Here is a 576,716-nt window from a genome sequence, read left to right on the forward strand (position 1 = left end):
ACAGATCTGGTTTACATTTAAAATATTTGTTTTCGGGAGTTAATTTTGATGCGTGCCATACATACAATGACATCACCTGAAAAGTCGGTGCTAACAGCTGATCTTGAATTATGCAATGAATCTTTGGTGCGCGGTTGTGCAGTTCCCTCAGAGTTCTCAAAAAAAACCTGCAATTTTGAAGCCTCAAAATAAAATTCATTCCCGCACCTGACTTTTAAACAAGCATCGCTGTAAACAAGCATCTGTGGTCCCTCGTGACAAATTCTCAGCAGTCTTACTAGGAGGTTTCTTCATACAACGAGGCATACAATTTTAATTCTTTACTAATCAGACTCGTTTGAGAAATTTATTGGCTGCCCTGTTAAATTCCATATTGAATTACTTATCTTATTAATCCTCCTATTGCTACCAATTTCGACATGCAAAAAAAAGCGCATACAAGAAACTGCAGAAATCGTTTTGGAATTGAACACGGGTTCGCCGCTCCTCAGCCAAATGTCTTGGTGAGAATTTTCCCGTACGCCCATTTCACGAGCGTACCTTGAATATCAGGAATCCGTTCTGCGGACGGAAAAAGATCCTGCAAGAAGGGGGCTAACGACGACTGAAGACATTCAGCGTGACAGAAGTGCAACCCTACTGCAATTTGCTGGAGATTTCAATGCTGGGCCATCAAAAAGTATCAGCGTGTCAACAGTTCAACGAAAGGCTGAAGACCCACTCGTGTACCCAGATGACTGCACGACACAATGCTTTACGCCTAGCCTGGGCTAGTCAATGCCGACAATGGACTGCTGATGACTGGAAACATGTTGCCTGGTCGGACAAGTCTCGTTTCAAATTGTATCGAGCGGATGGATGTGTACGGGTATGGAGACAACCTCATGACTCCATGAAATTATAATTAAACCTAGACCCTAAGGAGTCGACAGGTGTTGATATACATCACAGGGGACAGTTGAAAATTTGTGCGCCGACCGGGACTCGAACCCAGGATCTCCTGCTTACAAGGCAGACGCTGTATCCATTTGAGCCACCGAGGGCACAGAGGATAGTGCGACTGCAGGGATTTATTCCTTGCACGCTCCCCTTGAGATCCACATTCCCAACTTAATGTCCACAAACTACATTCGTAGTGCCCCTGCCCATTACACTCATCATTCGCAGAAGACAATCTTACCGAGTCCCGTAAGAGTTCGGGTAGCGCGTGTGCATCCAGCATAGAAGAAGAAGGTCAATGGCCGGATTCAGCTGGGGACTGTTCAACCTGGTGGAGGCTCTGTAATGGTGTGGGGTGTGTGCAGTTGGTGTGAAATGGGACAGGGATACGTGTAGACATGATTCTGGAGGTGACACGTGCGTAAGCATCCTGTCTGATCACCTGTTTCCATTCATGTCCATTGGTCATTCCGACGGACTTGGCAATTCCAGCAGGACAATGCATACCCCACACGTCTAGAATTGCTATAGAGTGGCTCCAGGAACACTCTTCTGAGCTTAAAGACTTCCGCTAGCCACCAAACTCCCCAGAAATGAACATTATTAAGCATATCTGGGATGCCTTGCAACATGTCGTTCAGAAGAGATCTACACCCCTTCGTACTCTTAACGATTTATGGAGAGCCCTGCAGGATTCATGGTGTCAATTCCCTCTAGCACTCTACCTCAGATATTATTCGTGTCCATGCCACGTCGTGTGCGGCACTTGTGTGTACTGGCGGGGGCCCTTGATGATATTAGGCAGGTGGACCAGTTTCTTTGGCTCTTCAGTGTATAAGTTGAGGCCTTCCCCTAGCGAGTGTTTGTCACTGTTACCTTTCCGCTGGAGAGGACGGGAGACGACTGGTGCAGTAGATGAAGCGGAACGTCAGTGGAGAACAGAGCAGTCCATCAGCGGCCGGCTGGCTGGCCTCTGGTGCGGTCGCTGTTTACCGACTGGCCGCTGGCGCTCCTTTGTAGCGGTCGTGTAAACAATGGCGGGCGCAGCGACCACAGCGCCGGCTGTTCCTCGCGCTCTCCGCGGCCGGCGCGCCCTGCTAATTCGAGAACCGCCGGTGCCGGACGCGGTGGGCCCGGTTCTGGACCAGCCTTCACCGGTCGTCTCTCCCCGGCTATCGCCCGACATTAATAGTGTATAATACTGATACAGTTTTCTCGGTTTCACAGCGAAATAAAAGAACAGTTTTGGTGATAAGTTTACTTTAATTTACGTCTATGGTCACAAACTTTTTGCTAGCAGATTACCGGTTTCGGTATTAAATGGCCATTGTCAGATCTGCAGCAAAAATGGGAAAAACATAAAAACACTCGAAAACTGTATACAGGTTAAGAACAATACATAGACCATAATGACAAGTAGTACTGACAAAATTCTTTACATTTGTGCGCTTTAAATATGAAGAGGCATACCTGTTTCATAAAAACAAAGTCCTAATGTACTGCAACCGTATTGTCATCGTCAAATGTTAAATGCGGAATCAGCACCGTCCGCAGCTCGTGGTCGTGCGGTAGCGTTCTCGCTTCCCACGCCCGGGTTCCCGGGTTCGATTCCCGGCGGGGTCAGGGATTTTCTCTGCCTCGTGATGACTGGGTGTTGTGTGATGTTCTTAGGTTAGTTAGGCTTAAGTAGTTCTACGTTCTTGGGGACTGATGACCATAGCTGTTAAGTCCCATAGTGCTCAGAGCCATTTGAGCCATTTTTGAATCAGCACCAGCACCAGCACCAGCATCGTGAAATACATATAAATAACATCACATGCACGAGTCATGTTGTCAGTAGTACTACTGTTTAAAACAAGCTGCCGTACAGTAGCCACAAGGTGTTTGTGTTGTAAGTTCACCAGATGTCACTAATGTCGGCATACACTAGTTTCCAATAATTAATTGGAACAGCGAAAATAAAGGGGGATACAAAAGTTGATCCCCCTTACATCTTACTAGATGAATACCTGGCTGGTACTCACACGATTCACAAACATTTGGAAAATGTTCTCCCATCTTAACATATCACATCTTCACATGGACAGCACTGGACGCAGACACAAGGCTTACACAATTTCGGTTCATGGAGGAGGGTAAGCACTCTACACCTTCGGCCCCTGACTTAGCTTAGATCTAACTCGAACCTCTCATTCAGTGAAAAGTCCCAAGCGATTGGAAAAAAGCGACGTGAATCCTATATATAAGACAGATAGAAGAACAGACCCGCAAAATTACAGACCAATGTCTTTACATTGATCTGTTTCAGAATGCTTGACCATATTGTCAATTCGAATATAATAAATTTACTTGAGATGGAAAAGCTTTTGACCAGCTATCCGCAAATCAGTACTGTTTAGGAAGCATTTCTTGTGAGAAATGAGAGCCTGTGAACCAAGGATGAAGAGCAACAGGCGAATTCCATATTCCTAGATCTCGGTAAAGCACTTGACACGGTGCCACATCACCAAATGTTAATGAAAGCTGAAGCACACGGAATAGGTTGCCATGTATCTGAGCGTCTCGAAGACTTCATAGGGAATAGAACCCGGTACATTGCCCTCGGCAGCGAATGTTCATCAGAGGCCAGGGTATCGTCAGGAGCCCCTCGGCGGACAGGGTAAGTAGCAGTCTACAGTTGTTTGCTGATGATGCTGTCGTGTATGGAGAGATGTCATCGCTGAACGACTGTAGGAGGGTACAAGATGACTTAGACAAAATTTCTAGTTGGTGTAACGAATGGCAGCTAGTTCTAAATGTAGAAAAATGTTCAAATGGCTCTGAACACTGTGGGACTTAACATCTGAGGTCATCAGTCCCCTAGAACTTAGAACTACTTAAACCTAACTAACCTAAGAACATCACGCACATCCATGCCCGAGGCAGGATTCGAACCTGCGACCGTAGCGGTCGCTCGGTTCCAGGCTGGTGTGCCTAGAACCGCTCGGTCACAACGGCCGGCAAAATGTAGAAAAATGTAACTTAATGCAGATGAGTAGGGAAAAAAAACATAATGTTCAAGTACAGCATTATTCGTGAGCAGTCACATCGGTTAAATGTCTAAGGGTAACTTTGCAAAACATTATGAAATGGAATGAGCATGCAAGGTTTTCAGAAGGGATGGTGAATCATCGACTACCGTTTATTGGGAGAATTGTAGGCATGTGTGGTTTATCTGTAAAGGAGACAGCATGTAGGACACTAGTGCGACCCTTTGTTGCGTACTGTTCGAGTGTTTGGGATCCGCACCAGGCTGGATTAAAGAAAGACATCGAAGTACCTCAGAGGGTGGCTGCTAGATTTGTTACCGGTATGTTCGGACAACACGCAAGTATTACGGAGATGGTTCGGGAACTCGAATGGGAAACACTGCAGGAAAGGCGACATTCTTTTCGAGAAGCAACACTGAGAACATTTAGAGAACCGCTGTTTGTAGCTGACTGCAGAATGATTCTACTGCCACCAACGTACATTTTACGTAAGGACTACGAAGACGCGATTAGAGATAGAGGGCTCTTGCGGAGGCATATAGACAGTCTGTTTTCCCTCGCTCTGTTTACGAGTGGAACAGGAAAGTAAATGTCTAGTAGCGGTACTAGAAGTCTCCACCACGCACCTTACGGTGGCTTTTGGAGTATCTATACAGGGTGTTACAAAAAGATACGGCTAAACTTTCAGGAAACATTCCTCACGCACAAATAAAGAAAATATGTTATGTGGACATGTGTCAGGAAACGCTTAATTTCCATGCTAGAGCTAATTTTAGTTTCGTCAGTATGTACTGTACTTCCTCGATTCACCGCGAGTTGGCCCTATTGAAGGAAGGTAAAGTTGACTTCGGTGCTTGTGTTGACATGCGACTCATTGCTCTACAGTACTAGCATCAAGCACATCAGTACGTAGCATCAACAGGTTAGTGTTGATCACGAACGTGGTTTTGCAGTCAGTGCAATGTTTACAAATGCGGGGTTGGCAGATGACCATTTGATGTATGGATTAGCACGGGGCAATAGCCGTGGCGCGGTACGTTTGTATCGAGAGAGATTTCCAGAACGAAGGTGTCCCGACAGGAAGACGTTCGAAGCAATTGATCGGCGTCTTAGAGAGCACGGAACAATCCAGCCTATGACTCGCGACTGGGGAAGACCTAGAACGACGAGGACACCTGCAATGGACGAGGCAATTCTTCGTGCAGTTGACGATAACCCTAATGTCAGCGTCAGACAAGTTGCTGCTGTACAAGGTAACGTTGACCACGTCACTGTATGGAGAGTGCTACGGGAGAACAAGTTGTTTCCGTACCATGTACAGCGTGTGCAGGCACTATCATCAGCTGACTGGCCTCCACGGGTACACTTCTGCGAATGGTTCATCCAACAATGTGTCAATCCTCATTTCAGTGCAAATGTTCTCTTTACGGATGAGGCTTCATTCCAACGTGATCAAATTGTAAATTTTCACAATCAACGTGTGTGGGCTGACGAGAATCCGCACGCAATTGTGCAATCACGCCAACAACACAGATTTTCTGTGAACGTTTGGGCAGGCATTGTTGGTGATGTCTCGATTGGGCCTCATGTTCTTCCACCTACGCGAATGGAGCACGTTATCATGATTTCATACGGGATACTCTACCTGTGCTGCTAGAACATGTGCCTTTACAAGTACGACACAACATGTGGTTCATGCACGATGGAGCTCCTGCACATTTCAGTCGAAGTGTTCGTACGCTTCTCAACAACAGATTCGGTGACCGATGGATTGGAAGAGGCGGACCAATTCCATGGCCTCCACGCTCTCCTGACCTCAACCCTCTTGACTTTCATTTATGGGGGCATTTGAAAGCTCTTGTCTACGCAACCCCGGTACCAAATGTAGAGACTCTTCGTGCTCGTATTGTGGACGGCTGTGATACAATACACGATTCTCCAGGGCTGCATCAGCGCATCAGGGATGCCATGCGACGGAGGGTGGATGCATGTATCCTCGTTAACGGAGGACATTTTGAACATTTCCTGTAACAAAGTGTTTGAAGTCACGCTGGTACGTTCTGTTGCTGTGTGTTTTCATTCCATGATTGTGATTTGAAGAGAAGTAATAAAATGAGCTCTAACATAGAAAGTAAGCGTTCTTTGTGTGTGAGGAATGTTTCCTGAAAATTTAGCCGTACCTTTTTGTAACACCCTGTATAGACGTAGAACCTCGTATCGAATTAAAGAATGAAATTCAACCTCCAATGGCTAGTAACCTGTCATTTCCACATCTACAGCTCCGCGGCGAGACCCTGTCATCTGTTACGGGTGAAGTGACGTCACCGGCGTAGCAGGCAGCGGCGCCGCAGGGCTGCTATATGAGACGCGGACACTTGAAATAGCGGATCGGCCGCCGCGACACGTTGGCGCGTCTGGCCGTGGTTTATGCTTCCTGTGTCTGTGCCGGCGCTGCTTATAAATAGACAACGTGCGCGTCCAGCGGGAATCGGTGGCCGCCGCCGGCGGGGGCGGACCGGACCGGCCTCGGGTGGGTAGCAGCGGGGCCTGCCTGCCCATAATGCTACGAGAACGGCAAGTGGTTAGTCGCTATGTAATGCAACAGTGCTCTGCTCTTGTCTCCAAGAAATTTATGGCACGCTTTGATTACATCTACGAGGGTGGTTCAATAAGTAATTCTATCGCTTGAGCCTCGTCCCGCAGTTACGCAGGGTCAGCAATCGTTAATCGGATTTGGCATGTTAATGTTTAAGGGGCGGCCGGATGCCCTTCCTGCCGCCACCCCGTACCTCCGGGACGGAATTAGTGCACCCCAACTGTCTGCGTCTTGTGTAAACCATGGAATAGATCCTTTATCATTTAGCTACAATATAGCAGGTCAGTAACTGGAAGCAGTTAATTCCATAAATTATCTGGGAGTAGGCATTAGGAGTGATTTAAAATGGAATGATCATATAAAGTTGATCGTCGGTAAAGCAGATGCCAGACTGAGATTCATTGGAAGAATCCTAAGGAAATGTAATCCGAAAACAAAGGAAGTAGGTTACAGTACACTTGTTCGCCCACTGCTTGAATACTGCTCACCGGTGTGAGATCCATACCAGATAGGGCTGATTGAAGAGATAGAGAAGATCCAACGGAGAGCAGCGAGCTTTGTTACAGGATCATTTAGTAATCGCGAAAGCGTTATGGAGATGACAGACAAACTCCAATGGAAGACTTTGCAGGAGAGACGCTCAGTAGCTCGGTACGGGCTTTTGTTGAAGTTTCGAGAACATATCTTCACCGAGGAGCCAGGCAGTATATTGCTCCCTCCCACGTATATTTCGCGAAGAGACCATGAGTATAAAATCAGAGAGATTAGAGCCCACACACAGACATACCGACAATCCTTCTTTCCATGAACAATACGAGACTGGAATAGAAGGGAGGAACGATAGAGGTACTCAAAGTACCGTCCGCCACACATTGTCAGGTGGCTTGCGGAGTATGGATGTAGATGTAGATGTAGAAAGTGTTCAGATGTCTGCGAGCCGTGTAACTGAGGCGGAACACGGGGACCACCCCGGTATTCACCTAGAGGGATGTGGAAAACCGCCTAAAAACCACATCCAGGCTGGCCGGCACATCGGCCCTCATCGTTAATCCGCCGGGCAGAGTCGACCAGGGGCCGGATCGCCTACCCGAGTCCAGGAAGCAGCGTGTTAGCGCTCTCGGCTACCCTGGCGGGTGAGGGTGTTTCATTAAGTAATGCCCTACATTGTTTTAAAAAAAAGTCAATAATATACATAGACAACCGTCTTTGTCGGTGCTTCGCATTTGATGTGTTCCGCGCGCAGTTGAAGTTTAGAACAGTTCTGGCAGATGGAAGAGCCGTATTACAGCATGTATAAACGTTTGTGTGCAGTGTATGGCGATTCTTCGTTGATAGTACTGTTGGGCGATGGATAAAGAAAGTTACAGCCTCAGGAAGTGCAGAAATATAGCCCCATGATCAGCCACGCTCGGGACGTCCTGTCACAGCCACTGCACCAGACATGCTGAACTGTTCGGATGCCATTATTCGTGCCGACCGGCGCATCACAACTTGATAATTCGCTCTACAGTTGTCGGTCAGCATTGGAAGTGAGTCAGCGATGATCAAGACTCTCACATCGGACCACAAGATTCAAAGAAAGGCCATTTCGTCTGAATTGTTAGACCGTTTTGATACAGACGGAGAGGCCTTTCCGTCACGGATCGTTACAGGGGACGAAAGCTGGGTGAACCACTTTGCACCGGAGACAAAAAGGCAGTCCATTGAGCGGCATCATACTCATACACCACAAAAGAACCTCCTCTGCCATAAAACTCATGGTGACAGTCCTGTGGGATTGAGATGCCGTCAGTCTCGTGGATGTGATGCCAAGATGGTCAACCTTCAATTCAGAGGCACACGTGAAGACCCTGAATAAACTCAACAACCATTTCTGACGTGTTCGATCGGACAAGGATCAAGAAATAATCTTGTTCCAAGACGATAATGCACGCCCACATACAAGCATGAGAACCTGGGAACGCATCACCAAAGTGGGCTGGACTTCATTGCCTCATCCACCATACAGTCCAGACCTGGCACACTCGGAGTTCCATCTCTTTGGGCCGCTTAAAGATTCTCTACGGGGAACATACTTTGAAGATGACGACAGTGTCAGTCATGCAGTGAAAACATGGCTACGCCTACAGGACAAGAGTTTTTACCAGCAGGGGATACGTGCTCCCCCACAACGCTGGCTTACGGCCATAGAACGTGATGGAAACTGCGTAGAAAAATAGAACACGGACAAGACATGTTGATGTATATGTCACCAAATTATGACTCTTAACAATGAATATGGTCTGAGAAAAATAATGTGGGGCATTACTTATTTAGCGACCCTCGTACATTACCTCACGGTTGGGACGGGAAAAATCGACACGTTAGAACCGATACCGGTATTTTAGTTCTGAATAATTTTCGGAATTTGTTTGGTGTCGATTATAACAGTTCTTCTAAAATGTTTTTACTAGTAAGTGAGTAAAAAACCGAAGTATCAATTTAGCCATAGCAGTATATCTAAAAATTTTCGTTTTCAAATAAACCTTTTTTAAAACAGGACTACCTTTTATTTGTAAAATTTGCATTGGTTTGAAACATTGCGTTGTTACAGGAAATGGGACAAGCGATCGGTGTTATTTTAATAAGAATGCCGAAGGAAGCCAGCAAGAAACTCATGGCGTAAAAAGTGGTATAGCATTGCTATGACAATAATGTTCATGTTGCCATGTGTCGTGGAAGGTGCCAGTGTACATGCAGTGTGCAAGACTCGCCACCATACGATCTACTCGGTAGTTACTCGCTGTCATTGCCGGAACTCCGTTGCATTGCAGAATGGAACCAGCCAATGTCTGCATATATTGTTACGAAGTGACGCGACATTTAAGTACGACGCTTCATTTGCTTAAAAGATTAAAGATTTTTCTGCGATTTCTATGAAATATAGCTAAGGAATCGAAGTATGGTAACAGTAATCAATTAAAAACTCAGCAACAGTTCATCCATAGTGTACCATAAAATAGAAAGTATCTGATCTTCTGCCTGTGTCTACATAATATGCCCTTACCTGCTTGTAGCAACAGAAAACGGACAAATTAACACGAAAATAGAGCTCTTCAACCTCGATTTTCACTGCTTATTACTGACTATTCGTAATCCCTAAATCGTGGTATGAACTCCGATTATACCATGATTTTAGAGCATAATTGCAGAAGATTACAAACAATGGGAGAATACTGGTCATCTTTTGTAGTATTCAGTCACTTACTGCTACCCGAAAACAACTGAGCAGGCTAAGTTTTATTTTAATGCATATTTAACTTAATGTTTTGATTCTACGTATCTTGAAACTAAGGAAGACAAAACTTTTCAGTCTTTGTTCGATTTCTACGTTCATTACAGGAAGTAATAGAAATGAAAAACCGATAATTGGTTGTTTCAGAAAACGATTATTTTGATCGAATGTAACACCAATGTTAAACTGATGTTAAAAAAAAATCGATAGAACCGAAAACAGGGTGTTTCAGCGATAATCGCCATCGCTATATCGTAGTGTGAGCAGAGCCTACTTTGTAAATCTCTGTCACTCCTCTACTTGCACCCCTCCCTCCTGCCCCTCTTCCTCACATTTTGGTGTTCTAACTGCAAATGAATGACTGCTCTGCATGAGCTCTAATCTCTGCGATTCCACCTTCACGCTCTTTCCGCGATGTACACAGTGATTCCGTGATGACATTACAGACTCTTAGCAAGGTAGGGGTAGGGTAAATGTATCAATTTCAGGAACCGAGGTCCCTCACTTTATCTTTTCGTAATTAACATTACAGAAAAGTTAGTTTACATACGCGATACCATGGCTTCTAGGTTAAGCTTTCTTTGTAGATATCACCCCAAAATTAAATGAGCTAAACCTTCAGGAAAAAATCGTAACATTTCAGCCGTGATAATTACACTTAAGGCATTTCGGAGGAAACTAAAAGTGTGGATTACACATTTAAAAAGAAATTCCATATCACACTTTCCAGCTTCAGATTCAGTAATCTAAAACATAAATGTCGGGGACTGTCCATCTTTCGCCAAGCATCTTTGAGCCGTGGTAAAAATTGCTGTTTTGAAGAGCGCGCATAAGCACGTTGTGTGAAGCAGTCGCCCTCCGTTTCTGGCTGTGGCGCCGCAGTAGCAATCGCAGATTTGGTGTCTCCCTCTCGTGGGAAAGGGGAAAGGTAGCCTGCTCACGTGCATTTAAGGGGCGCTATGAGCTCGCTAGGCGGTGAGTGGTCAGTTGGTCGGCTGGGTCAGTCAGTGTCTGTGTGTCGTCCGGAGTGCTAGTATCTGTTAGGCCACCAGTCTGCTCGAGTTTGTTCAGGCAATGGTCATTCGCGTTTGGATCGATCGGATGGTCGGTCGCGCACTGGGACACAAGATGACTTGTCCGCCTTGAGCGTCGGCGCATTTGAGGTCGCCACGTCAGTCCAGTGGGCTGCGCCGTATAGCGAGGGGTAGTGGCTTCGTGGCCGACACGAGAGCAACAGGAGCCAACCCACGACATCGGGCTGGCCGGTGCGAGCTGCGACGCCGTGAGACGGGAGATCGGCGCGCCTTCCTGCGTCCGTTGAAGCGGCTAGCAGCGGACAGTTCGGGAGAGCGTGTTGGGGATGCTGCGCCAGGTCTTCGCAGGACATCGCAGGTTATTAGAAGTTAAGTGATTGGTGTTATGTTGTTTCATTTACTTGTTAAATTCTACTTGTGTCCTTGGTAAGTCTCTCGTCCCCAGCTTGCTCGTAAGTCTCTCGTCCGCATTTGTTAGGTAGTTAGTGTCTCTCTGTCTGTCTGTCGGTCTGCCGTACGTTAATGTGTATCGTATTCTGTGTTATCGAATTTATTCCTTGAAGTGTAACGGCCGAATTCCTGAAGTATGTTTTTATCTTGCCTATCATCTTGAGAGGCGGTGTATGTGTAATTCAGAGCATGTTTGTGTGTTTTATGTAAGACTGCATTTCATGGGTTTTTATTTAAATGGTCATTTTAGTATATAAAGTTGCCACCCTTCCACCGTATTTTTTTTTAATCAAGTTGCGCCTTCGGTGGCAAGTTAATTTTTTTAAGGTTATAGTTTTGTACCATTTCCATCCCTAATACGGGGTGCATAGTTTATGTGCTTCTGTGAGTCGTTACAATTTTTAGTTTACAGTAATCTGGTGTGTTGCAGATTTGCACCAGTGTAGTCTTTCAGAGGTTGTTGTGTGCGGTCGTGACTACGGCCGTGTCAAAATGCAGCGTCAAGGTTCTTAGCCCAAAAGCTCGTACTGTCAATATTTGTTCTTTCTGCCTCTGAATAAAATTGTAACTCGATATTTTGAGGGTGCTTTCTGATTATAAATTTTAAATCTGTTTTTTAAAACTAGGGCATTTAGGAATAAAACTTCCATTTGTTGAAAGAAATTTTATTTGTTTTCGTCAGTTACCCACAGAAAACTATTTCCACACTCACATAGTGTGATTAAATGTGTTAATGTTCTTGATGAATCGCTTGTAAATAAAGTGAATTCTTAAGAAAAGGTTTTGAAAGTAAATTCACGGTTCATTACTGGTGATTATTAGTTGTCTAAGTTATCGTAACGAGAATCCCTCCGAAAGAACTCTAGAAATTCCCCTTTGCTAACGGGTACAGCAGTTCTAACAGGGTGGAGTGCGATATTCGAGCCGGCCGGAGTGGCCGAGCGGTTCTAGGCGCTTCAGTCTGGAACCGCGTGACCACTACGGTCGCAGGTTCGAATCCTCCCTCGGGCATGGATGTGTGTGATGTCGTTAGGTTAGTTAGGTTTAAGTAGTCCCAAGTTCTAGGGGACTGATGACCTCAGATGGTAAGTCCCATAGTGCTCAGAGCCATTTGAACCATTTTTTTGCGATATTCGAAAGCAAAGGAATGCTGCTCAAAATAAACCAATAACCACAGAATTTCCTGTATCTTCGCCAACGATCCTACACTTAATTCTCATACATTCTTTAACAGAAGTGCAATCGGGCTAGGTACCTTTGAGAAAAACTCCGAGTTAGGTTCAATTCCGCGGCTTGGGTTATTTAGTTCGCTTCCTGTCCGTGCCGGATCGGTTTGGACCTGCCCACTAGATTCTTCGGAGCTAGACTCTAACCCAGTTAACCTAATCTGCAACGCAGCCACCTTTCGCTGCAACTCAACCACTTCCTTACGATTAGCCTCGTTTACAGCAAGTCGTTCTAAATCAGAGACCCGGTTAAACACGTGCACCAAATGCGCGCGTAGTCTAGATAATTTCTTGCGACTCGGTTGGTCGTTGCGAGCTGCGACGAGTGAGACGGGAGATCAGTGGGTCTTCCTGCGTCCGTTGAAGCGGCTGGCAGCGGACGGTTCGGGAGAGCGACCTGGGGGTGCTGCGCCAGGTCTTCGCCAGACATCGCAGTGGTGATACTCACGAGGTCTGCTGTTTCTGTGTCAGATTTGGTTAAATCGACCCAGGCATTTTGGAGGAGCAAACCCCCCTCGCCCCACACACCTACTTCTTCACTTATGTATGTATCAGCATAAAGAGCCGATATCCAATTTCTCCATGAAGAAGTTGAGCACGCCTTACAAATTTATCGCAGGATGACAGAGGTGCATGCAGACCAGTGCGATGTACGATATTCTGGTGGTGTCAACGTTGTGAGACAGGACACACAAACATCAAGGACATGCCATGCCCTGGGCAGGTGCACGTTGTCATCACAGGTGCACGTTGTCATCACCAGTGGCACGATTTCAGCTGTTCTGTATTGCCTCACCTGGAGACCTGTTACAACCAGTGCTTGTGTTTCTTAAGTTAGATGATAAACTCGGTAGTGCCAAAGCAAGACAGACCATCTGCAATGCTGAAATACAATCCCCTCTTATTACTATTCTGTTATAACATTTCATTTTGTTTGAAATTGTGTTTTAACGACTTGAGTTCTTCTTTTAAACTGCGTTTCTTTGTCTTTGTTATTCATTATTTATTCTAATTGTAACTGCTATTCCAAGGTTCCAGTGTACTTATGTCAGTACTAGTCAATCAGAAGTATGTTTTATTTTCGTGAAGCAAAAGCTGCTTAATTATTTTGGTGTGTCAAAGGCGTTATTCCTTTTAATCTCCCAGAAAATTTGTGCTACTACTCTGATCAACATGGTTCCTACCTATCAGAGACAAACACTCTTGAGCCGCGCGGCATTAGCCGAGCGGTCTCTGGCGTTGCAGTCATGGACTGTGCGGCTGGTCCCGGCGGAGTTTCGAGTCCTCCCTCCGGCATGGATGTGTGTGTTTGTGCTTAGGATAATTTAGGTTAAGTAGGGTGTAAGCTTAGGGACTGACGACCTTAGCTGTTAAGTACCATAAGATTTCGCACACATTTGAACAAACACTCTTGATACGAGGGCAATTCTGTTCTATAACAGCCATCTACCTATTGACGCTACAGGATGTGATAATTGTGGTTATGGCTCATTCTGGCATATCCCTCAGAACTTCATTTTAAAGAATCACGAACTCGTGCTTATTCATTTGGCTTTCCTCAGATTTGGTCACATGCCCCAGTCAATTACCTCCTGTAACGTGTGCACATTGAATTTTGTGGGATACATAAATGCTTTTAAAATGTCCTCACAGCCGGAAATCTGAGCGGTTAATTTTAGCCGAACTCGGTGGCCATAGTACGAGACCTTGTTCTCCTCATCACTTACGAGAAGTTTGTGTTAAGCACTGTTATTAAGTGTTAAAAATGAGGTTGTGTGTAGTCGATCATAAACTACATCAGTTTGCTCTCTTAGTTGTTGTTGAATTCCACATTCAGTATTTCAATTTTCGAATTCACTATTTTTATATTGTCATATATTCGCGAAGTAGTTACTGTAGGTTTACCGCAAAGATGATTCTGTACCCAGTATAGACTACATTGGTATCCTTGGAGGATTAATCTGTGAGGTTTAAGGCATGCTATTGGCATTTCCTGTTGTCTGCACCAATGAGAACTCGACCAGCTCACAAAGAACCGTGGGCTTGCTTTCAAATACATTACTTGGGAATGTTGTTCAGCGTGGCGATGACGAGTTTTGTTTTGATTGCGGCTAGTCGCTGTATTGCTGTTTGATGGGATATTTTGATAAGCACATCTGTTATACGGTTTCGTTAATCAATCCTGACGTATTTCCATTTCATGGTTAACTTTTCTTTAATTCACTTTGCCATACTCTATGAACAGCGTAAGTGGACTTGAATTCCGCGTATCGTTAGTGAATTCTGGTATATTTTTAGGTGGCAATTACGACGCCTGGTACAGAACCGATATGGAGTGAGTTAATGCGAAGGAAGTCACAGTTAATTCAGTCACTCTTCCCATAAGTTTAGCTTACTAAACAGTTTTTGTGACTTTTATGGAAACTCTGTCTATGTGATGATTACATAAGTTATTTGAACTTCACCTAACAGGCGTCGTTTTTGTTCAAACAGGACAGCTGTTTGTTCATTTGTTTCCCGAACTCAGTTATGTAAATTGGTATCTAAATGTTGTCTCTCATTTCGATTTCCCTTGTCATTCATTCGTAACGTAAACGCATTAGCGTAACTGATATTCTGCAGCCATTATAAGATCGCACAACGCTAAACGCAAAATTTGCTTTAATGATTGATATATTTCGTGATTTTTGTCGTGTGACATTTGACATGGATATATTTCGTGATTTTGTCGTGTGACATTTGACATCAACGATAGCGCTCACCATTTTAACAGCAAATATCTCGTACTTTACTCGAATATTTCAGCAAATAATGTAAGTCGTAACCCTGGTGCAACCTGAAGAGAAGCTATAATTGGTTCTACAGAAGTGCGTATGCTCGATGCCAAATATTTGACTGTTGTAATTACAGATCGTGAAATACATCCCCATAGTTTTGTACAATAACCATCTGTGAGTTGAGCTGCTATAAAACATGTTGGTTTTCATATACACTAACATTCAGTTTGTTTGCTACGTGTGGTGTACTGAGATACCATACAAGAAGAGCTTGCGACAGTTGATACCAGAAACCGTTGATGTCTGTCAACAGCAGGAGGTTGATGCGTGCAGACCAATCATGATGCCAGTGAGACTCAACCCCCTAGAGCGGTAGCGTCACGAGAGAGAGACACGAGCTTAAATCATCGTGCACGAGCAAAAGCTGTTCGTTGCAAGTTGTCAGTCAGTCTTGTTAGGGAGGTACATCAGAACGTTCGGCGTGTCTTACCCTCCGAATGAAATAGAAACAGTGTCCGATAGGTGGACTGTGGTTTTTCTTCAGTAGAAACAGGACATTTACTACAATTATCGTGTGTGGACAGAGATTGTCGGCCTAAAGATTTGAGTAGTGTCAGTTTGGAACTGTTCTTCGAATAGTACATCAAGACAGAAGATGTACGCAAGGGCACAGTTATCCAAGTCAGGGCATGCTAGGCTTCATTTTAGTTCAGAGAATATTATTAGTTTATGTTTATGGAACTGTGATCAACGCAGGACAGTTTATTGATGTAACCAGCGTTACCAATGTTGAGTAATATATTTTACTATTAACTCTTCTGTGTTAGTTTCATTGTGTGTGTGTGCTGCCCTACAACGCACGCATCCTTCCCACTAGGACACATTTATTAGTCTTTTTCAGCGGCAGCGAGATTTTCATCAAAGTGGACGCATTCAGACCACAATGCCACGCCTGCTGTTAACTGTTTGGCTGTAGTCTAAATTAACTGCATTGCTCAAAACTTTATGTATGCAAGAGCACAGTTTTACAAATCAGGGCATGTTAGGTTTTACTCACACTAGTAATACAAGTTTAAGCCGAGCACGGCGCTTGCAAGTAATTCCCTCCAACACTGTAGGTGCTGTGTCGAGCAGAAATTCGTGATAAACAACATGTGTATACTCGTACGGTAAAGTGTACGCACGATTCTCTCTGTCTTTGGTTCCTGCTCGCACGCTGATACCAAATGAACTACGGTTTAAAGGGGTTTTGGATCGGTTCACATGTTGTTATTGCGGTCATTTGTAAGGTGTGCCCAGATGAAAAGGAGACTGCAGTTATATGTAAGGAAATTTAAAAACAATATTATAATTACAGTTCATGTGGAGTAGGAAAACTATGCAGCACTGCCATCGGTCCCAGAACATAGGAAAAGAGTGCATGGCTTTAACTTAGAAACACCTAGGTTGGTGATGGGTCCAGTTTTCATTGGTGTCCTGCGCTTTCTTGTCACAGGTGAACCTCTGACCTCCCAGAGATTGTTTCAAGGGGCCGAAGACATTCGAGGCACAGGGGAGATATCACAGCCGCAAGCAGGAAGTTCCAACAGCTCCCATCGACATGTTTGAAGGAGATCGGGAGGCTTCTTGACTACATATGGCCTAGCGTCGTCGTGGAGAACAGTGTCTCCTTCTAGAAGTTGCCCTTGAGCTTGTTCTGATAGGCTTTTTCAAGTGGTTCAAATGGCTCGAAGCACTATGGGATTTAACGTCCGAGGTCATCAGTCCCCTAGACTTACAACTACTTAAACCTAACTAACCTAAGGACATCACACACATCCATCCCCGAGGCAGGATTCGAACCTGCGACCGTAGCAGGAGCGCGGTTCTGAAACGTCTAGAACCGATCGGCCACAGCGGCGGGCATGGCTGTTTGAGCCTTAGAAACTTGTTGCAGTACTGTCAGCATTAACTGTTGCACCCAGTGGAAGCCAGTCAATGAGTAGAGGTCCAAAAAGCAAATTGAGAATCACTTTACTGGCCTTCGGGGCAGTGTGGGATTTTTATGGACGAGAGGAGCCGTGATGCCGCCATTCCACACTCACCCGTTCGGAGGCAAGTTCGAAATGATGATATCACGTTTCATAATATGTCAGCCTGAGTTATGTAATCCGTCCTTGCCTCGCGGTGGGACAGGCAAACACCCATTCTGAATGTCTTCTGATTCTCTGGATGATGTTTCCGCTTCCACGGTGCACAATGTTTACCATAAGGAAGCTTCTCGTGGATTATGTGATAAGTGCCTTTGCTTACCGGCAGTTCAACAGCAGTGACACTAATGGTGACCCGACGATTCCCGCGTGTGTAACAATATCGATCCGTTATTGGGGAGATAAGGTAGACATCATCAGTTACTAAAACTGGTATTGAAAATCAGACACATTACATTTTTAACCATGCCAAGCAGCTTGTAAGTGAACGTTCAGTGCCGATTTCCCAATGAAATCCTGAGAGACAATTTAATCGTGAAGTTCTTCCTGGAGTAAGAGTTTCATAGATCTCATGTCGGGCACCAAACATCTTTCACTGAGGCTAATTTCCCTCTTAAGGCGTGTCCCAAACTTAAAAGCCAGGCCTCGACTGCAGAAAGCGCATCAGAAGCAGAAGGCGTCAAGTGGAAGTTTCCTACTCGGCTACCACATGGAATCATGTGGCATTGTAGCGCCTCTAGCTCATCACCGGTGACTATGTTCCAACTCACTCTTACACACGACTGATTCCGCAAGCGCGACCAATCCGCGTGGACCTTTCAGCTCTATTGGTTCCTGCCTGAAAAGATTTTATCATTATTGTTATTGAAGTACCACTTTCTTTCGCGTGAAACTAACAATGCTGCTGCAAGACGGAGATTCCAGAACATTATGACTATTACCTTCTATCGGCATGAACCCGTCCAGGCGATGGAAGCGTAACAAGACGACGGACGACTGTTAGACACACGCATGGTGTCTGTAGTATTAGTGAGCGTGCTGTCTGTGCATGGAACGGGGAAGGAGCGTGATCTCTCTGATTTTGACCAAGGGCAGATTGTAATGGCCCGGACTCGACACGAGCATTTCGGAAACTGCACGACTTTTCGTGTGTTCATGGATTGCTGTGGTGAGTGTCTTCAACACATGGTGAAACCAAGGTGAAACCTCATCCAGACATCGTGGGACGGGCAGCCACCCCTTATTACAGATGTCAGACGTTTTAGGCTGGATTGACTGATAAAACAGGATGGGCGGCAAACTGTGTGAGAAATAACATCAGACTTTAATTCTGGGCAGAGTGCAAGTGTGTCTGAACACACAGTACACCGAACACTCGTAACGATGGGCCTCTGCAGCCAACGACCCACGCTTGTGCCAATGTTGACACCACGACATCGAGAACTACGACTGATATTGGCACGTGACTATCGGTACTGGACATTGGCGCAGTGTCTGAGCGTTGCGTGATCTGATGAATCCAGGTACCTTCATCATGCCAATGGGAGTGCGCAAATCCGTCATCCTCCAGGTTGGAGACACGCTACTGGCGGCTCTATTATGCTCTGTACAACATTCACGTGAGCATTCTTGGGTCCAGTGGAGATCGTGCAAGGGGTCATGATGGCCAGGGAGTGTTCATGGAAGTTTAGAGACGTCAGCATGACCTATACGAGGTGCCTCAATAAAGGAATGAGACTGATGTGAAAAGAAAGTTGCTTACCGTTTCAGTCAAGTTTAGTGTTTCCTTCAGAGTAGTTCCCTTCTGACTGAACACACTTTTTCCAGCGCTGTTGCCATTGATGGTAACATTTCTGGAACTTATCTTCTGTAATATCCTCAAAGACCCTCGTCACAGTTTTTTGGACATCTTGTGTTGTTTGAAAATGGTGTCCCCTGACCGCCGTTTTGACCCTTGGAAATAGAAAAAAGTCGAACGCAGCTATATCTGGTGAATAAGGTGGCTGTGGTAATACTGAAATTTGTTTTGAAGTTAAAAATTGTTGTACTGACAGAGCAGTATGGGATGGCTCATTATCGTGATGCAGAATCCAATTATCAGCAATGTCGTCACGGACACGAACTCTTATACGAAGTCTTTCTAAAATTTATTTGTAGTAATATTGGTTAACTGTTTGTCCAGGAGGCACCCACTCTTTATGATCAATTGCCTTGGAATCGAAGAAACACACAGCATGAATTTCACTTTTGACTTGGACATGCGAGCTTTCTTTGGTCTGGGAGATCCCTTTGAGCACCACTATGAACTTCGGCGTTTTGTCTCTGGATCGTACTGAAAAAACAACTTTCATCACCAATGATAACACGGCTCAAAAATTCTGAATTTATTTCTGTTTGCTCTAAAAGATCGGTTGCCACATTTTTCCGTATTTCTCGCTGTAGTGATGTGAGATTTTTGGCGACCATTTTTGCATAAATCTTTCTTATACCAAGATCTTCAGCTATTATTAGACGTACCATTTCTCGATCGATGTTCAGTTCTTTTGCGATCAATTTCACGGATAATCTTCGATCAGATCGTAAGAGTTCACGCACTCTGGCCAAGATGACATCCGTCTGTAAAGTTGATGGTCGTCCACGGCGGTCTTCATCTTCAATATTCATTCTGCCTTCACTACACATTTTATATCAACGAAAAATTGAGCTCTTGACATAACCTCCTCTCCAAAAGCCTTCTGAAGCTTACCGTATGTTTTCGTCGCGTTTTCAACCAATTTAACGCAAAAAGAAATGGCATACCGTTGCGCAATACTATGGAGTTCCATTTCCGTGGCAAAAGACGCACACTTTTTAACTTATTACAGCACAACTCACGACTGAACAGTTGACTCGATGTGCCGCTTGGACTAGAAGCAGCTTATACACCAATGTGAAAGATATTGTGCCTACACATGCCTGCAGGGTTGCCACATGTTGCAAAGAAATTCAGTCTCATTACTTTATTGTCGCACCTCCTATGTCCGTCTTTTAGAAGAAGAAATTCAGAGTCATTTGAATCCAGAGACATCTGAGACAGAAAGTGACCCTGTTGCTTCTGCGAATGTTCTTCGTCATTCCTGTACATCAAAAACTTCAACTGCTTTGCCAGGTCCTGAACTAGTTATCGAAAACGCAGTTCATGTGGATGGTTATGACAGCGGAGATGAGCCTGCCATGAGAAACTCACAAATGACATGGTTTACGTCGTACAAAATAGCGTTAGTGTATTACTGAAGAGGTTGAATCGGATGTCGATGTAATCTGAAAATATCATGTGTTTCTGAACTTTTTTCCGAGGGAAATGATTGTGGTTCGTCCCACTGGTTTCAAAGTGAAACTACCTCCACAAAACAAATTCTTTGCATTGTGACAATTTCTTGTTGTATTTGTTGCTTACATGCCAATGACGAACAATTTTGTAAATATATCTTAAATTATTTTTTTTTCATATTAATTGAGCTCATAAGGCTACTTTGGCGTAGTCCTGGCTGCCTCCTCTGCGCGTGGGAGATAAAGAGGTTCTCGGAAGTTAAGCAGACATACAGTAAGGCATAGTTTCGATCTCACTCCTTCGTATTGGTCAGTTTCCAGATGCACTTTATTCAGAATTTCTTGTAGTTTTAACTTGTACTCTCTCCTGCGTGAACATGAGACATTTTTAAACACTTTTTTAAGAGGCAACGCAGCAGCGGCTGGCAGCGTCGCGTCCTGGTTGACCACGTAGTGTGCTAGCTTCCATACTGCAAGGCCAGTCTCGCATAGGCTGCTTTCCGCCCATGGTGCCTGGCAGAAACGCGCTGGCGCCGCAGTTGAACTCACCGGGGGAAGACTCATACTCGGCAGGTCACTTGTGTTCAACCTAAAATGAAAGACTCTTAAAGACTCTTACATATGTAGGTTCAACAGCACCCAGTTACAGAAAAGAAAAAAAGCGGGTTTATATTTCATGACCCACTAACGACTTGGAATTCACCAAGTCGGTACAGTAACTGAAAACGGCGTTTTTCATCAACGGTGTCTGCAAACGCATGTTTTTATACAAATCAAGGACAGATAAGTTTTTCGACTGCAACTTATATACTCATAAGGGGTAACACCACTGTAATGGTCTAAAAAAATGAATTTTCTTGACTTTTTTTCGGCAGAAGGAAAGGTGATAGAGAAGTAATACTTGGCGTGGTTACTGAGCATGTATTTAAATATATCACAAAGAAAACGGAATATGTTACAATGGCGACACTGCAGCAATTTTCCCGAGGCACGTTGAATTTGAGGAAATGTGGGCCATCGGAAACTGTAAAAAAGAAAAAATCTAGGCAGTCTACATTAGAGTAGCGGGTGAACCACGTAGGGCATTTTGGAAATTTTGATATTTCTGTAAGTAGCGAGTGCTTGAATAAAGCTGTTCAAATTTCACCACAAACGGACAGTCATTTGTTGATAAATATTGTTTAAATTAACTAATCGAAACTCCCCTTCATCGCTCACTTTCGAATGTTATTTCAAAGTTGTTGTTAAATTTTCAAACGAAAGGATTAAAAATAGTAGTAGTTGTACTGCGCGTCGTTTTGAAAAATCATATTTAGAGAAAAATGCGTTTGTAGTTTTGAAATGTGAGATAGACATGAACAAATGAAAAATCCTACTCTGAGAGTACTCTTAGTATTTATCTTCTATCCCAAGACTGGCTGCCGCTAAGATGAAAATCGTATCCACTATTTATCATAGAATGATTGAAACATCGGTAGTGCCACAAAATTTTACAATTTCGTTTAGCCTTACTCCTCAGACTACTTTCCAGGAGGAATATTTTGCTCTAAAGGGGTGTGAGTCTCTTACGCCCATGTTCCCACTCTTGCGTGATGTGACGTGAATATTCCCTAATGTCCTTGAAGGTCACGCACGAGAGGAAGAACCGTAGCGTCCAGAGCACCTTCTCGCAGGACAATAAATAATTTCCAGCCAGTTAATCATCCAGATTAACAGTCGACATAATTGTACATGAAAGCTTTAAGGCACTCATGTTAGTTGGTCTTGGTACCTCTAATTTCGAGATTTCTTTCCATATGTATTTTCTCTTCAAATACCGCTTGGTCGTAGTTAAGAACAGAGTCCTTACTAATCTGTGGGATAAGTCTGTTTACCTCTTCTACAGATTTCCGGGCCGATTCCACAGTTTGCTGTGCATCGTCAATTTTCGTTATTTTTACGTCCTCCAGTTCACTGTTTGAAGTTATGCAACCATCCACTAATGTCGTAGGTCATTATCATGCACGTCCTGGAAATTGTATCGAGCATCCTTGAAACGCGCAAACAGCGGTTTTTGTAGCAAATGCACCTTGTTCTCCCTTCAGTATCCGTAGTTTTTCTTAGGCACCACGTAGTCATATTGCTGCGGATTTATTCGAAATCTGTTTATATATTTATTTTTCTTTACTGTGCGGCGTATGATATTCCACGTATATAATTATGTTTGGTATCCCAAAGATTGTCCATTACTAAGATTAACTGGAGACGGAATTTGTGGCGCCTTGTCCGACGAGGATGATGAACTGTAAGGTGGCTATTATTTCGCACCTTACAAGAACTCATCCACATACTTTGTCGTAGTTAACAAACACAATTAGGTATAATGTGATAGGTTGTACATCGTATATATGAAAATATAAATGAGACCGACATTGTCACGTACGCCTTGTAAATAACTGTTAACGCTTGTTGCATGAAAGGTGACTGAGTGTCTTTATTATCAGAACGGCGTAATGAATGATTGCCTAGCCGGCCGGTGTGGCCGTGCGGTTTTAGGCGCGTCAGTCTGGAACCGCGTGACCGCTACGGTCGCAGGTTCGAATCCTGCCTCGGGCATGGATGTGTGTGATGTCCTTAGGTTAGTTAGGTTTAAGTAGTTCTGAGTTCTAGGGGACTGATGACCTCAGATGTTGAGTCCCATAGTGCTCACAGCCGTTTGAACCATTTCTTAGATCATTTTGAAAGTAGTGTCTTCTAGTGTTTGGTACATACATGATGTCAGTCATTTCGCGTTATTTATGTTACATCGTTTGGCCTTAAAAAGGGGAAGAGTGGGCAATTTATCTGCAATTTTAGTTAGGAAATATAGAGAATTGTACTTAAAGGGTTGATTTTAATCTATGATAAATTGATTCAAAAACATCGTTCATCATTTGGTACTATTAGTTGCGTTCCTCATTCATTTATGTTTAGATTGTAACTGATATCTTAAAAAGAATTAAGAGATCCTAAGATCTGCTTCAGGGGTAGTCAGACAGGGCCAAATCATCATTTTAGCTTTTATTAATTTCCGTTGAACTCATTCATTTTACACCCGCCTGGAGTAGCATCTTGAAGAGCAACGTGGCCTGACATGTGCTTCAGTATCACTTTGACTAGTTAAGCACGTATCGTCATCATTTTACTCGTCACGTACATTGCCTGCACAGTCGAGCGTATACAACACCACACATTCCGCTGACACATCTTGCAGAAACGCTAATATGTCGTCTGCCACTTCTTTCTCAATGAAGTTCCTTAGGTTTCTTTCTGACGAAATATCATCTTCGAGCTGTTGTTATAGATACAATGCAATGTTTGCTTTATTTGCCATTGCTCTGCTCTGTGTGAACAGCAGTAGGACTGTAGCACAGATCTGAGGTACTCGTTGACTAAGAAGTTCAACTGCGCTCCGCAGCCTCATGCTGTGTTGACCATTCGACACCTTCAGTCCTGCCGCCTGTAAGGCAGAAAATATGAGAAGCGTCGAACTCTGTGAACGTCTTTTTACAACCTCGCACTCAAGGGGTTCCTTGTTAGTCTTTCATTTTAGGTTCTACATTACCTACCTGCCAAATATGAACCGAAAGGGTTGGCCTCGGAGGCTGGCTGGTGTGTTACGCGACGGCGTCCACCCGTCGAATTCGACGCAGTGAATCCTATTTGAATCCCGGAACAATCATGGCTTCGCTTCGCCTAGTTGTTGACGCTGCTCGATGACGCTGGAGAAGCTTAGCTCTACGACTGGCACAGAGAATGTATCAGTCTAAAGTTTTCTGCTGGCTGGCTCTCCCAGGCTGTGCCTTGTGCTACACCATGCAGCAACACAGTCGGCCACTGACGCACTTCAGGGGCCAGCTGTGGCATTACGTCGGTGGCTGCTCCTTATACTCCTCTCCTGGGTGTAACCCCTCGCCTGGCTGTAAAGGCCTACCTAAAGCTCGGGTCGCAGCGGCATGCCTTCCCACGGACGGTGCGAGGGAGGCGCCTAAGCTCCTTTGTGTGTGTGTGTGTTTGTGTATTTGTGTGTGTACGTGTGTGCGTGTGTGATGGGGGGGGGGTCTCGTAAGAGCTCTCTCGGCGGAGCGGCTTTCTGTGTCGTCCAGACGCGGCGTGTCACACGCGTTTTTTCGAGGACGGCCAACGAGACAGGAAAGTTCGCAGGGTTGACGGCTCGGCGCGCGTCACCTCCTACCAAACACCACTCAGCAGTGACACGCTGCTTACTACCTGGCGATGGCACACTTCATCTCTTGACAGGAGACACTCTACTCTGGATTCGCAATCGGGAGGCCGGCGGTTCAAACTCGCGTCCGGCCATCCTGATATAGGTTATCCGTGATTTCCCTAAATCAGTTTAGGCAAATGCTGGGATGGTTCTTCAAGAGGGCACGGCCGAATTCACTCCCTAACCCGATGGGGCCGATGACCTAACTGATTCGTCCCCTCCCCCCAAATCAAATAACAGGTGGCACTCGGGATATAACTCTGAAGGGGAGATTTCGTAATTATGTGTAACGTAACTGATGTTACAGTTAACACTTAAAAAGCAACTTGCCTTTAGGGTGTCCACTGTAAACTGCTCCTTATCATGTGAACTACAAAACTTCCTGGCAGATTAAAACTGTGTGCCGGACCGAGACTCGAACTCGGGACCTTTGCCTACCATGGGCAAGTGCTCCACCAGCTGAACTACCCAAGTACGACTCACGACCCGTCCTCACAGCTTTACTTCTGCCAGTACCTCGTCTTCTAGTTTCCAAACTTCACAGAAGCTCTCCTCCGAACCGTGCAGAACTAACACTCCTGGAAGACAGGATATTGCGGAGACATGGCTTAGCCAGAGCCTGGGGGATGTTTCCAGAATGAGATTTTCACTCTGCAGCGGGGTGTGCGCTGATATGAAACTTCCTGGTAGATTAAAACTGTGTGCCGGACCGAGACTCGAAATCGGGACCTACAATTTGTGTAAAATACGCAGCTGCAAAAGTTTGTTCACCCTTTTAAAGGTTTCCAGTTCACTCAAGATTCATTGTTGCAGCAGTGAGTATGAAGTATGGGAAACGATTGCTTTTACATATCAAAAGCACAGGTACCAGGTATCGACCAGCCCGTTTTAGTACGTGGTGCAGCCTCCATTCCCAGTAATGCAGGCGCTGACTCCGGAGTCCAATCGATCGTACAGACGCCGAACACTGTCCTGGCATATGTTAAGCGACGGCTGCTTGACCTGTTCACGTAGTCCTGCAAGAGTTGTTGGTTGAAGAGTCACCCCAGTCACTTATCGTTCCATCATATCACACAGTGTTCGATTGGAGACGATTCCGGAGATCGTACTGGCCAGGAAGTTGCTGCACGTCTTGCAGAGCACGATGAGTTACACGGGCAGAGTGTGGGTGAGCATTATCTTGTTTGAACAACACATCACCTACCTGTCACAAGAACAGCAAAGGAACGGGTCTAAGAACCTTCTGCTCGTACCAACTGCTGCTGGTGTCCCATTTTTGTCGTGGACAGATTTGCTCTAAGTGGCAGTCTACATCACACACACAAACGACCATCACTTGCATGCATTCAGAATCTACTTTCATCCCCTAACACCAGGGTGCACCATTCTATCTTCCATTTGTTCCTCAGACAGGTGCAGTCGACGCTGTGGCATGAGTGGAAGACAGGCTAGAGGTCTGCAGGCCGGTAGTCCCACTCTCAATAACGGTTCACAACAATTTAACAATTTGTATAGACACATCCGGGTTCATAGACACTCTTCTCTGTGCTGTAGTAGCTGTACGATCTGCCACCGCTGCCCTTACAATACGATCATGGCGGTTGTCTGAGCCACGTGGACGTCAGAAACCCCTCTAAGGGTGTGGGAATGTTCACGTGACCACTCATACCAGCATCGTTGAACAACCGACGCAGCCTGTCTAACTTTTGTGGCAGTTGTCTGAAAGGATTATCCCGCCAGTCGGAAAGCCAAAATTTGACTCCTTCCAAATTCACTCAGTTGGCTGCAGGAAGGACGAGTGCGTCTCTGTGGCGTGGTTTCCTGCTTGGTTCAAACAATACTGGCCATTAAAATTGCTACATCAAGAAGAAATGTAGATGGTAAACGGGTATTCATTGAACAAATATACTATACTAGAAGGGACACGTGATTACATTTTCACGCAATTTGGGTGCATAAATACTTCACCTCTGGCCGTAATAACGGCCTTGATACGCCTGGGCATTAAGTCAAACAGAGCTTGGATGGCGTGTACAGGTACAGCTGCCCATGCAGCTTCAACACGATACTACAGTCCATCAAGAGTAGAGCCAGTTGCTCGGGCACCATTGACCAGACGTTTTCAATTGGTAAGAGATCTGTAGAATATGCTGGCCAGGGCAACAGTCTAACATTTTCTGTATCCAGAAAGGCCCGTACAGGACCTGCAACATGCAGTCGTGCATTATCCTATTGAAATGTAGGGTTTCGCAAGGATCGAATGAAGGGTAGAGCCACGGGTCGTAACACATCTGAAATGTAACGTCGTCTGTTCAAATTGCCGTCAATGCGAAGAAGAGGTGTCACAGACGTGTAACCAATGGCATCCCGTACCATCACGCCGGTTGATACGCCAGTATGGCGATGATGAATACACGCTTCCAATGTGCGTTCACTGCGATGTCGCCAAACTCGGATGCGACCATCAAGATGCTGTAGTCCGCAGCTCGTGGTCGTGCGGTAGCGTTCTCGCTTCCCATGCCCGGGTTCCCGAGTTCGATTCCCGCCGGGGTCAGGGATTTTCTCTGCCTCGTGATGACTGGGTGTTGTGTGATGTCCTTAGGTTAGTTAGGTTTCAGTAGTTCTAAGTTCTAGGGGACTGATGACCATAGATGTTAAGTCCCATAGTGCTCAGAGCCATTTGAACCATTTTTTTTGGTGCTGTAAACAGAACCTGGATTCATCCGAAAAAATGACGTTTTGCCATTGGTGCACCCAGGTTCGTCGTTGATTACACCATCGCATGCGCTCCTGTCTGTGACGCAGCGTCAAGGTTAACCGCAGCCATGGCCACCGAGCTGATGGTCCATGCTGCTGCAAACGTCGTCGAACTGTTCGTGCAAATGGTTGTTGTCTTGCAAACGTCCCCATCTGTTGACTGAGGGATCGAGACGTGGCTGCACGATCCGTTACAGCCATGCGGATAAGATGCCGGTCATATCGACTGCTAGTGATATGAGGCCGTTGGGATCCAGCACGGCGTTCCGTATTACCCTCCTGAACCCATTGATTACATATTCTGCTAACAGTCATTGGATCTCGACCAACACGAGCAGCAATGTCACGATACGATAAACCGCAATCGCGATAGGCTACAATCCGACCTTTATCAAAGTCGGAAACGTAATGGTACACATTTCTCCTCCTTACACGAGGCATCACAACAACGTTTCACCAGACAACGCTGCTCAACTGCTGCTTGTGTATGAGAAATCGGTTGGAAACTTTCCTCATCTCAGCACGTTGTGGGTGTCGCCACCGGCGCCAACCTTGTGTGAATGCTCTGAAAAGCTAATCATTTGCATATCACAGCATCTTCTCCTATCGGTTAAATTTCGCGTCTGTAGCACGTCATCTGCGTGGTGTAGCATTTTTATTGTCCAGTAGTGTACGTTTGCACCACACTGAGCCTCCTGGCTGTGAGCATTCATACAGATTTCGCTTTGTTGGGTAAGCCACTGCGGTATCTGTTAGTGGACGACTATCAAACCATTATCAGTACGTCTACTATGCCCCACGTGGCATATGCCATCACCGGATTAAAATCGACGTCGCCTTTCTAGGCGTACTAATTGTTTTTCATACCAGTGTAGAAGAAACAATTTAACGATAACGCGATCAGACTTTAATGTTGACAGGGAGAGCAAGCTTACCCATAAGCGCAACAAGAGTGGGAAAAATCATTTACAAGTAATACCTTTCTGAACATTAAAGGTGAATTGTGAACTGTGAAATCCACGTTTCATAATAGCACAATGTGACGATATGGGTCCTAACTTTGGACATGTTCTTTAATATCAGTTGCTCATTATTGTCAAATAATTTGGAAACCTATACTATTTGATCAAAATCAATCAACGCAAGTTGTTCGTCTTCGCCGTCTGAAGATCTCCGAGAAACCTGGATAAGCGTCATACCTACCATATCATCTGAAAATCATTTAGGAAACATAGAGCAGTATTTCCATTACACAAGATGTTAAACAAGCTAGTCCTTATTTTGAGAATGGTACTGTGGACCAAAACAGTAAAGAAATGTCTAGTAAACATGGGTTGTAAAATTAAGGGTTATGAGCCCTTGTTCATGTTCGGTACTGTGAAACACAGCCTATGTGTTGCAAGCTCTTTGCTATTACAAACGACCTATAGAACGCAGTGAATAAATTTTAAACAAATGAAGACGCATTCTATTACTATGAAACAGCAGGGCTTCCAATTCAATCTGCATACAGGACGCAGGCTTCCATTTAACAGAACATACGCCTGCCATTTCCCGTGTAGAATAAATTAATTCATTACGCTGGTATGTGCAAAGATACAACAACAATGTAAAATCATTCTTCATGCTTAACAAACAAACTGTTTCCATTAGAACTAATGTAAGTGATGGCCTTACTATTTCATTTCCTTTTGCCTCGTATAAGCGTCCGATGTTGCCCTTTTACCATAACGTAAGCACAATTAAGTGTGAATATGTGGTTGGTCGGAGGTGCATGTATTATCGTAGAAACAGTGTAGTTTTCTTGTTTATTGTTGAAGGAACGTGGAAACTTCCACTGAATTTTAACTTTCAAATCCGTGACATGATCAGGCCCGACGCACTTTTCCCAGCTCTTCTTAAAAGTACGTCTTGCGACTGGTCAGTCAGACCAAAGTGCGAAATTTGAAACTTTCCACTGAAATCTCTCTACCGAAATTTCTTTTAGTAAAAGTACGATGTGCAGCAACAATACTAAAATATTTTCAATGCATGCGATATGCTTGGACAATAACAGTGGTATACGTCCTAATTTGTTTACTTTCGTACTAACAAAGATCCTGCAGTAGAAGACACGTATTTGACGTAACAAAGGTGAACAATTGTCCATAGCTGTTAACGTGCACCGATCGAGGTGGCGCAGTGCTTAGCACACTAGACTCACATTCGGGAGGACGACGGTTCAAACCACCGTCCGGCCATCCTGATCCCAGTTTTCCATGACTTTCCTAAATCGCTTCAGTCAAATGCCAGGATGGTTCCTTTGAAAAGGTACGGCCGACTTCCTTCCCTAATCCGATGGGACGATGACGTCCCTGTTTAGTCCCCTCCCCCATATCAACCAACCAACCAGCTGTTAATGTGTGCATTTTCAAGTCCTTGTTTACCGTACATTTTTGTCTTGGTTTGGTCGATACTACCATCCCCCAGAATATTGACTGAGCGATTTCATTTAAAATTCTAATTCGGATGCAACACCAAAATGGTTCAAATGGCTATAAGCACTATGGGACTTAACGTCTGAGGTCATCAGTCCCCTAGATTTAGAACTACTTAAACCTAACTAACCTAAGGACATCACATACACCCATACCCGAGGCAGGATACGAACCTGCGACCGTAGCAGCAGCAAGGTTCCGGACTGAAGCGCCTAGAACCGCTCGGCCACAGAGGCCGGCTGCAACAGCAAAGGGCAAGTTTGTGACTCAGGAAAAGGCGAAATAAATTAATAAATACTTGTAGATAGCCGGCCGGAGTTGTCGAGCGGTTGTAGGCGCTGCAGTCTGGAACCACGCGACCGCTACGGTCGCAGGTTCGAATCCTGCCTCGGGCGTGGATGTGTGTAATGTGCTTAGGTTAGTTAGGTTTAACTAGTTCTAAGTTCTAGGGGACTGATGACCTCAGAAGTTAAGTCCCATAGTGCTCAGAGCCATTTGAACCACTTGAACTTGCAGATAACATAAACTGACTGAAGCTGTAATTTAAAACGAAGTGGAAGCCTTGCACATCGAAATGAATTGAATTTAAAACATTTGTGTACAATATCTCAAAACAACATTACTGAATTAACATTTAAAGCAGGATAAACTATGTATAAGACACTTGAGGTTTATGATGTCTATTATTGAAATGGACTTCGGATAGCACGTTCTATGGACCAAGTGCTAAGTCGATCAAAGATTTAAATTTAGCACACAAAATTGCAAACCCGATAGCCCTGTAAGGCTCACGGGAAACGGAGCTAAAGACAATGCGCGTGGCCATATAAATCTCACATTACTTTTCTGAAGCTTGCTGCTAAAAAGCTTTCATCTTGTTCACTGGACAAAAGTCTGGACTGCTGCTTGATACGGCACGCTGCAAACGGCGACTAGAGGAAAGTCAGCACGCCTGCCCTACCGACGGAAGGCCAGCCAAGATGGGTGCTTTGCGCTGCCAGCCACGTGGCGAAGCTGCCACAGCACGTTCCGTTAGGCTGACTGAAATACCTTACCGCCTCAGAACAGGTCGTTGCATTATCGATGTAGCAAAAATGCTTTTATCCTGTGTTTTGCAGTCGACACGCTGATCGACAGCCGGACCAAATAAGTAAACACAAACACCACTCACGGATTAGGACTTAAGACCTGTTCCGACCGGCTGCCTGTTGCCTGCAAAACAGTATGAGGAGCGATCTATGACCGTGGGAAGTGTAGTCAGCATGTTGCCAATCCCTCCAGCCGTTATTACCAGTAGATGAACCCTGATGATGCCGCTGCTTCTTTATAGGCTAGATAAAGGTATATGTCTTGCTATGTTTAGACCTATCAGAGCTCAGTTTTTCGTTTTGCAGTCACGGTCGGCGTATAGTACTGCCGGCCAAATTAGACCAGCACCTTGATCTTCGGGCACAGGCACCGACTGTGTTAAGAGTCAGCCATCATTTCAGGCACCTTGGGCCGTGTGTATTCTGCAAATTAGTATGTTCTGGTTGCCTTGTTGCCACAACCAAAGAAGGAGTTTTTTTTTCAAATTTTAAAATTGTTTCTGGGATTTTTTCATTTGTTTGAATCTTAAAGGGTGATTTTCTCCTTGGACTGGTATTTTGATTGTTTAATACTGTTAATTTATTTTGCTGCCACTTTACCATCGGCGCAGTTATTGTTTTACGTAGTTTCGAGTTGTTACGAATTTTATGCCATCTGTTGTTCACTTGGACAGTCAAAGGTTACTCACACAATTTATAATTGCTAAAATTTGTGTCCACTTACTATTTTCTTCACAGTGAGGTAAAATGAAATTTTTTAACTTTGTTAGTGTCCGAAATGGTTACTGTCGATGCTTTACGAATTCTGAGTGTGAAATAAAGATGTTGCCCCTTTTAATGATGAATGATGTTTTAAATTACCCGAGTCCAGACCTTCCAGTGAGCATTTTCTGGCACCGACGTAGGCACAATTACCAGGCGCATTTACTCTTTATCCGTAACCTAACCACGGTTAGCAGTGTCGTGCACAAATGTGTGGTTAATTGGGAGTGCATGTGGAATCGTAGAATCATTACGACTACCTTGATTGTATTTGTGGAATTTTGGGAACATTATTTAAACGTTGAGTGCCAAAGCTGGCTCGTGTCCTTACTGGACAGGTGTTTGTACCGTTCTTTTTAAAAGTATTTCTTGTGAGTAATCAGTCAGAGCAATGCACGAACATAACTTTTCACGAAACTCTCTACGATGCCACACGCACTCTCAGCGATAATTGTGCTTACTTATGCTTGAAGGGTTGCCCGACCGGCTAGCTGCGCGATCTAACGCGCTGTTTGCCGAGCGGGAAAGCGTGCCGGTCCCCGGTACCAATCCGCCCGGCGCTCGTGTGGTATGAGACATTCCCGGGGCCGGCCGCAGTGGCCGAGTGGTTCTAGGCGCCACAGTCTGGAACCGCGAGACCACTACGGTCGCAGGTTCGAATTCTGCTTCGGGCATGAATGTGTGTGATGTCCTTAGGTTAGTTAGGTTTCAGTAGTTCTAAGTTCTAGGCGACTGATGACTCAGCAGTTAAGTCCCGTAGTGCTCAGAACCATTTGAACCATTTTTTGAACATTCCCGGGAGGGGGGGAGGCTGTCCACTGGGGGCCGAAACGCACTAACCCTGGGTTCGGTGTGTGTGGTACAGCGGTGTTTTTTTCTGTGTGGTTTTAGGGCGCACAACTACAGTGGTCATTAGCGCCCCGACTAAGTTATGAATGCACTGCGAGGCACAAGGTTAAAACAGCAACTAAAAGGGACAACACTATAAAAGGCAAATTAACAGGCAAGGGATTAAAAGGAAACAGCATAATCAAATGTCCTTAGACAGGTTTGTCAAGTGGATAAAACGAAGAACGCGAGCAGCTGCTCCTGGTTCATCTGGTAAAATGTCATCCAGACTACATGGCAGGCCAAGATCAATTAACAGTGTATTAAAATTCGGACAGGACGTTAAAATGGGGCGTACCGTCAGCAATAGCCCACATGGGCAGAACGGCGCCGGCGCAGCCGTCAGCAGATGGCGATGGCTAAACTGGCAGTGTCCAATCCGTAACCGGACCAAAACGATCTGCTCCCGCCGAGAAGGGCGTGAAGAGGTCGTCCAAGCCGTGGGGCGAGATTTCAAGGCCCGAAGCTTGTTGTCAGTAAGTGTAGACCAATCGGCATGCCATAGTGATAAAGTGCGCTGACAAATGACCCTGCTAAAATCAGACGAGGGCACACAACAAGAAGCTGTCCGAGGCTGGAGGACCGCAGCCTTTGCCGCGGCACCTGCAGCTTCGTTCCCAGGGGTACCTACATGGCCAGGAATCCACATAGAGGTAACCAGAGAACCGTCGTCCGCCAGCTGCTGAAGAGAGCGTTGGATCCGGTGCACGAATGGGTGAACCGGATACGGATCACTGAGGCTCTGGATGGCGCTCAGGGAATCAGAGCAGATGACATAAGCAGAATGTCGGCGGCGGCGGATGTAAAGAACAGCCTGATAGAGGGCAAATAGCTCAGCTGTGAAGACCGGTGGTGTCGGTGGGCTGCTGTGGCCTGTTGTGGGGTTGTGAACACCTGAGGGCCACGGCGGGACGAACCCTCTCCGCCGTTTCTAGGTCCCCGGTTTAATACACAATACACACAATGGTTAAAGAGTGACATAGGACGCTGGTATAAGACATAAGGAAATGAAATCGTAATCCCATCTCTTACATTAGTTGTAATGGCATCGGTTTGTATTCGAAACTATGTTCGGTAAACTAATGGAAAGCTGAGTAATGGGCACTGGCATTTTTACCTCCCATCCGATTGGGCAAAGCGTTTGGCAGCGTGAGGTCGTTTCCTGTGACGATTTGATGGTGGCTAGCCCAACTGTGGGAGGTTGCACCAGAGCACAGCGTCTGGGATGTTCTGAAATGTAGCTGGTAATGATAAGTTAGGGTCTGACACTGTGTTGAGTAACACGAGATCCTTCCGAGTGCACTTAGCATACAACATTTTGGTTGGGAATCCGGTCAGACGTTTTCGTTTCGTAATTTAAGTGATCCGCGCAGTAACTATATTCAATTATCAGGGGACTTACGTATCTAAATTTCGTGTGCGTCAGTTTTTATCGGTTTTCAACTTTGGTTTTGGAGGGGTAACTCGTACTAATTATTAGTGAAGTTGTCTTCTAGAGCGTTCCTCCACTTACGTATAGAGTGAATGAATTTTTAATGTGTTCACAAGAGCATTTATCTACGACCTCTTTGGCATGATCCGGTGCTGACAGAATAATGACCACAGAATATATTATGAAAGCCATCCACGTAAATAATCATAATGTTCAGATGAACCTTGCTTGTTAGGCCCAAAGTGACTGGTAAAGTTCGAAGAGGCAGTACCTCGTTTTTGTAAATGTTCTTCTAGTGGACTATGATTTGTTAGTACTTTCACCTGAATCCGTCCGACCACTCTTTTTACACCTCCTGTGATTAATGAGAATATTTTCCTTGCTTGTGAAATATAGTTGTAGATCATCAATTAAATTCGTTCCCTTATTAGTCGTGCTGAAGCCATTTGGTCAGATTCCGTTGTGGATTTTCAGATAAATCGTAGGGACAAATATCATTAAATTTCCTTGCTTCAGACGACATGGAACTCATTAATGTTTACGAGTAGAAAGGCACTGCCTTTCTTGATTCAAAACACAATAGATCCACCACGTACATTCCATATGGCGAAAGGTGTGTCCCACATTTAGACTGCTACTAAAGCACGTCCCATACGGCAAAAGGTGTATCCCATATCTAGAATACTGGTAAAATTCACAAATAAGGTTAAATTCAAAGAAACAATTACTAAAAACACGAGTGGGCATCTTTTGAACTACGGAACGCCACCAACTCGCTCACTCTTACTTACTAACTTACATACTTACTCCTCGGCTCTACAGCCCATGAAGGGCCTTGGCCTGCATCACAATATCCTGCCATTTTATCCGATCCATCGATTTCCGTCTCCATCCCAGCTTTTTCATGTCTTCTTCAACTCCATCCACCCATCTCTTTCTGGGGCGTCCCCTCCGCCGTCTGCATCCAGCCTTGCCAGCAAAAATCCTCTTACATGCTCTGTCTTCTTCCACTCTGACCACGTGCCCTGCCCACCGTAGTCTTCTTATTTTTAAGGTAGTAACAATGTCAGGTTCTTCAAAAAGGTGTTGTAGTTCTGCATTCGTACGAGTGCGGCAACCTTCTTGCTCATATACTGGACCATATATTTTACGTAGCGCCTTTCTCTCCCATATGCTAAGGATCCTTTCCTCATTTACATTCATGGTCCACGTTTCGGGACCATACATAACAACTGGTCTTATAACTGTTTTGCAAATGAAGATTTTGGATTTTCGTCATAGAAGCGAACACCTAAGCATGGCTAATGCCGCAAAGTAGCATCTGTTACCTGCTGCTATTCTGGCTTTCACCTCACTGACAATATCATTTGTCTCAGTGATAGTCGACCCAAGGTACTTGAAGTCACTCACCAACTCCAAGTCGGCTATCCTGAGATTTAGTAGGTTTTGTTGGTTGGTCATTGCCATATACTTGGTCTTTTCGATGTTGACTGTCAGGCCAAGTTCCCTTGCACCTTTCTCCAGTTGTTGATAGGCTTCGCCTAGCACAGCAGTGTTTCATGCGAGTAATGCCACATCGTCAGCATAGGCTACGTACTGTAGTGAACGATTTAACAAGGTTCCTCCTTTATTTAACTCTATCTGACTTATGACTTTTTGTAGACAAAAGTTGAATAGCAATGAGGAGATATTGTCACCCTGTCTAAGACCCTTCTTCACTTCCACTTCTCTGGAGATTTCGCCCTGTATTTTTGCTTTACAGTTGGTTTCACTGAGGGTCATCATAGAAAGTTTAATGAGCTTCTTAGGTATTCCAGCCTCTTCCATTACATTCTTCAATGCCACTCTTGAGATGCTATCATAGGCTTGTTTAAAGTCGATATAAAGCTGGTGTATGTTAATTTGATGTTCGTAACATTTTTCAAGTAGTATGCGCAATGTGAATATCCGGTCAGTTGTCGACCTATTTCTTCTAAAGCCACTGTGATAGTCTCCAACTCTCTCTTCCACATATGGAGTAAGCCTGCTGGTTAGAATCTTGGAGAAAATTTATATGTAGTATTTAGTAGGGAGATTCCTTGATAGTTCTGGCAGTTTAATTTATCTTTTTATGTATGGGGCACATTATAGCTGTTTTACACTCCTTTGGCGTGCTCTCCTCTTGCCAGATATTCAGTATTGTTTTATGAATTGTTTTCCACAGCCTTTCCCCGCCATACTTGAGAAGTTCGGCCTGGACCTCATGTTCTCAAGGTGCCTTTTTGTTTTTTAAGGTCTTAATGGCCTGCGTCACTTCCCCCAGTGCAGATTCTGGTGTTAAAACCTCTGGTCCATAGTAAATTAATTCCACCTGTTCTTCTCGTTCTAACCCTTATACTTCTGGTTTCAGTAACTCTTGGAAGTATTCTGCCCACCTGCCACGTATTTTATTACTCTCCCCTATCAAATCTCCTTCTTCGTTTCACAATATTGCTTCTCTTCTCCTAGCTGTTCAATTTCTTTCAGTTTTTTTCTTTTCTAGTGCTTTTTTTTCTTCTGCCTACAGACCCGCTTCGCCATACGGCGCTTTTCATTATATTTATTGCGATTTGCTCGAGTTCTTCTCTGCAATAATTTCATTCGTGCTATATTACTTTCCTCGGTTGTTCTCATACATTCTTCGTCAAACCAACCTGCCTTTCTTTGAGCTCGTTCATGTCCTAAAACCTCTCCAGCTGCCTCGAGGACTGCAGTCTTACATCGTTTCCACATAACTTCTATATGTTCATTTGATGTGTCGGTCTCATTCTTAATCCTCTCTTCTATTTTCATCTCATATACTCTCCGTATTTCTTCTAACTTCAGTTTCTTAATGTCAAATTTCTTTAGTCTGTGGCCTCTTTGTTTACTGAATAGTGAAATCCTTTGTCTATACACAATTCTCTCTAGATGGTGGTCTGAATTGCAGTCGGCTCCACGTTGGCTCCTAACATCCATTATGTCTGATTCGTGTCTCCGATCAATCACTCTCACTTGCAGTTGTGAAAAACGGAAACCAAATTAACTTCTACATACGTACTCCGCAAACCACCGAGCGGCGCATGGCGGAGGGTACCTAGCACTACGACTACTCAATCCGCTTCCAGTTCCATTCGGGAGTGGAGCAAGGGAACTGCCCATATGCTTCAGTACCAGCCCTGATTTCTCTTACCTTGTGTTCGCGGTCCTTACGGGAAATGTATGTAACTATAAATAGGACCAGTCTGCAGTTGGTTGCAAATGCCGATCCTTTAAATTTTCTCGACGTTGTTCCGCGTTGAACGTCTTCTGCCTCTAGGGATTCCCTTTTGTACTAAGGAAGTCACGAATGAAACAGGCCTCATGTGGAGTACAGGTTGGTGTATCAGACGTAAGTTCACGCCCTAAAATTTCCATTACAGTTCATCACTGTTCAGGTGCGTGAATCATAATAGTATCTGAAAATGTCCCGTGTGCCATAAACAAATACGACTTGGTTAAAATCCCACGACAAACGCTGTTCTAAACCACTAGAAAATTTGCAGATGAGAAAAGTTTCTTCGTTAAGTTTCACTGGCATTTTCTTGGAAACATGCACTCTTTTATAGAGATGAATGTTTCGTAATCTGTGTATCACTGCGTGTTGCTTATGCAGTTCATAGAGATTTGATAACCTGCTATCCAAATTGGATGTGTCAGTCATCTTGGTACCTTTGCATTATATTAAGTCTTTCTGAATCTGCTTCTCCATTTTAGTCTTAGTATCCTGTAACTTACATCTTATCTAAAATCGCTCTCCTTTCAAGAGGAGATTAAAGCATTATATTTTATCGGTGGAACTTTCCTCTCATCTTCAACAGCGATGTAATAAGGAAATTGATCAACACAATGTTGGTAAGAAGATATGAGTCAAACAAATACTGTTCCGCTACCAGGGGGACACTACCAGCATGATTTTCTTCATTATATTTTTGTTCGTTACGAAGATACGAACAACAGCTCGTCTTTTTAAAAATAGCACTCTATGTATTTTATTCTCCGCTGCTCAAGACTTCTTCAAGAACGTATTAACATGTACGCAACGTTCAGCTTAACAGTAAATGGAAACGGGAATCTTCATTACCATTATGTAGTACTGTAGTCCGCCAACAGCCTTGCCGTAATGATAAAACCGGTTCCCGCCAGGTCACTGAAGCGCTGTCGGTCTTGGCTAGCGCTTGGACGGATAACTGTCCGGGTCTGCTGAGCACTGTTGCAAGAAGAGAGCACTCAACTCTTGTGAGGCCGACTGAGGACCTACTTGACTGAGAGGTAGTAGTTTTTGTATGTCCATCATTCTGACTGGAGGTCTTCGGGACCACGGTAGTTCACTATTGTAAGAAAATGAAACGCCTACAGCCTTCCTTATGATCTTATTTATGGTGTAGTCATCTGTTTAGGCGATTCAGTGCGCCATCGTCAGGCCTTAGCTAATACACTGCATCAGTGACCAACATAACTAATTTACGCAGACGTTAGTGGTTCCGGTCACGAAAGCTAACAACGGACGGGACAGCACTCTACTGACTACGCAACCCTTCATATCTGAATCCTGTGATGCCTATGGGCTGATGACGACAGGGTGGTCTTTCGATACTGTTGAGCCCCAGAGGCCTGTTCTGACACAGTTTGGTTAAGTACTATACTCCATTGAGGACACAATAGAGACAGAACTTCCAAAGGTGTTGAAAAGTGACCTTAGGCTGTGATACTTTGGTCTCGCGTTGGGGGTGGAAAAGTTAATTGCTGCTTCTAGTGCTGCCTGTTCAAGTGAGTTACAAACAAGCATGATACGTTGTAATATCGCTATAGTCAACGGTCTTTGTGCGTACCCAATGTAAACAGACCAATAATTTAAGTCACGAAACAGAGCAGGCCAGTCAGCTACATGGGAATCTATGTGACAGAATATCTTTGGTTAAGAACACGACGTTCACGCAGGTCATATACTGGACGTCCATCGTGTTAATACGGCATGAGCATTCGTTCTTGTCGTCATTTCTTCCAGAATGCGAGGAGCATTTCATATGAGAACGATAACATACTCCCTCACATGTAGGTAACATCTCGGAATACAACAGATGGAAACCGGTCACCAGTTTAAATAAAATATTTATGCGATGAAGACTAATTTTACAAAATTTTGTTTTGTATGAGACTACAGTTTTCCTATAACAATGTTCCACGTAATACTATTATTATTATTACTATCATTATTTACGAATACGGTTTATAGATACATGAAATGTATTCGCTGTTGTGAATATGAGCAACCATCAGCTGTATAATGGATGACAACAATGAAAATTTGTGCCGGCTTGGGGCTCGAACCTGGACTTCCCGCTCATCTCGAGCGGTCGCCTTACCATTAGGGTATCCAAACACGACTCACGACAAGACCAAAACTTCCATATTCTTTCAAGCACGTGTCTACAGCCTGCACCCTAGATTCATTACATAATTTCCCGTGCAGGTGGACATTTTAACTGAAAGTCGTTCGCTTGTTGTCAGCGGATAAGTACGATATTACAGTACCAGTGTTGGTCATAAGTAGGATGCAATGTTACTTCGGACGTGCATGCATTCATGCAGAAGATAGAAAGGATATTGAACAACAAAATGTGCTGTAAAGTAAAATAAAGGGAAACCCACTGATTATGGTGTAGTATCTCTGGAACATGTGTGGCTGGAGAGAGGAATAAAAGAACTTCTGTTTTGCTTAAGACGGGGTCATCAAACTAAACGTGTGTTTGAATAAAACACAGACTCTAACAATTAATAAAATATTCCGGACTATTATGCCGTGGTCGAAGGGATTTCATTTTAGAACCTGCTACTGACTGAGTTAGTAGCGAGCCAGAGTCTGAATCGAACCTACAACTAAGCTACGATACCCACTGAAAAAGTCTTCCGCAGATGGGGACTAAACGTCGTTTTAAAGAGGAATCCCTTCGACCACGGCATATCAAGCAATATTTTATTAATTGTGACAGTTCAGGCCGTGGAAGTTCAGTTTTTACAATGGATGCTGATAGTCCATCTTTCTGAAGAAAAAATACCTTTAAATGAAAGTTGTCCGCCCCAGGTAGCTGAGTGGCCAGCGCGACAGAATGTCAATCCTAAAGGCCCGGGTTCGATCCCCGGCTGGGTCGGAGGTTTTCTCTGCTCAGGGACTGGGTGTTGCGTTATCCTAATCATTATCATTTCATCCACATCGACGCACAAGTCGCCGAAGTGGCGTCAAATCGAAAGACTTGCACCCAGCGAACGGTCCACCTGACTGGAGGCCCTAGTAACAACACATTTATTTAGTAAAAGTTACGACTACGACGAATGCTCCTACAGAAACACTGCAGGGAAAAGGGTCGTCACTCGTGCATTGTCTCTTCGCATCCGATGCTGAAATCCATGAAGAGAGTTTAGCTCCCAAGTGTAAAATTTGTAGTATCTTTATGTGCATCTTAATGTTTTGGCTGTTTAATTAATTATACGTTGAATCCATGCGTGCAGGCCGGCCGCGGTGGTCTAGCGGTTCTGGCGCTGCAGTCCGGAACCGCGGGACTGCTACGGTTGCAGGTTCGAATCCTGCCTCGGGCATGGGTGTGTGTGATGTCCTTAGGTTAGTTAGGTTTAAGTAGTTCTAAGTTCTAGGGGACTTATGACCTAAGATGTTGAGTCCCATAGTGCTCAGAGCCATTTGAACCATTTTCCATGCGTGCAACTGCATTTATCCTATTTCTTCACCTGATATTTAGGTGTTTCAGCCTGTGCAAATTGTAGAATCCAAGACTTTATTTAATAGGCTCGCAAAGACGTCGCTGCAATGCCACTCCTAGTGATAAATCGATATCGCAGAATCGACCAAATGTGTAGCCAAAGATTCAATTTATCCTCCTTTACCACAGAACAGCATCTGTGGCGCTTGTACATCTTTGACCGCATTCTCAAGGGCGCGGTCCGCGTGGTTAAAATGGCGGAGCCATCGATGTAGCTTCAGCGTTTCGGATTACTCAGATGACGAAATGTAACGGCCGAAATATCAGGTGAAGAAGCAGGATTTCTGCAGTTGCGAGCCAGAAATTTAGACGATAATTTTCAGATATTAATAGCGACCTCCAGAGGAGACGGAGGCAGAGAAGCGTCGTAGATGGTCCACGTGGATGCCGAAGCTCATTTGGGGCTCAGTGGGTCGCCCTCGAGGAAGCAGCGTTGTATGCGGAACCGCGCCGCCTCGGCGTCGGGTACCGGGCAAACTTTGGCTATTTTGAAGTCTTCCTTACACGGCGGGAAACCGGGGCTCGGCGCAAAGTAGGTCGGCGACTCGCAAAGCCGGCCGGAAGCTGATAGCTCGCCTGTGATTGCGACGCCGGGGGCGGCCGTACGAGCGAGCTGGTGAACGGGGCACCTGCGCCGTCCGCCGTGTACTTTGTATCTTGCTGTTAGCATTCGCTATTGTACTCTGTGCTCAAGGTGGATCTGCACTGGGAGACACTAAAATTGTAACGTCATGAGGAGGCCAGCAACATAAGCCGGTCTGACAGGAAGTGTATTACACGCTTCGATATACGTATGTCGGAGGCCGTTGGCAGGATTGTGGTCTATGGAGATCGCGTTTTATCGTTGCACGATGTTGTAACCCAATTTGGTAGGTGTTCCATGGCTATTATGCAGATATGAAATTTATGGGTTCAGGGAGGCCATATTCAACGCCGTCGAAGATCTCAGTGGGCCCATGCAATCAATGCCCGAGAGAAGACATATTGTTGCCTCCGTCATGCAGAATAGTCCTGCCATTACGTACTTGCTTTTGAAAATTTAGTTGGAGAAAATCAGCAATCACATTTTAATATTTGAACTAAAACGGTATAAATCGCAAGGCACGTATGTTAAAAGGTGGCTGGTTCCGTTCATCCCAAGCTTATCTTCAGTCCTCAACTGGAATTTAATACAGGATATAAATTAGAGGGGTACATAAAAATAACTTAAAATGAGCTACAAAACGAAAGAACATATTTACACCCATATTGGTGGACAATGGTTGTGCATGGAGCAGGAAATGACTCTATTCAACTGCTCGAGAGCTATGTCTTCAACAGAGGAAGCTTCGCCTAAAGCTGACAGCATGTCAGCTTTAGCCACTCGGGTATAAGGCGAGAGAATTGCCTGAAATGTACTTATTAGTAAATAGAACGTGAAAATCAAGTAGAATAATTTTCCAATAAAGAAGAAACAGCTTGTTAATACAGCTACTGTAAGATATAATTAATATACCGCAAGCTTTAAGAAAGAAACAAATAGGAAACACATTCGTTGCGTATAGGTTGCCCTCTATGGACGCGCTGGAAAAACGATTGCGATGTTGTTGATGGTGGACTCCGTTCCAGAGATGGGGCAGCAGGGCGATTTACGATAAGTTGGCTGTCAGTGTCGATAAGTGATATCCAGCCGACAACCTATCATAGATGTGCGAAGTAATTGGTTACTATGGAGATTGTAGACGCTGATCTGGGGCCATTTGTTTTGATGGAGCCAATAACATTGATAAATGAAGTAGGGAACACTCCATAAACGCATTCCCATGACATAAATAAACAGTATCCGTTTGTGTACTGATCGATCTACAGTAATCAGCTGTAGTTCGTAATATGCTAGCAAATAACAACAGAAGTGGTATGAGAGGGAAGAAATATTGTAGGAAAATACAAGCCCGATTTCTTATCATATCTCATTTGATATTAAGTGAAAATAAGTCATGCGGAAAATAAATTAAAATGATTCCTTGAAGATCAGATATAAATTAAAAATGCGGGGCTGTGACTGACCTAATGTGCCAGTTATTTGTAAATGTAATAACACGATGTAAATACGTAATAAAATAATATGAAATTATAGAAAAATGTCGTGACCATTACGTTTTAATAAATTAATGAATAACGACAATAATATGGGTCACAAATGAAAAAAAATAAGAAAATTAAAAAAAATTGTCGGCTGTAAAACCAGAACATCACAGTAAAAATTCTTAAGCAGAACGTCAAAAACCTCAAATTAATGTTTGTCTTGGAAGTCTAGCTGCCTGTTTATAATAGATGAGAGTTTGATTTTGTAATGTGAATAATGTTAGATTTCTTCTAATGTATTAGAAAATAAGCCTTGGTCTAGATGAAGCGTCTTTAATTAATAATCAGAACATCCTCATTCCCAGGTTCAAACCTCGCCACTGCTTTCGAATAAAAATCGTTGGCAATGGCGGCCGATAACTTCCGACCTAAGAGCTTAACCTAATCCTGCCAAAGGACTTTCCAAAGTGGGCGAAGTGGCGGTTCAGTAAACTCTCCTGCCGGTGGGGTGGAAAACTGCGAATGTATGGCGCAGAATCAGCAATGGTCAACGGCATGTCATTGAAGAGGTCAATGGAAACTACTGCGTTAGAGACATGTAATGTGCATCCACACGAAATTTGGCACATAACTGAAAAATTGTGGTGATGTTTCCATTGGTGAAAGATTCCTGACTATTCGCCCGTTTGGATTTCCGGGAGGGGACTGCCAAGGGAGAGGTGGCAGTGAGAAAAAAAATTGAATAACTGACGAAAGGATAACATACGAGTCCGGATGTGGAATACCAGAAAATAGAATGTTGTAGGGAGGCTAGAAAATCTGAAGAGGGAAATGCTAAGTCTCAAGATAGACACACTGATAAGCCGAAACTTTATGATCACTGTCCACCGCGACATTGGATGTCGCTTGGTGGCGTTAGGGGCACATGACGCGGTAAAGAAAATACGTAAGCGGAGTAAACACGGACGGGGATTACACTAGTGAAGACATGGGCTGCAAATCGGAAAATACACTGAGGTAAGCGCCTTAGAAAAAGGGCAGACTATTATTACGCAGAACCTGTGAACGAGTATCTCGAAAACGGCGAAGTTGGTCGAACGTTCCTTGATACTGTCGTGAACATCGACGGAAAGAGGTAAACAGTGAAACTACGACTTCGTGCAAAATGGTTGGGCGTCCACTACTCTTAACAGAACTTGGGGTTCGGAGGCTAATCTGCTCTTTGTAGTTGGAATCTTTGCCGGCAGAGCATAATGCTGTTGCACGCACAAGTGTTTCAGAGCAGACTGTTCATCGTACGAAATTGAACATGGAGCTCCGCTGCAGACCACCCCTACGTGCCCACACGTTGACCAAATGGCACTGTCAGTTACCATTACATTGGGCACGGGACCATCGGGATTAGACAGTCGATCAATGGAGTTTACATTGACCGATGATCGAACCCCGTTCACTCTTCGGGTGAACCACGTATTCACTACACTAGGTCGATAGCCGTCTTTACAAACGCCGTCGTCGAGTCTAAAGGCCGCTCGAAACATTCAGTGCGTCATGGACACAGGCCGATGGGAGCAGTTTTACGCTATGGGAGATGTTCTCCTACGCTTGCATGGAACCTTTAGTAGTAATCGAAGACACGCTTATAGCTGCAAACCACCTGCATCCATTCGTGCTTGATGGCTTCCCCAACGGTGGTGTCCTCTTTTGACAGTATAATTGTCCATGTCTCGGAACCAGAACCATGTTCCAGTGATTTGAGGAACATTCTAGTAACGTTGATGTCTGTGCGACCAAATACGCCTAATGTAAATCTTATGTAACCCATTTGGATTGCGCCATCTCTGCGCACGCAAATCAGCGGCACGCTATTTACGCGAATTGCGTGACTTGTGCATAAACGTCTAATGTCACATACCAAATAATAGTCACATCCCTAATACGCAAAATGACTGATGTATGTCGTTCCAAAGACATACAAACAAGATATTAAGCAGGTAGACATAATTTTTCGCTGGTCAGTATATAGTAGGCAACAGTGAAGTGAAATTGGTAGAAGACTGGACTTACGGTCAATGACTGTAGCATAATATCAATAGCAGCATAAAATTGTATAAAGGGGGAAGGATTCTTTAGGAATAGAAAGGTAGGTCAGAAAATCAGTTACAGTTGACAGTTCAGTGATATGGCTGTCCTTATCACGATCGATAGCAAAACACCACCAACAAGAATAGTTCTGGTATATATGCCGACGTTGTAAGCCGAAGATGAAGAGACAGGGAAAGCGAATGAATATAAACGGGTTATGCAGTATGTAAAGGAAGGTGAAAATCTAATAATCATGGAGGATGGAGTAAAAGAAATGGATGCGCGAGAACATTGGCTTGGTACTAGAAATGAGAGAGCAGAAAGACTAATTGAGTTCCGCAATAAATTTCAGATGGTAATAGTGAATACTCTGTGGAAGAATAGCAAGAGGACGTATGCTCAGAAAAGGCAGGGAGATAGAAGGTGATTTCAGTCAGATTACATCATGGTTACGCAAAGATTCCGAAATCAGATATTGGACTTAGGGCGTCAGATCTAGAGTCTGATCACAGTTCGGTAATGATGAAGAATAGGCTGATGTTTAAGAGATTAGTAACGAAGAATGAATGCGCAAAGAAGTAGAATACGGAAGTACTTGAGGATTGAAGAGTTGTGCGTGAAGTTCGAAGAGGCTATAGATACTGTGCTAATGAATATCTTTGTAGGCAGTTCAGTTGACAAGGAATGGACGTCTCTAAAAATGGCAGCACAGTGCATGGAGAGAAGAACGTAGGCACAAAGAAGATAGCTGCGAAGAAACCAAGGTAACAGAAGAAATACTTCAGTTGATCGACGAAAGAAGGAAGTACAAAAATTCAGAAACACATGTCACTCAGGAATGGAATAAATAGGAAAATGGCTCATGAAAATTGAGGAAAAATGGAATAAGAAATGATTTTTGGGAGGGCTGACTAATCATATAGAAAAGTCAAAACATCCCTCGGTGAGTTTCAGAGCAAGGGCGATAACATTAACAGTGCAACGGGAATTCCACTGTTATGTGCAGAAGAAATAGCAGATAGGTGGAAGGAGTGTATTGAGAGAGAAGGTCTCTATGAGAGGGAGGACGTATCTGATGACGTGAGCCGACCGGGGTGGCCGTGCGGTTCTAGGTGCTACAGTCTGGCACTGCGCGACCGCTACGGTCGCAGGTTATAATCCTGCCTCGGGCATGGATGAGTGTGATTTCCTTAGGTTAGTTAGGTTTAAGTAGTTCTAGGGAACTGATGACCTCAGAAGTTAAGTCCCATAGTGCTCAGAGCCATTTGAACCATTTTTTGATTACGTGATAGAACAAGAAACAGGAGTCGATAGGGTTGAGATAGGGGATCCAGTATCAGAATCATAATTTAGAAGAGCTTGGGATGACTTAATATCAAACAAGGCAGAAGTGACAGATAAGTCAGTTAGACCGTCAGAGAGAAAAAAATGGCTCTGAGTAATATGGGACTTAACTGCTGAGGTCATCAGTCCCCTTGAACTTAGAACTACTTAAACCTAACTATCCTAAGGACATCACACACATCCATGCCAGAAGCAGAATTCGAACCTGCGACCGTAGCGGTCGCGCGGTTCCAGACTGTTACGCCAGGAACCGCTCGTCCACACCGGCCGGCGTCAGAGAGAGCACATCGCTAATTCCTGCTATTACTAAGGCGAGTAAACCGTTCGCTTTTTACGAGCTTCAAACAGGAGCGACTTATTTTCAGTTATCTGTGTAGTTACTAGTTTATTTTTGTAATTTCTTGTGTGTTCGAGTGCTTACTAGGCACAACCTTTTATTTCAATAACAGCGTAGTGTACAGTACCGCCGTTGCTACCGACCGTTTTATCGACTCTCTTATCGTGCAGGCTTTTGTTTGTTTGGTTAGAACAGCTCAGAGTGAGTTAGACCGTCAGCGGGAGCGCACCGCTAGTTCCTGCTACTAATAAGGCGAGTACACCGTCAGCTTGTTACATATTTTTACGAGCTTCAAACATGAGGAGTGCAGCAATGGATAGGAACTGGGACTGTTGGGTACAGATGCGAGCTGAGCTGGCGACCCTTCGCTCACAGCTTCAGGCTGCGTTAGCTTCAGTCACACAGCTTGAGGCTGCTGCCAGGGGGCGTCACTGTGCGAGATCGGACGCCGGGATGCGAGGGACGTCAACCACGTCCCACGTGTCCTCTGATAGGTCCACTGCTGTGACCTCCCCGGATACTGCCTGCACTGAGGTTGACCCCTCACCCGTGGTCGAGTTGGAGATCATTGCAAAGTCTGGCAGGCAGCGAAAAAATTTCCGAGGGACCGATAGTAGAGCCTCCCCGGTTCGTCTGACGAAAAGGTTTCGGACGTTATCTGTGGCTGACGGTGTCTTTCAGCCGGATGCAGTCGTCTACCCCGTTCCATAGGAAGCTTCACGGCCCGCAAGGTCTGGGCATTCACAGAGGGTGGGTTTGCTGGCAGTTGGGAGCTCCAGCGTTAGGCGAGTAATGAGGCCCCCTTAGGAATATGGCTGCCGAGTAGGGGAAGGAAGCCAGTGTGCACTATGTGTGCATTCCGGGGGGAGTCATTCCGGATGTGAAAAGGGTGCTTCCGGACGGCATGAAGAGTACAGGGTGCAGCCAACTGCAGGTGGTGGCTCATGTCGGTACCAATGACGTGTTTCGCTTTGGATCGGAGGAGATTGTGTCTGAGTTCGGGCGGCTAGAGGAAATGGTGAAGACTGCCAGTCTTGCTTCCGAGATTAAGGTGGAGCTCACCATCTGCAGCATCGTCGATAGAACCGACTGTGGTCCTTTGGTGCAGAGCCGAGTGGAGGGTCTGAATCAGATGCTCAGGCGGTTCTGTGACCGTGTAGGCTGCAGATTCCTTGACTTGCGCCATCGGGTGGTGGGTTTCCGGGTTCCGCTTAATAGGTCAGGAGTCCACTACACACAGGAGGCGGCTACATGGGTAGTGGGGGCTGTGTGGGACTGGGCGGTTTTTTGGGTTAGTGTCTCAGGGAATCACAGAAGGGGCGTCCGTCAGAAAGTGGGCAGGTAAAACTAAGTAGTTGTAGATACGATTGGTATTGTAATTGTAAATTGTCGTAGGTGTGTTGCGAAAGAACCAGAGCTCCAAGCCCTAAGAGAACGCACTGAAGCTCAAATAGTTGTAGGTACAGAGAGCAGGCTAAACCCGGAAATAAGTTCAGCCGAAATTTTTTCAAACGATCTAACAGTGTTCAGAAAGGATAGGTTAAATACAGTTGGTGGTGGAGTATTTATTGCTGTCAAAGGTAGTTCGCCTTGTAGCGAAATTGAAGTAGATAATTCATGTGAAATAGTATGGGTAGAAGTTATACCTGACAATCGGACTAAACTATAAGTTGGATCGATTTAACGAACCCCCCCACCCCCGATTCAGAAGACATCGTTGCTGAACAGTTCAAAGAAAACTTGAGTCTAATTTCAAATAAGTACTCCGCTCATACAATTATAGTCGGTGGTGACTTCAATCTACCCTCGATATGCTGGAAAAATTATACGTTTAAATCCGGCGGCAGGGATAAAACATCATCCGAAATTGTACTGAATGCTTTCTCAGAAAATTATTTTGAACAATTACTTCATGAGCCCACTCGAAGCGTAAGCGTAAGCGACGGGACCTTCTCGTGAAATTTCAGTCACCAGTTCTCTCCTCCGATTGCGAAAACATTCTGATGGCACGCACCTACATAGGGAGAAATGATCATCACAATAAAATAAGAGAAATCAGGGCTCGCACGGAAATATTTAATTGCTCTTTTTTCCCACGTGGCGTTCGAGAGTGGAACGGTAGAGAGACAGCAAGAAGGTGGTTCATTGAACCCTCTGCCAGGCACTTTATTGTGAATAGCAGAGTAATGACGTAGATAGATGTAGATGTAGATATTCCGTCGGAATTTCTAAAATCATTAAGGGCGCGGAGGGGGGAACAAAAAGATCATTACGTTGGGGTGTAGAATGTGTGAGACTGGCGGTGTAGCATCAGACGTGTGGAAAAAATATCTTCCACACAATTCCCAAGACTGCAAAAGGCGACAAGTGAGAGAACTAAACCGTCTCTAAGCTAGATGTCAGTTGACCGATAACGACTAAATTATTCCATGCTCCTTCAGCCGTGCGTCGGAGTTCATGAATCGTTGTAGCTGGCGTGTAGTGGAATGCCACACAAATCTAAAAACCGTAACCAGGTATTTTCTGCGGCTAAAAGAAGGGTAAGTCGTGAAGGCCAGGGAAGAAGTCAAAAACCATCCTCATAGAGGCCGATTATAACTATGGACTACTTGCGGCCCAACGTTACGTTGTTGAAAGATAATGCCATGGAGACCTCAAAGTGGGGGCATGGTCACTAGCCTTAATGGGGGATGTATCGGAAAATTCAAACATTTATTTGAAAAATCATTACAGCCGTATTTATTAATGCACAAATCTAACATTTTGCATGTGTGAAGCAAGAGCTGTATTTTAACGGAAAAATATAATAAAATATGCAGGATTAATATTTTGCCATAAATGTGAGTTTTTAATTTTTATAGTCTTTTTAATAAAAAGCTATAACTCAAATTCTAATGATGCAATTAATCTGAAAATTTTATTGTAGTGTCCTGAGAAGGTTATAAGACCACTGAACTACAGTTATTAATTTATGGTACAAACTGTATTGTTAACAGAGTTTTCAATTTTGCATGTTCAAAATTAACATTTTTTTGAACATATACTCGGCTATAAATCTACAAATCAGGATGTAATTGCAGGATCTCACATTTTTTAGTTCCAGAGAGACAGCAACATGTTGCGAACAGTTCCTGAAAATTTCATAGCATTTGCGCAATTACTTTTTGAGAAAAGGCTTCTAATAACTTAAAACATGTAAGACAGTGAAAATGAGGTTCAATGATTTTCTTCTCATACTTCTACATGTAATAAGCTTACCTCAATTTTAAAATCCTCCATACCGATACTCCTCATCCACCAGGTTATTCTTCTCTCCTCTTCGAATCGGCCTAGCCTGTTGAGCTTACAGCAATCGTCTTTCGGACACAGATTGTGCATTGGTGTTTGGTCAGTGGGTAATTTGTGGAAAAGAATTGCCCACACAGCACACCTCATTGCCTTTAAATTATATGTGTTTTTCCCGATAGCTCTCCTGTAAAGTAACTGAATAGAATCAATGTCTTTCAGAGTAAGCCTGCCTTTTCCTCCTAGTGCTTTTCCATCCTCAAGTACTTCACCTTTCTTCTCTTTCAGCAAGCGACGAAGCATACCGCCAAGCTTCTTTTGGATGTGGCCAACACATTCCAACTTTTCTATTGTTGTATCGTGCGGATCTTGACCTGTTACTGCTTTGAACGAAGAGTAGTCCCCATCACCAAGGTACTTGTATATCTAACACCATACTGGTCCTCAGCTCTGGAGAACATCCTCACTACTGCAGCAGCCTCAATGCCGCCACTTGAGCCACTATAATTTTTAGAGCATGCTACTGAATGCTTTTCCTGCCACAGTTTCTCACTGTCTTCATTGTTGGACATTTTTCTTGTTGCACACTGGTGGCTGTATTTAGACATAATTTCTAAAGCTTTACTTGAGGCAATACCAATAATAGATCCAACTCCATACAGAGATGTGTGATCTCTTTTCATCCAGGTCCCAACTACAGACGCACACAGGTCAGTAACATTTGTAGGAGATTCACTGTCATGAATATCTACCCCAGGATCTATTTCGTTTAGGTTTATTTCTACCAATTCCTCCACAGCTTTCTTCATAGAAGCTTTGGCAGTATCGCATACAGCATCAGACATTTCTTTATTTAGTTTTTCAGACCTTGCTCAAGGTGGAGGTAAGCTCAGAAAACCACACAATCAATTACCTCCTTCCCTGCCCTGACCAAGGCATCTCAGAGCATATGCTATCCGAAAGTTGCTTTCATAGGTACCAGTGTCAGTTTTTGTGGAGGAGGAAAACGAAAATTCATAGCCATACGAATTAAAAATTAATTTAAAATCACAAGCTATTCCCGCTCTTCTTTCTTCAACAACAATCATGCATTCCGTATTTTTACAGTTCACACATGAACATTTAATTCAATGTGATGACTTTTCAGCAGATCTCTTGAAAGCGAACATTGACATGTAGGATGTCGTCTTGTAAGATACATTCCACTGAAATTAGCACATTAAGTTGAAACTAGTCAAGCTCCTTTGTTCATTACAAACACATAAACAGACGAGGTCTTATACTGAGACAAACATGTTCAGTTGCTCAGTGCGGACAGAAATTGTTTTCACGCAATGCACTGGAGTTGACGAAGTTCTTGTAGGACCCATTGGGTAACTGTAGCAGTGCTGTTGTCTACGTATGTGCACCGTTGTCCACCATACGGTGTGTGGCAGAGGGTACATGAAGGAGCAGTACCATTCGGCCCTTAGCAGCCCTCCCACCCTCCATCCCTACTTACAGCTCTATTCGCGGATGTTATGTGTCGAACCCGCCACGACAACTGAGCACGGTAAATCTCGAGTTTGTGACTCGGGGATCAACGCAGGCCTCGGTTCGACTACGCGTGGCGGAGTAACGACGGGGAGCAGTGTGCTGGTCAGCCTGAATGTGGTTTATAGGCGTTTTTTCAGATCCAGATCCACCTGTGTAAATCATAACATACATCCAAAATTCTTTGGGATCACTTTAGATAGGACACTTCCCTTTAAGGAGGACTTGATACGAACATCTGGTAAGCTCAAAAACCGAAAGAAAATTCTCCATAAACTCTGTGGCACTCGTTTTAGATCGTCAGCAGACATTCTTCGAGTACCAACACTCGGATTGGTATACTTAACAGCAGAGTTCTGTGCGCCTGTCTGGTTTAATAGTCCACAAGTGAAAATGATAGACGTACAACTTAACGAAGCCACGTGCAGTTTGAGTGGGTCAGTACGATCTACACCTACATTGGTTACCTACCTGGAGTCACGTTCCATCTCGAGAAATGAGACGCATGAGCGCGCTACTGCGAGAATACCAGAAGATTGCTGATAACACCGACCTTCCAGTATTGAACGACGTATTCTCTGCGTAGCTAAAGAAGACTAAGATCAGGAAATCTCCCTCTTATTACTGCCAGGACTCTCATGGAAATTGAATTCAATAGCATCGTTGGGTTGAAACGTTGCTGGCAACATAACTTACTCCACGATGCTTGAAATTGTCCTGTATCCGGAAGAAACCCCCAGGATTTGACCAGCCTCGCGCAATCTGGGCTACCATGAACCGCATCCGTACGGACCATGAAAGAAGTGCAGGCACTTTCCATAAGTGGGACAAACCATAACCATCGGGTGACCGTGATGCGGAACGACAGGCGGTTGCTCATGAGCCTACAAGGTTCCTTTCGAAGACTCCTGACAACGACGAGGGATGTGATAAAATAAGTAAAAGGCCTTGATATTCGTATTTATCTGTTGTCATTTGCGTTATTTTGTGACGGAGAGCTGCGTTTAAATGTCAACAGTAGTAGTTTTTTAATCTTTGTAATACGTAGTTCTACACAATTCATGAAAAAAATAAGTAAATATCGGGCTGTTCCATGTTCCTAATCTATCACCGTTGTCACTACGTGAGAAATATGATGTGGGAGACAGTATCTTTGTAACTGATGTTTTAACGTGGACTTAGACGCTTACTGACTCGTTTTCCTACCGTTATCCTCCGGATGATTGTTGCGTGCTATGAACAGTTATTAAATGCTTCAGCACAACACTTCAAAATTTTTGAACAGTTTGGAATATGTAACCGTCATTTGACTGTACAACGCCTTATTCCACAGAATAGATTTCGGGCACAGGCCGTTTTCAAGTGTTATAAGTATCAAAAATCATTAGACTTGAGTGGAACTCGAGTTATCGTCAAAATACATATCTTCGGTTATTTTGACGATGTTTTGTGTTCTACTTGAGTGTCATGACTTTTTTATAATTGTAACACATGAAAATGGTTTAAGGCCCAAAACCTAGATTATGGAATAAAACCTATTGTACAATCAAGTGGTTTTTATATCTTTCAAAATGTTTTATATGACTGTGGTTCCACACCAGTTGTGAAATTTACTTTCCATTCTATTCACATTTACTGCTCTTAAACACAGAATGACTAGTTTGCGGATAACAGCTTAGACAGATACCAGTAACCATCCCCCACTCCCCACACGGATTCTTTAAAGAATCGCTCTCTCATGTATAAAACGCCTAGTTTTCGCAGATGCCAATGTTTATGACGTCATATCTCCCGGACTCTCTCGCACGAGGATAGAATTTGCAGATACGTTCAGTGGTACATGTGGATACAGTCAACAAAATATGTTGCGAATAGACTTAGTAGCAAAGAAGTAATCAATTAAAACGTCATGCCTCACGCTGAAGTATTAGTGCACGAACAGCGAAAATGTAATATTCCAAAATCTTTCCTGTTTTTCAACATTTCTGGGCGATGGAGTGACAACGACAAAAAGTTGCGAATAGGTTTCAAATTATGTGTGAAGTTTCTTGGAAGTTGTAAAAGCTCTCGTTCTTAAATACTGGTTGAATACAGTGTGGGTAATTTGCTCGCCACAAGTTATGCTGCCTCATCACATTCACACAGTTTATAACGTTAAGACTCGACTTACTGCCTTAAACCTTTAACCTTGAATTATACCTATAAATCAATGTATTATGGCAGAATTTTAAATTTTTAATTTCGGTTAGTGATTATATGATGCATTGAAAACCAAATTTTTGGTCCCTGTAAGCCCTAGTACTCCTTATAATTCCAAGATAAACATTCAGACATCAGTCGCCAGATAGTATCCTGTACATGGTACAGAGGAACATTCAAATGCGCGTCAAATGATTCTCTAATTTATTTTATTTCTTACTTTTAGGCAAATCATTTTCCGAAACATTTGACTGTTTCTTTCTTTCTTTCTAAGTTCTATTTTTTATGTTCAAGTTTTGTTCAGAAATAAAACCACCAAAAGCTTGCCTCCCTACTGTCTGCTGTTCTGGGTAAGTCCTCAGTTTAGCACGTGATTCGAAAGCAGCCATTTTAAAAATCAAATATCACACCGGTGCTACTTTTTGTACGCGGCATAGCTATGCCTTTAAGAGATGAACACAGTGTCTTTTCATTGACCAACTAGCAGCAGCCGATCGTGAAATATTTCAGTTCTCTCTCAAATCATTAATTGTTTCTTAGGTATCATAATTATGTTCAAGCCATCAAGTGTGTTTTTGCTAAAACTAGACCTCGAGCTAGTCAATCTGATACCCCATTTCGCCACTTCACACTCTAATTTTTGGCTGATATTTCGGACGAACATCCACTATGTAACTTCTAAGGAACCTTCTTTAAGCTCCGCTTAAATATTTAAACAAAAATATATTCAAATTACATGTTTTACTCATGGAGTAGAAAACAAAAAATAAATTTAAGTAATACATTTCTTAAATAGCTCTGACTTGCCATGAAGACCCAGCTGTATTTTTTAATGTTCTAGTCTCTTTTCACTATGAGTCCGTTACGGTGATAAGAATATAAACGGACATTTTATCACACAGCATGATTTCGTAATTTGTATTTTGTAGATCTGAAGATGACACATTAGTTCTGCCCAAACTCGTAATCCAGTATACACACAAGCGGTCAAGGCAATAAAAACTTCATATCAGAGACTTTCTTTACACCAAATCTAGAGTAAGTACGATATTGCAGTGCCTCTGTTATTCCGAATTACACTACTAGCCATTAAAATTCCTACACCGTGAGGAAATGAACATGATAAACGGGAATTCACTGGACAAATATATTATACTAAAACTGACATGTGATTACATTTTCACGCCATTTGGGTGTATAGATCCTGAGAAATCAGTACCCAGAACAACCATCTCTGGCCGTAATAACGGCCTTGATACGCATGGGCATTGAGCTAAACAGACTTTGGATGGCGTGTACAGGTACAGCTGCCTATGCAGCTTCAATACCATACCACAGTTCACCAAGAGTAGTGACTGGCGTATTGTGACGAGCCAGTTGCTCGGCCACCATTGACCAGACGTTTTCAATTGGTGAGAGATCTGAAGAACGTGCTAGCTAGGACAGCAGTCGAACATTTTCTGTATCCAGAAAGGCCCGTACAGGACCTGCAACATGCGGTCGTGCATTATCCTGCTGAAATGTAGGGTTTCGCTGGGATCGAATGAAGGGTAGAGTCACGGGTCGTAACACATCTAAAATGTAACGTCCACTGTTCAAAGTGCCGTCAATGCGAACAAGAGGTGACCGAGACGTTTAACCGATGGCATCCCGTACCATCACGCCGGGTGATACGCCAGAATGGCGATGACGAATACGCGCTTCCAGTGTGCGTTCACCGCGATGTCGCCAAACACGGATGCGACCATCATGCCGCTGTAAACAGAAACTGACGCTTTGCCATTCGTGCACCCAGGTTCGTCGTTAAGTACACCATCACAGGTGCTCCTGCCTGTGATGCAGCGTCGAGGGTCTCCGAGCTAATAATCCATGCTGCTGCAAACGTCGTCGAACTGTTCGTGCAGATGGTTGTTGTCTTGCAAACGTCCCCATCTGTTGACTCAGGCCTTGAGACGTGGCTGCACGATCCGTTACAGCCATGCGGATAAGATGCCTGTCATCTCGACTGCTAGTGATACGTTGGCGTTGGGATCCAGCACGGCGTTCCGTATTACCCTCCTGAACCCACCGATTCCATATTCTGCTAACAGTCATTGGATCTCGACCAACGCGAGCAGCAATGTCGCGATACGATAAACCGCAATCGCGATAGGCTACAATCCGACCTCTATCAAAGTCGGGAACGCGATGGTACGCATTTCTCCTCCTTACACGAGGCATCACAACAACGTTTCACCAGGCAAGACCGGTCAACTGCTGTTTGTGTATGAGAAATCGGTTGGAAACTTTCCTCATGTCAGCACGTTGTAGGTGTCGCCACCGGCGCCAACCTTGTGTGAATGCTCTGAAAAGCTAATCATTTGCATATCACAGCATCTTCTTCCTGTCGATTAAATTTCGCGTCTGTAGCACGTCATCTTCGTGGTGTAGCAATTTTAATGGCCAGTAGTGTACGATGCAATGTTCCTTCGCGCATGCATGAATGTCCAAAGGGACCGGCACTGCGGCGACTAAAGCCATTATGAAATGATATATATTCCATTATAAAGCTGATGGTTGTCCATATTCGCAATTACGAATACATTTCGTATCTGTCAGGCATAATTCTTATGTCTTGTATGTGCGACAGGCCGGCCGGGGTGGCAAAGTGGTTCTAGGCGCTACAGTCTGGAACCGCGCGACTGCTACGGTCACAGGTTAGAATTCTGCCTCCGGCATGGATGTGAGTGATGTCCTTATGTTAGTTAGGTTTAAATAGTTCTAAGTTCTAGGGGACTGATGACAGAAGTTAAGTCTCATACTAAAGTGAGCCATTTGAACCACATGTGCGACAACAGACATTTAAAAAAATTGAACGTTGAGAACACTCCAGTTATTAAAGGGTTTTTATTTACAATTTTATGATTAAAAATAAAAAAAATATGTGGTAGTATACATTTATATAATTATACATGATACAATTAGCCTTATTCAGAAATTCTCGGAAACAGTTTATTTTGTTCTTTAGGCACAGATGAATGTTAAACTTACTACACGTGAATACCGCGTAGCCTTTATAATTTGGCCTTGTGTCTGTAACCTGTGCTCAGTGACGTATTGCATCAGTTCGGACGGACTTCAGTGCAACCGGTTTTGTTGGAGCTTGCTGCTTCTTACATAGCAGTTCTGCCTCGAAACTGATTAAAGGCTGCGCTCTCTTATTATTTGTCATGTATTTTTCTGATTTGCAAAGTGCCTCTGCTGTTCTGGGTTTGAAATCTAGGTGTTAATGTTGTTTATTACGGAGAATTCTGCAACAGTCGCACTTTCGCTCCGATGGCGGTAAGCTCATTTCGAAATTGCATTTGCATTTCGTGGAGCATTGCTAATAATCAATGGAAATATTTGCTTTCATTTCACTTTATTTCATCTCTTGCATTCGCCGGTTATGTACACAATCGCTTTATGATGCGTATTTCCACGAGCAGTATTTTCTAATTAACTCGCGCAGGAAACTAGTTTAAATCAAAATGTGATTTACATCTCGTTACAGACACCGTAGGACAAACAATTTTCAGTACTGAACTTACCTCAGTAACTAGCTCGAAACAATGACGACAATTTCTCGTGGTAGTGTCGTGAACAAAGGCACGAACAGCGAGTCGCTCTACAAGTACCCGAAATACTTAGGAGACGGTATCACAAGTCAGAGGCATTGTTAGCTTCGTCACTGGGACTCCAGAATGATTCACCTTCCACTTATTAGTGTCGCAGTGGTATGATACTAATTCACGACGCACGGCATTAAGGGGTGTCGTTCTCATTTCGAGGCTATACTGCACTCATCTCTGCAGAGAGCTGAATACCTTCAAACATCTCCCGATTATCTCCAAAATCTTGACACTACCGTAGAACTTGCCAGTCCAGTTCCTCGAAGGCATAAAAAAAATGGGTCAAATGGCTCTAAGCACTATGGGACTTCTGACGTCATCAGTTCCCTAGACTTAGAACTACTTAAACCAAACTAACCTAAGGACAGCACACACATCCATGCCCGAGGCAGGATTCGAACCTACGACCGTAACAGCAGCGCTGTTCCGGACTGAAGAGCCTAGAACCGCTCGGCCACAGCGGCCGGCCCTCGAGGGCATCGACTGAAGTACAGTGTGTTTCATTTTTCAGACGAATCCGGAAAGAAAAATCCTGGGTATTGATGCCAGGTGATGTTGGAGGCCAACTTGCAACTTCGGCGTGGTCTATCCATCTTGGACTGTAGTAGCGTCTTGGATGTCATCTTTCATCTGAAGGAAAATTTGCTGGTGGTCAGACATGCATCTAACACATTCACCAATTATGGGCCATGATTGAGGTCGTTTAGATACGGACATAATTGAAAACTTGAAACGTGATATTTCAAATTAAAAAAAATAAAATACCGGCGCTCCACCAAGGAAATATCAGAATGGGGCGGAAATCAGTAGATGTGATATACATGTACAGACAAAATAAATTACAGAAAATTTGGATCATTAACTAAAGAGAAAGAGTTTCACAGATTGAGCAATGCAGAAACGCTTTGGTCCATCTTCGGTTCTTATGCAAGGAGTTATTCAGTTGGGCATTGGTAGAGTTGTTTGATGTCCTCCTGAGGGATAGCGTGCCAAATTCTGTCCAGCTGGTGCGTTAGATCGTCAAAATTCTGTGCGCTGCCCATTACATAAAAATATTTGCTGCATACTATGAGCCACATAACATTAATTACTTATCTACAACATAAAAATTTTCTTCTTATACGCGGGTTGGAACTTTAATAGTGGCAACTATTTATTTACAGCTCTTACAAAATAGATATGTGTTTTAATGTTTTACTGGCCTACAAAGTAGGTCACCAGCATTGTGTAGATTAGATTAGATTAGTACTTGTTCCTTAGATCATGAATACGACACTTGGTAATGATGTGGAACGTGTCAGGTTAATAAAAGGTGTCTATACAAGATATTACATTAGACAAAATATTACATGACACTCAATATTTTTTTCTGGTTGGGAAATTACCCACTTACTATATCGAAAAATTCCATTACGAAATTCGTTTGATTTCCTTTTAAATGCTATATGGCTATCTGTCAGACTTTTGATGCTATTAGGTAAGTGACCAAAGACTTTTGTGGCAGCGTAATTTACCCCATTCTGAGCCAAAGTTAGATTTAACCTTGAGTAGTGAACATCATCCTTTCTCCTAGTGTTGTTGCCATGTACACTGCTATTACTTTTGAATTTGTTCGGATTGTTAATAACAAATTTCAAAAGTGAATATATGTATTGTGAGGCTACAGTGAAGATTTCTAGCTCTTTGAATAAGTGTTTGCAGGATGATCTTGGATGAGCTCCAGCAATTATTCTGATTACATGCTTTTGTGCAATAAACACTCTTTTACTCAATGATGAGTTACCCCAGAATATGATGCCATACAAAAGCAGAGAATGAAAATAGGTGCGGTAAGCTAACTTACTCAGACGTACACTCCTGGAAATGGAAAAAAGAACACATTGACACCGGTGTGTCAGACCCACCACACTTGCTCCGGACACTGCGAGAGGGCTGTACAAGCAATGATCACACGCACGGCACAGCGGACACACCAGGAACCGCGGTGTTGGCCGTCGAATGGCGCTAGCTGCGCAGCATTTGTGCACCGCCGCCGTCAGTGTCAGCCAGTTTGCCGTGGCATACGGAGCTCCATCGCAGTCTTTAACACTGGTAGCATGCCGCGACAGCGTGGACGTGAACCGTATGTGCAGTTGACGGACTTTGAGCGAGGGCGTATAGTGGGCATGCGGGAGGCCGGGTGGACGTACCGCCGAATTGCTCAACACGTGGGGCGTGAGGTCTCCACAGTACATCGATGTTGTCGCCAGTGGTCGGCGGAAGGTGCACGTGCCCGTCGACCTGGGACCGGACCGCAGCGACGCACGGATGCACGCCAAGACCGTAGGATCCTACGCAGTGCCGTAGGGAACCGCACCGCCACTTCCCAGCAAATTAGGGACACTGTTGCTCCTGGGATATCGGCGAGGACCATTCGCAACCGTCTCCATGAAGCTGGGCTACGGTCCCGCACACCGTTAGGCCGTCTTCCGCTCACGCCCCAACATCGTGCAGCCCGCCTCCAGTGGTGTCGCGGCAGGCGTGAATGGAGGGACGAATGGAGACGTGTCGTCTTCAGCGATGAGAATCGCTTCTGCCTTGGTGCCAATGATGGTCGTATGCGTGTTTGGCGCCGTGCAGGTGAGCGCCACAATCAGGACTGCATACGACCGAGGCACACAGGGCCAACACCCGGCATCATGGTGTGGGGAGCGATCTCCTACACTGGCCGTACACCACTGGTGATCGTCGAGGGGACACTGAATAGTGCACGGTACATCCAAACCGTCATCGAACCCATCGTTCTACCATTCCTAGACCGGCAAGGGAACTTGCTGTTCCAACAGGACAATGCGCGTCCGCATGTATTCCGTGCCACCCAACGTGCTCTAGAAGGTGTAAGTCAACTACCCTGGCCAGCAAGATCTCCGGATCTGTCCCCCATTGAGCATGTTTGGGACTGGATGAAGCGTCGTCTCACGCGGTCTGCACGTCCAGCACGAACGCTGGTCCAACTGAGGCGCCAGGTGGAAATGGCATGGCATGCCGTTCCACAGGACTACATCCAGCATCTCTACGATCGTCTCCATGAGAGAATAGCAGCCTGCATTGCTGCGAAAGGTGGATATACACTGTACTAGTGCCGACATTGTGCATGCTCTGTTGCCTGTGTCTATGTGCCTGTGGTTCTGTCAGTGTGATCATGTGATGTATCTGACCCCAGGAATGTGTCAATAAAGTTTCCCCTTCCTGGGACAATGAATTCACGGTGTTCTTATTTCAATTTCCAGGAGTGTATTTCGCCAAAATTTGCAATGACCTTAATAGCATAAGTAGCTGAACTCAAACGTTGCAGCAGATCCTCTGTGTGTTTTTTTTTCCAGTTCAACTCCTCATCAATGCATACACCTAGAAATTTTGAATATTCTACCTTAGCTATCGATTTCTGATCGAAGTCTATATTTACTGATGGGGTCATTCCATTTACTGTGTGGAACTGTATATACTGTGTTTTCTCAAAGTTTAATGAGAGCCCATTTGCAGAGAACCACTTAATGATTTTGTGAAAAACATCGTTTACAATTTCACCAGTTAATTCTTGTCTGTCGGGTGTGATAGCTATACTTGTATCATCCGCTAAAAGTACCAGCTTTGCATCTTCGTGAAAATAGAATGGCAAGTCATTAATATATATTAAGAACAGCAGAGGACCCAAGACCGAACCTTGCGGCACTCCATTATTTATTGTTCCCCAGTCTGAGAAATCACCAGTTCTTTGCATATTATGGTAACTATTTATTTAAACTTTCTGCACTCTTCTAGTTAGGTATGATTTAAACCATTTGAGCTCTGTCCCATTCATACCACAATCCTTGAGCTTATCTAGAAGTATTCCATGATTTACACAATCAAAAGCCTTTTATAGATCACAAAAAATCCCAACAGGTGACTTCCGGTAACTCAGAGCATTTGTAAGTAGGCTGTTTAGGTTTTTTTTATTGATAACGCCACCTCTGTATAAAAATCACTGGCTGTGCTGTGTGCAGTCTCTAGTTTGCATTGTTGTCTGCCATTGTAGTGTTGGGCAGCGGCAGCTGGATGTGAACAGCGCGTAGCGTTGCGCAGTTGGAGGTGAGCCGCCAGCAGTGGTGGATGTGGAAAGAGAAATGGCGGAGTTTTGATATTTGTAAGAATGGATGTTATGAACTCCTATATATATTATGACTTTTGATGATATTAAGGTAAATACATTGTTTGTTCTCTATTAAAATCTTTCATTTGCTAACTATGCCTATCAGTAGTTAGTGCCTTCAGTAGTTTGAATCTTTTATTTAGCTGGCAGTAGTGGTGCTCGCTGTATTGCAGTAGTTCGAGTAACCAAGATTTTTGTGAGGTAAGCGATTTGTGAAATGCATAGGTTAATGTTAGTCAGGGCCATTCTTTTGTAGAGATTTCTGAAAGTCAGATCGCGTTGCGCTGAAAAAAATATTGTATGTCAGTTTAAGCACAGTCATGTACAATGTTCCAAAGGGGACGTTTCACATTTAATATTTCATTAGTGAAAGTATATATAGCATTTTCCGTTGAAAAACCCTTCTGGAAACCAAACTGACATTTTGTTAAAACTTTATTTTTACAAATGTGTGAAGCTACTCTACAATACATTACTTTTTCAAGAATTTTGGATAAGGCAGTCAGAAGAGAGATTGGGCGGTAGTTGTTGACATCAGACGTATCCCCTTTTTATGCAGAGGTATAACAATGGTATACTTCAGTCTGTCTGGGAAAATACCCTGCTTCGGAGAGCTATTACATATGTGTCTAAGAATCCCACTTGTTTCTTGGGAACAAGCTTTTATTATCCTGCTGGAAATGCCCTCAACCTCATGTGAGTTTTTATTCTTGAGAGAGTTTATTATCTTCCTAATTTCAGATGGAGAGGTGGGTGGAATTTCAATTGTATCAAATGGTGTGGGTAAGGCCTCTTCCATTAACTGCCTTGCTTCTTCTAATGAACATTTAGATCCTATTTTCTCTACGACATTTAAAAAATGATTATTCAAAATATTTCCGACTTCAGGTCTGTTGTTTGTTATTAAGTTTCCATTCGCTTTGATGGTGATGTCGTCATCCTGTACTTTTGGTTGTCCTGTCGCTCTTGTAATAATATTCGAAATTGTTTTGATTTTGTTATCAGAGGTATTAATCTCAGACATGATGCACAGGCTTCTGGACTTTCTTAATGTAGCACAGTAGTTTTTATAATATTTGGCTGTCTCTGTGGTGTTCATTATTGGAGCACAACCTACGACCAGCTTAGGGACAGAAGTAATGACATCTTCTGCAGGACCTATCATTTTGCAGGACAATGCTCAAACACGTACAGTGGAAGCTCTTAGTGATTTGTTTGACTGATGGGGCTGCTAAGTGCTATACCACCTACTGCACTCCCCTGACTTAAGCCCTCGTGAGTTCAACTCGATTTCTAAACTGAATGAAACACTTCACGGCATTCTCTTCAGAACTGCTACAAATTCGTATGGCAACAGACCGCGCCGCTCGAACTGTCAACGCAGCTGGCACTGCTAAGAGTATCTTACGACTTATACGCAATGCTGGTGACTACTCTGCAGGTCAGTAAAACTTTTAAACACGTATTTATTTGGAAGAGCTGTAAATAAATAGTTGCCACTATTAAAGTTTCAACTCTCGTATATACACGATGGTTCACAATTAGCGGGACAGATACGGTGACCTTGGTGCCAATAAGCGCAGGATAGCTTACCATGAAGGGCAACAAAATGGGCTTAGAATATCGTCGACGTGCCACTATGCTGGAAGACTGCCGCCAATCACAACCGAAAGGGTCCTGCTATGAAATGAAATGGCGCCCCAAACCATCGCCATCAGCGTGGCGGGCAACAGTCATGTTGGCATCCCAGCGTTGTCTATGGTGTTTCCACATACTTCTACGACTTGAGTCTCATTGACTGGAGGATGCTCTGCTTTGTTACTAGTCATGGCAAGCCGTCTTGCGCTTACATTTCAGAAAGATAATCTCCACTTGTACACTGAGAAAGTTTCTGCAGTTTATCTGCATGCTTGCCAAACTCCACCTTGGCCACAAAGATTACTGGATCTCTCCCCAATTGAGAACGTTTGGGCCACTACTGGCAGGGCCCTAAACCAACTGATAGACGATGTAACACACAAATGGGACTGCATTTGGCACAATATCTCTCAGAAAGACATCCAACAAGCCTATCGATCAATGCTAAGCGGAATAATAGCTTGCATAAGGGCCAGAGGTGGACCAACGCGTTATTGACTTGTCCAATTTGTGAAGCTCTTTATAAAGGCACATTTGCATGCCGTGCGTGAGTTTCCTCGGAAACGCGAAATCTTAATTAAATAATTAATCTCTGACAAATAAATAAAGCCTATGGCACAGAACTACAGCGCTATGCCACTGATAAAACAAAATACAATTATGACACTCTTATGTTTGATTAAGAAGAAGGAGGTCGAGGAGAATAGCTGAGGCTGGAAGCACGTATATTTTATTGACTGGCACACCGCCATATTTGATGTTATATAAGAACACTGCGAGTTGCAATCTTACTAGGCACTCGATTCTGTAAAGAATTTATATTTATGAAATAGACAGTACATTTATGAAATTGACATGGCTGGCAAATTATTCTAATATTGAGATTTCGATCTGAGTCCGCACCTACCGCAGCAGTCTTTGGAAACGATTTAAATGCGAAGTCTGATTATTTGAATCACATTTCACGGTCAACTACGAATAACATTGCACATACGAAAAAGCCATTGTCAAGCATCTGATACCAAATAATTAAATGTCCACGTTCCAGATAAGCAAATATTAATTACATCCAATCACTGTCATACATATACAATAATTAATATTTTATTTTATTTTATTTATTTATTTAATATTGGCGACCGTGGCAGGACTTGTTATTTTGTCATTTGTTACATTGTTCTCTTTGTTTCATGTGAAAAATCAACTTTCTGGACCTGGACTTGAATATATGAGAAATAACAAAAATCTGAAAAAAATTTCCAATTCTAAAATTTTGCGGAAGACGCAACGAAGCTTCCAACAAAATAAGGTAAGACGCAGCATCTTTGCATTGGCAGGCTTGACCAGACGCATAATTCAGTGTATTAGCTCTTCAGTTGATTCTGTAGTATTTCTTTCGCACATAGCATTTTTCAGTGATAAATTTCATTCCAATAACTTCTGCAACAGTACCAATACACGAGTGTACAATATGGCCGACTTCTGTGCGATACGTTGTAACATGGCCAGCAGCCATTAACAATAATCCCATATTTAATTTACATTTTTAAATTAACAAACAGCCATTGTTGCTACGAGCGATTCATGTTCAACTGCATTTTATTTTAAAACCAGTGTCAAACTTTTTCTTGAAGCATATCTTACGTGTGGCATGGTCGTAACTAGAAAACAATACTCAAAGATGGAACAGGAAAGACATACTATTCAGACGCAATCCGACTCGGACGCGAGACAAATGTTTGAAAATGACTTTACGACAGCAAACGGTAGTGACGGTTCGTCAGATATTGACGCAAGTGTTAACGGAAATGTTGACAATAGATCGTCCACCACAAAAATTTCAAAGTCTCAGTCAGAGCTCATGTTAATACATGACGTCACGTCTAATGACGCGGCGGGGGCAGTGACCTTGCAAACAATAGACATTGCCAACATGTTGCAAATGCTAATGAAACAAAACGCAGAAAAATATAGCAACCTCAAAGACACAAAATGACGAAATTAAATCTGATCTCATAGCAATCAAGACATGTAATGACACATTATGTAAACGTGTGGAACTTATAGACGCCACACTGACCAAACAGATGACTGAAATAAGTGCGAAATTTTCCAAGCTTAATACGATACAAGAAAAGACTACAAATGACGTAGCACTTTTACAGACACAAGTAAATAACCTTAATGTTTGTGTGAAGCTCTTACTGAATAAATTCAAACATATCCTTCAGTACACGACAATCTTGAAAAACGAATTACTGACGTGCAGAATAAATTTGACGATGTTGAACAACACCTGACTGAAAATGAGCTGTGGCATCAGATTGTAAGATGTCAAAGTATTAATAAGGAATTTCATGATTGGGTAGAGAACAAAGACAAACATTTTGATAGATGCATACGTGAAAATTTACCAACAATTGTGCACGACTCCGTAGCAGAATACATCACTAATAACAAACAGCTGATTAGTGACGCAGTACAGTCTGTCACTGCACCAATGAAACAATTCGCGGATCAACCACAGTCTGAATGCAACGAAAATATCAGTCAAAATGTACAGTTCAGAAACCAATACACTTACGAATATGACGCACACATACCGCACACAACAAACACACAAGAACAAAACACAGCACAACAACACATACCACGTCGTGCAAACACAAACACAAGCTATTATCATGGTAAACCACAGCAACATTATCGTAATTACTCGCCATCTGAACATTGCAGTAATTACAGTGGAACCAATCCATATCATAACTCAAAGGAAGAAGAAAGCTTAATAAAACACAGGTAGTTTCAGACTTTTATCCCAGAAAAACGAACCATTCATCCGGTGATTTTTCTTAAATCTTTTAGTAACGCATTTCCACGCACTTGGAGTGACCGGAAAAAGATTTCATTTATTGTCGGTTACATCCAAGGCGATGCAGTTGTCTGGGCATACAGTCAATCTGACGTATGTACCACGTACAGTGAGTTTGAGCGTGCCTTTCTGAACAAATTCTGGTCGCAATCCGTCCAGGAGCGACTCAGAAGACAAATTTTAGAACCTGAAACTTTTAACAGTCAAAATGGTAACTTACGCAGATATTTTGAAAAATACTTGAACATGGGACATTTTTTGGACGAACCAGTCGTAACACGTGATACTCGGTGCGTTGAAGGACAAATTGCCTTTCAACATTAAAGAAAAACTCTTACATATTCCGGATGACGATCCAGATTATTTTTTAACAGCTTTAGATTCGGTTGACATGTTACTAGATCAGCCCTTCGCGCGGCAAAACAGCAGCCACAATGTTTATATTAGTGGTATGCAAAACATGCAGGCTTGCCAACTCAATTCTGGCACGCCGACGGTTGGATACGCGGTACAGCAAAAACAGCAAACTCACATGCCGTCTCAATACGGAAATCAAAATCAACACGCGTATTCCAATACAAACAACAGTTACAACAGTAATAACACTTCATGCGGCAATCCATACAAAAGGCACCGCGGTAACAACAACAACAACAACGGTAACAACGGATACAAATGTAACAACAAAAACACAAACAGAAATAGAAATAATAACTACGAGCCAAGACAGCATCAATGCTGGACTCGTAGCAATCACTACTTTCATTCAAACACTGCTATACCACAGCAGCCATCAGGACAAAATTGGAGCATACCTTACCACCGACAGGTAAGTCATAATGCGCAACTGCAACAACAACCGCAAAAGTTTGGAGATCACAACAGGCAATATCCGAATGTGAATATAATAGAAGTGACACCGGATGTACAACCTCTATCTGTGTCAGTACCTAATACAAATGCTAATCCAACAAACTAGAAACAGTCACTTCTATGCCCCGGGTCGTGGCTGAAGAATTCTTGGGAGGCGACTTCAATGTTAATCAGTTATTTGGCACCACCATTGAACAAAAAATATTGATTTACCTAATAATTCTAAACAAAAACTACCTGTTTTATTTATAAGATACAACCACAATGAGAATATATCAGATGAACTTTTGCAAGACAGTACACAATGTCGTTCAAACACAAATGAAATTGTTTTAGCCTCTACTACTGGTGTAGTAGGTGGGATTCCAACTACTATTATCTTAGATACAGGTGCAGCTGTGAGCGTTTTGTCTTTTAATTTCTATAAAAAGATGTGTGGATTGGAGCCTGTGCCTGAATTTCCTCCCCAGAACTGTAAAATAACTACTGCTCTAGGTAATAAGTCATCTAGGGTTCAGAAGCAAGTTTTTGTAAACATTAAAAAAGGTAATGGAACCGTACAATGGCCATTCCTGGTTGTACAAAACCTTGTGACAAATTGCATATTAGGATTAGATATTATGAACGAGAAGGACTGCATTATAGACTTCTCCAAAGGTAAATGTATTTTAAATGATAAAGGCAGTGTAATTATTATTGATTTGCCAGGAGAACTCTAAAGCATGACAAACACTGTACAGGGTACAAGGTTCAGTTAGTACTTGACAATGACATTCAAGACATGCAAACAAACTCATCTGACACAGAGCTAATGGACTTGAAAACATTGCTTGATCATAAGATAAATGAAGCTACAGCTCTCAGTGTACATGAACGTATGAAACTACAGGAAGTGTTATCCGAATATTTACAATTTTTTACCAAACGATTAGGTGTTATCATCATGTATGTGTACAAGATAGAAGTTAAGCCTCACAAGATCTTCTACCACAAGGCACATAACGTACCGTTATCTCAACGACCAGCTGTGTGGCAAGAACTAAAACAAATGTTAGACTGGAAGGTCATTGAACCATCCACCTCACCTTACTGTAGTCCTCTACTTGTTGTCAAAAAACCAAATGGTAGCATTAGGCTAGTGTTAGACGCACGAGCAATTAATGAAATAATTTTACCGGTTCACACAAAACCCGAAAATTTACAAGAGCAATTACAGAAATTTCTAGATGCAAAATATTTTTCCACAATAGATTTCGCTAATTCATTTTGGCAAGTAGGTATCACTCCTGATTCTAGGAAATATACTGCATTTATATTCGGGGGGCGAACCTATCAGTTTTGTGTTCTACCCTTCGGATTGAATGTCAGTTCTGGAGTATTCATTACAGCCCTGGATACCGTGCTTGGCGATGATTTAGTTGAGACAGTCACACACTATTTAGATGATATACTGATAGCTACAGTCTTGGAATGAACACATTGACACACTTCAAAGAATTTTAGAAAAATTTGCACAAGCTGGAGTCACAGCCAATCTTAGAAAATCAAAATTTGGTTGCAGTGAAATATAATATTTAGGACATATCATTAATTCACAGGTCATACGTCCTGATCCTAGTAAATCAGATGCTATCAGAAACTTTCCTAGCCCTCGAACAAAAAAGCAGTTAAAATCATTCCTTGGGCTATGTTCATTTTTCAGATGTTTTTACCACAACCACTTTTGAACAGTAAACATCTGCTAAATCTACTCAGAAAAAATCAAGTTTGGATCTGGTCGGAACAGTGCCAGAATGACTTTAATACAATTAAACATGCTTTAGTGAATGCAAACATATTGAGCCATCCAGATTTCAATTTAGATTTTTGTATGACTTGTGACGCTTCATGTTCTGGCTTGGGCTGTTGCTTATTTCAAGTTGTAAAGAATAAAGAAAAGGAACAGATAAGAATTATTGGTTTGGCAAGTCGTACTCTAAGTGAATGTGAGCGTACATACTTCACTACTGAGTTAGAAACACTTCCCATAGTCTGGGCATTCAAGAAATTCAATTATTATTTATTTGGAAAAACATACAATAATTTATACCGATCACCAGGCCCTGACATTTTTGTTAACTTGTAAACTTGTACATCCTAGACTATCACGATGGGCAGTTACTCTTCAGAACTACTCTTTTGATATTAAGTACATAAAAGGTAAGGACAACACCATTGCCGACGCTTTGTCTAGACTTCCACAAGGTATGAATGAAACCAACAGTGACTTAGAAATTATAAATGACTACAGGATTCTCTTAATGCAAGACAAGCGTATCACCAATATTATATTGATATGTGCAGAAACATGGCTAAATTACAAATATCTTATCCTCACTGGTATAAGATAATAACATTACTGGTAGAAAACCACAATCATCCTTTGACTAAGTATTACAAGTTACACAATGATGTATTATTTTATTGCCGACATCCAAATGCTACTAACTGGTGTGTATGCATTCCCAAAGAGTCTGAACGTAATTTGATTTGGCACACACACTTAGTTTGGGGTCATTATGGGACGAAAAAGTGTTTGGCAAAGCTCAGCACATACTGTTACTTTACCAATATGAGAAGAAAAATTTACAGGGAACTGAAAACATGTCATATCTCAAAAATCAAAACCTCAGAATTTATCCACAAAAACATTTACATTCTATTTTACCGAGTAAACCCCTGGAAATTGTGTGTACTGACATCAGTGGACCGCATCCAGCAAGCTCTGGAGGCGTCAAATATATCTTAGCTTTTTACTATATATTTTCTAAACATGTAAAACTTTATGCTTTAAAATCCGCCACTGCAAATGCTATAATACGAAGATTCTCAAGTGATTACCTGACGTACGTGGGAAAACCTAAAGCAATTCTGTCAGATAATGCAGAATACTACTCTGGGTACAAATGGAGAAATTTCTTGAAGGACAATAACATTAAAAGTATATTTATTTCAAGGTTTAGTCCGCAATGTAACGCGACTGAGAGACTTTTTCGAGAACTAAACCGATTCATGAGGACCTATATTTCATCAAAACATACTAATTGGGTGTCCTACCTAAGTCTTTTCGAAGACGTACACAATAACTTAAATATTTACATTACAAATTACACACCTAACGAGATCATGTTCAATTGCAAACAGAACTATCAATGGATAGAACCATTACCTAAGTTGTCAGACAAGGAAATCACACCTGAACAGAAAATAAAAGAAGTATTGACTACATTGACACATCACGCACAAATACGAAACAAACATCACACGAACATAATAAAAAGAAAACAAAAATTCAAGGCGGGGATGCTTGTACTACTTCGTACTCATCATAAATCTGTAGCACTCCAACGACGCAATGCTAAGTGGCGTCTGCTATATGAAAGACCTTATATCGTATTATTGTTAACATACCGCATCCTGGTGCGTATCTGTTACAACATCCTAGAACTAACAAAATTATTGGGCTATACGCACACCGAGATCTTAGAGTATTTCATGCTGAATAATGTCAGTCATATCCATGAAAACATTGCTAAGCAACTCGCAAAACTCTGTTCGCTACAACATAGATAATAAGTAGTATAGAAATTTTCATTTCAGCTGTACCAGTGACGCAGTTGAAGACAGAAGAACTTTTCTTTCAACGCCGCGGCTCTACCAAGAAGACTGAATATTAAAGTAAAATTTATGATTACGTAGCAGTGAATGATATATTAATTTTTCACGGAACATTTGTGACTCTAGGTACCACTGACTTGGTATGACACCTGACGAACCGACAGACGTCATCTGTGAAGGGACCTTTTACTTCGAAAATAGATTAGACGCACATCTCTCAGCAAGAAAATCATCTACCAGTAGCCAAGGCCACACAGACACTATACACACACGCACAAAACGCGAGGAATCTAACAGTTTTCCGTCTCTTATTATTTTGAATATTTATTGAGTAGTGAAAACGCCTGGTCTTGCCTACTGATGTAATGAATGTTGTGTCTAACCTATCTTAATTTCAGATGAAATCACAAAAAACATCGATAAAATCCCAGCAAAACCGTTGAAGAGAAAGTAAATATCTGCAATTCATGTAATCAAATGTGACATAATGTAATAATTTATAGCCATTTAATGGTGATGTAAACATGTTTATGTGTAACTGTATTATGTTTATGCTAAGAAAATATGTGACGTGTATATGTATGATTACTTATTTTTTTTTTAAATGATGTATAATGTAACTGTTACTATGTGAAAATTTGAACGATAACGAGTGCCAAAATGTGAAAAACTTTTAAAAAAAAAATTGCGTAGTGAACCACTGTTCACGGACATTAACGTACATTGCTAAGTCTGCAACTACGCAGAAACCTATGTGAAAGAAACTGTTAATGACATTCATCATGCATCGTACCTTTGTAAACGCGATGAACGATTTCTTTAATAAGTAACTACGAACATTTAGGTGAGCTATATTTAGCAAAAAAACTGAAAATGTGAAGTGCGTAATTGGTGCATCGTCTAATGACATTACTACAGTTTCTAACTTCAAGATGTTAACTGGATTAAATGGTCACAACGTGCCTGTCCAGAAAACAACACGACGAGTGGAAGAATTTTGGTTGGAACTTCAGGGAATGGAATGTTCTCGAAATGTGACGGACACACTTACCTGGTCTGACGAAGGATCGACGCCAGCTATGTGCCGTCCGAGGTTCTGCAACCAAGCTTCCACGGAATATCGAAAACGAACTGCATATGGACCAATTACTCGACGGGTCACGTCTGATCTGTAATAAACAATGCTTTCTGTCACAACGATCTGCATCACAACGACTATAATGGAAATAGGAAATGGACATGCTTATGTATCAATTACGTTGTTATACAGCGATGTTACTGTGATCAAAAAACTTTACCTCGACAGCACTAACCTGTGAAACATTACTGTGCAGCAGATGAATATAAACTGTAATAACGACACGATGTGTATGGGTCAACGCACCTGAAACAAAAGGACATTTTTCTTTGAAGCATTTCAATGCAATACTATGTAACTGAGAATATTCAACAATCTAAAGTTGTATTGGTTATAACACATACCGTAATTTTAAAATTAAGTTACCTGTCATAGAATGTACTCTTCATATGTAATCTTGGTGGAATATTTTCTTTGTGCAACGACTAAGAAACGCGCGCGCACATGAACAATATGAACTGTAATACTGTGCCGCGTGATGTAAATTTACGATATAACGGCAGTGCCGGAGTCACATAGACGCTTCTGCGCATGCGCGCACTCTATTTTGCCAACATAAGAACTTTGCGTGAGTTTCCTCGGAAACGCGAAATCTTAATTAATTATTTAATCTCTGACAAATAAATAAAGCCTAGGGCACAGAACTACAGCGCTATGCCACTGATAAAACAAAATACGATTATGACACTCTTATGTTTGATTAAGAAGAAGGAGGTCGAGGAGAATAGCTGAGGCTGGAAGCACGTATATTTTATTGATTGGCACACCGCCATATTTGATGTTATATAAGAACATTGCGAGTTGCAATCTTACTAGGCACTCGATTCTGTAAAGAATTTATATTTATGAAATAGACAGTACATTTATGAAATTGACATGGCTGGCAAATTATTCTAATATTGAGATTTCGATCTGAGTCCGCACCTACCGCAGCAGTCTTTGGAAACGATTTAAATGCGAAGTCAGATTATTTGAATCACATTTCACGGTCAACTACGAATAACATTGCACATACGAAAAAGCCATTGTCAAGCGTCTGATACCAAATAATTAAACGTCCACGTTCCAGATAAGCAAATATTAATTACATCCAATCACTATCATACATATACAATAATTAATATTTTATTTATTTATTTTATATCTTTCTCTTGAATAAGCTCATCAAATTTTTCTGAAATTGTAATCATTTGTTTGCGTGTACAATGACATCACGTTTATTGGTTTCTATAGCATTCGTCCAAATACTTTGTGTGCGTTGTTTTTCTTTTCTTAGAGTGTACGTCTCTACTAACTAGGACATTATAGTGAAGTCAATGACTGCTTGTAACCACACAATTGCCATTTTATCACAAATGTGGGAGCCATGTTTTCTGGAATATTTTAACTTCTGTTGCCATATACTTTCACACGTTTTAGTTTTCTCTTGTTATTCTGAACCACCATGTATATATAAGAAGTAATTTTTTTGTTACAGATCATAATTAAATCTCATGTGGCTCTCGGCACGTTGAAAATATTTTTATATGAAAGCACTTCGATGAAGGCCTTGTCAGTTTGAGTCGCTGCTCTCACCAGTAATCGATCCGAGATCTTACATGTGGAAGATGTCATTCAGTCATAGAGAGGGATTATTATACTAGTGCTATGATTAAGAGCCCAACGAGAGGTAACTATTGGCTGATGGGTGGCACCAAGTGATAGGTCGTTTGTGTGCCCCGTCTGCGTCCCCCATAAAACAGTCTGACTTTTGTCATACCACATACTTTCCAGTCCCATCTGTACCCAAATCTCTCACATCGAAACATCAGTAGCCCTGGCAGCAGCAGCAGCAGCAGCAGCAGCAGCATCATCATCATCATCATCTTATCACTGTCACGCCAGATGCTCTCCACCTTGTCAAACTAAATAATCGTTTCTGTTTACTCACTATTTTAATTATTTTCAAGCGAAAGCTTAAGAGCGACGTGCCGAAACCATCAGACAGATTTCTCCATAGTTACGCCGACTCCAGAACAGGTGTTACATCGCTTCCTGTACCTGTACTTTGATTTGTTTCTGGGCTGTAATGTGTGTAGTAGTGTAACATGGTACTAAGTGTTTTGTTGAAGTTACACTCCAATTTTTGGTGACAGGTGACGACATATTGAGTCCCAGGGCCCACAGCGGATACACTGGGTGCAGCATTGATCATAGTTGGGCAGCATTTAGTTCAGTCCAAGACCGAAGACTGTTTACCGCTGTCTCTCAAAACCAGTAGACGGTTTTCTTGTGTAAGACAGTGACATGCTGATACACAAGTGACACTACATGTGCAGCATGTTGAGAAATGAGACAGAAGTAATGTCCATCATTCTGGGAACTTAAAGTCACCTTCCTGAGATTAAGTTAATTGCGCTAATTTTATTTGCGGACGTTCTTCTTGGGCTTCTCTGTTGTTTATTAAGGGAATACCAAGTTCGAAACAACGGGCTATTCTCTCAGCATGTAAATACAGTTGTAATATACTCAGCGTTTCCATGCTCTTAACTTGAGTCTTACTCCAGCCACAGCATGGTTCAATCATTGACTTTGGTGTCATCCACTGGAGCTTAACGAAACCTTGCCTCGTCTCTATAAGTATTCGCTCTTCATTTTCCATCGAGGTACTTGTGAATTAGTCGTCGAGTATAGTGACAATGTAGTAGAGTGATTTAGATTTTCAGTAACTGGAACAACTTTTCGCTTTGTACGTGTGATGTTAGTCGTTGGCATTAATAGAACATTTGATTTGAGTGAAGTACGTAAAATTCATTCCACCATATGGATATGGAATTTCCTGCAGATTTCCTGCAAAAGGATGGTTTCAACAGCCGGCGTTAACATGGATGGTGGGGAGTAATAAAGAAACTTCTTTAAGAACATACGGTTTCACGGTTTAGTTGTCCATAGCAACGTTTAGTTGTCCATAGCAACGTTTAGTTGTCCATAGCAACGTTTAGTTGTCCATAGCAACGTTTAGTTGTCCATAGCAACGTTTAGTTGTCCACAGCAACGTTTTGTTGTCCATAGCAACGTTTGGATGGCACTTGTCGTAAGCATTGCCAGCGAAAGAATATCGACTGTTAATGATTATAGGCCGTGTAACTTAGCACTACAAGTCCCGTTTTCAGACATAACAAAGGACATAACGTAAGAAATCCGAAAAATTGTGTGGAACCTGGTTTACTTACCTCACATTTTTGGTACTATGAATTTACTACAGTGTGTCTTGCAGATTTTGTCACCTGAAGATGCGATAACAATATCTCTAAACGGGTCATGTATAAACGTGGGATAAAGAATTATCAATAGCTAATGCGGGTCCCAGAAGTGTTTTTAGAAGACTATAATAAAAAAATTTTAAGAGCGTTGGAGACCATACGATATGGCTGTATAAAAGAAAGATGATGTCACATACCATGAGGAAGAACCCACTTCCTATGCGATAGAATGAATGGAGCACAGGAAGGTGACGGAATTTTATTGTTCCAGTTCATAAAGGTTTAATTATCATCTCGATAAAATGAAGTTACGTAATTAATTTTCTGTATGTTTGCAGGTACATAACTGCGTACTGGTGTACATTGAAAACGTCGTGAAAAAGCACCGAAGTACACAACTAGGACATACAAAATAAAATGACGAAACCTCTTTATGAAACGGAGTATCGTGCAGTAAATCATCTTGTGCGATTGAAGGGTAACAGCGTTGCAACAAGCCATGCTAAGTTGGTGGTAGTATAAGGCAACATCATACTGCACGTTGTTTAGGTGGCACAGACCTAAGGTCTTTCCAGTTTCGTCACCCAAGTCTGAATGACGACGAACTTGGTGGCAGCCCTCTATGAAGAAGCGAGAGTAGCAAAAGTGAAGGCACTGCTGCCAGAACACCAGTGCATCACAATCGATGACTTAGTGGAAAAATTCAGAATGATTTGTGGCTTAATTTTTAACGACTAACACATTTGGAACATGACAAAGGTCGCCGTCGCCACTAGTGCAGAGGGTTCTGCCTGAGTTGTTGGAGAACGTACCCTTGAGTGTTACTGAGAAGATGGGGATATGGGGATACATCATGACGGTGCAACGATTCACTTCAGTGTGGATGTCCGCAACCGTCTCAGTGGAGTGTTTTCTAGTCGCTGGATTGGAAGTGGACGTCCTGTTCAGTGCTCTGCGAGGTCACCTAATCTGAATCCCCTTGACGATTTACTATGGAGATATCTAATGTCGCTTGTGAATGAGACCCCAGTGGATACGGAGAGGGAATTAGTTTCCAGAACTGTAGCTGCCTTTGATGTGATTTGAAGGACACCAGGGTTATTTATCAGGGTGCGTCAGAATCTTGTTCGCCGATGTCATACTAGAATTGATGGTGATGGTCGTCAGTTTCGGCCTCATTTTGTAAGATACAGTACAACTGGTAAGTTCATTGTGTAAAAGATGATACATTACTGGCCATTAAAATTGCTACACCAAGAAGAAATGCAGATGATAAATGGGTATTCATTGGACTAGAACTGACATGTGATTACATTTTCACGCAATTTGGGTGCATAGATCCTGAGAAATCAGTACCCAGAACAATCACCTCTGGCCGTAATAACGGGCCTGATACGCCTGGGCACTGAGTCAAACAGAGCTTGGATGGCGTGTACAGGTACAGCTGTCCATACAGCTTCAATTGGTGAGAGATATGGAGAATGTCCTGCCCAGGGCAGCAGTCGAACATTTTCTCTATCCAGAAAGGCCCGTACAGGACCTTCAATATGCGGTCGTGCACTGTCCTGCCCAAATGTAGGGTTTCGCAGGAACCGAATGAAGGGTAGAGCCACGGGTAGTAACACATCTGAAATGTAACGTCCATGCTCAAAGTGCCTTCAGTGCGAACAAGAGATGACCGAGACGTGTAACCAATGGCACCCCTTACCATCACGCCGGGTGATATTACCGTATGGCGACGACGAATACACGCTTCTCTGCATCGTGATGACTGGGTGTTGTGTGATGTCCTTAGTTTGGTTTAAGTAGTACTAAGATCTAGGGGACTCATGACCACAGATGTTAAGTCACTTAGTGCTCAGAGCCATTTGAACCAATACACGCTTCCAATGTGCGTTCACCGCGATGTCGCCAAACACGGATTCGGCCATCATGATGCTGTAAACAGAACCTGCATTCATCCGAAAAAATGACGTTTTGCCATTCGTGCACCCAGGTTCGCCGTTGAGTACACCATCGCAGGCGCTCCTGTCTGTGATGCAGCGTCAAGGGTGACCTCAGCCATGGTCTCCGAGCTGATAGTCCATGCTGCTGCAAACGTCGTCGAACTGTTCGTGCAGATGGTTGTTGTATTGCAAACGTCCCCATCTGGTGACTCAGAGATCGAGAGGTGGCTGCAAGATCCATTACAGTCATGCGGATAAGATGCCTGTCATCTCGACTGCTAGTGATACGAGGCCGTTGGGATCCAGCACGGCGTTCCGTATTACCCTCCTGAACCCACCGATTCCATATTCTGCCAAAAGACATTGGATCTCGACCAACGCCAGCAGCAATGTCGCGATACGATAAACCGCAATCGTGATAGGCTACAATCCGACCTTTATCAAGGTCGGAAACGTGGTGGTTCGCATTTCTCCTCCTTACACGACGCATCACAACAACGTTTCACCAGGCAACGCCGATGAACTGTTGTTTGTGTATGAGAAATGGTTGGAAACTTTCCTCATGTCAGCACTTGGTAGGTGTCGCCACCGGCGCCAACCTTGTGTGAATGATCTGAAAAGCTAATCATTTGCATATCACAGCATCTTCTTCCTGTCGGTTAAATTTCGCGTCTGTAGCACGTCATCTTCGTGGTGTAGCAATTTTAATGATCATTTGTGTATTTGCAGTTAATTGTAAGTAATGTAAATAAAAAAGTGCACAGTAAAGTAATTTTATTCCTACTATCTCCTTAAGCTTCTCCGATCACAGGTTTCCTACCTCAAATTATTCAGTGTAGCATCCTCTATGCTGTGTTAAATTTTTACACGCTCTTACGGAAACACCTGTGTAGCTACGACACCGAGACAAAGGAGCAAACCAAGCAGTAAAAACGTGTAGATTTACAACCATCGAATAAGGCGAAGCCCCAAGCTTCGTCTGAAAGCTCTATTTATGGATATATCATCGTGTGGTGCTAATAGATTTTAGTCGTTAGTGTCAAATCGCCACAGAAAGATACTATCTAAATCTTCTGACGACGCTGCGGGTAGTTGCCCAAACGGATGTTTTCGCTTCACTACTACGCTCCAGTTAATTCTACAGAGGACGTAATAGCACATGCTGCTTCTTTATGGGGCCAAATTTTTTGTCAGACGAGGACAGAAACGCTGTCGGTAACGAAGTAGTGGTTTACGGATCAAAGTAAATTCATAGCACATTCGACTAGCACATGAGTTCTAAGGGTTTTGTGAACTGTACTGGTCTTTCCTTCATTTATCTCTCTGTTTTTTACGGAATTCATATTTCTTCCTTTATGTCTCCTTCTTTTACAGACTACATGAGGTCTATTTATTTATTTGAAAAACGTCCACTGTGCAGCTGCTAAATGTCATATACTGTAGTACGCTCACCAGTGTTGGAGCGTACCTGCCTGCAGTTTTCTTCAATGCATTGTTCGCTTACGGGAGTACCTTATGAGATTTTCGTTTTCAAAACCTGCTCTACATCGATATGTAGGAGGAAGAAATTTACACATGATCCTTCACTGAATGTAATTTTAGCGATTTTTGACAGTAACGCACACCGTGTTACGGAATGCCTGTCTTGTAGCGACTGTTAATGGAGCGCTGGATGAGCATTATCTTGGCGCCTTCGCGTCTGGTAAACAACGTACCGATCTTCCATCCGTAAGACCTGTCAAGGATCGAGTCCGAGGAACAGTACACATGTATCGGTCGAGCAAGAAATTTATAAGCTTATTCGTCCGTGTTTGGACTGCACCTTACGGGAAGAATCTCAAACGTATCTCTGTCTAGAATCTCTCTTCAAATTCGTTTCATGTCGACGTTTTGGTATGCAACTGGAAAAAGGAGACTGACCCTCAACCGAAGTAGTACACCAGTGTCAGAGTCTTCTCTACATGTTATGCCACATGTTTATTATGTGTTTAGATAAATATGGAACAATGACACACATAATAGGTCATAATTTCAGCTTGTATGTGAGTAACCAAGACTCAGTGATGCGTGTCGCCGTCCTGACAGGACCTTCATATGATGTTTCTTTAAATGAGCGACAAGTATTTTCGTTTGCTTATTATCAATGTCACGACACACAACGTCTTCCTTATTTAGAATAGTCTTACGAAGAACGTTGCATTTATGACTAAAGAATGGACTGCGGTATTTAACCTGACGAGTATTGTGTTTCAGTTTGTAATCATACAGCTTATTTCCTCCGACTGTACATGACTTCTGAGCTCTCCGATTGCTGCAGCACGTTACAAAGTCTTCGAGGCTGCTTGAGCGTCCAGGGGATGACCTGTTATCCGCTGGCAGGTCACTGGAGGCGGAGGATCTCGCCAGAAGCCGCGAGGAATGCGGAAGTAATCTCCACTGGCCTTCATTAGGGAACAATCCGGGACTCGCCGTAAGTGGTTTACAGGAACCAATAAAGGCCCGTCTCTGGGCGCCTAGCCGCGAGCCGCCAAGAAGCCGTAGGGTGGCCCTGCAGAATCCAGAGAAGAAAGAGAGTGGGGGGAGGGGGAGAGAGAGAAAGGGAGAGAGGGTGGGGACGGAGGAAGCAGGAGTGTGGAGGGAGGGAGCGAGTGAGGGAGAATGGGTAGAGAGCGGGGAGGGAAATAGGAAGGAAGGGAGAGAGGTGCTGCATGAGAATAATAAAAAAATTGGCGGTAGGGGGGCATTTTTTGTTATAGTAACAAAAATTTCTTTTAAATGTATAGATCAGTCCATTAAAAGATTCATCGAATTCTGTTTTCATTTTTTTTTGTTTTATTGTGGAAGGGCACAGAAAACTTTGCTTAGTCTCCCAGGTGAACAACCTGCTTTCTGACCATCAAACGGAATACAGGATGTCCTCCTTAATGGATAAAAATCCTCAGAAGAAAAGTAACTTCGAGAATACCCAAGGGTGTTTGATAGGAACAACAGTGAACCACTACTGATTTTGCGAACGGAACGTGTGCGGCATTCAGTCCGTCTTGTCTGGTGTAGGGCAGCAATTTATTGTGCATCTGTACGTTCGAAACAGAAATAACAGTGGTTATCAAAACAAACAAAGTGCGGTTTCTAAGTACATTACTGATAATAGATCCAAACATCAGAGTTTTTCACTAAAGAATTCGCACTAGACAAGAACATAAGTAGTAGCTAATTTAGTAGTACATACTACAGAGAAATATTAATTTCACTATTTCAGTGACGAAGATGAGAATTGACACGCCAAAAGAGCTAATTAATTCTACTCAAATGAAAGCAGTACATATGCGATATGGGATTTATTCCAACTTAAGATTACATCGTACCTTTGAGTCAATAGTGAAGCAGAAGTGAATCAGTTGTGACAAATATCTTACACAATTCCAGCGATGACAAATAGTTCATACAAAATCTAAGTACACCTTCCTTGAATACGCTGTGAACAAGGAAGGATTATTATGATGGCGCACAGAGCGTTAAGGTAGCATAATATACATAATATTTCAGTGATAGGATGACGTGCATTACAGAATATTTTCCAGAAGCAAAATAAAAAAAGAAATGCATGAAGAATATTATTTTTTAGCTACCGAAGGGTATCCAGTGTAACGTTGATCATTACTATTTGAACTGGAGTACTTCTTTGTCTAACAGCACCCTACGTTTTTTATTCTATACCTCAATTCCACTCCTCAAGAACTGTTCGGAAACATATCACCATTTACGTAAACATGACGATATTACAAAAGTAAGAGAAAATTGCCTTTGACCCTCCTGCACTAGCATACAGTGCAGGTACCTGGCGCAACGTAAGTCGACCATTTGCTGGAATTGACAAAAAAAAATGGAAAATGCACACTAGTTATTCAGTCAATCGTCTTCAGTTTGAAGGTTTGTGTGAGTACAATGTACTTATTTTGGTTCTGGACAAAAAGGTATTTGTGGTGGTCATGATAAATGGGACACACTGTATATGAATGTATATGCAACTGAATTCGCAGTGTTGACAGTCGCTTGACAAATTTGGCATACTCACAGAAAACGTAACTGCAGAATTATTACGCGAAACAGCACTGGAGCGGATTTCTGGGAGCCGCTGTCACTACATTACTGCCATTACACTTCTGCAGACGAGTCACACACTGTAAAGGAAAAACTATCACTTCAAAAAGCCGAAAATTTGTTATGGGCAATCGGTCTGATTGCTTCTAGGAGTAACTATAGAATTTACAGGCCGGAATACATGACGATATTGGCAATACACAGAATTCAATTACCAGTTGGCAAAAAGAATTTAACTTACATCTATAGATTTGGCGTTGGAAGGGAGTGACGAGTCGAGCAAAATTTCCCAAATCTACATTGCTCGGAAATACCTCATTTTGGAGTTAAGGACATAAAACAATGCCTGTTAACAACCAGTTTGAAAGTTTGTGAATGTAAACCAACTTGCCCCAACTAATAGCTGGCCGGAGTGGCCGAGAGTTTCTAGGCGCTTCAGCCTGGAACTTCGCTGCTGCTACGGTCGCAGGTTCGAATACCGTCTCGGGCATGGATGTGTGTGATGTCCTTAGGTTTAAGTAGTTCTAAGTTCTAGGGGACTGATGACCTCAGAAGTCGAGTCCCATAGTGCTCTGGCCATTTGAACACCAACCTGTTAAGCTATGGGGTACAGTTACTAGGAACATTAAATGTAGATAATTGTTTCATCTGAACAGTCAAAGTAGACAAATTTCAAGTTTCTATCCATGTGAAGGAACGCTGGAGGCGAATCTACTGTAACGCTCACAGTGTACAGCTTGAGTTTAAAGCAGATACAGTAAAGGTGCCATAATGCCATTAATTTCCTAAGTTAATGAGCTACACCGCAAAAACAGCGCCTGAGTAAAATAGTCGCTATGTGGAACTATAAGATCACATTAAAATATTCCGGGCAGTTATACCGTGGTCTGATAAATTGCTTTTTGAAAACTAACTTCTCGCCCCTATCCACTGAGGACAACTCCAAGAAGCGATGTAGCTTTCTCGAAGGTCCGATGCATATCCTGGCTTGCTAACACTAGAATTAAAATCTTCTTTCGCATCCTCTGGACGTCTTTTATCATACTCTATTCCCTCGCACCTCCATATATTAGCTGTTTCAGATATAACATTAAAAACCATGAGACTGGCTAATTTTTGTGTTATGAGGTTTCTTGAGCTGTAATAATGGCAAGGAAATTGCAGTTCTATGCTTTAGTCCTTGGTTATGATCAGATTCCTTTCTTTATTTATGTGCAAGAGGTGAAACATGGACGATAAACACTTCAGACAAACGTAGAGCAAGCTTTTGAAACAGGATGCTGCAGAAGAATTTTGGGGGATAGGTGGGTGGATCGGATAGCTGACGAAGAGCTGTTGAATCGAACTGTGGCGTAAGGAAATACGTGGCACAAATTTATTAAAAGATGTGTCCAGTCGATTGGATGCATCCTGAGGCATCAAAGAATAATCAGTTAATAATGAAGGAATGTTTTGGGAGGATGCAAATTGTAGCGCGAGACCAAGGCTCGACTAAAGTAAGTAGGGTCAAACGTATGTTGTTGCTGTGTTTGTGCGGAGCTGAAGAAGCTTGAACGGAAGAGACTGCCATGAAGAGTTAATCAAACCAGTCGCCGGAGTAAACACACAATTTCCACTAAGATGACAAAAGTCATAGGAGACCTTCCAATATCGCATTGGCCTCCTTTTGCAACTAGACGTCGCAGAGACTCAACAAGAAATTCACTCGTTGTTTGGGTACATGAAGACCATGAACGGATGCAAATGGTCAATGATCGGGTCAGTGGGACCAGAGAACCCAGTCCATTCCATTTAAACACAGCCCACACCATTATGAGCCAGCGTCAGCTTGCACAGTGCCTTGTTGACAACTGGAGCCCACGGCTTTGCTGGGTATGGGGCACATTCGAACCCTACCATCATCTCTTACCAATTGAAATCCGGACTCATCTGACCAGGTCAAAGTTATTCAGTCGTCTACGGTCCAACCGATACTTTCACGAGCCCAGGAGAAGCGCTGCAGGCGATATCATGCTGTTAGCAAACTCACTGGCGTCGGTTGTCTGCTGTCAAAGCCCATTAACACTCACTTTAGCCACAATGTTCTAACGGATACGTTCGTCGTACGTCCCACGTTGATTTCTGCGGCTATTTCAGACGATACTGCTTGGCTGCTAATACTGACAACTCTACGCAAATGTCACTGCTCTCGGTCGTTATGTGAAGGTTGACGGCCACCGTGTTGTCCGTAGTGAGTGGTAATGCCTGAAATTTGGCATTATCGGCACGCTCTTGGCACTGTGGATCTCGGAATATTCAATTCCCTAACGATTTTAGAAATGGAATTGTCCCATTCTGCTTGTCGTGCGACCATAATCACATAGGAAACCATCATCTAAGTACAAATGACGGCTCCACGAATGCACTCCCCTTTTATACCTTGTGTACGAGATACTACCACCATATGCATACGTGCATATCGCTGTCCCATGACCTGTACGTGAGGTTATAAATCTGTTCATAACTCAATATTAGCGCCGAAACTGTTAATTGTATCAGTGAACCACTGATAATCGTCCAGTAAATAAAATAATAAAATACGGGTATTATTGTGATCGAGGTTTACGTGGCATAATTTCTCACGTCTTTAAAACCTGTGTGAAACATTTAATAGCGAGAGATGACATTAGTCTGAAATTACGTAAATGTTATGTTAAACGTAAAATGTGTAACTATGTAATTCTAATTACTTTCGAGTAAGTCACCACCTCCCCCCCCCCCCCACCTAATCCCCCTGAAGTCCCACACTCAGATCCTACCTTTATGTTCTACTCGTTTCTCAGTGTGGTCCACAATCTGGACGTAATTTATGAATGATAGAACCTTCATAAACATTCACCGAAGCTGTCATTTTAATTATACAAGATGATCTTTACTGCATAATGTATTCGTTATCAAAACAGCAAGGTCATTTTCAAAGACTTTTCGCATTAGAATGTAGGCCAGTAAAAGCAGGTGTACCTTATATTTTCAGTCAGAGCAGAGTATACGAGAGAAGAACTGTCGAAAAATAGTCGTCATGTGAAACTGTATAGTCATACGTATTGAAACATTACGGGCAATTATCACGATCAAATGAATTACTTGTTGAAAAACAAATTTTTAAGTTTTTCTCCCAGCCACCGACAGATTTTAGATACATTCGCGACAGCTTTACCCGTCTTCCGCGCCGAGGGCTTTGCGGTGACGTCACAGTCTGTTCTGAAACATTTTAGAGGCACCAAGGCTTGTGCATGACATAATACTGTCAATGTATTGAGTGTACTGGGAAAGAATCACACACAAAGTAGCCTAAAAATTAAACACATTCGTTTGGAGATATTCATGTATATTCGATATGTTTATGACAGGCAGTGGCCTGTTTCATGTACAGTAAACTTTCTCTGTCTCTATTTAGAATATCTTTCTATTTGAGGAAGCTATTCTTAATTACCATTTTCCATTAAACATTGTGTAAACTTGTTTAAATTAAGTTCAAAAGGTTCAAGGGCTCTGAGCACTATGGGGCTTAACTTCTGAGGCCATCAGTCCCCTAGAACTTCGAACTACTTAAACCTAACTAACGTAAGGACATCACACACATCCATGCCCGAGGCAGGATTCGAACCTGCGAACGTAGCGGTCGCGCGGTTCCAGGCTGTAGCGCCTAGAACCGCTAGGCCACTCCAGCCGGCTTTAGATTAAGTATCCTTCGATTTAAGCCTGCGGTGTAGAAATTTTAATTTGTCATGCAGTACAGACATTCGTTGGTGCGTGTGGTTTTGGAAAAGTGTAAAGTTCTCATTGCAACCGAAATAAAGATTTAATGAATCCTCACAAAGCCCGCAGATAGCAATGTCGCGTCTTTAAAAAAAAATCGTGTGCTTTTTTTGCGGACAGGAGTGAAACACTTTGCTGGACTTCATTCAGGAAAAGCCCTTTGAATGATAAAAAGAGGAAGCCATAGCCGGGACCTAAGGGGAACGACATGAGTGATATAGCTGTCCGGATAGAACACATTTTCTCAGAGTGAAAGCAACCAGTAGCCAGCTGAAGGTGGACGAGCCGTCCCCATCCGCACCGCATGTTGGAAGGAGCGCCCCTCGCCGATCAGAGGGCAATCGTGGCTGTACAGCGCACTCTGTCTCCGAAACCGTAGATGGCGCATGGGCTTAGAAACTTGACCGTCCTGCTACGTGGCGAAGATACGCTGCGGAAGTATGTCTCGACCTTTGATTGTGTTAGTTTTTGTGTAGCTAAAGCTCTACAGCAATCTCGGGCTGTTTCTTACCAAAGGTTGTGGGTATTATCGCATCGTAAGAACAGTGACGGAAAAAAATGGGAACACGAAGAAGGAACTGTGCGAGATAAACGGAAGTTGGTAGGCATATTTGTACGTTCGAAAGACGACGTCTATTGAAATTTGCGTCAGTTGGGTAAGAGGGTGGAAATCAGATTGGCTTTAAATATGAGCTGCAACGGTCATGAGCGTTGGTTGTCTTCGAGGTTGGACGAAGTGAGTTTATATTTGTGAAGAATGTTTTTAAGACGTCAACAGCTCACTGAGTTTGAAAGAGGTCGTGTAACACGGTTACGAGAAGCTCAGTGTTCCTTCCACGATACTGCGGAATGACTTGCCAGGAATGTAGCCGCTGTACATGATTACTGGCTGCAGTGATCACCGGGACGTACGGCAGCAGGAAGACCGCTCTCCAAACGACCACGTGATCCTACCGAGACGCAAGCCAGACGCCTTCCACTGATGCCAAACCACTGTCATTCGTGACTTCAGTGGTGTCAAGCGAGAGCTCGTTGGTGGGTGGAGTGTAGATCTGTTGTGTTTTCTGTTGAAAGTCTGTTCTGATCGTTGCCATTGGTGGCTGTGTATTTCTTAGGAGGACGTCAGCTGAGGACCTGCAGCCAACCTGTGGCCTAGACACACTGGACTTACATCTGGGGTTATAATCGGTTGTGCGATTTCGTATGACTGAACGAGGGCTCTCCTGGTTACCCCACGCTCTCTGACTACAGATCTGGTCGTCAGTCTGGAGATTAGATTTGTTTGCTGCAATTCAGGAACAGCATTGCAGGGGATGTTTTCCAGCAGGATGACGATCGCCCACAAACCCCTGTTGTAAACAGACATGCTCTACGCAGTCGCCTTGGCGTACTCGATCACCTTATCTGTCACTAATCGAAAACATATGCTACATCATCGGGAGACAACTCCAGCGTCATTAACAACTGTTCTGACTGATCAAGTGTAACAGCCATGGAACTCCATCCCACACACTGATATCCGACAACTGTACCACAAAATGCGTGCATATTTGCAAGGTTGGATTCAACATTTTGGCAGTTAAACCGGTTGTTAATATATCAGCAATTCAGACAAGCGTTGGCTTACCTCGCGCTTACATTAATCTGTGAGCTTCCAAAATTACTCACTTAAATATGTTAACTCGACAAACGTATGGCCGAAACTTCATTACACTACATTACTTGTTTCTTGGTGTTGTGATTTTTTTTCGACAGTGTAGATTCTTGTCTGTGTTTATGACCTTTATTTGAACTTTCTTATTTTAAAATAATCCACATCAGGGCTAGCAGTTAAATGAATTTCGCCGCCATAGCTTCTCTTTAAGTTTATAAAACTGATCTGTGATGCAACAGAGTTGTTGCTTCTTAGGAAGTACATCTGAAGAGGCATGCAGGTCGGAGTCAGTGCTTTTGCCAATAATTTTGAAGTGACAATGCAGTCCGTTTGAGCTGACCCTGTAGAATGGGACGGAGAGTTTGCATTGTCGCTACCACAACATGCGAAATTAGAACTACGTGCATCTCTGCATTACCAGGGTCTTTCACAATTTCTTGTGCAGACCCCTCTGGGCTGTAGAGGGCCTTGACAGACAATACTTTTACAATGGAACGCACATTCGGAATTGCACCGTTTGGATATAAAATAAGTGTGAAAGTCGGATCACTTTTATATTCCCCTCTTCAAGGTAACGAGCAGAATGTACTACCTACGTCAAATCCTACCAGTCTCAAATCATCTAGCAGACAACATACACAAGGCGTTGTGTTGATATGTCCACAGAGGCCACCTTTTCAAAGTAAGCTTTGAAGCGTTGACATTACCAATCTCATGAGGGGAGGTTGGTCTCATCAGAGCCATGCATAAGTGTAGGACGTTACTAACCAACCGCATGCATGAAACTGTCACCAATGACACGACGAGTTTAATTAAGAACTTAACGCTAAATTGAAGCCGTGCACTATAATACCAACAATTAATAAAGCTAGGAAACCAAGAACCTTTCGCCATATTAGACTCCACTACTGCGACTTCAGTTACATATGAAAAGCTGACAACATTCATCCACCTTGTACCAACGCAAAGGTCTACGTTTTCCTCACAACAGATGGCAGAGAAAACAGTAATTCAGAAATACCCGCAAGCTAAGTGGAATGCCATCTGGGGAAATATCCATAGCTCTGTAGTACCATCGTGCGTCCGGTCTACATAGCGTCTAATCATCAACGACAAAATACCAGCCGATGAGAAACTCCACAACATCCACCTGAGCGCTACACCCGCTTGTACGATAGGCGGTCACGTGGACACCTTATTTCACAGGTTCACCTGTGGCACAGCTGGACTGATCAGAACACATGCCAAGTAGACTGGCGATAATTGATGGCGTGGTTACGCACAACGTGAACCTCATGGAATTAACAACACCAGAAAAAATACAATAACCCGCAGGAAGCAAAATCCCACCATTTGGATTTTAGGTAGCACCGCTGCTTATATTATCAATTACCGTCATACAACACTTGAAGAGTACTGTGCATATATGGAATACGAACATATTACGTTGACACGTATGGAAACATGTTGAAAATTATGGTGCAGATATGAATCAATTTATTTAAGCGACTACTTAGTAAAAACAACGTATCACAAGAATATGAAAAACTCAGTTGGCAAGAAGCCAATATAAGTTTCCATAGGAAGATATTTTAAATCATCGGAAGATAACTTTCATCTACCTGAACACAGATATCACTTGCCATACTAACTCGGCACTATTCTTTTTACTTACAAGAAAGTTTGAAAAAAATTCAAGAAGACTGAAATAAAATTTCTCTTTCACAACTACGCAGAAGAAGCCTATTTTGTGAACAATAACAGGTTATTGCTTGTAATTTAAGAGCTCCTGTCTCCACCATTACAAATATCAACTGTATTTATATGCAAGGCTAAAATAACTTTCAACAAGAATATTTTCAACATTTGAAAACTAACCAGCCCATTGTGGATTAGTGCATTGGTGTGAACAATATTAAAGTTTCGAAAAGACTGTTTCATAAGATACGTGTGTTGCCATCTGTATACAAGTAATTAATGTAGCCTGTGGTTCAATGATGCAAATGGAACAGTTTACTTAAAGGAAAGGAATTCTTTACTTAAAGTGCAGTTTGAACACAAAGCTATTGAATACAGTACAAAAATAATTTTGGTGAATCCTCTACTTAATTCTTATTAACCGTTAAGGGCGTCACCATCAGTCTTTATTGTGATTATGAGAACAATGGCTGCGAAAACCTGATACGTTCGCAACTAGGAGGATTGCGTGGTGCTTCACAAATGCGGCATACTCCCAACTTTGAGGAAAGGCGGCCGTCGTCATGTAGAATTGAACCAGAGGACGAGTTTTCGAAACGTAGCTCATGCCATCGTCTCCTGTAGAGCACACTTCATTGTCTGTGCTGTGCGTGTACCATGAAAAGGGAACTTTGAAAGTGATCCAATTTTGCATGGTATCATAGATTGATACTACCCTCACTCATTTTTCCGATGAACGGCAATAGCGGCCGTGCGGAGACTCAGCAGAGCCCATGATGCACGCCTGCTGAGCCACACCTTCAGAGGTTCCGACTAAGACCGCCCTCTGCCTCCGCGATGTAGCGTGGCCAGTGGCAGATACTCGGCGCAGTCCTTAATCCTCGACCAGGGCGCAATAGGACCAGAACAGAGCACCTTTCAACCTAGGCATTCGGCGGAATTACAACTTCTATACATGTCAGATCGCCTACAATATGAATGTGTCTAACTACGCAGTCGCCATTTTTTTTTTTTTGGATATAGAGAAACCGCACGACCAGGTCTGGCATGACAAAATGGCCACCAAATTTTGTGACCTCCACTTCATTCCTGACTACTGTATCATGTCATTCAGTAGCTCTCTCAATAACAGGAATATAACTGTCAAGATACGAGGACAACGCGCGAGTCTCCAGCAACTCTCGTAAGGCATTCCACAGGAATCAGTTCTAATTGTCTTCATCGTCTTTGTTAACGATCCTCCGATTTTGTTGCAAGTGCTGATCACCGAATTTGGTGATGATATGGCTTTGTTGACCAGTAGCCGACAAGTCAATACTTCCGTCAGCCGCCTCCAACGACAACTGACGTTGCCTGAACAATGGTATTCAACTCCATGCAGAAAATATTCTGTGGTTACCTGAATCAGCACAGTCGTACACTCAGCTGGACAGTTGGTATTATCCTGGACAAGAAGCTAACAAATATGTCTGAGAGAAACGATTCAAGCTGTTACGCCTTCTTCACCAGATATATCCTATATTGTCCAGTTTGGAACTACGGACCTGGCTGCACCTTTACAGCTGCTCAACATGGTGCACTGTTTACACTTCATCCTTACACCTCCTCCAGGCAGTCAACAATTTATGCCTTTGGGCTATACTTCATGCACCTCATTGGACCCGGATCCAGGAGCTCCACGATGAACTTGACATGCCACTCCTCGGATGTCCACTATTAAACCCCTCAACAGGGCTAAAGCTTATGTCAGACATCCAGGCACCTGGAGTATGTCGGTTCCTCACACACACACACACACACACACACACACACACACACACACACACACACACACAGACAGGCATACACACACCAGAAAAACACCCGGTTCCAGTTGCGGTCTTCAACAGTCTAGAGTTTTACAAGTGATACTACCCAAGTGCCACTCGCAGATTCCGATACACTTCGAATATTTTGTAGTCTAGGTCCAAATATGACAAAGTATGAGACATATGTTTTTTTACGTGCCTATATGACCGCTGAAAAGGTGAAAACCCTCCCAAAGAAAACGTGGTTGTTATCTTTCTGAGTACATGTCGTCGAAACGGTAGGAGATATAACAAAAACGTTGAAACGTAATTTTCATGGTTGCTACTGTAATTTACAACTGTGCAATCACATCTTTAAACATTATGATATATTTCGAAATCCTCACCCCACAACTTTTGAGACGGTGAAAAGTTTGTGTGCAGTAAATGTAACAGCATATTTAACGACAAATTCAACCATATATGATAAAGCTACGTCTCGAAGTAGCAGTAGTCAGATATAACTTGGAAGAACCCCTATATATCGCTATACGCGTGCTCTGTCCGCCGTATGACGCTTGTCATAGATGGTGATATTGCAGTTTCACAGTGCAAGCATAAAAGACGGGCTCCTGAAACATTTAATTGAAACAATAAGGAATCGCTCTCCGTCGAGTCCGGGAATAACCAACGTGGAGGTGGCGAGAGGGTATAGCCGTTCTGTTTTTTCATTGTCGTTCTTTTATCTGTTTCTTATTTGTTTCGTTTTGTTTCTTGCTTATTTGGTTTTGGATATTACATTTGATATGTACTTTGTTATTTTACAGTGTTTAGGTGGTATTGCATTATCTTTGATGATCAGTGCAATAATGGTTATCCAAAAAATGGTTCAAATGGCTCTAAGCACTATGGGACTCAACTTCTGAGGTTATCAGTCCCCTACACTTAGAACTACTTAAACCTAACTAACCTAAGGACATCACACGCATCCATGCCCGAGGCAGGATTCGAACCTGCGACCGCAGCAGCATCGCGATTCCGGACTGAAGCGCGTAGAACCGCTAGGCCACAGCGGACGGCAATGATTATGCATTGCAAAGAAGTGCTGCAAACACATTCACATTGTGCACCACCCCTGATTATTGCAATATTAATGCACAATTTACAAAAATTGTCAGAACTTTTAAAGCAATAATTGATAGAAGGTTCACATTTATCAGTTTTTGTCTGTGATGTATCAGTTCGTGAACCACGCATACCTAAAGATGTTCACAAACTGTGGGGATGAAAACTAATTATGAATGAAAGACTGAATTTTCAGGATATTATTCCTCAGGTGCAAGTTTACATCATAGCCGTGTAGTAGTGTTATATCAGAGAGCTGTTTTAGAAAATTCGTCCACGTTCTGAATGCGTAAACATCAAGTGGCTTGATTATGGCAGTTGTTCCAGTAGGAATCGTCATAATTTTTACGTGCTTATTACCTTTGTCTATGTTGTTAAATTTCTTTTCCGTCTTTCCTATCCAGGAATCCAAACACATGACAAAAGTAGGTAAGTAAACATCCGAAAAGCATTTCTCTGCGAGATTTGATGTTGATTTACCAGATGTTGAAGCAAACGCAACAATGTAACAATATTATATTCTTACATAGTTTGTTGAAAAATGAGTCAAACTTGGCCTCCCGTTTCCTGCAGGACTACGAGAAAAGGGGCTTGTGAAACACCACGTGCAGATGGTATTGGCTGTATCGTGTAACTATGAGTTGAAGAATTCAACGACTGAGCGAGACATTCAATTTTTAGTGTTCCTTTAAAGGTTAGGGTACGACCTGCGTGTGTCTCCACATTAAATCCAGATTGGTGTGAATTATAAATGATGCAATATTAGATTTTACGTTTGCCACAAACGCGTTACCTTGTTGTGCTAATTGTTCTTTATTGGGATTTGTTTTAAAATAACAAATTTATTAATCTTGCTGGAAATAATTCTATGCCTTACTTTAAATTCGTGAACCCATTTCGCAGATGCCGTGAATAGGTGGCACGACATATTAACTTCATCTCTCGAACTCAAAGCCCATAGTTTGAGGTTGAAGTCATGAATAGGTAGTGATTCGTCGTATGCCACCTGGTATTGTTCCAATACATATTTGGAAATCTGTGATAATTTGTCACTTCGTGACACACATTCAGTGACTTGTTTCCTTCTATGTAGTGATTTTGTAATCTTAATCTTCCTGAAATTATTTCGGACTGTTTTTAAACTCTTATTCCCCTTCTTTCCACGTCAATATGTAACTGTCCCTTTTTATATTACAAATCTATTGCCATTTTAGACTTGTTATTGTCTTCCACAACATCCTCATAATCATCTTTAAACATCTTTTCCACTGCGACAGTTTCAGGAAATACACTTCCGTCATCGTAGGTCACAGCACTATAACTGTCTTCAAATACGTCGCTGTTGATGGACTCATCAATATAATTCGCTAAATGTAATGGGAACGACGTTTGTTCGTTGGCAATGATAGAGTCAAAATGGTTCAAATGGCTCTGAGCGCTATGGGACTTAACATCTGAGGTCATCAGTCCCCTATAACTTAGAACTACTTAAACCTAACTAACTTAAGGACATCACACACACCCATGCCCGAGGCAGGGTTTGAACCTGCGACCGTAGTAGTCGCGCGGTTCCAGACTGAAGCGCCTAGAACCGCTCGGCCACACAGGTCGGCAATGATAGAGTCGATACCGTATTGCGGATGATCGAGCTTTTGTGCAATAGGTGTAATACATTCTTTGGATTCGACGTGATGTATTCGGATTAAACGTGTATACATTCGTTCTGTTACACTCTGCATACGCTATTCGATTTCAATCCGACGTTCGGTTTGAAAACTCAGGCCGCCTGTTTATGGGAGCGGTGATTACAGAATAACAGTACGTGCACCTGTCCGCACGCAGTTGACGTGCATGCATAAATTAATGCATACCTATTCTACAGTCCGGCCATAGAACACTTCCTCATCATCGCGTTTCCGCCGAGCGATTCGATGACCATACCCGCCCTGCCGCGTGAAGTGTATTGGTGTAAACATGAGGCGGCCATGCGCGCGTGTGTGGAGGTCTTGTGCAGACGAGGGCGCCTTGCTCTCGTCGCGCCGCCCTCTCCCGGAGTACACGGTCGCAGTAGCAATATACATTTGGCCAAAATAAGCCCAGATTAACGCTTCCTATATAATCATCGTTACCGCAGCCTTTGAAATACACTCCTGGAAATTGAAATAAGAACACCGTGAATTCATTGTGCCAGGAAGGGGAAACTTTATTGACACATTCCTGGGGTCAGATACATCACATGATCACACTGACAGAACCACAGGCACATAGACACAGGCAACAGAGCATGCGCAATGTCGGCACTAGTATAGTGTATATCCACCTTTCGCAGCAATGCAGGCTGCTATTCTCCCATGGAAACGATCGTAGGGATGCTGGATGTAGTCCTGTGGAACGGCTTGCCATGCCATTTCCACCTGGCGCCTCAGTTGGACCAGCGTTCGTGCTGGACGTGCAGACCGCGTGAGACGACGCTTCATCCAGTCCCAAACATGCTCAATGGGGGCCAGATCCGGAGATCTTGCTGGCCAGGGTAGTTGACTTACACCTTCTAGAGCACGTTGGGTGGCACGGGATACATGCGGACGTGCATTGTCCTGTTGGAACAGCAAGTTCCCTTGCCGGTCTAGGAATGGTAGAACGATGGGTTCGATGACGGTTTGGATGTACCGTGCACTATTCAGTGTCCCCTCGACGATCACCAGTGGTGTACGGCCAGTGTAGGAGATCGCTCCCCACACCATGATGCCGGGTGTTGGCCCTGTGTGCCTCGGTCGTATGCAGTCCTGATTGTGGTGCTCACCTGCACGGCGCCAAACACGCATACGACCATCATTGGCACCAAGGCAGAAGCGACTCTCATCGCTGAAGACGACACGTCTCCATTCGTCCCTCCATTCACGCCTGTCGCTACACCACTGGAGGCGGGCTGCACGATGTTGGGGCGTGAGCAGAAGACGGCCTAACGGTGTGCGGGACCGTAGCCCAGCTTCATGGAGACGGTTGCGAATGGTCCTCGCCGATACCCCAGGAGCAACAGTGTCCCTAATTTGCTGGGAAGTGGCGGTGCGGTCCCCTACGGCACTGCGTAGGATCCTATGGTCTTGGCGTGCATACGTGCGTCGCTGCGGTCCGGTCCCAGGTCGACGGGCACGTGCACCTTCCGCCGACCACTGGCGACAACATCGATGTACTGTGGAGACCTCACGCCCCACGTGTTGAGCAATTCGGCGGTACGTCCACCCGGCCTCCCGCATGCCCACTATACGCCCTCGCTCAAAGTCCGTCAACTGCACATACGGTTCACGTCCACGCTGTCGCGGCATGCTACCAGTGTTAAAGACTGCGATGGAGCTCCGTATGCCACGGCAAACTGGCTGACACTGACGGCGGCGGTGCACAAATGCTGCGCAGCTAGCGCCATTCGACGGCCAACACCGCGGTTCCTGGTGTGTCCGCTGTGCCGTGCATGTGATCATTGCTTGTACAGCCCTCTCGCAGTGTCCGGAGCAAGTATGGTGGGTCTGACACATCGGTGTCAATGTGTTCTTTTTTCCATTTCCAGGAGTGTAGTTTATAGCGTAAGTTGGTGCTTCTCGTAATACCCTCTTCTGGCGATCTCAAAAATGGTTCAAATGGCTCTTAGTACTATGGGACTTAACATCTGAGGTCATCAGTCCCCTAGACTTAGAACTACTTAAACCTAACTAACCTAAGGACATCACACACATCTCTGCCCGAGGCAGGCTTCGAAACTGCGAACGTAGCAGGAGCGAGGTTCCGAAATGAAGCGCCTAGAACCTCTGGGCCACAGCGGCCGGCTGGCGATCCATCGAAAATGTGGAACAAGGAAGTACAACGTATGACGATTCCTGCTGGAACAACCGCCATTATCCAGCCACCTGATGTTTGCACATTCAGTCCATGGAAGAATGTTCTAAAACAGTTCTCTAATGTAGTCCTACTATACAGCTGCGATGTTAATTTGTGCCTGAGGAATAATATCCTGAAAATTCGATATTTGATCCGTAATCAGTTCTCATCCTTTCGGTTTGTTCAGATATTCAAATGTGTGTGAAATGGTAAGGGACTTACCTGCTAAGGTCATCATTCCCTAAGCTTACACACTACTTAACCTAAATTATCCTAAAGACAAACACACACACACCCATGCCCGAGGGAGGATTCGAACCTCCGCCGGGACCAGCCGCACAGTCCATGACTGCAGCGTCTGAGACCGCTCGGCTAATCCAGCGCGGCCTTCGGTTTGTGAACATGTTTAGGTATGCGTGGTTCAAGAGCGGATACATCATAGGAATATCTAACAAATGTGAGCCTTCTGTTAATTATTGCTTTAAAAATTGAGATACATGCTGTAAATTATGCAATAATATTGCAGTAATCACATGTGTGTGGTGCTCAATGTGCATGTGTACGCAGCACTTCTTCGCAATAGATAATACAACGTCTCCTCATTATTGCACTGACTATCAAAGATAATGCAACACAACCTAAATATTGTAAAATAACATATTAGATGTCAAACGTAATATCCAAAACCAAAGAAACGAAACAAAGCAAACAACAAATAAATAAGAGAACGACCACGAAAAAAGAAAACGGCAATAGCCTCTCGCCACCTCCATGTTGGTTATTCGAGAGAGAGCCAGACCATATTGTTTCACTGATATCTTCCAGGAATCAGTCTTTTATGGTTGCACTGTGAAATTATAAACAACAGTATCGCCGTGTACGGTGTGACAATTACTGAACTATATGAAATAAAATCGCCGGCCGCTATGGCCTAGCGGTTCTAGGCGCTTCAGTCCGGAACCGCGCTGCTGCTTCGGTCACAGGTTCGAATCCAGCCTCAGGCATGGATGTGTGTGATGTCCTTAGGTTTGTTAGGTTTAAGCAGTTTTAAGTCTAGGGGAATGATGACCCCAGATGTTAACTCCCATAATGGTCAGAGGAACATGAACCATTTTTGAAATAAAATCGTCATAACTTCTGAAAGTTTGCGTTAGGGCATTCTAACTGCACGGATGGCAGCAGGGTATAATGAGAATTAGTATGCGCATGAATGGTTTGGTTTAGTGACGAAGCCCACTTTCATTCGGATGGATTCGTCAATAAGCAAAATTGGCGCATTTGGGGGATTGAGAATCAGTATTTCGCGATCGAGAAGTCTCTTCACCCTCAACGGGTGACGGTGTCGTGTGCAATGGCCAGTCACGGAGTAATCAGTGTGATATTCTTTGATGGCACGGTGACTACTGAACGGTACGTCAAGGTTTTGTTTCATTCCCACTATCAAAACTGACCCTGATTTCGAGAAGATGTGGTTCATGCAAGACGGAGCTCCATCCCATCAAAGCACGAGTCTGATGTCTTGGAAGAGCCCTTTGCTGACCGCATTCTGGCTCTGGGGTGCTCAGACGCCATTGGCATGGGCCTCGATTGGCCGTCATATTCTCCGGAAATCGACGCATGCGACTCCTTTTTGTGGGGCTATATCAAACACAAGATGTACAGCAGTAACCCCAAAACTATTGCTGAACCGCAAACAGCCGTTCAGGAGGTCATCGACACCACCGACGTTCAGACACTTCAGCAGGTCCTGCAGAATTTCGCTATTCGTCTGCGCCACATCATCACCAATGACGGCAGGTATATCGAACATGTCATAACCTAACTCCGAATATCTCTAGTGGCGTTCACGTGTTGATTTAAGTGTGGGTACGGTATAGTTTGTAACTAATTTAAGTTTTCTTTTTCATATAGTTCAATAATTGTCACCCTGTGTATGACAGGCGTCATACGGCAGACAGAGAGCGCGTCCAACTTATAACTGAGTACTGCGACTTCGGGATGTAACTTTTCATGTATGGTTGAATTTGTTGTTAAATAGACTATTAGGTTTAGTACATATAAATTTTTTATCTTTCAAAAATTGTTATGTGAAAGAAGAATTTCGAAATGTATCGAAATGTTTGAAGATGTGAATAAACAGTTGTAAAGTACTACAGCAGCCATAGAAATTATGTTTCAACATTTTTGTTTTATACCCCCTATTGTTTCGACGATGTGCCCAGACAGATAACAACCGCGTTTTCTTCGGGAGGGTTTTCACCACTTCAACAGCCGTATGGGCACCTATAAAAAAGATGATATCTCACATTTTGACCTAACATTACAATCTCTACGATGTGTATCGGAATTGGCGAGTAGCACTTGGATGCTTTTTAGACAGCCTTTGACAGTTCGCTCTTTCATTAGCATCGGGAGCCTCACACTTACTTTGCTTCTTGTAACAGCTGGACTTCATTGCTGTTCTTTCTTTTGTACACTTTCTCCGCAAGGCGTGGAGAAAGCCACGAGTTTAGTAAAGTTTCTGTGTTCACATGTTCGCTAATCATTTTTGCTCCTGTTCAGCTTCCGTATGACGACGGCTGCTGCACCGCTCTGTGGCCCGTCTCTCTTTATCGTTGTTCAAGTTGTTTCAAATGGCTCTGAGCACTGTGGGACTTAACATCTGAGATCTTCAGTCCGCTAGAAATTAGAACAACTTAAACCTGACTAACCTAAGGAAAGCACACACATCCATGCCCGAGGCAGGATTCGAACCTGCGACCGTAGCGGTCGCGCGGTTTCAGACTGTAGCGCCTAGAACCGCTCGGCCACTCCGGCCGGCTTTATCGTTGTGTACGAAGTCTTGCACAACAGTTTACATCCAAGCGTTACATTCCCGGACTTGGGTTGTTTATCACAATTATAGCTACCAAATCTGCTGTACAATCTCTAGAAGCCTGTAATATTAATTGTGAAATCCCGTGTACACGTTTCCGGGCGCCACTCTTTACGCAGGCCAGCAGGTCCGCCACAATCGCCCGAGTGTGCGTCTTCTACTGCCACTTGCCCAGCCTATATTTAGCGCTCCAGCGGACGCTGTTTCCGGGGCCACATGCTTTCTGTTTATTGCAAGCGGAAATAGACCGCCGTGCCCGCTGCCTTGTGTTTCAGCTTTTCTCCACCGTCGCGAGTAAGTTGTCGTCGCGGCCGAACACCTGTTTCTCGACTAAATCCATTTCCGACGCGATGGCGGTGTCACCACTCAACTTTTCAACGCAGCCACGAAAAAAGATACGTTCGGAGAGTCGAGGCGTAACTGTCAGAGCTTTCATGGTTGTGTGGAAACCGTCACGTCGAAGTAAACGAAGGGGGCGCTATATTCAAGTGAGTTAGGCATCAGTAGTTTAAAACTGACAGAGGTCTGGTGAATCTGTCGCAGTAGTATCATCTCCAAAGTGATGTAACAGGCGATGATACTGATATGGGTGGTGGAAATGGGTCAAGAAATAAGTTATTACGAGCAAGTTGATGATGAAACTATTATTCGCAGAGTAGACTGTTTTCCTGTGTTAAAAATATGGTTCGGGTTGTTGTTATTCTGATTGACTTTAACACTCAAATAACATTTAGATCCAATATTCTCAGAAAAATCTGTTATTTTCATGTAATTAAAGTTTAAAAGTCATTTTCTCACGTGATCTAAAACACTCTGTTGTTGGCTGAAGCTCTGGTGACGTCACAGACTGGGAGTACGACGAAGCTATGTGCATGTTACAGGATTGTTAGGCGATGTTATCAGGTTTTTATTTACTTTTTCTGCAAGCACTTCAGCTATTTAGTGATGGAAAACGCAATTACAGCTTTTATATGGCAATAAAAAGAAATTTTGTGAACTGTGATAGTGGAAACCTTGCGAAAGTTGATGCAGTTATGCTCCATCCATTTACAACAGCGCGGGAAACGACGGAAATTCTTTTCCCTGTTCCCTGAAACAACATTAAAACTCGCTCAAAAGCCAGTAATTGTAGAACTTTTGCAAATTGGTTCGTTATTACTAGATTGTCGACCATCAGTCATGAGCTACGACCCAAAGCATAACAAAACTCTTCTTGGCACTTCTTAGTGCTGATTTCCTCTCTACAACACACTCAGCTGAAATAACGCTCTGAGCTAAGCAGGTGCTAAGCAGGTGCTTGGTGGTGCAAAGGGTTACCGGCACGGGAGCTGAGCGTGTTCGGTCAGACAGTTTAACTACCGACTATAATAAAAAAACTGAGTGAATGGATCAAAGATGAACTGGAACAAGTGTCATGGGTTTTCACCCCGAACAAATGCAACGACTTGTAACGAACAAAATGAGATTAAGAAAAGGAGGTAGCGTGTCTGACTCTGCATAAAGAGGTCACATGTTCGAATTCTAGAAGAGCCGTATATTTTTAAAAGCTTTACACGAAATACGTAAATAGCGTTAGCAAGAACTGATTGTAGCAGTTGTTTCGATGGTGGGATGTTTTACATACAGCTTCACATCAGTCTTAGTCTGAGAAACGGACTACGGATGATAAATTTATCTACTTTGCGAACGAACTGTTCACATTTTTGGAAAGCATTGCTGCGAGTGAAGATATCACCATACGCGCACAGTGCAACGAGATGCAGGGCCGTGAGGTTCTCCGTACGGAGAGATAGAAAGTACGTACAACATGCGGGTAACACAAAGGGCTGTGAAGCTTGTCAGTGTAAACTAAAGACAGTGATTGAAGCGGACTTACTTCATCTGTACGTAAGACCATGAAACATCAAAAGTTTAAACAATGAGGATTCTAGGTGAAAGTACGAAGAGAAAAAACAAGTTGTTTGTAATAAAGTAAAAAGTGTGTGGTTACATTAACTAGAAAATACCTTTTTGTACGTGGCATATGGGAACAGCGACTGAAAATGTAAACACATGTAAACAGCAATGAAAACACGACAATAATCTCTTTTTGACCGGTATGGTGAAATTTTGTAGTTGTGATTTGGTTTCATATGAAAGGACTGTCGAGTCGTTTTACAAATAAGTTAAAATAGTCTTTGGTGTTGGATTGGAACCAGCTATCTATTGACATCATCTTATAAAGTACGACGGTCTACCGCTCTAACATTTTTTATCTCATTTTGTTCGATATTGTTCGTTGCATTTGTTCGGGGCAGACGTCCCATGATACCCGTTCAAGTTCAGGCAGATTATCCTCTGAGCGAACACGCAACCTTGCTGGCAGAGCAACTGAGCTAACGAATAATTTGTGTGAAGGTGGCTAAAACCACAATTTTCACCAAGATTTTAATTTCGTTGCATGACACTATACTTTCTTCCAACAGTGGAAAAGATGTCTCGCAGGTAAATTAATGTTAACTTCACAGTGAAACACATTTTTATTCAACCTCATTTTTCACATCCTCTCATTCTCTGGAACACTCGAAAACAACTTTTCGGAGTTTTTGTAGACGTATTTGTACACAATGGTGCTACACACCATCTGTAACCCATTTTCAGGAACGTAAATTCCAAAACAAAATACTTCTGTTAATTAGCATTATGACAGCAGGAGCAGCGATCTAGCCAGTGATGTCACATGAGACACATGACTCGAGTGGAACGTTTTAGCAGGCTTTTTTAAATTATTTGAGTTTTATTTCCCTTTGCATAAAAGAATACTGAAATTCAAGAGGAAGAAAAGCATATTAGTAGCATAAAATGACATAATTAATTATTTAATACAGTTTCCAGATAAGTCTAATACACTATTGACGCAGTACTGAAACCAATGGAAACTATGTTCGGTTCTGTACTCGAGCCGAAAACTGAAGCAGAAGAAAAAGAAAAAGAAGAAAAAATGGTGCTTGAAGATATTAGGATCTCAGAAATTTTTTTTGTAGCAGATGGGTATGTGAGAATCGAGTCGAATAAAAGGCGAATCGGGTGCGACAGCTGTTGACCGCTACGAAATGCACGAAGATACTGACAACAGAAGAATTCTTGTGTAATTTTTCAACCGGTATCATCTAGCAGCTGAAAAAGAGTCGTAAAATAACGAAACAGATGAACGTATACACTGGGAAGACTGAAAGTGACATGACGATATAAATTAGAATATAGACGTACATGCTCTCTTGCTGGCTTAGTTAAGCATGAATGACAAGAAAAGCAGCTTCTGCCCTGTTTTTTCTCAGAGTTTTGTAGAATTCTTTCTTCCTTCTTCCTTGCGAAACGAAGAACTCTGCGAGTGGGCTTTCTGTAAGCAAATCAATCTGTCTGAAGCAGGACCGTAGGTCTGACACACTACTGCATTGTCTGTAAGTACCCGAATCGTTTCCAAACATCTTTAGATCTTACGTTCCCTGGTAACCGAAGGAGAGAAGTGTTTCTGGCATGTTAGCCTCAGACCACAGATGCTGCAACTGATGGGTGCGCTTTGATGTGTCATAGTTAGCCGATTTCTCTGGTGCCGTCTAAGACTAAGTACTGGTGCTAAGAACACTTCCAAACATCAGTGAGTCAAATAACAGCACTTACGGATACTCTTGCTGTTTTCCGTGTATAGATACTGCATAATAAAGTGTGTTTATAAAGTCCATTACTATTTCTCTCTCAAAAATTTTGAGATTTTTTTTGTAGGTAATCGAGAAGTATGTACACAATACATGAAGAAACAACCAGTGTTGCTGCCGACTGCGTGGAATGTCGTATGAGGAGGCTCAAAACGATACAACGCAAACGTTTATCAAACTGTCCCTTACCATACTTGTCACTAAGAACATTGGCCACGAATGTATGCAGGCTGGTTGTGTCACTGATAAACAATGTTCAGGAAGGCCGGCTGCTGCAGCTGAACCTGCAGAAGAGATTACTTGCAGCCCTCACATCAACCAGAACACTAAGCAGTGAACTTGGTATCGCATACGGTACTGTGTGGAAAACACTTCGATTAAAAGGGAGGAAATTTATCTACCAAAATACAATTCTCCACAAACATGGATGTGACGATTATTCCACCAGATAAGGTGTGTGCTGTGACTTATGCCGACAGAAATGCAGAATTCAATACAGCACACACCGTTCAGTGGCGAGCTAACATTCACACCTGTGGACGTGTGAACTGACACAGCTGTAGGATTTCGGCAGATGAATAGCCAACAGCATTGCAGGGATGAGAAGGTGACACGTCAAAAGGAAATGTGTGGGTGGAAATTGCAAGGTCAAAAGTGCACGGAAAGTTCATTTTTGCTGAGGAAACAATTGCCGGTAATGCGTATCAAGATACTGAAACAATTTTTGGAGACACAGTTGACTTCTGATTAAATATTAGATATTCCCGTGTAGCGGCTAGATGGACCGTCACCACATTTTTCCGTAATTGTCCAAGACTATATCAATGCTGCGACATTAAATGATAGTGCTTTGTCGAGGCTTTGGCTTCTCTGTCGCCCGATTTAACCACATCTCAATTTTTCGTCTGAGAACTGATCACGTCAGAGATACATCAAGTGAAATCAATAATCTTCAGCAGGTGAAAAACCCTATTTTTATTACTGTGCAACAAATAACGCCAGCTATGTAAGTAAGGGTGTTTCTCGATGCACGTGAAAAGTTGAACTTGTGCATACATTTACAGGTCCATCACATTCAGATGCTCCAGATTTGTATTACGAAGTGTCTCAATACATGTTTGCGTTGTTTTTTAGTCAGTACCCTCCGCTGGAGGTTCGAGTCCACCCTCTGGCATGGGTGCGTGTGTTGTCCTTAGCATAAGTTAGTTTAATTTAGAATAAGTAGTGCTACGCTTAGGGACTGATGTCCTCAGCAGTTTGGTCCCACAAGACCTTACCAGAAATTTCCAATTTTTTAGTCAATAATGAAGTGTTAAAGCGGAAAATGTAACTGGATTTGTAAACATCCTGTATATCTTTACACCTTGTCAGCGTTTTAGATCTTTTTTCTACCATTGTTCTTGTGCCACGTTACGTGGCTGCTAAAAGAACAATTTCCTTTGTAGATAGGATGGACAGTCTGTGTTGATAAACCAACAAACTAAATAACTTCATTGACAGTGTCGTAGATTCATTGAAACATGATAGCTCCTTTGTGTCATTCTGTCACATCTTCGTTTCCACCTGTCTTACAACATTGATTCCATAACACCGACTGGGACGTACGCACCGTTTCACTGCCATGATTTACGTCATGGTGACGGTTTGCATTACTGCCCGGTCCAATTGAAAGCATTCAGAAGTTACCGACGATGTTACAAGGAGGTTACTAAAATTTTGTGCGATTAGCTAACGACTTGCTGTATTTAATGGCATTTCCGTCACAAATTCCGCTTTGGAAAAGCCTGTCTCAGGCAGCTGGATGCTCTTCACGGATAGTGATCTGGGATGATGGGTGCGTTAGGAGAGGGAGTAGGCATCGTGCACAATAAAGTTAACGACTTCTTTGTCTAATCTTTTGTATGAAATGAAATGATCGTGTGGCACTGTTGGCCGGGAGGCCCCATCCGGGGAAGTTAGGCCGCCGGAATGCAAGTCTGCAAGTGACGCCGCATTTGGCGACTTGCGCGTCAGTGATGAAGAGATGATGATGATGACACTGCAACACCCAACCCACGAGCGGAGAAAATCTCCAACGCGGCCAGCAATCGAACCCGGGCCCATTACTACTCAGCTAAGCAGGCGGACTTATCTTTAAATATTGGCATCAGATGGAGTGACTCTGATAGGGGATTACTGAACAGGTAACATCGTATGGAACCTTCGGCTTTTAACGTATTTGAAGCTGCAGCTAGTAAGCTATGAAAGACGATGTTCTTCCCGAATGAGTTACCACATGCACATTTGTTTTGTGACTATCGAGTTGTAAGACGTGTTGGCGAACAAAGAAAGGCCAACCTACTACTTAATAATACCTGGGTAATTCCCTCATCTACGTAACTACGTAGCTCTGATTTCTCATTCTTGGATTCAGTATAGTTTCTGGTAGCGGTATTTTCCTATTATTGTGTTTAGCAATGAAGGGTCTGAGATGAATGTTTTAGGATGGTACTCGATAGGTGAAATTTCTATTGGTGTTGAATTACTTTCTCTTTCCTCGCAAGATTCTAGGTGAGGTCGATGGTTCTTTAACTACAGAACAGAAACTGGTTTCGCAAGTCATAGAGGAAATGTGAATGTGATGATTAGGTGATTCTCAGCACGCGTTGATTATTACTTATGTGCACTTTTTGAGTTGAACGCAAGGGAATTAATTGATCTCAGCACCGGAAGAAACCAAGGAACTTGTTAAAACTCAAGCAGTACGTAATACAGTTATATTATGCACGAACTGGTTTTAGTAATAGTCGACCTGTTGTAACACTGAACTTCATTAATCAACCGGGCGACACGTCCAATATCGATGATCTCGTGCTCATTGTAACAGTGGGTTAGGGAACTCTGAAGCAGAGTCTTATGTTCAACAATGTACGTGCCATCCTTCTTCTCCGTCCCCCTCTCCGTCCATCTTCTGCGTCAACCCATTTTCGCCGCCATGAAACTCACATTTCAAATATAAGAGTTACAATAAACTGAAACGATCTTCGGATTCCATCTCCTCTAGCTCTCCTTCTCTGACAACCTTAATATTTACGGGCTGCTAAATTGCAACATACCCTCATCTCGTCTCTCCTTGCTGCACTTTTTGATTCTAAACATTAATTTTCCAACGGATGCTACTGCAAAGTGAGTTCGCTATGGATTAAGTTAATCAGAAAACACCGCCTCTGAACCCTAGTGGCGGCAGTAGCGGCTGCAACTTTCTAGGGACGAAGTGCGCCCATGCCAAGTTCGGCCATCAGTTACTTCTGCTCCAATCGGCTCGCATTATCACAAAATTGCGGAGACAATGGTTTCATTTTGTGCCGGAAACTTTGAGAAGGCGACTTCGGTAGTATTGGAAGCGGACGGCAGCTTAAATTTGCTTCCGGACGTTGCCCTTCACTAACTTTGCAACGGACGTTTTTTACATAGTTGAGGGAAAAAAAAACACAAATCTACGACAAAACATTGATGGTATAGCAGGTGGTGCACAGACAATACATAGTCATGCATTTTCTCGCTTTTCTATACTTAAATGTTGCAGTAAAATTCATATGATGAAGATGTTTATTCTGAGAGAAATAAAGAGAAATGATGACGATGACTACGACACAACAGGGTGCACCCACAGAGAAGGGGACAATTGACTAGCTGACAAGCGAATTAGTTACTGAACACTGTCTCTTGCCATAACCACCTACGTGAGGTAAATAACAGTAAACTGGTTTCTTAGGTCGTCATGAAACGGTGTAACAATAGCTTGCTTCTTCCAAAGACATTATTGGAGTTACCTTTTCCAGTGAAATACCTTGGAATAAGAGAATAAAATATTTTCGTTTTTTGATGCTCTAACAGAAGGTTTCCAGAACAAAGTAAGGGATTTGGGTGCCGCGTATCACTGTACACCATAAACTCTTACTGGCAAAATATTTTTCGGTATATTTACACCATCATAAGTAGTTGTGTCTGAAACCACACTACTGGCCATTAAAATTCCTACACCAAGAAGAATCGCAGATGATAAACGGGTATACATTGGACAAATATATTATACTAGAACTGACATTTGATTACATTTTACCTCAATTTGGGTGCATAGATCCTGAGAAATCAGTACCCAGAACAACCACCTCTGGCCGCAATAATGGCCTTGAAAAAACTGGAGATTAAGTCAAACAGAGCTTGGATGGCGAGTACAGGTACAGCTGCCCATGCAGCTTCAACACGATACCACAGTTCATCAAGAGTAGTGACTGGCGTATTGTGACGAACTAGTTGCTCGGCCACCACTGACCAGACGTTTTCACTTGGTGAGAGATCTGGAGAATGAAGTGTTGGCAGAAGAGCCAACACCGTGTTGCTAGAGGAGGCCGGAATGCACGCGGTTAATTACACGCAGATTGGCGTGAGGTCTGGAACAGTTAAAGGAGTTATTCTATCAAGAAAAGAACGTAGTTATTGGAATACTTAACTTTAATCCACAATTGTAGAACATCTCTTTTGATGATACATGCATCACATAATAAATATCAATTGAATACGGCGCCTTGCTAGGTCGTAGCAAATGACGTAGCTGAAGGCTATGCTAACAATCGTCTCGGCAAATGAGAGCGTAATTGTCAGTAATCCATCTCTGGCAAAGTCGGCTGTACAACTGGGGCGAGTGCCATAACGTCTCTCTAGACCTGCCGTGTGGTGGCGCTCGGTCAGCGATCACTGACAGTGGCGACACGCGGGTCCGACGTATACTAACGGACCGCGGCCGATTTAAAGGCTACCACCTAGCAAGTGTGGTGTCTGGCGGTGACACCACAGAGAATGTGCTGGCCAGGGCAGCAGTCGAACATTTTCTGTATCCAGAAAGGCCCGTACAGGACCTGCAACATGCGGTCGTGCATTATCCTGCTGAAATGTAGGGTTTTGCAGCGATCAAATGAAGGGTAGAGCCACAGGTCGTAACACATCTAAAATGTAACGTCCATTGTTCAAACTGCCGTCAATGCGAACAAGAAGTGACCGAGACGTGTAACCAATGGCACCCCATACCATCACGCCGGGTGATACGCCAGTATGGCGATGACAAATACACGCTTCAAATTTGCGTTCACTGCGATGTCGCCAAACACGGAAGCGACCATCATGATGCTGTATGCAGAACCTGGATTCATCGTGCAACCTGGTTCGTCGTTGAGTACACCATCGCAGGCGCTCGTGTCTGTGATGCAGCGTGAAGGGTAACCGCAGCCATGGTCTCCGAGCTGATAGTTCATGCTGCTGCAAACGTCGTCGAACTATTCGTGCAGATGGTTGTTGTCTTGCAAACGTCCCCATCTGTTGACTCGTGGATCGAGACGTGGCTGCACGATGCGTTACAGCCATGGTGATAAGATGCCTGTCATCTCGACTGCTAGTGATACGTGGCTATTGGGATCCAGCACGGCGTTCCGTATTACCTTCCTGAACCCACCAATTCCATATTCTGCTAAGAGTCATTGGATCTCGACCAACACGAGCAGCAACGTCGCGATACGATAAACCGCAATCGCGATAGGATACAATCCAACCTTTATCAAAGTCGGAAACGTGATAATACGCATTTCTCCTCCTTACACGAGGCATCACAACAACGTTTCACCAGGCAGCGCCGGTCAACTGCTGTTTGTGTATGAGAAATCGGTTGGAAACTTTCCTCATGTCGGCATGTTGTAGGTGTCGCCACCGGCGCCAACCTTGTGTGAATGCTCTGAAAAGCTGATCCTTTGCGCATCACAGCATCTTCTTCCTGTCGGTTAAATTTCGCGTCTGTAGCACGTCATCTTCGTGGCATAGCAATGTTAATGGCCAGTAGTGTGCATGTTTTATGGAATACGTTGTACCAGTAGTGGAAACGTGGGCCCAAAATCTGTTTTAATCTATAATAAACGACTACCCTAAGTTTAAGATAGTCTTTATGGGACATTTATGACTTCCATTCAAAGTACAGTATGCTTGTCATCAGAAACAGCATTATGTTACGTGTAGGCGGGTGAGGCAACTTTTTTAGCAGTTTGCAGCAGCATGAACTATCAGCTCGGAGACCATGGCTGCGGTTACCCTTCACGCTGCATCACAGACACGAGCGCCTGCGATGGTGTACTCAACGACGAACCATGGTGCACGATGAATCCATGTTCTGCTTACTTTATAATATATATATTGAAAGCCACAGAAGTGTATTTGTATGTGTGTGTGTGTGTGTGTGTGTGTGTGTGTGTGTGTGTGTGTGTGTGGCTGTGTAGGTGTTTTACTGCGAGTAGATGCCACGACTACCTGTAACTCCTAATGAGCACAGTAAAGTAGTCTGTTTCTGGGGTCTCCTGTCATCTCCAATGAAAGGCAACAACCAAAGAACACGGAGATTACTACTTTCGGAGATAGACATCAGGTTTTCATTCTTACTGGCGGATAATCCCCTCAAGTAGGTCGCGATCTGACTTTCGGAATCGCCTTACGACGCTTTGGACAGATTTATCTTGTAAGGAGATTAATTTAGTTCGAGCCTGTCTGTATTCATACATGATTCATTCGGTGACGTGGCGCCCTCTCGCAGTATCTCCATCTCTGAGCTGAGCTTGCATCAGCTCTATCGGTTTTACAGTTAGCGCTGGCTGACAGGCGTTCACCACATGAGTGATGGCGTCTTCAGGGGCACCCGGAGCAGACGAGGGAGGTGAGTACTCACAGAGAACACGGGCAACGTGTTTATTTAGATATTCATAAACCCACAGGAAGGCACGTTGAGGCTACGTTGAATAAATTTAATGGGAAACCTGCAGGAACATTAAAAGTCATGTAATTCCACTGTTCGACAAAGCAACTTACAAAGTAGAAGAATTAGAAAGAAACTGGCAGGAGGCCACGAACCTCATCCTATACGATCGGAACTGGAAGATAAGAGTTATAGCCTACGTCATGAAATCATCTTCAAAATTTCTTTACTCACAAGGGAACATCCCCATCGCACCCCCGTCAGATTTAGTTATAAGTTGGCACAGTGGATAGGCCTTGAGAAACTGAACACAGATCGATCGAGAAAACAGGAACTATGAAAAAATAAGCAAAATATACAAACTGGGTCGTTCATGCGTAATATAGGCAATATTAAGGGCACTATGAGACGAGGAGCGCTGTGGTCCCGTGGTTAGCGTGAACAGCTGCGGAACGAGAGGTCCTTGGTTCAAATCTGCCCTCGTCTCAAAATTTTGCTTTCTTTATTTTCGCAAAGTTATGATCTGTCCGTTCGTTCATTGTCGTCTCTGTTCACTGTAATAAGTTTAGTGTCTGTGTTTTGCGACCGCACCGCAAAACCGTGTGATTAGTTGACGAAAGGACGTGCCTCTCCAATGGGAACCGAAAACATTTGATCGCAAGGTCATAGGTCAACCGATTCCTCCACAGGAAAACACGTCTGATATTTTGTATACGACACTGGTGACAGCATGTGCGTCACATGACAGCAATATGTTGTCGACCCACCTAACTAGTACACTTGGCGAATGGGTGAAAAGATTCTTCTACCTTGCCCGATTTAGGTTTTCTTGTGGATGTAATAATCACTCCAAAAAAAGTGATGAAAACACAAGAGTTTTTCACATAAACTAAAAATAAAATGTTAAAATTTTCGGTCGAGGGAAGATTTGAACTGAAAACCTCTCGTTCTGCAGCTGTTCACACTAACCACGGGACCACGGCGCTCCTCGTCTCATAGTGCCCTTAATATTGCCTATACTACACATGGACGACCCAGTTTGTATATTTTGCTTATTTTTTCATATTTCCACACAACTTCTTCCTGTTTTCTCGATCGATCTGTGTTCAGATTTTCAAGGCCTATCCACTGTGCCAACTTATAACTAAATCTGAGGCGGGTGCGATGGGGATGTTCCCTTGTCAGAAATGTCTTTCGCTGAAATAATGACTTGTATGCAGCGATACCGGTTCTACACAATTTAGTTATAATTTCATTGCTAAACTTAGTCAATGTACAGGATGCGGCAGAAACAATGACCTGTTTTGTTGATGGATAAACTTGTTGTAGCTGGGATTCACAGTCATAAAAAATTTTTTTAAGGGCATCATCTTCACGCCGGTGACTGTTATAAGTTTTTATTACACTACGTTTTGTTGATGTTGAAATCAGTGAGTAGCTCGGTTCAAGACTTTACTAGTCAGTAAACGAAAAATAGTGGGTTCGCAATTGAATCGTTTCTCAAATATATCGATAATGTTATATGAACGCAGCGCTACCTTAGGCAACATTTTGACATTGGTCGTAATCATCACGTTCCGTCCCATAACTCCTTTACGAGAAAGGTTCAGCAGATCAGAGCAATAGTATCTGCAACGAATAAGCCGCCATCCGATAGACCACTAATAATTCTCACCTCGGTCTACACAGTAACAGTAACAGCTGCTTTTCAGCGAAGTCCACTGAGATCAGTTCGTCAGCATTTGTAGTTACCTAACATCTCGGAGAGAATCTGCGACGGATGGTGTATCTGGATATTCATTTCAACTCCTACTAACTATAAGTGGTGCCATAGTTATAGTCCAGAGATCAGCAAGCAGTCAGTAGTTCTGCACACACCTTCTGGAGATTCGTCTTACCACTTCTGTCTGTACGTGACATCTTGTGGTAGTACACTGCACCAAGGCTATGAAACCTGCTACAACTAACAGTTTCTGTTTGTCGTCGGATCACTATTGTTGTCGGAATACATTGCTTTGCTTCTGCAATATACATTACGGTGACCTGTACCAGCTCATACCTTTATTGTGAGATAAAGTTTCAAGGACTGTTTTCACATTTTGGTAAGTAAACTTTAATAACGGTAACAATATTATTTTTAAATAAAAGAAACATAAAATAAAACCAGGAAGTACTGTTCATTACTTTTTTTTCTGTCTAATGGCAACACACAACAGCTCACCATAGTGTTAATACCTCACAATTGAGCCATAGTAATATACGAACCACCATAGCTTTTCATGTTAAACCACAAAAATAAAATTATCAAAAAATAAATATGGTCAGTTGATCACAATTCTAATACGATAGCAAAAAAAATATCTTCGCTGAGTTGCTTCAGGAAATGCTCCCTTGAAAGGGTTAAGGTGAATGGCAGAGAGTACTTAGGATACTGCTATCATATCCACTCTCTCCCCCCACTCTCCTCTTAAATAACAAAATAAAAAACTATATTTGCGAATGATGCATTGAAAGAAATGGTATACGCTTGAATTTCTCTAATTTCAAGAACATGGGCATTTTGTGAGACCCACTGCTTTGCATAACACTATGTTAGGCTCCGCCTTAAGATAAAGTTACAGCTGAACAGCAGTGTTAAGCAGGGTGGTACTTCAGGACTGTCTACGGAAACGAGACGCTGTAGGAAGTCTCCTCATTCACTGAAATGTTTGGTGCTATTAGGTGAAGTAATTAGAGGAACTTCAGGATGAAATGACTTCTACAGACATTGATTATCATACTTTTGTTCAACTATGCAATTTAGAAGATGGATATACAGCTATTCTAGCTTCAGAGTAATGTGATGTACCGACATTGAGCTGTACCGACAAACTTTCAGAAGTGATAGTATTGATCGAAACAAGGAAAAAAAAAGTAAGGATGGACTCTAAAATGCTTACCTGAAGAGCTATGAGCACGTGTTTGTTTTTGCTATGCTCACAGCTCTTAAAGTATCCATTTTAGAGCCTCTTTTTCTAGACCTTTTTCTTGTCAACACTCGGCTCGTTTTTCTCAACTATTTCATAATAATTGACGAGGCCCATTTTCTTTTGTCGGGCTACGTGAACTAACAAACCAGTCACCGGCCACTGTCCGAGTGTACCCGTGACCACTTCATAGGGTAAAAGTTAGCGTGTAATGTAGCATGTCTGTACAGGTTCATACATTTTTGAGAATGATGCCAGTGTAAATGCCTCAGTAACATCAGATGGGTATGTTGCTATGTTGCAACAGTGCTTAATGCGGTAAATGCGTCGTAAGAATATCCGTATGCAGTCGTTCTGGTTCAAACGGGACGGTGCAACAGCTCACACTGACAGAATGTCCGTAATATCGTTACGCCAAATATTTGTGGTTTCCCGCTTTGTGGACATCAACTGACAATCCTATTCACCCGATTTATCAGGTTATGACCTTTTATTTTGGTCATTTCTGAAACTCAGAGTATATACTAAAAGGACAGCAACTACTGAGGACATGAAAAACAGTATCCAGCGGATATCGACACCTAGCAAGCGATTCTATTCGCAAGGTTGCAGTGAGCGTGCATTTTCGTTCCGTAAATTGCGACGCCAGCAATGGCAGATACCTAAAGCTCCTGTCTGCTAAAATGGTATGAAGTATTGTTCAAGTATTCAAATGTGTATGTATTTCTAAGGGACCAAACTGCTTAGATCATCGGTCCATAAACTTACACACTACTTAAACTTACTTAAACTAACTTATGCTAAGAACAACACACACGCACACACGCACACACACACACACACACACACACACACACACACACACACACACACCCATGCCCGAGGGAGGACTCGAAACTCCGGCGGGAGGAGTATGAAGTATTCTTTATAACAATGCACACTAATTGTGTTTAGCTGTAGACTATATATCTTTATGGTCAAATAAAGTATTTAAAATAGATAATTGTTCATGTCTCACAGTATGTGATAAACAAAACCCGCTATTCTTCACAATATAATTTCACAAATTTACTCACACCATGTTCAACATTTTCGGGATTAATCATAATCAGCAAGATTCACATTGGAAACAGACAAGTAGCAATCATTTAAAGTACTTTAAAATCACAGTTCCATGAGTTTTAACGTAGTTGTACAGAGTCAATGTTGTGACCCACCAAAACTGGAAATCACCTAAAGATGATGCTTCAGAATACTTATATAGCGACTGATTTGCTCACATACAGGGTGTTCCGAAACTATTCGTTCAAATTAACACAGCAGGTAGATAACATCAAAACAAATATATTTCGATGAGGAACACATGGTCTCTGAAATCAACTTACAATGTTAAGGAAGAATTTGTTAGCGGTGCTGACGTAAGCTGTTAAGCTGTTGTGTCGGTATCGCCGGATGGGAATGTGTACTGATATTCAAATATCCACAGTTCGCATGAGTGGGCACATTGTGAATCCAAGAGGTACTCGACTTCGTGCCTATCGACACTGGTTCGGTGTTGACGCATGGGCCGGCATTCTCCGTGATAGGTTGACTGGATCGTACAGTCGTCCATTCCGCCTCAAAGGACAGAGATGTCGTATCTCGATGGAACGGTTTTGTCAGAACTATTTGAGGATGTACCTCTGAATCTTAGAGGAAGGTTTTACTTCCAGCACGCTCACTGTAATCAAACCATTTTGCCAATTTCTAAGTTGTCATTGTTTTAACAATAAAAAACGACAAATCTCAAAACGATAATAAAGTCATCTAAAAATCGCTATGTAGTGGCCGGCCTTAAGATCTTAAAATGCAGTCTCGAAAGAGAACGAACCTCAGTGGCAAAACACAGACTCGACGAGCAGGAGACAGATTCCTGGTTGCTACCTCGCAGTATCGCGGTACAGCACTGCCACCTACTCTATAGCGGCATCTGCTTGTAGTTTTTAACTGGATTTGGTTTAAGTTTGCGCCGGACTCTTTATTTGCTTCGTCGTCAACATCGTGTTGAACAGATTGGAGGTTTGAGATTTGGAAACATATGCCTTCACTCAGTGCAATCTACCTTTGCGTGATTTGTCCAACAAACGATGTGTCTTTCACGGTTCTCCACCGAGAACTGATTCAAATTACCATGTGACATTTCTGATTATGGTTTTCAAAAAAAAATGGTTCAAATGGCTCTGAGCACTAAGAGACTTACCTGCTGAAGTCATCAGTCCCCTGGACTTAGAACTACTTAAGCCTAACTAACCTAAGGACATCACACACATCGATGCCCGAGGCAGGATTCGAACCTGCGAACCTAGCAGCAGCGCGGCTCCGGACTGAAGCGCCTAGAACCGTTCGACCACAACGGCCGGCTATGATTTTGAGTGGTATCCATAAATCACTCAGTGTAGGTTCTGAGATAGCTCCGTAAACAAAGTAACGGCTGATATCTTTCACTTGTTTTGTTCGAGCTTGTCCTCAGATACTAGTAATCTCAACATCGACAAAGCGTTATTCTCTAGTGTGCTAATTTTTAGTATAATCTGATACTGTTATAATCGTACTTTCGGTATCAGTTGGCAGCTGTCACAAACAATTTGTAATGATGTAACGGCTGTTCACCAAACGCTGATATTATGTTTCCTGAGAGATATGTAGCAGTTCACCATGGAGTGCCTCTTGCTGCTGACTCAGGGCCCGAGTCAAGCAGCCGCCCATTCTCCCCCTGGGCTGTTGTTTATGCGTGTGGGAGCCGCTGAGTGGTAAATACTGTACGAGCTCTCTTTTCCGTGTACTCGCGCTGTTGCCCTCTTCCCGAACCTCAGGCAGGAGCTATCATCAACGCGTCTCTTAAGATCGCAACATCCGTTCTTCGCACACCCACAAGCGTTCCTTAGCCAGCCGGTGTGGCCGACCGGTTCTAGGCGCTTCAGTCTTTAACCGCGCGACCGCTACGGTCGCAGGATCGAATCCTGCCTCTGGCATGGATGTGTGATGTCCTTAGGTTAATTAGGTTTAAGTAGTTCTAAGTTCTAGGGGACTGATGACTTCAAATGTTAAGTCCCATAGTGCACAGAGGCATTTGAACCTAGCATTCCTTTTCTGGGTGTGTGGACGGAACCTGAAAATAATATAAAGATAGCGCTCAACAACTTACCCGGTCTGCCCCACGCGATAAGAATTTCGCAACTACGCATAGCGATAAATTTATTCAGTAACGCACCAGTTTATAACTAAAGCCTTGAATTTCAAAATGTTTCTTTCTCGTTTCTTCGTAGTAAGTATAATAGAATACTTTGCGCTACTGAGCTCGTTACTTTGGACAGCAATAACACAGTACTAAATATGGAGATGTTTGTGAGGTCGTTTTGGTCGACCGAAGGAGGAAGATATTAAATAAATTGGGTAACTGTCTGAGCTTCGGTTGTACATAAAGTGTTTCAGAAGGAATCCATATACCAGGCGACTAAAAAAAAAGTTCACAAACTGACATGGCACACTGGCCATATAACAAAAATCAGTAATGACATAGGAATCGGGGGTCCTAAAGGCCATCCGGGGCTACTAAATGGCGTTGATGTTATTTAGTCACTTGTTACAAATGGACGCCCCTACAGGAGATGCTAAAAGTGTTGTCCAGACGCATCGAGGCACGCTCGTCCTAAAGAAGAATTTAAGCCTTTTGACTCAAAAGTTACATTCAAAAATTTATCAAGAGACAGATCGACACTGCATTGAATGGCGCACCCTTTCAAAGACATCTGGTGTGTCTCGAATAATACCTGTTGCAGCAGGAATCCTGCCCACTAGGTCCTCCCGCGTTGTAACAGATGTTTCATGCACAAGGCCCTTCAGATACAACCACAAGAAAAAATCGATTGGGGACAGATATGGTGATCGTGATGGCCATGCGACTGTCCCATCCCGACCAATCGAATGTCAGGGAAAGGCTGCCTGCAAACGTGCCCTCACTTGTCTGCTGAAATTTGCGAGGGCTTCGCCTTGCTGAAATGAATGCGGTGACGAATAGTCATGGGAACATCATTCAACATGTCCGGGAGAAGTTCTCGCAGGAGTACGAGATACGTGAGACCAAGTCGGTCTGGGAGAATGTGCTGCCCAATTGAACAGTATCCGACGTGTAGCACGTGGATTCTGATCAGCTCAAGTACGCAGGTTGTGAACGTTCATCAGACCATCGAGTGAGAACGCAGATTCATGGCTGAAGAGGACACTCGGTGTGAAGCTTCGACTTGCAGCAGTTTCCTGCAGAAAACACAGCTTAAATCCGATGCGCCTTTCGTATTGACCCCGTTGCACTGCGTGGACGCCTTAGAAATGAAATACGAGTATATACCGACCGTCGTTGTGTACAATGCGCCAGACGGATGGTTTGGGGGTATGAAAGGCGCGATATACACGTCGTGTACTTGTTGACGTCGTACGCTGCATCCTTTCCAGAACGAATCCTTCCGCCGCAACTGACCGTCTTGTTCGTTGGCGACCAGCACTTGGCCCGTGGACATTTACCGTGCCAGTTTCGCACAATCGGCGATGAAGCATGGAGAATAATGTGTAGCACGACTCATTTCTATCGGTATATGTCGCACCATGCAATCGCACAGCTTCTCGTTCATTGCGGTTGGCTACGCCATAAGTCAAATGCATCTTAGCCATTTCGCGGTACTTGTAGTCAGCCACGTTACTCCCAACGCTTCCATAGCGTCAATGGCGACGGTATCCGTGCGCTCCGCCCGTGTCTCTATAGCAACGCCCTTTCGTGGCATTTGCGATGCTGCTTCCTATGTGATTACTGATTCTTGTTGTGTGGCAGATGTGCTATTTCAGATTGTAAACGTTATTTGAATCACCCTGTATATTTCAGAAGTGTATGTATGTTCACCCAAGCTTGGTACTCTTACCACTGTCTGGAACGAAACCGCTGAGAGGATAAGAACCACCAGCCTCTCAAAGGGGAGAGGGCGGGGGTGGGATAGAGTGTAACTGACGATGCACAGATACCCAGACTATTCATCCAGTATTCGAGATTTAGAGCACTTGGTGACTTGCAGCCAACTTTACACATAATTTCAGACTTTTAAGAGACTTTTTCTCGCTGACACTCTGTCCAAAAAAAAGATGAAAGGAAAGACTATCATCCTTATATCATTCTCGCTACTCATTCAGTGAAACTGACGCATTAAGCATGTCCTTTCAGTTTATTGTTTCTTTACTACTAACTTTATTTCCAACACATTTTGAACGCAGGAACATTATATGCCACTGAATGTACCTTCAAAATAAAGATCAATAATGTTATGCGGGACTGATGACCGTAGCTGTTTAGTCCTCCTTAAACATCCTAACAACCACCACCACCTAGAATGTTAATAAAGTCTGTTTTACTTACAAAACTTTATGGTTTTTCATACAAAAACTTAAAGGGAATTAGTTTTCAGCATGACCTCGTGTATCATTGTTTCACACATAGTTCAGGAGATATGAAGTCATAAACACTGAGCTGCGTAAAAACGAATCTATAGGGCGAGTTCCGTTAGCGATACAGGCGAAATATGTGCAAGAATTGTGTGAAGTATGTTAAATACATGTGAAATATATGTGACATACGCATAGGAGGGAAAGACCACGGCTAAAAAGCTCCTCCTAAACGCCTGGAACGATTTTGTCTATATTTGGTGCACATACTGCTTACTAACTGGAAAAAAAAATCTGTTGGGGTAAGAATCGGCTGCCTCATATTTGGGTAGGGCTGATAATACAGCGAGAGAACGGGCAGGAGAAGGTGGACAGACGGAGAGGGAGGCGGAGTATATTGACACAGACAAGGAGAGGAGGAAATGGACAGAGAATGGAAAGAAAAGGAGATATAGAGACAGAGAGAAGAATATGGTCAGGGACTGGAATGGGTGACAGGAGGAGATGGTTAGCGATTTAGGGGGAGAGCATAATGTGCAGAGAGTGCGGAGGAGGAGCTGGACAGATACAGTTGATGACAATGATGATGATGTTTGGCTCGTGGAGCGCTCAATTGCGCGGGCATCAGCTCCCGTACAAAATCCCAATCTTTACACAGTCCAATCTAGCCACTTTCACGAATGATGATGAAATGATGAGGACAACACAAACAACCAGTGAAAATCCACAACCCGGCCGGGAATCGAGTGCGTGGACCCTGTGATCCAGAGGCAGGAATGATAGCTACTAGACCACAAGCTGCGGACGCAGATGGGGGAGGAGATGAAGGGAGAGAGGGGGGGGGTGGATAAAATGGTTTTAGAGGGGTCGACGAGGAGATAAAGGCGCAGGAGGAGCAGGAGGTGGACTTAGTGGAGGACAGAGGAGATGCAGAGACGAGGAGAAGGTGAGGGAGAGATGAGAGGGGGGCAGACGGAGAGAAGAAGGGGTAGGAGGGGATGGACAGAGTGGGGGGGCAGAGGAGGAGGACAGAGGGGTGAGTAGGAGAGGGACGAAGAAGGGGGAGGAGGATATGGACTCACGCAGGTGGGGGAGGGGGGGGGGGAGAGGAAGAGATGAACTAATAAAAGTAACTGGCCAGTGCCGGGTGCTCAGGTATTAGGACATATGTGGTAAACAGAACTTGAATAAATGTCAAAGAGTTGCTAAGTGATGGTTTATCAACAGTCGGTTTCGCTACGTTAAAGCTTCATCCCCTGAGCTATTCGTTCCAATGCTCTGGCGCTTATTAATTCGGGACGACGTGTCGGATTATGCGACAACGAAGGTTGGGGGTGAGTGACAGTCTCTTTATTTGTGTGACACTACCAACAACCTGAATATGCTGATTTAACAAAGCAAACAGGTCGTTAATAAACCCCTGTATAACAGCTGTTTGCGGTTTATTCGGGTTCAATTTACCATGTATTTCAACGGCTGCTCATGTTATGAAGTTGTATTAGTAAATATTTTAAGTGGTAGTAGTATACAAAAATTAAACTTGCCATATAAAAACCTGTACTGGTAAGTGAGATACAACTATTAGAACGTGACCCAATCAAATAATACATGAGAGTTAATTAAAGACAAATTATGAAGTACAAAGATGATTTTCATAAGTTCCATCTCAGACTTAAATGCACTTTCGAATTTCTCGATATCAGTTCTACATTTTATGAGGTTGTGTTGGAGTTCCTCGTTGACGGCACTGCTATTCAAAATCGGAACGATTAAGTCATCTCTTGTGCGTACCTACCCTCCGCAGACTTCACCTTTCAACTACCCCCACGGGAAATAATCTAAAGGGATAAGGCCAGGCTAACTTCTTTGCTAAGAAACGTGACGACTTCCACCATTGTTTCAAGTCGTACTCCAGCAATACAGGTGAGTAACATTGAGAAATACACACATTAACAAAACCTTAGCATCGTTTCATTTCGAAATTTCTGACACAGCAAACAGAAACTGGCTCTGAGTCATGCATATATACATTCATTTGCATGGTGTTCAGTTTACCAAATAAGAAAATAAATAAATAAAATAAAAAATTGTAAAACGACAAAATCGTCTTTTCCATGGGGTGCTTTCCATACCATTGTTGACCAACGTCGTTACGTGGTGGAACGTCCCCTTGCTCAAATCCAGGCTTAGATACATTGTGGCATACCATCAGATTCTCAAGCCAGCCGTTGTCGGGACTGTACCACTCTTCAGTGGCAGTTCGCGCAAACTACATGGTTGTTGTCTGTGGTTCTAGGCGCTTCATTCCGGAACCGCGAGACTGCTACGGTCGCAGGCTCGAATCCTGCTTCGGGCATGTATGTGTGTGATGTCCTTAGGTTAGTTAGGTTCAAGTAGTTCTAAGTTCTAGGGGACTGATGACCTCAGATGTTAAGTCCCATAGCGCTCAGAGCCATTTGAACCATTTTGTTGTCTGCATCAAAAACAGCTCATTTCTTTGTCAGGTGGCCTTTGTGTGCCCAAAGCTGTACCTAAAGGCTAGGAAGTTCATGAGGAATAGGTCTTTCACCCGTTGGCGGTCATTGTCTCCCGGTAATCACGGGTGGCGTAAAAATCGCCAGGTGAAAACAACGCTGTGCGAGTTGGCTTGAAGCTCAATCCTATAAAAAGTACCGAATCATTCGAAAATGATCACCATATTAACTTGGCTTTCGGAACTAAACCGCCGTCGAGTTCTCATGGGGATTCACGAGGAGATTGTGCCGTCACAGGTTCAATACATTAATTGCGATCGATGGTTCAGGTTGGCCAGACTTACCCGTTGTACATCTCAGGCTACCCCTGACTCTCAGCCAGTCTCCATGGATCCTATGCTACTCGTACCAGCGACCCCGTCTTGGCGAGATTTCTCTTCCACAGTTTGACGAGACACCGAGGGGACAGCAGTCTGAGGCGCCGTTGACTTGTTACTATCTGATCAAGTTTCTGCATAAATTTTGTTGTTGAAGTCCTCTTCGAAGGCCTTATCCAGTAACATAGAAATTGAAAATAATTTCATTAAAATAGCCTGTGTAATAATTCAGCAATCTCTATCGCTGAAAATCACTGGCGCACGTCAGATAATTCGTCACAATTTGCTCTATAACTTAACAGAAACCTCACATTGACAGAATCACACGTTATGGACAGTTTTATGGCGGTCTGCCTAACCCTGTATAGCTCTGAAGCTGTATTATTCTACACGTAAGATACTTTTATGTTCAGTACGTAAATGTTCAAGATGTCACAAAACAAGCGTCATGAAAACATTATTCTAATCAAACGTTCCTTGACAAGTGTGTCTGAGTCGCTCTAGGTAGAAGAAAGAATATCCGTTGTTTCTTGCAAACTTGGTGCCAAAACATTTGAGAAATTGCGTGAGCTGTATCGTCGAATATAAGGAAAAGAGCCACCAATGAGGACCAGTATCAGGCTTCCTGCAAACAGATTCAGACTAAGAAGAAGTGTGCATAATGAGGAACGTCCCGGTTGACCATCAACATCAACACAATGAGGTACGTTCTGGACTACTATCAACATTTGACGACCCCCCCCCCCCCCGAAGCGCCGAGTAAACCATTCAAAGGAGCCCACGTGCTTCCGTTTATCGGATGAGCCGTGAGTTGAGCATTCCACTATCCACTATCTGGGGTATACTCCTCGTTCTATATTGGAAAAGACGGCGCGTCGGATAGAGCTAATGTGTCTGCAAGAGGAAGATTTCCCCGCTTGTATGGAAATTGTGCTGATCTTTTGGAGTCCGCAGAAAATGGAAGCACGTAACCTCCTCTGCAAACGGGAGGTTTTTTGAACCGACACGGATATGAACCGACAACAATCCGCATGAGATGCAAGAATGGGAAACAAACACCTCGAAACTGAACGTACGGCTAGAGATTTCTAAACTGTCACTTTTTTCTCCATCTTGTTTTCATTGTTCAGGATTACCCCAATCACATGTTCCCTGGACGGTGGATCGATAGAGGTTCATCGCGTACATGGACTCCAAGGAAACCTTTGATTACCCCCTTACACTTCATCTCATGTGGCTATATCAAGTTCCATGTGAACAGAGCTAAAATCAGTCAGCTGTCTGGTCGGATTTTAGAGTTGGTTGACAGCACCACAACCGATGAGCTACGAAAAGTGTTCCGAGAAACTGCAGAAATGTACCCTCTTTGTGCTGACAGGGTGGAAATGCACTATAATGATTTCTAATGCCTCATTATGCCCATTGCTGTATAGGTGTTTGTTATATTAAATCTTTGTTTCATGAAAAAGAATAGTTGTTTTTGGACACTCCGTACATAGTAAAGTATTTAAGCCTAGTTTTAGATTTCTGTCATAGTCATGTGTTTTCAGGACTTCTAATCGGTTTTAGAAACGATGAACGGTTGGTATTAATAGTTTAGACAATGTAGTAACAGATGGTCGCTCACGATTTGAATCATCATCGATACTACGTCTTTCGTAGTTGAAAGTTGATGATATATCACACGATACTCTTCACAGTCTGTCTCCATGTGTTCTGGTCTTCTGCATCTCGGAGTAGCTGGCTGCATGTTTGATTTGTCTTCACCTGTACCTGGCCTGTCCATCTCTAGGGTCTTGCCAACAATCTTTCCAATTCGACTATGTCTTGAATGATATTCTTTTCCAAGGTATCATTTTGTCGTCGGCCAATGTGGCTAAAGAACCGCAAGATTATTTGGAAATGAATATTAGACAACCTCTTCTTCAAACTGAGCGCTTGATGGACTCAAACGAATTGAAGTCGACCTGGGAGGCAATGGAACTGGGAATCACGACCGATGTACTTGTTGTCTAATCACTATTTGGTAGGAAAAAAGGGTTCAACTGGCTCTGAGCACTATGGGACTTAACATCTGAGGTCATCAGTCCCCTAGAACTTAGAACTACTTAAACCTAACTAACCTAAGGACATCACACTCATCCATGCCCGAGGATGGATTCGAACCTGTGAGTCCAGCGGTCGCGCGGTTCCAGACTGAAGCGCCTAGAACCACTCGCCCACAGCGGCCGGTTATTTGGTGGTCCTTAAGTATCTGGAACGATGATAAATCCATCGAGGGCAGTTTATCAGTTTGTAATTTACGACTCCCATGCAGTGCTACGAAATAAACATTACGTTAGACACGAACAGTGTTTATATTTGAATGTGAAGGTGGTATCTGTTCTTTCGCACATGTCCAAAAGAACAGATACAATCTTCATATACACTCCTGGAAATGGAAAAAAGAACACATTGACACCGATGTGTCAGACCCACCATACTTGCTCCGGACACTGCGAGAGGGCTGTACAAGCAATGATCACACGCACGGCACAGCGGACACACCAGGAACCGCGGTGTTGGCCATCGAATGGCGCTAGCTGCGCAGCATTTGTGCACCGCCGCCGTCAGTGTCAGCCAGTTTGCCGTGGCATACGGAGCTCCATCGCAGTCTTTAACACTGGTAGCATGCCGCGACAGCGTGGACGTGAACCGTATGTGCAGTTGACGGACTTTGAGCGAGGGCGTATTGTGGGCATGCGGGAGGCCGGGTGGACGTACCGCCGAATTGCTCAACACGTGGGGCGTGAGGTCTCCACAGTACATCGATGTTGTCGCCAGTGGTCGGCGGAAGGTGCACGTGCCCGTCGACCTGGGACCGGACCGCAGCGACGCACGGATGCACGCCAAGACCGTAGGATCCTACGCAGTGCCGTGGGGGACCGCACCGCCACTTCCCAGCAAATTAGGGACACTGTTGCTCCTGGGGTATCGGCGAGGACCATTCGCAACCGTCTCCATGAAGCTGGGCTACGGTCCCGCACACCGTTAGGCCGTCTTCCGCTCACGCCCCAACATCGTGCAGCCCGCCTCCAGTGGTGTCGCGACTGGCGTGAATGGAGGGACGAATGGAGACGTGTCGTCTTCAGCGATGAGAGTCGCTTCTGCCTTGGTGCCAATGATGGTCGTATGCGTGTTTGGCGCCGTGCAGGTGAGCGCCACAATCAGGACTGCATACGACCGAGGCACACAGGGCCAACACCCGGCATCATGGTGTGGGGAGCGATCTCCTACACTGGCCGTACACCACTGGTGATCGTCGAGGGGACACTGAATAGTGCACGGTACATCCAAACCGTCATCGAACCCATCGTTCTACCATTCCTAGACTGGCAAGGGAACTTGCTGTTCCAACAGGACAATGCACGTCCGCATGTATCCCGTGCCACCCAACGTGCTCTAGAAGGTGTAAGTCAACTACCCTGGCCAGCAAGATCTCCGGATCTGTCCCCCATTGAGCATGTTTGGGACTGGATGAAGCGTCGTCTCACGCGGTCTGCACGTCCAGCACGAACGCTGGTCCAACTGAGGCGCCAGGTGGAAATGGCATGGCAAGCCGTTCCACAGGACTACATCCAGCATCTCTACGATCGTCTCCATGGGAGAATAGCAGCCAGCATTGCTGCGAAAGGTGGATATACACTGTACTAGTGCCGACATTGTGCATGCTCTGTTGCCTGTGTCTATGTGCCTGTGGTTCTGTCAGTGTGATCATGTGATGTATCTGACCCCAGGAATGTGTCAATAAAGTTTCCCCTTCCTGGGACAATGAATTCACGGTGTTCTTATTTCAATTTCCAGGAGTGTATGTATAGCTAAGGCTCAAAGGCCATTTTACCATCTTCTTCTGTGCGGATGCACGAACAGTGCCGAACTCTTACGGGAATCGGTAGTTAAGCCGCGAGTAATGAGTATAATGGGCAGGGGCACTATGAACATAGTGCAGGACAATACGTTACGAATGTAGGTCTCACGGAGACATGCCAGAGATGAGTCCCTGCAGTCGCACTATTCTCTGTGTTCTCGGTGGCTCAAATGGCTAGCCGGCACGGTAGCTCAGCGTGTTCGGTCAGGGGGCTGCGTGCTCTCTATAATAAAAAAAAACTGAGTCAATGAACCAACGATCAATTTGAACAGATGTCTTGTGACGTCCGCCACGACCAAACGCAACGAACTATATCGAACAAAATGAGTAAAAATAAAATAAAATAAAGGGTATAGCGTCTGTCATGTAAACAGGAGATCCCGTGTTCGAGTCCCGGTCGGGGCACACATTTTTGACTGTTCCCGTTGACTTATATCAACTCCTGTATGCAGGGTATTCATTTCATTGTAATTTCACGAACAGTGTTGCAATATCGGCATGGCTGCACTTGTGCATACACCGTGTGCGGGAAACTATTAGTTTTCGGACCAATGTTTATCAGAATTATTTGCTTGATTCATTGTCCCATGTTTATCTCCTTCGTTTCTCCCTGTAATGGCCAAATATCGTTTGTATTGCAGGAAGCTGCAAAACGTGGATTCAAATGGAACTCAGATTTTGCAAACGAGAGCAAGACAAGGATATGGTTTATCACTTGACTTGTACGTTAGAGCAGAAGTAAGGGATTCGCCTTCCAAGTGAAACAACAAACTCTTTCGCAACGACGGCCAAATTATTTTCGTTCCGCATGGTTGTTTGGCTAGGAGCTGAGGGGCCGTTTGTTAAGGGCAAACACGCGGCTGTACATCGCGTGTTTACAACCATCCGCCAGTATACAGCGCGAGTCGTAAAGGACCGAGCTGACGGAAAGGAAGCCGTGCGGCGCACTCAGCTGTTTCGCTTAAGGTGTTTCCGTCAACATTCACGACAGACCAAAATACAGTCAGCTGGGAAGCTTCCCTCTTAATTTGTTTCCGAGCACACGGCACGTGAAGTGCCTGACGCCGAGGCTTTGCGAAAGCGCTCTTTGATGCTACACATATCGCTACAGGTAACAGGGCCGGCCGCTGTGGCCGAGCGGTTCTAGGTGCTTCAGTCCGGAACCGCGCTGCTGATACTGTCGCAGGTTCGAATCCTGCCTCGGGTATGGATGTGTGTGATGTCCTTAGGTTAGTTAGATTTAAGTAGTTCTACGTCTAGCGGACTGATGACCTCAGATGTTAAGTCCCATAGTGCTTAGAGCCATATGACCATTTTTTTGAACAGATAACAGGTAACATGCCTGTACACCGCGTTATAAATGATGGACAGTACTTCGTAACATTTCTTCCCCTTGTTATTCCGCTTGTGATTACTACCCGGGAAGAACAAATTTTTGTAGGCACGTATGAGTTACGAATATCTCTGATTTTACAACCATTGTCTTCTCGCGAGATACAAGCAAGACGAGGCGATCTATTGAAAACCTATAGTTGTCTTGCAAAACTATACTAGATATTCAATTAAAATGTGAAAGAAACGTTTATCAAAATTTACATACAATTTTTAGCCATAATTCCGTGATAAGCCAATATGACTCGTAAATTTTAATGGCAAAGGTGGCACTTTCGCAAGTGAATTGTGAATTTCCTCCAGTTCGCATTCATTCAATATCAGAGATGGTGCAACTTTACTCCTTCTTGAATAAGTCTCGGCTTATCAGCCAAGTCGTGGCTTCGTGTTGTAGTAACGTTTCGGCAGTGCCCAACGCATTATCTACAGTGTCAGATTCATGTCATGTTCCTTCCTTCACAGCCGATGGACCGCAGACGCCCCTGCTGAGGACCTAGTGGGTGGGCCAACCGCCTCTCCGGATGAAATGTATCCACGTGTCGGGGATCGCCCCTCCAGTGTGGTGGAAGGGGGTTTGGGTGTCGAATCCCGATGCCGCCTGTCTATTTCGCTAATTGCCTCCACCGTTTTGCCCCAGAGAGCTCCTGTTGTCATTTTGTCATTGATACATACACTGTGGAGCTCATGTGGAAACAGCTGTCTTTGTCATACGGTCAACCGGAACAGTGGTTTCCAATCGTGCTCCGAAGAGACAAGCAGAATCAGGATTCGACGCTCGGACCCCTCCACCCACCAGTGGGTCTCCCCACCACCGGCCGCGATCTCTTCCAGAGGCACGCGATTGGCACTCGGCGGAACAGTCTACGATCCAGTGGCTGTAAAGGACGTGAATCCGACACTTCGCCTGAAAGCGATTGCTGGGAAGCTCGTTGAAGCGTTGCGGCAAGACGCCGCCACCACTCGGCTGATAACCCGTGAAGATTTCATTAATAAGATTGACCGAAAAAATCTAGCATTAGTATATCACTCTTCCTTTTCCCTCACATCACTCCGTTTCTCGTTTATTCTTTCCCAAATAATTACGAATCACAAAATGTATTGTGTCTTGTTGCAAAATCTCTGTTTAAAAAAGAAAACCCAGACTTTAGCTTGTATAAAACCCATGTGCTGCAGCACATAAGAGATTGCTTCACTCTGAAAGTTCAGGTTTACCGTCAACAAGATGTGGGTAACGGAAGAGAGTAACCCAAATACCTTCTAAGCACCGAAAAGTAGTTTAGGAGTTATATTAAAAAATGGTTGGTTGGTTCAGGAGAGGGGAACAAACAGCGAGATCATAGGTCCCATCGAATTAGGGAAGGACGGAGAAGAAAGTCGGTCGTGCCCTTTCAAAGGAACCATCCCGGCATTTGTCTGAAGCGATTTAGCGAAATCATAGAAAACCTAAATCAAGATGGCTGGATGCGGGTTTGAATCGTCGTCCTTCCGAATTCGAATCCAGTGTGCTAGTCACTCCGCCACCTTGCTCGGTAAAAAAAGAAAATCACAGGTATTTTCATTTTATATTTTAATATTAAATATGGCGTATGCTAAATAAATGAACAATTGTAGGTAGACATATCAAATTAATGATAGTGCATCTCACATGAATAGTATGGATCGTTTAAGAGAAAAATACTGAACATAGGTGTCTGTATCCTTTTGCTAAAATATCAGCTACAGTCTATGAAGTAAGATCGTGGTCGGGTTAATCAATAGAAACATGTATCTGACAAAGTAAAACATATAAGTGCTTTATATACGAACAAAATAATAATGAGCGTATGCCAATGGTGGCCGGGAGACCCCTCGCGGGGCGGTTCGGTCGCTGCTCCACAAGTTCTTTAACGCCACTACGGCGACTTACGAGTGAATGAGGATGAAATGATGATGAAAGACACACAACACCCAGTCATCTCGAGGCAGAGAAAATCCCTGACCCCGCCGGAAATCGAACCCGGGACCCCGTGTGCGGGAAGCGAGAACGCTACCGCAAGACCACGAGCCGCGGACTATGAACAAATGAAAAGTATCGGTGCAGTTGATAATACGTTCAACTACTCGTAATTGCTTGGCATTTTCTAGGCATGTCTGAATCCAGGTTTTTCGCTTATTCACGTAGAAGACACCTCCAAATGTATCGAATTTGCGTTTACAGCTGCACCAAAGTGAATATCTTTATTCCATGTGACATCTTTTTGGTATAAGACCATAAGTATTCAGTAGGATTAGTGTCAGGCGACTGCGAAGGACAATCCAGAACCTGCGAACCCTTCTTCATTCTCCAGTCGCTGTAAATCTGGCTGCTGTTCTTCGGATTATTGTCCTCCTGCAGTATTTAATCATTATTTTTGTCGATGAACCAACTTTGGCAGTCAGCATCAAACATCTTTGATGAACGCGATGCGTAAACCACAATCACGTCTCTTCTTCAAGAATTCAGAGCAATTATTTATGGACATTGCATGGACGACAAAGGTTCCATGTGTTGGATTATGAACAAGCTAAAGCGACATCTTTTACCATCTGTGTGTACTGCCGACCACGCTCTTATTTAACAGACTAAACAGACTGTAAGCGTGCGAAAGGCAGTTTCGATCCTAGTGCCAGTACACTATACGAAAGAAACTCGTTCTAATAAACTGGCCTTTATTTTTCATCTAAATATGGTGTCATTCATAATAATTTTTTTTTAATTCTTTGCCCTTTAAATCCGTTGAAAATTACATTTCTGATGTTAGAAACCTTAACTCACTTTTTGTTAATAGTATCATTTCTCAGAGCTTCCAATTCATTGAAGATATGTTTCATTTCTATTACCCCAGCATTCCTTGTTGACAAGCATATCGTCGTTATGTTTGAGGCCTGCAAGTTTTTGTTGTTACCAAAGTATCGGCAGCAGACTGAACATTAACGAAATTTTGTTAAGTCAACGACTTTAAGTTTATTATCACGTGTAGCAGATCTTAGAATATCATGCGTCTTTAGGTATAGATACCTTGCACAGTCTCTTGCTCTTCTCAAGTCCCTATTGCACTGGAAGTGGAAAGAAGCTAGGACCAGATATTAAGAACTTTTGTTCACTGATGACAAACACCCAAGTGAAGCAAAATAAATTGTCGTTACATAATAACAAGTGTGTTCTTAAGTTAATGTTGTTTGGTACACGAAGGAGACAGGGAACTATTTCATTGCCTCCCCGGCTTGCAGCAAATGATGCAGATGTACGCTTCATTGAAGTCACACACATGGACACCAAAATTATAGCAGGATAATTGTAAAACTCACTCCAGGTCTATGTACACTACATTTACGTTGCTACCAGGCAGCTGAAATTTTCTAGATTCCTGTTTAATGAGTCTCATTGCTTTCCCAGACTTTCTATGGTGTTGTTCAAGTTTGGTTTTTGCTGTTTCCGATTCTGGAGTGGATTTGCAACATTTCCGTCACCTGAAGTTGATCACAAGTTCGGCAAGTGTCATAACCTGGTACTCTGAATGAAAGATTTGAAAACACTTGCTTCCAAATTTCGGCATATAAGATTAGCCAATTAGCCGATTTAAAAGATAGGTAAAATTTGTGGGTTTTGAGATCAAGGCAAAGCTATTCCAGTGTCGATCTAGCAAGCGAGTAGTGACTCTCTGTTCACAGCATACCATTTATTTGTTGTATAATATTTTCCGCAATCTCATTACAAAGCTTTTTGCCTTAGCGAACTTTACTCTCCTTTCTTCAAATATTAATTCCCCATTCATTTTTCTCTAGGCTATATAACGGTGAACTAGATAGTACAAAAATATTTATAAACGTTTGCCGACATACCTGGACTCTATTTCTCCATCTGGTTTACAGTATGTAACTGTTGACTGTCGTCGATTGTTCTCTGGCATCGTATACGTACAAAGTCTTTGCCGCTGCAGCGGTGCAATTTCCATTAACCCCTTCAGGTAGTTGTTCCAGGTAGCATAGCACATGTGTAAAATGTACTAAATAAGTTTTCATTACGTAGAGGAAACTAAGCACTACATTTGTATCGACAAATGCCTGCAACTTACATGGAGAGACGGACGGAGATTATGCAGATCGTTAAAGGCATTAAATATAAAAATAACTGTTCCATTCTGTGAATTGAAACTGAGTATTACGCAAGAACAATAAATGCGTTCAGATTGCATGTTATGTAACACATCTGTGTACGTGCTGGCTTTTTTCTGGTTTCTGATTATTCATTGTTGATTTTTATGCTTTGCCGTTAATCAGTCAGTTTCTTCTGTGCATTAACTTGTTTCCAATGCCTTTCTTTCTTCTTTTCTCCCTAATTTCAACATTATTTGTATGCAGAGCTTTCAATCCATTACCCTCTATTTTTCAGATCAGCCATTGATACTTATCAGATATCTGGCTGAACACGTGAGAAATATAGCAAAGTTACTATATTGTGATGAGTGCGTGAACTAAACTAACCACTGCGGCACATAACCATGTCTTGGGTGCATTGGCAGGATTACATAGATAGGTTGTAGCGCAAAAATTATTTTATTTATGGAGTGGCACATAGAACGGAGAAATTTTGGTTCCATAAACCCAAAATGTATACCGCATTTCATAAGTGCTGCAGAGCAATTGTATCTGAATCAACAGTTACGCCCAATATATGCGCAGCGCTAACAACAATAAGACAACAACAACAAAAGTAATTCAACGCCATAGAACATATAGTCCACAGATTATTCTTATTTCTTTATTTGCTTCCATTTACAAATGACCTGCCACCTTGTTACTAAGACAGGTCTTAATTTTCCAAAACAAACCTGTACATGTACAGAATGTGAAACTTGTTAGTTATTTTTAATTTTTGATATGGATTCATAATACTGCAGCTATAAATACTGGTAGACTTATAAGTAATTAAGAAACGGAAATCTTAAAATTAACGACATATGAATAGAAAATAGGTATTTAGAAAGACAGAGGAGAAGTTGTGACATATTCTTAGTGCTGGATATAATTCGAGTTGCTACTGCGCGGATATTGATACCTCACCGCTAAATATACAGCCCCATGAAACAACAGAGAAGTACCAAATGATACTAAATAACTGACGTGTGAGGTCATAGGAAGCTCAAAACTTCTTCACATATGCCTCTTCAAGCATTGCTAGTCCGTCTTGGTCTGGAGGAGAGTTCAGTGACGTTTGCCAGCCAGCCGCTGTGACCGAGTGGTTCTAGGAGCTTCAGTCCGGAACCGCGTTGCTGCTACGGTCGCAGGTTCAAATTCTGCCTCGGGCATGGATGTGTGTGGTGTCCTTAGGTTGTTAAGTTTAATTAGTTCTAAGCCTGGGGGACTCATGACCTCAGATGTTAAGTCCCATAGTGCTTTGAGCCATTTGAATTTATGACGTTTGCCAAGTAGGATGTTGGTATTTTCTGAATCGTAACTTTAAAGACCATTCAGGATTCGACTGGATGACTCTTGGTAAATTTCTTTAGAAAGACAAGGATTCGGTGGGGCATTCAGTCTCGGGCATATAATTTTAACCTGCCAGGAACTCTTCTTCTATTTAACTCTTTACTGTTCCATCCGTGTATTAATATTTCCTAACTAGCGATCAGTATGTCTAGTTATATCCGGAGGCTGCTCAGTAACCCTATAATTGGTTACTACTATTTCTTCTTTTCTCCAGTCATTGTCATATGAGAGTTGCTGAATTTATTGAGCTTCAAGCGTACCTGAATCTAGCTGCGCTGAGGGGAGTTACGTGTGATTCATTTTGGAATTCATTTAAGATATTGCGCAATGATGAAGATTTGCGGACAAAGAATCGTCCGCATATGATACTGCGGTTATAAGTCTCCCCGATAAATTATTAACGTGCGACTACTACGGTCGCAGGTTCGAATCCTGCCTCGGGCATGGCTGTGTGTGATGTCCTTAGGTTAGTTAGGTTTAAGTAGTTCTAAGTTCTAGGGGACTGATGACCACAGCAGTTGAGTCCCATAGTGCTCAGAGCCATTTGAACCATTTTGATAAATTATTCGTTTACATATTGTGAAGAGATAGTTAGGTCTATTATTACGCTGGTAAAATAAAAAATGATAGAAATATTGTTCTGATTACTGTGGTAACGTAAAACATTTAGCTCCGACAAGACTAAGAGATACATAGCGGAAAGAAACAGAGACCAGTATTACACAGAAAGAGAGAAAGGGAGGGCAGATTAATGAGGACCATAATACGAACGGCCGCCGTAAACTGTGAGGGCTCTTTGGTTCCGACGTGACGGAAGAGAGACATGAAAAGCAGAAACGCTTTACTGCTGTGGTCTCATTTAGTGAGGAATACTTTCATTAAGGACAGAAACATGAAATGGCTGCGCTGCGACGGAAAGGCAGCTGAAAAGAGCCGCAAAACGACCGGACAAAACTTCTGTCGTTGTCTGTAGCATAGCGCTGCGGGTTGCTGATCGTGCCTGCAAAGGACTAGCTGATCACTTGGAGCAGCCTTCTGAATGGAAGCGGGTCAACGAGGCCCGCGACTGGAAATCCGATCAAAAGACGGTAAGTGCCTGTCGTCGGCATTTTATCCCGCGGATGCTTATTCTTCAACCTCCAGTTATATTAATGTTCGATGTTCGTCGCAAATAACACGCTTTTCACCTCCCAATATACACTCCTGGAAATGGAAAAAAGAACACATTGACACCGGTGTGTCAGACCCACCATACTTGCTCCGGACACTGCGAGAGGGCTGTACAAGCAATGATCACACGCACGGCACAGCGGACACACCAGGAACCGCGGTGTTGGCCGTCGAATGGCGCTAGCTGCGTAGCATTTATGCACCGCCACCGTCAGTGTCAGCCAGTTTGCCGTGGCATACGGAGCTCCATCGCAGTCTTTAACACTGGTAGCATGCCGCGACAGCGTGAACGTGAACCGTATGTGCAGTTGACGGACTTTGAGCGAGGGCGTATAGTGGGCATGCGGGAGGCCGGGTGGACGTACCGCCGAATTCCTCAACACGTGGGGCGTGAGGTCTCCACAGTACATCGATGTTGTCGCTAGTGGTCGGCGGAAGGTGCACGTGCCCGTCGACCTGGGACCGGACCGCAGCGACGCACGGATGCACGCCAAGACCGTAGGATCCTACGCAGTGCCGTAGGGGACCGCACCGCCACTTCCCAGCAAATTAGGGACACTGTTGCTCCTGGGGTATCGGCGAGGACCATTCGCAACCGTCTCCATGAAGCTGGGCTACGGTCCCGCACACCGTTAGGCCGTCTTCCGCTCACGCCCCAACATCGTGCAGCCCGCCTCCAGTGGTGTCGCGACAGGCGTGAATGGAGGGACGAATGGAGACGTGTCGTCTTCAGCGATGAGAGTCGCTTCTGCCTTGGTGCCAATGATGGTCGTATGCGTGTTTGGCGCCGTGCAGGTGAGCGCCACAATCAGGACTGCATACGACCGAGGCACACAGGGCCTACACCCGGCATCATGGTGTGGGGAGCGATCTCCTACACTGGCCGTACACCACTGGTGATCGTCGAGGGGACACTGAATAGTGCACGGTACATCCAAACCGTCATCGAACCCATCGTTCTACCATTCCTAGACCGGCAAGGGAACTTGCTGTTCCAACAGGACAATGCACGTCCGCATGTATCCCGTGCCACCCAACGTGCTCTACAAGGTGTAAGTCAACTACCCTGGCCAGCAAGATCTCCGGATCTGTCCCCCATTGAGCATGTTTGGGACTAGATGAAGCGTCGTCTCAGGCGGTCTGCACGTCCAGCACGAACGCTGGTCCAACTGAGGCGCCAGGTGGAAATGGCATGGCAAGCCGTTCCACAGGACTACATCCAGCATCTCTACGATCGTCTCCATGGGAGAATAGCAGCCTGCATTGCTGCGAAAGGTGGATATACACTGTACTAGTGCCGACATTGTGCATGCTCTGTTGCCTGTGTCTATGTGTCTGTGGTTCTGTCAGTGTGATCATGTGATGTATCTGACCCCAGGAATGTGTCAATAAAGTTTCCCCTTCCTGGGACAATGAATTCACGGTGTTCTTATTTCAATTTCCAGGAGTGTAGTTGATGCAGTATCAGGTATTTACACGAGTGGAAAATCTCTCTCTCATTGCTGATAGCTTATTCAAATCGAAGAAATACCATCGCAGGAACGTGGCTGATCAAAGAAGTGGGGAAAGGAAACATTCCGAAATTCGTTAGGAATAATATGGAGAAACTTTGATTTAAGGACTTTGATTTAAGGTCGCTATACAGAATTGTTTTAAAGAACTGGTGTATTATCAAACAGAACGATGCGACATTAGAAATGTTTTTATTAGAAATTATTCTGGCAGGATCAACCAATACTACAGAGCACATGACGGGCTTTAAGCAATTTATTGCCATTTCCAGATGTGCGTAATCCACTAACAGCATCGTCATGAGCATCTCCTACTATGTCAAGACATGATTCATTGAGATATTTTATACCTCTGTATGATATTCAGATTGCGCAACTTCAGTTTCTACTGTATTAATTAAACGAAACTCTTATTTAGCCCTGTTTCGCAAGCTTTTTTATTATTATTGTGCGACCAACGTATTGGGTTAGAAGCACATTTTCTGTAACACAATTGATCCCAAAAAATGGCAACTAACCAAAGACAAACATGTCAATTTTAATCTGTCGCTTCTTGATTTAAACTATAAAAGTTATCTGTTTTGACGATTTCGAAACAGTCACATTTTTTACCTACAAAATTGATTAGGATATCATTTACAATGACTAGGAATAACACACACTGGAGTAGAGCTATCTATTTGTATCATAATCTGCTTATGTATCAAGGCATCCAGGTTTCTTCCCCTATGCAGAAGCTGTTAACATTGTCTGAAAGGCGTGAATAATTGAATTTAGTCTGCTCAGTCTGTAGTAAATGTGAGGATAAGGGCATCTGTTTTTTTTTCTAAATTTATAATTTTTCTAATTGGATGAGCTTTGCATCCTTTCCCTCTGTGGGTAAGACTTCAACATTTATTACATATTTATGCTTTTAGTTTGAGCAATGTTCAAAAAGGATAAATCTAGCGTCTTTAATCTCCAGCTCCTGTGGTGTTCTTTGAGACTAGTACAGACTGACATCCCAGTCTGTCTAATATAGCAAGACTGACACTCTTTGTAACGCAGATTCTCTTATAAACCCTATTTTACATTATGGTCCGTCGATTACCTTTAAACTGAAGCAACATCTACCTAATGTCTATGCGCATAGAAAAAAAAAGCTTGCATTTAAAATATGGACTATCCTACCAGAAATTTTACGTATAACAGGTAAACTGTCTAACATTTCTGTTTAAACTGTGTGTCGGCGTGTGCTGTGTATTTATGTAGTGTAGAGTGTAGTTACACGAAACTAGTTACTGAAAAATGCGATTATTTTTTAAGTTCCGTTTCAAGCAGTTGAGCGGACAGCAGTGTGTTGCCTGACGCCACAGTGGATACTTTTGAACATCTCAAAAGTACGCCAAAATAAAACCAATAAAAATAACACATCAAATGAAATACTAAATTTTGTCTGCATAAATTATACCAAAATTTTCGAATCCAAACTTACAATATAAAAATGTTTCAGACTGTTCACTGTGTTGTACTTTGTGTAACTTCCTATCATGATGTAAGGTATCTGACCTAATCACTCATTAACTGTGTAATGAGATTGTTCTGCACGTAACTGTACAACTATGGTCCTGAACTATCCTTGCACTTAAGTTGGTACCGTAAATGTTCTCTCGAATATGGAGCACAGCAAGCAGCTCCGCAGCATAGCAAAATTAAAATTACAAGCTAAAAATGATGTTCAAGCGTGTGTACCGCAATGTGCAATGCGGACACAAGCAACGTAGTATTTGTTGCATGAGATTAATTCTTAATTCTATTGTTCTACAAAATGATTTACTTAAACTAGTTTTATAGCAGAGAATTACTTTATAGCTTCAATACCAAGATCGTGAATAGTATTGACCTTATACAAAAATGACTGGTTTTAGACACAGTTTTCACTGATGTTTATTAAGAGATTTTACTTCACACAAAAGACTCATCTGCCAAATATGATCTACGTTCTTTCACAAAGATATAAATCGCAGAGAGGAGAACTAGCTTCTCGAGCTGTGAGCAATTTATGAAATATGTTTCAATCAAATTTCGGTACGACAATCAGTTTTACAACACAGTGCTAACTACGTGCAAGTATGCAAAGTTCCAAATTTACCTTAAATCAGTTTCTCAGAAAACTCTCTTCAAAATACATTAATACTCTCAGCATCATTTTGTTCAATAATTTCCAGCAAATCTGATTAAATATTTAGCAGCTCAGTTTCAGATAAAAATTTCCTGAGCATTCAGTTTCACGTCTACTTCCCGACACACCTCGGCTAATAAAAATGCGTACTCTCTCTCTATGAGCCTCCTCAGGCAGAGACGTTGTAACACCACCACCACCAAAGATCGCGATCAACATGGCTTGCTCTCAGATGAGTGTATATGGGTACATGAAAGTACGAAGTTAACAATTTTGTAATGGCATGCACACTCCACATCTGCACTTTCTCCTGTTTAGTCTATCTACGTTGTTCACTGAGTACAGTAGGGATGCAACTTGCTTAATCACGTATTTATTGAGAATGATGTGAATAATTTTAGATTCAAAGTCGTTAGAGTATTAGTGTATGAAATTCCTCGCCATAGCCTTTTTGGGACATCGGGATAGAAAAAAGACAATTGATCATGTTGTAGAATGCTGCATGTTTGTAGGCTGTAGGATGTTGAGGGGAAACTGGGATGAATGGGTCAGTAAAGCAATCTTTCAGGTAGATTTTAAATTTACTGTTACCGTTTTTTGTCTGTAAGTTTATGTCTAGGAAATTAATGGTGGAACTTCCTATGTGCGTACTGACATTTATATTAGTATGCCACTGGTTCATATTTTCCAGGAACATTTCAACACACAGGGAATGTCATTGCCAAGTCTGCAGCAATACACACGTTTTTACGGTAGTTCACTCTCATGACTTGCACTTCTTCATGAAACGTTCTGCTATGTTCAGCTGTTCTTCAAGATTAATGCTGCGAAAATAATCAAAAATGGCTATGAGTACTATGGCGCTTAACATCTGAGGTCATCAGTCCCCTAGAACTTTGAACTACCTAAACCTAACTAACCTTAGGATATCACTACATCCATGCCCGAGGCAGGATTCTCACCTGTGACCGTAGCGGTCGCGCGGTTCTAGACTGAAGCGCCTAGAACCGCTCGGTCACAACGGCCGGCGCGAAAATAGTCATTGCCACACAAAGTCTATATAGTCTCTCACAGGAACGTTTGAGAACAAGCTGTATACATCAAAAGTGACTAGTTTTGCATCTTTTGGAATCTTAACATCTGTGAGTCTGTTTACTAAATGTAATGTAGACTGAAAATATCAGTTGAACAATCGTGGAGGTACGTCTCTGATCTTAGCCTGAATTGTTTTCGTGAATCCGGCCGCTGTGACCGAGCGGTTCTGGGCGCTTCAGTCCGGAACCACGTGGCTGCTACTGTCGCAGGTTCGAATCCTGCCTCGGGCATGGATGTGTGCTATGCCAGTTTGGTTAGGTTTAAGTAGTCCGAAGTCTAGAGGATTGATAACCTCAGATGTTAAGTCCCATAGCGCTTAGAGCCAATTGAACCTTTTTTTGTAGTCGTGAACCACGGAAAATCCAACATACGTTTGCCTGTGGTACCAATTTGTAGCGTAGAAATATAAGATTTTAAAGCTCAAGACTGACTTCTGTTCATTGGTAGAATACTGGGGAAAAACAATTAATCTACAAAGAAGGCTGTTTACAAAACACTAGTGAGACATATCCTGGAAGGTTGCACCGAGCGAGGTGGCGCAGTGGTTAAACACTGGACTCGCATTCGGGAGGACGACGGTTCAATCCCGCGTCCGGCCATCCTGATTTAGGTTTTCCGTGATTTCCCTAAATCGCTCCAGGCAAATGCCGGGATGGTTCCTTTCAAAGGGCACGGCCGACTTCCTTCCCCATCCTTCCCTAATCCGATGAGACCGATGACCTCGCTGTTTGGTCTCCTTCCCCAAACAACCCAACCCAACCCTGGAAGGTTGCCCAAGAGTGTGTGACGCGTACCAGATAGGTTTAACAAGGGATACTGAACTTGAACGAAAAAGGGCAGCAAGCATGGTCGCATGTTTTGAATGACGTTTGGGTGAGTGTCATGGAGACCTGAAGAAACTGAGCAGGCAGACACTTCAAGACAGACCCTCCGAGAAAGCCTACTTCTCGAATATCAAGAACTAGGCTTTAAGTGATGATTTGTTCATTTCCTGCCATGTGAATACTAGCATCAATTGTCAAATGCTTATGCTGTAACATCTTTGTACCTGTATGACAATGCGCCATGTCACTGTGCTACAATTTTTCGCGATTGGTTTGAAGAACATAATGGAAAGGTCAGTTCGTGAACAAACTCCTGCACCGAGAACACTTTCGCAATTATAGACGGCTATAGAGGCAGCGTGTCTCAGTATTTCTGCAGCTGATTTCCAACGACTTTTGGAGTCCATACCACGCCGAATTGCAGTCCCATGCTGGGAAAAAGGATCTTCGACAGGATACTAAGCGGTATACCATGACTTTTGTCACATCAGTTAAAATTACTATCAGAGATACATCCGTGGAAAACACAGGAAGAAAAAAGGAACGTCTCCTTCTCACAATACAAGAAACTAACGCATTCATAAAACCGTAACAGAAAAGAAACAAACCTTAAATGATGAGACAGATGTGACAGATCACACGCTTTTTTAAATTAATAAACCATATTGTATAATAATAAATGTAGACAAATCACGCGTTCGATACCGTCACCCCCCCCCCTCCTCCAATTTATTTCCCCTTCACCACTACCGTCTCCTCCGAATTGATTTCCCTAAAATCACCTCTGCTTTCCCCTCTGCACCAAAGTCGTCTTATCCCCACTCATCTCTCTGCAGAGCATCTCACAAATCTTCTCTCACTCTCTCTTCACACACCCACACACACACACACACACACACACACACACACACACACACACTAGAAAGTAGTAACAACAAATTTTCATTTATAAAATTAGCAATAATGGCAACCTACACAGAAAAGAATTGAGTGCTTAGAGAATCGCATATGAATGTGCAGTACTATTTCTCATGTGAAGTTTATAAAAGTGAGGTGAAGTGGAAAAAAATACGAAATACATTGTAAGGAAAAGTTGGTTCATAAAAGCAGCAAAATTGCGAAAAGTAAATGTGCTACCAGGATTTTTTTGACTTCGCTAACCGCGAAGGAAAAAGCAGTGGTCTTCGGTGCATGTACGCAGAGACAAAAAATACCATAAGCCATCATCATCATCATCATCATCATCATCATCATTTAAGACTGACTATGCCTTTCAGCGTTCAGTCTGGAGCATAGTCCCCCTTATAAAATTCCTCCATGATCCCCTATTCAGTGCTAACATTGGTGCCTCTTCTGATGTTAAGCCTATTACTTCAAACTTATTCTTAACCGGATCCAGGCACCTTCTCCTTGGTCTACCCCGACTCCTCCTACCCTCTACTGGTGAACCCATGAGCGTGTAACATGACCCCACCATCTAAGCCTGTTCGCCCTGACTGATACATCTATAGAGTTCATTCCCAGTTTTTCTTTGATTTCCTCATTGTGGACACCCTCCTACCATTGTTCCCATTTACTAGTACCTGCAATCATCCTAGCTACTTTCATATCGGTAACCTCAACCTTGTTGATAAGGTAACCTGAATCCACCCAGCTTTCGCTCCCATACAACAAAGTTGGTCGAAAGATTGAACGGTGCACAGATAACTTAGTCTTGGTACTGACTTCCTTCTTGCAGAAGAGAGTAGATCGTAGCTGATAACTCACTGCATTGGCTTTGCTACACCTCGCTTCCAGTTCTTTCACTATGTTGCCATCCTGTGAGAATATGCATCCTAAGTACTTGAAACCGTCCACCTGTTCTAACTTTGTTCCTCCTATTTGGCATTCAATCCGTTTATATCTCATTCCCACTGACATTACTTTCGTTTTGGAGATGCTAATCTTCGTACCATAGTCCTTACATTTCTGATCTAGCTCGGAAATATTACTTACCATAAGTCCATTCTATGCTAAATTTGAAGAAATACTGTTTTTTAGTTTATAAATATGAAGATGTGGAGACATATTCTGAATACTATATTTCCAGACTGACAAGTGATTAAGTTTTGTACATAAAATCTAAACGTTTCTAATTAAAAATACTCTTAAATTGCAGTAAGCTTAACTTAAACATAACAGCTGCTGCAGAAGATGACCGTGGAAAGAATCGGTTTATTGCTTTTTTGCCTGGTGAAGAATAAGGGGAGGGCTGACTCTCCACCTAGTGGCTCCTCCGTGAAAACACTGATTGCGAACCCCTGTCTCTCTATAGGTTGTGCAAAGCAATCGAATTCGTCCTTTCTTGTAGTGGGTTGTAAACTGGTTATTTAAAGGCTTAGGAGAAGGGCAAGGTTTACAACGCGCAAAAAGAATCGTCATTAAAATATTCGTACACTAGAACCAGGATTTTTTCACGTTCCCGTGAAAAACCTTCACATAAGTACCGTTTGCAGCCTCAGTTCACTGCAGATAACTGTAAGAAAAACACCGACACTTAAAAGAAAACGAATATTCTTAATCAATACTAAACAGGTAGTGGCAACACATTGGATAAATTTAGCTGTTACGCTGAAGTTAATGTTGCATAAGATTTTCAAGCTGATACAGAATGATCAGAGATAACCGAGAGAGGTAACTATAGACATCAGTGCTCGGTCGTGGAGGTAAAGAGGAAGATTAGGGAGGGAGCGTGGGTGGGGAGGGGTTGTGGAGACAGCAATGTCTTCTTATCACATGGCATCAGGTAGGCGGCTACAACGCTCTTGCCCGAAACAATTACTGCCGTCGTATTAAAACAGTGGCACTTTAGGAGGGCGTTATTACACATCTTTGTCCAAGGTAACGAACAGAAACACTATAGCGAGAGTCTAGGCAACAACTACTTCGAGGCTAACGCTATAATCGCGTTCTGGAGTTCTAACGGCATGACCACGGAGGCTCTGTCCCAAGTAAGCTGCTGAGAAGAAAAACAGCTAGATTCTACATGCTGGGATATGTAGGGTGTTCGGAAAATCCCGTTACAAACTTGAAGCGTTTGTAGAGGGGAGTGAGTAAATAACATTCTGAGTGGCAACCCTTGCCCTGAACGTGACCCAACGATGCCACAGAGGGTCAGAGCTTTAGACGCCGGCTCCTGTTAATGTGTGTGGATACAGGGTGATTCTGTGAGGAGGTTACAAACTTTCAACGATGATGGAAGCGGACAAATGTATCAACATGGGGTAAGGGCCCCTGTACCGGAAGCGAATGAGTCGCAACTTAGAAGCGAAAACCGTTCTGATACCTCTGGCAGTTGAATACATGTACAGGTACTCTTCAAAAATGGTTCAAATGGCTCTGAGCACTATGGGACTCAACGTCTTACGTCATCAGTCCCCTAGAACTTAGAACTACTTAAACCTAACTAACCTAAGGACATCACACACATCCATGCACGAGGCAGGATTCGAACCTGCGACCGTAGGGGTCACGCGGCTCCAAACTGAAGCGCCTAGAACCGCTCGGCCACACCGGCCGGCACAGGTACTCTTGTTGCTAACATTCTCAGGTAGGCAGCTTTCATAGGTGGAACTATAGATCAAAACGGGAACAAATGTCCAGTAAATGTGGTCTGAAAATCCATACCTTAAGAGCTATGAACACTTATTCAATAGAGATGTGTTACGCATTAATGAAGATGAACAAGTGCTCATAACTTCACATATATGCACTTTAGAGCCCATGTTCACTAGACGCTGTTTCTTGTTTTGGTCCATACTACCACCTCCTAAAGTCTTCGCAGCAACAGTTTCCGGACATGTGTTCCACTGTCAGAGGTATCTGAACTATTTTTGCTTATAAGTTTCGACGTGTTCGTTTCCGGTGCAGGGACCGTTACTTCTAATTGAGCCATTTATTCCTCTCCATCATCGTTGAAAATTTGTTACATTATCACGTAATCACCCTGTTTATACATACATTTATAGACGCCAGCCTTATAACTTTGACGCTTTGTAGAGTCGTCGGATGAAGATTCTGGAGACAGTTCCCTGTTCAAAATATTGTTTACTCTCTCCCTTCTACAAGTCCTGGAATTTGTAACGGAATTTCCGAACGCCCCTGACAAATAAAGATAACGACTTCGTTCTTGGGAGGTTACTCGTCCTGCCAGACGACACGAATAAGGATATTTACTGTGTCAAGGCGGCTGGTTGAAGGAGGAACCGTTCCAATTTACATCAGATTCTAGCGGTTCTTGTCATTTTAGAGGAACGGCTAATTTATTTAATGATGATCGCGTCATGGATCGGATTTCAGGATACTGCACTGCATTACGTAAGGAACTCGGCGATGAATGTCTCTGTAGCATCAAATTTTTCTTTGAGGTGGAATCCTGAATTTAAAGCTTCATGGATCGAAATAAAGTAAACAGTAATAAAAGCCGAACAAATACGAGTAGGACTCGCATTCTGAGCGTTTTGTACGAAACCTGTAGGCTCTGATCATTGTCTTTGCCTCAAAATATTTACCAAGTCCTGTGTTTCGTGTCATCATTAACGAGCCTCTACACTGTGAAAATTGTCATGGGATACCTCCGAATATCGTGTCAGACGCCGTTTTGTCTGGCGAAGTGCATGTACTCGACATGGCACTGACTCAACAAGTAGCTGGAAGTCCCTTGCAGAAATATTGTGCTATGCAGCTTCTACAGAGGTTCATAATTGCGAAAGTGTTGGCGGTGCAAGATGTTTTGCACGAACTGACCTCTGGATTATATCCCATAAGTGTTCGACGGGATTCGCGTCAGCCGAAGCCGGCCGTTGTGACCGAGCGGTTCTAGGCGTTTCAGTCCGGAACCACACTGCTGCTACGGTCGCAGACTCGAATCCTGCCTCGGGCATGGATGTGTGTGATGTCCTTAGGTTAGTTAGGTTTAAGTAGTTCTAATTCTAAGGGACTGATGACCTCAGATGTTAAGTCCCACAGTTCTCAGAGCCATTTGAACCATTTGAACGTCGGCCCATACGAGAGGTCCAAATCATTCCCTCGAATTATCCAGAAACGCGAGCAATTGTGTGCTGGTGAGAAGATATCTTTGTTTCGGAATATTAAGTCCATGAATGGTTACAAATGGTCTCAAAGCAGCCGCACCTAACCATTTATGTCAAAGATCGGTTCAGTTGGACTAGATGGCCCATTCCATTCGATGTAAACACAGCTCACACAATTATGGAGCCACCATCAGGTTGCACAGTGTGTTGTTGACAACTTGGGACCATGGACTGTTGGGTATGAGCCGTACTCGAACCCTACCATAGGCTGTTACCAAATAAAATCGGGATTCGTCTGACAAGGACACGATTTTCGAGTCGTCTATGGAGCAACCGCTACGGCCACCAGTCCAGGAGAGGGAGATGAGCTGTTAGCAAAGGTACTAGTGTCGGCCGTCTGCTACTGAAGCCCATTAACACCAAATTTTGCAGCGCTGTCCAAACGGGTATGTTAGTCGTACGTCCCGCATTGATTTGTACCGTTATTTCACGCAGTCTGACAGCTCTACGCAAGTACAGTAGTTATCGGTCGTTAAATGAAGGCCGTTTGGCACCGCGATGCCCGTAATGAGACGTAATGCCTGAAATTCGGTATTCTCGACACACTCTTCACACTGCGGATCTCGGAATATTGAATTCCCTAACGATTTCCGAAATTGAATGTCTCATGCGCCTAGCTCCAGCTTCCATTACGCGTTAAGAGTTTGTTAATTCCTGTCGTGCAGCCGTAATCACGTCGGAACCATTTTCACACGACTCATCTGAGTACAAATGACAGCTGCGTCAAAAAAAAAAAATTTAAAAAAAAGTTCAAATGTGTGTGAAATAACTGCTAAGGTCATCAGTCCCAAAGCTTACACACTACTCAACCTAAACTATCCTAAGGACAAACACACACACCCATGCCCGAGGGAGGACTCGAACCTCCGCCGGGACCAGCCGTACCGTCCATGACTGCAGCGCTTCAGACCGCTCAGCTAATCCCGCGCGGCCACAGCTCCGTCAAAGCACTGTCCCTTTATAGGTTGTGTACGCGTCACTGTCCCATGACTTTTGTCGCCTCAGTGTAAATGGCAGTATTTTTTGACTGCGTTTCCTTATAAGCTTGCCGGCCGGTGTGGCCGTGCGGTTAAAGGCGCTCCAGTCTGTAACCGCGTGACCGCTACAGTCGCAGGTTCGAATCCTGCCTCGGGCATGGATGTGTGTGATGTCCTTAGGTTAGTTAGATTTAATTTGTTCTAAGTTCTAGGCGACTGATGACCTCAGAAGATGAGTCGCATAGTGCTCAAAGCCATTTGAACCATTTGAAAGAGAGCTTCACTGCAAGTTTAAACGCAGCCAAAACCTCTCAGACAAACAGAAGCTAAACGATGTCTAAGTGAGCGTAAGGAGGGCTATTGGTGAAGCGTTCAGTGAATTCGAAAGTAAAATTCTATGTACCGACTTGACAGAAAATCCTAGGAAGTTCTGGTCTTACGTTAAAACAGTAAGTGGATCGAAACACCCTCTCCAGACTGGGATGATGAAAATAAAAAAAAAAAGGTCGGAAGTTCCATGTGGCTTTTCGCGGATGATGCTGTAGTATACAGAGAAGTTGCAGCATTAGAAAGTTGCAGGGAAATGCAGGCAGATCTGCAGCGGGTAGGCACTTGGTGCAGGGAGTGGCAACTGGCCCTTAACATAGACAAAAGTAATCTATTGCGAATACATAGAAAGAAGCATCCTTTATTGTATGATTATATGATAGCGGAACAAACACTGCTAGCAGTTACTTCTGTAAAATATCTGAGAGTATGCGTACGGAACGATTTGAAGTGGAATGATCGTACAAAATTAATTGTTGGTAAGGCGGGTGCCAGGTTGAGATTCATTGGGAGAGTCCTTGGAAAATGTAGCCCATCAACAAAGGAGGTGGCTTACAAAAGACTCGTTCGACCTATACTTGAGTATTGCTCATCAGTGTGGGATCCGTACCAGGTCGGGTTGACAAAGGAGATAGAGAAGATCCAAAGAAGGGCGGCGCGTTTCGTCACATGGTTATTTGGTATGCGTAATAGCGTTACGGAGATGTTTAGCAAACTCAAGTGGCAGACTCTGCAAGAAAGGCGCTCTGCATCGCGGTTGCTTCCCCCTACTTATACCTCCCGAGGAGATCACGAATGTAAAATTAGAGAGATCGAGCGCGCACGGGGCTTTCCGGCAGTTGTTCTTCCCGTGAACCATACGCGACTGGAACAGGAAAGGGAGGTAATGACAGTGGCACGCAAAGTGCCCTCCGCCACACACCGTTGGGTGGCTTGCGGAGTATAAATGTAGATGTAGTTGTAGAGACGAGGCGGGGTTCAGATCTAATGTCAAAGCGTGCAAACTCAAAGTGTGTGAACGCTGTGTACACCGCTGGGAGTTCAGTTCGAGCCTGCCTCGGTGCTGCTTGGTAATAGCTGGTCGTCGAAATTGCTTAACGATAAGCAGTGGCCTGCTAGTTTCCGGCTCACATGTGGGGCACGCTGATAGCACGCACGCCACCACGGTCGTGCTCAAGTCTTGATGCGGTCATACACTGAGCGCACGAACCGTCGTCCAAGTCTTATTCTTAGTACCATGTGGTCGTGTATGCAGAGAAAGAAACGTCTTATATGTCGGAATTCAGACAACAATATACACTGTTAAATGCTAAAACTGCAACGATATGAAAGATACGTGAAACAAATATCAGAAAGGCATGTAGTGCACTACAACCGCAGAAAGTAGGAAGGAATAACGCCTTCTGAATTCTGTATGTAAGAAAGATTACACTGCGATTTCGCATGTGAGTATTGGTTGTTAAAGCGAAGATCGCGTTATGTCTCGTGTAAGATAGAGAAAAGGCAACACCACGGGTTGAAGTTCAACAGCTGCAGGATCATGTTCTATCGAGATTGCAGTTAACCGACCCAAAATTTATGCTGTGCTGTCCAATACAATTAATTGGTCACTTCTTTGAAAATCCTTAATTTTTTTCCCATTCCGTGTGTTGAAACTCCTCCATGCTAGATTTACCTCAAACAGTGGAAGCTAAGATGACTAGTGAACTGAAAACGGGACTGATGGAAAAATAACTAAGTTTGGAAATTTGTGGTAAGTTCCTATGGGACCAAACTGCTGAGGTCATAGAGGCAAAGGGGCCTTAGTAGGTCGCTGGAGGGAGTTGTCACCGCATCTGCACACGCAAGTCACCTAATTCCCAACAATTCCAGAAAGGGGGGTGATGAGCTCTGGCGCTACGTTCTGACACATCCAAGATGTTATGAAACGTCCCCTTAGAAAAATTTATGAATGACTGTGCTGGTAAACCTCTTACATTATTTGATTTTCAAACAGCTGAGCGGAACTGAACGTACTCAGACATTTCGCTCTTTACCTACTCTGATCAACGTTAAACTGACATACAATATTTTTTAGCGCAACGCAATCTGACTTCTAACAATCCCTTCAAAAGAATGGCAATGACTAACAGTAACCTATACCTTACATGAACCACTTACCTTACAAAAATCTTCGTTACTCGATCTACTGCAATACAGCGAGCGCAAATACTGCCAGCTAAATAAAAGATTCGAACTACTGAAGGCACTAACTACTGATAGGCATAGTTAGCAAATGAAAGATCTTGATAAAGAACAAACAATGTATTTACCTTAACAGTGTTCAAAAGTCATAATATACATCAGTTCGTGACATCCAGTCTTACAAATTTACTGTCTCTGATGGACACACGTCCAGATCATCCGCTCTCAAAACTCCACCATCTCTCTCCCCAAATCCACCACTGCTGGCGGCTCACCTCCAACTGGGCAAACCTACGCGCTGTTAACAGCCAACTGCCCAACACTGCAACAGCCAACAACAATGCAAACCAGCCACAGACTGCACACAGCACAGCCAGTGATTTTCATACAGAGCGCTACGTGGCGTTACCAATAAAAAAAACCTATACAGCCTACTTACAATGTGTTCGATCGGGTTTATATCTGACAAGTTGGGGTGTAACGTTGTCGCTTTAATTTGCTATGAAAGCGGTACTGATAGACAATAAAAGCGGGTTAAAAGCTGTGAGCTGTCTGGGGAAGTTAACCGTGCATTACTGCGCAACTGTTTCACCAGGTATCTAGTCTAGGTTTACCAAATTCCCAAACAGACTAACATTAATTATAATCTTTTAATAGTCATACAACAACCGGTAATATATATATATATATATATATATATATATATATATATACATATATAAAAGAGAATTTAAGTAAAAAGAAAGAAATCAGTTTATATTTGGAAATTTATTTTAAGATTGATCATTGAAATAACTCGATTCATAACTAAGCTGGTGCCTTATTTAGGATTGTGAAAATGTGAGATTGTTATCTTACGGAACACATCAAATATGGAGCCAAGATTGGGAGACTGCATACAATACTGCATTCATAAAATAACACACGAAGAACGTTGAAACATATGCAAGAGGAAATTAACCACAACCAACCGATTCAATTTTCACCCAAAGAAATTACGTTCGTAGCACAATCCTGTCCATCATGTAATTACTACACACTGGCATACTAAATTCATACTAACTCTCTGTGAAATCTTCCCAAAAAGAATAGCTGAGGGCTACTTTGATGATTACACCACATGCTTCACGTGGTCAACTTGGTTTACACAAAGCGTATAACTCCACAATAATTTTGATAATTAAAATAAATTAGATCGAAAAGCAATTTACAAAAGAAAAACCTCGAACTGGTTACTAACGTCTTACTATTAACCTGATGGGTCAAACAGTTATATAAGCACGTGGTACTGGTCACGCAAAGTACACCCCACGTGGGTTGAACATAAAGAAAAGTTGCTATATTGAAAAATATTGTCAAGACGAGACGTTATAATCTCACGCACATTCGCATTTAAGATTGATGATCTTAGTTAGAATTACTGATCAACACGTGGTTCCACTTTACTCATAAAGTAGTGACAAAGCAACTACCGGAAAATAATCTGAACTTCAGACGAGAATTACACTGCGCTGCAATTTAAGATAACATTAGATATTTTAGAGCTAAACCTGAAATGAAGGTGATTAAATTTTCAGTTAGGCTGAACTTAAGAAATCCATTGTCCTACGGACTTAGCAGACACGCGCTTAGCCGGAGATCTTACCACTTCAGACGCTCGCCACGGACAGACTGACCCGCGCTCCTACCGAGCGTGCTTCCCAGATACAAACGGAAGTGACCAAAGGGGCAGCTTCCTCTACGAACATGACAAGGGACGGCCAGGACCATGCTAAGAATGGAAACCTCTCTGCTTTTAGAAAGCGTAGCTACCTGTTCCGACGTTGGTCCTACTGTTCTCTAGCAGACAGGCTTGTCTGCTACCCTCAAGCATGCAACTAGAAACACATTTGCTCATTCATCCTCTCACACAGAAGGGAAGGGGGATGACAGTATTTAATCATATACAGTATATAAAAGAAAGCGGATGTAGGTTCCGTATGAGACTGTGTGACATGAATTACATATAATCTGTGTTTTAAAGTGTAGTAGTGTGACAGATCGTTCTTGTTTATGTGTAAAAGTAACACGTTTCACTGCTCAGTCTCCTCCCAGATAGTCAGAAATACCACAGTAAATTTAGAAGAGGAATTTATGCCGTAAATGACAACAGATTTAAGAAATTAACATGAAAGGAGTCCCACAGAGACCTTTCAGGGGGGCCAGCACATCAATTGAAACTCGGCACTCCGTTCCTCGAACCACTCAGTCCCACCCCTGGCCGCATGGCATGGCTCATTATTTTGATGAAAAATACCATTGCCGTCGGTAAACGTGATCATAATGGGGTGTACGTGGTCTGCAACCATCGTATGATTCATCTTGGGCATCATGGATCCCATAGCGTAATGGAGTCGCCGCTACCTGGTGTTCATCCCGTGGGACAGGTGTTGTAGTGCTGTTCCCTGGAAGACGACGGACTCGTGCCCTCCCATCGGTATTACGAAGAAAGTTTCGGGATTGAGCAGACCATGCAACGCTCTGCCGTTGAGCCAACGTCTAGTGCCCAGTGCGAATAGTCACGTGCCCATTTCAGTCGTAATTGCTGATGTCACGGTGTTAAAACTAACACGTACACGAGTTATCGTCTGCGGAGGGCCATCGTTAGGAGTGTTCGGTGCATTTTGTTGTACTCTTCCCCGTATTAAAGTATGCTTTTAGTTCCGCCACAGTTCGCTGCCTGTCCTGCTTTACCAGTATGTCCAGCCTACGACTTTCGACAACTGTAATGAAAGGGACCGCCCAACCCCACGACATCTGTATAAGGCTTTATCTTGGTTTCGCCACGTGTTGAGACACTCACCACGGCCCTCCTCGAACAACCAACATTTCTGAAATGATGATGCTGAGCCTATAGGCCATCACAAGCTGCCCTCGGTCAGATACATCGCGTGCCTTCACCATTCTGCACACGGACAGCACGCTCACTGATGTCCACAGCTGGTGGTCTAGTGGCTAGCGTTGCTGCCTCGGGATCACGGGGTCCCGTGTTCGATTCCCGGCCAGGTTGGAGATTTTCTCTGCCTGGGGTCTTAGTGTTTGTGTTGTTGTCATCATTTCATCATCATCATCATTCGTGACAGTGGCTAGATTGGACTGTGTAAAAATTGGGCTGTGTAAAAATTGGGACTTTGTATGGGCGCTGATGACCAAGCAGTTGAGCGCCTCACAAACCAAACATCATCATCACGCTCACTGATGCTAAATGCACCGTGCACGTTTCTGATTAGCAGTCATTCGTCACCAGGCAACGCTGCTATCGACTGGACGGGTTTTTATCGATTGTAGGTCGGTAAACATAATGTTCTGGAGGATGAAATAAAAAGAAGGTTCAAATGGCTCTGAGCACTATGGGACTCAACATCTCAAGTCATCAGTCCCCTAGAACTTAGAACTACTTAAACCTAACTAACCTAACGACATCATACACATCCATGCCCGAGGCAGGATTCGAACCTGCGACCGTAGCGGTCGCGCGGTTCCAGACTGAAGCGCCTAGAACCGCTCGGCCACACCGGCCGGCTTCTGGCGGATCAGTTTATATGCATAACAAGCGAAATTGTGTTATTTGACACACTTCAGTATACTGGAATTTGGATAACCAGTCATGTTAATTATTAATAACGTCGCATGTTTGGACGACAATGTACTCCGTAACAAAGTATTGTGGATGGAATGGTTTACTAAAGAACGACATGACGTTGGCTTCTATAGATCAAGAGAAAGTATAGACTTTCTTGCAGTGGATGCAGAATCTTTGTACATATTCGTTGTGTGATCCGTGCTCAGCAACTATATAACGATGCGAATAATTTTATAAAAATTAACGAAACGCTGTTGTGAAGTTAGAAATATTATTTCGATAATAGTTGACAGATATAAATTGCTTGGTATCTGTTGTAATAACAAATGATTAAATTGCATTATCGGATCGTTATATCTTATATATACATATTATAAAGTCCTCCCCCGAGCTATTCTGTGTGTATGTGAAAGCTTTCTTTTATCTCTTACATAAATTTAATATGCAGATTGCTCATTACACTGGCCGTCATTGATAGCCAATAATTAAGTGACGCCGGCCGGGGTGGCCGAGCGGTTCTAGGCGCAACAGTCTGGAACCGCGGGACCGCTACGGTCGCAGGTTCGAATCCTGCCTCGGGCATGGATGTGTGTGATGTCCTTAGGTTGGTTAGGTTTAAGTAGTTCTAAGTTCTAAGGGACTGATGACTTGAGATGACAATATCAAAGCCTGTTAGAAAACGTGAATGTTAGTTTAAAAAATATTTGCATTCATTGAAATGCGAACCAGCGACACAGCCGCACTTTACAATTCAGCGCCCCTGATCATTACGCTGCGAGGACCATGACTGACTTTTGACCAGTCTTTGTACCTTACAATTCCTGAAAGCTTTAATCGCTGATAATACTTTAACGACCAATATGAGGTTTCCCGTTATTTGATTACAACAGATCGTACAATTAAATATGGGTTTTCGAGAGATACTCAGTTTGCTGATGCTTGTAGCAACGGTGTATGTACATATGGGCATCAACTGAAAGACAATATGTTCTGTAGAGAGATGCCGTCATCTGACGTAAGAAGTGTTATTCTGTATCTTTGGTTGAAACGCACGTTTATAATATCTGACACGCTAGATATTGCTCTGCACATTCGGAGAGGTTCCCCAACGTCCTTTCTCGGCGCTTTGACGTCAGAAACTCGGCGCGCCCAACATTCCACGTTAGAATGCACGGACCGTGTGCCGACGGTTTTAGCCGCATGGAAGGAGCCATGTACCTGTTGTGCCGCAGTCGGCGCGCTCGCCCATGTGAAGGCGAGTGGGACGAAACCAAGTAGACTGCCGCGCACTCCGTTTTGCCACATGGATGCAGCGCACAAGTTTTGAGTCTGAGTGAATCTCAAGCGGAAAACAGAAAGGACCATACGACATATCTCAGAGTGCTTGAAAGCCACGCTGCTAGCTTTAGCGAGACAACTTTCAAAGCAAGGGAGGGAGAAAGCTTCCTTGCCCCTCCCCTCCTCATATCGTCCCTTCACCACCATCACACGTCCGCAATTTGTCGACTCAAATATCCACGTCATTGTGTAGGGTATCAACACTGATTCAGGCTGGAGTAACTTAAATACGATTAATAAACCAAACTGAGTTGACGTGGCAGATGGCTGTAATACGATGTGCTCCTGTACAACAATCTGACATTTGACGTAAGGAGGCCGTCGAAATAAAAGCGCTTATGTGCACTCATGTTCAGAAAGAACAGAATACCTTGACGACTAAAGCTAGGACGTTCATATTCACAGAATATTTACATCAGTATTTTCTGCAGAAATGATTAGCATTTGAACTATGTTGTCCCACGGGTTCAAGGTCAACATCGACATCGCGGCGCAACAGCGTCTACCGGCAAAATGTGACTGCGGCTCTCGTTATGGCTATAAACCGAAGGTAATGGATCAGTGTGACTTAAGCAGATGAGCAGGATACTTCGAAGACATATGCGGGAATCGTACCGTCAAGTCAATGAGTTTGAAACAGGGGAGATTATTGGAATGAGATAATGTGATGTAACCATCAGGGAAATTGCTCCTTGTGTGGGACGAAGTAGTTTCGGCAGTGCAATGAGTGTGTGCAGAATTCTTCACAGAAGGCCGTAAAACATGACGAGATGGGTCAGGTCGCATCACTCAAACCACCCGGCAAAATGACGGACACCTTACCCGAATGGCATTGCAGGACAGATCTATGTCCTTCTCGGCTCTGGAGCAACAGTTTAACACATTGTACGCTTACTAAGTGACAGCCTGTTAACGTTTACTGCGGCATGGGTTACGTGCACGTCATACACTTCTCCACCTCCTTTGACGAATGCGCAGAAATATGCCAGACGGCAATGGCGTATGGGACGACGTAATTGGAGACAGGAAGCACATCAGATGGTTTTCTCGGACGAATTTAGGCTCAGTTTGTTTGAAAATGATGACCGCATTTTGGTTCGCCGCAGGCTTTGTCCTACGATAATGACATCCAGCAACGCGTAGCCATGACCTTCCTGCCCAACACCACATACGCCATTTGTCAGCAAGACAAGGTGCGATCACATGTTGCTGCACGAACACGTGTCTTCTTGGTGTGATAGGATGCCAGCCTTTTGCCCTGCCCCGCCAGATCACCAGACTCTGCAAGACAACCAGACTTGTCGCCAATCGAAAATATGTGAGGTATGGTGAAACGCTGTGATCCGATGCCAATCACCACAGATGAATTTTGGAACCAGGCGAACGCAAGGTAGATGGCTATATCACAGGACGCCATTGGCGTCATAATACACTTCGATACCATCACGCATTGAACGAGTTATCAGGTCCCACGGCAGACCCTGCGCCTACTAGGCAAGACAACACGTGCTGAACTGAGATGACTTAAATACTAATCATTTCCTGTAAATATGAACGTCCTATCTCTAGTCGGTCCAAGTGTTCTGTTCTTTTTTGAACATGTGATGTGTGTGTGTGTGTGTGTGTGTGTGTGTGTGTGTGTGTGTGTGTGTGTGTGTGTGTGCAAGAGAGGGAGAGAGAGAGAGAGAGAGAGAGAGAGAGAGGGGGGGGGGGGAGAGGAGGAGAAGGAGAAGAAGAAAATGAAGCACATACAGATACACAAGGTTATGAAAAAATTTCGTAAACTGGAAAGGTTACAGATACATCCTAGGAAACATACAGAATTATAAGCTAGACGAATTAACAAAGCCAAATTTCCGGTGAAATCACTGGTCGTATTGATTTAGCAATCAGTTAGGACACGTTGTGCTTGGGACCATGTATCAGAACACCTTCGGATACAACAGCTCATTGGTGTCGTAGCTTTGGTCTCGTAGTTTGATGCAGCGTTCCATCCTGGTCTATTCACAAGTCTCCTCTTCTAAGCGTTAACTACTGCAACCTACATCCATTTTAATCCTCTTACTATATTATCCAGCACGCCCGGTTAGCTGGCGGTCTAACACACTGCTTTCCGAATTGGGAAGGAGCGCCTGGTCTCCGGCACGAATCCGCCCGGCGGACTTGTGTGGAGGTCCGGTGAGCTGGCCAGTCTGTGGATGGTTTTTAGGCGGTTTTCCATCTGCCTCGGCGAATGCGGGCAGGTTCCCCTTATTCTGCCTCAGCTACACTATGTCCACGATTTCTGGGCGAACAACTTCTCCACGTAGGCGTACACCATCATTACTCTACCACGCAAACATAGGGGTCACACTCGTCTGGTGTGAGACGTTCCCCGGGAGGGGGGGGGGGCGGGGGGGGGGGGGGAGGCACCGGAGCCGAACCGCACAATAACCCTGGGTTCGGTGTGGGGCGGCTGAGGGATGAAATGGGCTGCGGCAGTCGTCGTGGGGTTGTGGACCAATGCGGCTGCGGTGGCGACGGAGCCTCTTCGTCGTTTCTAGCTCCAGGGTTAACACACAGTACAATATAATATAATACAATAGTAAATTATCCATGCCTTGGACTCGCTCTGCAGTTTCTAGCCCATGCACTCTTCATTGCCAGTTTGGCCTGAGGATGTGTCTCATCAACTGGTCCTTCTATTGGTTTAGCTCCGTCATAGATTTCTTTCCTCCCAAATTCGATTCAATCTTCAGCATCCTTCTGTACCATCACTCTCTTCTTGTATGGACAATGCAACTTCAGTTATTCGAGATGATAATTAAAACGTTGAGACTACATATCGTGTGAAGATGGTATCGGCTCTTTTAATGAGTCGGTTGGAGGTTAAAAATGACGCTGTTACTGCTCTCACTGATCTTTAACCTTTTGTTTATGCGGAGTCAAGTCTTTTGTGAAGGGGCAGTGCCCACACGGAGCTGCTAAGAGCTCACAGCCCGCAAAGCACCATAAAGTGAGCTGTAATGGCGGCTGTTATTTCGATACCGTTCCGGCGGGCCGGCGCGAAGCACAATAAACAACGTGTGTTTCGGTGCGGTTCCCGCCTGTCTCCAGGTGTGGCGCATTGTTTATGGGTGCCGGCGATTAGCCGGGGAGCTCTTTAGAGCCCGCTTTGTCCGGTCCAGAGAGCCGGCGCCGGCCAATTACCGATACTATCGGCCGCTGTCCGCCCCCCGACACCGCGGCGCTAAGTGAGACGTGATTGTCTCCCAGCGGCCGGTCCCAGCCCTCGCCTCCGGTCTGCCAGTCACTCGACGCTCGCTAGATAGCGCTGCGTCGCGCCGTCTCGTCACGTTTCTCCTTTTACAGTCCACGCTGTCGAGCGATTTGACGAGGTGTTTCATTTTCTTCTCTGCCATGTCAGCACACACTACAAATACACGCCGAACGCATAATTCGTAACTCGCAGGAGATAGCATGCTAATACCGGCGCTTGATAATGGTGTCAGCTCGGTCTTCTGATATACCACGCTTTGCTGAAGCCAGTCATTGATGATAAGTAGAGTCCCCAGAATGGGATTTTCACTCTGCAGTGGAGTGTGCGCTGATATGAAATTTCCTGGCAGATTAAAACTGTGTGCCGAAACGAGACTCGAACTCGCGAAGGTCCCGAGTTCGAGTCTCTGTCCGGCACACAGTTTTAATATTCCAGGGTGTTTCATATCAGCGCACGCCGCTGCAGAGTGAAAATCTTTCTGGAAACACCCCCCAGGCTGTAGCGGAACCATGTCTCCGCAATATCCTTTCTTCCAGGAGTGCTAGTTCTGCAAGGTTCGCAGAAGAGCTTCTGTGGAGTTTGGAAGGTAGGAGAAGAGGTACTGGCAGAATTGAAGCTGTGAGGACCGGACGTGAGTAGTGCTTGGGTAGTTCAGATGGTAGAGCACTTGCTCGCAAAAGGCCAAGGTTCTGAGTTCGACTCTCGGTCCGGCACACAGATTGAATCTGCTAGGAAGTTTCATAGATAGAGTTCTTTGTTATAACCCAACCACTGCTTAAATTTTGAACAAAACTCAGCAGCAATGGCGACCGAAGACTTCACATGTAACGGCCTTTCGAAGAGGACAGAAGACTGGAAAGAGGTTCAGGGGTGGAAACTGTCCCTAAAACGCGGAAGAATTAGCAATGATCAACGGCATGAGGATGCAGAAAGCAATGGAAACCACTGCGTTAAAAACGGATTATGTTTATCCACAGGATTTGTGATCTGTAATTGAAAGAATGTCATGACGATCTCCCCAGTGGGAAGAGATTCGAAATCAATCCCCCATTCGGATGTCTGGGAGAGAACTGCAACGGGAGAGTCACTGTGAGAAAAATATTGAATAACCAACGAAGGGTTAACATTCTACGAGTCGGAGCCTGGAATGTCAGAAGTTTTACAGTGTTATGAAAGCTAGAAAACCTGAAAGAAACCCAAAGACTCTGTTTAGTTACATTGGGAATCACCGAAAGGAGAAGAGCACAAGGACCTCATATCAGGCGTATGTAGGGTAGCAGCATCAAAAACAGCAGAAAACGGTATAGCTGCAGTAGGAAAGGAGGACAGAGAGTGAGCTTCTGTGAACAGTTCAGCGGTAGGGTTGTTCTCAACAGATTCGACACCAAACCAACACCGAAAACCATAATTCAACTATATATGCCACGGTAACAATCAGAAGATCAAGAGATACAGAAAAGGTGTGAGGATATTGAACGGGTAATTCAGTATCTAAAAGAAGATGAAAATCTAAGAATCACTGGGGATTGGATTGGGCTGGTTGAAGGGAAATTAACAGATCGGCTTAAAGGAGAATGTGGTCCAGGTAGTAGGAATAAAGGTGAGAAAGGCTGAATTCTGCAATAAATTTTAAATGATGGTAGCGAATACTCTGTTGCAGGAGCCACAAGAGGAGGAGCTGTACATGAAAAAGACCGATAGACACGGAAATATTCCGAATGGATTACATCAGAGTCAAATAATGATTCCGAAATCAGATATTGGATTGTAAGGCATACGCAAGAATAGATATAGACTCATTCTATAACCAGGAAAAAGGCAAATGTGCTTCAGTTTATTAAAAAACTGTTACCGAAAAGTGGGGTACCAGATGCCTCATACTGTGTGCCTCAGAACCTATAAAAATCTCCCCAAAAATTTTAGCATGCGAACTTATTCGCAATCTATTTTACATGCAGCTTCACATCTCGCTCCTGCAAATGGCTCTGAGCACTATGGGACTTAACATCTATGGTCATCAGTCCCCTAGAACTTAGAACTACTTAAACCTAACTAACCTAAGGACAACACACAACACCCAGCCATCACGAGGCAGAGAAAATCCCTGACCCCGCCGGGAATCGAACCCGGGAACCCGGGCGCGGGAAGCGAGAACGCTACCGCACGACGACGAGATGCGGGCCTCGCTCCTACACTCTCACTTAATTATAACTAACTAACATCGACTACCTCGTCGCTGCAAATGTCTGATACATATCCACTCCCACGTGACCATTCTCACACACTCATTCAGCCCAACTCATTGTCATATTTGTGCCTCTCTTTCACTGTCCCCCGTCTCACAGCCGCGGTCTCCTTCGCTCTGTCGTAATCTATCCTCTTATTGTCACTGTCTCCCCCTTGCTCTCTCTTACTGCTACCATCTCATTTTCGCACTGTCGCTATCTCTCTCTTCCTCGTTGTCGTTTTCATAGACTCTGTCTATCGTTATCACTGGCTCTTATCCACTTTCTCCTCTCCCACTGACTCTGTCTTCTTCACTCTTTTCCTGTCACTGTCAGCTATGTTCCACAGTGTCTCTCTCTTTCTCTCTTACTGTCGTTATCTCCTTCGCTCTTCCTATACCACAATCACTTTCTGCTGTCTTCCAGTGTTTGTTAATTATGTGTCTCTTTCCCACTGACACTTTCTGTCTCAGCATAAAACAGTGAGAATACGTATGCCAAAATCATTGGGGGGAAATGGCAATAAAAGAACTTTTCACGTTGGTGAGTAGAATCTGTAAGGGTGCCGACGCAGTGTCAGACTTTCGGAGAAATGTCAGCCACACAGTTCTGAAGATAGCTAGGCCAGATAGGTGCGAAATCTATCGCACAGTCACACTTCATGCATCCAAGCTGCTGACAAGAACAACATGGTTATGGCTCTCTACTCAAATACATACGGTATGTTCCTATTTACCGTAATGTGTAGTATTTGTTAACGAAAGGCTCACTATGCGCCTCCTCACACATCAGAAGGTACATAGGAAAAATCAAGATTGTTTTAGTATCGACAGTGACGGAGAAACATAGGATAAGGAAGAATAATAACTTCTACGTCTCAGTCTTTAGCTTGAAAATATTTATTGATTTGGGGGATCTGACTGAAATACTATACTTTGCTGTTTATGATATGTGTTGCCTTCGTCGATACCGGCCGCGGTGGTCTAGCGGTTCTAGGCGCTCAGTCCGGAACCGCGCGACTCCTACGGTCGCAGGTTCGAATCCTTCCTCGGGCATGGATGTGTGTGATGTCCTTAGGTTAGTTAGGTTTAAGTAGTTCTAAGTTCTAGGGGACTGATGACCACAGATGTTAAGTCCCATAGTGCTGAGAGCCATTTGAACCATTTTTGAACCTTCGTCGATCCGTATATTCGTGCTACACAGCGTTGAAACATGCAGCACGTGTAGTGACATTATTCTCTAATCACATTTTTCTTACAATTTTCTGATCATTATGGATAACATAAGCAGTAGTATTGAATCTGCCAGGTAGTTCAAATAAATTGTGAAATAATTCAGATGCAAGTAATTTTTAACCGAGTCCGTAAGAGAGACACATTAAATGTATTCGCACCTGAGAAATATGGACAACCATCAGCTGTATCATGAATGCATATAAAAAGGAACAGTGCAGACATATACAAAGAATCAATGCGGCGTAATTCCGAATAACACAAGCACTGCGATATCATATTTATCCGCCGACACCACGCAAGCGACTTTCAAGTAAGATGTCTCACCTGTACGGGAATATACATAATGGATGAATGAGTACAGGCTGCAGACGCGTGGTTGACGACGTATGGAGGCTTGGGCCTGCCCATGAGTCGTGCAATGACATCTAAATGATCCGGCGATCGGTTGCGATAAGCTGGAAATCCGGGCTACAGTCCCGATCCGGCACATTTTTCATTGTTGTCATTCCATTCTACAGCTTATGGTTGTTCATTTTCCTAATTGCGAATACATTTAATGTATTTCGTGGCGGCTGCAGCCGCCGCAGTGCCTGTTCCCTTGGGCATGAATGCATGCCCTAAGGGACTTTGCATCGTAATTCAGAATATCAAGGGAACTTCAGTAACGTACCTAAGAGAGACTGTCGTACCCAGAGTGCAATAAATGGTGCTGACTATACTGTTAGGAGTGTCAGCATGATTCGTCGGTGATATAGGATACTCGATTCCGGTGTAGTTGCGTTTTCTCTGCGGACCGTATCTTGTTATCGATGTTGGTCTGTTTCTTAGAATACTTCCTTACAATGTGACCTAGGAAAGCGACTATGTAGCTGGGTAAAGAATGCAGCCAGTACGTTGGGACAGCTCTTTCTTATCTAAGAGGCGAAACTGTGTCACCTACTTCCTAACAGTCGTCATACAAGGGCACTCAGAAATAACGCAACTACTCCTGATAAAGCTGCCTCGTGATGGCTGGGTGTTGTGTGATGTCCTTAGGTTAGTTAGGTTTAAGTAGTTCTAAGTTCTAGGGGACTGATGACCTAAGATGTTTAGTCCCATAGTGCTCAGAGCCATTTCAACCATTTGAACCTGATAAAGCTAGCCGGCTGCGGAATCCAACTTGTCCCCAGTTCACATACTTTTTCAAAAGGCATTGGTAAACAATTAATAGCGTCCGACTGATTGCGTACATTTCATTTTTATAATTTTTCTCAAGATTTATCAGTGACAACTTTCCAGGTTTCTTCTGCTTTGTCGAGCAGAAGGAAGACTTATTTCTTGCAATGCAAGATTTAAAAGGTGATATTTACGTTTCTGCCTTAGGCCACGGCCTAATGCCCATAAAAGCAAACACACTAATCAGCCAGAAAATTGTGACCACCGACCTACTATTGATATGAACCCGCCCAGGTGATAGCAGCGTCACCTGGTGAGTAATGACAGCTGATTAGCCACGCACACACGGCACATGTAGTAAGAGTGAGTGTGCTGCCCGTGTGTAGAATGGGGAAGGTGCGCGATCTAGCTTCGGTCTGACCGAGGGCAGATTGTGATGGCCCGGAGGATCGGCACGAGCGTTTCGGAAACTGTTCGAGGACTGCTGTGGTAAATGTCTTCAACACGTTACGATACCAAAGTGGAACCACATCGAGACGTCCTCGGCAGATACGCATGGCGTTTGTCTGCCATGCCTGGCCATCCATCCTACGTCTCCTTCTCTGAAGACTCCTTTGATAGCCAGTAAGTGGCATCTCTCTCTTCTCCGTTATCTCCTGGAGTTCGCTTTCGGCTCTTCATCCGGCAGGTTAACTTCGCACTACCTCCACTTTCCCGATGGTTGTGAGCCCTTCACCACCTTGGCTTCGCGCGGAGACCAGTGTTCACCTTGGCCTTCATTCGCTTCCTAAGGACACTATTCCAGCCTGGCTCTATCGCCATGTGTTTCACGACCTTCCCACGGAACTTCGCGATGGTACCTTTGTGGACACTGATGGCTTTCGGACTGACCGTGGTGTCGAGTGTGCCTTAATCATTGGCACACTGCTCAGTATTTACGTCAGAGCTCTTCGCCCCGTATTTCGCCACGCAGGCCATCCGTCGACACAGGCTTTTCAATTGTGTCTCCTGCTCCGAGGTTCTTAGTGCTCTTCGAAGTCTCTGTGTGTTGTACACCGTGCAAAGGATACAGGAAAGCTGTGTCTTGGTCACTCTTGATGGAGCCACTATGATATTTATGTGGGTTCCTGGTCACGTCAGTCTGACGGGAAACGAGGCCGCTGACGCTGCTACTAAGGCTGCAGTCCTCGTTCGTCGGCCCGCTAGTTCTTCCATTCCCTCCGATAGTATCTGTGTTGCCGTCTATCAGCTTCACCACCCGTCCTCCGGGCAACTAAACCTCTCCCGTCGGCTTGGACAACCTCCTCTCGGCCCTCTCACCGCGAGATAATTTTATCTAGGTTGCGTATTGGGCACTTTCTTTACTTGAGCTCACCCACCTCTATGTGCTCATTGTCCTCAACCTCTGAGGATTCGCCATTTCCTGAAGGAGTGCCCATTTCTTAACCGCTTACGTTCTCATTTACATTTGCCGTGTGAGTTATCGCTAGATTAGCGAACGACGCGTGGGCTGTCGACCGCGTTTTACTTTTTGCCCGTCTTAGCAATATGGCGAAAGACATTTAATCTTTAGTTCAGGATCTCCGTTTCTCTATGCTGTATGTTGTGGAGCTTTCTCCAAGACTCTGTTTTTTGCTGTTTCCGTCTGTCGTTTAGGCTTAACGTGTAGTCATTTTTAACTACTTGTTTTTCTTAGTGTTTTACGTTTCTGTCATGGGCACTTATGATCCTAGTGGTTTTTTTGCCCTAAAACAAAACAAAACAAATACAAACCATCCTGTTATAGCTTGAACAATGTCTTCGTTCTCTTGTTTCAGTGACTGTGCTTTGTCTCTGTCCCTGCTCTTGTCCTGTGCAAATCGGTTAACGAAGTTTTGAATTTATCAGCACCCCGAATTTTTGTGGTGGAGCAATAACAACATTCTTTCTTGTTATTTGCCCTCAGCAATGCTTATCTCTGTTTCAGCTTGTTGGATCATGCACAAGCTTAAAAAGTCCATTCCCTTATTCCCCTACAGTCACCGCCCCCCTCTCCCTCCATGCTGTGCACATTGACTGCTGAATAATTGTCAATTCTTGATTTCGTAATGGAGTACCATTTAAGAACATAATTTTTTATGCAATTTAACTTCCTTCAAGCCTCTCAAGCCATTTTAGATGTGTAACTCAATGGATTAAAAATGTGTATATGAGGTACGACTAAACAATGGGGTCGTCTTCATAAAGTCGTACTGTGTGGCATATTTCCGTTGCGTCGGCGTAAAGAAATTGTTTCACTTGTTTTCAGAGCAGAAATTCCACCTAACCACATTTTGGCCATTGCACTTATGAGGTACGGCACATTCGTCAGTGGATGTGATAAAAAGACAATAGAGATTAGTATTTAAATACATTCAAGCCTGTTTTAATCCGAAAGGTAGTTAGCTTACCAAGAGATCACTCCATGCTACCACATATAAAAACACGACTGGCACATTATAACTGTATAATACTCGTATAACATAATACAATGTGAGTACAATATACTGCAGAGGTAGAACAAAAAATTGACAGTTTGTATTAACTAGGGCTTGATTTCACTGCTCAGTGAGCTATATATCACCATGTTCGTACATGTTCATCTGAAGAACGTGCAGTAGCCACTGCGCCACGACAGTTCAATTTAAACAACTTCGCAAGTTTCCGGGAATGACTGTTCCCTTGATAAGAATTATTTCAAAAATCTGCTTAACATCTTCCTGCACAGATATGCCGAGCAGGCTCTTCCGTAAATGCATTGGATAATTTTTCAAATTGGTTCAAATGGCTCTGAGCACTATGGGACTCAACTTCTGAGGTCATTAGTCCCCTAGAACTTAGAACTAGTTAAACCTAACTAACCTAAGGACATCACAAACATCCATCACCGAGGCAGATTCGAACCTGCGACCGTAGCGGTCTTGCGGTTCCAGACTGCAGCGCCTTTAACCGCACGGCCACTTAAGCCGGCGGATAATTTTTCACAGAGAGCGTAGGTTCTGGGCAATTTATGTACACTACTGGCTATTAAAATTACTACTCCAAGAAGAAATGCAGATGATAAACGGGTACTCATTGAACAAATATATTATACTTTAACTGACATGTGATTACATTTTCACGCAATTTGAGTGCATAGATCCTGAGAAATCAGTACCCAGAACAACCACCTATGGCCGCAATAACGGCCTTGATACGCCTGGGCATTGGGTCAAACAGAGCTTGGATGGCGTCTACAGGTACAGCTGCCCATGCAGCTTCTACACGATACCACAGTTCATCAAGAGTAGTGACTGGAGTATTGTAACGAGCCAGTTGCTCGGCCACTATTGACCAGACTTTTTCAGTTGGCGAGAGATCTGGAGAATGTGCTGTCCGGGGCAGCAGTCGAACATTTTCTTTATCCAGAACGGCCCGTACAGGACCTGCAACATGCGATCGTGCATTATCTTGCTGAAGTGTAGGGTTTCGCAGGGATCGAATGAAGGGTAGAGCCACAGGTCGTAGCACATCTGAAATACAGCGTCCACTGTTCAAAGTGAAGTCAATGCGAACAAGAGGTGACCGAGACGTTTAACCAACGGCCCCCCACACCATCACGCCGGGTGATACGCCAGTATGGCGATGACGAATACACGCTTCCAATGTGAGTTTACCGCGATGTCGCCAAACACGGATGCGACCATCATGATGCTGTAAACAGAACCTGGAGTCATCCAAAGAAATGACGTTTTACCATTCGTGCAACCAGGTTCGTCGTTGATTACTCCATTGCAGGCGCTCCTGTCTGTGATGCAGCGTCAAGAGTAACCGCAGCTATGGTCTCCGAGCTGATAGTCCATGCTGCTGCAAACGTCGTCGAACTGCTCGTGCAGATGGTTGTTGTCTTGCAAACGTCCCCAACTGTTGACTCAGTGATCGAGACGTGATTGTATGATCCGTTTCAGCCATGCGGATAAGATGCCTGTCATCTCGACTGCTAGTGATACGAGGATGTTGGGATCCAGCACAGCGTTCCGTATTACCCTCCTGAACCCACCGATTCCATATTCTGCTAACAGTCATTGGATCTCGACCAACGCGAGCAGCAATGTCATGATACGATATACCACAATCGCGATAGGCTACAATCCGACCTTTATCAAAGTCAGAAACGTGATGGTACGCATTTCTCCTCCTTACACGAGACATCACAACAACGTTTCACCAGGCAACGCTGGTCAACTGCTGTTTGTGTTTGAGAAATCGGTTGGAAACTTTCCTCATGTCAGCACGTTGTAGGTGTCGCCACCGGCGCCAACCTTGTGTGAATGCTCTGAAAAGCTAATCGTTTCCATATCACAGCATCTTCTTCGTGTGGGTTAAATTTCGCGTCTGTAGCACGTCATCTTCGTGGTGCAGCAATTTTAATGGCCAGTAGTGCAGACCACCATTTCGTCTGAGACATATCAACACAGCATATTTTCAATGGGATAACTGTGAAATCTACACTGTTAACAGTGTGAAAGTTTCTTAATTAAACAGTATCTGACTTGTAGGATATTGTAAACAGCCGGTGCAGCGACACAGAACTGTCGGAGCCTGGGTTTGAGGTTCCATGAAAACAACCGGCTGACCAATAGGAGCACCTCCACGATCACCTCCATCGTCTCCACCACCAGCCACGGCAGCACCAGCCGCGGGTTTCAGAGGACAGTTGCGACAAGCAGCATGTGGTTCTCCAGGTTCAGAATGGCCAACGGTATTCTGAGCTACCGCTACGTCTCCGGCCTCATTAAACTCATTGCCCGCCGCTTCCGGTTCCCCGGATCGGTTTGCCTAACTTCCTGTACGTCCGACAATGCACTCATTGTGCTCATCATCACTACCAGCCCAAGGACACCCACCGGAGTTCCCACAGAGTCCACGAAGCACAGCTTCCAGTACAGCGTTAGCACACTGGACTCGCATTCGGGAGGACGACGGTTCAATTCCGCACCCGGCCATACTGATTTAGGTTTTCCGTGATTTCCCTAAATCGCTTCAGGCAAATGCCGGGATGGTTCCTTTGACACGGCACGGCCTACTTCCTTTCCCATCCTTCCATAATCGGATGAGACCGATGGTCTTGCTGTTTGGTCTCTTCCTCCAAACCAACCAAACCCAGTAGAGTGGGAATTTGTTTGCTTCGACTTCTAATCGGCGTGGACGAAGACGAGAGACTAGTGGATCGCGTTACCGAACAACTGTAACAACATCGTCTGAGCTCCGCCTTTAGCGTGTAACACTTTTGTAGATATTACCTAAAACGATCTTACCTAATTTCTTTGTTTGTTTTTACTTAACATTATTACTGTATAACCATGCTCTTTGATGTAAGGTCCATGTAAATTTTTTATTAATTATTTATGATAATTTATGTAATTGTAATTAATATATTGATGCAATTTCGAAATTTATGAGCTGTGAAATGTATTACTGGTTTATGCATATGGTAAGTAGGTTTTTAATCATGTAAGATATGCAGGGAAGACACTCTGCAACGAAGCTGGCTTGGCAGGAATAGAAAAGGTGGATCTGGCGGTCGAACTGCAAAGCTCCTTTGTGGCATCAGTCAGACGGCGGCTCGTAGTCAACGTGTGAACTGAAAGAGGCAAGAAGAACGGAAGGATGTTGTAACGTAACCTCGAATGTGGAAGTAATTTGGCTTATTAATTACGAGACACTTTGGCTGGCTCTGTACTACGAAAATCCAACGCTAAGAATTTTCATAGATAGTTACACAGAATGAGTCATGGATACTTAAGCATCCTTTTTGGAATAGCCACAGCAATTCGACACTGCCACCCACCTTCATCTCAAATTGTCTGTTGAGTACTGTATAATTGTATGGACCAGTTATGTGGTTTCTTTATCGATAATAAGTTTGTGTTCTGTGAATTTTATCCTGCGTGACCGTAATTTATCATTAGCCGTGTACTCACGCAAGATCCTATCCCAAGTGCTACGATAATTCCGAATATCCTATTTTACTGAACTGACAAGCAGTTACATTCGATAACAAAAGTTAATAAACTTCATGGAGTTGTAAAGTACACAATTATTTAGTGAGTATAAATTTCGAAATACTCCTCGTAATTTTCACAAATGTATAGTTAAAGTTTCGTCAAAGTACAGTTACTAAGAAAAGATGCAAATTCTTATGTTTAAAGATTCTTCTGATTGATATAATAGTGTTTATTATTTGATGTGTTATACAGTTAACAGTTTTTCTTATATTGTGAATAAAATATTCAGCCTATATCCGAGTCTGCTGACGGATTAGTTTCTTGGTCCTCATGCTTATAGCTGAGCCAGACTTAACTTTCATATTATAATAACAGCACTCAATAAGTACAACTTTCATTCTGATAATTGTGGGTGTTGAAGTAAGCAAACAGCTACAAGTGTTCAAACTATGCTAGATTCAGCAATCACATGTCAAATCTGAGCTACATAGTATAAGGAATTGAATTCTCCTTGAGAATCAGTACAAAATGCGCAGTTACTCGAAAACTATTTCAGTGGCAGTAATTTCCAATAACTAAACTGACAAGAGCGACTCGTTCAAGTTAATAGTGTGGTAGTCATTTAGCTATAATGATAATTAGCTTCCTACTGTAATGTACAGGTAATATGTATTATTTAGAGACAATTGTTGCCTAAACTTTTTAATTCTCCTCTTGTGTAGCTCATGTCAAATCACTGGTACTTTACTTGCTAAATTGCACTATTGTCTTATATCTTATTAACAAAACAGAATATATGTATCAAGTAAACTCAATCCCAGTAGTTAACTCTCTTTATGAACCATCATAGTACTTGGTACAACATTGCCTAATTAGACTAGCGACCGTTTACTTTTAGGTAATTACTATTTATTTAATCACTAATAGAACCTTAGTTCGATTGCCGTTTCTTCTGCTACTGCTTCCTTTCCACAGAAATATTTAGATGAACAAAAATAGTCCAATACTTTTTCATTAGCATTATCACGGTGAAATGAGTATCCTTTAACAGGAGTAAAATTATCGGTGTATTCCTAATTTAGTAGTAGCTGGTAGAGTTATAAGTGGACAGCTCGCCAAACATCCTAACATTCGTAAATTCCACCTTTGTGTTCACCAGAATAACCACACGATTAGAACCATCGCAATAAGCCAAAGGGACTTGACTGTGCAGAAAAATGAGCTTGTCGGCTTAAAACGTATCTAGAAACTTGACGTAAAAGAAAAACACCATTCAGAACCGAACTAAGCCATGTGAACCTCTCCTGAACTTATTGTGACCGTGCCTACAAGTCAATTATGAATTTCCAACGAAATGTGTGCATATGCGGTTGTGGTTTTGACAAAGATGAAACTGATGGTACCTATACATGGATTGTCCTGGGGAACCATGAACGACGTCACCGAGTCAAACCTGAGTCACAAACACGAGTTACTGGGAGACAAACAATGGTAGAAGCACAGAAGGACTCAAACGACACTGAAGGGAAGTGACGGTAGAGAAAAAAAACAAGCAAACCTACTTGCCTGACGCACAAAGTGGGGAATGACCGCTAGACCACCAGGACGAAGATGGCCAAAGGTTTTTCATCTAATGGATTTGATGAGTTAGTTTGTGAGTTCCAAGTTTGTGACATATATGGCAGCATACGTGGATTGCATTGAGTTAGAAGCTTCAATTATTTACACCCCCAAGGGACCGTAGACTTCACTGTTTCACATAAATTCCAACTGGATACCTTTACCCGTTTATGAGAAAAAGATGTCTTAACGGATGGACAGATACACAGATGAGCAACAAATGGCAATAAAGTTGATTTAAGGAAATAACGAAAAAACTAAATCAGGATGGCCAGATGAAATTTAAACCACTGCGTATTCACGTCATAAACAAAAAATAATGGTTGGCCACAGCAAAAAGAATAATAATAAAAGAAAGAAATACTACAAGCATATGAAGGACTTATTTCAATAGTGGTACAAGTCCATTACCTCCACTTTTGTGTCTATAATAATTCTGAAATTAATTATCCTAACAAACAGAAAGAAAGGTTCATCTCTAGCAGGAAGCAATATGCTGGGATATTTCTGGTATCTCAACTGCAGATTTCTCAGCGCTCAATTAACTTTAGTACTCTGTATCTCACAATGAACATAAATGGACTTGCACCACTACTGAAATAAGCCCTTCATATAAGTGTGGGTCCTCAAAATATAGCCTTGTGCATCTTGTAGCACGAAGAAGATGTTTTGTGTTAATAACTGCATAACAGAGGTTATCCATGACAGTTGGCATCTGTTTCAACAATTGAATCACCTTGCGCTTGCAACATATGAAAAACGACAGCGAACCTGTAACTATTGTTGTTACTGTACGAGAATAACCGTCTACACACTGCTGAGTTGACAAAAGTGCCTATTCTTGAACTTTATGGGAAAGCAATCCATGCTGCACTTCCACTACTGATCTAGCGCTCTCAAACATTTATTTTCTTCGTGCCTTATCGAATGACTAACAAGAAAATTTCTTTGTGGAAGAAACCGCACTTCAAACTTGGCTTTAGGGCATCTTTTATCAACGAACCAATTACTATCTACATGCGTGGAATCCAAAAACTGACCGGCCATCGCCAAACTGTTTTAGTTAGGTGTTGACGGTTAATTTCTCTCTTACGTTTTTTCCGTTATATGCAATAAATTAACGAGGAACGCTATAAAAATTTTCCCCGTTCTAATACAAGACCCGTGGTCTAGGGGTAGCGTCTTCGGTCCCGGGTTCGATCCCCGCCTCTGCCTAAATTTTGATAAATAATCAGCACTGGCGGCCGAAGACTTGCGGCATAAGAAGTCAGCCTCATTCTGCCAACGGCCTTGTCAAAGAGGTTCAGGGCACTCTCTTGTTCTAGGGGTGGGAAATTGCCCTTAAAGGCGGAAGAATCAGCAATGATCAACGACATGAGGATGCAGAAGGCAATGGAAACCACTGCATTAAAGACACGTAACGTGTATCCACCGGACATGTGGCCTGTAATTGAAGAAGTGTCATGATGATCTCTCCACTGGCAAAAGATTCCGGAATAGTCCCCCCATTCGGATCTCTGGGAGGGGACTGCCAAGGGGCAGGTTACCATGAGAAAAAGATTGAATAATCAACGAAAGGATACCGTTCTACGAGTCGGGGCGTGGAATGTCAGAAGCTTGAACGTGGTAGGGAAACTAAAAAATCTGAACAGGGAAACGCAAAGGCTCAATCTAGATATAGTAGGGGTCAGCGAAGTGAAGTGGAAGGAAGACAAGGATTTCTGGTCAGATGAGTATCGGGTAATATCAACAGCAGCAGAAAATGGTATAACAGGTGTAGGATTCGTTGTGAATAGGAAGGTAGGGCAGAGGGTGTGTTACTGTGAACAGTTCAGTGACCGGGATGTTCTAATCAGAATCGACAGCAGACCAACACCGACAACGATAGTTCAGGTATACATGCCGACGTCGCAAGCTGAAGATGAACAGATAGAGAAAGTGTATGAGGATATTGAAAGGGTAATGCAGTATGTAAAGGGGGATGAAAATCTAATAGTCATGGGCGACTGGAATGCAGTTGTAGGGGAAGGAGTAGAAGAAACGGTTACAGGAGAATATGGGCTTGGGAGAAGGAATGAAAGAGGAGAAAGAATAATTGAGTTCTGTAACAAGTTTCAGCTAGTAATAGCGAATACCCTGTTCAAGAATCACAAGAGGAGGAGGTATACTTGGAAAAGTCCGGGAGATAAGGGAAGATTTCAATTAGATTGCATCATGCTCAGACAGAGATTCCGAAATCAGATACTGGATTGTAAGGCGTACCCAGGAGCAGATATAGACTCAGATCACAATATAGTAGTGATGAAGAGTAGGCTGAAGTTCAAGATATTAGTGAGGAAGAATCAATACGCAAAGAAGTGGGACACGGAAGTACTAAGGAATGACGAGATACGTTTGAAGTTCTCTAACGCTATAGATACAGCAATAAGGAATAGCGCAGTAGGCAGTACAGTTGAAGAGGAATGGACATCTCTAAAGAGGGCCATCACAGAAGTTGGGAAGGAAAACATAGGTACAAAGAAGGTAGCTGCGAAGAAACCACGGGTAATAGAAGAAATACTTCAGTTGATTGATGAAAGGAGGAAGTACAAACATGTTCCGGGAAAATCAGGAATACAGAAATACAAGTCGCTGAGGAATGAAATAAATAGGAAGTGCAGGGAAGCTAAGACGAAATGGCTGCAGGAAAAATGTGAAGACATCGAAAAAGATATGATTGTCGGAAGGACAGACTCAGCATACAGGAAAGTCAAAACAACCTTTGGTGACATTAAAAGCAACGGTGGTAACATTAAGAGTGCAACGGGAATTCCACTGTTAAATACAGAGGAGAGACCAGATAGGTGGAAAGAATGCATTGAAAGCCTCTATGAGGGTGAAGATTTGTCTGATGTGATAGAAGAAGAAACAGGAGTCGATTTAGAAGAGATAGGGGATCCAGTATTAGAATCGGAATTTAAAAGAGCTTTGGAGGACTTACGGTCAAATAAGGCAGACGGGATAGATAACATTCCATTAGAATTTCTAAAATCATTGGGGGAAGTGGCAACAAAACGACTATTCACGTTGGTGTGTAGAATATATGAGTCTGGCGACATACCATCTGACTTTCGGAAAAGCATCATCCACACAATTCCGAAGACGGCAAGAGCTGGCAAGTGCCAGAATTATCGCACAATCAGCTTAACAGCTCATGCATCGAAGCTGCTTACAAGAATAATATACAGAAGAATGGAAAAGAAAATTGAGAATGCGCTAGGTGACGAAAAAGTAAAGGGACGAGAGAGGTAATTCTGACGTTACGGCTAATAATGGAAGCAAGGCTAAAGAAAAATCAAGATACTTTCATAGGATTTGTCGACCTGGAAGAAGCGTTCGACAATATAAAATGGTGCAAGCTGTTCGAGATTCTGAAAAAAGTAGGGGTAAGTTATAGGGAGAGACGGGTCATACACAATATGTATAACAACCAAGAGGGAATAATAAGAGTGGACGATCAAGAACGAAGTGCTCGTATTAAGAAGGGTGTAAGACAAGGCTGTAGCCTTTCGCCCCTACTCTTCAATCTGAACATCGAGGAAGCAATGATGGAAATAAAAGAAAGGTTCAGGAGTGGAATTAAAATACAAGGTGAAAGGATATCAATGATACGATTCGCTGATGACATTGTTATCCTAAGTGAAAGTGAAGAAGAATTAAATGATCTGCTGAACGGAATGAATAGTCTAATGAGTACACAGTATGGTTTGAGAGTAAATCGGAGAAAGACGAAGGTAATGAGAAGTAGTAGAAATGAGAGCAGCGAGAAACTTAACATCAGGATTGATGGTCACGAAGTCAATGAAGGAATTCTGCTACCTAGGCAGTAAAATAACCAATGACGGACGGAGCAAGGAGGACATCAAAAGCAGACTCGCTATGGCAAAAAAGGCATTTCTGGCCAAGAGAAGTCTACTAATATCAAATACCGGCCTTAATTTGAGGAAGAAATTTCTGAGGATGTACGTCTGGAGTACAGCATTGTATGGTAGTGAAACATGGACTGTGGGAAAACCGGAACAGAAGAGAATCGAAGCATTTGAGATGTGGTGCAAGGAATGAGGAGGTTCTACGCAGAATCGGAGAGGAAAGGAATATGTGGAAAACACTGATAAGGAGAAGGGACAGGATGATAGGACATCTGCTAAGACATGAGGGAATGACTTCCATGGTACTAGAGGGAGCTGTAGAGGGCAAAAACTGTAGAGGAAGACAGAGATTGGAATACGTCAAGCAAATAATTGAGGACGTAGGTTGCAAGTGCTACTCTGAGATGAAGAGGTTAGCACAGGAAAGGAATTCGTGGTGGGCCGCATCAAACCAGTCAGTAGACTGATGACCCAAAAAAAAAAAAAAAAAAAAAAAAAAAATCATGGCAAAAGTCTAATGTAATACAACAAATACTACCTGTAACACGAATCTGCCAAAACCATCACGGCTTATACGCACTTTTGAGCTTGATGTGGTCTGTGTCTAGTGAAATCCTGTGTCTTACCCAACAAGCATTTCGGAATTACCACAAAAATACATAAACCTTGCTGAGAGCATAGACCCAAAAAGGAACCCAGTTAACAAATCGTTCAGTGCCACACAAAACCCATATAAATATCTATTCACAAAAAAGTTGTGCGAAGATGCAAAGAAAATAATAAAAGTTCTAAAAAGCATGTAAGGACATAAGGACAAAATGTCTGTAATTTTTCATCTTTAGTACTAGGATGTACTATACCGAAATTAAGATGAGACTTAAGGTGGCGCATTTAACATTTCCTTAAGGGTTCCCGATCTGGAAGCTTATAGCTCGGTAAGAGAAGAAGGAAAAAAAAACAGAGAAAACCTTTAGGTCTCTAACAAGATTAGTACCCAGAGCTAATGCAACGTTTCCTGCACAAAGCAACCTCATTACCACTAAGACACTGGACTCGCATTCGGGAGGACGACGGTTCAATCCCGCGTCCGGCCATCCTGATTTAGGTTTTCCGTGATTTCCCTAAATCTTTCCAGGCAAATGCCGGGATGGTTCCTCTGAAAGGGCACGGCCGACTTCCTTCCCCATCCTTCCCTAATCCGATGAGACCGATGACCACGCTGTCTGGTCTCCTTCCCCAAAACAACCAACCAACCATTACCACTAAGCCAGTAAGCCAGTCACACCATGAGTTTGCTTTCACTGTCGTATTGTTGATTTATAGACGTAATTAGTAATTTCAGATGTGGGATTAGTTACAGATCTGCGTGGAATGACCTCCCTGGAATCAAATAGTAAATCACTCTCCAATGTTACACCCTAAGTGAAAATCATTCAGATTACTTACCGGAAATGAAAACGACATATCAAGTGAATTTATCAGGGCAGGTCTGAGCCACACCAGGAAGTAAATCGTTTTCACGTAGTTGCCAAACATATTCTACAATGTTGCCAATTCCATATTAGACTAGTGAGAGGAGCAATACATTATCTTAATGGTTCTGGCCTGGCTAACAGTTGGAAATCTCTCCTTTCTAAGATGTGGAAAACCCTGCTGCTACCACGTTGATTGGCAGCCGAAGTATCTGAAGCATAGCCAAATGAGTTTTATTTGTATTCCCGTAACTACAGTTTTGATCTAAGGCGTCGTAATAATGTCCAGACTCACCGACTGTACTCGGACATCATAAAGAGCACAGAAATGGGCAAAACGGATGCTTTGCAATGTAAAAAACGAGCGTGGTTGTAGTTTCAGCATGGAACGAGCTTCTTGAGCTCGAAAAATAAATTTTCTAACCTTGTGCCATCCTTTAAGTGAGAACTATTCAGAGTATTCAATCAAAAGACAAGAAACTATCAAATAAATATAACGGGACAATTCTCCACCCCTACAAGACGTAATTAGAAGGTCACAGTGTTGCCAAGTATATTCTGTGACACCATGTCCCTAGCTAATGGCAGTTAAGCTGTAACTTGTGCGTCTCTCATTTGCTTTCTGAAGACATGGCGTAGACAGTGGTATAGTTAACTAAATGAATAGTCAATGGCTTTTACTTCCTTCTCTGAAACTAAGGGTCGAAGCCATATTGTAATTATGAATAGCTTCCAGATTCATCGACTGCTGCTAAAGCACCATAAATTAAGATTTGGGGGAATTACTGGTTATCTCATCTTTCCAATAGCAATTGTAATATTTTTTTGTCTTATGTGTACTATAAACTGAAAAGCCCATCTTCTGGACAAAATTCATCAGAAGCTGTTTGTGTGTAATCATAACTCATACTTAATCTTTGACGGGGTAAACATTGCTAAACTATATGTTACCTGCGTGAATACCCCATGATTTCATACACTACAAAGGCACCCCATCGTGGTTGATAAATAAATTATTAACGCTGCCTGTTGTTTGTTTATCTGAACGTAAATTCCTATTTGAACTAAATCCCTTTGGTTTACTATTACTGCTGTAAGGCGTAGTACTGACGACAGCATTGGTGAGAGATGGACGAAGTCCTTGGATAACATATGAGATACCGAATTGGATTCACACAGCACTTAATTACATACATCGAAACGAGGTATTTGGAGTAGACGACATTCCCTTAAAATTATTGAAATCCGCTGGAGAAAATACCACGAAATACTATTCCACCGGATGTGCAAGATATATTATATTAGAAATATACCCTCAGCCTTCAAAAAGAACATAACAGTTCTAGTGCCAAAAATGGCAGTTTCCTTCAGACGAAACTATTACTGAACTATCGGTCTAATAACACATGGTCACAAAACACTGACACAGATTATTTACAATTGTGTTAAAGAAAATAACTAGAGTAAGCCAGCTCACGGAAGATCGATTTAGATTTTGAAGAAATGTAGGAACATGTGGCACAATTCTGATCCTATCTTAAAAAGTAGGTGGAAGAATCGTGAACTTACATTTCTAGCATTCGTTGATTTGAGAAAACATATGACATTGTTGACTGGAAAACACACTGAAATTATAAAGGTTGCAGTGATAATATATAGGGAGTTGAAGGTTATTTACAAACTGTATGAAAACTGAGGTTGAAGGACATGATAGGTAGCTGTTGTTGAGAAGACAGTGACTGAGTGTTGTAGTTTAGTCCCAATGTTATTTAAACTGCGCATTGAGCAACCAGTGGAAAATACCAAGGAAAAATTTGAAAATGAAACTGAAAGTCAGAGACAAAAATAAAAGCTTTGAGTTGTGCCAATCACACTTCAGTTTAGTCGATAATAGAAAAAGATTTAAAATAACAGTTGATAGGAAGTATAATGTCGTCAAATTACGATATATGATAAATGTCAACAAAAGTAGAACAAGGATAATGAAATATAAACGAATTAAACCAGGTTATGCTGAGGGAATCAGATTAGAAAACCGCACACTAAAATTTTGTCACATGGGTAGCAAAATAAGTGATGATGCTAATGTAGAGAGGATAGAAAACGCTGGATGAAACGACAAGGAAAACATTTCTGAGAAAGAGAAATTAATTTACAATCAATACAAGTTCTAATATTGGAACTTTCCAGAAGGTATCTATCTGGAGTGCAATTTTAAATGAAACTGAAACGTGGTGCAGACGAGAAGAAAACAGAAGGTTTTGAAATGTGGTGCATTCAGAAGAATGCTGATGATTAGAAGGCTATATCGGACAGTGTGGAGGTATTGAATTGGTTTGGGGAAGAAAGAGATTTATTTTACAATTTGTCTAACAGTAATGGTCGTTTGATGGAACATGTCCTGATGCACCAAGAATGGATGGAAGTGTGTGTGTATATAGGGGGGAACGGAAAAAAACGATTGAGAAATACCATGGTTTGAATGTGGTATGAACGTCCAGGTGACAGCAGGTTGCAGTAATTGTGTAGAGATAATCCACTTGTTGGATTAGCATAGAGAACTGCAAGAAACCAGTCTTCGGACTGAAGACCACAACTGCAACAACAGCAGCAACATACACATAATTCTGTAATGGCTTCCTGTCCTGTGCCAGCATCTCCATTTGCACAAAATATTTTCAGTTACATTTCAATATCTGTCTTTCCCCTACAATTTTTACCTTTACATCTCTGTTGGGTACCATGAATGTTTCCTCCTACCGTCTTAACAGCCTGTTTTAATTAATATTTTCAGCGTATTCCATTCGTCATCGTTTCTGAAATGAAGCTCCTCATTTCTTAACTTCTGAGACATTTTTTATCATTCTTATGCGAAACCATACCTCAAACAAATCCACTCTCTTCCGTTTTTCAAATAATTACTGATGGCTTGGCTGGCTCTGAGCACTATGGGACTTAACAGCTATGGTCATCAGTCCCCTAGAACTTAGAACTACTTAAACCTAACTAACCTAAGGACAGCACACAACACCCAGCCATCACGAGGCAGAGAAAATCCCTGACCCCGCCGGGAATCGAACCCGGGAACCCGGGCGTGGGAAGCGAGAACGCTACCGCACGACCACGAGCTGCGGGCATTTCTGATGGGATGGAATTAATTTTCCTGGGGAAGTATGAATCGCAACTTTATCTTCAATAAGGATAGAAGCTGAATGACCAAGAAACATGGACTGAAGGCGTGAACTGAAGTTTGCGGCTGGGAGGGCATTCGACTAGTGTAGACTCTGTAGCTCTGGTATCCACAATGCTACGACGGTGTGGTGGTTAGCACGTTTGCTTAATAAGCAGGAGACCCAGGTTCATGTCCAGGGCGTGACACAAATTTTAATTCCTTACGTCAGCTTCTATCCTTATCAGTGAAAATACAACCGTATCGCAAAAATCGTCAAAGGTGAAAATTCTCGTCTAAAAGTTTTCGATTAAGCCATTCCAAAAGAATACTTGAGGCATTTGTCTAGCATGATAAAACATTGAGGAGCAGTCAGTATCTCGACTGTCGATATTTGCTTTGAAATTCTGTAAATAGGCAGGTAGTGCATCGAAAGTGAGGTGAAGACGGAAATGAGGATTCAAAAATGTTTTCTATTCTTAGGAACCTTCGCGCAGGACGTGCTAAATTACAGTAAAATTCTGAATGTTAGAAAATGGGTGGCTATGAACTGATTATCTAACGAATTGTAGCACATGAAACACATGCAGTGACCATCATCTCCCTTGTGTACCAGCCAATAAGAGTTGTTATGCAAATTATCCACGGAATTAACAGGCGTTTTTACACACAAGCCAAGCACGCCACTGCTTTGGGTGCCAAGCTGAGATGGGTGCCAGAGACGCCATAGCACTTAGATTTCTATACAGAGCAATAATACTCAGTAGCGGCGGTCCTCGCGGCCAAATACAAGATTTGTGTACTGTGCATATCGGAGTTGGCAGCGAGTATTGACACGGATGGGAATGCATGAGGGAAAAGTTAGGAGCGGCGAGGGGGCAGGGCGCCTTGTGATAAGTCGCTTGTGTGGAAAAGTTTTCTCAAATCGGCTCTGTGAATTCACGCAGTAACAGAAGCAAGCAAAAAATTATGGCATTAAGCAACAAGTTGCTTAGAAGAGAGAATCCCTTACAATAGTTTGGCGCATGATTGCAATGAAGTCTGATTGTCAGCCGATACAACACGGTCTTTTAGCTTTCACAAGGTAGGAAACACTACTTTCAGAGAAATTTTCACGCATTCTGGTTGTTAGCAAAAAATAAAATGAAATTAAAATTAGCGTCACCGACTGTGTCATATTCAGTTGGAAGTGGAGTGCTATTTGTTCCGGCGGAAAGTCAAGCGGCGGCACTCCAGTCGGAACGATAGAATAGAGAGGGCTCTGAAGAAGACGTCAGCCAATTGCACGTTGACGAATCCCTCTCCAGGACGAAAGCGCGACCTCTATGCGAAGAGGACTAAGCGACTCGCCGACCGGTAGCGGCCCACTTCGACAGCAGCATCAACATTAGGCACTTAAAGACCAGCGACTTATGAATTGTATATCCTGAAGATATATTTGTTTGCATGTCGCCCTTCGCTTGCGACACTTCTGTGTTGTTGTCAAAGTTAAGCTTTGTCATGGTTCATTAATACGATCTGTTTGAATGTTTCTAGCGATCCGAGAATGCAGGCTTCCTAGACCCCACATATTTGACGTCAAAACAGGATTGAACACTATTCAACGTAAGAGTCTGTTTTAATAATTATACTATGTTAATTATGATATGAAGTTTCCCTACAGGCTTTGCTAGTATGAAAACTTAATTGTTAAACAAACATCGCCAGTTGCGAAGCGCTGCTTAGAAACTTAACCCCACACCCAGACTGATATAACTCTCACAGATATTTTGATTCCTCCTGTCTAAAGTGCACTGCATGTTCACAAGACCATTCATCACACTAATTTCGCTTTCACTGACAAAGGAGTATCAGCGATTATATTGTAATTAACAGAGTTACTATACTATTCGTTATTTTGATTATTGCGGAGTGAATAGCAGTTTCGTTTAACGAAGGCATATTTCAGACAATACAGACAATCCTGTCAGTGTTTTATGTTCGTTTATAAATATGCTGAAGGCAGCTGATTTTACCTTCGTGTTAGCAGAAGTACAAATCGGATCTTCTCTGCACACACTCGCCGGGTCCATTTCTTTGCGAGTTTTCAAGCCCATTTCGCTTCCTTGATTTGAAACATTATGTCATGCCAATGAAAGTATTCTTAAAAATTATTTGTAAGTTAAAAACGATCAAAACAACACAAAGTGCCATCTCCTCATAATCTTTACAGGATAACCAGAGGCGACGCTAGAAAAAAAAGAATGACTCACGTATGGCGAATGCGTTTATCAATTTGAAGGAAAAAATAATTACGTCAGCTACTGAAGAGGGCGGCCTTAAATGATTCCCGCTGTTCGTTATTTATGACTAATAGTTACTATTAAAATCAGCCTTGATCACAAATTTATTTATTCTGGTAACCGGTTTCGACCACTCCTGTGATCAACTTCAGACCCAAATGCTGTATGAGCAGGGTCTGAAGATGACCACAGGCATGGTCGAAACCGGTTACCAGAATAAATAAATTTGTGATCGAGACCGACTTTAATGGTACCTATTAGTAATATCGTTGATCACTGTCTGCTCCCACGATGTATTCAAAAGTAATTAAGTTATTTATCATGTTTGTACGAAGGTAAGTCAATTATTATCCGCAAAGTAGTTATAAAATTTTATTTTAATCAAATAGGAAACATACAAGAATATCATTTTTCGACATAGTCTCCTCGCGTTTCAACGCACTTGGTCCATCGTTGTGCAAGCTTCCTGATACCATCATAAAAGAAGGTTCTCGGTTGAGCTGCGAGCCAGGGACGCAACGCTTCTTTCACTGCTTCGTCCGAGGCAAATCGACGGCCCCTTAATGCCTGTTTGAGTGGACCATACAAGTGACAGTCAGAAGGGGCAAGATCTGGACTATATGGAGGATGGTCCAGGACTTCAAATTTTAGTTTCTGGAGCGTTTCAGCGGTGTGGGCAGCAGTAGGCGGACGGGATTGTCGTGCAACAACACAACACCTTTTGACAACAATCTCCGGCGTTTGCTTCGAATTGCAGGCTTTAGCTTGGCAGCAAGCATCTCACTGTAACGTACACTGTTTATTGCTGTGCCCCTTTCCCAATAATGTTCCAGTACTGGACCTTGTGATTCTCAGAAAACCGTAATCATCAATTTTCCTGCGGACGGTTGGGTCTTGATCTTTTTCTTGCACGGCGAATTTGGATGTTTCCATTCCCTACTCGGCCGTTTACTCTCTGGCTCGTAATTATGGATCCATGCTTCGTCACCAGTAATGATCCTGTCTAAGAAGTTGTCCCCTTCGTTACCATAGCAATCCAAATGATTTTTGCATATGTCCAAGCGCGTTTGTTTATGCAACTATATGAGTTGTTTTGGGACCCATCTTTCACATACTTTATGAAACCCAAGTCCGTTGCGGATGATTTCGTAGGCAGAACCGTGACTAATTTGCAGACGATGCGCCCCTTCGTCAATAGTTAATCGTCTGTCTAAGAGAATCATTTCACGTGAGCGCTCAATGGTTTCTTCATTTATGGCGGTAAACGGTCGTCCGGCGCCTTCATCGTACGCAATACGTTTGCGACCATTTCGGAATTTTTCAGTCCAGTCCTAGACACTCCGTTGTGGCAAAACACTGTTCCCGTACTGTACCGAAAGTCTTCGATGAACTTTGGCCCCTAATACACCTTCCGACCACAAAAAACGGATCACTGAACGTTATCCTTCTTTGCTGCAAATAGACAGGGGAGCAGCCATGATTAACAGCAAGGCAGCGATAACGAAACTAACCTAGCAGGTTGAAAATTGCAAAGATATAACAACAAATAAACAAAGCATGCGTCATCAACGTAAAACGACTGTATTACCAAAATAAACAAAAATATAACTCAATTGCTGATAATAATTGACTTACCCTCGTATTACAGTCGGTGATCCCGCCGTCGGAGATTCGAGTTCTCCATCGGGCATGGGTGTGTGTGTTGACCTTAGCGTAAGTTAGTTTAAGTTAGATTAAGTATTGCGTAAGCCTAGTGACCGATGACAGCAGTTTGGTCTCATAGTCCTTACCACAAATTTCCATTTACAGTCGATGAGTCTGGATATTTCTTGTAATTATCGTTTAGATCAGAATCATTGGGCTGTGCTTCAGATATTTCGGGTACCAGCCAGTGCTATAGCAGCCAGCGTCGCAGCGTCTTCGAAAGAGCTTCCCAGACCGGTTAGCCAGCTCAATCTGTCCGCTGAGCGAACGTGTTTCTTATGTAGCTAGTCTAATGGGAAATTGGCAACTTTTTAGAATGCATTTTACAACTACTTTCAAAATGGTTCAAATGGCTCTGAGCACTATGGGACTTAACATCTATGGTCATCAGTCCCCTAGAACTCAGAACTACTTAAACCTAACTAACCTAAGGACATCACACAACACCCAGTCATCACGAGGCAGAACAACTACGTGATCGTCGATTTATTTCCTAGTGTGGTTCAGACTTGTCCTGCTAAATTCACTTAATAGTTCACTGACATTTCCGGTAAACAGTCTGAAAGATTCTCACTTAAAGGATAACATTGGGGTGCCAAATTTCTTATTTGATTCCGGGAGGGTCATTCCACATAGAACCAATAAGTAATCACACATTTAACATTATTGATTATCTCTGTATACTCAACAATACCGCACTAGCACTGTGTTGCTTGCTAAGTATTAAATTGGAAGGTTTGTGAAGGGGAAGGCTGATTAGCCCTAGGCTCTAATATCCGCAAGCAACCTAAACATTTTGTCTGCTTATTACATCTTCTCTTACCGAGCTGTAAGTTTCCAGATGGAAAACCATTAAAGAAATCTTAACGTCACCATCTTGAGTCTCATAGCAGAAAAAGTGCAGCAGGGAATGCTTTCCATCCAAGCTCCTGAACAGATTCCTTAGTGAAATCAGAAGACTGTATCACGAATATTTTCGGGCCGTAGCATATTATTTGCAGTTTCCTTGGTCTCTTTTCGTATATTGCCACTGGAAGGCGCCTCAGTTGGAGAAACAGATGCCAAATACGATACGTCGGACGCCCACTAACATATGCTACCTTTTAATCATTTTACCAGCCATTCTTTACTGTTTATGAAATTAACAAGTAGTGCTTCAAATCCCCTTCTGGTCTTCCTGATCTCCTTATTTCCTTAAATCGATTGTTTTTTTGCCATTTGTTGTTCGTCTGTATGTCTATCGATCTGTTAAGACCCCTTTTCGCCTGTAATGGGGAGCGGTACCGATTTGAAATTTATGTCAAATACTAACGTCTCCGGACCTTTGGCGGTGTAAATAATTTACCCATCGAAGTTAATGCAGTCAAGAGATACGGACATATGTGTCACATATTTTGACACTCGCATGCACACACATCGAATGATAGGCGGAGAGTGTAGAGCTATTTAGGTCCTGGTGGTCTGGCGGTAAGCCCTTGCCTGCAAATCGGGAGGTCACGGAATCGATTCTCTGTCGGATCACCGATTTTTGAGACTTCGTTTAAACATAGCCTTCACCCCCAAACCATGCGAGAACACGTCAGAAACAACACACGGTTCGGTTTAAACTGTAACTCCCCTTTGGCTGGCTGGATAACTACGATAGGTTAGGGATACACGAGTCGCCCAAGTGCCGTTCAATGGAAATACCTGCACCAGGACATTGAGCTACTATTATTATTACTATTATTACCAGTATTATTATTATTAGTATTATTATTACCTATAAACATATTTCAATAATTATGTTTGTACGCAAACCTCCGCGTGCACGTGTCCAGGTTTTTCGGTAAACTTTACCCCGGTGGATTATATCATCAATATTTATGTAATATGCTGGATGAGTAGAGGTCACTACGTCATTACCTCCGTAATTATGTCAGATGAAATGCGGATTAAAAATGTAAAGATGAGAGTGTACTCCTTATCTGGTCTTCGCGTTTATATCGCGCCATATTTATGAGTAGACCATAACACATCAGCACAGAATCACAGGTGGACAGCAGAACTTTCAGTAGAAATTTCCGTATCCTATCGTGTTGCCACTTCGTGCAGCTGGCTACTACGTAACTACTTCAGTAATTAAAGAATAGAGTCAAAATGACGCTCCGGCCGCGATGGCCGAGCGGTTCTAGGCGCTACAGTCTGGAACCGTCGACCGCTACGGTCGCAGGTTCGAATCCTGCCTCGGACATGGATATGTGTGACGTCCTTAGGTTAGTTAGGTTTAAGTAGTTCTAGGTTCTAGGGGACTGATGGCCTCAGAAGTTAAGTCCCATAGTGCTCAGAGCCATTTGAACCAAAAGGACTCTTAGAGTAAACAACTAGCGAATATGGAAGTGGACTAAGAAGGACACGAATGTATGGAACAGGTTGTAGTCATCTTTCAGAGAATCAGAATTCTCCTTCCGCGTGGAGCAGCCTTCTTTACGACACAACCAGGAACCAAACCTGTATGAGCGGTCGTTGTCTGTTGGAATGATTCTACACTGAAGTCCCAAAGAGCTGCCTAATATCGTGTAACGCCCCCACAAGCACGCAGAAGTGCAGCAACACGACATGGTATGGACTCGACTATTGCCTGATGTAGTGCTGGAGGGAACTGACACCATGAATCCTGCAGGGGTCTCCATAAATCCGTAAGAGAACGAGGGGGTGGAGACCTCTTCTGAACAGCACGTCGCAAGGCACCTCAGATATGCTCAATAACTTGAACTAATTTACGCTAAGGCAACGCACACACCCCAGCCCGAGGGAGGACTCGAACCTCCGACGGCGGGAGCAGCGCGAACCGTGGCAAGGCGCCTGAAACAACGCGGCTACCCCGCGCGGTTGATGTCTGGGGAGTTTAGTGGCCAAGGGAAGTATTTAAACTCAAAAGAGTGTTTCTGGAGCCAATCTGTAGCAATTCTGGACGTTTAGGGTGTCGCATTGACCTGCTGGGATTGCCCAAGTCCGCCGGAATGCACAATGGACATGAATGGTTCAGGTGAGATGTTTACGTACGTGTCACCTGTCAGAGACGTATGTAGACGTATCAGGGGTCACATATCAATCCAACTGCACACGCTTCACACCATTAAAGAGCCTTCACCAGCTTGAGCAGTCCCCTGCTGACATGCAGGGTTCATGGATTCATGAGATTGTCTCCATACCCGTAGACGTCCATCCACTCGATACAATTTTAAACGAGACTCGTCCGACCAGGCAACATGTTTCCAGTCATCAACAGTCAAGTGTCGGTGTTGGCGGGCCCTGGCGAAGCGTAAAGCTTTGTGTTGTGCAATCATCAAAAGTATACGAGTGTACCCTCGGCTCCGAAAGCCCATATCGATAATGTTTCGTTGAGTGGTCCGCACACTGCCACACGTTGATGGCCCAGCACTGAAATCTGCAGAAATTTGCGGATAGGTTGCACTTCTGTCACGTTGAACGATTCTCGTTCCTGGTGGATCTTTTTCCGGCCGGAGCGATGTCGGAGATTTGATATTTTACAGGATTCATGATACTTAGGGTACACTCCTGAAATGGTCGTAAGGGAAAATCCCCACTTCATCGCTACCTCGGGGATGCTTTGTACCATCTCTCGTGCGCCGACTATAACACCACGTTCAAACTCACATAAATCTTGATAACCTGCCATTGCAGCAGCAGTAACCGATCTAACAACTGCGCCAGATGCTTATGTCTTATATAGGCGTTGCCGACAGCAGCGCCGTATTCTGCTTGTTTACATATCTATCTATTTGAATACGCATGCCTACATAAGATTCTTTGGCGCTTCCGCGAAGCTAGGTATGTTGAAGGATCATATTCGATACAAACATCAAAGATACTTTACAAGCATAAACAAATCGTCTTCATGTCTGGTAACTAAAGCTGAACAATGTAGATTATTCGCTGTTGTTGCAAATTCACCCTAAACAACGTCTCTTCGCTAGCTGCTTTGGGAAAGTCGGTGGTTACGCCAGGTAGAATCTCTGTCAGGAGTTTGCCCTTTTTACACGAGAATTTTCTTTTATTAATGAGTCAATCGCCATGTAAGGCCAACAGACATTTATTTCTTATTGTATCTGAACTTGAGATGTTGAAAATATTGATTCTGGACTGGTATTCGAACTCCAGATCTCACCTTCCACTGGGTTTGTCACCTTTGTGACGATGGAGTTGCATCGTTTCATTGTTTCCCCAAGATTCCAAACTCCTCAAGGCCTCGCGAGCAGCGTGTCTCGGTTCGAACCTTGATGTGGGGCATAAGTTTCCATCGTGCGATTTCAAGTCGTAGCAGGCGCACACCAAACTACAGGTGACAAATGATTATGATTTGTAACACCTATTCTTACATTTTGAACAATAACGATTTTTACCGGTTTCGACTCCCGGTCGGATAGAGAACTTTTCGTCGTTTCATTTCAGGTTCAAGCATGCGACCCTTAGTTACTGGTGTAAAGTAATTCGATAGTCAACGTCACTTCGTGAGTAGTCAGCGACGACGATATGTGTAGGTTTCGACTCCCCGTCGGCACAGAGCTTTCGTCAAGTTACTTTCAGTTCAGACATACACACACCTCGCTATTAGTTAAGTAAATGAACTTTTAACACCCATTCGTGACTAGAACTCGACGACTGTAGGTGCTAGGTTCGAATCCTAGAAGGTCATAACTTTTTTGTCTTGTCATTTCAGTTTCGTTCAGCTCGCTATTGGTGAAAAATTACGATTTCTAACATTTTATTGTGCTTAGTTGAGAATCCCATTAGGTACGGAGTTCGACTACTCGTACGATACAAAGCTTTACGCCATGTCGCTTCAAGCTTAAACATGCGCACACTTCTGTACTTCTGAGTGAAACCGTATTTAAAATATTTCGTGGTTAGTTAACATGAAAAACAGTTACTGTAGTGGAGTGCCGGGTCCCAGCCCAGTACAAAAATCTTCATAAAATAATCTCATGCCGAAATTTGAGTTTACGAGGGTAGTATCTCCTTCATCTCTAGTCACATGTTTTCTGATACTTGCATTATCGTGATATAAATTTTCATCTAGGTTGATAGCCAAACAGAGCAGTTGTCTCTCGTGGCCTCTCGTGTCGTACAGGGAAAGGCCCGCAACTCGTGATCTAGTGGATAGCGTTGCTATCTCTGGATCAACTTGTCCCCGGTTCGATTCCCGGACGGTTTGGTGATTTTCTCCGCCCAGGGACTGGGTGTTTGTGTTGTTCTTATCATTTCATCATCGTTAGGGAAAGCAGAGAGACTGGGCAGTGAAGCGATTGGGAACTTGTACGGGCGCTGGTAATCGCGTAGGACAAACCAAATATCATCATCATCATCGAATCTGTACCGAAAAGAGAGCAGAGGATGTGGTGTCACCGCCAGACACCACACTTGATAGGTGGTAGCTTTAAATCGGCCGCGGTCCATTAGTACATGTCGGACCCGCGTGTCGCCACTTTCAGTGATAGCAGACCGAGCGCCACCACACGGCAGGTCTAGAGAGACGTACTAGCACTCGCACCAGTTGTACGGACGACGTAGCTAGCGATGCACACTGATGAAGCTTCGCTCATTTGCAGAGCAGATAGTTAGAATAGCCTTCAGCTAAGTCAATGGCTACGACCTAGCAAGGCGCCATTAGTAGTATATTGTCTGAAACTATAGTCTCACTTGTATAGTCAATAGCGATGTACCAAGGATGGATTAAAGTTAAGTATTCCAGAAGCTACGTACTTTTCTTTGTAGCATTCATTACGTATCCTGTTGCAGACCTCACGCCATCCTGCGTGAGTTTAAGCGCGTGCCTTTCGGCTTCCTCGCATTGTGTCTAGGCTGTCATGTCTAGACACAACAGAGGACCTGCAAAAAAACTACGTTAAGTGAGTTGCATGCAAATCAGACGAAACGCAATTCATCTCGTTCGGATACTTCTGAGCATGATAGCACATAAAGTGGTCCACAGTATAACCACATCGAAAGACAGGAGAGCCACTGTAAGCCTAAAAGATTTCGTTGGGCAGGCATGAAACTTACGTTGCTGTACATTTGACCATTTTTGTTACGGCAAAATTTTGGTTTACTTTATGTAGTCCAATGTTTCAGATCAGTTGGACTGCCATAAGCACGATTGAAGATGAAATTGTAAAATTTTGAAATCGATTAGATGAATTACATACCAATAATAAAGCAGCAGAGTAGGTTACCTAGTAACATTATATTAATTATACACAGCTGAATGCCCCTAAATTCCTCCGTGAATATGAACCACACAAAATCATATCATCTATGAATCTTGTGAATCTGATCGTAATAATTGTCTGATACACAGTATTCTTTCTTCGGTGCCATGCGCTTCTGAACACTCTATATTTGTTAATACTGTCTATACACATACACAAAGCTTTCCACGTTGAGGACATCTGCGGATGGTGGAACACACACATCTCCATTTTTTAAAATCACTTTTTATTCGGTTTCAGTCGTTCCCTGTAAGCCATTTCCTCATAACTTTGCGTTACTTCTGAACATTCTTGTAAGATGACCGTAACCTCGGAGATCCCAGACGTCATCTAAAATGTTTATTAATGCTCGGATGATACAATTCTTTGTGTGTAAAACATATGTAGGGTGATGAATCCTTAACGCAACCGCCGGCGGCGCTGGCGGGGCGTGAATTACCTCTCCGCGGCGAGGCGTTTGTTTGTGCACAAATCTTGCGGAAGTAGTACGTGTTTGTTAGGCGACGCAATACAGTGTATTGAATGCAAGTGCTTCACGTGAAATGGGGAAATATAAATATTCCATTCGACGAAGGGCATTCATGTATGAGTCATACGGGCATACATAATCAGAGCAGGCAGTAAGACTATTGTTTCAAGAGAAATTTCCTGATGTTCAGGTTCCTGGTCGGATTACGATACATCGATTATTAATAAGTTTCGTGAAACGGGAGCTGTTCTCGACAGGGAACATAGACAACCACGTACTGTGGTCATAGAAGAAATTCTGGATAACATTGGACAAGCTCTTGAAAGGTCTCCTTGAAAGTCAGTTCGACGTCTTTCTCAACAAATGAGAATTGCCCGTGGCTATGTTGAAGCGGCTTCGAAGCTACTGCACTATAAAATAACTGCAGTGCAAGATCTTAAACCAGGTGACCCTGCAAAAACTTTGCGATTTTGTGAACGGGTTTGGAATAGGCACATCTGCACGACGAAAAAATAGAAATTTGGTGCGCTATTAGCTGTGAACGAATAATAGACCTTTATTTCTAGTGAACAATTGTGTGAGATGCATGTAGAAAACATTTTACGGCCCTTTTTACCAGTTAACTGAGAGAGTACCTACCTTCTCAAACTTTCGGTAGACGACCTGATTACAGATAATTCATGACGTGTTTGAGGGAAGAGTTATCAGGAGTAATACATGGGCACTCATTTCCCGGGATTTGTCTCTCTGACGGGCATTAAAAGAGAAAGTGTACAAATCAAATATACACCAAATCTGCCAGGAAGTTTCATATCAGCGCACACTCCGCTGCAGAGTGAAAATCTCATTCTGGAAACATCCCCCAGGCTGTGGGTACGCCATGTCTTCGCTATATCCTTTCTTTCAGGAGTGCTAGTTCTGCAAGGTTCGCAGGAGAACTTCTGTAAAGTTTGGAAGGTAGGAGAAGAGATACTGGCAGAAGTAAAGCTGTGGGTACCGGGCGTGAATCGTGCTTCGGTAGCTCAGTTGGCAGAGCACTTGCTCGCGAAAGGCAAAGGTCCCGAGTTCGAGTCTCGGTCGGGCACACAGTTTTAATCTGCCAGGAAGTTTCATATCAGCGCACACTCCGCTGCAGAGTGAAAATCTCATTCTACACCCTTTAGATGAACTTAAAACTAACATACGTCAAGAAATTGCAGGCATTTCTCAGAGTGAAATGCAGAGTGTAATGAGCAATTATCCAAGCAGGTTTGGCCGGCTGCAGTGGCCGAGCGGTTCTAGGTGCTTCAGTCTGGATCCGCGCGACCGCTACGGTCGCAGGTTCGAATCCTGCCTCGGGAATGGATGTGTGTTGATGTCCTTAGTTAGATTTAAGTAGTTCTAAGTTCTAGGGGACTGATGACCTCAGATGTTAATTCCGATAGTGCTCAGAGCCCTTTGAGCAATTTTTGAACCCAAGCAGCTTTCAGAACTGCTTGAACGGCGGAGAGAGGCTGTCTCGGTCCCTCCTTGCTTAATACACGTCAATAATTTACTTTCCTGTTCAAGTTTTTATGTTATGCGTGTTAGAGACAACTTGTGCGAGGAGCCGTACTGTTTCTACTGCAGATCTCCTCTCACTCACACAGCGGGCGCAACAACAGGCCTCACCGGCCGGTCGCACGCCGAGAAAGCTGTTGCGTTAACGATTGATCACACTGTACAATTTCGCCCCTGAACTTAGGGCCCCTTTATACACCTCTTTGACTGGCCATAAAGAAAATGCATTATCCAGTAGGGTATTGCTCTTGTCTCACAATAACATGAAAGGTCACATTTTGTTGCTGCCAATCCCTGAGATCTGTTTAAGTGATAACAGCGTGCGACGCAAATAGACACACCCGGCGGAAGGGATGCTGAATCGGACGGCAACAGTGAAGGGAGTGAGGACCGCTGACGTGAGAGGGCTTGCAAAAAGTGATAAACTCGATATCTGGGATATAGTGTGGAGGTTGCAAGAAAATCGAGTGTTACGAGTAAAATAAAAAACAAACAAGAGAGAATAAAAACAAGTAAGAACTCAATGTACGTCAGAACGTCGGACATGATTAATCAATCGCCACTAGTTTTGTATGTTAACAGTTGGTGCCGAAAAGCAAAGTGAACAGCAGTATTTTACAACTCAACAACACTACTTGTGGTTGTCATCGTTGATCTATTCATCTTCCCAGTATACGTCTGAATGAAAGGAGCGACACACTCACAAGGAGAGGTGAGGTGCCCAGGGGTGGGAGTGACTTTTTGAAGCCACCTATATGGTTGTGTACGTTAGGATACCAGATATCACATCCTGCACCCATTCACTCCGGTGGGCCTTCGTTGTCGCGTAATGACCGAAAAGAAAAAGGGTTTCGGAATTTCACGTGATGGTCTAGAGCCTAGAAGACGGTAGCACTACACGAACTTCCTGCGTAGCATGCATTCAACACACGCATACGCTTGTGGATTCGAATCTCTTCAGGAGGTTTCCGGCTTTTTATTTTCTAACGTTTGTCGTAATAACTTTGACTATTTTTATTCAGATAATCGGTTGAAATGGAATTTTTTATTTATAAACTTTTTCAAGTAATTTTAACTATCGTATTGAGTTATGGATTTGCTCTCATTTCTTCTTCCGCTCATTGTTTTTTCATTTGGAATCTGTGTTCATGTCATTTTAACTATCATTGTGCAGTAAGTTCGATTTAATTCCTTCCATTTTATCATCTTATGTTTTCGTCCACGTTATGGTATTCATTATTTCTATCCTCATTTTCCTTGAACTTTGTTTCACTTATAGTTCTCGCTTTCGTTTGAAGCTGTATCTGCGTTATTTTGCCCATAGTGTAACAAGACTTTATATTTTAAATTCTTTTATTACGATTGTTACACAAAAATGTATATCTTGTAACAAAATATATTTTTGACAGAACTATACAGTTAATATAAGCAGATTATTTCGCCTTTTTTTAAATTGATAGTTCGGTATTTCCAATGGTGTAAACATTATGACTGATTAATGAAAATAATTAAGTAAAGAAAAAGGAAGAAAATCAAGCAGCTAAAACGATGATTATAATGAGGTGACAAAGGATTGTATAATAGAAACGTATAAAGCAATTAAGTGAGTAAAAAAATGGTGGAAGTCTTTTCCATAAGGATTTAAACATAGAAAAATTTCAATATGCCTGACGAGATTGAAACCTAAACTTTCTACATATGAGGAATACACTGTAAACATTAAGCTACGTCACTAATCTGTATAGTGCCCCTGTTTTTAATGCTCTAGAGCATCACACGAAATTACGAATTCTCTTTTCGTCGAGTACTGGTAAACGAGGTCCCACCAGGATGAATAGCCGGCCGAGGTGGCCGAGCGGTTCCAGGCGCTACAGTCTGGAACCGTGCGACCGCTACGGTCGCAGGTTCGAATCCTGCCTCGGGCATGGATGTGTGTGATGTCCTTAGGTTAGCTAGGTTTAAGTAGTTCTAAGTTCTAGGGGACTGATGACCTAAGAAGTTAAGCCCCATAGGGCTCAGAGCCATTTGAACCAGCCAGGGTGAATAGCGGCATGGTGTGTAATAGCTGGGAACCTAACCTCCAGCATCGTATAGATGGTATGAAGATCTCGGTCACGCTCTTGGGGACTACTTGTCAGAAGGGGCTGGCCACGAAGTTGCAGGTAAAACACAGCACATTATTGGCATGCTGCAGACATCATCTCCTCAAGCACAGAAGACAGGACACGACTCAATATTTTAACACGAAGACTATGAGATTCAGTGCTGTAGAATAACTATTTCATGTCGCAGATTCCCTCTCTAACAATTTCATTCGTAGTCAGATTAGACCACACAAAATTAAAACCCTTACGCAGATAAAAAGCAAATAAAATAAAATAAAATAAAATAAAATAAAATTTGCGGGTCATGAACGTTGAGAGAGAGCTTGTACTACACAGTAAACATTCAAAATCGTTGCAATTAACTGTACAGAAATCGCCGTAACGATTCCACATTGCAGAACTGTAATCGTAATATACCATGTACTTGGTGACCTGACAGCCGGATAGACGCCGTTTCGTGTAGAGGTGAGCACGCGGTTTCAGTAACTAGAGCATTATAATCCGGTTCCAGAGCACACGCCACACGAAAGTGACACCTATTCCGCTCGACAAGTGCTCTTTGCTGCTCATTTCTCTCCTGGTGTCTCTCTCAGTCTCACGCAACGAAGCGAGAAAGTCCCCACCGACCCGTTCTCCTGGCAAGGCGGCGCTCCCTTGACTGACGTGACGGCGGAAAAGCGCACACTGCACAAAGGGGATGTCAGCGCGTCAGCCGGTCGGCGGGCAGGCCTGATCCGCGCTGAAGGCGCTCCTGCCGCCGCGGCTCTATTCGCCCATCCTTCACCTCACCTCACCACGCCGGCGCCACAGCCGTCTTACGTCACTGTAAAGCCTCCCTCTGTCCCTCTTGGAAAACCACCCCTCCTGATCTGAGAAACCCCGACAGTCACGACACGCGAGGCTGCGTGCGACTGACGTGCGGAAACCTTTTTCGATCATTAGGCGTGGTACACACTGACACAAAAACAACTATTCACCACGAATGAATTACCCGAATGGGACGGAAGTCGGTAGATGTGACTGAGCCGTGGTAAAAATTGCTGTTTTGAAGAGCGCGCCGCGACGCGTAGTGTGAAGCAATCGCTCTCCGTTTCTGGTGGTGGCGCCGCTGTGGCAATCGCAGCTTGCGTGTCTCCCTCTGGTGCGAAAGGTTGCCTGTTCACATGCATTTACGGGGCGCTATGAGCTCGCCAGCCGGTGAGTCTGGGCCTGTCTCTCGTCCGCATTTGTTAGGCAGTAAGAGATCTCAGTGAGTGGTCACAGTGTAGGGGCTTAGTTCCTGCATCTGAGTCTGCGCGTTAAGCGCGCCCGTCTGCTCGAGTTTGCTCAGGGTAATGGTCATTGGCGGTTGGATCGATCGGTTGGTCGGTCGCGCACTGAGACACAAGATGACTTCTCCGTCTTGAGCGTCGGCGCATATGAGGTCGCCACGTGAGTCCAGTGGGCCAAGGCGTATAGCGAGGGGTAGTGACTTAGCGGTCGACACGAGAGCAACAGGAGCCAACCCACGACATCAGTCTGGTCTGTGCGAGCTGCAACGCCGGGAGACGGGAGATCAGAGCGCATTCCTGCGTCCGTTGAAGCGGCTGGCAGCGGGCGGGTCGGGAGAGCGATTTGGGGGTGCTGCGCCAGGTCTTCTCGAGAAATCGCAGTTTATTAGAAGTTAAGTGATTGGTGATACGTTGTTTGATTTACTCTTGTTAAATTCTACTTGTTTTCTTGGTGAGGTGACCAGCCGTTTTGCTTTGGGGTCGACCCACCATTCTTCTCCGTTTGCCCACAGGCGGTACGGTGGTTGTTTACAAAATTGGGTGGTCCGTTTTTCCCTTATGGAGTAAGGGCGAGTTAGAGAAACCTGCGGTTCGGGTTGATCGGTAATCTCTCTATCAATCTACTGTACCTTAGTAGCTGCCTCTGTCATGTTTGTCGGATTTGGTGTGTTAAGGAATTTATTGCTTGAAGTGTAACGGCCTAATACCTGATGTATGTTTTGATCTTTGGAAACTTTGATATTATTGCCTATGATCTTGAGAGGCGGTATCTGTACACTGTACAGCATCTTAACTATTGTTTTGTCAACCTCGTAGAATTTTATATAAGATTGCATTTCATGGGGTTTTATTTAAATGATCGTTTTAGTATATAAAGTTGCCACCCTTTCACTGTGAGACTTTCCTTAGAGGTTAAAATCAAGTTGCACCTTCGGTGGCAAGGTTAATATTTTAACCGTTAGTGTTCTGTACCATTTCCATCCCTCCTACAGGGGGTCATAGTTGTGTGCTTGTGTAAATTGTTAAAACTCTTAGTTTAAAGTTATCTGGTGTGTTGCAGATTTGCACCAGTGAGGTCTTTCAGAGGCTGTAGTGAGCGGTCATAACTACGGCCGTGTCAAAAGGGAGCGGCAAGGTTCTCTGCCTGAAAGCTCATACAGTCAAAACTTGTTTCTTCCTGCCTCTGAATAAATTGTAACTTTGATATTTAGAGGGTGCTTTCTGATTATAATTTTAAATCTGTTTCTTTAAAAAATGCTTTTAGGCATTACTAAAGTGAATAAAATTCCCATTTGTTAAAAGGAATTTGGTTATGATTTCATCAGTTACTCCCTGGCAACTACTTCCATGCTTACGTAGTATGATTAAATGTGTTAATGTTCTTGATGAATCGCTAGAAAATAAAATAAATTCTTAAGAATATTCTGTGAAAATAAATCACGGTCAGTGACGTACGTATACAGAAAATGATTACTGTTTCAGAAAAATTTGATGATCTATTCAAGAGAAACAGCTTTACAAATTCAGAAACTCAATAACACGTCTGACCATTTCTCCCCCTTACGCAAGTAGCTATTCAGCTGAGCATTGATAGAGTTGTTAGATGTCCTCCTGAGTGATATCGTGCCAAATTTTGTCCAATTGGCGCGTTAGATTCTCACAATCACGAACTCATAATGCTCCAAATATTCTCAGTTTTGGAGAATACAGCCAACTAGCTAGCGAAGACAGGGTTTGGCAAGCACGAACATAAGCAGTAGAAGCTCTCGCCGTGTGGGGGCGGCCATGATTATGCTGAAATGTAATTCCAGGATGCCTTGCCGTGGAGTACAACAAAACGGGACGTAGAAGATCGTCGATGTACCGCTGTGCTGTAAGGATGTGACAGATGACATCCAGTTGGATCTCTTTATGAAAAGAAATGGTATCCCAGTCCATCACCCCTGGTTTTGGAGGTATATGGCGGGCGACTGTCAGGTTGGTATCCACCGTTCAGAAGGGCGTCTCCCGACGCTTCTTCTGCGTGGAATCTCATTGTTTGGAGTTGGATTGTCTTCAGCGATGAGTTCCATTTCGAACTGAGCCCCGATGACCAGCATAGACGTATCTGGAGATGCCCCAGATAGAGATGGAATGGTTCAAATGGCTCTGAGCACTATGGGACTTAACATCTGACATCATCAGTCCCCTAGAACCTAGAACTACTTAAACTGAACTAACCCAAGGACGTCACACACTTCCATGCCCGAGGCGGGATTTGAACCTGCGACCGTAGCGGTCGCGCGGTTCCAGACTGAAGCGCCTAGGACCACTTGTCTACATCGGCCGGCAGAGATCGAATACCAACCTGATTCTCGCCCACCATGCGGACGACAACCAGGAGTGATTGCACCATGCGGACGACAACCAGGAGTGATTGTCTGTTGTGCCATTTCTACTTTTGTTCATATCAAGACCCATTTGGTTGTCCTCCGCGGCATCCTCACAGCACAGCCGTGCGTCATGACACGCCATCTGGGGTTTACATTTCAACAAAATAATGTCCGCCCGCACACGACGAGATTTTGTACTGCTTGTGTTTGTGCTTGCCAAACGCTAACTTGGCTAGCAACGTCACAGGATCTCTCTCCAATTGAGAACATTTGGAGCATTTCGGACAGGGTCCTCCAATCAGGTCGGGATTTTGACGATCCAGTGCGCGAGTTGACAGAATTTGGTACGATATCCCGCAGCAGGGCATCCAACAACTGTATCAATCAATACCAAGCGGAATAGCTGCTTCCATAACGAACCGACGTGTTATTAATTTGCTCAGTCTGTGAAGCTCCTTCTCTTGAATAAATCATTCAATTTTCTGAAATTTTAATCATCTCTTTATCTGCACCTGTACATCAATCTACCGATTTTCGTCCATTTAGGATAATTATTGGGTGCCGCGTCGGTTTTTAGTCTTAGTGAGTATTTCAGAACATGCGATCGCCAAGAGGACTGCTGTGGCAAGTGTTGCCAGATCCAGTTTCCAGAAAATAGTTTGTTTTTGTAGTTATCAGTTTTCTGATTGGTTCGATAAGATACTCCACGAATTCTTCTCACACGCTAACCTCTCCATTTCGCAGTGGCACTTGCACCTTGCGCCCTCAACTATTGTTTGGATATCACTGCCCATCCAAAAAGTTCAGAGGCTCATTTCATTCCCAATTTATAAACGACGTTAGCGCAGTAAGTACGGTGGCAGTTTTAATTAACAATTGTAAACAACGGATGTGCATTCGACGCTTCAGTTGCTACCACGCTGTGATAAGTAGCGGACGTGCGGTTGTAGGAGATCAATGTTGTTGTGTCACAGATCGGAATGGAGCAACACATCTAAATCAAGTCTTCAAGAGTTTCAAAATAACGTTTTAAACAAAACAAAAGTATGTGCAAAAGTTGGTACTGCACATCTTCACTCTCAAGAAAATTTAACAACGAATGAACGCCTGCCGCGACTTGGTTGGAATGCAAAAGGCAGACAGTTCTCTTCAGAAAACAAATCGTAACGGTTGACGAGACTTTGTGTTATCAATATTAACCTAACACAAAACGAAAGGTGCAGAAATTCACATGAAGGGTCAACTCTTTGGCAACATAACAGACGTTCAAGCTAATGTTACGCGTTAGTTGAACAACGACCCAAACAAGGAATTTTCTGACACTGTCACACGGCTCTATGAACGTTTTGTGAGTTTCACTCAATTGAAGGGGGATGAGGGAGGGAGGCTATGTAGAACATTTATAGCATTGAAACCACAATCTTAAATGTTCTCTGTTTTCTGCTAAACCAGTCTTAAAACAACTTTTTTGACATGGGTCATTTGTCTCTGATTTTCTTTACCGTTTTTACCCCCTACACCTCCCTCTAGCATAACAGATGTTACTTCCTAATCCGTTAACACAAGCCCTATCGTCCTGTCCCTTGTTAGTGTTTTCCCAATCTCCTTTTCTTCTACATAATATTGAAGATCATTCCATAGCACCACAGATTAAACGCATCGATTCTCTTCTTATTCAGTTTTCCCACAATCCATAATTCACTTCTACACAGTGCTCTGCTCCAAATGTACCTGCTCAGAGAGGCCTACCTGAGATGAAGTCCGATGATTGACAGTAGAAATCTTCTCTTGGCCAGGAACGCCCTCGTTGCCTGTGCTAAACTGCTTTTTATGATCTTCTTGTGCGTCACGCACTATAGCAGAGTTCATTTTCTTCAAAGGCTCAAATTTTGATAAGTTTATCGTTAATCTCATTCCTGATACTCCTCATTACTTTATTTTCTTCGTTTTATTCTCAATCCATATTCTGCTCTCACTAGCCTGTTTATTCCTATCAACGCATTCTATAACTCTGCTTCATTTTCATTGAGTATAGCCGTGTTATCAGTGAATCTTATTATTCATGTCTTTTCACCCTGTTCTAACCCACTCTTGAACCTCTCTTTTACTTCTGTCATTGCTTCTTCGATGTGTAGATTGAACAGTAGAGATAAAAGGCTGTATCTGCTCAGAAATGGTCAAAATGACTCTAAGCACTATGGGACTTAACATCTGAGGTCATCTGTCCCCTAGACATATAACAACTTAAACCTAACTACCTAAGGACGTCACACACATCCATGCCGGAGGCAGGATTCGAACCTACGACCGCAGCAGCAGTGCGGTTCCGGACTGAAGCGCCTACAACTGCTCGGCCATAACGGCCGGCACTAAATCTGTCATGCACTCTTTTTAGTAGGAATGCTTAGTTATTGGCCTTCGGTTCTTATTGTTCCATCTTTTTTCTTGTTGTATATTACTAGCCTTCCCCTATAGCTTATTCCCATTTTCCCTCAGAATTTCGAACGTCTTGCACCATTGACATTGATGAACGCGTTTTGTTGATGGACGATTCCTGTGAAGGTGCCTTGATTTTTCTTCAGTTTTGCTTCTTTTATTAAGCACGAAGTCGGTGATTCCTCTCTGGCACCCTTACCTTTGCGAAAGGTAAACTCATCGTCATGAAACAGATGCTCGGTTTTCTTTTTCATCATTAGAAAAGCGTTCCCGTGTCTTCTTAAATACTCACTTAAGCAGTTGAAATTCTTGCGCACCTCAGTTCTCTAAGTTGTAATGCTTTACTCCATCAGACGTCTTTGCTACAAAGCGTGTATTAAACAGAATTCGTGCTTATTTACAAATTTGTAAATACAAAATAGATTGTATAAATGGTAAGAGTTGTAAGGAGAAGGAAATGCATTGTTATATGCATCTTTGCACATGCGCAACATAAACGAAGATTCCAATATTTTGCAAAAAAGAAAAGGCTTTTCATTAGTTTTGTTGACATCTATGGCTAACAACGTCGTCTAAAACAAAGGCGGGCTCACACACGTAACAGAAGAGTCACCACACTAGTGACATATTCCAGTTGCACATATGAACACCTAGTTTCCCGTGGCGCAACTTAAGATACGCAACTTGAATCATGCCACAAAAAAAGTTCAACTTGGCTGTACTTTGTTATGCCACTTTTCTTCCACCACTGCTCTATAGCGGCTGTGTTTCGAAACAAGAGCTCTCTGTCGAAGTTATCGTCAAGTAGTTGCAGCTATATTCCATTCGACTTCAGTGTGTTTCCATTTTATTACTGAAAAAAGTCAAAAAAGTGTCGGCAGGTACACTTTCGAAGCTTCTAGAACTACATAAACAACAACCTATGTTCAATTTTCTATAGTAATGTCGTGTGTGTGTGTGTGTGTGTGTGTGTGTGTGTGTGTGTGTGTGTGTGCGCGTGATTGCGTTCTTGTGCGTACAGTATTTGCAAACCAATGCTGTATCCCACAATGTTGAAAGATTTTAGATGAATACATATAAGTAAATAAACTTAATATGTAACGAAAAAAGCGAGTCGCATAAATTATATGATTTGTAAGGCGAGGCAGTGAGTAAATTGTGTATTATATGCGGTAAATAGACTACGAGTGTGATGTGGGAGTTGTTAAACTAAAAATTCGTTATTCGATATGCCTGCATCCACGACTGCAATAAGAGTATAAAAGGTGAGGAGAATGGTATGTCTGCAGACGATATTTATATGCCAGCTATTGGTTAGTTTGCTGTAGCACACAGAATTTTCTTCTTCGAATGTTGTTTCTTTTATAAATACGTTTGCGGCGCCTGATTTCTCCCTGAGCGAAATCTCTTTTCGGGTCCAACACCTGGGTTTTTTCATCCTCGTATTTAACCGTCTTCACAGGTCTAACGCCATTACCTGCACATTAATACTCGCCCGTATGATTTCAGTTGACACCATGTTGAACCCTCTGCAACTATGGAGAATTTATGGTGTCCTGTGTAACGGTAGCTCACGGTGCCATTGCAGAAAACCACAAGCCGTGGCGCCACATTAGTTGCATCTATGAACGCGGCTTAACACAAGAAAACTGCGAATTAAATTTCTGAATACGAAGAAACACATGAAGAAAAAAAGCGTATGCCTTGCTACTTGTAGAATAGTAATGAAACTATAAACGCAAACGACGTTAAACTTTTTAGTATACTTGCGTAATATACCTAACTAAAATCTGCTTTCGTTCATATTGTTTGTATTTACCGTGTTTCGAAGTAACTGCCTGGTTCTTTAAAGAATCTGACTCTGCGCATAGCCTGCTTCAAACGTCAGTTTGCTTACCAAATGACTTCGTATGTTACATATTAAACAGTAAGCATGTAAAACCTTTTTGGTTGAAGATTCAAAACCCTGGTTATGTTGATTTTATTAGTTTCGGGTTATTCACTGACCGAATAATGAGAAAGTGATAACGAAACCTGGATTAGTGTAGTAAGGGTAATTCCGTTTTCAGTAAAGCTACTTTTTCACACATCTCATTTTTCGCTCATCTCAATGTGTACAACATCTCCTGAAGTATCTTTCATGCAGCGATAGAATTTTCGAGGTTCTTGCAGTGTTATATGTGGATACAGCCTCAAAAATGTGTTTCGAGTAGATTTAGTAGCAAATAAGTAATTAATTAAAACGTCTTACGTAATGCTAAAGTTTTACTGAATGAACAGCGAAAATGTTTTAAACTATAAACCTTTCTCCTTTCATTATTTTATGGGTTGCACCAGAAAGAAAAAATTTCCAAAAGGTCTGACTGTAAAGTTTACTGGATGTCGATAAGTGCTCTCATTCTCAATTATTGGATGCATATAGTCTGAGTAATTTCCACGTCGTGAGTTAAACTGCCTGAAGACACACACACACACATATATATATATATATATATATATATATATATATATATATATATATATATATACTGCAATACTTAACTTATGCCTTTAACTTAAGATTGTATATCTGTTAGTGAGTAGACAGTGACAGCATTTAAAAAATTTATATTCGATCAGTAATTGGATAATATACGAGAAATTAATTTTTTTTCTTCTGCAAGTCGCTAGATAGGCAACCTGCAACTGAAAATTGGTGAGATAGTGACTTTGAGACTGTTTTAGTCGTTTAGTTAATATAAATTCCATGAATAACTTTCTAGTCGTACTTCCTGTGTTGTATCAATTCAGAACGCCGATAGGTGTTTTGGATACACCTAAAAATCACCTTCGTCTTTCCTCGTGCGTCTTACTGGAGACGAAAAAACGAAACAAACAATACAATGGGTGCGAGGGAAGGTTACTGCCGTAAAATGGAAGTACAAATTCGTAAGCCAAGACACGTCACTGCCAGTCAACGCGTGAGGGGTGAGAAGTCGAAATTGTGTTAATAAAGCGGCGGCTTCGCGGTAATGATACACTAATAGAAGCCACGCAGCTGAGTTTTCTGGAAGCGTACATCTCGGGCGACGACTGTTGGGCTTCTTACTGCTACGAATGTACGGAATCCAGTTCCTTTTGGCATGCGACTTTGTTAGTTGCACACGCTGGCGTACATGCTTAATAAGTCGTACTGTTTCTGGCTGAAGACTCCGTTTGTCAGTGCGGTCCATACGTTGACGGCAGGTTACTCTTGGGACCTGAAGATGACGCTTTTTGGCGTCGTAAACTGGTAGCGTGCTTTGACTAAAAGACCTTGAATTACAAAACAGCCGTTGGTTTTATCGTTACTCAAGTAGTTCTGTTTTAAGCTGTGGCCGGCCGAAGTGGCCGAGCGGTTCTATGCGCTTCAGACTGGAACCACGCGATCGCTACGGTCGCAGGTTCGAATCCTGCCTCGGACATGGATGTGTGTGTCGTCCTTAGGTTAGTTAGGTTTAAGTAGTTCTAAGTTCTAGGGGACTGATGACCTCGCATGTTAAGTCCCTTAGTGCTCAGAGCCATTTGGACCATTTTAAGCTGTGGACTGCTGACGCCTTTTTGTGGAGGTGCTGTCTGACCGGACCTCAGTGAACTAAAACTTTGACATTTCATATGAATCTTGCGGTAATTAAACTGTGTGCAGTTATTGTGTGTTTGGAAAGCGTTCTAACGGAATAGGTCAGTGGCTGTGTCTATACTAAATTGTACTGTTTCCGAATGAATTCGTGAGTTTAAGTTACTATTCTGCCTAGGGCGTAGAAAAATTTCCGCTACCAGTCACAATAAAAGGTTGTTTATTTGTCACACGACCGGTTTCCGTCTTGCGCCCATCTTCAGGTGTTTATACATTCATGTACATGTTTATATGCTGGAGATCACTGTATAAATGCAAAAAAAATCATTTGCTTGTGACTAAACAGATACAAGTGGGACAATTGTAAATGGCAAGGCAACATTTGTCGAAAATATGTCTGTACTTACATAAAGCTGAAATATCATTATTATAGTTGCGCTATGGTGACCGTTTTTCCACTTAGTTGCATACTTATCATTTTCACGTCCATATTTCAGTTTTGTAAAGTTTAGCTGCATGTTTCACTATTACGATATGCACTCGTGAAGTACACTTTGTTTACATACAAACATGTGTGCTGTGGTCAAAGAACTTAGACGTAGCAGGTGTAAAGATGTCGCTCATACAGAAACATGTAGGTTATGGTCAAATAACTTAACCACAGAAAGTGCAAAGGTGATTCACATATAGAAACTTGTAAAGCTTTTATAGACTGCGAAGTTTTTTGATACTTTGAGATCAACAGCATCCACTATGGATAATATTCAATTAACTATTCTGCTTGTTTAACTCATGATGCCGTACAGTCGGTAACGGCTGTCTTATAGTGGGTTATTTTTAAGAATCTTGATATGTAGAATTCATTCCTTTTTAACTGTATAAGCAGCTTTAAGGATGCATCTTGTTTAAACTTTCTAGCAGTTTGTTGTATGGTGGGTTCATGGCTGTCAGTAAACTACGACCTGAACGTGAGCATGCTGTGAAGATGGACTCCTATACGTCTGTTGTTTACCCTTACCCAATGGCTACTAGTTGCAGGCCGAATTATTCAAATTGTTTATTGGTAGTAACAATCACTGTAAATTCGCCAAAGCTGTAATTATAATTTTGTTGCTAGTTGACGAAATGTTTTGGGCCGCTTATTTAATACCATCACTGTCTGTCTTGCTATGAATTGATCTCTTGAATTTTTGTGTCAATACTTCTGTCAGTTTTACTGTGGTTACTGACCAATCTTAAATGCCTTGTGTATGATTGGGTGTTGTCAGTTGAACCTGGCCATTTGCTGTCACGTACCTCTCTCTGCTTCCACCTAACGCTGTATTGCTTCGTGTGTTAATCGGCCAATAATTCTGTCATCTAACTTTAGTTTTAGTTTTTTATAGGCTTCGGTAGTGCTCTGTTTGGTGTGGTAGGTTGTTAACTTGTCACGATGCGAGGACGTGGCCGTTGTTTACCGGGCAGTGGCGTCGACGTCACTGTGGCTTCATACGGGGCCATGAGCAACGAAGCAATTTGCTTAAACATTCTATTAGTGTTGTATCTTATTTCATGTTGTTAACTTTAATCATGAACGTTTTTACTGAGCCAGTTCACTCAGTTGTTTTTTTAAGAGCTGAACTTTTCGTTTGTTGATGGAACTAACAACTGTTTTGAGTCAAATAATCGGCCGGGATGGCCGAGCGGTTTTAGGCGCTTCAGTCTGGATCCGTGCTGCTGCTACGGCCGCAGGTTCGAATCCTGCATCGGGCATGGATGTGTGTGATGTCCTTAGGTTAGGTATGTTCAAGTAGTTGTAAGTTCTAGGGGACTGATGACCTCAGAAGTCAAGTCCCATAGTGCTCAGAGCCATTTGAACTATTTTTTGAGTCAAACTCTTTAAGACTCTGAATTTTAATTCTATATTTGTTAAACACACTAACTTAACAGCTGTAAATAACTCCGAATTGAAAGTAGAAACTTATGTCATTTTTGTCATTTACGAGAGTTAATCCGAACAATTATAGTAAGATTTTCTTGCAATAATTCGTCACAGTAACCTGACTGACTCATTAAGCTTCAGTGGTTTCCCATCTTACGTTTCTCTGCGTGTTTTATTGAACAAAGTGTTTTGTTTGTTTGAACTGTGAATATAGCTGTTGCTGTTATACCCTCGTGTCCACCATTCCACCCCACAGCCGAGTGAGCTGAATACCAATGCGGTTTCTTAAAGGAATGCAACGCGTTCTCAATCTCGAAGAATCTTTAACGTTCGTCCCACAGATTTGGACAGCCTTTATTAATAGCCAGCCCAGCAGGCTGGAGTCTCTACCGGCCAGTTTATGGAGAGGCCCTGCTGCCAAAAGGTCAGCACTCACTGCCGCGCTGATTGGCTGCGTGACCGGTAACCGGTAACCGGCATCCGGCAGCCGGCCGCATGTCACACACGTCGACGTCAGCTTCCAGCCGATCCTATCCGCGCCGCCGTACATCCATCACCCCGCGGCACTCATAAATACACGTCCACTTTGTCGCCGCCTCTGGTTACTACGCCTGTCTCCTGCCGTCATTCTTATTATCAAATAGCGTTGCAGCTGTTCAACTCGTGACTGTTTCTCATCCGGAACGATAGTGAAATTGATTTGTACTTGGAACAGAAAAGAGAAATTTAGGACCACGATGAGGTTATTAGAGACAATCTCAAGCTATGTTTGGTTAGTTAGCTACTTGTTGCATAGATCATACTCACGATAAACTTTAAGATGCGGAACGTGTCAACAGAACTAACATACACACATCAAAAAAAGTTTTGTATACCTGGGTTCCGAGAAATCCGGAACCTGTACAGAAAATTTGAATAGAGATCAACATAAACATCATTTTCGCCCTTTTTATTGCTCGTGAAGACCACACATTCATTACATGATGTACCACCATACAGCGAGACCCTCAGAGGTGGTGGTCCAGATTGCTGTACACGCCGGTACCTCTAATAACCAGTTCGACGTCCTCTTGCACTGATGCATGCCTATATTCGTCGTAGCATACTATCCACAAGTTCATCAAGGCACTGTTGGTCCAGATTGTCCCACTCCTCAACGGAGATTCGGCGTAGACCCCACAGAGTGGGCCGCACGGTTTACCCGAGCAGAGGTTCCTTGTCACGGTCCCCGCGGCTCTCCCGTCGGAGGTTCGAGTCCTCCCTCAGGCACGGGTGTGTGTCTTTAGCGTAAGTTAGTTTCAATTAAGTAGTATGTAAACTTAGGGACCGATGACCTCAGCAGTTTGATCCCATAAGACCTTACCACAAATTTCCAAATTTTGCTCAGAGTGGTTGGTGCGTCACGTCCTCCATAAACAGCCTTTTCAATCTAGCCCAGGCATGGTCGATAGGGTTCATGTATGGAGAACATGCAGGCCACTCTAGTCGAGTTATGTCGTTATCCTGAAGGTAGTCATTCACAAGATGTGCACGATGGGGGCGCAAATTGTCGTCCATGAAGACGAATGCCTCGCTAATATGCTGCCGTTATGGTTGCACTATCGGTCGGAGGATGGCATTCACGTTCGAACAGCCGTTACGGCGCCTACCATAACCACCAGCGGAGTACGTCAGCCCCACATGATGCCACCCCAAAACAGCAGACAACCTCCACCTCGATGCGCTTGCTGGACAGTGTGTCTGAGGCGTTCAGCCTGACGGGGTTGCCTCCAAACACGTCTCCGTTGAAGGCATATGCGACACTCATCGGTGAAGAGAACGTGATGCCAATCCGGAGCGGTCCATTCGGCCTTTTGTTGGGCCCATCTGAACCGCCCTGCATGCTGTCGTGGTTGCAAAGATGGACCTCGCCATGGACGTCGGGAGTGAGTTTGCTTATCAATCAGCTTATTGCGCACAGTTTGAGTCGTAACACGACGTCCTGTGGGTGCACGAAAAGCATTATTCAACATGGTGGCGTTGCTGTCAGGGTTCCTCCGAGCCATAATCCGTAGGTAGCGGTCATCCACTGCAGTAGTAGGCTATGGGTGGCCTGAGCGAGGGATGTCATCGACAGTTCCTGTCTCTCTGTATCTCCTCCATGTCCGAACAACATCACTTTGGTTCACTCCGAGACGCCTGTATACTTCCCTTGTTGAGAGCTCTTCCTGGCACAAAGTAACAACCGCGGTGTTGAGCATCTAGGAATGGTTGAACTACAGCAACCCGAGCCGTGTACCTCCTTCCTGGTGGAATGAAAGAAACTGATCGGCTGTTGAGCCCCCTCCGTCTAATAAGCGCTGCTCATTCATGATTTTTTTACATCTTTGGGCGGGTTTAGTGACATCTCTGAACAGTCAAAGGGACTCTGTTTCTGATACAAGATCCACAGTCAACGTCTATCTTCAGCAGTTCTGGGAACCGGGGTGATGCAAAACACATGCAGGGGTTGGACAAAAATATGCAAAAACAAAAAAATTACAATACATTGCTTTGCGTAATTCGGTGCAGGAAACCCCTTGGCATTACAAAAGCTTCCAATCATATTGGCTACAGGTCTTCTGTGGTTTTCAGGGGAATCTTACAACATTCTTCCTGCAAAATACTGGCAAGTTCAGGAAACGTTTATGCGGTGGATAGCGATCACGCACGCATCTATGCAAAGGCTCGATAATATTGAGAGTTGGTTACTGTGGTGGCCAGGGGGTATGCGACAATTCATCCTAGTGCTCACAATACGATTCCTGGCCGCTGCGAGCTTTATGAACACGGGTTCTGTCGTCTCGGAACACGACATCGCCTTTGGGGAAGAAACACTGTATGATGGGATGGACCTGATCAACCAAATTTGTCACGTAATCCTTGGCAGCAATGCTACCTTGCAGAGTAACCATGGCGCTCGTGGAGTACCACGTTACAATTGACCAAAGCACAACCGAGTCCCCTCCATATTTCACTTTTGGGACGTAAATTCGGACAGAAGGTGGATACAGTATGCCACAAGTCTGATCGTGCCAAATGATTTCCTTCCATTGCTCCGCAGTCCCGGTGTTATGGCTTCCTGTTACGGGCATTTGTGTCAGTGATGACTGGTTTTGAATGCCATCTCGTCCTGAAATTCCCTGCTTATGGAGCTCCCTTCGTATTTGTTTGTTGCTGACGGTGTTCGTGAGCGCGACATACAGTTCTGCAGTGGCTCTTTCAACTGTCGTCCCTTTATTCTTCATTTCAATCCGCTTCTGTGACCGTCTGCCAGAATCACTCAAAACTCGCTTTCGTCCTCGTTGTGACTTTGCGTATCATGTTCCTCCGCTTTCTGTGTATGCAGGATAAGCCTTCGATGTGGTGCTTCTTGAAACACCAAACACTTGGGCTACCTTGGTTATGGAAGCCCTACCATACGAGGGCTAATAATTTGCACACGTCCGAATTCACTCAGTTCCGACATAATGCACTCACACCTACACAAAACACTTTTCTGATCGGAACTGACACGTGCAATGTGTTGAGGACATCGCAAAAGTACCTCTCGTGATCCAATACAACAACGCAGTCTGTCGGCTTGGCTATCATCTTCACTTATGGTTCAAATAGCTCCGAGCACTATGGGACTTAATATCTGAGGTCATCAGTCCCCTAGAACTTAGAACTACTTAAACCTAACTAACCTAAGGACACTACACACATCCATGTCCGAGGAAGGATTCGAACCTGCGACCGTAGTGGTCGCGCGGTTCCAGACTGAAGCGCCTTGAACCGCTCGGCCACTGCGGCCGGCTCTTCACTTATGTTTAAGCATGTATTTCTCACGGTGTTTCTACGTTCTTGCGCAATCCCTGGATACAAAAAATAAAAAAAATATTTATATGGTCACATTCTGTTCATTTCCAAACTTTCTTCTGTAGAAATGACTAAAAGAAATAATTGAAGATTTCCTCTATGGTGCAGAAGGTGTCGCTAAAAAGAGAAAGACCTTCAATTTGCATTTGAAAAGTCTTATCCTGTCTGACGTTTTATTTCCATGGGTACACTGTTAAAGAAATTTATAGCTTCATATTTCACCCCCTTCTGTACCATAATTGGATTTATTCAAGAGTAATTCACATCTTTTTCCTTCTAGTGTTGTGTTTGTGAATGTCTGTTATTCTGGAACTCAGAAGGATTATTGGTAGCAAATTTTGTAAAAGAGTAACTACAGTGTGAATCTGTGGCTGACGTTCCAAGCCGCTGAAAGAGATGCCTTTAAGATGTACTTTTGTGAACCCCGCACACAGTTATAACTAATTTGTTTTGTGTAATGAATACTTTTCGCCTGAGTGAAGAGCTATCTCAGAATACTATCCTGTAAGATGCACTGAGGATGCTCAGATTCGTGGCGTTTCACATAGCATGAATTTAATTACAAGCTATCAGGGTCGTAATTATTTAGACAGAAGAGAAACCTGAAATCAGATAGCGAATCCAAGTTATGAGATCAGGAAGGCGCAATGCGTGTAACGCAAGTATTTGCAAGTCCGTCTGTTAATCTTTTAGAATTCCAGCATAACAGTTGCGAAAGAATCACTGCTGGTGACCTCATATTAGCGCAGTCTATGTATTTTTATCGCCATGGACAAGGCAACTGCAACAGTTAAAAACATCTTCAAGACCGAATGAAACCTCATTGGCGAACAAAGCTAACTGCTGGACGTTCGAAGCACTAGCACCGCGCTGAATAGCCCGTTTACAGAACTTAAAACTTTGAGTTTTAAACTAGTTAGTCCTACTAACTACATTGCGACTGATTCTTCGATCCCTAGTGCGTTACCGAGCGAGGTGGCGCAGTGTTTAGACACTGGACTCGCATTCGGGAGGACGACGGTTCAACCCGCGTCCGGCCATGCTCATTTAGGTTTTCCGTGATTTACCTAAATCGCTCCAGGCAAATGCCGGGATGGTTCCTTTCAAAGGGCACGGCCGAATTCCTTCCCCGTCCTTCCCTAATCCGACGAGACCGATGACCTCACTGTCTGGTCTCCTTCCCCACACCAACCAACCAACCAACCTAGTGCGTTCTTCAAACTGTTTAATTTCACGGGAAAGCTGACAGATGCTTAGCGATGAATCTTCTCCTACACTTTCCAACCCCATCTCCTCAAATTATTATTAATTTATCGACGTGTAAGATGGCTGGGCTCGTGACTGTGAATTACTAGAAGAAATACAGATGATGTCCGCTTTTTGTACAACACCATTTATACGAAGACGTCTTTTCGGACATCCACCCATCTTCAGCTGGTATAATGCATTTACGTGCCTTAGTCGACTACGTGTCGGAGCCAGTGAAGTGTTAGTGCATCACTGAACCTGAAAGCGTTTGTGCATATAAAGGTGGGAAAGCCACACATTATAGAACAAAAGGCAACAGCAACGTTCAAAATGCAGTCGACAAAAGCTTTATGCCGACAAAGATATAAATGTATTACATCAGCTGAAGATGAAAGCCCAAAACGTATCTTGCTATAAATAAATCTATACAAAAGAGGCTGTATTTATTTAAGTAATTCTTAATGCCTGTGGAAGAACAATCCTTTTTCGAGAACGTTGGCCAGTATGGTGTGTTTTGGACGACCTAAAGTTTCGTAAGTTGCTAACCACGGATATATATTTGTTCCTATTAATATGGTACATGTTGGAACAATCCTCTGTACAATAGTTCAACTTTATGATCACTCTATTCTATCGCACCCTACATTAATTTTATTTCTGCAAGACCCTGCAGTTGCAAACTCAAACGTGGGCGAGTCATAGGAGGTTGTGTACTGCTCTTCGAGTTAGCGCTCCCAACACAAGCAGTTTAGAAACGCGTCCTATTACGACTTCTATTAACCTGATAAATTAAGAATACTTCTCCTCCTTACTTAGTGGGACCACTCCTCGTTGCGATAAAAACAGTGATCGAATCACCTGGAGGCAGTTGTGAAATCTAGCTTTCGCATTTCAGTGGAGCTGTCAGTCGGTATTGTCCCAGACTGCAACGGCGCTCTAAAATAATCAAGGGCGCTCTGTTATTCCACGTATTTGATAACAGCCACAGGTACTTCTTGTATGTAGGTGTTATTAGACCGTAACGTATAATTATTTATCAAACTCCTGGTGTTTGCTGTAGAGCAAAAGTGTATCAAAACTCTCAGTTTACCTAACACATTGTTTGTTATATAGACTTGCAGTAAAACAGGACCGACCACGGCGTACGAAACTTCAGGCGTGCCAAGGCTCAATCAATCGTGACAGGCCTTTAAAAGTAAACGGGAATGACAAAACAGAGGAATGAGGGGTTTCACTACATTGTATGCGGTCGCATAATCGACGGGTACTGAAAATCTGCTGTGAAACGACAGTACAATACCATTCAGAAAGAATCTGAAGATTTAGTTGGCAATGAAGAGCAAAATATTACAACGATCGACGGATGGGATTAAGTGGTCTATACATCAAGAAGCACTTGCTGCTAAATATGCCGGCAAGGTGCACCTGAAGAAATTAGTGGTATCAGTAATAAAATTTCCTACTTCGATCGCGTAATTCCGCTGTCACTTGCAACAGTTTTCGATGGAACCTAACAAATACTATGGAAACTTCTAATATTACTGAAAATTACGTTGGTTAAGTAAAGAGGCATGCCTGGAACGATTATTCGATTTAAAACTCGCTATTCTTGAATTTATGAAGGAAAAGAGTGTATAGCAACGAAAATTAGAACATTGGAAACAGATGATAGGCCTCGCGTTTAAAGTGGACTTGATTGCACATTGTCCACAGTAAGACACTCCGAGGACAGAGCCAAATTCGTTCTGATTTGACGGGGAAACATTTGAAAATAAAATGGCGTTATAGAAGGGACACGTTATGCACAGTGTCCAGTTTCCTGAGAGCACTAATGCTAGAGAAAACACTAGGTCTGAGGAATTCATTGTGGTCTTTAGAGAACGACAAATATATCTTCCTAAACGTTTTGCGATCACTCCCAGTCTTAAATCTGTTTCTCGAACTCTTTTTGAGACCGCTTACCGTTTCAGTAGAAAGCACCCCTGTGCATGTGCAGACATAACTGATCCGCAAGGTAATTGTCTTATTAAAGACAAATCAATATTAAAATTGTCCAGGACGTCTACATTGCTTTCCACAGGTAAAGTGTCCACGTCTCCATAATGAGATTGTGAAAGTGCTGCTATATTTCGACCAACATATGTGTGCAAAAGACGTTTTCGTCGATTATGAAACTACATCTACATTAATACTCCGCAAGCCATCCAACGGTGTGTGGTGGAGGGCACTTTACGAGCCATTGTCATTACCTCCCTTTCCTGTTCCAGTCGCGAATGGTTCGCGGGAAGAACGACTGTCTGAAAGCCTCCGTGCGCGCTCGAATCTCTCTAATTTTACATTCGTGATCTCCTCAGGAGGTATAAGTAGGGGGAAGCAACATATTCGATACCTCATCCAGAAACGCACCCTCTCGAAACCTAGACAGCAATCTACACCTTGAAGCAGAGCGCCTCTCTTGCAGAGTCTGCCACTTGAGTTTGCTAAACATCTCCGTAACGCTATCACGCTTACCAAATAACCCTGTGACGAAACGCGCCGTTCTTCTTTGGATCTTCTCTATCTCCTCTGTCAACCCGAACTGGTACAGATCCCACACTGATGAGCAATATTCAAGTACAGGTCGAACGAGTGTTTCGTAAGCCACCTCCTTTGTTGAAGGACTGCATTTTCTAAGGACTCTCACAATTAATCTCAACCTGGCACCCGCCTTACCAACAATTAATTTTATATGATCATTCCACTTCAAATCGTTCCGTAAAAAATGTGTTCCATAGCTGTCCTTTCCAAAACCTTCAGTCATTATACTATGCAATATAACACCTGCTGTCAAAACGAACTGCAACAAATACTTAAATAACTACATAGCATAAACATAGCTTCAACATTATCCTCATCTGCAAAGAAAACTTCATTATCCATATCATCAAAACTCCATTATCATCAACACCTGTAAAGAAAAACTTCATTATTCATAGTAGCATATCCTTCATCATTACTCTTCATCAGCATTCATTATCATTTCCAAAAAAATCACTTCATTACTCATTACACAACTATTCCTTATCTCTAGCATATTTCATCACTAAAACTAAGATGTGTAGTCGTGAAAGTCGCGGCGTGTGCAAACCTGTTTTTGTTGTCTTCTCCGGCGCTCTGCGGTACGTTTGATGTTGTTCAGCGCAATGTCAATTATTTCGTGGTGTCTTAGTCGACGATGTTGTCTTCTCCGGCGCTCTGCGGTACGTTTGATGTTGTTCAGCGCAATGTCAATTATTTCGTGGTGTCTTAGTCGACGACAGGTAGGGAAGTTTACTAATTCTTTAATTTTATTTGGTGGTTCAACGTTTTTCAGTGTAACAGACGGAGATAGCATAGTGGATTCATTTGGAATGGAATTAATAATATCTTGGAATGAGAGTATGTGTGTATCCCAATTAATATGTCTTTTGTGGCAGTATATTCTACACAGTTTACCAATTTCTTTCATTAATCGTTCACAAGGGTTCGAAGAAGCGTGGTACTTGGGCATATAGATCGGAGAAATGTTTCTAGCTCGTAACACGCGTGTCCATATAGCAGATCGAAATTGTGATCCATTGTCAGAAATTACTTTCATCACATGCCCTACATGAAATAGAAAATGTTTTACAAATGCTTTCGAAACAGTTTTAGCAGTAGCTTTGCGTAACGGAGTGAAAGTAACAAATTTTGAAGTGAGCTCAACAGCGACAAATATGTAGCAAAAACCTCTGTTAGTTCTCGGAATTGGACCAAAAATGTCTACAGCGCCCATGTGTCTTAATTTAACAGGTACAATGGGATATAAAGGAGGAATATGTGAAGTGGTGTCTGACTTAGCTTTCTGGCAAATTTTACAAGACGCTAAAACTCGTCGTATACGTTTCTCCATGTTGGTAAAATAACAGTTCTGTCTCAGTATAAGAAAACATTTTCGTGCTCCGTAATGTGCGTAACTTAAATGAGTGTACCAGGTTAATTTGTTAACCAGTTCGTCAGGAATGCATAATAACCAATTGTTGCTGTCAGGATGAGAGCGGCGAAACAGAATGTCATTTCATACAGTGTAATGGTTTTTAATCGTAACATTATTCTTATCTTGCCAAAGGTGTTTAATTTCTTTGCACACGTTGTCTTTATTTTGTTCTTGTGCTATGTCCTGTAATGACGACGAAATAAAATTTTCAAATGCAACTTGCTGAATGTACATGACACTGAAATTTGCTTTGCAGAAGTTGGTTGCAACGTCTTGCTGATTGTTGCTGAGAGAACGAGATAGTGCGTCTGCTACAATATTTTGTGTGCAGGGAATGTGAACTATTGTAAAATTAAATTCCTGTAAATAAAGTTTCCATCTGCTTAATCTGTCGTGAGTGAATTTAGCCGAAAGTAAAAATTGTATCGCTCTGTGGTCTGTGTAAACGGTGGTATGTCTGACATAAAGAAAGTGCCTAAATCTCGTGAAAGCCCATACAACACATAAGGTTTCCAATTCTGTTCGACTGCACTGCCCTACTGCTACTGACAGACTACTGCTCGCAACTGTACTGCATTACTACTGACAGAGTACCGCTCGCAACTCTCGCGCGGTCAAGCGCAGACTAGCCACGATAAATGGCTCTCTGGTCAGAGACTCTGCAATGCCTCGCCATCGCCGCCACACAACATACGTGTTTCAATATGCGCACTTCTGAATCATTTTTGGTCTGTACATTTTGTACCCTAAAAGTTTTGGATAAGCAGTAGATGCAGATATAGATGTCGTAGAATGTTCTATTACAAACCCTGAAACTCACATCCAGACAGCCCCTAAGTGAGGACGCAAGTAATACACATGCTTGCAGACTCAGTGCTGGCAGTATTACGAGTCTGTGGATCCAGTGGTCAGCTATGAACGTGAACGTGTCCATTTCTCGATAGTGATTGCTGCACATGTAGCTATCACTAGATGTTTTATGATTTCCTTGATAAAGTCAGTAAGTGACTGAGGAATGTTGCACCCGCTGAGACTTGCATTTCAGTGTAATCTGTTAAATCGATTTTCTCTGTCCCCCCTCTCTTTCTTGCTTGCAACGGTGTAACAGTGGCCTCGATCTGAAATGTCCACGGAAACAAGCAAAAGGAGCGAATGCTATCTTATTGGTCTCCGGAATTAACTTTCCACTTGAAATACGGCGCCTTGCGTGGGTCCCCTGCCAAGCAGTGTGTTCCACTTCCTTGGGTTGCACGAACTACTTAAACGACAAGACGCATTCCTTGCCGGAATTTTCAATGTCCTCAGTCGGTTTACCTTAGCAGAAAACGCTGAGACAAAGCAGAATATTTCTCGGCGAAATACGGAGGAGGCGTAGGTGTTAACTCAATTACGTCTCTGTTACCTAGTATTATGACTGTGGGGACGTTTCGTTCATACGCATTTTTAAAGTCGTGTAGTGCGTGTTTCTTTCTCGTGGATAAAATGGAATATCATATCTCTTGGCAAGTATTTCGAACGGATGAAATGGAAAATTCCTTGTCAACCATGCCTTAGGAAAAATAATCCAAGCGTGACAAAACTGAAGTCAGACGTCAATATTGATTAACCCGTCAAATTACGAAGAAACAAAATTAAATTGGACTGCTTAACTAATGCAGACGATCTGGAGATTTTATTTCAGGACCTGAAAGAGCGGAAAAAGAAACAGGAATTCTGAAAGAAAAAGTAGCGCTCCAAGTAACACTTGAAAAAATAAAAAAAAAATAAAATAAAAAGGAAATACATGTCTACGAACTACCTGGCACACAAGTAAATACGGGAAAATCGAGAGAGTTTCTCATTTAAAATATTTAGGTGAAACTATTCAAAAAACTGGTCTGCTAAAGACTGGTTACGAAATTAGTTATCAAAGACTGAAAACAACTTTCAGACTTCCAAAAGATATCTGTAACAAAAGACACATCTCAAAACACACCGAACAGGGACATTATAATACAAACTCGAGTATTTGTAGGGGTCACAAGAATTCATTTTAGACAGAAAGAAACTGAACAAATCCGAAAGAAAGAACAAAATAGAATCAGAAAAATTTTAGATCCAAATTCTACTGAAGGAGGACTATACAAGGTGACAGCAAATAAAGAAATATAAGATAGTTCAAATGGCTCTGAGCACTATGGGACTTAACATCTGAGGTCATCAGTCCCCTAGAACTTAGAACTACTTAAACCTAACTAAACTAAGGACAGCACACACATCCATTCCCGAGGCAGGATTCGAACCTACAACCGTAGCAGTCGCACGGTTCTGGACTGAAGTGCCTAGATCCCTTCGGCCACCGCGGCCGGCGAAATAGAAAAGTTTACCAAAATATATTCGAGTATTAAAAGATATGCGTAAACATGGCCATATTAACAGAATGGATCCAACCAGGTTAAGAAGACAGGTTGTGAAATTCTATGAAACCCACAGTAAAGCTAAAACTGAAACAGTATAATGGATCGGTGCAGTAAAAGGAGTCCTGAAGCAAATAGATATAACACAACTCGATTTACCTGACAAAAAACATTTTAGGCAGAAAATTCCCTATAGGGCAGTTGCTCTGACAGGAAAACCGAAGCAGCCCGAAGCAGCTTGTCTGCCGAGTAGAACAGCGCCCATTCTGAGTGCATGAAAGTAATATTGTCACAAAGAGAAGCTAAAACGAAACCGTGAAAATGCGTGTTGTTGTACATTGCGGGGTCCGGTAGGGTCCAAACGTGAATAATAATAAGAATGAAATGGAACATTTTCTTTCGGTGCTTTATCGCCTAACAACATTTTTTGCGGCTTGTTGAGGATGTGGCATACCTAGTCGTATTCGGGCTCTTTTATATTTCTTTAGTATATTTTTCATTAGTACTAATACTTCCTTTGTCTCGAACAGTAGCTTATATAGTTACAGAATTCTAGCCACAGGCTATTGCCACGACTAGAGAGAGCTCGGGGACCACGACAGTGGCAACATCTGGTTCTGACAGCAGACTGGTGGTCTGAGAAGATGTCTAACAAGATGAGGCATAATCGTAGGTCGGGTACGACCCGGAGGATCGGCGCCAATCGGTTGCAGTTTTAATTTTAAATATTAACGACAATAACTCATATTCGATATACAGAATGTCAGTGATCTGTTAGTCACTGCCGGCCGGAGTGGCCGAGCGGTTCTAGGCGCTACACTCTGGAGCCGTGCGACCGCTACGATCGCAGGTTAGAATCTGCCTCGGGCGTGGATGTGTGTGATGTCCTTAGGTTATTTAGGTTTAAGTAGTTCTAAGTTCTAGGGGACTGATGACCACTGCAGTTAAGTCCCATAGTGCTCTGAGCCATTTGTACCATTTTTTGTTAGTCACTGGCCGCAAATTGCATTATTACTGTGCAATTATCCTAGAGATTTGCTAAATCAGTAACGACGACACAGGAAATTTACGAAAAAGTACGATGTTTTGCAGGAGATTCCGAGCGCGCCACGTGAGTGAGGTGGCGATTAGGCAAGTTATAGGCGAGATCTCAGAGCAGGTTACGATCTTAGTAGTTTCCATTTTAGAGTTAATTGTATTTCATAATACCTGAAAAGTTCTTCTGTATCGGTCACGGCTTTTATTTACAACAAAATTACGGTGATGGCAGCCCGGTTATAGATTTATTGATGGTAGCTACCAGCAGTCCTAGCTGACCGTCAGTTTATAGAACAATAATGCCGTTGACTGCGAGGGATATGATCAGGAGAACTGCACCACTGCGCGAGTAGGACGTCTAAAAGCTTACTCAAGTGGTTAATTCAAGATCTGAGTAACCTGAGCTAGCCTCCCTAAGCAGCATAGTTTTGTCCGGCATATTCGTAGGGCACCAAGTTCAGTGCTCACGGGCGAAGTTCGGTTTTTAATTGGCATTGTTAGGGGCTAGGTATAAGACGGATTTTGAAAGGGCTTACTTTCCACTTTTTCACCAGCTAGTACATGGATGACTACATTGGACGTAGCCATATTTCTCCCTGCGGCAATGTAAGTGGAGCATGGCCATAGACTTCAATGACAGGCGGGAATCGCGGGGTCATTGTTTTGGATGAGAATTAACTATGATAAAGGTTATCACACCAACAGTGATAAGTTCGTTGAGCCCTCACTGAAGGCAATGTTTGGATCGTTTTAATAGTAATCAGACTGATATCTTGCGGCGGTTTGCTGGTTTAGATCTTCCTCAAGGACCTTTAAGTATAAATTGTTATACCTTCTACCCTGCTGACAATATTTTGTACTCTCACAAACCTACATCAAGCTTTTTCAGATCTTACTAGGTTGAAATCCAACGACTGATCATAGTCGGTAGTAAACTGTACAGTAATACAAACCTTACTTTGTGTCATTTCATGGTGATTAAACTTATCCTACAAAAATGTATAATTTTTATTTTTTAAATTATTTTTATGAAGAAACAATGACCTTGTAACAATATATGTATATATTATATAGATATATTGGTTATTCAATTCTTGATATGCACATTTTGTGATATATACATAAACGACGCTTCAGGAAGGGAGGACGTTCTCTTCTGACTATTTTCTCTTGTGTGAGACTCCGGGCAGTAGGATGTACATATCGTAATCTTCGTGCTTAATATCTGATCTATTGAGTTATAATCATTTTATCCATAATTACTGGTGTTTTTGTTCATTGCAGAAACCTTTTTTCATTGCTATATTAATTTTATTCTGATGATTTCGTGTATTCCAGGAGGTAAATTCGGGAATTGTGCACACATTGGTTGAAGGCAGAATGATCGATTGCTTTTCGCACCGCATAAAAATATGCACTGTCATCTTAACAAGTCGAACCTCCAGATTTATTTTTGCAAAGTCCGAATTGGTAGTTATTAGCACTTTTTACATGGAAGTCCATATAGTGTTTCCACGGTTAACGATCCGTAACAACGGTGATGATGTTGGATAGCCACCAGAGACTGGTGTATCAAAAGATCAAGACGAGCGATTGTATGTTATTTAATGACGGTGATTTAGTACAGTAGAAACTTTGTTTGCACCTTGATGTCTGTCATATTATTAACAATGCCATAGCATTTGTGGTGTGTCTTTCCAGAGGTAAACCTTCATTCATGCACTATAATTTCGGCAAAATTTCAGTATTTCTCTTACTCTTATGTGCCAGAAAAGAAAGATACGATACAGTGAATGACCTCGTTAAAGAAGTCCAGCTCTCCATTCCTCCTGTAGACATGCATAGATGTCTGTAGGATTTCGTGATCTAAAGAAGAATATAGCCACTTTATAAACACAGACGTAGTGTAAATCATTGCATCGACGGGCTAAAAATAATAATAAATATGTCTCTCCCTGTGCGGGAATCACATAGTACGAACATAGAGGATATGGGCAATATATGACATATGGAAGTTTGGGTCGGTGCGGGAGGCGTGCAAACATAGTCGAAGTGATTAACTCTCCGTCGCTCGCGCGGATGACGCTGGTCACCCACATGACTTTCCCGCTCAATTTTGTCTGACAGGGCAGGATTGAGATCGCACCATTTTCAGTACCTTTCTCTTAACTCTCCAGCAGTTAGCTCCAATCATTGTTGGCTTTCAATTACGAAAGATACATCGTTTATGAAGCATTATTATAGTCCGGGGGTCACCAGTCATCCGCGCGAGCTCTGCTGTCACAATCTGAAACAAAGTAAGTCTGTATTACTTTATTGCTTTTCTAGATTCAATCGATCTTTCATGTGCGTAAATTTGGACTTATTGAAGCTGACTGCAGTTACCTTCCGTGATACTTAGTATTCTCTTTATTTTTAGATTGGGGAAGAAATGTCAAAAGCAAAAAAACCTCTGACAGAGTTTAGTAGAGGTCCTAATGTATGGTTGGAATGGTTCAATGAGCTGAGTGATTAAGATGCTCACAGTGATAGCGCTGACTCAGAGACTGAGGACTGTGTTCATGAAATCGGTCATGAATCAGCAACAGAACAAGATGTGCCAGACAATGATGAATATGAGTCAGAGGAAGATGTAACTCAAGAGGATGCATTTCTTTTAGGGGAAGATGGAATAACTAAACGGAGGAAAAACAAATATCCCACCATTGTTAGAAGCAGATCTTGTAATGTCATTACACATTTGCCTGGACCAAAAAATCAAGCTTGTATAAAAGACAGAAATAGAAATTCTGAATTTGTTCTTGGATGAAAACATAATAAGCATTATCGCAACATGCACTAATATATCCATCAGTGAAGTACACGGGAACTTCTCTACGGAAAGGGATGCTAAAGAAACAGATGCGATAGAAATCAGAGCTTTCATTGGTTTGTTATATCTGTGTGAATCTTTGAGATGTTCTGGGAAGAGTATATCGAAATTGTGGGATAACTCAAAGGGAAACGGCCATGGATCATGTTATTTATGCATAATTGATAACCGATTCAGGTTTCTGTGGAGATGTCTTAGATTTGATAATATCCGTGATAGAGGTGTTCGCAGAGAGACTGACAAGTTGGCTCCTATCAGAGAGGTACTTAAAGCTTTCACGAACAATTACCAAAATTATTTTTCACCTAGTGAATATCTTACTGTTGACGAACAGCTTTTGGCATTTAGAGGAAACTGCCCATTCCAATCAGGCAATATATCCCTAGCAAACCAGCAAAGTATGGGTTAAAAGTATTTGCTTTGGTTGATGTAAAAACAGCTTACACTTTGAATTTTGAACCGTACATCGGGACGATGTAATGCCAGTAATTCAGCTGAAGATATTGTTCTTCGAATAGACAAACTGTTTCAAACGTTAGAATATATTATACTGTGTACGAATATTAAATGTATTATATTTAGATTTAATAAAAAATCATAAAATCAGTAAGAAAGACCGTTCAAGGTATACAAATTGACCGCTTGCTTTATGGATGACACCTGTCATCCGCGCGAGTGTGTCACGAATTTTCGCGCTAGTAACGGAGGCTTAAGGTGACCACCGCTCGTGACAAGCGGGAAATTCAAGTTCTAGTTCCGGTCCGGCAAAAATTTTCATGTGTCAATAATAAAACGCGCATCTGGATTCTAACTGTATTCAAAATTTGCGAATCCATCGCGTAATAGAAGAGAGGCAGCCAATATTGTGCAGTAAGGCTCGTGAGCTGCGATCGCGGGTACTGTAGCCATATCTGCCGCAGGGAGCGGCCGGCGCATCCGGCGCCTCGGCCGGGGGCCGTGAATCACTCGGAGCGCCGGCCTGTGCTGCGCGGGCTGCTTTATCGGACATTAAAGGGGCGAGGCGCGCCGGCTGCGACCTGCCGCAACACGCCGGCGCTTACCCCACCGGCGGCCAGGCAGGCGGCTCTGCCTCTCGCGTTACACCTCGCGCGGCTAGCGGCCGCCACTATCTGGTTACGCCGAGCTGCCTGCCTACCACGCCTCTGCTGCAGGCAACCTCTCTGCTTCCACATTACTGCATTATTCGTAAAAGTAGCTGTTACATCGGAACGTTTCCGGAAGAACGTGTGCTTTCTTTCCCGTGACTAACAAGTCTTGTGCTTAAATAATGTGTTACGATTTTTGTCTGTGGTGTACTTTTTCTTTTTCTTTACTTCCGTATTGACCATCTAGGATCACGTAAAACACTTCAGTTTCTCTGTTGTTGTTGTTGTGGTCTTCAGTCCTGAGACTGGTTTGATGCAGCTCTCCATGCAACTCTATCCTGTGCAATCTTCATCTTCCAGTACCTACTGCAACCTACATCCTTCTGAATCTGCTTAGTGTATTCATCTCTTGGTCTCCCTCTACGATTTTTACCCTCCGCGCTGCACTCCAATACCGAATTGGTGACCCCTTGATGCCTCAGAACATGTCCTACCAACCAATCCCTTCTTCTAGTCAAGTTGTGCCACAAACTCCTCTTCTCCCCAATTCTATTCTCTACCTCCTCATTAGTTATGTGATCTACCCATCTAATCTTCAGCATTCTTCTGTAGCACCACATTTCAAAAGCTTCTTTTCTCTTCTTGTCCAAACTATTTATCGTCGACGTTTCACTTCCATACATGGCTACACTCCATACAAATACTTCCAGAAACGACTTCCTAGCACCTAAATCAATACTCGATTTTAACAAATTTCTCTTCTTCAGAAACGCTTTCCTTGCCATTGCCAGTCTACATTTTATATCCTCTCTACTTCGACCATCATCAGTTATTTTGCTCCCCAAATAGCAAAACTCCTTTACTACTTTAAGTGTCTCATTTCGTAATCTAATTCCCTCAGCATCACCCGACTTTATTCGACTACATTCCATTATCCTCGTTTTGCTTTTGTTGATGTTCATCTTATATCCTCGTTTCAAGACACTGTCCATTCCGTTCAACTGCTCTTCCAAGTCCTTTGCTGTCTCTGACAGAATTACAATGTCATCGGCGAACCTCGAAGTTTTTATTTCTTCTCCATGGATTTTAATACCTACTCCAAACTTTTCTTTTGTTTCCTTTACTGCTTGCTCAATATACAGATTGAATAGCATCGGGGATAGGCTGAAACCCTGTCTCACTCCCTTCCCAACCACTGCTTCCCTTTCATGTCCCTCGACTCTTATAACTGCCATCTGGTTTCTGTACAAATTGTAAATAGCCTTTCGCTCCCTGTATTTTACCCCTGCCACCTTCAGAATTTGAAAGAATTTCTCTATTTTATTTATTGTTCCCTAATATTCCAATACTTTCCTCCTCCTCATGTTGTCTGTTCCTTCCTTACGTCCGTGTCGTGGTCGATTTCTTATTTGTTCCACCCTGAAAGCTTTCTAAATAAGGTATTTTATTCATAAAACATTTCTTTATGTTATACTCGTTTTTTTCGTCTTCTTTCTTTCCAGCTTCTTATTTCCGTTATCCACGCTATTGTCGATTTCTGCTTTCAGAAATAAAGGATTTTTTTTTTCTTTTAGCTTGTTCTGTTTTTCGTAGACCCCGTATTTCAGGTAACTCTATTCTGTCTAGCATCATTAAGCAGCCATATGCGTGTAGACATTCTGGTCTTAGCACTCTGGTATGATGCTTCAGATGTTTTCTTTTTTTTTTATACAGCGTGTAACGCATGTAACTGCAGATATTTTCACATGTGGTACCTTAATATGTACATACATCATTGCGCGGACTGTTTTTTCTCTGCTTTTAACACTCTACCCACAAACACGCTACTTCAATACCTGATGTTTTCTGCAAAGTCGTAACTGCACCACTATGTGCACTACGGCTGTAAGCATAGACTAACCGTTTTGCGTCTACATGTACATGTCCCCACTTCAAAACCCGAACTGCTACGCAGGATAAAATGAGCATGGTTTGCTCTTTCCAAATGCATTTAGAGGCACTAACCAAGCTAAAAACATACGACCTGTAGTAGCTATGATTCTTAGTCTAAAACTGACTAAATACTGATGTAATGTCATTCATTACACCGTCCTCAGTCACCAACAGAAATATCTACAGTTATACATGTTACACCCGCAATACTCCTTGTTGTAGATGTTTTTTGTCAAACCACATGCAATTTTGTTAAACCACATACTGTTTACATTTTATTTTCCTATATTTATTCCAGGCTTTTCTAGTCCATTCTGCTATACAGTTTCTCAAAAATATTTAAATTTACTAACTCTATCTAGTCTCACTATTGGTGCTTCTATATAGTTTGGTGCATTTTTATATTCGTATATGTTGTTTCAGCTGAGGCCAGTTCTATTCGTTATTTTGTCCAGAAGATAATTTGAGTAACTGATACTCTTAAAATTTCCGAAAGATTTGTAAAATCTTCTGCAAAACCCGTGAAAATTCCATTTGATTTTCCTGCCAAAATTATTGCTTCAATTTTGTAACTTTTAGTTCCAAATTTCACATTTTTGCAATTTTTTTCTTAATTTCAAATGAACAGTAAAACTTATAAACCGTCCCCTTGTCCAACACTACTTTTTATTTCAGTAATCGAAATATGACCCCAACAAACTTAATTTTAGATATCGTACTAGTTACAGTTTCGCGAATCACGTTTGCTAATTTTGCCTTAATACCAAATTCTTTAATGATCTTATGTCTACTGAATCAAATTCTTTGTTCAAATCATTAAATGATACTATTATAGTTTTTCTGGTTAACACTCTGTAACAAATTATTAATTTTGATTTAAAAATCTGTTTTGTGCATTATCTTGCCTTTCGAAAACAACCCTGATATTCTCCCTGTCATTTGTCTGATGTTTCCTCACATCTCTTCAGGAGAATTATCTTACGATTGTTTCATTTTTCTTTTACTGGGAATGTACGAGGCTTATTCGAAATGTAAAGGGCACCCGGCTTTAAAATACTTGGAATCACATTCGCGTTTAAACACTTTGCGCTTCCAAGCACTTTTCTGGAAGACAACGTAAAGGGCATCAGGCTACTGTCCTCTGATTTAAATTTACGGATACAGAAACTGGCCGAGTAAAAATGGGCAGATGTTTCGTTCATTTCATTTTAAGGGGTGCAAGAAGACTACTTACACATAGCCTGGAACGAATGCGTACCAGTCATGCTTCATCTCATTCCTGTTTATCGGATAAGCAAGGATAACCCTTTCTGCTACTTTCAGAAGAAGGAAGTGTAAACCACTTACTGCTTTCTTGAAATTTCATTGGGGCACAGCAAAGCCATTGTGTCATGAAGTCAGTCAAATGTCTTCGTTTCGTACTGTGTAAATGATTTTCGTGTTCTATCCATGATTGCACGGTCTAATCTCCAAATGTATTCTTTCCAATCTTCGTTGAGTTTTTCTTAAATTTTGTTTTGTCTTTAGGTGAGATGACAAGATTCTTTAGCGATGGGTAGTTTGTCCGTGTGGACGCTATAAAATAGTCTTAAATAATTGTTAAAACAATATATATTGTGATTTCTACTAATATATAATATCCCATATGTATTTCTGCTTTGCTAAAAGAGAACAGTTTCAGACAACATAGATGTCGAAATAAAGACAAATGAATACTGCACTCACTGAATCTGTATATTCATACTTCTTCGTAGTATTTACTCCCACTCCCGATGCAATGAATTTTAATTTAGTTGCTTCTAACGTTATGAATTTCCAGAACATGAGAACAAAACTAACTTCACACTACAACAACACTCAACAAACATAGAGTTTACATTATATACCAATCACAGGCATTTCCTCACAAGGAGTAAACATCTCATACCTGCACTGGAAAGGTGCTTCAATCAAACGACTGTAATTTACGTGTTGCACACAATAATAAAATGCTGTCTCTGATCAAGTTTTAATATAGAAAAAAATTTCCTACACACTTCAGAAGCTTTGCAACGCCTCGGAGTGGTCAGGCTTGTTACAAGTCCGAGAAGCGTTAATATTTGCTGCTGGGTAGGAGGGCGAGACTGTCAGGTGAATAGTCAAATAGTTCCAAACCGAAATGTTTAATTTCATCCTTGCACTGTGTAGCTGTGTTTTCGGCACACACCTTGCATGAAACTTTCGATATTGGAGATTGTCCAAAGGAATCGTGTAAACAGTGGTGCGTCTAATATGAGGTAATCTATCGGCCTCAGCACCGGTCGTCAGTCAGATCACAGTTTTCATGGAACTTGTTGCACGATTTCGTTGGTCTGGTTGTAGGGCCTGCCACTCTGGTGCTTCATGGTGGAGATTTTTACGGCCGCTTTTAAGGTCTCGACCCCACTGGCTAACCTTTCTTTCACTCATTGCTCTAACACCATCACTAGCCCTAATTCCTGATGAATTTGAGCAACTGTAGATACAGTGAACAAAAAATTTTATTAAAAAACAAGTACCTCGCAACTGGCATGATCAATGATACTCGAAGTCAAGTTGTTTGCTTTCACTTATAGACAAACAGCTACTCAATAAAACAATGAATTCTGTGGTTCCGTATACAGACAATAGATAGTACAGTATTCTTGTAATTCTTCTGACCTGTTAACATTTAAACACAACTAACGGCCCTTAGTTCTCAAATATGGCTCGTGCTATTCTGCCAGCACCTTTTTACGTAAGCTGTGTATATGATATTTTTTTATGTGTAAAGGCATACCTAGTAGCCATGGTGGTACCCAACAATTAGTAATAAAAAGATATTTATTAAATATGAAGAAATACTCAAATGATGCTTCTTCTTGTGAAATCTCCAGCACAATTAGACGTTTGAAATTATTAAAAGTCCTTTAAAATATTAAAGTCCTGTCATTGTTCCTCTGAGTGATGCCTACGTATAGACCAGTGCTGGCCTACGATGCCTATGAAGTCTAAATATCGGAGACGACAGACAAACACTGCAGCTAGTAAATTCGGCGGTAACTGGAGACTGTTCGTGACTCGGCACACTGATGAGAACTGTCTGCCGTAGCTCAGTGCTCTGGTATTGAACGAGGCATCGAACAATCGTTATCCGCACACGTGATGCCCATGGGATGACAGCTGCGGCCCCTGCCGAGCTTCTGTATAGTTCTTACTGCCAACACACGAGTGTTTAGAGCGCTGCTTATCGACTGTGATGCGGTCTGGAGTCGTCAATGTGGTCACCACATTCTGAAATCAACTAAATGTACGGCCCAAACAGATTAATTTCAAACGAAGTTCCAGATGTTATCAGCCAACCTCAGACGTGATTGTGGAGGACAATAAATTATTTTCAAAACACTATGGCATTATGCTACCAAAATAATTGATTTTTATCGTTGGCTAGTATGTTCAGTCAACGAACACTTTCTATCTTATACAGCATGTAGAAAAATGTTGTGAACTTGTTTTTCAATTAACTTACGTTTCAACTATTGTGGCAACTCTGTGAAATCGTCATCCGAGATTTCTGTTTTTCGTAGAACGATGGAGCAAATCAATAATAACTGCTTCGTGCACGAACTGATGCGTTGTGAGATATTAATACCATTGTGTGTCAACAAAGTGTGGAAGTTGCTGCCTACACAATGCGCTATGAAAGATGGCTCTGAGCACTTTGGGACTCAACTGCTGAGGTCATTAGTCCCCTAGAACTTAGAACTAGTTAAACCTAACTTACCTAAGGACATCACACACATCCATGACCGAGGCAGGATTCGAACCTGCGACCGTAGCGGTCTTGCGGTTCCAGACTGCAGCGCCTTTAACCGCACGGCCACTTCGGCCGGCCGCTATGAAAGATCCGATTGTCTCTGTATGACAGTAAAAATAGTTTAGCAAGTAACGAAAACATTAAAGTTTTTTGTAACCACATAGCATAGCGGCAGGACTGTGGATATCCGATTACAGAATCACTCGACGACTCTTTCTAGCTTTTAAACTTGTCCCGATATTATACCAAAAATATGCCAAATTTTCCAGATTTCATCTCAATTATAAAATAGGAGAGCAGTATTAATGTTTCTTGCCTAATGCTTCATCGTACTATAAATGTATACAATTAATGTATTATTAATTGCTAAGTCTCACTGGGAAAGGTAGTCATTACAATCACGCACAGTCGGAAAGTATCATCGTTATCCTCATCATCGTCACCACTACTGAAAGTATAGCGGAAGTCAGAGAGTTCGCGATTCTTTTCCTTGGCATCCTTTTAGTTTTCCGATGGATGGGCTTATCCCGATATCTGGTTAACATTTACAGCCATTGTTGCTTAGTCTGAAATTTTCTTATCTTATCTACACGATAAACTTAACTGAAGCAGTTGGAACAATGTTTGTTTTGTTTCTCAGCAAATATGTTTCGCCTCTTTAAGATGAACATCATCAGCGATTTTCATTATTCCAGACTTTTCATGTATCCAAGGTATATTTTGTAGGCACTAGATTCACACAGTGTAGATATTCAATGTGTAGCGTACATGGAACGTACAAATGTGACCTGTCAACTTGTACTATTTGCATCTAGTGTCTACAGAACAACCACGGAGGTATCAAGAGGACAGAAAAATGAAAACCACTGATGACGCGCAACATGAGGAGGTGAAACATGTTTGGTTAAAAACAAGGGAAGCAGCCAGTTATAAAACACGGAATTTGTCTCATCTACTTGATAAAAATAATCCTGATACCGTCTCTTACCTGGATTCTTTTTCCATTTTTATTTTTCGTTTACTCACTGTTCCTACAAAAGAAATTTTATTATGAGTCTGTTCTCATTGAATTCCCAGCTCAGCTTCACTTACTACTCCTCTTGGTCCTTGCATTATTAATACTTTTCATGTCATCCTCATTCATACAGTTATTTCAGTTCAATATTATCTTACTCAAAACCTGTATATTTAAGGTTTTCCACTGCCGTTCCTTGCGTCTTCACAGTGTCCATCTTTTTAACGAGACACTGGAAGGAGGGCCACTAATGCTCTCCGATAAAATAAGTAATCTCTAACTGACAAGCGTTGCATATAATTTCCTTCTGACAAACTTAGTTTTTGATGATGCTTGGACATAATGTTAGCGACATTCCATTAAATGTACACTATGAGATCAAAAATATCCAGACACAGGGCTGAAAATGACTTACAAGTTCTTGGCGCCCTCCATCGGTAGAGCTGGAATTCAGTATGGTGCTGGCCCAACCATAGCCTTGATGACAGCTTCCACTCTCGCAGGCATACGTTCAATCAGGTGCTGGAAGGTTTCTTGGGGAATGGCAGCCCACTCTTCACGGAGTACTGCACTGAGGAGAGGTATCGATGTCGGTCGATGAAACCTGGCACGAAGTCGGCGTTCCAAAAAAACCCAAAGGTAGGATTCATGTTAGGACTCTGTGCAGGCCAGTCCAGTTCAGGGATGTTATTGTCGTGTAACCACTCCGCCACAGGCCGTCTAGTATGAACAGGTGCTCGATCGTGTTGAAAGATGTAATCACAATCCTCGAATTGCTCTTCAGCAGTGGGAAGCAAGAAAGGTCTTAAAACATCAATGTAGGCCTGCGCTGTGATAGTGTCATGCAACACAACAAGGGATGCAAGCCCCCTCCATGAAAAACACGAGTCCTCCCTCGGGCATGGATCTGTATGTTTGTCCTTAGGATAATTTAGGTTAAGTAGTGTGTAAGCTTAGGGACTGGTGACCTTAGCTGTTAAGTCCCATAAGATGTCACACACATTTGAACATTTTTTTGAAAAAAAAAAACGAGAGCACCATAACACCAACGCCTCCGAATTTTAATGTTGGCTCTATACACGTTGGCAGATGACGTTCATCGGGCATTCGCCGTACCCACAGCCTGCCATCTGATCGCCACATTGTGTACCGTGATTCGTCACTCCACGCAAAGTTTTTCCACTGTTCAATCGTCCAATGTTTACGCTCCGTTTGGCATTTACCGGCGTGATGCGTGGCTTTTGAGCAGCCGCTCGACCATGAAATACAAGTTTTCTCACCACTCGCCTCACTGTCATAGTACTTGCAGTGGATCCTGATGCATTTTGGAATTCGTGTGTGATGCTCTGAATAGATGTCTGCCTATTACACATTACGACCCTCTTCAACTGTCGGCGTTCTCTGTCAGTCAACAGACGTGGTCGACCTGTACGCTTTTGTGCTGTACGTGTCTCTTCACGTTTCCGCTTCACTATCACATCGGAAATAGTGGACCTAGTGACGTTTAGGAATGTGGAAATCTTGCGTACAGACGTATGACACAAGTGAGACCCAATCACCTGACCACGTTTGAAGTCTGAGTTACGCGGAGCGCCCCATTCTGCTCTCTCACGATGTCTAATTACTACTGAGGTCGCTGATATGGAGTACCTGGCAGTAGGTGGCAGCACAATGCACCTAATATGAAAAACCGTATGTTTTTGGGTGTGTCCAGGTACGTCTGATCACATAGTGTAGCTGCGGATAGTGACTTAAGGAGTAGTCGCATAGCTGAGGACCGAGGACTGTGCAACGGAGTGTCCATATCTTCATGAGGATTACTATAGGAGCCAGCTCAGCCTCCGACCAACCTACCCACAGACACACACACACACACACACACACACACACACACATACACATACACACTCTTACCCAGACTTCTGCCGCCCACGCCTGCCTGAGTTGTGCAAGGCTTGTGCCAGGTACCGGTCGGCGGTAATCCGAAGCTGCGGGTCGTGAGCTGCGGCGCCAGCCGGCTGCCGCGCCGCGCCGGGCAGGGCCGGGCCGGTTGCACAGCTGGGTATTACCTCGCGGCTCCGGTTACCCGCGACAGCTGCGGGACACGCATTAGCCGCGCACCCCGCACCCGGCCGTGGCGAATGTCGGCGCCGCTTTCCCCAGCGGCCCGTGACACAAGACACGTGACTTAGCAGCCATCAGGGAGCAGCAGTGATGTGAGGTAATTCCTAACGGGATTACCCTGATGTTACCTAACGGTTTGTGCTGAGTGTAGGCCCTTTCGATAAATGTACCGGATGCAGGGGACTGACGATTACGTTACACATTTCAAGGACTTTTACTAAGGTGTTTGTATATTTATTGTTCTCTTTAACAGTACCTAAGAAAATGGATAACAGTATAGACTGTCAGCCCTGGATCTACGATATTTCCGAACTGGGCAAAAGGTTGACAGTGGCGTCCTCTCCTCGAGCGTTTGACATAGGGCGTCAGAAATTTTAAAGAAAATGATATTTCAAGAATATATTCATTCTGTAGTGCACATCTTTCTGAAGAATTTGATACCCAACACATATATGTTCGAGGAAATGTAAGACGTGGTATTCGGTCTTAAATGTGCTAAAGCACAGTGCCACGCCTCTTCATTTATTTATTTTTGTTTATTTATTTACTGTTCCGTGGGACGAAATTAAGGATAAGTCTCCATGGTCATGGAACGAGTCAATACATGAAATTATAACACGACAGTGGAAACAGATAAAATCAAATATAAGTAACATATTCAGGGGACAATTCGTAAGTTTAAATAAAGAAAATCAACAATGTAACACTGGAATTTGCTTGATTTTTCAGCTCTTCCAGGAGCTCCTCGACAGAATAGAAGGAGTGAGCCATGAGGAAACTCTTCAGTTTAGACTTAAAAGTGTTTGGGGTACTGCTAAGATTTTTGAGTGCTTGTGGTAGCTTATTGAAAATGGATGCAGCAGAATACTGCACTCCTATCTGCACAAGAGTCAAGGAAGTGCATTCCACATGCAGATTTGATTTCTGCCTAGTATTAACTGAGTGAATGCTGCTAACTCTTGGGAATAAGCTAATATCGCTAACAACAAACGACATTAAAGAAAATATATGCTGTGAGGGCAATGTCAGAATTTGCAGACTATTGAATAGGGGTCGACAAGAGGTTCTCGAACTTACACCACACATAGCTCGAACAGCCCGTTTTTGAGCCAAAAATACCCTTTTTGAAACAGAAGAATTACCCCAAAAAGTAATACCATATGACATAAGCGTATGAAAATATGCGAAGTAGACTACTTTTCGTGTTGAACTGTCACTTATTTCTGATACTGTTATAATGGTAAATAAAGCAGCATTTAGTTTCTGAACAAGATCCTGAACATGGGCTTTCCACAACAGCTTACTATCTATCCGAACGCCTAGGAACTTGAACTGCTCCGTCTCGCTTATAATATGCCCATTCTGTCTGATCAGACAGCATTCTTTTATCGCACGTCACTGTATTTCGCTGTGTGGGAAAAATCTGTAAATCTGTGGTAACGTCTTATGAGTCCAAACTGCAGAGGTCATCGGTCCCTAAGCTTACACACTACTTAATGTAACTTAAAGTAACTTACGCTAAGGACGACACACACACCCATGCGCGAGGGAGGACTCGAGCCTCCGACGGGGGAAGCCGCGCGGACCGTGACAAGACGCCCGAGACCGCGCGGCTACCCCGCTTCTCTGTGTGGAATTCAAATGCGTATATTTTGCAATGGAAGCCAGCAGACATATATTCAGGTCAGTGGAAATTAAAATGTCCAGTAGTGCCTCTCTTTCTCCCTTTCGGCCGTTTGTCCTGTAGTGCCTCTCTTGCTCCAAGTCGGCCGGTTTGACATCCTAACCTCCTAATTTAAAAAAAAAAAAAAAGAGAGAGAGAAAGAGAAGAAAAACCTCACAGTTAATAATGGGTGGGATTATGTGTGACAGGAAGAATGAGAAATCTTCAGCAAATTTGCACTCATTATTGCCTAATATCTAATAACATTCTCCTTTTGCGTAGCACAAAATTTAATATAGGAAACATAAAACCAGTAAAGACAAAAGACAAGCAACGAAGTTCGTCAAACGTTTTCCTACATCAAAGATCTAAATGCCATTGTCTAATATTATAAAAGCTGTTAACACGAACAGTACCCAAGACTAGAGTGATTTTTCGATTTGATTACGTATATTTGTCACTGCCTGCTATATAAAACGAAATAGGAATTACTGATTTTGCAGCAATTGTAACATGCGCCAAATAAGTGGGGCTGTTTTGGCACAAATGGTCATTTTATGTACTTCATTTACATAAATAACACAACAGAATATAATTCACGAAGAACCAATATCAAATGGCTATTGGGCCTACTACAAGCAAGTAGTTTTATGTTAGGAGACAGTTTCAAATGCCGGCCGTTGCGACCGAGTGGTTCTAGGCGCTACAGTCTGGAACCGCGTGACCGCTACGGTCGCAGGTTCGAATCCTGCCTCGGGCATGGATGTGTGTGATGTCCTTAGGTTAGTTAGGTTTAAGTAGTTCTAAGTTCTAGGGGACTGATGACCACAGATGTTAAGTCCCATAGTGCTCAGAGCCATTTGAACCCTTTGAACAGTTTCAAATTTCTTTCGTACGCTCCAGTTTCTCAACCATAAGAACGGGACCGACGACGACTGAAGAGAATCGTTCAACGTAACAGAAGTGTAGGTCTTACACAAATTGCTGCAGATTTCAATGCTGCACCATCAACAAGTGTCAACGTGCTAATCATTCAACGGAGAATCATCGATATGGGCTGGCGGAGCCTAAAGCCCCTAGTGTACCCTTGATGACTGCACGACAGAAAGCCTTACGCCTCGCCTGGGCCCGTCTAATCCGACATTGAACAGTTGATGACTGGAAACATGTTGCCAGGTCGGACGAGTCTCGTTTCAAACGGTATTGAGCACATGGACATGTACGGGTATGGAGAATCCATAAACCGTGCATTTCAGCAGCGGACTGTTCAAACGGTTGGAGGCTCTTTAATGGTGTGGGGCGTGTGCAGTTGGAGTGATATGGGAGCCCTCATACGTCTAGAACGACTATGACACGTGACACGCATGTAAGCATCCTTTCTGATCACATGCATTCATTGATGTCCATTGAACAGTCCGACGGACTTGGGCAATTCAATCAGGACAATGCGACACCCCACACATCCGGAATTGCTAAGTACTGACTCCAGGAACACTCTTCTGAGTTCAAAAACTTCCGCTGGCCACCGAACTCCCCAGACTTGAACATTATTGAGCATATTTGGGATGCCTTGCAAAGTGCTGTTCAGAAGAGATCTCCACCCCCTCGTTCTCTTATGGATTTATAGACAGCCCTGCAGGATTCTTGGTGTCAGTTCCCTCCAGCACTATTTCAGACATTAGTCGAGTCCATGTCACTTCGTGCTGCGGCACTTCTGCGTGTTCGCAGGGACTCTACACGATATTAAGCAGGTGTACCAGTTTCTTTGGCTCCCCAATGTAAACTTCATGCTTTTTGCACTTATGTCTTTGTTTGTGACATATCTCTTGAACTATATATCGTGCATAATATAATTTCGCAAGTACATTCAATGGTATAAGCGCATACTATCTGAAAATGTACTGCGTATAGAGTTAGTAGCAAAGAAGTAATAAACTAAAAAATCCTGCCTGTTGTTGAAGTTCTACTGCAAGAACTGTGAATATGTAGTAATCGTTAAACATTTTGCTCTGTTATGTTAATGAGGAAAAGTTTCTTAAGCATTTGAAATAATGTGTATCGTCTGTTGCATGTCGCTTAGTGCTGTCACTCTCAGATACTAGACGAATACATACTCGTAATTCACATGAGTTAAATTGCCTAGGAAATGTACACAGTTTTTAACGGTAACATTTTTCTCGTAAGTTAAACCTATTCCGTAAAATTATATTTCTTAATGAGCAGAATATGACAGTACTCAGAACTTTTAACTTAACGCTAAAATTTATGTTTTCTTGCTCCTAGAAGCCATTGGAGGGACAACCTGAAACTCAATTCAGGTTAATGTTTTATCCGTTTAGTAATGTACAGGGCATTGTGGGATATAGGTGGAACCTTAACATGTACTAATTTCTGTGTGTAAGCAATTATTTCTTTGCATCTAACCATTTTCCCTCAAATGCATCACATAATGTTTTACCTGATGTTTGTTGCACATCCGTAACTGCACTGTGAAGTGGATTACCCCTGTCAGTATAGATTACCCTTTTGCCTCCACACATTTGCACTTCAGTACCTGATCTGCTGTCCAGGGGAATATAAACTTGCACGGCTTACCTGTGCTACACGTACTTGGAACTTGGAGGTAATAGCCAGCCTAGAAACATACTGCTCGTAATAGCTATGATTATTAGCCTGGAAATGAAGTAAATACTGATGTAATGTAACACACTGTTCTCAGTCATCAGTAAAAATATCTGAACACTCCCTAACACCCTGCAAAGACAGTGGCTACAAAGCTGAGACACCACTTTGTGGTGTGAAGAAGGCCTCGTTGGTGTAAATGAGTTGCGCTGCTCATATCAGTTGTACATGTATGGTCGGATTGTTTCCATCGTTCATGAGCCAATAATGGCAGCTAATCACACATGGATAGACCTTGCTGCAGGCGGCAGTGGACTAATACGTCTGCAACACGTGCTGCTATCAGCGTGTGTGCATTCACCACGTTTCTGCGAGTGTTTGGGAAACCTCTCTTGCTGTCGCATCCTGAGAGCACCAACCCTAAAAATGCTTGTTGACAATATCTTTGCCACTTAAAAGTGAATTCGGAGTATTTTATAGGCAAGATGAGTGCTGTCGGTTTTAGAACCTAATTCAAATAAATTGAATATTAGTTAACTTACTCATGCTGAAAATTAACAAGTATATAGTCATAAGAAGCGATACAGTAATAATGCCCTTAACGCCCAGTTAGATTTTCCATATAACAACTTCTTTAAAATATTGCATGGTGTAATAAAGTTGTAGTTTTTTAGCATTACCCCAATTAAATAAGTTCCACATATAACATTGATAAATAACGTATAATTAAATGCTTTAGTCCTCTTAGCAATTTCCCAGTTTTCAACAGTCATCACACCTAGGCCACGACAATTGTATAACGTTGTTTACTTCACGTTTCACGTTATCTTAGTGCTGAACGTCACCTTTTGTCATCTACCTTAAGCTGGATTATGCATGGTGTAATCCGGGACAGGCGTGCGGCTCTTCGCCGATTTAAATGCCGCCCAACAGCAGTCAATCTTACCGCCTTTCGAATCGCGAGAGCCAGGCCACGCCGTGTCATTAAAGAGAGCAAGAAAAGGTCATGGCAGGAGTTCCTGGACTCCATCAACCGTTCCACTTGTTCCACAAAGGTATGGGAAGCCATCCGGAGGATTTCCGGTAAACGCAGCCGTTCGCCAATAGCTGCAGTTCTGAACCAGGAATGCCTCCAAACGACACCCAGAGCCATTGCTCAGACGCTGGCAGAGCATTTTGCACAAAGTACTGCCACTGCAACCCAGGATCCAGCGTTTCGTCACTACCGTGCGACTGTCGAAAGAGCGAACTTGGACTTTCGGTCGAACAGTTCTGAGGCCTACAACTCCCTTTCTCCATGTGGGACCCAAATCGGCTCTAACTGAGACTTCTGACACTGCACCAGGTTACGACCGCATCCGGTACTCCATGCTTCTACATCTGCCAGCGGCGTCAAAGGAAATCCTCCTCGAATGTTTTAATCTCATGTGGCAGACAGGAGTGTTCCCCACCTCGTGGAGGGAGGCAATCATCCCTCTCCTCAAACAAGGAAAGGACCGCACATGTCCCAGTAGTTATCGCAGTATCGCCTTGACAAGCTGTGTCGGAAAGACCCTGGAACGGATGGTTAACCGTCGTCTGGTCTGGCTGCTAGAGACCAGACAGCTCCTTAGCCGCTTTCAGTGTGGATTCCGAAAATTTCGGTCCACGGTCGACAACCTGACCCTCCTGGAGGCGGCTATTCAGCAGGCTTTCCTCCGTCAGCATCACGGTATCGGTATCTTCTTTGATATCAGTAAGGCATATGATACTATTTGGAGACATTGTATTCTTGCACAACTGCATCAATGGGGCTTTCGTGGCCGCCTTTCCATTTTCATTCGGTCTTTCCTGTCTCAGCGGTTTTTTCGGACCCGCGTTGGTAACACACTGTCTGATCGCTTTGAGCAAGAGAACGGTGTCCCCCAGAGCAGTGTTTTAAGCGTTACCCTCTTTGCCATAGCCATCAACAGTATAACGTCTACAGTGAGGAGTCTAGTACAGTGCTCCTTGTTTGTGGACGACTTTGCTGTTTTCTGTTCCTCCTCCAGTGTTGCAACTGCGAGCCGTCAATTGCAGCTAACAGTGCGGCGGTTAGAGGAGTGGGCTGCAAAGGCGGGTTTTCGGTTTTCTGCCGATAAGTGTGTTTGTGTTCATTTTAATCGTTCTCGTCGTCTTTTTACTTTGCCTGCCTTCCATATGGGGGATACTGTCCTACATTTTAGAGACACAGTGCGGTTTCTGGGTCTAATTTTTGACTCCAGGTTGTCATGGCTGCCACACCTACGTGACTTGAAAGCCAGAACGCTGAAGGCACTGAACATCCTCAAGTATCTCAGCCACAGGTCTTGGGGAGCGGACAGGGCGCGTCTCCTTCAGTTTTATCGAGCTTTTGTGCGTTCACGGCTGGACTATGGGTGCACAGTATATGGGTCAGCGAGGCCATCTTATTTGCGGATCCTTGACGCTGTTCACCATGCTGGGATTCGACTGGCCACGGGTGCTTATCGGACCAGTCCCGTACCCAGCCTCTGTGCTGAGGCTGGCGAGCCGCCACTTACAATCCGGCGGCGGCTCCTGCTGGTGCGCCAGGCTTGTAAGTTTCTTGCAGCTCCCAGCTCGCCTGCTCACCGTCTTGTTGCCCATCCACCTCTGGACCGCCTTTTTTCCCGCCGCCCCCGGGCTACGTTGCCGTTTGGGATCCGCGTGCAACGTGTGCTAGAGTCCCTCGGTGTGGAGTCTGTACAACCCCAAATCCAGGGTTTTAACCGCCTGCCACCCTGGGTACTGAAGAGGTCCGGAGTGATTTTAGATTTATTGCAGTACAAGAGAGATTGCGCTCCGGCCACCGTTTTTAATGCAGCATTTTCTGTCATTTTATCTGAGCACCACGACTGGGATGGGTCGAAACAAGGGTATTCCATGGGTTGCTCAGTTGTTTTTTCGGATCGTGTCCTCAAGGTCCGACTGCCTCAGACTTTTACTGTCTTTGATGCAGAATTGTCTGCGATCTCGCGGGCACTGGAGCAGATGAGACATTCTTCCTCTTCTAAATTTCTTGTCTGTTCCGATTCACTCAGTGCCCTTCACTCATTGTACCATTTGTATCCGGCAGATAAAATAGTCTAGACCATCCAGGATGCCCTCCTCCGACTACAGCGACTGGGGAAGGTTGTAGCTTTCTGCTGGGTTCCGGGGCATGTCGGCATTGCTGGGAATGAAAGGGCAGATCTCGCAGCCAAGAAGGCGTGTCTCACCCCACAAGTATCTCAGTGTGCTATCCCCCTGCACGCACTCACCTCGCTGTTGAGCTCACGAGTCATGCGTCGGTGGGAGGATGAGTGGCTGGAAGTGACTGACAATAAGCTCCGTATAGTCAAGCCCACAACGCGTGTGTGGTGTACTTCCTTTCAGCCCCGTCGACGGGACGAGGTTCTCCTCACTCGGCTTCGAATAGGCCACAGCCCTATGACGCATGGCTTCCTGCTCCGGCGGGAGGACCCTCCAATTTGTGGTGCTTGTGGCGTTCAGGTCACTGTGCGCCACGTTTTATTGGATTGTGTTTTATTTTCTGACCAGCGGGCCGCGGCTGACTTGCCATCTCTTTTAGGCAACACTCGGACGAATGTGGTTAAAGTTTTAAAGTTCTGTGCCATGTCAAATGTTTTTACAAAGATTTTAGGGAGAGGATTTTAATTTGCTCACTGTGTGAGAAGTTCGCCCATATTTTATGTAAGTGGCCAGCCAATGACAATTTTGTGTGGCATTCTTGTTGCTATGTTTTCCCTTTCCTTCGGTTTTACTTTCTTATGTAGTAGTTTCCTTCTTTTCCTGCTTTCTTTGAGTGTGTTTTTCAGTTTTATTAGGTCTGTCCACATTCGTTCCTTTTAATGTGTGTCAGGGCGCTGATGACCTCGATGTTGAGCGCCCATAAGCCCCAACACACACACACACACACACACACACACACACACACACACACACACATTTTGCTGTGACCTGTTAAGTGGGGTTTGGTTTGTAGTTTTCAAGTGTCACCATACATAGACGATGAGCCACGGATCGAGTTGTATACTTGATGTTACCTCAGACGTGAACGTTATATTGTTTCACCCATTTTAAGCTGGGCCAAGCACGGGCTATCTATTTTTCCGTGACCTCTACATACCTACATAGTAGATCGGTCCTTGCGTATATCCATGGGAAACATACCGCGTAATTACACCTCATACTTATTAACATATTCCTATTTTTCAAACTCCTTTAGGTCTTAGTAAATTTACTTTTTCACTACTGACATATTGTTATTTTGGGTTTGAGATGTTAATGCTTTTCCTGTGTAACCGTTGTTCACGTAGACCTTGTGCGGGATATGAAATGGTGTATATAGCAGGTGATTTTGCACGTACGACTTCCTGCGATGTGTTTGCCAGTGCAGGTGTGTGCCGAGGACAGTGATGTTAAAGTCCTTTAATGAAAGATCGTTTCTTAATCACCTACATAATAACATACACATGGCTCTATGTATTGTGCAGTCTCGTCGTCAAATAGTTTTGTGCTGTGCAACCTTTTTTCCAATAAATGTTATGATGCGATTACTATTATAGTATCTGACGTGGTACAAAGATGGAATTCTGAAACACGGCCTAAGTTGTAGTATAAGGACACGACTTTTTAGACTTACTGATTTGCCTCCTTGTGGTTACGCATCTTATTTATGTTTTAAGAGAATATTGTAGCTCCTATCTATTACAAAAATTTATAATTGTTTACCAGTTACCATATTTTGCCCGCCCGGTTAACCGTGCGTTCTAACGCACTGCTTTACGGGCGGGAAGGCGTGCCGGTCCCCGGAACGAATCCGCCCGGCGGATTAGTGTCGAGGTCCGGTGTGCCAGCCAATCTGTGTATGGTTATTAAAGCGGTTTTCCATCTGCCTCGACGAATGCGGGCTGGTTCTCATTATTCTGCCTCATTCACACTATGTCGGCGATTGCTGCACAAACACTTTCTCCACACACACACACACTCACACACACACACACAAACACACACACACACACACACACACACACACACACACCATTACTCTACCACGCAAACATTGGTGTTACACTCGTCTGGTGTGAGACGTTCCCGGGGGGTCCACTGGAGGCCAAACCGCAAAATAGCCCTAGGTCTTGTGCGGGGCAGTGGTGGGGTGAGTGGACTGCTGTAGCCTGTTGTGGGGTTGTGTATCACTGAGGGCTACGGCGGGGACGCTTCCTCTCCGTCGTTTCCAGGTCCCCAGCTCAATACATACAACACCATATTTTTATTAGATTCACGTATCCACATTTGCAGTTGACGTTGACAAGAATACGCAAGCAACCTCTTGCGGCAGAAAATATCGACATGTTCCCTAGGGACTTTAGCTGTGTGTCAGTTCGGCTTCGCCCTTGCATGGGTGATGTAATCTGTGATCTGTAATATGGGACGAATGCACTTGACAAAACATGTTGTGAATACTGGTTTTGACTTTGAACATATTGTATACAATGGTTTTAATTTTGACATGCCAATACATCTTAGGTCAACTGTCCAACTAACTAAGATATGGAGTACGTTCATAGCTCAAATTGTCCGCATGTGTTAACTTGTACTTAGGTATATGTAAGAATATTCACTATACATATTATATTAATGCATGTACACTAGTTTTGATAATGTAATATATTTTACACTTTTTGTACCCTTTTCACACAACAGATGATGATAACGCTGTTTACCGAAACCGGTCATCGTAAACAAGATTTTACAAATGCGATATTGGCTGAGAAGCTATTTTTCTTCAAATTTAATTGAATATATTCGGCGTCAAAAGTATAATTTGCTATAGTTTGTAATTTTCTTTCAGGTCAATTTGCAACAGTGATACTTCTGTTTGTGGTTGGCGACAGTGACTCCACGACGGAATTTCATTCTCATTTCGCTTTCATTTAGAAATAAGAGCATCATAGGGCAATGGTAATGCTCAGAAATTAATTTTAAATACACTACTAACGCTTTTTATACTGATAATTTGGAATGATTTTTCAGGAATACTGATAAACTCATTTTCATTTTTGTTGTTAAGTACTTTTTTCAACGGTAACGTGTCAAAACAGTGTGTGACATTGGGCAGAAGCGTTCCTTGCATCTAACAAGGCGAAGTGTGACTAAGTAATCTTGCTGTAATATACATTCCTGAGGTGCTGAGCCCACGATCCATCTACAGGTTTCTGAATACAGGATGGAGAAAAACCAGTATACACTAAGGTCCGAGTACAGCAGGGGGATGGCGAATCGAGCAAAATATTTCAAATAACCATATGCCCAAAATAGAGTTTTGTGGAGCTATGGTCACAAAAACACAGCGACTACTGCGAAGAAGTGTGTGTCTTTAGATGAATTTGCCGCATATAGTATCTCTTATGCTGTAGACCATAGTTACTAATTAAATTAGCTGAACATAATGACTTCAGCTGAGTTGTCAAAGCTAGACAAACTTTTTTATCCATGGCTGGCTACGTTAGACGCGAATTTTCTGTGTTGTTTTACGAGGCAATGATTGACTATTAAATTAACTATGCTAGAAGGACTGTAATGCCATTAATTTGTTAAATAATAATCTGTACTGTTGAAACAGTACTGCAGTAACGTACTGACAGTATAAGGTGCAATTATATTAAAATAAAATGTGAAGGACATATGTTTTAATACTGCTAACGCCCAGCAAATGAAACTTTATTGTACGCATATAGTAAATGGGTTAGCAGCAGCTCCGTTGTATATACCCGCAGTGCTAGACACCTTCAAACATGTTCGCGTACAGGACAAACTTATACGCACTCATCACTGATTTGCTGTCGGTTTATGGCTGTTGCTCAGCAAAGGTGCATTTCCGACCTCAAGTTATTTGAAAAATGTTATTTTATTTCTCGCCTGCTACTCTGCTCTGGCAATACCATCAATTTTTTTTCTCCACCAAGTTTATCAGTTCACTTAAAAATATTCGCTGTCTTTAGAAAATCAATTGTTTTTCATACGTCACACCTCCAAGTATGTGATCAAATCTGTATGGAGCAGGAATATATGCAGTGGAAAAATATCTACTGTAACAGTTTCACGTGGCATACATGATATTTAACCAGGAATGTATACGACATTGTTGACTCGAAAACTTAAGAGAATTGATAGATAACGCCTTAACACAGGCTTAACCAAGCAGAAAACAACGTTGAAAACATGAAAACCTGTAAGAGCAGTAAGTTCACAGCACCACTTCAAAGGACTTCGGTGGGAAGGTGAAGAGTTAATGATGATACAGTGCGTTTGCTTTATGGATGCGCGTTTACCCATTGCCGAATCAGATCCCGAATTCCACACCACAGTTTTGTGTCACGTTATGACGTATTCATTTCCGCTACATATTGAATGGCTGTCTTCAGGTGCTTGAGTCTTCAAGCATCTAAGTAGATACTGCACGCTACTTGTCTGGCTTCACCCTCCAAACATCACGAGAACTCCATTTCTGAGAGGTAATTATTGCGAACACTAGCCTCCGACAGTATAGACAGGGAAACACCACATAAGTCGCCGCTCGCTGCCTGGTCAGTCAATGCGCAAGACAGAACAAGGCTTTAAGCCGCACAGACCGTCGGCTTAAGGGGAGGTACCGATGAAATTTTAAACCGATCGTACAAAAATCACAGGTGACTGAAAATTTGTTTCATAACGTATCTTGGCATGCTGAATTAAGTGGGTATATCCAATTTTCTACACAATTTTTTTCATACTTTTAAGCTTTGAAATAATCTTTTTTTTTTTTCAAACCCGTCGTGAAGTTGTTTGCTGTAATGCACTGGAATCACAAAAAAGTTTGTGCCAAAAATGTTTAAAAGTGACGGAGGATGCGGCATTTTTTTATTGTGGCAATTTTTATTCTTTTTTATAAAACGTTGAAATATAGTTAGTTTTCTATCGCTACATAGACATGGATAGTGCAAAAATTTAATTGAAAGATAGATTTTGTATGAGTGTGCCTATACATACATGTGCGTAGCCTATATGTACATCAGTAATCGTGTATGTTCTCGTATATGTGCGTGATCAATATCTACATCTGAAATGAACACAAGTAAATATGTCTAGCTATAATTTACTTTTTTTGCAGTTTGCAGATATTCTGATATAAGTTCGTGATGGACACTATTCTGAAGAGAAAAGTAAACATTTATAACGGGTTCTGGTCGAGGATAGGTAGCGGCGGGGTGTGAGTTATTAGCAGCTTATCAACATTTAAACACACGATACATACGAGTACATACACTCTGGCGGTGAACACTTCACCAGCCTACACGATGCGGAAGCCAGGCGATTGATGACAGAAAAGACCCATTTTCATTCCACGTGCCGAGGTATGCACAAGCCCGACGAACTGTACGTGCGGACGTAGCGGAGATGGAAATGTGCTTTTCGCGTCGGACGGTGAATGTTCGTGTGTACTAGTTCATACCTCTCTTACATATTGTTTCATATGATGAAATACCAGCGGCTAATAGTATCAAACATGCCACGACGTAAGAGACACTCGGTAAATTGAAATGAGATAGTCAAGCAGACGTGGAAAAATGTGAAAAGCGAAGTGTCTGTGACCGTAGTGAAAGTGTCAATGAAAATATATCGTATGAGGAAAGAACAGGTACACAAATAAAATTTGACAGTATTGCTAGAAACAGCGTTGAGAAAAAGAACGTTGCTAGTGAAGTAAATACAGGTGAATCGGAATATATTAGACTTGATTTTTCGCTGTTATCATCGTTATTATCCAAAACGAAGGGCGGTGATTTCGACCAAAGTCCAAAGTACCTAGAATTTTGAAATAGATCCTATGTACTGGGGGTTTTCGGGTAGAATCACGCTAAAAACTTCTTATTGTAAACTCAGTGGAAATGAATCTTCAAATCGGGTATTTATGCCGCGAGGTGGTATTTCAAATAAAAACAAGCAGAGCTCCTTTTGATGAAAATACGCGTCTGTGCTTGGCACTAGAAGAAACTGAACAGCTAGAAGAAGAGAAACAAATGTACCAAAAGATTAAAGAAGGAAAGACCGTGTTCCAAGCCAGAACAAATATGTGTAGGAACAAAGTAGGGGATTTGATATGGGAGAGTAATAAAATACTTGAAAGGTGGGCAGAATACTTCCAAGAGTTACTGAACCCAGAAGTAGAAGGGTTAGAACGAGAGGAACTGGTTGAACTAACTTACTATGGACCAGAGGTTTTAACACCAGAACCTACACTGGGGGTAGTGATGGCAAGCCATTAAGACCTTAAAAAAACAATAAGCCGCCTGGAGAAGTTCAGATCCAGACCGAACTTCTCAAATATGATGGAGAAACGCTATGGAAAACAATTCATAAAAAATACTGAATATCTGGTAAGAGGAGAGCATGCCAAAGGAGTTCAAAACAGCTATAATGTGCCCCATACATAAAAGAGAAGATAAATTAAACTGCCAGAACTATCGAGGAATCTCCCTACTAAATACTACATATAAATCTTCTCCAAGATTCTAACCAACACGCTTACTCCATATGTGGGAGAGAGAGTTGGAGACTATCAGAGTCGCTTTAGAAGAAATAGGTCAACAACTGACGAGATATTCACATCGCGCATGCTACTTGAAAAATGTTACGAACATCAAATTAACATACACCAGCTTTATAGCGACTTTAAACAAGCCTATGGTAGCATCTCAAGAGTGCCATTGTTGAATGTAATGGAAGAGGCTGGAATACCTGAGAAGCTCATTAAACTTCCTATGGTGACCCTCAACGAAACCAACTGTAAAGTAAAAATACAGGGCGAAATCTCCAGAGAAGTGGAAGTGAAGAAGGGACTTAGACAGGGGACAATATCTCCTCATTGCTATTCAAACTTTGCCTAGAAAAAGTCATAAGTCAGATAGCGTTAAATAAAGGAGGAACCTTGTTAAATCGTTCACTACAGTACTAGCCTACGCTGACGATGTGGCATTATTCGCACGAAACACTGCTATGCTAGGCGAAGCCTATCAACAACTGGAGAAAGGTGCGGGGAAATTGACCTGTCAGTCAATGTCGAAAAGACCAAGTATATGGCAATGACCAACCAAGAAAACCCACCAAATCTCAGGATAGCCGACAGGGAGTTTGAAAGAGTCAGAGACTTCAAGTACCTTGGTTCGACTATCACTGAGACAAATGACATTGGCAGCGAGGTGAAAGCCAGAATAGCAGCAGGTAACAGATGCTACTTTGCCGAATTAGCCATGCTTAGGAGTTCGCTTCTATCACGAAAATCCAAAATCCTAATTTACAAAACAATTATAAGACCAGTTGTTATGTATGGTGCCGAAACGTGGACCATGACTGTAAATGAGGAAAGGATCCTTAGCATATGGGAGAGAAAGGCGCTACGTAAAATATATGGTCCAATATATGATGAAGAAGGTTGGCGCATTCGTACGAATGCAGAACTACACCACCTTCTTGAAGAACCTGACATTATCAGTACCATTAAAATAAGAAGACTGGGGTGGGCAGGGCACGTGGTCAGAATGGAAGAAGACAGAGCATGTAAGAGGATTTTTGATGGCAAGGCTGACGGTAGACGGCGGAGGGGACGCCCCAGAGAGAGATGGATGGATGGAGTTGAAGAAGGCATGAAAAAGCTGGGTGTCAGAGGATAGAGACGGAAAGCCATGGATCGGATAGAATGACAGGATATTTTAATGCAGCTCAAGGCCCTTCAAGGGCTGTAGAGCCGAGGAGTAAGTAAGTAAACATGCGATCTTTCTCCTGTGATACTTTTCAAGAACGTCTACATCATGTAAAACTGCTGTTGTTGAATCTAAGAAAGCCATTTTTGATTAATGTCGGGTAATAGCATAAAATACATACAACAGGATTGAATAGTGGTCGAGAGGTTATTGAAAGTGACTTTGATGAAGACTCATAATTAGATTCTGAGAATGTGTTTATTCATAATGATATTGAGGAAAACGCGAAACTGGATTTCGGTAATGATAATGATTGTGAGGATAATTCGCAGGTGGATTCTGATTGTGAGCTTAGCGATGACAAAACAGACTTAGGCGTGAGTTATAATGATTCATGGCCAACTAGAGGCTTCCGATCAAAAGTTGGTTTTGGCGAAGTTATTGATTTGTTCACAGGATACATTGTCGATTTAGATATTGCAACAGAGTTTTGTCAAAGTTGCGTGCCTACAGTAACTCAATCAGGTGAAGATTCACCGGAATTTCGTTTTTGATTGGAAGGGCACACCAGTCGATGTTTCATGAATCATTCGGGATGCTTTTGTGCGGTGGAACGTACGACTGCTGAAAATGTATGGAAATGATCCGAAAGCTGCGGATTTCAAATGCCAAAATGTTTTCAGATGGTGATCCAAAAGCTTTCAATCATGTCACCTCACTGAATATTTGTGGAGATAATCATAAAATACAAAAGGAAAAATGTGTGAATTATGTAACAAAAAGATATTGTCACTAAATCTACACGAAATCTCTTGTACATACATATGTGTGTACATATATTTGCTTCATAGCTATTTTATTTTCAATATTTATATTACATACCTTTAGCAGAGTCTATGCAGATATAACGCAAATTGTGAAAGAAGAAAGAAGCAGAGAAGTTACGTTGGTGGCAAGGGGCATGGACACATGAGGGACACTACGACAAAAATACTTGCAATATACTACAACCAAGCAACATACAGAAGTAAAGGTGATATAAAGGTACGTGTAAATGTACTTTTCGATGTGACGTTTTGCAGATACAATAGTGTCAACCAATTTATTATTACAGACTATCAAAGATGCAATATATGCAACAATATACCATTGCGATTCTACTGACAAAAGTTCTCAGCGTTCTGGCCGAAAGGAGAGACATCATTATGTTTTTATCAGTCAGCTTCGGCAAAAGAAATTGAGCCTGAATCCCACGTTTCTAATATAAAAACACCAATAAATCAACTTTCTTTGGGTAAAATACTACCTCTTCATACTAGCTTGACCGATGAACCGCTACTAACACGATTTGCTCGATGGCTAACTCAAAATTCTGATGAGAGTTTACACAGAATTATGTGGAGTAGGTGTCCCAAAGTGACGTATGTTTCTGCAAAGAGATTAAAAGTAGCGGCCTCTATCAGTGTTTGTGAATATAATGTTGGCTCTCACAGAGGTATTTCAGAAATAAAGACAAAATTAGGTCTCAGATATGCTTATCGAACAGCACAAGCATCAGCCAAAAAGGACTGAGTAGCAGTGCAGCAATTTAAAGTGAAAAATTTGAAAAAGTGCAAGTAAGTTCGTCGAAAAATTAATTTTGCCAGACATCAAAGAGAAGAAGCTGTAGTCTAACGTGATGGTGTAACATTCAGTGCCAGGCTGTTTTGATGTGATTCGCACATCTGTGGCGCATATGTAATGTAACACGTATATTCAAAATAAAAAATACAATTTTTAAACGTATCAAATCGCCTTTTATTTATTTTTTCCTTCATTGAAGCCAGACATTGTATAATGTCATAGTAATTCTATTTTACACTAAATTTTTCTCAAATATTATAAAAACGGAGTCTTTATAATATATCTACATTTTTATATGTGTATAGTGCTGAAAAAATCACAGTACTTCAATTTGTTTGAAAAGAATAAAAATGGCTGAAACGAAAAAAAATAGTTCTCCGTCAGTTTTTAAAATTTTGGCTCAAACTTTTTTTGTGACTACATTCCATGATAACCAACAACTACACGTATGGGTTTGAAAAGAAACAATGGTTTTTTCAAGACTCATCCAAAAGTATGAAAAACATTTTTGTTTAGGAAACTGGATTCACCCAATTTGCCTGACAAGATATGTTATGAAACAAAATTTTCAGCCCGCTATGACTTATTTACGCCCTGGTTGAAATTTCACCTGTACCTCCCCTTAAAGCCACTGAATAGTAAAGATGAAAGATTCCAGGTGTCAATTCGCCACCACACAACAGAGAGATGGTTAAAGCTTAGCAGCGACTTCGCATCTGTCGCACACGCCTTCATGTAATAACTGAATGTCGATCAATGAGATAGTCCATCCCCTCTTGTGCTTGCTCAGGTACTGTGTCGTGTCAATGCTCCGTCACAATGGCCCCGAGACCTACATTTGTATTAATGGTAGAATAATATACGTACAATTTTCCGTGTTTTAATCCTTTATTCATTTGTTTCACTGTTACCTTGCTTGTCAACTTTTCAATTTACTGAATTTTGGCACCCTGAGTGGGACTTATTGGTCTTTCCTGGTATCAATTTCTCGAACTTATTACAATGCAAAAACTACTACTTCAGTTGCCTTCCTTTAACATAACTATGAGACTTATTCATGATTACAGCAATAGCTCATGTAAGTAAATGCTAGAGAATGTAGTTACAAGGAGATGGAAACATGGGTGCCTAGAAAAAGACCATTATATTTATATGCCGGAAGCTGTCCGGAACCTAGACGTATAAAAACTATTGCGAATTTCACACATCACTGCAGTCTGTATCTACACTGACAATAAAACTGTAAAACCGACGTGTCCGTACACTGAAAATAACTGGCAAAATCTGGTTGTGGATGATGTAGGGAGTGTAACAGAATAGTATAGTCACTTTTTAAAAATCTTTGTCCGCTAATCTACAAAACTAGATGTATTTTCATAGGGGTTTTCATAGGCAACTGGAGCGTAGCATAGGCAACATACAGGCTTTATTTCACCAAAATCGGATCATGAAAAAAAATCTTAAATTTTGGAAGTCTGCTCAGCTTAATAGTTTGGATACTTACCTCAGTGACCTCATCACAGTGTAATATACGAATCAACCAATAGATGACGCTGTTAGCTTCATAGTACACCTGAGAACCGAGGGATGGCGCTGTTAGTACTTCTTATCTCAGTCACAGGAGTATTTACGGAAGTTTACATCAGTGACAGAATGAATTCTGCAATTCTGTCGTTACGAATGCAAACCAACTTAACATTTACTTGGCTAGAATATATGGATTTACTGATTTTTCTTTTTGTATGAAAAGCTTAACGATATTTCCTTGCTTCTTTTGATAGGTTGTGTTTAGATTTGCCTTCTCCGCTAGAAGAAACGAATTTATTGCTTTGTGATATCAGGAAAAGCTCGCTCCTTGGAAACTACTTCCTGCAGTGAGATAATCTCTGATCGACAGCAACAGGCATCATCTCGCCCCTCACTACGTATTACAAACAAGTGGTCTGGCCATAGATATTTACTGCTATCAGTGCAAAGCTAAGGCGGGTGGTTAGCAGTACATACAAAGGTATAACACACGAGATTTGTCGTATAGGAATAGGCGTCGATAAGAATACCTGCAGGTTGATCGCAGGCCTACCCCAACTGATAAGCTCTACTGCCTGGCTGGAATAGCGCCACCATGGGTACGCAGAACAGTGGCTGCCAACAAGGAGAGACTGAAAGTGGAACAGGACAGTGCCCATCCACTGCACGGACATAATCCAACACAGCAACGGCTGAGATCGCGGAAGAGCCTCCTGAGAACATCCGAGAAACTCAATTCACCAGAGAAGGCAAGGCTGGAGTTATGGAAGAAGTCGACGCCTCACCTGCAGACGCCAGAAGCTGAAGAGCTACCACCTTGACACAACGAGAGCTGGCTGGTGTGAAAATATTTAAACTGGTTACGATCAGGAATTGGACAATCTAAAGACAACCTGAAGAGATGGGGCTTCATAACAGAAGATACGTCCTGTGATTGTGGACAAGAACGAACCACAAGCTACATGCTCCAGTGCCTTTTGTGCCCTACATCCTGCACGATCTCCTGCAAGCCACTCCAAGCGCCTTAGTGGTTGCAAAGTACTGGGCACATGTAATATAAATACAACTGGTGTATACACAGGGTGAGTCACCTAACGTTACTGCTGGATGTATTTCGTAAACCACATCAAATACTGACGAATCGATTCCACCGACCGAACGTGAGGTGAGGGGCTAGTGTAATTGGTTAATACAAACAAAAAAAAAAATGCACGGAAGTATGTTTTTTAATACAAACCTACGTTTTTTTAAATGGAACCCCGTTAGTTTTGTTAGCACATCTGAACATATAAACAAATACGTAATCAGTGCCGTTTGTTGCATTGTAAAATGTTAATTACATCCGGAGATATTGTAACCTAAAGTTAACGCTTGAGTACCACTCCTACGCTGTTCGATGGTGTGTATCGGAGAGCACCGAATTACGTAGGGATCCAAAGGGAACGGTGATGGACCTTAGGTACAGACGAGACTGGAACAGCACATTACGTCCACATGCTAACACCTTTTTATTGGCCTTTTTCACTGACGCACATGTACATTCCCATGAGGGGTGAGGTACACGTACACACGAGGTTTCTGTTTTCAATTACGGAGTGGAATAGAGTGTGTCCCGACATGTCAGGCCAATAGATGTTCAATGTGGTGGCCATCATTTGCTGCACACAATTGCAATCTCTGGCGTAATGAATGTCGTACATCTGGTGTAATGTCGCCGCAGACTGCCACAATACGTTGTTTCATATCCTCTGGGGTTGTAGGCAAATCACGGTACACATTCTCCTTTAACGTACCCCACAGAAAGAAGTCCAGAGGTGTAAGATCAGGAGAACGGGCCGGCCAATTTATGCGTTCTCCACGTCCTATGAAACGCCCGTCGAACGTGTACCTCACCCCTCATAGTAATGTACATGTGCGTCAGTGAAAAAGACCAATAAAAAGGTGTTAGCATGTGGACGTAATGTGCTGTTCCAGTCTCTTCTGTACCTAAAGTCCATCGCCGTTCCCTTTGGATCTCTATGTAATTCGGTGCTCTCCGATACACGCAATCGAACAGCAGAGGAGTGGTACTCAAGCGTCAACTTCAGGTTACAATATCTCTGGATGTAATTAACATTTTACAATGCAACAAACGGCACTGATTACGTATTTGTTTATATGTTCTGATTTGCTAACAAAACTAACGGGGTTCCATTTAAAAAAACGTAGGTTTGTGTTAAAAATCATACTTCCGTGCATTGTTTTATGGTTTGTATTAACCAATTACACTAGCCCCTCTCCTCACGTTCGGTCTGTGGAATCGATTCGTCAGTATTTGATGTGGTTTACGAAGTATATCCAGCGGTAACGTTGGGTGACTCACCCTGTATATATATATATATATATATATATATATATATATATATGCATGGCTACTGTAAATATGTATGTTTGTGACTCGAGAATAAATAAAGAATACTTTTTTTGGTGGAGGCGGGGCAGGTATCGAGAGGTGGCTCTCGAGAGGTGGCTCTTGCGTCCCCCCCCGAATCTGGAATACAGAGTTTTCATTTCTAGCAAAATTCTCATACATTTTTGGAAGATTTCGTTAATCTTCTCGTTTATTGAATTGTAACATTACGTGGGCGAACCGCAATGACTCAGTGCTACAGAGTGATACCTATCAACGTTTAAAAAACCCCAAAGCGACGTATATGACGCTGAGACATGTAAATGATATAACACACAAGGGACCGTGCAAGCGGATGACAAACGTTGGACATGTGACATCACTATATCAGGTAACTCGCCGCGCGTGCAGCAACTGGGCTTCTCGATTCTACCTGTGCCAGTATGGGGCAGTGCTACACATGGCTCAAGTAGGTTACTCTGTTTTCGAACATCTCTTGTAAATGTGAGCTATTGTAAATGTGGAAGTTACACAGTTATTGTCCCCAATGTAACGAAGCAAAAGCTGTTCTTGTTTTGTGTTCCTTTCCTTTTGGCAAGCCCGCATCTCGTGGTCGTGCGGTTGCGTTCGCGCTTCCCACGCCCGGGTTCCCGGGTTCGATTCCCGGCGGGGTCAGGGATTTTCTCTGCCTCGTGATGGCTGGGTGTTGTGTGCTGTCCTTAGGTTAGTTAGGTTTAAGTAGTTCTAAGTTCTAGGGGACTGATGACCATAGATGTTAAGTCCCATAGTGCTCAGAGCCATTTGCACCATTTGAACCTTTTGGCAATCCTTAGTTTGTTTAGAGCTCTTATTTAGTAAATAACGTGGTCAGTTACTGCTAGCGATGTAATTCGGAACCTTATTTACTTGTGACGTAATACGGTAGGTTTTTGTTGTACCATACTTTGCAATTAACCACCGGACACCGCGAGACGATTAAATAAAATAATAAATCTTACCTCAGTGTACACACAAAACTGTCTAACGTAGTGCACAAAGACATTGCCTGCCAGACCCAAGACTCGAATCCTGAGACCGACACGCTAAAGTATCGCACGTCGGCCCTGGGCCACAGCAATGTGAATACTTGACTTAAGTTGGGATTTTTGGGTGCGACAGACCAATAGGCTCCACCACTGTACATTCGGCGAGGTAAGTCACCTGCTGACGCCACATGTTCAAAATCTGTCACGCACTTGTGGCGTATTTCCCGACATTTGCGACCCCTTGTGTGAAATTACTTGCCTCAGCGTCATCTACGTTGCTTCGTGGTTTTTAAATGTTAATCGGAATGACTCAGTACAGCTTTGGCAGTTTCTGCATAACTCACTCCATAGCAGTTTTTTATAGCCTTAAATTAAAATTTCCCTGAGACATTTAAGTCTCTGCTTTATCTACGATAAAGTTGGAAGCTGAAGAAGGGAGTTAAAATTTTTGTTGCGGCTGGGACTCGAACGCTGGTCTTCTTGCTTTCTAAGCAGATTGTGTTGGGGAGGGTATTTGACTTGAGTAGTTCGTGCAACTATATTGACCTTAATGCTCCTGTGGTGTAATGGTCAGCATATCTGCGTAGAAAGCATGCCGGCACGGCAGCTCAGCGTGTTCGGTCATAGGCTTTAGCTGCCCTCTGTAATAAAAAACTGAGTCAACGGCTCAACACTGAACTTGTACGGGTGTCATGGGACATCCGCACCGAACAAATGCAACGGACAAAATCGAACAAAATGAGAACAATTTAAAAAAAGTAAGCAACGAGACTTAAATACCTCAGGGAAAATTTAATTTAACCCTTTGTTGCCTGACGGTACTTAAAAGTACCAGTAAGTTTTGACTCTCATTATTTTCTCGTGGTGCAGTTTCGTGATCTGAGAGCCTGTCGGTACGTAACAGTAACTCTGCTCTACTGTTTCGTAGTTGTTATTGTGCAATACATAGACCTCTCTGGCGGTCAGAGCTTGAAATTGTTTTTCGCGCGCTGCTGTGAAAACAGAAGATTGTATGTGCTTGTTTCCATGGTGTTGCCTGAATTTGTGCGCAATTTATTGAAACTTCCGTTGAGTTTTCCATTGTACGTACTTAGCTTCTTTGTTTTTTTATAACAGTTTGAAGCATTACGTTACAAGTGAATGAGATAAAGTGGAAAATGTAAGGCGGACTTATTAGTACCGTCAGGTTGGGCGAACACTTTATTGTAGCAACAACGCGTTACCTCTCACTAGTTGTTCTATGCACTTTTTCTCACACAGAAATCCGTAAATACATTTGCCTTTGGAACAATTAGAGAAAACAGGAAAGGTTTGCCAGGGAATTTACCTAAAGAAAAATGTCTAAATCAAATCACAGAGTGTCATCTTTAGAACTAACAGTATTTCAATGGAAGGAAAATAAAGTAGTGTATTTTGCGTCAAACTTCCATAGCACCGAACAGAGCGTAGTGACAAGAAAACAGAAAGATTGAACTAGTATGACTATACCATGTCCAGTTAATGTATGTGATTACAATAAAAACATGGGTGGTGTGGATCATGCAGACAGATTACGTTCAACTTATGGTCTTGACAAGCGATCAAAGAAATGGTGGCACCGTCTCTTCTGGGGAGCAATAGAAATTGCTTTTGTCAATGCTTACGTCATTTTCAGTGATCTACATGGAGCACTGCCACTGCTGGAATTCAGGCGTGCTGTGGCACTAGGGCTAATGAATGAACAGCAAGTGCCAAATCTCAAAAAGAGAAACTCTGGTAAAGATGAAATAACTCTCCCAAAGAGAAGGAAGGATAACTTTTCTGTTCCGAAGGATGTACGTCTTGGCAACCGAGGAAACCATTTTGTAGTGTTCAGTTGTAAAAGAGGACGATGCGAAATGTGTGCAAAAAATAAAATTCAGTCGAGACCACATTCACAATGTAGCACATGTAAAGCGTATTTGTGCTGCAACGCGAAAAAGAAGTTTCCTAAAATTTCATGAGGTATCACTAAATATGTGATATGTATATACTGTCAAAAATGTATAGCCAAGTTACTATGTATTGTGAAGTTGCTCTAGAATAAATTTATGCGAAATTTTAAAAAAAATACAGAAATATCATATATCTGTTAATTTTCTAATGTAAAAATATTTAATATTTATGTGGAATAAAGTACAAGTTATAAAAATTGGAGCATTTTTCTGCGCATGTTGTGATTCTGTCCATGGAGTCTGACGGTACTTCTGAGTACCAGGAGAGAAAAGAGTTGCAAAAAATAAAATAAAATTTTACAAAAAATCCTACCGTCGTTTGAGGCCACAAAAGCATAAATTCTGCAAAGAAAATGTTAAAAAGTAAAAATTTTCTTGTCAGGAAGCAAAGGGTTAAGATCTATACGATCACATGTAGTACAACAATTCCCTATTACGTCCAATGGTGGGATGTTATTCCAATGTCGGAGATCCCTGGTAATAGTGACAATATAAGTGGAGATTTGAATTGGAGTTTATGTTGGGGAGGGTATTTGACTTGGGCAGCTCGTGCAGGTAGGTTAACTAAAATGCTGCGGTGGTGTAATGGTCAGCATATCTGCCTAGTAAGACCCGGGTTCGAGTCCCGGCTGCAGCACAAATTTTAATTCACTTTTTCAGCTTCCAACGTTATCATACTTTTTGTAGCGGTGTCAGCCCCTCCCCCACCCCCTTCTGATATATGAATTTCTACAGTCGATGCCGATATTTACATGTCAGTAATACCACCAAATTCTCGACACAAAGGAACGTCAAATCTGTGTTGCAAAGCGGCGCTCATCAGTTTTGTCGTAAAAAGCAAGTTGTCGAGACGGTTCTAGCAGGCTTATTACCCCAATACGGAGAAGATCGTGGCGTGCGGAGTGGCTGAAGACGTGGGTGGAAGGAGAGCAACACAGGGCAATAAAACAATGCGCGGGGTGGCGCAGACGGTGAAACTGCGGAGGGCCGCGAGGTGAGCGCCGTGTGTCGGCCATAACAGTATCTGCGGCATCGGCGAGCAGTAAACAAAGCCGTGCTGCGCTGCGCCGCGGATAGCCCCAAAGCGTTTGTTTGCCGCGATAAGCGCGCCCGGGCCGCCCCCTGCCCTCTTCTGCGGGATGTAGCGACGGCGCCGCTACCTACCGCGGTAATCCCAGGGTCTCCGCCCCCGCGCTTATTGCTGTCCTCTGGGCTCCTTGCCCCCCCCCCCCCCCCCCCCCACCGCACTGCTTGTCGTCTAATAACTTCGGCGAGACCCTGCCGAATTACTATCCCGACTCCACTTGCTTCCCACTCGGCGCTCCATATCCCGCCGGCTTTCCTCCGCGACGACTCCACGCCGAGAGTCGCAATTGTCTGTCAAGTTACGAAAACGTTGCTTACTCGCGTTCGAAGCGAACGCTCCTGGCGCTATTTCAGTGGTTACTCTGTTGTTGACACAAGATGTCTGGAAACTGCTGATCCCTTCTTGTAGGTTCATAATGAAAAATCGTGCAGCTGCTAATGTCGATTTAATATGAAAGTTTACCGAGCGAGGTGGCGCAGTGGTAGCACACTGGACTCGCATTCGGGAGGACGACGGTTCAATCCCGCGTCTGGCCATCCTGATTTAGGTTTTCCGTGATTTCCCTAAATCGCTCCAGGCAAATGCTGGGATGGTTCCTTTGAAAGGGCACGGCCGACTTCCTTCCCCATCCTTCTCTAGTCCGATGAGACCGATGACCTCGCAGTTTGGTCTCTTCCCCCAAACAATCCAATCCAATCCAATATGAAAGTTAGATGTTTGTCGTTTATCAAGTGGACAGTGTTCTCCGTTGTCCTATAAAAAAAGTGTGTGTGTGTGTGTGTGTGTGTGTGTGTGTGTGTGTGTGTGTGTGTGTGTGTGTGTGTGTGTGCGTGCGCTCGCGTGCGCCATCCGAGATTATTTTCGAGCAATTCTCATTCTCTAGGTAAAGTGGACTGTTCTGAGCCATTGCAGAGTCTGTGCAGTGGGGCAAAGGAAATCCAGATTGCGAACATTTAGGCATACAATCAACAGAAATCTCCAGAAAACCTTGGTCGAATCTGGGAGATGAGAGTTATCTTTAAATTAATTCTGATACAAAAGATATAGACAAAAATTAGAATCATAGTACGAGGGCTGTTCAGAAAGTAGGGAACGTTTCCGTCTGACGCCGCTAGGCGCTCGCCAATCACGTATATTTTGGTATGTGCGTGCTCGGCTGCTCAGTCGGCATCCATCCGTGAAAGCGAGAACGTCTCTGCGCGCCTGTTTTTTTTGTTATTCGAATCTGAAATGTGCGGTGCAATCGAAAATCTTGCCAGTTGTGAGGTGCAGTCTGTGATACAGTTTTTGTTGGCAAAATACCTAAAACCTATAGAAATTTATCGTGAAATGTGCGAAATGTACGAAACAACGTAATGGGTGAATGTTCCGTCCGGAAACGATGCATTCGGTATGAAAATGGCCGAATCAACGTTCATGATGAAGAGAAGAGCGGACGCCCGAGCATTGTGACTGACGATCTTGTCGCTAAAGTTGATCAAACGATTCGTGAAAATCATCTCTTCACAATAACGGAGCTGTCGCTTTCACGGACTTTGTTGTTCGAAATTGTCATTCAAAAGCTTAGTTTTTGTACGACAATGCTCGACCTCACACGGCAAACCGCACTAAAGAACTCCTTAATTTATTCAAATGGGAAATTTTCCCTCATCCGCCCTACAGCCCCGATCTTGCACCAAGCGACTTCCATTTGTTTCCCAAGATGAAGAACTGGCTTGTAACGCAGAGCTTTGATGACGACGCGCAACTTTGGGCGGCCGTGACTCACTGGCTGAAGTCTGAGTCGGGAGAACTTTCGAAGGTATTTTGAAGCTTGTCCACACCTATGATAAATGTCTCAATGTGTTTGATGACTATGTGGAAAAGTAGTATGTCAGTCGCTCTTTCAGATGTATATAATAAAACGTATTTCTTGTACTTAGTTTTTTTTATAATGCCATAACGTTCCCTACTTTCTGAGTAGACCTCGTATAAAGTTTATTTGTCTATAAACAATGAACCATAACGTAGCCGGCCGGAGTGGCCGTGTGGTTCTAGGCGCTACAGACTGGAGCGGAGCGACCGCTACGGTCGCAGGTTCGAATCCTGCCTCGGGCATGGATGTGTGTGATGTCCTTAGGTTAGTTAGATTTAATTAGTTCTAAGTTCTAGGCGACTGATGACCTCAGAAGTTAAGTCACATAGTGCTCTGACCCATTTGAACCATTTTTTGAACAGACAGGAGCGCCTGCGATGGTGTACTCAACGACGAACCTGGGTGCAATTACGTCAATCGTTGTAGACAAGAGGCGGAGGGGTAGGGAGGAAGTTGGAGGGGAGCATATGGGTGGAAAGTTAGTCTATACGACTGAAACTTCCTGGCAGATTAAAACCGTGTGCCGGACGGAGACTCGAACTCGGGACCTTTGCCTTTCGCGGGTAAGTGCTCTACCATAATTGAAGCTGTGAGGACGGGTCGTGAGTCGTTACTGGGTAGCGAGCACTTGCCCGTGAAAGGCAAAGGTCACGAGTTCGAGTCTCGGTCCGGCACACAGTTTTAATCTGCCAGGAAGTTTCATATCGGTGCACACTCCGCTGCAGAGTGAAAATCTCATTCCAGTCTATACGGCTGACGTCATTCGTTGAAGCATATATAGTAAGAAAGCATCTGTGTTACTAAGCGGCTAACATGGGACACAAAGCACGATACCAGTTGCGGGATGCCTATCTAACGGTTGCAGGGGTAATGAACATTTGATTTTCATTCTTATGTACAATTATTGACCGAACTTAAAAATTTAAAATGCTGACTCAATCAGTTAACTAAGAGGTATAATCTTCAGTTGAAGGTGTAGCACAATAAGTCAAATACTACAGTTAGTATTTGTGTGTATGACTTGAGGCAGCATAACTCACGCCACATGAATTATCCAGACTATATTCATTCAGTTTTGAGAATGAGACAGTTAACGATTTTCGACAACTATATGAATGCGTGCTGTCTGTGCTTTCGGACATGTCCGGAAGAATAGACCCCAAGCATTCATATGATTGATCCGCCTAGATGAGCAATGGGTCCCCCTTTTTCAGTGCGGATGCACAAATACGTCCGACCTCCTGCAGGAATCTCAGAGTAGAGAGCCTGGATAAATGCGCGGGGACTGAGGACGGGTGTGGCTCGGTGGGACAGCGGATCGGCCCTGAAGTGTTCCGGGATAGTCCGCTCAGTTGCGATAAGCACTGTGTCTCGCATGGCGCAGGCGCAGGTTCAGGTCTCGGTCCGGCAAACATTTTCTATCGCAGCCGCTTATTCCGCATAATATCCCAATGCTGATGACATCAGTAACCCCTTCCATTTTCCTTCTCTCCTCCCCTCCTCCCACCCTCACTATTCCACCGCCAATTCGCATATAATTTCCAACAATCTCAAACCTACACCGCTCCCCGCCCACACTAATAAAATGGTGAAAGGGGAGGAGCAGGAGGAAATTAGTGTGTAATGCCCCGTTGACAACGAGGCCATTAGAGGCGGATCGGAAGCTCCGATTAGGGAAGGAAATCAAAGGAGCCACCCCAGCATTTGCCTGAAGCGATTTACGGAAATTACGGAAAACTTAAATCTGCATGGCCGGACACGGGTTTGATCCATTGTCCTCCCGAATGCGGGTCCAGTATGCTAACCACTGTACCACAATGCTTTAGTGTATTCAGATACTTCGAGAAATACGAGGGTGAGTCAAATGGAAACCTTAAATTTGTAATAACAAATCGAAATTTCGCGCCGTTATGCTGTAAGTTGGTAAGCGTGCTACAAATAGCGTGCAGAATGGCTTTTAGGTGGCAGCATAGTGAAGATGCACACATACCGTCACAGTATCAGTATAAAGATGGCCGCCCCACTTGCGACTTGCACCATGGAAAAACAGCGGTCTGTTATTCGATTTTTGAGTAGTGAAGGTATGAAACCTATTAAAAGTTATCGACGAATGTAGGTTCAGAACGGTGATCCATGTTTGTCACAGCAGCAAGTCTACGAATGGAGTAGGAAGTTCGCAAATGGTGTGACTTCAGCGGAAGATGCTCCTCGCCCAGGTCAGGCACAATGAGTTGTCACTCTACAGAACATTGCAGCAGTTGAAGCCATAGTGAAGGAAAACCGCCGAGTGACATTGAATGACATTGCAGCATGGGTCAGCACACCACATTGTGCATGATGTGCCCCAGTTTCACAAAGTGTCTGCAAGATGGGTGCCACGGCAGCTGACTCCTGAAATGAGAGAACGACGTGTTGATGCTTGTGAAGAACTTCTTCGGCGCTTTGAACGAGAAGGTGATGGCTTCCTTGCAAGTCCGTGTCCGTAGCGTAGCGGTAGCGTTATCGCCTACCACGCAGGGGGCCCGGGTTCGATTCCCGGCAGGGGACTGGATGTTGTGGGCCCATCATTGACTCGCAAGTCATCGACGTGGCGTCACCTAAAAAGGACTTGCAATACCGCGGCCGAATTTCCTCTATTGGGGCCTCCCGGCCAACAACGCCATACGATCATTTCATTTCATTTCCTTGCAAGAATCCTTATTGGGGACGAAACCTGGGTTCACTTCCACAATCCAGAAACGAAGAGAGTGAGCAAGGAATGGCGCCATTCCTCATCACCAAAACCAAAAAAGGCTCAAATTGTTCAAATGGCTCTGAGCACTATGGGACTTAACATCTTAGGTCATCACTCCCCTAGAACTTAATACTACTTAAACCTAACTAACCTAAGGACAGCACACAACACCCATCACGAGGAAAACCAAAGAAGCTTCGAACAGAACCATCAGCAGGGAAGCTTATGCTGACTCTCTTTTGGGATGATGAAGGCGTCATTTTGGAGCATTACAGCCTAGAGAGACCACTGTCACCAGTCCATCATACACAGATCTCCTAAAAAATCATCTGTGGGCTTCAATCACATCAAAGCGACTTGGATTGCTGCCAGCAGGTGTTCTTTTGCAACATGACAATGCAAGGCCCCACACTGCCCGTATAACAGTTGCAACAATCACAGAAGTGCATTTTGAGTGTCTTCCTCATCCACCATACTCACCAGACTTTGCCCCGAGTGATTTCCATATGTTTGGACCATTCAAAGACGCAATGGAAGGAAAGAAGTTCCGTTCTGATGAAGAGATACGCCACGTGGTGCATGAGTGGTAGCGCGGACTGCCAAAGGAATTTTTTTCTAAATGAATTTATGTACTTTGTAAGCGCTTGAGGACTGGCATTGAGCGTGGGGGAGATTATGTTGAAAAGTGATACAGCTTTGTACCACTTCTGCACGATAAATAATAATTAAAAAATATTTAAGGTTTTCATTTGACTCAACCCCTTACATTTTATACATGGGATTTCGGTTCATTATAGAATATGGGGTGCTGCTGTACCGGTATTTGGCAAAATAAGATAGAAAAATTTTTAAATTAAGACAAAGTCTCGCCTTTTATAATTAAAGCCACCACTTTCTGAATTATTAAGTGCTTGGTTCAGGAGGAAATGGAAGATATTATATCGTTGTACGGTCGGCGATTAGTAAGTTTCAGGCAGCCTGGGAAAACATCAGCAGGTAATATTTTGAAATGGCATGGAGTCAAAGCAACTCCTAGGATTAGCTGTAGTCTGGTCGAATGTAAAACGTTAGTTTCTGCAACAGCATTGCAAAACAGTATCGTATATGTAACGAAAAATTTAATGCTATAAAAGCACGTTCAAAAAATACGAACGTTTCTCCCTATTTAAATCTAATGGTGGGTCAGACTAGCAAATGATAGGGAACCCCTCTTAAAGTAGTACTTCACACAATTGAAAGTGGAATGACCATACGACAAGATCGTGTTGAGAGGATTAATCGGAAAGTAGATTAGCGGTCTACTAGAGTCAAGAACGTTATCAGTGTCAAAATCGTTTGTTAAGTGCACCAGTTTATAAATAGATGAATCGTATATAGCCGCCACAGACTGGCTAGAACTAGCGGCGAGTTGACGTCCAAAGTAACGCTTCCATGCACCGCCGAGACAAGAACCTCGCAACGTAACGGAACCTCAGCCCTGATCTGCGTTGGAACGGCCCATACGCACCACTTCCGTGAATATCATCGTCCACTATTATAAGGGTTTGAAGGACAATCAATGACTTAGTCAAAGCATTACCCGAAACAACTTTACCTAGCATCATATTGGCATCCCAAGCTAGCTCACTACGTCAATAATCGGCCAAGTAAGCAGACTTCCCTTTTAGTTATCGATGATGAGGTATATGGTTGGTAAAACATGGTTGAAATCCGTTATACAATAAAACTGATAATTATCTTACCGCCAAAATCTAGAACGGCAATTATGAGTTCATTAATACAACTTAGGCTAACTAAGAATGCTTATGGTAGGTGTGTTATGTGCCTGAGTTTCAAATCGACCCCTCAGGCCGATAGAATAAATGTACAGTTAATGGCATACATTTTCCTTCCATCTCTTTGAATAGCCCTATCACCTCCTCGATTACTTCCATACAGAGTCTCCTGGTGACGATTTAGAGTGGGAGTGATGTGTTTGGTTTTCAAGAACTTGCTTTTTCTTGATAGTTGTGTTAAAAAGGATAGACCAAAGTAAAGGATACACGTATAGGCACTCATTAAGCGTGGAAGAATTGTTTGAAACACACTAAGCTAATATTCAGTCGATATTCCGTCAACAAGGAACATGTTTGCAATTCAAGGGCACGTAGTCGACAAGATTCTTCCATATCAAACCTAGTCTCTCAAATATCGCTGCACACTTACGCTACTGCACACCCGTAAAGGGGGCAAGAATTCCAATCATGCACGAGAATAGTGGCAATGTAGACCATTTGCAGGTGAAACCTGTAGACTACTGGTAGATTTCAAACCTTACAAAGAAGCCATTCTATTTGATACGGGACTCGGGATAAGGATCAGGAGGGAAAAATTCCTTTTCTGAGCCCTACACTATGCTGACTGTCCTTGGCAGCAAGCTTGGTCTATGTTCTTAGGTAATCGCCGATTTTCTCTAGAAGAAAAAGCAAACTAGTGCACGATGTGGTGAACAAAAGGCCACTCTCCGGTCTTTATAAACACCGTATCACTGATGAAAGCGGAATTAGTCACGTTTGGGCACACGCGTTCATAGCAGCCCATGGGACGAAATGTACATGTGTGGATGTGGAAAGTCCTGTTGGCGATCATGACCACGAAGCAATTACTTTTGACGAAGGAAATGGGGCCATACTGGCAATGTGCAGCGCTCTGTAAAACTGAACTCGCCGCTTTGTACTCCAGGTTAAAAGACACACAAGATGGACAAAGCGCCCTAACTGTGCCACAAGCCAGGCCCGCTCGTCTCATTGCGACGGTTCGGCGCCCCCCCCCCCCCCTCCACCGCACTCCCACACATACACATACACATACACAGCAACAAACCAACCATCTACCCGCGCCACCCCTAGCCCCAGCCACCGTCATAAAAGAAAACTGCTCGCCGTGTTTACGGCAGCTTATGAGCAACAAGGCCACCTACAACTCGCCGGTTTGCCGTCTCTGCTACAAGAAAGCACTGTACTAACCGCGGCTTACTCTCCTGTTAGATAACTGCTCCCTAAGTTTGGCGAGTCGGAAAGCGATTTCAAATTTGCGTCTACAGAGAACGGGTAAAGACCATTGTCATTTATGTATCAGTTGGGCTAAGTTATTCCATAAATCGAAGTAACAACGGGAATCACAAGTACAATAGCAACAGATTTAAAAATTTTGAAATCCAGCCACAGCGTATACCACAAACTCATAATAGCTGAGAACCTCCACATACAGGAGGTAATAGCTGAAGGCAAACGAGTTTTAAATGAAAACACTTTAGAGGGACTTTACAGAAAAGGCGACATAAGTAGCTAAGTGAGCTTACACACACACACACACACACACACACACACACACACACACACACACAGACAGACAGAAAATTAGGCGCCAAACTCTCTTAGTAAACACAACAACATACTGCTAACAGCGCTTTATGAAGTGTACACATCTTTACAACAAACTAAATGACACAAAATACATTAATATGCGTGCAGCGCCCGAAGAACGCAAAAGAAGAAGGATCAAACAAAACGTGAGTAATAACAAAAATATAAGCAAAACATTTTGCAACGCCAAAATCACGTTTTTTTAAAAATCAAGGGCTGTGTTAACTCGCCAATGAAATTCACATTTACATCGAACGTTTGCAGATAACAAGCTATCAGTGCAGGACACTATACAGATGGTCCTGCAAAACCATATCATGTAAAATCACGGTAAGAAGAAAAACAAGCAAAGACTTTCTTTAAGCGTCGCTTTGTTAGGCCAATTGCAACCTAAAATACATGCACTCTTTACAGTTTTCGATGAATAAGACCCACTGACGATGGTACAGAGGTGCCGAAAGACGTTTGGGTAAGAAGAAAAAATAGTGTTTTTGCATAAAGGCGGAACCTATAATCTATAACGACAGGAAATCAATTACTGAAAGTGGAGTTACATTTATGGTGTTTTAGAAGCCTCCTCCCGTTCTTAATCTATACACACGATATATCAGCCCTCTTACATTGTTCACTGTTCGGTAAAATTTGAGTAAGACCAAAAATAATTACAAAATAATATAGGCAAGACATCTGCATAGTGCGGAAAGTAGCGACTAATCTTGAACAACAAAATGTGCCTTCTACGTGAGTAGTAAAAAATCAAAAATATCCGTTAGTTCACAAGATGAATCATGCATATTTAAGATTGTTGACTGAATTAAATGGCTATGAATTGCAATTACAATCAATTTAAATTGGAGTCGTCACATAAAAAATATCGTGACGGAAGGTAAAACAAAGCGATCATCACTTATAAGATGCCACAAATCTCAAAAACAGACTGCTTGCACCACGTTTGTCCGTCCTCTCCTGATGCACTGTCATGGAGTGTACGATCCATGGCAGACAGAATTGATGGACGTCTCCCAAAAAGTTCGTAGAGGGGAAGTTCGTTGTGTATTGAAGTGATGTGAGAGAGTCTCACCAATACGATGAGCCATGTTAGGGTGGCAATCATTAACACAATGGTGTTTTTTGTTGAGGCATGATCACCAGCTTCCTCTTCTTAAGGCTAAAATATGTTTATGACTCCCACTTACAAGGGGAGAAATGGCCATCATGATATAATAAGAGAAATCAGAGCATACACGGAAAGATTCATATGTTAATCTATTCCCTAGCGATATTTGTGGAACGGTAGAAAAGTGGTGAGGAAGTACACTAGTGTGCAAAACTTAAGGATGAAAGTGAATTTCGTATGATGTGTCACTGCCAAGTTCCAATGATCGATGAAACATGGACCATACGTAACATTGCTACAGTATAGTACAGAAGGCAACTAGAAGAAATACCCAGTGAGACGAACGAAAATGACATTTACTTTCGAAGAAAATAATTACACGGAACTCATCGCGATTCGTGATGGTCCCCTGGGCATTAAAAAACCCAATGTATAATTATTAATAGGGTGTGTTTTCTTCAGTGACGGCAATGCATGCTCTGCAACGAGCTGCCATGATGGTGACAAGGTTAGTAGCGAGTTATCGTGGGAGGGCGATCCATTCTTCCACCAGTGCGGTTGACAACTCCTTAATGGATGTTGGTGCATATGGACGTGCTGCAGTACATATCCCAATTGCATCCCATACGTGATCGTTGCGAGAAGTGAGAGGTGGGAAAACGTAACGCACCCAGGAACGTTTGACATTATCGTTTTGGTGGTCCAGGTGTTACGCTGTAGAAGGCATAATGTTGCTTGGGTCCACTGACCACTGACCTCCAAATCATTCACCACAGTACACTCGTCAGTGAACGTTATTGTGACACTGTACTCCTTTCTCATGTGTGACTTTTCTGGAGTATCCTAATTCATTTTTATGAATGACAGTGAGCGAGCGAATCTAAGGCTCCTGGGACGAGAGGATATGCATTCCGCCGTTTTACGTCCCACTGAGTACTTGTGTGATGCATTGAAGAGATGTATTGCAGCACATTCACATGCCCCAACGACCTTCCAACAGGTGGGAAACGCGCTAGTAGAGGAATGGAACGTTCTACCACAAGAACCCATTACCAACCTCGCGGCCGCGTAGGAGCACGTGCAGAGCGTTCATTACCGTCCGTGATGGTTACACAACGTGTCTAGAATTATGTCCTGAAGTTTGTAAAATCAAAGGAACCATCATGAATCGCAGTGATTTCAGTATAATGATTGTCTTTGAACAAAAGTGACATTTCTATTTGTCTCATTGCGTATTTCTTCCAGATACCTTTTATACTATATTACAGCAATTCTTTCTATGTATGTTCCACGTTTCATGGAGCTATATTACTTGGAAGTGACACATGATGCAGAATTTACTTTCATCCTACCTTACTTTTTCGCGTCAGGAGCTGTCAGTTTTCCGGGCCAGTACCGGGTCAAAAAGTTCGGGCTTGTTTAGCCAGACATCGTCAAGTCAGCAACGTGCAGAACAATTTCGGCGTGTTAGAATATGTTCTACGTTTCGTATTTCTCCCAGTCGCACTTATTGTCATCAGGTTCTAATAGGCTCCATTTTATCATATGTGTTTTGACAGGGGTTAACACCAGTTCTAACACGGCTTAACATTTTCCATGCCCCGTAATTTGGATCACCACCACTTGGTGGTGGTGGATGGTGCTCGTCAAATGTCTTTTTGAGCTGCTAGCTGTATTCATGAGCTACCCTACGAGATATGGGACTGCTGGAACCTCAAGCGTGGTAGAGTTTTTCAGTAGAGTGGGCTACATGCCTCATGTGTCTACCCTACAGGTTTCAAGGCTCATGTCGATCTTCTTTGCATGCGCCAATCTGGACCGGACGGCAAATCTACCCAAATGTTGAAAAGCGAAGTGCTAAAGTGTTGGTTCTAAGCACAGTAAGTTTTGGCGCCCAATTTACTGCCAGTTAACTTTCTAAGGGTACTCTTCGTTGCAGCTACCTTACTTCGGGGTTTTTCGCAGTTATGTTAGTATGTAGGACCTCCAAAGTGTCACTCCGAAGTATGACAGCTGGTATGTGCATTCAAGGGTAGACCCATTGCAGCTTTCTGTTTGCTATGCCCTAAAATTCTGAGCACCAGTATAGTTCCAGCTCCCTCAGTTCCAGCCCATGTTTTCAGACGGTTTTCTTTGGTTGTCCGGTAAATATCTGTACTTGTAATCCCTTAGACTTAGTTATTTATTTATTTATTTATTTACAATAAATGAACCAGAACTCTGTAACCGCTCGGATCTAAAACAATCAGCTGAACTCCTTGTCGCGAGTACAGCAATTATGTCGCTGCCAGAAAGTGACAGGTGTTCATTGTGGTGGCAATAACAGGAGCGAAAAATTGGAATTTCGGGCGTATGGTTTCTGAAGGAGCCAATGATGAGAGCTGGGAGACTGTGTAATTTCCAACTTCCTTGTCAGCTGCCTTGAAATGACCTATAGAAAAAATTAAAAGTTACTGCGTTCTAATTTTGAACCATTTTCCTTTAATAATAGACTGATAGACATTAAGCACTTGCTTTGCATGCATTCTTAAATTTTCTAGTACCTATTCCTGATTGATGCCAATAAATCTTTATTCTTCAAGTATTTTACTTTTTAAAGAAATACTTCCTATCAGCGAGTAGTAATGTTAACTAATTTATTAAATCTGTGAATTATTGAATTACAAACACTGTTTATTGATGAGAAGATGAATAGTAAGCCACGTAGCACTGCAGTAGAATTAACAAGTTATCTTAATTCCTGTCACTAATTAAGTGAAAATTTGAGTGAAAGTGTATGAATAAACCTCATTTATGCTGTGTGTTTAGTTGCTGCTATCTAGCTATCTGAAACTGGACGAGTTTACGTGTAGAAATCATCTGACGGTGCCATCAGTAACTTTCTTCACCGTGTATCCAAAAATTAGTACAAGAACTATTTGGAATTATTTTACTTCTAAGGAAATTTTCCTTCTGTGTTTGCCGCTAGCTTACTATTCAGGCAGATACAGGGTTTAATGCGTCAGCGAATGGGTCGTGCTGGTTTTCAGCAGGCCGATTGTCGTGTTCTATAATTATAAACTTCCACCAAAACGCAGGATTCGCTGATACGAGTACATGCTTCTCTGTAAGTCTTGTAAACTGAAAAGACACATCGTGTAATGTAGACGGCATGGAGTGAGCAGGCGTGATTACGAGGCAGACGGACAGTGCTCAGCATGAGCTGATTCGTGGAGCCGTTTACAGTTATACTTGACTCTTCCATACAGCGCGCCTCCCATTCTGTCCCCCAATTGTTATGACGCACCGCCTGGAAGCTTTAATTTGTCTTAGGTTCACTGTCCTAACCGTTTAGATACTTTTCGTGGAATAATGGCACCTTTCAGTTAAGACAAAGAGCCAAGAACTATCGCCTGGACTTGTGGATGGTTGGTTGGTTGGTTTGACGGATGGACCAAACGCCGAGGTCATCCGTCGCATCGGATTAGGGAAGGATGTGGAAGAAAGTCGGCCGTGCACTTTCAAAGGAACCATCCCAGCACTTGCCCGAAGCGATTTAGGGAAATCAGAAAACCTAAATCAGGTTTGAACTGCCGTCCAGTGTGCTAACTACTGCGCCACGTCGCTCGGTGCTTCACTTTTGTTTGAAACCAATTGTCTGCCGCATAGGCAGCTGGTTTCTGGTTTCTGCAACAGGACATGGATACGTTCTTCATAAATTTTAAAAGTACTTTATAATAACACCTCCTATCTGAGAAATTTACATTCAGGCCAATATCACCCTACCGATGTTTACAGTGGAGCAACAAGTACGATAGTTGTTAAACTTTGGCACTGTAAAGATCTTTCCCAGTTTTGTATATTTCTGAGAAAAATAAAATCACTCAATAAAATGAGTGAGATTTTTCTATTCTATTGATATCTAAAAGCCGAACCACTTGAACTCTATTTAATCGGAAAATCGTTAACTTTCCTTTTTCTCTTTCTTTCACGTATGCCTTGTTTTCTTGACGGTATAAAATATTTGATTTTTCTTCTGTTGCAGGTAAGTGTTGCATCTATGCCGCGATGTAGGGTCTTCCCGCATTAAGGTAAGCGCTAATGTTTAAGGAGGTATTTGCGTTCAAACTATCGGCGCGAAGTTATTGACATAGTAGGAGCGCTATTGAACTCATAAATTAAATGGTTCAAATGGCTCTGAGCAGTATGGGACTCAACACCTGAGGTCATCAGTCCCCTAGAAATGGCTCTGAGCACTATGGGACTCAACTGCTGAGGTCATAAGTCCCCTAGAACTTAGAACTACTTAAACCTAACTAACCTAAGGACAACACACACATCCATGCCCGAGGCAGGATTCGAACCTGCGACCGTAGCGGTCGCGCAGTTCCAGACTGTAGCGCCAGAACCGCTCGGCCACCCCGGCCGGCTCTGATAAATTAATCCTGGGCGAAGATGCCACATCGCCAAAGCAGAAACTTGTTCCTCATCAGAAGCATGTAAATTGTTATTTGAGAAGAAGGAAGTAAGGAAGATTGGGGTTCAACGTCCCGTCAGTGAAGATGTTAGTACGGAAGGAGCGCGAGCTTGAACACTGATGTGGGAAAGAGTTCCGCCGTGGTCTTTCCACGGGACCCCTCCCAGAGTCCGCTCGAAGTGATTTGGAGACACCGTGGAAAGCTAAATCTGGATGGTCTGACGGAGGTTTGGCTCAAATGGTTCAAATGGCTCTGAGCACTATGGGACTTAACATCTATGGTCATCAGTCCCCTAGAACTTAGAACTACTTAAACCTAACTAACCTAAGGACATCACACAACACCCAGTCATCACGAGGCAGAGAAAATCCCTGACCCCGCCGGGAATCGAACCCGGGAACCCGGGTGTGGGAAGCGAGAACGCTACCGCACGACCACGAGCTGCGGACGACGGAGGTTTGGATCTTGGCCGTCTCGAATGCGATTTCAGTATGATAAACGCTGACGCATTTCACTGTATTGTCAGTGTAGGAGACAATATGCAAGTACAGAGTCGTTTTTTCAAATCTTGATCGTTTTGAGCTCCACAGCTGATAGAAATTAACATCAATGATCAGTGAAAACCGTAGCTGTATTAATACGTATTTACTATGTAACCACCTGTATCATCCGTGTAGAACGTCATCAGGTTGTCGGGTTGTGCCAGTATCATGGTACAAAATGTCTGAATCTCATGTGTAACGTTGGAGACAGAATATTGAAACGAAATTATTTATGTAGTGGTCGTTTCCAGATTTTATCTGTGTATCATGATATTCGCACAGCGCTGCAGCCTGATAACGATCTACAAGAATGATTCAGGTGGTGACACAATAAATGAGTATTAATACAGCGGTGGCCCGCCCGACTAGCCGGCACGAATCCGTCCGGCAGATTAGTGTCGAGGTCCGGTGTGCTGGTCAGCCTGTGGATGGTTTCTAAGGCGGTTTTTCCATCTGCCTCGGCGAATGCGGGCTGGTTCCCCTTATTCCGCCTCATTTACACTATGTCGGCGATTGCTGCGCGAACACTGTCTCCACGTACGCGTACATCACAATTACTCTACCATGCAAACATTTTTGGTTACACTCCTCTGGTATGAGATGTTCCCCGGCGGGGGGGGGGGGGGGGGGGGGGGGGAGGTCCACTGGGAGCCGAACCCCACAATAACCCTGGGTTCAGTGTGGGGTGGCGTTGGGGTGGGTGCACTGCTGTGGCCTGTTATGAACCACTGAGGCCTACGGCGGGACGAAGCCTCTCCGTCGTTTTTAGGTCCCTGGTTTAATACGCAATACCCAATACACACCATACACCGGTTGTGTTTTCCGTTAATCATTAATGTTGTTGGCGTTTCGAATATTTCCTTTTTAAAATATTTATTTGCTGCTAAGTCTGTTGTGTTGGCAGAATAGCCAACACCGTGTTACAATTGGAGGCCGAAATACACGCGTTTTAGCTCAGGCAGGCTGGCGTGAGGAGGGAAGAACTATACTGACGTGAGGTCTGTAACATGACAAGGAATGAGAATTCAGAAATTAACTTTAATCCACTAATGAGGAACGTCGCTCTTGACCATACATGATTCACATTATTGTCTGTTCAGAACTCATTCTAATTACTGAATATGGCGCCTTGCAAGGTCGTAGCAAATGACGTAGCTGAAGGCTGTGCTACCATCGTCTCTGCAAATGAGAGCGTATGTAGGCAGTGAACCATCGCTAGCAAAGTCGGCTGTACAACTGGGCTGAGTGCTAGGAAATCTCTCTACACTAGACCTGCCGTGTGGTGGTCTGCAATCACTGATTGTGGTGACACGCGGGTCCGATGTATACTAACGGACCGCGGCCGAGTTAAAGGCTACCAACTAGCGAGTGTGGTGTCTGGCGGTGACACCAAAAAGCCGATGACACGCTAAATGACCATTCCAGCCTTATGTTCGTGAATAAATAAGAATATATGTGAAACCTTCATCATTTCAGTAAACAAAGGAAATAAGTGTCTCGCTCTGAAATAAACGGGAAATAAGGCCATAGAATCAGTAAACAATGTATGGTAGTTATAAAGTAACCACCAAAAAATTATTTATTAGCGTCATGTAAGGCTGAACAAGAGAAACCGTCCCACTGAAAATAGCACAAAAAATTCTGAAACATGTTTGGGTGAAGAAAGACTAAAGAAATTGTTTCTCGTATCAGGCGGTATATCTCTCCAGTAAGTAATAGCGCTATGATATTACTAACACGCACTGTAATTCCGCTGCCGACCGGTGGGGCCGAGCGGTTCTAGGCGCTTAATCCGGAACCGCGCGACTGCTACGGTCGCAGGATCGAATCCTGCCTCGGGCATGGATGTGTGTGATGTCTTTAGGTTAGTTAGGTTTAAGTAGTTCTAAGTTCTAGGGGACTGACGACCTCAGTTGTTAAGTTCCATAGTGCTCAGAGCCATTTGAAACATTTTTGTAATTCCGCATATGACATACGGTTTTTACTTAAGGCGATCGTTCACGCATGCTTGTCAGAATATTATACAATAAACAAAAAATGCATTAAATGATACGCTCGTGATTTTTGTTTTTAGGTCAATTATAATTTAGCTGTTATGGTGTAACGATCCTTGTTATTCTATCCTCGCCACTGCGAAGTTATAATAAATTTATCTGAGGAGAGACTTCTGAGAAATATCGATCGTTGTAGCTCTCAAGTTAGATCTGTTTTGTAGTAGCGTTTTCCGTCGCCGGCACATTTGATATTTGTACCAAAGAGGAACTCAAAATAGGATCTCTTAGGTTGAGTGGCGAAAGTAGGAGAGAGGTAGCACTGTATCTGTCCGCAAGCCATTCCCCTGGGAAGGAAAAAGACCCTAGTTCGATTACAGGTCTGCCAGACAGATTAAATACACTCGGGGCCGCTCTTTCCAGCTCTAACTTCACTGCAGAGTCAAGTTTCCTTCTGCCGCTAACCCCTAGACTGTAACTGAGCCATTCTCTCCCATATCCATTCTCCTGCAGCTGTTAGTTTACCAAGCGCTGCAGCAGACTTCTACAGTGTATGGAACGCTAGCGGAGTCATACTGTGGGCGATGCATCTCGGTCGATGGAAAGTGATCAAATATCTAGGCTTAGCCTCCGATTTCAGTTCACAACTTTAAGTATCCAGTGTACGCAGTGCAATAACATGAGAGCCCCGTTTTCTAAGGAAATATTGAACCAAACGAGGCAAAATAGTAAGCAAACGTGGAAAGAACTATAAAACTACAAAGAGCATACAAAGGCACCTTGAACAATAGTAAATCTATACCACAAAAATTCAAAAATATCCCATAATGCAGTAGTAAAAAGGAGCATGTTATATATTGTAAATATGACAGTCGGCGGCAGCTCTCACATAAAAAATCTTTGGAAATTAGGAAATAATGTTTTAGGACCAAGATACGATAGTGAAATTTGGACTATAAAACGTACCTGTTACGAAATTTTTCAGATGTGCAGCAAGAAATCATAAACACAATCATGAAACGGAGTATAGGCTCTCAAAGACAAGTTTAAACCATGCCATACCGGCAGATAATCATTGAAATTGGGTGATATTCTTTCATAAACACTTAAAAGAAGTTATTCACAAAGATAACATTCAAGATCAGAATTCAGAGCTCGTACCCACAAGCATAATCTCACTAAGAAACGCGGTAAAATAAAGTACAGGTTGAAGAACTCTGGTAGAAACACTTGAAGAGATATCGACGAGGAAGGGTCAAACAAGTTCTGTCGAAGGACTAAAGACATAATAACGCTTCTCTCAAAACGCAGAGAACCCTGCCTTCCGCTCGTAAATCTTTGTCGTCATACTATTGCAAAAGCATCCCTTCTGTTTGTATGCAGAAAAGGTGGGGTTAAAGGCTCGCCGTAAGCAACATCAATTTATTTCACCACTGGTTGACCTAGGATATTTCCGTAAGAGCGTGCATAATCGTTTCAGGACACAGAGAATGCTCCACTGAACACTTTGAGATAGGGAACCTTGGGCGGAAAAACCATGTTATGGAGATATGGAAGTAAACTTGCCTTCAGCTTTGTCTAGTATTTCTGTTTCCCACCTTATTCACAACTAACATGAGCGCAAATCTACATGTCCTGTGCTGTTTATTTGCTTGTAAATTCTTTATTTTCTGCAAGGGAACAAGCGGGACGATTCTGATTACCAGGAAGTCATGATGTTCATGATGTACGTTTCATTTACTTTACTTGTCCATAAATGGCTCTGTGGTATCGTATTTACATTTTCCTATGACAGAACTTAGTATGGATCAATGACACACCCATTCATTACTCAGTGGTATTCAGAGACGTACAGTGCAATACGATGGAGCAGTATTGGTATTTCTTGGTCGTTGGATTGGAAGGGGAAGTCATATTCCATGGCCTGCGAACATAGTAACGCTTCTCTCAAAACGCAGAGAACCGTGCCTTCCGCTCTCCCCTTAACTCCCCTTGATTATTTGCTATGGGAAAATCAAAAGTCACTTGCGTATGAGATGCCAGTGGATACGAAGATGGAATTAGTTGCTAGAATTGTAGCTGCCTGTGATGCGATTCGGAACACACCACGCATGTGTAAGATGCATCAGAATCTTCTTCGTCGATGTCATGCTTGCATTGAGGTTGATGGTTGTCAGTTTCAGCACACTTTGTAAGATACAGTACAAATGGTACGCACATTGTATCAGTGATGGTATTTGCAGTTAACTAATGTAAATAAAAAAGTACAAAGTAATGCGATTTTAATCCTGTTATCTCCTTAAGCTGGCTCCTTCGACCCCCGGTTCCCTATCTTAAGTTGTTCAGTGCAGCGTTCTCTGTATCCTGTTACATTTTTGCACCTTATTGCGGAGACGCATTGTATATGCTATAACTAGCAACCGGCGACCCAATGAAGACGATGCATCATAAAATCATTTTGGGCAAAGGAACCACAACCAATAATACCATTACGGAACATCTCACTGCTTAATACTAGGCAATAGTTTCTCGATCACACAAACTGCTATGAGTGACTGCCAACTTTAACAAAAATTTTTAGGAACGAGATGGTGGATGGCTCTTCATACTTTTTTTAATAGCTCTTAGTGCGTGGTGCCAAAAAACGCCTGTAAGCACAAATAGGATGTTCAAGATGTTTAAAGTAAAAGTCAGTGTGTTACACCGGGTCTACACTTCTTTGCCTCAATCCACCTTTATAATCTAAGAAGATTAGTCTTCAGTCATCTTTAATCTTCGCCAGTGATTTCTTTCCTAGGTGTGGTAAATATGGTCGTTACTTGCGATACTTGTTTTCTAAATATCTGAAGCTGCAATACGCTACTGCGGTGCCCGTGTTGTTCAGAAGTACAATGCAATGTTCATTTGGGCATGCATGCATGTCCGGAGAAACACTGCATCTTACTTATGAGCAACACGGACACTGCAGTATCGTGAATAAAAAATCTCTCGGTGTACATGCCACGTCAATTCAGGATAAAACTCCAAGCTTTCGACCACTACATCCATGGTCGTCGTCAGGGCTAAAACTGACTGTAGTAAACAATTTTTTTTCTCCCCCTCCGAAGGGGGCAGTCTGGCAGCAACGTAGTATGCCACTCTTCAGCCTACAGACTTTGTTTCAAAAAGGTGAAGATAATATATAATAAAAGCAGGCGATAAAATCGGAGACGTAAATGGAACATGGCGAAAAAATCGTAGAACTTAAAACATATAACAAAGGGATGATGATGCTAATAAAAAACATACGAAGCAGACAGGTAAAATAATAGACAATTAAAAACAAGGACAGTCTGGTTTCTGTTCACAAAGACATAAAATTCACACCCAGGGACAGCATGGTTTCTGTTCGCAACACTACAAAGACGAAACAACACTGAACATTCACTGGAACACTGCACTAAAAGGTTGGCAGATATGACATACCACAGCCGAGAGCAGGTGGGGGAAAACTGGACAGATGATGGGAAAATAAAGAAGGGGGGAAGGAGCCGATCGAGGATGAAGACCCATAAGAGGGGTGGGGGCTGCTGGACAGACGCGACAGGGAGTGGGAAAGGCAGAGAATGGGAATGCAAAAGGATTTGGGGGGGGGGAGGCAGAGAAGGGAGGTAGGGAGAGGTGAGGCGGGGAGAAAACACAGGATGGAAGGGGGGCAAGAGGGAGTGCAGGGAAAGGACGGAGGAAAGGAGGGGGGATGAGGATCAGAGTTGATAGGAGGGATAAATGGAGGGAGAGATGGCATCATCTGTCATAAACTAGCGAGGCTCCCACTTTTATATGCAAAGGATGGCTTCTGATTGGCTGGAATACGTCGTAGCAACAGCGATATGGCGTGTAGTGAAGTGGTGCCCTCTACTTCCATAGATGTAGATTCTATCCCGCGTTGCTTGCAGCGCCATCCCTCGAATCAGGAGGTAAAGTGGCAAGAAATACGTGGGCCAGTCTGTAAGAACCGTTGCCGACCGTTGCATCGAACACCAGCACCACCTGAAATACAGGTATTTTGAAAAATCAGCGGTGGCTTAGCATAGCCTGCTTAACGAGCATAAGTTTTTATTTGAAGAAACAAGAGTAATAGCCCACACATCGAATTACTGGGACTCTGTGATTCGGGAAGCAGTCGAAATTAGACTTAGCGATAGTAACTTTAACAGAAACAACGGCTATACACTTAGCAATACCTGGAAGAGTGCACTGGATAAAGAAAAATCGCAGAGGAAAACTTCCCGCACTTTACCTCCTGGTTCAAGGGATGGAGCTGCAAGCAACCCGGGATAGAAACTACATCTATGGAAGTAGAGGGCACCACTTCACTACGCGCCATATCGCTGTTGCTATGACGTATTCCAGCCAATCAGAAGCCGTCTTTTGCATATAAAAGTGGGAGCCTCGCTAGTTCACGACACTTCTGTCGCCGGCCGCGGTGGTCTCGCGCAGTCCGGAACCGCGCGACTGCTATGGTCGCAGGTTCGAATCCTGCCTCGGGCATGGATGTGTGTGATGTCCTTAGGATAGTTAGATTTAACTAGTTCTAAGTTCTAGGGGACTGATGACCTAAGATGTTAAGTCCCATTTTTTTGACACTTCTGTCCCCCCCCCCCCCTTTCCATCCTGTTTTCTCCCCACCAAACTTCTTCCTACCTCTCTTCTCCCCCCCCCCCCCCCCGAGTCCTTTTGTATTCCCCTCCTCTGCCTTCCCCAATCCGTGTCACGTCTGCCCAGCAGCCCCTACCCCTCTTATGGGTCTTCATCCTCCATCGGCTCCTTTCACCCCTCGCCCCCTCTTCGCTTTTCCTCTCCTTCACCCCTTTTTTATTTTCCCATCAACTTTCCAGTTCCCCCCACCTGCTCTCGGCTGTGGTGTGTCACATTTACCAACTTTTTAGCGCAGTGTTCCAGTGAATGTTCAGTGTTGTTGAACTTTGTAGTGTTGCGAACAGAAACCATGCTGTCGCTGGGTGCGAACTGGAACCAGACTGTCGCTGTGTTTTTTTTTGTTTTTTGTTTTCAATTGTCTGTCTATTATTTTAGCTGACTGCTTCGTATGTATTTTGTTAGCATTATGAACCCTTTGTTCTATGTTTTAAGTTCCACGATTTTTTTTGCTATGTTACTATTTAAATCTCCGATTTTATCGCCTTTTTTTATTATTTATTCTCTTCATCTTTTTAAAACAAAGTCTGTAGGCTGAAGAGCGACATACTAAGCTGCTGCCAGCCCGCCCCCTTTGGGGAGAATGGAAATTCAATAAAGAAAAAAAAATTGTTTACGACAGTCAATCTTAGCCTTGACGACGACCATGGACGTAGTGGTCGAAAGCTTGGAGTTTTATCCTGAATTGACGCGGCATGTACACCGAGAGATTTTTATTCAAGAAACACGTCGCGAAAGACTTCGTAGCCATACTACAGTATCGTATTTATCAATCGACACTGGGTAAGCGACCTTTCAATTAAAATGTCTCCCCTGCACGGGAACGTAGGGAACGGATGTCCGAGTGCAGGTTTTAGACACATGGTTGACGACATATGGGAGTTACAGTCTGGCCTTCAAACATGCTCAGATAACAGACGTTATTAAAGTGGCGACCGCTCGCTTAAAGTGGGAACTCCGGGTTCGAGTCTCGGTCTGTTGCAAACTTTCTTTGCCGTCATTACATCATAGCGCTGATAGGTGACCATAGGGGTAGCTGTGAAAACATTTCATGAAGCTGTAATAGTTTTCAATACACTTACCCCACCGCTTGGTGTAGCCGACTGTATGGACACATACTGTCGTTAACATACAGTCCAGTACAGTAGACTAGTTTCTTTCAGTGCACAAGAAAACGGCAGGCGTGGTGCAGTGAAAGTATCTCACTAGGTCACAATTGCAATATGATACAGAACATAGATATTAATGTCAGTTTGAAAATCGTTTTCGTACTGCAGAGTGTACTCTGACAAACGTAATAGTGAGCCAAAGCTATGATAATATCGGTTTATTACTCTGTTAATAGTTCGATCTCCCGAACATTGAACGCTTAGCTGGCCTCAGCCTCTTTCAGTCAGATACACTTTTGCCAGAGCGAGGCTTCGTTATAATCTATAAAACTAGCAAGACACATGTTACTGGAATGTAAAGGTATTTAGTTTTTCAATACGAATAAAAGTTTTATTGAAAAGTAAAATAAGATACGCCTCTTTACTATATAGGAAAATACGAAATATGGGTTCATTGAAAGACGTTCCCTTTCCCTCTTTGTTTTTAAATCCGCCTCGATAGCTGAGTGGTCAGCGTGACGGATTGCCGTCGTAAGGGACCCGGGTTCGATTCCCGGCTGGGTCGGGGATTTTCTCTATTCAGGGACTGGGTGTTGTGCTGTCTTCATCATCATTTCATCCCCATCCGGCGCGCAGGTCGCCCAATGTGGAGTCGAATGTAGTAAGACCTGCACCAAGGCAGCCGGACCTGCCCCGCAAGGGGCCTCCCACGCAATGACGCCAAACGCTCAATTCCATTTTTCTCCTTAAAGCATTGAATATAACGTTTGCTCCCAAAAATTGCTTCTTATATGTCTCGTGGAAGTGACTTGATACCTCACAACAAAAGCTGAGATAAATTTAAGGAAACATTTCGTCATTAGTTATTTCATGAAATACACTTTACTGCTTAACAACAATTATTGTTATTACAAATTGAAAACCTTCTCAGAAATAAATAACAACGCTCACAATAATTTGAAGAGCTTGAACATGATCAATGAAAGCCTTTAACAATTTATACCATTATAAGCAGGAATATACATAAGTTCCAAAATACAAATAAGAAGTCACATCAACTAGGTATGACTGCTAGTTGGTTCAACAAACTGAGTTCCGCCAGTAAAATGAATTATGAATGAATCCCACTAAAAGTACTACAATTCCCAAGCATGGATAAAACTTCAGACAAATAGACAACGCCCACCAAAAATACAGAAAGGATAACAAATCACGCCACTGATTGTGGTTGTTGGAAAACCGTTATTAATTTATAAACAATAATAAGATTCCTTAAGTAATAAATACGCTAGGCTCCAAAATGCAAGAAAAGCTTGGAAGGCACGCAATTTAACTGTGACTCCCAACTGGTGTACACCAGCAGAAACATTAATAGTGACCTAAATCATTATACAGTCCCTCAAAATACAAGAAAGGTGAAAAATTACAAAGAAAATGGCTCTGAGCACTATGGGACTCAACTGCTGAGGTCATTAGTCCCCTATAACTTAGATCTACTTAAACCTAACTAACCTAAGGACATCACAAACATCCATGCCCGAGGCAGGATTCGAACCTGCGACCGTAGCGGTCTTGCGGTTCCAGACTGTAGCGCCTTTAACCGCACGGCCACTTCGGCCGGCGAAAAATTACAGGAAGCAGTTATCACAGCAAGCTAGAAAGAACCACGTGATTTTAACAGTGAGTGGAGTTAGCTAAAGACTGCAAATAAAAAAGCTCAGTAGTTGATACTCATAAGTTGGGTTGGGTTGCTGTGGGAAGAGACCGAACTGCGAGGTCATCGGTCTCGTCGGATTAGGGAAGGACGGGGAAGGAAGTCGGCCGCGCCGTTTCAGAGGAACCAACCCGGCATTTGCCTGGAGCGATTTCGGGAAATCACGAAGACCTAAATCAGGATGGCCGGACGCGGGATTTAACCGTCGTCCTCCCGAATGTGAGTCCAGTGTGCTAACCACTACGCCACCTCGCTCGGTATACTCATAAATAAAAGCCTTTAAAATTTAACACGTTCCAGAACTATCAAAATAGGGTCTTAAGGATTGAAACAATTTGTTAATGGGCATATATAGTCACAAGGAACTGCGGACTTGCAGAACATTTCTTAAGGCTTGTGTGCTTGTTCAGTTCTCAATATTTGAACAGCTCAAGGTTTCGAGAATTAACTGAGCGACACACTGCTGTGGCACGTACGAAAACGATCAAATTTACGTAACTTGAGCTGTTAAGAGCCACCTGGCTGCAGGCAAACCTAGACGTCGTGCGACGACGGAAGCGTCGCCGCAGCAGGAAGAAAAGAAGTCTCTGCTCCGGGCCCAGGAAAGAGGAATGCGTCGCCGGCTGCCAGAACTACCCTGCCAGCATACATCAAAAAGGAAACAGTAATCAGCTTCAATAAGGCAATATCTAAGATGTAGCAAATATCAACTTATTGCGGGAGTGGATGCACATACTAGTCACGAGCTTGACGCCTCCATTATATTGAATGGAAATTGAGCAACAGCGAAATGCAGATCCAAATACCATGGCACACCCTCTTTTAACAGTGCACAGCCTTCGACACAGACTACGAGGGTGAGTCAAAAGAAAACCTTAAATGTTTTTTTAAATATTATTTATTGTGCAGGAGTGGTACAAAGCTGTATCACTTTTCAATATAATCTCCCCCACGCTCAATGCCAGTTCTCCAGCGCTTACAAAGCGCATAAATTCCTTTAGAAAAAAATTCTTTTGGTAGTCCGCGCAACCACTCATGCACCGCGTGGCGTACCTCTTCATCAGAACGGAACTTCTTTCTTCCCACTGCGTCTTTGAGCAGTCCAAACATATGGAAATGACTTGGGGCAAGGTGTGGTGAGTGTGGTGAATGAGGAAGACACTCAAAATGCACGTCTGTGATTGTTGCAACTGTTGTAAGGGCAGTGTGGGGCCTTGCATTGTCATGTTGCAAAAGGACACCTGCTGACAGCACTCCACGTCGCTTTGATTTGATTGCAGGCCGCAGATGATTTTTTAGGAGATCTGTGTATGATGCACTGGTAACAGTGGTCCCTCTAGGCATGTAATGCCCCAAAATGACGCCTTTTTCATCCGAAAAGAGAGTCCGCATAACCTTCCCTGCTGATGGTTCTTTTCGTAACTTCTTTGGTTTTGGTGATGAGGAATGGCACCATTCCTTGCTCGCTCTCTTCGTTTCTGGATGATGAAAGTAAACCCAGGTTTCGTCCCCAGTAACGATTCTTGCAAGGAAGCCACCACCTTCAAAGCGCCGAAGAAGTTCTTCACAAACATCAACACGTCGTTCTCTCATTTCAGGAGTCAGCTGCCGTGGCACCCATCTTGCAGACACTTTGTGAATCTGGAGCACATCATAATGTGGTGTGCTGATCCATGACTAATCTGTAAACTTGCTGAAATGTCATTCAGTGTCACTCGGCCGGTTTCCTACACTATGGCTTCAACTGCTGCAATGTTCTGTGGAGTCACAACTCGTTGTGCCTGATCTGGAAGAGGAGCATCTTCTACTGAAGTCACACCATTTGCGAACTTCCTACTCCATTCATACACTTGCTGCTGTGGCAAACATGCATCAACGTACTGAACCTTTATTCGTCGATGAATTTCAATAGGTTTCACACCTTCACTACGCGAAAACCGAATAACAGAACGCTGTTCTCCCCTTGTGCAAGTCGCAAGTGGGGCGGCCATCTTTATACTGATACTGCCACGGAATGTGTGCATCTGCACTATACTGCGACCTACAGGCCATTCTGCACGTTGTTTGTAGCACACTTACCAACTTACAGGATAACGGCGCGAAATTTCGAATTGTTATTACAAATTTAAGTTTTCAATTTGATCCACCCTCGTATATTGCAGTCCCAGTTACATCAACTCAGTTTACAACAGAAAGTATTCATATAATTGCAATGAATATGATGTGGAACAAACAGATTAAAATCAGTTACACTGACTGCTGATCATCCACACAATCACTCTGAGGCCTTATGGACATGACGAGTCTAATTCAACATTAACACAGACGTGGGCTTACCATAACAAGTATCAGTAAGAGATCTACACTTAACTCCACTCAAGTGCGAAGGAGCCATGACTTCCACGATTCCAAGCACGGATGTTATTGCCTCCAGGGCTTGCAGATGATCTAAAGGTGCCGTAATGTTTCGGTCTCTAGAGTTGGCCCGGTGCTTGCTGCCAGTTTGCACCGCGGCGTCAGCTGTCCTTCCCACAACTCGCCACTATCAATACTTACGCCAGCCGGGAAGCTTTGAACGCCGCCAACTTAGGAACTCGCACTGATACGTGGTACTTACGGGAATTAAGAAAAACGTAGAAGGAAGGACCCATCAATATAACTTTCTTCTCACACAACCTGTTTATTTAGCAATATATAAACTGTGTTTTACAGATAATAGAAGCATTTAACCATTAAATTTTCTTTAACAAAATGAACAAATTTTCCAAAATTCTCTTGACCTTAAACCTCAAGTTGAATAAGCTTTTAATCTTTGCAGAAGAAATCTGAAGTGCTGTATTGCAGAACAGCAAACAATATCACAATGATTACAAGGCAGCCGGATCTGCAGCCCGCCCGTTATCGGGTGAAACAGCGGTGTTTACTACCGCACTGGACACAGTCTGTCTTATTAAATGCCCTTCTGCAACACATGAAAACTATATAACCACCATTGATGACATGAGTGATTCAACTAATCAAAACAGATGACTTAACTTTTAATTTGAAAGCTGTATGTCGAAAGGTTCGGGGTTAAGATGCGCACCTGTGTTTCAAGGTTAAGCAGATTAGCAAACAATATGACAATGATAAGGCTTACTTCAAAGCAAGCAACCTCTTAATTTCAATCGGCAACCATGGTGCGACTGGATCCCATCCCCCTTTTCTTCTGACAATTTTATTTTGTCTAAAGCCTTGTGGCAGTTAGCTGTTAATATTTTCAAAGTTAAACTGTCAGTTATTAAGACCACTCTGAAGGAACGTCTGAAAACATTACTTGTGAACACCTATTACAAGAGAACTCACTCGGCGGAACCGCAAGATCCAGCTAAAATACACCAATAATGGCCGGCCGCGGTGGCCGTGCGGTTCTGGCGCTGCAGTACGGAACCGCGGGACTGCTACGGTCGCAGGTTCGAATCCTGCCTCGGGCATGGGTGTGTGTGATGTCCTTAGGTTAGTTAGGTTTAAGTACTTCTAAGTTCTAAGGGACTTACGACCTAAGATGTTGAGTCCCATAGTGCTCAGAGCCATTTGAACCATTTGGAACACCAATAATGACCCGGTCTTTCAAACACAGAAACAAACAGCTTAGTAAAACAGATTGTTTAGATTGTAACTAATGACAGAGAAAGAACAGAACCGGTTAACAGCTAAATGTAACCACAAGGTCTCTTTTGTTTAACTGAAACCTGGGCCTGAGTGCAACTGTTCAGGCTGATTAATTAGAACATGAATTATCAGGTACAAACCAGAAAGGAAAGTCAGTATAATAGAGAGACAAATTTTCAAACGACGACTAGCGACTTAGTACAGTACTACTGCCTATATTTACGACCAAAGTGCAGACCAAGTAAAACTCTGAGAGTCGGGTACAAACCAGAAAATAATGAGGGGGGCACTTAGACAATGAAAAAAATCACGCTTACAGAATGTTACTCCCCTTTATCAGCAACCAGTTCCATGGATCCACAGTCCGTCGCAGCGGTTACTGACTGGTGCCGATGAAAGCCAGGTAGAAGAGGGCAGCCAGGCCACGAGCAGTCAAAAAAATGGTTCAAATGGCTCTGAGCACTATGGGACTTAACATCTGAGGTCAACAGTCCCCTAGATCTTAGAACTACTTAAACCTAACTAACCTAAGGACATCACACACATCCATGCCCGAGGCAGGATTCGAACCTGCGGCCGTAGCAGTCGCGTGGTTCCGGACTGCGCGCCTAGAACAGCTAGACCACCGCGGCCGGCCCACGAGCAGTCGTCCGACACGAATGTTGCCAACCAACCGACGGGATGTCGGCCTGCTGCTTGTAGTCGACGCTCAACCCGTTGAAGTAATCCGGAATCTTCGCTCTTCGCAGGCCCTCCTTGAGCAGCTCGTAGCCTCGGCCGCTCGGACCTCGTGACCACCTCTTGTCACGACGCTATCGCCAATCCCCAAACGTCGTGCCTCCCTTTCGCCAGCCTCCTGCTAAATGGCCGTTTCAAAGTCCTCCGAGCCCAACAACACACTCCCCAACCAAAGATCCTAGCCCTTGCACATGACCAGGATCATTATCGGCTGTACGAATAGTTAATGGCGTCAGTGAAATGACATACCCACCAAAATTAAAGCCTCCACGGCTCATGACTTACAACGGCACCCCAGCAAATTGGCATTCCAACACGCCTTAAACAATCCTTCCATTTCTCTGAAGTCTTGGTGGAAGCTTTCAGCTTATTCCCTGCCGCTTAAAAACTTCAGGGTAAAATTAAGGCAGCTGAACTTTTCCAGTATGTTCGCCAATGTAGAAATACAGTAGCTGGCATAAACAGTTAATCTGCGAGAAGACACGGTCGGATTAAAATGTAAGTACACGAATACACCATCAGCAGGTATGTGCGAAATGATTAAGAGTTGCAATTCTCTGTGACAAGTAGAACAGCCACCAGAGTGCATTAATGTTGTTATCAGACTTGACAGGGTATATAAAGGGATGAACAGCACCAGATGTTGAGTGTTGACTGTGACGCACTGTGCGACGCACTGTGGATCCATGGAGCTGCCGTATAGTTGTGTGAAAGAACATTATAAGCACCTGACAAAGAGTTTTGAATAGGTATTGTGGGTCTCACACGACTGGTCAATCCATGCAGTATCCAGATTTTCAGGGCAACAGGATGTGACAGTGGCCCGATGTTGAACGGCATGGGAATACGAGGGCAGGCATACCCTTCGTCAAGGTTGCGGTCGACCACACATAATCATCACCGGCGACGACCGGGTTATTGTACGCCAAGCACGTCGCCACCACTACATATCAGCACTTACTATCCGAAATCAAAGTAATGGACTTCCCTTAGCATTCCGTGTTATCTCACACCACTGGTCGGAGAGCAGCAGCGGTAGTAAGAAATTACCGTCCTCTGCATCGGCTGCCGTTAACACCCAAAAAAAAGAACGACTGAGTTTAGAGTGGTGCCGTGACGGGGAAGCATGGACAGCTGATCAATGGCGTCGCATCTGAGCTCAGTAGATTTAAGTTAGCTTAAGAGGGGGTAGACTTTATAAGAGAATGAGTTGTGATGAATTGGAAGAAATGCGTTGAAAAGCTATAAGAAAAAGGTTTGGCCAAAAAAGTAATGTACAATTAATAATTATTTTGAAAGAGGATATGAACAAAAAGTAGAGTTTAGGGACAACATGCTTAGGTAGATTTTTCTTGGAAACAAATGATGACGTAAGATAATGGAAAATAAATAATGAGGTAAAAAATATGTGTTTTTGCGGGAACAAATGTTGAAATAAGAGGAAAGATCTATGGAATGAAGTTCTGGGTTGGACTGCAGTACCAATGTGACACTGAAAACAAACCCTGTCCTTTCCTGTTGTGTTATTCCGCCATGTGTTTGTGCACCCTTGTGTATTAGTGTTCTTCCTGTCTTCATGTGTTTATCTGATAAGACTTATGTTGTAGAACATTTCTAATACTAAGCTACATTCACTATGATGAGGAGTACTGTTACCATCAAATACTTTGGGAAAATGTTTAGATATTACACTACTGGCCTTTAAAATTGCTACACCACGAAGATGACGTGCTACATACGTGAAATTTACCCGACAGGAAGATGATGTGATATGAAAATGATTAGCTTTTCAGAACATTCACACCAGGTTGGCGCCGGTGGCGACACCTACAACGTGCTGACATGAGGAAAGTTTCCAACCGATTTCTCATACACAAACAGCAGTTGACCGGCGTTGAGTGGTGAAACGTTGTTGCGATGCCTCGTGTGAGAAGGATAAGTGCGTACCATCACGTTTCTGACCTTGATAAAGGTCGGATTATAGCCTATCGCGATTGCGGTTTATCGTATCGCGACATTGCTGCTCGCGTTGGTCGAGATCCAATGCCTGTTAGCAGAATATGGAATCGGTGGGTTCAGGAGGGTAATACGCTACGCCGTGCTGGATCCCAACATCCTCGTATCACTAGCAGTCGAGATGACAGGCATCTTATCCGCATGGCTGTAACGGATCGTGCAGAAACGTCTCGATCACCGAGTTAACAGATGGGGACGTTTGCGAGACAACAACCATCTGCACGAACAGTTCGACGACGTTTGCAGCAGCATGGACTATCAGCTTGGAGACCATGGCTGTGGTTACCATTGACGCTGCATCACAGATAGGAGCGCCTGCGGTGGTCTACTCAACGACGAACCTGGGTGCACGAATGCAAAACGGCATTTTTTCGGATGAATCTAGGATCTGTTTACAGCATCATGATGGTCACATTCGTGTTTGGCGACATCGTGGTGAACGCCCATTGGAAGCGTGTATTCGTCATCGCCATACTGGCGTATCACTCGGCGTGATGGTATGGGGTGCCATTGCTTACACGTCTCGGTCACCTCTTGTTCGAAATTACGGTACTTTGAACAGTGGACGTTATATTTCAGATGTGTTACGACCCGTGGCTCTACCCTTCATTCGATCCCTGCGAAACCCTACATTTCAGCAGGATAATGCGCGACCGCATGTTGCAGGTTCTGTACGGGCCTTCTTGGATACAGAAATGTTCGGCTGCTGCCCTGGCCAACACATTCTCCAGATCTCTCACCAATTGAAAACGTCTGGTAAATGGTGGCGGAGCAACTGGCTCGTCACAATACGCCAGTGACTACTCTTGATGAACTGTGGCATCGTGTTGAAGCTGCATGGACAGATGTACCTCTACACGCCATCCAAGCTATGTTTGACGCAATGCCCAGGCGTATCAAGGCCGTTATTACGGCCAGAGGTGGTTGTTGTGGCTACTGATTTCTCAGGATCTATGCACCCAAATTGCGTGAAAATGTAATCACATCTCTGTTCTTGTATAATATATTTGTCCAATGAATATCCGTTTATCGTCAGCATGTCTTCTTGGAGTAGCAATGTTAAGGGCCAGTAGTGTACTTACTCTGTTATGTTTTCCTTTAATGATCATATGTCAAATTAATATTTTAATATTCTCATTTATTTACTTATGTAACAATTCCTGTAACACTGATGTATATGTTTATTGCTATTCTTTTGTAAAGCCTGTATTACTACAAATGTTATCTGTATTATTATGTTCGTTAATGATGTATTTTGTACCTTTGTTATTGTATTCTCATGTCGTAAATTTATAATTGTGTAGACACCAGGTCTTCAGATTAAGTTTCATTTCACTGCACACGTTTCTTTTGGCCATAGTATATGTACTATATGTGAGAAGTCAAAAAAAAAAAAAACCGGACTGTTAGTGCTCGCACATGTGTTGATAATTCAGCAATGGACTGGTTAACAGCATTGCTGGTTCTAACAACATTTCAAAAAGTTTGTGAGTGCACAACTGGTGGTTTATAGACTTGCTATATTATCCTCACGACTCTTTGATGGTCCTTGTGCAGCCGCACAGTAATGGGCGTACCCAGCGAGGGGCAGGTGGTTGCAGCTGCCCCCCCCCCCCCTCTCCCCCCCATAGAAGATAATCGCAGTTTTTTACTAGTTTACTGTTTTATTTAATAATAAATGCTGCATGTTTTCTCGGATTGTACTTTACTGTTTTATTTAATAGGAAGTACTCTATGTTGCCTCGAGTCCTTGTTTCCTGAGACTAGTATGACCTGCCCCCCCCCCCCCCCCCGCCCCCCTGTTTCAGATCCTGGGTACGCCCTTGCGCACAGTCACAACAGATGGCTGCTGGCCATCTCTACAAGTACTACAGTGGGTCTGCACCTCTGGTGGCTCACCAATACCATAATCTCTACCAGGACTACAGTGGGTCTGCTCTGTGATGACCTACGTACCTATATTCTTCAAAACGTCACTGACTCTGCTGTGGGGTACCGAACGATGTGACGCAGTGGTTAGCACACTGGACTCGCATTCGGGAGGACGACGGTTCAGTCCCGCGTCCGGCCTTCCTGATTTTGGTTTTCCGTGATCTCCCAAACCGCTTCAGGCAAATGCCGGGATGGTTCCTTAGAAAGGGCACGGCCGACTCCCTTCCCGAATCCGATGAGACCGATGACCTCGCAGTGTGGTCTCTTCCCCCAAATTAACCCCAACCCTGTGCTGTGGCTTTGCTGTGTTGTGGCCCATTACCTGTCTGCATGTCGAGAGTCGGCACTGTCTTTCCGTCTACTTCTTCAAGACTGCACTGAAATCAACTACTTCCATGTGCTTTTTCTTTTAATGCTCAGACTTTGAGAAAAAAACTGCAAATACTACTGTGATGATTGATCAGGACTGTCTTCATGGACTGTGATGACAATTTTTGCTTTTGACAAACACTGTATCAATAAGTGTGTGCATTTGATATCTTTGTTATTGTACTCGTAATTATGAAAAAATTTTTGAAATCAGTATTGGGCACTGCACAAAACAATTTGTAAAATTTTTTGTGGAGAGCATGGGGCAATGTAAATAGACCGTTTAGGTTTTTATGTTGGTAACGCCGCGTAGCGCTCTGTCGCTTGTGTAGTGTTGGGCAGTTTAATGTGAACAGCGCGTAGCGTTGGGCAGTTGGAGGTGAGCCGCCAGCAGTGGTGGATGTCACAAAATTTATATATATATATATATAGTCTTTTGAACGCTATTAACGTAAATACATTGTTTGTTCTCTATCAAAATCTTTCATTTGCTAGCTATGCATATCAGTAGTTCGTGCCTTCAGTAGTTAGAATCTTTTATTTAGCTGCCAGTACTGGCCCTCGCAGTATTGCAGTAGTTCGAGTAAAGAAGATTTTTGTGAGGTAAGTGATTCATGAAGGGTATAGGTTATTGTTAGTCAGGGCCATTCTTTTGTAGGGATTTTTGAAAGATTGCGTTGCGCTAAGAAATGTTGTGTGTCAGTTTAATGATGATCAGAATAAGTAAAGAGAGAATTGTCTGAGTACTTCAGTTTTACTCAGCTGTCTTTGTATCAAATAACGTAGCTTACCAGCATAGTCATTCATAATTTTTCTAAGACGTCGTTTCACGTTTTCAAATAAAGCCACGGTCTTCAACCATGTCATTATATGACAAAATTGCATTTTATGTGGCTGATCTAGAATTTTCAAAGGGAATGAAATAAGTTCTTCCACAAAGTTTTAGAACGGTTAGAGCAGATAAAAAGAAAGTACGCTATGTGACAAAATTGTCATTGGTGCACCGTTTCCACCGCTAAACGTCCATGAATGTTTCGGCGCTAGTGATGTTCTGAGACGGTGTTCATATTTCCGCGTGATGAATACTGTTTTAGATAGCTGGTTGCTTGTTTAGATGAAGCTGTAGTCTTTATTATGTTTTAGCGTCACTATCTCTGAGCATCCCTAGCGTGAAAACTTTCATGGATACGGAGCGGAGAAACGGTGCAGCTGTGTCATTTCTTTCCCTGCGAAAACTCTAAAATTTTGTATAAGCGTTTTTTGAACACCTTATATTTTACTAATCTCTCACTTTTTCCGGGCGGGAAGGAGCGCCTGGTCCCCGGCACCAATCCGCCCGGCGGATTTGTGTCGAGGTCAGGTGAACCGGCCAGTCTATGGATGGTTTTTAGGCGGTTTTCCATCTGCCTTTGCGAATGCGGGCTGATTCCCCTTATTCCGCCTCAGTTACACTATGTCGGCTATTGCTGCGCAAACAAGTTCTCCACGTATGCGTACACCACCATTACTCTACCACGCAAACATAGGGGCTACACTCGTCTGGTGTGAGACGTACCCTGGGAGGTCCACCGGGGACCGAACCGCACAATAACCCTGGGTTCGGTGTGGGGCAGCGGAGTGGTGAAGTGGACTGCGGTAGTCGTCGTGGGGTTGTGGACCACTGCGGCTGCGGCGGGGACGGAACCTCTCCGACGCTTCTAGGTCTCCGGTTTATACAATACAATACATACAATCTCTCACTTTCTCTTGTCCTTCAGCTAAATTGGTATTTATATAAATATGACTCTAAAAATGCTGATAGACTGCTAAAATGAAGGAAATCTACACGGTAGTCAATCCTCTATTGTGCTGACGCATTTCGGGCAAAGACCCTTCAGAGCGCTTAGTAAAAAAATACAAATAATAGTAAAAGCCCAATAAATGATTTACTACTTTGTGGATCTCCTTGATTTTAGCAGCCTACCAGCATTACTAGAGGCATGTTTATATTGATTGTGATTGTGGCTACATATCTCCGTCAAAATCTACGTAAATTTGAATTTTTTTAAAAAAAATGAATTTTTAAGGAACGTCATACCAAAGGCTAAGCAGCAGTATAATGACAATGTTCCTCCCTCTCGTGCCTACTCATACGACACATTAAAAAGGATGTGTTGCTTAATATGAAAAAAGGCAGACTTCAGTGAGTGACCGGTCATCCGTTTAAGTTTGTCGATTTGACCCTCAATCGTGACGTCATAGAGCCGGGGACTGCTCCCGATATGGCATGTAGCCTGTAATATGACTAGGCGTTCACAGCGACAAGGGAATATCGGTGTAGGAGACGCGGAAGCGAATGTGCACTGCTGCTTCAATTGGTTCGCGACGCGAGCCGGGAACAAGTGACATATGGGCCATTACGTAGGCGGTAAGTGCGGCAGCGTCAGCAGCTGTCTGGAAACACGCCTGTGGGTGGGTCTCCGCGCCTCGTGTACATGGCGCCACCAGCTCTTGTTTACGGAGGATCTGATGCACCGTCGCCTCGCATCGGCCGCTTTGTTGAAGAGCTCGCAGACGGCGCAGCGCAGCGAGGCAAAGCGCCGCTTTGTGCTACGCCCTCTCCCTCTCTCTCTTTCTGTTTACCGACGCCCCTTAATGGACGCATGCACGGACGCGCCGTCGCGGCGCCGCCACAGGAAAACAATAGCTGTTTACCAGCGGATATGGACGCGGCTGCCTGCCTTTCCGCCCTACAGAGAATTTTCTCACTTCCGTCGCGGTTCGTCCAGAGGCGAACAACAACAGTTTCCGGGCGCTGCAGCGACAGCGAACAGTCTTCCAAACTTTTTATGCCAGTTGGAATAATTACTCACTTCCGGTACTGTGGGGGTGAATTGCCGTATTCGTTTTCTGTATACAGTCTTCCGCAAAAGCTATAAACATTTTAAAGCAAGTTGTTTCACATAAAATGATCTGAGGACGCTAAAAATCGAGTAGTTATAGGGCAGAAGTAACACCCTCTGCCGCCAGAGCACATATTCATTAATTCTCTTTGTGCTAATGTCTCCGGATGTTAAAATTTGTGTTCAAAAAATGGTTCAAATGGCTCTGAGCACTATGGGACTTAACATCTGTGGTCATCAGTCCCCTAGAACTTAGAACTACTTTAACCGAACTAACCTAAGGACATCACACACATCCATGCCCGAGGCAGGATTCGAACCTGCGACCGTAGCGGTCACGCGGTTCCAGACTGAAGCGCCTAGAAGCGCACGGCCACACCGGCCGGCTTCATCATCTGTCATCACGCCAATGGGTCTTGGTGCATCGTATCTCTCATTGTCAAAATACAGGGTGTTTCAAAATGAACATACTGCTAATAAGACGTTGTAGCATTTATTACGTTCAACTTACAATTGGAAATAATACGCCAACTAGAAGAGCAATTCAAACAGTTTTGTTTTTATACCTGTGCGCAATGGAAAGCGTACCGAATGATAGAGTGACTGAAAAACGTGTTGAACGAGTGCGAGTCTTTCACGCTTAGCCCCAAGAAATATCCCCGCGGAAAGTTTATGGTCCTTTCTTTTTCGGTAAATCAACTTTAACTGATATTTCTTATCTTCATATGCTACAGCTATGGCGCGTGCCTGAATGTGAAGAAGCTGAACAACACGCCTTTATTTGGGAGCAAAATGGTGCGCCGCCTCATTGGCATAACTCAGTACGCGACTGGTTAAACGACGTTGCATCCGACCGGTGGACTGGGCGCAAGGAGAGGGTTGACACAGTATTTTAAGCATGACCTCCACGTTCACACACGATCTGACGCGATTATGTGTATGTGCCTCCGATATCAGCTCATCTATCCGACTTTAGAAACAGTGTTATTGCAACAGTTACTTCTGAAATATTGAGCAAGGTTTCGGAACAACTCGCCTATCGACTTGATGTCTGGCCGGCGTTCACACTGAATAATTGTAAGAAAAACAATTTGTAAGAATTTTTAGCATATTGCAGCCCCGTCAGCAAATGTGATAGACTAATATTTGCCGGCCGCGGTGGCTGTGCGGTTCTAGGCGCTGCAGTCCGGAACCGCGGGACTGCTACGGTCGCAGGTTCGAATCCTGCCTCGGGCATGGATGTGTGTGATGTCCTTAGGTTAGTTAGGTTTAAGTAGTTCTAAGTTCTAGGGGACTGATGACCTAAGTTGTTAAGTCTCATAGTGTTCAGAGCCATTTGAACCATTTGAATTAAAACTACTGAACTGAAGTCCAGCCCCGGCATCTCTTCACCACGCGGTCGGTTGGCAGCGGCAACTACGTTGGCACTCCAAATTTGCGCAACTGAGGCTGATCCTTCAAAATATTAAAAACTGTTTGTTTTTCTCTTTCATTTGGTGTTTTATTTATAATTGTAAGGTGAATGTAATACGTGCTACAAAGCCTTAAAACCCGTACATTCGTTTTGAAACACCCTGTATAATTTTACAATAAACCTCGCACGTTATATCTTTGCATTTTTTTGTGATAGGTTCCACCAATAACTGGTTGGTTGTTTGATTCTGCGGATTGGATCAAACAACGTGGTCATCGGTCTCATCGGATTAGGGAAGTAAGGGGAAGGAAGTCGGCCATGCCCTGGCAAAGGTCCATTCCGGAATTTGCCTGAAATCACGGGAAACCTAAATCAGGATGACAGGGCGTGGGTTTGAACCGTTCCGGCAGTGAGAACAAATACGAACAATGATTTATTTATTCGTAAAGTAAAGGTTGTGATAAGAATTAATCTAGTAATTTTCATTAATTATTATCTTCATCCGATATGAAACTTCCTGGAAGATTAAAACTGTGTGCCTGAGCGTGGCTTCGCCTTTCGCGGACAAGTGCTCTACCGTCTGACCTACCCAAGCACGACCAGCGACGCTTCCTGTCAGCATTACATCTACCAGTACCTTATCTCCAACCTTCGACATATTTCTACGTTTTTGTTGACTCAACAACAGGGCGTATATTTTTGCTTGCAGGAGGATATTCAGTTCTTAGTTCAAAATATGTACGTGAAATAACTTGTTTGCAGGTACTTTATCTGTCATACAGAATATTTCTCATCATTCTGACGCAGCTCATTTCCAACATTCAGATATGTCTGAAGCTCAGAATACATGACACACACACAATACGATTGCTTCCTGCCGACCACCTGCCCAAATTCCAAGCAAAAGCCAAGAAGAACAAAGCTGATACATACGTCAAAGAATATCTTTTTCACAACAAATTAGTTACTGGCCGACAATAGTTTACGAAGTTAAAAGTCCGTAACTAACGATTCCAATGTAAATGTCTTCAAGCGTAATTATACTTCGACAACCAAATTTGGAAATAAATCTAGCGTATGAAAACTAATTAAGTTTTGAAAAATAATAAAACTAACGATTTTGCATTAGACTTATGTTTGAATACATTACCTCATATATGTGTAGAAACTACTTAATTTACGTAATTAAAACTGTATGATTTGCGAGATTATAATTTTGAATTTATCCGTATGGAATAGTAAATTTATTGAGCGTATCGAGTTGTTAAATGCATAGTGGAAGTGACTCACTGACCAATTCTATTACATGTCTAGCCGCACAGCGCGTGCCTAGAAAACAAAAGTTCTCGGATCGAACCCTGGTTGGACCGCGGGTTTTTCAGTGTAGCATTCATCTTTCAAGGATTTGGAGATCCGCCAAAAACGAGACAGGTTAGGATTCCACTTTAAACAGTAGATACCCTTTCGTCACTTGGACAACTGGGTAGGTTAGGGACGCACAAGTCACCGAATTGGTGTGCAATAGAAAAACCTGCACCAGACCGTTGAGTGACACGAAAGTATTATTACACAAATAATATTCAATATCGCCTCTAGTCTTTAGCTGAAACCATTGATTGCTGATCAGAACCCACAGATCTGCTAATTTGTGGGAACGTTTATTTCCATGTTTCACCTTTCATTTCAAATAGTTCGACACATTTTCTATGGAATTAAAAATGGGTGATATAGTAGGCCAATCGAGTTGTGCCGGCCGGTGTGGCCGTGCGTTTCTAGGCGCTACAGTCTCGAACCGCGTTACCGCTACGGTCGCAGGTTCGAATCCTGCCTCGGGCATGGATGTGTGTGATGGCCATAGGTTAGTTAGGTTTAAGTAGTTCTAAGTTCTAGGGGACTGATAACCTTATATGTTAAGTCCCATAGTGCTCAGAGCCATTTGAACCATTTTTGAATCGAGTTGTGATAGGTGACCGAGTTCACGTCAGACCATGCATGTTCGAGAGTTTTCCTCTGACAAATACTGTTGTTATATTCTCCTCCACTCCTCCCCCCTACGACCCCCCCCCCCCCCAGCCAGTCACCATTCACAATTAGAAAGGTACGAAGATCGTTGTACAACGTTCTGTCGGTGACGCGGTCGCTACAGGCGGAGCACTAACCATGATCGTGAGTGATGAAGAAATGGAGTCGGAGAAGAAACGGATTATCTCGTTTGTAAAGGAACAACCCCAGCAAATGCCTTAAGCAATTTAGGGAAACTGCCGAAACTTAAATTTAGATGTCTTTTCAGTCCGTAGTTGGAACAGGAGGTAGGGATGCATCGTTAACTCAGATGGGAATCCCTGGGGGAAGACGACGTTCTTTTTGCGAAACATTATTGAAAAAATTTTGTCTCCGGCTCGAAGTGATGTTTCATCGCGTGTGACGATTTTCGCCAAAATATTGTCGCAGACATCCTCGTAGCGAGCAAGGAATTCCGCACAGATGCTACATCGTTTCTCTTGATTCTCTTCTGTAAGGCGGCGAGTACCCCAGGTGGTAGGCTAGTGTGTTCGCACTACAAACAGTGACGTCCAGTTGAGCAGCAAGGTGTTTGATTGTGATCCATCAGTGACTTCGGACAAGAGTGACCGCACGTTGCAACAGTGCAGGAGTAGCAGCTGTATACGGCCGACCGGCAACCGGAAGATGGACAGGTTTGCGCGACCTTGTGGCACCTTGTCCACCGACTTTTGAAATCTGAGATGGTCTGGTTTCCAGCCAAAAGCAACTAAATGACAGCTATCTGCTTCGAAGGGACCGACCGTTATGTCCGAGCGGTTCTATGCGCTTCAGTCCGGAACCACGCGGGATGTGTGTGATGTCCTTAGGTTAGTTAGGCTTAAGTAGTTCTAAGTTCTAGGGGACTGATGAACTCAGATCTTAAGTCCCATAGTGCTCAGAGCCATTTGAACTTTTTTTTTTTTTTGCTTCGAACGCACCTCCATTACAGACGCCATTTCGAAAGCTACGTATAGAGCTGTAACCTATCGTCGGAACTCCGTGAAACTATGCGGGATCAAGAGGTTCAAATGGTTCTGAGCACTATGGGACTTAACTGCTGTTGTCATCAGTCCCCTAGAACTTAGAACTACTTAAACCTAACTAACTTAAGGACATTACAGACATCCATGCCCGAGGCAGGTTTCGAAGTTTCGAACCTGCGACCGAAGCGGTCGCGCGGTTCTAGACTGTAGTGCCTAGAACCGCTCGGCCACCACGGCCTGCCGGCGGGGGGGGGGGGGGGGGGGGCGGCTCAAGAGGAAATATTCCACGATGTCTCGCAACGGACTCCGCACTTTTACAACCGAAAGTGGCCGAAAAAAATGTGTTGGAGGCCTCCCGTACATGGAAGGAACGCTCACTCCGAAATAGCGAAGACGACCGAGCACGTGCCGCCGAATCCACGCCAGCGTCCGGCCAAACTGTGTGGGGCTGCTTCGTGGGGCGGTCAACCCACCCCTCCCCCACCCTCCCTCTCCGAAGTATAAATCACCGCTGTGTTTTGTTTCTGTCAGAATTTGTTTCCAGCGTCGGCAGGCCCGCCTGCGACAGCGGCGGAACGGATATCGAGCCTAATGGATGGCGGCGTCCATCTGATGCCCCGCCCACACGACGCACGCACACACAAAGTTCCGGTGCTCTCCCCGCACTTTCTGACAGCCTATTGTATCGCCGTATAAAGTTCCGCGGGGCCTCGTGCGCCGAGAAAATACAACGGCCGTCCACGCCGTCTTGCTGGGGCAGATACGCAAAGAATAAACTGCGCCCGCGTCCGGTGAAGACGTTCCCGAAACAATCTCCGCGAGTTACCCCAAGTTTACGGCCAACACAAAATACTTACAAAGCAGTAGCTTACAAATACGCCCTAAGGCCAAACTACGATATCGCCCTTCATAACACACTTTGTAACCGACCGTCCTCGTTTCCTCCTCTCCAGAGACTCCAGCTTCCATTGCTTTCTGCTATCTACAAGGCGTGTTTTTTAAGTAAGGTCCGTTTGAACATAAGTGCACAACGAAAGGTTATTTCAAAAAAAGTATATTCATTTTCACAAAGTTCATACTTCACTCTATTTTTCGACATACTTGCCAACTTTGTTGAAACACGCATCATACGTGTCAACCAATTTTAAAATACCCTCTTCATAAAAAATTTCCACCTGCTCCGATAACCAAGAGTTCACTGCCGTTTTCACGTCGTCGTCATCATTGTAACGTGAGTCGTGGCTGGCTCATGCTATGTGTTGCATTGAACCTTAGTTGCTATTCTGCGTTTAGTCTCCCGCGGTTATCGCGATTGTGCTGTTGTCCTCTCTCTCCGTGGGTGGCAGCAGGGGTGTGTATCGATATTGGCACCTTGGACTATCTTTGGCCTGGCGCTTATGGTTTCCGGCTGGGCTGTGTGCGGCCAGTTGATCTGTTCGCGTGGAGCAGCGCGGAAATCTCCAGAGCGCGTGGTTTGGCCAGGCCCGCTGGCGGCCTCTATCTGGTGTCGGGGTGTGTGGTGCTGTTCCCAATGCTATGAGGTTCGTGGCTCACCGATGCTGGACACGAACGCTGACTTAATCTACCAGCAAGTCACGACTGTTCACATTGTGTCGTTTCGAGTTCGTTGTTGGCTGTTGGGATATTTCCGCGAGCAACAATGTCTGTTTTCAAGTTGTCAAATTTTAGCCACCCTCCGGTGGAGTTTAACTGTACTTGGTTATTTCAATTGAAGTGCAAGAGCGGAATCTTCTGCCTTGTAACCGTTAACATTCCGGTTACCTTCCCTGGTCGTTGACGTAAATTCAGGCAGTGTAATTTCCTCATCATGTTTTCGCTGTCCAGCACGGTGTGTAGTTTGATAGCTCAATGTATAATTCGTTGTGAGCGCCAATACCTTCTACGTTGTTCCATTGAACTCCCTGTTGTGTGCTGGTCGGATGAAGCGGAGGTTATCTTGTCGGTGGGTCCTTTGATTGTCTGTTGGTTGGGTTGTCGTGAGATCGACAATGGTTGGGCCGACTGCCTGTCTCACCTAAGCAAGCGTTAGTGTTCGAATTCCAGGCCTACCCTCGGAGCTTCGGAGCGCCCTTGGGTGTACTGCGTCCGCAGCTCGTGGTCGTGCGGTAGCGTTCTCGCTTCCCACGCCCGGGTTCCCGGGTTCGATTCCCGGCGGGGTCAGGGATTTTCTCTGCCTCGTGATGACTGGGTGTTGTGTGATGTCCTTAGATTAGTTAGGTTTAAGCAGTTCTAAGTTCTAGGGGACTGATGACCGTAGATGTTAAGTCCCATAGTGCTCAGAGCCATTTGAACCATTTTTGGGTGTACTGCCTTTTCTTGTTTGTTCTTGTTGCTTGTACTTGTATGGCATCTAAATAATTATTAGATTAAGGTTGTTTTGCCCTTAAGGCGTCAGATGGTTTGGGCCTTCAGCTTCATTAAGGAACTGTTTTAAGATAAGGCTTTGCCTTTTAAATTTCTGATTTTTGTTGAACTTTAAGTTATTGTCTTTCATCCGTTTTTAAATTAAAGTGGTTTTGCCCTTAAGGCTTGAGATTTTATGGCGCATTCAGCCGCTAATTAAGTTCCAAAACTAAAGGTGTGCTTTTTTTAAAAAAAAATCTTGGTTCTTGTAATGTTTGGTCAAATAAAAGGTTGTACGTTCGAGTGTAACTGACAGCCGCTTATTTTGGCCCCTTTCCACAGCTTAAATTACCTGTTCTATCCTGCGGGTTTAGCACAGTGTCTCATAACGGTTGCAACTGAGGTGTTGCTTGAGGTGGAGGAACAGATGGTAACCGTTCGGCGCAAGATCAGGACTATAGGGTGGGTGGTCTAAAACTTCCCAGCCAAAACCGTCCAATAAATCGCGGGTCTGCCCTGCAGTGTGACGTCTTGCATTGTCAGGGAGAAGGGCAATTCCCTTTGTCAGCATGCCGCGTCTTTTGTTTTGAATGGCTCTGCGTAACTTTCTCAGGATTTGGCAGTGTGCTTCTACATTGATAGTGGTTCCTCGTTGCATGAGGTCGACCAACAAAACACCATGCCCATCCTAAAACACCGACGCCATGATTTTGCTCTGGAACAGTGTTTGGGATCCACCTTTACAGGCAAGAGGGTGCGTATCCATTTCATACTCTGTTGCTTCGATTCGGGCGTGATATGCGAAACCCACATTTCGTCTTCAGTTACGATCTGACTCAAGAAGCAGTCACCTTCTTCGTGATAACGAGACAAGAACTTCATCGCACACTCAAATCTTTGGTTTTTGTCGTCCTCTGTTAGGAGCTTCAGGACCCAATGGAAGCACAGTTTTCTAAACTTCAGGTTTTCAGAAACGATATTGTAAAACACTGATATCGACACGTCAGGAACTTCGTTTGAGAGACCTGTTATTGTGAAGCGCCTGTTCTCACGAATCCTCGCTTCAACTGAAGCCACCAAATCGTCTGTAATCAAAGAAGGGCGACCAGAGCAGTACTCATCATGGACGTTGTCACGGTCACCTTTGAATTCTCGACACATTTACGCATTTTGCTTTCACTCATAACAGTATCACGGTACTCTACGCAAATCTGTCGATGAATTTTTGCAGCAGACAGGTTCCTTGCTGACAAAAAAATGGTTCAAATGGCTCTGAGCACTATGGGACTCAACTGCTGTGGTCATAAGTCCCCTGGAACTTAGAACTACTTAAACCTAACTAACCTAAGGACATCACACACATCCATGCCCGAGGCAGGATTCGAACCTGCGACCGTAGCAGTCCCGCGGATCCGGACTGCAGCGCCTAGAGCCGCACGGCCACCGCGGCCGGCGGTCTTCTCATACCTCTTTTATAATTGATTAGGCGTGACCCAGTACTTCAATTGTTTTACAATTACACCTATTAGAAAGGAATTGCTCGTGTACTCGTTGACGTGTTCTCAAAAAGATGTCTCAGTACGGCCCCTTCCTATTCTGGTCCGCGGCGTCTCCTCGGAGCACCACGGTCACGCCTGCTGATGGTTGATGAACCCTTCGTCGAAGCCGTTGCGTAATTGTTGCGAAATTAGTATGCGAATGAGTCGGACGTTGTGGAAAACGATCTTGATAAAGGTGACGAGCAGCTCTTTCATTACCGTGAGTTTCGCCATTGAGAAGGATCATGTCGGTGTATTCTGCTACCGTGTACTCGGACATGTTTCTCTAAACACTCACACACGCCAGTGAGGTTCGAACCAGTCAGAGAGGTAGAACAGACGTTAGAAGACATCAGCCGATCCGACAAAAGCATCCCAACCATGACTATCCTGTTGCATAGCTCTCTAGCAGACTTGTTTTCAGATGGTTGTAGCAAGGAAGTGGTATGTTTCCGAACGTGAGTTTCTGTTCAAAAATTTTGTTCTCATCCCCTCCTACAAGTCCTGGGAGTTCCTAATGGGAATTTCTGAGCACCCTGTATAAAACAGCCAGAATACCCTCGGACTTAGAATGTGATTATTTCAGTTCCAATGAAGAAGGGTGCTGACATTAGTTAGAAAGTTCGCCTCCTTAGCTGAGAGGTTCGTGCGTTTGACTGCCATGCAGAGGAACCGGATTCAATTCCCGGTGCTGTCAGGGAACCGGCAGCTGTTGCCCATTACGCGGTCTTCTGGGCGTGATCGCAGAGTTTAGCTTTTGTGTCTGTTTAGTAAGTCGTGGTTTCAAAATACTGACACGAGTTATTTACTGATGAATGGAGAAACTGGTAGAAACTGACCTAGGAAAGATCAGGAGAAATGTAGTTACGGGCGAAGCAATATTGATGTTACGACTTATCGTGGGGGATATATTAATGAAAAGCATATCTCTGTTTGTAGCATTTGAAGATTTGGAGATCTCTTTTGCCTTTTTTTGACTGGAATACATTTTCTGAAATTCTGATGTCATCAGGGATGATATACAGCGAGCGAAAGGTTACCTAAAACATGTACGAAAACCAGACTACAGTTAGTTATAAGAGAGCAAGGACAAGAAAGAAGAGCAGTAATTGGGCGGTCTTCACGTTGAGCAAACTCTGAAGACATCCAAAACAGAGAATTGGTAAGAGAATTAAACTTCAGGTAGAAGAAATAAAAATTTGGAGGTCTGAACTATATTGTAATTCTGTCAGAGTCGGCTACGGCTTGTAAGAGCAGTTGAACGGAATGGATAGTGTCATGGAAATAACATCAACAACGGTAAAAAAAGGGTAATGGAATGTAATCGAATTAAATCAGGCCATTATTAGTAAATGAAACAATAAAAGTAGGAGGCTTTTTGTTATTTAGGCAGCAAAATGACTGATGACAGACAAAGAAGAGGTGGTATGAAGTGCAGAAAGGCAATAGCAAAACAATCGTTTCTGAAAGAGAGAAATTTGCACACATGTAATACAAATAAATATTAGGAAGCCCTTCCTGAAGCTACAGCGAGTCCCATAAAACCGGTACTCCTCATGTACTGCTTAATGATCTCTAATCGAATTGCTTGTGAAATAGTATGGATGCCCGTAGCCACCAATTCCAGCGTCTCTTATAAGCAGGTAACTATTTTGAATGTTACTATTAGCTATTCTTTTTAGTTAACTTTTGTTACTTGAATCTCGGGCGTGGCGTATAGGTTTTATGTGGGGGGGACGCCTGTATTTGTGTGGAGTGTATAGAAGTGCAAGGAGGGCGATAAACTGTTTGGGGTGAAAGAGAGACGAATCTTTGAAACGGGGCGCTGCAGAGCAACTGACAGATTTCTGGTCGGTTAAATAATGAGAGGAGCCACTTAGGAGAAAATAAATTTATACCTTTGCATTCCTAAGAGAAGGGATGTGTTCATAGGAAACATTCAATGAATGAATGGTACTATAGAGGGGAGGGGGGGGGGGGCGCCGGCCGCGGTGGTCTCGCGGTTCTAGGCGCTCAGTCCGGAGCTGCGCGACTGCTACGGTCGCAGGTTCGAATCCTGCCTCGGGCATGGATGTGTGTGATGTCCTTAGGTTAGTTAGGTTTAAGTAGTTCTAAGTTCTAGGGGACTGACGACCACTGATGTTAAGTCCCATTGTGCTCAGAGCCATTTGAACCATTTTTTAGGGGGGGGGCGGCCGAGAAACTGCACGGAAATCAACATCATGTCCATATTTTTGTAAGTTGCAATACTTATGCAGAGATGAAAAGGCTTGCACTGGTTATAGTAGCGTGGAGAGCTGCATCAAAGATATCGTTGTTAGTGGTTATGTAATCTCTGGCTTCGGAAGGCATTAAAACAACATTTAAACCCGTGGGATACCTTACTTCTTTGCCAGTAAGTCAATTTCCTGACGAACGCAGTAGTGGGTAGTGTATAAAACTCGAATTAGTGCAGAGAATAATTTAGCACGTTCACCGATAAAATTTAATGCAACAGTTGTATCGCGAAAGACTTTTCTCTAGGCTACGCTATAATAAATGGTTAAATAAATGATTCCTTACAAAAGGGTCCTAGAGCATCGATACTGTCAATGTAGGGATAATCTGAAATATTGCGATTGAATGGAATCTTTGTCCTGGGAATTTTATCACTTCCGTTCAATATATTATCACTGAAATTTCTGTGAACTGAAGTCCACCCCTGTTAGCTGAGAGGTCAGCGCGGCGGAATGCCACGCCACGGGGCCCGGGTTCTATTTCCGGCTGGGACAGGAGATTTTCTCCACTCAGGGACTTAGTGTTGTGTTGTCCTCATCATCATTTCATCCTCAACTCCGACGCGAAAGTCGCCCAATATGACGTCGAATGCAATAAGTACTTGCCCTCGGCGGTCGAACTTCCCCAAATGGGGGACCCCCGGCCCACAATGCCGTACGCTCATTTCCATTTCTATGAACTGAAATCCAGTTTGAATACCTTTTCAAGGTGAATTTGACTTCGTATATTCAGCGAAGCTGTGCTGCATCAGCGCTGAAATTCACTAATCGTAGTACATTAACAAACGCGTTCACTCATCCGTTTTGTGCCTTGATATTAAGTAAAGGGAGTCTGCATTTGTGTCATTTCGCTGCTCTGCATGGAGGATGGACGGGTTATTCATCAGTTATATTTCTGAAATAAAATTACGTAATCAAACGAAAAGCCAACGACCGTGCTGCAGGCTATATTTAACCCATCATCATTCACACATCTCCACAACTTGAATAGAAATAAATCTTTAAACATCAAAACTTAGATTTGGACAGTTGTAAGAAAACTGCTAGTCACGTACGTGAAACTTAATACAATATATTCCTAAAAATAAATCGTAGTAGTGACTAACATATATTAGTCGCAAACCTAGTTCAAAACTCGTCCACAATCGGATGTAATTTTGTCAATCACAAATTTATCATGATGACCGCCCGCAATAATGTTCTGGCATTTGGATTTAGTATCTCCGCAAACTCTCCGACAGTATTAGTCCAAGTTCATTTCAGTTCTCTACCTCTCAGTCTAAACAAATTACGAAGAGTAAGTCCTGCCCATCTTCCACAGAGCGGAACGGCCTGTTGCAATAGTATGTGGTATGCTAGCTCTGACTGCGGGCTCTCACCCACCGTATCATTACGTAAAGTTAAATGTTTTCATACTTTCAACAGAATTCATAGATTCTTTATACACAGCATAAAACGCTAAACTAATATAGTGGAAAACAAGACACAGGAAAGGGGATAGCATAACGCTAAGGACTGCGTCAGAAAACGTTTCCACTGAGGGTTGGTCCGCACAAGGAAAATGCCTACCAAAACGAACAAGAATAGTAGATGGGGTGTGGAATGATCTGTTGCGTCCCTGAAGCCTACAGGAACAACAGCCCATCAAGTTTCAGCAGTCTGACAAGTTGCTTGACCACCACCACTGACGCATGACCAGGCAGTATTCCACGGTTTCAGTTTTGACAAGTCTGTTAGACGTAAACTTGTATCTGTTACGAAAGTTTTGTTGTTACTTATAGAAAGCTTTGTTATTTTTTCTGCACTGCTGGCCATTAAAATTTCAACACTCTGAAGACAGCAAGCAACAAACTTCAAAATATATATATGTTGTGTCTGTTCTTTGAGACATGTCTGAAAGAACAGACACCACATACATACTCACTGAAGAGCCAAAGAAACTGGTATAGGCATGCATATTCGATTACAAAGATATCTAAAGAGGCAGAATATGGCTACGGCTATATCAGATAAGAAGTGTCTGGCGCAGTTGTTAGATGGGTTGCTGCTGCTACAATGGCAGGTTACCAAGACTTAAGTGAGCTTGAACGAGGTGTTAAAGTCGGCGCATGAGCGTTGGGATACACTGTCTCCAAGATGGCGATGAAGTGGGGATTTTCCCCTAAGACAATTTCACGAGTGTACCGTGAATATCAGGAATCTGGAAAAACATCAAATCTCCGACATCGCTGCAGCCGGAAAAAGATCCTGCGAGAACGGGAGCAACGACGACTGAAGAGAATCGTTCATCGTGACATGAGTGCAATCCTTCCGCAAATTGCTGCAGATTTCAATGCGTGCAAACCATTCAACGAAACGTCATTGATATGGGCTTTCGGAGCCGAAGGCCCTCTCCTGTACCGTTGATGACTGCACGACACAGAGGTTTATGCCTCGCCTGGGCCCGTCATCACCGTCATTGGGCTGTTGATGACTGGAGACTCGTCGCCTGGTCGGACGAGTCTCGTTTCAAATTGTATCGAGCGGAGGACGGACTTGTACGGGTATGGAGACAATCCCAGAATCCATGGACCCTACTTGTTAACAGTGGACTGTTCAAGCTGGTGGAGGTCCTGTAGCGGCGTGGAGCGTCTGCAGTTAATCTGATATGGGACGCCTGTTACGTCTAGACACGACTCTGACAGTTGACATCTACGTTTGATCACCTGCATCAATTCATTTTCATTGTGGATTCCGACGATCTTTGGCAATTCCAGCAGGAAAATACTACAATCCACAGGTCCAGCATCGCTACAGAGTGGCTCCAGAAACACTCTTCCGAGTTTAAACACTTCCGCTGGCCACCTACCTCCCCAAACAGGAACACTATTGAGCATATCTGGTGTGCCTTGCAACGTGCTGTTCAGAAGAGATCTCCAACCCCACGTGCTATTACGGATGCATGGACAGACCTGCAGGAATCATGGTGTCAATTCCCTGCAGCACTACTTCAGATATTAGTCGAGTCCCCTGCGGGAATCATGGTGTCAATTCCCTCGAGCACTACTTCAGATATTAGTCGAGTCCCCTGCAGGAATCATGGTGTCAATTCCCTCCAGCACTACTTCAGATATTAGTCGAGTCCCCTGCAGGAATCATGGTGTCAGTTCCCTCCAGCACTACTTCCGATATTAGTCGAGTCCATGCCACGACGTGTTGCGGCACTTCTGTGTGCTCGCGGGGGCTCTAAACGGTATTAGGTAGGTGTGCTAGCTTCTTTGGCTCTTCAGTGTATACATAATTAAGGCGATAGCGGGCAGTGATCTCTTCCGTGTGGATACACACCAGGCGCGAGCACTTACGGAAATGCCGCATGTAATGAGAATGATGGGCAAAGGGCACTACAATAGTAGTGTGTAGATAAGTTGAGAGTTTGGGACTGACGGGAGGCGTGCTATGGTAGTCCGCTGTATCCGGATAGGTTCAGGTCCACTTCGAGCGCCTAGTGGGAAGGTTCTTGTTTTATTTCACTTGACGCAGCGTCGCTTGTGTGAAGTTTTCCTCTTTAGTGTTGTTCTGTCCGCCGAGTGAGTCGTAGCGCCTCCGCTCCGCCTTTACTCTCTGTTTGTGTTCGTCTACTTGCAGCGCTGTCCGCCGCTCCGCTATGGCTACCATGGTTTCCACGTGTGTACCACCAAAAGGTACTGTGAGCTTTACTTTCCATAAAAGAACGCGACACGTGCAGCCCGGGTCTCTAGAAATCCAAGATTGGCTTGTAGATACATTTCATGTGAATTCTGATCAGGTCAACACCGCTTATTTTGATGCAGATGTGGTACGTGTTTTAATTGAAATTTATGGATCCCCTTCACGTTGAAAGATTACTGTCGCGATATGGTTCTCAAGTCCCGTTCAAGCATCGCGGTAATTCCGTTAGTATGGTGTCCCTCGCAGGTGCTGAAATCGAATATACCAATCTTCGAGTGTTCAAACTCCTGCCAGAAGTTGACAACAACTTTCTGAAGGACATATTGACTCCTTATGGTAACGTGAAAAACGTCCGTCGTGAATACTGGTCTACTCAACACAGGTTACAGTGTTGTAGGTGGAATTCGTCAAACGCAATATTCCATCACCTTTACGAGTGTGTGGTTACCGCGTCCGTGTCATGTATACTGGTCAAGAGGGAACCTGCTTCCTATGTAAGGAAACTGGACACGTTAGGTCTAATTGTCCACGGAGGGCTTTGTAATAAAGCTGTCATTTGTGCAGCGTCGCAAACTGACTGTTGCTATTCTTGTTTCTTCCATTCCCGCCATCGGGCCTACTTCTGCTTCGGATTATGATGACGAAACAGTCAGGTTCTGATAATCGTGTTAATCGTGTCAGTGACTTTCCGACTTTACCTCCACGACAGGTTCAGAATTCTATTGACCACAAGATAGAACCTATAACGGTGACCAACAAGCGATGTCGCACTCAGGATGGCGATGGTGAGGATTTGTCTGTGCCTTCTGCGCCAACCTCCCCCGCATCGATTGTGTCCCCTGCTCCTCTCGATGCTACGGCACCTCCCGTCCGTGTTACGGTGAGTGGCGAAGAAGTTATCTCCAGTATCACTCCTGCTCGCGAAGTGACTCCTTCTGAGCTGCCTGTGTGTGGAGAGGGAGCGGAGTTCCCCACCCCCCTCCCGCCCCGTCGTCTTTGTGTCCTCCGTTATCGCCTGAGATGATGCAATGTCCTCCTGCTTCTTCATCTTCAGCCGCCGATGGTTTCCTGCATTTGCCGACTACAGTCATACACAAGGACAATAAAATTAGCGACCAAGTATCACCTGTTGCATTGGCAGTTCCACAGAATGCTTCCGCCTTAGTGACTGGAACTGCATTACATGTCTACATCTATATCTATATTTATACTCCGCAAGCCACCCAACGGTGTGTGGCGGAGGGCACTTCACGTGACACCGTCATTACCCCCCTTTCCTGTTCCAGTCACGTATGGTTCGCGGGAAGAACGACTGCCGGAAAGCCTCCGTGCGCGCTCGAATCTCTCTCATTTTACATGCGTGATCTCCTCAGGAGGTATAAGTAGGGGGAAGCAATATATTCGATACCTCATCCAGAAACGCACCCTCTCGAATCCTGGACAGCAAGCTACACCGCGATGCAGAGCGCCTCTCTTGCAGAGTCTGTCACTTGAGTTTGCTGAACATCTCCGTAACGCTTTCACGGTTACCAAATAACCCTGTGACGAAACGCGCCGCTCTTCTTTGGATTTTCTCTATCTCCTCTGTCAACCCGACCTGGTACGGATCCCACACTGATGAGCAATACTCAAGTATAGGTCGAACAAGTGTTTTGTAAGCCACCTGCTTTGTTGATGGACTACATTTTCTAAGGACTCTCCCAATGAATCTCAACCTGGCACCCGCCTTACCAACAATTAATTTTATGTGATCATTCCACTTCAAATCGTTCCGCACGTACACTCCCAGATATTTTACAGAAGTAACTGCTACCAGTGTTTGTTCCGGTATCATATAATCATACAATAAAGGATCCTTCTTTCTATGTATTCGCAATGCATTACATTTGTCTATGTTAAGGGTCAGTTGCCACTCCCTGCACCAAATGCCTATCCGCTGCAGGTCTTCCTGCATTTCGGTGCAATCTTCTAATGCTGCAACTTCTCTGTATACTACGGCATCATCCGCGAAAAGCCGCATGGAACTTCCGACACTATTTACTAGGTCATTTACATATATTGTGAAAAGCAATGTTCCCATAACACTTCCCCGTGGCACGCGAGAAGTTACTTTAACGTCTGTAGACGTCTCTCCACTGAAACAACATATTGTGTTCTGTTTGCTAAAAACTCTTCAATCCAGCCACACAGCTGGTCTGATATTCCGTAGGCTCTTACTTTATCTGGCGACAGTGCGGAACTGTATCGAACGCCTTCCGGAAGTCTGATTCTGATGGGCAGGAAGCTGTGCCTATGACTCCTCCCACATCTCCGTCTGCGTAGGCCGCTATCCCACGCAGCCGACAGAAACAGCGTATACAACCTGACCGTGCTGTGGCACGTAATAAATCTAAGAAAAAAGGTTGCGACGGCGGGGGTTCTGGTCCTCCGATGTCTGATTCCTCTGAGGATTCCGCAATGGACCTTGACTCTCAGCTGTCTACCTAATTCTACTCGGAGATTCCGTACTTCTCTGTCCAGCTGCGATCAGTGACCCAAGCCTACACGTTCCTTTCCTCAAACGTTAATCGTGTGGAATCGTAATTGCGATTGGCTTCGATGCTTCTGTTCATTTACGATTCATCTGCGGACTTAGTCTTCTTACATGTGTTATTTTGTAATTTCTCCTTACCTGGTTCTCGTATGAACTTCAATGTAGCACCCGAAAATTTTACGAGGACTGTCTTATTCTTTCGCGAAGGCATTCCTATTGCTGAGGTGGAAATGTTGGATTCTGGCAGGGGCATAGGTTGTCATCTTTTTAATCTTACCTTGGTTCTTTTATTCGGCGCTTCTGGCACCGGTCTCGCAGTGGATCGTTCGCGTTTTTATAAAGAGGATATTTTGTATGTGTTGCATAAGAGTCCTCTGGGTATTGTGTGGGTGGTGATTTGAACTGTGTATTGCATCCTGCAGATCAATCTCCTAATTTTAATTTCTTTCGTGAATTACATGAATTGGTCCTCTCCTTACGCTTGAAAGACGCCTGGATATGTAAATACACAACGTTAGTTAAGTTTACTCACTTTACTGCGATATCTAGTAGCAGGTTAGATATGTTATCAGACTGCCTCAGCGATAGTATTCTTAATGTTGAAGTCATTCCAGCTTCCTTTACGCATCACTGTGCTGTGGCCACAACTCTCAGTCTTGAACGGCAACCAGTCAAATTGTTTCGCCCTCCGTGGATGTTAAACGTCGCTCACCTAGCTGACCCCTCTCTCGATGATATGATGCGAGTCGCGTGGGAGCGTACTCTACGGTCCACTGCGAAATATTCTTCCACCCTTGACCGGTGGACACAGCTAGCAAAACCGAGGCTCAGGCAAACTTTGATATTTTTCTGCGCTGCCAAAGTGCGAGACTTTTGGAGAAATTATGAATATTCCTATTCCATCCTGCGTGAACTTTATGCTACTTCGGATCCCGCCCCTCTGCGAATTGCGGATCTTAGGCGTGTAAAAGCAAAATTTCTGACCTTGAAGAGAATACAAATGGCAGGTTTGAAAATCCGATCAAAACCGCGTTCATTGGTGACGGAAGAACTGACTTCCTCATATCATTTGCTTCGGCATCAAACCCGTTGCCGACGCGCATGTATTCATTCTCTCACGACAAATGATGGACGTACCGTAATGGCGCAAGCTGATATAGTGCATGTCTTACACCAGTACTACGCAGAAATCTATGACGTCAGTGAGTCCAATGAAACCATTTACGACCCACTTGTCAGCATCTTGGATACGAAAATTACACCTGAACATAATCCAACGCTCTTACCTGTAATTCAGCCTGAGGAAGTTTATAAACTTACTGCGGGATCGCCTTCTCAAAAGTCCCTGGTTCCAGATGGACTTCCCAAGGAATTTTACTTGCGCTTTTGGCCGTTGTTGGGTGCTACATTTACCTCCATTTTGAATGAAGTCTTACCGGGTAGTGTAGTGTCGACCTCATTCAAAGTGGGAAAAATTGTTTTAATCCCGAAACCCATTGAACCAGTTGCCCCTGATAGCTTTCGCCCGCTTACTTTTTTAATCTTTAAGTATACAACTGTGGCGAGAGCAGTTACCAGTAGGATGTCGGATCTGATGGAGACATTGTTGTAAAACATCAAAGTTGCGTACCTGGTTGTACCATTCTTACCCCTATGGTCGAGTGTCGTGGCGTGGTTTCCGTTGCTGCTGTAACGTCTGTTCCTTGTACCCTTGCATTTCTAGACTTCGATAAGGCATATCATCGTGTTAATCACGACTTTCTGCTTCGGATTCTGGAGGCAGTTGGTTTCACTGTTGACACACGGCGAGTGCTCTCAAATCTGTTTACGAGTATTTTGGCTTCGGTGGTTGTTAGTGGCCAACTGACGGCTTCAATAAATATCCGTAGCTGAGCGCCTCAAGAAAGCCCGCTGTCTATGACTTTGTTTGCGTTGTCACTGGAGCCCCTACTTCGGATACGAGAATCCCAGCTGACAGGTTGGACGCATTCTGGTGGGACTATATCTGTTCATGCATACGCGGATGACGTGATGATTCTACTTCGCGATCCGCTTCCCTCGATGATGGCGAAGAAACTTCAACAGTTGTTTTGTCGTTTCTTATGGAAGATACATATATTTCGCTTACGGTATGAGGTGATAACGAAGCCTCATTCCTTTGGGGGATTGGACCTGACAGATATACGGAGGAAGACGCAAATGCTATATGTGCGGCGTACTCTTTTGACGATGACTCAAGAAACTCACACGTTCACACCTCATTTATTTCTCTTGAACCCCATGTTGATGTCGGTCGCATAAATTATACGTTAAAACACATTCGTGACTTCTATCTGGCGGTGAGCTCTTTAGGGGCTAACGTCTTATGGAGACCTGGAGACCATGAAATTCCTAAAGACTCGATGGGAAGCAGTCCCTTGCCCGAACTCTGATGAAAGAGAATCGCCACATACAACCTGGACTACAGTTTGGTTCAATATCACTCTTCAAATTTTGCCGATGCGCGTAGCGTCCTCGTGGTATAATGTAGTAACGAACTTGATTCCAACGAACGAGCGACTTTTCCGTATTGGGCTTTGGGCTTAGTGACACGGATTTATGTAGACGTTGTAGGTCTCTAGGTACGATACGACATCGCTTTATTTGTGTGGGTCATATGGCAAACTGATCTTAGGACACAACTGGCCTTCCTTACTCGATCTTCTGAGACTGCATACACTACAGATACATTGCGCCCAGATTCTTCTTTCTTTCCGCGGTCGAAAACCCACACCGTTATGTCGTTGCTGGGACACTTGGTTCATTATGTTGCAGAAGGCGAGGGGGAAGATCACATGAACTTCATGCAGTACATGATCACTGCCTATTGGACATGCTTGTGAATGCCTCGATATCGAGACCTCATCGCCAACATGTTGAATCTTGTTTTACGTCGGCAAGGTGTTGATTAATTTAATTTTTCTGATACGTGTTTTTCTTTGTTGTGTATGTTCCCATCTGATTCGCTTCGGCTTGCCCTCTCCTGATTTCCACGTTCGTTTTGTTTTGTGAATTGACTCAGCATCGCTCCAGTTCTACTGTAAAATGTGTATAGATGAAGTATAGTTATACATGAGCGTCGACAATTCTTGGAACCAATTTGCTATTTCTAATATGATCTGGTTTCGTTTTCCTTTACTTGTAGATTCTATTACAAACTATAAAAATAAATAAAACACAAAATAACAAAAAAACTAAAAAAATTTCAGAAAACCTATATAAAAATAATTGTTGATGCATATCATGTGAGTTTGGTGGTGGTTTATCGGCTATGTTCTCTGTTTTTTTTTCCTTTTTTTCATTTTCCTTTTTTTGTTATTCTGTTATCATAATTAATTTGTTCTCCCATTTTCTGCTTATATTACATGATGATCTGACTATAGTCTATTGAAGTCTCATGATAGTACCAAGTCATTCTGATTATAGAAAAAAGATGTGTTACTGGACAAATGGCTCTGAGCACTATGGAACTTAACAGCTGTGGTCATCAGTCCCCTAGAACTTAGAACTACTTAAACCTAACTAATCTAAGGACATCACACACATCCATGCCAGGGAAGGATTCGAACCTGCGACCGTAGCAGTCGCGCGGTTCCGGACTGCGCGCCTAGAACCGCGAGACCACCGCGGCCGGCTGTTACTGGACAGAGCATCTGCGTAGTAAGCAAGAGACCCGGGTTCAAATCTCACCACGGGACAAATTTTCAACTTTTTCCGTTGATTTAAATCAGTCCCCAGTGGCAGACATTGCCTGTAATTCTTTTGAGTCTTAAACGTCAAATTTGCGTAAGGTGTACTACAGACTTCATATGAAAATGATTGGCATTTCAGCGTAGCCACGGAAAACAGGTAGGAATTACGGCTTCTATATTCTGAATATCAGAAAAAATTACGCACCGGTGTTTACATTCCGAAATATCTTTTAAATAATGGTTACTTATGATGATATCGTGTTATGCCTCGTGAAGATCGAAAAAAGATGTTGGAATTATACAGTGTTGGGACCCTAGCATATCGAGACTGTGGTTAACTGTTCAACAATATCGCTGCTCACGATGGTCTAAGTCCCACGAAAATCATGCGAATTTGGGATCGATGGGTTCAAAATGGTCATGGAGGATATCAGCGCCCCGATGCCACTGGTCTCCTAGACTTAGAAGACATGCTCTGTCATGCAGGATGTACACACGCGCTACGAACGTGGAAATGGGTTGTAAAGTGACGACGTCTTGAAGCAACACAGGCTGCCACTGTAGGACTGCTGATACTTTTAAAAATATCGAGAATCCAATATATCGAAATTTAAGGAGATATCACTATCGGCCGTCGATGTATCGACGCATAGTCAATCGACGTACTAGCAGAAAAAGAAAACAGGTCAGTTTTAGAGCTGTATAGTTAAGAACTGATTTACTGTTAGATATTCTGTACATCAACAAGCTATCAGAATGCTTATCCCCCTCAGAGCAAGAACTGAAAGGAAAACGCTGCACGTTCACTCTTGTCGATAACCACTTTGCTAATAATGGTAACTACTTGTAAGTGATGGGTCCGTCGTTCGGTTTCGTCACATACCAGACACGTCTGGAACACTTCAGGTTTTTCCTTCCTGCAAATGCCTGCCACCCAGCAGTTGTAGGGTCAAAATTGCGTGTTGAAGTTAAATGTTGCAGTTTCTGCTGGTAGCGCCGATCGTCGATTACGACAGCATTTCCCCTCACACGTGTCCGCACACTCCAGAGACCAGCCTTGTCATTTAGATTTGTGTTCATCAATTTCAGTAACTGTTTTTGAAGAATGCCGGTGTGAAGAAGTAGGACACTAGTCGCGTTAAATATTGTTTTTAACGCAACTGGTGCGCTATTGCTTCACATCGGATAACTTGTTCCATTCACTCCCCCCATACCCCCCCCCCCCCTCCCTGTGCAATCGGGCTTCTTTTTGTGCCAACTAAGACAATCAAAGAGAGAGACTGGATGTGATGAAAGCTCAAAAAGTAGTAAGACTCCTTTACACACTGAAAGTAAAATTATGTCCTATTATAATTGCAAATGAACAACTTCAAATATTCATCGAAATTTGAGAAAAAATATAACATGAAATAAAAATATCGGCATGCGATACAGGGATATCGATCTCGGTACGTCGATATATCAGTGGAAGAATATCACGTGCATATATTGATATTTTTTCGAAATATATCGAAATATATCGTTATTTTATCAACGGTCCTAGTACGCTCGCCGACAGTGGTGTGACTGACAGGAACAGTGGAGACACGAGGGACGTTACATCGTCTCTTCAGACGTGTCACGGCTCCGCGAGCGACATCAGGATCGACGCGTTTGTATATGGAGCCTCCGAGGAGAACGACCGTTGTCAGATTCCATTCGTCATCATGATAAGGACCCAGTCGTCAGTGAGGTGGTTTGCGGTGCCATAGGGTACAGTACACGATCACCTGTATACTCTTTATTAAAATTACTTACCAGTCATAAAAAAACCGTTCAACAGCCAAGATCACATAAAATATTTCTTCATTTAAGAAATCCGGTTTTAGCAGACATTGCTGTCATCTTCACGTCTTAAGAATCTAGCATTGTAGAACATGTTCATTTTACGCTGTACCTCACGCACAAATCATCAAGTGGATAAAGATAAGCACATTATCCGCTTGATATCTTCGGCCTGAGTTACAGCGTAAAATGAACATGTTTCACAACACAAGATTTTAACATAAACTGTTCACCGTTGCCGAACTGCCGTAAAAAAATGGTCATTCCACTACCAGTTCTACGTCTGGCTTTCTTTCTTGATGTGTTTGGATCCAGAATATTGGTATCCCGATTACTGGATCTGGTTCATTTATTTCGCATTTCATCAGACAAGATAACCACACCATAAACAACATACACACAATTATATTAACGAAATATGCACGTTTAAGATGCGCTTCGGCGCCACATGTTCAATTATTAGCATGGCAGGCATAGACCTACAACAGATAAGTTTCATAATACGTTACATGAGGCCGGACTTTCTTAAGACTAGAAATCATTTTTGTGAATGCATCTGTAGAGAAAGAAAAATAAAGCTGTGACGGTATGTAGTGCTGTAGCGTAATGAGAAGGTAAGAGCTTACATGCAGAAGGTTGTGGGTTCGAATTTTCACAGGTGATAAAGATTGACTTTAGTTCTATTTCTATTCGATTAATGAGTTTTAATATGAATTATTTTTTATCCTTTGACGTTATGTTCGTTATAGTATGTTTTTCTATTTTCTCTTTTTCTTTTCTTCCTATCATTCTTTTTTCGTTTAGAATCTGTCTCTGTCCCCTGTAACCTGTAGCCAAATGTCAAGCATGACTTCTTATCGATTGATATCGCGTCAATTTATGTAGCCAGTGTATGGATAGTTCGAGGTAGCCAATAAAAATGAGAAATTACAATTAGCTTTTAGTTCTGAAACCCGATTTTTTTCTGTATTGAGTTCGCTCGTATATGTCAGCTTTAATCCCCGTGAACAAAGGGAGTGTGATTAACAGCTCTACCGCACGTTGTTGACTGCCGTTTCCTCGGATACATTCCATATCACGAGGCTGTGGTCAGGTTACAACTGAGTGTAAATTCAAGGTTATAAAACGCGCCATCTGCCGCAGTTCAGCCATTTGTCACTTAAAATCAACTGTGGACAGACTATCTGGCATTCCCTTCACACCTCACCGCAGTCACTTCCAACATTGCACCGCGTTACACGGAACAGCACTTCAGCACGTGTGAAGTGACACGCCGTGTCTGCGTGCTGCCTTTAACCGAGCGACAGCCGATGCAGCAACGCTGCAGTGGCAAGCGGCAACTGTCAGGTAATTTTAATCGGTCTATAGTCGAACAGTCGGTAATTTGGATAACAGATGATACATTTCTGACTCGTCTTTGACGACTCCGTGATTTTTTTTTTCTCTCAACAAGGTATTAGAAGTCCGCAAGTATCCTGTGTTGCCATAAACTGCGGCGATTCAGTTAGTGCTCGACTGTTGCGCTGGTCAGAAGGTTCTCCAGATTTCAAACCAAATGGAAAAAATTCGTTATAGGTTGCCAAAAAACTGGTATATCACCACTTGCTGTACTGTACACTACCAACGATGAACTCTGGCTCAGAGTTGAAATCAGTAGTGAAAGACGTGCCCGCATTTGTCATGAAAACTGAATGATGAGCCAGGTTAGCGCCCTGTTGCTGCGGTAGGTGGCAGCTCCGTGTACAAAACTACACTCGCTATACATCCCGAAATCACCAACAAATTTTATCGCTTAGTCTTCCAGCCACATTGCATACGCACAAGAATTAAAATTTCGTTATTTACTTTTCTTCCTGGTTTAGTTATTTTAATGATCAGCAACTCATATTAATCAACTGTGGCTTGTGCCTATGACAACGTATACAATAGTCTTTTGTGATCTTTAGTGAATAATATTGCAACTGATAGTAGTTTGTCATCCTCATAAATTACTTTCGTATTGTGGTGGTTATTAGGAGTGGTGGCGCTGCTTTCGAAATGTGCAACAACATTTAAGCAACTTTCTTATTAATCAGATAAAATCTGACAGTTCAAAATCAACACGCGAAACCTCAGTAAAAATTTTCAGTACAGTAGACAAATTACAGTGACCACAAAACACGTCCATTCAAAGGAAATACAGAGATCTGACAAATCAAGTTCTCACATTAGCCAGTTGTCAATTCTGCAATTAAAAGATGCCTACAAATCTCAACTGTATGAATCCATTGACTTTCCTGATGAAAAAGCCTGATAACATGCATTATGTTTCATACCCATTTTCCAAAAAGTCATAAGGACGGCTACTAATTAACACAGACGGGCTTAAGGTAAGAAAACCACAACACACACACAAACAAACAAAAAAAGAAACAGCCATTCATATGGCCTCGTATTTAGCACGGGCCTCATGAGTATTAGTCAGTAATGAATAGAAAACTTTTGTACACTTGAAGAACATAGTCACCTTCAAACTTGCCGACAGCGATGTTTAGGACGCCCGTAACAGAGAGCCAAACGAGTTCCCAGTGACCCAGAAATATAATACACTTGAACTCCATTGCACACAAACCGAACTGAGCTGACACCGACCCAAAATAAGACGCCGGTGGCAAATTTTGTTGATATGCGCAACTTGACACGTGTGGCACGCTCTACTCGAGGCCGTCGGTGTGGTTCAAAATGGTTCAAAAATGGCTCTGAGCACTATGGCACTTGACATCTGAGGTCATGAGTACCCTAGAACTTAGAACTACTTAAACCTAACTAACCTAAGGACATCACATACATCCATGCCCGAGACAGGATTCGAACCTGCGACCGTAGTGGTCGCGCGTTTCCAGACTGAAGCGCCTAGAACCGCTCGGCCACAGCAGCCGGCCCGCCGGTGTGTTGACAGATATTATTTTCTCGCTGATCGGGTGACAGGGAAGACCTCGCACAGATAGCGGGGCAGTCGAAGCGGGTCTTGGATGCTGAATGAACAACCAAACGATCAGTAACAATATGGCTGCGCTAGCCCCTCCACCCCCCACCCCATTGCCCCAGCAGGCGAAAACGTAATCTACTTTCGGGATATCCCTCGTACTTCTCCGGCGGCGTGCGCAGGACTTGCCAGAACCATTTGGCGAATGTTCAGATTGGTTAGGTGACGAGACGGAACAGAACCTTCACATGTGTCAGTTGTTTAATTTAAGTAGAAATAGCACCTACCTCGTTTTAACGGTTTACTGCACTCATGCCCTTAACGTGGAACGAATGCCTCCAACAGTTGGACATCACGTTGTGGAACACGTAAGATGTGATAGTTTCAGAACTGCACTTGTTTTTCTGAAGGAAAGGGGTTCAAATGACCGTAACGCCACCTTCATTTAGATTTTCCTTGCTTTCCTGTGTGATCCTTTCCACGAAGTACAGTTGGTTTCCACCCCTTTTCTTTCCCCTTCTTCGTACTTATCTGACTGGGTTTATGATCCATTCACAGAGACACAGAGTTCAACAGGGTAATAAACTTTTAACTTTCCTCCCAACCTACTTTCCAGTTGATGAAAATGTCAACATCTCAGCTATGCGACACAGAGAAGTCAACCATTTTCAATCCTTTCCTCGATTTCTTGAAACAGTTGTTCTTATTTGAGGTTCTTTGAGTAATTGGTCAAGTGACTGTCTGATGCATAATGCACTGCGTTAGTGTCTGAAATATCTATATCATTTTGTGCAAAGGGAAAGAAACGGTTTTCCTCGAAATCAAAATCAATATTATAAGGAAATAAAAAACTTTTTTTCTACAATTGACTAAAATCGTATTCAACACCTCCTACTGTACTTTCACACGTCGCATAGCCGGAATTATGACTGACGCCCAATAAAGGTTACCACTTCGAAGTTTTACTTTTCACTCGAGGTAGTAGTTTTTTCCATTCTTCTAATAGCGATTTTATGTCGTCTGCAGTTCTAGTGGAAGGCGACCGGCCTTTTTAACTGTACTTTCTTCTCTTTCGCCACTGATTATATTTGTATACTCAAGGAGACAATATTCTAAATTTTCTTGATGTATATTTAAATAAACTAGACTGATTTTGACACGAATTATTCACACAGGCACTACTTAATGTGCAGCTCGTGTGAGAATGCAGAATAGATACAGAAGATATATCGAAAATTTTCATTTTAATTAAGATCCCTTTAACTTCTTTAGTGATATTAAATCTTAAGTTTCCTGTACATCTTTATGGAAAGTAATTGCAGATTGTCAACAAAAATTTGTTTTCATCGTTATTCCTCATACCATTTTTCATTAAAAATTACCATCTCATTTTTCCCTTACACACATTGCATTACATTTCTGCTATATTATTCCGATGGAGTTATATTAAACTCAGATAAGATAAATGTAAGAATGACGTCTTCGTACTACAATGAATCAAAATATTGACGCTGCATTAGACTATTCCCGGGGTTAATGGTAGCATTTTTCATTTCGTTCGTTCAGTTTACTTCGATTATAGAGAGGATCAGATCGGTTCCAATTCAAATATGGCATGCTTACTGCATCTTACGTACATTACGGAAGACTTATCTCCTTTTAAGGGATGGAGCATCTTTCACTTTTTTTTTATTAAAGCGACAGCCTAGCGCGTATTCAAAATTGTCTGAGGGTAAGTAGTACCGCACAAAACAATATATAAACTTCGACAGCGTTATTTGTGAACCGAGCCGGAAGATATTACGTTATGCTTAACTCATGGGAATTTCAAGTGGCTTTTCTGACCTTATTGCCGTTATTCCCACGGAGGCCATAACGTATTACAGCACAGCCACTGAGAAGCGGAACGCTGCGGGAATAACAGAGCAATTTGAGGCGAGACAATTCCGGAGCGAATGGTCCACGCGAGCTCTTCTCTTCCTCTCCCCTCTCCCCTCGTTCCGACGACCACCCGTCTCCTTTCCCCTCCTCACTCCATACCCCTCCCACTTTCTCCACTCATCCCACCAGCAGACCTCTTGGCTCCTTAACGCTCCTGTGGTACCTCCGATCCGTCTTTGATAGGCTGGTTGCTCGTCCAGTTCTCGCAACCCTCATTGTGTTGTTTGCCCAGAATGATCACTTCCCGTTTCTACGTGACAGTTTCCACGTTGCCTTCAAGTGACTCTCTCGTAGCTCGTCACTGTTCGACTAAAAATACATAACTGATGTGTATGAAGGAGACGTGTGGTAGGACAGATACTTGAAAGAGGAGATGGATGAGTATACTGATACACCTATTTGTCGTTAAACGACGTGATAGAGATAGAAGCGCTCGTGGTGAATATGTACTGATGGCCGCAGAGACTTGAGTTGGTAACCTGAATTGATTATTCACTTTTGTTAGATAGTTTCGACAACCAACACGAACCACTCTTAGAGCTAAAGATCTTCGCATTCCGTTAGTTTATTGAATTAAGGCAATCCCTTCACATAATACAAATGTACTATTATATTTGTCTCTTGAATAGAAACTAGCAGGGAATTTTTATTTTAATAGGTGCCTCGAAGCTAAATGTGACGCTTATGACGTATTTTATCAATTACAAAATCTAATAATAGTCTTTTTAGATACTTAATATTCAATATTATTTTGAATTTAAGTTCTTAATTGTCCTTTTCAGAGATGGTTGCGGGACTCGGCCATTTAGTACAGAATTGTCAAATGAAACTTCTTTCAGGCGTCTAATTCCCAAATTATTTTATTGGGATACCAGTTTCGGCGATTAACTACGCCACCTTTAGGTCCCCTAGCCGACGTGTAGGAAGGATCCAACCTCGGTTCTGGTCAAAATATGGGCCACTATTCAAAGACTGATATCTGTATATTTCTGCCTCATAAAGTGCTCAGTTCAACCATCATCCGCCGACTGTTAAACATTCCAATGTTTAACAATCGGCAGATGATGGTTGAAGTGATCGCAGTATCAAGCAGAAATCTACAGACACTAGTCTTTAAATACAGGCTCCTATTTTAACCGGAGCCGAGGTCGGAATCTTCCTACACGTTGGTCAGGGGGCCTGAAGAAGGCGTAGCTAATCGCCGAAACTGTTAGCCCAAAAAAATAACAGTTTGGGAATCAGACTGCTGAAAAGTGTTTCATTTGACATTAAGTTCTTATTGTTAAACCATAGACATCATTAATGTAACAATTATTTTTTCATGTAGGGCACCACAGCCGTTTATTTGTTCATGGACACTGTAATGGTTCCATCTAGGCTGTTGCTTAATTAACAGATATTTAATTTATTAAATATCGCAGGATTGGCCAATTTCGGCCCTACAAGCCATTTTCGCGTACTGTCTACTAAAGAAAAATATAAGAGATACAGTAAATTTATGTTTTCCTTACTAACAGAGTGAGTCGCATAGGCTAAAATTCGTATTTACAGGTCCAACAACACTTTGTAGCAGCGAACATGGCAGTTCAAAAGCGAGGACATATACGTGAAAGCATCAGGTTTGAAACAGAATATTTACTGAGTACAGTAATCGTAATTGTCGAATCTATTAGCACATTCCTCGACACTCACTTTCGCGGTTACGAACTATCAGTTCTGTTCGCAAGGGAAGCACACGGAGCAAAAATTCAATATTATACATAGATGTGTTAACAAAACGATACCTTTGTCAGACATGTAGCTATTGTATAACATATCTCTATATCTACTGGAAAATTTTAGGTTCGATTTTTAACAAACACATTTAGTGCGAATAGTGTGTTTAAAGTAGTAAATGAGTCTGCACAAATTACGGATTCGGGTAAAGAAAGTTCTTTATTACGTTGAGACGTGAATAATCAAAAAGTAGGCCTACACATAATGTTCAAATGTGTGTGAACTATTAAGGGACCAAACTGCTGACGTCATCGATCCCTAGACTTACACACTGCTTAAACTAACTTTACGCTCCTGACAACACTCACACCCATGCCCGAGGGAGGAATCGAACCTCCGATGGGAGGGGCCGCACCTCTACACATAACAACATACGTTTTGCATCATCCCTTTATTTCAAAATTAATGACAGAAAACAAAAGTTAGCTCCATGCAATGCCCACATATTCATTTGTAGTGTGCCCATATCACCAAATCAATTAAAATAAATATTTGTGTAAAGATAAAGTCGACTGTTTCCCTTGCGTGGGTTTTTCACAGCACTTCTCAGCAACGCCAATACGTTAGAACGTCTCCTTGATTGGATGAAGGCTGGAACCCGTCGTGGCATATCATCTATGATACAATCAAGCCAGCATTGGTCCAAATTGTCCCATTATTGAATGTGAATTCTCCGTAAATCAAGCTGAGTACGTGTTCGTTGCCCAAGTCCACAAATTAGCTCGTTTCAGTCGATCCCACGCATGATGTATTGAGTTCATGTCTGGGGATCAGGCAACCCATTCCATTCTTGCTGAATGAAAGTGTTGAGGAGAATAGCACGATGAGCACGTGACTTATCGACCATCGAGATGAAATCGTCACCAAAATTGTGGGGAGAGGATCCCGCCATTGGCCCTACAACCTTGTCGCTGTACCGTAGGCTGGAGATTCTACCCTCAGCAACAACAAAATGTGTATGGTGGCCCCATGTAATTTCTGCCAAGATCATCACCCTATCACAGCCTTGTTGTACATGCAGGACACAATGTTAGAGGTCTGTGATGTTAGCAAATTGTATTCAAACATGTTGTCTGTGATTATCAGGGTACAACACATCCGCGTTTCGTCCATAAACGACACCCGACACCGATCCTGGGGTATCCGGTCTGCATGATTTCTCGCTCATCTTGACAGAGTCTATGGTGTAGCGGTGTACGACATGATACTCACCGTTTTCGAACGCCAGGTTCACTTCTGAAGCACTCAGCCACGGATCTGACACCAGATTCATGTATATCGGTCGTGCCGTGCACCTGTCGACCGTAAACTGCCTGTGCGTTGCAAGTCCTCAGCATTGCCAGTCAATTGGAACCGGTTTCATCTCTCACCACATCACTTTGACTCGCACGCTGAACAACTTCCCTCGTTGATAGGCCTTCTGTGCTTAACGCGATGAAGCAGACCCGATCACTGGTCGCGACTCTTCTTCCTGAACGATGGATGTTCACTCAGCTATTACACAGATGCCTCTAATGCGTCCCCACTGTTCGCTTTCATCTGAAAAGCTGCAGTCCTTTTGAGTTCGGCGCTCTACCTGCATTTAGCTCTAATGGTGACTCTAAGCACCAGAGCATCAGAAGACCGCTTGCTGACGCTAAATTTATAGGATTCCGCGACCTCCTGTGTGAGTGTAGGACAGACAAGCGGAGGTGCAGTTGTGGAGTCCAGTGGGGGCGCCGATGTGCTAATAAGGTAGCATTCAGTGAACAATCATTTATTAGCAAGAGATTTACATGCACTGTATCTTCCTCCTGGCGCTGCCTGGCAGAGGCTGTGCTGAGCCTGAATTGCATGAAGGCGCAGAGTAACGCGCCAGCGTCCAGCTTGGAATCTGCATGCATAGGCTCTGGCGTTGTCTGCGGTCGGCACCACGAAACCGTCGTAGGAAGATCCGGCGGCCGGCGCTTCGCTACAGTCCGGAGCGGTTGTGGACGTCTGTCGGAACCTCAGCGCTTTCGGGCAGTGAAGCTCCACTTAGTCTCGGCCCCAGAAATGTGCTTGCTCCTATTGTCGGGAGTCGAGATGGTGTGTAGGCGGAAGACCCAACAGTGACACGAAAGGAAGTTCGAGAGGCGGTGCCAGTATACAGCCGGTAAGGCAATTGTTGTGACCGGTAAGAACGCAGTTCATAAAGTCAAAGTTCCTTCCATAGCTAGGCGGCTGAGGTCTCGTAGCAGTGGATTCCATGATGGTGGCGGCTGTAGATACTTTGGTGTATTCACCAGGACATCCTGGAACGAGTAGGTTTGACCCTCCATCGATGATGATAATGATGATGTTTGGTTTGTGGGGCGCTCAACTGCGCGGTTATCAGCACCCGTACAAATTCCCAACTTTTGCTCAATCCAAAATCGCCACTTTCGTGAATGATGATGAAATTATGAGGACAACACAAACACCCAGTCATCTCGAGGCAGGTGAAAATCCCCGACCCCGCCGGGAATCGAACCCGGGACCCCGTGCTCGGGAAGCGAGAACGCGACCGCGAGACCACGACCTTCGGACCCCTCCATCGCTATCCGTGATGCAGATGGAATGACCTGCCTCTAAGAGTGAGTGGAAGGAAGGCGACGGATTTATAGCAGTCGATAATATGCTTCCACCAGCACGAGTGACAGAATTTGCTCCCGTTTTCTGAGCCTGTCAGCGCTGATGCTTAACTTCAGGGCTTTACATCGTCCCCTTATTCGAATTCTGCAGCCTGAAATTCATTCTTGTGTCATCCCTAGGTGGAGTTACAACAAGTAGCCTCGTTACAGAAGAGCGTTGTGTCTGTCCATCACTATCGTGTAGATGCTGAATCAGGTACTTCATGGCGTCTTCTCTCGCACCTATGAGGCAATCAGTCCCCTGGCTGTTTGTACTTTGGCACATGGGTTATGCCACCGTTGCGTACCCGACGGACGTGATTCACTTAGCGTTGTCCAACTAGTTGTAATACAATTTTATTCATATATTTAATTACAATTCTTCTGTCGAACATAGCAGTAGGTATGTTTACAAACAACAACAGCGATAATTTGTCGATCAGTAAGGGAAAAGTGCCAATAGCAACACACCTGCATGACGTATCAGGATGATACAACAGTTTTACTGATATTTGCATAACTATGGTAGATGATCCAATTACGCATGACTCGCTGGCATTTAGTGCGAAACAAATAGAAACCGGAATGCAAGGTTGGAGCGGGCTGAAACCTTGACTGATAAAGACGTCCAAAATTGTTTTATACCTACGGAGGTAAAACAGAGACAGCACTCCAGCGTACCTTTTTCAAAGTTTTGTTTTATTGAAATTTTAAATGAGTACCGCAACAACTCTGCCAACTTGCCCACAGCAAGACTGAATGTCATTTGGTTCTGGTTTCGAGTACATAATGCGGTATTCGTATGTAAGCGCAGCACAGACGAATGGGAATCGCTCTTGCGACGCTAGAGACTGCAATTGGGGAAAATCACTGACGTAAAGTGTTTCGGAGCAGATGACCCGCTTCGTCAATTACGGTTGCGTGGGCACTGAGTCATCGAATTTGGGCAATGGTTCAATGGAAAGGTTTCCACTTGTCGGCTGAGTCACGTTTCTTGTTACACCAGGTCGATGGTCGTATCCGCATACACAGTCATTCAGTCCAACGACTGCTTTAAATATGTACAGCACCACGGATGAGAACATGAGGGGGCAGTATTGTGGTATGAGTTCCATTCCATTGGACCTTCGCTGCACCTTTGTTAGTAATCGAAGGCGTCGTGGCGAGTGTGGAGTACGAGAATGTTATTGCTGACCACTCGTAATTCTTCTTGCTTGATGTCTTGCACGATGACGGTAGTATTTTCCAGCAGGATAACAGTCTGCTTCACAATTCCAGAATCATGCTACTGTGGTTTCCGGAGGATGCTAATGAACTTGCGTTAATGGCTTGACCACCAAATCATCTGTTCTGTACTTGGCGGAGCACATCTGGTGCGTGTTCTGTGCATAAACTTCTCGTGCCACATATGTCCAGAAACCTGCCAAGGACTTGTTGAACCCAACTGAATAAATCAATTTAAGGTTTAAAATCATTAATATGGAACTATTTAAATCGTCTAATAAAAGTACATAACAGGCAGTACAATTGAAAACATTGCGATAATAAGACGTGCTCGTGAATTATTTAAATATTTAAAACAGGTAAGAAGAAAAGGGGAGAGAGAGAGAGAGAGAGAGAGAGAGAGAGAGAGAGAGAGAGAGAGAGAGAGAGAGAAGGTGAGTAGGTTTACAGTCTGCCAGTAAGAGAGCTGATGACAGTTCGAAATGTTAAAAAAAGAAACTCCCCGAAACACTTCTGGCACTCGATCTTCGAGATCGGTTTTAGCTTTCTAGCGAAGCGTTTGTAACCTCTTTTATGTTTGCAGAACGACGACCCTTTTCTTGCTTCCACTGGGACGACTGAGCCTTGGTTTCGACGTCATATCACTAACCCCATGTTTCATTCCTCTTTTTAGACGTTTGTGCATCGTTGCTGATTTCGTATAGCGACTCTTGAGCTTCTCGCATTTTCCGACATTGTTGTTCAAATTCAACAATTTTGGAACTAATTTTGCTATCATTCTTTTCATACCCAAAATGTCCGAAACAATTTCATGACATTAGCCAACTAATATGCCAAAATCATTAGCAATTTTTCTGATTGTGATTCGGCGATCGGTGATAATCATTTATCCCGCTTTGTGCACGGTTGATATTCTGAAGCGTTGAGGACGCTAGGCAAATTCAACGCCTTCACACTATTCATCGAAATGCTTATAGCACAGTAAATCTCTTGTTTCACTGGCATAAGACTAACCGAATGAAATATTTAACATTACTAAAAATCTGTAACAATATGTTTCATTCTTACACGGGAATTTAATTGAAATTATGTGATACAGTTTAATACAAAAGACATGTAACAATTTTGACAGCTGATAGTAAGCTAAATATACAATATCAATAACACTGTACGAATTTTAGCCTTACACTTCTGAAATAAGGTTACGAATTTTATTTGCTGACACTTCAGTGACTTTTTCCAGCAAGTTGGTTATGAGAAGTGTAACGTCTATTAGGACATGCCTTAAATCGTATCTTCATATTTTCTTGTTTATGTTGAATAGCAACTGATCTCACTGAATTCCTGCTCCACCGGATGATCCGCCTTCGCTGTATTTACTGGCCCAGTACCCTGTGCTGGCCATGGCAAAGATGAGCGTCACCGTACACAGCTTTGCGAGTGCGTCCCAACCCAGCGCTCAGCAAATCGGAGAACTGTGGACAACGCCGGAGCCAGGAAGCCATAAAACGGGACTGGTACAATAAATTTTACCGCGCAGTTTACCAGCTCTCTGTGCGGGCAGCTGAGCAACAGGGAGTAAGACATCGAAAACTAGCGGGGAAAGTTACTGCTCCCACATTCAATTTCGGGCAGCAGACGAAGTTAAAAGGTCGTAGAACTTCTTACTACTCTGGAAAAAAAAATTAGCTTAAAGTAACTGGGTGTTTAGATTGTTAGTAGAAGGTAGATCGATTTGCTGTTCTTTGTCTTTTATCTTGGCCCCTGTAGCGTTTAAATGATGCATGTTGTCAATGGCGTTCCATATTTTTCCAATTTTACGTACTTGTGTAGGATCTGGAAAGGAATCACTTTCCATTCCGACCTAAGAGCAATATTCTTCGGGGCATCCTGATTCAATGACCCTATTACTAAAAGGCACAGGAATTTACCACAGCTGTGGTAAACTTTCTGATCGATATGAATTTGAAGCGCTAGCTAAACATCCATTTACTTTATATTGCTCACTATTACTTAGCTTAGGCTGCTAGCCGTTCTCGAGTGTCTGCAAAACGTATCAGATATGTAATAAATGAAGTAAGAATAAATCAACCACTGGTTATTTAGTCGATAGAATAAAAAGAGAACTTGACAGAGTATAACTTGTTAAACACAAATATATGGGTTATAGTTGTCTACATTTCACAATTCCAGAAGAAGAAAGTGGTTCGCTCCATATACAACAAAATTCGACACGATTCAAGAATAAGTATTCAGAAAGAGAGAACATGATTCAGTTAATGATTTAATTGTATAATCTCATCTCTTTCTGAATTATTAAGATACAGACTATGCTGCAAGTTCGTGATGGGCTACTGGTATGGCTGTAGGTTCAGTGCAGCCTTTCTTTGTCACGGCACTAGGAGGGGGTGGGTGGCGGGCCCAACAGCCCGGCTACCTTTCACATGCAAAAAGGTACCCGGTGCGCATTTCGTGGCAGGCTGAGTGGACTTGGCAATCCTGGAGAGACTAGATCGTGGAAAATCCCCGCCCCTTTCCGAGACTGAAGCCGGGATCTCCAGGGTCGAGGCCTACTGCTTCACCAGCTAGACACCATCGGGCACCTTTCTGTATACTTATATTGTTTGTCTTTCGTTAATTCGTGTTTAATTTTATCTCATATCTGCCCAGTCACCCTTTGCTACTGCTACTGCATGACGTAAAGACTGTTGTCTGTAACCCAAGTGTGCGGATCTAACGGGTTGTTATGGATGTTTTTGGTGGCGGTATTGGTGACGTCATCGTCGCTGCTGTTGCTGCTGCTGCTGCTACTGCTACTACTGTTGTTGTGCACTTCAGTCTGCAGATTGGTTTGGTGCAGTTCTCCACGCTCCTCTATCCTGTGCAAGCCTCTTCACCTCCGAACAACTGCTGCGACCTACATGCTTTTGAACCTGAAAACTCCATTCATATCTTGGTCACCTACAATTTTTACCACCCCCTCCTCAACCACACACTTCCATCCTTTACTAAATTAGTGATCCACTGACGTCTCAGAACGTGTATTATCAACAGATCCCTTCTTTTAGTCAAGTTGTGCCATAAATTTCTTTGCTCCCCATTATATCAGTTACATGATCTGCCCATCTAATGTTCAGCATTCTTTTGTAGCGCCATGTATCTAAAGCTTGTGTTCTCTTTTTGTCTGAAATGATTATCGTCCACGTTTTATTTCCATACCAGACTACACTCCAGACAAATACCTTTAGGAACGACTTTTTAGCACTTAAATCTACAATATATTCGATGTCAACAAAGGTCTGTTCTTCAGAAACGTTTTTCTTTCCATTGACAGTCTAGATGTTTCCTCTCTACTTCTGCCATCATCAGTTTTACTGCCCAAATAACAAAACTCATCTATTATTTTTAATGTCTCGTTTCCTAGCCTAATCTCCCCAGCATCGCCTGGTTTAATTCTATTACATCTCGTTAGGCAGGGCTTTTGTTGACAGTAATATTGTATCCTCTACTCAGGACACAGTCCATTCCATTCAGCTGCTTTTGCAAGTCCTTTGCTGTGTCTGACAGAATTACAATACTATCGGCAAACCTCAAAGTTTTTATTTTTCTCTCTGAACTTTAGTCGCTTTTCCAAATATTTGTATGATTTCCGATACTGCTTGTTTAGTATGCAAATAGAAAAAAATCGAGGACAGACTACAACCATGTGTGACTTCCTTCTCAAATACTGCTTCCCTTTCGTGCCTCCCGATTCTTATAAGTGTCGTCTCGTTTCTTTACAAGTTTTAAATGGTCTTCCGCTGGTTGTATTTTACCCCTGCCACTTTTAGAATTTTAAAGAGGATATTCTAGTCAACATTGTCGAAAACTTTCTCTTGCCTACAAACGCTATAAACATAGGTTTGCCTTCCCGTAACCTATCTTCTAAGAGAAGTCAGTATTGCCTTGTATGTTCCTGCGTTTCTCCGGATTCCAAACTGATCTTTCCCGAGGCCAGCTCTCAGGTGTGACTGGTACGATTTAGCCCATATTTTACCCAGCGTTGATGATCCGGCGAAGATAGCCTCTTCTTGCAGTTCATAGCGCTCTAAGTAGGTTCGAGAAGCGTAGTCCTAGCCATTTCTGCGTTTTGTCAAATCGTGAGGAACCTATCGTTGTGTAATTTTTCTTATGCTACACGTTCCTTCGGACTGTAAGCCACAGCCGTTTTGTGAGTAGGCTGTTTAGGTTTTTACATTGGTAACGCCATGTAGCGCTCTATATGAAAATCACTGACTGTGCTGTGTGCAGTCTGTGGCTGGTTTGCATAGTTGGAATTTGCTATTGTAGTGTTGGGCATTTGGATGTGAACAGCGCGTAGCGTTGCGCAGTTGGAGGTGAGCCGCCAGCAGTGGTGGATGTGGGGAGAGAGATGGCGGAGTTTTGAGAGCTGATGATCTGGACGTGTGTCCATCAGAGACAGTAAATTTGTAAGACTGAATGTCATGAACTGATTATATATTATGACTTTTGAACACTATTAAGGGAAATACATTGTTTGTTCTTTATCAAAATCTTTCATTTGCTAACTACGCCTATCAGTACTTAGTGCCTTCAGTAGTTAGAATCTTTTATTCGGCTGGTAGTATTGGCGCACGCTGTATTACAGTAGTTTGAGTAACGAAGATTTTTGTGAGGCAAGTGATTCATGAAAGGTATAGGTTATTGTTAGTCAGGGCCATTCTTTTGTAGGGATTTTTAAAAGTCAGATTGCGTTTCGCTAAAAAATATTGTGTGTCAGTTTAAGCACAGTCATTTATAATTTTTCTAAGGGGACGTTTCAGTTTGTACAAATGCTATCTCGTGGGTCAGTTCACGAATCGTCTGGCGTCGTTCACTGTCCAGTAATGCGGTAAGAGCCGACGAATGGCTGCCGCATTTTGACGTCCTTCGTGAAGTGCCTTTACCCACCTTGCAACTGTTCTTTAAGGTACCCGCAGATTTCCTGCACTCTTCTTGAAGACTACTAATGAAGAAACAGTCACGATCGTAGAATATAATTTATTTAAAATGACCGGTTTCGAGACATACCATAGGTCATCATAACTGCTGTTATCGTCTTGACATTACGCAGCTGCTCAGTACGTCGCCAGCTCGAGCAAGTGATGCAATCAATCTGAGGGCGGCCTATGGTATTTGCTGCAACCGGTCATTTTAAGTAAATGATACTTTGTGATCGTGAATGTTTCTTCATAAATAATTATCACAAGTAAGATCCCTGACGCTCCCAACCATGTTGGTTAAAGTCATGACCTTTGAAGACCTTTCTTACACTTTCGCGCTTGCTTGGTTTGTCACATCCCGTTTTTATCCAACTCCATTGCTCGTTTCTCGAAACCATCGTGACAGCACTTCACTAGAGCGTCCGCTACGCGATGCTCTGTTCTTTTCTTAGATGAGCGTGCACGTGATGTGGGAAGAAAAGTCCATTTGTGCTGGGGTAATTTCAGTGTAGGTAACTAACGCGTGGAATTTGCGACATTATTTGATTCCGTTGCGTTACATCTCTACGTCAGTGTAGCCATAACTAAAGTTCCAGCCCTCCAATGTCGCTTTCTTTGTCTATTGTATTGTAATTAGGAGAAACAGACGGCAGTATTCAGAGACGCATGGTGGTGTCATCATCCTTGGCTTCTTTTCCCACTATATTCCTCCACGTGGGAGCTTTAGAAAAAGCCTCCACAACGCTAACGTGGTCGTATTAGCTCTTTGTTTCCTCATCTTGCCCTGCCACAGTAGATAATTGAACTATCACTAAATAAATGCCGGCAAGTCTTCTCTTTGATCACTAAAATGTTTTTCTCTACGAGAATATCATATAAAAAGATTTATTAAAATAAGTGTTGGGTGCAGAGTAATCAGATCAGTTGGTCTTAGCACGTCATCTTCAACGGCTTGCCACCACATCCAGACGCTGAAGAAGCCCCCTACCGTCAGAACTCGAACTGGATCAGCTTGATGTGTTGCGTGGACATGATTGTAGTCAACTACACAGGCTACTTGTGATTTTTCAAGAGCTGCCCCTCGTTCCGTTCTTTTTGTTTACTGGAGAATGTGATCCTTTAAACGTGAAAATAAATGTTGCAGCGATTTATTCGTAAAACTACAACAACTATTAGCGCCTGCTTCTTGAATGTGACGTCTTTCGTTCTTATGTTGCAGAAGTTTATTATGATGCCACCCTGTTATTTATTATTAAAAGTCGTTCCAACTCAGTTTCCTTGTACGGAAGAGGCAGAATACTACAAACACTTCGCCGTGCATATTGATGAAAATTTGAACTGTAGAAATACTTCAAAAGTTACGGCTAGCAAGTTTTTCTTCTCGCATACTTACTACATGGTCGGCCAAAAGTAACGAAGGGGTTATAACTGTGCGTAAATTTTTTATTTATTCCTTTCTCCCTTATTTTTTCAGATTCTGATAAAGGACGGGAGATTGACCATAAATGGTGTTTAAGTCTATGAAATATTAGCGGACATTAATGATAAATAAAAAAAATATTCGCTGTTATAACCCACGTCGCGACTTTTCGCCTACCCTGTAACTTCAGAAACAAGCCAATAAATATCTCAATGTAGTTTTCATAGTTCCATTTCTTAATACATTAACGTTGTTTTGAAGGAACGGTAATTTACGCAGTTACAACAATAAAAGAAAACAGTTACCTTTATCGTATCTAAAACTTCGACAGCTTATAGAGGTTAACGTTTATAATTTGTTGATGCCTTCCCCCAAAACCAAAAATACCTGATACGTAGTTTTAAGTACTAACTGAATGTTTTTCTGGAGACACTTCCTGCTACTCTACGGAAACTTTTTATTTTATGAAAAAGTGATACCATGTGTCGGCCTACTGTAGGACACAAAGATGGTTAATTATAATATCGCTTTTAAGTATGCTCTCACAAGTAATACTTAAGTCACAGAAATTTCTGTTACATGTGAATTCTCAGTGTAGGCGACTGAGATGCAATGGGCCTGGGTTCGATTCCCGGCAACACCATGGGTGCACTCAGCCTCATGAGGCCAACAGAGGACCGATTATTAGCGACTCCAAGGCCGAGAAAACCATAAAGATTGGGAGAGCGGTACGCTGATCACATCCACACCATACCTCATCATATGACACTTTTGGCAGAGGATGACATGGCTGTCGGTCGAGCACGGTTTGTCTGCCTAGGGCGAGAAAGCGGAACTTTACCGTTTAGTAATTTGTGAATGGCCAGCGCGTGGTCACAAACGCAAACAAATGATGTATCCTGGGTGTCCCCAAGCCTTGAGGGCCAACATTTAACAGAAACTACGGGATGCTGCAGTGAGTACTTTTAGGTAAGGTATTCATGCTCGGAAACAGACATTGTCGGTGGTAAAATATCCTGGAACAGCAGTTAGAGTAAGTGAAGTACTTATGTTTCATAATGAACAACGTTCTGTTGCATGGGCATTGGTGACGCTATCCTGGAAAACAACATCGTTTGTGATGTGTTCATGGCAGATTTTTTAAATGAAAAGGTTCAAATATGACTATAATTCGTCACAGTTCAGAAGCGACTTGTGTAAAGTGTTACGTCAGTAGGGAATTTATATTTTGTTGCCAATACCTGAGGAAATCATTGGTCAAATATGAATATTGCATGTTGACAGCTGACAACGTGTTTGTATTATCAACTGTGACACTACATTGCACTAATCCCAAATAATAATAATGACAATTTTCATAGTATATCAGATGATTTTGTAATGCATATGAAATGTTGAAATCACGTTGTCTTCTGTTCGTGAGACCTGTAGTTGGATTCTCCAGTCTCACTCGTTGTAATTTTTTTAATTACCTGATACAGTGACGACACATTACCCACAAGCATGAAGAATGAAGAAATGTCAAATCAGTGAAAAGTTTAGGGGGAGTTAATTTGTCTGTAGATAAACGTAGCTACTGATCGAATATAAATTTATGGAACTGACGGTTTAACAATTGTAAACAAGATTGGTAGTGTCATTCTTTTACCAAAACTCCAATTTCGTTGGCTCATAACGTAAAGTGTGACATGGAATAAACTCCAGACTAGCCGAAGGGAATTTAATTCACAACTTAGCAACGTAATTCCGCGTTCGTGAGTACCGTAAAGGTTTGAAGAATACGTAATCACTAAAACAAGTCGTGAAGTCACTGAAATCGTATACACAACAAAGAACACTTTGTATAACCACATGAAAAACAAACGTAGTCAAGCCATTCTGAATTATAAAAATGATGACGGAAGAAAACAGAACAAATGACAGACGGCTACATTTAAATTTTTGCCCCCTCCCCTTTCACCTCACACATCTTACCGAAAGAAACTCCTTCCCAGACATCAGCTATACAAATCATAAAATACAGATTTGTGCCTTCTGCACAGTCAAAACATAGCCCCGTGAAAACGTAAAGTACATTCAGTTCAAAGCAGCGTCAATAAAGCCTCTCACTCCCTTGTGTGTAAGCTGTTATGAGCTAGGGTGGACGGCCGGCCGGTGTGCCCGAGCGGTTGTAGGCGCTTCAGTCGGGAACCGCGGGACCACTACGGTCGCAGGTTCGAATTCTGCCTCGGGCATGGACGTGTGTAGTGTCCTTAGGTTACTTAGGTTTAAGTAGTACTAAGTTCTAGGGGACTGATGACCTCAGATGTTGAGTTCCAGCTCAGAGCCATTTGAACCATTTTTAGGGTGGACGTGCAGCGTGTTTCCTCCATCTAACGCAGTCACTACCCGGGACGCGCGCAACACTCCTCTGGCCACATCACTTGCTGCTTTTGTGTAGGTTAGGCCGGTGGGATTGATGTGCGAACGAGAATTCTGGATGATGGCTCGCGGTCGCAAACGTCGAAAGAAAAACGGCTATTTCGTGTATTTTGTAGCGTATATTCCATTTTCACGCATCTGTTACACGAAGGAAATTTTTCCCCTGAACTGATACTCAAGGGACAATGAGCACTGGAAGTGTGCTGCACAGTTTCTGAACTCTCCTAGGGAACAGGTGTTTTGTACACGAATATTTAGCCATATTTTGTCGAAAATCGACGTCGCGAAACCGTAGCTGTGTAAATATACCTGTTGATTCGTATAATGTGTAAATTACAGCAGCCTGCCACTTTTGCTAATACTACACACATCAAAAAAAGTTTTGCATCACCCCGGTTCCCAGAACTCCTATAGATTAACGTTGACTGTGGTTATTGTATCACAGACACAGGGCCTTTGACTGTTCAGAGATGTCACTCAGCGTCATTCCACCAGGATGGAGGTACACGGCTCGTGTTGTCTGTAGTTCAACTATGCCTAGACGCTCAAAACCGCGGTTCGATCGAGTCCGCATTGTTACTTTGTGCCAGGAAGGGCTCTCAACAAGAGAAGTGTCTAGGCCTCTCGGAGTGAACCAACGCAGTTACTGAGAGACATGGTCGATTACATCCCACGCTCAGGCCGCCTAAGTGCTACTACTGCAGTGGATGATCGCTACATACGGACTACGGCTCGGAGGACAGCAATGCCACCATGTTGAATAATGCTTTTCGTGCAGCCTGAGGACGTCGTGTTACGACTCAAACTGTGCGCAACAGGCTGCATCATGCGCAACTTCACTCCCGACGTCCATGGCGAAGTCCACCTTTGCAACCACACCGTGCAGCGCTGTGTAGATGGGCTTAACAACATTCCGACTGGACCGCTCAGGATTGGCATCACGTTCTCTTCACAGATGAGTGTCGCATATGCCTTCAACGAAGGCAATTGTCGGAGACGTGTTTGTCGCTAACCCTGTCAGGCTGTACGCCGTAGACACATTGTCCAATGAGTGCAGCAAGTTGGAGTTTCCATGTTATTTTGGGATGGCGTTATGTGGGGCCGACGTACGCCGCTGGTGGTCATGGAAAGCGCCGTAACTGTTGTACGATACGCGAATGCCATCATCCGAACAATAGAGCAACCATATCGGCAGCATATTGGAGAGGCATTCATATTCATGGAATACAATTCGCGCCCCCTTCGTGTACATCTTGTGAAGGACTTCCTCCAGGATAACGACATCGCTGATCTAGAGTGGCCAGCATGTTCTCTAGATATTAACCCAATCGAACATGCCTGGGATAGATGTGAAAGGGCTGTTTATCGACGACCTGACCCACCAACCACTCTGAGGGTTCTACGCCGAATCGCCGTTGAGGAGTGGGAGCATCTGGACCAACAGTGCCTTGATGGACTTTTGTATAGTATGCCACGACGAATACAGGCATGAATCAATGCAAGAGGACGTGCTACTGGGTATTAGAGGTACCAGTATGTACAGCAATCTGGGCCACCACCTCTGTAGGTCTCGCTATATGGTGGTACAATATGCAATGTGTGGCTTTCATGATCAGTAAAAAGTGAGGAAATTATGTTTAGGTTTGATCTATATTCCTATTTTCTGTACAGGTTCCAGACCTCTCGTAACCGAGATGACGCAAAACTTTTTTTGATTTCTGTGTTTAGTAAAACCATAACAGGAATAAAAACAGAGACACTACGACACATACTCCGGGTCTCACACAAATGGGAACAACTAAATGAACCTGAAACCACATACTCAAGACAGAACACAAAGATGAGTCCTGATAGGTAACGTAGTAGAAGTCAAAGAGACGACTGGGTTTGTTCAGATGAGGTCTCCAGTACAACGAACTCCTCCAACACTGACGCAGAGGACATAATACACGAACATCTAGTCACTCCAACACGGGAACATTAAACATTTAAAAAATGAGAGGCATATCTTATGACATAGTTGTGGCCGGTTATTATATCAGATACCGCATTAAACCAGTTATATAACGACAGGGATTTTTAACACATAGCGTAAGTTTGATTGAGAATATAGAAATAATAAAACACACGAAGAGACACAATATTGCACGTAGCATACACAAACACATATTGATAGTAATCCATTAACACACAGTATACAAACACCATGAAGATCCTAGAATTAAGTAGACTGGCAAGTCAACATACCGCAGGAAGTAACCTTGTGAGGCACTACACAGGGATACCCGGCTCGAGGTCATATTCCAGATTCATGCTGCGTGCTGCAGCCAGCTGGTTGGACACTGGCTTTAATCTCCCAGGTCACACGGCCTTCTTTACGCGTGGTCCCTATCCCGCACTTCCAAAGTAAAATAATGTCTGAAGTTTGACAGCCGAGTCTCTGTGGGTCGTCATAGGCCTGTAATCTCACGTCAAACCTCTGTTACCTGCCATCCTGAACCGTAGCCAGTCCTCCATCCCCCGGGTCAGCTACTGCAGATTCTGCTGAACAACACAGAGAACGTAGGTTCACTTTTACTTTTGCTATACAGGCAGTTGTATGTAACGTTCTGTGGTTAAAAGAACATTGAGAAAGAAGTCTTCTATCGAAAAGCACAACTATGCAAGTCACGAGGACTAGGGATTATATATTCACTACGATTACTATGAGAATTATTTCTAACTTAATGTATTAGATCACGACGTTAATCTTTTAAAGACTACCACATTTTATGTTCCGTTACTCACCTGCAGTAAACTGTCACTAGCAATGAACTTTATAGCGGAATAGTACTGCAATTTACCCATTTGTATGAAGGACGCACGTGATTATAATTTTAAATCGTTCAAATGGCTCTGAGTACTATGGGACTTAACATCTAAGCTCATCAGTCCCCTAGAACTTAGAACTACTTAAACCTAACTAACCTAACGACATCACACACATCCCTGCCCGAGGCAGGGTTCGAACATGCGATCGTAGCAGCAGCGTGGTTCCGGACTGAAGCGCCTAGAACCGCTCGGCCACAGCTGCCGGCTATAATTTAAAAAAAGCCATATAAATAAAACAGTTACATAGATCAAACTGACTCTTTTGTAACATAAATCTACATGACATTAAAATTTTGCTATTCCTTAGCAGAAGTGTTGAACCTCTACGACAAGTTAACAGTGTGCATCAGACCTAGACTCCAACCTGGATGCGTGGCCGTTGCGGACTGTGAGTGATATTTTCATTTCTTTTTTCATCTCCATAACGCCATATGTGTGCAGAGTGGCACGAAGGGAGGGGGGATTGGAAGCGGTGTTCTTACAGCGATACAAACGCCCCACTCTTCATCCAATGTACTGCCTATGCAGTGTGTTAGTTGGTTAGTTGATTTGGGGAAGGGAGCGAAACACCCACGTCATCTGTCTCATTGGATAAAGGAAGGATTGGGAAGGAAGTCGGTCGCGTCCTTTCTCAGGAACCATTCCGGCATTTGTGTGAAGCATTTTAGGGAAATCACGGATAACCTAAATCAGTATGGCCTGAGGCAGGTTTGAACCGTTGTCCTCCCGAATGCGAGTCCAGTGTGCTACCACTGCGTGACCTCGCTCGGTGGTGCATTAGTTGTGAGAATCTTTTACTGTTGAGTTGTTACAGAAATTGAGTAGTTTGCAGGAGAACAGCGAATTGATACTGTGTAGTATGACATAAAGACAGGCTCCATCATGGAGTGTAGAGAAATGTTTCAGACCTGTACAAAAAAATGGTGAACTGTGAGAGCAGTTCAGAATGTGCAGCGGAATAGGCGACCGACAGTGAGGACGTCTGAAACTATAGACAGAATTCTCATGGACATTACGAGAAGTCACCGCAAGTCGGTAAGGAGGTTATGCAGCGACTGGTGTATCTCGTACATCGTACCATCATGTAATAAAAGATCTGAAATTAAAAGCCTGCCGTGGGAGTGTGAGTTGATAGTTGAGGATCAGGACAAAGAGTCATTATTGTAACTGGCAGTTAAAATTAACTGATAACGTTTACTTGAACCCCTTGCTGTACTTCATGTCAGATGAGGCCCCGTTCCATTGCTCAGGTTATGCAGACACCCAGAATTCCAGATACTGGTTGCAGGAAAACCAACCTGGATGAAGAACTTCTCCACTCAAAGGTGTTTGCTCTGCGTTGTCCGGCTTCGCATTAATGGCGCCACATTTTTCAATGACATTCTAAACACTGCCAGATATCTAGAGATCTTTGACTATTTCTATACACAATTAACAGATTCGGAGAAGCTGCATGCAGTATTCCATCAAGATGGAACAACCACTCATTCACCCAGCCAAAGTAAGGCCCGCATCAACGTGTTCCCTAAAGACAGACTTGTCAGTAGAGGGCTCTGACCGCCATGGCTCGTTAATATCATGTGATTGTTATTTATGAGTCACACTAAAAAGCAAATTGTATGCTGACAGTTGCCGCACAATAGACTATCTTAAACGGAGCGTTACAGCGAGTTGTTGATGACGTCATCACGCGATGTCACCGTTACCTTGATACCGATGGGCACCACTTTCAGCATCTCTTATAAACAGATAATAACATGTTGTCTAACGTTACTGTTATCTGCTCTTTCTTAGTTAGTTCAATGTTAGGTGAATCTCGGGCGCGAGGCGTGCCGGTTTTTGTGGGACATAATATAAGAGGTCTGTTCAAAAAATTCAGAAACTTTGTCCACAAAATTTTTCTGTCCTTACCTTTTACTTATTGTGCACGGTCTTCTTCGAAATACTCTCCTCCACAATTGATACATGATGACTCTCGATCTCCCACCGCAACCGAGTCCATCAACATGAGGTAGAAAATATGAGGTAGCCAAGGAGGCGGTAAAGTGGGTTCCACTATGTCAAGTCTGCTTGGTAGCTACAACAGGAAAACACAATTAATTAGCAGGAGTACAAAATAAGAAAATATTTATTACTTAACTTTGTTTTAGTCCATTATCTGTTGGTTGACAATTATGGAAGACGCGACTAGACTAAGCGTCTGTAGAATGACATAATTTACAAGTCACAAGTCTTGCAGTGACGAATTGATCTCTCGTAATCTTGAACGTCGAATCCGGTGAATTTGAAGACTAACTTGGAACTGGGCTACAAAGACTTGGCATCAACGACTTAGCTGCAGACGATGACTGACTAACATCGGCGCTGGCTGACCGCTGAGCGTGGCTACGAACTGTAGACTGGCACAACTGCACTACACTCCTGCTACACATGAAGTGACTTGGCGGCGCCTCGCGGCAAGCATGAGTACTGCGACTGGCTGTGTACTCTTAGGCTAACACAGCCGTTATTCCGTTCCGTTTATCGATAGAATCACATCCGGTGGATCGATCTCTCAGGCGGCGATGTGGTTATATGAGTGACGATATCACGGTACACAGCTTCCAACGCCGTTTCCACTTCCGGAAGCAGTCTTGGTACGTCTCTGTGAATTTTCTTTTATCTCGTCAATCGTCGCCACTCTTCTTCCTTTCAAAGGGGTTTTCAAGTTTGGAAATGAAAAAGAAGTCCGCAGGGGCAAGGTCTGGAGAGTACGGAGAATGAGGCAGCAAAGTGATTTAGTTTTTTGTTGAATAATCGGATCTTTCTGGTCTTGACTCATGAACCGTGGGACGAACTCGGCGGCAGCCTGATGAATTCCAAAATGCTGTGTCAGGATTTCATGACATGATCCAATTGAAGTGCACTTTATACAGCAATCTCTAGGACAGTCAGTCTTCGATTGGCACGCACAGTTTCGTTGACGTCTCTAACATGATCCTCTTCGGCAGACGTAGAAAGGCGATCCGAAGGAGTGTCATCTTTAACTTGCGTCTGGCCCTTTTTAAACCACGTGAACCATTCGTAACAACTCGAACGGCTGACACACTCATCACCGTAGGTATCCTGGACCATTTGGTGCGTCTCTGTAAATTATAAAGGTAGTGCAGATGCGTTGCTCCTCTAACTTTGCCATCTCGAAATTTGCAAACTGTGCTACATAACGTTCAACTCAATACACCCCCGTATAAGTAACAGACATACAACAAAGAAATTTCCGGCATTTATATATTGAACACAGGCGTGAGCAGGGATACCAACATCCCCGTTTCCCTCCAACGCGAAACTACGAAAGTACGGGGATTTTTTGAACGGACCTGGTATAATAAGAACGGTGGTTTAGTGACGGTGAGTCGAAGCTAGAGGCCTCGCAGGAACGTACAGCCTCTGCTGCGCACCGTATGGGAGGCAGCGCAGCTCGCGACAGCAAGTAGCAGCTACGTATGGCCGGTGGAGGCGCAGCCATTCACGTGGCGGAGAGCGCCACAGGCGTGGGTCAGCCTGTTTAACGGCCCCGCTACCCCGCATAGCTCAGCACTCGGCGTCGCATTTCCACGGCGCCCGCCGCTTGCCCCGCGTGCGTTATGGCGCCGCTCTGCCGCCGCTGCTGGTGAAATCCATTTACGCTCAGCCGCTGCTGTCTGCCAGCTGTTCCCTCCGCTTGCACGTGACGACCGTGCAAAATTACGGCGTTCCCTAAACTGACGTCGGAGCCATTCCGTAAGTCTGCCTTGGCTACAGCAATTTCCGCCTGCAAAATACATTCCATTTTTGATGAAGCAGTACGACGGTTCCGGATGAAGTGTTCTCTTTAAAAATCTCCGATCAAGAGATAAAAGTCGACGTCAGTATGAGGCCCATTACTATTACGGGTGACCGATAGAAAGATTAGCTGTGAACGTAGATTTTCGATACGCGTCGACTACTAAACATGAAAGATTCATATGGAGTTTCTTCACAGTTATGTGATTGGTTCGAGGAATATTTGACTAATAGAAGCCATTGCGTTACACTGGAAGGAGAATGTTATACATATATGAAAATAATATCAAGTGTGCCCTAAGGAAACATAATAAAAAAATGGCTCTGAGCACTATGGGACTTAACATCTTAGGTCATCAGTCCCCTAGAACTTAGAACTACTTAAACCTAACCAACCTAAGGACATCACACACATCCATGCCCGAGGCAGGATTCGAACCTGCGACCGTAGCAGTCCCGCGGTTCCGGACTGCAGCACCTAGAACCGCATGACCACCGCGGCCGGCGGAAACATAATAGTATCACTAACGTTTTGAATATATTGTACACAGCGAAGTACAATTAAAAGGTTACTTTTTGAAAATTCCGTAAACGTCTCCCATTGCGAAGTAGAAGTTTGAAATTTGGCTCAAGGCTGCCTACTGTGTTCATCTGTAGCGGTGCAAAAGCGTAGCGGCTTGTTATGTCACCCTCGGACTAGACGATGCTTCGGGTAGCAAGGTGTCGACACATTGCGGCGGGGCAGGTAATGAAATTGCGGTGCAATTGTTTGATCACTGTCTTTCGTCGTACTGTTCCCTACAACGGTTCCACCTACCTCAGTACGGCGTCTGATCACCACCCCGTTTCCCTGCATACTTAGGTACTGTTCAGACGTCGTTAAAAGCAGCGTTGATGAAAAACGTTGTCGATACTCACGCTGCAAAGTCGGCGTAAACTCTAGTAGCAAGTTATCCTGTAATATCTTATAACAAATTTCGGGCTGAGGGCGATTGCTTCATATCTCTAGTAAAAGGCCAAAATTCTGAACCGAGTGTTTCTATATTTTTTTAGTTCAACAAAAAACACCTGCCATCGGCCCGAGTTTACTTAACTAACAATAACACTGTTCTCAGTTCACAGTCACACAATACATTTCACACGCAAAGCAGCCAGAAATGCACTTAAGTCCGACCCAAAAATGGTTCAAATGGCTCTGAGCACTATGGGACTTAACATCTGAGGTCATCAGTCCCCTAGAACTTAGAACTAGTTAACCTAACTAACCTAAGGACATCACACACATCCATGCCCGAGGCAGGATTCGAACCTGCGACCGTAGTAGTCGCACGGTTCCGGACTGCGCGCCTAGAACCGCGAGACCACCGCGGCCGGCAAGTCCGACCCAAATTATTACGTGATCTACAGTCAGATACTCCGCTACTATGTATCAGTTTCACATTCGGTCTTTTTCAGTGGATCTCTGTTAAAGAAAGTGCTCGTCAAATATTCCATAAACGAATACAAAACATGCCACGCGGAATTTTTACTAAGGCCGAAAGTTCACACGCGGTTCTCTTTCCAACAAAACGACCCAAAAACTTCCAAATTTCACAAAATCGTCCTTAAATGCAATTGCTATTACGGCTACACAATCTGGGCGCGAGAAGCCAATTGTTTCTTCATTTTACACATAACAAAGACGGAAGCGTTCAAAATGACCTGCGCGTCCGATAGCTGACTAGCGACTCCTGAATGTTGCTCCTTCCACAGCCTATAACTACCTGGCATTGCGCGGGAACTGCTAAACTCTGCTTAATTATTCAAAATGACCAGCCAATCAGAACTATCCTTCAAGATTCCTTCGAGATTATTCTCATGCTAAAACTGTCCTACGCCAGTCAGTATTCACTGATGCATTTACGTCATTTCAATATGCAAATATTAATATAATATTTAACAGAACCAAACGAATAGAAAACTAATCTTGAAATAAACTTAGAAACTTATTACTCTGCAAACGGCTATTCTGCCTGCCTCCTTACAAAAGCAAGTACACTTAGACACACGGCATCAGCAATGTGGGTAAAACACAAATTTCCCACGACACAGTTACATAATGGTGTATATAATGCTGAAATTTTACGTGTGTACCACATACACACTTTCACTCATTCTCATTCATTCCACAACAACAACAAAAATAGTTATTAATTTTTTCTTGAATTTTATCTTACAAAAATGAAAAGTAGTTAAGTTTTTAAATGTGAAAATCCTGATTAAATAGTGCTGTCGATTGAGAGTCCTGGAAATGTTTTCTAATGATACCAAAAGATAAATATTTCTAGTTCCTAACTAAATTTAATGTTATAACTATCGGTTTTTGATTTTTTTAAGTAAATTTCTCTAACTCCGAAACTATGACAGATAGAATGCTTAAATTTTTATACAATATTCTCTTGAATAACAGAAGGTAGTGTACCGATTTTTAATTAGATTGAATTATATTTAATATAGTTTATTTAGATTCCTAGGACTTGAACATTCTGTCGCTCGAATTGACACCGGTACCGCTTCCCACGGTTATGCTAACGACAGGTGCGAATGAGTCACGCTAAGATACAAGCGGCTGTTTCTATCACCCCCAACGGTTTCAAAGCTACGAGCCGTACTGCAAAGTAGTCCAATGAATGCTATTGCGTATTGACTCGCGACGTTACAACATGCGAAAGAAATGCTAGCTCAGAAGTTCGTGTGGAATGAAGGTGGTTTAATGACGTCACATTGGCAACAAATTCCATCAAAATTCTGTCCAATGAAATGTCGACGTGTCACACGATGAGAAGATGTTACAATCCCTCTTACCCACGTTTCACCCCCCCCCCCCTTTTCACATCTGTGAGATGGAGATGAGAACAGCGACTCCCAGTGCTGAAATCACGCGATTTTCTTAGAGCTAGCAGAGGAAAATATTTTAGACAAATCGCCGCTCGGAATTTACACGAAAATGCCCCAGGAATTGGCATAAAGGGCGTTAACAAAATACCATTTTCCTTAGGGCGTTGATTCCCACAAATTTTGTGGTCGAGAACGACACTTCGAAGTAGGATGAGCAACAGGTCGGCGTTCTTAACAGCCCTCTGGATGATTTAATCCTTCTCTAAGGACACTGAGGGGTCTGCAACCGCACTGAACGTGATCGCATCCTTCTGGAATGTAGCGCGAATCCGATGATTCCTCTGGTACACCGGGTGGAACCACTAGCGACGATTCAAAACTATTTGACGAAATTTGAGTGTGATCCAAAGTACCACGCAGAATCCGCAACTGTGATACATTACACGTTAATTGAAGGTGGAGAGGGGAAGAAAGTAAAAGAGAGGGAGGGGATTACTGCTGTCACCTGCATTGTGACATTACGCGGAATCAGTGGCGACGAGTGAAAATGTGTACCGGACCGGGATTCCAGCCCGAGACCTCCTGCTTACTAGGCAGGTGGGTTAACCATTGCGCCATCCGGGACACAGCATTATCGCAACCGTGTGGGCTATATCGTGACGCCTCTCCTGTGGTGCAATCTTGGGGAGTGCAGCATTGACTTATTTGTGAAGAAAACGGCAAAGGGTTCCTATAAGGCCCACCAGTTCGGGAAAACGATTGGTGCTATCTGCACAGCTTTATCGAACTCTTTCAAAATGTCCCTCTACAGAGACAGCTAGTCAGTGATTACTAGGTGCAGTTGTGATGGGCTACATTTTTTTAGAAATCCAAAGGATATGTAAATGGTTGCCTATCACAGGTGCAGCTAGTAATTAGCTACAGGCTGTCTCTGTACATGGACATTTTTAAGGTGTTCAACAAAGATGCACACTTGACACCGCGTGTGTTGCCGAACGGCGGGGAGGGGCTGTTTCGGATCATCTTCCAATTTAGTCGAATTACTTTGAACAGTTCCTTGTGATTCCAACGTGTACACAAGAGCAAAACTTGCAGTCGCGCTGAACTTCAAAGGGTTGCGATCACTATCAGTGGATGTGTGACCCCAAAATTTACTTTGAGAAAGCTTGAAACGTCCGAGGGTTTCAGCAGTGTGAACTGTCATTTTCGACCGCTAATATGTGGGAATCAATGCTCCAAGGAACGTGGCGTTTCCTTTCATGACTTTTATGACACCCTCTGAGACCTTTTCGCGCAGATTCTGAGCGTCGGTGTGCCTGAAACGTTTTCCTCGTGGACATCAATAAGAAAACTGCGTGATTTCACCACCTGGCGTCGCAATTCTGACCTCGATCGCACAGGTGTCAAAAGAATGGGTGAAATGTGGGTAAGAGGGATGAGGCGACATTCCCATTGTATGACACTCCACGATGGCGTTGGGCAGAGCTGTGATGAAAACTGGTGCCAATGTAATATCAGTTACCAACCTTACACATCATATGAACTTCTCGGATCTCGCTTTTCTGGCACGTCTCGACAGTTTGGTGTTTGAGTCCGAGGCCGAGGATGTCGTCGCAGAGCTCCATGCTTTTGCATCATCACAGAGGAATACTGTAGGTACCTTTGAGCGAAATTTCAAACTAGTGCGTCGCAAAGGGAGACGATGACGCGGTTTTCCGACTAAGTGATCCTTTAATTCTTGTGCTATGTATGAACTGCTCTGCAAAGGACGAAAGTGTGTCTGATGTGTCAGTGCCAAGTAACGCAGTTGGCTGAAACTTGAACCCTCCATGGAAAGAACCGCTACGGTTAGACAGAAGGTAACTCAAGGAAATACGCAATGAGACTACGAGACTAAGAGAAATGACACTTATATTCAAATACGACGGCTATCCACAAAGTACATTACGTTTTTGAATTAAAAATAAATAAAATATAGGAGATTTTTTTTATTATATACAGATGAAAGCCATACTTAAATACCACTTTTCTACATAGTTGCCATTTAAATTAAGGCACTTATCGTAGCGATGGACGAGCTTGGAAATTCCTTCGTCGTAAAATTCGGCCGCCTGCGCCTTCAACCACGTGGCGATCGTCTTTTGGGACAGAGAAGGTGTGATTTTTGTGAATTTTCTGGAAAGAGGCACTACAATAAACTCTCAAAGGTTTTGCCAAACTCTGCACAACCTCAGAAGAGCAATACAAAACAACCGCAGGGGAAAGTTGGGCTCAAAGATCTTGCTGATTCACGACAACGCACGAATCCAACGGCAAATGCCACTCGTGAAGTTCTCGAATCTTTTAAGTGGGAGTTGTTTCCTCATCCGCCGTACAGTCCCGACCTGGCACCGAGCGACTTCTACTTATTCCCAACAGTGAAGAAGTGGTTGGCTATGCAGCGTTTTGATGACGACGCACAGCTTCAAGAACAGGTAACCACGTGCTTGAAGGCGCAGGCGGCCTAATTTTACGACGAAGGAATTTCCAAGCTCGTCCATCGCTACGATAAGTGCCTTAATTTAAATGGAAACTATGTAGAAAAGTAGTATTTAAGTGTGGCTTTCATATGTATATAATTAAAAAATTTCCAATTCTTTATTTATTTTTAATTCCAAAACGTAATGTACTTTGTGGATAGCCATCGTACAATAATTACACTGTAGTCGGTGCGACTTATGATGGTGGAGGAGGAGGAGGATATTAGTGTTTAACGTCCCGTCGACAACGAGGTCATTAGAGACGGAGCGCAAGCTCGGGTGAGGGAAGGATGGGGAAGGACATCGGCCGTGCCCTTTCAAAGGAACCATCCCGGCATTTGCCTGAAGCGATTGAGGGAAATCACGGAAAACCTAAATCAGGATGGCCGGAGACGGGATTGAACCGTCGTCCTCCCGAATGCGAGTCCATTGACTTATGATGGTCCCCTGAACATTGCAAAAGGCGGGATATGGTTCCTGATACTGTGTGTTATCACCACGGATGGCAATGCAAGCCCAGTAATGTTCTCCCATGCTGGCCATAAGGCTGGTAACGAATTTCCGTGGTACGGCGTCTTATTCATCCATCAGCGCCTTTGAACACAGACGGATTGTCGTCGGTGTGTGTGCATGTGTCCCCAATCAATCCCACATGTGCCGAATGCGATTTAAGTCGGGAAAACAGACAGGCCACTCCACTCACCACTTATCCTCAGGTTACGAAAGCTCCTCCACCTTCACTGTGCGGTGCCGTCATGCATTCTCATCCATAAAATTGAAGTCAGTGCCAAATGCACCTTTGAAAATACTCACGTGAGGAAGGAGTGACTGCATAAAGTTCACTGGCGACTGCGCCGTGTTCTAAGATGGAGATCAGTATGCCCCTGCGTCCCCACATCATAACAGCTGAGACAGGGAAACGATCGTGTTGGACAGTGCTTGACACCAGTGCTTCATTTCTGACGGTACGATGTACTGGTGCCCCGTCGAAAAAAAATCTTAACTGAGATTTGGTAAGGTAGAACGTTTGCTACGGTTAAAGCAATGTAACACATCTTGTATTCACACTTTAAAAGTCGTATAAAACAGAGAAATAACATTTACAGAGGTCTAAACTTCAAAACCACTCACTGGAAGATCACAGTATCGGAACTTCCTTTTCAAAGCAAGCACTGGCTGGACGTAACCTCACGTACTGAAAGATGTTAACGCGTAATGCGCTCACGAACATTGTCGAAGATGATCGTTTTGGTGACCCATGTACTATGGCGTGTGGAAGCATAATGTTGCATGGATATACTGACCCTCAAATCTTTCAACACAAGTCAACGTTGTTTTAACACTGTACTCGTACCACAGGTGAGTCTTTTCGGGAATGCATTCACCTCTGACTTAATTTTTATGGATGACAATACGCGACCGCATTGAATATCGCAGTTGGAGGAGTTCCCGGAACGAGGGGATATTTTGCAAATGGACTGTCCGGCCCGTTCCCCCAACTTAAACGCCATCTAACACAGGTGTGGTGCGTTGGGTAGACGTATTGCAGCATGTCCAAATGCACGAAGAGCAACCAGCATTTGTAAACCACGATGGTGCAGCAATAGGACGCCCTACTACAAGAACGTATCGATCTTGTGGCCACCATGGAAGCACGTTGCAGAGCATCAGCTACCGACCGTGGTGATCAGGTACCGTGTCTCCAGGGGTCCATCATAAATCGCGGCGACTTAAGTGCAATTGTTTGTCATTGTATAAAAGTATCATTTATGTTCGTCTTATTATTTACTTCTTTGAGTTACGTTCAGTACTATACTGTATCAGATTTTTCTGTGTATGGTCCGAATTTCATCGAGGTATGTTACTTGGCAATGATGCATCACGTAGAAGCTATTTTCATCCTTAAGTTTCGCATACCAGCGTGTGAACGATTGGTCAGATACGATCAGCAGCACTGTAAAATTGTTCGCTCACGAAGCATTTGGGTATAGTGTCGCTTTTGTACGACGGTGAGGAACTTCCAAACGAATTGGACAAAATATCCTCTTGGTTTAATGAATTTCAGCTCTGTTTAAATATGGGTATATGTAACGTAATGCCTATAAGAAAGAGAGAGGGAGAGAACGGTATAATGTCTGATTGCCAAGATTAGTGGTGAATACCTTGAGCACATCACATCGTATAAGATTTAGGGGTAATACTAAGAAGCTATGTGAAACGAAGTGTAGTCGTTAAAATGGTATTAGAGAAGGCGAATGGACTACTTCGTTCCTTGAAACGGTTCTGTGTACGTTTGTTAAAAAAAAGTCAAGTCGCACTCAAGACGATGGTACGAATAATGCTAGGCTACTGTTCCAGTAGGCATGGCAACTAATTCAGAGACGCGCTGTAACGAATACAGCCGCGGAATTTGAATGGGAATCGTTGGTGCAAGAAAACGTAGATCTGACGCAGCCCAGTACTCCAAGAAGGCTGTGCCACCACTATTTTGTCACTAACGTACATCTACATCTACATTTATACTCCGCAAGCCACCCAACGGTGTGTGGCGGAGGGCACTTTACGTACCACTGTCATTACCTCCATTTCCTGTTCCAGTCGCGTATGGTTCGCGGGAAGAACGACTGCCGGAAAGCCTCCGCGCGCGCTCTAATCTCTCTAAATTTACATTCGTGATCTCCTCGGGAGGTATAAGTAGGGGGAAGCAATATATTCGATACCTCATCCAGAAACGCACCCTCTCCAAACCTGGACAGCAAGCTACACGGCGATGCAAAGCGCCTCTCTTGCAGAGTCTGCCACATGAGTTTGCTAAATGTCTCCGTAACGCTATCACGTTTACCAAATAACCCTGTGACGAAACGCGCCGCTCTTCTTTGGATCTTCTCTATCTCCTCTATCAACCCGACATCGTACGGATCCCACACTGATGAGCAGTACTCAAGTATAGGTCGAACGAGTGTTTTGTAAGCCACCTCCTTTGTTGATGGACTACATTTTCTAAGGACTCTCCCAGTGAATCTCAACCTGGCACCCGCCTTACCAACAAATAATTTTGTATGATCATTCCACTTCAAATCGTTCCGCACGCATACTCCCAGATATTTTACATAAGTAACTGCTACCAGTGTTTGTTCCGCTATCATATAATCATACAATAAAGGATCCTTCTTTCTATGTATTCGCAATACATTTGTCTATGTTAAGGGTCAGTTGCCACTCCCTGCACCAAGTGCCTATCCGCTGCATATCTTCCTGCATTTCGCTGCAATTTTCTAATGCTGCAACTTCTCTGTATACTACAGCATCATCCGCGAAAAGCCGCATGGAACTTCCGACACTCTCTACTAGGGCATTTATATATATATTGTGAAAAGCAACGGTTCCATAACATTCCCCTGTGGCACGCCAGAGATTACTTTAACGTCTGTAGACGTCTCTCCATTGAGAACAACATGCTGTGTTCTGTTTGCTTAAAACTCTTCAATCCAGCCACACAGCTGGTCTGATATTCCGTAGGCTCTCACTTTATCAGGCGACAGTGCCGAACTGTATCGAACGCATTCCGGATGTCAAGGAAAATGGCATCTACCTGGGAGCCTGTATCTAATATTTTCTGGGTCTCATGAACAAATGAAGCGAGTTGGGTCTCACACGATCGATGTTTCCGGAATCCATGTTGATTCCTACAGAGTAGATTATGTTCTAAAATTCTACAACAGATCGACGTCAGAGATATAGGTCTGTAGTTTTGCGCATCTGCTCGACGACCCTTCTTGAAGATTGGGACTATCTGTGCTCTTTTCCAATCATTTGGAACCTTCCGTTCCTCTACAGACTTGTGGTACACGGCTGTTAGAAGGCGGGCAAGTTCTTTCGCGTACTCTGTGTAGAATTGAAATGGTATCCCGTCAGGTCCAGTGGGCTTTCCTGTGTTGAGTGATTTCCGTTGCTTTTCTATTCCTTGGACACTTATTTCGATGCCAGCCATTTTTTCGTTCGTGTGAGGATTTAGAGAAGGAACTGCAGTGCGGTCTTGCTCAGTGAAACAGCTTTGGAAAAAGGTGTTCAGTATTTCAGCTTTACGCGTGTCATCCTCTGTTTCAATGCCATCATCCCGGAGTGTCTGGATATGCTGTTTCGAGCCACTTACTGATTTAACGTAAGACCAGAACTTCCTTGGATTTTCTGTCAAGTCGGTACATAGAATTTTACTTTCGAATTCACTGAACGCTTCACGCATAGCCCTCCTTACGCTAACTTTAATATCATTTAGCTTCTGTTTGTCTGAGAGGTTTTGGCTGCGTTTACACTTGGAGTGGAGCTCTCTTTGCTTTCGCAGTAGTTTCCTAACTTTATTGTTGAACCACGGTGGGTTTTTCCCGTCCGTCACAGTTTTACTCGGCACGTACGTCTAAAACACATTTTACGATTGCCTTGAACTTTTTCCATAAACACTCAACATTGTCAGTGTCGGAACAGAAATTTTCGTTTTGATCTGTTAGGTAGTCTGAAATCTGCCTTCTGTTACTCTTGCTAAACAGATAAACCTTCCTCCCTTTTTTTACATTCCTATTTACTTCCATATTCAGGAATGCTGCAACGGCCTTATGATCACTGATTCCCTGTTCTGCACTTACAGAGTCGAAAAGTTCGGGTCTGTTTGTTATCAGTATGTCCAAGATGTTATCTTCACGAGTCGGTTCTCTGTTTAATTGCTCGAGGTAATTTTTGGATAGTGCACTCAGTATAATGTCACTGGATGCTCTGCCCCTACCACCCGTCCTAAACATCTGAGTGTCCCAGTCTATACCTGGTAAATTGAAATCTCCACCTAAGACTATAACATGCTGAGGAGATTTATGTGAAATGTATTCCAGATTTTCTTTCAGTTGTTCTGCCACTAATGCTGCTGAGTCGGGAGGTCGGCAAAAGGAGCCAATTATTAACCTAGCTCTGTTGGACTTCAAATGGCTCTGAGCACTATGGGACTCAACATCTTAGGTCATAAGTCCCCTAGAACTTAGAACTACTTAAACCTAACTAACCTAAGGACATCACACACACCCATGCCCGAGGCAGGATTCGAACCTGCGACCGTAGCGGTCCCGCGGTTCCGGGCTGCAGCGCCGGAACCGCACGGCCACCGCCGCCAGCACCTAGCTCGGTTGTTGAGTGTAACCTCCACCCATAATAATTCACAGGAACTACCCACTTCTACTTCACTACAGGATAAACTAGTACTACCAGCGACAAACACGCCACCACCAGTTGCATGCAATCTATCATTTCTAAATACCGTGTGTGCCTTTGTAAAAAATTCGGCAGAATTTATCTCTGACTTCAGCCAGCTTTCCGTACCTATAACGATTTCAGCTGGGTATCACTATGTGATCAAAAATATCTGGACATCTGTTAGTGGACATTAATAAGGGATGGGTCTGCCCTTCTTCATTACCACAGCCTGAACGCTGCTGAGGGCACTTTGAGTGAAGGGAATGTCTGTGGAGGAATGGCAGCCCTTTCGTCCACAAGAGTCGAAACCAGAGAAGATAGTGTTGCTGGAGGCTGGGGTCTGGAGCGAAATCAACATTCTAGCTCATCCATTGGGTTTAGGTCGGGACTGGGGGCAGGCTAGTCCATTTCAGGAATGTTATTGACCGCAAATCATCGCCACACGGATGCTGTTTTATATTCTTCTCCTTACTTTCCTTATTCCCCTTTCCTCGCAAGGTCGGCATTGTGGCAATATTGGCAATGTTGTGTGTCGTGTATTGTGCATTAAACCGGGGCCTAGAAACGACTGAGAGGCTTCGTTCCACCATAGCCCACACTGGTTCACAACCCCCCAATAGGCCACACTAGTCCACATACCTCACCGGCGCCCCCCACCGTACCCAGGGTTATTGTGCGGTTCGGCCCCCTGTGGACTCACTCCCTCCCCCTCCCCCTAGCAACGTCTCATTGCAGACGAGTGTACCCCAAATGTTTGCGTGGTAAATGATGGTGTACACGTACGTGGAGAAGGTCTTTGCGCAGAAATGGCCGACATAGTGTGACTGAGGCAGAATAAGGGGAACTAGCCAGCATTCGCCGAGGTAGATGGAAAACCGAGTTAAAAACCGTCCACAGGCTGGCCGGCACACTGGACCTCAACACTAATCCGCTGGGCGGATTCGTGCCGCGGACTGGCACGCCTTCCCGCTCAGGAAGGAGCGCGTTTTTGCGCGGCTAGCCGGCCCCTCCCCCCGGCTAGAACAAATGTAATGTACAAGTGTGAGACTTTCTAATTTACACAGCGTGTTTCGATGCTGGACGTCGGTATCATCCCGGTATTTACCTATATGGATTTGGGAAACCACCTAATAACACATCCAAGCTCCAGAAACATCGGCCTTCCTCGTTAATCCACGAGGGGGATTCGATCCGGGGCAGGGTGCCCTCATCGAATACAGGGAGCGGCGTGCTGAGGCTTGCGGTTATCCAAGATAGGTCACAGATCATATTTATGACACGGTGCATCGTCATGCTGGCACAATCAATCATTTCTCTACTGTAAGCGGTATTCTCTACTGTAAGCATTATTCATATCTTTCCACATTTTTCGATTTTTCTTAAGCGCAATAAGCGGGCCGCATCCTATCAGTACAAACATCCCCATACCGTAACACCAGATCCTCCGTATTTCGCTGTTGGCGCCACACATCACGGCAGGTGACGATCTCCAGCCGTCCGCCAAACCCAAACCACTCCATCCGATTTGCCAAGGGGTATAGCATGTTTCATCAGTCTCGAGCACTCGTTTCCAGTCATACACTGTCCAGTGCTGTCGCTCTTTATACTGTTTCAAGCATGGTTAGCACTGACTACAGAAATGTGTAGTTTCTGAGGAGCTGCTCGGCAATTATTCCCTCTAATTTTTAACTCCCTAGACACGATCACTGTGCTAACTGCACTGCTGGTAGCACTTCGCTACTCACGAGTGATTCCTGCCACTGATTTGACACGATTTTGTACATCCAACCTATACAATGATCGATCGGCAGCACATGCGACCTGCCTGGTTTTGGTTTATCCGTGGCGGTTTTGGTTTATCCGTGGCGGTTTTGGTTTCCCATTTCACAGTCATATCACCAACAGTCGACTTGAGGAGCTTTAGAAGAGTTGAAATGCCCTTGATGGGTTTGTTAGTCAAGTGACATCAATGACTAGTCCGCGTTATAAATCACTGACCTATCCTGACCGATCCATTTTTCTGTTACAGTTTCGCTACTGCCCACGGAACATTCTTCGCTTCTTTCTATACTGCCTCCTGCTCAATTTTGCAGAGCGTAAGGGTGTCAGTGTATTACTTATCAGATCTCGTCTTGGTACCACGAAAACAAGGTAAGAGAGAAAAGGGCCTGTTCAGAGACATATAGTGAGTTTTTCTTTTCCCCGCTTAGTACGCGAATAGAAAAGAAAAGAAAATCCATCATACTGGTCCGATATACCCTTTGTCATACACTGTACAGTTACTTGCGGAGTATTTATGCAGATGAACATGAAGGTGACGCACTGCGATTAATCAGTAATTGATGTTCCGGGCCAAAAGAATCGAAAGGGACTGAGTGCCACCATCACTTAATTTCGAATCTCTAACAGCAGACATGTATGCAGATTGAATTACGGTAATTCACGGTCGCCTATTATGCAAACAACTAATACTCTGTTGCACATGTTTCAATACCTGTGTGCCGTCATAAACGTCCATTTATTATGATCTATGAAATGCAAGCATATTTTAAGTAATACCTACTGTTACAAAAACCAGCCCTACAAATATTTTAAGGCTGTTTTTGATTCTTACCTGATTCTCTAGACTTTTAGGGAGTGTAAGATCATGTTTCCCATTTTCTGTAGCTTTTCATGGAACTAAACGAGCGTCAACAGAGAAGCAAACCAAATTTAGTATCTTTTATTAGCGTGGGAGTGTGATCAAGTACATGCATCTACCGTGTTCCCTCTCATACTTATAAGGTGCAACACTCGCGTGGCAGGTTTGATGAGGAACAAGAGTCCAATGATGTGATCTCAGTTTCTCTCGCGTGCACAGGATCATGTGAGGCCTTGCGTTGTGGTGCAGAAAGAGAGGTTCCTTTGGATTTTTCTGCCGACGAATGCGTTGCAGTCGTTTCTTCAGTTCTCTGAAGGTACCACAATACACTTCGAAGTTGATAGTTGCACAATGAGGGAGGACATCAGAGTAAGCACGTCAAAGAAAACCGTCGCAAGGACTTTACGGGCTCAGGGTGCTGCTTTGAACTTTTCCTTCAGAGGAACGGTGGTGTGGCGTCATTCCATGGATTGCCGTTTTGTTGCCGGTTCGAAGTGATGAACCCATGCTTCATCGCCTGCTATGATGTTCTAGAAAAAATTGTCATGATGAGCTTCATAACGCGTAGGAAACTCTGCAGAGATGGTTCTTCGTGAGATGGTTCTTCGTTACTCTTTGTGGTCTTCTGTTAGGCGGCGAGGAATCCAGAGTACACACACCATTGAGCAGCCCAGCTGGTGAATTTGTGTGTTAGTAGTACCAATAGAGACGTACACTTGAACAGCGAGGTGTTTGATTGTGATCCGTCGATCTCCTCGAATGAGTGTCCTTACGTGACAACATTTCAGTAGTCACAGCAATGTGTGGCCAACTGGCACGCGGGAAATCGCAGAGGTTTGCGCGACCTTGTTGCGATGACGCTGGACGCCTAGACCAACGACTCACCGTGTTTTTGTTCACTGCCAGGTTTCCGTAGACATTCTGCATTCACCTATGAATAACTGCAATGGTCTGATTTTCCACCAAAAGAAACTTAACGACTGCTCTCTGCTTGAAATACACCTGCACTACAGGCGCCATTTTGAAAGTTAGGTGCCGACCGGGGTGGTCGAGCGGTTCTAGTCTGGAACCGCGCGACCGCTACGGTCGCAGGTTCAAATCCTGCCTCGCGCATTGATGTGTGTGATGTCCTTAGGTTAGATAGGTTTAATTAGCTCTGAGTTCTAGGGGACTGATGACCCCAGAAGTTAAGCCCCATAGTGCTCAGAGCCATTTTTTTTTTTTTTTTGTTTAAGTTAGGTATGGCGCTACCACCTAGTGGAGCTTCATGAAGCTATAGAAGCCGAAGCGGGACTATTCCTTGATGTCCCACAACAATTTACGCATTTTTCAAGAGAAATTGGTCTAGTAAAAGAATGTATTGCATTACTTATAAACAGCCCTCGTATTTTACACTGCAATCACATGAGACTGACGCTCTACTACCGCTAATTATTCGACAAAATGTAACAGAATAGCAGAATCAAGGCGTTCGAATATTGAGAAAGGTAGTGTGGGGCTTAGCCCTGCTAGAGAGACTACCACGAGCAGTGGGGTGTGACATTGGACCGTGACGGCGTATTATTGCGAACACCTCGCGACGGGTACTGTGCGCACGACATAACTTGGTACTACAGGGAAGGGATGCTGGGAGCGTAAACACGAGTTCGCCGGCACTACACCGCCTGCTGTGGGTTAGAGAGGAGGCGGGACAAGCTGGACATAGGAATCAACAATTTGTGCTCTACTGTCTACTACAGTTCTGTATTGCTACGGCGTACTACGTCCCATAGCCCAAGGTGACAACGGGTGGTAACAGTCTTTACCGGCTCGTAGTCATTGGACTTCCACCATTTCCTACGCTGGTATTGAAGTGCAACTTACGTTGTGCATACAGCAGCTGCTGACTGCGGTAAGGCAATTCATACATGGAGAGCCTAAATTACGACGATTAATTTACGACACATGAGCGCTAAAGCCGGCCGCTGTGGTCTAGCGGTTCTAGGCGATTCAGTCTCGAACCGCGCTGCTGCTATGGTCGCAGGTTCGAATTCTGCCTCGGGCATGGATGTGTGTGATGTTCTTAGTTAGGTTTAAGTAGTTCTAAGCTTTTTGTAATAATTTTATAGCGCTAAACGTCCCGATCTATACAGGCTCTCACTGCACTTCTGAGTGTGAAATCTCTTAGGACAACACTCTTCCCAATACAGCACCTGCCGCGAGGTACATTTCGGTGAACAATCTCTACCCGATGAGGCAATTAACTGGTGATGGCTCTAGAAAACTGGCAAAACTAAGGCTGGCTGATGTTGTCAGTTCCTATTGAAAAAATATCACGACAGGAAACACCATATTATCGCGGTTCGCACTATTTCCATCCTGTACAGATGTTAAGAAAAAAGCTAGTTCTGCTGGAACTCAAGAGATCTTTATTGTTTCCCTTGCCTCGCGTCTTCTTCGTATCGCTCCGACTAAAACAAAGAAAAGGCCACGTTTGCATGAGGTTCATTACTATGCCCCGTGACACATCACGCACGGCAACGCTCCAGTAGTCGGTGTTCTCGCAAATAGATACCAACCAGACTTCTCAAGCAGCGTCGTAGGTTCCACGCTATCTTCAAATGGAGAACTTTCTTGGTGCACATCTGTTTCCAGCCTCATGAAAATTATGTCTGTGTGTGAGCGGGTGGGTGGGTGCGTCAGAAACGGTAGCAAGATCTGAATCATTAATTCCATATTAATTGATTTTAAGAAATGCAAATCCCCTAATACTTCAAACATTATGTGATGTTCCAAGCCTTCCATGAATCACTTGTTTTGACCACTAACTAGTACAATTTAGTGACAAACATTTTTTATGGCAAATATCATACATGCGAGATATAGTGCGATGACAAAAGTCATATGATACCTCGTAATATCGTGTCTCACATCCTTTTGGCCGGGACTGTGCTGCAACTCCGACTTGACATGAACTAAACAAGTCGTTGGAAGTACCTTACAGAAACACTGAGCCATAATGCCACTATAATCGTCCATAACTGCTAAGGTGTTGCCGATGCAGGTTTTTTTTTACGGACTGACATCTCGATTATATCACATAAACTTTTGATGGGTGACCAAATGATTCGCTCGAGTTGTCGAGAATGTTCTTCAAACCAATCGTGAACAATTGTGGCTCCTGTGACATAGCGCATAGCCATCCATTAAAATTCCATCATTGTTTGGGAATTTTAGGTCCATGAATGACTGCAAATGCTTTCCAAGTAGCCGAAAATAACCATTTCCAGTCAACGATCCGTTCAGTTTGATCAGAGGACCCAATCCATTCCATTTAAGAACAGCCCACGTCATTACGAAGCCACATATGAGCTTGCACAGTGCCATGTTGACAACTTGGGTCCATGGCTTCGTGAAGTCTGCGTTACACTTTAAAGCGACCACCAGCTCTTACCAACTGAAACAGGGACTCATCTGACTATGCCACATTTTCCAGTCGTCTAGGGTCCAACCGCTACGGTCCCGACCCCAGGATAGGCGACGCAGGAGATGTCGTTCTGTTAGCTCGCATCCGTCGTCTGCTACCATAGCCCATTAACACCTAATTTTGCTGCACCTTCCTAACGGATAAGTTCGTCGTACATCCCACATTGGTTTCTGCTGTTACTTCACTCAGTGTTGCTTGTCTGTTAGCGGTGACAACTCTATACAAACGCCACTGCTCTTGATCATTTTTTGAAGGCCCTCGGCCACTGCGTTGTCCGTGGTGAGAGCTAAATCCTGAAATATGGTATTCTCGGCACAATTTTCGCACTGTGCATTTCGGAATATTTAATTTCCTAACGATTTCCCAAATGGAATGTCCCATGTGTGCAGCTCCAACTACCATTCCGCGTTCAAAGTCTCTTAACCGCCGTCGTGCGGCCACTATCACGAATGAAACTGTTTCGCACGAACCACCTGAGTACAAATGACAGCTCCGCCAGAGTACTGCCCTTTTATTCTTTGCGTACGCGATACCACACTATCTGTATATGTGCATATTGATATCCCATGACTTTTGTCACCTCAGTGTAATCTGTGCATCGTGGCTCAAAAAATGCTGGAAAGATCGATGCAAAATATGTTGAAAATAACACACCGTGTGCCTCTCTGTCTCATATTGCGCGCAACCACGCCCCGCGGATATCTTTCTTTTTCAAACCTTCAAGTGGTTGTCGTATTCGAGCGCCCAGCATACGTCATCTTTGTGCCGTCTAGCATAACGTGCCAATTACAGGTCTGACAGCTAAAAATTGGTTAGGAACAACATGTTCGGAGGAGAAAAGAGTATTCTGGCACTGTTTCTTGTATTTTGTAGACGAAGGTGGGGCTTCTCAACATGCTTGTTGGTAGAACTGGGTGGTGTCGCTGCCTGTTGTAAGGACTATCTGTGCATTTCATTCACGTTTCACGTATGTTTCTTGTTTTTCATGTATTTTCGTGAACATTTTTGAGCCTAGCATAGTGGCCGGAAGATTACGTTAACTTGGCGTTTCCTTAGAATCCTGCCTATTTTAGATGAAAGGTTGCCGACGTATGAAAGGAACACCTTGGACTTGAATAGTTCCATATCTTCCTGCCACCGGCGAAGATTAGTGCCCTTCTCGGTTCAGTAATGGAAGATTTGGGTCTGCGGAAGGCCGGAATCTATAAAATTCCTTGCCAGTGTGGCAAAGCTTACATCGGTCAGACGACACGCACGGTACGTGAAAGGTGCATTGAACACGAACGCCACACTCGCCTTTCGCAGCCCAATAAGTCGGCCGTAGCTGAGCACTGTATTACCAGAGGACACGCTATGGATTGTCCTACCACGTAAATCTTGGCACCAGCGGAAAATTTTCTGGGATTCAGTAATTAAAGAATCTGTGGAGATACGCCTACCGAAAAATCTTATAAATCGTGATGGCGGTTTTCAACTGGACAAGGTCTGGGCCCCGGTGATCTCTCTAATTTCCTCTGAGAGAAGACAGTTTATTCATAATGACACGTCCGGCTCCAGATGGCGTGGATTTTGATAGAGGACACTCCTGTGACGGAGGCCAATGCGCATGCGTTTTCGCGCCAATTTTTTGCTACAAAGTTGACCCTGGGAACTTGCAGTCTCCAGTGACAGACACTCACCCGAAGATGGCTGGACGATTGGCAGCCGAAATATCGTGGCAAGAAGTCAACATGATCCGGCTGCAATCCCGGAATCTCAGCGAACATTCAATACGCCGGGAAAACTTCAAGAATAAAAAAAAATGTTCAGATGTGTGTGAAATCTTAACTGCTAAGGTCATCAGTCCCTAAGCTTACACACTACTTAACCTAAATTATCCTAAGGACAAGCACACACACCCATGTCCTAGGGAGGACTCGAACCTCCGCCGGGACCAGCAATTCATGACTGCAGCGCCCTAGACTGCTCGGCTAATCCCGCGCGGCCAAGAATCAAACATGAACATATTCACATCTTTTGTGCTCCGATAGGAGCTAGGAAACGCTGGCCTGTTACTGCTTTGTTTTCCTTTCACAGTATAGTTATATTTTTACCTCTGTTCGTTGCTCCCCTCGATTGTATGCCCACAAACGTTTTCTCAAGCTAAGACGGCGGTGTGAACTGTTTCCTGGGCACTTTTTGTGTGACGCCGAGTGTCAGCTGGTGGTGAGTGACCCCAATGCAGGTCCCGAGCTCCGCCCTGCGGGCGCCACGTGCGCCGTCAGAATGCAAATGCGACGCTGGCGCCCCCACGCTCTGCCTTTTCCTTATGGCTGCTTGCTGAGTGGCTGCCGTCCGTCCTGAGGGATTAAAGGATGACTCGCCAAGCCGCGTATCTCCTCGTATTTACTTAGTCAAATTCGCTTCTCCTCATTTATCAAATGCAGATCGAGCACATGAATTTGTTATTTGTCGAAAAGAAAAATTGCCTCACTCATCTTGCTCCTCGCACTTTGTTGCCCTTCGTTGAAAAGAAGCACTGGAATCTCGGTCACCACCGCTGCTCGGCCTCCAGTGTGAGCAAATTTTTTCGTACCTTGAAAAGGTTTCAGTGTAGTGTTAAGATTGGCTAATTGCTTTCAATATTCTGAAAAATATGATTTTGAACTTCAGAAGGCGATAAAACATAGTACTCACTGACAAAAATATCAAAGAGTCACAACTGGAACTGGTCAACTCACACTTATACGTGGTTCTAGTAATTTGCAAGGATATGAAGTGGAACCAATAGAATCAGTCGAAGGTGGAGGGAGTATCAGACATTGGTTCATTCGTAAAATACACTCTAAGAAAAAGAAAAACCGACAAACCACGAAGGCTGTAGTAACACGATTCACGTTTCCGTCGCACTTCACACAATGTAGACCGGGAACCGTCTGATAGGCAGGCATGCCCAGAGTGAACTGACTAGGCACGGCCAGTGCTGCCTGGGTTGTCGTTGTTCCGCCGGCAGAGGTCGCGGCCGAATTCTCGCGTGCCCTCTGGTGGACGGGACTCTACTTGCGGCAACTACTGTCCGTGACGTGCCGTGCCGATGTGCGCACCCCGGGACCTTTCTGGTGGCTACAGCAAAGGCAATATCCGAATGGCACGGAAATCGGATATGATATGTACGAGGGTTCGAACTTTAATAGTGGCAAGTATTTACACTCCTGGAAGTGGAAAAAAGAACACATTGACACCGGTGTGTCAGACCCACCATACTTGCTCCGGACACTGCGAGAGGGCTGTACAAGCAATGATCACACGCACGGCACAGCGGACACACCAGGAACCGCGGTGTTGGCCGTCGAATGGCGCTAGCTGCGCAGCATTTGTGCACCGCCGCCGTCAGTGTCAGCCAGTTTGCCGTGGCATACGGAGCTCCATCGCAGTCTTTAACACTGGTAGCATGCCGCGACAGCATGGACGTGAACCGTATGTGCAGTTGACGGACTTTGAGCGAGGGCGTATAGTGGGCATGCGGGAGGCCGGGTGGACGTACCGCCGAATTGCTCAACACGTGGGGCGTGAGGTCTCCACAGTACATCGATGTTGTCGCCAGTGGTCGGCGGAAGGTGCACGTGCCCGTCGACCTGGGACCGGACCGCAGTGACGCACGGATGCACGCCAAGACCGTAGGATCCTACGCAGTGCCGTAGGGGACCGCACCGCCACTTCCCAGCAAATTAGGGACACTGTTGCTCCTGGGGTATCGGCGAGGACCATTCGCAACCGTCTCCATGAAGCTGGGCTACGGTCCCGCACACCGTTAGGCCGTCTTCCGCTCACGCCCCAACATCCTGCAGCTCGCCTCCAGTGGTGTCGCGACAGGCGTGAATGGAGGGAAGAATGGAGACGTGTCGTCTTCAGCGATGAGAGTCGCTTCTGCCTTGGTGCCAATGATGGTCGTATGCGTGTTTGGCGCCGTGCAGGTGAGCGCCACAATCAGGACTGCATACGACCGAGGCACACAGGGCCAACACCCGGCATCATGGTGTGGGGAGCGATCTCCTACACTGGCCGTACACCACTGGTGATCGTCGAGGGGACACTGAATAGTGCACGGTACATCCAAACCGTCATCGAACCCATCGTTCTACCATTCCTAGACCGGCAAGGGAACTTGCTGTTACAACAGGACAATGCACGTCCGCATGTATCCCGTGCCACCCAACGTGCTCTAGAAGGTGTAAGTCAACTACCCTGGCCAGCAAGATCTCCGGATCTGTCCTCCATTGAGCATGTTTGGGACTGGATGAAGCGTCGTCTCACGCGGTCTGCACGTCCAGCTCGAACGCTGGTCCAACTGAGGCGCCAGGTGGAAATGGCATGGCAAGCCGTTCCACAGGACTACATCCAGCATCTCTACGATCGTCTCCATGGGAGAATAGCAGCCTGCATTACTGCGAAAGGTGGATATACACTGTACTAGTGCCGACATTGTGCATGCTCTGTTGCCTGTGTCTATGTGCCTGTGGTTCTGTCAGTGTGATCATGTGATGTATCTGACCCCAGGAATGTGTCAATAAAGTTTCCCCTTCCTGGGACAATGAATTCACGGTGTTCTTATTTCAATTTCCAGGAGTGTATTTACAGCTAGTACAAAATAGATACGTATTTCAAAATTTTATTCACCTTCAAAGTAGTCACCAGCATTGTGTATAACCCGTTGCCAGCGATGTGGAAGGCACAGAATACTCTTAGCAGTGCCAGTTGTGTTGACAGTTCGAGCGGTGCGGTCTATTGCCCGACGAATTTGTAGCAGTTCTGAAGCGAATGTCGTGAAGTATTTTCTTCAGTTTAGAAATCGAGTTGAACTTACGAGAGCTTAAGGCAGGGGACTGCAGTAGGTGGTATAGCACTTAGCAGCCCATCAGTCAAACAATCAGAAACAGATTGCACTGTACGTCCTTGAGCATAGTCATGCAAAATGATGGTCAGGTCCTGCAGAAAGTGTCATTACCTCTGTCTCTTAGCTGGTCGTAGGTTGTGTTCAAAAAATTAACAGCATAGCGAAAGAAGTGGAGACACTTCCTGCAGGATCTGAACATCAATTTACAGGACAATGCTCAAGCATTGACAAGTTCGTAGATTTAATCGACATTATTGTGAAGGTTACGTAATTTTGTTAGTGCCTCTAAAGTTCGAAATGTGTAACTCAATTAGGGTTCCTCCCAGCATACGCTTTGTATTAAAACCATGTGACCGCAGTACATCATGGCTCGATGCGTCGTTACTACAATGTATCTGTATGACTTATCTGACTCCAGATGTTAAGAGGCTAGGGCGTTTCCACATTTCCTGACATTCATAATATTTTATTTCTTTAAATCGAACGTTAGTTGCCAGTATTTGAAGCAAGTTGACACATTCTCGAAGGGAAACTGGATTTATTTGATAAAACGTCCATATAGACTGCTGCGTTTGCAGGCCGTTGTGGCCGAGCGGTTCTGGGCGCTTCAGTCTGGAACCGCGCGACCGCCACGGTCGCAGGTTCGAATCCTGCCTCGGGCATGGATGTGTGTGATGTCCTTAGGTTAGTTAGGTATAAGTAGTTTTAAGTTCTAGGGGACTGATGACCCCAGATGTTAAATCCCATAGTTCACAGAGCCATTTGAACCATTTGACTGCTGCGTTATCTAGGGCGAATATGAATTAGTAACTAATTTCATACCCTAACACAGTAATATACAGCGTGAACTAGATTTCGTCCATCGGACGCTACAGCGCGATTCATTGCGTGCGAACAGTACAAAAATATCTGACTAAATTTCGTTTAGAGCACATCTTCACGATAAAATGGTCGTCGAAGAAAGTTAGTTCGGCTGCATTGTACTCTTGTAAACCACAAGTATATGGACTCAGCACTGTGCAGCTGAGCTGTCCAGTTATTGTAGTTTGTAGAGTTTTTCTTTAGAAGACTAGAGTTCGAAGGAAGGAAAGAAAGGAAGACTGGATTTAACGCTCCGTCGGCACTAGAGTTGGAGAGTTCAAATCTTTCTCTAAGTGCACTTTTCTTATTTTATTCCGCATTCTGCACTGCACTCGATAATCTTGCAGCGTATGCTTTTTCTTAAATGATTCCTATCCTATAGCTACGGTTTTTCGTTTTTTTTTGTTTTTTTTTTTAACTTTGAGTGTAACAATTATTGGTCGCGCATATTATAAGTATTCATGAAGTGTAATAATTGGTCAAAAATAGATTGTTATATGACAGAACTTACTACCAAACTTACCAAGGTGGAGATGTTAAACATACATACTACATTCAGTCGCCGAATATCCCTCACAAAACAAACATAATCTATATCTCGACTATGGAAGCCAGGGAGCTGGACCTCGGAATAGGAAAACAAACTCGAAGTGCGAGTCAACGAGTCAATTTGTGGGGGAACAGAGAGTTCAAACAGCGCGTAGACACAGTCTTATGGAAAAGCTCAAAACGCGGCAGGCGCAAATGACTGAACAACCAGCAAGTGAAACCAAGAGCACGACGTGATGTGACGACCAGGTCCAAGCTGGTCAATCCCAGAGTAAGAATTGATGGGCCCTGCCTATGGCCGCTTTCAAGTAAACCCCTAAAACATTGGTTCTGCCCATATAATGTTCCATGCGCATCATCCGTGACAGCTTGCATTACTACCTGCCACGAGACCCACGACAACTCAATTGCGTCCATATTTGATGTCTGTTGGTGGGGAACTTAAAATGAAAGCGATTGCACATTTGTGTAAGGTCTACAGTAATTGTTGCTTAAAAATTAAGGAGCCAGATATTACACCAGGCAGTATTAAATTAGAAGTTTTTATAGCTTCTATTACTACCCCCCATGAACCATGGACCTTGCCGTTGGTGGGGAGGCTTGCGTGCCTCAGCGATACAGATCGCCGTAAAGTAGGTGCACCACAACGGAGGGGTATCTGTTGAGAGGCCAGACAAACGTGTGGTTCCTGAAGAGGGGCAGCAGCCTTTTCAGTAGTTGCAACAGCCTGGATGATTGACTGATCAGGCCTTGTAACAATAACCAAATCGGCCTTACTGTGCTGGTACTGCGAACGGCTGAAAGCAAGGGGAAACTACAGCCGTAATCTTTCCCGAGGACATGCAGCTTTACTGTATGATTAAATGATGATGGCGTCCTCTTGGGTAAATTATTCCGGAGGTAAAATAGTCCCCCATTCGGATCTCCGGGCGGGGACTACTCAAGAGGACGTTGTCATCAGGAGAAAGAAAACTGGCGTTCTACGGATCGGAGCGTGGAATGTCAGATCCCTTAATCGAGCAGGTAGGTTAGAAAATTTAAAAAGGGAAATGGATAGGTTAAAGTTAGATTTAGTGGGAATTAGTGAAGTTTGGTGGCAGGAGGAACAAGACTTTTCGTCAGGTGAATACAGGGTTATAAACACAAAATCAAATAGGGGTAATGCAGGAGTAGGTTTAATAATGAATAAAAAAAATAGGCGTGCGGGTAAGCTAACTACAAACAGCATAGTGAACGCATTATTGTGGCCAAGATAGACACGAAGCCCACGCCTACTACAGTTGTACAACTTTATATGCCAACTAGCTCTGCAGATGACGAAGAAATTGATGAAATGTATGAGGAGATAAAAGAAATTATTCAGGTAGTGAAGTGAGACAAAAATTTAATAGTCATGGGTGACTGGAATTCGAGTGTAGGAAAAGGGAGAGAAGGAAACGTAGTAAGTGAATATGGATTGGGACTAATAAGTGAAAGAGGAAGCCGTCTGGTAGAATTTTGCGCAGAGCATCTCTTAATCATAGCTAACACTTGGTTCGAGAATCATTAAAGAAGGCTGTATACATGGAAGAACCCTGGAGATACTAAAAGGTATCAGATCGATTATATCATGGTAAGACAGAGATTTAGGAACCAGGTTTTAAATTGTAAGACTTTTCCAGGGGCAGATGTGGACTCTGACCACAATCTATTGGTTATGAACTGTAGATCAAAATTGAAGAAACTGCAAAAAGGTGGGAATTTAAGGTGATGGGACCTGGATAAACTGACTAAACCAGATGTTGTACAGAGTTTCAGGGAGAGCATAAGGAAACAATTGACAACAGCGGGGGAAGAAAGTACAATAGAAGAAGAATGGGTAGCGCTGAGGTATGAAGTAGTGAAGGCAGCAGAGGACCAAGTAGGTAAAAAGACGAGGGCTAGTAGAAATCCTTTGGTGACAGAAGAAATATTGAATTTAATTGATGAAAGGAGAAAATATAAAAATGCAGTAAATGAAGCAGGCAAAAAGGAATACAAACGTCTCAAAAACGAGAACGACAGGAAGTGCAATATGGCTAAGCAGGGATGGCTAGAGGACAAATGTCAGGATGTAGAGGCTTGTCTCACCAGGGGTAAGATAGATACTGACTACAGGAAAATTAAAGAGACCTTTGGAGAAAAGAGAACCACTTGTATGAATATCAAGAGCTCAGATGGAAATCCAGTTCTAAGCAAAGAAGGGAAAGCAGAAAGGTGGAAGGAGTATATAGAGGGTCTATCCAAGGGCGATGTACTTGAGGACAATATTATGGAAATGGAAGAGGATGTAGATGAAGATGAAGTGGGAGATATAATACTGCGTGAAGAGTTTGACAGAGTACTAAAGGACCTGAGTCGGAACAAGGCTCTGGGAGTAGTTGACAACATTCCATTAGAACTACTGACAGCCTTGGGAGAGCCAGTCCTGACAAAACTCTACCATCTGGTGAGCAAGATGTATGAGACAGGTGAAATACCCTCAGACTTCAAGAAGAATATAATAATTCCAATCCCAAAGAAAGCAGGTGTTGACAGATATGAGAATTACCGAACTATCAGTTTAATAAGTCACAGCTGCAAAATACTAACACGAATTCTTTGCAGACGAATGGAAAAACTGATAGAAGCCGACATCGGGGAAGATCAGTTTGGATTCCGTAGAAATATTGGAACACGTGAGGCAATACTGACCTTACGACTTATCTTAGAAGAAAGATTAAGGAAAGGCAAACCTACGTTTCTAGCATTTGTAGACTTAGAGAAAGCTTTTGACAATGTTGACTGGAATACTCTCTTCCAAATTCTAAAGGTGGCAGGGGTAAAATACAGGGAGCGAAAGGTTATTTACAATTTGTACAGAAACCAGATGGCAGTTACAAGAGTCGAGGGACATGAAAGGGAAGCAGCGATTGGGAAGGGAGTGAGACAGGGTTGTAGCCTCTCCCCAATGTTATTCAATCTGTATATTGAGCAAGCAGGAAAGGAAACAAAAGAAAAATTCGGAGTAGGTATTAAAATCCATGGAAAAGAAATAAAAACGGTGAGGTTCGCCGATGACATTGTAATTCTGTCAGCGACAGCAAAGGACTTGGAAGAGCAGTTGAACGGAATGGACAGTGTCTTGAAAGGAGGATATAAGATGAACATCAACAAACGCAAAACGAGGATAATGGAATGTAGTCGAATTAAGTCAGGTGATTCTGAGTGAATTAGATTAGGAAATGAGACACTTAAAGTAGTAAAGGAGTTTTGCTATTTGGGGAGCAAAATAACTGATGATGGTCGAAGTAGAGAGGATATAAAATGTAGACTGGCAATGGCAAAGAGAGCGTTTCTGAAGAAGAGAAATCTGTTAACATCGAGCATAGATTTAAGTGTCAGGAAGTCGTTTCTGAAAGTATTTGTATGGAGTGTAGCCATGTATGGAAGTGAAACATGGACGATAACGGGTTTGGACAAGAAGAGAATAGAAGCTTTCGAAATGTGGTGCTACAGAAGAATGCTGAAGATAAGGTGGGTAGATCACGTAACTAATGAGGAGGTATTGAATAGATGGCTCTGAGCACTATGCGACTTAACTTCTGAGGTCATCAGTCGCCTAGAACGTAGAACTAATTAAACCTAACTAACCTAAGGACATCACACACATCCATGCCCGATGCAGGATTCGAACCTGCGACCGTATCGGTCGCCCGGCTCCAGACTGTAGCGCCTAGAACCACACGTCCACTCTGGCCGGCGTATTGAATAGAATTGGAGAGAAGAGGAGTTTGTGGCACAACTTGACGAGAAGAAGGGACCGGTTGGTAGGACATGTTTTGAGGCATCAGCGTGGAGGGTAAAAATCGTAGAGGGAGACCAGGAGATGAATACACTAAACATATTCAGAAGGATGTAGGTTGCAGTACGTACTGGGAGATGAAGAAACTTGCACAGGATAGGGTAGCATGGAGAGCTGCATCAAACCAGTCTCAGGACTGAAGACCACAACAACAACAACAACAACATAACAACTTTACCTGGAAGTGAACGCTAGTATTCTAATGCAACACTAACTACTGAGTTAACTGGGCAGAATCGTTATAGAGAACTGAATCAAGATACTTCTTGTATATATAATTGACTGGATTTTAGAAAAGCGAGTAGACGGAACAAACAGGTACTTTTTATGTTTTGGTGCATTTATTCCAAATGACATACTTCGGCTTTGCGCATCATCAAATTTCGTGTTGTAAATAATATGACAAATAATTAGTTGTAAATTTTTTTAAACACCAAATATTAACAAGAAAGCGCAAAATCGAACTAAGTGTTAAAAGCAGTATATATCATTCAATAGAAAAAGTAACTTTGACAGTTTGTTTCTTCCTCATACATTCACGAAGCAAAAGGTGTGACATACAACCTAAACTTGGAAAATGGGAATGTTGGTCGTGAGAAAGACTGCGAAAAACTGCTACTCCAGTGAGCTTGCACTAGCTAGGTGCAAGAAGCCACCATCGTAAGGAATTACTGTTGTGCAAATGTCGATATGTTTACTAAAAACTGAAACAGAAACCAATAACAAGTAAAAGTATGTGTTGTGTGCCTACACATAGGACACTAAAACACACATCACAGAAGTACAGAGTACAGGAAAGTACATTATAAAATTGTAGAAAAAATATTTTGTTTTGGAAAGGCATGACTTGTTGAAGATTACAAAAGGGTTTGTTTAGATTTGCAATTATACTTGTTGACTATTCGTCAGACATAAAATCTTAAGACATTTGTCCCATCCTGTGGTTTATTATTGCGACTATTCATATGCCAAAATGTTTACTACTCGTTAAAACAGTAAAATACAACTACAAAAACACATGCAGTGTGCCTTACGTAAGCACATTAAAAGAACTATCGCTGTAGTACATGGGCACTAAATTGTACCTTTCAACATATTAAGCTCTTTATCTACCTTAAAAGGGTAAAGTATACAAATTACAGATCCTATCTGGTTCCCCTTCCTCCATATAAGCTTCCACACTTTTTGGTACGCCCCCACAGTATTAGTCATTTCTGATTTGATTTGAATTGTAGAGAACTTTGCTGTGTTAATTTTACTGTGATTTATTCAGTCATTAGAGCAACCGAATTGAGTCACTCCATCACCACACTTGATGTGAAGAGCCCAACGAATCGAGAAAACACTGCTCCAACCTGGTACCAATCTTGTGTTTCTTTATGTGTGCTTTTTACACAAAGAATGGGAATTTTCAGCTGTATCCCCATGGTTGTCCGTGAAATTAGCAACATTCTCACCCATCACACCGGCAACGGCATTGAGCTATCCCTTACATGTAGAGTTTGCTTTTTTTAATGTAGGACATTGAGAGCTGTGAACGTAGATTCTGGGCATTCGTGTCCAGGCCGTCTTTGAGCGCGAGTTGTCTCAGACTGTCGTCTGGTGAAAATTGGCTCATGTGAACTAACGTTGAGAAATGCAAGTGTCACAAATAGCAGCGCCGCCATGCATTTTCTGCTCAGCTCATAACTTGGTTACTTTGCCACACAACTTTGTCGCTTAATTTGGTTATAATCTGTGGCAATTTGTTATTCCGTTAATTTTGCTTTCGTGAGCTGTCCAGATGAACGGATCTTGTTACTCTTTCGTCATTCAATCTTCCACATTCGTGAATTGACTTGAGTTTTGGAGAACTTTGACTTCTTAAGTAGTAGAGCCCAATACGTTGTCGTCGATGGTGAGTGTTCATCGGAGGTGAGGGTATCATCTGGAGAGCCCCATGGAAGTGTGGTAGGTCCGCTGTTGTTTTCTATCTACATAAATGATCTTTTGGATAGGGTGGATAGCAATGTGCGGCTGTTTGCTGATGGTGCTGTGATGTACGGGAAGGTATCGTCGTTGAGTGACTGTAGGAGGATACAAGATGACTTGGACAGGATTTGTGATTGGTATAAAGAATGACAGCTAACTCTAAATATAGATAAATGTAAATTAATGCAGATCAATAGGAAAAAGAATCCCATAATGTTTGAATACTCCATTAGTAGTGTAGCGCTTGACACAGTCACGTCGATTAAAGATTTGGGCGTAACATTGCAGAGCGATATGAAGTGGGACAAGCATGTAATGGCAGTTGTGGGGAAGGCAGATAGTCGTCTTCGGTTCATTGGTAGAATTTTGGTAAGATGTGGTTCATCTGTAAAGGAGATCGCTTATAAAACACTAATACGACCTATTCTTGAGTACTGCTCGAGCGTTTGGGATTCCTATCAGGTAGGATTGAGGGAGAACATAGAAGCAATTCAGAGGCGGGCTGCTAGATTTGTTTCTGGTAGGTTTGATCATCACGCGAGTGTTACGGAAATGCTTCAGGAACTCCGGTGGGAGTCTCTGAAGGAAAGGAGTCGTTCTTTTCGTGAATCGCTAGTGAGGAAATTTAGAGAACCAGCATTTGAGGCTGAGTGCAGTACAATTTTACTGCCGCCAATTTATATTTCGCGGAAAGACCACCAAGATAAGAGAGATTAGGGCTCGTACAGAGGCATACAGGCAGTCATTTTTCCCTCGTTCTGTTTGGGAGGGGAACAGGGAGAGAAGATGCTAGTTGTGGTACGAGGTACCCTCCGCCACGCACCGTATGGCGGATTGCGGAGTATGTATGTAGATGTAGATGTAGAATTTTCCTTCCTCTTAATTTTACTGTCGTTTATGTCAATCGTTAGAGCAAACAAATAACTGTTAACCTCCACCTTGCCTTAGATTTCAAAGTCCCTCACCGTTCTACAGCTTTTCCACGGTTAGGCGACCCAGAAATAATAAATACGACCTGATTTACATCCAATTTATTGTTCTCACTGGACCAGTGTCTTCGTTGCGTACAGAGCCAAAACTCAAAGATCAATTATAGTACTTAGAATTTAGCGAAAAGGACGAACATTTCACTCTCTTGTCTTATATGATCAAAGATTTATTTTATAACGAGCGTTGGAGTTGTCCTCCTCCAGTCAGATCTGAGACACACTAGTCACAATTTTCAGCCTCCTCTTCTACTGTAAGTATGCAATGACGAATTTCGGTTCACCTGTGTAACATGAAGAGCCTTTACACAAACACACATCCTTGTGGTATATCAGAAAGTGTTTCTGTGTCCATTGGCCACTCTCTAGCCAAGATCTTCCTGTAGTGAAGTGTTACATGAAGCCCTCCTCTCGCATGTGTATCAGCAGACTACTGTGACGTGTGAGGGTTGTGGACGGGTAGTGCTGGCTGAGGCTGCCGCCACAGAAGAACCTGCCTTCGTCATCGGGCTGGCGCGCCCAGCCACCGTGTTAGCAGTCGGCTGGCCGCTGTGTGTGCACAGTGCGGCCACGGGGCTATTCCACTGGCCGACTTTTCGATTGTGGCCAGCATCCGCCATCACTACGCAAATGAAGCGCGATCCGCTCGCTGTGACCATTTCGCTTTTCGCGTTCAATCGCGTTCCCCGTTCTATTTTTTTCCACTGGTATTTGTTTGTATATGCGCCTTTGTAATCTGCGCAGTATCGCTGCTCTGCACCCCTGAGCGGTGTATTTGTGGTTTAGAGGGGTCTGGCAAGCGTGGCTGTCCGCAGGAACGTTCAGCGGGCTTTTCGTATTGGTCCGTCGTTTCCAGTCGGAAATCAAAAGGCAACACCATGCAAAATTGAGCTGCCGCCTTCCCAAATACCTATGCGATGACAGTACCCGTATTTCCTCTCTCTCTCCCCCTACCCCCCCCTCTCTCTCTCTCTCTCTCTCTCTCTCTCTGTCTCTCTCTCTCTCTCTCTCTCTCTCTCTCTCTCTCTCTCTGCCTGTCGCGCAGAGGCAGCTGTGGATATGACGGCGTTCGACTATTCCTTCTGTCCTTAGTTATGACGTCTCTAGTGCCTAAAGGTTGCTGCTTTCTTGGACAGCTATACAACAATTCAAGAAAATCATATTAATGTTGTTTTTAATACAATAAAGTAAACTGACAGTATTTAACTCTGACTCACAACGAGTTGTCGCAAGCGATGGGCGAAGTGCAAATAGTTAGTGTCTTTCACAATATACGGAGTGTTCAAAAAGTCTCTCCGCAGTACCGTATGATTGTTCGCCTGCCTGGGTTACTTCCCTTCAAGTGGACTCTCCCAGTATTCCACTGTTTGATTTATCTCAGCCAGTGTCAGTAGTATCGTTGGTGTGTATCGTTACGTGTTGACGTGAGCGTTTTTAGTTTCTTTTTTGTCACTTTTAAAATGCTAACCATTGAAGAACGTGTGTTTTCAGTCGAACAATTGTTCAAAGCTGGTGGTAAATACACAGTTTCAGTGGTAAATGCACAGTTTCAGTTCGTCAAACACTTAATTCAGTTTTCCAAGAGACAACACTCCCACATCGCGAAACTGTGCGGGATTTCATTAAAAAATTTCGAAGTACGGGTTCAGTGACAGATGCACCGAGAAGTGGTCGTCCTAGCGTTTTGTCTGAGGATAAACTACTCGATATTTCCGATGAAATGTTCATGAGACCGAACAAGTCAGTAAGAAAACTCGCCCAGGAAATCGATGTTAGTGTCGAAACGGCCCACGCAGCTGTAAGGAAAAAATTAGAACTTTTCCCATACAAAGTGACAGTCGTGCAAGAACTGAAATATACTGATCATGGCAAGAGCCGGCCGGAGTGGCCGTGCGGTTCTAGGCGCTACAGTCTGGAACCGGGGGACCACTACTGTCGCAGGTTGGAATCCTGCCTCGGGCATGGATGTGTGTGATGTCCTTAGGTTAGTTAGGTTTAATTAGTTCTAAGTTATAGGCGACTGATGACCTCAGACGTTAAGTCGCATAGTGCTCAGAGCCATTTGATCATGGCAAGAGACTGCCTTATTGTCAATGGTTCAAAAATTTCGTTCAACAAAATGGAAGGGATATTCTTAATGAAACGTTTTTCACTGATGAGGCGTGGTTTCGTGTATCCGCGTACATGAACTCGCAAAATTCTCGTTTGTAGAGTACTGCAAATCGATTGTATACTCATGAGAAACCACTTCATTCTGTGAAAATAGGAGTTAGGATTGCAATTTCTAGACGTCGGATTGTGGGTCCCATATTTTAAAACGAAACAATAAATGCACAACAATAATGTTGTGATATTCTGTGCCCATTCATAGAAGAACTTGTGTTAAGTGTAATACTGAACGGTTATTTTCAACAAGATGGTGCAACCGCACATACAGCTCGCGTTTCAATGTCACTGCTTGCTGATGTTTTTGGTGATCACATACTTTCACAGGGACTTTGGCCTCCACGATCGACTGACCTAACACCATCTGACTTTTTCTTCTGGGGTGCAGCGAAAGCAGCTGTCTATAAAAACCGTCCAAAATCCGTCGATGAATTGAAAATTGCAATATCCACTTTCACTGCTTCTGTTACAGACTTAATGTTACAGCTTGTGAATTCAACAACAGGGGTGACACTTTCAACATTTAATGTGAAAATATGTAAGTAAAAATGAATATTCAATAAATTAATAACTTGTATTTCACTGAGTTCCATTTCGGTATATTCACTGCGTATACGGCACGCGCGGCTAACAACCATACGGCAGTGCGGAGAGACTTTTTGAACACCCCGTACAATGTCCATGTAAGCATTCACACTCGCTCATAAGTCACTGCTATCGTTAATATCACTGCTCATCTACGCCTCTCTGCTAGTGTCCGTCTTCTACTATCCGTCCGAGGCTAGCAGGAGCGGCGCTTATATTCTCTTCTTGTAGAGGCCGACCCTGTCGTGGTGACGTCCTAGTAAGCGTACTATTGGGTGACGTCGTCTCAACACCTTCCCTGCTCTTGCGTTCTTCATCTTCGTGCCGGCGCTTTTCGCTACGGCGGAACAATTAACATCATAATTTCCCTGTTTTGGAACCGCTTACAGGTATCATTTGCATATGTATTCTGATTCAATAATCGCTTCTGCATAGCTGTCGTGTGAATGACGTAACAAGCAGCCTTGCGGTGATGCTTGCAGCCCTCTACGTAGAACGTCCGCCACTGAGTCGGAGTTATATGTGATGGAGGTGGATAAAACTTGTAATTTGCCTCCTAGCTTTTGCTATAAGTCGGATTACATGCCGTATGTTTCCCGAAATGTGCTCCGAATTGAAAATTTCCCTTGATATGTGAAGTTTAGACCTATGAATAATGCGATAACTGCAAAGGTTACAGATGAAAATCATCAGTGAAGAATAGGGGTAGCTAATCTTGCGCAAGGTAATAATAATTGGCGCCAATTCTCATACCAATTGGCCTAACATTTGCAACATGTAAGTAACTCGCCTTATAGCCAACGTTCGTGCAGTGGGCATCTTCGACTATGCTGTTTGCCTGGCCTTGCTATTTAAAAATCAAAATAACTAGGGACTCAAAACTCACCTTGTTTATACAATTATACAGGAAGATTCAAAAGTAGCTCTAACAAATTTTGTAGATGTAATGTACGCATCAAAATAAACGTAAAATTTTAAATAAAGTTTAGTCTGAAATTGCTTTATTTCCGAGATATTTAGCATAGATGACAAGTGCACCACGGATAACACAGAATTAATTCTTCTTGGAAAGCAACGACACTGTGAAACCTGAAATTAAGCACAACTATGTACTGCACATTAACCCCGGAACGCATTCGTAATGATGTCCTTGTAAATAAAGACAGAAACGTGCTTGACGTCTTACCACACTCGGAATGTTGTAGGCTTCGTTCATCTCTTTCTGCACAGCTGCACAACAATTTTCACTTCGCTGCCGTAGTTGGGCTACAGTCTCAGTCACAATACCATACACGAGCTCGTTGAACGGCCCCGAAAGTAGAAGTTGAGTTTGTTAAAATCAGGAGATCTGGAGGGCCAAGTAACTGGTCCTGGACGACCTGTCCACTTATCAGGATAAGTAACACTGAGATACTCTTCTGCCTCCCACTGAAACATGCAGGGACACTATTGTGCATAAACCATAAGCTACTTCCTGTAGCGAGTGGGACATGGTGAAGCAGACTACCCAATTCACGTTCCATAAATTGTCTACACACTCTGCCAGTCAGGCGCTGTGGGAACATCATGAGGTTCGAGTAACTGATTTTCGCTATACCACACCAAAGGTTCATTCAAATCGATGTTGATATCCTCATAGTTTTGCTCATACATCCATATGAGCCTATTACGATAGTGCACGCTAGCTGCACGGATAAAGAGGCTCTCATCCGTAAACAATACCCGACGACCGAACAGTGAATCAGCAACAAGGAGTCTAGCGTAGTCTACAGGTGTCAGTTCCTGTACCTCCTCCGGGTGAAACTGGTTGAATTGCTGTCTCCAAAGAAGGCGACGTACAGTTGCTTGAGAAATTGCTATAATGCCGGCACTTATACGACGGGTACTTATGGTCGAATCTTCATCTACCATGCTCGACCAAGTTGAGGACACCTAACAGTGCCGAAATCGAATGCCATATTTCCATAAACGTCTGCCCACAGCTGTGAAAGTTTGATGGTTGTACTGAATGCTTTCTCAGAAAATTATTTTGAATGATCACTTCATGAGCCCATGCGAAGCGTAAGTGGTAGCGAAGCATACTTGACCTCTTAGCAACAAATAATCTTGGACAAATAGGGAGTATCGTGACCAACACAGGGATTACTAGCACAACGCAGTTGCTGCTACGCTGAATACCGTAACACCTAAAACCCTCAAACATAAAAGTAAGGTACATCTATTTTAAAAAAAGCTGATAAAAATGCGCTTAACGCATTTTTAAGAGACAGTCTCCATTCTTTCCGATCTGATCACGTAAGCGCAGGAAAGATATGGAATTATTGCAAAGAGATAGTATCGACGGAAATTGAGAGATATATACCACATAAATTAATAAGTGATGGTACTGATCCCCCATGGAACACAAAACGGATCAGATTGCTGTTCCAGAGATAACGAAAACAGCATGCCAAATTTAAAAGAACGCAAAATCCACGAGATTGGCGAAGTTTTGCTGATTTCGAAATTTAGCGCGTACTTCAGGGCGAGATCCTTTTTAATGATTTTCACAACGAAACTCTGTCTTGGAATCTGGCAGCAAACCCAAAGAGATTCTGGTCACACATAAAGCACACCAGTGGCAAGACGCAGTCAATACCTTCGCTGTGCGATAACAACGGTGAAGTCACTTATGACAGTGCCACTAAACAAGTGTTATTAAACACGGTTTTCCGAAACTCCTTCACCAAGGAAGACGATGTAAATATTCCTGAATTCTAATCAAGAACAACTGCCAAGATGAGAAACATAGAAGTAAATATCCTTGGAGTAAAGAAGCAGCTTAAATCACTTAATAAAGCCGAGGACTCCGGTCCAGATTGTATACCAGTCAGATTACTTTCAGAGTATGCAGATACAATAGCTCCATATTTAGCAATTATATACGACCTCTCGCTCACGGGAAATTCCGTACCTAAGGACGGGAAAATTTCTCATGTCGCACCTATACCCAGAAAGGGAAATAGGAGTAATCCGCTGAATTACAGGCCCATATGACTAACGTCCATTGGCAGTAGGGTTTGGGAACATATACTGTGTTCGAACATTATGAATAACCTCGAAGAAAACGACTTATTGACACATAGCACGGGTTCTGAAAACATCGTTTTAGTGAAACAGAACTAGCTCTTTATACTCATGAAACAGAGTGCTATCGACAGGTGACGTAAAATTGATTACATATTTTTACATTTCCTGAAGGCATTCGACACTTCCTCACAAGCGTCTTCTAACTAAACTGCGTTCCTATGGAATATCGCCTCAGTTGTGCGACTGGATTCTTGATTTCCTTGTCAGAAAGGTCGCAGTTCGTAGTAATAGACGGAAAGTCATCGAGTGAAACAGAAGTAGTAACTGTATTTCCCCAAGGAAGTGTTATAGGCCATCTATCGTTCCTGATCTATATTAACGACGTAGGAGACAATCTGAGTAGCCCTCTTAGATTGTTTGTAGGAGATGCTGTCATTCACAGTCTCGTAAAGTCATCAGATGACCAAAACTAATTGCAATTTGGACAAGACATCTGATGGTGCGAAAAGTGGCAACTGACCCTGAATAAAGAAAAGTGTGAAGTTATTCAAATGAATAGTAAAAGAAATCAGCTAAATTTCGATTACGCGATAAGCCACACAAATCTGAAGGCTCTAAATTCAGCTAAATACTTAGGGATTACAATCACAAATAACCTAAATTGGTACGATCACATAGATAATATTGTGGGTAGAGCAAACCAAAGACTTCGATTCATTGGCAGAACACTTAGAAGGTGCAACAGGTCTACTAAAGAGACTGCTTGCGCCACGCTTGTCCACCCTATTCTGGAGTATTGCTGTGTGCTGTGGGATCAGCATCAGGTGGGACTGACTGATAACATCGAAAAAGTTCAAAGAAGGGCGGATCGTTTTGTACTATCGCGAAATAGGGGAGGTAGCGCCACAGACATGATACGTGAATTGGAGTGGCAATCATTAAAACAAAGCCGTTTTTCGATGCGACGGGATCTTCTCATGAAATTTCAATCACCTGTTTTGTCCTCCGATTGCCAAAACCTTCTGTTGCCACCCACCTACATAGGGAGAAATGATCATCATGATAAAATAAGAGAAATGAGGGCTCGCACAGAAAAATTTAAGTGATCGTTTTTCCCTCGCGACGTTGGAGAGTGATACGGTAGAGAAACAGCTTGAAGTTGGTTCATTGAACCCTCTGCCAGGCACTTTATTGTGAATAGCCGAGTAATCACGTAGATGTAGATGTACTCTCCTGTTCGTAAGCATTTCCATATACCGTCATCTCGCCACTCGTGTGTTGCCTTTACTTGGACCGAGAAGGAGGTGCATAGCCATGTATTCACTGTTTGAGTACGCCTTCGCACTGTTCACAACGATTGCAGTTTATGAACACACAGAATCAACGTATGCAGTACGTTTGGCGCCGCTACACTACAACTGGGTCATAGAGTACAACGGACCACAGCGAAGTCTGATAAACAAAGGAATTTCGTGCCAGAACCAACCGATCAGTGTAGAGGGGTGTGCAAAGAAACATCAGTCGATATGCAGGCGAACACGACACGCCGAAAGCCTGTACTGGCCCTTGATGTAACGCCTAACACAGATGATATTATGCGTCACAACTCGGAAGAACAGAATTTTCAGACATAATTTTTACTCTTATTTTGACGTATACATTACACTCACGAAGTGTTTATAATAACTTGTGAATTACCGTGTGCAGAGTTAAGTTACCATTATCTTCTGCAAACTCCACCTGCTAACTTACCTTCCGTTCTGAATGATCATGGGAAGAAAATAGCAGAAGCGTATTCCTGAATGTTGTTATTGAAAGACCGGAATATTGATCGCAATGATAGTTGAGGATAAATGCTCTCTTTGCTGAAGGTGTATTGAACATTATGTGGAACAGCTCGGTACTGACTCAAAAGTGGAGATCGGCTGAAAAGATATCAAATTTTGCAAGTAGTAGAAAGGGATCAGGACTAACGTTTTAAAAGTTTAAGCAGAAAAATATATTGTGTAAAATAAGATCCACTACCAGTCACAGCTGAAGATGATTTCTTTGAGATACTATCGGTTTCGGGATTGTACCCATCTTCAGTTGATTTTATATTCCTTTTCATGTTTCCGTATTCAGATTTGAAGGTCACTTTTTAAATAAAAGACAAATTATGTGCTGTTGAGTAAATAGACACAAGTGAAATAATTGGAAGACGCGAAGTGACATTTGTTGAAAGTGTTAGTTCACGTACATAGAGATGGAGTATCAAAATTGTAAATGCACATTTATCACATCTTTTGCAAACACATTTCGATTTCCACACTTTAATTGCACATCTGTCACCACAGTAATTATTGGACCTCTCGCACTACGCCTAATTTTCGGATGGATCAACGGAAACTTGATTCTGTACCGTGCTTCGAAGGTCACTCAGACACAAAGCCAGGAACTGACAATCACCACGCCAAGCCTAGCAATGCGAATCAGAAAGTGACACACATTTACACAGGATGTATGTGACTTCAGCTTCAGTTGCATTCAGATCTTAATTAACTATGAAGCATCTTACCACACCTGCCTTCTATAAAGGCACATCAGCGGGAAGAGAGGAATTTCCATACTCTGTAGGATACAACCGCAAAAAAAAAAAAAAAAAAAAATGTAGAATTACGTCCCATGATGACTTTTGTGGAGGGGCAGAACCTATTCATTTTAGAAGCGAGCCAAGAAGGACGCTTTTCTGTGATTACACAGATTTATACGACATGCCGCCACTATCATTTATATGAGACGCAATCACAATAGGCGCACTCGCATGATGTTACATACAACAACTGATTTAATGCAAGTGTCATTGTAAATTTATTGTTTATGTGTGATAAGTGAATATAGTGGTATTACTTAATATTTGTTTCATTTTATGCTAAACGTTATCCTCAGCTATACTGCGTCTAGGAATGGTGAAAGATTCCGTGTTCATGAAATCCTCATAAGTAGTCTATTACGAACCATAAAAAATGTTTTCATTTGAAGAGATATCCACTGTCGAACAGTTTGTCAAGCACGCCTAACAAAAGTAATGTACTTACAAACATAATTTATTTAAGAAATTACTGAATTATTTTAATAAGGTGGCTCACTCCATAGCAGTTATCCATGCACGATAACTTGAGAATTAACAATAAAAGAAAATGTAAACTGCTCAACTAGTCTCCGCACCACGAACCGCGCTTGCTATCCATTGCCCTCCGCAGGCGCCTTGCCAAAGTATTGTACTTACTCAAGGCTGCTACTGACCGTATCAAAAACAATATCAATGGCTCTGAACAGTAGACTTCTGTGAATAGTTTCTGTGAGTTAAGAACACGGGAAGGAATTCTTTACTGAAAGTGGTGACAGTGACACAGTTAGTACGATTTTCTCATGAAAATTGAGCAAACATTTGGCGGTGTGGTATAGGCTTACTCACCAATGTTAATTTAGTTTATTCTTCTTTATCTCCCATCGCATTCGGGAGACTGGCAGATGAAAATCCGCGTATAGCCATCTACATTTAGATTTTCCGTGATTTCCCTGAAAAGTTACAGTAAAATGAAATTTAGATGCACTGAACCAATTTCCTTCGCAAATTCGAACTTGTATTCCTTCTGTGATGACCTCGTTGCCGAATTTCTTTCTTCCCTAAGTTCGTTCGTCCGTCTGGCCTTTATCACGGGTGAAGATGAGTGGTAAACGTCCTTAACTAAGAACGTCCTTGTTATTTTTTAATCTTTTCTTTTATGGTTATACAGGGTGTATATAATTAATGGCGTAAACACGTACTGTTGAAATTACAGGATACTAGAGGGAAACTGTTTTCAAGATAATAGCGACTTTGTGGTTACCAGCCAGCACTGACTTACTTCTGTATAAACGAAATCCCTGTTAGGAAAAAGTACGATTATTGTACAACATTAAGGAAAGTTATTAGAGGTACTTTGGTAGAAATTCAGGTGTTTTGAATGAACACCAGTTACTTGACTGTACTTGTAGTTCAAAGATGTGTTCTAAGTCTGAACCCGTCACCGCATTGAGTTTCCAATCCTTTCACACTTGTCTGGGTCATTTCGCAATTTTTGACAAGCATTGACAAGTCTCTGATCGAATTGTGTAACCGTGTTAACAGAAGTGGTGTACATTACACATTTAGAGTGGCCTCAAACAAAGAGACCACGTTACAGGGCCTTCTGGCGCAATCCGTCTGTAGCCATGTCGGCGCATTGCATGTCGTCTCACCATAGCAGAAAAATGGACCGGTGTTCCATCATGCATGTATCACATCCTCTGTTGTTGTTCTAAGGGAACATCCTAAAGCAACCCTGCAAGAAAATGCCACAGAAACCTAAGGTAATTCCGTCAGATGAGTTCGTTTGATAACATTTGCGGCCGAATGAGTAGATGATCTCGTACTCCTAACCACAAAAAATGGTTCTGAGTACTATGGGACTCAACTTCTGAGGTCATCAGTCCCCTAGAACTTAGAACTACTTAAACCTAACTAACCTAAGGACATCACACACATCCATGCCCGAGACAGGATTCGAACCTGCGACCGTAGCGGTCTCGCAGTTCCAGACTGTAGCGCCTAGAACCGCACGGCCACTCCGGCCGGCACTCCTAACCACACATTTAATGAGAAACGTCGGTGATGCGGGGACTCCAAATGTGAGAATTGTAATAATAAAACACACTATCACGAGCGAACCCTACTTCATCTGAAAATTACATGCTATTGTCAAGCGTAGCATTACTTAGAGCTTGTTGTTGCATTGACAGAACGGTAGTCTAGGAACAAAGTCCACCTCACTGAGACACTGAACTCGTTGTAGATGGTACCGTTACATTTCATTGTGATGTGTTATTCTCGAGGCACTGCTGTGACTAATTTCAGGAATTTGTGTGGCAAATCTTCTTGTCGATATGCTGGAGGGTGTTCGACTGTTTCCAGTACCACGCCATCAAGCACAGGTGCAATTAGTGCAGGCCTACCCGGTCCCGTAGCATGAGCAAAGCTCCCAGTTTCTCGGGGGCGTCGACGAACCCTTGCAAACGTTCGACACTTAGGGTGTCTTCGGACTGGGTATGCTTCTTGGCACAACACGCGCCTCCCATATCTTGCTTTTGGCGCTACCGAACATGAAATGCATATCCCCATACCTCTCGCTACTGTAATAATTCATGTTACCATCAACACTCGTACAAAGTGACTGACACTCCTAAATTTTATTTATTTATTTATTCATTTTTCCATACAAATCTCTTTTTCAGTACGTATATTGTACACTGGATATTGGACAGAAAACCTTTTTAGCTATGGTTTTTCAAACATACATTATTAAAATTTTTATATCACACTGGATCTATACAGTTAATAATAACAAATTTTTTAATATACTGTATATTTATAACTTATTTATACAATTAAAGATACAAATTACATTTTTTTTACATAAGGTAGCGTGAGATTGAATAGTAGCAGTTTCGCAGAAGGTAGGCTGCCACACACTTTTTAAAACTTTGTAGTTCAGGAAGAGATTTTATATGACTTGATAATCTGTTGTAAAGTTTTGTTCCTGCGTGATATACACCTTTTTGGCATAATGAGGTGTTACGATGATTAACATGTATGTCAGTGTCTGACCTGGTACTGTAATCATGAACACTTTTGTTTCCAGGTAAAAGGTTTTCTTTTCTCAGTATGCTTTTTTTTTTTTTTTTTTTTTTTTTGACGTGCATGACTACTTCCAGTATATAAATGCAGGGAAGAGATAGGCTCTCTTAATATTTAAAGAATGGTTTGCATGGTTTTCTGCTGCTCACTTGTTTCATTATTCTGATAATTAGCTTTTGTTCCTTCTTTTCTCAGTATGCTTTTTTTTTTTTTTTTTTTTGATGTGCATGACTACTTCCAGTATATAAATGCAGGGAAGAGATAGGATCTTTTGATATTTTAAGAAAGGTTTGCATGGTTTTCTGCTGCTCACTTGTTTCATTATTCTGATAATTAGCTTTTGTTCCTTGGAAACTACTATGGCCTGTTGTACATTTCCCCAGAAAATGATATCGTACTTCAGTATTGAATGTACACGAGCAAAGTATACAGCCTTAACTATTTCTGCACTAGTATTGTTGCAAAGAATTCTTACTACATAGCTCATTTTTGCTAGTTTTGAATTTAATGATGTGATATAACTGCTCCATTTAAGATTTTTCTGGATATGAATCCCAAGAAATTTAGTTTCATTGACAGCACTAATGTTTTGGCTATCTATACATATTACGGGTTGTGCCGCATTTTGATTTTGATCCGTGTGGAAATTCAAAACAACTGACATGACCGGCTCTCTGACTATGTACTGTACTGTTGTCTCCATTTTGTTTATAAATCAGTGTCTTCAAAGTGTAAACAAAATCCACACCACGGACTGGGATGTGCTGAATTCCGACACGAGTGGCTGGTAATCACAGAACGTAATTATCTCGCTAACTCTTCGTCAGCGGAACTACGTTTACTGAGACTTTTTTGCTTCTAGTATCGTGTATGTACAACAGTATTCGTTTAGCCGTTAATTATGATATCATCATCATCATCATATCATCATTTAAGACTGATTATGCCTTTCAGCGCTCAGTCTGGAGCATAGCCCCCGTATAAATTTCCTCCACGATCCCCTATTCAGTGCTAACATTGGTGCCTCTTCTGATGTTAAACCTATTACTTCAAAATCTTTCTTAATCGAATCCAGGTACCTTCTCCTTGGTCTGCCCCGACTCCTCCTACCCTCTACTGCTGAACTCATGAGTCTCTTGGGTAACCTTGCTTCTCCCATGCGTGTAACATGGCCCCACCATCTAAGCCTGTTCGCCCTGACTGCTACATCTATAGAGTTCATTCCCAGTTTTTCTTTGATTTCCTCATTGTGGACACCCTCCTGCCATTGTTCCCATATACTAGTACCTGCAATCGTCCTAGCTACTTTCATATCCGTAACCTCAACCTTGTTGATAAGGTAACCTGAATCCACCCAGCTTTCGCTCTCATACAACAAAATTGGTCGAAAGATTGAATGGTGCACAGATAACCTAGTCTTGGTACTGACTTCCTTCTTGCAGAAGAGAGTAGATCGTAGCTGAGCGCTCACTGCATTAGCTTTGCTACACCTCGCTTCTAGTTCTTTCACTATGTTGCCATCCTGTGCGAATATGCATCCTAAATACTTGAAACCGTCCACCTGTTTTAACTTTGTTCCTCCTATTTGGCACTCAATCCGTTTATATTTCTTTCCAACTGACATTACTTTCGTTTTGGAGATGCTAATCTTCATACCATAGTCCTTACATTTCTGATCTAGCTCTGAAATATTACTTTGCAAACTTTCAATCGAATCTGCCATCACAACTAAGTCAACCGCATATGCAAGACTGCTTTTCTTGTGTTCACATGTCTTAATCTCACTGTATAATTATGATGCTTCAAGAAACACCTGAATAACGTCTGTGAACAGAGTCTGAGTAAAATCAGCTGTATAGTGACAAAATTACATTCCTTGGTAGCGTTGCATTTACTCTAAAAGAATCATAGAAAATTTTTACACGAGATGCAACGTAAGTTCAAAGGAATATGTCTACAAATTTCACTTCTAATCATAAAAATAAGTTTAGTCTAAATTACGTGGTATGATACGATATATCAGATCCATCTTCAGATACTTTGGTCCGTGTAACGTCCCCAAGAATCTTTTTTGTGTGAATAATTGTATCTAGTGCCAATGAAAACGATGTTCTACAAAACTCATCTAAAATTATTCTAATTTGACCGTTTTTCAAGACTATTGAGTTTCTTGGCAGTGCGACAACTTCGAACAGCTCTGTAATGCAGGTAACAGTATAATATAAAGTAGTGCCACTACAACACTAGAGAACGCCAAACGATATAGGCATGGCGTGTCGAATAATCAAATATAAAAGTTAGTGTATCAATATATTATTTAACTCCTGGCTATCAGACTTAGAGTGAGCAATAAATTGTAACTTTGTAGCGTTTATACATTCCAGTTTATTTCAGAGAATTATGAATGAATTTGTTTAGTAAGCAATCTTAGTACAAATTGTGTAAGAATTTAGTAGAAGTGCATCATAAAAGTTGCTGAAAAATTAGTGACTATGCGGTTGTTATTATTTCTTCAGATATTAACTTCCATCGAATAATTCGGCAACATTTTGGTCACAGTAGATGCTGATTTAATTCCATTCTTCATCTCTTTGAAGAGCGTGCAAGCATTGACCATTTGTTGATTGCCAAATGTTACCAAAGGGAAGCGTAAAACTCGCCAGGCACTGCAATACGGTTGTTAATCAGAAAAAAATTTCCATTCGATTTCTGTTGTACGGCTACTGCTGTTTACAACACCGGAATGCGAAGATCCTTTGGCATTCCTTGGCTTCGGAAAACTCATACCTCGACACCTCAAACTAACACAGTATTTTGTTCCAAAAATTCACTAACATAAGGTTGTGTAGATACAACAAAATATTTGCTTGAAACGGGCTTTGTGTACTCTACGTTCCTCTTATGTCATAACCGTATCACATTTTCTTATTTTCCTTCTTTTCAGGTAAGTGATGTTCCTTTGCTGTCAGGGTACAATTTTCTTCTATTCAGGTAAGTAAAATTGCAGAAGTAATTAAGTTGTATTAAAAAGTGATTGACATTGAGATATGCAGCCATTAATCTCCCTCAAAATGTTACCTGAAGTCGGCAAGTTTCAGTGCTTAGACTAGTTCTTCATTTGTGTACACACACACACACACACACACTCACACGCGCGCGCGCGCGCGCGCGCGCGCAAGAGCACAAACAAAAATTGTTGCTCCCACAACACAGAGCAAGGTGTCCACGCGTAGGCCGTGTGTCGATGTGGTCACAACAAAAGTGCTAATGAGCTGCAATACATTAATCTGGGGTGAAGTCACCATGCGGCCATTATACGACATTATTTCTCAATTACTTAAGTACACTGACAATTGGAGAGACTTCTAAGGAAAAAAATTTCCATATGTGCGTGTCCTGTAGTAAAACAGCCTCTGTATGAAATTTTGTGTGCTTTGCTAACGGAAGTATTAGATTACAAGATGCCTCTGTACTTTAGGGACAAACCTATTCGGGTGGTGGGATCGTAAATTCAGTAGTTTGAGGAAAGGAAGTAACGATCGGAACTGAATAACTTAGTTTACAAATGTTATTAACAACTGCAAACCGAGCGAGGTGGCGCAGTGGTTAGCACACAGGAGTCGTATTCGAGAGGACGACGGTTCAAACACGCGTCTGGCCATACTGATTTAGATTTTCGTGGTTTCCCTAAATGGCTTCAGACAAATACCGTGAAGGTTTCTTTGAAAGGGTACGGCCGATTTCCTTTTCAATCCTTTCCTCATCCGATGGGACCGATGACCTCACTGTTTGGTCCCCGACCCCAAATCAACTAACCAACCAACAACTTTCACAACACAACAAGGGCGTAAGCTCATAAATCAATGCGAACTTTTGTAAGTACGGCAGAACGGTACAGTGGTGGATAACATGTTGATAGCACTCAGCTCTAGTTTTGAAACTGATAGGTTTGCATTGGTGCAGAAACTGGGGAGTGGGATGGTGTCAATTATGCGGGCGTCATTCTGCTAGCGAATGACAAAGAACAAACACAACTAATTCAACGCGATTTGACACCGGACAAGGAGACAAAGACAAACATATATATACGTACATTTAAACCATTGTGACAGTATATGAAAATATGAATTTGGTATTTATTCCATATAGCAACCTGAAAATGAATTAAAGTGCATAAAGCAGTTATCACTGTGAGCAAAACTATTAAATAATTTTAGTTTATCAGGAGCACTAACTTAAAGGGTTCTCAGTTCAGTAATGACCAGACTGGGTATGACGTACAGGTAACATACTCAGGTTAGTGACTGACTTACGCATGTCCAGTGACGTACTATTTTGACAAAAATTACGGTTCACTGCACCTGTCCTGTTACATAACTCTCTAGCAACGTTATCGTTGGCTGTTGTGATATTCAGCTAGGCGGTTGTCAGCTTTCTCCAAACATTTGTTGCATTTTCCACTCGCGCACACACAGATAAGGTTCATGTTTTACAGTGACGACATATTCCCAACAGTTTCGCGATTTTGCAGCTAATATACTGAGCTATTTTAACACAATTCCACCATAAAGGCTTTGACGCACATGGTTTCTCAGTCCAAATGCTGCCGTCCGACACGCTTTTTCTTGCCTAGCGCCTGCTTGCTGTGCCTTGTCAGTTTCTACTATATGTCAATTCTGTCTCTCAGATATTAATTATACAATGCAAAGGTCGGTCTATCTATACTCAACAAGGTATCGCCTGCGGGCTCAGAGAGCGTCACAATGTACGCGCTGGCACAACCGGTGGTGCCACATAGTCGCAGCAGCCAGCGTATAAACAGTAGGCAGCTCTGTTCTAACAATCGATTCCTTCTTTTATTTAAGTTGTGCCAGAAATTCCTTTTTCCCCTATTTCGATTCAGTGACTCCACGTCAGTTATTCGTCCACGTTTCGGTTCCATAGGAGGGTACACGCCGTACAAATATTTCCAGAAACGCCATCCTACACTTAAAATTATCTTCGACATTAACGAATTTCTCCTTTTCGGTAATGTTTTTCTTGCTATTGTCAATCTGAATTTTATACCACCTCCACTTTGGCCATCGTCAGCCATTCCAGTCCCCAAATAGCAAAGCTCACTGTCTTCTTTCGGTATCTAATTTCCACATCTAATTCTATCAACATCACCTGTTTTAATTCGATTACTTATGAATACCTTGTTTTAGTTTGGTTGATATTCATCTTACAAATTCCCTACAAAATAGTATCCATTCTGTTCAACTACGCTTACCGAGGGAGGTGGCGCAGTGGCTGGCACACTGGACTCGCATTCGGGAGGACGACGGTTCAAACCCGCGTCCGGCCATCTTGATTTAGATTTTCCTTGATTTCCCTAAATCACTTCAGGCAAATGTCGGGATGGTTCCTTTGAAATGGTACAGTCGACTTCCTTTCCCATCCTTCCCTAATCCCATGGGACCGATGAGCTTGCTGTTTGGTCCCCTGCCCCAAATCAACCAACCAACCAATCAGCTACTCTTCCGAGTCCTTTACAGTCTCTGACATAATTACAAGTTATCGACCAGTCTCCAAATTTTGTATTTCTTCTCCCTGAACAATTCTCTATCCAAATTTATCCTTGGCCTCCTCTATTGCTTGCTCAATGTACATATTAAATAACACTGGGGAGATACTACAGCTCTGTCCCATTCTCGTCACAACCACTGCTTTCCTTCTCCTTGTCGCACTTACTACCTTGGATTTATCCAAATTTTTAGAAAGTTACCCCTTATTATACGAAGTAGAAATTTTGGGGGAAAATTTCCTTCATTGTCTTACGATCGTCCAAAAACATTAGGTTCCTCTCCCTCTCACTCCTATTACAACCACTCCCTTTTTTTCACTTTATTACATTCATTTACTTTCATTTATCTACATTTTTAGATACGAGCCCCTCATTACACCAAGTGGAAATTTCGTGGGAAAACTTCCTTCGTTGTGTTACAGTTGTCTAAAGACGTTACTTTGCTGTAGACAACAGAGAAGTCGAAGCTACAGCAACTGTTGACCTTTCCAAGGTGGACTTCACGAGCTACGGAAGGGACACTGGAGCTGAGCTGTCTCTTGCGATGAGTGGACCACAAAAGGAACAGCGGGGACAGCCATCGCGCTGCCGCCTAAGCCGGCTGAGCCGCGGCCAATCGCGGGGGCTTCATGAGCCCGCAGAGACAGTTACGATCCTGAGGTCGTCCGGCAACTTCCGAGGGACCCGCGGGACGTGTAAAACGTGACCTGCTGGCGGGGCAGGGGGAGCGGCGCCCGGCGCGTTTCCACCCCCGCGGGGATCCAGCTAACAGGTTCTTCCCAGTGACGTGGCCACTCTGCCCACTGTCTCAGCGGTTACTCTTTTATCACACCCATGTATTTCCACTATTCAGCTTGCGTTTAAAATCTGTGACATCTGGGCTCAGTTCCATGTTGCCTCTCCGACGGTTTCAATGGGCAACGAGAATTTGATTTTCATTATTTTTGAGCCACAACCTAGTCTTGATCGTTGAACTATCTACCGTCAACGAATGAAAACTAGGTCACAGGGAGCGAGGTACTTCCATTATGCTGACCAAGCACTATAAAATAAGAATACATATTCACAGTGCAAGAGCACGCTTAAGCTACAAAACTCCTCGCCACCGCCTCTGAATATTTTTTTTCCTTTATTGTAACTTCCATTCCCCATCAGGGGCGGGCTAGCAGCAGCATAAGCGCTGTTCTTCAGCCGAGAGACATAAATAGACAGGAATACATGTAGGACAATATAAAGAAGAAAACAAAACGGAATATAGAAACAAAAAAATGCAGAACAGAAGAAAAGAAAGCATACAAAGCGGCGACTAAATTGGAGATAAAAATCTAAAAATGTATGTTATACAAAAAACACACCTTGGATTTAAAGGCACCAGGCAAAGTACGGCCGGAGCATGAAAGTCGTAGAACGATGAAAACAGCCATGTGATGGACGGCGTAAAATGAAACAGTCATGGACGAAAAACAGGTCGAGCACACAATTAAAACCACGTCACTAGATGACACTGTAGAATGCAACCGAAACACAACACTAACGCATCACTAACCTGGGACGATATGCGATGGGGGGGGGGGGGGGGGGGGGAGGACAACGGAAAAGGGAGAAAGGGGAAAAGGTGGCGAGGAGGAGGGGAGAGAAATGGGATGAGGTGGAGGGCAAGCCAAAGGAGGGCCGGGGAGGGAAGATATGGGTGAGGAAAACAGCGGAGGACGAGGTGCAGGGAATCAGGGAGGGAAGGAGGAAAATCCGCTCTGGAAGAAGGAGGGTCGAAGAGAAAGGGGGCCTTGGGGAGGGGGGTCCGTCTCTGAAAAGCGAAGTTCATATATGCTTCAGCTATGAAAGAGCAGCCAGAAGAGCTGAGCGAATGAGAAAAGCTGACCAAGTCACTGTTCCATCATTGTGGGGAGCGAATGTGCTAATTAATTTTACGAAGGAATGTTGAAAAGTAATGTCTCCTAATTTTTGAAGAAAAACTCTTATTTTTAAATAAAAAAAATCTTATTAACATTATATGTCTTTATTCCTTATGTCTATATATTTGCAACTCTCTGCCACTAGAGGGCTCCGAACTGTAGCGAGTAACACGGAGGTATGAAACGTAACTATCTCTTTCAGACACTCTGGCTATAATTTTGAACATTAACATTTGCTGTGTATTAGCTGTAACAGAAGTACTTTTTTCCCGAAGGGAAGTTGAGGAACACATTTGTGAATGTTCAACGTTTTCATCATGAGCAAGTGGTACCAAATGTTGGCCCTAGCCATGAAAATATCAGCAAGTCAATGTAGGAGTGCGCAGCAGCTCGAGATAACCAGAATACATGGATGTGGTTGGTTTGCTGTATTCCACTGTATAGTTGAGTATTGTTATGTTGCATGGTAATTAATGAATGACCATTTTTTATTTACAACAATAGAGAATATTTGGTCATTAGTTATTTTCGTTCAGAAAATGAAGCCAAGTGTGCAAAGTATGTTTTGAAAACGGGTACATATTTTGATATAAATCTTGCATCTGAAAATCATTAAAAATGACTTAACAGCATTACCACATAAAGAAAAATTTTCAGAACTATAAAAAAAAAAGAATCAGATCTGATAGGGCCATGTCGGCGCCTGAGAAACAGTGCGCTGTAATGGAGTTTCGAATTCGAAGAGTTTGTCCACACATGGAGCACCCTCTGATGACGAACGAATTCTGATGACGTGCCAGGCCGGTGGGATACTAGTTTATCCTGGTCTATTGTCTACTTCGGTTGTCTATTTGTGTTATAGTTACTCAGAAACTTCATTGCACACACGTATGAGCAGGTGGGTGTATCCTTGGTAGAATCTGTAAAACATCATTGCAAACACGTATGAGCAGGTGGGTGTATCCTTGGTAGAATCTGTAAAACATCATTGCAAACACGTATGAGCAGGTGGGTGTATCCTTGGTAGAATCTGTAAAGCAATGTTTCTTGTTCACAAACACACATGATGTGTCGAAGAAATGTCAAGGTAGAAGTCAGTAACTATAGTCTCCTCTTTTGATACCAGAATGACGAGTCGTGAGTCGTACTTCAGTACCTTAGTCGCTAGTTGGCCTTTTGCTATGTAGCAGCGAGGACGTGCTCAGCGCTCCGAGCCGCACTCCGCTAGCGAGCGTTTGTTTATTTGTGCACGGCGTTGTGTAGTAAAGTTAATTAGATCGACTCGAAGCACAAAGGCTCTTTCGCACCGAAAGACACCGAGCAAGCTTACGTTCAACACACAACACACCCCTACCCCGAGGCTCATGAAATTGAACTTTCTTGCGTGACGTGGTGCACTTGGAGCCATAACATCTGCTAGGAATTCAGCTGTACATTTTCTCCAGCACGGTTTATCTCAACCTCATGGATGAAGTGGCTTGTAATAGGTTGCAACGCCGATCAAGAGATGGATTCCGCTTTTGCCATTCTGAATGGAACGTGAATGTTGTGGCGGCTGATCATGCTGGTCTAAGAGTTCGAACGGTGCGTGTTTTCGAACTCCCCTTTGAAGTCCACGGCGTTCTAGTCATAGACGCTCTACGGCCCTATGGTACAGTTCTTAGCCAAGTGGAAGAAAAATGGAAAACTTTTGAGAGGTATCCCTTATTTAGTGGGGTTTTTCAAGTTCGTATTGAGCTCCGGAAACACATACCTTCATACACTGCAACGCCAAAGAAACTGATATAGGCATGCGTATTCAAATATAGAGATATTTAAACAGGAATAATATGGCACTGCGACCGGCAACGCTTATATAAGTGTGTTAGATGGGTTACTGGTGCTAAAGTGGCAGGTTATCAACATTTTAGTGAGTTTGAATGTGGTGTTATAGTCGGCGCACGAGCGATGGGACACAGCATTTCCGAGGTAGCGATGAAGTGAGGATTTTCCCGCACGAACGTGAATATCAGAATACCAATAAAACATCAAATCTCCGACATCGCTGCGGCCGAAAAAAGATCCTGCAAGATCCAACGACGACTGGAGAGAATAGTCTAACGAGACAGAAATGCAACCCATCCGCAAATTGCTGCAGACTTTAGTGCTGGACCATAAACAAATATCAGCATGCGAGCCATTCACCGAAACATCGATATGGGCTTTCGGAGCAGAAGGCCCACTCCTGTACCCTTGATGACTGCACGACACAAACCTGTATGCCTGGCCTTGGCCCGTCAACACCGACATTGCATTGTTGAGGACTGGAAACTTGTTACTTGGTCGTACGAATCTCGTTTCAAATTGTATCGAGCGGATGGACGTGTACGGGTATGGAGACAATTTCATTAATCCATGAACCCTGCATGTCAGCAGGGGACTGTTCAAGGAGGAGGAGGCTCTGTAATGGTGTGGGGCGTGCGCTGTTGGAGTGATATGGGACCCCTGATACGTCTAGATACGACTCTGACATGTGTCACATACCTAGGCATCCTGTTTGATCACCTGTATCCATTCACGTCCATTGTGCATTCCGACAACTTGGGCAATTCCATCAGGATAATGCGACACCCCAAACGTGCAGATTTGCAACAGAGTGGCTCCAGGAACACACTTCTCAGTTTAAACACTCCCGATGACCACCAAACTCCCCAGACACGAACATTATTGAGCATATCTGGGATGTCTTGAAGTGTGCTGTTCAGAAGGGATTTCCACTCCGTCTTACGTATTTATGGGTAGCCCTGCAGAATTCGTGCTGTTAATTCCCTCCAGCACTCTTCAGATATTAATCGAGTTTATGCTACGTCGCGATGCGGCACTTCTGTGTGCTCAAGAGGGCAGTTTCTCTGGCTTTTCAGTGTGTGTGTCCACCGGTGGATGTTGCTCAGTCCGGTTGCAGACAACAAGGACATGTTAGCTCGGACTACCTTCGGAGACATCTCGTGCAGGTACCTCCTGCAGAACAGTCACTGATTCCACGGTTGACATCCTTCCCTCTCATATATGTGGAGCCGTCGAGGACTGATGTGGGTGTCGGCCACGACTGGTCCTCATCTCAGGTGACTGCAAGTTCTGCCTCCAATCCTATAATGCAGCACCCACATTTGATTCAGCAGCATCTCCGTCCCGTCACCCCGCAAAAACATCGGGGTCATGAACAAATGTCGGCACAGTCGACCCTCTCGGTCGATGTGGAAACGGGGGTTCAAGAGGATGGTACCGATCTTCGAACCACGTCCGATGCGGAGATGTGCCAACGCAAAGTCCCCAACACTGCTTAAGAAGAGGCGTCTGTCCACAGAAGAAGGGCTGGACGAGGGAGGTGAGCAGCCAGAGGCTGCGGACGACTACAGCACGTCACTACCAACTGGATTAGATGCAGTGACTCACGTCACGCAGCGCCACAGAACGACCTGAAGCCCCCACGCATGACGGCAACACAGTGGCCACCATACAGCAGGATAACCCACGATTGTGGGAACTACCGCACACCAACCGACGGAACGCGTCCCAAAACACTCATTGTGATACTACGCTAATCACGTGGAACTGAGCGATGTAATTCAGGAGAAAGATGATCAACCGACGCTCCTCGCCGACGCTGCATCGGAAGGGCAGCAAAGTGATTTTTAACTGGCGTCTCGGCCGTGCCGTTGACGAGACGATGATCAGTCCACGGTCACAGCGGCGCTGTGACCATATCCAGTCCACCTAACAGGTACCGCAAACATCAACAGCATTCCTACCCCTGTAAAGGACAAATGTTAGAAGGTACGCTACGGGCGGTGGACACAGATTTTGTTTTCCTCCAAGGGATGCGACCTGACGTAAGATTGGATTTTTACGGTTACAGAGCTTATGAGTACCGGCTGGCGAAGGTTGTGCCAGCACGGCCATACTTTTAAGAAAAGGGACTGAGGCGTTGGATTTGACTTTCGTTCCACCGGCCCGCAGTGTCGCGCTGACGGTTGGCGCAGTCTGTTTGGTGAACGTTTATGCACCATCAGGTTTGTCGAAGCACCGGAAAGGACCGTCTTCTACTCCGAGGGGGTGACCTCATCGTTTCAAGGACGTGCTGAGCATTACGTAGTGGGCGGCGATTTCAACTTGTCCCCCGACCTAAGGACCAATACCCACACTTCATCCCCTGCCAAGCGTTGCCCGCACTGGTACGGGACCTCGCGCTGCAAGACACCTGGATCCCACAAAAAGACGACAGTCGTCGGTACGCGTACCTTACCAGCCACTTGTCCAGCCGCTTAGATATGGTGTTTGTATCGCAAGGGTTCCGCGTGGCGACAGCTACCTCTGAGATATGGCCAACGGAGTCTACTGACCACCAAGCTTATACCTGCGCCACTGCCTTGCTTTGGCAACAGGCAAGACGTAGTAGAGGACCGTGGAACCTACAGTATTCCCACCTCAGCGATGAAGTCTGTCGCCGCGAGATTGAGGATACCTGGCACCGATGCCAACAGCACCAATGATCTTATAGTTTCACATTGCTGTGGTGGATTAATTGTGTCAAACCTGATATACCCAGGGCATTTATCGGCTATAGCAGAGATAAGCCTGGCTGCAATGGACGGTTTTGAAATTTTTTTACACAGCATTAAGGGAACTAGTAATGGAACCGCCGTCACCAGACCGGCAACGTGCCGTCCGACGCATCAAAGTCTGCTTGCTTCAACTCAGTGTGGTGGAACTGCAAGGCGTCAGAGTCTTCATGGCGAACAAGATTCGCTGCATCACATAATACGAGAAAGACGTTAGGGTATGGGGACGGACATTGCGGCAGTTGAACCGGCGAGGGGAAGGCAAGCTGTAACACAAACAGATATTACAGGAGCGTTGACCGAAAACTAAGCAACTTTTGTGCCGAGGATCCGAGAAACGTGGTGGGACTGGCAGACGTGGTGCACGACATGTGAGCAACCGCGGTCGCACAGGACGACTTCACACTTCTGGCAGACGTCACCCGCGACTAATTAGGTATGTTCTTAAACATTGGTACACTGAACAAGTCACCTGGGCCTGAATTTTACCACTCCTTTTCCGGTCTGATGGGCAAAACATGGATTCGAATGTATAAAGAACTTATGACGACCACCTTCCGAGACCCCATCGAAATTACGGAAGGCACCATGAACCCTGAGCCTAAGCCTGGCGGTGGGCGGCGCCTGTAGGACAGGGTTATAGACCCCTGACCTTCTCAAATGTCCACTATAAGCTTTTCACACACATCCTCTGTGCTCGCCTGCACTCCACAGTCAAGGTTGGTTCGAATGGCTCTGAGCACTATGGGACTCAACTGCTGTGGTCATAAGTCCCCTAGAACTTAGAACTACTTAAACCTAACTAACCTAAGGACAGCACACAACACCCAGCCATCACGAGGCAGAGAAAATCCCTGGCCCCGCCGGGAATCGAACCCGGGAACCCGGGCGTGGGAAGCGAGAACGCTACCGCACGACCACGAGATGCGGGCCACAGTCAAGGAAGCAATACATCACGATCACACGTGCCTTGGTGGAAAGGGCAAGTTTACACAGCGTTGGTGTCGTATAGGGACGTAGTCGCACTGATGTCGGCCGCAATTTCCAGGGCGCCCTTGCTGCGGTGGATTTCGGCCATCTACACTTGTGTACACAGGGAACAGAACTCCTCATTACACTAGGAGACGATCTGGACCATCTTCATACTCAACTGTTGTAGAATTTTCTTAACCTAGATATAATGGTATTTACCCAGTTAGTGTGGTATTTAAAACGAAAATAAATAAATCCCTGTTCCAGACCCGTGAGAAGGGTGAGAAAGGTGACACGTAAACCACGCTTCGGGTGGCGGCCTGCCCCCTCTGCCGCTACACACCACCCCGTCCTGCCCTCACCCCCCACCCTCACACCACACAAAAAGAAACCGCCAAGAGGTCAGTTACCAGTTTTCGTAGACATAACATTAAAAATTTTTACATATAGATAACGAAATATTTTCTTAACAATTTTCATCCCCTATTGTACTCCATTAGTGACTGAATTTCTAAAAATGCTAAAGCACGAATTCATTTTCTATTTGTGACTGAGAAACGAAATACCAATTTTCTTTCTTCCAGCTTCAAAATTGTTCCAATAGCGACATAGTTTCGAAAAGCCTTTCAAACTGTTTCTCCCCCATAGGAGTATAATTCCGAAAACTGCTTCTTAAACGATGCCTACAGTATAAGATCCATACCCTATCCAAATTTCAGGTTTCTATCCTCAGCGGTTTGGGCTGCCCGATAACGAGACAGTGGATCGCATTAGCAGTTGAATTTCCAAAAATAGTGATAGACTTTTTTTCATTTCTAACTGAAAAGTTAAATGCCAGTTTTCATACTTACAGCTTTAAAAATGCTTTCACAATGAAACATTCTCATAAAATATTTCACCATTTCTTTCACTCCACGTTTTCACCTCCTTGGAGGATGAGTATCCAAAAACAGTGAAACACTTATTTTTTCATTTCTAACTGAGAAGTTAAACACCAATTTCCATAAATATAGCTTTAAAAATCATTTCACAGTGAAAAATTCTCATAAAATATTTTACCCCTTGTTTCACTCCACCACGTTACCCTTGGAGGCTGAGTATCCAAAAACCGTTAAATGCGTTTTTCTTTTTTTTTTGCATAGAAACTAAATAGAGATTTTCGTAAATTTAGCTTCAAAAATGCATCCATAATGAAATATTTCCATAAAAGTTTTAATCCCCTATTTCATCCCCGTAGGTGTCAGTCTCCAAAAACAATGAACCACGTATTTTTTATATCTAACTAAGAAGCTAAATTCAAATTTTCGTAGATTAACATCAAAAATCCTTTCATAATGAAATAAGTCATAAATCACGCACTTAGCAGTTGAATATTCAAAAACACTGATACTTTTTTTTTTTAATTTCTACCCGAGAAATCGAGTAGCAAGTTTCATAGACACAGCTTTAAAAATACTTTAGCAGTTCTTTAATAACGATGTATTAAAAAGGAAAAGGCTTTCATCCCATGTTCCTTGTTTCACCCCCTCAGGGCTGAATTTTCAGAAATGCCGAAATATCTGTTTTTTTTTTAATTTCTGATCAAGAAACCAAATATCAATTTTCGTAGTTCTAACTTCAAAATTGCCTTATTAGTGACATAATTTCACAAAGCCTCTTATGCCCTCTTTCACCCACTTATGAATGGAATATAGAAAACTCCCCTTTGACAGTACATTATCAACAAATTTCAAATTTCCATCCTCAGTGGTTTGTGGTGGGCCGGCCGAAGTGGCCGTGCGGTTAAAGGCGCTGCAGTCCGGAACCGCGAGACCGCTACGGTCGCAGGTTCGAATCCTGCCTCGGGCATGGATGTTTGTGATGTCCTTAGGTTAGTTAGGTTTAACTAGTTCTAAGTTCTAGGGGACTAATGACCTCAGCAGTTGAGTCCCATAGTGCTCAGAGCCATTTGAACCATTTGGTTTGTGGTGGACGATGACGAGTTAATTGGGACATTGCCTTTAATGCAGGATAAACATTAATAAAACCGCCAAACTGTAGAGGCGGATTCCTGACTGGAGATGGAGAAAAAAAGGTCCTACGAACAAATGTCCGGAAATGCATCGTTGCCACGGTAGACAGCGCTGACGAGTGGAAGTACCTTTGACCACGTATCGGCTGTTCCTCGTGTGTTGCAGGCTGTGTGATTAAAGCAGCGTACTGTAAGTAGCGGTGTGGTTCGGTGTTCATGTCGGGATGTAGGTGGTGTTAGAGTACGGTCAAGCAGATGGAAACGGTCGACAGGCAGCACGACTAGGCCTAAACCAAAACAAGTATTCTCGCAAGCACCAACAACATCACACAACATTCCCTTTCTGGGCGTTTGTGTGATCATGTGTTCTTCCAGACAGATGAACGTGCAGGGAGGCGGCGGCCTGTGCATACACTAGATCTGGAGGAGCGGGTTGTACAATATAGTGAGACAAACCCCAGTACAAGCTCCAGACAAGTGGCCTACCAACATTGTGTAAGCCAAAGTACGATTATGTGTATCCTGCATGAGAACCGCTGCTATCTCTATCACTGCAACTGGTGTAAGGATTATCAACAGCGGTTTTTCCTCTATGGGGAGGATTATCTCGATGGCTTTTGCACCAGACCATCACAATTATTTCTGTCATCAGTCCTCTTTACCGACGAAGCAAGGTATACCAGAACTAGTATCATCAGTCTACATAATCGTCATCTGTAGCCTACAGACAATACTCGTGGAGTTGTTTAGGCATCTCATCAGCATTGATTCAGCATCAATATGTGGGCAGGGATTCTTGGCGGCCACGTACTTCGAACGGTTATTACTCCACAGCGCCTCGAAGGAGGAGCATACCTGGACTTCCTGCGGAATACTCTGCCAACACCAACCCACTTCAGCATTACAGTTCGTCGACACCTCAACATCATCTTCCCCAGAGATTGGATAGGGCGCGGAGGCCCTGTAGCATGGCCTGCTACATCGCTGGACGTAAACACCCTGGATTTTTATCTCTGGGTGCATCTCAAAAGCGTGTGTATGCTGAACCAGTACCTGATGTGCAGATTTATTGCCGTTGAGTGTGGAATAACTCGGCAACATAGCAGTACCTCTCAAGAGACTATTCCTTCCCCGACTTCCACCTTCTCCTCTTCCGCAGAGCTTCAAACAGTTTCCAGTACTGAGCAACATTTACGGACAGCTTAACTCCATTCTGTGGACACAAATTTGAATGTGACCAAGGAACGCAGATTTTCTGCCAAGTAGTGGAAGGAAAACGACAGCAGTTGCTTTCGGACGCCGCTTCGGGGGTGTCGTACCAGCGCGAGACGTTTTCAGTAGAGGACGGCGGCGGCAGTCGGCAGTAAGTGAGAGCCATCTTGCGACCGCGCCCCTCCCGAACACAATTACCAGACTGCCGGCTGCCACTTCTTCTCCGGGGACGGACGGACAGTCGGTAATTAAGATTACGACGCTCATTACGGTTTCAATTAGCGAGGCCTTAGGGCGGCCAGGATATTGCCGGCGTCCTGCGTCTGGCGCTGCCGAGCGGTCGACGCCCTCGCCCTGTGTGATTCCGGACCTCGCCCAACCGCACAGGGGGCGAGCGCCTTGCTACAGGACCGCAGCACCGTCGATGGAGGCGCGTTCACAGAAAACGCTACGTCATCACATCCAGTCCCACACACTGTCTCGAATTCTGTCATCTTTGTACAGATACAGAGAAATAAAAACTGTATAATTTATTCGAAAGAAAGAGCTTTACAAATTGAGAAAGTCAAAGCGCGTCATTCACTGTCCATTGGCATCACTCTACACAGCATTAAGCGCCACTCAACACTGCCTACAGATATGTTAGCTTGTGAGGAGCAGCTGAACCATGGTGCCCCTTGCAAGCTGTTATTCGGCTTGGCATTGATTGATAGAGTTGTTGAATGTCCTCCGGAGGAATATCGTGCCAATTTGTGTCCGATTGGCGCGTTGGATCGTCAAAATCAAGAGCTGGCTGGCCATACTGCTCCAAACGTTCTCAACTGGAGAGGGACCCAGCTACCTTGCTGGCCAAGGCAGGGTTCGGCAAGCAAGGAGACAGGCAGTAGAAAGTCTCGCCATGTGAGAGCACCTAATAAGGCAAGTACACCGTTCATTTGTTACATATTTTTTCCGAGCTTCAAACGGGAATGACTTCAGTGATGGATAGGAACAGTGATTGCTGTATGCAGACGCGAGCTGAGTTAGTGACTCTTTGCTCACAGCTCCAGGCAGTGTTGGCTTCCGTGACACAGCTTGAGGCTGCTGGCAAGGGGCATCACTGTGGGGGGTCGGACGCGGGGATACGAGGGACGTCGAGCACATCCCACGTGTCCCCCGATCGGTCCATTGCTGCGGCTGCCCCAGGTACTACCTGCACTGAGGTTGACCCCTCACCTGTGGTCGAGTGGGAGATCATTCCAAAGTCTGGCAGGCAGTGGAAGACCTTCCGAGGGGCTGATCGTAGGGCCTTCCCGATTCGTTTGACGAACAGGTTTCGGGCGTTATTTGTGGCTGACGAGTCTCTGAGCCGGATGCATTCGTCCACCCTGTTCCAGAGAAAGCTTATTGGCCTGCAAGATCTGGCAACAACAGAGGGTAGGTTTGCTGGTAGTTGGGAGCCCCAACGTTAGGCGCCTAATGGGGCCCCTTAGGAACATGGCGGCCAAAGAGGGGAACGAATCCAGTGTGCACTACGTGTGCATACCTGGGGGACTCATTCCGGATGTGGAAAGGCTGCTTCCGGATGCCATGAAGAGCACAGGGTACAGCCAACTGCAGGTGGTGGCTCATGTGGGTACCAATGAAATGTGTCGCTTTGGATCGGAGGAGATTCTCTCCGATTTCGGGCGGCTGCGGAAATCGTAAAGACTGCCAGTCTTGCTTGCGACATTAAGGCGGAGCTCATTATCTGCAGCATCGTCGACAGAACCGACTGTGCTCCTTTGGTGCAGAGCCGAGTGGAGGGTCTGAATCAAATGCTCAGGCGGTTCTGTGAACGTGTAGGCTGCAGATTCCTTGACTTGCGCCATCGGGTGGTGGGTTTCCGGGTTCCGCTTAATAGGTCAGGAGTCCACTACACACAGAAAGCGTCCACACGGGTAGCGGGGGCTGTGTGGAAGGGACTGGGCGGTTTTTTAGCTTAGAAGGTCTCAGGAAACCACAGAAAGGGCGTCTGTCTAAAAGGGGCAGGTCAAACACAGTAATGTAGTTGTAGAAACGATCGGTATTGTCGTAGCTGTGTTGGGAAAGAACCAGAGTTCCAAGCGCTAATAGAAAGAACTAAAGCTCAAATAGTTACAGGTACGGAAAGCTGGTTAAAGCTGGAAATAAGTTCAGCCGAAATTTTTTCAAACGACCTAACAGTGTTCAGGAAGGATAGATTAAATATAGTTGGTGGAGGAGTATTTATTGCTGACAGAAGAAGTTTATCTTGTAGCGAAATTGAAGTAGATAAGTTTCTGCGAAATAATATGGGTGGAGGTTGTACTTGACAATCGGACTGAAATTTTAAGCGGAGCGTTTTACCGAACCATCCCCCCACCCTCCCCCGACAAATGGCTCACATGGCTCTGGGCACTATGGGACTTAACAGCTGAGGTCATCAGTCCCCTAGAACTTAGAAGTACTGAAACCTAACTAACCTAAGGACATCACACACATCCATGCTAGAGGCAAGATTCGAACCTGCAACCATAGCGATCGCGCAGCTCCAGAAAAAAAATGGCTCTAAGCACTACGGGTCTTAACTTCTGAGGTCATCAATCCCCTAGACTTAGATCTACTTAAACCTAACTAACCTAAGGACATCAGAAACATCCATGCCCGACGCAGGATTCGAACCAGCGACAGTAGCGGTAGCGCGGTTCTAGACTGTAACGCCTAGAAGCAATCTGCCACACCGGCCGGCCCTCCCCCGACACAGAAGATATACACTACTGGCCATTAAAATTGCTTCACCAAGAAAAAAGGCAGATGATAAACGGGTATTCTTTGGACAAATTGATTGTACTAGAATTGACATGTGATTACATTTTCACGCAATTTGGATGCATAGATCCTGAGAAATGAATACCCAGAACAACATCCTCTGGCCGTAATAAAGGCCTTGATACGCCTGGGCATTGAATCAAACAGAGCTTGCATGACGTGTACAGGTACAGCTGCCTATGCACCTTCGACACGGTACCACAGTTCATCAAGAGTAGTGACTGGCGTATTGTGACGAGCCAGTTGCTCGGCCACCATTGACCAGACGTTTTCAATTAGTGAGAGACCTGGAGAATGTGCTGGCCAGGGTAGCAGTCGAACATTTTCTGTATCTAGAAAGGCCCGTACAGGAACTGCAACATGCGGTCGTGCATTATCCTGCTGAAATGTAGGGTTTCGCAGAGATCGAATGAAGGGTAGGGCCACTGGTCGTAACACATCTGGAATGTGTGTGTCCAAAGTGCCGTCAATGCGAACAAGAGGTGACCGAGACGTGTAACCAATGGCACCCCATACCATCACGCTGGGTTATATGCCAGCATGGCGATGACAAATACACGCTTCCAATGTGCGTTCACCGCGATGTCGCCAAACACGGATGCGACCATCATGATGCTGTAAACAGAACATGGATTCATCCGAAAAAAATGACGTTTTGCCATTCGTGCACCCAGGTTCGTCGTTGAGTACACCATCGCAGGCGCTCCTATCTGTGATGCAGCGTCATGGGTAACCGCAGCCATCGTCTGCGAGCTGATAGTCCATGCTGCTGCAAACGTCGTCGTCGAACTGTTCGTGCAGATGGTTGTTGTCTTACAAACGTCCCCATCTGTTGACTCAGGGATAGAGACGTGACTGCACGATCCGTTACAAAAAAATGGTTCAAATGGTTCTGAGCACTATGGGACTTAACATCTCTGGTCATCAGTCCCCTAGAACTTAGAACTACTTAAACCTAAGTAACCTAAGGACAGCACACACATCCATACCCGAGGCAGGATTCGAACCTGCGACCGTAGCAGTCGCGCGGTTCCGGACTGAGCGCTTGAACCGCTAGACCACCGCGGCTGGCAATCCGTTACAGCCATGCGGATAAGATGCCTGTCATCTCCTGAACCCCCCGATTCCATATTCTGCTAACAGTCATTGGATCTCGACCAACGCGAGCAGCAATGTCGCGACATGATAAAGCGCAATCGCGATGGGCTACAATCCGACCTTTATCAAAGTCGGAAACGTGATGGTACGCATTTCTCCTCCTTACACGAGGCATCACAACAACGTTTCACCAGGCAACGCCAGTCAACTGCTGTTTGTGTATGAGAAATCGGTTGGAAACTTTCCTCATGTCAGCACGTTGTCGCTACCTACGCCAACGTCGTTTGAATGCTCTGAAAAGCTAATAATTTGCGTATCACAGCATATTCTTCCTGTCGGTTAAATTTCCCGTCTGTAGCTCGTCATCTTCGAGGTATAGCAATTTTAATGGCCAGTAGTGTAGTTGCTGAACAGTTTAAAGAAAACTTGAGCCTCATTTCAAATAAGTACGCCAATCATACAATTGTAGTTGCTGGTGACTTCAGTCTACCTTCGATACGCTGGCAAAATTATACGTTTAAAGCCGACGGCAGGCATAAAACGTCATCCGAAATTGTACTGAATGCTTTCTCAGAAAATTATTTTGAACAATCAGTACATGAGCCCACTCGAAGCGTAAATGGTTGCGAAACAACACTTGACTTCTTAGCAACAAATAATCCTGGCAAATAGGGAGTATCATGACAGTTACATGGATTAGCGATCACAAGGCAGTTTCTGCTAGGCTGAATACCGTAACACCCTCAACCATATAAAAGGTTCATCTATTTAAAAAAAAAAAAAGCTGATAAAAATGCTCTTAACGATTTTGTAAGAGACAGAGTCCACTACTTCCGTTCTCACAATGTAAGAGTAAAAACTGTGTGGAATGATTTCAAAGAGATAGTATCGACGGCAGTTGAGAGATACATACCGCATAAATTAATAAGTGATGGTACTGATCCCCCATGATACACAAAACGGGAATATCGTTGTTGCAAAAGCAACGAAAAAAGCATGCCAAATTTAAAAGAACGCAAAATACTCGACTGGCAAAGTTTTTCAGAAGTTCGAAAGATAGCACGTACTTCAATGCAAGATGATTATAATAATTTCCACAACGAAACTCTTGTCTCGGAATGTGGCAGAAAACCCAAAGATATTCTGGTCTTACATAAAGCTGACCAGTGGCAAGATGCAATCAATACCTTCACTGCACGATAACGACTGTGAAGTCACTGACTACAGTGCCACTTAAACAGGGTTATTAAACAAGGTTTTCCAAAACTCCTTCACCAAAGAAGACGAAGTAAATATTCCTGATCAAGAACAACTGCCAAGATGAGAAACACAGAACTAGATAAACTCGGTGTAGGAAAGCAGCACAAATCACTTAATAAAGGCAAGGTCTCCGGTCCAGACTGGATACCAGTCAGGTTCCTTTCAGAGTATGCTGATACAATGACTCCATATTTACCAATTACATACAACACCTCGCACACAGAAATATCCGCACCTAAACACTGGAAAATTGCTCAAGTCACACCAATAACCAGAAAGGAAAATAGGTTAGAACGCTGACTTCGGTCCAGACCCCAAACATCAAAAACGACTACCTTTTCCGCCTTCGACTTTTGAGGAGAAAGAGGGAGTTGCCATTCCTTCGCAGAGTAGTTACCTCATTGAAAGTTTCTCCAGCGCAGCTGAAGGTTTCATAAAGGCGAAGAGAGGATACACTCGACACTAATGTCCACTAATAGATGTCAGGATACTTCTGATCAGATAATGTACTTGAAAGAAAGTGATCGCATCGCCGACTGTTGTGAATAGCTGGCTGAATGTGGTGCTTAGCGAATTTATTGAGGCCAAATAAGAGACAGTAAATTCTGTTTATTCCCGTGGAAGCATGAAGTGCGCCGCTTTATTTTACGTTTTCGAGGAGATTGTCACCGTGAATTGCTAGAAAGTACTCGATGGTGCTAATTTTCCAATGTAGTGGTCGGATATGAGAATGTGTGAAAGTATTAGGTTTGCTACGGGCACGTATTAGTGATAGAGAAGTAGTAGCAATTTTAATCCTGCCTTCTAGCACACAGCACGTCTCGCGACATTTGCTCAGACTGAGGCAGTAGTGTGGTTGTGCTGACAGTAAGACAAGTTTCCTAATAAACGTTTCTGAGTAAATCTGTGGAACAATACATCGCGGCCGGCCGGAGTGGCCGTGCGGCTCTAGGCGCTACAGTTTGGAGCCGAGCGACCGCTACGGTCGCAGGTTCGAATCCTGCCTCGGGCATGGATGTGTGTGCTGTCCTTAGGTTAGTTAGGTTTAAGTAGTTCTAAGTTCTAGGCGACTGATGACCTAAGAAGTTAAGTCGCATAGTGCTCAGAGCCATTTGAACCAAGCCAATACATCGCGTAATTTGCCTCGTGCGAATTCTCGCTGCCACCGCGTCGGTGATTGGGAGTCCATCTGTGCCCTATGGAACTTCCGAGGAGGCGACGAAACAAATGATTCACCTGTGTTCGTATTCTGGAGTCTGGCGTTTCAAATCACCCTTCGCCCTCATAAATTTTGGTTCCTCTGCTTTTACTATATCTCTAAGGCAAGTGACGCCATAGTATCTTTGAACAGGGCACGGCCGATTTTCTTACTCATTGTTTCCCTGTACGGGTTTGAGTTCGATCTCTTAATGACCTCGTCGTCGACAGGACCTTAAACCCTAATCATCCCTCTTTCCTTTGGATTACAAAAGGTCTCGTAGCGTAAAGCAGAAAATTCACTATTTGCTGAATAAATTTCGGCACTACTTTCATCTATATCTACATTCATATCCCACAAGCCACTATGTAGTGCGTGGCAGTGGGTACCCTGTACTAGTCATTTCCTTTCCTGTTCCACTCGGAAACAGAGTGAAGGGAAAATGACAGTGTACAGGGTGTAAACGGTATAAGCTACCAAAATTATACAGACAGTACATCTCGGTGTGCTTGACAAAAAATCTGATGAAATACCTTTGTATCACGTTCTTTATTTTTGTATTCTTAAAAGTCGGATGTTTGTAGATTTGATAGGAGACGCATTTCTGTTTACGTTATCAATTGACGGCCCCGATCTTGATTGTGTATTACCGACATCGACGGGGGGCCGGGGGGGGGGGGGGGGTGAGAGAATGGCAACAGATGAACCATTCAACGTGTACAACGACGCCGCGCGGGGGCTAGGTACTACCGCAACAAGTAATTTAAACAAACGTTGGTTTGTCAAGAACTTGTAATTCGTCTGACGCAAACAATGAATTAAGTATAACCAGACGTTTACTCTTTACAATAATACCTCAACGGAAATTAAATTCAGATTATTTTCGTTTCCTGCAACAGTACCATAACGAAAATGAAACCCCCACTACTTTGTTTCCTGACACACCAATACTGCAATAAGTGTTCAAAATCACTATTCGATTCTACACATCTTTTATTATGGCGAACCCAGTTTGGTCGCTCTCGGTCACGCACATGCACTGACTCATATCACTTCCTCGTGCGATTTCGTGGCAGCTAACGTGCGCATCAACTGCAACAACAGCAAGAACATTAATTTCCCCCTTTTCTGTCATAAGTTGTTTCCTCCTGTTACACTGTCTAGATGTTACACTACCAGTTCATGTAACTGGTTAAAGTGGATGATAAATAATTGTCGAGACGTCTGACATCTACTGGCATATCTTGCAGTGTACACGGTACAAGAATGTACTGCGTTCTTCCTACAATCTTCGGACACCATGAGCATATCGGCTTTTTCTGCATTGGAGATCCCATCGTCCAGTCACGACCTATTGCTTGGACCGTCACACACTAACCGACTAGCAAGTCGCAGTGCACTCAGAGAACACACAAGCACACAGTAGGCAAAAATAACAACATCATACCTAAGAACTAAGCAGGTCGAACGGTACAAACAAGTGTTGGAGTGGAAACTTTTCAAAATACGATACCTCGTAAACTACTCGCGCTAGAAATCTGTAAAAAAAATCACTAATTTTCTAGTTCATCCTGATTTTCATTTGTTAATATAAATACGCGTTGTTCCATTTGAAAAAGTGTGTGTCTGCATAAAAAATACACTTTCTAAATATTATTCCAATCTATTGATTGGCTGGCTACCAGCCCATTCTATGAAAACCAAAAATCAAAAGCCCTTTCCTTTTTCTCAATTTTGCGGTGCAAGTTTTAAGTGATTCACCCTGTATATGTCTTCTGAAAAGGCACTGAATAGTCTGAAAGGCAGGAAAGAACGAGAAAATTGAGCACATAATGCGTCGCATGAAGTAACTTCGAACGACCTTGTAATCAGCTTCAAACATGAATAAAACTAGCTACCTCTGTACCATTGGAAGGTCTAGAGCTTAAATTGCAGGTCACATTCGCAATTCACCACCAATTCATCACGCAAAATGCGAACCAAATGAATGTGCGAACACGAATATTGCACCACTGAAATATATTAAATGTTGCCTACTAACAGTCACTGAGATAGTCTGAATAAAAATTTTTGAAACAGCAGCCGCCACCTCCAAGCTCCTCAGACTTGCTCGCTCCGACGTCAAGAACACAGTACGAATTCATTCTCGGCCACATCGTTTACTGCACCACGCGCTACTCTCATTAGCTGAATGCAAGCGGGACTCGCCAGAGGTGAAACACTTTACTATAGCAAAGCCTCACAAAGATATAATTCACGTAGTTCGCATTACCTATCGATTAACGCTTATAGGATATCTATGCGAAAAGTTTGCAAAGATTTTTTCTCGATCTAAACAAAACAAAACTATGCAAAAATTAAAAGTACCGTGTAACAATCATCTTTCAACGTGTGTATTAAAAATTATGATTTAGGGAATAAAGTATTACATCGTCCCATTTCAGTTCACAGACAATTTCTAGTAAATTTGACTGCAGTTTGACTTGTCTATCAGGGCAAAATTGACAAACATAAATTGGAAGTAAAGGCGTCCCGCAAATGGGGAGCTCAGAAAGTCCTCTTTCGGGAGATGTCTTGAGTATTGCTCCTCAGTCTGAAACTCGTACCTGATGAGGGTGACAGAGCAAATAGATAATCTTCGTACACCCATATTTAAACTGGACGATGGTGGGACATCAGCTGGTATAATTTTTATTAAAAAAGAAAATCCTCCAGCTGCACTTAAGATTTCATATTTATTTGGCTACTAGTTTCTACGTTGCGTCAACGCCACCTTCAGGCCCGTAAACTTTGATGATATCAATTGTGTGTGGCTGTGTACTAGAAGTCCGCGGTGAGACCAATACGTGCTCCACATGAATGGCTGGCAGTAACTAGTGTGAAAGTTTAAACTAGTCAACTTCATACTAGTTACTGCCCGCCATCCATGTGGAGCACGTATTGGTCTCACCGCGGACTTCTAGTACTCAGCCACACACAATTGATATCATCAAAGTGTATGGACCTGAAGATGGCGTAGACGCAACTTCGAAACTAGTAGCCAAATAAATATGAAATCTTAAGTGCAGCTGGAGGAGTTTCATTTTTAATACAAATATATAATACCTAACGAATTGTGGAGCTTTTCGTCACAGATTAATTTAGCAAGCGTGAAACAGTCGCGGCGCCAACTCCAGTAATCGACGATGCAATACAGGCGCTGGGCATCATTGTGTGATACAGTAAAGGCTCTGGAGGTTAAATTAGAGAGATTGGAGTTCACGCGGAGGCTTAACATCAATCTTCCTTTCCGGGGACCATCACGTGGTTTGAGTAGTATACAGAGTGTTACAAAAAGGTACGGCCAAACTTTCAGGAAACATTTCTCACACACAAAGAAAGAAAATATGCTATGTGGACATGTGTCCGGAAACGCTTAGTTCCCATGTTAGAGCTCATTTTACTACTTCTCTTCAAATCACATTAATCATGGAATGGAAACACACAGCAACAGAACGTAACAGCCTGACTTCAAACACTTTGTTACAGGAAATGTTCAAAATGTCCTCCGTTAGCGAGGATACATGCATCCACCCTCCGTCGCATGGAATCCCTGATGCGCTGATGCAGCCCTGGAGAATGGCGTGTTGTATCACAGCCGTCCACAATACTAGCACGAAGAGCCTCTACATTTAGTGCCGGGGTTGCGTAGACAAGAGCTTTCAAATGCCCCCATAAATGAAAGTCAAGAGGGTTGAGGTCAGGGGAGCGTGGAGGCCATGGAATTGGTCCGCCTCTACCAATCCTTCGGTCACAGAATCTGTTGTTGAGAAGCGTACAAACACTTCGACTGAAATGCGCAGGAGCTCCATCGTGCATGAACCACATGTTGTGTCGTACTTGTAAAGGCACATGTTCTAGCAGCACAGGTAGAGTATCCCGTATGAAATCATGATGACGTGCTCCATTGAGCGTAGGTGGAAGAACGTGGGGCCCAGCCGAGACATCACCAACAATGCCTGCCCAAACGTTCACAGAAAATCTGTGTTGATGACGTGATTGCACAATTGCGTGCGGATTCTCGTCAGCCCACACATGTTGATTGTCAAAATTTACAATTTGATCACGTTGGAATGAAGCCTCATCCGTAAACAGAACATTTGCACTGAAATGAGGATTGACACATTGTTGGATGAATCATTCGGAGAAGTGTACCCGTGGAGGCCAATCAGCTGCTGATAGTGCTTGCACACGCTGTACATGGTACGGAAACAACTGGTTCTCCCGTAGCACTCTCCATACAGTGACGTGGTCAACGTTACCTTGTACAGCAGCAACTTGTCTGACGCTGACATTAGGGTTATCGTCAACTGCACGAAGAATTGCCTCGTCCATTGCAGGTGTCCTCGTCGTTCTAGGTCTTCCCCAGTTGCGAGTCATAGGCTGGAATGTTCCGTGCTCCCTGAGACGCCGATCAATTGCTTCGAACGTCTTCCTGTCGGGACACCTTAGTTCTGGAAATCTGTCTCGAGAAAAACGTACCGCGCCACTGCTATTGCCCCGTGCTCATCCATACATCAAATGGGCATCTGTCAACTCCGCATTTGTAAACATTGCACTGACTGCAAAACTACGTTCGTGATGAACACTTAACTGTTGATGCTACTACTGCTGTGTTTGATGCTAGTATTGTAGAGCAATGAGTCGTATGTCAACACAAGCACCGAAGTCAACATTACCTTCCTTCAATTGGGCCAACTGGCAGTGAATCGAGGAAGTACAGTACATACTGACGAAACTAAAATGAGCTCTAACATGGAAATTAAGCGTTTCCGGACACATGTCCACATCTTTTCTTTATTTGTGTGTGAGGAATGTTTCCTGAAAGTTTGGCCGTTTGTAACACCCTGTATATGTCGATGTAGGTGTATCTTACAAATTCAAGGACGCCCAGTGGATGTCCTGAGACGCATATAGCGTCAGATACATGTAAATAAGGAGCTTCTATCAAATGAAGTTTATTGTTCAGTATCGACAGCGAAGAGAGAGGCTGCGTCAGCGCTAAACATCCACGGTTTGTATTGGCTGCTCGGGTGCAGCCTCCAGCTCACTCGACGCTGCAGTGTTCTCGGGATTACCTGCCGCCCCCACACCAACACCCACCCACCCACCCACCCACCCACCCACCCACACACACACACACACACACACACACACACACACACACACACACACACACACGGTGCACCTGCAATGCATACTGAGCAAGCTGTTGCCACAGGGGAGTGCGATACACCGCAGCGACCTAAGACCCCAGCCTACAGAGCAAGTAACCTACAAGCCCAGGCCACACACACACACACACACACACACATACACACACACACACAGCGTAGTTCTGCTGCCGTGTGAAGTAGGATGGTCTAAAGGTGCAGGGCACGAACAGACGCCGCATTGGATCTTTGAAATACTTAAGCACACCGTGCGCAGTCAAACAGTTTGTCAAACTTTACTACCTCCGTAATACATTTGACCATGTACGGGTCTGTTTGACGTGTTTGTCAAATATTGTGGGTGTTTTAAGTGTTTGAGAAAAATTTTGATTGAAGATGGATATGAAGAGCTGGCGCATGTTATTGTGTCGATGTTCAGCTATGCAAGTTTAGCGAAAGAGATTTTATTACAAGTTATCTCAGTGTATCATGAGCTTCCACAACTGTATAGCTCACCAAGGATAAAATCAAAGTAGCACTGGCAATCACTAAAATAGTCGTGTTGTTCCGCCTTTCCCAGCTATATATTACGTAAGGAGAGCGGGAGAGCTATAAAATAAAATAAAATCGAAGCTCTCTTGCTCTTCCTCGGACGATGAGTATGTTCCCAGATCGTGATACTTTAATTAAATGCCGTTAGAGGACCAAGTAGAAGAGAATAAATTTTCATGTACTTGTGTCTTCTTTTTCAATATGAAGGCAAAGCATCTCAGTTATTAAAAGTCTAAGTGTTCATTCGGAGAAAGTTAATGTAACCCTAAAGTTCTGAGTGTAGTCTCATATTTCCTTTACGATATATTCATGGGTATGCTGCTCTCATAATTTCAACTACTCCTTGGACCAGCGCCTTGTTTTCTTTTTCTTCTTTATACACAGTGCTGAAATCAATGGAAGAAATGTTTTATCTGCATTGGCAGCCAATCCCACTAACGTCAAAATACTTTACTGCATGAACAGCGTCAGCATGATGCAGATCTTGGTGCCTCTCGCGTCCATCTAGAAACGATAACCTGAAAATGCCTAAATAAGGCGAAACGCGTCGTTGAAAAATAAAATTAATAAAATTGCAACCAAGACTGTTCATAGTCAATAACAGCGTCAGCCTTAAAAGTATGATTAAATTGACAAATCTTGTTGCTACGTGCGCGAATTTGTTTCACAAAAGCCGTGGAGAGAAAAGAGCCAACTACACAAACAGGTTTGATCGTGTACAGATTGTTTTAAACTGCCGCATGCCCCAAAAAGCTCTCAGAAGATGCTATAAAATGCGTATTTCTGTACGCCTGCATATGGATGTCGCAATGAAACGTCAAAGCAATAGTAAATCAAACTGGAAAGATATTACTTCCGTTAGTAACTTCTGCTACTTTTAGGATCCTGTGAATGCTATCCATGAAAATAAGTGTACTGGAATCCTGAACCGTGATTACTGATTTATGAAGTCGAACATACCCTGAACTATTCAAATGTTTAATGAATATGTTATGCAGTGAAAAGTGTCTTGCTAAAAACTATACTGAGGTGAGGAAATTCAAGGGATACCGATATCGCGTACACAAGGTATATAAGGGCAGTGCATCGGCGGGGCTGTCATTTGTACTTATAGTCCGTGAGACGAGTGATTGGTACTGACAGTTCCGGCGGGCAGACGGCGCTGTTGCCGAACGTGGCTCACAGCACGCGGCGCCCTGTCTGCTACACGCATTCTCTAGCAGCAGAAATAAAAGCGAGACAAAATACAAGTCGTATTGGTACGCGTGAATTTATTTAAAGTTGGTGCTTGAAATATATCAACTCGAAAACTGATAAGAGCTATTTAGTACAAGTATCTAAGATGCTGAAACATAATAAAGTTATTTGTTAAACTTCACAACTGAAATGAAAACTATTTTCGCAAGTTGTTGAACATTAGCAGTTTTGGTTTCCATTATTAAGTATTAGCATTATTAATTTGTTCTACTACAAGCTACAGAATAATTGGTCAGTGTATTAAGAGTTATAATCTGAAGAAAGTACTCACAATATGATGATTGGTTGTAGATCGATAGCAAACTCCCTCCTTACATTCCTGAGTACGTTGTAGTTACTGTAATGGAAAAACACCACTCACATCACTGTCAGAATCTGATTTGACATTGTCTTCCTCAGCACTACTCGAACTATCACTGCTCTCTGCTGGATGTATAATAAAATTTTCGATGCATTCTTCCACAATCCCATCGGTTTTGGCCGCCTCTCTGATGGTACTTGCAGTGCTGTTTACAATTTTAGCCCACGTCTCGCTTGTCACTTTATTGATAGCTGCTGGAAGGAGAGTTTCCACTTCAGAGATCGTGAATTTTTTATTGTTTGCAGCAGTGTAATTTTTTATCTGCGCCCACACTCCTTCAATTGCATTGAAGTGACAGTGGTGTGGAGGAAGCCGAACGATTTCATGCCCGTGCCTTTTAGCAATCTCGTCAATTACATATGTTGGAAATTGGGGTTTCTTTTGTGCCACAATTTCGAGCAGTTCCGCCTTCCTTAAATCTTCTCTGAAATCTACTTTTCGCCGTTTCAACCACTGAATGATATCGTCTTTTTTTTGTTGCCAAGGTTGGTGCCTTATCGTTCTGGGCTGGCTCTGAGCACTATGGGACTCAACTGCTGTGGTCATAAGTCCCCTAGAACTTAGAACTACTTAAACCTAACTAACCTAAGGACAGCACACAACACCCAGCCATCACGAGGCAGAGAAAATCCCTGACCCCGCCGGGAATCGAACCCGGGAACCCGGGCGTGGGAAGCGAGAACGCTACCGCACGACCACGAGATGCGGGCAAGTGCCTTATCGTGAACAACGGAATGATAAGGCGCATTGTCCATAACAATCACTGATGGACTTGTCAGATTCGTCATAAGCGATGTCTCGAACCATTCTTGAAATACTACACTGTTCATTTCTTCATGGTAATCTCCCGTCTTTTTTGACCGAAACATTTTCAAGCAGTTTGGCACAAAACCTTTCGATGTTCCTGCATGTAAGACAATAATACGCCCTCCTTTGCCAACAGGCACTGCCATTGTCCCCTCGGGCGTTCCATCATTCCAGCCTCTACGTAAAGAATGGCTGGCATTGACCCAAGTTTCATCTAACCACACTATACTTTCGAATTCCACACCCATGATCCTGCGCAGAAATCTGCACCGCCATGCAACTACATCTGTCCTTTCCATTAATATTTTGCGTCCGTTAAACAGTGAATAGCTGAAGCCTATGTCTTTCAACACTGTACGCAATAAAAATTTGCTCCCTTTAAAAAGATCGTCTTTCTGAAGCGACACCTGTAATTTAGATAGAGTGGGATGTTCCCTTCTCTTATAATAGCTGTATATATGACGACGAATAGCGTCTTTCTGAAAATCGTCCAAAGCTGTCACCTGCTTATTTCTCGGTCGCTTCTTTCCTGGTGTGTGCAGCTTTGTTGCGCCACTCTCGTCACTATCTACACTATACTGTTCTTTCCCTATGTTTACAACAGTGTTCTTACTTATTTTCAATGTTGTTGCAGTTCTCTTCACAACCTGAACAACAGGAATTAAGGGCCCACCTTTGTCCTTTTCTTTCTCAAAGTAATCCCTCACAGAGCACACGAATTCACGGGCCTGGGTGTGTAGAACACTTTTCTTCCTCCGTTTCACTTCTTGTGTTGGGCTGGTACTACCCGCCGCACTAGACATTGTTTACAACGAAACATAAACAAAGAAACACTAAAAACAACAAAAACGAAATAGACTGCGAACTCAACTTCAGACAAACGACGAACGACCGCACCGCCTGCACGCGAGACACTGGTAAGTTTCATAAGCGCGCGCGACCGGGTTTCAGAGCGGCAACGTGGCCCTTGCTACCCGCTCAAAGTCAGGCCGTCATGGCTGCCTGCCTGCGGTCGCTAGGCAACGGAAAGACGCTACCGAGCTGTCAATACCAAAGACTCGTCTCCCAGACTATAGGTGATTCATGTGAAGAGGTTTCCGATGTTGTAATGGCTGCTCTGGAATCCTGAATCGTGATTACTGATTTATGAAGTCGAACATGCCCTGAACTATTCAGATGCTTAATACACTGAACGGTAGTTTGAGCTAGACGCATGAGACATTTCATTTCGGAAGTCGTTAGGGAATTCAGTATTGCGCGATCCACAAAGTCAAGAGTGCGCCGGGAACTCCGAATTTCAGGCATTACCTCTCACTAGGGACAATGCAGTGGCCGAGAGCAGCGGCGTTAGCGATGAGTTGTCCATGCTAAGATACAAGGAACACTGCGTGAAGTAACAGCAGAAATCAATGTGGGACGTTCGGTGAACGTCTCCTTTAGGACAATGGGGCAAAATGTGGCGTTAATGGGTTACTGCAGCATATGACCAACGCGAGTGACTTTGCAGACAGAACATCGCCTGTAATGCCTCTCTTGGGTTCTTGACCACATTGGCTGGACCCTAGACGACTGAAAAACCGTGGTCTGGTGAGATGAGATCCGATTTCAGTTGGTAAGAGCTGATGGTCGGGTCCGAGTATGGCGCAGACCTCACGAAGCCGTGGACACAGGTTGTCAACAAGCCAGTTTGCAAGCTGGTGGTAGTTCGATAATGGTGTGATCTGTGTTTACATGGAATGGACTGGGTCGTCTGGTCCAAGTGAATCGTTCAGTGACTGTAAATTGGTATGTTCAGCTACTTGGAGACCATTTTCAGTCATTCATGGACTTCACGTTGCCAAACAACGATGGAATGTTTATGGATGATAGTGCGGCATGTCACAGCGCTCAGCGGTTCACGACTGGTTTGAAGAAGATTACGGACAATTAGAGCGATTGGTTTGTTCACCCAGATCACGACATGAATCCTATTAAACATTTACAGGACATAATCGAGAGGTTAGTTCGAGTACAAAATCCTGCACCAGCAACACTTCCGCAATACGGACGGCTATGGAGGCAGCATGGGTCATTATTTCTGCAGGGGACTTTCATGCCACGTCAAGATACCGCAGTACGTCGTGAAAAGGATGTGAAATTAGGAGGTATTCCATGACTTTTGTTACCTCCGTTTATCTCTCTGTGTAGTCTTTAAATGAAATATTACTTGAATGACTAAAGGAAATGATTTATCCGAGATGCAGATAAGAATGATCAGGAACTATGTAACTGGATGTGGAATGTTCCTGGAATTCCTAAAACACTCCTCACTGGAACATGGAAATGAACGTGAATATAGAGCTGGTCCAGGGTGTTGAGGCGTCCCAACGTGAATTCTCAATTTGCGGAATATTCCCAAGCAAGAGAAATGGAATCGTTATGTCAGATTTTTGCTTTGTGGAATAAACGTGTCCAATAAGACGCAAAATGGCTTACTACGTCACTAGCAGAAGTTAGGCGATGAAGTATCCCATTTGAAGCTCGTATTTGGTGGTTTTTGTATTATAACTAACTTGTTATGAAAGCTTTCTATGTCAAAGCTTCGTCTACTGTGAGTGTTTTGTCCGACGCAGTTTCTGAGATTCTTTAGTGTACTACTTAACCGCATAGGACGGTCGAAAATGGCTATTTTAAGTCGTGAACGCTTAAGCTGTGAGCAGCTTGTCCCATAATTATTGTCTGGGTTTTTGAGGGACTGGCTTTGAGGAGCTACTGGCTACACCAAGCAGTGAGTTGGTTTAAATGGAGCTGCAGGGGCCGTTCGGTGTTCTTAATAGTAGATTAGATAACCAGAAAAGTGGGTTTATCATAGAAAGCATGTAGCGGAGGAGGTTAGCAGATGGTGGTTTAGTACTTTCAAGAGTGTAGAGGACGTGTAAGGAATGAGACAAGACAGAATCTTCTGCAACACCTGCAGTAGTGTGTAAAACAAGGAATTGGTACTATTGACGACAAAGAATGCTCCATTGAATAGCAAGAATGATTGCATTTGTGAGTGGGCCTGAAATCTCATTAACTGGCGTAAGATGCTCTCGCGCGGAGTGGCCGCGCGGTTGAAGGCGCCATGTCACGTATTGAGCGGCCCCTCCCGCCGGAGGTTCGAGTCCTCCCTCGGTCATGGGTCTGCGTGTTGTTCTTAGCATAATGTAGCTTAAGTTAGTTTAAGTAGTATGCAAGTCCAGGGACCGATGACCTCAGCAGTCTGGTCCCTCAGAAATTCACACACATCCGGTGATGAGTCCCGCTTCGAACAGAGTACTGATGAACAGCGCCCCTGACTGTCACCCTCCATACGGCCTGACAACCAGGACTGGTGGTCTGAAATCCATTTCTTTTCACAGCAGGAACCCTCGGTTGTCAACCGCGACACTCTAGCAACATAGCCGTACGTCGGCGATATTCTACGAGGCGTTTTGTTTCCCTTCATGGCAAACCATCCTGGGCTTTTCAGGAAGGTAATGCCCTTCCGCACAAGGCGAGAGCTTCTACTGCTTGTCTTCGTGCATGCACAAATCCTAACTGGGCCAGCAAGGTCACCGGATGTGTCCCTAATTGAGAACGTTTGGAGCATTACGGTAGGGCCGTCCAACCATCTCTGTATTTTGACGATGTAACGCATCAATTGGACAGAATTTCGTGCGATATCCCTCAGGACATCCAACTCTGCCAATCGGTGCGGAACCGAATAACTGCTTGCACAAAGGTATAGCTGGACCAGTGTGTTACTAACTTGCTCAATTTCTGAAGCTTTTTCTCTGAAATTGTAATCACTTATTTGTCTGTATGTGTATATCACCTCCACCGATTTCAGCCCCATTCGCATAATTCCTTCGTGGTTGTCGTTTTATGTCTCAGAGGTTATTTCTGATAGGTTTAATAATTCTCAACAGCGCTTTTCAACACATGTAAGCTCTCGATTGCACACGACAAGGTTAAGACATTTAGTGGATATCATTTCATTGACACATTTATTTCCAGTGGATCGCACATGGAGCCGAGCGTTCGCCATGTATGACAGGTAAGGTGACTATTGTGGTGTCACAGGTTCTCTGCAGTGCCTGTATTTCTCGTGAGCCCTGGGCTCACCGTTGCAGGAAAAGTGCATTGTTCGTGGCGAATCACGGTGCAAGGGTGCGAGGGTTGCAAGCGATGGAGTGTCCTAGATTAGCCGCCATGTGGCTTTGTGGCAGTCTTCAGTAACTGTATCAATTACAACCGTTAACGCATCCCAGGAATGACTGACATAAAGCAACTCTGATATGACAATTAGAGGATGTGCTCGTACCTGTAATTTTGCAGAAAACTAGGAAGAATGGCAGGTCATAGATATCAACACCGCGTCTACCCTCTTCAAACACGGTGCACTTCAGCCAACATAGTGGCAATCTGTCCGTAACACATATAACCCAAGTAGACGAAAACGTAATAGTGACACTATACCCACAGATATTTACATCGGCGTGGGCTTCTATGTGTAATTATTATGTCATGTATCTCCAGATATTTTCATCCGAGCAGACCCATAGATAAGTGTCTCAGGTCAGTATAAAAATACTCAAGAACTGCATGGGCTTTTGTCCGTAAAGTAGTTTTTATCGTGGATAACTGCATATATTTGCATCCGGGGTTAACTAGAGGTACGAATCTCAGATCAGTATAACGTTCCTCAACAATTGGTCGATGGACGATTTTTGGTAGCCATCTCCTTCAAGGGTGATCTATGCCATCTTTCGAGTTTTTCCGCTGAATCCGCCCGGTACCTGCCTTTCCCCAATTTTAGAACTTATATCGCTTCGAACATTTACCGCTATATAATAAGCATATAAAATTATTTCAGTGAGTTACTGTCGACGTAAAGTCAGATGATATCCGTGTGTTTTCATGAATTTACTTGCGCTAAGGAACGTTTCTTTAATTGGGGGTCAGCCGCCACTATTTTCACCTGTTGCAGTCATTTTAAGGTCTCTCTAAGATTCGTGACGAAATAATTAAGTGGACGGAATGTTATATGTGGTCATAGGCATTCTCAAAGTCGAGTGTTACGAAAATTGCGGAATACAGTTTATATTTTAAATTTTGCGCCCGAAGGAAGCGGCGTTACAACCCGTCGCAAAGACCAATCTTATCATTTAGATTTTTGTTCATCATTTTCAGAACATTTTTGTGAAGAGTGCCAGTGTGAAGAAATAGCACACTGTCTGCGTTAAAAATCGTTTATGTATGTAAATGGTAGCCATTCCTTTAAATCGGAAAACTTATTATTCCGCTCATACCGCCCCCTCCCCTCCCTCCACCCGCTCCCCAGCCTAATCGCACTTCTTCTTTGTGCCACCTATACTTGCTTCATATAGTCAAAGAGATAAACCGGACCTGATGAAAGCTCAAACAGTGAAAGTAAAATTTCGTTCTGCTACAATTTCAAAAGAAGTTTCAAATATTTACCTAAAACTGGGAAAAAATATAAAGTAGAAATATGACTACTCGCCTTATATATGTCTATACTTTCCGGGGAAATATCGATGTATCCATACATCGATATTTTATCAACATCCTAGAGGGAACCCAGTAGCCTCGTCGCCTGGCGTAGCCCTGTCGTCCTAGGCTCCGAAAGACTCTCAAAATTCACAGATATTTATACTGCGCTGGTGCTAATTAATTTCACAATTGCCCAGAACCTAGCCACGTAGCTCATAGCACGGTTCTAGTCCTAACGTGGTGACACCTTGCTGCCCGCTCCAGCTAACACTGCTGCACAGTACAAGTTTTCCAGAGCACAGGTAGCCAACCGACAATCCTTTTGTGCACATGTTGCTAGAAGCTACATGTCGCAACACTCACCTTGCCCGTCAGCGCTAGCTAATACGATGCTCCGCAGACGTTTCTTACAAATTCTTAAATGTTTCTCTTAAGACTAGGTAGCGACGCTACACAAAGTGCCCAGATTTCTCTAATCCAGTGTTCGATAGTGAGAGCACTTAGTGATTTCCAACAAACCTTAAACATAAGTTCAACATTCTTTTAAACATTTTCTCGTTTAAAGCTCCACAGAATAATGAAACAAAAAAAGTTTTTCGCTAACCAAATATTATTTGTTCAGTTAGTAAAACTTCAGTATCGAGTATGATTTTTGAATTTATTTGAATGGGGACTCCATCAGGAGTTGCACGCATCACAACCATCGCACTAGTATTGACAACAGAAGGAGGGTCAACATTGGTCATTGAAGTGGAAATCTTTATTTTTGTTGCAAATCGATTTGAATCACTGCGTGACTATTATCAATGCTAGTATTAAAGTCCTGTGGACCCATAAATGCAAACATATCAATGAAGAGTATTGTCGTACAGGAGGTACAAATGCAACAGCATTGCACTGCATTACATTACACTCTTACCTTTAGTCTGACAAGTATTCTTCTTTGATATGCGCAGATAGTGCAGTTTTCCTGCTTGTATTTGAGTCCACAGGGCTTTAATACTAGCATTGATAATAGTCACGCAGTGACTGAAATCGATTTGCAACAAAAATAAAGATTTCTACTTCAACGAAGAATGCTGGGTGACCCTCCATTTAATTTATTATTTATCTACTACTACCAATTGCATTCGATACCCATTTTGTAGGCAACATCAACATGTATGTCTCTGAAGATACTTAAAAAACTGTTATCATTCTACGACATGTAGTTTAGAAGAAATCTAACTATTCATAAAAGCTTAAGTACAGGGTTGTTATAGTTACACTTTCGCCACTTGAGAGAGTCCGAATGAAAAAAGAATGGTTGCAGGACAGTGAAACTTTGTGGTAACATTTCTAAGAACATGCAGAAGAAACATAATGAATAAACCATAGAACGAAACACATTTTAATTTCCACATTAGAGGATAGCGTTTGTTGATTATGTACCATGTTTACGTTCCAGGTTACAAAAGTTTCTCAATACGGCGGCCACCTGCATCCACGACAGCCTGGAATAGCAGTAGAGACACCCTTTCATAATCGTTCGCCCCACTTTTAGAACAGTGGGCCATGGAAGGTTTGGCAATCTTGACGCAGTTCGAGCACGGCTTGAAGGTCACACATTTCGTCCAGCATTCTCAGCCATGGAAACACTGACTTCTTCAACAATTTGTGGCCGGCCGGTGTGGCCGAGCGGTTCTAGGCGCTACAGTCTGGAACCGCGCGACCGCTACTGTCGCAGGTTCGAATCCTGCCTCTGGCATGGATGTGTGTGATGTCCTTAGGTTAATTAGGTTTAAGTAGTTCTAAGTTCTAGGGGACTGATGACCTAAGATGTTAAGTCGCATAGTGCTCAGAGCTATTTTGAACAATTTGTGGCGAAATTGGCCGTCGGCCTCTCCCAGTAGCAATTCCCAAATCTCCAGTTAATTCGAACGTCTGAGTCATACAGGGTGATTCAAAAAGAATACCACAACTTTAAAAATGTGTGTTTAATGAAAGAAAAAAATATAACCCTCTGTTATACACCATGCAAAGAGTATTTAAAAAGTTTTTTTTTCACTCAAAAACAAGTTCAGAGATGTTCAATATGGGCCCCCTCCAGACACACGAGCAATATCAACCCGATACTCCAACTCGTTCCACACTCTCTGTAGCATATCAGGCGTAACAGTTTGAATAGCTGCTGTTATTTCTCGTTTCAAATCATCAATGGTGGCTGCGAGAGGTGGCCGAAACACCATATCCTTAACATACCCCCATAAGAAAAAATCGCAGGAGGTAAGATCAGGGCTTCTTGGAGGTCAGTGATGAAGTGCTCTGTCACGGGCTGCCTGGCGGCCGATCCATCGCCTCGGGTAGTTGACGTTCTCTGTAAACTGTTTATACCAACGTTTAATACACCACCTATCAGGAGGTTTAACACCATACTTCGTTCGAAATGCACGCTGAACAACTGTCGTCGATTCACTTCTGCCGTACTCAATAACACAAAAAGCTTTCTGTTGAGCGGTCAACAGCGCGTCAAGCGAACAAATGTACAACTAAATGAAACTTTATAGCTCCCTTAATTCGCCGACAGATAGTGCTTAGCTCTGCCTTTTGTCGTTGCACAGTTTTAAATTCCTAAAGTTGTGGTATTCTTTTTGAACCACCCTGTATATTTCAATCCCGGTGAGGAAAGAGGACCTCTCCGTACTTCTTCAATACGTAGCTACTACAGTTTTACGAATAGAGTCCCGCTCATCTTGTCCAGATATACGTTGACTATCTGCAGCTGTAATGTGCGTTGCTGATGCTTATATTTCAAGAGTACGTCGCTTTATCAGTACAAGAGACTAGTCATGATAGCAACATCACTGGCAATGTAAATCCTACACTGCACAGTCTGAACATCATTCCTATACTGTTTGTCACCCATAAGGTAAACATCTTTCCGTCTACGCTGGCACAAGTAGCGAAACTTTAATTATAGCCTCACAGTAGTTCTCAATAGCGATGTTATAAATGTATGTAGAATTAAAAAAAGTGTGCTGGGAGGTAGTTATTGAACGACATATTCGATAGTCAGTGGGTAAATAATCCTAAATTAACAAAACCATAAGAATTAGGTTTCAATAAAGATAAAAAAATCAAACTTCCTGGCAGTTTTTAAAAAATCAGTTGTCAGCTGCTCAAGAAGACCTTTGTGGTTCCCTCGGTTACTTGCGTTTTCTGCTAAAGCACATCCAGCGGCCGGCATCGTCTCTAGGGTACTGAATAATTTCACGTATCGCCGCTGTTCCAGTGGACCCTGGCGCCACCATAAAATGATAATAAAATTCGAACAGTTTGCCTTCCTTCGTTTATCCCTTTACACAGATAATGTAATTATTTATATGTCTGGTTGCTAAATACTTGGTCCTTAATGTACTGTCTTTTGTTAATCATTGTATATGGTTTAATAATGGTTTATGCATACTTGCGCTTCAGTTGTCACAGAAAGTATTACAGTTTGAATGTAAAAGCGCTCCCACTTTGTATGTAGGCGTGTTCAGTACCCTAGATATCATCAGTCTGTGTACGATGTGTAATTTGATAGTTAATTGTTTGCCGCTCATCGCACATAACATATATTCTTAACGATGACACTCTGTTTCATTGATTTGTAACAAAGGTATGTTGGGCTCTTAAGTTTCACTATTTTACAAAACTTTTGTAGGTCACTACCGTCCAGTTCCTATTTTGAGGTTCGCTTACTAACGACTAGAGTCTTTTTCGCCTCTGAAAATTACTGTTTAAACTGTCGAAACCGGTAAACTGAACAAAATGAAGATTATGTTGTGTAGCTGGCGACCGATTTTTTATCTTTATTGAAATGTTCTGCAGCTGATGAACTACAGCAGTGAACATGATCATAAGAAGGTTTTTATGTGATCTTTAACACACTAAGTCATTTATAAAGTTTGAAGTCATTTTCATTAATTGAATGAGGAGGAGGGAGTTACTGATCTGATAAAACAGGAAATAGGAGGGGTGCAGGAGAGAGGAGAAGTTGAGACCGACAGAGGGATCAGTCGGCGATGCTAGTGTCATAAGAAGCATGGGAAAATTTCCGATGGATTAATGAAATCTCGTGACGATAACAGTCGTAATAATATTCCCAGAAACGCTGAGAAAGCGTCTGATTAGTGGTACTGAACGTTAGTGATAGTAAAATGTTATTCCTGTACCCGCGTGCAGAACCGTTTAGGACGCGACGCGACGGACAAGCAGACGGTCCTCTGGGTCGCTGGTAGCTAACTTAGCTAGTCGCTAGGCAGAGGCGTGCCGAGTTCGCGTGCGGCTAGCGCTATCTTCCGGTAATTCTCCTATTAGCGCACGCCTCTAGGGTTTTGTTTCGCGTAATGCAGGGGCCAACCGCGGTGCTGCGCGCTTATCGCCATTCGGAAAAACGGGGGAAGGTGGGCCGCCCCTTATCTGTGGCAGGCATCTGCAGTCGGCTGCAGTTGGTAACTCGCTCCCTTACAGACCGCGCTTATCGCTACCTCTTCGTCGTCGTCGTCGCGTAAATTCTGTCTAGGCTCCGCGGAAGGAGGGGGGAGAGAGGAATGCGAGGGAAAATAAATTCCCGGTAGTCGACCGGGCAGTTGCGGCGTATATCGAGATAAGTGAGGTTCTCCCTGCCGTGACGTGACCACCTAAGTTTGGATTACGCACAGGCGCTCCTTGGGGCTTTAAAATGCTTATGAGCGAATCTGTTGATATCAACCACGTTGCCACCTGATCGCAAACTTCTGCAATTTTACTTCCTCTGATGGGATCCTCTATGGGTCTGAAACACCGATACTTAGGAGGAGCCTAAAACAGCTCGTGTAATCTAAATTTTTTATTTAGTTGAAGTGGAAACAACTAATCGCGCCCACCGAGTTGCTAGAGGGCAGCACTATCTGTCTAACAGGTACTCAGGAACTTGTGCATCCTTGCACATTTTCAGATCAAAAGTATCAATACAGACCTACGTAATGTAGAAATGATCACTACACGTCACGAGAAGTGATGCTGTTTCTGAACAGAGGCAGGAAGTACTGTGTTGTCATTCAAACGATGGCAAGTGATTGGATGTCACCTGGGTAACAAATCCATCAAGGATATTTAAGTCCTTCTAAAACTGTGGAACTCTACTGTTGATGATGTGACTGTGAAGAGGAAATGCGAAGGACCACTACAGCTAAATCGAGGCCCATACAGCGTTGCGGAGGGTGAATATTATAAATTACATGTCCTTTATCAATCACGTCTGATAGCTGGCGAGGTCTGGAGACACTGAATAAGAGTCTCTGACCGTTCTTTCCACCAACCTGTCGTGTTATAAAGTTGTGTCCCCAGCGCAGAAAACAGCTAGTCGGTCGTGGGATTTATTCACCGGAGGCTGTTAAGCTGTCAATTCGAACCTGTGACGTTCTTTTTGCCACTTGCCCACTTAGTCTCTGTATCTACAGAGGGCAAGATCTGTAGCACCGTCAATGATGGTAGGCGACACTTGTCATTAATGTACGCTGTTTGGTTATTATTCAAATATTCACACAGTTACACAGTCAATTCGATAGAGGGAGTAAGCCGTGAGGAAACTCTTCTGTTCTGACTTGAAAGTGCATGGATTAGTGGTAAGATTTTTGATTTGTTGTGGCAGCTCCCTGGAATAGGGTGCAGCAGAATACTGTGTGTCTTTCTGCACAAGAGTCAATGAGATGTGTTCCAAATGCAGACTGGATTTCTGCCTAGTACTAACTGAATGAAAGCTGCTAGCTATTGGGAATAACCTGATGTTGTTAACAACAAACGACATTAAAAAAATATGTATTGAGAGGCCAGAGTCAGAATTCCAGACTACTGAACAAGAATCGACAAACGATTCGCGACCTTACCCCATATATTGCTCGAACCACCCTTTGGAGAGTTACCCCAAAACACAGCATCATACATCACAAACGAATAAAAATAAGCAAAGTAGACTACTTTTTGTGTTGAAATGCCACTTATTTCTATTAGTTTTTGAACAATATACTGAAAATGGGTTTTCCACGGCAGTTTACTATCTATCTGAACGCCTTGGAACTTGAACTGTTCAATCTAACTAATAATATGCCTTTTTTGTGTCTGAAATTATGTCTTGAGCTGCGTTATTTGATACTATGTCAATACTGTACATATCCTTCGCTTCCAAACTGGTGCCATCAGCAAACAGAAATATTTTAGAATAACCTGTAATATTAGAATGCATATCATGTATATAAATTGGAAACAGTAGCGGTCCTAACACATATCCAGGCGGTACCCCCCACTTAGCGGTGCCTCACAGGGGCTGCACGTTATATCCGTTCTCAGTACTGTGGAGAATGGCCTTCTGCTATCAGTTCTTAAAGTAAGAGATGAACCAATTGCGAGTTGATCTCCTTATTCCATAATGGTCTAACTTTTGCAGTAATACTTTGTGATCAACACAATCAAACGCTCTCGTTAAATCAAAGAAAACAGCGTTCGCAGTCTTTTATGTAATCCGCCCAGTGCCTCTCAAAGAAAAGAGAATATAGCATTTTCAGTTGTTAAACCACTTCTAATCCAAACTGTACATTTGACAGTCAATTATGTGAATTGAAATGGTCAGTTACCCTTGTGTATACAGCCATTTCAATAACTTTATCAAACACTGATGGCATAGAAATAGGTCTAAAATTATCTACATTATCCCTTTCTCCTTTTCTATTAAATGGCTTCACTACTGAGTACTTTAATCTGGCAGGAAACAGATCATTCTGAAAGGAAGTACAAGGCTAAGACATGCAGAACAGTACTTTAGTGTTTACTAGATGCCGCGTCATATCAGTGAAAGTCCTTAGTCCTTAGTGGTGGTGGTGGTGGTGGGTAGTGTTTAACGTCCCGTCGACAACGAGGTCATTAGAGACGGAGCGCAAGCTCGGGTTAGGGAAGGATTGGGGAGGAAATCGGCCGTGCCCTTTCAAAGGAACCATCCCGGCATTTGCCTGAAACGATTTAGGGAAATCACGGAAAACCTAAATCAGGATGGCCGGAGACGGGATTGAACCGTCGTCCTCACGAATGCGAGTCCAGTGTGCTAACCACTGCGCCACCTCGCTCGGTTTAGTCCTTAGTGATTTAATTATTGACTCAATCTTCCCTTGTCAGTATCATGGAGGTTCAAAAAATGGTTCAAATGGCTCTGAGCACTATGGGACTCAACTGCTGTGGTCATCAGTCCCCTAGAACTTAGAACTACTTAAACCGAACTAACCTAAGGACATCACACACATCCATGCCCGAGGCAGGATTCGAACCTGCGACCGTAGCAGTCGCACGGTTCCGGACTGCGTGCCTAGAACCGCGAGACCACCGCGGCCGGCTATCATGGAGGAGTATTTCAGATAACAGTCTCGGAAAGCTATTTTCTAAGAGTTATACGATTCCCTGTAGTACAGTTCTTTTCATTTTCTTTTCGACGCTGCCGTAGATATACATTTGCTCAGCACTGGACTTTTTAGCCTTTTTGTACTCCTTTCGACACGACACGACATGCTTCTTCTGCAATTCCAAACATATTCACCAGTCATATTAGACTACGTCTTTCATTATTTTGTAATTTTCAAAGTAATAGCGATTTTCACTTACGTTCCGTCGAAAATTTGTATTTTATTGCTTTGGGTAGTAGCTACGCTAATTTATAACTTCAAAACAAAGCTAAATCAGAATGGTCACGCACATGCGCCTACACTGGCATGATGACGTCGCAGGCAAAACAAATAGTGCGCAATGAACACGTACAGACGTGATATACGTGGCCTGAAACATTGATACGCGTTATTAGTCAAGCAGTTATTGGCGATTCAAATCTGACAGTATTTTGTCACACAAGAAAGTCTGACCGCCGAGCGAATAGACGTTTTCACGTCGAAAAGCCCTGCGGATTATGCTGCCAGTAGCGACAGTTCAAGCAAAGATGCAAGGATTGTTAACACTGGAGGTAGTTGGCGTTGTCACTGGACAGCAGCGAATACTCCTGGTCCGACCTCAGTGGTCTCGGACCCGTAACGTGCCAAAGTCGTCACCGAAGAGATCGATTTGATTATGAAATCCGCCACTCAGTCTGGGACTTCGTATGGCTTTTGTTTGTGAATTACGGTTGTCAGTTTCCATGTGACAGTCTCAAGTTGGACTGTATTATTGTAGTTGGCAGAGAAGTTACGGAGGGCAATGGACCTAAGCCGTTTATGACTCACTGATCGTGCCCTACTGCCTCGACAGCCAGTACAGAAGATTGCTTTGGAAGGCAGTAGCCGCTGTGCGAAACATGCTCGGTTGCCTTACCGCGTCAAATATGAGTTAAACTTAAAACTTTCGACTAGCTCTCCCATCGTCTTTGCCAAAAACAACTGTTTATCTTACCTGCTATTTTGGTGCTGTTTTGTAATTTACAGGGGGCTTGGGACTGGTCGGCGTATGTCGTCGTCACGTTCTGCTACCACAGTGTCTGTCAACACCAGCGATGGTGGAGTCATCGCACGCGTAGGAACGTAAACAGTTGGTCAGTTTCTCGTCAATAACAGTATCTCAGCGTGAATGTGGACAAGGTTTTAACTTCATCTAAGATTATTCTTTCTCTGTTGTTAATGTATGCAGTCCTTGTTCCTCATTTGGTACTTCAATTACGTTTAGTTAAGAAAAATTACAACTTTACGTTTATTTTGTTTTCAGCCAAACAAGTTTCAACTATTCATATTGGGCATAATACAAAAAAATTATTTAATTATACGTATTTTGTTAGGAGGGTGCAAGAACCACCGCCCCGCCCTCCCACTTCTACTAAACCTCCAGAAATGTGGCAGTCTAACCAGCAAGTCAGAAGAAGATGGTATAAGAGGCGTACAGTATGATTGGCCGCGCTTTTCCATCGGAGTTTTGTGTAGATTAAGACCATCCGTCCATGGACTATCTTAGTGGGTCGTCGTGCAGAATTCTATCTACCTGTTTTGCCGAGGAGCTCTCGAAGTTTATGTACCTCGCAGAAGCAGTAACAGCGCCGTTGGGCCCTCTGCAAAGTGCAGTTCTACTTCCAGTGACTCTAACTGAAGAAGCAGGAAGCTATATTATTCGGAAAAACGTTCAAAAGGGATGCTATTATGATGTATTTAGCTACTACACACCGTACACTGATAATGTCGACACAATTAATAGTGATTAACTCAAGAATAACAATTTCCTTACAGGATGGTCTTACGACAGAACCTGATCGGAAGGCTTCCGATCAGCGACTGATGACTGTGGCACGCAGCCTTTACCTCGCACTTACTCTCGTTATGTTTCATTGCTGTTCGTACATTTCGTTAGCTTAAACATTATTCACTTATTTCTTAAGATGATCGATTTCTGGCGCTGTAATATTGTTGAAGGAAAGTCCTTATATCTGTACTGGAGAGAGTAAAGTTCATTAGCAAATATTTATTAAGTAAGATTACTAGCTTCGCGTCAGAATAACTGGGCTTTGCCCGCATCTCGTGGTCGTGCGGTAGCGTTCTCGCTTCCCACGCCCGGGTTCCCGGGTTCGATTCCCGGCGGGGTCAGGGATTTTCTCTACCTCGTGATGGCTGGGTGTTGTGTGCTGTCCTTAGGTTAGTTAGGTTTAAGTAGTTCTAAGTTCTAGGGGACTTATGACCACAGCAGTTGAGTCCCATAGTGTTCAGAGCCATTTGAACCATTTTTAACTGGGCTTTCCGTACGTACCTCATTGCTGACGTAACGGGCTTTCTCATGTCTACCTGCAGCGCTTCACACCACAGTCCGTTGACAACGCAATGTTGTCCACCAGCCACTCAGCCAGCGTGACATCTTACTCCCGACTGTGTCCATTCTGCAGTTTTACTTTACTCACTGAATGGTACAGAGTATCTGCAGACGCCATAAAAATTATAAAAACAAGGAAATAAAATGTTGCTTTAACAGAGGGGGTACATTACAACGTCTGTAGTGTTTCCTCGTGTCACATTTAAATTGCCTGACTATTTGTGGTTATGTTTTGTCACTGACTTTCATCTTCCTTTTTTTTTTGGTGTGACCATTGGTTTTTCTGTAGAAATTACATGGACACTCCACAAGTTTCCAATTGGTAGCAAAATGGTTCAAATGGCTCTGAGCACAATGGGACTTAACATCTCTGGTCATCAGTCCCCTAGAACTTAGAACTACTTAAACCTAACTAACCTAAGGACATCACACACATCCATGCCCGAGGCAGGATTCGAACCTGCGCCCGTAGCAGTCGCGCGGTTCCGGACTGAGCGCCTAGAACCGCGAGTCCACCACGGCCGGCAATTGGTAGCAGGCCACATTTGTAGTGGAATGTATTAGTTAATCAAGAATCTACTGGAGCATTATTTGACTGCGATAAACTTTATTACCAGAAGTAACGTTCTCTATTCTTCCCTCTGTCAATAACATAGTAAATATGAAAACGAGTTGAAGTTCTGAAGATAGTTGGTTTGAAATACAGTTAGCGAAATGTGATGTACAACTTGCACAGAGACCCGGCTACGGTTACAAGAATCGAAAGACATGAAAGGCAAGGAGTAGTTGAGAAGGGAGTAGGATAGGATTGTAGCCTCTTTACAGTCTTATTCAATCTGCAGTTAGAGAAATCAGTGGAGGAAATGAAGGAGAAATTAGGAAAGGAAATGAATGTTGAGGCAGAAGAATTAAAAATTTGTCTAGAAGCAAAGAACTTGCAAGAGCACATTAACGGAACAGACAATGTTTTGAAAAGAAGTTATCGGGTTCCCGGGTTCGATTCCCGGCGGGGTCAGGGATTTTCTCTGCCTCGTGATGGCTGGGTGTTGTGTGCTGTCCTTAGGTTAGTTAGGTTTAAGTAGTTCTAAGTTCTAGGGGACTGATGACCATAGATGTTAAGTCCGATAGTGCTCAGAGCCATTTTGAAAAGAAGTTATGAAATGCATATCGAAGTGAAGAAGGTTAATGGTTTGTAGTCGAATGAAATCAAATGACGGAAACCTCAATGAGACCCTAAAATTGTTCAATGAGTTTTTCAATTTTCACAACAAAATAATAGGCAATGGCCGAAGTAGAGAAAATGTACAATGCAGCCTGGCAACAGTAAGAATATCGTTATTGAAAGGCAGAAAATTGTTAACAAAAAAACAGTAATTTAAATGTTTGAAGTCTTTTCTGAAACTATTTGTGTAGAGTGTAACCTTGGACGGAAATTAAGCTGGTACGGCAAGCAGTTCAGGCAAGAAGAGAACAGAACCTTTTGAAATGTGACGTTACAGAACAGTGTTGAAAATTAGGTGGGCAGATAGAATAAATAATGAAGAGGTACTAAAGCGAAAGGGGGAGGGGAGAATTTATGACGTAACTTGACTAGAAGAATGGATTGGATACACCCTGAGGATCAGAGCGTGGGGGAGGGGGGTAAAAATTGAGGAGGGAGACCAAGATTTTTACTCCGTAGGCAGGTTTAGATGTGTGTAGATTGCAATGGTTATGCAGAGATGAAGAGGCTAACACAGGATAAAGCGTGGAGAACTGCGCTGAACCACCAAAAGACCAAATTATCTTTTATCTAATGGACTGGATGTAACGTACTCACTGAGTAGCTTTTAGTGCTCTACCAGACCGCTGTAGTAATCTTCCCTCCACCAGTACTTTAGCAAACAGTTTTAACAGAGGCAACATCTCCGAAACTATACACAGTGATGCCGGCCGTATATTGCGTGCCAACTTCAACCCCTGTTTATTTACTCTTGTTTCTAGCAGTTTTTTTCGTAGTTGTTGCTTCAGTTATGACTTTAATTACGAACAGTTCCGTAGAAAATATCTCGCACGCTCGTATAAGAAGACGGAGGGCGGCCATTAATTTGAAAGCAACTTGACAAGTTTGAATTATTCCGGCAGAAGTCTGACCCGGAGTTAAAGCAGTTTCTCAGCGGAAGTTACGAAATGCACTGGGAAAGAAATAAAAAGAAGAGAGCAGAAGCAAAAAAGTCTTAGGCGACGGAGGGAACACGAGCGAAGTGGCGTTGCACGCGGACTGGAGACCCGATCGCCCCTCTTCCAGCTCTCAGGAGCAGCGGAGGCACACCACGAGAGCTTACGACTGCAATTGAGCGAGCGCTACCTATGCGGTGCGACAGCCGCGGAAACGGTAAAGTTCGTGCGTGAGTGTTTTGGTCTCCTCAGATCTGCGTAAGTACATGATATGCCAGAAATAAGAGGAAAACCTAACAAAACAATAATTGGTGCAGTTATTACCATTGCTGCGACCCGGTTTCCATCGAAATTTACAGATACAGATGTACTTCGACAGTAAAAGCTTTGTTGAGAGTCCCTATAACGCTCTTCCTTCGGCTGAACAAACTACTGATTGACGCGTTCAGCTCTTCTGTAAGTCCTCCACATTATCTCTACGAATCATTATTGAAACCTCCCAGAATCGGTCTAACATTGATTGTGAAAGCTACCTCGTTCATGAATGAATTACGTTTGCTTACGTTCTTCCAACAAATCAGAATCTGGCACCTAGTCTTGTAGCGCAGGGAACTTTCTGTGCCGGCCGGAGTGGCCGAGCGGTTCTAGGCGCTGCAGTCTGGAACCGAGCGACCGCTACGGTCGCAGGTTCGAATCCTGCCTCGGGCATGGATGTGTGTGATGCCCTTAGGTTAGTTAGGTTTAAGTAGTTCTAAGTTCTAGGGGACTGATGACCTCAGAAGTTAAGTCCCATTGTGCTCAGAGCCATTTGAACCATTTTTGAATTTTCTGTGACGTACAAGAGGCATTAAGAAGCCACGAGTGAAACCCTGACTCGTCTTCTGACAAAGAGAGAATTCCTAATTACAATTAAATTTACTTTTCCGGTCACAGATTGAGATTGCTTGTGAAATAACGACTCTAATGATATCAGTCAAGCCGGCCGCCGTGGCCGAGCGGTTCTCGGCGCTTCAGTCCGGAACCGTGCGACTGTTACAGCGGCAGCTTCGAATGCTGCCTCGGGCATGGATGTGTGTGATGTCCTTAGGTTAGTTAGGTTTAAGTAGTTCTAAGTTCTTGGGGGACTCATAACCTCAGATGTTAAGTCCCATGGTGCTCAGAGCCATTTTGTATCAGTCAACAGGTTAATCAATCTATTAAACAACCGAGAAATGCTCGTATCGGAGTACAAAAATGGCGAATATGCTACTGGTTATTAAAAGACTCTGACTGAAAAGTGGGATATAAGCGGTCTCATTCTACCATTCTCAGCGCCTTCAAAATTTTCCAATAAGTTTGGTGTTCCAACATATTCGAGCTCCATATTCGAACTCTTTTTACATGCAACTCAGCTGTCACTCCCACAAGATTCCCTAACTGTAACTCACTTTCACCCGCCGCTCTATAGCTGTTAGTCGCTTATATCCATCAACTCTCACCTGCCCCTTCTCAGTCACTCATTCAGTCCAACTCATTGTCATTATCTCTTTGTGTCTCTCTGTCACTATCTCCTCTCCCACAGCCATAGTCTCCTTTGTTCTGTTCCAGTAGTACTGTTTCCTGTCACCGCCACTGCCTCTCTGTTCCTCTCTCTTACTGTACTGTCTCATTCACTCCTTCCCTCTCTCTCTCTCTCTCTCTCTCTCTCTCTCTCTCTCATTGTCGTTGTCGCAGACTCTCTCTCTCTGCCTGTCATCCACTCCCTCTTTCCCCTTCTCTTTATTCCTCTCCCATTAGCACTGTCTTCTTCGCTGCCATCTTAGCACTTTTCTGTCACTGCCAACTGTGTTTCAGTGCTACTGTGTCCCTATCCTTCTTTCATACTACCATTATCTCCTTCCCTCTTTCGTTACCACAACCCCTGTCTGCTATCTTCCAGTATCTATCACTATTCCGTCTCTTTCCAATTGCCACTGACTCCTCTTCTCTCAGCATAAAAGAATATTTTTGCTTGCCAAAATTTTTGGTAAAATTTTGGAAGGTGCTGAGTAAGGTAGACTGAGTCAGGTGGCACACCCCTTTTTCAGTCAAAGTCTTTTAAAGAGCAGCATATTTCCATTTTTGAGGTTCGACAGGAGTATTTTTCCTCTGGTTCCCTTCTTTTCCCACCGAGCGAGGTGGCGCAGTGGTAGCACACTGGACTCGCATTCGGGAGGACGACGGTTCAATCCCGTCTCCAGCCATCCTGATTTAGGTTTTCCGTGATTTCCCTAAATCGTTTCAGGCAAATGCTGGGATGGTTCCTTTGAAAGGGCACGGCCGATTTCCTTCCCAATCCTTTCCTAACCCGAGCTTGCGCTCCGTCTCTAATGACCTCGTTGTCGACGGGACGTTAAACACTAACCTAACCTAACTAACTAACCTTCTATTCCCAGCTATAGCAGGGAATACCACTCATATGAAAAGCACTTTATGGTTCAGTCATATTTTGATAGTTTACTTACTTGCAATTGAAATAACGCAATACTAATTGTACACCTCAGACCGGATTTTACGTACACTAAAGTTTTACATATGTTCCAGAACTAAAACATGGGATTCCCAAAAAGGTTCTGATTCTATGGCAGCCAACATTTCAGCATATTACGTTTCCGGATTTTACGTGTGTAATTTCCGCGTGCAAGTAGGATATTTCAGAAATAATATGTCTAGAAAATTTTCAAGGATGTTTGAGATCGGGATCTTAGGAATGAATCATAAAAATTACAGCAATTTGCTACGCATAGATGTCTTGGAATCTGTCTCTCGGGTTTAGCATTGAAAAACCATTTTTTGGGGAGTATTTCTCGATAACGGACAAAGACTTTTGAAAACGATTAGATGGTACTTCTAGATAAATGCCTAAAGAATATACCGTTAAAACGGAGCAATTCGCTGTGGTTATTTAGATTTCGCTTCCTAACGGATTTTACATGCGTAATTTGCTTGTACGAGTAGGGTGGCCTTAAACCTCTGTATCCCGGAAACGGATAGAAATATAAAAAAACTTTCAAGAGTGTTCGAGATCGGGATCTTAGGAATATACCGTACCGTAAATATTTCAGCCATTTACTGTGCATAGCCGTCTTGGAATCAGCGGTTCCGTTTTGGTATCCAAAAACAATGGTTTTCGGTTTTTCTCAGGATCCACCTAAGAACTAATTTGTGCCTTTATAAGCCTGTTAAAGCGTATCGTAGAAACCATCTAACGCAAAAGACGCAAACTATTTGTCCCATAGGGTAGTTATAGTAAGGCGATCATTCTGTTGGCTATACAAATGGTCCCTGGCCCCAGGGCAATGCAAAGCAGTTGACGCTACCTTTCTATCACCAATAGAACCTGAGATGCGAGCCCCCAGTAGATTCTATTTTCACGCGCAGCGGTTTGCAACATATAAGGGAGCGCATGCAGCTGCATGCGTATAAGTTCAAAAGTCGTTAAAATTATTTGATGAATACACGAACGTAAATAAATTTCCTCCGGTAATCAGAGACCACCTACGGTTGACTGAATAGGTCACTGTCGGCAGTTGGGGGCAGATAAATTTTCAGGACCACGGCTTAATTATTGCTAAAATTTACAAGATCGCTAAATTCTGTAAAGATTCCGAGCCGTTACTATGAATTGCAAACTGCAGCTACCTCGGTTGCAAGGATAAAATGCATTTCGGCCTTCACACAGTTGGTGCCACTTCAGTCTCCCCAGTTCCTGGACCGGGAGGCCGGGATGTCACTGGCCGGAATAGACTGTAACCAGGTTAGGCTGGCTACGGGACCCTCTTCCTGCTGACGGACGTCTTCTGTGGTGAGGCGTCCAAATCTTCGAAACTGCCGAGAGACGCTCTCGGAATCCCATTACATTGCAGTTCTTAGTCGGAGCCGCATCGTGATAGCAGATGCGCGGGCTTTGACGCCACTTTAAGCGCCTGTAGCAGCCACTTGGTAGCTGCCGTGGTTCGTTTTAGTACTAAAGGTACTTTTGAGATGACCTTAACATAGACAAATGTAATGTATTGCGAATACATAGAAAGAAGGATCCTTTATTGTATGATTATATGATAGCGGAACAAACCCTGGTAGCAGTTACTTCTGTTAAATATCTGGGAATATGCGTGCGGAACATTTTGAAGTGGAATGATCATATAAAATTAATTGTTGGTAAGGCGGGTACCAGGTTGAGATTCATTGGGAGAGTGCTTAGAAAATGTAGTCCATCAACAAAGGAGGTGGCTTACAAAACACTCGTTCGACCTATACTTGAGTATTGGTCATCAGTGTGGGATCCGTACCAGATCGGGTTGACGGGGGAGATAGAGAAGATCCAAAGAAGAGCGGCGCGTTTCGTCACAGGGTTATTTGGTAACCGTGATAGCGTTACGGAGATGTTTAATAAACTCAAGTGGCAGACTCTGAAAGAGAGGCGCTCTGCATCGCGGTGTAGCTTGCTCGCCAGGTTTCGAGAGGGTGCGTTTCTGGATGAGGTATCGAATATATTGCTTCCCCCTACTTATACCTCCCGAGGACATCACGAATGTAAAATTAGAGAGATTAGAGCGCGCACGGAGGCTTTCAGACAGTCGTTCTTCCCGCGAACCATACGCGACTGGAACAGGAAAGGGAGGTAATGACAATGGCACGTAAAGTGCCCTCCGCCACACACCGTTGGGTGGCTTGCGGAGTATCAATGTAGATGTAGATGTAGATGTAGAATGCTCCCCGAAATTTCGCATCGAGATTGACGGGCAAGATGATTTTTTCTACGCTAAGTCGGTAAGCTAGTTCGTGCTGCCTCTGTCTGGGCTATTGTTCAAACGTAGTGACAACACGGCACGGAATATTGCCCTAGATAGTATAAATGTATTACCAATGTAAACTTTGCGAGTAAGTCCCCGTCTAACTCGGCTCAAACGCTCACCTAACGCCTACCTTAACAAGAAACACACTTTGCTTCAACTCGTTTCATGTTACAATTTACTGTCCGGACATACCTATTAACAAAGGGATTCCACAAATTGTCTTCATGTTTGGATGCAACACCACAGTAGTCTCTACAGTGAGACAAATTCTTCAAACCCCCCCAGCTCAGACGTTCCAGCGAATTTTGATAAAAGCGTGTGTTTCTCCAGTTTTTTAACAGTACCAGTAAGGGTGCTATAAGATTCCCTTTTGAGATGACCACTGAAAAGTCGAGAGCAATGAGGTCGGGTGATCCTGGAGGCTAAGGCACTGTTTGCAATCCAATTGCATGGACCACATTTGCGTGTTAGGACCAGGGTCCAATTCCCGGTAGTGGCAGGGATTTTTCCTTGATGGCCGGATAGGAATAGGGTCGAGTCAGTCTTATGAAACTAGTTTAGGAGCTAGCTGGGTGACTGGTAGCGATGCAAACTTGAAATATAACTTATTTCACGATACATTTTTAAGGGTATTTGAAAACTGTTTTCCCAAGAAAATAGTTAAACATAATTCCAAGAAAACTTATAAAAAACCTTGGCTAACTAAAGGAATAAGAATATCTTGTAACCGTAAAAGAGAACTGTATCTAACAGCAAGAGGGATTACTGACCCCAAAATTGTTCAATATTATAAAAACTTTTGTGCAGTACTAAGAAAAGTTATTAAGAAGTCCAGAAGCATGTGTATCATGTCTGAGATCAGTAACTCTGATAATAAAATTAAAGCAATTTGGAATATTATTGAAAGGGAAACAGGGCAACCATGAGCACAGGAAGACTTTAGTGCCATAAAACTGGATGACAAGTGTACTAACAAACAATCAGAAATTGAAAATATTTTCAATAATCATTTTTTAAATGTTGTGGAGAAAATAGGAACTAGATCTTCACTAGAAGAGGCAAGGCTACTAATAGAAGAGGCCATACCTGTGCAGTTTGAAACAACTGTATTTCCACCAACCTCTCCCTCTGAAACCAATAAAATAATAAACTCACTGAAAAGTAAAAGCTCTTACGGAACTGATGGCATTTCCAGCACGGTACTTAAAGCTTGTTCCCCACAGATAAGTAGGATTCTCAGCCACGTATGTAATAGCTCTTTGGAGCAGGGTGTTTTCCCCGATAGACTGAAAGATGCCATTGTAAAATCATTGTATAAAAAGGGGGATACGTCGGATGTCAACAACTATCGCCCAATCTCTCTTCTGACATCTCTATCAAAAATTTTTGCGAAAGTAATGTATTCAAGAGTAGCCTCCCATATTTGTAAAAATAAAGTAATACAAAATGTCAGTTTGGTTTTCAGAAAGGCTTTTCAACAGAAAATGCTATATACCCCTTCACTGATCAAATATTAAATGCTCTGAATAACCGGACATCACCCATTGGTATTTTTTGTGATCTCTCAAAGGCCTTTGATTGTGTAAATCATGGAATTCTTTTAGATAAGCTAAATCATTATGGTTTGAGGGGGGCAGTGCACAAATGGTTTAATTCATACCTAACTGGAAGAATGCAGAAAGTTGAAATAAGTGGTTCATGTAATGTTAAAACAATAGCTGATTCCTCAAACTGGGGGGTATCAAGTACGGGGTCCCACAGGGTTTGGTCTTAGGTCCTTTACTGTTCTTGATTTACATTAATGACTTACCATTCCACATTGATGAAGATGCAAAGTTCGTTCTTTTTGCTGAAGATACAAGTATAGTAATAACATCCAAAAACCAAGAACTAAGTGATGTAATTGTAAATGATGTTTTTCACAAAATTATTAAGTGGTTCTCAGCAAACGGACTCTCTTTAAATTTTGATAAAACACAGTATATACAGTTCCGTACAGTAAATGGCACAACTCCAGTAATAAAAATAGACTTTCAACAGAAGTCTGTAGCTAAGGTAGAATTTTCAAAACTTTAGGTCTGTCCATTGATGAGAGGTTAAACTGGAAGCAACACATTGATTGTCTGCTGAAACGTCTGAGTTCAGCTACATATGCTATTAGGGCTGTTGCAAATTTTGGTGATAAGAATCTCAGTAAATTAGCTTACTATGCCTACTTTCATTCACTGCTTTCGCGTGGCATCATATTCTGGGGTAATTGATCGTTGAGTAGAAAAGTATTCATTGCTCAAAAACGTGTAATCAGAATAATTGCTGGAGCCCACCCACGATCATCCTGCAGACATCTATTTAACGATCTAGCGATCCTCACAGTAACCTCACAGTATATATATTCACTTATGAAATTTGTTGTTAATAATCCAACCCAGTCCAAAAGTAATAGCAGTGTGCATAGCTATAACACCAGGAGAAAGGATGATCTTCACTATGCAGGGTTAAATCTGACTTTGTCACAGAAAGGGGTAAATTATGGTGCCACAAATGTCTTTGGTCACCTACCAAACAGCATCAAAAGCCTGACAGATAGCCAACCAACATTTAAAAATAAATTAAAAGAATTTCTAGGTGACAACTCCTTCTACTCATTCGCTGAATTTTTAGATGTAAATTAAGGGAGGGAAAAAGCCAACTTAAACATTAGTGTCATGCAATATTTTGTGTAATGTAATGTCTTGTACTGACATCTTTTATTAACCTGACACGCTCCACATCATTACGAAGTGTCGTATTCATGATCTATGAGACAAGTATTAATCTAATCTAATCTGATCCAAGGTCCGGAAATCCGACATTGTTCGGGAGAGCGGTGCGATGACCCCACGTCGATCGATATCACATCCAACTGACGCCATTGACAGAACATGACACAGCGGTCGGTCGATTACGATGGTCTTCTATGACCAGAGCGGTGAAACTTTGCTTTGCTTGTATCAGCAGCATAACGTACTTCTGCCCAATCACGTTCGCACTACCTTAGCAAATGTTGTGGATGTCTTACTGGTAGCACAAGGGGTACGTTTATGTTTCTGTATGTATCTCCCGTCCGACTGATCGGAGCTGTTTTCCATCACGCTGCAACTTAAGGTTGTGGACTGGGTTTCAACATTCCACAATGTTGACAGTGACTATGTGGCTCCATTTCAATCACAATGAATAAAATTTTTAGCGGCTAAATGCGTAAGTCTACACCCGATAGGCTAATGTCACTATAGACAGAAAAAAAACAAATTTCTAGTTCTTTCAGAAATTGCCTTACATGGAAAAGAATTTCTTTTCGTTTAATACACACATCAAAAAAAGTCTTGTATCACCTCGGTTCCGATAGTTCCGGAAGGTGTACAGAAAATGGGAATAGAGATCAACATAAGCATCATTTCCACTCTTTTTGTTGCTCATGAAAACCACACATTGCATGTTGTACCACAATACAGTGAGACATTCAGAGGTGGTGGTCCTAATTGCTGTACACACTGGTACCTCTAATACCCAGTACGACATTCTCTTGCACTGATGCGTGCCTGTATTCGTCGTGGCATACTATTCACAAGTTCATCAAGGCACTGTCAGTCCAGATTTTCCCACTCCTCGCCGGCCGGTGTGACCGAGCGGTTCTAGGCGCTTCAGTCTGGAACCGCGCAACCGCTACGGTCACAGGTTCGAATCCTGCCTCGGGCATAGATGTGTGTGATGTCCTTAGGTTAGTTAGGTTTAATTAGTTTTAAGATCCAGGGGACTGATGACCTCAGATGTTAAGTCCCATAGTGCACAGAGCCATTATTTGTCCCACTCCACAATGGCGAATGGGCGTAGATCCCTCAGAGTGTTTGGTGGGTCACGTCGTCCGTAAACAGCTCTTTTAAGTCTCTCCCAGGCGTGTTTGATAGGGTTCGTGTCTGGAGAACATGCTGCCCACTTAAGTCGAGCAATGTAGTTTTTCTGAAGGAAATCATTCACAAGATGTGCACTACGAGGGTGCGAATTGTGGTCCATGAAGACGAATGCCTCGCCAATATGCTGCCGATATGGTTGCACTATCGACCGGAGGATGGCATTCACGTATCGTACAGCCGCTACGGCGCTTTCCAGCCGCTACGGCGCTTTCCAAGACCACTAGCGGCGTATTTCGGACCCACATAATGCCACCCCAAAACAGCAGGGAAACTCCACCTTGCTGCACTCGCTGGACTATGTGTCTAAGGCGTTCAGCCTGACCGGGATGCCTCCAAAAACGTCTCCGATGATTGTCTGGTTGAAGGAATATGCGACACTCATCAATGAAGAGAACGTGATGCCAGTCCTGAGCAGTCCATTCGGCATGTTGTTGGGCCTATATGCATCGTGCTGCATGGTGTCGTGGTTGAAAAAATGGACCTCGCCATTAACGTCGGGAGTGAAGTTGCGCACCATGCAGCCCATTGCGCACAGTTTGAGTCGTAACACGACGTCCTGTGGCTGCACGAAAAGCATTATCCAACATGGTGGCGTTGCCGTCAGTGTTCCTCCGAGCCATAACCGTAGGTAGTGGCCTTCCACTGCAGTAGTAGTCCTTGGGCGGTCTGAGCGAGGCATGTCATCGACAGTTGTTGTCTCCCTGTATCTCCTCCACGTGCCAACAACATCACTTTGGTTCACTCTGCGACGCGTAAATACTTCCCTTGTTGAGAGCCATTCCTGGCACAAAGCAACAATGCGGAAGCGATCGAACCGCGGTATTGACCGTTTAGGCATGGTTGAACTACAGACAACACGAGCCGTGTACCTCCTTCCTGATGATGACTGTAACGTCTTTGATGTGACGTCATAAGCGCGTGACTGCGTGTGAGATCGGTCTCTAAGTTTTCGTACATTTTTTAGCTTTCCGATATATATTTTAACGGTTTTCGTGATAATATTTACTATACACGGTGTTACAAAAAGGTACGGACAAACTTTCAGGAAACATTCCTCACACACAAATAATGTAAAGATGTTATGTGGACATGTGTCCGGAAACGCTTAAATTCCATGTTAGAGCTCATTTTACTTTCGTCAGTATGTACTGTACTTCCTCAATTCACCGCCAGTTGGCCTAATTGAAGGAAGGTAATGTTGACTTCGGTGCTTGTGTTGACATGCGACTCATTGCTCTACAGTACTAGCATCAAGCACATCAGTACGCAGCATCAACAGGTTAGTGCTCATCACGAACGTGGTTTTGCAGTCAGTGCAATGTTTACAAATGCGGAGTTGGCAGATGCCCATTTGATATATGGATTAGCACGGGGCAATAGCCGTGGCGCGGTACGTTTGTATCGAGACAGATTTCCAGAACGAAGGTGTCCCGACAGGAAGACGTTCGAAGCAATTGATCGGCGTCTTAGGGAGCACGGAACATTCCAGCCTATGACTCGCGACTGGGGAAGACCTAGAACGACGAGGACACCTGCAATGGACAAGGCAATTCTTCGTGCAGTTGACGATAACCCTAATATCAGCGTCAGACAAGTTGCTGCTGTACAAGGTAACGTTGACCACGTCACTGTATGGAGAGTGTTACGGGAGAACCAGTTGTTTCCGTACCACGTACAGCGTGTGCAGGCACTATCAGCAACTGATTGGCCTCCACGGGTACACTTCTGCGGATGGTTCATCCAACAATGTGTCAATCCTCATTTCAGTGCAAATGTTCTCTTTACGGATGAGGCTTCATTCCAACGTGATAAAATTGTAAATTTTCACAATCAACATGTGTGGGCTGACGAGAATTCACACGCAATTGTGCAATCGCGTCATCAACACAGATTTTCTGTGAACGTTTGGGCAGGCATTGTTGGTGATGTCTTGATTGGGCCCCATGTTCTTCCATCTACGCTCAATGCAGCACGTTATCATGATTTCATACGGGATACTCTACCTGTGCAGCTAGAACATGTGCCTTTACAAGTACGACACAACATGTGGTTCATGCACGATGGAGCTCCTGCACATTTCAGTCGAAGTGTTTGTACGCTTCTCAACAACAGATTCAGTGACCGATGGACTGCTAGAGGCGGACCAATTCCATGGCCTCCACGCTCTCCTGACCTGAACCCTCTTGACTTTCATTTAGGGGGGCATTTGAAATCTCTTGTCTACGCAACCCCGGTACCAAATGTAGAGACTCTTCGTGCTCTTATTGTGGACGGCTGTGACACAATACGCCATTCTCCAGGGCTGCATCAGCGCATGAGGGATTCCATGCGACGGAGGGTGGATGCATGTATCCTCGCTAACGGAGGACGTTTTGAACATTTCCTGTAACAAAGTGTTTAAAGTCACGCTGGTACGTTCTGTTGCTTTGTGTTTCCATTACTTGATTAATGTGATTTGAAGAGAAGTAATAAAATGAGCTCTAACAGGGAAAGTAAGCGTTCCCGGACACATGCCCACATAACATATTTGTTTCTTTGTGTGTGAGGAATGTTTCCTGAATGTTTGGCCGTACCTTTTTGTAACACCCTGTATAAGTGACTTATTAGTGGTTTCTTCATTCACCTCTGCCTTTCTTGTGTTGTGACCTGATATTTGCGAGTGTTTCGTATCAAACAACTTAACCTCTTACCTGTGTTTACATACCGCGCTGACCAGTTGCAGCTGTAGCGGCGCATCGAAAGCTAAGTACTAATTAATCCAGCAGGTTGCCCTCCATGGGGTGGTTGCACGCAACGACTGTGGTTACATTGGGTTAGATAGAGCATCAATGAGTCGTAGAATTAAGTTGCTTTAATATGACGTTTATAGCCACAACGCAGATCAGATTTCGACCTGTGTCAGTGGTGTGTAGTGGTTAATTTAGGAACTATAGTAGTCTTCAGCCGGTGTTCTTGGTGTTTCCTGGTGAAATAATTCCAGAAGAAATTTTTGGGAACTGCTTTCAGTTTCGTTACTTTCTCATTAGGCGTTTGATTTTCTTTCTGTGTTAGTCTTTTGTTATATTCTGATTTGCTGTTGATTAATACTGTCAATAATAGTAGTTACTTCCTATGTAGAGCAAGTTTGTGATTATTGTAGTCAGTTTTTTAACATCTTCTTATTGTTGCAGCGGAACTTAGATAAAGTAGTTTTCTTGTTTCAATAACTGTAAAATTTTATCATGAGTGAGAAGTGTGGGCCTTGCCGTAGGTTCGTAAGTAGTGGATTGCGGTGTTAGACTTGTTCGACGTATTTTCACTGGGGGGAATGCAGTGGGGAAGTCAGTGGGCATTCTGGTGAGATCCTTTCCTGGAACTGCAGGTTATGTAGCAAGAGTAAGTTGATAGAGGAGCAGGAGCGTAAGATCTGTGCCCTTCAGGTGCAGTTGAAAAACGCACAGGAGGAGCTAGATAGGATGAGGAGGGAGAAGGGGGTTGGGGAATGGGAGCTGGCTGTTGGCAAGAGATCTGCTAGGAGAAGGAGATTTTCAGATAGTTTTACTATTGGTGCTTGCAATAGATATGACCAACTGTCAGAGTCTAGTGGAGAGGTGTCTCTAGTATCTGTAGATGCAGGAAGTATGCAGCAGACCTCAGCAGTTACGGTGGCTAGGACAGTTGCAAAGTCTAAGGGAAAGAAGAAGGTTCTGCTGTTAGGTAGTTCTCATGGCAGAGGTGTAGGCTAACAGTTGCAGGAAGTGTTGATGCGTGAGTACCAGATCACCAGCATTGTGAAACCTAATACAGGATTGGCTCAGATGACTGTTAACATAGAGAGGTTATGTAGGGATTTTACTAAAGAGGATCAGGTAATGATTGTGGGTGGGGCTGGTAATAGCAATGATAGGGATGGGCAGTATGACATAGATGGTGACCTGGAAAAGATAGCCACTCAGACTGACAACACGAATGTGCATTTCGTGGAACTGTTTCAGCGTCATGATCGGCCTTATCCTAATACAGATGTCAGGCGTAATAACATGAGACTTGGGGCTGCGCTGATGACAGAAGGCATGGGTCACATTTCAGTGGTGTCGGTGGAGTCTATCAGGAGGGCGGGTTTCACTAGACATGGCCTGCACCTCAACAGGTATGGAAAGGGGAGGTTGGCAAAGCTTATAGGTGACAGCATAGGTGGGGGTGGTGGGATCGCTCATGGGAATATTCCTGTAGTAGTGGGTGTTAGAGCTGTACCTTTTTTAGATTGAAGTCAGCTTATAGGTATTCCTGCGTAAGGGAAGTCTCCCTAACAAAGGAACCACTTTCGACAAAGCTTAGGTATCCGATTAATGAGGGAATTAGTATATTTCATCAAAATATACAAGGTATTAGAGATAAAATTAGTGAACTGCTTATAGATGTTGACTCTGAAATTATTGGTATATCTGAACACTTCTTAAATAAGGAGATAATTCAGAGGCTTCCTTTACCAGGATACAGGTTGGCTGGCAGCTTTTCGAGGAGCTCTTTGCGGTGTGGGGGAGTAGCCATGTATGTGAAAAACGGCATCCCATTTGAGTCAGTTGATGTTTCAAAGTACTGCACTGAAAAGGTGTTTGAATGTTGTGCAGGTGTGGTTAAATTTAGTGGAGCTAACCTTCTAACTGTTGTTATTTCCAGATCCCCAGACTCCGATTTCACAACATTTTTGCTAAAGCTAGAGGAGGTTCTTGGTTCAGTTTATAGGAAATACAAAAAGTTAGTTATATGTGGTGACATCAATAGTAATTGTATAAGTGATTGTGCAAGGAAAAGGATGCTGGTAGACCTCCTTAATTCATATAATCTTATGCAAACCGTATTCTTTCCAACGAGAGTGCAAGGGAACAGTAGAACCACCATAGACAAGATTTTTGTTCATTCCTCATTACTAGAAGGGCATTCTGTTATCAAAAAGGTGAATGGCCTTTCAGATCATGATGCACAAAATTTAACTCTAAAAGACTTTTGTGCTGCAACACATGTTAAATATAGTTATCAACTTCTTAGGAAAGCTGATCCAGTTGCTGTAGAGACCTTTGTAAACCTTATCAAGGAACAAGAGTGGCAAGATATTGCAAGTGCTGATACAGAATACGATAAATATAATGCTTTCCTTAAAACTTTTCTCGTGCTCTTTGAAAGTTGCTTTCCGTTAGAACGTTTAAAACAGGGTACTAGCACAAACAGGCAGCCTGGGTGGCTGACTACAGGGATAAGAATATCCTGTAGAACAAAGTGGAAATTATATCAAAACGTTAGAAACAGGCAAAATCTAAATCCAGCATCCCATTACAAACAGTATTGTAAGGTTCTTAAAAAGTTATTAGGAAGACAAAAAGTATTTGATATGCAGATAGAGTAGCTAAGTCTCAGGATAAAATTAAAACCATATGGTCAGTCGTGAAGGAAGTGGCTGGTCTGCAGAGAGAGGTCGAGGATATAGAATCAGTGCGTAGTGGTAATGTCCGTGTTACTGATAAGTCATATATATGTACAGTATTTAAAAATCATTTTCTGAATATAGCAGGTGAACTAAATAGAAACCTAATCCCAACAGGGAACCATATAGCGCTCGTAGAAAAAAGTGTTCCGAGACTGTTACCTGAAATGCTCCTCCATGATACTGACAAGAGGGAGATTGAGTTAATAATTAAATCACTAAAGACCAAGAACTCTCATGGATATGACGGGGTATCTAGCAGAATACTGAAGTATTGTTCTATGTATGTAATCCAAGTACTTAGCCAGATCTGTAACTTTTCCTTTAAGAGTGGTCGGTTTCCTCACCGATTAAAGTACTCGGTAGTGAAGCCACTTTATAAAAAGGGAGACAGGGATAATGTTGACAATTAAAGACCTATTTCTATGCCATCGGTGTTTGCTAAAGTTATCGAGAGGGTGGTATATACAAGGTTACTGGAACATTTAAATTCACATAATTTGCTGTCAAATGTTCAGTTTGGTTTTAGAAATGGTTTAACAACTGAAAATGCTATATTCTCCTTTCTCTGTGAGGTTTTGGACGGATTGAACAAAAGGTTGCGAACGCTAGGTGTTTTCTGTGATTTACCGAAGGCTTTTGACTGTGTTAACCACAAAATATTACTCCATAAGTTGGACCATTATGGAGCAAGGGGAGTAGCTTACAATTGGTTCGCCTCTTACTTTAAGAACAGAAAGCAGAAGGTAATTCTCCGCAATATTGAGAGTGGTAGTGATGTTCAGTCCCAATGGGGCACTGTTAAGTGGGGCGTTCCCTAAGGGTCGGTACTGGGGCCACTGCTGATTCTTATTTACACTCCTGGAAATGGAAAAAAGAACACATTGACACCGGTGTGTCAGACCCGCCATACTTGCTCCGGACACTGCGAGAGGGCTGTACAAGCAATGATCACACGCAGGGCACAGCGGACACACCAGGAACCGCGGTGTTGGCCGTCGAATGGCGCTAGCTGCGCAGCATTTGTGCACCGCCGCCGTCAGTGTCAGCCAGTTTGCCGTGGCATACGGAGCTCCATCGCAGTCTTTAACACTGGTAGCATGCCGCGACAGCGTGGACGTGAACCGTATGTGCAGTTGACGGACTTTGAGCGAGGGCGTATAGTGGGCATGCGGGAGGCCGGAAGGACGTACCGCCGAATTGCTCAACACGTGGGGCGTGAGGTCTCCACAGTACATCGATGTTGTCGCCAGTGGTCGGCGGAAGGTGCACGTGCCCGTCGACCTGGGACCGGACCGCAGCGACGCACGGATGCACGCCAAGACCGTAGGATCCTACGCAGTGCCGTAGGGGACCGCACCGCCACTTCCCAGCAAATTAGGGACACTGTTGCTCCTGGGGTATCGGCGAGGACCATTCGCAACCGTCTCCATGAAGCTGGGCTACGGTCCCGCACACCGTTAGGCCGTCTTCCGCTCACGCCCCAACATCGTGCAGCCCGCCTCCAGTGGTGTCGCGACAGGCGTGAATGGAGGGACGAATGGAGACGTGTCGTCTTCAGCGATGAGAGTCGCTTCTGCCTTGGTGCCAATGATGGTCGTATGCGTGTTTGGCGCCGTGCAGGTGAGCGCCACAATCAGGACTGCATACGACCGAGGCACACAGGGCCAACACCCGGCATCATGGTGTGGGGAGCGATCTCCTACACTGGCCGTACACCACTGGTGATCGTCGAGGGGACACTGAATAGTGCACGGTACATCCAAACCGTCATCGAACCCATCTTTCTACCATTCCTATACCGGTAAGGGAACTTGCTGTTCCAACAGGACAATGCACGTCCGTATGTATCCCGTGCGACCCAACGTGCTCTAGAAGGTGTAAGTCAACTACCCTGGCCAGCAAGATCTCCGGATCTGTCCCCCATTGAGCATGTTTGGGACTGGATGAAGCGTCGTCTCAGGCGGTCTGCACGTCCAGCACGAACGCTGGTCCAACTGAGGCGCCAGGTGGAAATGGCATGGCAAGCCGTTCCACAGGACTACATCCAGCATCTCTACGATCGTCTCCATGGGAGAATAGCAGCCTGCATTGCTGCGAAAGGTGGATATACACTGTACTAGTGCCGACATTGTGCATGCTCTGTTGCCTGTGTCTATGTGCCTGTGGTTCTGTCAGTGTGATCATGTGATGTATCTGACCCCAGGAATGTGTCAATAAAGTTTCCCCTTCCTGGGACAATGAATTCACGGTGTTCTTATTTCAATTTCCAGGAGTGTATATAAATGATATACCTTCTAGTATTACAGGTGATTCAAAAATATTTCTGTTTGCTGCAAGATTGATAGTGGAGGATCTTGTGTGTAATATTGAAACAGTAGTAAATAATGTAGTTCATGAAATAAGTTCATGGCTTGTGGAAAATAATTTGATGCTGAATCGCTGTAAGACTCAGTTTTTACAGTTTCTAACTCACAATTCAACAAGAACCGATATTTTGATCAGACAGAATGGGCAAATTGTTGGGGCTCTTATGGTGGATGCTTTCGTTACGAAGGCAGTCTAAGCGATTGGTGTTCAAGAGGCACCTTATCGGAAAAAGCGTCGTCTACTAAGTGATAAAGCCGTCGAATATGTGTGTCGAGCTATTGCAACAAACGATCAGTGAAGAGAGGATGTGAAGACAAATAAGGTGACGACAGCTGTAAAAGTCAATGCGAAACTAATTTTGGCGTTCTCAAATCCTGTCGGCACTAAACCAACAGGAATGGAGCTCCATAAGCAATGAAGTGAAGGCGAGCTTGAACTCCCAAACCACATATCACTCATGAAAATCCTCACAAGAGGAAAACATAGTGCCTAAACCATAAGACACAGACTATGGAGCAAAGGAAGAATGTCACTTGGTAGGATGAGTTCTGTTTCATTCAGTATCCAAGGCCGAAGAATGAAACATGGCGGAGATTCGGTGATGATACAGGCTTCCATAGCGTGGAATTCCGTAAGCCCCATGGTTACTCTTTAAGGTTAGGGTACCGCCAAGGATTATGTGACCATTTTGGCTAATTAGGCCCATCCCGTGTTACAATGTTTGTTCCCGAATGGTAAAGCTATGCTCCAAGACAACAGATCCCCAGTTCAAACAGCTCGTGTCGTCCAGTATCGGCTTTGTGAGTACGAGGATGAATTGTCGCACCTTCCCTGGGCACCACAATCACCAGATATCAGTATTATTGAGCCTTTGTTGTCTACTTAGGAGAGAAACGTGCGTGACTGTTAATCGATATCGATTATTGGTACCTCGATTTGCAGGAGAAAACCATTCTCCACTCTGAGACGACTGGAAGCTGTTTTGAAGAGCAACGATTTTCTAACAGACTATTAGGCGTGGTAACGTGTTGTGTTTTTGACGCCTCCATGTTTTCGTTTCCCCCCAGTGTTACGACTGCCTGATAGCAGGAGTAAAAGAGATGAGCCAGCCCCTGAGCAACGCACTAAAATCTCCAACCTAAAAGTTTACGCCAGAGTCTAATCACTTAAAACAAGTTGAAAAGCTTCGCCACACTCGTCATCAGCTAAAGTAGAAGGCAGGCCCTTACCTATATTTGGTTCTGCCTGCTTATCGGAACATAAAATGTGCCGTAGAGTGATCTGCTCGCCACAGACATCACTAACTGGTGGGTTACCATGCCGAAGAGGGAAGCACAGTGCCTATTTCGAAGGCTAGTGAGAACTGCTTCATCCTGCCAGAGTGACCGACATGAGAAACGCCACAGCCGTATTTAGCTTTACCACCCGCGGCTTATTGCGCGTCACTGCCAGCTACTTCTTCCCCACAACTGCATGGCTCTGCGACTCACCATCGAAATGACAGCCGGCAAAGGAATGGCACATTCTGTAACATTACGTTCCCTGCAGGCCTCCTTGCCAGCTTTGTTTGCTTGTTCATTTCCCCAAATTCCAGCATATCCCGATATCCAGCAGAAAGATACCTGCTACTCCCGCTGATGAAGGAAGTGCAACTGATCATGTACTAGCTTGACCATTTTCTCTGCCGAATAACTGTGCTACAATGATTGTAGAGAACTAAGGGAATCGCAGTAAATGAGAAAGTATTTACCATGAAGACGCCTCATCTGCTCGAGTGTCTTTAGAATCTCATGAAGCTCTGCACTAAATACAGTGCATTCACGGAGAAGGCGAATCGTGAATATGCGGTCAGGGAACACTACTGAAAAGCCATAAAAGTGTGGAACCACCAGTACACTTGACGTTAAAAGTGTTTTGCCTCAGATTCTGCATACAGCTACTTGATAACAAGAAACGACAGTGAAGAATGTATATATTGAGAGGCCAATGTCAAAATACCCAGACTAGTGAACAGGTGTCGACAAGATGTTCGCAAACTTACACCATTTATTGCCCGAACCGCCTGTTTTTGGGGCAAAAATATCCTTCTGGAATGGGAAGAGTTACCCCAAAACATAATACCATACGACATAAGCAAATTAAAATAAGCAAAGTAGACTAATTTTCGTGTTGAATGATCACTCACTTCAAATACTGTTCGAATGGCAGTATTAAGTCTTTGATCAAGATCCTGAACGTGGCCTTTCCACGACAGTTTACTATCTATCTGCACACCTCGAAAATTTGAACTGTTCAGTTTCACTAATCATATACCCATTCTGTCAAATTACAAACAGTTTACTATCTATCTGCACACCTCGAAAATTTGAACTGTTCAGTTTCACTAATCATATACCCATTCTGTCAAATTACAACGTCGGGTTTTGTCGAATCGTCTGTTAGAAACTGTAAAAACTGACTCTTACTGTGAGTCAGCGTTAGTTTATTTTCTACAAGCCATGAACATATATCTTGAACTGCACTATTTGAAACAGAGAGAATGTTGCACAAAACATCCTTTACTACCAAGCTAGTGTCATCAGTAAACAGAATTATTTTAGGGTTACCCATAAGACCAGAGGGCATATCATTTATGTAAATAAGGAACTGGAATGGCCCCAACACTGATCCATGGGGAACCCCCAATTGGCCAACCTCACTCAGTCCCCACATCACAGCCGTTATCAACACTATGAATAATGACCTTTCGCTGTCTGTTGCTAAAGTAAGAGGTGAACCAATTTTGAGCTACTCCCCGTATTCCGTAATGGTCCAACTTCTTTAGAAATATTTTGCGACCAACACAATCAAACGCCTTAGTTAATTCAAAAAACATGCCGAGCGTTCGAAACCTTTCGTTTAACCCATCCAGTACCTCACAGAGAAAAGAGCAATGACTATACTTGTTAGACTTACAAAGAAAATTGTCGGGCATATGTGTTACAAAATGGTTCAAATGGCTTTGAGCACTATGGGACTTAACATCTGAGGTCTTCAGTCCCCTAGAACTTAGAACTACTTAAACCTAACTAACCTAAGGACATCACACACATCCATGCCCGAGGCAGAATTCGAACCTGTGACCGTAGCGATCGCGCGGTGCCAGACTGAAGCGCCTAGAACCACTCGGCCTCTCCGGCCGTCCATGTGGTACATAACTGATGCGCGAAGAGTTCACCTCCTGACCGTTATCTACTGCATGCGCCTCACGTTTTTCGTTGAAAGTCTTACAGTTATTGTCAGAGCTATTACTAATTCGAATAAATTTTCAGGACTATTTATATGGGGTTGAGAACCTGTGTGGAACTAGGAGTCGTTGAGCGACTGTATGAGTATACAAGGTGAGTTAGACAGAATTTCTATGGGTGTGATGTATCGCAACTTGCTCTAAATGCAAAAGATTAAGAGAATCAATCCTGTGGGGTTCGAATATAGTATTAGTAGCACGTTGCCTGAGAAAGGCATTTTAGTTGAATATCTACGCGTAAAGTTGAAAAGCAATATGAAATACAATGAGTACTCAGATTGGTAGTAGGGAAGGCGAATGCTCGGCTTAGTTTTATTGGGAGAATTTTGTGAAAGTGTAGCTCGTCTATAAAGGAGATGGCGTATAGAACGCTAGTGCGGCCCGTTCTTGAGTGTCTAGAATCACCACCAGGTTGAATTAAATGAAGACCTTCAAGCAGTTTAGAGGAATGCTGCTGACTTGTTACTGGTAGGTTCGACCAGCAAGCATTAAGGAGATGCATCGTTAACTCAAATGGGAATCACTTGAGTGAAGACTACGACCTTATTGCGAGGTGCTATTGCGGAAATTAAAAGTACCTTCATTTGAGGCCGACTGCAGATCGATTCTACTGCCGTCAACGAACATTTTACGGAAGGACAACAAAGGTAAGGGAGGCACATAAAATCTCATTCTCACGAGTATAGACAATCATTTTTACCTCTCTTATTTGGTTGTGGAACAGAAAGGAAAGTGGCTAGTGGTAGTATATGGCACCCTCCGCCATGCAGCGTACGGTGGCTTGTGGAGTATGTATGTTGATGTAGACGTAGGAGAAATTATACGTTTTTAGTCCGATTTAATTTGTGTTATAATATAGAAATATTTTTATTTACATTATTATTTCTTCCTTTCTAGTTTTGTGTGTGTGTGTGTGTGTGTGTGTGTGTGTGTGTGTGTGTGTGTGTGTGTGTGGCATTTTTTATGGATTTTAAACTTTTTGATGAAATTATATTTTTTATTTAAATAATTGTTTGTATATAGGTTGTCCCAGAAGGAGACGTCAGTATTCAGGGATATGACAGGAGCAATCACTGGAAGAAAAAAGAATAGTAAACTTGGGCTCTGGTTCAAATGGTTCTGAGCGCTATGGGACTCAACATCTGAGGTCATCAGCCCCTAGAACTTAGAACTACTTAAATTTAACTAACCTAAGGACATCACACACATCCATACCCAAGACAGGATTCAAACCTATGACCGTAGCGATCGCGCGGTTCCAGACTGAAGCGCCTAGAACCGCTCGGCGACAGCGGCCGGCATGGGTTCTGGAATGCGTATCTTAAGAGCTGTGAACATTTGTTTATCTTCGCTACAATGAAATACATTTCTTCTATTATTCTTGAAAGATCAAGAGTGCCGAGATCGCTAGTAATTCTCTTTATAATTACGCAGTCATCATAGGATCTTGTAACATTGTTAGATGTTTTAAGATCCGATGATGACAGCGTAGATCTGTCGAAATCGGTGATAATAATAATAAGAAGAATTGCTAGAGGTCTTGGCGAACTTGATTCTTCACGAATAATGTAACTTTCAAGTTTCCATCAATGACTGATGCAATGTTAAACGTATATAATATCTCTTCTACAGGACAAGTGCTCATAGCTCTTATGGTACGGATTTTAGAATTTATAAATAATAGCTATTATTCCTCGTTCTGGTCCATACTACCTCTCCCAAAATATGGAATGGAAAGAACGTACAGTAGAAAAGATTTGTTTCACAATATCAAAGGGGCAGAAGCGCTAGTAGCCCTTAAGATATGGGTAGCTCTTATGTCTAGGAATGATTGTTGCTGTCATATCTCTAAATGTTGACCATTTGTTTTAGGACACCCTGTATGTACCTTACTGGCTTCTCACTCGCGGCTTTCCTCATGTATTTTTATGTCACATATATTGCACACAACTCCTCCTTCCCCTGTCTCTGTGACCAGCCATGTCCATCCGCCCGCATACCGACTGGAACGCAGTTCGACACAACGCGCTGAACATTTGGTATTGCAGGACAGCCGAGATGTCAGGCGTTACAAACCGTTCTGACCTCCATCTCCGCTCCTACCAGCTGACAAAAATGTGAGCAAATATAGGGCTTCCATCTAGTTCTGAGGTACGTTTAAGATTTAAAGTATCTAGCGCATCGGGAAGTTAGTTTGAAATAAGTTGCCCAATTTGTGCCTCAGACGTAGAAGAAAGTGACCTAATAAAAACGCGTTAAAATGGGTAGTATTATATGAGAGAGGTTAATTTTCAAGAATGGACCTTCATGTTAACGGTGGTAGTCACGGCCTAGCAGCGAGAGTTTGATTGGACGAACAGCCTGTGACGGCGCCAGCATTAAGGGGCACATTGCGGCGTCTGTGTATGTATCGCTGTCTCTGTTAATCCGGCGCTGCAGCCGCAACCGCAGCCGCCGCCAGCTGCCCGGCTAATGGCGCCCCTTGTAGCTGTGGTGGTGGTGTAGTCGGCGCGGGCAGAGCAGACACAAATGTTTGCCATCGGACTGCGCGGAGGGGAAACGAAGACGGCGGAGGCAAGTCGGCGGGCGGAGAACTGCGGCGCGACATTACCGCTGATGGCCGCCCGTGACGCTGCGCTCTGGCCCGGCGATACGGCGCTGCCAGCCGCTTCTATTGTCGCACTGCGGAAATAACACAGCGCGGCGGCCACGCGAAACAAGGGCGGCCCCCACTTCCGGGCTGTTTTCTTATCGCACTAAACGAGTCCACGACGTCCGGCGAGATGGTCACTCAAAGTAATAGCGAAGGTACTACAGTGAGGTTAATGGCTGTGAGGGCTTCACGGCAAATAATAGCATACAGTTCTGAGTTTCACGTAACAAACACGAAGATATTTTATTGTATACAATTTCTACTTTTCAGGGTGGGTTTTCATATTTTCGTCTTTATCTACAGGCACCGGCACAAAGACCCCCTCCCAACATCTCTTAATTTTCGACGTTCTTAATTTGCATATTTGTTCCCCTACAAGATTTTATGTTACAAAAAAAATGTAATATACAGTGTGGTCCATTGATAGTGACGGGGCCAAATATCTCACGAAATAAGCATCAAACGAAAAAACTACAAAGAACGAAACTCGTCTAGCTTGAAGGGGCAAACCAAATGGCGCTATGGTTGGCCCGCTAGATGGCGCTGCCATAGGTCAAACGGATATCAACTGCGTTTTTTTAAATAGGACCCCCCAGTTTTTATTACATATTTGTGTAGTACGTAAAGAAATATTGTAACCTCTCCGCAAAATTTAAAAAAAAATAAATAAATGTGGAAATTGAGCTAAGTGTAACCTCCCAACAAAAATGTATACAAGACAATGATAATAAGGCAAGTGTAACCTCTCCACACGAAAATTAGTTAAATGTGAAATAATTAAACCTGATAAATTTTATAAGGACAGCAGCACTGACCTTCGGCCCTGTGAAAATAATTAAACCTGATAAATTTTATAAGGGCAGCAGCGCTGACCTTCGGCCCTGTATTCTGAATAAAAAAAGCAAAAAAATTCTTACCTCAATAAAAACTGCATCAATAAAAAACTGCATCTATATCTGCTCTTATCTATCGACACAGCTTCGTGCAATGCTGGCGTATATTTAATTTTGATTCTTGGAGGAAATGCATAGGAAATATTCTTTAAATTGAAATGAATGTTTTTCTTTAAAAGAGTTACTTTATAAAAAATTATTATTGGGGCATTTTTTGAACAAATTAATTACAATTACCATACATTACTAGATGTGCGCAATGCTGCTTCATTACCTTCTACAACAATACTCATCGTCCACCACAATCCTGACCAGAGTCGCAAGAAGAGCACGCCGCCGACGAATGCCGACGTCTGCTCGGTACAACTGTCCACTCGCTACTACTGTCGACTGACTACTACTGCCGACAGAGTACAACTGAACACTCGCGCGGTCAAGCGCAGACTAGCAACGATAAATAACTCTCTGGTCAGAGATTCTGTCATGCCTCGCCATCGCTGGTAATGAATACATACGTGTTTCAATATGAATGTTTTAGTTGGACCACTATTTTCGCTTTGTGATACATGGCGCTGTAATAATCACAAACGTATATGAACGTGGTATCACGTAACATTCCGCCAGCGCGGACGGTATTTGTTCGTGATACATTACCCGTGTTAAAATGGACTGTTTACCAATTGCGGAAAAGGTCGATATGGTGTTGATGTATGGGTATTGAGATCAAAATGCCCAACGCGCGTGTGCTATGTATGCTGCTCGGTATCCTGGACGACATCATCCAAGTTTCCGGATCGTTCGCCGGATAGTTACGTTATTTAAGGAGACAGGAAGTGTTCAGCCACATGTGAAACGTCAACAACGACCTGCAACAAATGATGATGACCAAGTAGGTGTTTTAGCTGCTGCCGCGGCTAATCCGCACATCAGTAGCAGACAAATTGCGCGAGAATCGGGAATCTCAAAAACGTCGGTGTTGAGAATGCTACATCAACATCGATTGCACCTGTACCATATTTCTCTGCACCAGGAATTGCATGGCGACGCCTTTGAACGTCGTGTACAGTTCTGCCACTGGGCACAAGAGAAATTAGGGGACGATGACAGATTTTTTGCACACGTTCTATTTAGCGACGAAGCGTCATTCACCAACAGCGGTAACGTAAACCGGCATAATATGCGCTATTGGGCAACGGAAAATCCACGATGGCTGCGACAAGTGGAACGTCAGCGACCTTGGCGGGTTAATTTATGGTGCGGCACTATGGGAGGAAGGATAATTGGCCCCCATTTTATAGATGGCAATCTAAATTGTGCAATGTATGCTGATTTCCTACGTAATGTTCTACCGATGTTACTACAAGATTTCGGGCGCTAATGACTACACTGTTGAGCGCCCATAAAACCATGTCCATCCATCCATCCACTACAAGATGTTTCACTAGACGACAGAATGGCGATGTACTTCTAACGTGACGGATGTCCGGCACATAGCTCGCGTGCGGTTGAAGCGGTATTGAGTAGAATATTTCATGACAGGTGGATTGGTCGTCGAATCACGAGATCGTGCCCGCACTTTCACCGGATCTGATGTCCCCGGATTTCTTCTGTGAGGAAAGTTGAAGGATATTTGCTACCGTGATCCACCGACAAAGCCTAACAATATGCGTCAGCGCATTATCAATGCAAGTGCGAACATTACGGAAGGCGAACTACTCACTGTTGAGAGGAATGTCGTTACACGTATTGCCAAATACACTGAGGTTGATGGTTATAATTTTGAGAATTTATTGCATTAATGTGGTATTTACAGGTAGTCACGCTGTAACAGCATGCGTTCTCAGAAATGATAAGTTCACAAAGGTACATGTATCACATTGGAACAACCGAAATAAAATGTTCAAACGTACCTACGTTCTGTATATTAATTTAAAAAAGCCTACCTGTTACCAACTGTTCGTCTAGAATTATGAGCCATATATTTGTGACCATTACAGCGCCATCTATCACAAAGCGAAAAAAGTGGTCCAACTAAAACATTCATATTTCTTTACGTACTAAACGAATATGTAATAAAAAATAGGGGTTCCTTTTTAATAAACGCAGTTGATATCTGTTTGACCTATCGCAGCGCCATCTCGCGGGCCAACCATAGCGCCATCTGTTTCCCCCATCAAGCAAGACAAGTTTCGTTCTTTGTAATTCCTTCGTTTGACGCTTATTTCGTGAGATATTTGGCCCGGTCACGATCAATGGACCACCCTGTATAATACAATTACATTGTTCTGCATCAAAAGCATTAGGCACCGTTACTCTGTGGAAATGAATGAAGTGCAGGAGCATGCGGCCAGAGGTCTCTCAATCGAACACAGAAATATGGACGCTGCATGGGGTCACTATGGCGGCGGATGGATCTCGTCCCACAACACGAGGCAGTTGAAAGTACTTACCGGAGCACCCCAAGTAAGTTTAACGTTACAATGTATAAAAATTGTCTAGCAGAAAGAGTCGGAAGTTTTCTGAGACTTTTCGCAGATCATGTGGTTGTCTATAAGATAGCAGAAACCCCAGAAGACAGTACCGAATAACCTACAGAGCCCGCATGTCGTGGTCGTGCGGTAGCGTTCTCGCTTCCCACGCCCGGGTTCCCGGGTTCGATTCCCGGCGGGGTCAGGGATTTTCTCTGCCACGTGATGGCTGGGTGTTGTGTGCTGTCCTTAGGTTAGCTAGGTTTAAGTAGTTCTAAGTTCTAGGGGACTGATGACCGTAGCAGTTAAGTCCCATAGTGCTCAGAGCCATTGAACAGCCAATAACCTACAGAGAACTGATGAGTGATGCATTCTCTGGCAGTTGAGTATGAGCGTAAATAAATCTCACATATTGTGCGCACAACTACTACAAAATACTGGAAACAGTACCTATCGTAGAATATCTAGGAATAGCAATCTGGAGCGACCATAAATGGGATAATCACAGAAAATTAAAAGTAGGAAGAGCAGATGACAGACTGAAACTCATAGGAACAATGTTAAGGGAATGTACGAGTAATTCATCCATAAAGCAAGTGTCTTATAAGGCACTTGTTCAATCGGTTATTGAATATTGTTCATCGGTCTGAGATCCTTACAAGGTAGGACTGATAGAAGAGATAGAGAAGATCTGCCGACGAGGGGGCGCGTGTCGTTACGGGATCCTTTAGTCGGCGCGAGAGCGTTACAGCGACGCTCGACGAACTCTAGTGGCAGACGCTGCAAAAGAGGCGTTGTGTATCACGGAGAAGTTTACAATTGAAATTTCCAGACAGCTCTTTTGGAGAAGAGTCAGTCAACATATTACTTCCAGCCACATATACAGGGTGTCCAGAAAAGGACTCCCTGATTTCAAAATTAAATATCTCGAAAACAAAGATCGATAGAGGAATGCAGTAAACGGTATGTTTATTGGGAAAGCTGTAAAAAGTTTATACAGCAGTTTGAAATAATAGTTACAAAAGCTGCTAACAGATGGCGCTGTAATCGCCATACGTAATGCCTAGTGTAAATAGTGATCCAAAGCCCAGAGCGATCAGTTCCACTATTGAAACGTGAAAGGAGGTTAGCGTACCGAAGGAAGAGATTAAAACCATGTACTCCATTGAACAACGCGTTTTTCTGGTGCTAGAGTACCACAGGTTAGAAGAGAGTCCTACGGCAACAAGGCGAAGTTTTCAAGCACGATTTAATGTTCCAAAAGGACCCGATGCGAAAACCATTCGTACGCTCTTCGCAAAATTTCATCGAACGGTCAGCGTAACTGATGATCTAGTGGAGCATGTTGGCCGCAAGCAAACCGCAGTTACGCCTGAAAATATCGCCACAGTTTCTGGAATTATTCAGCGAAATCCAATGTCATCCGTCCGTAGAATTGCATCTGAGACTGGTTTGAAGCGTTCCAGCACGCAGAAAATACTGAGAAAGAGCCTACACATGTTTCCATTCAAAATTCAAACGCACCAGGCCATACCCGTACGAGCTGTGCAACAAAGGGTTGCCTTTGGTAATCAGATGCTCACAATGATTGATAGTGAAGGATTTGATGTTGGCTGCATCTGGTTTACAGATGAAGCACACTTCCACCTGAATGGATACGTGAATAAGCAGAACTGGCGATTTTGGGGTTCCGAAAAGCCATATTGGTGTGAAGCGAAACCCCCGTATTCTCCTAAAGTTACTGTGTGGGCTGCAGTATGCAGCAGAGGCATTATTGGCCCTTTTTTCATTCGAGAAACGGTCACTGGTGCACGTTACGTTGCAATTTTGGAACAATTTGTCGCCACACAGCAAGCGTTAGAGGATCGACCAGGTACTGAATGGTTTATGCAAAATGGAGCCCGACCACATCGAACCGAACAAGTGTTTCGATTTCTTGAGGAATACTTCGGTAATCGCGTCATTGCTTTGGAATATCCCAAATTTACTGGTGCAGGCATGGATTGGCTTCCATATTCGCCGGATTTGACTCCCTGTGACTTTTTTTGTGGGGCACAGTGAAAGACATGGTCTACCCGAAGCATCCCGCCACGCTGGACGAGCTTGAATCGGCGATCTCTGTGGCACATGAATCCATTTCGGTTGAGACACTACGAAATGTGATGGCGAATTTCATTCTTCGTTTGGGCCACCTCTGTAGTGCCAATGGTGAACATTTTGAAAACATTGTGATGTGATTGTTTGCAAAGATTGTTTTCATACGATTATTTCACTTATGTATGCTGATATGAGCTGTATAGCGTACAGCGCCATCTGTTAGCAGCTTTTGTAACTATTATTTCAACCTGCTGTATAAACTTCTTACAGCTTTCACAATAAACATATCGTTTACTGCATTCCTCTATCGATCTTTGTTTTCGAGATATTTAATTTTGAAATCAGGGAGTCCTTTTCTGGACACCCTGTATCTCGCCAAGTGATCACGACGAGAACATTAATAGGAATCAGAGGTGGGAATACGTACCAGATGTAAAAGTATGAAACCGGAATTTCCCTATAGATGGTGCTAGCTGGCAGTGCAGGTACCGTGGGTCTGCAGCTGCATCTGCTACCTGTAACGGTTGATGAGGAATGTTAACTCTCAGTAACCCAAGTTCCATACATCGCTATCTCTCTCAAACCCGTAATAATGTCAGTTTTGTGCCTACGAACCACGATTTGCGGACAGCATTGGTATTCAGTTATCATTTGAAGAAAATTGCTGCAGAATCGCATCGAATGCTTGTCGAAGCTTTTGGCGAATATACTCTTGGGAAAACACAGTGTTTCGAGTGGTTCAAAAACTCAAAAGTGTTGATTCTGATGTGAGAAAGGATGAGTGCGGGAAGCCACCGAAAAAGGTCGAATACAACGAATTGCAGGCTTTACTCGATGAAGATGGCACTCAGACTCAACAGGAACTCGCTGAACCATTGAATGTGACGAAGAAAGTCGTTTCTCTTCGGTTGAAAGCTATGGGGAAGGTGCAGAATGTGATAAAATGGGTTCCGCATATAATAATGAAAGAGAGCAAGCAAATCGAAAGACTACTTGTGAAATGCTGCTCAACGAATAGTGACAGGTGATGAAAAATTGATATATTTTTAGAATCCCAAGAGTTGCAAATCATAGGTGAATCTAGGCAAACCATCGGCATTCACTGCAAGACCAAGTCACTTTGGAAAGAAGACAATGCTCTGTGACTGATGGGATCAGAAGGGTGTCATCTATTATGAGCTGCTAAAACCTGGTGAAACCGTTAACAATGACCGCTACCAATTGCAAATGATCGATTTAAATCGAGAATTACGTGAAAAACGGCCGGAATATGGAAAAAGGCAACACAGAGTCGTAGTGATCCATGATAACGCCCCACCGCACACAGCAAAACGGGTCAGGGAAACTATCGACGCGATCAGTTAGGAAACACTAGGGCATGCGACTTAATCTCCAGGCTTGGCTCCATCCAATTATCATCTATATGCATTGCTGGGACACTCTCTCTCTCTGAACAACACTTCAATTCTTATGAAAATGTACGAAAATCGCTCGCTGACTGATTTGCTCCAAAAGAAGAACTGTTTTTTTGGCGTGACATTCATGGCCTGCCGGTAAGGTGAGAGAAATGTATACATAGCAATAGAGATTTTTTTGAATAAAATATGGTTTATCAGTTTCAAACAACAGACGTGTAATTGTCGTCACCAAATTCCGGTTTCATACTTCTACATTTGGTAATGTACCTAGCAGCATTGTGTAACATCGTCGTTTTGGTGGTCCAGTTATTACGGTGTGAGGGGACATGTTGTATGGGCGTAATCACCTCAGAATCGTTGGATGTGAGGTCCGCCAGTTATGCAAAACACCGTTTTTCTCAGTACTCAAACATGTTTCGGCACCACTGTGCCATCATCAGTAGGTTTTCGTTTTTATTTATTCTGCAATGTGAACATTTTTGTTAAATGATTATAAAATTATGTGCCTCTTTAGTTCAAACAACAAATCGTTTCTTTTTGTAAATACCTTTACATTTGGTGTGCATGAATTTTCTGGATCACTTGTGTGTTAATTACTACAGGTAGCTTGTCATCTGCAACCAAACGATGTTGATGAGAAAGTTTTTTGCTGGGAGTTAACATAACTTCTAGAATGTAATTTAGTTTCTCGCGATGTTTTCTCACCTAATTCGTTCTTACTTACGTTTCGTGTGGCAAACACTTCCATTCTCCGTATCATGCAGAGGCGTTGTGATCCACATGTAACTGTAACAAGTATTTTCCACAAACAACATAGTGAAACACTTTTCACTTCACCAAAACACATTGTGATTGTGGTTTGTTGTGTGTCCCAGCCCAGTCAGTGTTCACTTGTTTACCAGAGAGTTCGGCGACGAATTTGAATTTTGTTTGGATTTTATCTTTGTATGTGTGTGTGTGTGTGTGTGTGTGTGTGTGTGTGTCTGTGTCTGTGTCTGTGTGTGAGTACACTATCTATTTGTGCTGTTTTTATTTGTAAAGTTCCTTTAATTGGTTAAATAGTGTGTGCCCTTGCAGAGTGTAGCGTATTCGTTTAAAACCTGTTTTCCTTCAGCTATTGCCTTCTGTATATGGAAGTTTTTCACAATGGTCAGTTTGCTGTATAGGCTGCGGCTGGGTTTTAGTATTCTAATCATTTAACAAAAATGTTCACATTGCAGAATAAAGAACAACGAAAACCCACTGATGATGGCACAGTGGTGCCGAAACATGTTTGGGAACTGAGGAAAAACGGTGTTTTGCATAACTGGCGGACCTCACATAACTGCAAATACGGCCAACACAAGTGAACCGTGATTTGTTTTCAAAGAATATTCTTAAGAATTTATTTTATTTACTAGCGATTCATCAAGAACAGTAACACATTTAATCACACTATGTAAGCATGGAAGTAGCTGCCAGGAAGTAACTGATGAAATTATAACCAAATTCCTTTTAACAAATGGGAATTTTATTCACTTTAATAGTGCCTAAAAGGATTTATTAAAAGAAACAGATTTAAAATTATAATCAGACAGCACCCTCTAAATATCAAAGTTACAATTTATTCAGAGGCAGAAAGTAACAAGTTTTGACTGTATGAGCTTTCGGGTAGAGAACCTTGCCGCTCCCTTTTGACACGGCCGTAGTTACGACTGCTCACAACAGCCTCTGAAAGACTACACTGGTGCAAATCTGCAACACACCAGATAACTTTAAACTAAGAGTTTTAACAATTTACACAAGCACACAAGCTATGCATCCCCCGTAAGAGGGATGGAAATGGTACAGAACACTAGCAATTAAAATATTAACCTTGCCACCGAAGGTGCAACTTGATTTAACTTCTAAGAAAAGTCTTACAGTGAAAGGGTGGCAACTTTATACACCAAAATTATCATTTAAATAAAAGCCCATGAAATGTAATCTTATATAAAATTCTACAAGGTTGGCCAAACAAAAGCTAAGATGCTCTACAGTATACAGATACTGCCTCTCAAGATCATAGGCAATAATATCAAATATTCCAAAAATCAAAACATATTTCAGGTATTAGGCCGTTACACTCCAAGCAATAAATTCGTTAACACACCAAATCCGACAAACATGACAGAGGCAGCTACTAACGTACGGTAGATTGATAGGGAGATTAACGAACAACCCGAACCGCAGGTTGCTCTAACCCACCCCTACTCCACAAGGGTAAAACGGACCACCCAATTTATAAACAACCACCTTCCCGCGGGTGGGCAAACGGAGAAGGATGGTGGGACGACCGGCAAAACGGCTGGTGACCTCACCAAGAAAACAAGTAGAATTTAACAGGAGTAAATCAAACAACATATCACCAATCACTTAACTTCTAATAAACTGCAATTTCTCGAGAAGGCCTGGCACACTACTCCCAAATCGCTCTCCCGAACCGTCCGCTGCCAGCCGCTTCAACGGACGCAGGAAGAACTAAGCCCCTACCGGGCGACCACTCGCTGAGTTCTCTTACTGGCGAAGTGGAAAGACTCATTTTGCCGGCTTTAAAGGTTGATCCGAACGACAGACAGACACTAACTGCATAACAAATGCGGCCGAGAGACACACTAGCAATCTGGAGACGAGAGACTGACCCAGACTGACCAACTGGCGAGCTCATAGCGCCCCTTAAATACACGTGAACAGGCACCTTTCCCCTTTCCCACCGGAGGGAGACACTAAAGCTACGTTGTGCAAGACGCGACTGTTGGCTGCGACTGCGACGCTGGCCCCTCCTCTCCCCTTTTCACAGCCTGGCAGACGGCGACACGGCCACGACACGACAGGAGTCGTCGCTGTTTCCCAAGCTCTGGTCGGCGGCGCCGGATTCAAATACATAAGAAAAATAAGAATTCCGATTATCTTGCTGTAAAAAATATTGTATGTTAATGCAACAAAGTTACATCGGCTCCCAGAGTTAGTTGTTCGGTGCAGATTCTCCTTTTACTTTAAAAAATTGAAAAGTATCTCTTCCGGTTTTGCGTGTTTTGTGAGGAAAGTAAAAAGCACAAAAAATTGATGTTTGCGTATCTTACAGTTTCACATCACAGGTCGATAATGAGGTGTCTATTTTTCCGAAATTCGTCATAGTTATTCCGATACTTAATTTACAAGTAACATACTGCATAAAATTTGAATTCTGTACAGTGAAAAATGTGGTCGCTGGCTACTTTGCGTATGGCTCACGTTAGGTCATACATCGTTGCCGATGAAAAGAAGCTAACGTATCGAAATTATTTTTAAAGTTGAGATCAGAATGATATCGATCTCCGTTTCCGAGATTTGGGCTCATACATCTCCGGGAGCGTCGCGACTAGCCGCCACTTCTGTCGACGCGCAACGTGAATCATGTGTCATCACACGATAGAGAATACATTTGTTTTGTTTCGCTGACACATTTGGACCTAATGAAACTATTTTATGTCATATATTTCTCCGGTATGATTTACTAATATTTCTCCATATGCTCTTGACAATTTCATTTAAAATGCCACGAATTGTAGGTTTCCTAAAAGTAAAGACATGCTGCCTTCAATATATTTTCTTCTCATTCTTGGGAAGAGGATAAATTACTCACCTCTAGTATTTTCTTCTGAACCTGGACGAGGATACCCAAGTAGAAGTAGACGTCCTAACAAAACTAACAAATGTCAAAAATTTACGTTTTTCAACAGAGCGAAAAACCGTTCAAATTAGTTTAATATCCCCTTGCCATCAATTATATTTTTTATATGATGTGGTAGGTAAATCATAGCGACACGACTGAAAAATTTGCATTAATGGGAAAATAATATATATTTCACTCACCTGCCAGTTTCAACTGTGCACCAATTTCTTCCCAAATTCGGTCTCTGAACGAAGTGTTCTTATATTTAAGGGTTCTTCAAATCGTAAAGGCAAGGATGCTGCGAGACCAGCTCACATCCTGTGAGTGGCTCATTTCACTTTTCCTTGACTGGCTCGACATCTTTCTGGCAGCCGTACGTCTTTGTGTCGTCCGCCTTCCGTCGCAACACTGCTCACTGGTGCAGTGCTGCGGCAGCTGCCGCAACAGTCGCGCGTCGCATCCCAAACTCGAACTGCGCTTGCGCCAGCAGGCAACTTCTGACGTCACGTAGCGACCCGTCGCAGTCGCTAGTGTCCGTCGCGTCTTGGACAACGTACCTTAAAGCTGCGATTGCCACAGCGGCGCCACCGCCGGAAACGGAGGGCGAATGCATCACACTTCAAAATAGCAATTTTTTACCACGGCTCAACAAGGAGCTGCAAATCAAAATGATGAAGACCTCAGATCTTTTAACGTGGTACACTCATAGCTCAACGTTATACACTGCACTCGTTTCCCATGTGTGTGTCTCCAGTATTGCATTGCGCCCTGACTTCATTCTTATGGACGAGAATGCGCGACCGTATCGAACTGCACATGTGGAGGTACCCTTGCCTCGAACGAATGGTACGGCGCCCGACATAAATCCCGTCGAGCACGCTTGGGATGTTTTTGGAAGACGTACTGCAACATGTTCACATGCACCGACGTCTGTCAACCGATTGTAGACTACGCTGGCGGATGAATGGAACGCCCTACCAAAACAACTCCGCCGGCCGCTGTGACCGAGCGGTTCTAGGCTTCAGTTCGGAACCGCGCTGCTGCTACGTCGCAGAGTCGAATCCTGCCTATGGCAAGGCTGTGTGTGATGTACTTCGGTTAGTTAGGTTCAAGTAGTTCTAAGTATAAGGGACTGATGACCTCAGATGTTAAGTCCCATAGTGCTTAGAGCCATTTGAACCATTTTCTTGGAAACAACTGCTGACCAACCTTGTGGTCAACGACGGAGCATGTTGCAGAACATGCACTGCAGTCTCTGGTGTCGACACATCCTATTAAAAACCATGTACCGCCTCTTGCAAAGTCCAAGGTACATTCATAAATCGCGGTAACTTGAGTATAATTTTCGAAGTGGCCGTGCGGTTAAAGGCGCTGTAGTCTGGAACCGCAAGACCGCTACGGTCGCAGGTTCGAATCCTGCCTCGGGCATGGATGTTTGTGATGTCGTTAGGTTAGTTAGGTTTAACTAGTTCTAAGTTCTAGGGACCAATGACCTCAGCAGTTGAGTCCCATAGTGCTCAGAGCCATTTGGACCATTTTTTGAGTGTAATTTTGTCTTAGTTATTCCATGCATTAGTTATTTCCATGTATTATCCAAGTTTCATCGAGATATATTACGTGGCAGTGGTATCATGTGAAAGTTACTATCGCACGCCAGTGTGTGTAAAAGAAAGATCTACATACATGCCCAAACAACAAGAAAAATCTCGTAGAATATATGTTAGGTATGTGGTTGTAAACTGGTTACGTCTGATAATAAACAACTTCTTGCAACATCGACGTTATGGCGCAATCTTAAAAACAATATACAATCATCTGTGACATCTCCTCAATGTTTACCCCTGTTTCATACTCGTTGTCGAAGATGGAACGTGATGGGCATTGGCAGACAAGCGGTAATGTATCACGCTGCAGGACGCCGTGCCCAGAATATACGGAGGAACAATTTAGCAAAAAGAGCGAAACCTGGTTTTCAAAATGTATCGCAGTAGAAGGCAACTGATGACACATTTGGTTGTTGACACTACAAGGAGATGAACAAGGCGGTCGTCAAGGAATTGTTCGCACAGCAGTATTTGAAAATACGCTATTGGCTCTTGAGGCAGAAGATTCATTAATGAAAACCCACCAGCTTTCTCTAAAGATCACACTTTGAATTAAAGAGAGTAATGTTTCTGGTTGCAACAGTAGTTACAACATTGTGATAAACAATGTGAACGAAGAGTGGTATCAGATGGTTTTGCACCCAGAGTTCCCCTCTGTCCAGCACAGTATTACAGTGCGAACTTCCTGTGGCTTTTATTATTCACGGACGACGCCTCTTTCAATCTGGTAAAGTTTACTAAATGGAGGGATGAAAATCCGTGCACCATACTCGTTTCTGGTCACCTGCAACGATTCTGCGTGGAACTGTAATATCAATTAACAGGATTCCTGGCTAATGCAATATACACTTCTACCGCCGCCATTTCCTTTGACAAAATCTTTCGGGACTGAGAGGCCGCGGGCGATATACACTGAGGAACCAAAGAAACTGGTACACCTACCTAATCTTGTGTAGAGCCTCTGCGAACACGCCGAAGTGACGTAACACGACGTGGCATGGACTCGACTAATGTCTGAAGTAGTACTCGGGGTAATTGACGCCATAAATCCCGCAGGGCTATCCATCAATCCGTAAGAATACGACAGGTGGAGATCTCTTTTAAACAGCACGTTGCAAGTGATCTCAGAAATGCTCAATAATGTTCATGTTTGGGGAGTTTGGTGGGCAGCGGAAGTGTTGAAACTCATAGGAGTGTTCCTGGAGCCACGCTGAAGCAATTTGGAAATGTGGGGTATCGCATAGTTCTGCTGTAATAGCCCAAGTGCATCGGAATGTACAATGGACATGAATGGATGCAGGTGGTCAGACTGGATGCTTACGTAGTGTCACCTGTCAGGGAGCTATCTAGATGTATCGGGGGCCCCATATCACTCCAATTGCACGCGCGCCACACCATTACAGAGCCTCCACCAGCTTGAACAGTCCCCTGGTGAGATTCAGGGTCAATGGATTCATGAGGTTGTCTCCATACCCGTACACGCCCACCCTCTCGATACAATTTGAAACGAGACTCGTCCGACCTGACAACATCTATCCAGTCATCGACTGTCGGTGCTGACGGGCCCAGACGAGGCGCCAAGTTTTGTGTCGTGCAGTCATCAAGGATACACGAGTGGGCCTTCGGCTCCGAAAGCCCATATCGATGATGTTTCGTTGAATAGTTCGCACGCTGACACTTGCTGATAGTTCAGCATTTAAATCTGCACCAATGTGCGGATGGGTTGCACTTCTGTCACGTTGAACGATTATCTTCAGTCGTTGTTGGTCCCGTTCTTGCAGGATCTTCTTCAGGCCGCAGCAATGTCGGAGATTTGATATTTCGCCGAATTCCTATACTCACTGACCATTCGTGAAATGGTCGTAAGGGAAAATCCCCTCTTCATCGCTACCTCGCAGATGCTGTGTCCCATCGCTCGTGCGCCGCGTGTAACACCACATTCGAACTCATTTAAATCTTGATAAAGTGCCATTGCAGCAGCTGCAACCGATGTAACAACTGCTTCAGACACTTTTTGTCTTTATAGGCGTTGCCGACCGCAACGCTGTACCCTGCCTGTATACTGCTTACGTCTCTCTGTATTCGAATACTCATGCCTAAGCCAGTTTCTTTACCGTATCAGTGTATAAAACTATTCAGTGTGTGTGTGTGTGTGTGTGTGTGTGTGTGTGTGTGTGTGTGTGTGTGTGAGTGTATGTGTGTGTGTTTGGAGCTTACGGGCGCTCAACTTCGAGGTTACCAGCGCTCTACAAAACAAGTCCCTGACGTTTCGTCTTCCACCGCAGAGGCATTGACAGATATAAAAAGGCAACAGCAAGGCTACGTCGAGGGGCCTCGAGTTCATGGAGCTGTATGAAACCCACCACAATTCGACACATGTTGCCGAACGGGTGATTATCACAGACTGTCAGTCGTTTTCAATTAAAAGTAGTTGATAGTAATTCTGTTGGAGAAAAGTCAGCACCCATATTTTATGTAACTAGTATGTATGAAGTACCCGTTGTTCAAAACAATGTGTTTAAAGCAAAGCGGTACCACTACGTAAAAGCTTTTTAACCAAGGAAACTGTTTAAGACTAGTCGTTAACAGGCGGAACAAACGTTTTGTCCGCGACTGTTATTGTTGTACAAACTTCATTGTTGTTAATGCTTTTGTAAAAAAGAGTGTAGCTGTTTAGAAAGTATAATATTTCTACAAGCAGGAATCATATGCTTTACTGGTGAAGCACAGCGCGTTTTAGATATATGCACTCAGAAATATTTTCATTTTAACTGTGTTAATACGGTAAAAAGACCAAGAGGAAGACCACGTCTGAGGTACATGGATCAAATCGTGAAAGATGTGGGATGTAACACCTATAAAGAAATGAAGAGAAAAGCTGAAAGACGCACAGAATGGAGACAAGCTGCCATTTGTAGCTGTTGCAAACCAATTCTTGGATTGACCACTACAGAAGAAGAAAATACGGTAACATGTAATTACAAAGTAAGAGTTCTCAAAAACGGTGTAATACACCTAAAAAGGTTTTGCATCACCCCGATTCCCAGAACTCCTGAAGATAGACGTTGGCTGTGGATATTGTATCACAGACGCAGTCCCTTTGACGGTTCGGAGATGTCACTAAACCAGCCCAAAGATGTAAACAACCATGTGTGAGCAGCGCCTATTAGACGGAGGTGGTCCGTCAGCCGATCATTTTCAATCATTCCACCGGGAAGGAGGTACACGGCTCGTGTTGCCTGTAGGTCAACCATGCCTACACAGTCAGTACCGCGGTTCGATCGCGTCCACAATGTTACTTTGTGCCAGGAAGGCCTCTCAACAAGGGAAGTATGCAGGCATCTCGGAGTGAACCAAACCGATATTGTGCGGACATGGAGGAGATACAGAGACTGAAACTGTTGATGACATGCCACGCAGAGGCCGCCCAAGGGCTACTACTGTAGTGGATGACCGCTACCTACGGATTATGGCTCGGGGAAACCCTGACAGCAACGCCATCATGTAAATAATGCTTTTCGTGCAGCCACAGGACGTCGTGTTACGACACAAACTGTGCGCAATACGTTGCATGATGTGCGACTTCACTCCGACGTCCATGGCGTAGTCAATCTTTGCAACCACGACACCATGCAGCGCGGTACAAATGGGCCTAACAACATGCCGAATGGACCTCTCAGAATTGGCATCACGTTCTCTTCAATGATGACAGTCGCATATGCCTTCAACCAGACAATCGTCGGAGACGTGTTTGGAGGCAAGCCAGTCAGGCTGAACGCTTTACACACACTGTCCAGCGAGTGCAGCAAGGTGGAGATTCTCTGCTGTTTTGGGGTGGCATTGTGCGGAGCTGAAGTACGCCGCTGGTAGTCATGGAAAGCTCCGTAACGGCTCTACGATACGTGAATGCCATTCTTCGACCGATAGTACAACCATATCGGCAGCATATTGGTGAAGCATTCGTCTTCATTGACGACAATTCATAGCCCCATCGTGCACATCTTGTGAATGACTTCCATCAGGATAACAACACTGCTCGACTAGAGTGGCCAGCATTATCTGCAGATATGTATCCTATCGAACATGCCGGGGATAGATTGAAAAGGGATATTTATGGACGACGTGACGCACCAGCCACTCTAAGGGACCTAAGCTGAATCGCTGTTGAGGAGTGGGACAATCTGGACCAACAGTGTCTTGATGAACTTGTGGATAGTATGCCACGACGAATACAGGCATGCATCAATGCAAGAGGACGTGCTACTGTGTATTAAAGTAACCGGTGTGTACAGCAATCTTTATCACCACCTCTGAAGGTCGGGCTGTATGGTGGTACAACATGAAATGTGTGGTTTTCATGAGCAATAAATAGGGCGGAAATGATGTTTATATTGATCTCTATTCCAATTTTCTGTACAGTTTTCGGAACTCTCGGAACCGAGGTGATGCAAAACTTTTTCGATGTGTGTACATAACATCTTTACACATATATATTCTTCCCGCCCTTAACCAATTATTCATGGCCCTTCTTTCCTGTAAATCTGGATCCATGATGTATAATTTTGTTCTGCGGTCCACTAAAAGAAGTACAACTAATGCCAGCGTACACAAGAGATAATACGTAGAATCAAGAACTTTTAGAGTAGATTAGTAAATGGTAAAGTTTGGCATTATTGAATCTTCGGTAATTTTCGTTACACGGACATTGAGCCGTGGTGTAGCTCATATTTATGTTTTGTCTCGTAATGCTAGAGACATCATCTGAGACTGTAAAGATACAAATAGGAGTTTCAAGCAGTTTCGACTCGCCGAAGCTGGTTTAAGTTTGAAACTATTATCCGATTTTGTTTTACAGTCACTGATGATTTCTGCAGCATTAGGAAACGAAATGCCATTTTTACCACAGTTTGTTGAATATTGCAACTATATTGCTTCAGAAGGCACAATATATGTCTGAGTTGATACTTTTCTTGTACGCAGCTTTTTTATCCTTTTTTTTTCATGCGCTCATGACGTGCGAGAAGTGTCACCACCTCTCATTTCGTACACAAAGATTCCCAAAAAGGAGATCAGATGTGCAATTGTAGCCGAGCTGTCGCTCCTTGGTCTGCGAGCAATACGACCCGTTCACCATCAACGTGGACGTACCACGGTAGATGAGATTTCATCAAGCCTTCTGCCTTTACGGCCACCCCCCGCTGACAATAAAGTGCGTCCATTCTCCCTCCCTCTCTCTCTCTCTCTCTCTCTCTCTCTCTCTCACACACACACACACACACACACACACACACACACGCGCACACACACTCACACACTAACACACACAAGCACGCATGCACGTACGCAGAAACACACACACACACACACACACACACACACACACCGGCGCGTGGACTGAGATTTGCTGGTTGGCAGATGTGCGTGACAGTCACCACCATTGGTTCGCTGTGAGGTCATCCGCAGAGTCGTATTCTTCGCAGACCTTGACTTAGATCTTGTCTGCATATCGACTGGTTCTCGTTTCGCATGCTTCCTCCGACTACCTTGCCCGTAAAGTGGAAGATGTGAGGTAAGCGGAGTGCCGCAGTTCTTAAGACACTGGATTCGCATTCGTCAGGAGGACGTTTCATACACCCTTTCGATCAACCAGATGTAGGTTTTCCGGTGTTTTCCTGTATGCTTGAATAGTATCTTCAGTCGGTAACTTCCCTTCTTCCTGCTGAACCGATGCCCCGTCTCTAATCGAGAATGAGATGTTGTTCCGTCCTTTCATTCTCTTATAATAGTTGGACCTAAACAGGCTTGTCACACCACAGGAACTATTACCAGTTACTAGATGGTTACCCGTCCTTCGTACGGAATAAAGATTAAATTGTACATATGTAGCACCATACAGCTTTCCACTGCCTCAGTTGTTATTCTGCTTGAGGCCCTGTAGTGTACTGAGCGCCAGCTACGTCATTTCAGAACTCCATCTTTGAGAAACACGTGTATGCAGAACCAACGCAGCATGTTAGGTATCTTATCGTTATCCTTACGACAATGGATCATAACTGTCTGAATGCATGGCAATTCAAATACGCTGGCTACATTCAAATGCAACAGGCTGCTGAAAAACAACTGCTATTAACTATGTGTAATACGGATTAGGCGCCAACTTCTAACGAGCACAGTAGCATTAAGTCATCCTTTTGTTGAAACCTGGAAATCACTGTCTTGAAAAACATTTTGTTTTAAACAATTGGAGATATAGGAACTTAATGTCTCAATCTTTTGCAGTAAGTTACCTTCGGTTGAAAGGTCTCTGTTGGATTCCTTTCATGTTAATTTCTTAAATCTGTTGTCATTTACAGCATACATTTCACTTCTAAATTTACTGTGGTGTTTCTGACTCTATCTGGGAAGAGACTGAGCAGTGGAACGTGTTACTTTTACACATAATCAAGAACAATCTGTCACACTACTACACTTTAAAACACAGCTTATATGTAATTCATGTCACACACTCTCATACGGAACCTACATCCGCTTTCTTTTATATACCGTATGTGATAAGATAGTGTCATCCCCCTTCCCTTCTGTGTGAAAGGATGAATGAGCAAATGTGTCTCTAGTTGCATGCTCGATGGTAGCAGACAAGCCTGCCTGCTAGAGAACTGTAGGACCAACGTCGGAACAGGTAGCTACGCTTTCTAAAAACAAAGAGGTTTCTATTCTTGGTATGGTCCTGTCCGTCCCTTGTCATGTTGATATAGGAAGCTGCCTCTCTGGTCACTTCGGTTTGTATCTGTGAAGCACCCTCGGTAGGGGCCCATGGCAGTCTGTCCGCAGCGAGCATCTGAAGTGGTAAGATCTCCAGCTAAGGGCGTCTCTGCTAAGTCCGTAGGACAATGGATTTCTTAAGTTCAGCCTAACTGAAAATTTTATCACCTTTATTTCAGGTTTAGATCTAAAATATCTAACGTTATTTTAAACTGCAACGCAGTGTAATTCAAGTGTGAAGTTCAGAATCTTCCAGTAGTTGCTTTGTCACTACTTTGTGAATAAAGTGGAACCACATACTGAGGATCCGTAACTCTAACTAAGATCATCAATCTTAAATGCGAATGTGCGTGAGATTATAACGTCTCGTCTTGACAATATTTTTCGATATAGCAACTTTTCTTTATGTTCAATCCACGTGGGGTGTACTTTGTGAGACCAGTACCACATGCTTATACAATTGTTTGACCCATCAGGTTAATAGTAAGACGATAGTAACCAGTTCGAGGTTTTTCTTTTGTAAATTGCGTTTCGATGTAATTTATTTTAATTATCAAAATTATTGTGGAGTTACACTCTTTGTGTAAACCAAGTTGACCACGTGAAGCATGTGGTGTAATCATCAAAGTAGCCCTCAGCTATTCTTTTCGAGAAGATTTCACAGAGAGTTAGTATCAATTTAGTATACCAGTGTGTGGTAATTTCATGACGGACAGGATTGCGCTACGAACGTAACTTCTTTGGGTGAACATTGAATCGGTTGGTTGTGGTTAATTTCCTCTTGCATATGTTTCAACGTTCTTCGTGTGTTATTTTATGAATGCAGTGTTGTTTGCAGTCTCCCAATCTTGGCTCCATATTTGATGTGTTCCGTAAGATCACAAACTCTCATTTTCACAATCCTAAAAAAGGCACCAGTTTAGTTATGAATCAAGTTTAATATGCTGAAATTTTAACGGAACAATGATCAATGTTAAAATAAATGTCCAAATATAAACTGATTTATTTCTTTTTATTTAAATTCTCTTTTTATATATATATATATCACCGGTTGTCGTAAGATGACTATTAGAAGACAATAATTAATGTTAGTCTGGTAAGCTAGACTGGATACCTGGTGAAACAGTTGCTCAGTAATGAAAGGTTAACTTCCCCAGATAGCTGACGACTTTTAACCCGCTTTTATTGTCTTGAATATCAGCACCGCTTTCAGAACAAATTAATGCAGACATTACACGGTTGTCTAAAGAAACTGAGCTTTCATCTTAGTGCCTTAATATAAATGGCCGACATCTTGTAATGTTAGATATTTTCAAAATGGTAGTAGGTCTGTGCTTAAACCAGATGTCTTATGTTCTGTCAAAATTTCCACTTAATCATTTAAGCAGTTTGTATATGGCTGAGAATTCCTGGACGTACCTATATCCCCTCATAAGAACATAAATAAAACCGACAAAGAGCAGGGATGGAATCCTGAATGGATATGGAGGTAAAACTGTCCTATGCAGATGTGTCCGAAAATGCATCGTTGTCACAGTAGATGGCGCTGACAAGTGACAGTTCCTCTGAGCACGTGCCACGTGTTCCTTGTGTGTTGCAGGCTGTGTGAGTGTAGCCGTCTGCTGTAAGCAGCAGATTTGTCCGGTATTCATGTCGGGAGTAAGGCTCAAATGGCTCAGAGCACTATGGGACTTAACTTCTAAGGTCATCAGTCCCCTAGAACTTAGAACTACTTAAACCTAACCTAAGGACAACACACACATCCATGCCCGAGGCAAGATTCGAACCTGCGACCCTAGCGGTCACGCGGTTCGAGACTGTAGCGCCTAGAACCGCATGGCCACCCCGGCCGGCTCAGGAGCAAGACGAGATGGTGTCTGTGTACGGCCAGGCAGATGGAAACGGTCGAGAGGCACCACGGCTATACCAAAGCAAGTATCCTCACAGATACCAACGACATCACCAAACATTTCACGACTTTTTTGGGCGTTTGTGTGATCAAGGGTTCTTTCAAACGGACGAACATGCAGGGAGGCGAAGGGCTGCTCGTACACCAGATGCAGAACTTGTACTGGGGTTCGTCTCAATATCTCGTAACCCGTTCCTTATGAACAAGTTTATAGTTCGAGTCTGTGTGTAAAAAATGGGGTAAATTGTTGACTTCAGTGAGTTTAGGAAAGGACACTATGATGATGGAAAGGGTGAGGTTCGGCAGATGTTCATGGTGGGCTGTTTTTTATTACATTTCATAACTGGACACTGACGGTGAAAAACTTATTGGTTGATGGAGAAACAACCTAGGTATGTTCCATAGTTTTTATTTGTCATTTTCACAGACTTTTCATTCCAGAGGCTGTCATCATCCTAACACAGAATTTCCTTCCTCCTGCATTCGACTTCAGGAATATTTTCTGCAGGACACGTTACTTTCTGCCATACATGTATTCCAGAAATCCCAACGAAATCCTGCAAATGCAAAATTTCACATTGTGTCAGATAAAGAGCAGTGCGGTAAATTTTCAGCAATCATAGAAGACATCAGTACCAGACAAAAGCCAACTACTCAAAACACGGTGAGAATGAACTCAGTAAAAGTAGCAACAGACGGACGCAGTTCTATGTCTTAATATTGACACAGAGCGAAAGCAGATTCCGTTGACAGTGCTTGAGATGAACAGACAACTAACACAAACCCTTACTTTTGAGCAGCCAGACTTATCTCAAAACGTCCGCTCTACTTTACCTAATAACTTCATTTATCCAATATTCCCATACTAATTTCGACGAGTGCTCTACTGTATAACATATTTTTAAGTTAGCCACTTTTTTTTAAAAGAGTTTCGATAGTTTCGTCATAGTTCTCACTAGATACCAGAAATCATTTAGATGGTAAGTACTATTGATTTCCTGCTTCACCCTTAGAGATGGCCAAACACATATGTTGTCTCTTTCACTTGTATTTTTGGAAATTTATGGTAAGATCCTTTGTGACCAAACTGCTGAGGCCATCGGTACCTAAGCTTACACACTACATAATCTAACTTAAACTGACTTACGCTACGGACAACACACACACCCATGCTCGAGGGAGGACTCGAACCTTCGACGCGGGGCAGCCGCGTCTTTCACTTGTAATTATATTCAAAGTGAGCACGTCACTGGAAGATGCGACTCTACTGCTGTAGGATCCATATATTTTCCACACTGAGTCTCTCTTAAGTGGATGATAGCACTCACCACTTGGTCCCAGCCTGATGCAATGCTCCTTCCTTCCGGATGACGTTGAAAGATTTATATGTCATGAGAAATGGCGATTTTGTTTGGAATGTTTAGCAATATGAGCGTCTTTGAATACCTAAACACGTGAATGATACATTATTCTTTGACTACCTGAGGTTGTGTTAGGATCAGATGACGTCACTGTTTTTCTGCTTTGAGAGTGAGTGTCGAGTGGTCGGAGGGTGAGATGCCCTGATGGCGGACGTGGAGAACAGAGGATGATTTCTCTCTGAGATGATCCCCGGTATAACTGAGGATAGAGGATAATCTTTTGAGATGCTTTCATGAAGTGGAAATAATATAAATAGAGTTATCATTTACTGCAACCGATAAGATTGCGTTTTGTTCAGCAATATTTAAATTTGGTGTCTAGAGCGGACTATCGATCAGTTGTTTAGAGTTTTAATAACAGTTTCTCACTTTCTACTTTCAGTTGCAGCTATGTTATAAGAAAAGCAAAGAGTAAATTTCGTAACTTAAATACTGTTTGTCTGCATTACGTATCATTCTTTCTGTCAATGCCACACGAAGGGCATCGTTTTGAAGTCAATGCGATGTATTTTCATGTTTTTAGAAAACCATGCTGCAATTTCAAGTTACAGCAACGTTTCATTCTTTACTAACTTTTCACTAAGTTTGATTTCACAGTTTGAATGCAAATCGTAATACAACTGTGCTGGCATGCCTTGCAGTACTGCAAGAACGGCCAGCTGCAAGTTCCTTTTGCAGATCAGCTGAAGTAAATAATAAGGCAATTAACAGAGCAGTAATTTCTATCAGGAGCATGCAGTGGAATATTTCATATTATGCAGTAAAGCAGACCAGAACAGAACAGAGCAAAGCTGAATTCTCCGTTCGACAGGTAAGAATCAATCGCAGGGCCAAATCGAACTTTGCAAGATGAAGTTAGAAAACTGTGTTTATTGGTAAGTTTTTCGTATAATTCAGTAGATGCATTTTCTAAGACGACACAGATTCAATACGCGGCAGTCAGCGAGTGTATTGGGATTGTTCGAAGAGAGAATCGTTCTGCATATTACATAGGCCAACGAAAAAAAAATTTTTTTTCTTTATAGATTTTTGTGAGCTGAATACAAATATAGCCTTAGTAATTTTGTATCGCCCATAGTTTTTGATCAATATGCTTTTTACTATATAGTATGAAAAAACCTATGCTATACGGTAAACGGGGAAATTAATGGAACGCTTTGTTACAAATAAGCATGGTTTGTATTTACAGTAAGCTACTTGAAACAATTATATGTGTTAATAGAGGTTTCACTTGTCAGCTGGAATTGATTTGTATTTCCTTTGTCTTTTTTCTTTGAAGCTTCTTGTGTAGCTTTTTCTACGATGAGTCGCTTGCTGAACTCAGTGAAGTGACCAACAGCAGTCCCCCATCATGCTGGTGTTCCACCGGCTTTGGTAGCGTTTTTCCACCACTTTAATGTCCTGGTGAAAACGCTCTCCTTGCTCCTCACTAACATCTTCCATATTGTCCGGGAAGTAATCAAGGTGACTGTTCAAAAAGTGAACTTTCAGGCTCATTAAACATCCTAAAGTTTTTAACTTCTTTAACATTGTAGCTATAATAAAAACATATTCTTGGTCTTTTTCATGTCCTAAGAACTTTGTAACGACTTGCTTGATTGATACTCATGCTTCTTTCTCATTTCAGGCCATTGTTGATTCACAGTTAACATCAAACATCAATTTTCTAATGTCAGGTCCGACAAAGACGCCTTCTTTTAGTTTAGCTTTTGGCAGAGATACTTAAAACATGGTCCATCTTTAGGCGAAGCCTTTACAAACTGTTTCATTAGGACTCACTTTATATGTAGAGGTGGTACGAGTACTTTTCTGGATCTACAAGGTTTTTGCGTAGAACGATCTTCTCACGAGGTTTTAAAGACTCCCTCACAAGCCAGTTATTTCTGAACCAGTGTTGATCCCTGCCCTACTATCCCATTCACGCAATAAACATGGAAATTTGGTAAAGCCATCTTGCTGACCAAGGAGCGTGCATGTTACTTTTAGATCGCCACATATCGTCGAACCATGAGCAGAATAGCCTACCTTATTTAGCACTATTTCTAGATTTTCATAGCTTTCTTTCATATTTACAGAATGTCCAACAGGTATAGAAGCATGTTACCATGGCGTAATAAAACAGCCTTTAAACTACTTTTGGAAGAATCAATAAACAGCCTCCAGTCTTGTTTTTGTATACGATACCAAGCTCATTCATCAGACCTGGAATGTTTGAGCAGTACAGTAAATCAACTTCCTGTTGAAAAAACTTGGAAAATTACTGCTCTCTCTCTCTTTCTATACATGTATACGCTGGTTCCAACTGCCAATATGTTCTTTTCTTTTAATATAGAGCCAAGCAATTCAGCTTGTTCTTTCATTAAGCCCAGATCCCTAAAGAAATCGTTAAGCTCGGGCTGAGTAAATAATTTGGTCTCTAGACTTTCTGTATTACAACGGAATTCATCATCATCTGGTTCATCTAAATCAGATTGTACATCAGAAAACACTGCTGTTGGAATAGAATTTAAATCATGTGGTGGTTCAGGAACCGGCAAATCTACACCATGTCCTACCGGTCTGATGGCGGACGGAAGGTTAGGGTAGCTTATTACATTCTTGTTTTTTGAATTATGACCAGTAATATCAACACTGCAGAAGTAGCAATCATCGGAATGATTTCTTGGCTCCTCCATATCATAGGAACAGAAAAGCCAAAGGCTTCTTTCTCCTTTTTGGACCATTTCCTCACATCTTCAACACACATATAACATACCTTATGTGGCGCCCAAGATTTATCTTCATCACCAAGTTTAGATCCAAAGTATTATAGATAAACCTTTTTGACAAAGTCTGTAATGTTTCTTTGATGTTTCTTAATCACAAACTCACCAGAAGTATAACTAAAACTGCCAGCAGACTTTTTACAACCACGATTAGACATTGTACTGAGCACATGAACAGGAAACGGGAAAGTGAGGTTAGGTTGACAGTAAACAAAACACCATCTGTTAATGCAAAAATAGAATCGACCTTTTTTGCCAGCAAATGTTTTTCAGCAGTGCTACCAACGTCATCTACATTCATTACACCTCCTTTTTAAATTATTTTAACTACATAAAAGCTGTTAAATTGTTTAAAAAATCGTTTAATTAAATAAATTTAACTGTAAAATGTGAATAAATGGTGGGTTTTAGTTTTTTAAGTATCATATTTGGATTTCGCACCCTAAAAACATAAAAATAAGGTGTTTTCAGCAACGAAGTTTTTCCATCGTTGGCCTGTGTTATGGATCACCATTCTTCGTATTCAGTTTTACTTACAGGTAGTGAGATTCAGTTTAGAATAACTGCCCTCACACACATATAGTGAAATTTACAAGTAAAAGTAGTGCAGGGAAGGTTGTTCTTGATCAGAATACATGGGCGATAGGTAATCGGAATTTAGAGCACTTACTTTTATATTGCTAGTAACACTCTGAAACGCTATATGCATGCAGAAACTTAAAATTAAGAGTTTGAAGTACTGCTAAATAAGTCCCATAAGATTCCACCCACAGTACTGCTAAAGAGTACAAAGTATACAATAACGGTAATAAGAAACAGTCTTCAGTAAGAGGTTTTGTCACATACGGTTTCCAACTTTCAGCATAAAACTTGATATTTATCAACGCCCATTAGCAGCTGAAGGTTTTAATGCAATTCTAATTTCGTTCTAGACGGCTGCAAGTCATCAGTGGTGTCTGGTCTTTCGGACATGTTCGAAAGAACAGACACCATATCCATATAAGTACATAGTTCTGGCAACACCGGCCATGACCTTCCGAACTCTTACGGGACTTGGTAAGAATGTCTTCCACGAGTAATGAGTGTGTTAGGGTGGGACACTAAGAATGTAGTGTGTGGACACATAAGGTGAGAATGTGGGTCTCGCGGGAGGCAAGCGCGAGATAGTCCCTGCAGTCGCGTTATCCTCTGTGCCCTCGGTGGCTCAGATAGCCGGCACGGTAACTCAGCGTGTTCGGTCAGAGGGCTAGCTGCCCTCTGATATAAAAAAAAAAACTGAGTTAATGGATCAACCACAAACTGAAACGGGTGTCCTGCGACGTCCGCCACGAGCAGATACAACGAACGATAAACGAACAAAATGAGATTAAAAAAAAAAAAAGGATAGCACGTCTGCCATGTAAGCAGGAGATCCCGGGTTCGAGTCCCGGTCGGGGCACAGATTTTCACCTGTCCCCGTTGATATATATTAACGCCCGTTAGCAGCTGGAGGTATTAATGTAATTCTAATTTCGTAAAAGCTTCAGCGTTCGCGTAAGTCGCATACTTAATAAAATATGATCTTACGGAATATCGAACCATCTTGATAATTTCATATATAGCAGATAGACCACCTAGCTAGCGCACACAGCTCCAAAGGTCCCAGATCACGTTTAATATGAATGCAGCTCCTCAGTGTCCTTAGAGAAGGATTGGAACGTCCAAGGACGTCAGCAGTGTCAAAGATTGTGAATAATGCCTTCTTGTTGCTCATCACTTTGCGAACCGTCATTTTAGACCGCAAAATGTGAGGGGATCAACGCCCTACGGAAAGGGGTGGTTTAATTGAGGTGTTTCGGGCCAGCCGCTGAGGCCTTTTTGTCCCGCTTCTGAGCGGAGGTGTGTCTGGAATGTTTTCCTCGGCCACTCAGGATTTCAACACTGTGCGTCGTGATTCTAATTTCCATCGGAGAGGCCTGAAAACAAGGGGTGAAATTTAGGTAAGAGGGGCTATGACGAGCTTCGCATCGTCTGGCACGTCCATGGTGGCGTTGGGCAGAATTTTGATGTCAATGTAACATCATTAAGCCCGCCTTGCACGTCACTTGAACTTCTGAGTTGTGGCCTTTTTTTTTTTTTTCGCACGTGTCAACACCTTGCTGTGTAAAGTGTTTTCGAGCGCGAGGCTGGCGTCGCAGGGCGCCACGCTTTTGCAACATTACAGAGGAAGGTTGTAAGCACCTTCTGAGTGAATTAAATGTCGCAGTGGGTGGGAATTACGGGGTTTCGGAAAAGTGACCCTTTAATTCTTTGCGCAATGTATCTTCAGAAAAGATTTCCGAACACTTACTTATGTCAGATGTTAAAAGATTCCTCTTTTCAGAAATTATTTTCTTACTATGATGATTTACATTTTAAATCCTCTCCAACTGCTGCCAACATGAGTTATTTTGCTGTACAAATTGCAAAACTCTTGGACTCCTTTCAGTATTTCATTTCCTAATCTAATTCCCTCAGCACCCGCTGATATAATTCAACTACATCCCGTTACCGTTGTTTTACTTTTTGTTGATGTTCTTCACGTAACTTCTTTTCAAGACGTCATTCATTCTGTTACACTTATCTTTCAAGCCGAATACCGTCTCTGACAGAACTTCGTCATCAGTAAATCTCAAATATCTTTTCCTTGGATATTATTCCCTTCCAAATTTATCCTTGGTTCCCTATACTTCTTGCTCAATGTACAGACTGAATGACATCATGGGCAGGCTACAAACCTTCGATTCATATAACAGCAGTCTTGTTTCTATACGTGTTGTGAAAAATATTTTGCTCCTTGTGTTTTATCCCTGCTGCCTTGAGACTTTCAAAGAGTGTGTTACAGTCAACAATTTCAAAAGATTTCTCTAAATTTAGAGATGCTATAAAATGTTGTGTGCCTTTCTTTATCCTGTCTTCTAAGATAAGTGATGGAGTCAGTATAGCCTCGTGTGTGTTTCTACATTTCCCCAGAGGCAAAAATGATCTTCTCCGACGTCGACTTCTACCAGTTTTCCATTTTTCTGTATAGGTACTGATAGATAATAGTTATGCGTGTCAGCACTTGCCTTCTTTGGACCTGGAACTGTTACATTCCTCATAAAGTCTGACGCTGTGCCGCCTTCCTTAAACAGTGTGATTCTGTGATTACGTTACAAATTTTCAGAGATGATGGGGAGGGTAAATGAATCAATCTGAGGCAAGAGAGCGTAGTCCGGAAGACGACCTAGTCGAAATGTATACTCATAAATGTATTCAAGTTCCGGCTTAGGCCCCCGCTTCGCTCAAACTTAGGGCCCAAACGTCAGAACACAAGATCATTACGTACAGAATTCCCGCTGAATACTCCCAAATACCGTCAGATAATGTCCACTGTAGGCGGACTAGAATCGCACATGTACCTTGATGTCAGAAGGATCAAAAATCCTAAGCCTACGCTACAGTAAATATGGATTCCATTTACCTGCGCAAGTCTTACAAGCTGCTACTGTTACAACAGTTGTTCAAAATGGCGTCTGCCAGGTTCAGTGCAGGCATGGCATCGCCCCACAAAGTTCTGTCGTACCAGTTCTAATACCCCCAGTGTTGCCTGAACAGTGTCGTAGTAGTGAGAATTCTTGCCAGAAGAACGTCTTGAGTCTCGACAGGCATCTCGTACACAAGACATTTCACATGGCTCAACAAGAAGAAACCAAGTGGAGTGATATCAGGTTAACGAACTGGCCAAGAAACAAAACCACCTCTTCCTATGCACTTTTCAGGTAATATCTGATCCAGATGTTCACGAACCCTCAGTGCAAAGTGAGGTGAGGGCTTTATCATGTTGGAACCACAACCGTTGACGAATAACAAATAGAATATGTTCCAGGAGCCTGGATAGTTAGTCTCTGATAAATTAAGTGCACGCTGGTGCGCTTTAGTAGGAAGGGTAAAGAAACGGTTCTAGTACGTAGTCATTTACAACACCTTGCCCATATAAAAATGGTTCAAATGGCTCTGAGCACTATGGGACTTAACTTCTGAGGTCATCAGTCCCCTAGAACTTAGGACTGCTTAAACCTAACTAACCTAAGGACATCACACACATCCATGCCCGAGGCAGGATTCGAACCTGCGACCGTAGCGGTCGCTCGGCTCCAGACTGTAGCGCCTAGAACCGCACGGCAACTCCAGCCGGCCGCAGGATTTGAACCTGCGATCGTAGTGGTCGCGCGGTTCCTGAAACCCCTCGGCCACCCCTGCTGGCCTTGCCCATATATTTACTGATTGTGTTGATGGCTCTTCACAGCTGTAGCGTGGGGATTCTCATCTACCCAAACACGACTTTTGAGACTATTTAACATTCCGTCTCTGGTGAAACAGGCTTCCTCCGTGAGAAGTACGTACGTAGGAATGTGAGGATCGACTTAATCCGTTGCAAGAAGCATTGGCTGTACACGACACGCTATCCGAGGCTCACAGGAGTAAAAGCGTGCATTTTCTGTAGAATGTAGGGGTATAGCTGCACTTCCCATAATACTCGCCATGTCGGCCGAAGTGGCCGTGCGGTTAAAGGCGCTGCAGTCTGGAACCGCGAGACCGCTTCGGTCGCAGGTTCGAATCCTGCCTCGGGCATGGTTGTTTGTGATGTCCTTAGGTTAGTTAGGTTTAACTAGTTCTATGTTCTAGGGGACTAATGACCTCAGCAGTTGAGTCCCATAGTGCTCAGAGCCATTTGAACCATTTGAATACTCGCCACACAGTACTCTGCGAAACATTCACTTCTCGTCAACTGGTCGAGTGCTGGTTGCGGATGTCTCATCCACTCGTGCAAGCACTGCATCTCCTTAAGTCTTCTAAGTCGGGAGTCACTGAAGTTATCTTCCTCCTCGGCCGTTGAATTGTCGTACATAGCCCTATTTCACCTAGTCGTTGCAAAAGTCTTGGAAACATGGCGTGAGCCGCATGTCTTCTACGCGGATATTTGACCCTGTATAACCTTTCCGCTTCTGCTGTTTCCATTTGCTCGCCCACACATGAAAATCATGTCTTGAACTTCCGTCATTGCGAACAACTCAGTTTGGTTAGGAGTGATCGATGTCAGTACTACAGCTTGTAAACACTCAGATCAGTCTAGTACACTCAAAAGTACAGACATTGTACATCAGCATTGCTCTTCATCACACAGAACACCACCTACACTGGATCAGTTGAGCTACTACCCCAGACTCTACATCTCGTGCTCGTGGGGACTGCCAACCCTACAATCTTAGCAACAACAGTACCAATATACGAGGGGTAGAACTTAAATAGTGGCAACTATTTATTCACAACCGATACAAGAGAGTTACATGTTTGCAGCTGTTACTGTCCTGCAGCGTAGTCACCAGCGTTGTGTAGAATCCGTTGGCAGCCATGTGGAAGGCGTGGTATACCGTTAGCAGAGCCTGTTCTGTTGATGGTGCGAATGGAGCAGTCTGCTGCCTGCCGAATCTCTGGAACTGTTCTGAATCAAATGCCACGAAGTTGTTCCTTCAACTTCGGAATCAAATCAAAGCTACAAGGACATAAGTCCGGGGAGTATGCTGGATGGTACAGTACTTTCCAGTCCCATCGACCGAACAGAGGAGCCACAGCTTGCGCTGTATGAGCCCGCTCAATGTCGTGCAAATTGATGGGTGGGTTGCACAGGGAGTGTCGCCGCTTCTTCCGAAAATCTGGTCGCAGGGGTGCTCCAAAAAAAGAACAGTAATACTGTGCAGTGACGGTCTGCCATGGAGGAACGTAATGCTTTAGGATAACACCATCACAGTCGTACGCGAGAATCAACCATAACTTTCACCATACTGGGGCTCTGACGCACTTTCGGCTTTCACCGCGACCCATAAAGACTCAATTCGTTGGATTGATGCTTCAGTTTTGGCTCGTACGATGTGGCCCATGTCTCATCCAGTGCTACGATACGGCGTAAGAAAACCTCTCCTTCGCGCTCATAGCCCTACAAGTGCATCTGAGCAGCGCCGTAACGCATCCGTTTCTGCATTTCCGTCAAGTCATGCGGAACCCATCGTGGTGCAACTTTTCGCATGCCTAGGCGTTCCTACAGGATGCGAACCACAGTCGTACGTGCTAATCCGGTTTCGTGGGCGAGCTCACGAATCGTATGGCGTCGATCACTGTCCACTATCGCAGCAGCAGCAAGCACTTCTTCTTCAGAGACGCTAGGACGACCTGCACGATGCATGTCTGCCACAGTCTGCCGACCTCCGTTGAAGCCTTTTACCCAACGTGTCACTGTCCTGTACGGCAATGCCGATTCCCCCCGCACACCTCTTGAAGACCTTGATGATACTGTCGTGCTGTACGATCTCTGGCACATTCGATCTTGATCCAAGTCGGTTGTTCCTGTTTCGAAAACATAGTGACACCTTTACGTTGGACCGCTCGCTCACAAGTAACTGTGTTTCTCTCGATAGTGCGCACGCCGGTGACGTGGGACGGTCGAGTCCATTTTCTCGGAGATAAGGTAGAGATGTCAACAACGTGTGCTATCAGCGACAGTAGTAGATTACATTGAATAGTGTCTCCACAGCAGTGTTGCCAGTATTTAAGTTCCAACCCTCGTATGTATTCTACTGTCGGAAGTATCAGAACGATTTTCGCTTATAACTTTAAAGTCGTTCGTTTTCAGACCAGGCTCCCTTACTTAGAATTGATTTTTTTTTTTTTTTTGGTCTTCAGCCTACTGACTGGTTTGATGCGTCCCGCCACGAATTCCTTTCCTGTGCTAACCTCTTCATCTCAGAGTAGCACTTGCAACCTACGTCCTCAATTATTTGCTTGACGTATTCCAATATCTGTCTTCCTCTACAGTTTTTGCCCTCTACAGCTCCCTCTAGTACCATGGAAGTCATTCTCTCATGTCTTAGCAGATGTCCTATGATCCTGTCCTCCTTATCACTGTTTTCCACATATTTCTTTCCTCTCCGATTCTGCGTAGAACCTCCTCATTCCTTACCTTATCAGTCCGCCTAATTTTCAACATTCGTCTATAGCACCACATCTCAAATGCTTCGATTCTCTTCTGTTCCGGTTTTCCCACAGTCGAAGTTTCACTACCATACAATGCTGTACTCCAGACGTACATCCTCAGAAATTTCTTCCTCAAATCAAGGCCTGTATTTGATATTAGTAGACTTCTCTTGGCCAGAAACGCCTTTTTTGCAATAGCGAGTCTGCTTTTGATGTCCTCCTTGCTCCGTCCGTCATTGGTTATTTTACTGCCAAGGTAGTAGAATTCCTTAACTTCATTGACTTCGTGACCATCAATCCTGATGTTAAGTTTCTCGCTGTTCTCATTTCTACTACTTCTCATTACCTTCGTCTTTCTCCGATTTACTCTCAAACCGTACTATGTACTAAGTAGACTGTTCATTCCGTTCAGCGGATCATTTAATTCTTCTTCACTTTCACTCAGGATAGCAATGTCATCAGCGAATCGTATCATTCATATCCTTTCACCTTGTATTTTAATTCCACTCCTGAACCTTTCTTTTATTTCCATCATTGCTTCCTCGATGTACAGATTGAAGAGTAGGAGCGAAAGGCTACAGCCTTGTCTTACACCCTTCTTAATACGAGCACTTCGATCTTGATCGTCCACTCTTATTATTCCCTCTTGGTTGTTGTACATATTGTATGAGACCCGTCTCTCCCTATAGCTTACCCCTACTTTTTTCAGAATCTCGAACAGCTTGCACCATTTTATATTGTCGAACGCTTTTTCCAGGTCGACAAATCCTATGAAAGTGTCTTGACTTTTCTTTAGCCTTGCTTCCATTATTAGCCGTAACGTCAGAATTGCCTCTCTCGTCCCTTTACTTTTCCTAAAGCCAAACTGATCGTCACCTAGCGCATTCTCAATTTTCTTTTCCAACCTTCTGTATATTATTCTTGTAAGCAGCTTCGATGCATGAGCTGTTAAGCTGACTGTGCGACAATTCTCGCACTTGTCAGCTCTTGTCGTCTTCGGAATTGTGTGGATGATGCTTTTCCGAAAGTCAGATGGTATGTCGCCAGACTCATATATTCTACACACCAACGTGAATAGTCGTTTTTTTGCCACTTCCCCCAATGATTTTAGAAATTCTGATGGAATGTTATCTATCCCTTCTGCCCTATTTGATCGTAAGTCCTCCAAAGCTCTTTTAAATTCCGATTCTAATATTGGGTCCCCTATCTCTTCTAAATCGACTCCTGTTTCTTCTTCTATCACATCAGACAAATCTTCACCCTCATAGAGGCTTTCAATGTATTCTTTCCACCTATCTGCTCTCTCCTCTGCATTTAACAGTGGAATTCCCGTTGCATTCTTAATGTTACCACCGTTGCTTTTAATGTCACCAAAAGTTGTTTTGACTTTCCTGTATGCTGAGTCTGTCCTTCCGACAATCATTACTTTTTCGATGTCTTCACATTTTTCATGCAGCCATTTCGTCTTAGCTTCCCTGCACTTCCTATTTATTTCATTCCTCAGCGACTTGTACTTCTGTATTCCTGATTTTCCCGGAACATGTTTGTACTTCCTACTTTCATCAATCAGCTGAAGTATTTCTTCTATTACCCATGGTTTCTTCGCAGCTACCTTCTTTGTACCTATGTTTTCCTTCCCCACTTCTGTGATGGCCCTTTTTAGAGATGTCCATTCCTCGTCAACTGTACTGCCTACTGCGCTATTCCATATTGCTGTATCTATAGCGTACGAGAACTTAAACGTATCTTGTCATTCCTTAGTACTTCCGTGTCCCACTTCTTTGCGTATTGATTCTTCCTGACTAATGTCTTGAACTTCAGCCTACTCTTCATCACTACTATATTGTGATCTGAGTCTATATCTGCTCCTGGGTACGCCTTACAGTCCAGTATCTGATTTCGGAATCTCTGTCTGACCATGATGTAATCTAATTGAAATCTTCCCGTATCTCCCGGCCTTTTCCAAGTATACCTCCTCCTCTTGTGATTCTTGAACAGGGTATTCGCTATTACTAGATGAAACTTGTTACAGAACTCAATTAGTCTTCCTCCTCTTTCATTCCTTGTCCCAAGCCCATATTCTCCTGTAACCTTTTCTTCTACTCCTTCCCCTACAACTGCATTCCAGTCGCCCATGACTATTAGATTTTCGTCCCTCTTTACATACTGCATTACCCTTTCAATATCCTCATACACTTTCTCTATCTGTTCATCTTCAGCTTGCGACGTCGGCATGTATACCTGAACTATCGTTGTCGGTGTTGGTCTGCTGTCGATTCTGATTAGAACAGCCCGGTCACTGAACTGTTCACAGTAACACACCCTCTGCCCTACCTTCCTATTCATAACGAATCCTACAACTGTTATACCATTTTCTGCTGCTGTTGATATTACCCGATACTCATCTGACCAGAAAACCTTGTCTTCCTTCCACTTCACTGACCCCTACTATATCTAGATTGAGCCTTTGCATTTCCCTTTTCAGATTTTCTAGTTTCCCTACCACGTTCAAGCTTCTGACATTCCACGCACCGACTCGTAGAACGTTATCCTTTCGTTGATTATTCAATCTTTTTCTCATGGTAACCTCCCCCTTGGCAGTCCCCTCCCGGAGATCCGAATACATTCACCTTATTCCACATCCCTGAAAATTTGTTACTTCATCAAGGAATCACACTGTATATCTTGCATACTAGCTTGAATAGTTCTGTCATAGGTAAGTGCCTTAGGAAAATGATAGTGGTACCGTAAGTATGATTCGCCACGCAGCGTAGTATGCCTTGAGAGTATTGATGTAGATATATTACGTCAGCGCGAACGTTCGTAGCGTTTTTGTTTTGCATGCTGGTATTTCGGATACTACGGTTTTTTTATCGATTGTCATTCTTTATTTGTATATCACTGCTGCTGTTTGATTTTACGTATTGTCATTTCATCATTTTGAGCTGTGGACGCTAGAAAATGGAGTGCCAAGTGCAGAAATCTGAATATTTCCGATATTTTCTTTTGTTTGGGTTCAACAGCGGCATGACAGCAGAGGAGGCAGATATAAACTGTTGCACAGTGAATAGAGATAATGGTTTTCTCCTTTTACGGAGGATCGTCTTGACATTAGTTACTCTCCGTGTCCAGGAAGGCTCTCGGGGTGTAATAAAAATCGTTTAAACGCATTAATCCACAATGGCCCATGTCAGTGTACTCGAGAATTGGCAAGTGTGGTGAACTGGAGCCATTCCACCAGCATGCGACATTTGCATACAATGGGGAAGATTCAAAAAAATCGTGGGTACCGCATGCTCTAAGCCAAAAATCACGAAAATCAGCGAGTGGCCATAAGTGCATCTCTGCTTATCAGTCACCATTTGGCTTGTGAACGACACGGACCATTCTTATCTTGTACCGTTACTAGAGACGAAAAATGGTGTCTTCATACTAACATAAGGAAAGTAAAGTAGTTGTTAACCCCAAAGAAACAGGAGCTCCCCGCACAAAGATCTGCGCGTATCCACGAAAGATAATGTTATGCATCTGGTGGAAAAGTGACGGTGTGGTGTACTACTAATTGCTCGTTGTCGACAACTGAGACGTCTTGCGGACGCAGTCCGCGATCAGCGACCATGAAGACTGCATGAAGTGATGCTACTCCACGATAAGGCCCGCCCCCCGCATTCTGCTAGACGAGCAAAAACACTACACATGAGTTGAAATTAGAATTATATTAATATCTTCAGCGGCTAACGGGCGTTGATATATATCAACGGGACAGATGAAAATGTGTACCCCGACCAGGACTCGAACCCGGGATCTCCTGCTTACATGGCAGACGCTCTATCCATCTTTTCTTTTTTTTTTTTTTTTTAATCTCATTCTGTTCGTTTTTGTTCGTTGCATCTGCTCGGGACGGACGTCGCAAGACACCCTTTTAAGTTCGTCGTTGATCTATTAACTCAGTTTTCTTTATTACAGAGTGCACGTAAGCCTCTGACCGAACACGCTGAGCTACCGTGCCGCCTTCGTTCGTTTCATCTGCTCGGGTCGAACGTCGCAAGACACCCTTTTAAGTTCGTCGTTGATCTATTAACTCAGTTTTCTTTATTACAGAGGGCAGCTGACCGAACACGCTGAGTTACCGTGCCGGCTACATCTGACCCACCGAGGGCACAAAGGATAGTGAGACTGCAGGGACTACCTCGCGCACGCCTCCCGCGAGACCCACATTCTCACCCTGAAAGTCCACACACTATATTCGTAGTCTCCCTACCCAACACATTCATTACTCGTGGAAGACATTCTTACCAAGTCCCGTAAGAGTTCGGGGAAGATGTGTGCATCCGCACAGAAGAGGAAGGTTATGGTCGGTGTTGCCAGAACTATAAACTTATATGGATATGGTGTCTGTTCTCTACCATATCCGTATAAGTATACATGAGTTGGGTTGCGAAGTCATTCCGCATCCACCTTATTCACCTGATCTTGCGCCCTCAGATTTTCAACTTTTTCTCTCTCTATTGAACAAATTTCAAGGTGCTTGCTTTCCGGATGAAATTGCGTTCCGAACTTGGCTCGACGGTTTCTTCGCTTCAAAACCACGTGATTTCTACAGTCGCGGAATCGGAAAGCTACCCCAGCGTTGGTAGACTGTGCAGATGGCGAAGGAGAATATATTATCGATGACTGAAGCCTTTGCCGGCCGGTGTGGCCGAGCGGTTCTAGGCGCTACAGTCTGGAACCGCGCGACCGCTACGATCGCAGGTTCGAATCCTGCCTCGGGCATGGATGTGTGTGATGTCCTTACGTTAGTTGGGTTAAAGCAGTTCTAAGTTCTAGGGGACTGATGACCTCAGATGTTAAGTCCCATAGTGCTCAGAGACATTTGAACCAACTGAAGCCTTTGTTATGTATATCTGTTGTGTTTATTAAATTTATGGAAAACGATACCAGCTCACTTACCAAACAAATAGAACAGGGAACTATTTGGAGAACAAGAACAATTATGACGTAAGAAACACAATATTTCTTAGAAAATGTAACCTTTCTTGGACCAGCGTTACTGTGGTACAACTTGCCTTGTTTCCTAATGACTCTGGTAGCTTCCTTGAGAGACGCACATGCTGTGAGCAAGCAGTAGGGTTGCGAGGCAGCGCGAGCTTAGCCACGCTTGACTGGGCTGTGGCCATTTCGCAGCCAGAGTCAAGTTGGGTTAGCTGCCGTGCCGCGCGCCACGTTAATTACGTCGGCGAACTCTGCGAGCGACAAGCCAGAAGTGGTTCCTACTCAGCCGCGCTCTCCTCCCACACCCCGCCCCCTCCCCTCACCCACAAGTTATTCAAACTCCGATTATCTTATCACCAACAACGTCGCGCTGCACAGTTCACACGTAATTACGTAATTATTACCGTCTTTGTACGATGGTTTAATGCTGCAAATTGAGAAGGTGAAGGAATCTCTTCTCTAATGCCGAAAGTTGTACACCATGACACAGATGCTGTGCAGAACATACATTCCCTGCAGGAAAGTAGTTTATCCCTCGCAGTGTGTAAGGAGCACACAGACGTGCCTAAATCGTTCCAAAAGGGCGTTCATAGAAATGAGATTTTCCAGTGTTCGTACCTCGGTTTCAACTTCTGATAAAAAGGTAGGGTCAAGTGTTTTGGATAGCCCTTGGCCTAGGGACTATCTGTATATCCAACAGAAGGATAGCCTTAGTGTCATAATCCTATAGCATAGGGTCAAAGTATGAATATTACACTCTTCTGCCTGCTTAGGCAAATGGGCAAATTGGTTGGTTCTTTTTGCGTTTCATGTGGTCGACGATTGGCTTGAAGGGACTTATGGAGGCACCAATAGTTCATGGCGGTTCCTCGGAAAACCTCACAGAGAGAGTTTTCTTACTACGTTTTCCTTGTGACAAACGGACCAAAACCTACCCGCTGATTCCAAGAAGGCTATGTACAGAAAAGGGCTGCAATTGTTGACTACAGATTTCTAAGATCTGGACGTCGAGCAGCCTTGAAAATTTTTCTTCTTATCTTTATCCGCTTCCGCTTTCGAGATATAGAAGTTCAAAGTTACCCTACTCCTACACATAAAACTCGTGTGTAAAATCTGATGTGAGGGGAAATCGTAGTTTATAAACTGACATAGCACCGAGGAATATGATGTAAAGTGTCTCCGTTGTCACCTAGAAATTCAATGTTGTACTACCCACACCGGCCGGCGCTATTTAGAAGACTGACCGAAAAGTGGGGTACCAGCTGCGTTATTCGACAATCTTCAGTACTTTTAAAATATTTCCAAATGTTTTGGCATGCGAACATATTCGCAGATTTTTATTCTGAGAGAGTAGAAAAGAGTGGCAGCGGCAGACGGAAAAGTAATAAATACTGGAAGATGACAATAGCTGAGTTATAGAAGGAGCGAAGAAGACAATGGCAATGTGACACAAAGAGAGGGACACAGTGACAGGGGTGGGGGAAGCAATAAAAGAGAAGCAAAAAGTGGATGTGTGTGAGGGTCAGTGATGAGAGACAGGATAAATGACAATGACGATGAGGAAGAGGGAGACAGTAACAGCGAGAAGTAGCTGTGGGTTGGAAGGAAAAAGATATTAGCATCAAGAGAGAGTACGAGAGAGACAGTCACAGTAAAAGGAGACTGTAGTAGCAGGAAAGAAAGAAGGGGATTGTGGCTGTGACACAGGAGACAATGACAGAAGAACACAAAGAGATAATGGCAATGAATGGACTGAATGAGTGAGTGAGGAAGGGCAACTGTGGGTGGTCTGGTAGGAGCGATTTATAGCGTTGGACTCGGAAGCGTAAAATACCACGCTCTCTGTTGGAGGATAGCCGTACCTCAGTTGCATCTGAGTACTGCGGAGTGTGGCGCTCTTCTCCGCATGGCTGTGTGTCGTATCTTACGCAGAACACAGCAGTTGAAGAACACCGCTGATAAATTCTTTGTTGTAACATCAACAGTATCTAATTGGAAGAATAATATGTGGGCAACAATTTGTGGACCACTGACACGGTTGAGAAGGAAACTTCTGACACTGCCAAACCGTCAGAGTTCGTTGAAGCATTTGTAATAAATACGAGACACTCTGACATAGGTTTCAGTGGAGAAAATGACTGGCTGTCAAAGGACAATACACAGTTTCTGGTGGCGAAATTACTGAGGTTTGCTCCTCTGCAGGCAATGATGGCTGACGAAATTGAAGATCAATCTGCAGATATTGTGATATGTACAGGGGAAATGCCGGCCGGAGTGGTCGAGCGGTTCTAGGCGCTTCAGTCTGGAACCGCGCGACCGCTACGGTCGCAGGTTCGAATCCTGCCTCGGGCATGGGTGTGTGTGATGTCCTTAGGTTAGTTAGGTTTAAATAGTTCTGAGTTCTAGGGGACTGATGACCCCAGAAGTTAAGTCCCATAGTGCTCAGAGCCATTTGGACCATTTTTTGTAGAGGGGAAAAACACAGCTGACCAAAGTAATACTTTATCTGGAATGCCAGGAAGAAATAACTTCGGTCTAACTAACGCTGCTGAAACGTCTCCGTGTTCGTGCTACGGATCTGGCACAACTGTTTATTTCAGTGCATAAAATTGTGTATGTTTTCAATATACAAGGTGATTCAGCTGGCCCTACAGCTGGCAGCTGGAAGCTAAGCAACTCGCAACGCGCTCAAATACCATGCACAAGTTTTTCATATTCTGTCTCTCACTACGTCCAAAGTATTAGCCCTACAGAAAAAAAATGAACACAACCTTTTCACTAGAGGCGGTAGTTTTATAATTACTCAAGAAAAAGTACAAAAATGACCCTCAAAAGGGTTTTTCCCGAATAAGTCGAAAACTGTGGTCTCCATCGAAAACATATCCCAGTACAGATTTTAACTACATTAAATTTGCCGACAGAAAAGTCCTGTAGGAATAACGGTTTGTGCATAGCAAGCGAGACAGTATAGGAATCTTGAATGTTGTTTTTGAAGACTTTCTGGGTTGCATAAAACATATCAGTAGAGGCAGTTGATTCACCTTGTTACTCAAGGTTACGTGAAAATAATATATAATTTGTGTGTTTACATGAAAAAAAGATATTCTGCATATTTATGACATCCAGCCAGTCTCATTCTAACTTATTTTATGAATTTCCGAATTACCAGGAATTTCGAAAATTTGGATGACCTATGGTCCGACATCGTCCAGCTAAACAGGAAAATAGACAGTGTTGTAACCTTTCCCCCAAGTAATTCAGTCTGAACATTGAGAAATGTCAAAGGAAAATAAGGAGAAATTTCGAAAGGGAATTTAATATCAGTGAAAAGATAAAAACTTCAAGGTTTGCTGATGACACTGTAATTCTGTTATAAATGAAGAAGCACGTGCGAGGTCAGTTGAATAAAATGTACAGTGACTTGACAAGAGGTTGTAAATTCAACATCTGCAAATTTAAAACAACTGTAATGGTGTGTAGTTGAATTAAATCCAAGTGATGCTCAGGGAATCACATTAGGTAATGACACACTAAATGTAGAAGCTGAGTTTTGATATCGAAATTACTATCAGTGGTAGTAATTGGGGTGGGGAGGCCGTGACAAAGGGCTGACTGACAAAAACAAGAATACATTTTTTTGTAAATCAAACTCTGCCGGTGTCGAATATAAATTATAAATTTCGGAAGACTTTCTGAATGAATTTGTCTCAAATGTATGATTATATGGAAGTGAAATGCGAATGATAAACAGCACAGCCATAAAGAGAATATTTTGAAACGTGGTGCTACAGATGAACGCTGAAAATTACGTTGGGCGGCTAATGTTGAGACACTGAATGGAATCGAAGAAAAAAAGAAATGTATGGTACAAATATGCTAAAAGTAGAGAGTGGTTGATGGGAAGCATCTTAAAGGATGAAGTAGTAATTAATTTGATAATGAAAGGGAGGTACTGGAATAAAAATTACAGGGCAGCCTGGTTCAATAGGATTTAGGTTTCTGCAGTTTTGCAGAGATGAAGATATATGATAGATTAGCGTGAAGGAATGAATCAAATAAGTCTTCGGACTGAAAGCTACAACAAAAACCGATGCATTGGTTGGTTTCGTCAGAAGTGACTGGAGTTGCTCTTCAGAGAGTCTCTCCGTTATGACCACTCAGAGAGAACCAGTCAAGTACATTATTTAGCGAAACAGCTGACTTACATTTTACACTCCCTTTCTTGTTCGCGTTATCGGAAAATAAGCACAGCTGAAACAAATGTCTGAAAGGCGCATGCGCGTACAACGACTAGCAAGCCTAATCGACAAATAATTCTACATCTGGCAGTGGTCAGTAGGCCCCATTACGGATCATACATCACGACCAGAGTGTAATTAAAAACGTTTCTGCCTGACAAGTGGAGGCATCTTCCTCCCCAGCAAAGCGTCATTAAGGCGGCAGGCACCTAATTTGCCGCGCATCGCTAACGACCTGCTAATGGCGCCCTCCCCTCCCCCCCCACCCCCCTTCTTCTAGCTCATCCCCATCTCACCGACGAGTAACCAGTAATGGAAGCGGGAGCAAAGCCTCCCGAGTTCAGTCCCCAGTGAACGCTTCCCGGCATTTATCTACATACGTACGCGAGAACTACTCCAGAGAAACTGCTCGAGTGAATTAATGACCCTGACGTCTAGAACGGTAGCTGATAATGGAAAGAGCAAGTAGCAAAGGCGACTGACTGCAAGGTGTACGATGGAGATCTTTATATCTGCTAATGAAGACGGAGAGGCAAAGAGAGAAACAGAATCAGAACATCTTTCTTGATGGGAGAATGACAAAATATTACTCTCCATTCCCCTCATTTTCAAAATAGACACAATCTGTACAGCTTGACTTTGTTGTGTTTTAACACATTTTTATCAGGTTGATTTCTTGTCCGTCTCTGTGTTTGGTAGAAATTTTGCACTCAATTTGAAACCAACTTTCATATGAGATAAAGTGTTGAAATTTTAAACATAGGCCAGAAGCGGATGGAAATGTAATATTAACTCGCTTTCTTGTCGGTCGGTCCCATAGTGGTGTAGGTCGGGATAAAAAAGTTCGCTCATGCCTGACATCTCTGCTGACCTGCAGGAGCGCCATGTTATGCAGGCAGCATCGAAATCCGTTCCAGAGAGTATGCGAAGGGAGGCAGATCTGAGCAAAGAGAGGGAGGAGTAGGAAATGGATAGAGAGAGGAGGAGGAGGAGGAGGAGTTGTCTTCAATATTTGTGACACACACATAAAACGATGAAGTTGCTGTTAAAAAGCTACTATATATAGAAATAATTATTTCAGTAATATATTCAGTCCCACCAAAACATTAAAATTTATTGATAAATTTCACATACACAATTAAAAAGGGGAAAATAATTATTTGAATAAAAATAAGTTTTTAATGTAATGCTTTTTAGATTGGACTTAAAATTATAGAATAATTTCTGCTAGCCCCAGAGAGACTCATAACATGATGCAGATAGCCTTGAAAATTTTTGCTCGTGCATTTTTAATAGCTGTGACGGTTTTTTTCAGATCTATGATTAAAAAGGTGGTTAGAAGGTGAACTATTCATGCACCAATTACGTGTTGTATGTGTCCGACGTGTTTCGTCATTTATCGCCAGAGCTATTAAAAATTTACAAGCAGAAATCTTCAGGACCATCTGTATAGGGTTAGGAAACTGTATTTGGCTAGGAAAAAGTATCCTATAATTTTAGTCAGATTTAAAAATGTGTTATATTAAAAACTTATTTCTGTTCAAATAGTTATTTTGAAAACTTTAAACATGGCTGCAAAGCAGCAACTGTGTAAATCTGAAGAGGTTGAAAAAATCAGCCACCCAGTTGCGAAACAAAGGTTACTAGCCCTTGTCCTGAGTTTCGATATTTCTACAAGTATCTCCTTCATAAGAGTTGGCCTTGTTACATCATATGATGGTACATTAGATTAGCTCAAGCCGAGCGGATCTTTTCATATATAAAACTGACACAACAAGAATTAACCCATACCCTGGCTTTCGCTAGCAGCCAGATTACATTCAGCATACTTCAGAATGAATTTAGTAGTGAGAATTCATTCTGAAGTATCCTAATTGTAATCTGGCTGCTATCGAAAGCCATGGCTTGAGTTTAATTCTTGTTTTATCAGTTTTATATACGACAAGAGCTGCTCAGCTTCAGTTAATCTAAAGTACCATTACGTGATATAACAATGCCCTCTCCTTCTGAAGAAGATATTTTTAGAAATATCGAAACCTAGGTTAAGGGTTAATAAACCTTCTTTTTGCGACTGCTTGGCTGATTTCTTCAACCTCTTCTCATTATTTTGACATTTGGGCAATTACGCGTGATAAGGTATTACCTTTTCTGTTATTTTTATGCTGCGAAAACGTTCACAGCCTAATGAATATTTGTACCTTTCGTTATTTGACATTAGCTGTCACTTTATATAGTCCGTGGTCTTAGTTTAGCGTCTGGGTAAGATGGGTTTTATATATTGTTTCATATTGATATGTTACATTACGAAAGTTAGGCTGTAAAACAAATCAGAAAACATTAAGTCCACATTTTTGTATGTCTGCACGATCGATATAATTTTCTTCTTTTTATTTTGAACGAGGTAACATATCTTCTGTTTATAAACTTTATTTTACTGTGTCTTTGTGTTTGAGCTCTTGTTCCTGTAAGTTGTAATTCTGTATGTTTCATCTCATCTGTACAGTACGAGTACGCGTAATTGTTGTAAGCTTTGAGTGTGAAGTTTGCGTCAGCATTATGAGGGTCATTTATCGAATCGCACTATGTTACCTATGATCACGGGACTTTGTTTCACTTGTATATTTTTACACTAAGCTTCTTCTACATTTTATTCTGCTTGAAACAATAACTTTTTCAAAATGATGTATCAGTACATATTTATTATGCAATTAATTACCAGACAGAAGTCTATTTATGTACAGCCACACTACCTGGCGACGTGGAAGTTGCTTTTCTCACTCTAACGTACTGCCCGCTCGTTAACAATGACAACATTACAAGCGTACGTGTAGTGACTTAAAGCATTTGAATTTCTTGGGATGAGCAGCGATATTAACAACGTCGCGTAACAAGAATAGCAGCACCAAATACCTATAATTACCAATTTCCAGGTGGCGTCACATTTTACGTAATAAACTGAAGATTCGAAACTCTACTGCTGTACTGAAGTGAGGCCGCCAATTATTCCCTTCTTTTCCGGCGACACCGTTGCTGCGCTTTGCTTAGCCTGCACGCAATTAATTCTCTGAATCCTCGGTGAAACGGTATTTTACTACATTTACGCTCGGCGGTTTGTCAATAGAATCGATACCTGATTGCGTTCCTTTGTTATAAGAATATTTGTCATGTATTGTGACTGTTTGTTAAACTGAAACTCGATTTGCATCGCGGAGAGATACTGACGGTTTTCAATGAGACCCGTCCATAGGCGCAAAGATGTGCTCGCGCCTTTTTAAGTAACCTAAATATGTGCACCAAAACGTATTTGTTACAAAATTTCGATTTCCGCGCTAAAACTGGATTAGAGTGGGATTTTTAATTTTAGAAAACAACACGTCGCGCTTTTACCGTCTTTTAAAGACGCGGCTGCTACAGCCTGGAATACGTAATGCGTCTGATTCGCATTTCTGTAACCAGGTTTAGGGACTGGACTGTAGTTACAAATAATACTCAGAACTGACTACAAACTGAGCATCATAAATCACTAACTCTCATAGCTGTTTTTATATTTCTTTCGTAACTGTACTCAAAACTAAGAAACTCATTCACGGACGTTTTCGTGCCTCGCCGATAGTCGAACACACCAAACAAATAAAAAAAAAGGGTATGTGTGTGTGTGTGTGTGTGTGTGTATGTGTGTGTGTGTGTGTGAGAGAGAGAGAGAGAGAGAGAGAGAGAGAGAGAGAGAGAGAGAAGGAGAGGAAGAGAAAGAGAGGGAGAGAGAGAGAGAGAGACAGAAATAAAGATAAAAAAGAATGGGATAGAAAATTTTTGTAATGAAATCTTTCATTAAAATAACACATTCCATGGAACAAGTATTAATCTCATCTAATCTAATCATATCATATTGCTGACTAGCCCTGAAGAGTCATGAATTACCGAAATTTTCTCCAATATCAGTAACCAAATCTAAACTTGAAAATAAAAAGACGACAGTTTTTGTAATAAACTGGGACTCCTATGAAGACCCTTTCATCTCTGTTAACTAACCACGAAAGATGTCTGATATACCTCCATTCAAAAGTAACAAAGTGTGTATGCATGTAAAGATGAAGTGCATGATGTGAAGTTCTGTGACGGAGGTACGAATCAAAAATAAGGATACAAATTTTTGTGCCTGAGCGACAATCGAAGCGCACTCGTATCGTTCTTCTTGATCGTCCACGAATACAGCTTAAGTATCAATTGCTTAGTCACCCACAGTAAGACGTGTGTGTGTTTGACCAGAAATTGTTGGCAACACATGAACAGACATTAAAAATACACGTTAATTTTCACTAGCAGGCCGACGTGCACGTGATAGGGTTTGAAATTAAATTATGAATATTTTTGTACTGGATCAGGAAGCGGACGCACATACTCACCTTTGGAGAAGACCTAGAGAAGATTGCAGTCTTGGAAAGAGGAACGAAATGACTGAACTATACTGTTCCTACAGATTCAGATCCTCGAAGGGGGAGATACGAATTCGAATCACAGTCCAGTCGTCATGGTATTAAGTCGACAGAAATAGTTGGGTGTTATTGCATGCATCACCGGCTTCCCGTTGTCGTCTTCTCTTATTGAGATTTTCATATTACCCTGAACACAAGACACCGAGATAAAAGTGTATATTCTCCGTGACGAAACATCCCATATTCCATTCATCCTGATCCATTCGTTACATGCATCGGCAGCAATGAGTGATAGGGAAGCTGTTGTGAGGTGACGAATAACAATAAAACTGGTAGTTATAACTAATCAGTAATCAAGGATGTTATTGCATTACAGACGATTAACAAAATAACCAAGAAAATCTGAATGTTTAATTGGCCAACTGCATAGGTGTTGTTACCACATTTTTACTGAATTCTGTTCTGGTTGTTTGCAGGGAGAAAAGAAAGAACCCTTTAGCCATACATATCGCTAGTACAACTAGTTATTACCTATCAATTATCCTTGCTTTACATCACGAGACGAACACGGCGTCACCGAGCTGATATTTGAAATACATTTCTGTTTTCTCTCTCTGTCTCTCTCTTTTTATTTTTATTTTTTTAAGAAAGCCTGGAGAAGCGCGAATAATAAGCAAGTAGGCATATAACCTGTTTACTGTTATTTTCATTGGGACACATAATGCAAAAATACAACTTTTAAGTGTATTATTGCGTAATTCCAGTTATTGACAGTCTATTCGTGAGCTTGCTTGCATTCAATGGGGTGAAACCTATCACAGAAGCAAGAAAAACACAAATATTTCTTGCACCAGGCGCATCACACAAACGAAACCTCGCTGCACTGACGTGTTGTTCTATATATTGCACGGAAAACATATCTGACTCATGTTGTTAAATACAGCTCTATCAGATATCAATTTGGATGCGTACCAAGTGTATAAAAGTATATCTTGAAACACGCAGAAAGTCACATGGAGGTATTCGACTCAAACATAGCCATGACCAAGACCGTAACTGGGGTCGATAGCATCGTCGTCTACCAACTTGACAACTCGAACGGTGACAGTGCTCGGCCGGTTACTTACGTTTGCTGCTATCAAAGCTACAGCATGAAAGCACAAAAATGTTAATAACCCGAAGATCATTAACTTTGGAATCCATAGAAAGTAAAGCAGTTATCAGTCGGAAGAGTGGTTTGAACACCACAGTGCTTTAATAGGCGCGGTCTTGTTGGAGGTGGTATGCCATTGCTTTCCTGCGTCCTTTGAGTTAACTTACCTAGCCAGTTAATAGGGGAACATACAGTTTAACGTGGCTTCCAGACCACAGTGCAACTCGGCATTTTTCACATCAACAAACACTGCCTGACGGGAAATAAGTGCCAAATGGCACATACAAATCGTGGGCCTAACGAGGGATTGAATCTGAGACCTTCGTATTCGTTCTCTTGCTCTTTATCACTTTGCCACTATGCAGTTACTACTGTGGTCTCTGCTTAGCATTAAAATTAAGGATCTCTCATTTGTGCCTGCGTTGGCACATGCGTGTCCCTTAGGAGACCTTACTTTTGGGATTACCCTAGTATAAGTGTGTGTAAACGCCTTTCGATGCCCACTCAAGGAAGACAAGGATACACAGTCTAGCTTCAATATTATAAATACGCCTAACTTTGTGGATGAACTCAGACTTAGGTTGATAATCATTTTGAATATTTAGCAGTGCTGTACCCAATGGTGTTAAACTCGTTTTCAACCAATGGTTCCCACAGCTACAGGAACACTACTTGTGGTACCTCTTAGACAAAATACTTACGCAGTGCTATCAGACGAAAAGGTCAACCTAACACAAACTGTGGGAAGTTTGTTTTACAACCTTCTTACCTGGATCAAGAGCTTTTCCTATTTGAGATATCTGTGAACGTTGCTGCATAAGACAATTTAAGAAGAAACTAAATTCCTTTAGCTACACCAATGTTTGAAGAAATCGTCTTAACGGCACTAAATTGTGGTTTGCGAATCGTTTACCGGCCGTGCTCTGCCGCATTTCGATGGTGGGAAGGCAAAAAGCTTACTGACAAATTTCACACGAGGAAAAGGGGGACTAAATGTCTCCCACTGGAAGGTCATGTTGTTTTATTTAAATGATTACAAAACCAGGTCAAACGAACAGTGAGGTTGTCAGTATAAGCACATTACTGTTGTAAGTATGATGTTGCAACGCCCAGGGCTTGTAATGATGAAGGGCCTCTTTAAGTCAGGCATATTGTATACAGAAGTGGAAGAGAGAGCACCACTAAATTCGACAATCCGTATGCATTCCATACACACAGAAATCACTGTTACAGTGTACTTATGGAGCCCAAAGAGTGAATTGCAGATTTACCGGTGAGAAAGAGCACTGGGAAACAGTCTTGGTTACTTAAACTGGTGTCACTCTGAGTTAGAATTTATGGTCAGCGACTTAAGTGTAAGCCGGCGGGAGTGGCCGAGCGGTTCTAGGCGCTACAGTCTGGAACCGCGCGACCGCTACGGTCGCAGGTTCGAATCCTGTCTCGGGCATGGATGTGTGTGATGTCCTTAGGTTAGTTAGGTTTAAGTAGTTCTAAGTTCTAGTGGACTGATGACATCAGCAGTTAAGTCCCATAGTGCTCAGAGCCATTAGAACCATTTTGAACTAAGTGTAAGGACAATGAGTCGGATGCGGGTTTTGCAACTGTGAAATACTTTCCTACATTATAGAAGCGAGTATTAAATTTGAACTAATATTGCGAAAATTTTGAACTTGGATAGCTTGCAATGAAAATCTTTCTGTTTGTTGCAAAGGAAAACAACTGATTTTCTAAAACATCCTCTGTCATACACAACTTGAAACAGGTCACGTCGACCAAATCATATGGAAGAACTACTGACAACGACGTATATCGGAAGGCAGTAAGATACCTTGGCTTTTGGTTTGGCAGTATTCGACAGCCATTTCTAGGCGCAAGTAAATGAAGAAAGGCAGCGCGTTTTTGTTATCAAGTAACGTCTTCATCAATTAGCTTTAATGTGATCTACGAGTAATTGCTGATGTTTGATATTAACATGAAAAGGATTCAGTAGACAGGGAAAGAACCTATTCTTGGGCAACTGCCTCTATAATGACCAAAAGGCCTTAAATGATCTTCAAGCACATGTGTTCCAGCAGCGGTATGAAGAAAATGATTGTAATAATGACGGTAATAATCGATTTATCTGGTAACTTTACTCTTCACACTGGATTTCTCGAACTAAGAAATTTCCTGAATAAGTGAAAATTTCAAAATGGCTTCAAATCGAGGCTATGATGCCTAGAAGAGTCTTTACATCCTGCTTAACCATTTAATAGCCCCCCCCTTTTTTTCCCGCCGTGACTAATTTTGTAAGCTATGAACATCATCCGTTACAGCACACTCCTGGGGCTGGGAAATGTGGCCACAATGGTCTGGTGGAACGAACTATCACAAGTACAATGCGTTGGATCAGGCATTTACTTTTAAGAGGCACAAACAGATTTACTTTACCTCTTTTAACCTCAATTCAAAGACGTTATAATCCAGAATCCGCATTAAACACCACGTTCTTTCATTCCCAACTGGACAGAACCGGTTTGCTTTGAGAAATGCCGGAAGTCATTGTAAACAGAAATACTGTCGCCAGTAAACTTACTTACATTACAAAATTTTATTCAACTTGACGAACCGATAGCCATTTAAAGGGACAGGGCTCTTATTTTACTTGTACTTGATTGAACTAGAGACGTTGAAAAATTTGGTGCTGGACTGTGATTCGAATTCGTATCTCCTCTTTCGAGGATCTGAATCTCTCGGAACAGTACAGTTCAATCATTTCGTTCCTTTTTCCAAGACTGCAATCTTCTCTAGGTCTCCTCCAAAGGTGAGTATGTGGGTCCGATTCATAACCCAGTACAAAAATATTCATAATTTCATTTCAAGCCCTATCACGTGAACCCCGGACTGCAACTAAAAATTAACGTTATTTTTAATGTCTGTTCATGTGTTGCCAACGATTTCGGGTCAAACACGCACACGTTTTACTGTGGGTGAGTAAGCAATTGATACTTAAGCTATATTCGTGGACGATAAAGAAGAACGATAGGAGTGCGGTTCGATTATCGCTCAGGCACAAAAATTTGTATCCTCATTTTTGATTCAAAAACCTAGCAGCTGGCAAGAAAAACCGATGCTTAACATTTGATTTTCTGAGTTACAAACTGATTACGTGTTGGGTTCGTATCTCCGTCACAGAACTTCACATCATGCACTTCATCTTTACATGCATACACACTTTGTTACTTCTGAGTGGAGGTATATCAGACATCTTTCGTGGTTAGTTAACAGGGATGAAAGGGTCTTGATAGCAGTCCCGGTTTATTACAAAAACTGTCGTCTTTTATTTTCAAGTTTAGATTTGGTTACTGATATTGGCGAAAATTTCGGTAATTCATGACTCTTCAGGGCTAGTCAGCAATATGATATGATTCGATTAGAAGAGATTAATACTTGTTCCATGGATCATGAATACGACATTTCGTAGTGATGTGGAATGTGTTATTTTAATGAAAGATTTCTTTACATACTGGTATTCAATTTCTTTACAAAAATTTTTTACCGTCTCTCTCAATCTTTTTTATCTTTAACACTGACTGTCTCTCTCTCTTCCTCTTTCTTTCCCTCTCTCTCACTCCCTCTCTCTCTCTCTCTCTCTCTCTCTCTCTCTCTCTCTCTCTCTCTCTCTTTCTCACACACACACACACACACACACACACACACACACACACATACTTTTTTTTTATTTGTTTGGTGTGCTCGACTATCGGCGAGGCTCGAAAACGTCCGTGAATGAGTTTCTTAGTTTTGAGTACAGTTACGAAAGAAATATAAAAACAACTATGAGAGTTACTGATTTATGATGCTTAGTTTGCAGTCAGTTCTGAGTATTATTTGTAACTACGGTCCAGTCCCTAAACCCGGTTTTAGAAATGCGAATCAGACGCATTACGTATTCCAGGCCGTAGCAGTCGCGTTTTTCAGAGGCCAGCTATGGTCACTTCCTAGCCCCCTGTAGGATCACATCGGTTCTTCTTCCTGCTAGTACTGTAAGTGAGATTTGGCAACAAGGCAAGTTATTTTGGCAACTCTGTGATCGACGAGTTACTTCCTGGTGTGTACGGAATTAAGCCTCAAAGTTCACTTGATTTTTCCTGTCATTTCCATTGAATAATCTGAGATATTATCGCTTGAGGTGTAACAAAATATTGTAAATTTACGGTTTGATCCCAGGAAAGTCGTTGCATGTGGAAATTGCAACTAAACTCGTCCTTTAAATAGCGGTTTACGACTTCTAGCCCCTATTGGCTTCGTAAGAGGAGTGCAAAACACACACCTCTTCACTAGCTCTGTGGTGAGGTGCTGATCTCTGAAAAAGCGCCTGTTATGGTTCGTGGTTCCATTCTCGCTGAATGTAACGTTTTCATTCCTTCTGTGAAAGAGCTACAAGCAGTCAGATCAAACATCGATAAGAAAATCGCAAGCAAATACTTTAAGCTCATAGTGCAATGGTGAAAAACTTACAATGCTGCACAACAGTTAACGCCTCGTTCCGCTGCTGACAAGCTAATTTTGGGTCTCTAGGAATATGTAACTTTATTTATGAAATGCCACAATTGCAGTTTCGTAAGGTTTCTTTTAGTGTTGTTAAAACAATACTAAACATGAGAGAGAAATTAATCATCAACGATATATGCGAATTCCCTGATGTTATCTATGACAGTCTGACAATGCACATGCAGTTTATTGATGACATGCATGTAGAAAACTTGTTCTGAGTTAAAGTTGTCAAACAAGGTTTGAAGAAGAATAAAATGCCGCTTCCAGACGACAACTAAGGTAGAAAATACTTTTCTGACTATTTTGGCACGATGTGCTCTCCCCATACATAATACAAAAGCTTCGAGATGCATCTGCTGCTGGGCCATCTATTAACCCTGAAAAGAACAAAAAGTCGCAGAAATTAGCCTTTTTCCCACATGCGGCTATTTTGGGTTGAGAAGTGAAGGGAATTTTGTTCAAAGTTAATTTCAGCAAACAGCAGAATTGTGTTGTAAAAAATGTAGCAGCGAATGCAATAGAACTCGCGACGTCTTATCTACGGTGTGCGACACTTACCGAGACGCTACTAGCTGTCATCTAGCTAGAGCGCCTCCAGAAGTCAAAAACAGTTCCTCCAGAACTTCCGCATTCCACAGCGCTGTGAGATAACTCATATGGCCGGTACTAGACTTCTGAGAGACAGACAGTTACAGCTTTTCTTTTGCACTGCAGGACGTTTTCAACAAACAGATAGCGCAATAGAGTAGCTCAACTGGAAAGGAACACTCCCTTTTTAAATTTCTGCATCCTACACTGTTGGAAGTTCTGTGTAGGTGGCAGTTACGTGATTTTATTTTGATGACTACAAAATAGAGTCGAATGTATGCACTGGGTAGCCGAGGCAGCTAGTTCATGGCGAGTCGGTCAAGCAAGTAAATGAATGCACTGAACATGCTGCAAACCACTACAGGGAGCCTGTATGTCAGAATTCGTATCAAGTGTGCCGCAACGGTGTTATGATAGAAAATGAGTCATACAGAAGAGGCGTTGGTGGTCTGTTGGGTTGGTGATAGTTTCCTATGATAATGGTTTGTGTTCGATTCCAGCTTCTGCCAATGATTTTTAATAGGGGGAGACCGATTCTAATCTCTTCTGGTTACGCCAAGTGAAGAAGGTATAATGGCATTGTGGTCTGAAATTCACATTAAACATGATATTCATTCTCTACCAAGTAGACGTAAGGTCGAACCACAATAAAGTCAGGAGTGGCGAAATGTGGGAACTCTATCACCAGTAACCTTTCTTATACTAGTTGTTTATTTCTAGTCACGAAACTAACGCTATGTAGGGTCCCAGGACCCTTATTCCATCTCTTATTTGAACTTATGTATGTCGATAAAATTGGTTCTGCCGGACGTTGTGGCCTTGCGGTTCTAGGAGCTTCGATCTGGAAACGCGTAACCGCTACGGTCGCAGGTTCGAATCCTGCCTCGGGCATGGATGTGTGTGATGTCCTTAGAAAAGTCTACATGGGATGGTCCTTAGGTTAGTTAGGTTTGAGTAGTTCTAGGGGACTTACAACGACAGATGTTAAGTCCCATAGTGCTCAGAGCCATTTGAACCATTTTTTGAAAATTTGTTCTGAACTTGGAATGCAACTCAGACCGCCCTTAAGGCGGAATTTGATCCCGTCGTGACAACACAGCTCGACTACAATTTGTTGTTTGTTCAAACCTGCAGATTCCTCAACATCTCCACATATTGCGCGTGAATGGGTTCGAATGCCGACCTGGCACTAAAGTTTTCATTATGTATTATCAGGCTCTACCATGAGATTACCTGTCTGCTGGTGGATAATAATTTTGATTTTTAATGCATTTTCATTCGTTGTCAGCACTAACGATATCTGACGGTTTTGACTCCCATTGAGACACAGGACTATTTGAGAGATCACTGTAAGTTCAAGGATGTTATTCCGAGCTGCTGGTGGAGAAAAATTCGGTAGCTATCGTCTCTTTGTGTGTAGTCAATAATGGTATATGTGGGGTTCGATTCCCAGTCAGCACTGAACTCTTCGTCATATTATTTCTAGTTCAAACATGCTCGTATGACGCTGCTGGTGCAACAAACCTATATTTAACGTTCGTTTTCTCTAGAATATAACAGCGATAGGTGCCGGGTTGGAGTCCTGGGAAGGAAGAAATTAATGTTTCGTCTGGTCATTTCAGTTAAAACATCTAGCTACTACCGAGATAATCCGAAACGTCATAGTTGATTGTGCTTCGATATTTATCCGATTAGGTTCTGGGCTCGAATCCCTGTCCACCACAAAGATTTACCTCATGGCATTTCGAGTAAGTTACTTGTTGAGAAGCAATATTTAATGTCTCTCGTAGTTCGTTAACAGGGACAATAGGTGCTGGGTAGGAATTCGCGTCCGTTAAAAATGTTTGCGTTATGAAATTTAAAGTTGGTATTTGCTAAATGATGCTGTCTAAAATCGAGGTATATCACTCTCTGTATGCCTAGTCAGGAATGACTGTTGGTTTCCGTCAGTCACGAAATCTCAGTCTGCATGACCTAGGTTTGAATCCATATGCTGAACGAGACGGTTAGTTGTGTCATTTGAAGTTCATACATATTCTCAACTAGCTGCTCGTGAATAACTTAAATTTTTAATGTCATTTTGTGTTAAATAAGAAGTACTGTATGTTACTTTGAAGAGGAAGTTGTGAATGCGACGAACTTACAAGGTGCATCACCTATCTGACGTAATAATGAGGGTGGTAACATTTCAGGTATGTCATATATTGCAATAAATGTGAGCTTACAAGCCTTAAGGACAGTCATATCTGTGATAAGGTGTTCCCTGATATTTGTAGTATCGTGGTATGACTTTACAGTTTGAGTTATTGCGTTACAGAGCCGAGTTTTCTAGGGGTGACTTGTTGGAGCCATTTTCAATAGTCAAACGACTGTACCAAGGAGCTATTAGAGGATCTGCTAGACAGCTGCGTTATGCTGGTTGCATGCGAATCAGGCGAAATGCAATTCATGTCGTTGGGATACTTATGAGCACGACTGTACGTAAACGGCCACAAGCGACTGGGCTGTCTGAGAGTGGTAGTGAGGCGTTTCCAGTTGTACAGGACTTGTAAGATCGCGGTACCGTCTAGTAGTCGTATCAAGAACCCGAGGATGACATGCTCCGGGCCAGGGAGGAGAGAAAATTCTTGGAGAAAAAAGCTCACCTAATAGCCATCAATTTTGGAAGCCATGACTGTACTCAATGTATAAATGTATTGGAATGAGATAAATTGTCTTCCGATTATTTCTAGCTAATCACTCGTTTTCCTTCTGCGGTGCTATGCTGAGATAGGTGCAGGTGGCCATTAGATGGTCGTGGGAGAGAGGCTTTCAATTTTTAACACAGGTTGCCTACGAAAGACGAGAGTACTGTAAACAACAACGAGTCCTGTCCTCTTAACAATGTGGACTCGCAAAAGTGTAGCGTAATATCGGACCTGTAACGTTTATGATGATTAATCTCAACTATGTGAAAACAGACATTGAGACGTGGGTGTTCGTATTGTTCTGTCATGGATGAAGAGTAGAATATGCCTAAGGAGTGTGAGGGATTTGGTGTTTCGCTTGGTAGGACGCACTTAGGACCTTATACGAACGAGATAGGCTAGATTGCTAACTCTAAATAAGGAAATGTCAATTAGATTCAACTCTTGCTCCTCGCGCAATTTAAAAGATGGTAAAATCGCGACGTGTTGTTTTCTAAAATTAAAAATCCCACTCTAATCCAGTTTTAGCGCGGAAATCGAAATTTTGTAACAAATACGTTTTGGTGCACATATTTAGGTTACTTAAAAAGGCGCGAGCACATCTTTGCGCCTATGGACGGGTCTCATTGAAAACCGTCAGTATCTCTCCGCGATGCAAATTGAGTTTCAGTTTAACAAAAAGTCACAATACATGACAGAAATATTCTTATAACAAAAGAACGCAATCCGGTATCGATTCTATTGACAAACCGCCGAGCGTAAAATTGTAGTAAAATACCGTTTCACCGAGGATTCAGAGAATTAATTGCGTGCAGGCTAAACAAAGCGCAGCAACGGTGTCGCTGGAAAAGAAGGGAATAATTGGCGGCCTCACTCCAGTACAGCAGTAGAATTTCGAATATTCAGTTCATTACGTAAAATGTGACGCCACCTGGAAAGTGGCAATTATAGGTATTTGGTGCTGCTATTCTTGCTACGCGACGTGGTTAATATCGCTGCTCAGCCCAAGAAATTCAAATGCTTTCAGTCACTACACGTACGCTTGTAATGTTGTGGGGTTCAGAATTGGCGAGTAGTCAAAATGTAGATTTTAATATCCGGAAGGGCTACGAAACTCGTTCAACAGCTGCTGTTTATAAAATAAATATGATCTGTCACAAAATTACTTAACAGAATTCGCCACTGATGCGTGATCTTCGTACTAACATAGTTACACGATCAAAATCTGTTATAAGTTTCACTTATCGTAATCGCATGGCTAAAGTGAGACGTTGCAACATGTTACTCGCTAAAATTCTGTTCGTCCCAGTAGCTGCAGTATTATTTCTTCATTTTATTTATTAGCTGTTGCTCTGACGTTACACTAATTTCTAGAATATTCCACAGATATGAATGTGAATGGCTGGCCGAAAGGTGAAGTCAAGACGTTAGGCGTACATCCGGGGAGGAATACCTATACAGCCAACGCAACTTTAGCTTTTCTGTGGTACCCCTTGCTAACTTCAGGAAAATGACGAGATGGTTGTCTTGAAAAGGGTACGACGGTTTTCCATCCTATCGATATCCAGTCCGAGTTTTTCCCAATCTCTCATGTTATGAACTTCAGGGAGGGCATTAAGCACTAATACTCCATCCTTACTTTCCTGGTCATTGGTAAGATTGGTAATAAACTGTGAACAGTGTGTAGATAAAGAGCTGCAGAAAACATTCCAGTATAGACAATGAGAAAAATAAAAATTATGGTATGTGATTGCACGTAAGAAACCTGTTACGTAATTTTTAAGAAACAAGGGGAGCAGACGGCACGTGGTACCAAAAAAGAAATGTGATGCGAAAGAGGCAGAGACAAGACATACATTAAATGCAAAGGAATAGATGTTTTGGTGACATGTCCCAGCATGGTGTCTAAATCAGAAGAATGAGGAGGGAGAAATGGCTAGTCGAAGTTGTGAACGAGAGGGAGAAATATTTTTTTGGAGATTAAACGGAGATAACAAAAGTTACTCGTGTAAAAGAAATGGAAGTTCTTGTATGCTCATAAGCAGTTTAACTAGACACTGCTGTTTAGTAGAGAAAGATGTTCTTTTTCGCCCTTATCACGGCTGCTTGGACTTAATGAAGAAGAGCTAGATGAGCGTTGATGAGCCATCTTGATTACGACCGCTCAGCTGCCACCTTGGATTGTTCACGATTTATCGATTTTTGCTCAAGGGAAAGTAAATCTCGCTGGATGAAGTTGAATGATGAATGACATACAGTTCAAGATGTCACGCGAATAACATCGTCAGGATGGGTCCCAGACACAGAGATCTCCTTCGGAGATCTGGTATGTAAGACAGTTAGACTAAGATTTAATTTTTTGACCATTTATACACTACTGGCCATTAAAATTGCTACATCACGAAGATGACGTGCTACAGACGCGAGATTTAACCGACAGGAAGAAGATGCTGTGATATGCAAATCATTAGCTTTTCAGAGCATTCACACAAGGTTGGCGCTGGTGGAGACACCTAAAACGCGCTGATACTGGTGTATCACACGGCGCGATGGTATGGGGTGGCATTAGTTACACGTCTCGGTCACCTCTTGTTCGCATTGACGGCACTTTGAACAGTGGACGTTACATTTCAGATGTGTTGCGACCCGTGGCTCTACCCTTAATTCGATCCCTGTGAAAACCTACATTTCAGCAGGATAATGCACGACCGCATGTTGCAAGTCCTGTACGGGCCTTTCTCGATACAAAAAATGTTCGACTGCTGCCCTGGCCAGCACATTCTCCATATCTCTCACCAACTGAAAACGTCTGGTCAATGGTGGCGAGCAACAGGCTCGTCACAATACGCCAGTCACTTCTCTTGATGAACTGTAGTTTCATGTTGAAGCTGCATGGGCAGCTGTACCTGTACACGCCATATAAGCTCTGTGTAATTCAATGCCCAGGCGTATCAATGCCGTTATTACCGCCAGAGGTGGTTGTTCTGGGTACTGATTTCTCAGGAGCTATGCACGCAAATTGCGTGAAACTGTAATCACATGTCAGTTCTAGTATAATATATTTGTCCAATGAATACCAGTTTATCATCTGCATTTCTTCTTGGTGTAGCAGTTTTAATGGCCAGTAGTGTACTTAGGATTTACAATTACGAACATCATAAACTGGAACGAAGACATATGGGGAAGGCGAACCAGAGACTGCGTTTTACTGTCTGAAAACTTACAATATGCGGAAGATTTACCAAAGAGCCTGCCTACACCACGCTTGTCCATCCTCTTCAGGAATATTGCAGCGCGGTAGGGGCTGCTTACGAGACAGGACTGACAGTGTACATGGAAACAGTTCAAAGAAGGATACCTCGTTTTGTATTTTCGCGAATTATGGGAGAATGTGTCACGGATATGATATGTGACGGGGTGGTATTCATTAAAAGTAAGGCGTTTCACATTGCGGCGAGATCTTTTCACGAAATTTCAGTCATCAGATTTCTCTTCCGAATGCGAATATATTTCTTTGACGCCCGCCTACATTGGGAGAAACTATCATCGTAATAAAGTAAGAAATATCAGAGCTCTCACGGAAAGATAGACTTAAGAGTAGGTTTTTCCGAGTGCTGTTCTAGAAAGAAACAGTTGCTATATAATCTGAAAAAAGTTTTTTATTCCTGTCTTTAATCAGTATATCAATTCTTTAGACGATGACCGGTTTCAGTCCACGATGACCACCCTCAGATCTTTCCTACGGTCGCAGGTTCGAATCCTCCCTCGGGCATGGGTGTGTGTGATGTCCTTAGGTTAGTTAGGTTTAAGTAGTTCTAAGTTCTAGGGGACTGATGACCTCAGATGTTAAGTCCCATAGTGCTCAGAGCCATGATGGCATCGTCAAAAACTTATAAATATAGTCAGTACAGCATTGTCATATAGATCATATAGATCAAAAATAAGGTGTAAAATAGGCCACATCGTCCACAAAATTATTCACGCGACTATGTCGCAGCTGGTGAAAACATAATCTGAAAGTAGCTCGGTGACCCTCTGCCAGACACTTACGTGTAGATGTGTTGCAGATGCATATGTAGCTGTACCCCGGTTACGGAATAACGGGCACCACCAGAAACTGCCGAGGCACTTCGATGTTCATGATTTCGTTCTCAGATTTGGGCGAAACTCGTAATCCTGGAAACATTTTTTGACTATCGTGAACGACGTTTAAACACTCCATATTAGCAAAAATCTTTAAGTTCCAACCACTACCAAAATTGACTTTTCTGGAATCGATAGACACTGGTCACGGAATTTACTAACAAACGAAATACGGAAGGGAAACTTGGATGTAGAGATAGACTTCCATGGTCGCCGGATCTCCAACATTGGCTCGATTCGAAGTTATTGACAGTCTGAGGGAAAAACTAAACATCGAGAATATTTTGTGATGGTCACCAGCCTTCCGTAAGAAGGTTATATACATAGAAGAAGACACATCTCATGATTCATTCATACTCAGGTTAGCCACCCGATATCCATTTCACAACGTCTGCCACACTTCCCGTCCTTTGTGCCACAAAATGCACTTCTCGCTTCCAGTAAGATGCTTTCGGATATTTGCAGCCAGGTCTAATAGAAGCGATAGAGTTTAAGCTGCTTATATGCAGCTCAGGCGACGTGAAAAGGGCGTCTGAAATTGATGCCCAATAGCTCAAAGCGCCACTCAAGCCGTGCCGGAGGTTCACTCCGCTCTTCAATAGAAGTCGTTTAGCTTTGGTGAGGGCTTTTTCAGCGAGATGAAAGGCCGTCGAGTTGTTAACGTGGAGCGATGCACAAAGTGCAGCCCGGCGTGTGTTGTGACAGGCGGGCCCAAACAAACGCCTGTCAGCGCCAGTGGTGCACGCCTCTGCATTTCGCCGGCGTGAGCCCATACCCCGCTCTGCTGACAGCGTCAGAGGCTGCTGCTGCACTAATGAGGTTCTGCGGGCAACACCTGTTTATACGGCCTCCCAGGAGCTGCAGCTGACAGTCAGCGTTCTATACATCAACCACAGAGTAAACTCCATCAACGAATATCGGAAATATTGTGGAGTGATAGCAATTTTACTACTGCAACGAAAAGCTATTACATTCGACGAGGACTATAGACAATTTCCATGCACTGTAAACCAATGGTTCCCAGTCGGGGGGTAGGTACCATCTGCGGGGCTAAATGAAATTTTCTGAGAAATAAAAACAATAGCACTTGACGTGATCAGCCCGACAATCTCAGTTATACAGCAGGGGGAAAAAGCAAAAGAAATTAACGTAGAGTAATGAAATTTCGAGAATACGTTTGTCTATTTACGTATTTAACTTTGGAAGGTAGCAAGTTAATGCAAGAACGAGATAAGCTATTGCAAATGTGAAGTGCTGGAAGATAAGTAATCGGTGTAACCGTCAGAACGGTGAATGCAACATATCCAACTGTGCGTGCATCGTGTTGCGCAGGAGTTGGATGTCAGTTTGTGGGATAGAGTTACATACTTGTTGGACTTGGTCGGTCAATACAGGGACGGTAAATGCTGGCCGTGGATGAAGCAGGAGTTTCCGTCCGATGATGTCCCATACGTGCTCGATTAAAGACAGAGCAGGCCAAGGCAACATGTCGGCATACTGTAGAGCAGGGCTTCCCAACCTTTTCAGCTGGCGGATCCCTTCTTCAGTCGAAAATCCATGGCGGACCCCTAGTCAGTCAAGAGCACAGTAACTTTAAATTTCAGAGCGAAACCCATGGGAACTGAAAGCTTCTTAATGCAAGTGCCATGTTCCCAATGACCCCCCACCCCCCCTCTCCCCGAAGTATCAGTAGTCTTTGGTTTAGAGATGAATGGAAACAACTTGAAATTAACGATCCAATTTGAATTCCCACTGTATCCAGACACTTACTAGTGGATTTACTCCCACTATAGCCTGATTAAAAATACTTGGTAATCGAAATTTCACACGATGGAGCTGTCTTCTTCCAAGAGCAATGAATGTCACGTCCAAACTGTTCGCTGTTGACAAGCTGCCGCTTATGGTCTGTTCACTTCCACTGTTTGGCTACTGTTGTGTAAGGAGCATGCATATTTCGTAACATTCGTGTGTGTGTGTGTGTGTGTGTGTGTGTGTGTGGTTTTTCGTGAAATCCGAAGAAAAGTGTTCAAATGTATGTAAAGTCTTCCTTTGGTGGTCCTCCCTCCTCATTCATTTCAACTGGAAACTTCCCTTGTTGTGAATGCGATGGAGAAACTGCGCCCTTCTTCAATGATCCTGACTTCAGCCACCGATCCATGTTAGAAGTAATAAACTGGCCAAAAATCGACTTATGAAACAGGTAGTGCACTGACAAAGCAAGTTTAACATTTAATGATGCCTCGGACCGCATACGTGCCAGCGAGCGCTGTGATTGGTTGACAAAACTCGCTCCGCGCATGCGTAAAAGGTTTCAGCGCATCTAGCGCCGTGAGCCGGCGCACAAACGACCCCCGTGTTGTTGCGAAACAGTCTTATCAGAGAAGCCGCATTCTCCGGCACTAAACTGTGTATACGTTCTCACTTAGGAACCGCAAAGGCTGCTTGGGGATACCACCTGAAGTAAAAGTACATATGTTTTTCACACGAAAAAAACGTGATGAATTTGATTTTCACATTTTTATTCAATAATTTTACTCATTATTTGACACTATTTGGTGAAAGGTGGCCGCGGACCCCCTAGAAAGAGCCGGCGGACCCCTAAGGGGTCCGCGGACCACACGTTGGGAAGCCCTGCGTGTAGAGCATGTTGGGTTACACCACCGGTATGCGGGTGAGCTTTATCCTGTCGGAAAATACTCCCAGGAATGCTGTTCATGAATGGCAGCACAGCAGGTCGAATCAACAGATAGGCATAGAAATTCAGTGGAATGCACGCTACAGGGCGTCTGTCTCGGAGCTGTCCTTGAAATAACCGATTTGTAACAGTTCGTTGTGTTACTGTGGTGCTAACTAAAGTTCGTATAGCTTCTGCAAATGCGGTACGATGCGCCAGAGCCATACGCCAAATAAGATTGTCTTTCTTCTTGGTAGTGCCACTTGGTCGTACGAAGCTCGTCTTTTTTGCAACCGTACATTACAGTTAATACAAAATTGCAAAATATGACATTCCAACGAAGACTATTAACATCATCAAGGAAATGTATGAAGAGTATGAATGCCAAGTACTACATAATGGAGAACTAAAAGAGCCTTTCCTAGTTAATTTGGGAATACGACAAGGGTGTATTCTTTCGCCAACAGTATTTCTTTTGGTGTTGGACCATGTGATGAAGAGAGTGATGGGGGGACGGAAGAGAGGTGTATGTAGTCACATGTCAGTTCTAGTATAATATATTTGTCCAATGAATACCCGTTTATCATCTGTATTTCTTCTTGGTGTAGCAATTTTAATGGCCAGTAGTGTAGTAGCTGCAAATCTATTCCAAGTAGCCGAACATAGCCATTTCCAGACAGATAGAGCCATTTCCAGACAGAGTGCACAGTCCGTACGTTGCAAACAGAGCCCACGTCATTATGGACCCGCCACCAGCTTGCACAGTGGCTTTTTGGCAACCTTGTTCCATTACTTTCCGGGTCTGCGCCACACTCGAGCGCTACCATTTGCTCGTTAGCTCATCTGATCAGTCCAGGGGTCTCCAGTCGTGTAGGGACCAACCGGTATGCTCACTAGAGGCGCCGCAGGCGATGTCGTGCTATCAGCAAAGGCACACGCGTCGGTCGTCTGCTACCATAGCCCACTAACTCCAAAGTTCGCCCCACTTTCCTAACGAAAACAGTCGTTGTACATCCTTTATTTATTTCTGAGGTTCTTTCAGGCAGTGTGGCTTATCCGTTAGCACTGGCAACTCTACGCAAACGCCACAGATCTGGATCGTTAAAGCGAAGGCCGTCGATTACTGCGTTGTGCGTGGTGAGAACTAATGTCTGAAAGCTTCTCGACGGACGCTTGACACTGCGGATCTCAAGTTGTCGAATTCCCTTACGATTTTCGAAATGGAATGTTCTACACGCGTAGCTCCAACTACGTTCCGCGTTCACAGTCTGTTCGTTTCCGTCGTGCGGTCATAATCAGGTCGGACCCCTTTTCACATGAATCGTCGGAGTACAAATGACAACTCAGCCAGTTCACTACCCATTTATACCTCGTGTACGCGATACTTCCACTATCTACATATGTGAATATCGCTGTCTCATGACTTCTGTCACGTCAGTGCACGTAGGTTACCAATAATTGTGTATTTTTTCAAATGCAGGCGTTAACGTGGGACACAAGCCTTGGAGGTCACAGCCTGTGAAACGAATATACGAGAAACATCATTCTATCCACTATACACATATTTTGTACTTTTGCGTCTTTGTCAGTAGAATTGAGACATACACGTCACATATGTTGAAATATCTAATGAAAAATCCGAATTGCAGGTAGTTCCCGCTACAGACCAGAAATCGCTTAATTATTCACTTCCCAGCAAATATACGTACTAATTGACAGCACAACATGACAGTAACTATATAATGGTTACTACATTGTTGTGGAGCTACACGGTATTGTTACTGCTTTTACTGAAATTATTATTATTTGCGACAGTGGTCAGACACAAAGTATTGCTAGCCCGAATTCTATTTCTGTCAGTTCAGAAGTAAGGAGTCTATCACACATCTGATTTACAAACAATCAATGGTAGGCAATGAAAACCTCGTCACTCCACCCGTCCGTGAAAACTTGTTATTCCAGTAACCAGTAACCTCATGATCAAAGAAAGATTTGAAAGTACATGGCCGGCCGGAATGGCCGAGTGGTTCTAGGCGCTACAGTCTGGAACCGCGCGACCCCTACGGTCGCAGGTTCGAATCCTGCCTCGGGGATGGATGTGTGTGATGTCCTTAGTGCTAAGAGCCATGTTTGAAACTGCATGGATTTCTCTAATCCGTCAATAGCTAGACTTCTACAATACTTTTACACACGTGGCAACTTTCTGTATCACTTTATATTATTTTATAAGAAACCGTTTTTGCTTCACCTGCAATATTTAACAAAATGGAGTTGCGAGGTTTTCATTGCCTACCATCAAAGTGACCACGCTTCAACAAATGGGAATGTAAGCTCTGGCTGGAGTAAGCGTCGCTGTGGAGAAGACAGGTGTGGAGCAAGCATGTTTTGTAGCGAGATTCTATCCCCAATATGGACAGTTAGCTTTCCTTTATGATAAAATGTTTTACTGCACTTGAGATGCACTGGGAATTGTTTCATTATTCTACACTCCTGGAAATGGAAAAAAGAACACATTGACACCGGTGTGTCAGACCCACCATACTTGCTCCGGACACTGCGAGAGGGCTGTACAAGCAATGATCACACGCACGGCACAGCGGACACACCAGGAACCGCGGTGTTGGCCGTCGAATGGCGCTAGCTGCGCAGCATTTGTGCACCGCCGCCGTCAGTGTCAGCCAGTTTGCCGTGGCATACGGAGCTCCATCGCAGTCTTTAACACTGGTAGCATGCCGCGACAGCGTGGACGTGAACCGTATGTGCAGTTGACGGACTTTGAGCGAGGGCGTATAGTGGGCATGCGGGAGGCCGGGTGGACGTACCGCCGAATTGCTCAACACGTGGGGCGTGAGGTCTCCACAGTACATCGATGTTGTCGCCTGTGGTCGGCGGAAGGTGCACGTGCCCGTCGACCTGGGACCGGACCGCAGCGACGCACGGATGCACGCCAAGACCGTAGGATCCTACGCAGTGCCGTAGGGGACCGCACCGCCTTCCCAGCAAATTAGGGACACTGTTGCTCCTGGGGTATCGGCGAGGACCATTCGCAGCCGTCTCCATGAAGCTGGGCTACGGTCCCGCACAACGTTAGGCCGTCTTCCGCTCACGCCCCAACATCGTGCAGCCCGCCTCCAGTGGTGTCGCGACAGGCGTGAATGGAGGGACGAATGGAGACGTGTCGTCTTCAGCGATAAGAGTCGCTTCTGCCTTGGTGCCAATGATGGTCGTATGCGTGTTTGGCGCCGTGCAGGTGAGCGCCACAATCAGGACTGCATACGACCGAGGCACACAGGGCCAACACCCGGCATCATGGTGTGGGGAGCGATCTCCTACACTGGCCGTACACCACTGGTGATCGTCGAGGGGACACTGAATAGTACACGGTACATCCAAACCGTCATCGAACCCATCGTTCTACCATTCCTAGACCGGCAAGGGAACTTGCTGTTCCAGCAGGACAATGCACGTCCGCATGTATCCCGTGCCACCCAACGTGCTCTAGAAGGTGTAAGTCAACTACCCTGGCCAGCAAGATCTCCGGATCTGTCCCCCATTGAGCATGTTAGGGACTGGATGAAGCGTCGTCTCACGCGGTCTGCACGTCCAGCACGAACGCTGGTCCAACTGAGGCGCCAGGTGGAAATGGCATGGCAAGCCGTTCCACAGGACTACATCCAGCATCCCTACGATCGTCTCCATGGGAGAATAGCAGCCTGCATTGCTGCGAAAGGTGGATATACACTGTACTAGTGCCGACTTTGTGCATGCTCTGTTGCCTGTGTCTATGTGCCTGTGGTTCTGTCAGTGTGATCATGTGATGTATCTGACCCCAGGAATGTGTCAATAAAGTTTCCCCTTCCTGGGACAATAAATTCACGGTGTTCTTATTTCAATTTCCAGGAGTGTATAAAGAAAGGTTCTTAGACATATGATGTACGAGCTGTCTCATTAACTCATTAGTTTGTGGTTTAATAAAACATTTACATCAATTACCTTTCGTCATTTTAAAAATAAAACTGTTCAAAGTTTAGTTAGGCGCTAATGTAAATGATGGGGAGTGCGTGGGAGTACACTAAGGGGTAATGGCAGCAGAATGGTTGGAAGCCACCGCTGTAGACTCTTGCTAATTCGAACTTTGAGAAATCTAATTTCTCGATCAATCGAAATAACTGCTTTAATGATTTACACTTTGTACGTCCGGTTTTATTCAGCGCTGACGCAACATATGTGTTATAGTCATCAGTTTTTGTATAGAGTTTTACCCTTTGTTGAAAGAATAATGAAAGAAAACTTATTTAAGGGAAACACTTATTTTCTTCCCACCACCACCCCCTTCTTCTGAATTACGTATTTCTGCTCCAGGTCACATGAACGGTACGGCAACCGATTTCAAGTTTCTAAGAAGCCGTTAATAAAGTAAATAAGTTTCCTGTATGAGTATGCGATCATTGTGAATAGTTTGTGAATAAAATCGTCTAGACAGCTAAACAAATTTATTAATTACGTTGTTTCGCTTACTGCCGTAATCAGATATCTTTATGATGCTTTAATCTTAATTGCAGATATCTAGTGGCACCAGCAGCCGAAACGGCGTAATAAGTAAGGAAATTTATTTAGCTAGTTGGACGCTTTCATTCACAAAGTTATTACCAAATCGTCATCATCTAATAAACAGAAAAGTAAAATTTACTATTAAGAAAAGGAAAAAAAAATGATATACCGATCATATAACATATACTTGCTAGTAGTTGTAGTAGTAGTAGTATGGTATTCTGCCTTACGGCAGCTCTTGTCATGGGTTAAGCCTCTTCCACTTTTGTCTGTCCATAGCCAGTCTTTTCATTTCTGAATATGTGTCTCCTTTAATATTGTCCAGCATTTGATATCTTCTTTTCCCTCTTCCCCTTTTTCCCCCACCATTTCTTCTATTCCTTCCTTCAAAAAACAGTCCCTCCTCAAACAATGTCCAATCCAGTTCCGTTTTCTCTTTCTGATAACTTTCAGCATGTTTCTTTCTTCTCCAACTCTTCTTAATACTTCTTCATTCCTTACTCGGTCTTCCCATTTCCCTTCTTCCATTCTTCTCCGTATCCGCATCTCCAGTCAACTCCATGTTTCCTTAGGATTTCCATCAGTTCGTCCCATCTGACACAATCAAAAGCCGTTTCAAGAACAATGAACACAACATAAACCTTCCTTTTCTTCTCCATGTACCTCTCCCCTATCACACTCAGTAGCCCAATGGCATCTCTAGGTGCTCTAGTTGCTCCTTGCTAGTACCTTAGTAAAATGAATAGGTAAGATGACGATTTAGCGCGATGCAGACATCTAGCGACCTTGTGGACGGTGCCACTAAACACCACGCGACCGACGCGATCGGTGGGACTCTGGAGACGTGTTTGTGATCATATGGTGATTTCAAATCACTTCGCAGGAACAACTTCGCAGAGTGTTTTCGAATGCTGGATAAACGTTAACATTAAATAGTTGATAATTTTATGTGATTGTGTCACTTTTACTACACAGGACTAAGGAAGCAATTCCGGACTGTGTCCTCTGCTGTAAGGAGATAGCGTGACGCGAGCAGATGCTGCACCTTCGGCCTCGCTTCGCTGTACTTGCGACATAAAACTTTTTTACGACCGGCTCCGCCGCAGCCCCATGCTAATCCGACGGTGGCGTCGTTGCAGCCGTGTCACACACGCTGGACACCTGTCTTTCGCATCTGGGCACAGAGAATTTTTCTCCGTCGCCAGCATCGTTTTATAACGACTTAGCATCTTCGCAAACTCCTGAATTCATTTGAAAGCTGTGAGTTTGAACAGCTCGTGTTGCAACGAATTGGATGCATATGGATGCACTAAACAGATTTTTTAATGGTATTGCACACAGAGACGGATAACTGGAGAAAGTAAGGTTACACTGGGCCGCTTTCCACAAAGTGACTGTTGGCTTTACCTTTACAGAGGGCCTATAAACAAGTGTCACAAAGTACTACAGGTTACTGGTCAACAATATAAGAAAATTTCTTACAGTTATGTACCCGAAAACAAGTACCAGTTTTACTTGTGACGTGAGTACGTGGTATTCGGTGGTGTAAATCGTCTTAAAGCTGCAGTTCCCCGCGCCTGTCTGAATAGTTGTAATTTGCAGGGCGTATGGATTATTTGAGGCATCAGAATCTCTTAAGTATTAATGTAGGCCTATGTGTAGGAACTGTCGGTGTGAACTGTCGGTGACAAGCTCACAGGCCACGCAGTTCGCCAAACTAATTAACGGATCCTCTGTATTACTAATTTCTGAGCGATGAATTACCAGCGCTATCGGAGAGCGTTCTCCTTGCACAGAGTTAGCAACTGTGGTTTATGCACAGCGGGGCCACTCCATTTTCTGCGGATCTTGTGACAGTACCCCACCCCAACGTCTTATGCGCTATGGATTGCTCTAGTCGGTCCAGAAGCATGCCCTCACTGTTCACCAGACCCGAATCTGTTAGATTCCTGGTTATGTTGACATTTAAACGCATTGGTATTCGCCAAACCGTTGGCAATGTGCAGACGTCACAGGAGCGTGTTACGAATGCGTGTGAGGCAGTCCCCCCAATAGAGCCAGATGTATTTCAAAGAGTGCAAGATTCACCGCGAAGATGGGCTGAACGATGTGTCACGATGTGGCGATTAAAATTGCAACACCATAAAAGCGACACGCAACGTACGACAAATTTGCATTAAATAAGCGTTTCCGCGCAGCTGCACGAACTAATTAAAAGCAACCACATTAACAAAACGCATGATCAAATGAAACTATGTGGTTCCAGAGACCTTTCCAAGTCTCAAACAGCTATGATGTACAGATGCAGACTGAAGCAACAATGAAAATTTGTAACAAGACTGAAATTCGAAGCCGGCCGGGGTGGCCGAGCGGTTCTAGGCGCTACAGTCTGGAACCGCGCGACCGCTGCGGTCGCAGGTTCGAATCCTGCCTCGGGCATGGATGTGTGTGATGTCCTTAGGTTAGTTAGGTTTAATTAGTTCCAAGTTGTAGGGGACTGATGACCTTAGAAGTTAAGTTTCATAGTTCCCAGAGCCATTTGAACCATTTCAATTTCGAATCTGGATCTCTTAATCGCTAGGCAGATGCGCTACAACCACTACGCCGATTTTGCACAACTGTAAAGACTACCCCAGCACTCTTCCTTCATGACTGTGATTTTGGATTGAGGATGGAAGCATACTAGAGTAGTCCGAGCAGTTGTGCAAAGCCAATGTTCCAGGGTGGTGTGGTGGTTTTAGTGCATCTGTCTAGCGAGCAGGAGATTCCGGTTCCAGTCCTGACCTTGGTACAAATTTCCATTTGTTTCAGCCTGCATATGCACATCATAAGAGAGAAGATTTCGCAACAGGTCTCACATTCAGATTCGTATTTGAATGCTGGTTATTTGTGAGGAGGTCGTGTTATGCCTCGTCTAAGACAGAAAAATTTTCCAGCTCTGACAGCACATTCAAATCTCCCACCTACTGAAAACATCTGCTCACTGCTTGCTGAGAGACTGCTAGGACAATAGTCACCTGCCTCCACCACTGACGAACTGTGGCACGAAGCTAAAGCAGTGTGAAGGACGAACCCGTAATTATTATCTAAGCTCAAGGGCGAACCCGTATTTATTATCTAAGCTCGGTTCGACGTTATGCCCCACCGGATTAGAGAAACTCATGCTGCCAGAGGTGTTAGCCCCACGTACCAAATTTTGCACTAAAAGAAACTTCAAAAAAGCCTAAAAATGTAATCAGAAACTGGTATTCTTCCTACTGTACTGTAGTCGCACAATAAGTGAAGTGTAGTTATTTACTGTTCTTTCTAGTGTTGTGTAGTGTTCTAGTGTTGTCTAGTGTTCTAGTTTTGATACCCGTCACTGTATGCTTCCTGTACGATTGTGCAATAAGGGTAAGTCGATGTCTCAATACGACATTTCGATAGTAAATAGTTACTGAACTAAGTGTGCAGTGACAAGTACAAAAACTGCAACATATTCCTAACCTCTCCGCTCTTGAGGAGTCTTACTCAGATCCTCCACTCACCCTTTTCCCTCATTTTGTGACTCGAACACTTTCCATATCGTTTTTCTGTTCCAAGAAAGAACCCATCTCCAGCACCTGCAGCAAGTATCATCAATGACGGTATTTTAACTTTAATGGAAAACCAATAACGAAGTTGTAAAAACAATGAAAAGTGTCACCAAAATATATTTAGAAAGGAACATTCATATTCATTTGTTCTTAAACATATAGTTTGAAACTTGCACAGGGCTATTCCCTGATGAAGTAACGAACGTTGAGGTAAGATGGAGAAGGGTGAAGTATTAATCTGAGGTATTGGTAAATGGAAATGAGCGTATGGCATCGTTGGCCGGGAGGCCCCATTCGGGGAAGTTCGGCCTCAAGTGCAAGTCTTATTTCATTCGACGCCACATCGGGTGACTTGCGCCCCGGTTATGACGATGAAATGATGATGAGAACAACACAACACCCAGTCCACGAGTGGAGAAAATCTCCAACCCGGCCGGGGGTCGAACCAGGACCCGCTTTCGTGGGAGGCAAGCACGTCACCATCCAGCTAAGCAGGCGGACTGAGGTAATGGTGCCTAGTCTGGAAACTACCGAAACGAAAGTTATAAACGCAAATCTTTCTGATGGTTCTGACAGTGGATCTCTCCTAATCTACATCTACGTGATTACTCCGCAATTCGCAATAAAGTGCCTGCCAGATGGTTCATCGAACCACCTTTAAGCTACTTCTCTACCGTTCCACTCTCGAATAGGGATGAGAAACACTGACCTCTTTCCGTGAGAGCTCTGATTTCTCTTATTTTAGTGCGATGGTTATTTCTCCCTATGTAGACGGGCGCCAACAATATATTTTCACACTCTGAGGAGAAAGTTGGAGATCGAAATTTGATGACAGGGTTCTACCGCAGCGAGAAACGCCTTTAATGACTGCCACCCCAATTCGTGTATCTTTTCCGTGCCACTCTCCCTTATTTCGCGAAAATATAAAACGAGGTGTGCTCTTTTCAACTTTATCGATGTCCTCCGTCACTCCTATCTGATGCGGATCACACACTGCACGGAAATACTCCAAAAGAGGACGTACAAGCATAGTGTACGCATTCTTTGTAGTAGACCTGTTGCTCTTTCTAAGTTCTCTGACAATAAATCGTAGTCTTTTCTTTGCATTCCCGACATATATCCAATGTGATTGTTCCACTTTAAATTATTATTAATTGTAATCCCTACGTACTTAGGCAAATTTACAGCTTTTGGATTTGTGTTATTTATGTGTAACCTTATTTTAGCGGAATCCCGTTATTACGCATACAGATTGTTTTGTTTGGCAGGAGAGCCAACACCGTGTTACTAGAGGAGGCCGAAAGGCACGCGTTTTAGCTCACGCAGGCTGGCGTGAGGTCTGGAACAGGACAAGGAAATTAGAATTTAGAAAAAAGGACGTAGCTGGTGGAATACTTAACTTTAATCCGTTAATGAAGAACGTCGGTCTTGACGGTACATGATTCATAATATCAATAGTAACTGATAATGGCGCCTTGCTAGGTCGTAGCAAATGACGTAGCTGAAGGCTATGTTAAACTATCGTCTCGGCAAGTGAGAACGTATTTTGTCAGTGAACCATCGCTAGCAATGTCGATTGTACAACTGGGCGAGTGCTAGGAAGTCTCCCTAGACCTGCCGTGTGGCGGCGCTCGGTCGGCAATCACTGATAGTGGCGACACGCGGGTCCGACGTATACTAACGGACCGCGGCCGATTTAAAGGCTACCACCTAGCAAGTGTGGTGTCTGGTGGTGACACCACACAGATTTCTTGTCTAAATCGTTTTGCAAATCGTTTTGATCATCTGATGACTTAACGTGACGGTAAATGACAGAATCATTTGCAAACAATCTATTAGGGCTGCTCAGTTTGTCTCCTAAATCGTTTAGGTACATCAGAAACAACAGATGGCCTACAAAACTTTCCTGGGGAACGCCAGATATTTATCACTTCTGTTTTACTCGATGGTTTTTCCGTCAGTTATTTCGAACTTCGACTTTTCTGACAGGAAAATACGAATTCAGTCACACAGCTGAGACAACACTCCATATTCAAGCTATTTTATTAGAAGTCGTTTGTAAGGAACGGTGCAAAAATATGGAATCAATATGACGCCACCTAGCAATAGCACTCATTATTTCCTGAGAGTAAAGGGCTAATTGTATTTGACAAGAACGACATTTTCTGAATCCGTATTGGCTACTTTTCAATAAATCGTTTTCTTCGAGGTGATTCGTAATGTTCCCACCACAGTATATTTTCCAAAATCCTATGGAAAATCGCCGTTAGCGACATGGGTTTGTAATTCAGCACATTACTTCTGTTTCCTTTCTTGAGTACTGGTGTGACTTGAGCAAGTTTCCAGTCTTTGTGTACGGATCTTCCTAAGAACACGCTGTTGTGTATGATAGCTAAGTATCGAGCTGTTGTATCCGCATGCTCTGAAAGGGACCTGACAGATATACAAGCTGTACCGGTAGCCTTGCCTTTCTTAAGTGTTTTAAGCTGCTTCGGCATGTGTTAGAAATTAATATTTGTGAGTCGAATCATCGCTTTGGAGCTTCTGACTCTGCAACAATGCTATCTTTCATCAATTATAGCCCTCGCACCGCACGCTTGACTTGAATTATAAGTACCTTGCACCTCGAACTGTGGTCCACTGAACCATAGTAGAATGTTGTATCACGTGTTCCAAGCACATTAATATATGCATTGGACAGTCCTATGCATATGGGACGTTGTAAATAACTATGTAGTTATCTGTAATGATTTTTTTAATCATTACAACAATGAGTAATATATGACATTTACAAAAACGGCGTAGTTTTATTAATAAATAATGTTATGTATTTCTTTATGTTTATCTATCTCATATTTGAATGTGTATAATGCAACCAAATGTCTTACTTGACTCTATTTAGTTGTTATAATGAGTAACATACTGTATTTACAAATTTTGTACACGTTTCACTTCAACACCACACTGAAAATGAGTATATATATATATATATATATATATATATATATATATATATATATATATATATATATATATATAGGGAGTTACAAAAAGGTACGGCCAAACTTTCAGGAAACATTCCTCACACACAAATAAAGAAAAGATGTTATGTGGACATGTGTCCGGAAACGCTTAATTTCCATGTTAGAGCTCATTTTAGTTTCGTCAGTATGTACTGTACTTCCTCGATTCACCGCCAGTTGATCCAATTGAAGGAAGGTAATGTTGACTTCGGTGCTTGTGTTGACATGCGACTCATTGCTCTACAGTACTAGCATCAAGCACATCAGTACGTAGCATCAACAGATTAGTGTTCATCACGAACGTGGTTTTGCAGTCAGTTCAATGTTTACAAATGCGTAGTTGGCAGATGCCCATTTGATGTATGGATTACCACGGGGGAATAGCCGTGGCGCGGTACGTTTGTATCGAGACAGATTTCCAGAACGAAGGTGTACCGACAGGAAGACGTTCGAAGCAATTGATTGGCGTCTTAGGGAGCACGGAACATTCCAGCCTATGACTCGCGACTGGGGAAGACCAAGAACGACGAGGACACCTGTAATGGACGAGGCAATTCTTCGTGCAGTTGACGATAATCCTAATGTCAGCGTCAGAGAAGTTGCTACTGTACAAGGTAACGTTGACCACGTCACTGTATGGAGAGTGCTACGGGAGAACCAGTTGTTTCCGTACCATGTACAGCGTGTGCAGGCACTATCGGCAGCTGATTGGCCTCCACGGGTACACTTCTGCGAATGGTTCATCCAACAATGTGTCAATCCTCATTTCAGTGCAAATGTTCTCTTTACGGATGAGGCTTCGTTTCAACGTGATCAAATTGTAAATTTTCACAATCAACATGGGTGGGCTGACGAGAATCCGCAAGCAATTGTGCAATCACGTCATCAACACAGATTTTCTGTGAACGTTTGGGCAGGCATTGTTGGTGATGTCTTGATTGGGCCCCATGTTCTTCCACCTACGCTCAGTGGAGCACGTTATCATGATTTCATACGGGATACTCTACCTGTGCTGCTAGAACATGTGCCTTTACAAGTATAACATGTGGTTCATGCACGATGGAGCTCCTGCACATTTCATTCGAAGTGTTCTTACGCTTCTCAACAACAGATACGGTGACCGATGGATTGGTAGAGGCGAACCAATTCCATGGCCTCCACGCTATCCTTACCTCAACCCTCTTGACTTTCATTTGTGGGGGCATTTGAAAGCTCTTGTCTACGCAACCCCGGTACCAAATGTAGAGACTCTTCGTGCTCGTATTGTGGACGGCTGTGATACAATACGCCATTCCATGATTAATGTGATTTGAAGAAAAGTAATAAAATGAGCTCTAACATGGAAAGTAAGCGTTTCCGGACACATTTCCATATAACATATTTTCTTTCTTTGTGTGTGAGGAATGTTTCCTGAAAGTTTGGCCGTACCTTTTTGTAACACCATATATATATATAAATTTAACATGGGCCTGAGCTTGAATGAATAAAGAAATGTTATGTAATGTAATGGATTGTTTGATTTTTACATGATATTTTGGCATATGGTGTTCACAAAATTACTGTTATAGGACATTTCTGCAGAAACGCATAAGAAAGATGAAACTAAAGTGTGTATTGTAATCAAGTGAAAAACTGTAACTAATATATCAGTCACCGTTCGTATTGTCAGTGAGCACACTCGGCACAACTTAGGGCTCTATGTTCATTACAGACCGCCCTTTTACAATCCTGGCAACAAATTTTTTGTTTTTCTGTCTCTTTTCCTTGAACATGATGAACATCTCACTTTGCTGGTTACAGGTTCTGGCCTGTCTGGCGCCACAGTATCTACTTCCAATATTTCTTCTAGAGTTCTCTTCACATTCCTTCGTAGTGTAGGTATATCCAATCTATTACTTAGATGAGGCGCAATTAAGTTCCATGCCAGTTCATGCAGAAATTTCCTTCATGGTTTCTTTACTTCAGTGCCACGGTGTTTATCCCACTTTGATCCAAAATGCCACAGAAAATCCTCATAGGTCATCTTGTTGCACGTGCAGAGTTGTAAGTTTTGCAGAGCTGATCATAAGTATCAGTATCACCTTTTGTTTTATTGTATGAAGTTATCATTTCAGGTTTTCTTGTTGTTTTGTGGATGTCCTTTGAGTAGTGCGTGGTAGACAGCAGGAGTACAACTTTATTCTTCCTTCACACCAAAGGCAAATCGTCTTTTTCCGACATTTTGAGAACGTAAAAATGATTGAGGTATTTCAGGCCGGCCGCGGTGGCCATGCGGTTCTAGGCGCTCAGTCCTGAACGGCGTGACTGCTACGCTCGCAGGTTTGAATCCTGCCTCGGGCATGGACGTGTGTGGTGTCCTTAGGTTAATTAGATTTAAGTAGTTCTAAGTTCTAGGGGACTGATGACCACAGATGTTAAGTTCCATAGTGCTCAGAGCCAATTGAACCATTTGGTATTTCAGGTTAATTTTTTTTATAGTTCCCAACATTTTCAAACCAAAGTTTTCAATCATTCTCTGATAAAGAGGAACTGACGTAAACCGGTTGTCAACAGTCAGGTTCCTCTTAGTGCCATGAATGAGTTCTGATAACTTTCTCACATAATAAGATGGGACAGGTTCAAAATTGGAAATTTGTGGTGAGGGCTATGTAACCAAACTGTTAAGGTCATCGGTCCCTAAGCTTATGCCCTACTTAATCTAAATTAGGACAGGTCCATTTTTTTCTGTTAATACCTTACAAATGTATGGAATACCGTTTAGCACGTAATAAGTCTTGGAATCATTCAACATCGGAATCTTAATTCCATATTTGTCCGGTTCTGAAGACATGTATATTCTGAATGGGTATCTGCCACGAAAGCCAATTAGCTGCTCGTCTGTTGTACAGCATTCGAAAGGGGAGTATAAGGATTTGCAGCTATCAGTAAATTTAGTCCAGATGCCCCAAATGAGTGCAAATTTGTCTTCCTGTTTTGTTTGCATTCCGGCTGCTTTTTCATCAAATCTTAGACAGCTAGTCAAAAACTGAAATCACCTTTGAACATTGTAGCGCGAAACAGGGCATTGCCAAATTTAGGAGACCAAAGTTCTTCTAAATTTGTGTGAGCAGCTATGTTTACGCCGCAGAGATACAAGATTCCAGTGGCTGCTCTTAGCTTTACAACATTTGTAATGTTATGGTAACTTTCGAGGTTTCCGATTGAAGAAGGTTTGCGAGTAATTTCGTCGTTCGTGTAAGTGGCAATCTCGTCCAGTATTTCATCTGTCACTAAAAACTGCAATGCTCCAATTGAACTAGAAATAGACTCTCCTTGACCTTTTGGTCCTGGGAGGTGAATAACTAAATTTCTGGATTTAGTTCTTCCTCTCTTAGTGTAGTTGAAGACCTCTTCTAGCCGTTCTTATCTAGAAGGATGTTTCAATTGGAAGAACTACCACGACAATCAACATCGTCTTCTCTACTCTCTTCCGCAACTGATGGTTCCTATATTTCGACAAAATCGGGATCTTCATCAGATTCTAGGCCTCCAAATGAATTGTCTTCCAGGTCCAACTCGTCATAAGAGCCTTATATATATCGTCTTCTGTTACAAATCGTTTACTCATTGTCGCTGAAAAATAAAATAAAATAAAATGGGGCTACATTGAAAGGAAACAGTTATAAGTTACACACAATATATATTTCAATATCGTATACCTACCAAGTTATTATTTTCAATCTGCGTAAATGAGCTACATGGGACGCACATTGGCGTACTGAAGACCCCACGGATATTCAACAATTTTTACAGCTTGACACTACCGCAATAACATTACAAATGTTTGAATTAACATCGCATACATGTAGGCAGAGTTACCAACCTAATATACACTAAGTTTCAATAAATTGTAGCCAACATACTCTTTGTAACTTCCTGGCAGATTAAAACTGTGTGCCGAACCGAGACTCGAACTCTGGACCTTTTCCTTTCGCGGGCAAGTGCTCTACCAACTGAGCTACCTAAGGACGACTCACGCCCCGTCCTCACAGATGTACTTCTGCCAGTATCTCGTCTCCTACCTTCCAACTTTGCAGAAGCTCTCCTGCGAACCAAGCAGAACTAGCATTCCTGAAAGAAAGGATATTGCGGAGACATGGCTTGGCCACAGCCTGGGAGATGTTTCCAGAATGAGATTTTCTCTCCGCTGCAGAGTGAAAATCTCATTCTAAATACTCTTTGTAATACACAATAAAAATTACGCTGGGGTCCATAGGATCCCAATCTATGGTGGGACACTTAAAAGAACTACTGTCCCCTTTAAGCGCTGACCTATATACGCTTGCATCTAAGGCTACAGCGAACTTACCAACGGCCATTGCTCTGAAGACGGCGTACAGTTTGAACCTACTATCCCATTTTACCTCGAGCGCTCTCGTGCGCGCCCCTGCTCGCTCAACCGCCTCCAGCGGTAGTGGTACCGCTGAGGCAGCCAGGAATACTTGTATTCCATATTCTGGGAGAAGCTAGTAAGGACCAACCAGGAAAAAATCGCCTAGTAAACATGGCCTCCAACATGCATAGCTTAAGAGCTATGAGCACTTGTTCATCTACGCTAGTGTGAAAAGCATCTCTTCTCTTCTGGTGAACAGTTGCTCAGAGCTCTAAAGGTATGCATTTTTTGAGAAAACGTCTACTATAATCTGTTCATCATAAGAATAAACCTCATGTAAACATTACTCTATATATTCTTCCGCGTTTTCTGGAACCTCACTGGATTTCGTTTCGCGTGGAGTGGAAGCCAAGATGTCTCGAGTACACACAAGTATGATAATTAGGATAGGTTTTATAGTGTGCGCTACGCGTACATCAACTCAGCGATAATACGGGGCAACAGCTTTACCGGCGCATTTAACTTGGACAGCACTTGCGAAAAAAATGACTCTGAGCACTATTGGAATTAACAACTGAGGTCATCAGTCCCCTAGAACTGAGAACTACTTAAACCTAACTAACCTAAGGACAGCACACACATCCATGCCCCAGGCAGGATTGTAACCTGCGACTGTAGGGCACTTGCGAGGCAAGAGATCCAAATAACCTGCAGTGATATGAACAGTTGCAGTAAAGACGTAACAATACACTAGCAGAGAACAATATAGATTTGAATGTCATTTAATTTTTAACGCGAAGGAAATAATACATGGTAAAACTCAAGCGATGAACTTCTCAGGTGACCGGACGGAAAACATAACATGATCTCGGTCTTAGTTAACATAGAATGATGAAAATTCCTGACTTTAACAAGGGTAATTTTTCTGCATGACCTATGAGTAGCAAAAAAACGCACTCCTGGGACTTCACCATTTAGTTATATATTGAAGCCACTGAAGGTATTACAGTCAGTCGTCTGGTAATCTCTGAACTCCTTCCATGTCGGACTCCCAGGAATACATTTCATTACTGATATTTTGATAACGAGGAGATCAGCAACAGAATCCCAAGCCACAATAAAATCCATACTTCCTCCTCCTCTTTTATGTCCAGCAGTTCTGCGTTTCGACATCGTTCGGCAGCGCATTACTTTCAGTATATTTGCCAGCTTAAATGTGTTGTTATTAACTTAGCTCCAGATCAGTTCTGCTGGGTTCAGATTGCAATGTTAGGTTGACAACTCAAAAAATGCAGTATATGTATAGTGTGCTCGATGCCGTGAAAATTATTGTTCTACATGCTTCTACGATGCTTATCAATTTGGCTCGAGTGAGATCTTATCTGTCCTACAAGTACTCCGTCTTCAGGCTACAAGTGGTCCATCAGGACCATCCCACCGCCATGTCATCCTCAGATGAGGATGCTGATAGGAGGGGCATGTGGTCAGCACACCGCTTTCAATGGTTATCTTTGACCAGATCCACTACTATTCGGTCGAGTAGCTCCTTAATTGGCATCACGAGGCTGACTGCACCCCGAAAAATGGCAACAGAGCATGGCTGCCCGTATGGTCACCCATCCAAATGCCGTTGCCATATCTGTCCTACAAAGCAATAGGCATATTCAAACAAAGAGTATTTGATTTTTAATTTTTCTCCAAAAAATTTAATTGTGTAATGTTTTCTTAACTTGAAAAATCTTTAAATTTTTTTTATAAAATATCGATAATTAAGAATGTGTATTTGTAATGAAAATCAGAATTTTGCGTGCGACATGTAATAAAAAACTAGAAGACATGCATTTTTCTTGAAAAATGATGGTTAAGTATTAGTTAATTACCATATATTTCGTGAATTTCATATTTAAATGATTTAGGTTATCAAACCAAACAAAAAATATTAGAGATTACAACGAGTTGCGAGCCGCTGCCCATAAGGACAAACGATTATTAACCGACGACGCTTACCGATTACGCCACACAAATAATGATTATGTGTTTTCTTCTAATTAGAATATGGTGTTCCTGGGAAAACGTCAAAGCCGATTTTCCTCTGTAATCTTTTGAAACAAAAAATTAATAGCAACTTGTTTCTCGCCATTAACGGTGTTCTGCGCATGTGTTTCACTATGAAGCAGAAAGCAGTGTCATCCAATTTCACGGTACATATGCACAGCGTTTACGGAGACTGTCACTGTACACGACTTTTGAAACAAAAATTACTTAGCTGAAGTATGATTAAGAAAAACATTGATGACTGTTAATACATCAGAATGGCTTAAAGATTCATTTACAGTGACATAGTAATAAGATATCTGATACACAAGTTAGACCTACTTCCAAGAGCGGAACAACACCAGTGTGCGAGAGCTACGGCTGCTGATCAGTCATCACTTTTGTGTTTGTTTACATCAGGTTTATTCTTACGATGAACGAAGTATAGACAATTTTTTTCTGTTTAGGTCCATAGCACCTCCTTTCACAATATAGACGGCAAAGAGCTTACAGTAGGAGTAGTTCACGGTCAGAAGTAACAGAAAGATTTTTGCTTATAGCTTTCGAGTCGGTCGTTTCCAGACAGCCCCTTACCTTATACTGATACATTTGTCGTCCCCATTACCCCTGAAAGTTCGTAACTTCATCATGGTCTCACCCTGTTTATGTAAAACCATAATCTGACGAGCGATTATATCCGTCGCCAACACTATGTGGGAAAGGAGGCTGTAGCTTCAGTCTGTCGGCTCACTCAGAAGATGGAAGAAACGCACACGACCTGTATCGTACTGTAAGACACAAACAGCACGACCACAATGAACCAAAGTTTATTTTCCTTCCACGTACAAACGAACAACAGTTGGTTACATAGACACAACATAGAAACGTTCCAGGTCCTGGGACAAGCGGTCGCTGACGATAAGCATGAGCGTAATATGAGGGCTTGAATGTTTGCCTCTCCGCGCTTCCGGTAGACAGCGCTGGGGATGCCGTGCGGTGCGCACAAATCACGTGGCTCACAGCAGACGGCCTCTGGTGACCGGTCCGCTGAGTTGCCATCGGTGGAATATTCAAAGTGTAGCGCACCGGTGGTCTGGTGCCGCGGCGTATTTCCAAATATTACCGGTTTCTGCGGTTCCACGCACGAAATCAAGTGGATCATTTATTGCGCCGTGAAAATTTGAAGATTTATACTTGATTTATCAAAACTGCTTCTTAAGGAATAGTTATCACATGACATTTTTCACACACGTTGTACATTAAAGCGCCAAAGAAACTGGTATAACCATACACATTCAAATACAGAGAAATGTAAACGGGCAGAATATGGCCCTGCGGTCGGCAACGCCTATATGAGACAACAAGCATATAGCGCAGTTGTTAGATCGGTTACAGCAGCTACAATGGCAAGTTATCAGGATTTACGTGCGATTGAAAGCGGGTTTTATAGTCGACGCACGTGCGATGGGACACAGCATCTCCGAAGTAGCGATGAAGCGGGTATTTTCGCGTACGGCTTTTTCGCCACGAGTGTAGCGTGAATAACAGGAATCCGGTGAAACATCGAATCTCCGACATCGCTGGGGCCGGGGAAAGATCCTGCAAGAACGAGACCAACGATGACGGAAGAAAATCGTTCAAAGTGACAATGCGCAAATTGCTGCAGATTTCAATGCTGGGCCATCAACAAGTGTCAGCGTGTGAACCATTCAACGAAACATCATCGACATGGTCTTTCGAAGTCGAAGGCCCACTCGTGTATCCTTGATTACTGCACGACACAAAGGTTCACGCCTTGCCTGGGCCTGTCAACACCGACACTGGACTCTTGATGACTGGAAACATGTTGCCTCGTCGAACGAGTCTCTTTTCAAATTGTATCGAGCGGATGAACGTGTAATGAGTATGGAGACAAATTCATGAATCTATGGACCCTGCCGGTCAACAAGGGACTGTTCAGGCTGGTGGAGGCTCTGTAATGGTGTGGGGCGTGTGTAGTTGAAGTGATGTGGGACCCTTCATACGCCTAGATACGACTCTGGCAGGTGACACATGCATAAGCATACTGTCTGATCACCTGCATCCAATCATGTCCATTGTGCATTCCGACGGACTTGGCCAATTCCAGCAGGACAATGCGACACCCGACACGTCCATAATTTCTACAGAGTGACTCGGGTAACACTCTTCTGAGTTTAAACACCTCTGCTGGCCACCAAACTCCCCAGACATGAACATTATTGAGCACATCTGGGATGCCTGGCAACGTGCTGTACAGACGAGATTCCACCCCTCGTCCTCTTACCGATTTTTGGACCGCCCTGCAGGATTCGTGGTGTCAGTTCCCTCCAGCATTACTTCAGACATTAATCGAGTTGATACCACGTCGTGTTGCGGCACTGCTTCATGCTCGCAGGGGCCCTACACGATATTAGGCAGGTGTATCAGTTTCTTTAGGTCTCCAGTGTACATTTGACATCTCTTTCTTTGGTCTCCAGAGCAGCTACTCTACTTAGACATCTAACAGATAAGTATACATTGTTTACTTAACTGTATCATAAGAATAGAGGAAGCATACTTTTAGATGTAGAAGCTCTAGCTCTTGCAATTTTCTCCGCAGAAAAGTTTTACCAGATAGTATTAGAAGTCAATAAAACTGTTTTGTGTCATCAATTCACAGTATTTCTTAATTTTAATCTTAAGCGATAGAGAAACATGGAATTATGAACACTCTTGAACTATAGATTAATTGGTATCCAATGTTCATCAGTGCTTTCAAGAATTGTGATCTTTTACAGCCAAATTTGGGACACGAAAACAAGATGTCGTTTGGATCAGCTGCCACTCAGGGTCGCACTCACATGCAGGAAAAGCGTAAATGTTGATTCTATGTACGAGAGTATGCTGAGAAGTTATGCCTTAGAATTTCTTAATCTGTTCTCACTAGTGGCTGAGGTACGAGGGTGAGTCAAATGAAAACCTTAAATATGTAATGACAAATCGAAATTTCACGTTGTTATCCTGTACGTTGGTAAGCGTGCTACAAACAGCGTGCAGGAAGACCTGTAGGTAGCAGCAGACTGCAGATGCAGAGATACCGTCGCAGTATCAGTATAAAAATGGCAGCCCCACTTGCGACTTGCACCAGGGAAGAACAGCGTTCTGTCATTCGGTTTTGGTGTAATGAAGGTGTGAAACCTATTGAAATTCATCGACGAATGAAGGATCAGTACGGTGATGCATGTTTGTCACAGCAGCAAGTATACGAACGGAGTAGGAAGTTCGCAAATGGTGTGACTTCAGTGGAAGATGCTCCTCGTCCAGGTCAGGCACGGTGAGTTGTCACTCCACAGAACATAGCAGCAGTTGAAGCCATTGTGAAGGAAACCGGCCGAGTGACATTGAATGACATTGCAGCTGGGTCAGCACACCATATTGTGCATGATGTGCTCCAGTTTCACAAAGCGTCTTCAAGATGGGTGCCACGGCAGCTGTCTCCTGAAATGAGAGAACGACGTGTTGATGCTTGTGAAGAACTTCTTCGGCGCTTTGAACGAGAAGGTGATGGCTTCCTTGCAAGAGTCGTTATTGGGGACGAAATCTGGATTCACTTCCACCAACCGGAAACGAAGAGAGCGAGCAAGGAATGGCACCATTCCTCATCACCAAAAGCAAAGAAGTTTCGAACAGTACCATCAGCAGGGAAGGTTATGCTGACTATATTTTGGGACGAAAAAGGCGTCATTTTGGGGCATTACATGCCTAGAGGGACCACTGTCACCAGTGCATCATACACAGATCTCCTAAAAAATCATCTGCAGCCTGCAATCAAATCAAAGCGACGTGGATTGCTGTTAGCAGGTGTCCTTTTGCAACATGACAATGCAAGGCCCCACACTGCCCGTACAACAGTTGCAACAATCACAGACCTGCATTTTGGATGTCTTCCTCATCCACCATACCCACCAAACCTTGCCCAAAGTGATTTCCTCATATGTTTGGACCACTCAAAGACGCAATGGGAGGAAAGAAGTTCCGTTCTGATGAAGAGGTACGCCACGCGGTGCTTGAGTGGTTGCGCGGACTACCAAAAGAACTTTTTTCTAATGGAATTTATGCACTTTGTAAGCGCTGGAGGACTTGCATTGAGCGTGGGGGAGATTATGTTGAAAAATGATACAGCTTTGTACCACTTCTGCATAATAAATAATATTTAAAAATATATTTAAGGTTTCATTTGACTCACCCTCGTATTACAGGTCATGGGTATTACTCGGTCTACTTCCTGCTTCACTGACGCAAGTTGTAATCCTTTGCCACTTGAGGACTCCGAATCGTCATGTGTAACACAGTGGTGAGAGAGGTAACTACGGCCGGTGTGGCCGTGCGGTTCTAGGCGCTTCAGTCTGGAACCGCTTGACCGCTTCGGTCGCAGGTTCGAATCCTGCCTCGGGCATGGATGTGTGTGATGTCCTTAGGTTAGTTAGGTTTAAGTAGTTCTAAGTTCTAGGGGACTGATGACCACAAGTCCCATAGTGGTCAGAGCCATTTGAACCATTTTTGAGGTAACTATGCTGCTGCGTGAGAAACAGCGTGCTGTAATCGAGTTTCGAATTGGAAGAGTTCTTCGATAAATGGAGCACCCTCTCCTCCAGCATGATAATGCCGGACAACACACGAGCAACAATCTGACGCCTTGGGATCCACTTTTATCGATCATCCTCTATGCAGTCCCAGCTTGTCCCCATCCGATTTTCACCCGATTCCAGAATTTCAAGAACACCTTCGAGTACTTCGCTCTGGTAACGATGAAGCTGTGCAAGCACAGGTGAGATCGTGACTCCGTCAACAGACATTCTACAGTTAAGTGGAGGTTTACTATCTTTGGCCCGAAGAAAGCAAGTTCTTTGAGATTTTTTTTCTCGGGATGCGTTACAGATATCAATGTCAGTTTTGGTCAAAATGTTTATTGATATTTCCTATACAAACTGGAATTTTTTCGATCGGAAATGTCGAAGAGCAAAGGCAGACGTGCCGTCGGAACGAAACAAAATTTCGGTGTAGACCTCCACGCGCGGTATGTCACAGGTCAGCCGACTCATTGAAATCAAAATTGAGTTGACGTTAGCAAAATATACAGGGTGAGTCGCCTAACATTACCGCTGGATATATTTCGTAAACCACATCAAATACTGACGAATCGATTCCACAGACCGAAAGTGAGGAGAGGAGCTAGTGTAATTGGTTAATACAAACCATACAAAAATGCACTGAAGTATGTTTTTTAACACAAACCTACGTTTTTTTAAATGGAACCCCGTTAGTTTTGTTAGCACATCTGAACATATAAATAAATACGTAATCAGTGCCGTTTGTTGCATTGTAAAATGTTAATTACATCCGGAGATATTGTAACCTAAAGTTGACGCTTGAGTACCACTCCTCCGCTGTTCGATCGTGTGTATCGGAGAACACCGAATTACGTAGGGATCCAAAGTGAACGGCGATGGACCTTAGGTACAGAAGAGACTGGAACAGCACATTACGTCCACATGCTAACACCTTATTATTGGTCTTTTTCACTGACGCACGTGTACATTACCATGAGGGGTTAGGTACACGTACACACGTGGTTTCCGTTTTCAATTACGGAGTGGAATAGAGAGTGTCCCGACATGTCATGCCAATAGATGTTCAGTGTGGTGGCCATCATTTGCTGCACACAATTGCAATCTCTGGCGTAATGAATGTCGTACACGCCGCAGTACATCTGGTGTAATGTCGCCGCAGGCTGCCACAATACGTTGCTTCATATCCTCTGGGGTTGTAGGCACATCACGGTACACATTCTCCTTTAACGACCCCACAGAAAGAAGTCCAGAGGTGTAATATCAGGAGAACGGGCTGGCCAATTTATGCGTCCTCCACGTCCTATGAAACGCCCGTCGAACATCCTGTCAAGGGTCAGCCTAGTGTTAATTGCGGAATGTGCAGGTGCACCATCATGCTGATACCACATACGTCGACGCGTTTCCAGTGGGACATTTTAGAGCAACGTTGGCAGATCATTCTGTAGAGACGCGATGTATGTTGCAGCTGTTTGAGCCCCTGCAATGAAGTGAGGACCAATGAGGTGGTCGCCATACATTTACAGTCCACGGTCGCTGTCGCTCTACCTGTCTGAGCCAGCGAGGATTGTCCACGGACCAGTAATGCATGTTCCGTAGATTCACTGCCCCGTGGTTTGTGAAACCCGCAATGCATTCTCCGTTACTGCCCATTGACAGAATTTCATTCGATGATTAAAGTCAGCACCATGTAATTGCTGATGTAGCGACACATGAAACGGCTGAAAGCGGTGACGATGCAGTATGCACATGACACTACTTTGACTCAGTCCACCGGCTCTCGCAATGTCCCTTGTATTCATGTGTGGGTTCATGGCAACAGCAGCTAACACATCAACTGCACCCGCTTCTCCTGTGAAGGGCCTGTTACGAACCCGTTTGCGTGCTACGACTATACCTGTTGCATACAGTTGGCGGTAGATGTTTTGCAATGTGCGGCACGTTGGATGCTCTCTGTCCGGGCACCGTTCTGCATACACCCTCCAGGCTTCAGCTGCATTTCGTCGACACTCGCCATAGATGAGTATCATCTCCGCCTTTTCAGAGTTCGAATACACCATGGTCACAGTTCCCACAACACTACGCTATCACAGACGTCTGGTAACACGGTGTACTACAGTTGGTCTGCGTGCGGAGACGAATGCAGAATAACAATAGCAGCAAGTGCTACATGCGGACACTGCGACAGCTAGACCAAACCACAAAAGTGCACTACAGCCACACTCGTAAGCACGGTCGTCATCGTAAACATGTCCCTGCATATGCTGCTCGCCGACCGTGGCCCGTGTTTGTTACAACACGCAACTGAACGTCGGAGATTTCAAGCGTCAACTTTAGGTTACAATATCTCCGGATGTAATTAACATTTTACAATGCAACAAACGGCAATGGTTACGTATTTGTTTATATGTTCAGATGTGCTAACAAAACTAACGTGGCTCCATTTAAAAAACATAGGTTTGTGTTAAAAAACATACTTCCGTGCATTTTTGTATGGTTTGTATTAAACAATTACACTAGCTCCTCTCCTCACGTTCGGTCTGTGGTATCGGTTCGTCAGTATTTGATGTGGTTTACGAAATATATCCAGCGGTAACGTTAGGTGACTCACCCTGTATTAGATTTTTTAGAAGTTGTACCTTGCTTAAGTTGTTTTGACCATATGAAACAAAATTGCGGCCATTTGAAAAAAGTAGTGTTTTTCATCGATTTTTCCACTTCGTCGGCCAAGTATTAATATTTATAGTTGGTGGATCGGAATAAAATTGGTACAACTCCTAGACAATTTAGTTAGCTTCGTCGAAAACAAAGAATCATGCCAATCGGTTCAGTAGATTTGAAGTTACCATACCGCGCGATAAAAAAAGTCATTTCGAGTAAAACGCGTTTGAAGTTTTGACTACATGTAAGTGCAATATGATGCAACTTACGTTCAATATGCTATTCCGGGTGTATAAACTAGTCCTTCCTCTTCCTCATAGAGGGCGTTTGCTCCATGTGGGCCATCCCGCACTGCTCCAGAGCAGGTCGTACGGCCGGTGCAACCCGTTTTCGGATTCTTGAACCCGGTGGTGGTCCGAATGCTTGGCGAACTGCGTCGAATAGAGTCCCAGGGTGACGTCCATCGTTGTCATGGTCTTCAGCATTACTGAATACTCTTCGTTGAAGCTCTGCCAGGAAAGTCGCAGTCTCCACAGTCTCCGCACCAGAATGCAAATGCTTGGGCCTAACTTCCAAACACACACGTTCAAACTTTCATTTGAATTTTGTGTGTTTCCTCCTAAGCACCGACACAATAAATCGTCCTCCGAAAGAAAAAAACTGGTGCGTACAAAAGGCCGATTTCAGGCAGGTGCACTTTTTTGTTCAACCGCGACTAACAAACATTTCCGTTCCGTATTCGGAAAAACCGTTTCAGGGGTGGATTCTAAACAGATTTACGGATCCAAAACTGCAATTGAAAAAAAAATAGATTTTTTGAAACAAAAGACAGCAAACCTCCCATTAAGGTATCAGGAAAGTGGTCTCTCGCTGAGGGAAATGTGTTCGCCGCTAGGGTGACTATTAGAGATGGGTAGTTCGCGAACGAACGGGTGCAAAGGAACGGTTCACCAAGATGAACGAAAGGACCGAAGAACGAATTCCAAGGAACGATCGGTTCATAGTTCACTAGTTCACTTCGGTCGCGGCGGTCACTTCGGCAGTTCTCGTTCCAGCCTCGGTCGCGTGGTCGTCTCAGTCTCGGTCTCCCTTGGCCGCACTCGTCATTCTTCGCATGAACACCTGTCTCAGTTCCACTGCCGACTGCTCCTAGTTAGTTCAGTATCCAGTTGTTCGTTTCGTTCACTGCGCTCGCCCATTTTACATGTGTTCCAAACTGTTCTTGCACTTGATTTTGGCTATTCAGCGTCCACGACCGGTAATCAAAATTACGTTGTATCTAATAGGTACATCTTTTCAGGTAATAAAAGGGCATATCAGCTCACTTCATTATATCGATGAACAGCAGAAGACACACTTATAACAAGTCAAGTTTTTTTTATTATTCATATATTTAAGTTTGGTTGTTTCCAATTTGCATTACCTGCTAGTTTGGTTTCTTTGAAAAAAAAAAAAAAGTGGGGTGTGGATCATTTTGATTCAGTAGGAAAGGCGGTGCCTCTCCACTTGAAAAGACATAGATTGCTATAAAATCGGATTTACTTATTATCTCAAAAACATTTGTTCAGAAGGAGCTTTCAAACCAAAAACTTTATTACTACGAACTTAATTATTATTATTATTGCTGCATTAACTTTAATAAAGCAACATAAAAACCTAATTTTTACTAAGCGTATGACGCAAGTATGATGAGAAAACCACGTTTTATTTTATGCTTCCATAAATTCTCTACTTCGACTACGAACTCAGAGACAACGTGAAGTATATATGGGGTGTAAACGATTATTGTTTACAACGTAGCATAGCTATGTAGTGGAAGTCGAAACGAAGAATTTTGTATAAGACACTTGTGGTCTATTGAGTTGGGTAACAGCCACCACAGGTTTACAAGACTACATGAGCTAACGCCCATGCGCGTCGCGTGAGATTTTCATGTTCTCTTCTCCAGTTCTCTACACATCGTCATCGATTGTTTCGCAGTTGTTGCTTGCACTGCCTAATTATTACATGTTTGTCTGTTTGTTGTATCTGCTCGTAAAGGGCAACACATCGTCCGTAATTGTGGCCGGTTTTCCGTGCGCCACCCTATGTTATTCCCCTGCGATGAGCCACCCAACGCTACAGTTGGCTAAACGAGAGGTTCTGCAGAATCACAGAAATTACTTCTAAAAGCGTGTAAGAATTCTGTAATGAATAAAAACTCCAGGCGCGAGGCAAGTGCCCCCTCTTGGTGCCCTCCATCCTTCAGTCACCTATACTGCTAGTTTTCAGTTTTTCATAAGAACCATATACCAAGCACAAATGAACGGTGAACGAGTAAAAATGAACGGTTTCCAAAAAAGAACGATCAACAGTGAACTAGTTCCCAAGGATGAACGATTTGCCCATCTCTAGAGACTATGTTGAGAAATTAATATGTAGACATGAAGAATTAAGATTTAGACAGTTAACAACGTTTGTTGCATTTAAAATGCCTTAAGAATTTTCCCATAAAAAGTTCAGAAGTATTACTTTTCAGAATGACCTCGTAGATCTTGAGCAAAATAGGCGTAGTTAAAGCAGAGTGAACACTTGATGTGGCCGCAGCCTCATAAAGGCCACGTATTTCCCTCGATGCAGCCAAATACCGGCCGAGACTCGCTCCTTGCTGTGGCTGGTGTCCCTGTTGTGACGCGGCCGCCTTCGCCCTTCGCCCACCGCGGCGCCCACGTCGCCCCGGCGGTTATTGTTTTCCGATAAGCCGGCCGCCGAGGCGCGCCGCCCGACTTGTTTACTGCTCCTCTCTGAATAATTGTTTCTGCGCCCCGGCCCGGTTATTGGCTGCGGAGAGGGTGCGGCTTCCCTCCCCAGCCACTCTCTCAGCGTGTCCCAGGCCTCGGGCGTCATCGCGGTAGGACGAGGTGGAGAGTGAATCACTTCCGCACCGCCGTTCTCGGAAATCCGTCGGGAGCTTCGAGCTGTTAATCTGAAACGCTTGATGGGTGGCGTCCGAAGTTTACGTCGCGAGGTCGCATCTGGAAATGCTGGCACGTTGCTGTGAAATGAACATGGCTCTTCTGACTGAACCGGACGGAGTGGCCGAGCGGTTCTAGGTGCTACAGTCTGGAACCGCGCGAACGCTACGGTCGCAGGTTCGAATCCTGCCTCGGGCATGGATGTGTGTGATGTCCTTAGGTTAGTTAGGTTTCAGTAGTTCTCAGTTCTAGGGGACTGATGACCTCAGAAGTTGAGTCCCATAGTGCTCAGAGCCATTTGAACCATTTGTTATCACTGACATGTACATCTGCATCTGTATCTACAGACATTCTCCACAAGCAACCCTATGGTGCGTGGTGGGAGGTACCTTGTACCAGCAGTAATCATTCCCTTTCCTGTTTCATTCGCAAACACAACGAAGAAAAACTACTGTATGTACGCGTCTGTACTCCTCTTGTTTTTGTGGTCTACATGGATACTCCGCGAAGCACCATTAAGTGCTTGGCAGAGGGTTCATCGAACGACCTTCACAACAATTCCCTGTTATTCCAATCTCGAACAGTGTGCGGAAGAAACGAACACCTATATCTTTCCGTGCGAGCTCTGAATCCCCTTATTTTTTTTTATTTAATAAAATTGCAGCCAAATAGCCATATACAGTTGTATTATACTGTATGTTAACTGCGGACCTAGAACGACGGAGCGGCTACGTACCAGCCGCAGTCGCAGTGGTCCACAACCCCACGACGACTACCGCAGTCCACTTCACCCCTCCGCCGCCCCACACCGAAGCCAGGGTTATCGTGCGGTTCGACCCCCGGTGGACCCCCCAGGGAACGTTTCACACCAGACGAGTGTAACCCCTATGTTTGCGTGGTAGAGGAATGGTGGTGTATGCGTACGGGGAGAACTTGTTTGCGCAGCAATCGCTGACATAGTGTAACTGAGGCGGAGAAAGGGGAAACCAGCCCGCATTCGTCGAGGCAGATGGAAAACCGCCTAAAAACCATCCACAGACTGGCCGGTTCACCGGACCGCGACACAAATCCGCCAGGCGCTCCTTCCCGCCCGGAAAGCCGTGCGTTAGACAGTACGGCCAATCGGGCGGGTGCCATATACAGTTACTTTGCTTAACATTTTACATTTGCATTTTACATTTTCGCATATTCATTTATCGATTTCACTCTTTTACTCCACAGTTCTATGTGATATCGTTCACAGGCTTCGTTACACAGTTCACATACTTTATCGTTTCTCCCTATGCAGGTGGGCGTCAACAAAGTATTTTTGCATAGAGAGGAGGAATTCCCTGCATGAATTGTACGTTTCAAATACCGATTCACCAAATTTTCTCAACAGGGCTTCCTCCATAGACTCACATTAGAATTCACGTAGCTTTTCCTCAGTACTCCCGTAGCGATTGCATTCACTGGTAACAAATCTAGCGACACCACTCTGAACTGCTTCGACGTCTTCCTTTATTCCAACGCGATGGTGATCCCAAACATTCGAGGAGTATTCCAGAATGGGTCGCACAGTTTTTCTATATGCGGTATCCTCTGTAGATGAGCTTCACGCTCCTAAAACAAACCGAACTCGCCTTACCTATTACTGACCTCACAAACTCTTATTATTTCATATCCATTTGCAACATTGCGCCAAGATATTTAATTGCCGTGACAGCTTATAGCAGCATATAAATAATATTGTATCCTAAACTTAAAAGGTTGCTTTTCCTACCATTTGCAATAACTTCCATTTTTCCGCATATGTAACAAGTTTCCCCCCATCACACCAAATAGAAACTTAAGTTTTTCTATGTTCATTCTTTTGAGTGGAGGTCTTGGGGACCAGGGCTGTTTACTATTCTAAGAAAATGAAATGCCTACTGGCGTCCTTATAATTTTATTTATCTTGTAGTTACCAGTTTCGGCGCTTCAATGCGCCATCTTCAGAACGTAGTTCATGGCGAAGGGGTTGACACGATCCCTACATATAAAGCATCAGTGGTCAACATAACATATAAACTTAGTTTACACATAGTCTCCATAACCAGTTATGTTGGGCACTGATGCGGTATATATAGGGTGGCGAAAAACTGTCACGCAATTTTAACTCTGGATAGGTGATGCCAGTAAGAACCAAAATTACTAATGTTGTGTAGGTCGACAACGCACAATTTTTTAGCTACGGAAAGTTGGCACCACGCGCTCTGATTGGCCGCGGGATTACCCTGTTGCCGGATGCTCTGGACAACGCATGACCGCGAATGCTTTCCTGCCGGAAATTGCGATGTATCCAAGGCGGCCCGCATGCTCGGTGGTAGCGCGCCAGCCTTCCACTCTGGGGGCCCGGGGGAGAATCCGTCGGGGTCCCGACACATCCATTGTAGTTTCATGATAAGACGTATTGGGAACAAACCCGTCAACAGCTGTTAGTTCGCGAACAGAAAGTCTTTTACAAATTGTGTCGGCCCTGAAAAGTGCCCTTTTTGTAGCTAGGACATTGTTTACGTAAAGCAGGTGCTCGAACTGGCGACCCTCTCACGCGAAACATGCTTGGGAACGTCGAACGATGTTTTTCCGAACTCTTTCGAAGATTCCTGGCATTTCCCTGATGTGATCGGTTGCATGTTGAGTATGATCCATTAATTCCTCCTCATTTATAGGTGGTTCGCGTCCGGGTGAGTGAAATAGAGCCTTGAAGAATACACACAGGAAGAAGTCCGGTGGCGAGAGGTCTGGAGATCGTGGGGGCCGTGTCCTACGAGCACCTCTGCCAATTATCCGGTCGTCGAAGAGTTCACTTAAATATCCACGCACAGTACGACGGTTATGTGCGGTCGCTCCATCATGCTGCAGCCACATGCGTAACCGTATGTACAGTAGAACATCTTCCAGCAGGCCGGGTAGAATTTCTTGCAAAAAGTTAAAGTAATTTGCCCCAGTAAGTCGAGGAGGTTCAAAAATGGTTCAAATGGCTCCGAGCACTATGCGACTTAACTTCTGAGGTCATCAGTCGCCTAGAACTTAGAACTAATTAAACCTAACTAACCTAAGGGCATCACACACATCCATGCCCGAGGCAGGATTCGTACCTGCGACCGTAGCGGTCGCTCGGCTCCAGACTGTAGTGCCTAGAACCGTACGGCCACTCCGGCCGGCAGTCGAGGAGGTAGATGGATCAGCCAAATCAGATGGTAACCCACAATTTCTGCCCAAATATTGAGCAAAAATCGTTTCTGGTGTCCATGGACCTGCATGACGTGAGGATTTCCCCTTGCCCAGCAATGAACGTTGCGAGTGTTGTAAAGGCCATTCCGATGGAAGATGCACTCGTCGGTAAACAACACAATGGCGGGGAAGTCAGGATCTCGTGCAACACGTCGCAGAAACCGCCGGCAAAATGCTAGCCCGTGTTCATAGTCGGCTACAGGATTTAGGTCTTGGACAGGGTGGAAACTAAATGGATGCTGGCCGTTATTCCTGAAATCCTCCCAGACTAACCGATGAGTGACCCCCATATTGTGTCTAGCTGCTCGAGTACTTGTCGTAGGTGCTTCCTTGAAGCACTCGAGAACACTATGTTTAAATGCAGGATCCCGTCGTGTTCGAGGTCGTCCAGCATCACTGTGATATCCCGCTAACGAGCCTCTTTCGCCAAGTCGCCGGGGAATTGCTGTAAACGTTTGCGGGTGTGGATGGCGTCTTGCTGGGTATCGTTCCTCATACAACCGTTAAGCTGCATGCGCATTACAGTCGGTTAGTCCATAAACGAAAATCGTATCTCGTTATTCTTCAAACGAATACTGTGCCGCCATACTTACTGCAAAGGACTTGGGAGAGCAGTTGAATGGAATGGATAGTGTCTTGAAAGGAGGATATAAGATGAACATCAACAAAAGCAAAACGAGGATAATGGAATGTAGTCGAATTAAGTCGGGTGATGCTGAAGGAATTAGATTAGGAAATGAGACACTGAAAGTAGTAAAGGAGTTTTGCTATTTGGGGAGCAAAATAACTGATGATGGTCGAAGTAGAGAGGATATAAAATGTACACTGGCAATGGCAAGGAAAGCGTTTCTGGAGAAGAGAAATTTGTTAACGTCGAGTACAGATTTAAGTGTCAGGAAATCGTTTCTAAAAGTATTTGTACGGAGCGTAGCCATGTATGGAAGTGAAACATGGACGATAACTAGTTTGGACAAGAAGAGAATAGAAGTTTTAGAAATGTAGTGCTACAGAAGAATGCTGAAGATTAGATGGGTAGATCATATAACTAATGAAGAGGTATTGAATAGGATTGGGGAGAAGAGAAGCTTGTGGCACAACTTGACTAGAAGATGGGACCGGTTGGTAGGACATGTTCTGAGGCATCAAGGGATCACCAATTTAGAATTGAAGGGCAGCGTGGAGTGTAAAAATCTTAGAGGGAGACCAAGAGATGAATACACCAAGCAGATTCAGAAGAATGTAGGTTGCAGTAGGTACTGGGAGATGAAGAAGCTTGCACAGGATGGAGTAGCATGGAGAGCTGCATCAAACCAGTCTCGGGACTGAGGACCACAACAACAACAACAACAACAACAACAACAACATGCTTACTGTATGACTAAATCGCAGGTGACGTGCGTGTGTGCTCCGTCCTCGAGGTCGCACTGTGCGCTTGCAAACGTAGTCGATCCCAGAATCCGCTGAGGCCCCGATCCGCCTTTGACGTTCTAACGCGCTCACGCTCGTTTATTGTGTTTGTTTGGTACAAGCGTGATTTTCACGAGTATTTTTCAACCGCTCAACTATTTAGTTTCGAGGCAAGCGGTTAGGGAGAAATATCAGTGTTAATGTGAGCAACGGAAACTTTAAATTAACGAGGTCTTGAAAATTGGCCCTATCACTCATATCTACCTCCAGTGGCTAATGTTAGAGCAGAAATTAAAACAAAATCACATCAGTAAAAGAAGGATCAAGAATAACTATAACGCTACTGGAAGGACAAATGGTACAGTTCACTATACAAGTTATTTTAAATATAAGCACCGGTATTTACCGACATACCGGCCGCGGTGGCCGCGCGGTTCTAGGCACTTCAGTCCGGAACCAAGTGGCTGCTACGGTCGCAGGTTCGAATCCTGCCTCGGGCGTGGATGTGTGTGATGTTCTTTGTGAGTTAGGTTTAAGTAGTTCCAAGTCTAGGGGACTGATGACCTCAGATGTAAAGTCGCATAGTGCTCAGAGCCATATTTACCGACACAAATATGAAACAATACATGTCTTGTGGACTTAAACAATTGCGAAATAAATCAACGTAACTAATATTGCGAAACTTCTGCCTGATACTGCCCATATTGGCTAACGCGATCTGAGAAATACTACACGATATGACTGACTTTCTGTGTAGTACGAAAAACTAGAAGAAGCTACTGGAAACGATTGATGGGTGTGTAAGCACAGTGGAGCAACTTTTATCCGTGATCCCAGCAATTTAACCGCTACCTGCCTAAGAGGCTAATGCCGGTCCCTGTATCACCGTAACAAAAGCGTGCTGGTTGAACGGAATGGTGATATTCGATGTTACAGCGGCTGGCGACGAAGCTGCAGACCCGCAAATGCAGTGAGAGCTGAAATTTAAGACCTTAGGCAACAGACTAATATTTACAACTGCCAAAGCAAAGCTGAATCTTGTCTCTTTAATGCCAGCAACAAACGTAAGACGCGAATTCCCAACAGAAAAGGGAATTTAGCTGCGTATTAAGAGCAAGTGAATAACAGCAAAGCGCTACCGAGAACTGTATGCCAGATGCAAGACGATGACTCCTCCCATCACAAGTCAGAGTACAGTATAGTCTTTAAACGTAAAGCAAAATACAGTGTCCTAAATTGTCTCTAAGACAGAAGTTCTGCACCCCACTGAGACTAAAACAGAATTCTTCCGTGCGCTTGAGAGCAAAGACAAGAAAATATTCTTGTTCTTTCGAGAGCTGATACAGCGCCTCCTGCTCATTTTAGAGTTCACACAGGAATCTCGTAGCTGAAACAGCCGGCTCACCAGCTCGCATCTCTTTACCTAAACCCTAGGTATGGGAGAGCGATCATAGCTTAGAAAGCACAGTGCATACTTCCTCTCCCCTCATACTAGCTCGCTCCGGCCAATCACACTCAGTTTTCGTCGAATTTTCCAGAAAGTATACCTCCTACCAACGCTTAAGTAATAGGAGGTGGAGGAGGAGGAGGAGGAGGAGGAGGAGAGATTAGTGTTTAACGTCCCGTCGACAACGAGGTCATTAGAGACGGAGCGCAAGTTCGGGTGAGGGAAGGATGGGGAAGGAAATCAGCCGTGCCCTTTCAAAGGAACCATCCCGGCCTTTGCCTGAAGCGATTTAGGGAAATCACGGAAAACCTAAATCAGGATGGCCGGAGACGGGATTGAACCCTCGTCCTCCCGAATGCGAGTCCAGTGTGCTAATCACTGCGCCAGCTCGCTCGGTCCTTAAGTAATGTGCCAGTCCGGAAAGTCTGACAAAATTTCGCGATAATAAGTCCGGCATACGTGCGAAAGTGGCTAACGGTTCGAGGCGCCAGCCTGTCGCCTGACCGCTTCCAATTCGCTACATCCTGTTTGAAAGAATTTGCGTCCGCGACTACACGGCGCTGGTCAGCCAGCACCGGTCGTTGTGGAATAGCTGTCGTCATTCATACAACTACTACACGTCCCGTACAGTTCGGCATTCCGGCCCTCAGTCGAGTCGGCGATGCGTTTCATACATTGTTCTGCGTTTCGGCGACCGCTCAAGGCGAGCGTACTTCCAGCAACCAGCTCCTGCCGCCTGGGACCTGGGACCCCGCCCCCCCCCCCCCCTCACACCTCCCCCCCCCCCCCCCGCCCTTGGGCCGTTGTCTCCCCTGCCGCAGCATGTAGACTCAGGCTCATGGCTCCACTAATCTTACGCAGCCATTCTGCATAAAAACTAATCACCAAACAAATAAGTGAACTACAAGTATAAATATATAGATGTATTTGACGACGTTAGTCATATTCCTTAGCTTTAATAAACGGTTCCAGCATTATCAACACATGTCTAATCCCTATACAATCGCATGTATGGGAGTGGGACAGGATAACATATCTTTCTGAGAGGGGTCCGCCTTTAGCAAAATACAATTTTGTTTTTCGTCCCAGACATGTTTCACTGCAGGTGCACCATCATCAGTGGTTTTTTTATTGTTATGGCTGCTAAACATAAGGAATCTTCTTTACTGTTTAAATACATAAAAATATTAGTTTCTAAATCGTAATTACAGGTTTTTGAGGAGCACATAAAATTGTGTATTCATACCTTCTTACCACATGGTGTGGTTTTCCTGCTGTATTAGTATTACGTTTTTATAGTGCCTGTTTTGCTTTACTCTTTGTAAGCTGCAACTATATACAACTTAATGTAGGCAAAACATTCACGCAAAAACTGTTGTGGATATGCCTGAGATTAATAATTTATGTGAAAGGTTGTGTGTGTGTGTGTGTGTGTGTGTGTGTGTGTGTGTGTGTGCACCTGCTTACATTATGTTTCACTTACGGTTTCTTTTTTCGTCATCTTCTTCATTGTCAAGTTCAGTGTTTTGAGTTGTCACTGTCACTGTCTATCAACTGTGATAACAACATGGCGGACTGTGGAACAGTAGAAGCTGTGAAAACAAGATGGCAGACAGTGGAACAGTTGAAGATGTCATTGGCGGTTGTTTTGAATTTCTCAGAGTGTGTGTGTGTGTGTGTGTGTGTGTAAAGAAAGAGGGAGAGAGAGACAGAGAGAGAGAGAGAGAGAGAGAGAGAGAGAGAGAGAGAGAGAGAGAGAGAGTTGGTTTGAGGATTTATTATTATTATTATTATTATCTTTGCAAGGTGCCCAACACTGCCCTCGTGCAACGTCCATTGTCCTGGGTCGCCGTTGGCACCAGCAGGCGACTTTCCGCGTGCCTCCAGCGGTGAAGCGCATGCGCGGCCCAGTTAGGTCCTCTGGAGTTCCAAAATGGTTCAAATGGCTCTGATCACTATGGGACTTAACTGTTGAGGTCATCAGTCCCGTCGGCCATTGTGGCCGAGCGGTTCTAGGCGCTACAGTCTGGAACCGCGCGACCGCTACGCTCGCAGCTTCCAATCCTGCCTCGGGCATGGATGTGTGTGATGTCCTTAGGTTAGTTAGGCTTAAGTAGTTCTAAGTTCTAGGGAACCGATGACCTTAGAAGTTAAGTCCCATAGTGCTCAGAGCCATTTGAATCAATCATCAGTCACCTAGAACTTAGAACTACTTAAACCTAACTGAACTAAGGACATCACACACATCCATGCCTGAGGCAGGATTCGGATCTGCGACCGCAGAGGTCGCGCGGTTCCAGACTGTAGCGCCTAGAACCGCTCGGCCACTCCGTGCGGTCTCCTCTGTAGTCTTGCATGGTACGCAACCCTATTGTTACTTATTGTCCCCGTCGTACGCTTGGGTCCAGTAGCCGACACCAGATATCTGTTGCCGAGCAACAGTGACAGGATTCCCCCCTCCGCCAAGAGGGATCTACCAGCACGATTGTCGATGACGTCTAGGGGGCTAGGAGGCTGCGAGGGAGTGCCTCCCCCACAGCCGGATCGTAGTCTATCGGCCAAAGTCCCTCAGAGGGTCGTTACTCTCCGCACATCAGCTCTCCGAATCAGTTTCGCAAGATCCACAGTCACTATGCCACAGACAGGTACGCCTCACGAGAACTCGATGAATTAGTCAGGGGTATGTAGTCAGCCGATCTTCATCACCAAGAGTGGGTCGTGGTTTCTGCGAAACTCAGAAGTCCCTCGTTTTCTCCAGTTCAAGAAGCCGACAGAATGGCGGTACGACTGAATACTTTGAGCCTCTAAGCTCGATTATCTATAACCTAATAGATATATCACTGACGTAGCCCTGCTGGAGGGGGACGAGTGAGTCTGCTTCCTATTTATTGATCTGTCAGCTTTTCCTACCTCACTCTGCCCAAGCATGGGTTGCAAGTCCCCATTAAATTTGTAACGTGTGAGTTACCTGGTAGCATGCAAGTCCCCGTCTTACAAAACATTACTTCACTCTTGGTCACACCATGCTGGCTTTTCCACACGCTCGACTGTCACAAACTCATGTCTGCGAGACGAGCTCAAAAAGCTTCATTCTAGTGTTCTTCCTCATGTACCCCACATCCAGGATCTCGCACCTTCCGATCTCCATCTGTTTGGCCTAATGAAGAATACAATCTGCGGGAAGCAGTAAGTGGACTGTTTTGTTGTAATGATACCCTCCAGTGGCTTACTGGATTTACACCTCGGCGGGTCCGGCCTCTACCGTCTGTATACAGTAGGAATGAAACTTTAAAAATTCACAATTCGTGTGCCAAACTTTCCCGTGGGTCAGCAATGTTATTTGGACGGTGATGCACGCGGATGGGCGTGACTGAGTTTTGTGAGATTATCAGAATTTGACTCCAAGTTCCAGACTGAATTTTGATCTAAGGACAAACAGAAAGTTTAATTGAGGCTTTTCTGGGGAGGGGAGAGAGAGAGAAGCCTCATATAAATAACTTGAAGCCATTTTCCAACAGTGGGTTAATAATGTTAAGTATTTTGACAACAACCTGAATGCTGAAACAGTTACACAGAATCTTGAGAATGTATTGCCTATGCACGCAAGACAAATGGTGGTTGGAGCATCTAGAAACAATGTTGAGATATTTTGTTAATTGCCTGGAAAGAATTCGGAGTTTGTCACATCACGTAGACTGGTTACAAAGATGTTATAAAAGAGCGTGTGAAAACTGTTTAGATTATGTTTTCCAGCTGTAAAGGAAGATATAAGGTACTATATTACTGCATATTCCTGAAGCAACCATAGATTGCTATCGCATCTTCTATTCGGCATTTTTTACTCCGATTTTCCATTGTAAAGCAACAGATTGATGTTTTCTACCTAGCTACACAAAACACTGATGCATATACGAAATTTTACACCTTTCAGTATTTGTCCATAACAAAATAACAATTTTGTATATTTCGGTGTGATTAGGTTGTGCTACGAAAATTAGTTATCCTGCAGATTTCATTTGAAAGTAACCTAGATTCGAAATAGAATATGTACCTGAGCAAATAGTTATTCGAATTTTAATTTTTATATCATTCTTAACGAATGCTACATAGGAATGATTATTTTCGAAATTTAATTTCCCTAGTGACAAACAGAACTTTATTGATAATTTTCCAAATTTAATTTTCAAAGTGATGAACAGAACTTTATTGTTCATAAAATTTAGAATGATCAACGTATTTCAAAAACATACTTTACATCTTCCCAAATAAATTAAAAACTAAATATGTACAATCTTCGTAATGTGGCTTGTTTTGAAGACTGTTTAATTTATCATACACCTGATGAAAAGCGACGAAACAGAAAAAAATGTCACTACCCAATGACAGGGCTCATTTAATCGCGGTCTGCCCTCTGCGGGGCCTTCTGGCAAACATAAACGTAGCAAAGACGGTCGGTAGGAAACCATCTTTTTATAACGTGTGTTCTCCTCTATAACATCAAGATGTCCTTCGTCTCTTTCGCAAGAACCGAACTCCTAATATTTATACATCTAATAGACTTTCTTCGTGTAATGTAATCAAGTATCACGGCCATTGGCTACAAATGACATTCCGCCAGAGACAATGGGCGGGGTTTCCGCTGTTTCAATTATCGGCAGCCGAGCCGTATTCAGCAATATTCTCCACGCCTGCACAGATGGACGAGCTCCACGCCAGCGGATCCTACGGTCATCAAGGGTATATCAGTTGCGCTTGTTCACTACGTATTTTAGTTAAGTATCCATTACAATCGTAGCTGAAACATTACTTTTCTTTCTCGTCACAAAATGTGAGATCTGGAGATTATCCCTGAGAAGATGGAAATTGGTCATCTAAAAATAAAAATAATCAACTTAAATGTGATCACACAAGTGTGTATTGAAATAAGATATAATAATAATAATAATAATAATAATACATCGCTGCTTTTCCAGGAAAAATGTTCTAAAAATTTTTGAAAGCATTAAATGTTTCTGTATTGACCGACCCGTGTGGTAGGCACGGAACTCCGTCCAACAAACTCATATCCTGCACATGTACAGCACAATACATGCAAGTTTGCATGCTTGCATTTTACATACTGGCGGTTGCACCGGTTATTAATGTATCAATATTTCACACTTGCAGTAGCTTATCTCGCGCTTACATTGACCTACGATCCCGCGATGTTAATCACTTAAAAACGTTACCTAGACAAATGTATTCCCGGAATTACATTACTCTATAGTAATAATTTTTTGATGTTGCAATTTTTTTCCATCAGTGCATCTTTCTGAGAATAGTCATATAAATATAATTTCAATTATATTTGACACTGTTGCCAAAAATGGAAACTGTACTTACTAACTTGCCGCACTGAGACTTCCAGAAGATTCTGGAAGTAATACTGATTTATGTATACATCGAAATGCGCGCCAAAGCACTCACTATTCTTCTTGTTATCTCTCAGTGCGGATCATCACATTGCGATCTGTTTCGTTTTGGAGAAGTGATTCGCAAATGTCTCGCCTGTGAGTCAAAACTTTATATTGTGCATTTGTGAACAATTCTTCACGTAATAAAATTGCGTGATGAGAAAGTGTTGAAATAAAAATGGTACAGGATAAAATCTTAACAAAAGCTCACTATAAGTGCATCCATGAAGTTTCAGTAGTCAACCATGAGGAGGGGGTTATAACTAGCAACACGGGGCAATGAAATACACAATTTAAGATGTTTTACTAACTTTTATCTGAATGTTAGTGTTTAAGAGAAAAAAGTCATCTGCAGGGAAGATTACCAAATAAAATGAAAATTGCATTTTAGGAACATTAATTGAACCTAAGTAATTAAAATTATTGCTCTGTATTTGGACTGCAAAGATATTTATTTCGTATCACAATCATGGTACTTTATTAATAAATTATAACATTTTGAAATACAGACGGCGTCAAAACAGCTCTGAGAACAATGGGTTCACATTTTATGCCGCTTACATTTCAACACATTATAATTTATTTAGTGTCATGGTAATAATATGAAGAGAAGATTGTTCCTGTGACAACTGAAGCTGTTAATGCAATGTAAAAGTTTTTATTTTGACACATTAATAAACATTTTTAGAAAATGACATACATTTTAAATAGTCCTTGCATTCAAAACTAGTCAAAACATCAATCACCGGTATTGTTTCCTGTCTTCTGCTAGTAGATTGCCGTTATCTGGAATAATTAATATTTGTATGTTGGTCACTATTAACACAGGTGATAGAAATAATATGAAATATGTGTATAACAGATGGTACTTACTGAAAACGACTGTGTTAAAGATATTGTTAAGGACATATGAGCGGAATGTGAGACATACGCGCCATCATTTCCCTCCCTCGGTTTATATATGTAGAATATGACACGTTAACACTCCGGGCCGTTTCTTTGCAGTCAATCCGAGGTGGCTTGTTCTTCAGTTACGGGAGAGTACTTCTGAACTTAATGCTGCAGATTTTATTTATGAATTAGTTTCGTAGGATTTGGTCTTACTGAATTATGTCCAAATGTACAGTGAGGGACTGTAAAACTCTCTCGTTAATTTTAAATGGGCACTGAACTCGCTGGAATCTCGTGGATAATTCGCCAACAAATTGCTGTAATTATCCCTAGCATGTAAGTGAAACGAATGGTCAGGCGACAACTTCAATCTTACTAGTCGATAACTCGCTTCGCTCCGTTTGAAATGACGCAGTTTTATTGCCTTGCAGCATGAAGTCCTCAATTGAGCTGTAATTTTCTAACATTTGTCATAGTTATCGACTGCCTTGTGTGGGCCTGGGCTTTAATATTCTCAATTAGTGAAGGGGGACTCTCGTTTCAAAGTATCTAGATTCTGGTTCACGATGCGACACTTCCAGATAAATTTAATGGCATCTGTGCGTGTTATGTGACAGGCGGTATGGCGCATATTACTTTTTTTAATGAAGGATAATATTATAATGCTAACTTCAGGTCCGGACAGAATGGTTGATTTAATGGCCACTTCTGTTTGGGGTCATACGGAAATCTTTGCGATACTGCTCCACCTGCATTAGAAGTACTGATGCTCCGTCAACATTCTTATGTGTGAAATAACATATATCCCATAGCTGAACACTAGATTTCAGTTTATCTTCTAGTTTTACAATGTTTCATCAGCATACTTCTTTACTCTTCTATTTGTAGATTTCATAGATGGGCCGTACATTTTCTGTTTTACCACTTTCGTAGTAGGTCTTCTTTCACATTAGGTCTGTGAACTGTGCGATTAGCAGTGTTATTCATTTCTACACACATGTTTATTCCATTAGACATAAGCGATACTGCGCACAGGAATGTATTAATTAACTTAATTTAAAAATTTCCGAACAGTGCAGAGCATAATTCGCAGAACAATATTGCTGGCACAGAGAGACAATATCACACTTCAGAATAATGTGTACCCGTTCTGTATGGACGAAAATGGGCATCTTAACTGTTTCTAGTTATAAGCGAGACTAAAGCAGAAATCAGCGCTGCGTTCTGAACTACTGTGTCATACTGTTAATAGCATAAACTCTATGTGCCCAGATGTATTAATCCCACATTGACGATGACCACTATGGAAAATTTGCTTTGATACCCAGCTTCCTGTCGATATTTACAAGACATCCCGCAATGCACTTTCTCTCTGCCACGAATTCTACGCGGCTCCAAGATGACCCGTTTGCATTTTACCAACTATTTGCACTTTGGTTCAAATGGCTCTGAGCACTATGGGACTCAACATCTATGGTCATCAGGCCCCTAGAACTAAGTAAACCTAAGTAACCTAAGTACAGCACACAACACCCAGTCATCACGAGGCAGAGAAAATCCCTGACCCCGCCGGGAATCGAACCCGGGAACCCGGGCGCGGGATATTTGCACTTTACCCACTAGATTTTTATCAAGTCATGTAGACATGGAGAGTGCCTTCAGTGCTTTCACTGCGTGTAATGTAACAGGCAATTTTATAGTACACCGCCGGCCGGAGTGGCCGTGCGGTTCTAGGCGCTACAGTCTGGAGCCGAACGACCGCTACGGTCGCAGGTTCGAATCCTGCCCCGGGCATGGATGTGTGTGTTGTCCTTAGTTAGGTTTAATTAGTTCTAAGTTCTAGGCGACTGATGACCTCCGAAGTTAAGTCGCATGGTGCTCAGAGCCATTTGAACCATTTTACACTTCTGGCCATTAAAATTGCTACACGAAGAAGAAATGCAGATGATAAACGAGTATTCATTGGACAAATATACTAGGACATGTGATCACATTTTCACGCAATTTGGGTGGATATATTCTAAGAAATCAGTACCCAGAACAACCATCTCTGGCCGTAATAACGGCCTTGGTACGCCTGGGCATTGAGTCGACCAGAGCTTGGATGGCGTGTACAGGTACAGCTGCCATGCAGCTTCAACACAATACCACAGTTCATTGTGACGAGCCAGTTGCTCAGCCACCATTGACCAGCCGTTTGCAGTTGGTGAAAGATCTGGAGAATGTGCTGGCCAGGGCAGCAGTCGAACATTTTCTGTATCCAGAAAGGCCCGTAAAGGGCCTGCAACATGCGGTCGTGCGTTATCCTGGCGTCAAATGAAGAGTAGAGCCACGGGTCGTAACACATCTGTAATGTAGCGTCCACTGTTCAAAGTCCCATCACTGCGAACAAGAGGTGACCGAGACGTGTAACCAATGGCACCCCATACCATCACGCCGGGTGATACGCCAGTATGGCGATGACGAATACACGCTTCCAAATTGCGTTCACCGCAATGTCGCCCAACACGGATGCGACCATCATCATACTGTAACCAGAACCTGGATTCATTCGAAAACATGACGTTTTGCCATTCGTGCACCCAGGTTCGTCGTTGAGTTCACCATCGCAGGCGCTCCTGTCTGTGATGCAGCGTCAAGGGTAACTGCAGCCATGGTGTCCGAGCTGATAGTTCATGCTGCTGCAAACGTCGTCGAACTGTTCGTGCAGATGGTTGTAGCCTTGTGAACGTCCCCATCTGTTGACTCAGGGATCGAGACGTGGCTGCACGATCCGTTACAGCCATGCGGATAAGATGGCTGTCACCTCAACTGGCAGTGATACGAGGTCGGTGTGATCCAGCACTGCGTTCCGTATTACCCTTCTGAACCCACCGATTCCATATTCTACTAACAGTCGTTGGATCTCGACCAACGCGAGCTCCAATGTTGCGATACGATAAACCGCAATCGCGATAGGCTACAATCCGACCTTTATCAAAGTCGGAAATGTGATGGTACGCATTTCTCCTCCTTACGCGAGGCATCACAACAACATTTCACCAGGCAACGCCGGTCAACTGCTGTTTGTGTGTGAGAAATCGGTTGGAAACTTTACTCATGTCAGCATGTTGTAGGTGTCGCCATCGGCGCCAACCTTGTGTAAATGATCTGAAAAGCTAATCGTTTCATATCACAGAATCTTCTTCCTGTTGGTTAAATTTGACGTATGTAGCACGACATCTTCGTGGTGTAGCAATTTTATTGACCAGTAGTGTAAGTTCCAGGAGATCAGATGATGGCAGTATAAGACTGTTGAATCCTGTCATCCTGGAGCAATAAAAGTGTCTACACTGCGATCACGGAGTACGAAGTGTGTTCGTTTCCTTGTGACTAGTTTGAAAACAAATTCACAGTAACACCAGGAAACCAAAATTTAAGCTGTCTTCGAGAGCACATCTTTTGTCACCCACGGCTTAAGGTTACATGTAATAGTGGCCGTCTTACTTTCTGTAAATACTTCTTCATTTGATGTTGATTTAAGATGCTTAAATACACAATCTGCCGTTTGTAGAGTAATCTGCCGTGTTTTATTCTTTAATTTAGTTTTACTACAACAATTCCATATTTGCACCCCATTTTTAGTGATCTTCGCAAACTCAGTGTGAAGTTTCGTTTCCGTGTATAAATAATTTATATTAATTATTGTTTTATCTTCTACTTTTTAGTGCTGGCCGGTGTGGCCGTGCGGTTCTAGGCGCTTCAGTCGGGAACCGCCTGACCACTACGGTTGCTGGTTCGAATCCTGCCTCGGGCATGGAGGCGTGGATGTGTGTGATGTCCTTAGGTTAATTAGGTTTAAGTAGTTCTAAGTTCTAGGGGACTGATGACCTCAGATGTTAAGTCCCATAGTGCTCAGAGCCAATTCTACTATTTAGTAATCGTGTTATAGATGTTATGAAAGTCAAAAATGTAGTCTTTTTCAAAAGAAATTGCTTTTAAGTCAAAAATAAGAGGGTACCCATATTCACAACTTTTCTGAGTTGGACGCATGTTATCATTTCGTAACTGTTCACTGGAAAGACATCACTAGCCTCCACGACCGTAGTAATTTTAATAAACCGTGATGCAATTCGTACAATCTGGTGAGGTAATACGCAAAACACAGTTCATAATCTAGATACGTAAGGTGATGTATGGGTGATAATTACGAGGAATTGTACACGAGCTGGTAGGGAATTACAGTAACTACACTCTTAGAATCATATCCGAGAATGTTCCTTGAACTCTATTATTAGGTGGTCTTTCCTCATGCGGCTTTGCATCGCATTCTGGCATTCTCTTAGCATCCAATTAATTCAATGTGTTGTTGCTCACGGTCACTGTCCGGGATTCGTTGTACGGCAACCGTCTATGATGAGTGTGTTAAACGCAATACTCAGTGTAGCAAGATGACAAATATGTTGCGTTATAGTTCTGGTATCATTAAGTTAATCTCACCACATTCACATGATCAAAATTTTATCTTCAGAAGAGTTGTAAGAATAGCACTAGGCAAGTACCTCTGCATAAGCGTTTGAGTCACAAAGCGCTACTGGTCACACGCAGTCCCTATTCTTCCTTTCCATCTGTTCCGTATGAAATTGTCCTTAGCTTCTAAGTCCACAAAATTAAAATTACACAAACCATTGTTTCGAAGTGGTGAATTCATCAACCACATAAGCAAGTGTTGTTATAACTATTATCATGCAATTACAGAGTTTAAAAGACATTAAATTAAAATACAGGGAACATTTTAGTTTTTTTTTTTTTTTGTTCTTATACATGGTCAAAAAATGACTACTGATGCACAAACCTTAATGGTAAGGTCGTACAAGTTGTACTATGCATCTTGCGAACACAGTGTGGAAGGATTCTCTGTTGTCTGAAGATCCAGAAAGATATATTCCAGATTCTCCGTCATATGTTGAAAGTTTTATTCTCAATTATTATTATTATCATTATTATTATTATTAGCATGGTGAAAGTTTTACTATCAAAATTTATTATTATTATGGCTACAGACGTATGGAAATGCGTAAAGCTCTATCTCGGACAATATTATCGTTATCTGTACTCTTTCTCTAAGAATTGCTAGGCTATCTAATGAAACTTTATTATCGTTATCATAAAATATGATATGTACCCGTACAACTTGTATAATGAAAATCTTTATTCCGACATGTCAGTACTGAAAAATTTTCTAGTGCTTCCTAATACCGGGCATGTCAATATTCTGGACTCTTCTTATAAATCAGGAAAAATCAGTTCTCTTGTATCTGTCTGGGATTTTTATAAAATTCTCGAACGTCTCCTAACAATTACACTGTAATGCTCTCGCACGCGACAAACAACTGACCTCATCTTGCAGCAGGGACTGCATAAATATTCTGCACCCAGGAAAATGCTAAAATAATCCAAAAGAAAGACTGCGATCCGTGCCCAAAAAAAAAAAAAAAAAAATTGGATCAAATGGCTCTGAGATCATTAGTCCCCTAGAACTTGGAACTATTTAAACCTAACTAACCTAAGGACATCACACACATCCATGCCTGAGGCAGGATTCGAACCTGCGGCCGTAGCGGTTGCGCGGTTCCATACTGAAGCGCCTAGAACCGCTCGGCCACAGTGGCCGACTCGATCCGTACAGAGTGCAACGCATTGTTACAACTACAGATGCAACTACTCCCCGTTTTCTTTTTTATAGAAATTAAATGATCGGGAAAGGTTCAGACAACAAGTCTACACTGGACTCGCGTTCGAGAGGACGACGGTTCAATCCCGCGTCCGGCCATCCTGATTTAGGTTTTCCGTGATTTCCCTAAATCTCTCCAGGCAAATGCCGGGATGGTTCCTTTCAAAGGGCACGGCCGACTTCCTTCCCCATCCTTCCCTAATCTGATGAGACCGATGACCTCGCTGTCTGGTCTCCTTCCCCCAACAAACCAACCAACCAACAACAAGTCTTAAGTGGTGTAAAAACTGAAAGGAGTTAATGAAAACTTTTAACTTACTGTATTCTGAAAATTGACGATTTACACGCTGAGAAACTTTACTGAGACCTTTCTTTTTGTCTTGGGCGGTTTGATTAACAAAAAGTTTAACTTTTTTACAAAGACTTTGATCAATAGTCACGTATCTGGCCACAACAAAGATACGAATATTACTTTCAATGTATGCATATGCAAATCTGACAAAATCTCTCCACTGCGTAAGTCCCATAGTGCTCAGAGCCAATTCTACTATTTAGTAATCGTGTTATAGATGTTATGAAAGTCAAAAATGTAGTCTTTTTCAAAAGAAATTGCTTTTAAGTCAAAAATAAGAGGGTACCCATATTCACAACTTTTCTGAGTTGGACGCATGTTATCATTTCGTAACTGTTCACTGGAAAGACATCACTAGCCTCCACGACCGTAGTAATTTTAATAAACCGTGATGCAATTCGTACAATCTGGTGAGGTAATACGCAAATCACCAAAAATCCTCGATTAAAACCAAAATCTCCTCAGGTGCTACTAGCACGGTCAGGGCAGGCTGCGACCTCTCATGACGTGCTGCATCTCTTCACCCTAGGCTGCGTCCACCTACTCTCAACAACCGTTCCCTCGCTACCACATGCGATACTAATATCCCAGTTTGCGTAGGCACGCAACAGCCACGCAATAGCCAGCTTTCCTAAAAAGATATGAACGTCCAACTTTCAATGTTGAATATTGCAGATGGAAATTACAAGACAGACACATCAATATATTGGATTATACGGGCTTGTAGTCTGCTGGAATGTATATCTGTGTAACATCTCTTTTGTACAGGATGGGCAGCTAAGTCATAACACCCCTTGTATCTCCCCAACCGTAATTGATACAAAGATGCCGTTTGGACAGTGAAGTGCAGGGCCAGGGGCTACTTGAATACATCACATTTCACGTTTGTGCTATTTTTTATTACAGAGATAAGAGGCCATCTTTGTTTTGTTTTAATGGAACTATATGATCAATTTTAGCGTAATATGATGGGCTTAAAAAGACGGTTTCAAATATGTGTACATCATAATATATAGGCGAATAGTTTTTGAGACACAGATATGTTCCCGTATCGTATTCGTCCTTCGAAGTAGCGTTGTCCAATGCGACCTTTCCTGTTGACCACTGGGGAACTTAACAGGGAAGGCGTTGTTTTCCGGCTTCTCGATAACGCCGCAAGGTGATGCACGAGGTAGCTGGAGAGAAGGGTATAAATGTGCTGCTGGGGTAATGAGACATCACATTTCCGTCACAGTTTCTTGGAGCAGACATGTACACCAACGAAGAAAAGTTAGATATGCTTCTAGTATGGTGAAAGCAGAAGAAATGCCGTTAGAGCAATAAAGCGGTATGAGAGCTGTATCCTGATCGTGAGCGTCCTACGCGCCAGCTCCTTGCACGTATTTGCAAGAAACTACTTGAATCGGGATCATGGAACGTCGTACAGAGGACAAGGCAGAAAACTGCAACTGGCGAGGTACATGAGGAGGGCGTTCTAGCGCTGGCGCATAACGACCCTACTGTTTCGTCGCGACGTATCTCCTCGGAATGTGGTATAAGTCAGACAAGTGTTCTACACCGGCATTGATTTCATTCGTTTCGCCTCTAATTACAGCAAGCACTCTCCGGTGAGGATGTCGAACGGAACCAGGAATTTTGCCGGTTTGCTCTGCAACGCCTACAAGATCCATCGTTTTTTCAAAGGATGCTTTTTACTGATGAAGTGACTTTCACCAACCACGGTAATGTGAATTTGCATAATATGCATTACTGGTCAATAGAAAACCCTTATTGGCTTCGACAGGTACAGCATCAGCAGCCTTGGAGTGTTACGTGTGGTGTGGCATCGACGAAAATGTCATTGTGGAGCCGTACGTCATTCCGGGTATACTAAATAGCAATAACTATGCACAGTTCCTGCAAAACGTTCTGCCCATTTTGTGGAAGAGGTACCACTAACTAAGCGTCAGTGCATGTGGTTCCAACATGACGGATGTCCTGCTCACTCTTCCCGTGTGGCTACAGAGTTGTTAAATGAAAAGTTGCCGGATTGTTGGATACGACGACGTTCTGAAGTGAAGTGGTCAGCCCGGTCTCCTGATTTGACCCCTCTTGATTTTTTTCCGTGGGGAGCAATCAAACATAAAGTGTGTGCTCAAGTACCAACTACGCCAGACGATATGAAGCAACGTATCATCGAAGCGTGCGCTGATATCTCACGTGACAGCCTCGCAGCCGTTCACAAATCATTCGAACGGCGACTACAAATGTGCATCGCAGCAGACGGTAAGCATTTTGAGTAAATGCTTCAGTAAAGTTTCGTATCATGTACAGTATGTATTTTGCATCTTTGTGTGTATTTGCTTCGTATTGTGATCAATAGTAAATATTTTCAAATAGAAAACAAATACGTATGAAATAATTGTGACCAATAAGGGCCTCCTCATTAACATTTGTATTTCTGTTACTTAAAATGTATTAACATATTGTATATTCTGTTACTGTATGTTGTCTACTATTTTGGTATCACAGTTGTGAAATAACTGAATAATATTTGCACGACATAATCAGTTAATTTTTGCGCAAAATATCGCAGTATGTATTACTATTGTCGGGTAAATGGGGCCTGCATCTCGTGGTCGTGCGGTAGCGTTCTCGCTTCCCACGCCCGGGTTCTCGGGTTCGATTCCCGGCGGGGTCAGGGATTTTCTCTGCCTCGTGATGGCTGGGTGTTGTGTGATGTCCTTAGGTTAGTTAGGTTTAAGTAGTTCTAAGTTCTAGGGGACTGATGACCATAGATGTTAAGTCCCATAGTGCTCAGAGCCATTTGGGTAAATGGGTGCGTTTGTGTAAGGACGGACTCGCGACGTTTACCATGTACTCTACACAAGAGAAAAGGGCGCACTGGACAACGCCGCTTCCAAGGACGAATACGACACGGGAACATATCTGTGTCTCAAAAACTATTCGCCTAAGTATTATGATAGACACATATTTGAAAGCGTCTTTTCAAGCCCATCATGTTACGCTAAAATTTAACATAGGGTTCCATTTAAAAAAATCAAATATCTCCTCATATCTCTGTTATGAAAAATAGCACAAACATGAAATGTGATGTATTCAAGTAGCCCCTGCCCCTGCAATTCACTGTTCAAACGGCATCTTTGTAGCTATTACGGTTGTGGAGATATATAGGGTGTTATGACTTAGCTGCCTCACCCTGTATATTGTTTTGCCCAGCGAAATTAACTTTGTCTCTTTTCACATATAGTCTATTGAAATGGATATTTCCATCGAACTACGAGTACTTAAACTGTTCATTCACGATATTTTTTGTCTCACTGTGGTTGACACTTTACGCATGCTTAAACGATTGTTGTCTTTTCAACGGATATGCGGATACCAATTGTTTGTTTATCGTCTGCCAGCACAGCTTATTAATCACGACTGACAGAGAGGTATGGGCGTTTCTGAGAAATAACTCTCCTTCAGGGAAATCACAGCGGCGGTCGGCGGCCCTCTGTTTTCGCGGCCGTTCATCACGGTCTGTCCTGGTGCGCGACGAGACACAATTCACTCCCCCCGGTCGCTTTTCGTTTCGGCCCTCTCCTGTCCGTTTCCCGTGGCCCGTAATAACTCATCGCCGACCGCCCCCTCGCCAAAACTGCTCGCCGAGCTCTCCGGGATTTATTGAACAATTTGTCTAGTTTTATGGCGCCCTCAGAATGCCATTTACTTCATACAGCGCTGATTTTGCCAGTTTTGTCATCAGAACAATATCCAGGAGGACCGAAGGCAATGAGATATCATGTTAATGTCCGGGTTAACAGACAACAGTCTCTCGCGGTGGAAGAAAAGACGTTCCGGCGTGGAAAAAAGTTCAAGTGACTCCAGTGCATAAGAAGGTGTAAAACAACGGACCCGCAAAATTACAGACCAGTATTCCAAACTTCGGTTTGCTGCAGAATCCTTGAACATATTCTCAATTCGAATATAATAAAATTTCTTGAAACTGAGACAAAGTGGTTCAAATGGCTCCGAGCACTATGGGACTTAACATCTGAGGTCATCAGTCCCCTAGAACTTAGAACTACTTAAACCTAACTAACCTAAGGACATCACACACATCCATGCACGAGGTAGGATTCGAACCTGCGACCGTAGCAGTCGCGCGGTTCGGGACTGAAGCGCCTAGAAGCGCTCGGCCACCGTGGCCGGCCGAAACTGAGACACTCAGCATGGTTTTAGAAAGCATCACTAGTGCGAAACCCAGCTTGTCCTTTTCCCACGTGACATACTGCGAACTACGGATGAAAGTTCAACATTTGAGACGGTATCCCATTGCAGGCTGTTGACAGAGTTACGAGCATGTGGAATAAGTTCAGAGACGTGTGTGTGGCACAAAGACTTCTTAAGTAATTGAAGCCGGCATGTTGTCCTCGATGGCGAGAGTTCATCAGGGGCAAGAGTGCCCCAATGAAGTGTGATGGGACTGCTGTTAGTCCCTATATACATAAATGAGCTGGCAGACATGGTGGGCAGCAATCTACGGCTGGCCGGCCGGAGTGGCCGTGCGGTTCTAGGCGCTACAGTCTGGAACCGCGTGACCGCTACGGTCGCATGTTCGAATCCTGCCTCGGGCATGGATGTGTATGATGTCCTTAGGTTAGCTAGGTTTAAGTAGGGGACTGATGACCTCAGATGTTAAGTTCCATAGTGCTCAGAGCCATTTGAACCAATCTACGGTTGTTTACTGATGATGCTGTGGTGTACGGTAAGGTGTCGAAGCTCAGTGACTGTAACAATATACAAAACGAGTTAGACAAAATTTCTAGTTGGTGTGATAGATGGCAGCTAACTATAAATATGGGAAAACGTAAGTTAATGCGGATGAGTAGCAAAAGCAAACAAGAAATGTTCGGATACAGTATTAATAGTGTCCTGCTTGACAAAGTCAAGTCGTTTCAATAACTGGGCGTAAATCTGCAAAGCGTTATGTAATGTAACGAGCATGTGATAACTGTGCTAGGAAAGGCGAATGGCCGATTTTGGTCTGTTGGGAGAATTTTAAGAAAGAGTGCCTTACACGTAAACTAGACAGCATTTAGGACGCTGGTGCGACCTATTCTTGAGTAATGCTGGAATGTTTGGGATCAGTACCAGGTGGAATTGAAGGAAAACATCGAAACAATTGAGAGGCGGGCAGCTAGATTTGTTACCGTTAGGTTCGAACAACACGTAAGTCTTACGGAATACTTCGGAAACTCAAATAGGAGTCCCTGGAAGAAAGGTGACGTTCTTTTCCACAAACACTACTGAGAAAATTTGTAGAACCAGCATTTGAAGCTGACTGGCGAACTATTCTACTGCCGCAAACATACATTGCGCGTAAGGACCATGGAGATATGACACGTGACATTATGGCTCATACGGAGGCGTACAGACGGTCGTTTTTCCCTCATTCTATTTTCGAGTGGAGCAGGAAAGGAACTTTACCACTAGTAGTACAGGGGTCCTCTGCCACGCACCGTACGATCGCTTGCGGAGTATCTATGTAGATGTAGATGTAGAAGAAGATTGATTTTGGTAGTGAAAAACGTAGTTCCCCTCGCTAGTGCCACAGTACCTGCTTCCGATACATGCTGTTTCTAAGTCCCAGAACTGCGGTAGTAAAGAACCACATACGAAAGTTTTCATTAAATATCTTCCAGAGGAGCGTCACAGCTGTACTGGGCTCGGAAGCAAGTCATTTCACCTACGTTATTGAAGCTACACATACACGCGAAAGTTGTTCTCTCTCAGAGAGCTGTTCCGAGCAATATGTGCGTGCAAAGAGCGCCGAGAATCAGTTCACCAACAGTGTCAGAAAATGGCGAAAGATCTCAGACAGTCGTGCTCCGCGAGCTTAGACCTCGCATATTGACGGCAAGCTGCATCTCTCGAGGTCTGCTAGCCGTAGCTCTCAAACAAGAAAGACTATATCGGATTTGTGGGGTGAGCTGAGAGTCCTCGTTGGCTGCTGAGCGACCATATTGCGTCCAGGATTTGTGCTGTACTTCACAGTTTATGCGCTACCACATGCTGGTAATATATACTGCTCAAAAGGATTACGGGAACGTGACTTTCTATGTCTCACATACTCCACTGAGCAATAATTTAGAACTAGGTTGAGCCGTGTGCCAGTGTGGCCGTGCGGTTCTAGGCGCTTCAGTCTGGAATCGTGTGACCGCTACGGTCGCAGGTTCGAATTCTGCCTCGGGCATGGATATGTGTGATGTCTTTAGCTTAGTTAGGTTTAAGTAGTTCTAAGTTCTAGGGGACTGATGACCACAGATGTTAAGTCCCATAGTGCTCAGAGCCATTTGAACCATTTTTGAGCCGTGTGGCTCGATCAGCGATATTCCTGCTGCCGGTGGTGTGCGCAGAGCGCGCGGTGGCGTCACCTACCGGGCCGATCGTGGAGCGAGGTGTTCAAAAATGGTTCAAATGGCTCTGAGCACTATGAGACTCAACTTCTGAGGTCATTAGTCCCCTAGAACTTAGAACTAGTTAAACCTAACTAACCTAAGGACATCACAAACATCCATGCCCGAGGCAGGATTCGAACCGACGACCGTAGCGGTCTTGCGGTTCCAGACTGCAGTGCCTTTAACCGCACGGCCACTTCGGCCGGCGAGCGAGGTGTAAGTTCTAGCAAGTAGTGAGGATTTTGCTGTGGGACGCCTAGCAGTAACGTAGTTTGGGAAATCTGGCGGACAGTACCGGCACCGTGCGAGGGAGCAGGAAGAGCCCATCTAAAATTGGCTGTTTACCCGGGTGACGGCGGCGTAGCAAATATCGCCGGCGTGGAAGTAGTCACGTTACTGGAAAGCCGTTAGTGTATTTCGCTTCCTGCATGTCTCCTGGCACCGGGATCTGTGGCGGCTGGCTTCGTCGAACATGCAAGAGGGTAAGGGCGCTGATTGTGCTGTAAATTGTGGCCGGACTCCATACTGGGTTCAGTGCTGTTGACTTCATTTTCTTGGCCCGCCGTTGCTACTCCTCCTGGGTCTGTCCTCGAATGTGTTAATTTCAATTTGCTTAGTACGCAAGGTTGTAGTGAGAGCTGCTTGTGATGTGATGATAAACGTTTACTAGCACCTGGAGTGCTGATCCATTCCGTTTGTAGATTGCTACTGTCTGTGTTAACCGCCATTGAACACAGTTTGGCTGGTCCTTGTCTAACTACCGCCTGCTTATTGTATTTATATCACACCACGGAGCTAAGCTGGCCAATTGTTATAGATATACAGGGATGAAATTTTCCCTGGATTTATTTTGCTGCGAATTGCAATAACATTACTGTTACGTTTCTATCTGAAGTGATAGTGTGTCTGAGAGACACGTGTCTAATTCTAAATGATTAGTTTCATAAATTCTTACAAGATACTGAGAGGCCAGTTGTTATTGTGTGTTTAAATAGTTTGAAACTGATTCTGTTAATGAAAGTACAAGAATTCCTTCAATGGCACTATGTGGATGTGGTAATTAAGTTCTAGTGTGGCTATGATTGACCTTACGCACATAATAAAATAGATTTGTACTGCTTAGCTGATGTTCAGTAGTAGGTTGATTAATTCTACAGATGATGTGCTGTAACGAATTCTTGTGTTTCTAGTTACTTAAGGCAGATGTCAGTCTGTTGTAGCTGATTTGTTGTTGCCTGTAGTCTGAACTACTTTGGTAATACCAATCACTGCAGTAACGAAAGACTACATTTCGTCGTTAAATTTTAGTAAATTGTTCTTCAGGTTGATGATAGTTTTTGAGTAAATAATTTTTAACTCATTTCCTAAATGTGTAATAGCCCAGAAGTGTTTAAATTTTGAAGTAACTTGCTCTCATGTTAATTTTAAAAATTTGTTGATGATTTTATTTGTTATATGTCTTGTTTAAATGTGCCAAATAAATGTTCAGTGCAACTGTGGATCGTGATTGCCTGATGTATCGCTTGGTCCAGTCCTACCACCCAACAGCCTATTGTGCTTAGCTTGTGTCGTTGTGTAAAAGTTAAATGCCATGCTGTGCTGACACATCATGGGTATATTACCGATTTATACTACACAGAATTAATAAACGAAAAATATACTGTGTTAATGTAACTTCCTGGCAGATTAAAACTGTGTGCCCGACCGAGACTCGAACTCGGGACCTTTGCCTTTCGCGGGCAAGTGTTCTACCAAGCTCTAGAGCACTTGCCCGCGAAAGGCAAAGGTCCCGAGTTCGAGTCTCGGTCGGGCACACAGTTTTAATCTGCCAGGAAGTTTCATATCAGCGCACACTCCGCTGCAGAGTGAAAATCTCATTCTGGAAACATCCCCCAGGCTGTGGCTAAGCCATGTCTCCGCAATATCCTTTCTTTCAGGAGTGCTAGTTTTGCAAGGTTCGCAGGAGAGCTTCTGTAAAGTTTGGAAGGTAGGAGACGAGGTACTGGCAGAAGTAAAGCTGTGAGTACCGGGCGTGAGTCGTGCTTCGGTAGCTCTGTTGGTAGAGCACTTGCCTGCGAAAGGCAAAGGTCCTGAGTTCGAGTCTCGGTCGGGTACACAGTTTTAATCTGCCAGGAAGTTTCATATCAGCGCACACTCCGCTGCAGAGTGAAAATCTCATTCTGGAAACATCCCCCAGGCTGTGGCTAAGCCATGTCTCCGCAATATCCTTTCTTTCAGGAGTGCTAGTTCTGCAAGGTTCGCAGGAGAGCTTCTGTAAAGTTTGGAAGGTAGGAGACGAGGTACTGGCAGAAGTAAAGCTGTGAGTACCGGGCGTGAGTCGTGCTTCGGTAGCTCTGTTGGTAGAGCACTTGCCCGCGAAAGGCAAAGGTCCCGAGTTCGAGTCTCGGTCGGGCACACAGTTTTAATCTGCCAGGAAGTTTCATATCAGCGCACACTCCGCTGCAGAGTGAAAATCTCATTCTGGAAACATCCCCCAGGCTGTGGCTAAGCCATGTCTCCGCAATATCCTTTCTTTCAGGAGTGCTAGTTCTGCAAGGTTCGCAGGAGAGCTTCTGTAAAGTTTGGAAGGTAGGAGACGAGGTACTGGCAGAAGTAAAGCTGTGAGTACCGGGCGTGAGTCGTGCTTCGGTAGCTCTGCTGGTAGAGCACTTGCCCGCGAAAGGCAAAGGTCCCGAGTTCGAGTCTCGGTCGGGCACACAGTTTTAATCTGCCAGGAAGTTTCATATCAGCGCACACTCCGCTGCAGAGTGAAAATCTCATTCTGTGTTAATGTAAATGAGAGGCTAGTGCGTTATCCATTGTGCTACGTAGCCACTTCAAGCAACTGCTCCATAGACGTGTACTGGCATTGTTAGGACAGTAGATACTACTGCTGCGATGGATATGCCAGGTGAGATGACTGTAAGTGATGTGTCGGCATGTAATTAGTTTGTACGAGGAAAGGCCAGCGTCTTGAATTGCACAGATACTGTACTACAGGAACCTTAATTTGAGGAAGTAATTTCTGACAATGTATGTATGGAGCACAGCATACAGTATGGTAGTGAAACATGGCCTGTGGGAAGCTGGAATAGAAGAGAATCGAAGCGTCTAAGATGTTGAAAACTGGGTGTAATTATAAGCAATCAGAGGTTGTCCGCTGAATCGGCAACGAAAGAAATACATGGAATACACTGATAATAAGAAGGGATGAGATGATATGAAATCTGTTATCGGGGAATAGCTGTCAAGGTACTAAAGGAAGCTGCAAAGGGTAAAAACTGTATTGGAGGACAGACATTGTAATACATCCAGCAAATAAATTAGGATGTCTGTTACAATTGTTACTCCGAAATGAAAAAGTTGGCACAGGAAAAGAAGAAACCGAGATAAGAAGCAGAGTTTGCTGGTTGAAATGGCTACAGTCTATGACATCAACACAGAACAAATTAGCCAGAATATCCACAATTAAAGAAATCGGGTAAAGTAGTTTTATAACATTGATTAATTAAAGGAGTAAAGTTCTGTTTGAAAGTGATCGTTTTAGAACTCGGAAAATTGCTGGTTAACTCCAAGTAATACATTTGTAACCATCTTGAGGTTGAAGCTTACAGACACATCAGTTTTTGGAGAGGGTCTGCCTTAAGTAAAACACAACTTTTATTTTTCTTTTTATTTCCCACACATGTTTCGCTGAAGTTTCAGCATCATCAGAGTGTTTTTCTACTATCTTCTATAAAACTGGAAAACTGCACTTTACAACTTGCAGGACTATGTGCACGCTGGCCGGTCGGGCTGGCCGAGCGGTTCTAGGCGCTCTCACATGCTCTTTCCATTTCACATAGTTTCGCAACGTTATGGCCGGATATTTAAACAACTTTTACCCGTGATTTATTTTCAAGGAATATTCTTAAGAATTTATTTTATTAACTAGCGATTCATCAAGAACATTAACACATTTACTCACACTATGTCAGCATGGGAGTAGCTGCCTGGGAGTAACTGATGAAATCATAACCAAATTCCTTTTAACAAATGGGAATTTTATTCACTTTAATAGTGCCTAAAAGCATTTTTAAAAGAAACAGATTTAAAATTATCAGAAAGCGCCTTCTAAATATCAAAGTTACAGTTTATTCAGAGACAGAAAGAAACAAGTGTTGACAGTATGAGCATTCGGAAGGAGAACCTTGCCGCTCCCTTTTGACGCGGCCGTAGTTACGACCGCTCAAAAACAGCCTCTGAAAGACTACACTGGTGCAAATCTGCAACACACCAGATAACTTTAAACTAAGAGTTTTAACAATTTGCACAAGCACACAAACTATGCACCCCCCATAAGAGGGATGGAAATGGTACAAAACACTAAAAATTAAAATATTAACCTTGCCACCGAAGGTGCAATTTGATTTTAACTTCTAAGAAAAGTCTTACGGTGAAAGGGTGGCAACTTCATATACTAAAATTATCATTTAAATAGAAGCATGTAAGCTTTCACGGCCGGCGTCTTCACTAATTAAAATTTCCGGGCTGAATTGCCGTGGTCCATACATAAAACTTCTTCTCCTTCCTGACGTTTCGTTGCCGGCTGCGGGCAACATCCTCTGAGGTGAGTCGGCGACTCACCTCAGATGTTGCCCGCAGCCGGCAACGAAACGTCAGGAAGGAGAAGTAGTTTTATATATGGACCACGGCAATTCAACCCGGAAGTTTTAATTAATGGATTTAAATAAAAGCCCATGAAATGCAATCTTATATAAAATTCTACAAGGTTGGCCAAACAATAGTTAAGATACTCTACAATACACAGATACCGCCTCTCAAGATCATAGGCAATAATATCAAAATTTCCAAAGATCAAAAGATATTTCAGGTACTAGGCCGTTACACTCCAAGCAATAAATTCGTTAACACACCAGATCCGACAAACATCGCAGAAGCAGCTACTAACGTACGGTAGATTGATAGGGAGATTACCGAAAAACCCGAACCGCAGGTTGCTCTAACTCGCCCCACCTCCACAAGAGAAAAACGGACCACCCAATTTATAAACAACCACCTTGCCGCGGGTGGGCAAACAGAGAAGAATGGTGGGACGACCCCTAAGCGAAACGGCTGGTGACCTTACCAAGAAAACAAGTAGAGTTTAACAAGAGTAAATCAAACATCATATCACCAATCACTTAACTTCTAATAAACTGCAGTCCCCAAATCGCTCTCCCAAACCGTTCGCTGCCAACCGCTTCAACGGACGCAGGAAGGCGTGCCGATCTCCCGTCTCACGCCGTCGCAGCTCGCACCGGCGAGACTGATGTCGTGGTTTGACTCCTGTTGCTCTCCTGTCGACCGCGAAATCACTACCCCTCGCTTTACGCCGCGGCCCACTGGACTCACGTGGCGACCTCACATGCGCCGACCCTCAAGACAGACAAGTCATCCTGTGTCTCAATGCGTGACCGACCAACCGATCGATCCAACCGCCAATGACCATTGCCTGAACAAACTCGAACAGACTGGCGGCCGAACGCACAGGCTCAGATGAAGGAACTAAGCTCCGACCGGGCGACCACTCGCTGAGTTCTCTTACTGGCGGAGTGGAAATACTCATTTTACCGGCTTTAAAGGTTGATCCGAACGACAGACATTCTAGCGCTCCGACAGACAGACACTAACTGCCTGACAACTGCGGACGAGAGACAGATTAGCAAGCTGGGGACGAGAGACTGTCCCAGACTGACCCACTGTCGATTTTTTTTTTTTTTTACTTTATTGTTATTTTAAAACCTGTGCAACAGGCAAGCTGTCAGCAGCACACTACGCTGCTCTTCAGCCATAGAAGACACAAGCAGCAAAAACAGGGAGAAGACACATAGGTCACAGAGCGGTGGGCAATAAAACAGGAGACACATAGAGACAATCACGGAGCCGTTCACACTCGTCGATAATCCACACTGCTAGCTGATGAGACGACGCACAACCACTGAAGATGATGATGGCACTGGTGAACGATGGAGGGGACGATGAACACTAAACACTAAACACTAAACACACAAAACACTGATGGCGGCGACCTCCGGCGCGCGAATGTCCACGTAACGTGTGCGAGTCCGGGGACCTGCCAAGAGGGGTAGAAGGGGGAGGTGGGGGAGAGGGGAGAAAAAGGATGCCAATGGCTGAGGAGTCGGGGGCAGGAGGAGAGGAACAGAGGAGGGGAGGCCCGGGGGAGAAGGGGGGGAGAAAAGGAGGAGGGAGGGAAAAGGGAGAGGAGGGAGGGAGGGTGCCCGGAGGAATAAGTACAGGAGGAGGGTGGGAGGATCAAAGTTGGTAGGAGGGGTAGATGGAAGGGAGGAGGGCATCATCAGGGAGGGGGAGCTGGCGGAAGCCACCTTGGGAGAGGGTAAGGAGGGTGGAGAGATGGAGACCGGGTGGGACGTGCGAATACAGGCGCGGCAGCGGGCGGGGGTGGGAGAGGATCGGGGAGACGAGCGGGTGAGGAGGATCGAGTTTGCGGGAGGTGTACAGGATCCGTATCCTCTCAAGGTAAAGGAGAAGGTGGGGGAAGGGGATGAGATCGTAGAGGATCCGCGTGGGGGAGGGGAGACGGATGCGGTAGGCGAGGCGGAGAGCATGGCGTTCAAGGATTTGGAGGGATTTATAAAAGGTAGGGGGAATGGAGATCCATGCTGGATGGGCATAACAAAGGATGGGGCGGATGAGGGATTTATAGGTGTGGAGGATGGTGGAGGGGTCCAGACCCCACGTACGGCCGGAAAGGAGCTTGAGGAGACGGAGGCGGGAACGTGCCTTGGCTTGGATTGTCTGGAGATGGGGAGTCCAGGAGAGGCGACGGTCGAGGGTGACGCCAAGGTACTTAAGGGTGGGAGTGAGGGCGATAGGACGGCCATAGACGGTGAGATAGAAATCAAGGAGGCGGAAGGAAGGGGTGGTTTTGCCTACAATGATCGCCTGGGTTTCGGAAGGATTGACCTTGAGCAACCACTGGTTGCACCAAGCGGTGAACCGGTCAAGATGGGATTGGAGAAGGCGTTGGGAGCGCTGTAGGGTGGGGGCAAGGGCAAGGAAGGCGGTGTCATCGGCAAACTGGAGAAGGTGGACGGGGGGCGACGGCGGCGGCATGTCCGCCGTGTACAACAGGTACAGAAGGGGGGAGAGGACGGAGCCTTGGGGCACACCGGCGGAGGGGAAAAAGATGTAGGAATCGGTGCTATGGATGGTGACATAGGAAGGACGGCGGGAGAGAAAGGAGCCGATCAGACGGACGTAGTTAATGGGAAGGGCGAAGGTTTGGAGCTTGAAGAGGAGACCGGAATGCCATACGCGGTCATATGCACGTTCGAGGTCCAGGGAGAGGAAGATTGCGGAGCGACGGGAATTAAGCTGTTTGGAAAGGAGATGAGTGAGGTGAAGGAGAAGGTCGTCGGAAGAGAAGGACGGCCGAAAGCCACACTGGGTGACGGGAAGGAGGCGGTGCTGGCGGAGATGCTGGTGGATGCGACGGGTGAGGATAGATTCCAGGACCTTGCTGAAGACCGAGGTAAGGCTGATGGGATGGTAGGAAGAGACGGCGGACGGCGGTTTGCCAGGTTTAAGGAACATGAGGATACGGGAGGTTTTCCACAGGTCGGGGTAGTAACCGGTGGACAGGACTACATTGTAGAGCCTGGCCAGGGTGGAGAGGAAAGAGACAGGAGCTTCACGAAGGTGATGGTAGGTGACACGATCGTGACCAGGAGCGGTGTTGCGTTTGGTGCGGAGTGTAACAATGAGATCCTGTGTAGTGATAGGGGCATTGAGTTCCGTGTGTGTAATGTTGTCCAAGTACTGGAAACCAGGAGCGAGGGGAGGGACAGAGGTGTCAGTTCGATCGCGGATATCCGGGAAGAGGGAGTAATCAAACTGGGGATCGTCGGGGATGGAGAAGACATCGGAGAGGTAGGAGGCAAAGTGATTGGCCTTACTAAGGGTGTCAGGGAAGGGGTGATCATCGTGGAGAAGAGGATAGTAGGGGGAGGATTTAGTTCCGGTAAGGCGACGGAAGGCTGACCAGAACTTGGACGAGTTGATTGGTAGGGTTGCATTTAAACGGGTGCATGTCTGTCGCCAGTCCCGGCGTTTCTTAGCCGCGAGCAAATTACGAACGTGTCGCTGGAGTTGCCGGTGGCGTCGTAGTGTGTCCGGGTCACGCGTGCAGAGTAAGGCACGGTAGAGACGACGGGATTCACGGAGGAGGAGAATGGCCTGTGGGGGTAAGGTAGGACGGTGGGGGTGGATGGCGACAGTAGGAACGTGGGCCTCCACGGCCTCAGACAAGGTCTGCTGGAGAAAGGAGGCGGCATGGGTGACATCGTCAGGGTGGTGGTAGGTGAGAGGGTGGCTATTGACCTGGGTGGAAAGGGTATCCCGGTAGGCATTCCAGTCGGCTCGGGAATAGTCGTGGACATACTTAGGGGGAGGGTCAGTACGAGGGTCGGGGCAAGGGCGACGACCGTCTGAAATGGTGAGGAGGACAGGGAGATGGTCGCTACCAATAGGCTCCAGGACATCCACCGTTATGCAGCCTAGGAGGTTGGGGGAGGATAGGACAACATCAGGAGTGGAGTTGGATTCGGGACGGGTGTGCTGGGGGATGGGAATGAGGTCGCCTTGAAGGGTGGAGAGGAACCGATGCCACCGCCGTAACTGGGCGGCGGAACGACTATGGATGTTGAGGTCGGCGGCGATCACGTAGGAGGAGAAGGTACGGTCAATGTGGGAGAGGAAGTCGAAGGGAAGAGGAGCGTTGGGGCGAACATAGATGGTGGCGCAGGTAATGGTAAGGCCGGGGAAGAAGACACTAAGGATCAGGTGTTCGGTGGGGTCGGGAAGGAGAGGTTGGAGCCGAACGGGGATCTGGCGGTGGTGCCCAATGGCAACTCCGCCACGTGCAATCGGGAGGGGATTATCGGAGCGGTGGAGGAGGTAGGGCGAAGTGTGGACTGTGTGGTGGGGTTGCAGGAAGGTTTCATTGAGGAGGAAGGCATCCACGCGGTGGGTGGTAAGGGTGTGCAGGAACAGGTTTTTGTTGGCGGGAAGGGAGCGTATGTTGTTGAAAAGGATACGTTGCTGTCGCGCCATGACTGGGATTTAAACGAGGGTGTCAAGACGGGAGAAGGTGAAATGGGCCTGGTTGTTGGAGTAGGTGGCGTACATCTTGAGTTGGAAGATGGAACGGGCAGCAAGGGAGATCTGCTGGAGGGTGTGAGGGCGCTGAAAGGGATGAACATTCTGGAGGACGATGGTGAGGAACCTGATGATGTCCTCAGCGGTGGGTGGTGGACGAAGGGAATTGCCAGGAGGGGTGGGGGCGTCCAGAGGACGGACAGGTACGGTGAGTTCAGGAGTGGTTGGAGGGGGTCGGGCTTTACACTTTTGGGAGTAGGTGGGATGAGGGAGATTGCAGGTATTACAGGAGGGAGGGGATTGGAGGTTAGGGCACTGCCGGAGGAAGTGCGCCTGCCGACAATGCGGGCAGGTGGGGGCCTCGCGGCACTCAGCTGTGGGGTGCGCATTATAGCGCAGACACCTCTGGCAGCGCAGGGATTGAGGAGGGGAACGGGAAGGGTCGACCTTGTACCGCTGGTGGAAGAGGAGGGCACCCTCCTTCAGGAGACGGTCAATGGAGGGGGCGTCCTCAGAGAAAACCCGCATAAGGCGGGTGGGGCCGGCCGAGTTGAAAATGCGGCGGACCGCCCGCACCTCCAGCGTGGGATGGGCCTGGAGCTCCGCCAACACCTCCTCCTCCGTGATCGACGGACTGAGCCGCGTGATCACGGCGGTGAGGGTCGGCGGGCGATGCGGAGGTTGGGGTTGGCGGGTAGGAGATGGAGAAGGAGCAGGGGTAAGGGAGGCGTTGGGACCAAAACGGGTGATGGGGAGACGGGAGAGGATGTCAGTAGGGAGGGTTGGGCTGGGGGAGGAGATGAGAACAGAATCTCGGCGAGGAGTGAGGAGGGAGATGGGGGCACCAGGACAATGCTGGCGAAGGAAGAGGGTGAGGTTCCGGGCTTCAAGGAGAGAGGGATCAGGACGGGAGAGGAGGTAGTGGTAGGAAGAAGGGGGAGAGGAGGAGGATGAGGGGGCAGGGACAGGCGGGGAGACTTCCATGGCATCAGGGGTGGGGGAAGGAGGACGAGGCGCAGCCTTTTTGGAACCAGAGGAAGCAGGAGTGCCACCGGGGCGCTTGACGGCGGTGGAGGAGGTGTGGGGGATGGGAACAACGGGAATGTGGCGGGGAGGGGCAGGTCCCGGGGCCGGAGTCGGCGCCGGAGATGGTGACGGTGACGGTGAAGGCGACGGCGACGATGACGATGACGGCGGCAGTGGCGGCGGTGATGGCGAAGGTGACGGGGAGCCCACTGTCGATCTCATAGCGCCCCTTAAATACACGTGAACAGCCAACCTTTCCGCTTCCCCACCAGAGGGAGGCACCAAAACTGCGATTTCCAAAGCGGTGCCACCGCCAGAAACGGAGGGAGACTGCTTCACGCTACGCGCTGCGGCGCGCTCTTCAAAACAGCAATTTTTATCACGACTCAGACTTGACCGTATGAAGCAGTACAATACTAATGCTGCATCAGAACATTACAGATTTTTTCTTCGTGTTCATCAGCATTGATTTAAAATCGTCTTGTACCTTCCTACAGTAACTCACATAAATATGTGAGTAGTGTCGCAATAAAATATTCGAACTCATTGTGAATGAGAATTAGCTAAATATATTGCAAATTATTCAGAGCTACGGAGAATGATGCTTACATAAAAGAGTATGATGGCAAAAGACAAAAGCTGTGAGCCAGTTATCTCCTGGCTGCCCTCGAAAGAATTTGAAGGCTGTGCCCTCGTTTATTTGTAACTGTTGGCGTATAAAGTCTTTGGTGCTGAACCGTTAAACAAAATTTTAGACGCAGAAAATAATTTTTAGTAAATAGAGTCTTATACTTCTTGGTCACTCCTCCCCACCCCTTCTCCCCCCTGCCTCGGGATTAAATTTGTGTAGATTATCTCTCGGCGTGTAGTGTCATCCCACGTGAAAATGTGTGTTTGTTGAAATATTTGCGAGTCGCGTAATTCAGGCAAAATGTGGGTACCAGCCCGGTATTCAGCTATTGGATGGGGGAAACAGCCTAAAAATCACAGGCAGGCTGGCCCACACACAGGCCCTCGTCGTTAACCCGCCTGGTTAATTCGATCCGGAGCCGAAACGCCCCCAGTGCTAACGAGCGCAGCTCTCCGGGCGGATAGCGGTGCGTGTACCGGATTACATCAAATTACAATAAATCCTATGCAAGCTGTATCTCGTTAAGATTTATTATTCACAGTATATTTTACCGATTGCTGATGAGGATAGTGCAAATAGTAAATACAGAAATGCTTTGTTAAAAACATCGGTATTTATGATACCTATGAACTATGTTCGCTTCAAAATTCAAGTCACGTAAAACTGGTTTCCTTTTTAGTTCGTGTACTTTGAAGGTACTCATTCTCCTCTTTCAAGCAAACCTGCCAGTTTGTGCACAATCGAATATTTAGAGTATTCATTGACCTCAATACTCACAGACAAAACAACCAACACCAGTTTTCCATACTCGGAAAGCTCACCGCCACTAGCACTACAATAGACAAATACTCTAATCATCCGCTCGCGCAAGAACTAGACAGCTTCCAGCTTTTGTCGCATAGACTAAACAAAACTCCACTCATTGAAGGCAACTACAAAACTGAATTACAGGCTATACTGAATGGATATGATACAAACGTTATAGAGAAACTGAATCACAGATTTAAAACAAAAACAAAGAGGGCACCTTGCACACGAAAAGAAGCAACCTGTGACCGACGTACAAACACAGACACACAGAAACAACAACACGTAACATAAACGTACAGAATACACACACAAGCACACACGAGCGAGAAACAACCATAACACCGCGCAAATAGTACACTCTCACTTACAACAAAAGAACAGCCCATAGAACAGGCAACATATTCAAAACAACTAGGACTAAAAATAGGCTAGAGGACAAACAACTCAGTACAGAGAAAACTAAGAGCAGCCAACATAAGAACAGACAAACACAACACATCTGGTATTTAGCAACTGACGTGCCAAGACTGTGAGTACAGTCTGAGTCTGTCAAGTGTTGTGGAATGGCACAAACGATTCCTTGAGGGCCGCGAGTCACTGGGAGACGATGCTCGTCCTGGACAGGATCATCGTGCCATCACACAGAAAATGGTTGCAGAAGTGAATGCTTTAGTCTTCGAGAACCACAGAGTCACTGTGGACGAGATCCATCGGTAACTGGGTATTAGTGTGGGCACCACCCACACCATAATGCATCAACACTTGAACTTTCGAAACATCTGTGCGCAGCTTGTTCCCCACCAACTGACCGCCGAACAGTGCAACACTCGAATGGCTCTGTCTTTGAGACATCTGCAATGTTATCGTGAGGGAGAATACGGTTTCCTGTAGCGTATTGTCACAGGTGACGAAACATGGTGTCACTATTTTGAACCGGAAAGCAAGCGTCAGGGCAAGCAGTGGAAACATGCGACTCGACCACCTCTGGTAAGGTCATGATGTCCTCCTTCTTTGACCATAAGGGCCCATTGTTTGTCGAGTTCGTTGAACGGGGAATTACCATTAATGCCCAGCGTTATCAAGCTTCTTTACAGAACCTTAGACAAGCCATCAAGTCAAAACGCCGTGGCATGTTGCCCAGTGGCGTTATCCATAATAATGCACGCCCACACACGGCCAGGGGGCTGGAAACGACATTACAGTAGCTTCGGTGGGAAACGATTGAAGATCCACCTCACAGTCCCGACCTTTCACCGTATGACTTTCATGTGTTTGGGCCTCTAAAACAAGCTCTTCGCGGACATCCATTCGCAACGGACGACGAAATGTGTGAGTGGATGAAGGTCTGGATCCGACAGCAGCCTTATAGCTTCTTCGAAGATGGACTCGACCGGCTAGTGTCGCAATGGAATAAATGTGCCAAGAGTTTTGGGACTATTTTTGAGTATGTGTACTGTGTATAACTACATTTCTGAGTTAATAAAATCGTTACGGTTACTTTACACTAGTGACAGGGGTTCATTTAAATGCTCGTTATATATAGGACAGGCAAGCAGAAACTTTAATACCAGACACACAAAACACAATAGAGCATTAAAAGGTAGCAGCTGTCATTCTACATCTACTGAACACCTTACGGGCATGAAACATAGCCCAACAAACATCAAAACTGACCTAAAAGTTTTCAAAGACAGCAGCATCCTCTCCTCCCACAAAAATTTTAATTGAAGAAAACTACCAAATACAAAAGGCCATAACTCAACGGAAACAGCCAATCAATGAATACACAGTTCACTACTATCAGACAACACCAACTCATAAACACTCCAAACCCCTCCTTCCAAAGACACACACACACACAATAACAGATACACCCCACGAAGATTAAAATCTCGCTCACAGAAAACATTCAACTCTCAGCAGCCCCCCTCCCTTTTTGTGTCTGTAGTTTGTAAACAGTGACACATAGTGTACTTAATGCAGGCCTCCACAGTGAAGATATGGGGAAACCAGCGAAAGTAAGTTAAACGTATTGCAAACACGCGCGCGCGCGCGCACACACACAGACACACACAGTAACAGTTAATGGTAGGCATATTCATAGCATGCCCAGAAGTAAATAACTGTTCTACATTAAGTTTCATACGGTAGCAGACGACAAACTGTGAAACAAACCAACTGCATTAAATAACACAAAATCCAGAAAATCCACAGCATGTCATAATAAGGTATGTATACAAAACTTAGTCCGTTTTTAAAATATGTAAATACTGCCTTAAAAACTCAACCTCATATGAGCACTCTGACTTCGTGCCAGGCCTCACCGACCGGCATCGATACCTCTCCTCAGTGCAGCACTCCATGAAGAATGGGCCATGCCCCAAGAAACTTTCCAGCACGTGACTGAACGTATGCTTGCGAGACTGGAAGCTGTCATCAAGGCTAAGGGTGGGGCAACACCATACTGAATTCCAGTATTACCAATGGAGGGCACCACGAACTTGTATGTCATTTTCAGCTAGGTGTCCGGATATTTTAGATCACATCGTGTAGACCGGAGGATACACAAGTTACAGCTTGAAAACACAAAAACGTTAATAACTCTACCGTTGTTAACTTTATACCCCATAGCATCACAATGTTATGAGGCCAGGAAAACGAAGAGAAAAAGATAGATGGTGTATGCACTAGTAACGAAGAGTAGAGAAAAATAAGGAATATATCTCTCAGAGATTTTATAAAACCAAATACGAAAATTTCACTTTACTTTCAAGAGAATATTCCCAAGTAGCAGTAAAAGATCCCAAAGAAACTTACCAGGTGAGCAGAAGAGGCAAAATAATGCAGTTTCACTTGAAAGGGATAAAACACATCCTGAAAGATAATTTGACACATTAGGTTTGAAGGACATGTAAATGTGTGTGAGTAATCAACATTCTAGAAAACTGTGCAATCGAATTTTGTAGTCATTTGAAATTTTGCAAAATTCCCTACCACCATTAATTTATTCTGAAAAATGAAAACTTTTGTTACAGCATAAATTACAGACACTTTCAAGGTGCATACATCAACGTCTAATAAAGTTGGTTTCTGAAATACCATTTCTGGAAAATAAGCTTTACACAGTTAGCAGTCAGAATATTTTCAACACATGCAATTAAAATATCTGGATGTTCGTTAGTAGTCTAGTTATTTATTTTACGTATATTTGTATTACATATATCTATTTTATGTTTTAATTAGTTATTTCTCGTTTTACATTCACTCTTTTACTTTACTGTGCTACATATGTGTATTTTGTTAACTGAAAATAATAAGTAATTCATTATTTTGTTACGACACCTATACAACAATGATAATATGCAAAGAAATAGATGAAACATAATGTTTTCTTACAGCATGCACATAAAACTGACGAATTTTCTTCACATACACGACAAAGGAGACAAAAAACAGAAAAATTTCATAATGTTGTGGTTGATTTCTTAAGATCCTAATTTGTATCAGGTATATTTCAGTAAATATGTAAGCCTTTACAGAGAGAGTTGAGTATATACTAGTGACTTCAGCTTGATTATATTGTTTTGTCATGTGGAGACTGACAAGATAATTATCCAACAAAGCTAGATCTGAAAATCTTCTCACTAAGTTCTTCCAACATCTAAAGCCATATACATATGACAATTTTACCTGTGCTGTCGAGCCCTTTGGGCCTATCGTATCTGAGGACAAGAAGCTGATTCATTTAGTGATCCCAAAGGGCTTGACAGTACTAGTACAGTAATGAAACTAATATAGCTTTCGATATTAGATGAACTTATTAAGAAAACTTTCAGATCTGTTTCTGTTCAATGATTATGATGTCAGTCTTGAAAAACAATATAATCAAGATGCAATCACTCTTTCATAATCAATTCTCTTCGCCAAGGTTTACCAATTTATTGAAATAAGCCTGATACAAATCAGTATATTTAGAGCGTCACCCACAACAATTTGAAATCCT

The sequence above is a fragment of the Schistocerca piceifrons genome, chromosome 7, assembly GCF_021461385.2.
Source record: "Schistocerca piceifrons isolate TAMUIC-IGC-003096 chromosome 7, iqSchPice1.1, whole genome shotgun sequence".
Taxonomy (NCBI): domain Eukaryota; kingdom Metazoa; phylum Arthropoda; class Insecta; order Orthoptera; family Acrididae; genus Schistocerca; species Schistocerca piceifrons.